The sequence below is a fragment of the Homo sapiens genome, chromosome 3 (genome assembly GCF_000001405.40).
Source record: "Homo sapiens chromosome 3, GRCh38.p14 Primary Assembly".
Taxonomy (NCBI): domain Eukaryota; kingdom Metazoa; phylum Chordata; class Mammalia; order Primates; family Hominidae; genus Homo; species Homo sapiens.
Genome location: NC_000003.12, coordinates 159,910,535 through 160,487,250, shown reverse-complemented (window position 1 = coordinate 160,487,250; position 576,716 = coordinate 159,910,535). Strand labels below are relative to the sequence as shown.

At 40.6% G+C, this 576,716-nt stretch overlaps 6 protein-coding genes, 3 long non-coding RNA genes, 2 other non-coding genes and 4 pseudogenes across 23 annotated transcripts, besides 25 other annotated features; 6 read left to right on the top strand and 9 right to left on the bottom strand.

Annotated features, from left to right (window-relative positions):
• Positions 1-1,503: 1,503 nt before the first annotated feature.
• TRIM59-IFT80 (TRIM59-IFT80 readthrough (NMD candidate)) lies at positions 1,504-259,797 on the top strand. Of its 3 annotated transcripts, none has more exons than NR_148403.1 (21): positions 1,504-1,892; positions 48,065-49,019; positions 102,605-103,814; positions 105,533-105,748; positions 109,711-109,821; positions 111,371-111,439; positions 121,099-121,208; positions 129,673-129,762; positions 131,101-131,238; positions 167,312-167,491; positions 179,470-179,588; positions 183,262-183,336; positions 186,205-186,368; positions 201,383-201,447; positions 204,638-204,773; positions 206,437-206,584; positions 207,887-208,058; positions 209,581-209,670; positions 209,773-209,945; positions 218,715-218,838; positions 228,616-230,265. It is a non-coding gene; the product is annotated as a TRIM59-IFT80 readthrough (NMD candidate) (long non-coding RNA). The 3 variants fall into 3 exon arrangements; NR_148402.1 differs by lacking the exon at positions 1,504-1,892 and adding an exon at positions 37,413-37,534; NR_148401.1 differs by lacking the exons at positions 1,504-1,892; positions 102,605-103,814; positions 105,533-105,748; positions 109,711-109,821; positions 111,371-111,439 and adding exons at positions 37,413-37,534; positions 38,456-38,525; positions 259,529-259,797 and having other exon boundaries at positions 228,616-228,784.
• Positions 14,835-14,903, top strand: RNU7-136P (RNA, U7 small nuclear 136 pseudogene; annotated as a pseudogene).
• On the bottom strand, positions 33,442-34,883 carry B3GAT3P1 (beta-1,3-glucuronyltransferase 3 pseudogene 1; annotated as a pseudogene).
• Positions 36,770-37,289: an enhancer, noted in NCBI's record as "NANOG-H3K27ac-H3K4me1 hESC enhancer chr3:160167750-160168269 (GRCh37/hg19 assembly coordinates)". NCBI's record gives its function as "activates a minimal SCP1, AML or CMV promoter by ChIP-STARR-seq in naive and primed H9 embryonic stem cells {active_cell/tissue: H9 hESC(naive and primed)}" and the evidence as "EXISTENCE:reporter gene assay evidence [ECO:0000049][PMID:30033119]".
• On the top strand, positions 37,465-51,748 carry TRIM59 (tripartite motif containing 59). The gene is made up of 3 exons (NM_173084.3): positions 37,465-37,534; positions 38,456-38,525; positions 48,065-51,748. Exon 3 carries the CDS (start codon positions 48,068-48,070, stop codon positions 49,277-49,279), a length of 1,212 nt encoding a protein of 403 aa, NP_775107.1. The 5' UTR covers positions 37,465-37,534; positions 38,456-38,525; positions 48,065-48,067; the 3' UTR covers positions 49,280-51,748.
• Positions 37,575-37,814: an enhancer, noted in NCBI's record as "active region_20758". NCBI's record gives its function as "activates an Ori minimal core promoter by ATAC-STARR-seq in GM12878 lymphoblastoid cells {active_cell/tissue: GM12878}" and the evidence as "EXISTENCE:reporter gene assay evidence [ECO:0000049][PMID:35858748]".
• Positions 37,809-38,329: an enhancer, noted in NCBI's record as "NANOG-H3K27ac-H3K4me1 hESC enhancer chr3:160166710-160167230 (GRCh37/hg19 assembly coordinates)". NCBI's record gives its function as "activates a minimal SCP1, AML or CMV promoter by ChIP-STARR-seq in naive H9 embryonic stem cells {active_cell/tissue: H9 hESC(naive)}" and the evidence as "EXISTENCE:reporter gene assay evidence [ECO:0000049][PMID:30033119]".
• Positions 52,298-87,601, bottom strand: SMC4 (structural maintenance of chromosomes 4). Of its 6 annotated transcripts, none has more exons than XM_011512311.3 (24): positions 87,502-87,601; positions 86,286-86,651; positions 85,158-85,336; positions 84,384-84,575; positions 82,747-82,923; positions 75,167-75,331; positions 74,798-74,925; positions 73,638-73,778; positions 72,734-72,884; positions 70,836-71,000; positions 69,295-69,528; positions 67,708-67,893; positions 66,350-66,511; positions 63,601-63,826; positions 63,411-63,490; positions 62,232-62,384; positions 61,051-61,177; positions 58,309-58,498; positions 56,508-56,652; positions 56,046-56,219; positions 55,426-55,608; positions 54,736-54,968; positions 54,042-54,225; positions 52,298-53,594 (listed from the first exon to the last, which is right to left on the bottom strand). In XM_011512311.3, exons 2-24 carry the CDS (start codon positions 86,422-86,424, stop codon positions 53,442-53,444), a joined length of 3,867 nt encoding a protein of 1,288 aa, XP_011510613.1. In that variant the 5' UTR covers positions 86,425-86,651; positions 87,502-87,601; the 3' UTR covers positions 52,298-53,441. The 6 variants fall into 6 exon arrangements, with proteins under 6 accessions (XP_011510613.1, NP_001002800.1, NP_001275682.1 ...); NM_001002800.3 differs by having other exon boundaries at positions 86,286-86,429; NM_001288753.2 differs by having other exon boundaries at positions 85,158-85,261; positions 86,286-86,429.
• Positions 54,650-55,849: an enhancer, noted in NCBI's record as "CDK7 strongly-dependent group 2 enhancer chr3:160149190-160150389 (GRCh37/hg19 assembly coordinates)". NCBI's record gives its function as "activates an origin of replication core promoter dependent on BRD2, BRD4, P300/CBP, MED14 and CDK7 cofactors, with strong dependence on CDK7, by STARR-seq in HCT116 cells {active_cell/tissue: HCT116}" and the evidence as "EXISTENCE:reporter gene assay evidence [ECO:0000049][PMID:35650434]".
• MIR16-2 (microRNA 16-2) lies at positions 82,426-82,506 on the bottom strand. The gene has a single exon (NR_029525.1). It is a non-coding gene; the product is annotated as a microRNA 16-2 (primary transcript).
• Positions 82,566-82,663, bottom strand: MIR15B (microRNA 15b). Its single transcript, NR_029663.1, has one exon. It is a non-coding gene; the product is annotated as a microRNA 15b (primary transcript).
• Positions 86,451-86,520: a silencer, noted in NCBI's record as "silent region_14855". NCBI's record gives its function as "represses an Ori minimal core promoter by ATAC-STARR-seq in GM12878 lymphoblastoid cells {active_cell/tissue: GM12878}" and the evidence as "EXISTENCE:reporter gene assay evidence [ECO:0000049][PMID:35858748]".
• Positions 87,558-87,920: a silencer, noted in NCBI's record as "fragment chr3:160117119-160117481 (GRCh37/hg19 assembly coordinates)". NCBI's record gives its function as "represses an EF-1alpha promoter that drives an FKBP-Casp9 reporter gene in an ReSE screen in K562 erythroleukemia cells {active_cell/tissue: K562}" and the evidence as "EXISTENCE:reporter gene assay evidence [ECO:0000049][PMID:32094911]".
• Positions 87,558-88,180: a biological region, named in NCBI's record as "ReSE screen-validated silencer GRCh37_chr3:160117119-160117481".
• Positions 87,861-88,180: an enhancer, noted in NCBI's record as "active region_20757". NCBI's record gives its function as "activates an Ori minimal core promoter by ATAC-STARR-seq in GM12878 lymphoblastoid cells {active_cell/tissue: GM12878}" and the evidence as "EXISTENCE:reporter gene assay evidence [ECO:0000049][PMID:35858748]".
• IFT80 (intraflagellar transport 80) lies at positions 88,026-230,265 on the top strand. Of its 3 annotated transcripts, NM_001190241.2 has the most exons (21): positions 88,026-88,105; positions 102,605-102,845; positions 103,747-103,814; positions 105,533-105,748; positions 109,711-109,821; positions 111,371-111,439; positions 121,099-121,208; positions 129,673-129,762; positions 131,101-131,238; positions 167,312-167,491; positions 179,470-179,588; positions 183,262-183,336; positions 186,205-186,368; positions 201,383-201,447; positions 204,638-204,773; positions 206,437-206,584; positions 207,887-208,058; positions 209,581-209,670; positions 209,773-209,945; positions 218,715-218,838; positions 228,616-230,265. In NM_001190241.2, the coding sequence occupies exons 6-21, from the start codon at positions 111,412-111,414 to the stop codon at positions 228,724-228,726; spliced, it is 1,923 nt and encodes a 640-aa protein (NP_001177170.1). In that variant the 5' UTR covers positions 88,026-88,105; positions 102,605-102,845; positions 103,747-103,814; positions 105,533-105,748; positions 109,711-109,821; positions 111,371-111,411; the 3' UTR covers positions 228,727-230,265. The 3 variants fall into 3 exon arrangements, with proteins under 3 accessions (NP_001177170.1, NP_065851.1, NP_001177171.1); NM_020800.3 differs by lacking the exon at positions 103,747-103,814 and having other exon boundaries at positions 102,605-102,687; positions 105,527-105,748; NM_001190242.2 differs by lacking the exons at positions 88,026-88,105; positions 102,605-102,845 and having other exon boundaries at positions 103,485-103,814.
• RPL35AP10 (ribosomal protein L35a pseudogene 10) lies at positions 144,236-144,564 on the bottom strand (annotated as a pseudogene).
• C3orf80 (chromosome 3 open reading frame 80) lies at positions 259,038-261,829 on the bottom strand. Its single transcript, NM_001168214.2, has one exon. It carries the CDS (start codon positions 261,613-261,615, stop codon positions 260,872-260,874), a length of 744 nt encoding a protein of 247 aa, NP_001161686.1. The 5' UTR covers positions 261,616-261,829; the 3' UTR covers positions 259,038-260,871.
• Positions 261,443-261,812: a silencer, noted in NCBI's record as "silent region_14854". NCBI's record gives its function as "represses an Ori minimal core promoter by ATAC-STARR-seq in GM12878 lymphoblastoid cells {active_cell/tissue: GM12878}" and the evidence as "EXISTENCE:reporter gene assay evidence [ECO:0000049][PMID:35858748]".
• Positions 280,159-573,851, top strand: IL12A-AS1 (IL12A antisense RNA 1). Its single transcript, NR_108088.1, has 10 exons — positions 280,159-280,396; positions 298,317-298,453; positions 299,912-300,053; positions 461,717-461,781; positions 477,994-478,139; positions 479,376-479,469; positions 489,146-489,407; positions 492,946-493,014; positions 497,958-498,154; positions 572,777-573,851. It is a non-coding gene; the product is annotated as an IL12A antisense RNA 1 (long non-coding RNA).
• Positions 306,475-306,769: a silencer, noted in NCBI's record as "tiled region #14309; K562 Repressive non-DNase unmatched - State 21:Repr". NCBI's record gives its function as "represses a minimal TATA promoter and a strong SV40 promoter by Sharpr-MPRA in K562 cells {active_cell/tissue: K562}" and the evidence as "EXISTENCE:reporter gene assay evidence [ECO:0000049][PMID:27701403]".
• Positions 307,595-308,190: an enhancer, noted in NCBI's record as "NANOG-H3K27ac hESC enhancer chr3:159896848-159897443 (GRCh37/hg19 assembly coordinates)". NCBI's record gives its function as "activates a minimal SCP1, AML or CMV promoter by ChIP-STARR-seq in naive H9 embryonic stem cells {active_cell/tissue: H9 hESC(naive)}" and the evidence as "EXISTENCE:reporter gene assay evidence [ECO:0000049][PMID:30033119]".
• Positions 308,191-308,787: an enhancer, noted in NCBI's record as "H3K27ac hESC enhancer chr3:159896251-159896847 (GRCh37/hg19 assembly coordinates)". NCBI's record gives its function as "activates a minimal SCP1, AML or CMV promoter by ChIP-STARR-seq in naive H9 embryonic stem cells {active_cell/tissue: H9 hESC(naive)}" and the evidence as "EXISTENCE:reporter gene assay evidence [ECO:0000049][PMID:30033119]".
• Positions 357,315-357,609: a silencer, noted in NCBI's record as "tiled region #6612; HepG2 Repressive non-DNase unmatched - State 24:Quies". NCBI's record gives its function as "represses a minimal TATA promoter and a strong SV40 promoter by Sharpr-MPRA in HepG2 cells {active_cell/tissue: HepG2}" and the evidence as "EXISTENCE:reporter gene assay evidence [ECO:0000049][PMID:27701403]".
• On the bottom strand, positions 384,339-386,560 carry BRD7P2 (bromodomain containing 7 pseudogene 2; annotated as a pseudogene).
• Positions 388,109-388,609: an enhancer, noted in NCBI's record as "H3K4me1 hESC enhancer chr3:159816429-159816929 (GRCh37/hg19 assembly coordinates)". NCBI's record gives its function as "activates a minimal SCP1, AML or CMV promoter by ChIP-STARR-seq in primed H9 embryonic stem cells {active_cell/tissue: H9 hESC(primed)}" and the evidence as "EXISTENCE:reporter gene assay evidence [ECO:0000049][PMID:30033119]".
• Positions 388,610-389,110: an enhancer, noted in NCBI's record as "H3K4me1 hESC enhancer chr3:159815928-159816428 (GRCh37/hg19 assembly coordinates)". NCBI's record gives its function as "activates a minimal SCP1, AML or CMV promoter by ChIP-STARR-seq in primed H9 embryonic stem cells {active_cell/tissue: H9 hESC(primed)}" and the evidence as "EXISTENCE:reporter gene assay evidence [ECO:0000049][PMID:30033119]".
• Positions 410,292-410,791: an enhancer, noted in NCBI's record as "H3K4me1 hESC enhancer chr3:159794247-159794746 (GRCh37/hg19 assembly coordinates)". NCBI's record gives its function as "activates a minimal SCP1, AML or CMV promoter by ChIP-STARR-seq in primed H9 embryonic stem cells {active_cell/tissue: H9 hESC(primed)}" and the evidence as "EXISTENCE:reporter gene assay evidence [ECO:0000049][PMID:30033119]".
• Positions 447,476-448,078: an enhancer, noted in NCBI's record as "H3K27ac-H3K4me1 hESC enhancer chr3:159756960-159757562 (GRCh37/hg19 assembly coordinates)". NCBI's record gives its function as "activates a minimal SCP1, AML or CMV promoter by ChIP-STARR-seq in naive H9 embryonic stem cells {active_cell/tissue: H9 hESC(naive)}" and the evidence as "EXISTENCE:reporter gene assay evidence [ECO:0000049][PMID:30033119]".
• LOC124906252 (uncharacterized) lies at positions 448,192-455,389 on the top strand. Its single transcript, XM_047449425.1, has 3 exons — positions 448,192-448,341; positions 448,722-448,925; positions 454,794-455,389. The coding sequence occupies exons 1-3, from the start codon at positions 448,203-448,205 to the stop codon at positions 454,820-454,822; spliced, it is 372 nt and encodes a 123-aa protein (XP_047305381.1). The 5' UTR covers positions 448,192-448,202; the 3' UTR covers positions 454,823-455,389.
• LINC01100 (long intergenic non-protein coding RNA 1100) lies at positions 455,828-466,602 on the bottom strand. Its single transcript, NR_104132.1, has 3 exons — positions 466,507-466,602; positions 460,365-460,641; positions 455,828-456,072 (listed from the first exon to the last, which is right to left on the bottom strand). It is a non-coding gene; the product is annotated as a long intergenic non-protein coding RNA 1100 (long non-coding RNA).
• On the bottom strand, positions 491,232-498,416 carry IL12A (interleukin 12A). 4 transcript variants are annotated; one of them, NM_000882.4, is made up of 7 exons: positions 498,077-498,416; positions 496,939-497,084; positions 494,126-494,239; positions 493,759-493,800; positions 493,642-493,683; positions 493,407-493,550; positions 491,232-491,847 (listed from the first exon to the last, which is right to left on the bottom strand). In NM_000882.4, exons 1-7 carry the CDS (start codon positions 498,192-498,194, stop codon positions 491,692-491,694), a joined length of 762 nt encoding a protein of 253 aa, NP_000873.2. In that variant the 5' UTR covers positions 498,195-498,416; the 3' UTR covers positions 491,232-491,691. The 4 variants fall into 3 exon arrangements, with proteins under 4 accessions (NP_000873.2, NP_001384921.1, NP_001341511.1 ...); NM_001354582.2 differs by lacking the exon at positions 493,759-493,800; NM_001354583.2 differs by lacking the exon at positions 494,126-494,239.
• Positions 497,705-498,205: an enhancer, noted in NCBI's record as "H3K4me1 hESC enhancer chr3:159706833-159707333 (GRCh37/hg19 assembly coordinates)". NCBI's record gives its function as "activates a minimal SCP1, AML or CMV promoter by ChIP-STARR-seq in primed H9 embryonic stem cells {active_cell/tissue: H9 hESC(primed)}" and the evidence as "EXISTENCE:reporter gene assay evidence [ECO:0000049][PMID:30033119]".
• Positions 498,156-498,205: an enhancer, noted in NCBI's record as "active region_20756". NCBI's record gives its function as "activates an Ori minimal core promoter by ATAC-STARR-seq in GM12878 lymphoblastoid cells {active_cell/tissue: GM12878}" and the evidence as "EXISTENCE:reporter gene assay evidence [ECO:0000049][PMID:35858748]".
• Positions 498,206-498,706: an enhancer, noted in NCBI's record as "H3K4me1 hESC enhancer chr3:159706332-159706832 (GRCh37/hg19 assembly coordinates)". NCBI's record gives its function as "activates a minimal SCP1, AML or CMV promoter by ChIP-STARR-seq in primed H9 embryonic stem cells {active_cell/tissue: H9 hESC(primed)}" and the evidence as "EXISTENCE:reporter gene assay evidence [ECO:0000049][PMID:30033119]".
• Positions 498,326-498,375: a silencer, noted in NCBI's record as "silent region_14853". NCBI's record gives its function as "represses an Ori minimal core promoter by ATAC-STARR-seq in GM12878 lymphoblastoid cells {active_cell/tissue: GM12878}" and the evidence as "EXISTENCE:reporter gene assay evidence [ECO:0000049][PMID:35858748]".
• Positions 498,446-498,645: a silencer, noted in NCBI's record as "silent region_14852". NCBI's record gives its function as "represses an Ori minimal core promoter by ATAC-STARR-seq in GM12878 lymphoblastoid cells {active_cell/tissue: GM12878}" and the evidence as "EXISTENCE:reporter gene assay evidence [ECO:0000049][PMID:35858748]".
• Positions 499,558-500,757: an enhancer, noted in NCBI's record as "CDK7 strongly-dependent group 2 enhancer chr3:159704282-159705481 (GRCh37/hg19 assembly coordinates)". NCBI's record gives its function as "activates an origin of replication core promoter dependent on BRD2, BRD4, P300/CBP, MED14 and CDK7 cofactors, with strong dependence on CDK7, by STARR-seq in HCT116 cells {active_cell/tissue: HCT116}" and the evidence as "EXISTENCE:reporter gene assay evidence [ECO:0000049][PMID:35650434]".
• Positions 522,812-523,091: an enhancer, noted in NCBI's record as "active region_20755". NCBI's record gives its function as "activates an Ori minimal core promoter by ATAC-STARR-seq in GM12878 lymphoblastoid cells {active_cell/tissue: GM12878}" and the evidence as "EXISTENCE:reporter gene assay evidence [ECO:0000049][PMID:35858748]".
• Positions 557,417-557,566: an enhancer, noted in NCBI's record as "active region_20754". NCBI's record gives its function as "activates an Ori minimal core promoter by ATAC-STARR-seq in GM12878 lymphoblastoid cells {active_cell/tissue: GM12878}" and the evidence as "EXISTENCE:reporter gene assay evidence [ECO:0000049][PMID:35858748]".
• Positions 573,852-576,716: the final 2,865 nt, after the last annotated feature.

Below are 576,716 nucleotides of genomic sequence, written 5' to 3'. Positions count from 1 at the left end.
CTGGCTGGGCACAGTGGCTCACACCTGTAATCTCAGCACTTTGTGGGGCCAAGGTGGTTGGATTACTTGAGGCCAAGAGCTCAAGATAAGCCTGGCCAACATGGCGAAACCCTGTCTCTACTAAAAACACAAAAATTAGCCAGGCGTGGTGGTGTGTGCCTGTAATCCCAGCTACTGGGGAGGCTGAGGCACAAGAATAGCTTGAACCAGTGAGCCAAGATCATGCCACTGCACTCCAGCCTGGGCAACAGAGCGAAACTCTGTCTCAAAAAAAAAAAAAAGACTGGAACTAACCATCAATAATGTGCTGGTTAAATCAACCAACATCAATATAGTGAACAATTTTACACCTATTTTTAAAATAAGACTTTTTATGTCTTGATACAGAAAAATCTCCAAAATACTATTAAAAGATTGAAAAAGCAAAATATATAGCAATGTAGTATGTTAGCATTTGTATTAAAAATATATTTTTGTTTGAATGTTCTTAAAACATCTCTGGAAGAATATACACATAAATTATAAACATTGTATTCTCTATGGAGAGGACGGGGTTGGACGGAGACTTTTATCACATGATGTTTTAAAAACTGAATTTTGAACCACATGAATAATAAAAATAAAACACATAACTTTTTACATAAATAAGAGTGCTTTTTGCTGCCACAAGGTGGCAGTGTTAAAGTCTTTATAAAAGAAGAGTATTTTGAAATTTGCCTCAAGACAAATTTTTGTATTGGGCCTGTAATTTTCAAGGATCTAACTGAAAATAGGTAAAATGTATTTTCATATAAGATAGTATATTTTAGGAGTCATGTAAATATGTTTTATTTCTGTAGTTTTGTAATCACAGTATATTTTATTTTGGCTTTGCTTTAATTAAAGCACTACAGGACCATGGTAAGAAAAAGATAATACAAAAGCATTTTTGGCCAGACACGGTGTCTCACACCTGTAATCCCAGCACTTTGGGAGGAGGACCAGATTGATTATTCCAGGTAGCTAGTGCGAGCTTTCTCTGTTGCTGGATCGTCAGTTTCTTTACCCAAGAAACTTCCCCTTAGACTGAGAAAACAGAGAATTCTGCATGCTTGGCCAGTGCATGTTAACTGCAGACTTTGCTTTAAAGTGTGTGGACCTGACGCTGAGCATCAGACTGGAAGCCTCAAATGTCAGAATAAAAGAGGGAGGAAGCCTCAGTTCCCCCTAACCAGACCATTTTCTTTTGGTAAGAGCCCACTTGTTTCTTTTTCCTTTCGCTTTTTTGCCCTCAGGATTAAATATGGATTGTTTTTACAGTAATGCACATATGAGAAGGGAGGGGAGTTAAAGAGGCCAGATGTTAACTTTCAGTATATTATGTTGAGATCCCTTTTTTTTTTTTTTTTTTTTTTTTGAGACGGAGTCTCGCTCTGTCGCCCAGGCTGGAGTGCAGTGGCGCGATTTGGGCTCACTGCAAGCTCCGCCTCCCGGGTTCAAGCGATTCTCCTGCCTCAGCCTCGTGAGTAGCTGGGGTTACAGGCGCCCGCTACCACACCCGGCTAATTTTTGTATTTTTAGTAGAGACGAGGTTTCACCATGTTGGTCAGGCTGGTCTGAAACTCCTGAAGAGATCCGCCCACCTCGGCCTCTCAAAGTGCTGGGATTACAGGCGTGAGCTACCGCGCCCGGCCCGAGACCCCTTTCTTGTCTCTGCATAGCGCCCACCCCTGGCCTAGAGCCTCTTCAGCTTTCCATCACTAAGCTAAGCTCTCACCTCTACTTTAGCCTCTTCCTTACTTAGACTTGTGTTATGGGCTTCCTCCACTCTGATTAACCCATCCACATGCTCCGATCTTCTCATCTTCCTGAAGTCATTTGATACCTCTCATCTAATGGTTCAGCCTTCACTGGTAAGTAAGCGTTTATGCCTTTTTGCTCTTCTATGTAGTTATATTTATTTCATCAGGTTCTCCTGAGAGAATAGAGAAAACACAAATGTTCCATCACCATACTGGACTGGAATCCTCTGGAGATAACTCTTAGTTCTGCTCTTCTCTTCACTCAGATCTTTGTCCCTCAGATGTGTGTGTTTGTGTTTATTACAGTTGTTGGTCTTCTGATGACAACAGTAATATATATTCATTGTATATAATTTGGAAATACAGAGTAATAAAAAAGTCTATAATCCACCAAACAATTACTGTTACCATTATAGTATATTTATTTTCAGCCTTTCAATATGCATATGGTGCATTTTTAAAAACAAACGACATTATTTATACTATGTATGATTTTGTATACAGTTCTTTTTACTAATATTGTGAATAATTTCCCAAGTCACAAAAATGGTCTTTTTCAACATGGTTTTTAAGGCTACATAGTATTTCATTATCTGAAATGACCATTATCTGAATTACCTCTTATTCTCCTGTTGGACATTTTGCTTGGTCTCAGTTTTATTTGTTTTTTAGTTTGTTATTATAGAACACTTCTATTATACCTGGGCTCTCTTGTGTGCTTGTGATATCTGTCTTAATTGCAATTCAGAAATGGACTTTGGGCCAGGCACAGTGGCTCACATCTGTAATCCCAGCACTTTAGGAGGCTGAGGCAGGCGGATCACTTGAGCCCAGGAGTTCAAGACCAGCCTGGGCACCATTGAGAAACCCTGTCTGTACAAAAAATACAAAAAAAGCCATGCGTGGTGGCATGTGCCTGTAATTCCAGCTACTCAGGAGGCTGAGGTGGGAGAATCACCTGAGCCAGGGAAGTCAAGGCTGCAGTGAGCAGTGATTATGCCACTGCACTCTAGCCTCAGCAACAGGGGTGAGACTGTCTCAATTTTAAAAACTAAAAAATATTTTTTTAAAAATATGCTCTTTGATTTAAGCTGCAAAGGAATTTATTGAAAAGAAAGCTAGTAGCTCGCAAAATCATGCACAAGTTCAGGTAAGGGCTTTTCTTTTCTTATTCATCAAAAAGAATATTTCTTCTACTATCCATCATCCCAAGCACTGTGAGAGGTTCACTTTTCACACCTGAATGGAGTCCATAGCATTTCTACTAGCTATTCTGTTCTCATTCCATACCAGTCCTTCCCTTTCCTCATTCTTTCTGATCAGGCCTGTTTATAACATTTGTTGGGGATCGGGCAAAAGTACAAATATGGGTCAATGTTACTTATATCTAAATATTTTAATCATACAAATTAACCTAAAAACTTGAAAGAGAAGATGTGTGCTATCTTCCTACCTTGACAAATATACTTCATAAATAACCTGGAAGGGGGAGTTCTAATTTTGAATTATTGTTCTGTGCCTAAATGTAGTGGGGCAGGAAGAGCCAGCCCTTGGCCCTCTGCCTCAGGCCCGTGGCCCACCTAGTTTCTTTTCTACCTTTTACTCATTCCTTTGCCTGCTGTGGATGCCAGCATAAGAGGCCTTATACAGGCATTAGAAGTGGACTCAGGGTGTTTGGCCAGAATTCTGGGGGTCCTAGTACACAGAGTGTGGTCTAGAAGAGAGGGGGTGAGTGCAGGCCCTGGTAGGCATTTCCTGACGGACTCCTCACTCTGTTGGACTGTGGCCAGAGAAGGGTCAGAGCGGGGCCTTCTAAGAAGGGGGTCCGGGCAGGGCTATCTCCACTTCTCCCTGAAGCCTCCCTTGTCTCTTACAGTTCATATGACCTCACCCTTGTCTTTCATGTTCCCAGAGCATTCACCATTAATATCACTCATTTGAGCATATTAGTCATATATTCACTGTATTGTTACTTAGCAATTTCCTAAGGATATGGGCAGCTTTCTGGCATCCCAGGAAGAGAGGACTGGGTTCATATCTTATAAATGTCAAATATTTCATTATCACAATTGATACTTTATGAATACTTGATAAATTGAATGGCATCAAAATAATGTAATAGCAGACTAAACCAAGATTAGTAACTTTGTTCTCAAATTAAAGCCTTATTGGATATTTGCAATGTGACCATCTAGTTAGTTTGCATTACTATAAAGGAATACCTGAGGCTGAGTAATTTATAAGAAAAGAGGTTTATTTGGCTCACGGTTTTGCACACTGTACAAGAGCATGGCGCCAGCATCTGCTTCTGGTAAAGCTTCAGCCTGCTTCCCTCAGTGGAAGGTGAAGGGGAGCTGGCCACACCGAGATCATATGGCAGGAGAGGAAGGAAGAGAGAGGTGGAACAGTTGCCAGGCTCTTTTAACAATCAGCTCTCAGGGAAACTCCTGCAGGAACTAATAGAGCAAGACTCACTCATTACTGCGAGGAGGCACCAAACCATCTAGGAGGGATCCACCCCCACAACCCAGATGCCTCCTGTTACATTAAAGATCAGATTTCAACATGAGGTTTGGAGGGTCAAATATCCAAACTATAGCAATGACCATATATGTTTTTGCCATAATTGTGGGATTATGTTTTTTGGTTATGCAAAACAAAAAATAAAAAAATCCAGTAAAAGCATTTTTTAATGGAACTAGCATTGTAATAAAAAAATTGTTATATATCTACTGTATAGCTCAAAATGTATGGCCAGGTGCAGTGGCTGTCACCTGCAATCCCAGCACTTTGGTGGGAGGATTGTTTGAACCCAGGAGTCCAAGACCAGCCTAGGCAACATAAGCCAGTCCTCATCTCTAATAAAAATTAAGGAAAAAAAATTGGCCAGGCATGGTGGCACACACCTGTAGTCCCAGCTACTCCAGAGGCTAAGGCAGGAGGATCACTTCAGCCCAGGAAGGTGAGGCTGAAGTCAGCCATCATCGTGCCACTGCACTCCAGCCCAGGTGACAGAACAAGGCCCTTTGATAAAATAATAATAATGATAACTATTACATGGAAAAAAATTAAGTAAGCTAATACACTATAGAATTATTGCCTTCAACACAGAACATGCTGATAAAAAAGTTTCAACATAGTACACAATTTATAAAATAATCAGTTAATCAGGCCACAAATATTTCTTGAGGCTTCTATTTACTGAGTGCTGTGCTAGGCCCTAGGCCCTAAGAGTATTTAGTAGTAAATAAAATAAGACAAAGTTCCTCCTCTCATGGATCTTATATTACAGCTGATTGTAACAAAGGACTACAGATGAATTTATCATTGGGCATTACAGCTGCAACTGTAAGTCCAGGCCAAAGAGTGTGCAAGGGTGAGAGGAAGAGCTCAAGGTCTGCATAGGGTCATTGTTTACTGGCAGTTGCAGTCCTTCCTTCCTGCTGTTCTGAATTTGCCATAAATGTCAAGCGGATAATGTGAAGGGTAGCGCCACCTCAGGACCTGCTCACCTCTCTCATGTTCCAACTTATTCCCGTAGACCTTTCATTGCAACTGCAGCTCTTATTTTCCGGTTACTATTTAGATCGTTCTATCAAGGCCTGCGGTGTCTTGGGTTTGATTTTGAAGATGGTTATTAAGGCTCCTAAACATTCTTCCCTTGCAGTTTGCCTAAAGGATGTTTAGGGAAAGATAGAGTCTCTTGGCTTGGCTTCTCTAAATGATCTTTATTTTTCCTGCTTTCCCCTAAATCTTTCTATTTTTTTTTTTAGATGGAGTCTCACTCTGTCACCCAGGCTGGAATGCATTGGTGCAGTCTCGGCTCACTGCAACCCCTGCCTCCCGGGTTCCTGCGAAGCTCCTGCCTCAGCCTCCTGAGTAGCTGGAACTACGGGTGCCTGCCACCATGCCCAGCTAATTTTTGTAGTTTTAGTAGAGACAGGGTTTTGCCATGTTGGCCAGGCTGATCTTGAACTCCTGACCTCAGCTCCCCTAAATCTTTCAAGTAGAAACAGAAAAGAAATAGGAAGGGGGAATAGGCACCCACCTCAGCTCCCCTAAATCTTTCAAGTAGAAACAGAAAAGAAATAGGAAGGGGGAATAGGCACAACTTTCTTCAGGCTCCTGGAAAGCACCATCTCTCAGGCTGCCCTACACAACAGGAGAGCTGCCATATCAATGTAGTGACATGGTTCAACAGAAGGAGGTCTTCATATTTCGCTTCCCTGACACACCCACAGCTCCCCAGCATTGCCAACACTGAATTAGTAGCAGCACATCTACCCTGAGACTCAGTGAGGTAGAGCAAGGTGACTCACCCGCACTCAGAGGCTGAGCGGAGACCAAGTCTCAAAGACTGGAGAGAGAAGATATTGCAGAGACTCAGGGGCCTGCCACCAGGAGTCAGAGGAAAGCCAGCCAGCCAGGGGAACATCACTGGGAGCATTGCCCAAGGTGAGAGAGCCCAACCTCCATTTACGTTCACATCAGCCTCAGACTTCAGCCTTGAATACCAGCAGCACACGGAGAAATTAAGTGAACAGTGGGTTGGCCAGGGGTGGCGGCTCACGCCTGTAATCTCAGCACTTTGGGAGGGTGTGGTGGGTGGATCACTTGAGGTTAGGAGTTCGAGACCAGCCTGGCCAACATGGTGAAATCCCATCTCTACTAAAAATACAAAAAATTAGCCCTGTGTGGTGGCAGACGCCTGTAATCCCAGCTACTCGGGAGGCTGAGGCAAGAGAATCACTTGAACCTGGGAGGCGGAGGTTCCAGTGAGCCAAGATCACGTCACTGCACTCCAGCCTGGGTGACAGAATGAGACTCTGTCTCAAAAAAATAAATAAATAAAATAAAATAAACAATATTTCAACACTCTTGAATTGAAGACAAAATTCTTATAGAGTGTTATAAGTAGTAGGAAAAAAGTGGGGAGGAGGCGGTGGGAGATCCTCAAATAAAGTATGGATTGTCCACCAAATCTCTGTACTTGCAGACACTTAAACTCTGGTTCCCTTCTTAGACCTCAGTGTGGTGGAAAGAACATGGGCCTCTGTCTTCAGCAGGCCTGAGTTTGAATCCTACCTCCATATATTATTTATCCTAGCTAATTTGTTAGATGAGAACAACAACTTAATCCGTCTGAGCCTCAGTTTCTCTATCTGAGGAAAATACATGCGTTCTGTGCCATGGGAGGATTAAATGAGGTAGTAAATACCTGCAGAGTGCTAAGCATATTTTCTGGAACATAAAGAGGCAAAGGAAAAAGAAGAGAAGGAGATTTAGAAGAGAAAAAGGAGAAAAGAAAAATGTACAGACGGCTACCAACAATGACCATGGTTAGTCATCTCACAAAATCCCTCCTAGCAAGTTCTGTCTTCTTTATGTCTCAAATATTATTGCTAAACTTCGCTTCTATTTATTTGCCATTTGACTTCCCTTCTTAAAGCTGCCTGCCCCCTTTTGAACAGCAGAGGCCTTAATGTTTGGGGAAATTGGGTGAGGAAGAAAATCATTCTGCATATAGAGTTGCTGAAAAATACTGCCATATAGTTTAAACTTTTAACATTTGTTTTTTTGAGACGGAGTTTTGCTCTTCCTCCCCAGGCTGGAGTACAATGGCATGATGTCGGCTCACCACAACCTCGGCCTCCTAGGTTCAAGCGATTCTCCTGCGTCAGCCTCCCAGGTAGCTGGGATTACAGGCATGCACCACCACGCCCGGCTAATTTTCTATTTTTAGTAGACATGGGGTTTCTCCATGTTGGTCAGGCTGGTCTCAAACTCCTGACCTCAAGCGATCTGCCTGCCTCGGCCTCCCAAGTTGCTGGGATTACAGCCACCATGCCCGGCCGAAACTTTCAACATTTTTTAGCAGCTTAAAACAACATCTGTTTATCTCCGCGTTTTTGTGGGCAAGAGTCTAGGCATGGTTTAGCTGGGTTCTCTGCTTCAGAGTCTCTGTTTCAGGCTGCCACCAGGGTGAAGGCTGAATGTTATTCTTAAAGTTTGACTGAGCAAGTGTCCACTTTGAGGTCCGCTCGGATTGTTGGCAGCCTTCACTCCCTTGAAGCTGTAGGCTCCCAGCTCCTATAAACTCTCTGCACGTCCTTGCCATGTTGGTCCCTCCACAGGCAGTTCACAGCATGGGTATTTGCTTCTTCAAAGCCAGCAGGAGACTGAGAACAAGACTGCTGGCAAAAGGAAGTTTTATAAAACATGTGATTACAGGAGTGACATCCCATCACCTTTGCCATAATGTATTGGTTACAAGCAAGTCACAGGTCCCACTCACACTCAGGTGAGGGGACTATACAAGGGGGTGAACATTAGAAGGTAGGGAATATATGGGTCACTAGATAGTTCAACTTTTTAAATTGTTTTCACAGATAATTTTTTCATCCCTTATGGATTTTTCAAGAATTGGTTTTTAAATTGTGCATTAAGGATGGTGGTTTGGGCCAGGCATGGTGGCTCACACCTGTAATCCCAGCACTTTGGGAGGCCAAGGTGGGCGGATCACTTGAGGTCAGGAGTTCGAGACCAGACTGGCCAACATGGTGAAACCCCATCTCTACTAAAAATACAAAAATTAGCTCGGCATGGTGGCATACGCCTGTAAACCCAGCTACTCGGGAGGCTGAAGCAGGAAAATCACTTGAATCTGGGAGATGGAGGTTGCACAGTGAGCTGAGATTGCACCACTGCACTCCAGCCTGGGCAACAGAGCAAGACTCTGTCTTAAAAAAAAAAAAAAAATGGTGATTTGGCTTAAACCCTTTGTGAAATGAAACAGAATGTCAATATAAATAAAAAGAATCGTGCCCCACAACAGCACTGAGTCTATTTCCAGGCAGCCGGTGACCAGGGCTGAGAACTTGCCCCAGACCACGAGCCTCTCTGTTGAGAAAGCAAGCTGACTCAGTTTTTCAGCGTCTCAAGGAGCCTGCAGCAGTAATCCAGTTTCTTCAAAGGGTCTGTGGATTCTCTCAGCTTTCCTGTTATGTTCCTGCGGTAGTTCTTGCAGCAAAAGTTCATGATATGAGTCTCCACATGCTGCTTTATCCATCTGAGCAGGAGCTGCAAGCTAGTCCTGCCTCCTATCTGCCATCTTTATCCCTAAACTCTCATCAGTTTTCTTGTCCTGTAAAAGATCAACAAACAGAGAATTGTATTTACCTGTGATAAAATGCAAAAACTAAGACTGCTTCATCTCCAATAACACCTTCACCTCCAACTCTGCACCAAGGTTTGCCACAGAATAGTGACTGTTCAAATAGGTTGTTTGCTGTGTGACAGCAAGAAGAACCTGAGACCTTAAAAGAACTCTCCAAATACCTGAAGATGGACTTTCACACAAACCAAAGGAATTTAAAAATCTATGTCTTCCCCTCCCAATTTTCCAAAAACCTCAGGGCCTGCCCTACTTAAAAGGATGTGGTCAGCTGACTGCTACCTCAAGCCAGAAAAGCAATCATGTCTAATCAGTCCAGACAGCCACTGCTGCCTCTGTGTCTCACTGGCATTCAGGGTCATTTTTCAAGGCTGGGCCTCCATGACCACCCGCAGTTACTGTTGTCCGCTGGGAGATAACGCTCCACAGACCCAGGTGAGGCATCAGACTGAAATGAAGCTTCGAGGCTGGATACTCCCAGCCTTAGTGCTAGACTAAGCGAAGGAAGGCTCTCACTTGGGGTTAACTCCCAGGGGGCCAGCCCAGGGGCTTCATCTCTGTGAGTCCCTGGCAGGTCACTCCTTACCTTGGGACCTCTGTGTCATGATTGGTTCTGGCATTCACTCCCGGAGGACCAAAACTGTCCCTGTCCCTCTTGGGTTGCTCGGCTTTTCATTTTTAACTCTTGAAACCCAGAAGACTGATCATCCCACTTCCCAGAAAACAGAGCTCTGGGTCCATCCTCCTGTGGGAAGCTACCTTTGGAAGGCAGTGCCTGCAGTCATATATTGACTGAGATAACCCTAGTATCTCTTGCTCTAAAGCCAAAAGAAAAGTCACTTTCTTTCCAGGGGCACACATTGCAAAATGAGAAGCTGCCAAAGCAGGAACTCATTTTAACTTTCACTCCTCTCTCTCATCTACTTTTCTCTCTATCCTTCCTCATTCTCACCACACCCAGTAAGTGACAAGTTTCTAAAATTTCTCAGGCCATCAAATCTCAATGCCAGAATGCTAATTGATTGGGTGCATTAGAAAGAAGCAACTGTGAATGAAGGTAAAATATGACAATAAGAAATATATACCTACAAATGTAAAGGACTACAGAAATAAAAACAGTCATTAGTCTATAGATTTAGGTTATTTATTTATTTATTTTGAGACAGAGTTTTGCTCTTGTTGCCCAGGCTGGAGTGCAATGGCACGATCTTGGTTCACTTCAACCTCTGCCTGCCGGGTTCAAGCGATTCTCCTGCCTCAGGCTCCAGAGTAGCTGGGATAACAGCCACCATGCCCAGCTAATTTTTTGTATTTTTAGTAGAGATGGGATTTCACCATGTTGGTCAGGCTAGTCTCGAACTCCTGACTTCAGGTGATCCATCCACCTAGGTCTCCCAAAGTGCTGGGATTACAGCGTGAGCCACTGCACCCGGCAGATTATTTTATTTTATTTCATTATTTTATTTATTTATTTATTTATTTTTTGAAGTAGGTTCTTACTCTGTCACCCAGACTGGAGTATAGTGGCATGATCATGGCTCACTGCAGCCTTGACCTCCCAGGTTTAGATGATTCTCCCACCTCAGCCTTCCAGGTAGCTGGGACTACAGGCACATGCCACTGCACCGAGTTAATTTTTCGTATTTATTGTAGAGACAGGGTTTCGTCCTGTTGCCCAGTCTTGAACTCCTGGGCTCAAGCAATGAACCCACCTTGGCCTCCCAAAATGCTGGGATTACAGGCGTGAGCCAACACACCTGCCCTAGATTTAGATTATGAGAAGGGCTAGATGTATGTGTGTATGTGGTTACTATGATGATAGTTTCCCTCAAACTAAAGAACAAATATATACATGAAAAAGAATACTATAGCATAGGCTTCACTTTGCCCACACTGGACACAATAACTCAATGGTTCAGCATTTGATGGCTAACATTATTTTGATGAGCAGCTATTAGCAAGGCCTTTCAACTGTAAAATTTCTACCTGGCAGAAACCTTAGTAGGAGCAATCAGTTTGGTTTGAGGCTTGGTTTTAATCCTAAACACATCAACAGAATTTCAAGATCAAGGGTCCTTAACAGTGACTGAGTTTCTTAGGTTCTTTTCCATGGGAAGATTGACATTTCTCTTTCTTCTTGAGTTGGATCATTTATTAGCATCATTTTCATTTAGCGTTACTACCCAGTATAAAGTGTAGCACTAATATATAACTCATTTTCCTCATGATGACTAAAGCTTTTTGTCTGATGACTATGGCCTGGGAAGATCAGGACATTCTTTCTTTTTTTTTTTGATGAAGTTTTGCTCTTGTCGCTGAGGCTGGAGTGCAGTGGCACAATCTTGGCTCACTGCAACCTCTGCCTCCTGGGTTCAAGTGATTCTCCTGTCTCAGTCTCCTAAGTATCTGGGATTACAGGCACTCGCCACCACACTGGGCTAATTTTTGTATTTTTAGTGGAGACAGGGTTTTACCATGTTGGCCAGGCTGGTCTCGAACTCCTGACCTCAGGTGATCCACCGGCCTTGGCTTCCCAAAGTGCTGGGATTACAGGCATGAGCCACCACCCCCGGCCAATCAGGACAGTCTTGAAAGGACTTATTGAAGAGCCTGCCTCAGACCTTGTGTTACCTACCTCTTCACCTCCTTCACATGGACCTTATTTCATAGTTAGTCTCGAAACAAACAGTGAATCTGTTCTTTCCTGGAATCAAATGAATAGGGTGGAGGTAGGAGGAGAAGAGGATCACAGCAGGAAGAGAGGAGGCACAGGGACTTTGAAACCCGTCCTCCTCCACGGTCAAGTGCCTTACCTCCTCCTACCAAGTGCAGGGGAGAGGGGGGAATTCAAGGTTTGCTGCCTTCCCTAAATGTAGAATTTTTTAAAGTATTATTTTAAAAATACTGTTTACATTTAGTTACTTCCCTATTTTTGCTGATGCAGACATTTTTATACAGACATTTTTAGCAAATGTCTTTTAAAAAAGTGAAGAATTTTATAACTGCAGAATTTCTATGATCCAAAGAGCCAGGGGTGCACAGGCCTTTGCATCAGGAAGGGGAATTCAGAGATGGATCCTCTCATTTGATGGGTGAGAAGACTGAGGCCCAGACAGAGGTATCCACAGTGGTTTAGCAGGTTAGTGGCAGAACAGGGATCCAGGCTTCTCTCTCCTGGCTTACTGATTTATCACAAAAGGTGATTCATTCATTCACTCGTTCTTCAAAAAGTGTTTGGATTCTCACTATGTGCCAGGTGCAATTCTGGGCACAGCCCCTGCCTTTGGTGGATTTCCATGTTTGTTAGAAGATGCTGAGTGCAGCCTCAGGGTAGGTACAGGGTGATGTGGGAGGGTGAGGAAGTCTAGAGACAAGAGCTCACAGGCTTCTGTGGGTAATAACAGCAAGTCGTTTTGGTGTGATTGGAACATGAGGAAGGGGGCGTGAGCAGAAGGCAAGGGGGTGAGGAGGCTAGAGAGGGAGGTGGGGTCTGATCTAAAAGGTCTAGCTGGTGGAGAGCCAAAGTGGGAGTCTGGGACCTGGTAATGTCTGTGCTTTAGAGAGAACACTTTGGCTGCAAAAGGGTGAAAAAAATCAGAGAAGAGCTTACTAGCAGGCTTTGAGCCAAGGTAATCAACCTTTTAGACTCTGAGGCAGAAGGCAGAACTGGTAGCTTCCTCCAGTGGCCTCAAGTTGTTATCCCAGTGTGCTGTACTAAAGTTGTCATTTTCTGTGTGCTGTGATGAGAAACAGATGACAAAGCACTGCCATAGAGGGGAGCAAAACCCTAGGTGAGGAGACTGGTTTGATAGGAATTCCAACTGGAAATCATATTGACCTGAACCAAGAAGTCAAGACCTGATTCTGGACTTTGTAACTTACTGGTTGTAAGTAGTGAAAGGTAAATAGAAGTAAGTAAGAGACCCCTAGTCTGGGACAACTAGAAGGGTGATGGTACCATTCACTGAAATAGGGAACATAGGTGAAGAGTTTGTGGGGAAAGACTATGAGTTAGGACATGCTAATGATAGGTACCTGGAAGACATCCAAGAAGCGATGTCCAGTAAGCATGTAAATATGTGGCTCTGAAGGGGAGGAGGAGGTCTGGGTTACAGTTATGAATCTGGGAATCTCAGCATATCTAGTAATTGAAGCCATATGGTCAGTGAGTAATGGTGGCCAAGAGAAATGTGTGGAGTAAAAGGAAAATGGGGCTCAGGAGAGGAACATCAACATGTAGGCTAGGGCCCAGGGAAGGAGTTCCAAAAGAGAAGATGGGCCAGGTAGGAAGGAGAAAGGTCAAAGGAGGTGGTGTCCTGAAAGCCAAAATTAAGAGCCTTTCTAGAAGATAGAAGTGGCTAAGTCCTTTCTAGAAGACGGGAGGTTAAGGGTATAACACTGTGGATGCTGGCTGTGTGTGGCTGTAAATAGCTCCAATCCATGGCATCCATTTGTATTCTTAATGTACATGGATGCTGTTACCTTTTTTGGGCTAAAAGAGGAAAAGATGTTGTTGCCTGGGTTTGTGGAAGAGACAGAGAAAAATGAAAGAAATCAATACCCCAAGAGGTTTTGGTAGAAGCTGTAGGGACTGGATAATGAAGGACCTTATGGGACTTTGGAACCTAAGGGATACAGGGTTGGAGAAAGAATCCTCACTGCTATGCAGTACCCAAGACTACTGTATGGCTGGACCCATAAGCACCTGCGGGCAGCATCAGGGCCAGCCTCTACTGGCTTGCAGAGGCAGTGAACTCTCTTTAGAATCTAGAATAGAAGACCAAGAGTACATGTGAGTCACCTTCTGAGGCTACAACACATCACTGGGAAAACATTGGGGTCTGAGGGTTTGCTGGTTGCAGGAATAAGGAGCAAACACAAAATGTGGTCCCATCTGTGTCTACAGCTGGTGAGATTGGGTTATTCAAGAATCTGGGTGTGGAAGAAAGCAGCATTCTTGGAAAGAGCTGCAGGAGACATGATTCCTCAGGGCAAAGCCAGCTTTCTGGAGGCAGAATAAACTTGTAGTGAAAAGGTGAAGTGTATGGGGGAGTTTGTTTGCCTGGGAAACCTTTCCAAAGGTCACAGTTGAAAGGAAAGTTTAGGAGAGAGTGGAATGGTAGAACACTGGGTGAGGAAAATAAAAAATAGAGAAATAGGGGATTGAGAGTGCATAAGAGGAGAGATGAGCAGAGATGGCAATGACCAAAGATAATCAAGACTTCTAGGATGGAAGAGAGATTGAGAGGTAGGAGCAGGAAGGCAAATTCAGATCCCATAAAGAATCAGTTGTGCTTCCAAGAGGTTCTCAGCCCAGTGAAGTTCCAGGTCTCTTTCCATTCTTGAGAAAGAGTAGCAGTCTCTGGTGGAAGGAATATCCCCTACATCCTAGGAAAATTTATTCATGACCTGGTCTGATAGTATTCCCTGCTTCTTGGGAAGATTTACTCATGACCTTCCAGGGCAGCATGGGAGTTAGGGTTTTGGTTGCTGCCATGCTTCTTCCTTTCCCGTGTCTCTTCTGCTTATCTGAGGTAATGCAAAAACTTTAAGCTGATACCTGTTGGTGTAATGGGAGTTCCTTTAATTTATATTAACTTTCCAACTACCTTAATGTTTGCTAGTCAAGTCCATGCACATCTTACCCTCGAATGCTCTTACATGTGTGTAGACCTAACTGTCCTATTAGATCCCCTGTCTATTAGATACCCAGAGGCATGACCCAGCCAGGTCACTCAAGAGTGGCTCAGCAACTCAGCAGACAGGATGTGGTCAAGGGGATGGTCAGGTCCCTGGTTCCACCTCTGTGGTCAGCAACAAGGAAGGTGTCTGATCAGAGAGAAAGAGTCAGAAAAGCAAGAAGCAAATGTATTATAATAAAATGTTACAGCTCTTTTAGAATTTATCTAGCAGGTTTTCTGGTTACTATAAGAGAAGGGGGAACCACCACGGATTTGGAATAGAGTAAGATAGGGATATATTTATTCTCTTAGTAGCTGGTGCAAAGATTCCTTTTTGGGGGAAACGTGTCTTTGTAAAATTACTTCAGAGGCAAACATGGGGAAGACTGTAAACCTTGTGTTTGGGTGCAGAAGTCCTTAAACTTTAGCATGCAGCAGAAACCCTGGGGTTGCTAAAACACAGATGTGCTGGTCAGTTCACCTTCAGAGCTTCTCACTCAGAAGACCTGAGGTAGAGCTTGAGAGTTTGCATTTCTAACACACTCCTGGGTGGTGCTAATGTTGCAGATTCAGAAACCACATTTTGAGAACTACTGACTTTCAAAAAGAAGACATTACCTGAATAAATGAAGAGAAGAATCTGGGGTTGTGGTTGTATTAGCCCATTCTCACGCTGCCATAAGGACATGCCTGAGACTGGGTAATTTATAAAGGAAAGAGGTTCAATTAACTAACAGTTCCACATGGCTGGAGAAGCCTCAGGAAACTTACGATCATGGTGGAAGGGGAAGTAAACACATTCTTCTTCATATGATGGCAGGAAGGAGAAGTGCCAAGCAAAAGGGGGAAAATCTCTTTATAAAACCATTAGATCTTGTGAGAACTCACTCACTATCATGAGAACAGCAGTATAGGGGTAACTGCCCCCGTGATTCTTATGCCCCCATGATTCAATTACCTCCCACAATGTCCCTCCCATGACACATGGGGATTTGGGGGAACTACAATTCAAGATGAGATTTGGGTGGTGACACAGCAAAACCATATCATTCTACTCCTGGCCCCTCCCAAATAGCATGTCCTCACATTTCAAAACACAATCTTGCCTTCCCAACAGTCCCCCAAAGTCTTTTTTTTATTATTTTAATTTTTGAGACAGTGGGGACTCTGCATGGGGGCTGCAACCCCACATTTCTTTTTGGCACTGCCCTAGCAGAGGTTCTCCATGAGGGCTCCACCCCTGCAGCAGACTTCTGCCTAGACATGCAGGCATTCCTATATATCCTCTGTCATCAGGCTGGAGTGCAGTGGTGTGATTTCAGCTGATTGCAACCTCCATCTCCAGGTTCAAGTAACTCTTATGCCTCAGCCTCCTGAGTAGCTGGGACTACAGGCACATAATTCAAAGTCTAAGCATATTCCAGCATTAACCCAAAAGTCCAAGTCCAAGTAAAGTCTCATCTGAGAAAAAGGCAAGTCCCTTCTGCCTAAAAGCCTCTAAAATCAAAAACAAGTTTGTTACTTCCTGGATACAATGGGGGTACAGGCATTGGGTAAATGCACCCACAGCAAATGGCAGAAATTGGCCAAAATGAAGGGGATATTGGCCTCATGCAAGTCTGAAATCCAGTGGGGCAGTCAAATCTTAAAGCTCTGAAATAATCTCCTTTGACTCCGTGTCTCACATCCAGGTAACACTGATGCAAGAGGTGGGCTCCTACAGTCTTGAGCAGCTCTGCCTCTGCAGCTTTGCAGGATACAGCCTGTCTTCTGGCTGCTTTCATGGCTGGTGTTGAGTGTCTGCAGCTTTTCCAGGTGCATGGTGCAAGCCATCAGTGGATCTACCATTCTGGGATCTGAAGGATGATGGTCCTCTTCTCACAGCTCCACTAGGCAGTGCCCAGTGGGGACTCTGTGTGGGGACTCCAACCCCACATTTCCCTTCTGCACTGCCCTAGCAGAGGTTCTCCATGAGGGCTCCAACCCTGCAGCAGACTTCTGCCTAGACATGCAGGCATTCCTATACATCCTCTGAAGTCTTGGCGGAGGTTCCCAAACCTCAGTTCTTGTCTTCTGCACACCCGCAGGCCCAACACCACATGGAAGCTGCCAAGGTATGGGGCTCGCATCCTCTGAAGCAATGGCCTGAGCTGTACATTGACTTCTTTTAGCCAAGGCTGGAGCTGAAGCAGCTGGAAGGCAGGGCACCATGTCTCGAGGCTGCACAAAGAAGGGGGCTCCTGGGCCAGCCCAGGAAACCATTTTTCCCTCCTAAGCCTCCAGGCCTGTGATGGGAGGGGCTGCCACGAGTGTCTCTGACATGCCCTGAAGACATTTTCCCCATTGCCTTGGTGATTAACATTTGGCTCCTTATTACTTATGCAAACTTCTGCAGCTGGCCTGAATTTCTCCCCAGAAAATGGGTTTTCTTTACTATTTCACCATTAGACTGCAAATTTTTCAAACTTTTATGCTCTGCTTTCTCTTGAACGCTTTGCCACTTAGAAATATTTTTCTGCCAGATGCCCTAAATCATCTCTCTCAAGTTCAAAGTTCCACGGATCTCTAGGAAACAGACAAAAAGCCACCAGTCTTTTTGCTAAAGCATAGCAAGAGTCACCTTTGCTCCAGTTCCCAGCAAGTTCCTCATCTCCATCTGAAACCACCTCAGCCTGGACTTCGTTGTCCATATCACTATCAGCATTTTGGCCAAAGCCATTCCACAAGTCTCTAGGAAATTCCAAATTTTCCCACACTTTCCTGCCTTCTTCTGAGTCCTCCAGACTGTTCCAACCTCTGCCTATTTCCCAGTTCCAACGTAGCTTCCACATTTTCTAGTGTCTTTACAGCAGCACCCCACTCTCTGCAGTACCAGTTTACCATATTAGTCTGTTCTCACAATGCTATAAGGACATTCCCAAGATGATAATTTATAAAGCAAAGAGGTTTAATTGATTCACAGTTCTGCATGGCTGGGGAGGCCTCAGAAAACTTATAATCATGGTGGAAGGGGAAGCAAACACATCTTTCTTCACATGATGGCAAGAAGAAGAAATGCCAAGCCAATGGGGGAAAAGCCCTTTATAAACCTATTAGATCTCATGAGAACTCACTCTCTATCATGAGAACAGCATAAGGGTAACCACCCCATGATTCAATTACCTCCCATCAGATCCATCCCATGACGTGGGAATTATGGGAACTGCAACTCAAGATGAGATTTGGATGGAGACACAGCAAAACCATATCAGGGGGATAGGATTCAGAAGGGAAGGAGAGAAAAGGGAGGCCATAGAGCTGGTAGCAGGCAGGCTGAATACCATGTGAGGCAATCCTCCAAACTTTGAATACAACATTCTTGGGGTGAAGAGATTTCTTGTGGGAACTGGAAATGGGTTTGAGCTTTGCATTCTGAGACGACATGAGGGTGAAACAGACATCATCCATGGGGCCAAGGAGACTTAAAATTAAATCCATGAACATTTTCAGAAATCTTAGCAGAGCACTTGAAAATTTTCCCAGATGGTGAAAATTGAGAATGGTAGGTGGTTTAAAGAAAAATCAAGGGATAAGGTGGGGTTTGTGTACCTCAGCTGACCTCTACATTGCGTGTCATCTAGGAAGAAGTATTTGTTGGAGAGAAAGAAAGGTTCTGGGAAAATTAAACATTATACAGTATACATTCCTGAGGACGCCTAATGTTCGAAATTCATCAGATGTTAGCAACACACAGAAAACCTGGGGAAGACAGATGCTCCTCAACAGGAAAGGATTCAAAAGGCTTTTTTTTTTTTTTTTTTTGAGACAGAGTCTTACTCTGTCACCAAGTCGGAGTGCAGTGGCACAATGCAATCTTGGTTCTTTGCAACCTCCACCTCCTGGGGTCAAGTGATTCTCCTGCCTCAGCCTCCCAAGTAACTGGGACTACCCGCACGTGCCACCACACCCAGCTAATTTTTTGTGTTTTTAGTAGAGATGGGATTTCACCATATTGGCCAGGATGGTCTCGATCTCTTGACCTCGTGATCTGCCTGCCTCGGCCTCCCAAAGTGCTGGGATTACAGGCATGAGCTACTGTGCTCGGCCTCAGATGGCTTTTAATAAGCCCATTTGTTCATTACTAAGTCCACATGTTCATTAAGTCCAATGAGACAAGACTATGCAAGTATCCACTAACTTCATCCATTGGTAATTGGGAGAAACAGTGAGGTTTTTACTGTAGTGTAACTTTTCCATACATACCCACTTATAAAAAATTTTAAGTACAGGAAATTTCTATACATACCACAATTTTTTTTTTTTTTGAGACAGAGTCTCGCTCTGTCACCCAGGCTGGAGTGCAGTGGCGTGATCTCAGCTCACTGCAACTTCTGTCTCCCGGGTTCAAGCGATTCTCCTGCCTCAGCCTCTCAAGTAGCTCAGATTACAGGCACGAGCCACCATGCCCAGCTAATTTCTGTATTTTTAGTAGAGACAGGGTTTCACCATGTTGCCCAGGATGGTCTCTATCTCCTGACCTCATGATCCACCTGCCTCAGCCTCCCAAAGTGCTGGGATTACAAGCGTGAGCCACCGTGCCTGGCCATACCACACTGTTAACAGTGTTGAATGGGGTAATTACATTTTTCACTTTCTTCATTTCTGTACGGATGATTTTTTTTAAACTGGGAGTTTCATTACTTTTGTAATCAAAATATTTTTAGAAAGAAGATTTTTCTTTCTTTCTTTCCTTCCTTCCTTCCTTTTTTTTTTTTTTTTTTTTTTGAGACAGGGTGTCACTCTGTCACCCATGCTAGAGTGCAGTGGAATGATCACAGCTCACTGCAGCCTTGACCTCCCTGGCTCAGGTGATTCTCCCACCTTAGCCTCCTGGGTAGCTGGGACTACAGAAATGTGCCACCACACCTCACTAATTTTTTATTTTTATAGAGGCGTAATTTCACCATGTTGCCCAGGCTGGTCTCAAACTCCAATTACAGGTGTGAGCCACCACGCCTGACGAAAAGCAGATTTTATTTCATACTCTAGTTTTCAACTGTTTCATGAAACTAGAGATTTTTTTTCACTTGAAAAGGGGAAAAGGATAAAACAGCTTTATCATAAAGATAAAACGGAAACAAAAATTAACTTTACTGTATTGATACTTAGCAGATAGAGATGATCACCTTATAAATGTGCATTTGAAACTGAACTGATCTGTCTTGTAATGAGTTTGACAAGCTTCAAACAGAAACTTGTGATGAATGTGGCTGTATGGGTATATAGACTTCCCTTCTTCATGGTGGTTTAGCTCCACAACCCACATATGGACTTCAGGTCGTTAGAACACAGAGCAGGACTGACAGGGTAAAGAAGACAGGATCACAAGACCTGGGCCTAATCACAGGGATGAAGTGCTAGAGTGAGAACAAAGGAAAAAAACTGACTTCAAGATGAGATCCTAAATTTGAGTTCTCTTTAAATTATCCAGGACTTGGAGGAGGATTGGTAATATATCTTGTTAGATATTGCCATATTCTGCCCCAAAAAGTTTGCATTCCCATCAGCAATGTATAAGTGAGACTGCCCATTTCCCCAGAGCCTGATAATGTGTTGTCATAATTTTTAATTTGCAATTTTCATCAATACTATAGGTGAGAAATGGTACCTAGAATGATGTTTTAATTCGCATTTCTCTAAGTATGAGTGAGTTTGGGTATCTTTTTATATGTTTAAGGTCCATTTTTGTATATTTTGTGTGAATTGCCTGTTTCTTTTCCCAGTTTTTAAAATGAGATTTGTGGTTCTTTGTTCCTCAGTTTTTAAGAGTTCTTTATATATTAAAGATATTAGCCCTTTGTCTTTGACATATGTTGAAATATTTTTTGCTAAATTTTCAGTCTTTTTGTGTGTGTGTATGTGTGTGTCTGTTTATGGTGGGTTTGCATGTTAATTTTTTTCATTTTTACATAGTAAAATTTATCAATATTTTCTCTCGTTGACTTCAGATTTTGAATCATAATTAGAAAGCCTTTCCCTACACAGAGATTTAAGAAGTATTCATCCATGTGTTTGTGTAATACTTGTATGATTTAATTTCCTTTTATTTAGAATCTTGACCCATTTGGAATTTATTCCTATATATGGGTGTGAAGTATAGATCTAATTTTATCTTTTTCCAAATGGTGAATTAATTGTCCCAGCATCATTTACTTAAAACTCTGTCTTTATCCCAGTAGATGCCAACTACTGGGTTGAATAGTTGGCATAAAGTTGAGTTGGATAAAGTTAAGATGCCAACTTTATCATATGCTAAATTTTTATATGCACTTGAATGTATTTCAGGACACTCTAGTCCAGGATTTGGCAAACTTTTTTTTATTTTTGAGATGGAATCTCGCTTTGTCTCCAGGCTGAAGTGCAGGGTGCCATCTCGGTTCACTGCAATCTCCGCCTCCGCGGTTCAAGCAATTCTCCTGCCTCAGCCTCCCGAGTAGCTGGGACTACAGGCACGTGCCACCACACCCAGCTAATTTTTGTATTTTTAGTAGAGACAGGGTTTCACCATGTTGTCCAGGATGGTCACAATCTCTTGACCTCATGATCCGCTCGCCTCTGCATCCCAAGTGCTGGGATTACAGGTGTGAGCCACTGCGCCTGGCCAGCAAACTTTTTTTTAAAGGGCCATACAGTAAATACTTAGGACTGCAGGCCACAAAGTCTCTGCTGTTATAGGTAAAAGCAATCATAAACAATTTGTAAATGAATAGACATGGCTGTGTTCCAATAGCTCTTTACTTACAAAAATATATAACCTTGAACCATAGACTGCTAATCCCTGCTCTAGATGATTTCACTCATCTGTTTTTGCACCAGTAACTCATTGTTTTAATTACAGAGGCTTTTTAGTATGTTTTAATGTCGGGTTGGGCTAGTTTCCCCCCTTGTAATCTGTTCATTCTTTTTAAAAAGAAATAGAAGATAGATCCATGAAATAATATGACTTTTTGTTTTGTCTGTTTTCTGGTCTGGTTCATAGACCAACTCTAAAGATAATTCCAAAGAAAAGTTCCAGAACTGCCTCAAGCAATGTTAGTGATTATTTGAGTCCCCCAGTGTGTTACAACTTAGAGGCATAGTATTGATGTTTATAAATGTATCTGGTATGAACTGTTATAAAGTTAAATCATACAACTTACCTTATGGTTATAACTTTTACATACATATTTTAAAAACTGAAGTTAATAGAAATTATGTTGAGAAGATATTTTTAAATGTTGTAATAACCTTTGAGAAATTGGAAATATTTTAGGATATTACAATCAGAGCTAGGAATGGTTTCAGTATGTAATTTTTTTTCCTGTGACAAATGTCTTGTCAATTGCAAAGGATATGTAATTCTTCACAGTCTAAGATCATGAGTTATTTTTAAAATCCTGTCAATCATCTCTTATTTACCAGAACATTCTTCAGCTGAGTGGTTTTAAATAGTAGAAAGCTTCCTAGTTTTACGACATCCAGACCCTCATCCTGTTGGAAATGTCATCAAATCATTATCAATAACCTGGCCACTAATTTGGCACTCCCTACTTTTGTCAAACCTATAGTTGGATTGAGCAGACTTTATGAATAAGAATTTAGAAGCTTGAGTGAATATGAAGCTTATAACTCTTTAATAACCACTAGGAACCAGAAACATTGAACGGTAGCCAAGCAAAGTCTCACCATGTATGTGAGTTTCATGGTTTTGACAGCTGTGTAATTTTTACTGAAGAAAAAAGATTATCTTTTAAATGTACAAAATGAGAAGCTCATTTTTGGTTACTATCAAGTGCAGTGGGGATGAAAAACACTGTCTCTTCAGTTGACATCAGAATTATTATTAGAGAAGGAATTATCATTACTGTTAGGAAAACCAACTTGACCCTGTGAGTATGGAGGTCAGAAGCTTACACAATAAGAAATGGCTAACCTGCTCTATAAGGAAAAGTGAATAGACTGTGTTTTGCTCCTTTTGCTCCTGAGAGAGGGCCACTGGAAGAGGAGTCCAGCAAACTAAAGGCACACTATTCACCACACACTGCTAGTGGCAGTCTGCTGAAGTCATCACAAGATGAGACCCATCTCTGCCAGCATTGTCCCACAATAACAAACATCGTTTTGTTAAAGAGTGATAGATCTCCAATTGTTCATCGACAGGTGTTTGAGATTGTGGCTTTTGTTTTCAACACAGTGTAACTGCTAATTTGAACAAGAACCTATCAACTACACAGATAGTTTAATTTTTTTCTTCAACTGTCCATTTAAAATTTACTTAATGAAGAAAGTCCTTCCTCTGACCCTGGATGGAAGTGGTCAGTAGGCCCGTGACTTTTGTTTTGTTTTCTTTTTTTTTTTGAGACAGAGTCTCGCTCTGTTGCCCAAGGTGGAGTGCAGTGGTACAATCTTGGTTCACTGCAACCTCCACCTCCTGGGTTCAAGCAATTCTCCTGTCTCTGCCTCCCAAGTAGCTGGAATTACAGGTATGCTCCGCCACGCCCAGCTAATTTTTGTATTTTTAGTAGAGACGGGGGTTTCACAATATTGGCCAGGCTGGTCTCGAACTCCTGAACTCAGGTGATCCACCGCCTCGGCCTCCCAAAGTGCTGGGATTACAGGCGTGAGCCACCGCGCCCGCCAGCCCATGACTTTTCTAGTCACTGTTTGCTAACACAAAGTCCTGAGGCCCCTTTAAATTGCAAAACAGTCTCATTTCAGAAATTAGTTCCATTGTCAAAGCTTGAGACTTCATTTGAAATTATAGTTGCTCCCTCTCCCTCAGATAAGGCCTATTCCAGGGGGGTTATTGACTCCTGAGGAACATACAGGATTGGCTGCTCCTAAATTACCTCCTTTCCACCCGCCCCACTTCCCCAGCTGACCGCTGTTTCTCATCCTTCCTGCATTTGAACAGAGGGTGGAGGAGAGGGAGGTGAAGTGGGAGAGTTCTTACCTGGCTGGTGCTGTGGAAAGCCCAGCTCACATTCTCTGGGCTGGGGTAATGTTTCAAGCTGACTCTCTTGTTATGGAGGATCTTCTGCGGTTATCTGGAGACTCTGGAGTTCTTTCATGGGTTCTTTAAAGCATTTTACTGGGACTTCTCACCTGCAGTTTGCTTGACCTGGTGGATTCACTCCCCTCAGGCTCACTGCTTACTCTTTCAGAGTAAAGGCGTGCTGTGATGCTTTTAGTATTTCTCTGTTGAGGCCTGTTTGCCCCTCTCCTTGGAACAATTGGGCAGGACCTTTGGCAACCCCACACCTGCTCATCTGATCCTTGGGAGCACTCAGGCTTTTTCAGCACCCACCAACTCTGGGAATGCAGCAGCAACTCTCCCTGTCTCTGGCCACCAGGGTAGACAGCTATCTCTGTATCTGGTTCCCCAGGGATTTAGTAAATGCTAGGCTACTCAATTCCTCCAATGCAGAGTAGACATAGCTGAGCCCTTCCCACTAGGCTTGATGTGGGGGCAGATGCTGGGTGAGAAGGTAGGACTGAAAGCACCCCCACAACTCTTTCCAAGGAAATTCTCACAAATCCCCTCCCCAACCCTTGCATACCCTCTCTGAGGGTGAGAAGTTACAATGCCCCAGAACAATTCTCAAGCCCCTATATTGTGTATGTTCCCCAGAGGTCTGTCTGCCTTGCAGTACCCTTTGACGTTTGTTAGCCTGTATCTTGAAGTTGCAGCAAAAATTTCTAACACAAAAGCCATCCAAGGAAAAGTAATTTATTTGACCTGGAAGGCAGGGAATTGATGAGATTCTAAGATTTGGACCTAATCCCTTAGCAGTTGGCCACGAAGAGAGATAATTATGTAGCTTTCCTAGCCATGTGAAACTTAGCCCATCAGTGAAAAAAAAAAAAAACTTTTTAAGGGCTTGAGATCTGATAGAAATTTGTCACAGAGACTACTGATAATTGTTTTTACCATGATTCTTTGGCAGATGAAAAACACTATGAGATGAAAAACATTGTTAATCACACAATGATATAATCATTCTCTGATAGTGTGAAATGGCCATTGGATAAGGCATCAGGAAGTTTAAGCATGGTCTTGAATCTGCTGTGACCTTGCTGTGTTATCACGAATCAGCCACCTCTCCTTTGGAACTAAGTTTATCCTGTTGAAAATGTGGAGATGATCTCTGGGATTCACTCTCCACTTAGTATTCTATGAGTCTGTTAAGCTCTCAACATCGTATAAATGACAGCTCCAACCCATAGGGATCGCATTAGGAAGGTGTAATAGGTTAAATGGTGGTCCTGCAAAAGATATGTCCACCTCTTAACCCTCAAAACCTAGAATGTGACCTAATTTGGAAGAAGAGTCTTTGTAGATGTAATTAAGAATCTTCAGATGAGATTGTCCAGGATTACCCAGGTAGGACTAAATCCAATGACAAGTGTCCTTATAACAGACAGAAAAGAAGGCATACAGAGGAGAAGCCCACATGAAGGCAGAGGCAGAGAGTGGCATTATGTAACCCAAGTCAAGGAATGCCTGGAACCACCAGAAGCTGGAGGAGGCAAGATCAGATTCTCCCCTAGAGCCCTCAGGGGGAGCATAGCCTTACTTACATGTAAGTTTGGACTTGGCCTCCAAAACCATGAAAGGATAAATTTCTGTTGCTCCAGGCCACCAAGTTTGTGGTAACTTGTTACAATAGCCCTAGGAAGCTAATAACAGAAGGCGAGGAAGAAAATAAGAGCACACAATCTGGCAGTGAAGAGCTCCTGCTTTGGAATTAGAGAACAACATTAAGCAGCCTGGAGGGCATTATTTAACCTTGCTAGCATTTAGTGTCCTCCTTTGTAAAACAAGGATGAAGATAGAGACCCACTGTTTCTTTTCTATACTTCATTTAAAAGTTTAAAATACAGTAACTATTTTATAGCCCATTTGTAAGGATTACAGAAGATAATGAATGATTTAATAAAGTGCCTGGTTCACAATAAGTGCTACATAAATGTTCGCCCGTTGTATTTAAGGTTATTGCATATATGAGGTGACAATCTCTTTCCTTTTGAATGCTATCTCTAAAACGTATTTGGTGTTTACTCATACATTGCTAGGATCATCTTAAAAATGAGGCAGGGTACAAATCATACTTCAAGTCTGCCTAAATTTTTTAAAAAGGCCAATTCTGATTATGATGAACATGAAAGGCATCCTGAAAGGGAAAAAAAAAGGAACAACAGTTGACTCTTGAACAATGTGGAGGTTGGGGGGATGACTCCCCATGCAGTAAAAAAAACATATATAAAACTTTTAACTCCCCCAGAACTTCACTAATAATAACCTGCTGTTGACCAGAAGCCTTACTAATAACATAAACAGTCTATTAACACAGCAGTCTGCAACCTTTTTGGTACCAAACACCAGTTTCATGGAAGACAATTTGTCCACAGATCAGGGTTGGGGGAGGGGAGGATGGTTTCAGGATGATTCAAGTGCATTACATTTATTGTGCACTTTATATCTATTATTATTACATTGTAATACATAATGAAATAATTATACAACTCACCATAATGTAGAATCATTGGGAGCCCTGAGCTTGTTTTCCTGCAACTAGATGGTCCCATCTGGGGATGATGGGAGACAATGACAGGTCATCAGGCATTAGATTTTCATAAGAAGCACACAACCTAGATCCCTCAAATGCACAGTTCATGATAGTGATGGCAGCAGATGCAGCAGGGTGGTGTGGCTGGGGCTGCACACTTCATGGAGCTCCCCAGTGCTGCTGCAACCACCCAAACTGTGACTGCAGACCCAGGCCTCCTGCTCTCTAAGGAGCAGGCAGGAGCCCCACCCTCCTGGACGGGGCTGCAGCCACCCAAACTGCAGCTGTGGATCCGAGCCTCCCTGTGCTCTTGGAGGGGGCTGGGAGCAGGCAGGATCTGCCCTTGTGGGTGCAGCTGCATCCACCTGACCTGCAGCTGCAGACCTGGGCCTCCCCCTCCATGGAGCAGGCAGGAGTCAGGGATAAGCAGGAACCCCCCTCCTTCTGAGTTGGTGGGGCAGGAGCTCCCTGGGTGCAGCTGTAGCTGTCCTCCCAGGCGAAGGACCTGGGTATCTCTGTAGTCTGCATCCTCAGGGGCCTGGGAAGGGCCCCCACCTCTCCATTCCTGCTGGCTGGGGGGTGTCTGCTCCCACTGCCTGGACTCTGTCCTTCCCAGTGCCGGCTCTAATCTTGGAGTGGGGTTGGGGTCAAGCCCTGGGGCCATAAATGGCAGAAGGAGGCAGACAGATTCCTGGGCTGAAGGGGGCGGGTCCCCAGTAAGGCCCCACCTTCAGGCCAGGGGCCAGGCTGCCAGTCCTGCTGACTGGAGTAGGGGACTCATGGTGCCTCTTCCAGGCCTGCCCATGGCTGCCTATTGACCAATCAGCACACACTTCCTCCCCTCTGCAGTCCATAAAAGCCCTGGCCTTCGCTAGCACAGGGCAGAGGATGGCCAGAGGATGAAGAGGGCAGAGAGATGATAGGATAACCAGCTATAGAGAGAAGGTACCCTCTCTGTTGATAGCTGGAGATGATGGGACAACCAGTTGCAGAGAGGACCAACCCTCTCTGCTGAGAGCTGCAGAGATGACCTGCTGGCAGGGATGTGCCACCCTCTCCAGGGCCTCTCTCTGCTGAGAACTGACCACCTGACAGATGACCTGCCTACGGAGAGGAGCTACCCACTGCGGGGATCCTCTGAGCTGTTGTAACACTCAATAAAGCTCATCTTCTTCTTCTTCACCCTTCACTTGTCTGTGTATCTCATTCTTCCTGGATGTAGGACAAGAACTCAAGCAAAGGCACTGTGGCCACACAGGTTTCTGGACAGAAAATCGACACCCCAAAGATCCCATAACAATAAGGTTTGCACTCCTATGAGAATCTAATGCCGCCACTGATCTGACAGGAGGTGGAGCTCAGGTGGTAACGTAAGCAGTAAGGAGCGGCTGGAAATACAGATAAAGCTTTGCTAGCTCAGCCTCTGCTCACCTCCTGGTCTGTGGCCCGGTTCCTCAAATTGGGGACACCTGTATTAACACATATTTTGTACGTTACATGTATTATATACTACATTCTTACAATAGCGTAAGCTAGAGAAAACATTTTTAAAAACTTGAGAAAATATATTTATTATTCATTAAGTGAAAGTGGATCATCATACAAGTCTTCATCCTTGTCATCTTCAAGCTAAGCAGGCTGAGGAGGAGAAGGAAGAGAACGGGGGTAGGTCTTGCTGTCTTGGGCTGACAGAGATGGAGGAAGTGGAAGAGGAGTCAGGAAAGGCAGGCACACTTGGTGTAACTTTTTGGAAATATGTCACAATTTCTGTCTGGCTTTTATTACTTTTCTATTTCTCTAAAATTGTTTCTGTACAGTACCAATTCTTCTTCTACTTTTTGCATTAGTTTCAGTGCCCTTATCATAGAACAGTCCTTGCTGTAAGAGAAGTCAAAAGCAATCTTGAATCATTGAAACTTTTCTGCCAGGTTGTCTAATGTCAGTTTGTTTTCTGGCACTGCTTCTTTTATGTCTTTTTCTTCATCATTTGGCACTGTTCAGAGGTGCTCATCTTCAAGCTGTCTTCTGTTAATTCCTCTAGTGTCGTGTCTATTAGTTCTTGAATTTCTCCAAGGTATCTTAAAACCCTTCACCCTCCACCTTTTTTTGCCATATTCACAATCTCTTTTATGATTTCCTCGATTGGTTCTGTCAAAATAAATAATAACTGGATTTATGACAGAACAAGTTACATATAAGTTAGCAAGCCCCAAACAATACATTCCTGCTGAAGAAAACTGCAGGAATGTATTGTTTGGGGCTTGATAACTTTCACAGCTTTTTCTATAACAATGATGCCATCTTTAGTGGTGTAATCCAGACTTTCATGTGTTTTCTCTATGAGGTTCTCTTCCTTTCCTTAGGGTACCATGTGTATGTAATGAGCCTTAATGGTCCTTATGACCCTCTAACCTAGAGGCTGATTTAGAGATGTTGTGTTTGGGGGCTAGTAGACCACTTTCACACCTTCAGTGTTGAGCTTGTGGGGTTCCGGGTGGCCAGGGGCAATGTCCAATATCAAAAGAACTTTAAAAGGCAGTCCATTACTGGCAAGATACTTCTTGACTTTAGGGACAAAGCATCAATGGAGCCAAACCAGAAAAAGGGTTCTCCTTGTCCAGGCCTTTTGTACACCAAGACTGGCAGCTGGTGTTTATCTTTTCTCTTCAAGGCTCGGGGATTAGCGGCTTTCTAGATAATGGCAGTCCTGATAGCATTTGCATAAAACACTAGAGTTAGCCTATACTTTCTTGCCTTAAATCCTGGTGCTCACTTCTCTACCTTACTAATACATGTCCTTTGCGGCTTTTTTTTTTTCCATAATAGGACACTTTCATCTGTATTAAAAACCCAATCAGGCAGAATCATTTCCCTTCAATGACTTTTTTTTTCGTATTTTTGAGACGGAGTCTCATCATGTTGCCCAGGTTGGTCTCAAATTCCTGGACTCAAGTTATTCTCCTGCCTAAACTTCCAAAAGTGCTGGGATCACAGGAGAGACCTACGGTGCCTGGCTTTAATGATTTTCTTAATGGCATCTGGGAACTCATCTGCTGCCTCTTGGTCAGCAGAAGCTGCTTCTCCTGTTATCCTGACATTTTAAAAGCCAAATCTCTTTCTAAAATCATCAAACCTTCCACTGCTGGTGTTACATTTTCCAGCTTTAGATCCTTTAACCTTCCTTTTGCTTTAAGTTGTCATATTGTGACTTTGCTTCTTCTTGAATCATATTAGAGTCTATAGGTATGCCTTTCTTATAGCAATCCTATACCTATATAAAAGCTGCATTCTCAATATGAGATAAAGTATTTTGCAAAAAGTGCAAGGTTTTTGTGCCTTCTAGCATAGCTATAGTGACACCTTCATGAATTTCCTTTTTTTTTTTTTTTTTTTTTTTGAGATGAAGTCTCACTCTGTCGCCAGGCTGGAGTGCAGTGGCATGATCTCGGCTCACTTGCAACCTCTGCCTCCCGAGTTTAAGCAATTCTCCTGCCTCAGCCTCCTGAGTAGCTTGGACTACAGGTGCCCACCACCATGCCCAGCTAATTTTTGTATTTTTAGTAGAGACGGGGTTTCACCATGTTGGCCAGGATGGTCTCGATCTCTTAACCTCGTGATCTGCCTGCCTTGGTGTTCCCAAAGTGCTGGGATTACAGGTGTGAGCCACCACGTCCGGCCTCCTTTTTTTTTCTATAGTGGTCTTTATGCTGGATTTATTTAACTTGAAATGGTGGGCAATCTCAGCTGCAGACTTTACTCTATGGTACGTATCAAGCAATTCAACTTTTTCTTGTAACATCATGACTTTTCTCTGCTTCTCGGGAGCACTTCCAGCATCATTAGTGACACTCTATGGGTCCCATGGTGTTATTCAAGGTTCACAGTATTGCACTAAACACAATGAAAAATACATGAGAACGGTGAGAGATCACTTTTTACCACAATAAGCGATTTACTAGGGAGATGAACTGCTCATGGGGAGAAGATTAAGGTCACACAGTGTTTTAAGCAGATACAACATGAGCTCACTGCAACTGCAACAGCAACAGAAGGGGCTATGAAATTACTACAGTAGGACGGTATGTGCTGTAGTTCATTTTATGCAGTTATGATTTAACATTGCATCTTTATGTTTGTTTATACTTCTCTCAACTTTGAATGGTGCTATGTACAGTCTGTGTGTGTAAGTTTTGGTAAATTTTAACTTTTTATAAAAGGTTTGTGTATATTTTATGGTAGTAAATGATAAACTAGCATCTACCTATATTTTATGCATTCATGACATACCTTTTTTTTGATATTTCTAGGCTACACGGTTCATCTGTGAGTTTTTTCAAATTGTCCAAATCTCCATGATATTTTCTAATATATTTATTTTTAAAAATCCACCCATAAATGGGCCCTTGCAGTTCAAACCTGTCTTGTTCAAGGGTTAACAGTATAAGTAATCATCCACATGAACTATTTCAAGTCCTTAGCACACACACATATTTGGGATTTGCCATTCTGAACATACAGAGTGACATGTATATACTGTAAGAGGGTTTTTGTAACTAGAAAAGTCCTAGTGTTTCTCCTTTAAAAGACAACAGGGCAGTGTCTCAGTAGAGGATTTAAATTACAGGGGTGTTTTATTCTTTCAAGTCTAGAAAACTTAAAAGATATATGTTTCTTGACTTTTCAGCTATAATGCCAACCAGCATTAGGAAGACATTACCCAATCCCAGACTTGTCTTGCTGCCTCAAATCCAACCATTCTGAATTACAGGAGACAGAGATTATCACCTGAAAAGGTGATATAGCACAGACATGATGAATAGGGGCCTAATTGTGAGGTGGGCAGCCAGTGTGATTTGTATCTATTCTGGAAATCCCTCTATGGATCTCAGAACAGGTGAAGATCATCCAGGTACAGCTCCGACTTCTGGTCATCAGTCACCAGAAATCTCGGAAACTCAGTGGCATACGGCCTGGGCTGCTTGTCCCAGTTGGAGGTACACTTTAATCTGCAGTTTATCTGATATTGTCATTTAACTAGATCTGTATGTTAGCTCACTTAGATAAGCAACTTGAGTACAGGACTGTATTCTTTGCCTCTGTAATGCTGTGTATTTTAGAAGGCAACTAACAGATACTGGTTTGATGAAATGGACTAGAGAATCACACAAGGCTGTATCAAAATAAAAATTCTACAAATCATTTATCAGAAAAAATTCTTGAAATTCAAAATGTTTGGATCATTTTTAAAAAATAGATGCATGCATAACCATTACAAAATAGTCTAGAAAATTGGATATTAAGTGCCTACATAAAGAGATCCCCAAATTTACTTAAGGTTACAGCCACCCATAAAACTGAGTACTTAAAAAAGTTGGTGGCAAAAAAGTCAGTGGCATTTGAAATAAAAAAGACTCTATGATAATAAAGAAAAGGAAAACTAGTTACAAGGTAAACTGCTACAGGACAGACACATCTTTGGAGTCTTCCAAGGTGCATTCAGAGATACAGCTGAAAAGGGCTGTGTGAAAACAAATTCTGTTTATGTTCCAGTTTTTAAAATTGTGTAGTTTATATATTTTTAGGTAGTAATATGCAAACGAGCTCAAACTCAGTTGAAAGCAACACCAACATGGTTGATAGGTTTCTCTCCTCTAAAAATGAGGTTCTACATTGCCTCCAAAATACCCCCAAACTTCAGGTTTCTGAGTCTATAAACTCCACTGCATCATATAGCTGTGTGCTTTTTTCCAGATAAAATGACCTTCTGTGAACTGTCAGGTAGATTCTCCTAGCTCATTGTCACAGATTCACTCCCACTATAATTACGGTGCCAGCTGCTGCTGTTTTCTTTGCACTCCAGGCTCCAGATGAGAGCTGTGCATTTTCTGTGAAGTCCTAGAAATGAAACACAGGAGCTTTCTAACTTTGGAAAATCACATGTTCTCTTTATTAGAATTCTGCTGAGGCTAATGTGATGGGAGACAAGAGTGGAGTATTTAAACTCTGTAGCTATTAATACCCCTAATCAAAGAGTTTTAGCTTGCCTATAGGGCACTTCTCTGTTACTGATGCCTCCTGTTTTAGCAACTGAGACAGAAGATGCCTAGAAGCAAAAAGTCTGACCTGAGCACCAAAAGGATGTCATAATTAAAAAAAAAAATTCTTTGCAGAGATGCGGTATCGCCATGTTGCCCATGGCTGGTCTCAAAACTCCTGAACTCAACTGATCCGCCTGCCTCCGTTTCCCAAAGTGCAGGGATTACAGGCATGAGCCACCGCGCTCGGCCTGGTTGTCATAAAATTAATGTTATATTGCCTCCTCTTCCACACCTGGTAATAACTGCAAATGTTTATCATCTTTTATCTCTTTCCAATATTCTATCAAAAGATTACTGGAAGTAAGGCTGGGTGCGGTGGCTCAAGCCTGTAATCCCAGCACTTTGGGAGGCCAAGGTGGGTGGATCACTTGAGGTCAGGAGTTCAAGACCAGTCTGGTCAACATGGTGAAACCCCATCTCTACTAAAAATACAAAAATTAGTGGGACACAGTGGTACATGCCTGTAATCCCAGCTACTTGGGAGGCTGAGGCAGGAGAATCGCTTAAACCTGGGAGGCAGAAGTTGTAGTGAGCCGAGATCGCGCCACTGCACTCCAGCCTGGGCAACAGAGCAAGACTCCATCTTCCAAAAAAAAAAAAAAGAGAGAGACACCCCCCACCCTCCGCCCAAGCAGCTCAACTGTCCTCTTCCCCACCATTTTTTTGGGTGGCTGAGCAACTTATCACCTGAGTTTTAGGCTTATGGATTTGAAGCATGTACTCCTGCATTTGAGTATTAGTTCTCCTGTCCCACCTTCCCAGAAAAACATTATCTTTTATAGAGTATGTTAATCACAGTCCACAAAACCAAATATGTCAAGTTGCCTGCCACCACTGAGGCCACCATTGTTTTTGTAGGCTCCTGTGGTTCTCCACACCATCCCAGCCTCCTCAACCCCCAAATTATTGCTGGACTACAGAAATCTTGAATCTTTGGCAGGGTTGGGAACCCATGGGCCTCTAAAGCAGACTCCCTGGAGGCACCAATATAACCCTTCCCTTTTGGTGTCATAGTTTTCCCCCACTAGGACCCGAATCATCTCTATTTTAGGGGCAAACAATTCTTTCTGCTTCTCTCAAGCATTCGGCCTCTTCCTTCAAATATTTTTTCTTTTTTTTCAGGTTGAGATTCTTTATTCTGGAGGTAGGAAGGGGGTCAGCATGCTCAGGTAGGGAGGGTCCAGCCCAGCTCCTCCAGCCCCCCAGTGCTTGCCCAGCCCCAATAAGTTACCCAGTTAATCAGCTGCCCTCCCTCCTGGGTCCGTCTGTCCTTCTGTTCCACCCTAGACAGGGCCAACCTGGCTCAATACAAGGGCTGCTTGTCCCCAGCCTGTGGGCAGTGCCACATGGCAGGCTGGGGGAGAGATGAAGCAGCAGGACCATGCCCTGGGTCTGGAGGGGCAGAGGGGCCACTTCTGGCTTCAAGCGGTCAGGACTTGGAAAACCACATGCTGGGCAGGCCTGGGGCCCAGTCCCACAAGGTCTGTGCCTGAAAAGAGGTGGTAGTTGGGGTGGGGCCGCCATCACACCTCAATTGCTGGGTCTGAGCCCTGGCCCTGCCGCTGCAGCTGCTCCTTCTGCTTCATCTTGGGCTTCGCTGTCCGTGTATGTCACACCAGTACCCGAGTGCAGTTGGCAGCCCGTGGCTCCAGGTCCTTGGGATCCACAAGGTGGCTTAGAAGACTGCTCTCCAGGTGGCTCCGGGGAGCAGTGGAATCAAACTGGGCATTGGGCTTAGCTAACAGCAAGGGCAGGGCCACAGCAAATCCGGCCATATCCACAGGGAAGGGCCCGTTGGGCTCCCATGCTGTGTGGAAGCCCACTACCCGGCTGTCCTGTACCTGAGGGCCCTTGACTCGCAGGCCACCCACCAGCCCCACAGGCCACACTGAGACACCACGGGTCCAGCGCATCTCCTCAAACAGCTCCCAGCTGTAGGTGTTGCCACTGTCAGCAAAGTACACGACTCCTTGGGTCCCTGGTGGTGATGGGTCCTTCTTCCCACCCACAGCACTCCCTCTGCCCCGGAGCCAGTCCAGGGCCTTGTTCCGCTGCTCGACACCATGGGGATGAACCCAGCCAGGCTTGCCCTCCCGAAGCCGCTGGGCTTTGGGCGTGAGGACCACCAGGTGTGTGAAGAGGAGGCCAGAGGCAGCCAGCAGCCCTGAGACCAGCGGGGTGGGACCCTCAGCATCCTCCACCAGCAGTCAATGCAGCCGGGGCACCAGGCTCAGTGTCTGGGACAGCCGTACCAACTCTGCCTTCTGTACCAGCCTGGCATAGGTGGGGGTAACAACATAGATAGTAGGCAGGGCCTCGGGTTCAGGGGGCTGGGCAGGGGCAGGGGGTGGCCGTCGGAGTTCCGCTTGCAGCTGGGAAATCCTCAGATCCTTCTGCCGTAGCTGCTCAGCTGCTGCCCGCAGGGGAGGAAGGCAGTCACATGGCTGGCCAGCGCGTAGAGGAGGCCGGCGATCGACACCAGGAAGTAGGCGAGAAACACGTTCTTCACCTTCAGCTTCATGGCCACGCCGCTGCCGCCTGCGCCCCAGCAGGCGGGGTCTCTCAAATATTATTTTTCTCCATGGGCTCAGGCTTTTTGGGAAACAACAGCCAGTAAGTCTAGTGTGAGGTTCTTCAGTTTTCTTGCTACATACATAACCGTTTTGAGGTAAGAAAGCACAGAGGGGAAAACAGGTGAAAAACATTAAAGCTCAGAAACATTTTCAGCCATATTAATTCAATTCCAGAAGCAATTAAACTTTGTTTAAAGACAATAATTTAATAGAAATATAGTACATTTACTGCTATGGAAAAATAATTCATAATACGTTGGGTTTTTTTGTTTGTTTTTGAGACAGGGTCTCACTCAGCTGCCCAGGCTGGAGTGCAGTGGTGTGATCATAACTCACTGTGGCCCTGATTTCCTGGGCTCAAGCAATCTTCCTGCCTCAGTCTTCCAAGTAGCTGGGACTACAGGTGTGAGCCACCACTCCGGCTAATTATTTTATTTTTTGTAGAGCTGGGTTCTCACTTTGTGGCCCAGACTGCTCTCAAATTCCCGGGCTCAAGCAGTTCTTCCACTTTGGCCTCCCAAAGTGCTGGAATTACACACATGAGCCACCACGCCTGTCCCACATGTTGTTTTGACAGGAAGTTACAAAGATGTCTATCAGGATGACTCCAATGTTTAATAGAAAATGTACATAAAGTCAAAACGAATATTTACCACCATGAAACAGTAGCTACCACTACAATTCACACTTCATAAGCAACCTTTTAAGGAGCTGAATTGGTGAAGCTATCTGAGATTGACTAAGGCCTAATATTGCCTTACTTTCTGCTTTATATCTTTAATATTTTCTGTAATTTACTGAATAAAAGCCTAGGACCTGGATGTACTGCAATGTGCAGTATATAGAGCTCATAGCTTTTTTTTTTTTCTGGAATGCAGTGGTGCCATTTTGGCTCACTGCAACCTCCGCCTCCCGGGTTCAAGCGATTCTCCTGCCCCAGCCTCCCAACTAGCTGGAATGACAGGTGCCTGCCACCATGCCCGGCTAATTTTTGTATTTTTAGTAGAGACGGGGTTTCACCATGTTGGCCAGGCTGGTCTCGAACTCCTGACCTCAGGTGATCCACCTGCCTTGGCCTCCAGAAAGTGCTGGGATTACAGGCCTGGGCCACTGCACCTGGCCTAGAGCCCATATCTTTATTTAGCACATTAGTAAACAAAATGACTTTATAGTTATTGGAAGTTAAATAATTCAAACTTAAAGCTGTTGGAACTTTATTCCGAGCCTTGGGAGGAATGTGGCTACAGCCTGAGTCAAGCAGCAGGCATCTGCAACGTCTGCCTTTTGTTTCTATAAATAATTAAAATAGGAGGACCAAACCATACCAGAGATACAACCCCCTGAGATCACTACCCCCCCTCATGGAGTAACAAAATACTTTTTCTTGGAATGTAGTAATCTGTAACCTACCAAATAGCTGTAAGTATGCACTGGTCTCTTAGGGGAAATGAAATCCTGTTAAAATTTGTCTCTGGCCACCTAGGCGAAACCCTAACTTCTTCACTTTGGAATGCTAACCCCATTTGGAGCTGGTGTCTCCTGGGTGGCTACCCTCAAGCCTTACGCTGGAATAAACTCTATCCTTAATCATATTTCCAGAACCTCACTATTTAAGGTTGACAGGAGAGGGAAGCGGTGATGTCTTGAGATAAAGCTGAATAAAGTTTCTCAAGAAAAAAAGGGAAAGGAACCTCTAAGCTGTACGTTGTTTTCTAACTCTAGGGAGTTAGAGGTGAAGTAGGAACTTGAAGTTGGAAGTGTTGAGTTGGACAGCCCTCATCTCTAGGCAATACTTTCATAAAGTGGAAAAACGGGGGAAGAGGACGAAGGCTAGGGAGAGACGCAGGGATCTACCCAACCCAGTCCTGAGTTTCCCACTCGCTCTTGGAGTTGAGTACAAAGAGCGCTCCAAAGCCCCTTCTCCTGTGCTCAGCCCAGTGCTCCGGTGGGTCAGGTCTCCGGAATGCGTAAACAAAAGCAAACAGCTGAGCGGCGGAGGGCGCAGGCGACAGATGTGGGTGTTCCCTGAGAATGTGTGGCGACTTCCCGGAGCAGCGGGTCTGTGAGGCAACGATGGAAGACACTGCGCTCCACAGCATAGCAGGAGGCCCCGCCCCGTGTGGCGCCAAGTAAAAGATAATTCCTCAGAAGCCGTCGGCCACCGGCGCTTCGCCTCGTCCCGCGCCAGGCCCAGCCTCTCCCCCAGACCACCGGTGCCATGCGGATTCCCCAGGCGGGACCCCAGCTCACGAGGCCCACTGGCCGAAGCTCCCCACAGGATAGAGAGCCGCTCCTGCGAGGCCAAGCTTCCGAGAGGCGGCCTGCGCCTAGCACGCAGGCGCGGAAAGCTGGGCGCCAGCCTTAAACTGACTCCCGCCACCTGCCTCGGGCCGCGCCGTCCACCGTTTACTTTCGAACGAGCCCAGCAATAGTTCCCATTGGCCGATGCCTTGCAGTTGAATGTTGCCTGCAGACTGCGCCTGCGCTGCGAGGCTCCGCGAGGCCCCGCCCGGTCTGGGCACCTGAAGCCCTTCGGGGCAGAGGAGGGCGGGGACTCGGGGCGGCTCTCAGCATCCGCCTGGAGCTCGTGGCGCTGTGTTTCCGTGCTGTGGAGTTGCCTGGTCCGCTTCCTCCCCGCGGTGAGTCTAAGGACCTTTACGGATGCGGAGAAGGTGGTTCTGAGTCCTTTTTCTTTTCCTGTAGCACAGTCTGGTGTGCCTAGTGTGTTGGGCGGGGAGTCCTGGGGGCGCGACGATGGAGGGAGTGGCTTGGGACCTGCACTCATTCCCTCTTGTCCCATACTGGAGTTTGGGGAGCCACTTTCCCGTCCCTCCACTGTGGAGCTGCGTTCCTGTGAGGGAGGAGGCCCTCTGTGGTGGCGAGGGTGAGCTGAGCGGACGCCGCCGAGTCGGTCAGTCCCGCGGGGTTGGGGACGGGCGGGTGCCGAGGTGGAGGCGCGTTAGGAGGGAGGCCTGGGAGAGTGGAGCTTTGAGAAGGGGAAGGGAAGAGTACTGCCATTTTGAGCCCCTTTGTGGGAGGTGCTCGCAGGACTTAAGTGAGGTAGGTGCAGTTACCCATTTTACAGATGTGAAGCCTCACTTTTGAGAGGTATTTGGTAATACTGACCCAGGTCCCACAGCATTGAAATGGCAGAACAGAGAGATGAGCAAACTATACTAAATCAGTTATAATTTAGAGCTGGCAAGGTATTTTACTCCCATGGATGCTTTTGTCTTGCAGTTAATTTTAAGCACTCTAAAATGACCGTGAATGTTTTTTCTGCCATCACCATTGTTGGGTAATATTGTCGAGAGCTCATAAGCTACTTGACGTTGTGAAAAGAGGTCCTTTGTGACAGTCTGTTTGGTCAGAGTTAGGATTTTCAAGGAACAAGCGATACCTCTACTGCAGCTCCAGCAACTGTGTTGGTGTTTGTGGCTTTTCTGAAAACACGATGAAGCATCGTGAAGATAAATATCAAAGACAGTGAACTAACAACCATTTTTATGACATGAGACAATAAATTGAAAACATTAAAGATAACATTATTTTAATTTTAGAATAAGAATAAAAGATTCTGGAGGAGTTGGAGAAGAGTGTATTCAGCCCCCAAACCACGAGATCAACAAAGTAGGTAATCTGGGAGATTAAATAAATATGAAAAACAATTAAGTTTTTACAGAGTGTATGATTTAAACTACAAAGTGAAATTTAGAAGTCTTTTGAAAAAACATTGTGTTGGCGGTGTATAAAACTCCAACCATTTTATCGAAGGAGCGGAGCATAAAGTGAAAAATAAACAACTCCCTTCTCTGATCTGTACCTTAAAAGTAGTCACTTAACTCTTTTGTACATCCTTCTAGAAATTTTACAAGAATGTGTACATCTCAAAACACATGCAAAGTTGTTATTTTATACATACAGATCTGCAGAACTACACAAAACTGCAAATTAAGTTACCTGGATACTTTTTCACTATGCATTCATGTATTGGTCTTTTTAAATGAGTAAGTAGCTATTTAATCTGGCAAGGTGAAATTTTGATTTTAGGTGATGTTAGTTTTGACATTGCCTTTCACTAAACACGTTGATGAATATTTCCCACCAGATATATTTTTACTTTGAAAAGTACAGCAAAAGCAATTAAAGCCTTAATTTCTCAAGTCAATTCCGGTTAAATTGAATTAATAGTCTTTTTTTGTTTTGTTTCTAGTTTTTATTTTTATTTTTTAGTTTAGGGAAACAGGTTGATATCAAAATGAAAGAAAATAGTACAGATGGACAAAGAGATTTAAAATCAGCTGACCATAGGATTTTTTTAATTTGAAAAAGTTAAGGTGATCTCTCACTATTTTTGTATATTTATATGTGACAGAATTATTTTTAAAAATCTTGTTTCTCAGACTTTCTGCGATAATGTTAAAAAAATCTTATATATGTTTATAAATGGTGCAGTTGTAGTTATTTCTTAAGTAAGTCTTGACTTGCATGAAATGTATTTCTTCTTTATCAGTTAGGTCCACAAAGATGTGAGCCCCAGTTTGGGTGGTGGCACCACTTGAATTTTCCCATACTTAAAGCTGACTCACTAGAAGTCTTGGGACAAGTCATCGAATTCTATAATGTAATAAATATATTTTCCTTTCAGAGGTTGTGAAATGTAATGAACGTTTTACAACTGTTCATGTTTAGAGTTGAAAGGCAGGAAAGCATTAGTGAATTAAAACTTAAAAACTGGTTTACACAGGAGAATGGGTAATGATATTTTCGGTGCTATTTAATCATCTATTATACTGTCTATTACCTAATATGCCAGTTAGACATCAGGGAGGCTCACTAGTGAATTGGCCCTCTGGAGAAAGACTTAATAAAAAGTTTGGAAATTCAGAAATGTATTTGTTTTGACACTTAAACACACTAGACATTAGTGAAATAATTTGTAAGTAGAGTGATTTAGCCTCAGGTTTCTTTCTGAGAAGATTCATTTTTTTATATTAATATTTCTCGGTTTTAAAAGAGAAGCAGGAAATCTTGAACTTGGTTTTTACATGAGCTTAGTACTCACTAGAGGAAAATACATTTTACATGGATTATTTTACTTTTTTGCTTTTTAAAAACATACAGTAGTATAAATTGATTCAAATTCATTTAGCAAAAGGAAGACTGGATAATAGGCAAGACGCTTGAAAATTTTTTAAAGTTTTTTTTTTATTGTGTAAAATATGCTAAACATAAAATTTACCATTTTAATCTTTTTAAGTATGCAGTTTGGTGGTATTAAATACATTCAAATTGTTTTGTAATTATCACCATCAACTATCTCCGTTAACTTTTTCATCTTCCCAAACTGAAACTGTGTACCCATTAAACCAGCAGTCCTCAACCTTTTTGGCACCAGGGACCGGTCTTGTGGAAGGCAATTTTTCTGTGGACGGGTGGGGGTGGGTGGTGCATGGTTTTGGGATAAAACTGTTCTACCGCACATCATCAGGCATTAGTTAGATTCTCACAGTGAGCCACAACCTAGATCCCTCGCGTGCGCAGTTCACAGTAGGGTTCACGCTGTTATGAGAATCTAATGCTGACACTGGCAGGAGGCGGAGCTCAGGTGGGCTCGAGGCGGAGCTCAGGTGGGCTTGCCCGCCACCATGGTGGGGGCGCAGGGTGGGTAGGAAGGGTTGAGGACCCCTGCATTAAATGATAACTCTACATCTTCCCTGCTCTCAAGCCCTGGCAACTACCATTCTACTTTCTGTCTTTGAGGACTGCTTATTGGTTTTGATATTATATATATTATATGCTTTTTTCACATATAATGTGAATGTAAATTTTTTTTCCATTGAACTAATTGACTGAATTATATTAATAGATTTTTCGTTATTGAATTAACTTTGTATTTCTGGAAAGAACCTTATTTAGTCATGGTACAGTGTTTTTTTTAATGTACTCCTGTGTTTGTTTTTGCTAACATTGTATTTAGAATTTTACATCAGTGTCCATTTTTGAAATTAGTCCATTTTTAGTTTGTATTGTCTCAGGTTTTGGAATCATGTTATACTGTCTTCAAAATATTTAGCAAACTTTTCATATTTGTATTCTGGAACAGTTGAGTAGGGCCTAGTCCACACTCAAGGGAGAGGAGATTTCAAGAGTATCCAGAAAGTGTAGGTCATTGGGGGCCATTTTAGAGGCTACCTATCACAGATAGCTAATGGCTTGTTTATTTACTTAAAGAACCAATTCTTAGACTGGTCATGGTGGCTCACAGCTGTAATCTCAGCACTTTGGGAGGCTGAGGGGGGAAGGATGTCTTGAGGCTAGGGGTTTGAGACCAGCCTGGGCAACGTAGTGAGACCCTATCTCTACAAAGCATAAAAACATTAGGCATGTGTGTTAACATGCACCTATCAGCTACTTGGGAGGCTGAGCTGGGAGGATTGTTTGAGCCTGGGAAGTTGAGGCTGCAGTGAGCCATGGTCACACCACTGCATTCCAGCCCTGGTGACAGAGCAAGACTCAGTCTCAAAAAGAGCCATCTCTTGGGTTTATCAGTTCTAGCAATTTTTTTTTTTTTTTTTTTTTGAGACAGAGTCTTGCTCTGTCACCCAGACTGGAGTGCAGTGGCATGATCTCAGCTCACTGCAATCTCCGCCTCCCAGGTTTAAGCGATTCTCCTGCCTCAGCCTCCCGAGTAGCTGGGATTATAGGCGTCTGTCACCCTGCCCAGCTAATTTTTGTATTTTTAGTAGAGATGGGGTTTTGTCATGTTGGCTAGGCTGGTCTTGAACTCCTGACTTCAGGTGGTCCGCCTGTCTCGGCCTCCCAAGGTGCTGGGATTGCAGGTGTGAGCCACAGTGCCCAGCCAGTTCTAGCAATTTAAGTTTTCTAGTTCATTATCATCTTCCATTTATCTTTATTCTTTTTTTATTTTTTGAGACAAAGTGTGGCTCTGTAGTCTAGGCTGGAATGCAGTGGAACGACCGTGGCTCATGGCTCATTGCAGCCTGGACCTCCCAGGCTCAAGCAATCCTCCCTCCTCAGCCTCCTGAGTAGCTGGGACTAACAGGCGTGCGCCACCATACTTAGCTAAGTTTTTTATTTTTTGTAGAGATGGGGTTTCACTGTGTTGCCAGGGCTGGTCTCGAATTGCTGGGCTCAAGTGATCCTCCCACCTTGGCCTTCCACAGTGCTGGGATTACAGGTATGAGCCATTACACCAGGCCAATTTTTATTCTTTTTTTTCCACTTTTCCTCTTTTTTTTTTTTAGTTGAATTATTTTATATTCCTTTTGGTTTGGTAAGTAAAGTGTATGGTGTCAGCTCTGCCCATGTAATTTTTTTTTAGCTCTGTAGATTTTACTGAAGAGTATTTCTGTTGTTTCACATGAATAAATTATGTCGTGGCTGTGTACAGAATTCTCAGCTCATATCCCTTTCCTTCTAGTCTTTGTGGACATTGCTACATTCTGTTCTAGCATTCCTTGTTGCTGGTGATGTTCTGGTTATTTCCTGCTGTGTAACAAACATCTGAAAGCTTGGCTGGCCAGATATTCAAGATGTCTTTTTCACTCATGTGTCTGGAAACTCCTTGCCCTTCTATTTGGCCTGTCTCTTCAGCAAAGTAGCCTGGACTTCTTACATAGCAGTTTGTGGCTCCGAGGCAGCAACCTGCCAAACTAGTTAAGGGCTATACCTAGAACTCACCACATCACTTATACTGTATCCTATTGGTCAGAACAGTCACATGGCCCACACATATTCTAATGGGGGAGAATAGATTTCATCTCCATGTGCAGGGAGTAGCAGCAAAGTCACATTATAGGACAGCTCATGTGGGAGATAATTATTGTGGCCATTCCAATTTTGGAAATTCCAGTCTCCCAGAGGAGGATTCTGAGACCTTTGGTTTAGTTTTCCTTTTTTCATCCTTCTTTTCTGTGTGGATACTTGTAGAATTGTTCTTATTTCTTTAAAATTGTATTATATTTTTAATTGCTTAATAGTTAAAAGCGAAACCATGATTTATAATGAAAAACAGATTCTTTCCCTCTAGAAGCCATCACTTTTATCTGCTTTAACATTTCTTTTGGTATTTTCTTTTATATTTCTAGATATTTATTTTTTGTGGGTTATTTTTTAAGTATGTATTGACTTTCTTATAAGGAAAAATTAAGATTTAGTTCTTAAACTGTTTCCTTCCCTTATTTTCCCCCTCAATATAATTTTGTTACTCTTTGGTAAAATCAGTATTTGATATTTACAATATTATGACTGTTACAGTGACAGCTGAGCCATATACTATAATATTAATATTTCCTCTCTTTTCATGATTCTATCACGTTTTTTCCCTAAATTTAGTTACCTCTCAATATGTTTCATATACATGAAGCATTTCTGTCAGTTCCATTTATTTACTTAAAGATCTGTCTTCTGCATGCCTGAAATCACAGCACTTTGGGAGGTCGAGGCAGGTGGATCATGAGGTCAGGAGATTGAGACCAACCTGGCTATCATGGTGAAACCCCATCTCTACTAAAAATACAAAAAAATTAGCTGGGCGTGGTGGCGGGCGCCTGTAGTCCTAGCTGCTCGGGAAGCTGAGGCAGGAGAATGGCATGAACCCAGGAGGCGGAGCTTGCAGTGAGAGGAGATAGCGGCCACTGCACTCCAGCCTGGGCGACAGAGCGAGACTCTGTTTCAAAAAAAAAAAGATCTGTCTTTTGGATCTTTCTTCCTCTTCTAGAGTGACTCTTCCCTAGGCTTTCACAGTTGTCCTGGACTTCATTTCGCCATTATGCTGGCGAACATTCTTGCTTTTCTTTTCTCCCTGCAGTAGCTTCTTTAGAAAGAGTTGGAAGAAGGTTGTTCATTTTTGAGATCTTATATTGTCCAACTGTCTTTATATAAAAATGGATTATTTTTTTTCTAGGTATAGAGTTTTAATTTCCATTTCAGAAGCCATTTTTTTTCCCCTGAGAATATCAAAGGCATTACTCCATTGTCTTATTGTTTCCAGTGTTACTGATGTTTTTACTGTTTGGAAACCTACATACAGCATAGCTAAATCCAAGATGTTCATCCTAGAAAATATACATAGGTTAATTTTTTGTTCTTTTTCTTCCTTTCAGAAGCCTAGACTGGTTGTGGAAAATTTCTGCTGCATAAAATTTCATATTGGTTTCTGAAAGAACTAGCCTGTAAGCATGGTAGCCACCTGTATCTTTTTTTTTTCTAAAAAAGGCAGGGTCTTGCTCTGTTGCCTAGGCTGGAGTGCAGTGGCACAGTCGTGGCTCACTGCAGCCTCAACTTCTTGGGCTCAAGTGATCCTCCTGCCTCAGCTCCCCGCGTAGCTGGGATTATAGGCGTGTATCACTGTGCCTGACTAATGTTTAATTTTTTGTAGAGAATGGGGGTCTCTTGGTGTTGCCCAGGTTGGTCTTGAACTCCTGGCTTCAAGTGATCTTCCCACCTTGGCCTCCCAAAGTGCTGGAATTACAGGTGTGAACCACTGCACCTGGCCCACCTATATAGTTTACTTCTCAGGCAGCAACCAGAGTCAGAAAGTTCCTGACCTTACAAAGTTATTTTTCAGTTCTAGTTTCTCTTGAATTTGTTGCCTAAAATTAGTTTTTAATCAATAAATCAGTGAGAAAAGGGTAGTCTGAGAATAGATTTTGACTTCTGTGAACTTCAAGTTATCCACAAATTTTTGTCTAAAAAGTATTATTAAAAATTTTACATATGATAGCAGTAACTTTGAGACCAACCACGATTTTTGCTTCCTATTTTTTTTTTTTCCTTTTTTTGAGACAGAGTCTTGCTCTGTTGCCCTGGCTGGAGTGCAGTTGCGCCATTTCATGCCTCAGCTTCCCGAGTAGCTGGGATTATAGGGATTACAGGTGTGCGCCACCATGCCTGGCTAATTTTTGTATTTTTAGTAGATACAGGGTTTCACCATGTTGGCCAGGCTGGTCTCAAACTCCTTGCCTCAAGTGATCCACCTGCTTTGGCCTGCTTCCATTTTATATAAGCTTAGGATATGCTTTACAATGTCATGAATATTCTCATTCTAAAGAAAGTTGAGCTTTTGGGCCCCTAAGTGCATTCTCAGAGTTGTTCCCTAGTTTTCTGCAAGCATAGAATAGGGGTTTGGATAGAAAAGTTAGATTCTGTTTTAGGACTAGTTTTGCTACTTAAACAATTGAATAGCTCCAGTAATATTAAATCTAGATTAAATGTACGTCGACTGCTCAAATTTTATTTCCTACAAAGTGTTATTCTGTTTATTCCTTCAATGTGAATTCTGACATCACTGAAATACTCTGAAAAACACATTTGTTTTTCTTGGGTGGTTTCTGTATGACTTCATAGCTTTCTGTAGGTGTAGGGTAAAGTTGTAAAGTCTTGCCAGCATGCACTCACTTGAATTTATCTGCAGTGAATGTCATCTTCTTTACTGTTGCTCAATTACTTTAATTTGCTGGAATGCTCTACAGTTCAAGCTTAGTCTCTGTGTGACACACTTTGGCTCATTCGGGATCTGAATATTGTCAGTTTGAATGGAGTGCTTTTTTTCTTTTTTCTTTTTTTTTTTTTTTTTTTGAGATGGAGTCTCACTCTGTTGCCCAGGCTGGTGTGCAGTGGTGTGAACTTGGCTCACTGCAAGCTCTGCCTCCCGGGTTGACGCCATTCTCCTGCCTTAGCCTCCCAAGTGGCTGGGACTACAGGCGCCCACCACCACACCTGGCTAATTTTTTTGTATTTTTAGTAGAGACGGGGTTTCACCCTGTTAGGCAGGATGGTCTCAATCACCTGACCTCATGATTCACCCACCTCGGCCTCCCAAAGTGCGGAGATTACAGGCGTGAGCCCCCGCACCTGGCCTGAATGGAGTATTTTCTGATAGATTTTCGTTTTACACCTTTTCCTAAGCAGAGATTTTGCTATTAAAAAAACAAAAAACAAAAAACCCCAAAACAAAAATCTGTATTAACACAGGTCTCTGAAAAGGCATTTGTTCATTGAAGCAGTAACAAGTGAATGCCTGCAGTGTTAAAATTTGTGCCTAAATTGCAGGAATATAACCATTGTTTAGACACAATTCCTGCCCTTATAGGAGGCCTACATTCTAATGTATACAGAAAAGTTACAAAATTCTTAAATAAAATCTTGTTAAAGTGCTATGAAGTAAAAATGCAGTGTTTAATGAGAATAACAGGGGACCTAATCTGGGGAAAAGGCAGGCTCAAGTTGAGCCTTGAAGGAAGAGTTAAGAGTTTGACAGATCGTAAAGATAAGGAGCCAAGTTTGCATTTTATTAAAAATGCAGTTAGTTACTTTTAGTTGCTGTTTTCACAGATTTTTAATCTTAAAAGTTAGTTTTATAGCATGTGATTTGGTAACCTTTATATTTTACGTGAATGGCACTTGGGTGTTTATTTTTTTTGAGACGGAGTTTCGCTCTTGTTGTCCAGATGAGTGCGGTGGTGTAATCTTGGCTCACTGCAACCGCCACCTACTGAGTTCAAGCAATTCTCCTGTCTCAGCCTCCCAAGTAGCTGGGATTACACGCATTTGACACCACACTGGGCTAATTTTGTATTTTTAGTAGAGATGGAGTTTCTCCATGTTGGTCAGGCTGGTCTCAAACTCCCAACCTCAGGTGATCCGCCCGCCTCGGCCTCCCAAAGTGCTGGGATTATATGCGTGAACCACTGCGCCTGGCCATGGCACTTGGGTTTTTAAGTTTTGCCTAAGGTACTTTCAACAGTGGTATAACTTGATTTTTCTCTATCAAGGGGTAAGCTAGTCTTTAGAATTGTGGCTGATGCATTGAGGGTAGGTATAAAGGAAAGCAGTAGGAGGTGGTAGGGTGCAAAATGGTCAGGCTTCTGTTACTGGAAATATCAGTAGTAGCTTGCCAAGAGGTCAAGTTACTTGTGTCAGAGATGGTCTCTGAACTATCGCTACGTTTCTTTTTCTGTCTCAGAGAAATACGGATCGAGAGACTTTCATGAAGGAAAGATGACTAATGGTCTTCTTTTTGTTCTTTACCATTTAGTGCTCTAGTTTTTCACTTAAAAATTAATTCACAGTTACTATAGTCAACTCTTATCTTTCAAACTGATTTTTATTATAAGAATTAATTCAAAATTTTTCTGTCTTCTAAATCTGCAAGTTAAAATTATTGCTTTAGAGAATTATACTATGCTGATCCTGGGGTTTAAGCGTTCTTGTATTCTAATTTGAGAAGCTAAAAAATTTATGGTAGTAACAGTTACTGTGGAGAAATTTGATAGCTTGCTTTAGAAACCATTATTGAGCCAACTGGGACATGTTTCCTCCTTTTGTGTTAAAGAATATACTTTTGCTAAGCCTAACTTGTTGTAATAGAAATAGTCTTGTCTACTCATTATATGTGCTTGGTTTTGATTTTATCATCTTAAATGTTAAAATGTTGCACAAAATAGTTGTAATCACTAAGTAGACTTTAACAGAACACTTTGAATTTTAGTCTTTATTATGTAGTGTATTAGTCTGTTTTCATGCTGCTGATAAAGACATACCTGAGACTGGGTAATTTATAAGGAAAAAGAGGTTTAATGGACTCACAGTTCCACATGGCTGGGGAGACCTCACAATCATGGCAGAAGGTGAAAGGCACGTCTCACATGGCGGCAGACAAGAAAAGAGAATGAGTGAAGCAAAAGGGGTTTCCTCTTACAAAACCATCAGATCTCGTGATACTACAAGAACAGTATGGGGGAACTGCCCCCATGACTAAAGTTATCTACCGCTGAGTCCCTCCCACAACATGTGGGAATTATGGGAGCTACAATTCAAGATGAGATTTGGGTGGAGACACAGCCAAACCATATCACATAGCAACAAATTTAAATAACTTAAATTTGAAGCATTTTACTACAAATTAATGATAATTGCTTTGTTTGGGATGATTTTGGTCCCTAAGGAATAAACTCTTAATTGTGATCAGTTATTCACTATATATACTAGGAAATGAATTACTCAGAAAACTTCATTTTAAAAATACCTTGTTCTCTTTTAAATGACAAGCAGTATGGTAACAATTTGGAGGTTAATGCCTAGAATGTTAAATAATATGTACAGGTGTCTCTATGTAAACTTAAAATACATTTTTCTCTTGACAGGAAATGCACAATTTTGAGGAAGAGTTAACTTGTCCCATATGTTATAGTATTTTTGAAGATCCTCGTGTACTGCCATGCTCTCATACATTTTGTAGAAATTGTTTGGAAAACATTCTTCAGGCATCTGGTAACTTTTATATATGGAGACCTTTACGAATTCCACTCAAGTGCCCTAATTGCAGAAGTATTACTGAAATTGCTCCAACTGGCATTGAATCTTTACCTGTTAATTTTGCACTAAGGGCTATTATTGAAAAGTACCAGCAAGAAGACCATCCAGATATTGTCACCTGCCCTGAACATTACAGGCAACCATTAAATGTTTACTGTCTATTAGATAAAAAATTAGTTTGTGGTCATTGCCTTACCATAGGTCAACATCATGGTCATCCTATAGATGACCTTCAAAGTGCCTATTTGAAAGAAAAGGACACTCCTCAAAAACTGCTTGAACAGTTGACTGACACACACTGGACAGATCTTACCCATCTTATTGAAAAGCTGAAAGAACAAAAATCTCATTCTGAGAAAATGATCCAAGGCGATAAGGAAGCTGTTCTCCAGTATTTTAAGGAGCTTAATGATACATTAGAACAGAAAAAAAAAAGTTTCCTAACGGCTCTCTGTGATGTTGGCAATCTAATTAATCAAGAATATACTCCACAAATTGAAAGAATGAAGGAAATACGAGAGCAGCAGCTTGAATTAATGGCACTGACAATATCTTTACAAGAAGAGTCTCCACTTAAATTTCTTGAAAAAGTTGATGATGTACGCCAGCATGTACAGATCTTGAAACAAAGACCACTTCCTGAGGTTCAACCCGTTGAAATTTATCCTCGAGTAAGCAAAATATTGAAAGAAGAATGGAGCAGAACAGAAATTGGACAAATTAAGAACGTTCTCATTCCCAAAATGAAAATTTCTCCAAAAAGGATGTCATGTTCCTGGCCTGGTAAGGATGAAAAGGAAGTTGAATTTTTAAAAATTTTAAACATTGTTGTAGTTACATTAATTTCAGTAATACTGATGTCGATACTCTTTTTCAACCAACACATCATAACCTTTTTAAGTGAAATCACTTTAATATGGTTTTCTGAAGCCTCTCTATCTGTTTACCAAAGTTTATCTAACAGTCTGCATAAGGTAAAGAATATACTGTGTCACATTTTCTATTTGTTGAAGGAATTTGTGTGGAAAATAGTTTCCCATTGAAAATGTCAACCTGAATTGTTTAAATGGGCTTATTCTGTACATTGCTAAACAAAAAATGGGGTAGCATGGATAAAGAGCAAACTAAGCTTTATTAGTGCTGCAACTAATATAAACAAATGTTTATATTTGTTGCTTCTTTTGGTTAGCAATGATATGTCAAAGTTATATCTGAAATAGTCAAATCTTTGGGAAACAGAATCTAGTAACAATTTGAAAAGTAATACACTATCCCATTTTTATTGGCTTTATGATGGTTGACATAATGTTGCTGTGACATTTAAACATTCTTGTACCAATATTGTCTTTTACCATTATTATATACTGCAGTTAATTGGCTTTACAGTTCTTTATATATATAGCAAAATCCTGAAAGAACATATACCTTTATTTTGATGTGGCTTGAAGCTTTTGAATGGGTGAATAAGGATGATAGAAAGGTTTCAAAATCAAGCAACAAAGTCTTAAAGTGATAAGGCATGGCTTAAAGATCTTTTGATCAAACATACCTGTGTTTGAGATAGATTTAAGAGCCCTAAATGCTTATCACCATTCACTCCAAATAAAACTATTGCTTTTGGATAACTGTTAGAGTAAAGTGGCTTTTTAAAAGAAATTTTTGAGACTGGGTCTCACCTTGTTGCCCAGGCTGGAGTGTAGTTGTCTGGTCATGACTCACTGCAGTTTCGACCACCCAGGCTCAATCGATCCTCCCGCCTCTGCCTCTGGAGCAGCTGGGACAAGGCACACACCCCCATGCCTGGCTAATTAAAAAAATTGTTTTTTGTAGAAACGAGGTTTTGCCATATTGCCCAGGTTGGTCTCAAACTTCTGGGCTCAAGAGATCTGCCCACCTTGGCCTCCCAAAGTGCTGGGATTACAGACGTTAGCCACACTGTGCCTGGGGGCCAGCATTTTCTAATACTTGTCATATTCTATAGTTTGTGCAAATTTAAGATTGTTTTTTTTTCTGCTCGTCAGTCAAATCAGTTCTTGGATTAAAAACTCATTCTTATTAGAACAGAATCATGTTGGTAACTTGGTCTGCAACAGGTTTTGATGGCATCATGTGGACTTTATTCATCTTAACTCATTTAAATTTTCTACCACATTCCCTTAAGCTAATGCAAAAGTACCAACAACTTAATCTTTTTTTTTTTTTTTTTTTTTTTTTTTTGAGACGGAGTCTTGCTCTGTCGCCCAGGCTGGAGTGCAGTGGCGTGATCTCGGCTCATTGCAAGCCCCGCCTCCCGGGTTCACACCATTCTCCTGCCTCAGCCTCCCGAGTAGCTGGGACTACAGGCATCTGCTACCACGCCCAGCTAATTTTCTGTATTTTTAGTAGAGATGGGGTTTCACTGTGTTAGCCAGGATGGTCTCTATCTCCTGACCTCATGATCCACTCGCCTCAGCCTCCCAAAATGCTGGGATTATAGGCGTGAGCCGCCACGCCCGGCCCAACAACTTAATCTTTTATTAGCTTTGCTTAAGAGGGCCAATTAAATCAAAGCCCTTTAGTTCCCTTTAACAGGGACTGGAGTTATGATGCATGTGTTACGACTTTTGGCCCACTGTCCATGCAACTCTAAGTGCAGGTTGATTTGCTTTCCAGAAATCCCAAAGGGGCTGCTCTTGGATCACCGAAGAGCCTTACCTATATCAAATCAAAAAGACATTCTGGGTCAGATTAGACTATGCTCCTGGCCCTACAGATTGCACATAAACTATCATAAATACAGCTTTTTCAGGGAACTAGTTCTAAAACTCTTACCTGCTGAGAATAAGTCTTAACACTAAGATGACTGTATTATATCAATTTATTATTAGAATCAGACTTATACCTAGCACAATTAACTATTGTGTGGGCAAAGAACATTTAAAGGGCATAGTAGAGGTAAGGAGAGACACATACTCAGCTAGAGATAAAAATACTAAGTTGCACTGATTACTTAAAATACTAGTCACACCATAAAAGTGCCCTGTAGTTTCAAAAACACGTAAGCAATGAAATGTTAGCCATTATGTGTTAAACTACTTAATCTCATTTCTGTGATGTGAATATTTTTAACCCCCTTTTTGTAGATGAGGGAACTGACAAGTGACTTGTCCAAGGCCATATAGCTGTGAGAAAACCCATGCATTCTCTTTTCAGAGTTCATGCTATCACTCAACTTTAAAGTAGGCCAAGATTAATGTTGGTAAGGGTTTGTAATCTGTAAGAATGCTAAAAACGTAAGTATATATATCATTTTAGATTTGACATTTTGTATCTTGCCAGTTTTTAGGAGAACTTTTCATTTTGTTAAGTATGCATGAATATAGTTGAGTATATGAGTAACTGGTTCTTATGCTGCTGTTTTGTATTTTTACCAGCAGGAAGATTGCAAAAGTTGATGTATGTAAATCTTGAAATATTTCTAAGTTTTATGTATAACAAAATATGTATTTTAATAAACTTCTTTTGATATTTTATTTGCACTGTCTTAATGAGACTTCCATACTCAGGAGTGGTAGCTATGGGATTTTCACATGGGTTCTGGGTACTTCTAATTCTTTGAAACTTAGTACTGCAGGCTGGGTGCAGTGGCTCATGCCTATAGTCCAGCACTTTGGGAGGCTGAGGCAGGCAGATCACTTGAGGCCAGGAGTTTGAGACCAGCTTGGCCAACATGGCAAAACCCTGTCTACCAAAAACACAAAAATTAGCTGGGCACTGTGGTGTGCACCTGTAGTCCCAGCTACTCATGTGGCTGAGGCACTTGAATCGCTTGAACCCGTGAGGCAGGGTTGCAGTGAGCCAAGATCTTGCCACAGCACTCCACCCTGGGTGATGCAGTGAGACTTTCAAAAAAAAAAAAAAAATCTGAGCTCTACTGCATTGGTTATTAAAATATAATAAAAGTATTAAATTCTATTTTCGCACCAAATGAAAACACTTGATTATCATTATAGCACTTTAAACTTACTTTTCCCTTATATATTCTTGATTTAGAACAAATTACCGTACTTGAATTTCCGATCTTGCTTTCTTTAAATCTTTATTTAAAAGTCCATGCTAATAATGTGTTTACATTTTTACAGTTACATTATGATAGAAACTGTTGGATTTTTTAAATATCTAAAACAATGGCCCACTGAAGAAAGGAACAATTAACTCTTTAATTAATTCCTTAGGATAAATACCCAGAAATTTAACAGCTAGGGCAGACTTCTAATACAATACCGAAAGTCCTTCCAAAAACCAAGTGGTTGCCAACTTATGTCCCTTAGCATTATAACATTCTTGAGCCAATAGTGTAAAAATACGCTGACAATTTTATAGGCAAACATTACTCAAGGTATCTTACTTTCCACTTATTACTAAAGTAATTAACCCCTAAATAGATGCTCCTCAACAGTGGGACTACATCCTGGTAAACCTATCATAAGTTGAAACTATCAAGTTGAAATGCATTTAGTACCCGGATAAACCTATCATAAAGTTGAAAATTTGTAAATTGAACCAGTGTAAATCAGAGGCCATCTTACTTCATACTCATGAAGCAACTATAGTGGGATATTTTTCAACTTACGAGATAGCCTAGGCTTGTTGAAACACTGTCCTAATTTACTGGCTCTCTGGTAATTAAGTCATAAATGGTCAAACATCAAATTCTAGAAAAGCATATATTTAAATTCTCATCACTATAATTCAGAATGACTGGTTTACAAAAATATGTTCATAGTATTTGGGTAATAACTGTGGTGATTGTCTCAACTGGCAAGCTAAGTGGAATGCCTTAAAGAATCTATCCAAGATTAGTTGGCAGGCATTTCCAGTGTTGGTAAATCAAAGGCCCACGAAGGTATGCTGAGCCTTGATAGCACAACCTTGCTTAGGACTTTGCCTCAACTAACATACTTTTTAGTTTGGCAAGTTACCTGACCCTCCAGGTAACTCATTTTTCTCCATAGTCTGCTACTTACAAGATTGTCATATTTTTGTAATCTAGAAGCAATTATAGAGAATATTTTATTAGACTTTACAAATGACAACTGCATAAAACAGAAACCAGTTTCATGATCTAGTTTAGGGAGTATGTATTTTATACAACTCATAATCCTTTACAAATAGAAAAAAATCAGTAATACACTGAATCAACTTGAAGAATCTTCAGCATAAAGTTCAACAAAGTCCCTTAGATGCAATTTCTTTTGGATTTACAGCAACACTTTTTGTTATGTTGTATGTCTTGTAAATTCCAATAAGTCTATCCGAAATCTCAAACATATTATTTCGAAGAGAAATTATTATGAACTGTGCATTTTTTGTTTGTTCCTAAAGAGAAACAAAGAAAAGTCAAACATTAAGTAATAACAGGTAAATCACACAAACATGTAACCTCAAATATTTTTTGGACAATAAACATTACATTGATAACATGTAAAGGAATGATGGCAGGAATAATTCATAAAACAGTATTTGAGTGTGAAAGGAATTTGGTTATTTTGACTTCTAGTGGAAAAGATCTAGGAAGATGACCTAGGATTCTAGCTGTGATTCTGCTACTAATTTGCATTTTTAATTTATATTTTACTCCTCCAAAATGGAAATATTTGGTTCAAATAAAAAATAATTTGGTCTCCACTGATACCAGAGGAGATGGAGATGGAGTTATTAGACAATAAAGAAAAAGCTCAATTGTAAGAAATAAAGAATTCCATGTGTAATGTTTAGGATACCCCTAAAAGTTTCTGGAATGAAAATCCCAAAATGATTACTTACATATATATAAAATGCAACAATGGACACATTTTTAAAATCAAGGGCTGCATCAATCTCATCCATGAAGTAAAGGGGAGTGGGCTTGTAGTGGTGAAGAGCAAATACTAAAGCCAATGAACTAAGTGTTTTCTCTCCTCCCGAAAGGTTGAAGATCTTTTTCCAACTTTTCTTAGGTGGTCGAACACTGAAATGATTAAGAAAATCATAGTCAAATTACCTGTAAAGCTAAAGTTAAGACTTTGTGATTTGCTTTCCATAATTGAGTTCTACTATCTTTTTTAGGAATCTGTAACTTGCTTTTCACAAATATGAATTCTCTTTTCTGTTATTTTATAAAAACGTTATTGGAGGATGCATACATAGGAGCACATACCAAAGTTTTAAGATTTAAAGAGCAAGCTAAGTATTATACTTCTTGCTATTCTTTCTCCTTATCAAATACAATTTCTCAATCCTCATGTTAAAAATGCCTTGAAAATTTAAGAAAAGATGAACTAGACAAATATTTTGTAAATACTGGCTGTCTGCCCCTGTAAACTGCAAGCATAAATAGCATGCAAGCAAATTAGTATTTACTAGTAAATGAAACAAGTTGTACATCTTGCCTTCACATCCTACCTCCAAGAAATACTGAGTTTGGAGAATATGTAGAAAAAGGTAACAGTGGGATTATAAACTCAGCATAATTACACACCTGAACATGATTCCTTCAGAGAAAGGATCCAAGCTGTCTACAAGCTCGAGTTCGGCGTCCCCTCCCAAAGTAAGCATTTGGTAATTTTCCTTTAATTTATTTGTTATTATATAAAAACCTGCCATAAATTCATTAAGCCTTTGTTTCCGAAGATCTTCATATGCCTGTCTAAAACTGTCTCTTTCATAAGTAATTTTGTCCAATTCTGCTACCCGTTGCAAATACAATTCTTCCTGTGAAAAGATTATGATAGGGAAAATCTATTCAGATAAATTTGATATGATAATTAGCATTGTTAATTATTACTTTGTTTTGAGACGTAGTCTTGCCCTGACGCCCAGGCTGGAGTGCAATGGCGCGATCTCGGCTCACGGCAACCTCCACCTCCCAGGTTCAAGCGATTCTCCTGCCTCAGCCTCCCGAGTACCCGGGATTACAGGCACGTGCCACAACGCCTGGCTAATTTTTTGTATCTTTAATAGAGATGAGGTTTCACTATGTTGGCCCAGCTGGTCTCGAACTCCTGACCTTGTGATCCACCCGCCTTTGGCCTCCCAAAGTGCTGGGATTACAGGCGTGAGCCACCACGCCCGGCCAACAGCATTGTTAATTATACAAAACTAAAGATCAGAATTTAGGCTAAGGACTAAAAAGAACTCCAACTAGTATACATACACAGTTCATTCATACCTTCTTTTTATACTCTGCGATGGCACCGAGGTTTGGTTTCATTTCATGACACCGGGCTTCCAAAAGTGCAATTTGATTTGTTATAGAATCTGGATTCTTGATCGCTTCAAGATCCTCTGGGCTTAGAACCGAAATCTCTTCAATAGGATTATCTTCTATAGGATGCAGTGATATTTTTGAAATCTAAAAGTTCAATTTAGGGGAGAGTTAGAGAAGGCATAATATTACATACAATTCATTGTTTAAAAAAAAATATGACAAATTACACAGCTATGAAAACAACAGGAGTTGTGACTGATTTATCAATTATTTTTCAAAGGACTTCAAGAAAAATAGTTGTAACACTCAAAAGTGTCCATGTAATCTTTTCTTAAATGTCCAGATCAGCCCTAGGGTGAAAGGGTAGTTGTCTAATTCTAATCGTTACTCAGACTTTTCTGTATATAACAATTTATATTGTTATGTCCCCTATAAACCTTAGAAGTGATCACAGAATTAAAAATCACAATGTAGCTCACAAACAAAATTTAAGAACCCCAACCCCCTAAAACAATCCTCCCCAAACCCTCCTTTTTCATAAAGAATATGTTTAAAATTAAACTAAACGGTAACAATCTCACCTCTTTGTGCCAATATTTTATTTTAGAATTATGTTCAGCAATGTGACCATCTATTTGTTCAAGTTTCAACTTAATACTAAGTGCATCTTTTTGAAGAGCATGTTCATTTTCTTGAATAACTTTTAATTCTTGAAGCAGATTGCGATGTTCTTTCTGGATCTCTGGTAAGGATTCCTAAACACCGAAAAGAACTGCTAGATAGAATTTTCCAAATAGAGCCATCATTTTCACATTACAGAGATGAAGGAATTACCAATCTCTCCTCATGCCCCTTCCATTTTAAAATAATTTAAGCATTTAAATTCACAAATTATAGTATTCTTATTGTACAAATAAAAATTGATAGTTATAAAACTTTAAGTCTATGAGTGCTTACTACATTCTAGGCACTGTCATATATCCAGCTCTTTAAATTGGTTCCAGTATCATCCCATCTCCTCTTCAATACAAAGCAACTCATACCTCTGCAGCATTTGTATTCTTTACGACCTCTGCTGCTTTGTCCTCAAGACTTTTCAGCTCTGCTGTTAGGTCATCCACCTCTTTCTCAGTATCTTTTATTTCTTTCTCTGTACGCAAGACAGAGTCTTGTGCCTTTTGAAGGTTTCTAAAGAAGCAAAATGATGCATCAAAAATGTGGTAAGGTGATTTGTTATTGTTTCTGAAAACCTACTAAAGAACTTTTCATGAAATTTAATGTGACATTTTTTCTATTCATATATTTTTAAGTTTATGATTTACTAAACCATCCTTAAATCAGTTTTTGTAGGTTTATACAAACACTTATGGGATGAGTTGTATATTTTTAATTATAAATGCCTTTCTTATATAAGCTGCTTGTATCATTCAACTTTAGACTGATGCAACACTGTCCATTAGATTATCAAATTCTTTTGTCATTTTCTCGTCAGAGATTGTTAAATCTCTACACCCATAAAGTTGTACCTTCAAATACTTCCCAATTCAAGACAAGGCAACAAGTACTTCCAAAAAAGCAAGACACTACTTCTCCCTTATTACCTCCTTATCTCTGAGCAAAACACTCTGGATTAATTTAACCAGATAATCAATATGCAATCAATTTGTTAAAATTTTTTCTAAAAAAAGAAATGGCTATTTAAATTTCAATATTTTATATACATACCTAACTTTATTTCAGACACACTTCAATAAATACTCTAAAAAAATTAAGGCCGGGTGCGGTGGCTCATGCCTGTAATCCCAGCACTTTGGGAGGCTGAGGCAGGGGGACCATGACGTCAGGAGTTCAAGACCAGCCTGACCAACATGGTGAAACCCTGTCTCTACTAAAAATACAAAAATTAGCAGGGCCTGGTAGCGTGTGCCTGTAATCCCAGCTACTTGGGAGGCTGAGACAGGAGAATCACTTGAACCTGGGAGGCGGAGGCTGCAGTGAGCCGAGATCGCGCCACTGTACTCCAGCCTGGATGGCAGAGCGAGACTGTCTCAAAAAGAAAAAAAAAAAAAAAAAAACCTAAGTAGATAAATCTTTTTTTTTAAGGACAATGAAATCTTCTAGGTATTTAAAATTTTAAGGTGGCTGGGTGCAGTGGCTCATGCCTGTAATCTCAGTCTTTTGGGAGGCCAAGGCAAGAGGACTGCTTCAGCCCAGGAGTTCAAGACCTGCCTGGGAAACATGGCAAAACTCTGGTCTCTACAAAAAAAATACAAAAATTAGCCAGGTGTTGTAGTGCATTCCTGTAGTCCCAGCTACTTGGGAGGTTGAGGTGGGAGGACTGCCTGAGCCTGGGAGATTGAGGCTGCAGTGAGCCCTGACTGTGCCACTGCACTCCAACCTGGGCAACACAGCAAGACTCTGTATCAAAAAATAAAAATAAAAACTAAAATGTAAGTTACCAAGAGAATTAATTTTGCTAAGTGATCCCATTTTTACCTCTTTTACTTATTCTTTTAAGGCCTGTATCTATTTAAATTAAGGACCAACTACTCCCTCCCCGAGACCAGAGAAACAAAACTGATTTCTATGCCCTCACAGCAACTGGGGAGTTACAGTCTACCTGTACTTTCCTATGGCATACCTGTTTACCAGCCTTTTTAATTGGCCATAGGATAAATGTTCATTATAGGTTTTCCGTCATGGAAGTCCCATTAGGTAATGTGTCAGACAGGTTCAATAAATTAACAGTAAGAGAAACATTTTATGGAACATTACATAGTAACCCCCTTTCCAATGTGAAGGCAGGGAAAGGGAAAACAAGTTAGGGTAACATGCATACTCTACCTGTCAGCAGTCTTGATTGCTACTTGGGCTTTAGTAATAGCAGAAGCACATTCATCTAATTGCTTATTTATTTTATCAAGTTTGTCTTGTTGGGCCTTGAGTTTATGATTATTGATTTCTACGATGGTATTGTGTAAGCGTTTAACCTCAGCTTCTACTTTACCAGCTTTCTCAGCCACAGCATCATATTCTGAAATTAAAAAATAAAGAACCTAATTTGTGTTTTTATGCTAATGAACATCATTTGTTAGATGTACATTTCTTCAGTTGCTATGACTTGACGTGATGCATTAAAACAAATTTTAGGCATATGGGAAAAAGCACCTTAAAAAAAAAAACGATATCCTGTATCAAAACAAATGGTGTTACAACAATGCACAAAGTTAAACACACTAGCTCGGCTGTAAACACACCATTTCTTAATGGCTTCATGTTCTCAGCTTCTTTTAAAATATCTTTACAACTTTTTCTTAGGGCACTTCCTTGACTACTGAGTTCATAATGATTTTTAGCCTTAGATACACTATGTGCCTAACTCAATATTAACTTGCCCACAATGAAGAAATTGTGGTTATTTTCTTCTGCTAACATAACTTCGCAGTTCTCCACATTAAAACAAAGTGGAGGATATAAGATGAATTAGCGTTCCTTCCTGTGACAACGAAGAGTAAAAGTTAACATTTCCCAGATTCCTCTGTGGCTAGGGTTTAGACATAATTTAGGTCAATTCAATCAAAAGTACTTGCATAATTTGGAAGGCATAAACAAATTGGACATGTTTCTTCTGGCAAGCAGTCACACAGAAGTCTGGATTTTCTGTAACGAAGTTAGAGGTTCTCCAGCTCTATGGCCCAGGATGGAGTGCAGTGGCGCCATCGCAGCTCACTGCAACCTCCATCCACCTCCCAGGTTCAAGCCATTCTCGTGGTTCAGCTTACCATGTAGCTGGGATTATAAGCATGTGCCACCACACCCGGCGTGTGTGTGTGTTTGTGTGTGTGCGTGCGTGTGTATTTTTCAAAGAGATGGGGTTTCACCATGTTGGCCAGGCTGGTCTCAAACTCCTGATCTCAAGTGATCTGCCTGCCTTGGCCTTCCCAAGTGCTGGGATTACAGGTGTGAGCCACCATGCGCAGCCCAATTTATCTTAAATATAAAATGTTTGCACAGATTTCGATATAATGGTTTACTGTAGCCTTTATTTAAAAATATGAATATGTTCAATAGTTGAAAATATTTAATTTTAAAGATATGCTTGCACAAATGGGTCCTCCACATGAGATATTAACAGTCTCCTGATAATATATGGCATTTCTATGAGAGGAGATATATAGAGCTCCTAACAAAGTCAAGGATTCCTTTTCAAATAAGGATGAAACACATATAGACTCTTGCAGTCTCTCCATGAAAATGTTGCCATTAATAGCACAGATATACATTTTGGCTTCTCAATTGACCATCAGGTACCATCAAAGCCATTGTTGTGGGTGCTTGCAGGGAAAGGGGAGTGTGGGTGAAGGCCTCAGAGAATCTGGGTTCTTCCGTCCTTTATTCCAGCCACAATGGTTTGTGTTCCCAGCATACTCCTGCTTCAGCCTTTGTATTTGCTCCTTTATACTCTTCTTGGAATGCTTTTTTCTCAAACATACATGGGTTAGCACTCATACTTTCTTTGGGCCTCCACTCAAATATGTGCCATCTTACATGTGTGCTCCCTGGGAAGAGACTTTATTTTTGTTTACTGCTCTATCAGTAGGACCTAAAACAAAGCCTGGCCAGTAGCAGATACTATTTGAGTGCCTGAATATTAGAAATGCAGATAAACACAGACACAAATTAATATAAATGCACATTTGATATGCATTGTGGAAATGTGTCAACATTTAAAAATCTTTTTCTTTTGGAAGAAAATCCCCACATTTTTGGAGCAGTTGGATAATCGCTCCAACTCCACTCTCATTAGTTCTTTGGGATGGTTAATCAGTATTTGTCTTCCTTGGCTCACAAAGCAAACTGTAACAGGGATCTGTCTTAAGAATAAAATGAACCTTGCTGTGTTTGCTGGAGTCACTAGCTAAGATTCTGTAAACCTGGAAGGGGACTGTGGCATAATCCACTATCCCTTCTCCCATTAAGATGCACATCTATGTTTGATTGAAGCCAACATGGAAAGACAAGCACAGCTGCTCAAGTGCATGATCAGGGGATTTCAATTAAGGCTACAGAGCCAATTCTGCCTGTGAATTCCTTTTCCTGCCTAAAGATTCTATTTTGGTAGAACATTTACATGTCTATAACTGCACAAGAAGAAGTTATGAAAGAAAAAAAATACATATATATATATTTTAAGTTTTCAAGTACACATTGTTTTTCTTTGATTGCATACCACTTATTCCCTGTGTTATCTGAGTGATATAATTTTTCTAAATCTATAACCACTATCTTGAAGGGGTTTTGGAAAGATTAGGGCCAAAGTATACAAAGTATGACATTAAAAGCATGGACTCAAAAATCACCTATTCCTATACCACCACGTGCTGTGTGACCTTAGGCAAATGCCTCAGTTTCCTTATTTGTCAAATGAGACTATTAATAACACTTACTTTATAACAAACACCATAAAATAGTGCAATGACTTGCATATACTTAGCTTCTATTATTATTCTACTGCTTCTTAAATATTGCAAGCTTTAAAAACCTGTTTTTTTTTTCCCCCCAAAAAAGGTCTATCTCTAAACATACCTGTTTTGAAAGCACTAACGTTTTCTTCTAGCAATTTCTGCTTTTTTTTGTCAGGGGCTGTAGCAAGTACATTAGCTTCAAGTTCCTTAACTTGGACATTCAAATATTCTTCTTGCTCTATTAAACGCTACAAAAAAGTTTTAACATTTAAGGTCAATATTTTAACATTTGCTTTAAACATTGTGAATTTTTAAAAAGGGCACTTAAAATCTTCAAGAAAAAGACACACACTAATAGGAAGAGGAAAGATATGTGCCATTGATATAAAAAATGAAAATGGCCAACAAACACAAAATATGTAAGCTCATTATAAAGACACGTTAAAATGCCACATTTCTGTTTACAAGGTAGCAAACTTATGTAGACCACCCTAGTGTTCAAAGACTTGGAAAAATAATTATTTGAATATGCTGTTAGTAGTGCATGAATTATAACTTTTGAAAACAATCTGGCATTATGCAACAAATGCCTTAAACATTGTACACATATGGTGTAATACTTGTAATTTTTGAAATCTAAGGAAATAACTGAATCAAGGTATACCTACAAGGATTTTTTTAAACATAGCCATGTACATAATACAAAAAAAATTTGTCAAATTATGTTATAAACAAAATGCTCTAAAGCAATTAAAAACAAAGTACATTTATACTGCCTTGGAAAGAAAACCATAATTTAAGAAAAGCTAGTATGACATTAAAAAAACCATATGCACACTTTATATATCTACACATATCTACCACATATATAAATACATTACATGCAAACTAGGTATTAGAAAAGTTGAAAGAACATACGTCAAAATGAAGGTGATCATTTGGGTATTTTCTGGAAACTTATTAAAAAAACAGTGGGCGTGCATTGCTTTTTCATAATTAAAAAAAATTCCACTTTGAAAAGAGAATAAAAATAAAGGGTCATATAGTTGTTAAGGAAAGTAATGTTTCTATGGAGTACAAACGGAAAACAGGAATAGCTGTGGTTGGAACAACACTGTGACAGGGCGTTATCTATTAGTACTCAGTGAAACAAAATCATCAAGAGTTATATCTGCCTATAGATCCTCCCTCCCTTATATATTTAATAAATTGTAAGCAAATAGCAAAATGGTTCTGATAAATTCCAGTTGAATCCCAATAGTTTCAGTACACACACACACACACACACACACACACACATACCTGGATGCTTGCAGTAAATTTTTCTAGTGTGTTCCTCATTTCTCGTTCACTATGCCGTAACTTAACTACTCTTTCTTCAAGTTGTACTTTCTGTTCTTGGATTTGCATTGCTTTTTTAGAGTCGTTTTGCAACTGTGATTCCATTTTGTTTACCTACAAAGAAAGTTTTCTCTAAGAGCCATTTCAGATTGACAGAAAAGTCAACTTACGAAGAAAACTAAAACTTCTGTCGCCCAGGCTGGAGTGCAATGGCGCGGTCTCAGCTCACTGCAACCTCCGCCTCCCGGGTTCAAGCGATTCTCCTGCCTCAGCCTCCTGAGTAGCTGGGACTGTTACAGGTGCGTGCCACCACGCCCGGCTAATTTTTGTGTTTTTAGTAGAGACGTGGTTTCCCTATGTTGGCCAGGCTGGTCTTGAACTCCTGACCTTGTGATCTGACAGCCTCAGACTCCCAAAGTGCTGGGATTACAGGTGTGAGCCACCGCGCCCAGCCTAAAACTTCTGATCTTAAAGACCAGAACAAAATCAAACCACCTGTTCCAATCCCAATCTTAAAGTTCAGGAGATGGTCAAGTAATTTCTTGATCAGAAAATCAGATGGAAAGGTAACTAAGTGTTGTACAGTCACCTATTATTTCAATGAAGGTACAGCATTCAAATACTTAAGCAGAAGGACATAAACTTGTATTTTCAAAATACGGGAGGGAAAAAAATCAAAGCACAACACTTTGGGAAAAGGTGTTCAAGCTATTTCAGAACATGTTTTTGAGGAGGAAAAAAGTTTAAAATACTCTGAAGTTGAGATTTGCATCAAGTCTTTGCTATACTTTTAAAGAATTATTTTGAAGTAAAAAATTATGTAATACAGCAATAATACAAAAAAAACCCCAATAAATTAAATGTAAAACAGAAATAATTATGTAAGTTATGGAATATCTGTATGATCCAAATGTACTAATTAAAAAGTGTACTTTGAGCATATAGTTTCTGATTAATATTTTGTTTTCTAAAACTTTAAAGGGCTTTACATAAAAAATCCCTAGTCATTTATAGAAAACGCCATCTATTAAAATTTGAGTACACCATACTTAAAATGGCCAAATTTTGTAGTAAGTATATACCTCGGTAAAGCTATTTAAAAAAAAAAAAAAGTCTGGATACAATTTTAGATATGCTGACCTCTTCTTCAGAGATTTCAATAACAAGTGAGGAACCCATTCTTCCTTTCATTACTTTGCTTCCACCACCAGTCATTGTACCTGGAAAACAGGGGAGAGAAGTCAGCTTCAGATGTCTCCCCAACAAGATTAAATAAAGTCAATGCTGTGGGGGGAAAAAAAAACAAACCAAGAAACAAAAACACTATTACCTGACTGTTCTATGATTTGTCCCTGTAAAGTTACCACTCTCCATCTTCTATCTTTTTGATATGCTACTCTTGTGGCTTGATCCAAGTTGTCAGCTACTAAGGTATCTCGTAAAGCAAAATAAAAAGCTTGGCGAATTTTCTCATCTTTTACTTTTACTAAATCAAATAAACGAGGAGTATTTTCAGGAGTTTGAATTTCGGTCATCTTTTTCGCCCATACAGCCATCTAAAAGTAAACAAACAAACAAACAAAAACAACAGTTAACAAAAAAGAAAACTCAAAAAAAAAAACAAAAAAAAACCCATAGGAATAAATTCAACAAAAGAAACAAGAATTATACACAAAAGGTTCTAAAATTAGACCTAAACGGAAGACATCTCATGTTTGTGGTTCTAAAGATTTAATACCGTTAAGATGCCTATACTATCTAAACTGATCTACAAATTCAATACAACCTGTATCAAAATCCCAGTTACTTCCTCGCCTTTTTTTGTGGCAGTAATTGACCATCTGGATCTTAAAAGTCATATATACAAATTATAGGGACCCAGAACAGTCAATATGATAAAGAACAAAATTAGAGGACTCAGACTTCCTGATTTTAAAACTTATTACAATGCTGCAATAATCAAGACAGTGTCCTATACCAGCACAAGTAATAAAACTGAAAGCCCAGAAATAAACCTTTACATTAATGGTTGGGTGGTTTCAACAAGGATGCCAAGAAAATTCAATGGGGTAAAGAATCTTTTCAACAAATGGTGTTGGAATAACTGGATAGCCACATGGAAAGAGTAGTTTGAGCCCTACTTTATATCACGTGATAAAATTAACTCAAAATAGATTAAAACCTAAATATAAAGCCAAAACTATAGAACTTTTAGAAGAAAACAAAGGAGGCAAATCACTGTGACCTTGGATTAGGCAGTGGTTTCTTGGGTATGATACCCAAAACACAAGCAACCAAAGGAAAAAAAAGATAAATTGTGCCTCAAAGGATACCATCAAGAAAGTGAAAATACAATCCAAGGAATGGGGTAAAATATCTGTAAATCATATCTCACAAGAGACTTGTATTCAGAATAGAGAAATCCTACAACTCAACAAAGAGAAACCAATTAAAAAATGGGCAAAGGATTTGAAACAGACATTTCTCCAAGGAAGATAACAAATGGCCAAGGACATGAAAGGACTTTTACTATCATAAATCACCAGGAAAATCCTAATCAAAACCATGAGATACCACTTCATATTCACTAAGATGACTATAATCAAAAAGATGTACCATAACAAGTGTTAACGAGGATGTAAAGAAACTGGAACCCTTACACATGCTTGTGGGAAATGGTACAGCCACTGTGGAAACAATCTTGACAGTTCTTCAAAAAGTTAAACATAGAATTACCACATGACCCAGCAGTTCTACCCTAGGTATATATATACCCAAGAGAACTGAAAATACATGTTCACTCAAAAACTTGTACACAAATGTTCGTAGCACAAGTATTGCCAAAGCACAAAAAGTGAAAACACAAATGTCCATCAACTGACAAATGGTTATACAAAATGATGTAACAGAATACCATTTGGCAATAAAAGGGAATGAAGTACTGATACATGCTACAACATAGATGAACCTGAAAACCTGCTAAGTAAATGTAGCTGTATAAAAAGGCCATATATTGTATGATTCCATTTATATGTAGATAAATCTACAGAAACAAAAAAGTAGTTAGTGTTACGGAGGGGGTGAAGGGGTATAGGGAGCGACTGTTACTGTCTATGGGGTTTCTTTCTGGGAGTGATAAAAATATCTTGGAATTAGATAGTGGTCATGGGTGAACAACACTGTGAATATACTAATACCCACCAAATTACATACTTTAAAATGATTGTTTTGTTTGTTGTTTTTGAGTCTCACTCTGTCACCCAGACTGGAGTGCAGTGGCGCAATCTAGGTTCACTGCAACCTCCACCTCCCAGGTTTAGGCAATTCTCCTGCTTCAGCCTCCCGAGTAGCTGAGATTACAGGCGCCTGCTACCATGCCTAGCTAATTTTTGTATTTTTAGTAGAGATGGGATTTCGCCATGTTGGCCAGGCTGGTCTCAAACTCCTGACCTCGTGATCCGCCCGCCTTGGCCTCCCAAAGTGCTGGGATTACAGGCATGAGCCACCGCACCTGGCCTAAAATGATAAATTTTATTGTAGGTAAATTATCTCAATAAAGGTTTTCCTTTTAACTCTGGAATGTACATTCCTTTAGTGGAGGCACTGCAAATGTCAAACAATTTTTTATAATCATATAACCCCAGAACATAAAATAATCGTCAAAACCCATCAGGTGTTCACTGAGTAACCATTAAGAAAAAGCCTGAATCCAAAAAGAAAAACACACTTAGCACTTAAAAATTCAATTATAGGGCTGGGTGTGGTGGCTCACGCCTGTAATCCCAGCACTCTGGGAGGCCGAGGTGGGCGGATCACAAGGTCAGGAGATCCAGACCATCCTGGCTAACACAGTGAAACCCCTCTCTACTGAAAATACAAAAAAATTAGCTGGGTGTGGTGGCGGGCACCTGTAGTACCAGATACTCGGGAGGCTGAGGCAGGAGAATGGTGTGAACCCGGGAGGCGGAGCTTGCAGTGAGCCAAGATCATGCCACTGCACTCCAGCCTGGGTGACAGAGCGAGACTACGTCTCAAAAAAAAAAAATTCCAATTATAGGTAGGTTATTACGAATACCCACCTTATCTAAACCTATAAAGGTTGCAACTCCAATATTTTGTCTTTTAAGGAAGTTTACACATTCTTGGGCTATATCAATAGAATCAACAACAATGTAGTCCAGTGCATGACAACAGGATGATATAGCCACGTCGTATTTTTCATCAATGGCTCCTAAGTCCCCCTAATAATGAAGAGTGGGGTGAAAAAAGAGTTAGGCAGAAAAGCACAGGACCATTTCATTCATCAAGTTTTAAAAACTTCTTTTAATTGAAAAACTTTATGTAGACATGGTTTTAAAGAGAACAAAAGGGTACACAACAAAATACAAAATATGTATAAGTTTATGAATATGCAGCTTGAATTTCTAATGAGCACAAAATGAAAGAACTGTTTTCATTTTATGAAAACAACATGAAGCTTAAAACCTAAATGAACTATAAGCAAAACTCAGAAAACTTTGAATTATTGAAAAGCATCTAAAATTATGTAAATCCTGATGAAACACATTTATCTGTTTATCTATTACACAACTATCTAGCAGTATTCACTGGTTTGGGCTTTCTTTGAGAGCAAATGAATAGGATCAAACTGTTTATCTTTAAGAAAATAAGGTGGAAGTCCCGATACAAGATGCAGAAGCAATCATGTTGGGTAATTTTTACATCAATTTGTTCCCTTCTCCGAAAGGCTGACTTAAGGACTGCATCAACTGGCTCCTTTGACTCTCCACCTTCAGCCAATTTGAGGTTTCAGCTAAGACTGGAGGGCAGGAAATAGGTGGGGTTAAGGTATCCATTTTCCCCATCTCCTCTGGACCACAACTCCCTTCCCTCGAAGCTAAGAAGCAGTAATGGTCCTCACTATTGCTAGCCTTGGATTTTTAGATTATCCCTTGTTATATCCTTAAATGCTAGCCCAAACCTAAGTAAAATGGTGTGAAACCCCAAATATATAAAAAAATTTTTTTTAATTTTCATTTTTTAAAAAACAGTCTTGCTATATTGCCCAGGATGGACTTGAACTCCTAGGCTCAAGTGATCCTTCTGCCTCTGCCTCTCCAACAGCTGGGACTACAGGCACACACCATTGTGCCTGGCTAAAGTCTCTCTTTTAAAAAAAAGGATAAAATGGTTTTAAGTTTGTGTGACATTACTAGTATTTTTCTTGATATGTATGAAATAATTGTATTTATCTAAAGCTAAGTAAACAAGAAACTGTAAGGGCAAAATGTTTAAAAATAAATGTGCCTTAAAACAAACAAAATGAATCTTATTTTATATACAGTGACACTTGAAATATGGTTGTCAAGGCAAAAAAATAAGTTACACTTTCTTAAAAAAAAAAAGTAAAGCCATGCCCCCCAAAAATCTACTTTACCAATCTTCCATATATTCCTGGAATCCTGCCAGATTTTTTTTCTTGAATTATTGCATCAAGGACTTTCCCCCTACTTCGATTCATTGCTAATGAGCTCTTTGCTTCTTCAACTTTTTGAAAGAGATCATGAACCAAACTTTTAAAGTTTGTTTCTTCTTGTGTAAGTTTTTGAAGTTCTTTTTCTTTCTAAAAGTGAAAATAAAATGAAATCCAGAAGCATTAACTTCTAAATATGACCAGTCATAGCACTGAATTAGTTGTAATGCTTTAATAACAATAAAGAAAGAAAGACCAACAATAAAAATTTGAACCAAAACTGAGCACCTGTATGGCAATTGCTGGTTTGGTTGTGGAAAATATGGATGGGTTTAAAAGGGGCATAAATTACTTGGGTCAATAAAAGAAAACATTAGGTGTAATATTTTTTTCAGGAGCAAACAGTTCATCCTGATAGAGAAGTATAGCTGGGGCTGTGGAAATCCCAGTTTGATACTACATAGTTATACATAAGTGTGCCCTAATTCTTCAGCTCTGCCCTAATGAAAAGCTGACCCAGAAAATGACTGGGCAGGACTACGGTTATGCTGTGCTTTATTTTAGCTGAACGGGGCTGGGGGGTACTGGAGAAAAAGCACACCTCTGAAACGAAAGATGACTGGATAGTCCTATTGCTATACAAAAATGCCAGGCTCCCAACAAGAAAGGAACCACAAACATGCACACATAAACACAACCTCTGTTTCTCAATCTCCAACTTCTCAGCAGCCATCTTTTCTAACTGGTATATTCCTCCATCCACTAGATTTAAATTATGTCTATTACTTACTGTACTGGCATAAAGTTTAAACCAAGTTACTGACATAATTCATCCCAAAAGAAACCGAATCCCAGGAAGACAGAAGCAGTCACTGGATCTAACTTAATTTACATTTAAATTCTACCTGGTCATGAAATTCCCTGATGACCAAATAGCATGCATTAACTAAAATGAAAAAGACTCATATTTATTTTCAGTATAATTACACTTCAAACAGATTTTTTTTTTATTGCCACCTTGCCTACTGAGGTTTTGGAGATCTTTGGAGATTAAAGTTTACGAAATTCCTTAGACATCTAATTCACTCAAGGATGGGGGACAGGCACCGATAAGCTATACATCTTAGTTAGTTTATAACATTTTGGAATGCAAGCAAAGAAACTACATCCATAAATTCAAAACCCAAAACACATTAAGATAGTTGTTTGTATATTCATTATATAAATACATATACACTTGTTTTTTATTTATCTTTAAATTGTCTATACTTAAGATTTAAAGAAACACAAACTTTCTTTTGTTTAAATTATTTCTACAGTGGGGTGGTGGTGGTGATTTACTTACTATATGGTGCTTCTGGGGATAATATAGTTTCTTGATAGTCTCAGTTCACATATGGAATACTGAAATGCTGACCTCATTCTTTTGAGATTATACAAAATGAAGAAAATTTATCACTAGTCACCTCTGACGCGGAGATTAAAAACAAAAATGTATAAAGCTGAAGTGGACGAATGATGTTCTGATGCAACAGAGAAGCAAAGATTTACCTCCTTTAATTCTTGTTCAGTTTGAGGGAGTTTTCCTTCTATATCTCTGATTGCAGCTTTCCTTTCTTTGAGAGTCTCAGAAGCTGCAATTAGAGCTTCCTTAGCCTTAGTTAATTGAGACACTGCAGTATTATGACGACTGAGATAGATATCAAGTTCTGACTGGGCTACATCCATCTTTGAACGTGCTTCATTTACCGATTTGCTGAAACCCATAAGTTCTTTCTCTCGACTCTGTTAAAATATGAGTTCATTAAATCTGGACAGATATTTACTTTCAAACCTACACTGAAATGAAACCATACATTTTATATTCGATTTAAGAAAGGAGATTCTATAAGCACAGTATATAGAAATAAGAAATTCTCACAAGTGGACTAGATTCAGTTTTTGCCTAGTTGTCAATATTCACTGTACATAGTCTTTTCCCAACTGATTTCACAAGAGCTTTGTGAGATCGATCATTACGCTGAGGAATAAAGACATTTGAGGCCTAGCTTTGTCATTAACATGGGGTGCAGGGCACATGAGTACTCAATATATATTAAATAAGCAAACAGTGAAAATCCACTAACTATGAAGTATCCCATCATGAAAGCTACTGCATTATCCATTGACACTTTATCACACAGGTATTCTAACCTGTAAAGTTTTATAATCTGACATTAGAACATGTCCATATTCCAAAGCAGACTCTATTAAGTGACACTTCATCACACAGGTATTCTAACCTGTTAAGTTTTATAGTTTGACATTAGAACATGTTGATATGCCAAAGCAGACTCTACCATGACTTTTTAATGCAGTCAATTACCATTATCCATTAACATAGGTATTTAACATGCTTAGCACTGTCAAAAATGCTGTGGTACATACAAACAAAGATAATTTTATGCTTACTCTTGTTGGGGTAGATAATACATATCAATGTGACAACTTCATGCTCTCGTTTTATTAATATAATGCTAAAATTATAGCTAACATTTATTTTCTTTCTCAGTACGTTATATAGATATATTTATTCTTTATTTTCACAAAGTAGATATATTCTTTCTCATTTTAAGGAAGATGACTTGGAGATATGACAACCGGCACAAGAACAGAGACAGTAAGTGATTGACCTAGGATTTGAACCAAGAACTGAAACAAGAGCCACAGCTTTTAACTATTACACAAGAGCTATAGAAGCAAAAACAAAAGAGACATTAACCTGCGCTTAGTGTGGCTCCAGGTTTTACAGGTGGCAACAAAATATGATGATTCAACACGCTTAGGAGTGGCATATATAATAATCAAGGTACTGTATTTGACATCACACCTTCTGCTACTACTACAAACTCTCATTTAGTAAACTTTTTAAAAAACATGTCAGCAGGAATTAAAAGAATAGTCATCTAAGTCTAGGTTGACTAGTTTTAGGAATGTTGGACATTAAAAGTCCAAACTTACCAGTTCAGGTTTCAGTATTTTTGAAAAAATAATCTTTAAGTTAAAAAAAAAAAAGCCACCAAAATAAACACTGATAAAAAAAAAAAACTTACTTCTTTTTCTTTCTGAAGCCCTTGTGTTTCCTGTTTAAGGCTATCCATAACTTCCTTTAATTTTTTTTCTTCTTTCTCTTTTTCCTTCTCGAGGGCATTGTTTCTGGTTGTTGTTTCATTAATGATATTGTTACTCTTGGCAGGTATACTTTTAAATTCTTCAACCTGAGATTATAAAACAAGTTATAGGAGCATACATCTTTATGTTACCCAATACTATCAATATTTGACATATTTAAAGGCATTTCTCAGGGTCCTCTAGTTCTTCTTTTCTTTATAATCAGAGTTAAATTAGCTAGCTTTAACAAGTATTTTCCCGACTATTCACTGTAATTTCTATATTCTCTCAATCTAATAGTAAAACTACTTCTACAAACACCTGACCTCTTATGAAGGAAAACTGTCTCTGGCAGGGCCTCAGGTCTGTCATCCTTCTCTCCTGATTTCAGGTTGTAATTATTCTTCTTTAGCTATAAATATGCTCTGACTACACGGAATTTTCTAAACTATCCTTCCTGGTATATCATAACTTACCACAAATTATCTTTACCATCTCCCCAACCCTAAAATCTTTCACAACTTTACTCTTCCAGAGTCATCATGTAGGGCTAATATTTTACTCCATTAACATCTTCTGATAATAATCACTTATCCATGCAGTCTATGCCTAAAGGCTAATCACTCTGTAACAGTTACACTTAGCTAAGTCTGTCAAGTCTTTGGGGTTACCCCCAAAGCCTTGTTATTTTGTTTACTCTGATTATCTAGTACCTGTGAAGTTCAACATTTCCCAAAATGCCACTTCCTTAAACACTGACTCAACGTATTTATCAGCTGTGCTAAGCAGAAAGTATTTTGTGAACAAATACATTTAGAAAATGCTTATAGCGTAAAGTAGAGCCTAATCTATAATTATTGTGTAACCATATGGAACAAAGCTTTTTTTTTGCGGGGCTGGGGTTAAGGTATCATATCTGTTTAAATATGACAGAGCTATGAACATGAACACAGCTTAAGAGATTCCAAATTATGAGCTTTCCTATCTCTCTTTAAGACACAGAGTCTCACTTTGTCACCCAGGCTGGATGCAGTGGCTTGATCACTATTCACTGGAATCTTGAACTCAAGGCATCCTGCCGCCTCACTCTCCTGACTAGCTAGGACTTTTAGGCAAGTTCCACTGAGCCTGGCTAATTTTGGATTTTCTGTAGAGATGGGATCTTACTATGTTGCCCAGGCTGGTCTTAAACTCCTGGCATCAAGCAATTCTCCAACTTTGGCCGCCCAAAGCACTGGGAATACAGGTGTAAGCCATTGTGCCTGGCCAACATTGGTAATTCTTGGGAAATCCTGCTCTGATCCTGTTAGCTTAGTTTTTGTAGAAGACAGGCAATATTTTTAAGTCTGTAATACCTAACTTAAATATCTTTAAAAACTACTACTTTAGGAAAAAGAAAATTAAAATTAACACCAAAATGGAACTCCTGATTTGGTAAATGTTTTCCCAATAACATATTATTGTAATATAAACTTTAAAACTCAAAGTCAAGCTAGGAGCAATGGCTCACACCTGTAGTCCACGTTACTTTGGGAGGCTGAGGTAGGTTTCTTAAGCCCAGGAGTTCAAGACTATAATCATACCACTGCACGCTAGCCTGGACAACAGACTGAGACCCCATCTCTGCAAAATTCCAAAACCAAACAAAAAACCTCCTGCAAAATAAAGTCAGTAGAAGCAAGGTTTCCCTTGAGGGGGTAAAATCATGTTCAGAGACAAACCTTAAAACAACATTTAGAATACTAATTCATTCTCTTAGGCAATAAGGGGCAAACACATCCATGAAAACTAGGTATGATATTCAGACGTGAAATTTTAAGAATTTTTTTCTAACACCTACCTTTTCTTTATCTTTTTGAAGTTGTTTCTCCAGTTTTTTGGCTTTACTCGTGGCATGTTTTAACTTTTCTCTAACTTGAACATCTTCCAAATCTAGCTGTGTAAATTTTTCTTTATTCTCCTCAATAAATTTTGTAATTTTATTCAGTTTCCTAGCAAAGCAAGTATATTGTAAGTCATTATTTTGAATGTGCACATATTTTAAAACCACATTTCCTACCTGGAACACTTCCTCTATAAATATGTCCAGGCTCTTAATAAGGCAGGATCCTAAAACTCTCCTTATTCCAAGATGATCCCTCTCCCCATAGTTGAAGAAGCACCTGTATTTTTGATTATGACAGCTATTTTGCCTTTCTAAGTTGGAGGGAAAATAACACATTTTCCAGTGACTACAATGTCTAGGTATATAAAAATTTTACCATAGGAGTAAAATTTTGGTTTTACCTTTTACGAATATACTTACAAGTTACTATACAATAAACTTACTATACAAATTTTTTTATTTAAAAATAATTAGAGATACTAGTGTCATTGAAAAATGGCATCAAGTAGGGACATGATAAAACCCTTAAAAATCTATCTAGAAAAACCCAAATCCTATCCCTCTATCAGATTTGTGGACTACTAAAAGATTAAACTGTGAAGCCAAATGCTTATTGTTTGTTACTGTGCTACGCCACTAGGGGGTAGCATCCCCACGGTTCTAAGACTTCAGAGTAGGGAATTTCATCTGTAACAAGGAACTGGATGCAAGGCAAGTTTTTTTTTTTCACTAAGGGGGCCACCACTTGATATGCTGGCAAATGTCTTACACTCACAATGTGCTAGAAGTAACTTTATATATAAATACACATGTAATACAATTATCTAAATACTTTTAGTACTTCCCAAAATATTATTACTTTTCTGTATCTTTTACATCTTTATTCTTAGCTTTCATTTCATTTGATAGTATATTGCTCTTCTCATTAATTTCTTTGGTATCTTCATGAATTTTTTCCTTTTGAGTTTCCATTTCAGCAATTCGTTTCTGCAACTCATAACTATAGGGAGGAAAAAAAAAAAAAGAAATTGAAGCTCCTAAAATGCCATTTCCAAAACTGTATAACAATTTTAGTAAAACTAACTGTTTCTAAAATATTATTAACTAGTCAATATATGACTGCCTAGGCTATGAGGGGAAAATCCCCCTGGGTCAAGGCTAGAATTTAGGAACAAAAATCGATTTCATTGTACCAATGTGGTGGCCGACGCCTGTAATCCCAGCACTTTAGGAGGCTGAGGCAGGCAGACTGCCTGAACTCAGAAGTTTGAGACCAGCTTGGGCAACATGGCGAAACCCCATCTCTACCAAAAAAAGAAAAAAGAAAAAATAAAAACAAAAAAATCCCAGCAACAATAATAATAATAATAATTAGCCAGGTGTGTTGGTGTGTGCCCTGTAGTCCCAGCTACTCATGAAGTGGAGGTGGGAGGATCAACTGAGTCCGGAAGGTTGAGATTGCAGTGAGCCGTGATCACACACTGCACTCCACCCTGGGTGAAACAGCCCATCTCAAAAAACAGTTCATCATAAGCTGAAAAAAATCAGATCTGCTATTACACGAATTTTAAAAAGTGCACACGTAAAAGGACTGAGTACAGTAATAAATACCTGTGAACCTACCTCCCAACTTAAAGCAGGATACTAAAAAGTCAACTTCAATGAATTAATATGCCTAATTTAATAAATTCAACCCTGGTGATCAACGGGATGACAGGTGTCACAGCCAGATAGTCCTCACATTGGATAAGTTCACCACATAATTCCTTTTTTTGTAGAGATGGGGTCTTGCTATGTTGCCCAGGCTGGTCTTGAACTCCCAGCCTCAAGTGATCCTCCTGCCTTAGCCTCCCAAAGTGCTGGAATTACAGGCATGAGCTAACACATTCAGTCACACAAAACAATATTTAGAGATTTTTTTTCACTTCAGTCTTCATGTTTCTCTAGGAAAAGAGAAGGGCTTTGACTTAATGGTTAAAAACTAATATAAAAATTGGTAATATCAATCAAGGCACTTACATATAATATTGACAAACATGATTCTTTTTTCTAAATATTTCATTTTCCAAGGTAAGAAATTCGATAGCTATGTTTTTCTCTCCTTCTAAGGCATCCTTTTCCTTTTCCACCATCTTTACCCTGTTTAACTACAGAAATTAAAAGTTTAAAGACTGAATACACACTTCATATGTACAATATGAACTTAAAATATGCAAACATTAGATAAAAACAGTTAATAAGGAGAATGTTCATCTTAAATGTTAAGATATAAATTTCAATATAACACTTCTTCATTAAGTATTATAACATGAATATCTGACTTACTAAAATTTGTTAGATCATAAATGAAACATTCTGATTTACAATGAAAGTCTACAGATGATTCACCTTCTCTCCTCTGTGTTCATTTAATATTTCAACTCTCCGACACAAGACTTTAATAGGTTCATTTAGCCGTCCACAACCAATTATATCTTCTAAATATTCAAGCATACCCTCATCGTGTTCAGTCTGGCCTTTTGGTTTCATCATAGCAATTTGTTCAACTTCACCCTTTAAAAAAAAGTTATATTTCATACTCACTGTGTATGTTTAGCTAAATCAATCTTAAGTGAGAATTGGGAGCAGTTAAATAATAAAGCCAAGAGTAATAAACATCTAAATAATGTACAGTTAGTAGTGCAATGATTTAATAAGGTATAAATAAAAATGTTATTTTCACTGGTATTCCTAAGAGTTTTAATTTTACACAGGGAGATATGAAACATGAATTTATATTCCCTTAGATAAATCCTTATAAAAGTGTAATATACACCCACTTACACACACTCATTTCCCCAACTAGAATGTTCAATATAAATAAATAAAACTTGTTTCTTTAAGTAAAATTTAGGAAAGCTTTCACTTAATCTGCAATCTGATTATAGTGGAAACATTATCAATTGTTAATAACACAATTGAAGCTCCTGTTCTAAAACAAAGAATTTTCAAAAACACTTGCATGGTTAAACTGTGTTAGGAACCCTGTCCCAAAGTAGTATTACCAACTTTCTCTACAAACATGGTTTTTAGGAGTTCCTTAACAAGTAATGGGTTTCAAAGGTAGTCAAAAACTTACATGTTCAGTTTTCTAAAAACAAGAGCCTTTGACAGAAAAGGATATTACCTATTTCTCATGGTAATAACAGAAATCAAACAGACCACCTTGACTAGAGAAAACTAATGGCACTGGTACATAAGACATCAGAAAACTTTCAGTTTGTAATCACTAATATAACAACTTTGAACTGTAATTAAAATCTTAGATTAACTTTACATATTTGCATTTATGCAGTTTAATTATGAAGAGTAAAGAGAAAAAAAATCCATAATAAGTAACCATCAAGGCTGACTGCTAGGCAGTCATTTAGTTTGATGGTGGAGAGAAAATTGTGTCTGAGTATGTTCAGGCCAAATGCTGCTACGTTATAGGAGTAGCTTGTTTGTACTCTAGACTATTACAATGGAAGAATAGGTACAGGCAAATGAAAAAAGATATACCTCTTATTTTCAACAAAATAGCAAAGACGAAAAAAGTCAACAAAAAGAATTACACATTAAAAATAGTATATTGTTTTCTTAATTCAAATATCTTAGTGATTCCTATTTCCTAAGTGAATACAGGTGAACCTTAAAAATGTGGGGTAAAACTTACTAATGAGAGCATCATAATTCACCAAAAGCCTCAACATAATTACAAAAAGTAAACAATTCAATAACAGTGGACAAAACAGCTTATTTGAAAATCTACTCATTAAGAAATAATTTTATTTGCATAAATCACTTTTCGATACTTCTGACAGTCTATAAGCACAATGATTATCAAAGTAAAACTGTTACCCCAAAAGTTATTTTCCATAACATTCATTATATTATGTATGAATCGGTATATAAGTGAAAATATGTAGATATTTATATAAAGTATTTTATTCTGCTTTCAACTGTTAGTTCTCTCTAAATGTTTGCAGCAAGAGTTTAAGTTTTAGACAGGATTGAAGCCTGGAAAAATGCCCAAACCTTTGGATTACACAGGATGAACGTTAAGTCACTGAGGAAGCCAAGAGTCTTATTCAAGTTTGTATCTACGTAGGGTTTATCAACAGTGGCACTACTGACATTTTGGGCTGGATATTCTTTGTTGTGGAGAGCTATGCTGGGCATTATAAGATGCTTTAATAGCATTTCTGACCTTCACCCACTAGACACCAGTAGCATCCCCACTTCTACCAGCTATAACAACCGAAACTGTCTTCAGACGTTACTGAATGTCCTATGGGAAAAGGGGCAGAATTACTGTCAGCTGAGAACTACTGATCTAGAGGCTGCAGTTTGTTTGTTCACTCATTTATTATTTTTTTGAGACAGGGTCTTGTTCTGTCACCTAAGCTGGAGTACAGTGGTGTGGTCTCAGCTCACTGCAGCCTTGACCTTTCAGACTCAAGCGATCCGCCCACCTCAGTGTCCCAAGTAGCCGGGACTACAGATGCACACCACCACACCCAGCTAATCTTTAAAAAAAAATTTTTTTTGTACACATGGTGGTCCCTCTATGTTGCCCAGGCTGGTCTCGAACTCCTGGGCTCAAGCGATCCTTTTGCCTCAGCCTCCCAAAATGCTGGGATTAAGGGCATGACCCACCATGCCTAGTCTAGAAGTTGTAGTTTAAATCCTGTGGGTTAGTGTTTATCATCCAAATAAAAAACAATATCTGACAATTAATATTCTACCCAATTCAAGGAGAATATCTGAACACTTATTTTAAGAAAATGAAAAACCATCCCAAAAGAACTTACATTTGAGTCAAATGGCCATAATGTATTATTTAAGTATACATTTTTCAGATAGCTAAAAGTTGGGATTCAGTGTTTAACAGTTTACGCTGACAAAAATATTCCTTAAAAACATTGTATTTCTCCTGGCAAATTACTTACTGAAGAGATAGAGTACAGCTATTAAGAAACAGCTTAGCTTTGGGTAAATAACAATGGTTGCTCATTTTTGGTTGTTTGTTCCTCTCTCTCCAAATAAAATGAAAGATACAGCTATGATTTCCTCTAATAGAGTTGAGCATTTTTTTTTTTAAAGGCAGGATATTTACAAAGCAAAATAGTTACATCTCAACTCCTGTATAACATTCAGTCTTTTTTTTTTTTTTTTTTTTTTTTTTTGAGACGGAGTTTCGCTCTGTCGCCCAGGCTGGAGTGCAGTGGCGCGATCTCGACTCACTGCAAGCTCCGCCTCCCGGGTTCACGCCATTCTCCTGCCTCAGCCTCCTGTGTAGCTGGGACTACAGGCACGCGCCACCATGCCCGGCTAATTTTTGTATTTTTTAGTAGAGACGGGGTTTCACCGTGTTAGCCAGGATGGTCTCGATCTCCTGACCTCGTGATCCGCCCGTCTGGGCCTCCCAAAGTGCTGGGATTACAGCAGTCTTAAGATTATTATACCGTATTGCTTTTTTTTAAACCAGTTACCATATTATCAGATTAGCATTATTGAATCAACAGGCTATTAACAGGCCTTTACTTGTCCTTTGACTATTAAGACTACTGTGGTATTACAATGACAACCTGGGACTTTTCTTGTTGCTCTGTTCTTTGATGTCCTTTGCCTGCCCTACCACTTGCTACCATTTCCTTTCTTCCTTCTTTTTCCATTTGTGCCATCTCCTATGTAATCTGTAGATTGACAGTCTGTGCCTAAAGGATTCCTCCTTATTTCTTCAGAAAACTTACATAACTCATGTAAAATTACAGAATATAGTTTTAATTTAGGGCAATAAGCTCAATATATTTCAGAAATAATTTTAAAACATCAACCTGAATTTAAAGTCATATCAAGGTTCAATCCAAGTCACAAATAGTGACTGGCACAATCACAGACAAAAAATGTTTCAAGTCGCTACAACACTATTATCTGATGCTGACAAAGTTTCATATGTTCCCAGTGTTATCTCTATTTCTTGTATCTTAAAGCATATGAAACAAGGTCTTAAATGATTTTTCCCACCACTGTTATCTTAAGTTATGGAACACTTTCTTGAGTGGCAAACAAGGATATTATGATCCAGTTATACCACTCTTTGAGAATCAATTTACTGAAATACAGCTTAGAAATCTAAGAGGAATGAATAGGTATGATGCCCTTTATCCTTATTCAAATGTAATCCAAATTTTAGCAAGCATCAACTACAGAAAACTCAAACAGTACATAGCTATAACAAAGTTTTGTTGTCCTAGTAAGGCCTCAATTATTCTTCTCTTTATTTTTACTTGTAATTACTATGAAGGAGGGTTTCAGTGATTCTTACAGCAAATATGAGTGTTTGCATAAAAATTAAATGGCCTAAAATTACTGAGGTTTAAGTTTTTATCTTGATCATCTTTTTATTTTCTATATCTTTTATTATACTATACTATAAATTAGTGTTCTTTATCTTCCTCCAATACATTTTACTCTAATTTGATCTTTGTAAGCTACCAGAGGCCAAGGAACTAAACCACCAAGGTTAGTATCTTTCTAAAATAAAACAGAAAGAGTAACTTGTTAGTAGCTGGACTTCTTGATATCTATTTCTGGTTGGTTAGAGGTAGCTTCCTTGCTGCTCTCCACCACCTTCACCCTAGTTGTGGATATTGAATCAGACACCTTTGGAAAACTGAGGCATTACTGAAAAAACTAAAAATTTCTTTTGATATTATAGCATAGGCTCATTTCTACAGACTAAGAGACTAGAACCCAAGTAGTTTATGTGACAAGCTTAAGAGAAGTACATTGGAAAAAAGAACAGATGGCTAGGCAACAACTCAGACCTAGGTTAATTAAATCTCCAAATTACAAAATAATTAAAAAAAAAAAAAAGAACTTGGCTATTATTTATTTATTTAGAGACAAGGTCTGTCACCCAGGCTGGAGTGCAGTGGTACGATGTTGGCTCACTGCAACCTCTGCCTCCTGGGTTTAAGCAGTCCTCCCACCTCAGCCTCCTGAGTAGGTGGGACTATAGGGGTGTGTCACCATGCCCAGCTAATTTTTGTATTTTCTATAGAGACATAGTTTCACCATGTTGCCTAGGCTGGTCTCCAACTCCTGGGCTCAAGTGATCTGCCTGCCTCAGCCTTCCAAAGTGCTGGGATTATAGGCGTGAGCTAATGCACCCAGCCTGGTTCGTGTTTCAAACTTTAGATTTTGTAATATGAAGACAAAAGCATATGAAGTTGAAAACTTTGACAAAATTAAAGTTGTGCTAATAGTTGTAGCTTTTGAGGAGTTTACAAAAATATTCCTGAGGCAGCAATCATTAATACAACTTTTTAGTAAAAACATTAACCATTCTTCTACCCCTGAATGGAGCAAAAGCACCCCTAATTTATAAGTCATAGTTACCCAAGAAATGTTATACAGAGCTAATAAAACTCTACTTGTACAGACTTACAACGGGACCGAGGCTCCCAAAGTAGGTATATATAAAAGAAAATGTACGATTATAAAAAACACAATGGTCAATCACAACAAACTTTTTGAAGGCATGTATGTGTCTTTAAGGACAAGAAATAAGGTTTAGCCATCTTAATATTACTTACAGCATTTTAGCATAGTGCCTTAATAGGAATTCAATTGAATGGCCAATTAATGAAATTTTTAATGGATTTAAGTAATAAAAATGCCTACTTGAAAAATTTGCTAAGCGAATATATTAACACTGAAAAATTTTACTCTTAGGAACTTCTAAAAAATTTGGTTCTTTTTAATCTCAAAAATAAATGTTTATTTTTACTAAATTTAGATTACTTTTGCTGTTAATCACTATTACTGGCCAAATAGTCTACATGTTTTATTCCAAGTAATGATTTAGGTCTTGGATGTTGATACTACGATGCTGTTTCCAATTTCTCAGCCTCCCAAATCAGTTTTTAAGATAGATGTTATTCAGTAGGAGAGAAGGTAATAAAAATCACATTTTTACTTACCATCAAATGCTTTAAATTGCCAGTTAGGAGTCTGAGATTTTCATAAGCGACTTAAAAAAAACAATCCATAGAAACCATTGTCACTTTCCCTCAAAGTTTTAATTGGGCACTATTAGTTCTACCGTAGTCCAATCCCTGTTTCTTATTCCTAACAAGTGAGTTCCTAAGGTCCTTATCTATAAATTTAATTGAGTCAAACTGAATCTGTTAACTTGGAACATTCACCTTTGTATTATTTGGGAAGAAATGTTTTTTAAACAATTGTAAAGATCACATAAAAAGGTTCAGATTATCATGTGAACAAATTGGCTTTAGCATCCCATATACTTCAGAAGCACAAATGTAATATAAATTTGACAATTTATAAATTATTTACTTCGTTGGGACAATATTACATTAGCTTCCTTTATTACTGAATTACGTACAGAGATGCTGTACAGAGAAAAAAATTATCCTTAGAAGGGTTAAAATGCAGTGTATTTTGATGAATCTTTGGATAAATGTAAAACTTTGATTATCCCAGGATGACGGTAAAAGATTAAGCAAAAGATAAACATAAGTACAATTTCCTGCAAATTGGTATCATCATCAAATTTAGTATTATATAGGGACATAACTTTTTATCCATTATTAACCAAACCAAGTCCCAGAATATGTAAGTCAATAAAACAGTTCAATTTGATTTTAAAAACACACAAAATCCTTTAATGCCACATTCTATAAATTCCAATCTTGTTTAGAAATATATCTGCAATTAATTTCCTCAACATTAATTTTTAAATAAGTTTAGGTTGAAGTATTGCAAATATACTGTGCCTGGTAACAAAAGATATTAAAAAAGGTTATCCTAGAATGATACTGATTTACCTTGTATACTATGAATGTCTAAAAGTAATAATTTTTAGAAACAATTGAAGAATAAAGACTAAAATGGAAACAGAGGCTAACATTTTATAAGTTTGTTATTAGGAACATCCAGTCACCCTAACAAAATTCCCTACTTATTTCAGTCATTTCTGCATCACAAAATAGTTTTGCTTTTATTATGCTTCGGTGATTCTGGATAGAACACAGGAAAAGAAGATACCCTCGAATCAAACAGGAACTTGACAAAGCCATGGTTTTACCCTAATTTTTTTTTTTTCCGAAAAATTCTGAATTTTGAGGACAGGGAAAAAAAGATAGGGGATTTTTCTTACCAAGCCATGCTGGTAGAATATACTTTTACTTAAAGAAAACAGGGTTTCTAATAAAAATCAGTTTGGCACAGGTACTTAATTTTTACATCTCTTTAAAAGGACTTGCTCTGTAACAGCTCTGATACTTAACAATGTAATATCAAAGTTTCGTTCTTTCAGTAGTAGTGGTTCCACCAAGTAAGTCATTTTCAACAAAACAAAAACCAACTTGAGTAAAGGTTAAGTTAACCATCCAAAGTGTTACAAAGATTAAATTAACTAGGTGCTTAGGTAAATCAAACACCAAGTGTACAGATTTTTTCATTTTTTGGTTATATATCAGAAGAGATAATAAGAACAAAAACAAAGGAAAAGGATAGATTAAAATATAATACATTTCATTTAAAATGTTACCTTAAAGGGAAATACAAACAATTGATAAAATAGTTGCTGTATCCCTGTCACACTAAAGCAGCACAGTAATATTGGTGTTTAATATATATTTCACTACGCCAATATTTACGTGCTGCTAGAGTGGAACAAGTATGTCAGTTCATCCAAACATAAAACGAACATCTGATGATGAAAACATAGTTTTGAATGAATTTCCTTAAATTTCTAGAGCAGCAAATAATGATTCGCATCTTGACTGTAGCATGTAAACCATGATGTGCTGCTACAGTACTTTAAGGCCTCAAAAATGTAGGATTCATCCAACCTAGCTTTATAGAAAAAAAAGTAACAAGAATAAGAGAATCTTTGAAGTCTTTAATAAACTTACCTGTAAAATTAAAAATCTATTATGGTCCAAGTCAATTCCATGGCTTCGAAGAAGATTTCCAACATCCTTAAATGTCTTTTTCTTTCCACTTATGTGATAGACAGAAGTATTATCTCTGCAGGCCGTTCTGGATACATAGAAATTACTGTTAGGAATGACTTCATAATCATCCCCTTCCTGTTTTGAGGAAAAACAAAACCAGAAAACAATTGTTGGTATTAAGTCATAGGCCTACTTCAAAATTCACTCATTTCATACTGAAACTAATTCTATGGATTAAAAACTTCAATTGAACATGCACACAAACTGCCAGTAGTTCTCATTAATAACCCAACTTAGCAAAGAATTGATACTTTTCCATGCTGTTTTGGTCCCTTTCTCAAAGATCACAAAAATCAAGAAGCCAAACCAACCAGCCAACGAAAAAACCCACCTCCAAACAAGCCTAAAAACGTTTATGATTGAGAAGACGTAGACAAGATTCCCACCATATCCAAAACCCACACAAATTATTAACATGTTGACAGATTAAAAAGCTGCAGCTTTTTAAAATGATGATTCAAAGAAAAAGGAAGGAAGGTAGTAACCGGGTGATACACTTTAGTTTTTTTGTGTGGGAGGGTAAAGAGTGTGCCGTTAATTTAAAGTAAAAAGAATCACAAAGAAATAACAACTAAATTCCCTTGATTTTCTTTTAAACAGATTTTTAAAAAAATCAATTGCAAATCTACTTTAACACTTTCCCTTAACCTTAAAAGTTCTGTCATACTGAAGCAAAGGCTTCTAAAATTTAGATAAATCAAATGTAATTAATATGCAATGGAATAAAATCTGATTTCCTGGCAATCTATTTTCCAACCCAACTTGTACAATAGAAAGCACAAAAGAAACCAAATTAAAATAGATGATTCTGTGTAATTAAAGCACTTTGTATTAAAAAAAGGAAAACGAATTCAAAAGACAAATCACCTCCCAATTTCATTATGTAATTAGTTTTCTATATTTTTAGGTTCCATCGAGTCATTTTTGAACAATCAATTTCCTACATTATTAAACAGAAGAGAAAAAGTCTCAACAGGTAAATAATCTAGACATTTTACCTCTAGTTGTCTCCATTTCTAGAAAACAAACATTAGCTTGTCCTTCCCCCATTTCTAAAGGACTTAATTACAGCAGTAGTCAAACTGAAGCAAAGCTCTTTCATATCACAGATACTCAGGGGCCACTAACATTAGAGTTAAAATGCACTGAAATAATGAAGATGGTAAAACCGGCTAACTGCTACATTTTCAAGTTTAGCTAATTTATTCTAAAGCAATCAAAATATAACTTTAAAAATGAACTGAATATTTATAGTAAAATAATGCCTATTTAGTACTCAGGACCCTAAAACTGCTCAATGCTTTTATTCCAAAAAGGATTACTATGAACTATTTATACTTCATTTCTTTAGCTAAAAAATAAGTATTTTAACAGGCACCACCACTCCCCCAAAATAAAATACGGTCAGAGATAATGAAACCAATGCTTTCCGCTGTAATTACATACAAATTTCTTAAAGCCAAAAATAAAATATGTAATGCATTTAAGTCCATTTTCCTTACTTGAACTTGCCAATAACAGTAAAAATCCCTTACCTTATCAATTATCTTTTGAAAATGAACTTCTACTGTACAACTCTGAATGTCCTTGTGTTCATCAGAATTATGTATTAATACTGAGAGTTTTTTAGATCTTATTTTTTGTGCTCGATAGCCAAACACAAAAAGCATAGAATCAATAACATTGGATTTGCCACTGCCATTTGGCCCGATAATACAGGAAAAGCGCTGCATTAAAAAAACAAAAACAAAACACGGAAAAGTTCATAAGGTCATGCTAATACTACTGATTTTAACTGAAACTGTTAGATTTTTTTACTTGCAGTTAAAAACTGCAAGTATTTAAAAGTTCTCATTGCTAATCACAGGCATACGACTTGAGTTTTCTTACATCAAGTTCTCTCTTAAAAGCTTCAACATTCAATAAGAATGCTCCAATTCTAACGCAGACGTTTTAGAAAACTCATTTTATAGTTAAATTATCTAAGGGTTCCATAGAAGGCTTTAAGAAAAAAAAATTATCCAAGGGAAAATACTCTTTCAAACAGAAACACACACCGACTCCATTCAATGGAAAACTTTGTAACTAGAGGTACCAAAGATAACCAGATAAACAAAAGATAATTTCAGTGTTAAAATCATATGAAACGTGTGTGTGTGTGTGTGAGAGAGAGAGACAGAAAGACTATCAGGATAAATAGGGAGTGAATGAATTTTAGGATAGTTACAAAACTGAAACATCTTGTAAAAACGTATTACCTTACAATAGTTATTTAAAAAGTTATAAAATAGTTATTTCCATACAAATACCTTATGGAAAGGTCCCAGAATTTTCTCCCCAGCATAGGATTTGAAGTTCTGGTTTACAATATGAGTTATCATAAGCCGAGGAGCTCCAGCTTCATTGGTCATTGCTGGAGGCGGGGGAGGAGGAATGCTGTTCAAAATCTCTTCTAAACTTCTATTATCAAGTTCCTCACTTGCAGTCTCTAAGTCAGTGAAAGGAAAGGAAAACGAAGGCAAACGGCGGGGGAAAAGCCTACATTAGTGCAATTAGTTCGGAGAACTAATGACTGCCCATCTTTAAAGTAGGGGATGGAGGGATGTTATTTATGAAACTTAGGAGTCTATATTTTCCACTTAAATATGTTATTATCTTAAACTCACGGGGGTGACTAAACCTTCAGCTTGGTTTTACTAAAAAAGAAATTCTTGAAAGAAATGCCACCGGTCACAAAATTCTATACACCTATACCTCTTAAGAGTCAAAACACTACATCATAGAGCAAATCTGGGAAAACCGTAACAAGCTATTTCCTGCTGCCTATCCTAAACAGGAGGTTAAATCCTAAGGCTCTAGATGCAATTCTCCGTACCGCTGAGCACCTGGAACCTTCATTTTGGAAACTCATGAACTTCAGCGACACTGCCACGAGGGTTTAATAATGTCACCCAACTCCTGGACTCACAAAAGCTACAGTGGCTTCAAATAAATTATCGTCTTCTCTTTAACGGCAATCTAACACCACGGAGGTGAGGTTAGGGTCAAAAAACTTTTCATCATGCTCACATAGTCATATTGATTGTCTCTGGGAAAAAAGTCCACTTGCTCTCTTGATTGACCGTCTCGATTTTAGCGGGAATACAATAAAGATATTGAATTTTTGTTTGTGACCTGTACCATTCCACAGGTCACAAACAAAAATTCACAACTGAACCCGTTTGCTCGCCCCCATCCCTTCCAGCGCCGTTACACCAAAATTGCACGGGAATCCTATCTCAAAGTTGCCAAATGGCTTTCCTGAGCCTCTACCGGACCGACACCGGACCTTCAGATGTCAACTCCGCGCTCAACAACCCCAGCCAGCCTCGGGCTGGGCGCGTTTGCCTGCCAGTCCCACAGCGCGCGTTCCCGCCGAGTCGCGGCGGGTCACTCACCTGCGGCGGTGGCTGGGCTCTCCGTGCGGCCGGACGGCGGCTCAGGCTCCGCGTCGCTGCTGGCGCCGTCAGGGGACGGCGGCGGCGGCCCTTCCTCTCTGCGCCGGGCAGTGGAGGGCTGGGTGCCTTTACGGGGCATGGTCGCTGGGGCCGGGGGACAGCCGGGAGCAAGTCAGCCCGCGGGCCGCTACACCGCGCCCGCCCCACCCGGGGAAATCTCGGTCCACCGGCTTCCGAGAGCCCCGCTTAACACTCCGCTTAGAGGCAGCGGGACTTCGGGAAGGGAGCCATCGAAAGACACGAGTGGCAAGAAGGCAGGACTGGTTTCTTAACAAGACCTATGTAAGTGGGAAAATCTAGACGTGCCTGAGGATCAATCAACGATTGAGCAACTGCTTAGTTTGTTGTTGTTGTTTTTAAGGCTCTCCACCCGTCCGCCCATAGTATAAGCGTATAATATTCGCTAACGCATTTCTAATTAAGGAACTCCCATACGCCAGCATTTCCGGACATTCCCACGCTTTCGGGGCCAGGGATGCAAGCGCGCACCGACGTGGAGAAACGAGTTCGTGTCCGGGTCAGGATCCCGTGGCTAGCAACTCTCTCCAGAGCGGTGAAGACTAACTGGCGACTCGCCGCCCGCTTTCGTCTGCCCGCCCTTTAGCTCCTGGCGCCGTTGACGGCCCGGGGCATAACGAAGTCTCCCTCCTCTCAGCGGTCGGACCGCGAAGGGCGAAGGCTGGGACTAACCACTAGCAACTTCAAGTCGGACGCTGGCAGCGCTTGCTAATTTTGGAGTGGCAAGAGTTTGTCTCTCCAGCTCCCCAGGCGGAGTCCCGTTGGACAGTAAACCATGAAAGGTCACCAGCGAAGGCTGAGACCCGGTGACTAGTCCGTTGGCAGAAGGAAGAGGGGTAGGGGGAGACGCCCTTTTCCAGATAGAGACTAGGATTTTTTAAAGAAAAGATCTGCGAGGCTCAGGGCCTCCCCGAGACATTTGAGTAGCTTGGAAAAGTGGCGCCCGGGAGCTGCGCGCGGGAGCCCGGGCCGCCGGGGAGCGGCCGAGGGGGGAGGGGTGACAGCAAGAGAAATCTCCCAGCGGCAGCTTCAAGCCCGGACTTCGCCGCTCGGGCTCAAGGCCTCTATTTTCCAGGCGCTCGCGGACAAGGCAGGAAGTAAGAGCGTGACAACCTGACCAGGAAGAGAAGTACTTTACCTGCAGGACAGTCCACTCAGACCAAGGCTGGAGACGGTTGTGTAGTACCCACCTCCCCGCTCCTACCGGTGTTTCGGCTCCGGGTCCTTCACTCGAAAATGGCGCCTAAAATACAAACTCGAACGGAAATTCGTTACAAATGCGCGCAATGATTTCTGGGATCCACTAATTTGAAAAAAAGTGCGGCGATTATCACCGCCATCTTATTGTCGCTCCTGCGCATGCGCGAACTCCTGGCGGGACCTACGCGGTAGAAGTTTCTACTAAGTGAAAAGGAAGAGCGAGGGATTCTTTTCTCTGTGGTCTACAGCAGCAGCACTATTATTAAAAATATTTGGAAAGACAACCTGGCAAGTTTTGAAAAAGATTTTTTTAAAAACGGTAGGGTTCCGCTCACAGTGGGAGGCGGGGCTCAGTGGTCCAGAAACGCCTCTTCAGAAGAGGGCGGGCTCGCCGAGAGGCGGGGTCTCGGGCCCACTCGGATGACGTGCCGCGTAGAAGTATCGCGGGAAGAGGAAGGGAGCGTAACTCTTAGAAGTCACTATGGTGACGGGGAGGTACCAGGTATTTGAGAGCAATCGCCACCGCTTTCCTGGAACTTGAGGTAAATCCCTTCACCTCTGGACCTGGTGAGAAAAGGGTTTGGAAGTTGTAGCCATCACTGGATCCCATCTTTCCTGTTTTGAAGCTGTGTGCTTCGTGGAGCATCATTTTCTGTCTCCCTGGCGGCAGCGGGGCTCCGGGTGTAGCTTTTGGGATGCGAAGGAGGAAGCCCTAAATTTTAAGGGAGTAGAGAGACAACTGGAAGACCTGGATTCGTGATAGCTTAGTCGACATGTGAATAGCGCAATAATGATTTTCGAGATCATTGGTGTTACTAGTGAAAGGTTTAGGACTTTTAAAATAATTTGACTAAAAGGCTCTTTAGTGGAAAAAACGACTCGCCAGTGTTATGGTTATTTTTATGAGGAAATTATCGATCAGCAAATATTCCCTAAGTAGTGTTTGTATACATTGCCCTGGGTAAGGCATAATTAGAATTAGTAAGCAAGTTTGGCGATTCCTGTTCCCCGAGAACTTAGTTTTAGTGGGTTTTTAACCTGAGGTCTGTGGATCTGGTGGTAGGTGATTGGGCTTCAGAGTTCATAACTCGCCTGACATTGTATACATAATTCTATGTGCATTTTTCTGGGAAGTTAGTTTTCCTACAACTTTATAATCAGAATCTCATACTTGCTCCTAATTCCCTATATTGTTAAAGAGCCACTGGCTCATTTGACTATCTCCAGTATTCATGCAACAACTCTTAAGTACTTGACATTGAGAACTACTAGCCTCCTTTTTTTTTCTTTAACTTTTGCTTACTTAGGGTCTGGCATGTTAAATCACCATTAAATCTCCCTTTTGAATGAATTTACATGATCACTCTAAATACATTATGGTTCTTCCCTGGAAGAGCATGAAGTCAGGTTCAGTGATTCTCAAAAAGGTGTGGAGAGCCACCCCCCTCCCAACCAATTGTAAGAATTTGGTGAGGTTGGGAGACTGGTGTGTATTGCATAAGCGTAGACTCAATATCGTGATATATCTTTATGTTTGAAGTTAAAAACGAATTGTTGTTTTCATAAAACAAGCTACAGAAAATAAACCTTAATGAAAAAAAGTTTTTTGGCTGGTAAGCATACCAAGAAGATATAAGGATTATCTTTGAGGGCTTCTGGAATTTTTGCATTTCCAAAGGTTGTAAAACACTACAAAACCTGAGTTGGGGAGGTATCAACTATGCGGATCACCTGAGGTTGGGAGTTCGAGACCAGCCTGACCAACATGGACAAACCCCGTCTCTACTAAAAATAAAAAATTAGCAGGGCATGGTGGCGCATGCCTGTAATCCCAGCTACTAGGGAGGCTGAGACAGGAGAATCTCTTGAACCCGGGAGGCGGAGGTTGCGGTGAGCCGAGATAGTGCCGTTGCACTACAGCCTGGGCAACAAGAGCGAAACTGCGTCTCAAAAAAAAAAAAAAAAAAAAAAGTATAGACCAAATTGAGTGGTGTATTTGGGGCAACAGAGCACAATGTAGTGGAAAGATGTAATATAGAAAACAGAATCCCAAGTTCCATCATTTTTTAGGTATATGCTTGACAGTTTCCTCAGTTTGTCAATCTTGAGAGTATTTATTTATGAAACTAGCATATAATACCTGTCTCATCATACTGTTTATGATTGTTCATCTAGCACATGCTCCATAAGGATTTGATTTTGCTGTGTTTATGACATTGAACTTATCAAAGTATGCTAAGGATGAATAATGGGATATCAAGTTAGAGGAAGGGTAGCTCCTGAAGGATCTTGAAAACCAAGTCAAGGATGTTAGATATGATATGGAGGAAACAGCTTTTAGAACAATTCTGAGCCAAGGAATGACTTGGTAAATATAGGAAGAATAATTAACAGTAGTTATGTGGGGTATGTTAAAGGGGAAAGAAACTGAGATCAGTCTAGGCTTTAGTTAAGATTGTTACTATATAACAGTAAGTGAGAAGTGCCTAAGTAGGATGGAAAAAAATCTGGAGTCATTTTGGGGTAAAAATCTATAGCTTTTGTAGATTGTGATGGTTCAGAGTATAAACCCTTGAAGTCAGTCATATACTATTCTTTGTGTATCCTTGAATTAGTGATAAGGTATAGGAAGAACGATAAGTCACAGAAAATATAGTTTTGATAAATCAACTGACTGATGGCCTTAAATTTAATTGAACCTAACCATTGCCCACTCAGAAAACTATTTTGAAAAGGGGCATAAACCAGGTTGTATAATGAGAAAACATAACAAACAGCTACAGAGTAGACTTAAATCTGGAGATTTATATATACCACAAAAATAAGACATTCAGAATAAGTATAAATTTTGAGAAGATATTAGAGTCACAAGAAATAAAGACTTTTGGTTGATTGTTGCCAATATTTTGGACATGTCTCATGAAATTAACAGAGTTTAATTACAAAGAGAAGCTGGCCTACCTGGAAAAGACTGGGTTACAGTCATTTTGGAAAGTATTGCTATAACTGGGTCTTATCTTCCTAGTCTAAAATGATCTGTCAGTAATCTCTATCTGCAATTTCAGGCAGTCTTAGAAGGAAAACCTCACTTTTTACATTAGAAAAAAATTATACCCCACAGGAAGAAATAAGTTCAAAGAGAAAAATTGGAATTAGAATTAAAATCTTCATTTTCAGTTCTTTAAGTGCAAGGTTTTTTCATCATTTTAACAATATGTGTTTTGTTTGCCTTCTAATGTCATAACATTTCAGAAAGGCTGAAATTAGATTTCTGAGTAAATATTTTAAAAGATTAAATTTGTAATTGTAAATATTTAGATAAATTAGATATTAACTAATATGAATTTATGTAAGTATTGTATAAATATTTAGAGAATATTGTTCAAGATTAATAAATTAGATATAGACACAGTGCAGATAGAAGTGAATATTCCTCTTGATAATATAAGCACCTTGGTATATTAATGTTACCGAAACACACATAACTTATCACCGAAAACCCAGGAAGCTAGAAGGCAGAACAGCTCTTTTTTGGAAATATCATTTTGAAAGATAAGTATGTTTTTATTCCGTAGGTTGGAATTCTGGAAAGATATATTCAACAAGCAGTAGAGGTAGAGAGTATGGCTTAAGAGAGAAAATAAAATGGGTAGTGCTGTAAGAATAACTGGATCACTAAAAATAGGTTAGGTTTTTAAGATTGTAAGTGGAGAGAAGCTAGCACCAGACCAAGGATATTAAGGAAATGTTCATTTTTAGAATGTAAGAAGAAGAAATAATTACAGTAATATCTAGGATAGGAGCCTGTTGATTACAAGTGACAGAAAACCCAATCCAAATTGTCTTGAGAAAAAACAAATATTGTCTCCTGGAACTAAAAAGTCAGGTGACTATAACTGGATTAAGGGTTCAGACAAAGACACAAGGATTTGGTTTCTTTCCTTGCTTTGAACTCCATTGTGTTGGCAGTATTTTCAGGTTCCGTATGATGGCCTCTAGCACCTTTTGGCTCTCCCCTTGCTGTGGTAAGATAGCTACAGCAACTCCAGCCTCATATCTTCTAAAATTAAAATCCAAGGGGGAATGAGAGTTTCTCTTCCCCAGCATTGATTTGAATAAAAGTCCTGGGCCACCTGTGAAACAGTCTGTGCAAAGGGAATGGAATGCTCTAATTGGCTTAAGTCTGGGCCTCATGCCACATGGGCTAACAGTGAGGAAGTGGTTGTTGCAAAGAGAAATTCTTTTTAGGTGGGAAAAGAGTGACTATATATATGCAGGGTGAAAAAACAACTTTCACTGGAAATACTAACATTTATTAAGTGCTTACTGTGTATTGGGTACTCTACTGGACACTTTACATACTTTATCTCATTTAATCATCATAACTAATTTGTCAGGTAGGTATTATTAGCCTCATTTTACATAAGAAAGTAAACAAAGTATAGTATCTTCATGAAGATAAGCCAGGTGAGAGTTTTAATAAGAAGGGGATTCAAGTGTGGAGAATGGTGATCTTATAAAAATATTATTTATTAGGGTTTTATAGAAATGCAGAAATGCATAAAAATTAGGTCATAATCCTTTCACTCAGATAATTCTATATTAAATATATAAGTGGATAGATTAAATAATACTGTGAGCATTGTTGAAAACTTCAAACAGAACAGAAACATATAAAATTAGAATTTAAAGCTTTCCTTCTCATCCCAGTGCCCCCACCCTTTTAGGGGTCTCCATTATTAAGTGTCTTGCATATCTTCCCAGAAAATGTTTTGGTATCCACCAGCTTAAATATATCTCACTTTTTCTTTTCACAAAAGGAATTGAATCATATAATACAGCTGTATACCTTGGTTTTCTCATTTAACATAGACATCTTTCTATATCAACATGTACAAATTCATCTCATTTTTAAAATAGTTTTTTTTTTTCTTTTTTGAGATGGAGTATCACTCTGTCGCCCAGGCTGGAGCGTAGTGGCACAATCTTGGCTCACTGCAACCTCCACCTCCTGGGTTCAAGTGATCTCTCCTGCCTCAGCCTCCCGAGTAGCTGGGATTATAGGCGCCCGCCACCACGCCCAGCTAATTTTCATTATAAGTATAGCCAATACGAATAATATTGAAGTATGGCTATTAATCATAGCTAGAATTTCAAGGAAATGTAAATACCACAGCGTACACATACACTTTCGCAAATGCATACAGGAATTGAGATGGGGTGGGAGTTGGAGGTCTTTACTAATTAAACCATGGTTGTCCAACCCACGATCCATGGGCCACATGCGGCCCAGGACAGCCTTGAATGCAGCCCAACACAAATTTGTAAATGTCCTTAAGACATTATGAGATTTTTTTGTGATTTTTTTTTTCTTTAGCTCATCAGCCATCATTAATGTTAGTGTATTTTATGTGTGGCCCAAGACAATTCTTCCTCCAATGTGGCCTAGGGAAGCCGAAAGATTGGACACCCCTGATAAAGTAAACGGCCATACTGTTTGCTGTGGCTAAGCCTTTGAGTCCGTGCCTGGAAATGGTGAGCCTGCTTCTCTCTCTTTTCTACTGTACAAGAGATCTCAGCTCAAGTGTGCAAGTTCTGTGATGGCACCAATCTGAATAAAAGGCTTGCCTTTCTCCTTTCTTCTTTCTCTATTGGAGAAGAGACACAGGAGTCTGGTCAGAGCTATCAATTTAGGGGACCGTTGATAAAAACTGTACTTCTTTTAATAGGACCTTGGTTAGTAATAAGCCAGCCTGCTTTCTCTATTAACTAGTATGCAAGTGACCCAAAGAAAACTCGGTATAAATATGCTTGTGATCTAGCTCTTGAATTTCTTATCTATTCTTCACATTCTTGTTCACTACTAGAGATTTTTCTGCCACTTCTTATCTATAGGTACATTCTTGTTGACAAGTCATGGTCTCCCTGTTTATCATCTAAAATTTTTCTTATTGTTAGTGCTTTTACCTCTTAGTTTTATTTCCTAAATCTAATTCTTTTATTTTCTTTTTTAAAAACCATCTTTTTTTTAAAGTGTACAGTTCAGTGACATTAAGTATATCCACAGTTGTGCCACTGTCACATCCATTCATTCTTCCATCCATCCACAGAACTCATCTTGCAGAACTGAAACTGTACCCATTGAACAATAACTCCCTATTCTTCCTTCCCCTAGCCCCTGGCAGCCATCATTCTACTTTTTGTTTCTATGAATTTGACTACTCTAGGTACCTTATATAAGTGGAATTCATACAGTATTTGTCCTTTTGTACTAGCTTTTTTCAATTAGCATAATGCTTACTTAGGTCTAACTCTTAATTATATTTTCTTGATTTTAACCCTTCCATATTATAAACACATATATCCACACAGGGATGTAAAATCTATGAACATTTAAATTTCTAATTTTTGATAGTATTTCAGAGTTCTGTAATGAACAGATTTGAATATACAGACAGTCTCAGACTATGATGGTTTGACATGATTTATATTGACTTTATGATGGTGTGAAAGGAAAGCACTTTTCAGTAGAAACTGTCTTTAAATCTCTGGGTGAGATAGGAAGCCACTGAAGAGTGTTCAGCAGTGGTTTATTTAATCTAATTTATATTTTTTAGAGACAGGGTCTCACTCTGTTGGCCAGGCTGGGGTTCAGTGGCATGAACATAGCTCACTGTAACTTTAAGCTCCTGTGCTCAAGCAGTCCTCCTGCTTCAGCCTTCCCAAGTAGCTAGGACTACTGGCATTCACCACCATGCCTGGCTAATTATTTATTTTTTTGTAAAGAAGGGGGTCTCACTATGTTGCCCAGGCTGGTCTTGAACTCCTGGCCTCAAGCAGTCTTCCTGCCTTGGTCTCCTAAAGTGCTGTGATCACAGGTGTGAGGCATTGTACCTGGCTGTGGTTTATTTTAAATCAGCCACATGGGCTGTTGTGGTGAGCATACATTGTAGAGTGGCTCAGAGGCTAATTAGGAAGCTGCTGTAGTAATTCTGGTTAAGAGAAGATGGCATCTTGGATTGCGGTCATAGTGGAGGCGGTGAAATATTTTACATTTTGAAGATAAAGCCAACAAATGTTTTTATTTACAAGTTGGATTTGGTATGTGAGAGAAGAGTAAATGATGACTTAAGTTTTTGGTGTTTGTAACTGGAAGAATGGAATTGCCATTTACCAAGATGGGTAAGAATGTGGTAGGAGCAAAGTTGAAGGGAAAATCACGGTTTTGATTTGGATCTTGTTAAATTTGAAATGTCTGTTAGACATTCAAATAGAGTTGTCAAATAGATATAAAAGTGTGGGGTTCAGTGGAGAGGTATGAACCAGAAATATGAAATTAGTAGTTGTCACTATATGGTGAATATATTTACATTCATATTAAGCTATAAAACTGGATGAGTTCACCATGGCAGTGAGTGCAGATACAGAAGAGGCACAAGGACTGAGCCTACCATTTAAGGCTGGGGATATTAGGAGAAAGTAACATTTGGTTATTCCCTCTAATTCTCTGTAGTTCCTTTCCCTCCTTAAACTGCTAGTGAAGTAAATGCCAACACCCTTATCAAGATTGAAAAGAAATCCCACATAGTTCCATATGCTGCTAGAGGACTGCCCCTTTTTCCCTTATGAAAGTCTGTATCAATGCTGCCTAAGAGAGCAGTTCCAAGAAGGCTATGGTTTAAATTGATTAGCCACCTTTTCTCAAGAGACATTTGGGACTACTGTGTCATACCTTACATCCCTGTTTACCTCAGTCTCCACATTCAAGATAATTCCCTGCATTAGTTTGTTATTAGGATTAGCTGTTGATGACAGTAATTTAAATACGATGCAACTATTCTCTATCACTTAAAACTTTGATGGTACAGGATTGATGTGACTTTCCACAAGGTCAGAAATCTTGGCTCTTTTTTATCTTGCTGTGTTATACATGGCCTTGATGGCATGGCATGGGGAGTGTCACTCTTCCGAGTTTTTATTTGCCAATTATGCTGTGATTTTATATAACTTTTTTTTTGAGACAGAGTCTCTCTTTGTTGCCCAGGCTGGAGTGCAGTGGTGTGATCTCGGTTTACTGCAACCTCCACCTCCTGAGTTCCAGCGATTCTCCTGCCTCAGCCTCCTGAGTAGCTGGGATTACAGGTGTGTGCCACCACCCCGGCTAATTTTTTGTATTTTTAGTAGAGACGGGGTTTCATTGTGTTAGCTAGGATGGTCTCGATCTCCTGACCTTGTGATCCACCTGCCTCGGCCCCCCAAAGTGCTGGGATTACAGGCGTGAGCCACTGTGCCGGGCAATTTTATGTAACGTTTATAAGAAGTAATGAAATGGGTTCCTTAGATAACTCACTGTGAAATTAGGCAATGTGAACTTAGGTACGTACTATTACTGTTGGGCAGTATATCTGATGCAGGGCAGGCAAGCTCCAAAACTGGGGGTTAGCCCAGGAGTGTTCTTGGGATGGCCCAAGAAAGAATTCAAGGGCAAGCTGGTGGTGTTATACAGCAACTTTTATTGAAGCAGCAGTGTATAGCAGCAGCAGAGGTACTGTTCCTTGCGGAGCAGGGCTACCCCATAGGTAGTGTGCCCAGAGGAGCAGCTCATAGGCACTTCTGCAGTCATATTTGTGCCCACTTTTAGCTATATGCAAATTAAGAAGTGGGCTATGCAGAAATTTCTAGAAAAACAGGTAACTTCCTGGTGTTACCATGGCAATAGTAAACTGATATGGCATACTGATAGGCATTTCTTACAGAGAGGTGCTTTCACCTCTTCTGTGTTTTAGCCAGTCCCCAATCTGGTCCCGTGTCTGAGCTCTGCCTCCGGAGTTGAGTCCTGCCTCTTACCTCATTTCTACCCCTCACAGAATATAAAATCCAGATTGGGCCAGTAGGTTGATGATATTATAATAGCCACTGTTGGTTTCAGTATTATTAATGCCTTGTGTGGCCACACCTAGTTTCAAGGGCAGCTAGGAAACATAGTCTTTGTTCTAGGTGGCCAGATGTATAGCAAAACTTCAAATTCATACCACAGAAGCAGGGATGAATGGATATTGCAGGATAGCCAGCTGTTTCTACCATCTCCAACCATCTATCTTAAACCATTAGTTCTTCACCATCTAAGTTTTTTTGGAACTCACTGTGTGTCATTAGCCAAATCAGTCCTCCACTTTTATTCTGAATGATCCCTTTACTCTCAAAGTCTAACTTAAATCTGGTTGTTTCCTAAGGAAACTGCTTTTCTTTTCTTTTTCTTTTTTTTTTTTTGAGACGGAATTTCACTCTTGTTGCCCAGGCTGGAGTGCAATGGTGCGATCTCGGCTTACTGCAACCTCTGCCTCCCGGGTTCAAGCGATTCTCCTGCCTCAGCTTCCTGAGTAGCAGGGATTATAGGCATGCACCACCATGCCCAGCTAATTTTTTATTTTTAGTAGAGACAGGGTTTCTGCATGTTTGTCAGACTGGTCTCAAACTCCCGACCTCAGCTGATCCGCCCGCCTCGGCCTCCCAAAGTGCTGGGATTACAGGCATGAGCCACCATGCCTGTCCCTGGAAACTGCTTTTCTTATAGATCTCTCAAGTAGAAGCTATTTTGCCTCCCAAACTCCCATATGTCAGAGTTTTATCTCTCGTTACTGTATCTGGACAGTTGATTCTGTTTCTCCTTCCTGTCTAAAATCTCCTGGTCCCTTTGAAACAAGTCCAGGATGTGGAGAAATAGGAACACTTTTACACTGTTGGTGGGACTGTAAACTAGTTCAACCCTTGTGGAAGTCAGTGTGGCGATTCCTCAGGGATCTAGAACTAGAAATACCATTTGACCCAGCCATCCCATTAGTGGGTATATACCCAAAGGACTATAAATCATGCTGCTATAAAGACACATGCACACGTATGTTTATTGTAGCACTATTCACTATAGCAAAGACTTGGAACCAACCCAAATGTCCAACAATGATAGACTGGATTAAGAAAATGTGGCACATATACACCGTGGAATACTATGCAGCCATAAAAAATGATGAGTTCATGTCCTTTGTAGGGACATGGATGAAATTGGAAATCATCATTCTCAGTAAACTATCGGAAGAACAAAAAACCAAACACCGCATATTCTCACTCATAGGTGGGAATTGAACAATGAGAACACATGGACACAGGAAGGGGAACATCACACTCTGGGGACTGTTGTGGGGTGGGGGGAGGGGGGAGGGATATCTTTAGGAGATATACCTAATGCTAAATGACGAGTTAATGGGTGCAGCACACCAGCATGGCACATGTATACATATGTAACTAACCTGCACATTGTGCACATGTACCCTAAAACTTAAAGTATAATAATAATAAAAAATTGAAAATCATTTTTTAAGGATGATTTCAATCACCATTTTTCTATATAAATCTAAGTAGATGACTGAAAATCATTATGAGATCTATTTAGAAAAAGGGTAATTATCCCCATCACTTCTCCATTTAACAGTTCAATTTGGCCTGTTCTTAAGCCTGGAAAGGTTGAATGGAACCTCATAATGGCTTATCTCAGCTTTAATTCTTGGTCCCACCCATTAAGGCCCATGTATTAATTTCATATTATTGCTGTAACAAATTACCATAAATTAAAGGGCTTTAAATACCCAACTCTATTATATTACAACTCTGTAGATGAGAAATCTGACTTGGGTTATGTTGATATCAAGGTGTTGACAGAACTGTGTTTCTTTCTAGAATCTCTAGGGGAGAATTTGTTTTCTGGCCCTTTCCAGCCTCTAGAAGCTGTCCTCATTACTAGGCTTGTAACCCCTTTACATCTTAAAAGCTAGCAATGGCCAGTTGAGTCTTTCTCATGTCACATTGCTGTGATGCTGACTTTTCTTCTGCTTCCCTCTTCTACATTTAAGGGCCTTGTATATTTATTTGGGTTCACTGGATGATCCAGAATAATTGTCCTATTTTAAGATCACTGGAATATGAAATTTACTTTCCATATGAAACATTAGTTCTTTTTAGCTACCTAACGTTTTCTCTCTATATATATTTATATAGAATGTATTTATATATTATTAATTACATAAATATATTTTATGTAATATACTTATATGTTACATATATAATAATATAATATGTATATTTATAGGTTCTGGGGGTTAGGACATGACATCTTTCTGAGACCATTATTTTGCCTACCACGGTCATGATGTATTTTCCTTAGTATATATTGCTAGATTCTGCTTGTTAAAAGTTCCTTAAGGCTTTCCACATTTTTGCTCCTGAGGGATATTTTTCTGTACTTTTCTTGACTTGTGATGCCCCTGTCCAGTTTTGATATCAGAGTAATGGTGGTGTATTGATGCAATGTTCTGGACAATGTTTCTTAGGCTTATCTTTTCTGGAAGAGTTTGTTTGTAATTGATGTGATTTTTTCATTAAATGCTTGGAAGAATTTGCCACTGAAAAAAAAAAAAAAAGAAACAAGTCCTACCAGATTAAACCATTCTCTGCTGTGCTTTTATGCGGTCATCTGCATATGTCTTTGCTCTTCCCTCATTCAATGAATATTTTAGCATGCGGCTAATTGTCCTTATCTCTACTACTATTCTTGTCATTATCTTGACATCATTAAAATGTCCACAAATAAATCCCTGGCCTGTCAGTTCCTTGACCTCAGCCACCCACTTTCACAGTCATAACCTATCTTATCATTACCAATATCTATACTGGCTCTAAAATCTGTTTTAAGTATCCCATTGTCTATCTCCACTTCTTTTTGCTAGTTAACTTCTTCTGGAATCTTAATGCCAACAATTCTAAAGACTTCAGTAGGATTTCCAGGCCATTGAATCTACCACTTTTTCATAGTCTCTTTGGTAATTTCATCTTATTCCATGGCTTTGAATATGATCTTTTTGCTGACAACCCTCAAATTGATATCTAATTGATATCTGCAACTCCAACTTCCCACTTGACTCCAGACTTACTGTATTATATCTCATTTCTCTTTGACTTCTCCATTGGGTTGTCTAATAGAAACCTTGCACTTAACATATCCAAAACAGAATGTTTGATATCACCCCATTCCAACCTGTTTCTCAATCTTCCTCATTTCAATAAATGGCAACTCCATTCCACCTATTGAAACTTTACAGTCATTTTTTACTACTGTTTTTCTTTTTTGTTTTTTGAGACTGAGTCTCACTCTGACGCCCAGGCTGGAGTGCAGTAGCGTGATCTCGGCTCACTGCAACCTCCACTTCCCGGGTTCAAGCTATTCTCCTGCCTCAGCCTCCTGAGTAGCTGGGATTACAGGCATGCGCCACCACACCCGGCTAATTTTTGTATTTTTAATAGAGATGGGGTTTCACCACGTTGGTCAGGCTGGTCTCGAACTCCTCACCTCGTGATCCGCCTGCCTCGGCCTCCCAAAGTGCTGGGATTACAGGCGTGAGCCACCGCACCCGGCCACAACTGTTTTTCTTAAACTGAATTCACCAGCAAATCTTCTGGAATCTTTCCTCAAAATATATTTAGCATATGACTACTTCATGCTACTTGTACTGTTGCCTTCCTTGTCCTTTATCTAAGTCACTTTCATTTCTCTTTTGGGGTATTGAAATCCTAACTGGTCTTACTGCGTCCAGTCTTATTCATTTTCCCTCCTGATAGGCTCTTTTTTGTATACCATCCATTGCATCCATTTAAAATGTAAGTCAGTTCATATTGCTTATTTGCTCATAACTTCTCCACTGGCTTCTTGGTTCATTCAGAAGAAAAACTAAAGCTTTTATTATGACTTTCCAAGACCCTGCATGTTGTGTCCCACCCTCTCCTTCCCTAATTTCCTGCCAGTCCCTCACTCATTTTATTTTAGGCATACTGGCCTTCATATTCTGACTTAGCTTTAAAAGAATTACTGGCTGGTGTATTTAGAATAGTTTGTAGGGGTAAATGTAGGAATAGGAAGATCAATTTTGAGGCCACTGCAATAATTGAGGCAGGGGATGGTGGTGGCTTTGGATTATGATGGAGGTGCTGAGAAGTGACCAGATTTGCTGTGTATTTTAGTGGTTGGACTCTCAGATTTCGTTGGGCCCATTTTTTCCTCTCAAGCCTCATAAATGTTGACCCACACTGGACCAAAAACAACTTATAAATGATTTTTAGTAGCAAAGACATGGTTGCTGCTACTTGCTCCCTATGTAAAGTTGCAAAGTTACCTATACCCTCAAAATTGTCTTTCTATTATCTAAACCCAACCCCTGCCCCAATACCACTGGTTAGTCAGATCCTCATGATCAATCCCTTTAGGCAGATAAAAACACCTCAATGCAGCGTTCAGGCAGCTCTGCACTTCCCCAAATTGGCTATGTTTTAACATTACTTTTCTTTTATTCCCTCATTCAATCCCACATGAAAGTACACATGTCATTCATACAGATGGTCTCAGATAAATGGAATTGTGTGAGGAAAATCTTTCTGAGTAAGGGAGAATCTTCCCAGTGTTAGAATGCCATTGTCTTACTTTCTCTGATTCCTTGGCATGATGTTTCTGAATTGTTAGTGATTCCTTTCTTGTAAAAACCATACTGCTTCTACTATTTATAGAGGATTATGATTTATTCTCATCAGGAATTATCCTAATTATTATGGATTTTGGCAGTTTGAGGTTTTCTGATGTAGAATAACATCATGTCTTTTAAGTTTCTGATTGTAATAGTATATTCAGTTTTTATGTGTATTGTTGTTATCTATTGTATTCTCATTTCCAGAAGCAAATATTTATCTGCCTTTCTTCTTTTAAAATCCTTATAAGCTGAGTAAATTTCAATTATTGTGAAAAAGCAGCATTTCGTAAAATGTTATTAGTCTTTTTTCCCCTGTCTAATTGGTGGGGGCCTGATGGAAGAGGGAGTTTGGAGGAAGGTGGAGAACTCCTAAAGACCAAAAAAGTGAACTTAAGAAGTGTGCCTGGGAGACGTTGTATTCTAGCTCTGGCTGTGCTCCACATAGTTTCATACTTTTGAAGTTCAACAGAAATCACCTTAAGAGAACTGGAAGAGAAAGAAGTGAAAAGAGTGCTTTGAAATACAGCTTTATTTAGTAGCTTGCTGATCTAAAGGTTCTTGGATTCATGAGAATGAGAAATTATCTAAGAGAGGCCTACTGAATTCTTATCTATAGTCAGTACCTCCTTTGATGTAGTTAGCAGTAATTTTCAACTTAGTAAAGAGGATTTTTTCCCTTTAATTACACTTTCATTTGATTTACATTTGCCTAGTTAGGTTAGTGATGTTACTCAGAATTCTGTAAATGTAAATCGGACTCAGACAATTTAGCATTTTCTTGATTTCTCTTTTTTTTATACAACAACTATATTCATAGCAATGATTTGTGTCTTTTGATGATATGGCTGTTTGGGGAATGTTATTCTTCTTTTCCTAAGTTTTTATGTGGCAATTACACTGTGATTTTTACATAACTTTTATAAGCAATTTATTACCTCTTCCTTAAATAAGTCACCTATTTTTCACATTGTCACTGTGGTAACCGTAACTGTTGGGCAGTGTATCTGCCCCACTGCAGAATGTCAACCCCAGATTGGGCCACTAGTTTTATGATGTTGTATTTTTCCACATGGATTCTAGAATTGTAGCTTAGCCCTCAATCACACCTTGGATATTTGTATCCAATAGACAGGACCAAAATTGATTTGCAATTGAAGAGTTCCCAGTTTGTGGAATCTTTTTATTTGGCCTCAGGACATGGAAATTCTTTACCTGACCAGATTTACCTAGTGGTGTTCTGCGTAGATCTGTCTCAGGCAGGTTTAGAGGACTCCTGGGGTTCAGCCCAAAGCTCTCCGTCATCCCTTGTTAGGATTGGCACACCCACTAGTTTTTTTTCTCTTTCCATGTACTTGATGTCAGAAGGACTGAAGGTGCTCGTTGGGGTGCAATGATGTTTTGTTTGCCTTTTGTGTTTGTATACGTACATTTGTTTTTAATGCTGACTTTATATTTTCTCTCCTTTTATTTTTACAGTAAATACAATCAAGTGGCATCTTAAATTTTTGCTGGAAGTGGAGTCATGAGACTAAAGATATCTCTTTTAAAAGAACCAAAGCATATCCTTTTAATGCTTATAAATCTTATTGGATTTTCTTAATTATAGTATTGTTAAAAGTTTCTCTATTTTATATCCTAGTTGAAGAATAGATTTTTTTTTTCATTCCTTTAGTGGCTGTTTACCTAAATTGTTTTAAAGTATTTAAGATCATGTGTTGTAAGTAATTCTCCAAAGTGAACCGTTTGCTATAAATCTTATTTTAAAATTCTTACTGACGTTTTTCTTACTCTACTTAAGTACTATACTTAAATACTTAAAAAGCAGTTTTTGTTTACTTTAGTAGGATCTTAAAAAGAAGCTTTTTTTTTTTTTTTTTGAGACAGAGTCTCACTCTGTCACCCAGGCTGGAGTACAGTGGTGTGATCTCAACTCACTGCAACCCTCTACCTCCTGGGTTCAAGTGATTCTCCTGCCTCAGCCTCCTGAGCAGCTCAGATTATAGGCACCCGCCAACATGCCCGGCTAATTTTTGTATTTTTAGTAGAGACGGGGTTTCACCATGTTGGCCAGGCTGGTCTCGAACTCTCGACCTCAGGTGATCCACCCGCCCCAGCCTCCCAAAGTGCTGGGATTACAGGCATGAGCCACCGCGCCTGGCCAAAATGAAGCATTTTTTAAACCAAACTGTTTCTTTGCTAGTGTGATCTAGCATGTATTCATTCCACTGTGCTCTATTTCTTTACATTCATGATAAAGTGAAGGACAAGTTGGGGAAATCTGAGCAGTCAGATCCTCATTATTTCACATGGGAAGGTGGCAATTAATAATATTTTCTCAAACACATGACCCTATATTTTGTCAGCAAGAGTCCCCAGTTATGTGTCAAGGAGATATGACAGGCCCCACTATCATCATTCTTAGACATTTAGACTAATTCTGCTCAAAGTATCCTTTGTAGACTTTATTGCAGGTCTGTGAAAGAATAGGTAAATAAATTGAAAGTAAGGGCTGAGAAATTTTTGTAGCAATTTGACATTGTTATAATGTCCAATTTTTCTAATATTTTATTTTTATTGTATCTTACGAAATATCCATATGCAATGGATTCGAAATAAAGAAAAATCTGGTCCTTCATCAGAACTAGGAAAGCACTGATTTAAACATTTGGTCAGACATTTTAAATTGGTAGGTGTTTTCATTTATATTATCTTGTTTGCTTATTTAACTATTAAGTGAAGATGTAATTATTTTTATTCCCCCTTAAATAGTTTTTACTGTCTTTTCAAAAAAAATGTGCTTTCAAGAGTTCACACCATACACAATTTTATAGATTTTGACCATGTCTACTGTCTGCCTTTACCTTTCAAGCCAAAGAATAACAATGTTTTTAGACTTTCTTGATCTGGCAGTCTTCTCATTTCTACGATAATTTTAGTTGACCTGTGAGTTTGAAGATAATGTCATGGACGTCTGGCATGTACTTATAGCAATTTATATAAGGATAAGCTAATGATTTTTGGTTTGAGATGTGTACATATTTGTTTGTGTGAGTTTTCTTCCTTTCTAGGTTTTACCTAAGCTTCTCCCATTTTAGGTTTTACCTAACATTGTTTAGGCGACAGCAATAATAATACAACAGTTTTTTCAGGAATGGTCTGTTGTCCTTTTGTTTAGATTGTGTTTTGAGTTTTGAGTATTCTGGTGTCTCTTTATTACCTTTTTGTGCAGACTCTTAAGATCTTTCTATAATCTCTCTTTATCTTTTTGGTTTCTGCTTAATCTATTGTATTTTGAAGTATTAAAAAATCTTGGAACATCCTAGAATAATTAGGCGCATTGTCTGCATTTCCTTAGAAAAAGCAATTGTATTATTGCTCAGATAAGACAGTAAAAGTATTGGTGAGAAAAGAAGGAAATAAAAGGATTATATCATAACAATAAGAACAAACAACTCAACCAGGAATAATCTGGCAATATAGAAATCCAGACGTAGCAAGAGAAAACATCCTTTGTAAATAACAAACTGAAATGCCTTTTAGGTACACAATTCTGCTAGGGTAATCACCCTGTCCTGATGGAGGAAGTGAGGGCTACTTGAGCATCTCAGCTTACATAGAAATTCTTCTGATAAATTAGAGCTGAAAAAATGGGTTAAATAAAGTAAAAATTTGAGGGATCATATCTCATCCAGCACTATGCATCTTATAAGTGAAGTAAATTATAATTGAATTATTTCCTAATTTTAATGTAGGAAAGTTTGGTATTGTCAATTAAAAATAAGTGAAGAAATAAAATGAAAAATTTAAAAAAAGTTTGGTAAGATTTTAGTTTCAGCTGTTAAACCATAAGTTCTTTCCTAGGTGAATTGTTATGATAATATGTGATTGAAAAGGATAGCCTACTGTTAGATTTCAGTCTTGTTTTGACACTTGATTATTTTTTCCTTAGCAAAAGAATACATGCTTATTTTAATAACTTACATGATACAGACATATATAAAGAAAAAAGTATAGTTCCCTTTGCTCCCTACCTATCCCCCAACAGTTCAGTGTAGATTCTTTGATACCTTTTGATCTACTAAGTCTCTTTTGTATACCTTTTGGCTTTGTGTATAGAATATTGTATAACACAAGTTTTAAATTTTCATGTGGTCAGATCTTTTCTCCCCCACCTTTTGGCATCTGGATTTCTTTCTTGCTTTCCATTTTTACAATTCTTTTAATAGATGCTTATTTTCTTTTATATAGAAAAAAATACCAGTCATAAAATGGAAAATACATTTAGAATCTTGAAACCATTTGACCCTATTTTACTTATACCTTATAATCTGCATCTGTGAATTATTCATTAAGATTAAAGACTTTTGTATGTTTTATGTCTCTTTAACATGGTGACACATCAAGAATTAGTAAGCTGTGTGGGCTGGACTACTGCTGAAGAGCTGTATTCATGTAGTGATGATCACCAGATAGTGAAGTGGAACTTGTTAACCAGTGAAACAACTCAAATAGTAAAGCTTCCTGATGATATTTACCCTATTGATTTTCACTGGTTTCCAAAAAGTTTGGGTGTAAAGAAACAAACCCAGGCAGAAAGCTTTGTCCTCACAAGTTCTGATGGTAAGTTTTAAATAAACATTATATGCTCGCCATTGTATTTAAAAGACTTAATAGTATGATTTATGCTTTGAGTTGTTTTACAAAACTGGTATTTGTGGATCTGCATATTTTTATCCACATATTGTATTTCTTTTCTGAATAGTCACTTGGTTTGTGTATGGGCTATGAAATTATTGTCATGGAAGAAAGTTAGTTTAACTGGCATATACTAGGATTGAATATGGGTCTTTGGCTTTAATATATATATATATATATATATATATTTAGAGATGGGGTCTCACTCTGTTGCCCAGGCCAGAGTGCAGTGGTGTGATCATAGCTCACTGTAGCTTCAAACTCCTGGGCTCACACAATCTTCCTGCCTCAGCCTCTTGAGTAGCTGGGACTACAGGCACACACTATTACATCTGGTTAATTAAAACATTTTTTTTGTAGAGACAGGGTCTCATCTTGTTGCCCAGGCTAGTCTTGTACTCCTGGCCTCAAGCAATCTTCCTTCCTTGGCCTCCCAAAGTGCTGGGATTACAGGTATGAGCCACCATGCCCAGCTGGCTTTACTTTTTTAGTACTCTTATGAGTTGAGTTAAGCTGTTATCATAGTTTTAGTTCCTAAATTCTTCAAATTTAACTTAATATAACCACACTGAAAAGATATACCTATTCATTTAGTAAGGTATCTGTTAAAATACATACTTTATTTTCCAGTACATGTTAATTTTCAGTTACAGAGTTGAAGAGTTTTATAATTTGACCGCAGCTTTCTTATTGGTGAATAACAAGTATGATTTTTTTTTTCACTTTTTAAGGGTATGTTTTTATATTTGTTTTCTTAGAAATACGTGAACTGTTTTCATCTGTGTTATACTTTACCTGCTGTTTCAATTAGGAGTACATTGATTGAAAGTAACAGAAACTTATTTGGCTAACTTAAGCACAAATGGAGTTTTTTGGTTCACCTAGCTGTAGGGGTAGATCAAGCACTAGTTGCATCGGGTCCCTGTTCTCACCATCTCTTGGGTAGACTCTCTGCACATGGTGAACATGATGGTGAGTATGACGGTGGCCAGTAGCCCAAGGCTCATCATACTTTGTAAGACTGCTTCTTCCTCAGTATCTCGTGCAGGCAGCTTGCAGAGGGACCCTTAATGAGCTTGGGTCATATGCCCATCACTGAGTCAATCAGTTTAGTCAAGAGAAATGGACTTTGGGAGGCTGAGGTGGGCGCATCATTTGAGGTCAGGAGTTCGAGACCAGCCTGAGCAACATGATGAAACCCCCGTCTGTACTGAAATACAAAAAAATTTTAGCTAGGCATGGTGGCACATGCCTATAGTCCCAGCTACTTGGGAGGCTGAGATAGGAGAATTGCTTGAACCTGGAATGCAGAGGTTTCAGTGAGCTGAGATTGCGCCATTGCACTCTATCCTGGGCACAGAGCAAGACTCCGTCTCAAAAAAAAAAAAAAAGAAAAAAAGACAATGGGACACTGATTGAGCGTATCCAGCCTCAGGCCATCCACATGCAAAGGAAAAGAGAAAGAGAAGAGGGCTTTTGTAACCTGAAGATGGAAAGGATGTTAGGACAAACAGTAGTATCAGATTACACCTTATTTACCGAGAGACTTGTGGTAGTTTTTTAAAACTTTGTTTTTCAGAAACTTGATTAAATGAGATACATGTGTAAAATCACTTGGTAGAGTGCCTGGCACTTAGAAGATTGGCCCTGAACCACAGCTAGAATTTAGTTTACCTCAGGTGATAAAGGGAGTGTTTGACTTAAACAATTATTTTGATATAATTTTGCATTTACAGAAAAGTTTTAAGAATTGTACAAACAATTCCTGCATGTCCTTTATCCAGATTCACTAGTTTAACATTTTGTCCCATATATGTTGGGACAAAGTATTGGCTCTGTTTCTTTTTACACAAACCCTCCTCGCCCCCAGCACACACCCTTTTTCTGAAAGATGTGAGAGCAGTTTGCAGACATGTACTTTTAACCATGAATACTTCAATGCATTTCCTAAGAATAAGAATTTTCTGTTACATTGCCACAATTTGTTGATAAAAATCAGGACATTTAACACTGATGCAATGCTATTATCTAATCTATAGTTTATATTTAAATTTTAACAATCATTCTAATTTTCCATAGAAGTTTATTTTTGCTGGTATAGGATAACATATTGTTTTTGTTGTGTCTCTTTAGCTTCCTTTAATCTGGAACAACTCTTCAGTCTTTTGTGATCTTGACAGTGTTGAAGAATATATGCCTGTTATTTTATAGTTCTTCAATTTGTTTTTGTCTGATGTTTCCTCATGATTAGATTCAATTTATATGTCCTTAGCAGGAATACTCGGGGCATCAGACTAGGAGATTTATGATGTTGGTTTGACCCATTATTGGTGATGTTAACCTTAATTATAAGTTAATAAGTTCATGTTCATTAAGTTAATCTCTGTAAAGTTACTATTTATTCCTTTTAATAATTTATGAAAAGATACTTTGAGACTATGTAAAAATATTATCTTCTTCATCAAACTGCCTCCCACTCTCTTAGCATCTATTGATGACTCTTGGCTGAGTCATTTATTACTAAGATAGTTTGCCAAATGGTGATTTTTCCAACTCCGTAATTTCTTCCATATTGATTAGTTGGTATTCTACTCCAAGGAAGAGCTTCCTGTCCCATGCCCATATATTTATTTGTTTTTTTGGGGTCAGATTAGACTTGTAGATTCTCATTTTATTTCATAAATATATTATTATTATCATTTTTAAATTTTGATGTTAAAAGTGCCCTAGATTTGGCCAGTGGGAGCCCCATCAAGCCAGCTACAGTGATTTTTTTTTTTTAAATTTTATATGTGTTCTCATAATTTTTTGAGCACTTCCTTGCTGGCACAAGATGTTCCAGGCTTATCTTGTACTTTCTTAGTCCCAGCCCCCAAATCAGCCATTTTCCACAGAGACCTGTTCTTTTTCTGGTGGTTGATGGTATTTAAAAAAACAAGATAACAGTGCTAGCTGTGCTCATTCCAATGGGGTGTATTTGCTTCAAGGCCCTTTCAATGGACAGAGCTAAGAACTGTGAATATAAAACCTTGAAACAAATAACATAATAGACATATGTATATAGTGCTATGATAAATCAGAGGGGCATAAAATTCTGTTGTGATGTGGCCAAGGGAGGGTCAAGAGAAATGTCAAGAAAGTCTTCCATTTAAGCACAATTTTGCAGTCTTTACTTTTTTTTTTTTTTATAGGCTATAAAAAAGCTGGAAAAGGTATAAAGGAGAAGAACCAAAATAATAAAATGGATAATCCCAAGTTTAAAATACTTGCCTTATATAATTTTATACTGTGTCAGGCAACAGGTAGACAAAAGCAAGCCACTTAGTTGCAGAAGTATGTACATATATTGGCAAAAAGTAAAAACACTGTAAAACTTTAAAGGACATAAGCTAATTATATAAGAGATGTCAGAGAGACAAGTCAACAGTGCAAAGAATAAGTGATACAAGAAGCCAAGAAAGGATCATTGTGGTTTACGAATGATTATTAAGTCTAGTAATATACAGCTGGTAATTTAAAACACTTTCTCATCCATAGGTGTGGTATATTTATTGGCACATCGTTTCTGAAGCATAGACATATACCCAGACCATAGGTATTTAAATTGTATTAACTAAATCAAAAGGTTTATGAATTTGGGTTTTTCCCTGTTATGAACATGTATAATTATTTTGAACCACGTAAGCATATGCATTTTCAATTTATTTTAAAATATTTAAATAATTTTGTTTTTGTGCCTATTTTCCAATAGATTTATATGTGATATTAAGAATAATTATAATGTTAATATTTGCCTTTATGCCTTTAGTGCCTATTACTTAGTCTAGTAGTAGGTGCTTTGTTGATTGAATAAATAAAATAGATTTTTCAAATGTAATTTCTTTCAGGTAAATTTCATCTGATTTCCAAGTTAGGAAGAGTGGAAAAAAGTGTAGAAGCTCACTGTGGAGCAGTACTTGCAGGAAGATGGAATTATGAAGGAACAGCATTAGTTACAGGTAAGTTGTCTGTAAAAATGACATTTGAAATGAATATTTTAAAGAAAAATTTCCAAAGAAACAGAATATTTTCATTTAGCAATAGTGTCTTTCATTGTGTAATAGCAAATAATTGGCATAGTATTGTTCTACACTGCTATATAAATGTTACAATTCAGAATGTTATATTAATCATTTTCTTATGTGACCTTTGGAGACTGTTCTGTCAAAGAAGGCTTTTGGAATGGTCACGTATGGAATAAATAAAAGTTGTAATTCTTTAAAATTTGAAAATTCCAAATATTCTCATTTAACTGACCATTATCCCCATTCTGTCTGTTTCCAATCCCCTGCCCTACTCTAATGATTCAACCTATTACATTAGTTTTCTATTGCTCATAACAAATGACTCTTAATAGTTAGTGACTTAAAATCATAAGCATATAGTACCTGATAGTTTCTGTGGGTCAGGGATCAGTTTAGGTGGGTGGTTCTGTCTGACTCAGAGCCTCTCATGAGGTTCTGGTCAAATTGTTGGATGCGGCGGCAGTCATATGAAGGCTTGTCTGGGGCTGGAGGATCCACTTCCAAGATGTCTTACTCACATGGTTGTTGGCAGGAGGCATTAGTTCTCTGGCTTTGACAGGAGACCTTAATTAATTCCTTGCCACATGGGCATCTCCATAGGGTTGCTTAAGTGTTTTTAAATAGGACAGCTGGTGTCTCCCAGTGATCCAAAAGAGAGCCAGGTAGAAGCTACTGTATCTTTTGTAGTGTACCCTCAGATATTATACTCTGTTTCAGTTATATTCTGTTAACTTAGCAAGTCACTAAGTACAGCCCACAGTGGAAGAGAGGGAAATTAAACTGTGCCTCTTGAAGTGAAGAATAAGAAAGAATTTGAGGATGTGTTTTAAAACCACCATACCTATACTGTGGGCCTTCTCTAGGACTTTCCTCAGTGAATTGGCCCTTCTCTTACTTGTATCTTTAACATGTTTTCCAATGGTTTGTCAGCATGTAAATATGTTCGGATGTCACCCATCTTAAAAATTAAGAAGAAATAGAAATCCCTCTCTTAACAAACAGCTCTCTCTACCTGCAACTATTTTCTTTCTCCCTTTTTCAGCAAAGCTGTTCAAAAGAGTAGTCTATTACCTCACTTCATTCAGTCCCCAACTCACTGGAATTTGGCTGCAGCTCTTCTTATTACACTGGAAACACTTTTCTTAGAATTCTAAGATGGAGACTGCAGTGACAAAGGAAACATTATTTGAGTAATATACTTACAAGTCTTCTAAGATTGAAGGAAATAAAAATTTTCGTCATGAAAGTTAAGCTACTTTGATAAAATCGTTTCAACGTAATTTCTATTAAATGATAGTTATAAAGTACTCTGTCATTTAAACTGTTTCTGAATTTTAAATATGTAGTAATATTCCATGATTTCAGGAAGCCTAGAAGAAAAAAGAATATGCGGTAGATACTGTTGATTCTTATATGCAAATTTAATGTTTAAATTTATTTTCTATAGGTAAAAATACTGATTAATTTTTTTTTCCCTGTATAGTTGGAGAAGATGGACAAATAAAAATTTGGTCAAAGACTGGGATGCTTAGATCAACTTTAGCTCAGCAAGGTATGTTTTACAATTGACAATTTCATTTTTGCAAATTATACAATACAAAAATGCCTTAAAGTTTTCCTTTAGAAACAATCTAATACGGTGGTTGAGACTGACTTTGGTTGAGTTCAAAACAGTAATCTCTTATATTTTACACTGTTTTGTCTTTCTTTGCTTGGTACCTGATGTACCATGGTAACACTATTATTTCAAGCCAAGAAATATAGGAAATACTCAAGGGCTTTTTTTTATGTTAGTGAATCTCTAGAAAGGCAGTTACAAGCTAAATATTTTCAAAAAATAATTGTGAAACGTTTGAAGCATATCTTATATAGAATTGGAGGTCTAGTTAAGTAAATCATAGTACGAAAAGATATTGAGTATCTCCTTACTTAAAAATCCCCGATAACTTCATAATATTAACACCCTTTCCAAATTAAGTTGTATGTTTGATTTCTATACTGATGGAGGGGAACAGACACACTAAGAATCTGAAACCACACTATTTAGAGGAGCATCTTAATTTTTTATGTTAATAGAAAGGAGTGGCCATAAAGTCAATCCAATGGTCCTTCCTATTGGAAGTTAGATTACATATGATTTTTTCTGTGTAACAGATTTTCTTAATTAGATTTTACATAGGAACAGTAAGCAGTTTTAATGTTTACCTGAGTATGTATCAGCTGATCTTTAGGTTGCCAAAAAACTTGCTGACTATTCCTCAGAACTATTTGATAAAGTCATATTGTGAAACATTTTCGATAACTGACTTCCAAAAATTTCCAAATTTTATTTTTAAAACCATGTTTACTTTTAGGATAAGGTTCAAATCACTTGCATTTCTTTAGCTGTATATTAACTGAATGTTAGCAAAGGTAACCAGAAATACTAAGTAGTATTTCTTTTCTAAGCTTAAATGTTTGCTACAGATAATCTCAAGGCAGAATATTTATTCATGAGTAGAAAATTCAGAGTTCATAGAAGTAGCCGTGGGTAAGTTTCAGTTAACAGCAAAAGTCAACTTATTGTTACTTTAGTAATAAATGTACCTTTAGAACATAAATCTTACTTTAATCTCCTAGTAGGCAGATGGATTTACTTTTGGCTTCATAGATTTTTCTTTTAAGACTCATTATTTGACATTCTCACTTTGTGACAAATGACTTATGAATAATTGACAGAATTCTTTCAGAGATCACTGGCCTTTTGGAAGAACTACAAGAATTTCAGCTGCTGTTACTACTGAGACAGTGTGCAGCAGCTGAAGTGCTATATCCGTTTTTCCTTTCTTTTCTCTTTCTTCTATCAATTTGTTGCCTGTAGATGACACAGATCTTCAGAGAAATTCTAAAAGCCCATCCCACTATCCACCATGGAAGATTTTTTCTTTTTCTTTCTTTTCTTTTTTCTTTTTTTTTTTTTAGACGGTCTTGCTCTGTCTCCCGACTGGAGTACAGTGGCACCATCTTGGCTCACTGTAACCTCCTCCTCCTGGACTCAATCGATCTTGCCACCTCAGCTTCCCAAGTTGCTGGGAGTACATGTGTAGAGCCGGGATTTTGCCATGTTCCCAGGCTGGTCTTGAACTCCTGGGCTCAAGTGATCCTCCTGCTTTAGCCTCCCAAAGTGTTGGGATTGCAGGTGTGAGCCACTGTGCCAGTCTGAAGATTTGAATTCTTTCCCGAGACCCTTCACCAGTGCCCTCCCAGTGCTTCTTCCACTTCCTTCAATTTTTCTGTTATCTCCTTCCCATTTACTACCTGTGGATTCACCATTTCAGATGTTCCAGAGTCTAAAATGGAAACTTGGAATAAGTTGTTTAATATAAACATTGTTAATTGTTTAGTCTATGTCAGGGGTCCCCAACCCTTGGGCCACAGACCAGTAGCTGTCTGCTGTCTGTTAGGAACTGGGCAGTACAGCAGGAGATGAGCAGTGGGTGGGCGAGTGAGTAAAGCTTTATCTGTATTTACAGCTGTTCCCCATCACTTCCATTACTGCCTGACCTACACCTCCTGTCAGATCAGTGGTGACATTAGATTCTCATAGAAGCATAAACCCTATTGTGAACTGTGCATACGAGGGATCTGGGTCATTCACTCCTTATGAGAATCTAATGCCTGATGATCTGTCACTGTCTCCCATCACCCCCAGCAGTGACCATCTTGTTGCAGGAAAACAAGTTCAGGGCTCCCACTGATTCTATGTTATGGTGAGTTGTATAATTATTTCATTATATATTACAATGTAATAATAGAAATAAAGTGCAAAATAAATGTAATGCCCTTGAATTATCCTGAACCACCCCTACCTGGTCCATGGAAAAATTGTCTTCCACAAAACCAGTCCCTGCTGCCAAAAAGGCTGGGAATCACTGGTTTAGGTGATAATAGTGCTAGTAGTTTAGTGCTATAGTTTTCCTGTATAATGAGTCTGGAAACCAAATTGCTACTTATTTTATTCTCATGGGGAAAATGCATTCAGAGTCTCCAGACTTGGAAAGGCTGGTTGGAAGCACATGTTCACAATGAAGAATTGGAGATCACAAATAGATGACCTCTGAGCTTAATCTGGCCCATTAGCATGGTGGAGACCCAATATTAAAAATCAGGACATTTTGGCCAGGCATCGTGGCTCACTCCTGTAATCCCAGCACTTCAGGAGGCCAAGATGGGTGGATCACTTGAGCTCAGGAATTTGAGACCAGCCTGGGCAACATGGCAAAACCCCATCTCTACAAAAAATACAAAATTTGCTTCTGCTTTTGATATTCTAGTGATGAAGCTATTGCCTAATCCCATGCCATAAAAATTTCACTTACAGTGAAATTTCAGTGTTTACATTCTGGTCTGTGATTCATTTTGAGTTGGTTTTTGTGTGCAGTGTTTATTTTAGAGAGGGGATGGTGATGCTCTTCCTCTCACTGCCCTCCCATAGATGGGTAAACAAGATTTTCTTAAAAGGTAAAATACAGATTATACCATATAATACAGTTGATTTTCTTATGTATTCATCATATCATGTAATGATATTACCCATCAACATTTAAAATGTGTTTTCCTTAATATCAAATGACTTTGAAATGACTATCATTTTTGTCCTATTTTAATTTTATTGTTCTCAAAGTTTGTTAATTATGGATTAATAAGCAGAATTAAATTAGATAGATATTCCCATTTTGGCTAACCTCTTGGTATTTCAACAGAGTAATCTGATACCTTTTTCTGGACTAAGAATTACAAACTTACTGTAGAACTATGCATCTGATTTTTGAGTGTTTAATCATTGGTGCCATCTATACTTTCCTCATAAGGCATAGACTTTTCCTTTTTCATCTCCGGAAAAATCAGTAGAGCAGTTAAGTTGTTATAATGACAGTAACCCAAAAGGAAAGGTCCCTAATTACTTATAAAATTTCTTTGATCTATTAGAGACTGCAAGTTTTGAGGGTGATTGTAAATCTGAACTACTGAGAGTTGGATGCTAAAGGCTCAAGTAAGAAGGCCAAGGCAGCTGGGGGTGCAAGACTACTGCCTCCTTTGAAGGGAGAAACTAAATTTTGACACAAAAATGAAATAATATAAACCTGAATTATCATAAAATTTGGAAATCTGTAAAGTGTTGGAAGCATCCATGTGACTTTGTCTATGTGTGTTCATTATACTTATTTCTTGATGAATAGAGATTAATTCCTGAATTCATTTCTTGACTATTGGAGCCAGATGTTCAGATAGAAAAAGCTTTAGTCATTAACTTCTCTTCTAATCCAGAAGATACTTTAATCTCAGTTTTGGGTGGGGGGATTTGACTTAGTTTAAAAATGATTCTTACTGGTATTTATGGGGAGTTTATTGTTCCTTATTAGAGAAAAATAATATGTACACCAGAGATAATTATACTTAGGCCATATCTTTTGTGTCATTGTTCTAGTTTTAATCTCTAATTAAAATATATAAAGTAATGCTGCAAACCTTTAAGGACATTTTCCCCACACTATTTTCAAGTGGAGGAATAGAACAACAAAACATGGAACTTGCCTATAATGAATTCAGTTAAGGAGGTAAACTGTAAATATAAGTAATTGTGGCTGGGCACAGTGGCTCATGCCTGTAATCTCAACACTTGAGAGGCTGAAGTGGGCAGATCACTTGAGCCCAGGAGCTGGAGATCAGCCTGGGCAACATGGGAAAACCCCATCTGTACAAAAAATACAAAAGTTAGCCGGGCATAGTGGTGCATCCCTGTAGTCCCAGCTACTCAGAAGGCTGAGGTGAGAGGATCATCTGAGCCCGTGGGCGTTGGGGCTACAGTGAGCTGTGATCATGCCGCTGCACTCCAGCCTGGGCACCAGAGTAAGACCCTTTCTCAAAAAAAATCAATCAATACAAATTAATAAATAAATAATTGTAATACAAAGGAATGTGCTTAAGGTGCTGTTGGTGGCAGGTGGGAGTGGACCAGAGGGTGGAGATTAATGTTCTGGGGAGAGTGAATGTATTGGGAAGGGTTCCTGGCAAATATTGCAGCATCTTTTGAACTGGGCTTTGAAGAATGAAGAAATGGGAAAGGAAATGGGCTTGTTGGCATTGGAGTGAAGCTGTTAAGAAGCTTAGCATCATAAGAGGCTTAGAGACAGAAGACCGTGAGACCTAAAAGTCAGGTGAGTGGGAGCTAACTCCTTGGGCCAGAGTGTAGGCCGTGTGAAGGATAGTACTGCCAAGGGGACCAAAACACTGACAGTCCTGGATGTTAAAAGAAGGGGTTTGGCATTTATTCTATAAGCATACAAAACCTTTAAAAAATTGACCAGGAAAGTAAAGATAATGCCAATCTTTTAGACAGATTCCCTTTTCAGTAATAATAAAGTTAAACTAGAGGAGGTAGAGATTAAATAGAGGTGGCCAGTAAGATTTCAAATTGTCTATGCTAGTAAGGCAGCGATTAAGGCTTGAATAGAGGCAGTGACAACAGTAGTTGGAAAAGTGGATAGTTCTCAGAGACTGAGAGGGATGTACCCTGTAAGAGTAAAGACTTCAAAGAGGGATAAATTAGGAAATATATGTGGAGGGATGATGGTTTTGGATATGTAGAACTTGAAGCTCTGTGATGGAGATCTCTTTGGATCAAGTAGAAATGTGTTGGAGCTCAGAGGTAAAGGCTAAAATATTAATTTGGGAGTAAGTTACATTAAGTGAAAGGTGAAGCTATGGGGAAGTTGAGACCCCCCAAGGGAGAAGTGGTTGAAGATAGAAACTTAAAAAAAAATGCCTTTATTTAAACTTTTTCTTGTATTGATCCAGTGATATATGTAAGCATGGAGCATGGAATTTTTTGAATAAATCCCACTTGATTAACTATTGTTAGCTCATGTCTCCTACAAATAAAATGAAAAGGAAATCATTCTTCGTGTTTGAATGCCAATGATTTGGCCAAAACAGAAAAAAAAAAAAATCAAATGGCTACTACTATGAACAATACAGTAAGCAAATGCTTGCTTATTACAAAATAATTTGTAGTAGTTAACAGATAGTGCTATATAGTGCCAGACTCTATTCCAAGTACTTTACTTCTATTCACTCAATATAGACCGATACTGCATTCAAGGCAAAGATAGCTACTGTAATTTATTAGAGTAGTGAACAGTTTGTTTCAAAGGCATTCTTAAAAACATACAAAAACAGCGTTTTTAGGGGATACTTTTATAGTATGAATGTGAAAAACATGGTATATTTGACCATGTACTTCCTTAAAACAATTGAAATACATTTTTGTCTCCTCTTCTGTGGTTTAAAATGCCTTCAACAGGTTGAAAGAATTTAGATAATTTGTTTTATGGAGAGATAAGGGTCTGACATTTAACACAACCCCAGGTGCATGTGGTTTCTTAAAAAATGTCAAAAAGGTCACATGATTTTAGTGTACAAAGTTAGAAAAACAAGATCTTTTTGAGTGTCTTAGCAGAAATGGAGCATAAATTAAAATTTCCAATATAAAAAGTAAAAAACTATTTATTATAAAGCTATTTTTTGTTTTTTGCCCATTTTTGTTAATGATGAAATAAATAACATTTTGTTACATAATTTGCTAAACTCTGTTTTAAAGTAATTCAATGCAAAGGCTAAGTTTGTTATTTCCATGCTGACTTTGCAAAGCGAAACATAGCACTGGGAATAATTCATGCTTTAATAAATATATTTTAAAAATTTGAAATATAAATTTTTTAAATGCTAGTGGATGGATTTCATAATAATACAAATTATTTCATGAAGCTGATTCTTCCACTTTTAATAATGATCTTTATTAGAACCACCCAAATTGAAAGTTGTATAGCTATGTAGTTTATTTCCTTTTAGAAAAGAAAATGTTTATATGTACAGTAGTTTAATGCTTAATATTTTAAGTGTAAGGAATGATTATAATAAAGATCAAGGTTTTTAATGTGATATCCATTTTGAATTTTTAATGGTTAAGGAGAGTAACTATGAGTCCTGTCTATTGACCATGCTTATTTATCATAAATAAATAATTTATTTGTTTCCATTGCTTGTATTTTGATTGAAGGAATGTGGTTAAAAACCACATGTTATAACAAAGGAATTACTTAACTTTTTCTTTATAAGCTTATTTTCTTTTATTATATAAGTTATACCTGTTTCTTTAACATTATTGTTTACAAATTTGTTTTATAAGCAGGAAATGAATTATCTCTTTGTCCCAAAAGGGAAGATAAATACTATGAAGAAAGGTTCATAAACAAGGAAATGGTGTCATAGCTGACTTAATGGGACCACAAATTAAATGTTAAAGTTAAGAGGACTAAAGAGTCCTTAGTTCCTCATTCTGTACCCCAACCGTGCCTTTTACCACAACTAAAGCCTTAAAGTCACATCCTGTATAACTCAATGGGAGTTGTATTTACTGAATTATTTCCTTGAGGGTAGATGTTTGTCACAGTTTGGTATACACGCCAGGAAAGTATAATTTTACTGAGTGTATTTATGAAGATTTGATAGGCTATAAATTAAAACATTAATTTACTTTTTTGTACAAAAATTATAACTATAATAATGGAAATAAAGATGGCTTATATAATTCTACAACCTTAGCTAGTAAGTCCCTGTCACTCCTTTCCAGTCCTCACCAAGAACTACATTTGAAATATCTGAAATTTTGACTTCTATTTTTGGGGAGTTTATTAAGGTTAAACTTCGTTCATTTGGAGATTTATTTTTGAAGTACAGGTCAACTCCTGGCTACTCCCAGAGAATATTCCCAGAAAATATACTCATCAAGTACAGAAAAAGGAGGAGTACCTTCTGAGGTTGGCCATCTCATCAGGAAGAATTTCTGTGGGTTCCTTTGATACAGAACAATCCTTGATGTCATTGACTAAACAGGATATTTAGACATTTTATAACACCTGAACTGTGGAAGACATGTTTCAGGGTTTTTTTTTTTTTTTTTTTTGGACTGGGTCTAGATTAGACTTTCTAACCTGTATAAACCATTGGGACTTGCTCACAATTGAATTGTGTTTTTATTAGGGAGAAAATAGCACACAAAAAGTAGGGTACCTCTTAAACAAAAGCATTTGTCTTACTGAAATTTATTCAGTAAGACATTGATTTATTGATTATATCATCAGTTGGGCTTTTCATTTGAATAAACAATTAAATTTTATTGATTGCCCACAAACCCTGAAATTCAGATTTCATTCTACTAAGAATGTAAATTCCTTAATGATTCATTCATTTATTCATTGATTCGTTGATTCACAGAAAGTCAATTACTACAATAGTCTGATTTAGGAGTCCTAGACAATTTTTAAAAGATGGTTTTGTAAATATAGTTGGGTTACTATTTCATAGATTAACTACATAACCTTGATTCACCTGCCTAATGACTAGGCAGCTGGGCCGGGCAAGTGGAAAACAGATTATTTACTGCCGTATAACCAATGCTTTCAATAAATATGATAGTCATTTTTTAAAACTAGGCTTACATAAAGTATAGTCTTCCAGAAGACATTAGGTAATCTAGAAAGTAATTAAGGTAAGAAATACTATACTTAAATGTAATTGATTTTAAAAATACCGTCTCTAAATTCCTATTGGCAATTGAAAACACTATCAAGTGTAATGTAGTTTATAGAGTGGTAGGTAAATCAAACTTGTACTTTTCCTCTGGAAGTAAACTTTATGCTAGTTATAAGATATTGGAGCTTTTTTTAGCCAAGCTTTTGGGCTAAAGCCAAACCTAATAGATAACAAAATTTTCCCTAATCTGATATAAAAAAATTTGCCATTTGTGAATTCATGAGTGGGAGGTTATTAGATTGTTTTTGGATGAAGTTATTTCTGTCCATTAGTCTGCTGCTTAAGCAGCATGTGAGGGGAAGTTCTATTGCCTGTTGTAGCATCAGGTATGATAATTAATTTATAAGGTGAGTATACCATTTGTATTTTAATATGTAAAATTTAAGTTACTTTATGCATTGAGTCAGTTTAATACTGATGGCTATAACTCCATTGCTGGGTATATACCCAAAAGAAAGAAAATCAGTATATTAAAGAGATAGCTACACTTTTGTGTTTGTTGCAACTCTGTTCACAATACCAAGATTTGGAGGCAACCTAAGTTTCCATCAACAGATGACTAGATAAAGAAAATGTGGTACTTATATACAGTGGAGTACTATTCAGCCATAAAAAAAATGAGATTCAATAATTTGCTACAACATGGATGGAACTGTAGTTCATTCATTATGTTGAGTGAAATGAGCCAGGCACAGAAAGACAAACATTGCATGTTCTCACTTATTTGTGGGATGTAAAAATCAAAACAATGGAACCCATGGAGATGGAGAGAAGGATGGTAACAAGATGCTGGGAAAGGTAGTGAGGGGGTTGTGAGGGAGGTGGGGTGGTTAATGGGTACCAAAAATAGAATGAATGAATGAATAAGGCCTAGTATTTGATAACACAACAGGTTGAGAGTACAATTGGATTGTTCATAACACAAAGGAAAAATGCTTGAGAGGATGGATACCCCATTTTCCATGATGTAATTGTTATGTATTGTATGCCTGTATCAAAAGATCTCATGTGCCCCATAAATATATATATCTACTGTGTACCCACAAAAATTAAAAATAAAAATTTTTAAAAAGCTTGCTAGGTGATTACAATGTGCAGCCAAGCCCCAAGACTGCTGCTTTAAACCAACATCATTTGTTGAACTAGTTGCAAATAAATGTAAAAACATTTGCTGCCAATAAATAAATACATACTGATGGCTGTCAATGATGGGAAATGATAAATCATGACTTTTCTGCTATTTCTTTATATATTAAAAATGAAGTATATTTATTTTATCTTATGTATTTCAATAGCACCTATATGGAATTTCTAAAAACTCCATATTTTCTCAGCAAGATCCTAATTAGTTAAAAATATAGTATGTCAGTTGCTCACAGTAGATTTTCAAAGGTCAATATTAACCCAGTCAGCATTTCAACATCAGACTATATACTCTAATTTGAAAGGTCCATTGAAAAGAGAAGAAATGAAATGACACCTCATATGGCTTTTTTGATCCTCTTAACAATCTCTCTTTTTATAAGGCATAATAATTAAAGTTTATCAGCCTTTTTTTTTTCTTTTTTCATCTTACAGGAACACCAGTGTATTCAGTAGCGTGGGGCCCTGATTCAGAAAAGGTTCTTTATACAGCAGGCAAGCAGCTAATCATTAAACCTCTTCAACCAAATGCTAAAGTTTTGCAGGTACTTCTCAGTCATTTGTAAATTGTTATCAGGGTCTGCCTGACTGCTAAACTAGAGGGCACTTGCTTAGGAGTCTCTTTCTTCTGGGTGGTCTTTTTACAGTCTGGTCTTTAAGTACATGGTTTAATCAGCCTTTATTACAGAACAAGGAATATCTTTATATTTCCAACAAGGTTTGTTTTCCCCTTATTCCAACTCATTTTGATAATGATACAGCATAGTTTTGCTAATAAGAACACAGGCTTTGGAGTTAGCTACTTGGGTTCAAATCTTCACTCACTTACCTATACATGACCTTAGGCAAGTTATAAAATATTGTTGAATGTCAGCCTTCAATATCTCAACTAAGAGATGAGAACATCTCTTAGTTAGTGACACTAATATCAGCTTAACAGGATTGCTGTAAGGATTAAATGAGTTAAAATTGCAAAGTGCAAAGGACAATTCCGGGCATACAGTAAGCACTCAATATACAGTACCTGTTATTATCTGTATTATTATGCTATTATAAGTTGCTGTGCCATCTCTACCTTTTAGTCAACCAAGGAGACCAGGAAAACATTGTAAAATGACTAGGTCTTGAGTAAGAGATTTGTTGGTAGACATTGACAGGCTACAGCAGGCATAGAAGTGTTTTCACAGTTGAGTAGATGTAGATTTTAGGGAATAAGGACATAGAGATGACTTTGAGGTTCCATATTATAACATCTGTACAGATTATGCTATATGTATTTTACACAGCCAAAATGCATTTACATTTTTATGGTGTGCAGAACACTCTGCTAGGAACTATAGGGACATGCAAGAATAGAACATACAAGCCCCTGTCCTTAGGCACCTAAGGTAAAGAATTTGGGCAAAGGGAAGAAGCTGGGAAAGAGGACTAGTTTTGATGGCTCTTAGTCAAAGTCCTTCCATGCCAATTACCTACGCTGAAAATCTGCTATGAAATTTATACAGCAAAAACAGACAAGTTGAATCTTTTAGTTTATACCTTTAGTTTATAGTTATGTGAATTTGTTTTTTTTTCTTTTTTTTTTAATTATACTTTAAGTTCTAGGGTACATGTGCACAATGTGCAGGTTTGTTACATAGGTATACATGTGCCATGTAGGTTTGCTGCACCCATTAACTCATCATTTATATTAGGTATTTCTCCTAATGCTATCCCTCCCCCAGCCCCCCACCTTACGACAGGCCCTGGTGTGTGATGTTCCCTGTCCTGTGTACAAGTGTTCTTATTGTTCAGTTCCCACCTATGAGTGAGAACATGCGGTGTTTGGTTTTCTGTCCTTGTGATAGTTTGCTGAGAATAATGATTTCCAGCTTCATCCATGTCCCTGCAAAGGACATGAACTCATCCTGTATTATGGCTGCATAGTATTCCATGGTGTATATGTGCCACATTTTCTTAATCCAGTCCATCACTGATGGACATTTGTATTGGTTCCAAGTCTTTGCTATTGTGAATAGTGCCACCATAAATATATGTATGCATGTGTCTTTATAGTAGCATGGTTTATAATCCTTTGGGTATATACCCAGTAATGGGATGGCTGGGTCAAATGGTATTTCTAGTTCTACATCCTTGAGGAATTGCCACCCTGTCTTCCACAGTGGTTGAACTAGTTTACACTCCCACCAACAGTGTAAAAGGATTCCTGTTTCTCCATATCTTCTCCAGCACTGTTGTTTCCTGATTTTTTAATGATCACCATTCTAACTGGTGTGAGATGGTATCTCATTGTGGTTTTGATTTACATTTCTCTGATGACCAGTGTTGATGAGCATTTTTTCATGTATCTGTTGGCTGCATAAATGTCTTCTTTTGAGAAGCGTCTGTTCATATCCTTTGCCCACTTTTTGATGGGGTTGTTTTTTTCTTATAAATTTGTTTAAGTTCTTTGTAGATTCTGGATATTAGCCCTTTGTCAGATGGGTAGATTGCAAAAATTTTCTCCCATTCTGTAGGTTGCCTGTTCACTCTGATGGTAGTTTCTTTTGTTGTGCAGAAGCTCTAGTTTAATTAGATCCCATTTGTCTATTTTGGCTTTTGTTGCCATTGCTTTTGGTGTATTAGTCATGAAGTCCTTGCCAATGCCAATGTCCTGAATGGTATTGCCTAGATTTTCTTCTAGGATTTTTATGGTTTTAGGTCTAACATTTAAGACTTTAACCCATCTTGAATTAATTTTTGTATAAGGTGTAAGGAAGGGAACCAGTTTCAGCTTTCTATATATGGCTAACCAGTTTTCCCAGTACCATTTATTAAATAGGGAATCCTTTCCCCATTTCTTGTTTTTGTCAGGTTTGTCAAAGATCAGATGGTTGTAAATGTATGGTGTTATTTCTGAGGGCTCTGTTCTGTTCCATTGCTGTGTATCTCTGTTTTGGTACCAGTACCATGCTGTTGTGGTAGCCTTGTAGTATAGTTTGAAGTCAGGTAGCGTGATGCCTCCAGCTTTGTTCTTTTTGCTTAGGATTGTCTTGGCAATGCAGGCTCTTTTTGGTTCCGTATGAACTTTAAAGTAGTTTTTTCCAGTTCTGTGAAGAAAGTGATTGGTAGTTTGATGGGGATGGCATTGAATCTATAAATTACTTTGGGCAGTATGGCCATTTTCACGATACTGATTCCTCGTATCTATAAGCATGGAATGTTCTTCCATTTGTTTGTGTCCTCCTTTATTTTGTCGAGCAGTGGTTTGTAGTTCTCCTTTAAGAGGTCCCTCACATCCGTTGTAAGTTGGATTCCTAGGTATTTTAGTATCTGTGTAGCAATTGTGAATGGGAGTTCACTCATTATTTGGCTCTCTGTTTGTCATTGGTGTATAGAAATGGTTGTGATTTTTGCATACTGATTTTGTATCCTGAGACTTTGCTGAAGTTGGTTATCAGCTTAAGGAGATTTTGGGCTGAGATAATGGGGTTTTCTAAATATACGATTGTGTCATCTGCAAACAGGGACAATTTGACTTCCTCTTTTCCTAATTGAATACCCTTTATTTCCTTCTCTTGCCTGATTGCCCGGGCCAGAACTTCCAACACTATGTTGAATAGGAATGGTGAGAGAGGGCATCCCTGTCTTGTGCCAGTTTTCAAAGGGAATGCTTCCAGTTTTTGCCCATTCAGTATGATATTGGCTGTGGGTTTGTCATAAGTAGCTCTTATTATTTTGAGATATGTTCCATCAATACCTAGTTTATGGAGAGTTTTTAGCATGAAGGGCTGTTGAATTTTGTCGAAGGCCTTTTCTGCATCTATTGAGATAATCATGTGGTTTTGTCGTTGGTTCTGTTTATGTGATGGATTACGTTTCTTTATTTGCGTATGTTGAATCCCTTGCATCCCAGGGATGAAGCCAACTTGATCATGGTGGATAAGCTTTTTGATGTGCTGCTGGATTCAGTTTGCCAGTACTTTTTTTGAGGATTTTTGCATCGGTGTTCATCAGGGATATTGGTCTAAAATTCTCTTCTTTGGTTGTGTCTCTGCCAGGCTTTCGTATCAGCATGATGCTGGCCTCATAAAATGAGTTAGGAAGGATTCCCTCGTTTTCTATTGATTGGAATAATTTCAGAAGGAATGGTTCCAGCTCCTCTTTGTACCTCTGGTAGAATTCGGCTGTGAATCTGTCTGGTCCTGGACTTTTTTTGGTTGGTAGGTTATTAATTATTGCCTCAATTTCAGAGCCTGTTATCAGTCTATTCAACTTCTTCCTGGTTTAGTCTTGGGAGGGCATATGTGTCCAGGAGTTAATCGATTTCTTCTAGATTTTCTATTTTATTTGCGTAGAGGTGTTGATTGTATTCTCTGATGGTAGTTTGTATTTCTGTGAAATCAGTGGCGATATCCCCTTTATCATTTTTTATTGTATCTATTTGATTCTTCTCTCTTCTCCTTTTATTAGTCTTGCTAGTGGTCTATCAATTTTGTGGATCTTTTCAAAAAACCAGCTCCTGGATTCATTGATTTTTTTGAAGAGTTTTTTGTGTCTCTATCTCCTTCAGTTCTGCTCTGATCTTAGTTATTTCTTGCCTTCTGTTAGCTTTTGAATGTGTTTTCTCTTGTTTCTCTAGTTCTTTTAATTGTGATGTTAGGGTGTCAATTTTAGATCTTTCCTGCTTTCTCTTGTGGGCATTTAGTGCTATAAATTTCCCTCTACACACTGCTTTAAATGTGTCCCAAAGATTCTGGTACATTGTGTCTTTGTTCTCATTGGTTTCAAAGAACATCTTTATTTCTGCCTTCATTTCGTTATGTACCCAGTAGTCATTCAGGAGCAGGTTGTTCAGTTTCCATGTAGTTGAGTGGTTTTGAGTGAGTTTCTTAATCCTGAGTTCTAATTTGATTGCACTGTGGTCTGAGAGACAGTTTGTTGTGATTTCTGTTCTTTTACATTTGCTGAGGAGTGCTTTACTTCCTGCTATGCGGTCAATTTTGGAATAAGTGTGGTGTGGTGCTGAGAATAATGTGTATTCTGTTGATTTGGGGTGGAGAGTTCTGTAGATGTCTATTGGGTCTGCTTGGTGCAGAGCTGAGTTCAAGTCCTGGATATCCTTGTTAACCTTCTGTCTTGTTGATCTGTCTAATATTGACAGTAGGGTGTTAAAGTCTCCCATTATTATTGTGTGGGAGTCCAAGTTTCTTTTTAGGTCTCTAAGGACTTGCTTTATGAATCTGGGTGCTCCTGTATTGGGTGCATATGTATTTAGGATAGTTAGCTCTTCTTGTTGAATTGATCCCTTTACCATTAGGTAATGGCCTTCTTTGTCCCTTTTGATCTTTGTTGGTTTAAAGTCTGTTTAACAGAGACTAGGATTGCAACCCCTGCTTTTTTTGCTTTCCATTTGCCTGGTAGATCTTCCTCCATCCCTTTATTTTGAGCCTATGTGTGTCTCTGCATGTGAGATGGTTCTCCTGAATACAGCACACTGATGGATCTTGATTCTTCATCCAATTTGCCAGTCTGTGTCTTTTAATTGGGGCATTTAGCCCATTTACATTTAAGGTTAATATTGTTATGTGTGAATTTGATCCTGACGTGATGTTAGCTGGTTATTTTGCCCATTAGTTGGGTTATTTTGCCCATTAGTTGCCCATAGATGCTTCCTAGCATCAATGGTCTTTACAATTCGGCATGTTTTTGCAGTGGCTGGTACTGGTTGTTCCTTTCCATGTTTAGTGCTTCCTTCAGGAGCTCTTGTAAGGCAGGCCTGGTGGTGACAAAATCTCTCAGCATTTGCTTGTCTGTAAAGGATTTTATTTCTCCTTCACTTATGAAGCTTAGTTTGGTCAGATATGAAATTCAGGGTTGAAAATTCTTTCCTTTAAGAATGTTGAATATTGGCCCCCAATCTCCCTTCTGGCTTGTAGAGTTTCTGCTGAGAGATCTGCTGTTAGTCTGATGGGATTCCCTTTGTGGGTAACCCGATCTTTCTTTCTGGCTGCCGTTAACATTTTTTCCTTCATTTCTACCTTGGTGAATCTGACAATTATGTGTCTTGGGGTTGCTCTTCTTGAGGAGTATCTTTGTTGTGTTCTCTGTATTTCCTGAATTTTAATGTTGGCCTGCCTTGCTAGGTTGGGGAAGTTCTCTTGGATAATATCCTGAAGAGTGTTTTCCAACTTCGTTCCATTCTCCCTATCACTTTCAGGTACACCAATCAAATGTAGATTTGGTCTTTTCACATAGTCCCATATTTCTTGGAGGCTTTGTTCGTCTCTTTTTACTCTTTTTTGTCTAAACTTCTCTTCTCACTTTATTTCATTAATTTGATCTTCAATCACTGATACCCTTTCTTCCACTTGATCGAATCAGCTACTGAAGCTTGTGCATGTGTCAAGTAGTTCTCATCCCATGGTTTTCAGTTCCATCAGGTCATTTAAGGTCTTCTCTACGCTGTTTATTCTAGTTAGCCATTCATCTAATCTTTTTTCAAGGTTTTTAGCTTCCTTGTGATGGCTTAGGACATGCTCCTTTAGCTTGGGGAAGTTTGTTATTACTGACCTTCTGAAGCCTAGTTATGTCAACTCATCAAAGTCATTCTCTGTCCAGCTTTGTTCCATTGCTGGCGAGGAGCTGCGATCCTTTGGAGGAGAAGGGGTGTTCTGGTTTTTAGAATTTTCAGCTTTTCTACTCTGGTTTCTCCCCATCTTTGTGGTTTTATCTACCTTTGGTCTTTGATGTTGGTGACCTACAGATGGTGTTTTGGTGTGGATGTCCTTTTTGTTGATGTTGATGCTATTCCTTTCTGTTTGTTAGTTTTCCTTCTAACAGTCAGGACCCTCAACTGCAGGTCTGTTGGAGTTTGCTGGAGGTCCACTTCAGGCCGTTTGCCTGGGTATCACCAGCAGAGGCTGCAGAATAGCAAATATTGCAGAACAGCAAATATTGCTGCCTGATCCTTCCTCTGGAAGCTTAGTCCCAGAGGTGTCAATCTGCCTGTATGAGGTGTCAATCGGCCCCTAACTGTCTCCCAGTTAGGCTACACGGGGGTCAAGGACCCACTTGAGGAGGCAGTCTGTCCATTCTCAGAGCTCAAACGCCGTGCTGGGAGAACCACTGCTCTCTTCAGAGCTCAGTTGAAAATGCAGAAATCACCCGTCTTCTGTGTCGATCACACTGGGAGCTGCAGACCAGAGCTATTCCTATTCAGCCATCTTGGAATGGTGTCCCTGTAAATTTGTTTAGATACCTGTAATTAGGCTTATAGAAATGAAACTCAGGAAGCTGGTTATATCACAATTGGTCAAGTTAAATATGGCTTAGTGGTTCAGTAGAACCTCTGGGCCAGGAGGTAGTAGAGTGAATCAAAGTATCCATTGCCAAAATTAGCTAGAGAGAAACAGGACTTAAAGTATAATTAGTAACTTCATGCAAATTATCTATTCCTTTTGGGAGACTAAAGCAGCTGCAATTCTTCTTGAGCATAAAAACATATTCAAATTAGGATTGTCCACAAAAAAGTGTGCTTAATTAATTCTTGCTTGTGGAATGCAGTTCAGAAGTATATACCTCATGTCTTTTAAGGCCTTCTCAACACTTCGAACTTGGTCTTATAGTGAGGAAATTTTTATTTATTCGTTGAATAAAAATGTAATGCATACCTGTTATATACCAGGCACTGTGGTAGGTATGAGATAGTCAAAATGAAACAGAACATAGTTTCTGCCTTCAAGGAGCTTCTTGTTCAAAGGAATTTTACAAAATGCCTAATACATTAATAAATAAATAAAAATTATTATATGTTTAACAATATGCAAATATTTGTAATATATGTTGATACCCTAAATTACAGTGTAAGGAAAATTTAAATCATATTTTATTCATAAATCTTGAATACGCAATATTTATTTTGTTCCTTTAAAATGAAACTCTTAAGAATCCATGGCTGGGCACGGTGGCTCATGCCTGTAATCCCAGCACTTTGGGAGGCCAAGGCAGAACTTAACGATTTTCATATCAATGGGAGGTACTGGAACCAATCCCCCACAGATACCAAAGAATGACTGTATACCAAAGAATGAATGTATAGAATATATACTTATCTATGGAAAACATCTTTTTGTTACATGGTAAATACAGCAGAAGTTTCTCAGAGTAGTCCAGTTGTAAACCAGACACATGAAGATAAAGTGAATGAAACTTAGAAGAATATGACGAACAGAATGAAATGAAGAGGGTAGTAAAGATGTTTGTGCAGAAGTTTAAAAAAAAAATGGTTGAGGGGGGCTGAACATGGTGGCTCACGCCTGTAATCCCCGCACATTGGGAGGCCAAGGCAGGAGGATTACTTGAGCCCAGGAGCTTGAGACTAGCCTAGGCAATATAGCAAGAGTTATCTACCAAAAATGAAAAAAAAAAAAAAGTAGCTGGGTGTGGTGGCATGTCCCTGTAGTCCCAGCTACTTGGGAGGCTGAGGCAGGAGGATTGCTTGAATGTGGGAGGTCGAGACTGCAGTTGCCCTGATCACATCATTGAACTCCAACCTGCGTGACAGTGAGACCCTGTCTCAAAAATAAATAAATAAATAAATAAAATAAATAAGTAAACAAGCATGAAGGCAGTATCAGTAATGGAATCTGCTATATGAAGGAGAAAGCAAGATTTGGATTCAGTTGACATTTTTGGAATACATAACATATTCATTCAGTGTTATTGTACAAATGTCCGGCTTGAAATAGTTCAGCAGCAAGTCATTTTCCATCTGGAGTCCAGGCAACTGAGGAAATTCATAAGGTTTGAGGCTATATAGTGGATGTCTTAGGTGCTAGGTGCTTACATTAGTATAAATTACAAATGAAACAAGCAAATGAGGTATTGTACATTGGCTATAAAAGGAAGATAGGAATCCCTGAGAAGATGACAAAGGAGTCATTAGAAAGAGGCAAAATATATTTCTTACAGAAAAAAACTTAAGTGCTTTTAAACTTATAATTAATATCTTATTCTTTTTTCTCACAGTGGAAAGCTCATGATGGCATTATTTTAAAAGTAGATTGGAACTCGGTCAATGATCTTATTTTATCTGCTGGTGAAGACTGTAAATATAAGGTATATAATGTTTAGATTTATCACTTGGCTGAAATAATCAAATTTATAAGTACTTAGCATATAAGAATATTCTTTTAGTTTTTTACTTTAGCCATGTCTTTTTACTCCAGTAATTTAGCAAATTATTTTATAATGTTAAGTGGTATTTTAAAGCATGGACTTCATAAAAACTATCTCATTAGCCTGGACAACACAGTGAGGCCCTACCTCTACAAAAAAAAATTAGCCAGTTGTGATGGAGCACATCTGTGGTCCCAGCTACTTGGGAGGCTGAGGTGAGTGGATCACTTGAGCACAGGTGGTTGAGGCTGCAGTGAGCCATAATTGTGCCACTGCATTCCAGCCTGAGCAACAAAGTGAGACCCTCTCTCAGAAAAAGAAAGACTATCTCATTGATCTATAGAGTTTGATATTTAATAAGTAACAATATCAGTATAGCCCCTAATTTTACCGTGACTCAATTTGAGTTCAGTTCAGTATGTTTTTAAAAATTAACCCTGCTGGTTTACTAAATATTGATCAATTTCAGGTCAAAATAATTTGTAGAGAGGAATAAGGTTTAATGTATTAATAACTAGAGTTAGAGGCAATTAAATTGAAATAAATACTTTTAGAGAAAGTAGGTAGAGCCCTTACAGGGAGAAAAAATTTAAGCAAAATGGTAAGCAAGCTAGGTATGGTAGCTCATACCTATAACCCCAGTGCTTTGAGAGGCCAAGGCAGTAGGGTTACTTGAGACCAGGAGTTGGAGAATAGCCTAGGCAATATAACAAGACCCCATCTCTACAAAAATTTAAAAATTAGCCAAGTATGGCAGCATGTACCTGTAGTCCTTGCTTATTTGGAAGGCTAAAGCAGGAAGATCTCTTGAGCCCAGGAGATCAAGACTGCAGTGAGCTATGATCATGCTACTGTACTCCAGCCTGGGCCACAGAGTGAGACCCTGTCTCTAAAATTCAAAAAACAAAACAAAGCTAAGAACTAAACATTTCAAAATGTACTATTATATTTAAAAGGACTTAAAATGGGTAGATTTTATGTTCAGAGATTTAGTAAAATCTGAAAATTATGACAGTGTTATAAAATAGTTTCTTTTTGAGACATTTAGGCTTAAAGGAATACAGCTTTGTTTTCCCCTTGTGTGATAGTAAAGACGTTTAATTGCTAATATATAAGGTGCTGATTTCTAAATTTTTATTTACTACCTTACTGGAAGACAAACTTGTTTTTATGTGGTGTCTGTTATAAAACATTTTTATTTTATTTATTTATTTTTCTTTTAGTTTTTGCAAACTTCTCCCTGATATTATAAAAGATTTTTAAAAATTGCTTTTGTAGGTATGGGATAGTTACGGCCGCCCACTGTACAATTCACAACCTCATGAGCATCCCATTACTTCAGTTGCCTGGGCTCCAGATGGAGAATTATTTGCTGTTGGATCGTTTCATACTTTACGCTTGTGTGATAAAACTGGGGTAAGTTATAGTGGTGAGCAATCACAGATGTGCTGTCATAAATGTGGTAATGCACAACACACATGGTTCTCAGTCTTTAAAAAACATTTTCAATGGATGCATCTGGTTGAATCTTTCTGATTTGTCTTCTTAATATGCTGGTTCAATCAATTCCAGATATATGGGACCAAAATCTGTTTAAGTTTGAAGCATGGGCACGATCTCTACTATTTGTCTTTCTGGAAATATTATTTTGAGCATGATTGTGAAGGATGAAGTAGTTAAAGTATTAAAATTTATGCCCATTCAATATGGAAAATTCAGTTTTAAACTTTTTTTTTCTAACCTTTCACTGACTTGAAGCTTATAAACTTTTATTTTTTTTTTGCTGTCAATATGTTTCATACGAAATCTCGATTGCATATTTTGCGTAAGAAATTAATAGTGCATTGGAAAAATAGTCATTTTAAGACCAGAGGACATGGCTGGATGTGGTGTTTCATGCCTGTAATCCCAGCACTTCCGGAGTCCAAGGAGGGAGGATTGCTTGAGCCCAGGAGTTTGAGACCAGCCCGGGTAACAGAGTGAAACTCTGTCTGTATAAAAAAAATTGAAAAATTTGCCAGGCATGATGGTGCATACCTGTGGTCCCAGCTACTGGGAAGACTGAGGTGGGAGGCTCACTGGAGCCCAGGAGGTGGAGGCTGTAGCAAGCTATAATCATGCCACTGTACTCCAGCCTGGATGAGAATTAGACCCTGTCTCTAAATAAATAAATAAATAACCAAAGGGCATATTTTTCTTTATCAAGAATTCATATTTGAATACATGCAAGAATTTTTCCTCACAAGAGAATATGCCCTCCTTCATACAAATTCTGTTTAGAACCTGGGGAAATAGCCAAGCTCAGCAGCATTTACCCATTGTACTTGAATGAATTGTTCGTTGAAGTACCCCAAAAGCAGCAGCATTATGTGGTAAAAAGAGTTTGAGTGTGGCTGTTTTATACTATTCCTAACTGGGGAAATCATAAAATTGTTCTGTGGCTTATTTGCCTCTAATGCAGAATAAGACAGAATTTTTAGAGCTTTTAATCTATTAAGATTTCTGGTTACTTGTTTTCTATCACATAAAATATGAAGTCCTCTGCCTAGCTTTAAAAGCTGTTTGAAACCTGGTGCCATAAAATCCATTGAGTCTTTTCCCCCACAACTCTCTAAGTGTGTTCAACTCACATTGAACACTGGCTTTTGAACCTTTCCTACCTCTTACTAACATCCCTACTCATTTTCTCATTTCATGGAATACTTTGATTTCTGTCTTAGACCATAGTGAGTCCCATTCATTCTTTTTATTTTATTTTATTTATTTATTTATTTTTGAGACGGAGCCTTGCTCTGTCGCCCAGGCTGGAGTGCAGTGGTGCGGTCTCAGCTCACTGCAGGCTCCGCCTACCAGGTTCACGCCATTCTCCTACCTTAGCCTCCCTAGCAGCTGGGACTACAGGCACTCGTCACCACGCCCGGCTAGTTTTTTTGGTGTGTTTTTAGCGGAGACGGGGTTTCACTGTGTTAGCCAGGATGGTCTCGATCTCCTGACCTAGTGATCCACCCACCTCAGCCTCCCAAAGTGCTGGGATTACAGCTGTGAGCCACCCAGCCCGGCCCAAGTTCCACTCATTCTTAAAGGCCTGTCTCAAGTTTGACTTCCTTTGATCATGCCTTCCATTGACTCTAAAGTTTGTTTGTATATTTTTCTAATTTCTTTTCTGCTAGGTCCCTCCTTTCTCAATTACAACATCAGGATGTTAGATCATCCCATCTAATCACTTAAGGAGCTTTTACCTCTGATTTTCCCTATCAATGATTCTAAATCTATAGAATGTGTAGTCTCATTTTCACAATGTATTACATTCTTACATTGTCAATTTTAGTTTCATGTATATTATTTTTGACTCCCTAGTTTATAAAATCCAATAGTTCAATAATTCTGTATTATCTGTACAACACAGTAGATACTCAACAATTTATTAATAAGCCAATTTAAACATAATTTTATTTTGTCATTTTGATTAAAATATTTTAAAATTTTAAAAACATATTAAAGGTTTACCTCGTTAGGCATCTAGTCGTTTTATTTAGAATGTTAACCTCTATCTTTTATTTAATAGACATTAAATATATACTACTCATCAGACAGTGTTCTAGAAACTGGGGGTATAAATAAGAAAAAGATATAAAGACTTTTACTCAAGTTGTTGACAGTCTAGTGGAGAATTAGACTATAAGACTTACAGTACATTATGACAAGTGCTATACAGGAAGTTTTTTATACAAGCACTGCAAGGGTGTGGAAGAGCCTAACTCAGCCTGTGGGACATTGACTAGAGAGCAGAGCCTTGAAGAATTAGTAGTTCTCCAAGGAGACAAAGTTGGGGAAGAGAGTTACAGGCAAAAGAAACCTCTTGTGAATCAAAGTACAAAAGAGTATGGTGCTTTTTGTGCAATGTCTGTAAAATTTTCATGGCATAATACCAGGAGATAATACAGAAAAGATAGATGGACTAAAGTGTTTGCCATGCAACAGAATCCAGATTTCAGTCTTTTAAAATCTAATTCTGTTCTGTGGAGCCTCCTTTGGGGTTGCTGTGGGGTAGAAAAGAGGTGAGGGAGTTGAGCCCCTGATCTCTCTCACTACCTGCAACCAGAGCAGTTCCGGTTATACTGTTTGAGCGTCTAATATAAGATTTTCTTTGAACAGCTGAAAAACAGTGAGGTTGGCAATTGAGTATATTAGTCAGTAGAGAGCCATGGATGGTGTGTAGTAACATGGTAGTATTCAAATGTTGGAAATACTGCTTTGAGGTGAAAGGAACAGTGATTCGAGAGAAGGAATAGAATAAACAAAGGTGAGGTATCATAGTTTATTAGAAAAATTAAGAATTTAGTATGGCCACAATAGTTTGGAGTTTATCTTATGGGCAATGGTGAGTCACTGATCAATTTTAGATAGTTACCTTATTAGATTTGGCATTTTTGGGGAAGCATACTCTAAGATCATCATAGAGGACAGATTAGAGTAGAGGTACACTAGAGGCAGGATGGCTAATTAGGAGCTGTTGTAGTACAAGAAAATGATGACGTTGGCCTGAATAATAGGGAAGTAGCAGTGGAGATGGAAAGAAATAGACAGGTTCAGGAGATAAATCCTTGCTGTATAAGTAGAAAGAGACAAGAATAATTACCTGAGTTTCCATTCCTTATTGTCTGGGTGTTTGCCTGAGGATAATGCCCTTTCATGATGTGATGCCCTGTTCAATCATTACGATAGTAAACCAAGTTACCTAAATTTCAGCATTCATAAGCATCACCTGGGTATTGCAAAAATACACATTCTTGGGCACTATTTGCAATATGGAGAATCAAAATCTCAGAGAATGAGGCTCTGTGAAGTGGTATTTTTAGGAAGTTTCCTAGTTGTCTTTATGCAGGCTGTCCTCAGAGGGCACTTGAAGGAAGACTTAGTGAGATGCTTGATATTCCTTTTAAGTCCTGAAATGGGCAATGCTTAGTCTACTGTAGAAAAAATACCTTGAATTTGGAGATGAAATAGCAAACTATAACGCAGGTGATACCAAAAAAGAATAGTATAATAGAAAAAATTACATTTCTTAAAAATCTCAGGTAATTTATTCTTCTGACTTGTTCTAAGCATCTTCTTCATTTAAAATTACTGTTGGGGGCCGGGCGTGGTGGCTCACGCCTGTAATCCCAGCACTTTGGGAGGCCGAGGCAGGCAGATCACGAGGTCAGGAGATCGATACCATCCTGGCTAACATGGTGAAACCCCGTCTCTACTAAAAATACAAAAACAAAATTAGCCGGGCGTGGTGGCGGGTGCTGAGGCAGGAGAATGGCGTGAACCCGGGAGGCAGAGCTTGCAGTGAGCCAAGATCGCACCACTGCACTCCAGCCTGGGTGACAGAGAGAGACTCTGTCTCAAAAAAAAAAAAAAAATTACTATTGTGTTATGTCTGCCACTTTGCTGCAGCAAAAATGTTGATAGTATATGAATCATATGTGTGATGGTATTATCTCTTAATGTTCTAGACTGATTCTTTCAGAATAGCTAGTTGTAAATACTATTCAAACACTTAACTTTCATTCATTGAATTATCAATAGTTTTTTTGCTCATTTTCTGCCTTGTGTATTTTCACAAAAGGATTTGGAATTCATTTATGCAATCATTTCTTTTTGCAAGGTTTGTATTAACCCTGTAATATATCCTTTTATACAGTTATCATTTAGATTTTTATGTTACTTAATATTTAGATTTTTATGAGTTACTTAATGTGTTATTTATGTGTGTATGTATGCATATGTATGTATTCATGTATGTCTATATATACTATATATATAATATATACAAATATATATATTATATATACATATAATATATGTGTGTATATATATATACATATAATATATGTGTATATATATATTTGTTCAAATCTTTCTGGAGGATATTTTGATACTATATATCAAAAGCCCAAGAAATAAACATATACTTTAACCCAGCAATTCCAGTTTTAGGATTTATCCTAAGGTAATAATAAGATAAAGAAGGCTTAGTGGAACATTCTTTATAATTTAACAAATGAAAAGCAATCTAAATCTCTAACAGTAAGATATTATTTAACTTAATTATGGAATATAATTCTTATAATTAATTATTATATTGTTATTAAAAATGATAATTACTTTTATAATACCATGAAAATGTTTTAAAATATATGACCACAAGAAAAAAGTAGTTACAAACTTTATGCATAGGGTGATCTTATTAGTATATATCTGTATAAATGAACAGAAAAATAGTCTGACGTGATATAACAAATTTTAACAATGGTTATGTCTGGAGTTTGGTGATTTAGTCATAAGTGGTGATAGGTGATTTTTCTTCTTTTTTGCATATCTACATTTTCAAAATGTACATTTAAAAAATGTACATTTTCAAATAAAATGTACAGGTTTTGAAAAGGGAAAAAATAGCTTTATCCTTTATTTTATTTAGCTTTCCCTAGATTCTCTAATCATGTAATTCAGCCTTCTTTCTCTTTTTAAGAAATGTTGTCTTTTGAAGCTATCAAGTTATTTTAGAAATATGTATTAGTTAAAATATGGGAAACTATTTTTCAGGTAACATACGTTTTTTTTTTTGAAACGGAGCCTCGCTCTGTCGCCAGGCTGGAGTGCAGTGGCACAATCTCGGCTCACTGCAATTTCCACCTCCTGGATTCAAGCGATTCTCCTGCTCCAGCCTCACAAGTAACTGGGACTACACGCGCACATCACCACGCCCAGCTAATTTTTGTATTTTTAGTAGAGGTGGGGCTTCCCCATGTTGGCCAGGATGGTCTCAATCTCTTGACCTCGTGATCCACCTGCCTCGGCCTCCCGAAGTGCTGAGATTACAGGCATGAGCCACCGTGTCCTGCCTGGTGGCATACATCTTTATTGGGGAATAATTCTACTCACTAAGATATAAATGCTATGAGCATTTTGAGTTAAAAAAAAGTATGTAAATACTTTCTGCATATCCTTTTTTTTTTTTTTTTGAGACAGAGTCTTGCTCTGTCACCCAGGCTGGAGTGCAGTGGCAATATCTCAGCTCACTGCAATCTCTGCCTCCCGGGTTCAAGTGATTCTTGTGCCTCAGCCTCCCAAGTAGCTGAGACTACAGGCGTCCACCACCACTCCCAGCTAATTTTTTGTATTTTTAGTAGATACGGGGTTTCACCATATTGCCCAGGCTGGTCTTGAACTCCTGAGCTCAAGTGATCTGTTCGTCTTGGCCTCCCAAAGTGCTAGGATTACAGGCATGAGCCACCATGCCCGGCCTCTGCATATCTTTTTTAAGAATCCCAAGCAGAAATTGCCTTTATAGAGTTTACTTTCTTGTTGATAAGACATATATTAAAACATTAATTATACACTCAGTTATTTAATTATAGTTGTAATAAATTTTAAAAACAGGAACAGGCTGCTGTTAGTAATGAGAACTAATGTCTGGAGGGTCAAAGCAGGTTAGTGTGATGAAAGATAAGAAGGGCATCGCTTATTGAGACTCTTCACCTTTTCTTCTTACCAAGTAAGTAGATATGGTAACTGCTGGTGTCAGCTTAGAGTAAGTTGACCCAACTTACTCTTAATGGTGTCAATTTAGACCTGAAAATTTAAGTCAGCTTATGTCAGCTGCTTTTCTCACACAATGTTTTCTCTTTCGAAAAAAAACTTGCCAAGGCTTCTTTTAAAAAGTACATGTTTTCTTGAATCTGGAAATGTTACCCTTAAATGTAGCCCCTTGTTTCTTTTTGTTTCTCTCATAATCTGTAACTTAAAGTGGTATTTATCCAGGGCCAGATTTTGTGAAAGAATTTCAATATCAGATATATAAGAATCTAATCTCCAGGAATGATCTATACCCTAGCATTTTCCACAAATTTATAAAATTTCTATTTAGTGTTTGAGAGCTCTTCACAAATTTTTAGTTGAGGTGCAGTGTTCCTTTTTTTTTTTCTTTTTGAGAGGGAGTCTAGCTCTGTTACCCAGGCTGGAGTGCAGTGGAGCGATCTCGGCTCACTGCAACCTCTGCCTCCTGGGTTCAAGAGATTCTCCTGCCTCAGCCTCCCGAGTAGCTGGGATTACAGGCACCTGCCACAGTACCCAGCGAATTTTTGCATTTTTTATTAGAGACGGGGTTTTTCCATGTTGGCCAGACTGGTCTCGAACTCCTGACCTCAGGTGATCCACTCGCTTCGGCCTCCCAAAGTGCTGGGATTATAGGGTGAGCCATGGTGCCCAGCCCTGTTCTCTTCTTTCAACCATTGACTCAAGTTTCTGGCTGCTTTTTTAAAGAAACAAATTTATCAGGATACAATTTGTATATGACACATTTTACCCATTTAAAATGTACCCAATTAAAAAAAGTGTTTTTTACTATATTCATAGGGTTGTGCAACCGTTACAAAACTCTAATTTTAGAACATTTTCCTCTCCTCTAAAAGGAATTGTGTACCCATTAACTGTCAATCCCTATTTTTCCCTACTCTATTCCTAGTCCCTGGCAACCACTAATCTACTTTTTTTCCTATAGATTTGTCAAGTTTGGACATTTCATATAAATGAAATAACACATTATGTGGCCTTTTGTGACTGACTTCTTTCAGTTAGCATGTTTTCAAGATTAATCCATGTATCCAGTACTTTATTCTTTTTTATAGACAAATAATATTTCATCACATGTTTATAACACATTTTGTTTATTAATCAGTTAATGGACACTTAGTGGTATCAAAATTTGGTTATTAGAAATCATGCTGCTATGAATGTGTGAACACATGTTTTTATTTTTGTGTGGACATATTTTAATTTTTCTGGAGTGTATACTTAGAAGTAGAATTGCTACGACAAGTGTAACCCTATGTTTAACTCTTTGAGGACCTGCCAAATTGTTTTCCAAAGTGGCTGTCTGCCTACTTTTGATTGCTGTCCAGTGTTCAAATACTTGTTTTTGTATTTTGTCTGGAGTACATAGGTGTTATCTGTGAGAAGGCAGATCTAATAGCAGCTGTTCTGCTATTGTTATTCCTTACATATCAAAAGTTTATTTTAAATAATTGAACATGAGTTTGTAAAAATCAGCTTTGCACATTTCAGAGCTATGCTAAACTACTGCAGTGGTTCTCAAGGCAGAGTAGAGTGGGAAAGCTACCGTTTGAATTTCATTGTTCAAGAAATTATCTAGAAAAATAGCCAAAAAGCATGAATAGTTCATAGACAAATGTAAATGGCCAATAAAAACATGAAAGGATGTTCAATTTAACTAATAAATAAATATAAAATAAAGAAGTAAATAAATAAAATGATATATTTTACCCAATAAGTTGAAAAGATTAATAATGACCTAAAACCCTCAGTTTCACTTGAGCAGGAGGAAATGAGCTGCTTTGTTTATATGGTATTAGTGGAAATATAGAGTGATTTGACTTTTTGAAGGGTATTTTGATAATACATATCCAAATGTCAGATGCACATATCCCTTGACTCAGGAATCTCTCTTCTAGGAATTTTCTTTAAAGAGATCATTGTGTAAGTACACAAAGATATATGCATATCAGTTTTCATCACAGTATTAATAGTGAAAAGTAAAAATAAATGTCCATGAGCAGGAGACTGATTGGTTATTATTCTGTATACCTAAAGTGCAATACCCTCAACTCTTTAAAAATGGAGAAGAAGGATCATGTTTAATCACCTGGAAAGATACTTATGATGTTATTTAGTAAAAAGACTGGGTTATAGGACAGCATGTTACTCTATGATCTCACGTAAGTAAAATTGTGTACCCATGTCTTTGAATGTATGGCTAAAGGTATACCCATTGTTGTTGGATAGTATATTTGGGTCATCTTTTCCTTCCTCTTTAGATGATTTTGTGTAGTGTGAGCCTTTCTCTCTGACTCTGTATCAGTTATACAGATGCAATAAAGCTTTTAAAACTTTCTTCAGTAAAAATGAGCAGAAGAGGTATGGTGTCACAGAAAATGGTGGAATAGGCAGCCCTAGAAATTGGTTCCTCCACTGAAGCAGCCGTTAAGCTGGCAAAAAATGTCAGAATCAATTTTTTCTGAGCTTTGAGATCTAATGAAAAAAACCACTAGCAACCAGAGGAGTGCTTAATTAAAAAAAAATACTGCTAAATTTTGGTAAGAAAGCATTGTGGCATTTTTGCTTACCTGCCTACTATCCCCCACTCCCAGCCTGGCGGTAGCTAAAATGATGGCAACCTGGGTTCTGGTGTGGCTTGCTGGTGTGTGTGTATTGGGTGGTGCAGTGGGGGTGGGGCAGGGTACACAATATGGACAGTGTCCTCAAAAAGTTGTGGTTCTCACAAATTGCACTTTTTGACCTCTCATAGTTCCCTGAATGACTGGCATAAAGTTTTGTCTTTGTTTTGACGCCTTAGAAATCTCTCAGAGTGGCATCAACGAATAAGGGCTTTGGAGGGTCCTCACATATACTGAGGGATCTGGAATGTAACATACATGCCCAGGGCCAGACACACTCAGAAAAGACCAGAGGATGTGAGGCTTGTATCACTGGAATATCTTTCATTTATGAACAAACAAGGAGTGAAAGCTAAAGTAGAGTTGTAGGTGGTCTGGCCGTGTATTAAAGGAGTGCCTAGGTCAGAGCCAATTGGCAAAGAGTGGGAGAGTATTTTTTTTCTTTCTTTTTGGCTCTGTCTGGCTGACCACTGAGATAACGGAATGGAGACTTCAGTGACCACACACAAAAAGCAGTCTGCAAAAATAGTTTGGAAAAGTCAGTAAATAGACAGTTAACTGAGCCCTCAACAAGCAACAATGCAAGCCTTGTTGGAGAGAGATTCTGATTTCCAGAGTTACCACATTATGATATTAAAAACATCCAATTTTCAACAAAAAATTACAAGGCATATGAGAAACAGGAAATTACGGCCCATTCACAGGGAAAGAAATTAATAGAAACCATCCCTGAGAATGCCCAGCATTGGACTTATTACACAAAGACTTTATTTTTTTCAAAGTTTTATTGTTAATTGACAAATAATAATTGTATATACTTATGAGGTACAGGTAATGTGATGTTTTGATATATGTATACATCGTGGAAGGATTATATCAAACTAACATATCTATCACCTTACATAACATTTTTTGTAGTGATAACGTTGAAAATCTTCTATTTTAACAATTTTGAAATTTACAATACTTTGTTATTATTATTAACCATGCTATGCAATAGATTTTGAAAACTTTCTGTCCTGTCTAACTGAAACTTTATACCCTTTGATCAGCATTTCCCCATTCCCCACTACGCACCACCTGGTAACCACTGTTCTACTCTCTACTTTTATAGATTTGATTTTTTTATTTATTTAACTTTAATTTTTGTAGATACACAGTAGGTGCAGATATTTATGGCGTATATGAGATGTTTTGATGCAGGCATGCAATGTATAATAATCATATCACAGAAAATGGGGTATCCATTCCCTCAAGCATTTATCCTTTGTGTTACAAACCATCCAATTATACTCCTTTAGTGATTTTAAAATATGCAATTAAATTATTGACTATAGTCACTCTGTTGTACTATCAAATAATAGTAGATCTTAGTCATTCTTTCTGATTTTTAAATACCTATTAACTATTCCCACCTCCTCTCCTCCCCCAACCCATGACCCTTCCCAGCCTCTGATAACCATCCTTCTCTTTTTTTTTTTTTTTTTTTTTGAGACAGAGTCTTGCTCTCTCGCCAAGGCTGGAGTGCAATGGAGCAATCTCAGCCCACTGCAACCTCTGCCTCCTGGGTTCAAGCAATTCTTCTGCCTCAGCCTCCCGAGTAGCTGAGATTACAGTTGCCTGCCACCATACCTGGCTACTAAGTTTTGTGTTTTTTTTAGTAGAGACTGGATTTCACCCATGTTGGTCAGGCTGGTCTCGAACTCTTGACCTTAAGCGATCCACCCACCTTGGCCTCCCAAAGTGCTGGGATTACAGGCATCATCCTTCTACTCTCTATCTCCATGAGTTCAATTGTTTTGATTTTTAAATCCCACAAATAAGTGAGAACATGCAATATTTGTCTTTCTGTACCTGGCTTATTTCACTTAACATAGTGATCTCTATGTCCATACATGTTATTGCAAATAACAGGATCTCATTAATTTTTATGGCTGAATAGTACTCCATTGTGTATATGTACCACATTTTCTTTATCTATTCGTCTGTTGATGGACACTTAGGTTGCTTCCACATCTTGCCCGTTGTGAACAGAGCTGCAACAAACATGGAGATAGCTCTTGGATATACTGATTCTTTTCTTTTAGGTGTATACCTAGCAGTGGGATTGCTTGGTCATATGGTAGCTTTATTTTTAGTTTTTTGAGGAACCTCTAAACTCTTCTCCAGAGTGGTTGTACAAATTTACATTCTCACCAGCGGTATATGAGTGTTCCCTTCCCTCCACATCCTCACCAGCATTTGTTATTGCCTGTCTTTTAGATACAAGCCATTTTAACTGTAGTGAGATATGTCATTGTAGTGTTGATTTGCATTTCTCTGATGCTCAATGATATTGAGCACCTTTTCATATACCTGTTTCCCATTTGTATGACTTCTTTTAAGAAATGTCTATTCAGATCTTTTGCCCAATTTTTGATCATATTATCAGATTTTTTTCCCATGGGGTTGTTGGGTCTCCTTATATATTCTGGTTACTAATCCTTTGTCAGATGGGTAGTTTGCAGATATCTTTTCCAATTCTGTGAGTTGTCTGTTCACTTTGTTGATTGTCTCCTCTGCTGTACAGAAGCTTTTTAACTTGATGTGATCCCATTTGTCCGTTTTTGCTTTGGTTGCCTGTACTTGTGGAGTATTACTCAAGAAATTTTTGCCCAGACCAGCGCTGGAGATTTTTCCCAATGCTTTCTTTTAGTAGTTTCATAGTTTGGGTCTTCGATTTAAGACTTTAATCCATTTTGACTTGATTTTTGTATATGGTGAGAGATAGGGGTCTAGTTTCATTCTTCTGTATATAGATATCCTGTCTTCCCAGCACCATTTGTTGAAGAGACTGGACAAAGACTAAATCAGTGATCTTAAATATGCTCAAAGAGCCAAAGGAAAACAGATCACAGTCTGAACAAATAGAAAATACCAGTAAAAGGATAGAAATTATACAAAAGGAATGTAATAGAAATTCTGGAATTGGAAAAAAGCAAAGGATAAAAGAAGGGTACATACCCCCAGAAATGCAAAATATGTTGTCTCTTTAGCAATGAGTTTTATGCACATAAAAATTACAATGTTATGCCATTCCCATTCATCAGAAATGGGAAAATGGGGCTCCTTGTAGAACATTGATGGGAACATTAACTGGTACAGCCTTTCTCAAGGATAGTTTGGTAAAATCTGTCAAGAGCTTTGAAACTTTTGACATAGCTATTACTTCAAGGAAGTATAAAAATGCATTGCATATTAATTTGTTCATTTATTTTCATATTTATCAATTCTTTTACAAATATTTATTGAGAGTCTGTTAGATGCCAGGTACTTGCCCTAGTTGTTAAAGAAAATCAATAAATAAAATAAATTCTGTTTTGTTGACAGTTTTTATTCCATCAGATGAAAGACTATAAACAAGCAAAAGTAACATATTTTAAATGGTAATGAGTGCTATAAAAATTAAGCTGGGCGAAGGAGATGGCATTTTTTAAATGAGATGATCAGGAAATATAAAAACAAATATAGAAACTAATTGTACATTACTGGATGGTAAGTAAAATAAATAAGGTACAAATGAATTACCTTTGGGATAAAAATTAAAAGTCATAGTACTATAATGTTTTCTATATTACATAATAAATTTTATTTTTACCTTTGATTTTTAAGAAATGCTTGATTCCAATTGTAAGGGCACCAATGTTCAAATTAACATAGTTATTATAAATAAATTGTACAATATATTAATGAATTATACTATATTAAACAATAGCATCCAAGGGGAAAGATCTAAATATACAAAGTACTTGGCCTTATTTTTAATTAACTGACATTGTTGCTTTTATCTATCAGCAGGTGGTGCTATTGCTTGTGTAAGAGATAACTTTTTTGTGATTCTCATTTTCTCTGTCTTTGAATATTCGTTTAAGCATTATAATAAAAAGGCATCTCCCTGTTCATCTTTTCAATTAAAATAATTGCAGTGACTTACCATCTGCAGTAAATGGTCCTAAACATCAGTTAATGTGCCCTAAATGAATGTAAGAAACTTTGCATCTATTTTTTTTCCACTTAAACTTACTTTGTGAATGTACAATTTTATGAATTGAATTTATTGAAATTGGCCAAAGTTTATGCTTTTTTTCCCCCCAAGAACACAAATCCACTTTTATTTACTTTTCATTAGCTTAAATCCTTGAAGGGTACAGCATCACACAGATTCTGTGTCCAGTGGCCTTAGCAGGAAGATTGCTTTGGATTTTGGCACAAACCACGATACTGTTTCCATGGGCCCAAATTATCTTTCCATGGATTACTCTAGTTTATTTGGTTTGCCACCAGGAGTCACTATGTTGTTCTTTGTTTTATATACATAAGCATATCTCTTGCCCAAATAGAAGTCAGTTTCATCTCAAGCATAAACGCCTTCAACTTTAAGAAGAGCTGCATACTCCCTTTGGTTCTGGAGACCCCACTTAGAGCAAGCAAACATGGTCTTGTACCACAGCCTTCCAGCATATTTCCCTTTTAGACATCCTGTTCCCAGCAGGCCTCCACAGGCTCCAAGATGGCAGAAAGAGCCAAAGATTATCCTTTTGAGGATCCTTTCAATGTAATATATTTATACAGGAATAGTAAAGAGAAGGGTGAGGTTGGCATTGAAGAGATACTTTTAAAAGTCCTTATAGTCAAGTCATGTTTTTTAGTTTAAATATTTATTTCCCTGTTGGGAAATAACCTGCATGCCTAAGCAATTTGACAGAATACAGAAGGAAAAAAATAGTCTCTTCCCTCAAAGGAATGTATCACTTTTTGATATATCAACACTTTATAAAACATTCTGAATTGTTATTCTCTATATTGTGCTGTTTAGTATGATTGCTTATTTCGTTTTAATGTAAGAGTAGCATTAGCATGTTTGTAAAGCCTGGAGTCAAGACTCCAGCGGTGAGTTTACAAAGTCAAAGGCCTCTTCTGGGTCTTTACATTTCTCATCTACAAAATAAATTGTCTAAGCTAAATGATTAACTCTCTCTTTTCAACTCCACGATTCTATGATACCTTTTCCATGGGCATCGGACATCCTGCTTGCTTCCTCTTATAAGTATTAGTGTGTTGATTGTTTCTTTGTTTTTAAATATAAAGTTATTACATAGGAAGAGGCAACACTGCAGTGGTATGCCAGAAGTGAGAAAAACACAAGCAGTGCTGGAGAAGTGTGGCTGATCTTATGACTTCAAACTTACTCTATGTTTTCTTTTAGTTGATGCAAGTAGAAGAAACCATTAAGTAAAAAGGAGAATTGGTTATAAGGATACAGGGATACCTTCCAGAAGCCAGGGAAAGGATATAGCCAGATCTCAGGAAACAGGAACTGGAGTGCTAGGAGAACACAGAAAGTACCTGTTCTCTTTGTCTCTTTTGTCTCTGCTTCTGTCTGTATATCCAGGTCCTTTTTTTCTTTTCCAGTGGATTGACCTTTTTTACCCACCTCAGTTTATGTGCTGGAAAGTGACCAGTGTTAACAACTCTAAAGTGTACATTTTTTTTTATTTGAGAGAGCAGTAAGGCTGAGACAAGAATCTTAGTCCCAATTTTAAACGCTCCCTCAGGGAAGGGATCACTGGCTCAGCTTAGGTTTGGTACACATGCCTGGTCTAATGAGTTGTGTCTAGGCAGGTTGGGGTAGGTGCACCTATTTTGGTAATTTTTTTCTTTTTAAAAGCAACTTCTTCAATAACTTAAAATGTTTTCTTTTGGATATCTTTAATAATCCAGTACCACATGCCAAGTTCCTACCACCACTTGGTGACAACATGGTCACATGGTCAAATTATTATTTAGGTTTTTTTTTTTTTTAATCATTGTTAATAAGTCCTTGAAAGCCAAAACCACAAATCGCAAACTACGTTTAAAAAGTGGTAAGACTTTGGGAGGCCAAGGCAGGCAGATTTCTTGAGTCCAAGAGTTCAAGACCAGCCTGGGCAACATGGTGAGACCCCCATCTCTACAAAAAGTACCAGAAAAGAATCAGCCAAGTGTGGTGGCAAGCACCTGTAGTTGTAGCTACTCAAGAGGCTGAAGTGGCAGGATTGCCTGGGCTCAGGCTGCAGTAAGCCATGATTGTGCCACTGCACTCCAGCATGGGTGACAGAGTGAAAACTTGTCTCAAAAACAAAAAAAAAAGGTAGTAAAAATATCATTTTATGTGTTTATGCTCATATCTAAATATGAATCTTTAGAAAAAAGGAATATGCTTTTATAATCCCCAAATTAACTGCTATATTCTTCCTAATGCAATTTCATGACTGGCTGAATAATGGGCCTCCAAAGATACCCATATGCTAATCCCCAGAACCTGTGAATGTGTTACCTAATATGGCAAAAGGAACTTTGCAGATGCGATTAAGGGTAGGGACCTTCAGATGCTAAAACTATCCTGGATTATCCAGTCATCCAATATAATCACATGAGTTCTTAAAAGCAGAGAACTTTTCCTAGCTGGGGGTTAGTGGATGAAGAAGGACAGATTCAAAGTAAGAGCAGCTGCACCTGCTGTTGCTGGCTTTAAAGGTGAAGGAAGTGGACCACAAGCCGAGGAATGCAGGTGGCCTCTAGAAACTATGAATGGCCAGCAAGGAAATGGGGACCTCAGTCATACAGCTGCAAGAAACAATTCTGCCTACAATCTGAATGATCAAGGAAATGGTCCTTCTCCCGGAGCTTCCAGAAAGGAATGCAGCCTTGTTAGCACCTTGATTTTAGCTCAGTGAAACTCATATTGTGTTTATGACTTAGAGAACTGCAAGATAATCAAATTATGTTTTTCTAAGGCTCTAAATTTGTGGTAATTTGTTACAGCACTAATAGAACACTGCAGATATACCTGCAAAGATACAAACTATATCTTTGTAACTGCCTTTTAGGGCCAGTGTTAGCAATGAGTCATGTAGGTAGATAACTTGGGGAGGATTTCACCTTCTTCTTACTGATAAAAAAAATTATCTCACTAGCTTTATTCCTTTGATTTAAGAAATTATTTCTTAAAATATAATAGTATCATGGGAGTAACACATTAAACTTGTTTTTATCAGGTCCTTTTCTAAGTAACTTGGCTAGCTGAGAGCAGACTTTAGAGCATGTGAAAAGAGGCATAGAATATTTTTGCCCAGGAGATGGCCCTTTATGGAGAGATTTTGGCTAGTTGTAGAACACCCTCAAGGTACTCGATATTTGGGGATATGCCAGTGATATTTGCCCACAGCTAAAAACCAAATTGGTCAGTCTCACACTTTTTCAAGACTGCCCTCCCTTCAGACAAAAATACGTTGCTAAATCTTTCAAAAGCTAACAGCAATTGATTGTTATGTTCATGTTCAGTGATATAGTGCTACTTAACAAGCACCTCAAAATAACATTAGTGTTTTAGTTGGCTATCATATTGTTAATACAGAACACTTTTGTGTCCTGTAAACTTCTTTTATAATTACTTTTTCCATTTTCTTCTATGTTTTGCTTACCCACTTTTTGTTTTTAGAAATTATTTGTATCAAACGAAGCCAAAAATAATCTTTGTTTACTTTTTCATATTCTGTAGCCTAAGAAAACTGTGTTAGCTGCAATTTGCTGTATAGAATTAGAGAAAAATAGAAAACCTTACCACATTTTGGAGACAAAAATTGTGGTAAGTGGTTTAATTAGATATACAGGATAAACTTATATTTTGGAGAAATTTGTGGCAAAAAATTAGTATAACAAAAATAATGAAAACAGAAAGCTAGAAAAAATAATACCCATAATCATAACAAAATATTTTAATTTTTCTGTCTACCTTCCAAGTTTTTGTCTTTGGACATTTTTTACATTTTGGTATTGATATACTTATTTTAGCTCAATATTATGTTGTAGTCTCAAAATACTCTTAAACAATGAAAGCAAGGGCTGACTATAATTTCTATAAAAATAGCTTGAGGGGGAAAGATAATGGCAGAGGCAGCATGTTGTTGTTTTTAATAGAGATATTACTTACATACAGTATCTTATGTGTACAGCTCAATTTTTTACATATGTAAATATCCAAGAAACCACCACCCATATTAATAAAGAACATTATCAATATTCCAGAAACATAGCATCCTGAAGATGCTAGGTAAGCTGGAGTTCCAAGACACTGTTTTGAGTTACCTTTCATTGAGATTTCTTCTGCGTGATGTACACTGCACATAATAGTAAACTTGCTTGTTTTTCTCTTTTTAATCTATCTTTTGTTACAGTGGTTTATCCCAGCAATAAACTTAACAAGGGTTGAGGAGAAATTATATTTCTTCTCCAATATTGTTCTAGGGAGCAGAATGTAGGGGAAAAAAGAGAAAGAAAGAAAGAAGCAGCATTTAGAAAGGAGAGCAAGAGCCAGAAGAGATTGGTATTATACAGTCTGAGAGATTTTTCAAAGATCAGTGGTCAGTAAGGTCCAGATCCCAGGGCCATGTTCTTCTCCATGTCACCATGCCCTTCTCCAGATACACACATGGGTTCTCACTCATCTCCTTCAGGTCCCTTTTTTTTTTTTTTGAGACAGGGTCTCACTTTGTTGCCCAGGCTGGAGTGCAGTGGTGCAGTGATGGCTCACTGTAGCCTCAGCCTCTCAGGCTCAAGCAATCCTCCCACCTCAGCCTCCTGAGTAGCTGGGAATACAGGCACATACCACCAAGCCCAGCTAATTTTTAATTTTTTATAGTGACAGGGTATCACTATGTTGCCCAGGCTGGTCTTGAACTCCTAGATGCAAGTGATCCTTCTCCCTTGTGGATTACAGCCTAGGATCCTCCTCCCTTGTGGATGCCTGTGCTAGGATTACAGGCGTGAGCCACTGCACCCAGCCTGGGGGCAAATTTTTCTGTGCAGTTGGTGCCAGGCCAATGGGGGAAAGGGTGTCACTGATATGGAAGTCCAGTTCTCTGTCTGCTCAGAGTTTTTTCATTTATCCATGCCCTAGGAACTATCTTATCTTCATATTTGAGTTCTAGGATATTGCTGGTGGTAATCTTGGTGCTGTATAATTGTTTTTGGTTTTCTGGGGTGAGGGGTGTGGTTGAAGCCACCTTATTTCTATGCTGCCATTTTAGAACCTGAAGTCTCAAGAGATAAAAAGTTTTGATAGAAAGTGATAGAGAATTTAGGCAGAGAAGATCCAAAGTACATATAATAGGAGTCTGCAAAGATGACGCCCAAAGCAACGAATAGAAGAAATACTAAAAGCTACCATTCAATAAATATTTCCTCAAAATAAGGAATTTGACATTGATATTGAAAAGGCATGCAGATAATTAGGAAAATTGACCCAGATGGCTAACACTTGATATATGCTAAGAAAACTATAAGAATTTAGAGAAAAGGGAAAAAAACACTTTGGCCATCTAAAGAAAAGACCAAGTCACTTATAAAGAAGAAAATCAGAACATCATCAGACTTTGATAGCAACATTTTATGTCAGAAGACAATAGGTTAATATAGGATACTCAAAGAAAAAATAGGCAAGCCGAAGATTTTACATAGAACTATTCTTACCTTTTTTTTTTGGAGACAGAGTCTCACCCTGTCACCTAGGCTGGAGTACAGTGGCACGATCTCAGCTCGCTGCAACCTCAGCCTCCCAAGTTCAAGCAATTATCTGCCTCAGCCTCCCCAGTAGCTGGGATTACAGGCACCTGCCACCACACCCAGCTATTTTTTTTCGTATTTTTAGTAGATGGGGTTTCACCATGTTGGCCAGGCTGGTCTTGAACTCCTGACCTCATGATCCACCTGCCTCAGCCTCCCACAGTGCTGGGATTAGAGGCGTGAACCACCACGCCTGGCTCATTCTTACCTTTAAATATAAAGGTCATAATCAAACTATTATAAACATGTAAGAACTCACGGAATGTTTTCATAAATATTTTGAGGAATCGACTAGAGAATTAGCTTCAGATAAACAATATGACTAGGGACATAGTAAAATCAGGACTGATTGTGAGCATTTTATATTCATCTGTAGAACTAAGATAAAATGGTGGATGTGAAAGATACAGCATAGTATGTATATTGGCTGTAGACACCAACATTGCAAAAATAGGAAGAGGATGAAAAAGAGTATATGAAAAGTAGAATAAATTTGCTGACTGACTTATAGATATTAATTGGTAATAAAAGGGTTATTACTTAAAATCAGATATGGAGAAAAGGAGAGGAGGGGAAAAAGGCTGTCTTTTAATTTTCATATTGCTTATAGTGGAGAACAAATAGAAAATTGCCCTAAAAAATGTGTGGCATGGGGATAAAGTATTTTTATAAAAGTAATTAGCATAAATGTAATCATTAGGTTAAAAATGGAAACTTTCCTGAATACTAAAATATATCCCAGAAAAAGAGAGAGAGCAAATAGAACAGACCATCTACAATAAGACTGTTTGAAAGGCACAGATATATGGACATATATATTACATAAAATGATAGAGCTGAGGTGAAACATATTGATCATACTGTCAATAGCTATATAGGAAAGTGTATCTTCATATATTACAATAGATGATCCCTGGGACATATTGCTATGGATACACACACACACACACATACACACATGTTGAAGAAAGATGTGAGGATAAAACAAAAATAAAAAATTGTTATCTATAGAGAGAGGGAGGAAATGGGGGAGAGAAAAGGAATAGAAGTTAGACTTATTTGACTATATTTTGTATATTTTTTCTTGTAAATTCAGCTTTGGAATCATTTAAATATTTTACATAATTATATAAAAATTAACTTTTTAGAAAGCAATTCCTAAACCTCAAAAGTAAATGAAACAAATGGATCTAATTGTGGATTCACTTATTTGCATAACTTCTCATAGGATAACTATTTTCAGTGATTTAAATTATTTGATTGTCTGCTCCTGGTGCTCACAGGAGACCCAGTAGAAAGTAACCCCTCCACTTTGGAAAATGTTTGGCAGCTACTCAAAACATTAAAGATGGAGTTACCATAGATCCAGCAATTCCATACCTGGGTATATACCCAAGAGAAATGAAAACGTATGTTCACATAAATGCTCATAGCAACATTATTCATAAAAGCCAAAAAGCTGAAAAAATTGAAGTGTCCATCCACTGCCTAGTGTATAAACAAACTATGTTCTATCCATACAATAGAATATTATTTGGCAGTAAAAAAGAATAAAGTACTGATACATGCTACAACATGGATGAACCCTGAAAACAAACATGCTAAGTGAAAGAAGGCAGACACAAAAGGCCACATAATGTAGTGTTTTATGTATATGAAATAATCAAAATAGAAAATAAAGGTAGATTAATGGCTGCTAGGAGCTGAGGGATGCAGGGAATGGGAATGACTTCTGATGGATATGGGGTTTCCTTTTATGGTGATGAAAATGTTCTGAAATTAGATAGTGGTGATTGTTGCACAACTTTGAATATACTAAAAACTACTGAATTCTATATTTTAAAAGGATGAATTATATAATATGTGACATCTGAATAAAGTTGTTGCTTAAAAGAAAATTTGCCTAAGGGAAAAATAGAATGCAAAAAGAAGTTTTAAACTCTTTTATAATCATTTGTTTGTGGTATTAATAGTGTTATTCTGAGTATCTATATTGGTGTCTTAAGAATTGGGATTTTTAGGGCCAGGCATGGCAGCCCATGCCTGTAATCCCAGCACTTTGGGAGGCCGAGGCGAGTGGATCACCTCAGGTCAGGAGTTTGAGACCAGCCTGGCCAACATGGCAAAACCCCGTCTCTACTAAAAATACAAAAATTAGCCAGGTGTGCTGACGGGTGCCTGTAGTCCCAGCTACTCGGGAGGCTGAGGCAGGAGAACCTGGGAGGCAAAGGTTGCAGTGAGCCAAGATTGTGCCACCGCACTCAAACCTGGGTGACAGAGCAAGACTCCGTCTCAAAAAAAAAAAAAAGAAAAAAAGAATTGGGATTTTTCTGCCGAACCGAGTTTGACATCAGCCTGGAAAACATAGTGAAACTCTTATCTCAAAAAAAAAAAAGAGGATTTTTTTGGCTAATTAAAGGAGATCCTGGGGTAAGACTGGTGAGGGTAAGTAGAAATCCGATAGTTCCTGGATTTGAATGGAAAGTATTTGAGTTTGTTTTTTATCTTGAAAAAATTACCTATTTCTTTCCACTAAAAAGACCTAGAAAAGCAATGATCAACTCAATAATAGTATCCAAGCACTTGTGGGCATTCTTTAAATAATATTTTCCACATTTTTATAAAATGAACCAGAGCTCACTGAGAATTCCCTGTGTAAGTCAGGAAATCTAAAATATGAATGTGGACATTTTATCATTCTAGAAAACAAGGAAACTGTCTTTAAAAAAAAAAAAAAGCTATGAGAGTCTGTCAAGAAGACTAAAAAATAAACAAAACAAAAAACCCAACTTGAAAGAGATCTCACAGGCTAAAAGTGAGCCAATTTGAGCTGGGCACAGTGGCCCACGCCTGTAATCCCAGCACTTTGGGATGCTGAGGAGGGCGGATCACAAGGTCAGGAGTTCAAGACCAGCCTGGCTAATATGGTGAAACCCCGTCTCTACTAAAAATACAAAAATTAGCTGGGCATGCTGGCAGGTGCCTGTAGTCCCAGCTACTCTGGAGGCTGAGGCAGCAGAATTGCTTGAACCTGGGAGGCGGAGGTTGCAGTGAGCTGAGATCGTGCCACTGCACTCCAGCCTGAGCAAGGCTGTGTCTCAAAAAAAAAAAAAAGCGAGCCAATTTGAGCATCATATTTAGTGAAACACATCAAATGTGTATATACCAACTGGTATAACAAACCCCTATTTACCCATTACTCAACTTCCAACAATTATCAACTAATAACATATCTCATCTGTACCACCACCCACTTAAGCAAATCCCTAGCATCCTATCATTCTGTCACTAAATATTTTAGTATATATCACTGAAAGCACAGTCTGTTGTTAACCTAACCTTAGTACCATTATTAAATCTGAAAACAATTAACAGTAATTTTTAAGTATCATCAAGTATCTAGTCACTATTCAAATCTATATTTTTGAAAAGTGATACGATCATGTACCACATAATAACATTTTGGTCAGTGACAGACTGCATATATGATAGTGGTCCCATAAGATTATAATGGAGTTGAAAAATTCCTATTGCCTAGTGATGTCATAGCCATCCTAGTATCATAGTACAACACATTACTTATGTGTTTGTGTTGATGCTGGTGTAAACATACCACTGCGCTGTCAGCCATATAAAAGTACAGTACATACAATTATGTACAGTACATAATTCTTGATAGTGATAATAGATGACTGTGTTACTGGTTTATATATTTCTTATACTATTCTTTTTATTGTTATTTTAGTGTGTACTTCAATTTTAAAAAGAAGTTAACTGTAATACAGCCTCACATAGGTCCTTCAGGAAGTATTGCAGAAGAAGACATTGTTATCATAAGAGATGACAGCTTCATGCATGCTGTTGCCCCTGAAGACCTTCCAGTGGGACAAGATGTAGAGGTGGAAGACAGTGATATTGATGATTCTGACCCTGCATAGGCCTAGGCTGTGTGTGTGTTTACATCTTAGTTTTTAACAAGAAAGTTTAAAAAGTAAAAAACAAAACAAAAAATTTTAAAGATAGAAAAAAACATAAAGAATAAGGATATAAAGAAAATATATTTGTACAGCTGTCACAACGTGTTTTATTTTAAGTTTAGTGTTACTACAAGAGTCAAAAAGTTTAAAAAATTAAGAGGTTTATAAAGGAAAAAAGTTATAGTCAGCTGAAGTTAATTTGTTATTGAAGAAAGAAAAATTTTTTTAATAACTTTAGTAGCCTAAGTATACAGTGTTTATAAAATTGATAGTAGTATGCAGTAGTGTTTCAGGCCTTCACATTAACTCACCATTCACTTCCTGACTCACCCAGAACAACTTCCAAGCCTGCAAGCTCCATTCATGTAAGTGTCACGTACAGTTATACCATTTTTTATGTTTTAATGATGTATTTTATTATACCTTTTTTGTGTTTAGGTATGTTTAGGTACACTACTATCGTTGTGTGACAGTTTCCTATAGTATTCAGTAAGGTGCTTGATAGGTTTGTAGCCTAGGAGCAATAGGCTATACCATATAGTCTAGATGCTATATTATCTATATTTGTATAAGTACGCTCTATGATGTTCACATGATGAAATCACCTAATAGCCCATTTCTCAGAATGCATCCCCTTCATTAAGCAACACATGATGGCAACTAACTGGAAATAATCAAGAATTTATCCTGCCTTTGATATATATACCCCAGGGTAACCAAATAGGTAATGAGAAGATACTTCTTTTTCTAAAACTATTGCAGTTAGTAAGTGAAGAAAACATTAGAAGATTACCCATTTTGCAACCCTACTGAATTAGTAGATGTAGGCAATGATCGTCGTTTATTAAAAGCATAAGAAGAGAGGCAACAGACATTAATTGCTTCCTACTGGAAGTACATGTCATAACTCTTATTTATGTAATGCTGTCCCAGCATCCATTTTGTTGTCTTGCCCCTGACTTTTGACCCACCTATTTTGAGATAGTCTCCATCTAGTTAGCATTTCATCTTCTAGATAGATAAGGCCCCATATCCCAAACTGTTTGATCACCTACTTTTAAGTGTTAGGAACCTAATAATGTAATCCCCAAGTTCCCGTGCTTATCCTTGTGCTCCCTTCAAACAACCCCACTAGGGGTTGCCAGGGGAAACCCACCTAGGTAACACCCTGCACACCAATAAAAGCCTCCACCCAAAGGTTTCACCCTCTCTCTTTTGCTCCCCACCTGCTGGTTGAGCATTCATGTTCTTGATGACACCCCACACCTTCCCATTGTCTCTGCCTTCTCACTTAGATCTATGAGTAATAAACCTAATCTTTCCACCATTCCAGTCTGAATGTTCCTCACTGTGCCACACAAAACCTAACTTAAATACCTCACTTAACAAATTACAACAGTATACAACATCACCTATGAAGTTTTCTTTCCAAAAATATGGAACCTGAATCTGATCAAGACTCTAAATCTAACTACTAATTTACAGGAAATAAAGGGGACAGAGGAAATGTTAAATAACACCATGAGAATGCAGAAGCCAAAATCCAGACTGGGAAATTTTATAGGACATATGACCCAGTTTCTTCAACAACCACAAAATTACAAGGAGAGGCCAGGCGTGGTGGCTTATGCCTGTAATCCCAGCACTTTGGGAGGCCAAAGCGGGAGGATCACTTGAGCTCAAGAGTTCAAGAGCAGCCTGGGCAACATAGACCTTATCTCTACTAAAAATAAAAATAAAAATCCCAATGTCTTGGCATGCACCTGTGGTTCCAGCTACTCAGGATGCTGAGGTGGGAGGATCACTTGAGCTGAGAGATTGAGGCTAGAGTAAGCTATTATTGCATCACTGTACTCCAGCATGGATGACAGACCAAGACATTGTCTTAAAAAAAAAATTACAAGGGTAAAAAGATGTGGAAAGAGAACATAAAGATCTTACCCATCAAACATAGTGGTTATACCTTATTTGCATCTTGATTGAAACAAACTGGAAAAAAAATGACAATTGGGAAATTTTGAACAGTGACTTAATGACATATTGAAGTTGGGTTTTAAAAGTCTTTGTCTTTTTAGTGATATATAGTAGTTCCTCCTTGTCTGTGGTTTTGCTTTCATGATTTTTCAGTTACCTATGGTCAACCATGATCTGAAAATATTAAAGGGAAATTCTAGAGAAAAGAATGCATAAGTTTTATATTGCACACTGTTCTGAGCAGCATGATGAAATCTCAAGCCATCCTACTTTGTTTTCCCAGGACATGAATCATCCCTTTGTCCAGCATATCCACTCTGTACACTACCCACCCGTAAGTTACTTAGTAGCTGGCTTAGTTATCAGATCAACTGTCACAGTATTTCAGGGCTTGTGTTCGTTCAAGTAACCCTTTTTCTTAATAATGGCCCCAAAGCACAAAAGTAGGGATGCTAGCAATTCAGTGTGCCAAAGAGAAGCCATAAAGTGCTTCCTTTAAGTGAAAAGGTGAAAGTTCTCAATTAGAAAAAGATGGTAGGCTGAGGTTGCTAACATCTATGGTAAAAATGAATCTTCTATCTATGAAATTGTGAAGGAGGAAAAATAAATCTGTTCATAGTGTTATATAGATAGTACAGTACTATCTGTGGCTTCAGGCCTCCACTGAGGGTCTTGGAACCTATCCCTGTGGACAAGAAGGGACTACTGTATACTGAAATATTTATTGATGAAATGATATGTTAGGGATTTGCTTCAAATAATCTGGGCCATGGAGAAGTGGATGGTGGTACAGAGGAGATGAGAATTAGCCATTAGTTGATAATTGTTGGAAACTGGGTAACAGGTAAATGGGGGTCTATTATGCCAGTCATTCTCAGAGTGTGGTCATTGGCCCAGTAGCTTCAGGACCCTCTTGGAGCTTGTTAGAAATGCAAATTTTTTGACCCCAGCCCACATCTACTAAATCAGACACTCTGGGGTCGGGCCCAGGAATCCATTTTAACAATCCTAGGTAACTCTGATGCACACTGAAGTTTGAAAACCACTGCTTTGTATTATTATTCCTACTTAAGTTTATGTTTGAAATTCAAAGAAATAAAAAGTGCAAAAGAAGAAAATTAGGTTATGAATATAAGAAGCCAGATATTCACATACCTAGGAGAAGCTGGTTTAGAGGCTAAGAAAAGGTTGTATAATTGTGTTAATAGTTAGCAGACGAGTTGGTAAGGTACTGTCAGAGAGCCAGCTGCTAATGATAAACCAAATTACAAATTTTGCTCTTCTCTTGAAACAATGGCTCTTTATTAAAATCACCTAGAGAACTTTTAAACACACATCCAGACCTACCCCCAGGAGATTCTGGATTTAATTGGTTGGATCAGAGCCAGGGTTTTGGTTGTTCTTTTGTTTTAAAGTTTCTAAGATAATAATAATGTGCAGCTAGCATTGATAACAAGTATCCTAACTTTATGTGCATAAGAATTATCTCAAGAGCTTGTTAAAAGCTTCCTGTCTCTCCTCTCCAGAGATTCAGATTCAATAGCTTGGGGTAGGGTCCATGAATTTACATTTCTAATAAGCTCACACATGATGTTGATGCTGCTGGCTTGCACACTTTGAGTAACATCTTAAAGTGAGAGTCTGGTCAAAGAAAGAGATAAGTAAGATAAGTAACAGTGTAGGGGAGAAAAAGTATGTCTCTTCTTCCCATCTTAGGTTCATGGATGAGGACCCTATAACGAAAGACAGATTAACAAGAAAAAAAAAGCATACAATTTTATTTAATACAAACTTTACATAACATGGAAGCCTTCAGAAATGAAGACCCCCCCAAGAAACAGGGAAACCTGTGTATTTTTATGCTTAGGTTTTATTACAAATGAACAGTCATGCAAAAGTATGATTGGACAAAGAGGTTACGATCTAATGCTAATAAACTAGGGGAAATTTAGCAAAGCCTTTCTGTTCAGATTCTTCTTCTCTGCATCCCTGTGTCTTTAGAGATAAGGATGTTCCTTTCCTCCCAGTACAGGGAAGGTACCTCTCCCTTGATGAACTGACTTGCCTCTGGAGAGTGGTGAAAGAAGGTTAGAGAATGACATTCCTGCTTCTACTGTGTTCTCTGTGTCGATGTGCCATATTTTGGAGGCAGTGTGTTCTGAGCCCCATCAAGAGGGATATTTAAAATTCATCTACCAGGGTTCTCACTGCCAGTACCACTAAATTACACCCAGGGCAGCTGTCTCATTCCCTTTTAGAGGGTAGTAATACAAATGTGAACCAAGTATCTCATGGCATATTTGGGGAAGAGAAGAGAATTAGAGTGTTAAAAAAATCTCTTTAAAAGCACACATGATAAATAGATCTTTTTTATTTACCAATAAAAATTATTCAGTTTACTGATTGGAAAAATACAACCCTGTCTCCCCAGTTTTATTTTAAGTTCAGGGGTACACATGCAGGATGTGCAGGTTTGTTACATAGATAACATGTGTGTCATAGGAGTTTGTTGTACAGATTATTTCATCACCCAGGTATTAAGCCTAGTATCCATTAGTTATTTTTCTTGATCCTCTCCTCCCTCCCACCCTCCACCCTCCAGTAGGACCCAGTGTGCATTGTCCCCCCATGTGTCCATGTATTCTCATCATTTATCTCCCTCTTATGAATGAGAGCATGTGGTATTTGGTTTTCTGCTTTTTCTGCTCCTGTGTTTGTTTGCTAAGGATAATGTCCCACCAACTCCATCCATGTCCCTGAGAAGGACATGATCTCATTCCTTTTTATGGCTACATAGTATTTCATGGCATATATGTACCACATTTTCGTTCTCCAGCCTGTAATCGACAGGAATTTAGGTTGATTCCATGTCTTTGTTATTGTACTGTAATGAACATATAGCTGCATGTGTCTTTATAATAGAACAATTTATATTCCTTTGGGTATATACCCAGTAATGGTATCACTGGGCCGAATGATAGTTCTGCTTTTAGCTCTTTGAGGAATTGCCATACTGTCTTCCACAATGAACTAATTTACACTCCCACCGACAGTGTAAAACCATTCCTTTTTCTGTACAACCTCGCCAGCATCCGTTATTTTTTGACCTTTTTTTTTTTTTTTTTTTTTTGAGATGGAGTCTCCCTCTGTCACCCAGGCTGGAGTGCACTGGCACGATCTCTGCTCACTGCAACCTCCGCCTTGTGGGTTCAAGTGATTCTCCTGCCTCAGCCTCCCAAGTAGCTGGGATTATAGGTGCTTGCCACCATGCCTGGCTAATTTTTGTATTTTCATTAGGGACAGGGTTTCACTATGTTTGCCAGGCTGGTCTTGAACTCCTGACCTCAAGTGATCCACCCGCCTCAGGCTCCCGAAGTGCTGGGATTACAGGTGTGAGCTACTGCACTCGGCCAGACTTTTTAGTAATAGCCATTCTGACTGGTGTGAGATATGGTATCTCACTGTGGTTTTGATTTGCATTTCTCCAATGATTAGTGATGTTGAGCTTGCTTTCATATGACTGTTGGCCATATATGTCTTCTTTTGAGAAGACATCTTTTCATGTCCTTTGCCCACTTTTTAATGCGGTTGTTTGTTTTCTTGTAAATTTGTTTAAGTTCCTAATAGATGCTGTATATTAGACCTTTGTCAGATGCATAGTTTGCAAAAATTTTCTCCCATTCTGTAGGTTGTCTCTTTACCCTGTTGATGGTTTCTTTTGCTATGCAGAAGTTCTTTAGTTTAATTAGATCCCATTTATCAATTTTTGTTTTTGTTGCAATTGCTTTTGGCACCTTCATCCTGAAATCTGTACCTATGCGTATGTCCTGAGTGGTATTGCCTAGGTTTTCTTCTAGGGTATTTATAGTTTTGTGTTTTACATTTGTCTTTAATCCATCTTGAGTTAATTTTTGTATATGGTTTAAGGAAGGGGTCCAGTTTCACTTTCCTGCATATGGCTAGCCAGTTCTCCCAACACCATTTATTAAATTTGTTTATTAAATAGGGACTCCTTTCCTCATTGCTTGTTTTGTCAGGTTTGTTGAAGATCAGATAGTTGTAGGTGTGCAGTCTTATTTCTAGGTTCTCTATTCTGTTCCATTGGTCTTTGTGTCTGTTCTTGTACCAGTACCTTGCTGTTTTGGTTATTGTGGCCCTGTTAGTACAGTTTGAAGTCAGGTAGTATAATGCCTCCAGCTTTGTTCTTTTTGCTTAGGATTGTCTTGGCTGTTCAGGCTCTTTTTTGGCTCCATATGAATTTTAAAATAGTTTTTTTCTATTTCTGTGAAGAATATCAATGGTAGTTTAATGGGAATAGCATTTAATGTATACATTGCTTTGGGTAGTATGGTCATTTTCACGATATTGATTCTTCCTATCCATGAGCATGGAATGTTTTTCCATTTGTTTGTGTCATCTATGATTTCTTTGAGCAGTGGTTTGTAGTTCTCCTTGTAGAGGTTCTTCACTTCCCTTGTTAGCTGTATTCCTAGGTATTTTATTCTTTTTGTGACAGTTGTGAATGGGAGTTCATTCATGATTTGGCTCTCTGCTTGTCTGTTGTTGGTGTATAGGAATGCTAGTGATTTTTGCACATTGATTTTGTATCCTGAGACTTTGCTGAAGTTGATTATCAGCTTAAGAAGCTTTTGGGCTGAGATGATAGGGTTTTCTAGATGTATAATGGGATCATGTCATCTGCAAACAGGGATAGTGTGACTTCCTGTCTTCCTATCTGAGTACCCTTATTTTTTTTTCCTTGCCTGATTGCTCTGGCCAGAACTTCCAATACTGTATTGAATAGGAGTGGTGAGAGAGGGCATCCTTGTCCTGTGCCTGTTTTCAAGGTGAATGCTTCCAGCTTTTGCCCTTTCAGTGTGATACTGGCTGTAAGTTTGTCATATATGGCTCTTATTTTGAGGTATTCTTTCAATACCTAGTTTATTGAGAGTTTTTAACATGAAGGGATGTTGAATTTTATCGGAAGCCTTTTCTGCATCTATTGAGATAATCGTGTGGTTTTTGTCTTTATTTCTGTTTATGTAATGAATCACATTTATTGATTCATGTATGTTGAATCAGCCTTGTATCTGGGAATGAAGCCTACTTGATCATGGTGGATAAGCTTTTTGATGTGCTACTGGATTCACTTTGCCAGTATTTTGTTGAGGATTATTGCATTGATGGTCATCAAAGATATTGGCCTGAAGTTTTCTTTTTTTGTTGTATCTCTGCCAGGTTTTGGTATCAGGATGATGCAGACCTCATAGAATGAGTTAGGGAGGAGTGCCTCCTTTTTAATTTTTTGGAATAGTTCCAGTATGTCTCTCCAATTTTAGTAACTATTAAAGACTTATTCTCTGCTGATTAGGTTTTGATTATATTGTTTTATTACTAGAGTAATCTAAAACAGAGAGAAATAATTTTAATTTATTTCTTAATCTTTTATTTTGAGTTCAGGGGTACGTGTGCAGGTTTGTTATGTAGGTAACCTTGTATTATGGGGGTTTGTTATCATTAATGGGTACTGGGCTTAATACCTGGGTGATGAAATTTTAATTTTTAATGCTTACATTTAAAATAATTTTTAAGTTGTAAATTTAAAAATTTTTAATGTAAGAATTTAATTTAACGTTACTATCACAATATTGTTATACAGGTTGAGCATTCCTAATCTGAAAAATTCAAAAGCCAAAATACTCCAAAATCCAAAACTTTTTGAGCACGAACATGATGCTACAAGTAGAAAATTCCAACACTTGACCTCATGTGACAGGCCACAACCAAAACATTTACAAAACTTTGTTTCATGTACAAAATTATAAGAAATATATAAAATTATCTTTCTGCTATGTGTATAACATATATATGAAACATAAATGAATTTCGTGTTTAGATTTGGGTCTCATTCTCAAGATATCTTTTTATGTATATGCAAATATTTCAAAATCTGAAGAAATTCAAAATTCGCTTCTGGCTCCCAAGCATTTCAGGTAAAGGATACTCAATCTTATTCCCTGAGATGTGTTTTCAGGGATAAGTTGCATGTTGCAGATTTTATTTTTGTTGGTTCATGTGGACTGTAAAGGAAATCAGTTGAATATAGGATGATGATATACTATTATCTAAACATTTCATTTTCTCCTCTTAGGATCATGCATCTGTAAGTTCTTAGATAAATATTTCTGTTTAATTTTAGTAAGACATTCCTTTCTGGCTGATTTGGTTCTTCCAGTGTTTTAAAACCATACTTTAGGCTTAGGATTGACTTAGCGATGCGGGCTCTTTTTTGGTTCCATATGAACTTTAAAGTAGTTTTTTCCAATTCTGTGAAGAAAGTCATTGGTAGCTTAATGGGGATGGCATTGAATCTATAAATTACCTTGGGCAGTATGGCCATTTTCACGATATTGATTCTTCCTACCCATGAGCATGGAATGTTCTTCCATTTCTTTGTATCCTCTTTTATTTCATTGAGCAGTGGTTTGTAGTTCTCCTTGAAGAGGTCCTTCACGTCCCTTGTAAGTTGGATTCCTAGGTATTTTATTCTCTTTGAAGCAATTGTGAATGGGAGTTCACTCATGATTTGGCTCTCTGTTTGTCTGTTATTGGTGTATAAGAATGCTTGTGATTTTTGTACATTGATTTTGTATCCTGAGACTTTGCTGAAGTTGCTTATCAGCTTAAGGAGATTTTGGGCTGAGACAATGGGGTTTTCTAGATATACAGTCATGTCGTCTGCAAACAGGGACAATTTGACTTCCTCTTTTCCTAATTGAATACCCTTTATTTCCTTCTCCTGCCTAATTGCCCTGACCAGAACTTCCAACACTATGTTGAATAGGAGTGGTGAGAGAGGGCATCCCTGTCCTGTGCCCGTTTTCAAAGGGAATGCTTCCAGTTTTTGCCCATTCAGTATGCTATTAGCTGTGGGTTTGTCATAGATAGCTCTTATTATTTTGAGATATGTCCCATCAATACCTAATTTATTGAGAGTTTTTAGCATGAAGGGTTGTTGAATTTTGTCAAAGGCCTTTTCTGCATCTGTTGAGATAATCATGTTGTTTTTGTGTTTGGTTCTGTTTATATGCTGGATTACATTTATTGATTTGCGTATATTGAACCAGCCTTGCATCCCAGAGATGAAGCCCACTTGATCATGGTGGATAAGCTTTTTGATGTGCTGCTGGATTCGTTTTGCCAGTATTTTATTGAGGATTTTTGCATCAATGTTCATCAAGGATATTGGTCTAAAATTCTCTTTTTTGGTTGTGTCTCCACCCGGCTTCGGTATTAGGATGATGCTGGCCTCATAAAATGAGTTAGGAAGGATTCCCTCTTTTTCTATTGACTGGAATAGTTTCAGAAGGAATGGTACCAGTTCCTCCTTGTACCTCTGGTAGAATTCGGCTGTGAATCCATCTGGTCCTGGACTCCTTTTGGTTGGTAAGCTATTGATTATTGCCACAATTTCAGATCCTGTTGCTGGTCTATTCAGAGATTCAACTTCTTCCTGGTTTAGTCTTGGGAGAGTGTATGCGTCGAGGAATTTATCAATTTCTTCTAGATTTTCTAGTTTATTTGTGTAGAGGTGTTTGTAGTATTCTCTGATGGTAGTTTGTATTTCTGTGGGATCGGTGGTGATATCCCCTTTATCATTTTTTATTGTATCTATTTGATTCTTCTCTCTTTTTTTCTTTATTAGTCTTGCTAGTGGTCTATCAGTTTTGTTGATCCTTTCAAAAAACCAACTCCTGGATTCATTAATTTTTTGAAGGGTTTTTTTTGGTCTCTATTTCCTTCAGTTCTGCTCTGATTTTAGTTATTTCTTGCCTTCTGCTAGCTTTTGAATGTGTTTGCTCTTGCTTTTCTAGTTCTTTTAATTGTGATGTTAGGGTGTCAATTTTGGATCTTTCCTGCTTCTCTTGTGGACATTTAGTGCTATAAATTTCCCTCTACACACTGCTTTGAATGTGTCCCAGAGATTCTGGTATGTTGTGTCTTTGTTCTCGTTGGTTTCAAAGAACATCTTTATTTCTGCCTTCATTTCATTATGTACCCAGTAGTCATTCAGCAGCAGGTTGTTCAATCCTAAGCCAAAAGAACAAAGCTGGAGGCATCATGCTACCTGACTTCAAACTATACTACAAGGCTACAGTAACCAAAACAGCATGGTACTGGTACCAAAACAGAGATTTAGATCAATGGAACAGAACAGAGCCCTCAGAAATAATGCCGCATATCTACAACTATCTGATCTTTGACAAACCTGAGAAAAACAAGCAATGGGGAAAGGATTCCCTATTTAATAAATGGTGCTGGGAAAACTGGCTAGCCATATGTAGAAAGCTGAAACTGGATCCCTTCCTTACACCTTATACAAAAATTAATTCAAGATGGATTAAAGACTTAAACGTTAGACCTAAAACCATAAAAACCCTAGAAGAAAACCTAGGCATTACCATTCAGGACATAGGCATGGGCAAGGACTTCATGTCTAAAACACCAAAAGCAATGGCAACAAAAGCCAAAATTGACAAATGGGATCTAATTAAACTAAAGAGCCTCTGCACAGCAAAAGAAACTACCATTAGAGTGAACAGGCAACCTACAAAATGGGAGAAAATTTTCGCAACCTACTCATCTGACAAAGGGCTAATATCCAGAATCTACAATGAACTCAAACAAATTTACAAGAAAAAAACAAACAACCCCATCAAAAAGTGGGGAAAGGATATGAACAGACACTTCTCAAAAGAAGACATTTATGCAACCAAAAGACACATGAAAAAATGCTCATCATCACTGGCCATCAGAGAAATGCAAATCAAAAGCACAATGAGATACCATCTCACACCAGTTAGAATGGCAATCATTAAAAAGTCAGGAAACAACAGATGCTGGAGAGGATGTGGAGAAATAGGAACACTTTTACACTGTTGGTGGGACTGTAAACTAGTTCAACCCTTGTGGAAGTCAGTGTGGTGATTCCTCAGGGATCTAGAACTAGAAATACCATTTGACCCAGCCATCCCATTAGTGGGTATATACCCAAAGGACTATAAATCATGCTGTTATAAAGACACATGCACACGTATATTGATTGTAGCACTATTCACAATAGCAAAGACTTGGAACCAACCCAAATGTCCAACAATGATAGACTGGATTAAGAAAATGTGGCACATATACACCATGGAATACTATGCAGCCATAAAAAATGATGAGTTCATGTCCTTTGTAGGGACATGGATGAAATTGGAAATCATCATTCTCAGTAAACTATTGCAAGGACGAAAAACCAAACACCACATGTTCTCACTCATAGATGGGAATTGAACAATGAGAACACATGGACACAGGAAGGGGAACATCACACTCTGGGGACTGTTGTGGGGTCGGGGGAGGGAGGAGGGATAGCATTAGGAGATATACCTAATACTAAATGACAAGTTAATGGGTGCAGCACACCAACATGGCACATGCATACATATATAACTAACCTGCACATTATGCACATGTACCCTAAAACTTAAAGTATAATAATAATAAATAAATAAATAAATAAATAAATAAATAAATAAATAACAAGCTGACAATGACCCTTTCTACTGTCAGATCTCCTTTCTTAAACAAGCATGCTCAGGGCAACTGCTGGCCTAACTTGATACTTCTTGGCTGTCCTGAAAGAGCATCTTTCTCCATCAATGTCCTTGAAATTATGCACAGATTAAATAATAAAATGAATCTTTCACATATAAAAAAATAAAAATAAAAAATAAAACCATACTTTAAATTTGGTAGTCCTCCCTTTTTCACAGTTTCTCTTTCTGTGAGTTCAGTTACCCTCTGTCAACTGCAGTCAGAAATGGAAATTTCCAGAAATAGAGACCACATTCACATAACTTTTACTATGGTATATTTTTATAATTGTTCTATTGTATTATTAGACATTGTTAATCTCTTACTTTCCCTAATTTATAAATTAAACTTTAACATAGGTATGTATATATAGAAAAAAACATAGGATGCATAGGTTTTAGCACCTTCTATAGTTTCAGGCTTCCACTGGGGATCCTGGGACTTATCCCCATGGTTAAGGAAGGACTGTTATATGAATGTATGGTTTTAAAATAGAAATTAAACTAAGATCTCTGTTTCTTCTACACCATGAGGATAGACTAGATTTAGAAAGAGAGAGAGAGATGCCATAAGCCTATATGTTAATATATCAAGTCTTATTTGTCATTATCAACCACTTTTAATCTTTATGTAAAATAGTATTCATGTAATGTTTCATAATTCTTGTTTGTCAAACACAAATGAATTAATTTCATTTTATCGCCCAAAGCAGGTTATTAGTATCTTTGAAGTTCCCAGTCTTCTACAGTTATTTTCAAAAGATGACTTCAAATATTATATGTATTTTTTTAATTGATTCTTCTTAATTTTCTAAAAGGAAGTTTCTAGTATTTTCATACTGCTGATGAAGCAAAGGTTATGGTTTGTTCATTATCTTCTCCTTGGTAACTTTATTATTAGGCCTTTACTGAAGCCATTAAAGCAACAGTTAGTGGCTCCAAAGTTGGAGGGTGGGGAGAGTTGTAAAAGAGTGTCAGTGAGTGGTTGAAGAGCCTTTCAGTATTTTTATGTTATGTATGAACTTTCATTAGGAATTTTAAAGTCTTGTTTTGTAATAGCATCAATTAGTAAATCTTTATATTTTTCCATTCCCCTAGATTTGTTGTCAAAGTGAGCCTGTAGCTAATAATGAGTATTTCTGGAAAAAAATAATGTAAAACAAACAAACAAACAAAATATATATATGTATATATATCCAGCCGAGAGCAACAACAACAACAAAATCAAGACTGTGATTATACGCTGTAAGGCTGGAAGAATGAAAAGAGAATATGTATATAAGTTTAGTCAAATTAATCATCCTAGCAAATAACATATGTTGCATCTGAAAAATGAAACAAGTGCATATAATACCATGTATTAAAAAGTTTGTTTTTTTCTTATGTCTTATTTATAGACACACACACAAGAATCTCTTTTGTCCTATTTAATGCTTATTGATATCTCTAGATAACTTTCTCAGACAGTTAGATAGGTTCTAGGAGAGGTTATACTCACTGCAGTCTGTTAAAAAAAAAAGAAAAGAAATAGATCCAGTTTCGTGTAATTTCATGATTTAAGATGTGGGTCAGAGCTATTTTAGTTACATTGTGTGTTGAGTTTCAATTGTTTTGTGACATTCTTAAAATATTGTAATGAGAAATTTTTTTAGATGTAGAGACTATATATTAGGAATGAATAGTAAGATGTCTTTGTTTTTTCTACAGAATCTTTGTGTTTACCTATTAAGTATTATTACTTAAAAGGAATAGTAAACATTGAGATGATGTGGGTTTTTTACAGTTCTTGAGATATTTCATACACTGTTTTAGCATGATGTTCTACTGTGGACTTCAACAATTACATCTGTATTTTCCATTCAGTACACTATAATTTTATTAAGAAAAATAATAATTCCAGAATAGACATTCTTTTAAAAATGATCTTATTACGTTGTCATGTGCCTGATTTAAAACTTCCTAAAAATTTTTTTTCAGTAAGTCCATCTTTTTCTTGTTTTTTCTCCCCCAGTGGTCATATGCATTAGAAAAACCCAACACTGGCAGCATATTTAATATTGCATGGTCTATCGATGGCACTCAGATTGCTGGAGCCTGTGGAAATGGACATGTCGTTTTTGCACATGTGGTGGAACAACATTGGGAGTGGAAAAATTTTCAAGTAACATTAACGAAAAGAAGAGCCATGCAGGTATTATTATGTTCCAAGGTTGATTAAACCTGCTTCTTTTCATATTAGTTAACTGTACAGAATATGGAATTATCTTCATTAATTATATTTAGTCAAGCTTATAAAAATTCAGTCACATTAGAAATATTTTAACTATTCCATTAGTCACTTTCTCTGACATAAAAACCTTTCACAGATATAGAACCTGAATGCCCAAAGCTACTTCAGTTATGCATTTAGGACAAATACAGTGAAATTGGAAACCTGGAGGAAATATGTGGATTCAGTGAGGGAAGGAGAGAAAAAGCTGTAACAAACAGGAGCATGTTGGATTTGACTCCTGGAGCTGAATCCAAGGCAGGCCTAATCTGCCAGTTACTGACAGGGTTAATTGTTTTACTTATTTGTAATTGGATGAACTTATTTAACCTGATTTTTTTAAATTTTATTTTAAGAATTACCTAAGGAGAGTCAAAATGGGAAAATGGTATAGGAAGTTCTTATTGGGAATTAGGAAGTGTAGGGGAAGAAAAATATCTCTACCCATCCTAGGCTCATGACTGAGGTCCCTATAACAAAAGATATATTAATAAGAAAAAATCATATAAATTGATTTAATGTAAGTTTTACATGACACTGGAGCCTTCCTGAGGAAATGTAGACCTGAAGAAACAGTTAAGGCTGTGTGCTTTTACGCTACATTTGATGAAGAGTAGACAGTTGTGGCGATACACAATAGGGCAAAAAAAGTATGATCTAGTGGTAATAAGCTGGGGGAAATTTAGCAAGACCTGTGTGTTTAGATTCTTCTCTGTGTCCCTGTGTCTTCAGAAATAAGGATATAACTTTCCTCTGGGTATAGGGAGGGCACCTCTCACATGAGAGTCTTATGACCTGCTTCAGGAAAAGGTCAGAAAATCCTTTCTAGGTTTTATGACCTGTATTAGGGAAGAAGAGTAGAGGAAGGTCAGACTGACCTCCTGCTGCTCTTGTTTTATCAAATTCCTTTAGCTTAAAATATTCAGTATGCCATAGTGCCATATTTTGGTATAGTGTATCCTCAGTCCCATCAGAAGAAAATTTTGAAGTGAAATATTTTGTAGATTAATACAAGAAGGTTCGGATGTGGCAGTGGGAAGTGGGGAGAAATGTTTTACAGGTCAAAGGATATCAGTGGGAGGGCACAAGTATCTTCATGGCTCATCTTTGTCTCTCCTTCAGGGCCTCTAGCCCAGTGCCTTGCCTTTAATATATTAATAATTAGTTGAAGAAAGGTACAAGGAGAAGATCAAAGTACCATGTGCCAATGCAAATCCTCAAAAAGAAGGATTCGACCTTCCTCTTATTCCTTTTGCCTGTATCAATTGCCTCTATCTTCAGTATTCATAATTCATATTATTACTATAAAAATTTAGAAGCATGGGCAGGTCTATTCAAATATTCTGTTAGCCCACATATCCAGATTTTAAAATTTGGATAATATTGTCACTAGATTACTAATAATTCGGTATATTATACTTTTTCTTTATTCTGTTTATTTATTTTAAAATTATAAAACTTTTTATTTAGATAATTTAAAACACACACAGACTAGTATACTGAATCCCCATGTACTCATCACCCAGCCCCAGTAATCACTAGTTCATGCTTAAGCCTGCCCAGTCCATGTCCTATCTACTTTCCTTGCTCCCCAAATTCAGACATTGTATTTCATTTATAAATATTTTAGTATATATAACTAAAAGATAAGGACTCTGTTTTAATATAACCACACTACCATTATCATATTATATAATAATAATAATAATTTCTTAATATTATCAAATATCCACAAAGTGTTTAAATGTCCAGTTGTTTCCTACATGCCACAAAACTTTGTTTGAATCAGGATCCAGTTTTACATATTGCAATGGCTGATGTATCTTTTAAGTCTCTTTTGGTCTGAAGAGTCCCCTTCTATCTCTGTTTTCTGTCCTGCATTTTGTTTGTTGAAGAACCAAGTTATCTGTCTGGTAGAGTTTCTCAGTCTGGACTGGGCTGATTGTATCTCCATCATGTGATTTGACATGTCCCTCTATCTTCTGTGTTTCCTTTAAGAAGGATGTAGGATCTAGATGATGGTTTAATGTATATTTCTTCTAATTAACCTGGGATCTAAACCATTATAATATTCTGTATATGACATAGAATCCATTGTGAGTTCTAATCAACTAATTGGGGTATAATATTATATTTATAGCTAATATAGTAGTGCTAAAATAAGTTTTAGCCTTAATTACAGAAATGCCCCAACATGAGACCATATCTAGAAAGAGGAGTTCTTCTTTCATAATAAGAAGGAATTATCCTAGTGATGGAGGATTTTTATGTGAAATAAGATGAACCGTGGAAATGCTTAAATGGCTTATCTAATCTAAATTGTCTTTGTGTTTAAAATAATATTTATAAATTTTTAAAGTTTTAAACTAGAACATTATTTTTATTTTTTTAAAGAGGTTTTACTTTCTCCATGATTATAAAACATTTGACTGCATTTTTGCTAAGTTAGGCCTATTCATGTTTCTTCTTAGAATGATTTTATTCACTAATTCAATGGGTATCTATTGAGTGATCCCTACTTGCCAGGCATTGGGCTAAGTAATGAGGAATACAGAAGTGAACAAGACAGATTTGGTCCTTGTTTTTATGGACCCCCTAGATTATTATCTTGAAAATGTTTTTTTCATAAATTCAGCTGTAATTGATTTAAAGTGAAAAATGAAGAGAAAAAAAGGAAATTTATTGATTCTTGTGAAGTTAAGAGACAGACTGACTTAGAGGCATTATTGGTTCAGAGGCTTAAATAATGCCAAGAGGACTTCATCTCTTTCTCTTCCTCAACTCTTCTTTTCTCTGTAATTGTCTTAGTTTTCAGAAAGGCTCTATTTTGTGGCCTTGGTAGTTCCAGGCTGACATTCTACCAACTCCAAGTTCAGCGGAAAGAGTGCTTTTTTTTCCCTAGTAATTCCAGGAGAAATCTCAGCCTTGGATTTCATATGCTGAGCCTGAGTCAAGTGTATTTAGTCAGGGAGAGGCAGGGGAAAATGAGTCAATCCCATCTAGCCAGTCACTGAGAAGAGTGGAAGGAATGGTTTCCTAAAGGAAAATCAATGTATATTTATGAGAAAAGATGTCAGTTGATTCTGGGCAGACAAAAAATGATAGATAGATATATGCTATAGTCTATCCTTGAGCTGTTTAGCAGCTGTACTGTGTTAGTTACTTATTGCTGCATAATGAATAACCCTAAACATAGTGGCTTAAACAGCAACAATTATTATCTCTCATTTTCTGTGAGTCAGGAATCCAGGCATGGCTTAACAGGCTCCCCTGTTTCACAGTCTCACAAGGCTGCAAGCAAGGCATTGACCAGGACTTTAGTTTTATCTGAAGGCTCAACTGGGGAAAGATTTGCTTTCAAGCTCACTGACATGATGGTTGGCAAGATTCAGTTCATCAGTGTCATTTGCACCTGAGGGCCTCAGTTTTTTCTTGACTATTTACTGGAGGTCTCCTTCAGTTCTTTGTATGTGGCCTCTTCATAGGGCAGCTCACAACTTGGTGGTTTGCTTTAGCAGAGCAAGCAGGAAGGGCCAGAGAGAGTGCAAGCAAGACATAAGTCACAGTTTTTTATAACCCGAGCTCAGAAGTGACATCTCATCACTGTTGCCATATTCTATTTACTAGAAGCAAGCTATTAGGTCCAAACCACATTAAATGGAGAGATTTGCACAAGGGTTTGAATACCAGGAGGCAGGGATCATTGGGAGTCACCTTACAAGCTTCCTTTATTCATATATATGGATACATATTCAACCTACTCTTATACATATGATTCAGAAATATACTACTTTATCATGCAGCTATTTTATAAGTGATTGAAAACAAACCCATCCCCTTTCTAAAAAAAAGATAACCTAGACTCTATGGTTATTGCATCCAGCTCCAACTCTCTGGTTTGGAAAACTATACATAAATATGTATTTTGATTCTTCTCCCCTCCCCTCCCACTCTCCATATTCCCAGTTTACAATGGCAAAGGGAAAAGAGGGTGGCTGCAATGAAAACAATTTGGAAAAGGGGAGAAAGGAAAACAACACACAGTGATTACCCATTTATAGCTAAAATCCAGCTGGTGAGTGTGAAAGGAAAATAAAAATCTTGAGACCCCAAACTCATTATGTCAAAGGGAAAGGGTAAGCTTGAGAACTGAGTCATGCAAAACTGCCTCCCATTTTGTTCCTAAGTAGGTAGCTGCAAAGATAGAAGAACACATACCTCCCCAGAGGGCTTCCCTTACAATATGCTCACAAGTAAATTCCCTGTAGGCCCCAAGATCTTTACCCTAAAACAGAGTTCTGTTGAGTTTCACCCTAACAATGTAAATTAACAGCTTATCTTCACAGGTATGGGAGAAAGACAAGACTAGAAGTCATCCCTCTGCTCACTGGAGACAATGCATATTTCACTGCTTCTTCTGCTCTGTGTTTATCTTATGTAAAAATTCAGATTCACTGCAGGGGGAATACATAGTTGACTATCCCTGTACCTGTTTTCACTTGCAACATGTGGATTCAGTGAGCTCTAATCTAAACCTCACAAGAATGTGACCATACCCTCCCTCCTCTTTCTTTCTTTCTCTCTCTCTTTTTCCCTCCCTCCCTCCCTCCCTCCCTCCCTCCCTCCCTTCCTTCTTTTTTCCCCTCCTGCCCACTTTTTTTCCCTTTAAATATTGAAGCTCTTCAAACCCTTTTTGGAAAAAGCATGGATCACAGATGTTCCTGTGATTTTGTGTTCCTTTTTCCTGGGCACATCCCCAACCTTGGCAAAATAAACCTATAAATTGATTGAGGCTCGCCTCCAGTCATTTTCTTTGGTTTTACACCAAGAATATCCTGAGAACTCTCTTAGCAACAAAGTAGTTGCTTGGTCAGTTTGTTAACTCTAGTTTGCCTTTCTGGGAAGATCTCTCTGGACACTTGGGAGGATTCGCTTTCTGAGGGCTGTACTTTTTAACAGCCCACTTTTGTTGCAAGGTGGAGTCACAGGATTTCAGTGAGACTAAACAATCGCAATTGTTTTTGTTTGCCCAACTTAGAATTTTACAGTTTCCTTAGAGGCTTCTTTGGCTTTTGGTTTATCCGTGTTTCATTAACTCAGAAACCAGAGATCATGTTGAGTCATGATTGTTAAATCTACACCTTGACCTGCTGGTGCTGTTTTCCTACAGTAGACTTATTTGCCCTACCGTCTCTCTGAACCTCAGCTTTTGTGGGACATGATAGCCTGTAGTGAAAAAGTTTCTTAATCTGCCTCTTGCCTCCAGGAAGCAGCCCAGTGGATAATTCTTTCCAAAAGAGATCCTTGATGTCTCTGTTAGAAGGAAGTGCCTAGGAGGGAAAGCGTGCAGGTACAAAGGGTGAGGCATTTCTAGTGTCCCAAAGTTACCTTTGTTTCTCTCCTGCCACTCTAACTTTAGGATGGGGTATAAATTTGGCTTTTAATAGTCATCAAAGTTCAAAAGTGTCTTAATTCTTACAGGACATTTTATGTCTTGTAAAAATAAGAGCTAATAATAGAGTAATATTGAAGATGAAATGAGATAATATATGTAAAACAAAAATGATAGCTATTGCTATGATTATGATTATAGCTATAGGATTAAATGAGTGTTTTGCAAATGTGCAAACAGAATGTTTAGACTTATGTCAATCTGAGGAGTCTAAATATTGTGATCATATAGAAGAATTAGGTGATGCGAATATCAGGAAATTAATCCTGGAGCTGCCCTGAGTTGAACAGAGTAATAGGTGTATTTTAAAATTCAGCACAGAGGCCGGGCACGATGGCTCACACCTATCATCCCAGCACTTTGGGAGGCCGAGGCGGGTGGATCACAAGGTCAGAAGTTAAGACCAGCCTGACCAACATAGTGAAACCCCGTCTCTACTAAAAATACAAAAAATTAGCCGGGCGTGGTGGCTTGTGCCTGTAGTCCCAGTTACTCAGAAGGCTGAGGCAGGAGAATCACTTGAACCCTGGAGGCAGAGGTTGCAGTGGGCTGAGATCACGCCACTGCACTCCAGCCTGGGTGACAGAGCAAGACTCTTGTCTCAAAAAAAAAAAAAAAAAATTCAGCACAGAACATTTCTGATGTGGAATTTGCCATAGTTTTGAAACTATAACAGCAATTACTAGAGTGCCTTTAGTTTTCTTATTATGGCTAGGATGCTTTATTCTGGTTTGGTTCAAGTGTACCAGATTCACAAAAAGGGACATTCCTCCATGTGAGGCTTTAGGGAAATATGGATCTTAAGAAATCTATCTATAATTTTAATAATGTTAGAGGCCTCTACAATTAATTGTATTTTTAAATGTTGAATTTTCTTAAACCTGTTTGTTTAGGAAAGTTTGCAGGCAGTTTGAATAGATAGCATGTTGCTATAAAGAAACTAACATACAACTTCCCTTTAAAGTTTTTATATCATTCTACTAGCTTTAAACTGTTTCTAGAAGATGGCATTTTGGATCTTTAAAAAAAAAAATCTCTGAGAGCTCAGACTTCTCGTGAAAATGGTGTTAATTCATACATGGAAGAGACATACTTTTGGCACCAAAAGATTTAAATATATATAAAAAATATATATAAAATATATATTATATAAAATATATATAATATATATTATATTTATTATATATTATATATTTATATATAATATATATTTATTATATATTAATTTATATATAATATATATTTATTATATATTATATATTATATATTTATATATAATATATATTTATTATATATTATATATTTATATATAATATATATTTATTATATATTATATATTTATATATAATATATATTTATTATATATTATATATTTATATATAATATACATTTATTATATATATATTATATATTTATATATAATATACATTTATTATATATATATTATATATTTATATATAATATACATTTATATATATATTATATATTTATATATAATATATATTTATTATATATATTATATATTATATATTTATATATAATATATATTTATTATATATATTATATATTATATATTTATATATAATATATATTTATTATATATATATATTATATATTTATATATAATATATATTTATTATATATATTATATATATATAAGACTCATCTGGACTCAAACACAAGATAAAGATCTCTGTGGACCAGAAACAGAACAAAAATACAGCGTGGAGTCTCAGACCTACTTCAGGTCCAGAAGCAGGCAAGGAAAGGCAGTGAGGAAAGTTGCTCCTGCTGGCTAAGGAAACTGAAAGTATTAATACTTGAAGTGAGACAAGGGACTAGATCCAAGTGTCTGTTTGAAATCAGAGCCTGGGGGTCTATGAGGTAGCTCCTTTCTCTCCATCCTGAAAGGAGACCAAAAAAATCTACAGCCACCTGCTACATGGGGCTTCATATGTGTAGTTGTAGGCCTAGGAAATTTGAAGACACCACCTGCAGTCAGCGGCCTGCTCAGTTCCAGAGGGCACCATTCACATAGACCCAGAGTTGTGCACTACACAACCTGCAGTCATATAGCTGTGGCCTTGCAGACAAAGCTCAGCCATTTCACTAAGAGCATTCTTGTTCTAATTAACAACAGCTGACTACTGGCCGGGCGCTGTAGCTCATGCCTGTAATCCCAGCACTTTGGGAGGCCAAGGCAGGTGGATCACGAGGTCAGGAGATCGAGGCCATCCTGGCTAACACGGTGAAACCCTGTCTCTCCTAAAAATACAAAAAAATTAGCCGGGTGTGGTGGCGGGCGCCTGTAGTCCCAGCTACTCAGGAGGCTGAGGCGGAAGAGCCCCAGCTTGAACCTGGGAGGCGGAGGTTGCAGTGAGCCGCATATCACGCCATTGCACTCCAGCCCAGGAGACAGTGCGAGACTCCATCTCAAAACAGACAAACAAAAAACAACACCTGACTACTGAGAGCAGTGTTTTTCCTCCAGCCTTCTCAAGTAGAGGTGTTTTTCTTTGATGCGCTGCATATCGCTGGATCTGGTTAGATGTCTTCCTTACTCCTGCTGATTCTAGACCACTACAACCTCCTCTTCCCTAAAAAACTCTAGCTCCTTTGAAACTTGTCATCAGACTACTCCCCTCTTTACAGTCATTCCTCCTACTCCTTGAAGAGGTGAGCAAAAATATTCGTGTCTTTTTCTTTGTCACTAGTTCTGGAATTGTTTTTTAAGTTCTTTTTAAACAGTCTGAAAGATAAGAACTATTTTCATTTTAACATTACCATAGTAACATTCGCATTTCCCCAGTCTTTTCCTAACGTCTTTCTACAGTAACAGATCACATTTCTCCAATTATTTTCTAAATATATTTTTCTAGTTGGTTTGTTTTTATCAGGAAATAAAGCCCCACATTGCATTTAATTTGTCTCTTAAGTCTTTTTAAATCTGAAACAACTTCTTATTATTTATTTACTTACAATTTATTTGTTAAAGGAACAGGTTATTCTGTTGAATTTCCCACATTCTGTATTTGACTGATTCCATCTTTGTGGTATGATTACATTTATTTATTTTTATTTACTTATTTATGTATTTATTTTTTCAAGACATGCTCTCACTTTATCACCCAGGCTGGAGTGCAGTGGCACAGTCATGGCTCACAGTAGTCTTGACCTCCCAAGCTCAAACGATCCTCCCATTTCAGCCTCCCGAGTAGCTGGGACCACAGGTGTCTGCCACCACACCTAGCTAATTTTTTTTGTTTGTTTTTTGTAGAGACAGGGTCTCACCTTGTTGCCTGGGCTGGTTTCGAACTCTGCCCACCTCAGCCACCCAAAGTGCTGGGAATAAAGGCATAAGCCACCATGCCCAGCCTTGATTACAATTAATATGTTCATTTATCCTGTGTTTCCTCTAGACTGGTCATTGGGTTTAGAGCCTTAGGTGATGCTGTGCACTTCCTGTTGCATCACATCAGGAGGCACATATGTCTGCTTGTCTCTCTTTTAGTGGTATTAAGATTTGATCAGCGTGTTCAGGTATTATAAACCTGATTCATCTATCATATAGCTTCCCACTGGGTTTTGTACCTTAATGTTTTTAGCTGCCATTAATGATAGTTGTTTAGACCTATTTTTCATTGGGGGTTGTGAAATAGTAACATTGTAATTCTGTGATTCCTTCCACATTTATTAGCTAGAATTCTCCTATAAAAGACTTTGTTTGCCTCCTCAACCATTAGATTACCCTGTGGGGAATGGTAACAAATGCTGAATTATTTTCCTGTTTGCCAGTTTTCAAGTAATAAGTTGGTTTCCTAGCATGCCCAGTGAATTTCTTTTTTCTTGTCATTGATGTTATCATGATAAACTTGTAGATTTTAACATTTTCTGTGTGTTTCAACCCATCGTGGTTATTCTCTTTAATGCTCAAATTGTCTCATCTTTGGCCAGTTGGCTCCTATGTTCTTTTGACTGATTTCAATAGCTTCGTTGCTTTCTGATGTGACAAGATGTTTCAGGCTTCTTTTGTACATTTCCCATCTAGACTTGGAATCAACCATTTTTCCATGAGGGCCTTGCTCCTTTTGGAAGGAAATGTTATTTATAGACCACAATCAGATCTGTAAATAACGTGTGTTCATTGCTACTGATTTGATCATTACTTCTAGATAAAATTTTTTTTTCGTTTTTACTTGAGTCTACACTGGGAAGAAATGCTTTTGTTTTTGACCGATGAAAATACATCACGAGTTTATGCTGTTTCTAATTTAAATTTAAGATTATAGAGTTTTACTCTTGATTTTTTAAGAGTAACTCTCTCTGACCAGAAAATTTTGGTTCCTGAAAACATTATATCCTAAAATATAGTTTGAAAATAACAATATTAATATTATTCTAATAATATGTTACTGAATACTGTTTAAGATTTCTTGTTTTTTTTTTAAATGTGAGCAAATCCATATATCTTCATATTCTTCCCTTTCTTAGATAAAAGGTATCATACTATACACGCTGTTCTGCATCTTGCATTTTTTTTTTGAGATGGGAGTCTCGCTCTGTTGCCCAGCCTGGAGCGCAGTGGCACAATCTCAGCTCACTGCAAGCTCCACCTCCCGGGGTCATGCCATTCTCCTGCCTCAGCCTCCTGAGTAGCTGGGACTACAGGGGCCTGCCATCACGCCTGGCTAATTTTTTGTATTTTTAGTAGAGACAGGGTTTCACCGCATTAGCCAGGATGGTCTCGATCTGACCTTGTTATCTGCCTGCCTTGGCCTCCCAAAGTGCTAGGATGACAGGCGTGAGCCACCACACCTAGCGCATTTTTTCACTTTACTACATCTCATGGACATCTATAGATCTTCCTTATTCCTTTTTATAGCTGTATAATATTCCCCTGTGTGACTATATCATAGTTTATACAACCTGTCCCTTATCAATAGACATTTAGGCTATTTCCAGTCTTTTGCTATTACTAATAGTGCTGTAGTGATAGTCTGTGCATATGTTATTTTATAGTTTTGCTTATTTATCTTTGGGATGGGACTCTAGAAATGAGATTGCTGGGTCAATATTTTGGTGGAGATGGGAGTTAGAGAGCAGATAGTAAAAAGACATAACATACCTGTTTATTCTGTTTGTGCTGCTGTAACAAAATACCATAATCTGGGTAGCTCATAAACAACAGAAGTTTATTTCTCACAGTTTTGGAAGCTGGGAGTCCAAGATCAAGGTGCCAGCAGATTTAGTGTCTGGCAAGGGCCTACTTTCTAATTCATATATGGTGCCTTCTTGCTGTGTCCATGCTTGGTGGAATGGGCAAGGCAGCTCTCTGGGTCCTCTTTTATAAGAACACCAATCCCATTCATAAGGGCTCACAACCTTCCAAAGGCTCCACCTGCTAATACTGTCATGTTGGTGATTAGGTTTCAAAATATGAATTTTTAAGACATAAACATTTAGATCATGGCAATGCCTAGTAGGCCTAAGTACTTCTTTGAAGTACTTATAAGAAGTTTGATTTACCTTCTATTTTTCTTTCCATACTTTTCATTGTTCATTAATATTATAATTGTCACATTATATTTAGAAAAATGGTAACATTTTGAGGAGAACTTAAAGCAGTACTAATTTCTAGGTATAATTACTTTTTTCCCCTATATTTTTCCTCTTAACTATACTGCCATTCCCATTCTTTTATTGACCAGAGATACGTAAATTTAACTTGCTCAACATTTTTCTTAATTTCTTGCAGTTTGTTCATCAACTTCAAGATTTTTTTCCAAAACTGCCAAATATTAAAATCCTTGCAAAATAGTCTGTTACAAATTTTATGATAAATCTGACTGTCATAAGCAAATCTCTCTGTTAGTTGCTGCTTGGCTTTTTTAGACACTGTCTTTGTGTTTTTGCATATGGAAATACCTTTCCCCACTCCCTGCAGCTTGGCTTCTTCACCATGCAATTGGTTTGTTTACCAATACCTCCTACCCCACTTTTGATTTTTAAAGCAATTATGTCTCTACTTTTAGAATGTATATTTTAAAGTAAAATCTAACACCAAAAAGAGATATTCTTACCATTTTGGGCAGAAATCACATAGAATCTTTCCAACTTCAATATGCCACCCTCCTTTGACTATATCTCAGTGTTGGAATATTTTTTATATCACTCCATTGCTACATCATTAAGTTTGGCTTGCAAGTTAGAAATCTCAGTAGGTCTTTTTCTTCTTATTTCTAAGAGATTTTCTGTATCTATGCTTTGTCAGTTGGTTTTTTAATATTAGGTATACTATCTTATGCCTAGTTTCTATTAAATTCTTTTTTATATGATTAGGTAATCAGTAGTGCATTTAATTTTTTGTGTTTCAAAATCTTGCTAACTTATCTAAATAAAATTTGGATATGTTATAATGTTTATTGGTATTTTATTTTTCCTTGTTTAGGTTCGTAATGTTCTTAATGATGCAGTGGATTTACTGGAATTCCGTGATAGAGTCATTAAAGCATCTTTGAACTATGCACACTTAGTTGTTTCAACGTCTCTTCAATGTTACGTGTTCTCGTAAGCATCTTGCATTTCTTAAAATTTCAGAGTTTTGTCTGTCTGTGCTGAGGAGTTTATTTTCAGGATTTCACATCAGCGTGGTTTGGTTTAAGCTTAACTTTCTCAAAACCTCAGCTATCCTGAACTACCTCAAACCCGGAAGTGAGAGAAAGTGAACTTAGAGCAGTGAAAATAGATCTAACGAGGTTTGTACATCAACAGTTAATAGACAAGCGAGGCGCAATGGCTCATGCTTGTAACCCCAGCACTTTTGGAGACCAAAGCAGGAGGATTGCTTGAGAGCAGGGGCTTGAGACCAGCATAAGCAACACAGTGAGACCGCATCTCTACAAAAAATTTTTTGAATTAGCTGGGTGTGGAGGTGCGCACCTGTGGTCCTAACTTCTCAGGAGGCTGGTACTAGAGGATTGCTTGAGCCCAGGAGGTCTAGGGTGCAGTGAGCTGTGATCCTACCACTACACTCCAGTCTGAACAACAGAGTGAGACCCTGTCTCAAATAATAAATAATGGCTTTATTTAACAGTTGGCTTACAAAATTCTTGAAAATTTAATAACTAGTACAGGCTGGCTCTAGCATACTACCAGTTGATTCCTCAACTATCCAGAAAACTCACATAACCACTATAATACTTTCAAGAGTTAGAAATAGTTAAGGATTTTTTAAAAATTTTGTCCTTATATTTATAACATTATGTATAGTTTAGTCATTGAATATAAAATTGAGGATGGAGACTATATGTGTCTCATTCACCACTGTATGCCTAGCACCTAGCACAGTGCCCAACGTGTGGGTACTTAATAAATACTTTTGAATGAATAAATGAATTAAAATATGTAAAGTATAGCATCATCTTGGTATCCAAGTCTAGTAGTACACAACACAAAGGTATTTAACTTAAATAACAACTGCTACAACTATATATTTAAAAATTCCCATTCATTATGTGTAAACCTGCTACTAATCAGAATCTGCAATTTGGGACAAATAGCCAAATCTGGAATAATGAAATAGAAGAAACAGAGGCGAGTAGATAAAGAAATAGGCAATTTAATTTTATGTGAGTTTTTTTTTTTCCTTACATGAGAGCAAAAGAGGAACAGTAAGAATTTGGGAAGATTCAAAAAAGATACTAAGTTAAGCAGTTGAGATGTGGGGAAGGGATTATAGAATGTGAGAAAATCATACAGTCACTTTAATGCAGATAGATGTTTGAATAATTAATTTTCATGGGGCAGGGGAAAACAGAGATCTTTTCAGTTCAGTGTTTGTTTGAAGAAAGGTAAGGCTCTTAACTTCCCCATAATAACTTCCCCATTATTCTACTAGTTATAGTGGCAAGGACATAATGTTTGAATCTGTAGGATTAGTATCATTAGGTGTTACATGTATTAGAGAAGTTGCTTAAAAATATCCAAAGTTTAGCAGCTGTTAATTTTTTTGGTCACTCTACTTTTCCCTTACAAGTTAATGTGTGGCAAATGTAAGGTTGCTTTTCTTCTTTTGTGATTGAACCTTGCCTCCCCTTTTTGATGTCAAGATTATTAAGGTACACATATTAAGGTACAAAATATTAATACCAGGATGCAGCAGTGGTAATGAAATGCAAGGATGCAGTAGTGGGAATGAATCACCACCAAAACATATTTCATAAAGTTTTAAAAATCTACTAGCATTTTAGATAATAATGACTATCACTTATTGAGCAACTGTTATACTTTCATGTTTATTATTATTCTCATTTGAAAGCTGAAGCTAAAGGACATAGAGAATGATTAGATAACTTACCTTACATCAGATTATTGACTTTGTTACTAAAGGAAAGCAGGGATTTGAATACAAGTTCTTAATAACTGTTGGCTATTTTTTAGTAATAAAAATATAATTTTAAAAACAGACATGCAAGTAATTTACTGGTTTATATGAAAAGAAGTTCCAGAAAAAGAAAACAATATATAAGCATTCTACATTAAATTTTCATTTGATTTTTCAGATAATTATATTGAAAATATTATTGTCCTATTCAGCATTTATAGCTTAGGGAGTTTATGTTTCCATGGCATTTATATATCTCTCAGTTGTCAGAAATCTCAGATACTTTCTAAGGGGATATTAAACCCTCACATAATCACTACTTTTCTTACCAACCCTCTTGACAAAGAATGAAGGTTAGTTAATAAAGTATTTTGTGATTTTTTTCTAAAGTACAAAAGCATATATCTTTATCATATCTATGAACCCCAGACTAATTAATAATTACTAAATCAGTAATTAGTAATCACTAATTATTAGCAGTAATTTATTTATTTTGCTTTGTCCATGTATTTACTTACTGAAATGATTATCAGATTCTTTGCATTAGCCAAGATTAGTTGCCTACCAGTTTGCTTACTCACTGCTTCCTTCCCCTTCCCTCCTTCATCTTCTGGATTTGAACGTGGGATTTAATCTGAGGTAGAGAATTGGCTTTATGAAAATTACTGAGAAATTCAGAATATATAGGAGTAATAAAACTTATTTTAAACTGTGGAACAATTTTTATTATTTAAGGATGGGTTTTTCTGTTTGTAAATGTTCTCTTTACCCACCCCGATCTTTGATTCATGTTACCCTATAAAAACAAAATGATCTGTTTGTTCATTTATTAATCCATTTATTCAATAAGCATGTTCATGGCTTACATTTATATAGTATTTTAGAGTTTACAGAATGCTTCACAGAAATCTTTTCATTTCAACCCAACAATAACATTGGGAGGCCTGCAGGAAAAATAATCATGTTCATCATATTACTGTTATTACAGTTTCTGTTTTTCTGGTACCTGCTTTATAACAGGTCTTTTGCCAGACAAAATGTAAGTCATCATTATCCCCATTTTACAAATAAGGAAGCTAATGCTTAGCAGGTTAAGCTTGTTAAGATCAAGTGGGCAGGCACAGTGGCTCATGCCTGTAATCCCAGCACTTTGGGAGGCAGAGGCGGGTGGATCATGAGGTCAGGAGATCTAGACCATCCTGGCTAACACGGTGAAACCCTGCCTCTACTAAAAATACAAAAAATTAGCCGGGTGTGGTGGCAGGCGCCTGTAGTCCCAGCTACTCGGGAGGCTGAGGCAGGAGAATGGCGTGAACCTGGGAAGAGGAGCTTGCAGTGAGCCGAGATTGTGCCACTGGACTCCAGCCTGGGCGACAGAGCGAGACTCCATCTCAAAAAAAAAAAAAAAAAAGAAAAAATCAAGTGGCTGACAGGTGGTGAAACCATATTTCTAATCCAGATATGTCTAACAAAAAGCTATCATCTCTTCATTATGCCATGCTGCTACTGTTTTTAAAATGAGAATCATTAGATGACTTGCCCAAACTCACAGAGCCAATACATGGCAGAACTCAAACTTAGAATTCCTCAGTTCGCATGTTGTAATACCTACAGTAAACATTTATTGGATTCCTATTATGTGCTAATTGCTGGGAATACAGAGTCTCTGCTTTTTAGTTGGGGATACAGACATATAAGTGAATAATTTCAGAACAATGCACCAAGTGCTGTAATAAAAGTATGTATATAATTGCTATGAAACTGAAGTAACTTTATTTAAAATGAATACCAATCTACTTATTTAAAAGTATTTGGTATTTTAAATGTTAATAAATATCCATTTTACTTGTCTTTTAGCACGAAGAACTGGAACACACCAATTATATTTGATCTCAAAGAAGGAACTGTTAGTTTGATTCTGCAGGCAGAAAGGTAATTTATTATGTTTAACTACTGGATCTGGGGTTAAAATAAATAGCATTAAAGCACTCTTTAATAAAAACATCCAATTAAAAGAATGGTATACTAGTCATTTAGAACCAATCTGTTTCTATTTTACATTTTAGAAGAAAAAGAAAAGAATAAATAAGTTATTTAAATCAGTGATTCTGAAACATTTTAGTCTCTGAATTTCTTAACAGTCTTAGAAAATTATTCAGGGTTATATGTGGATTAAATATATCAGCATTTACGATATTAGAAATTAAAACAAATTTTAAAGCTATTTATTTTAAGGGATGAGAATAAACTCATTACAAGTAAACATCAGAGTAATGACATGAGAGAATGAGAGCAACACAGGTAAATAACTATTAAAGAGTTTTTACCTCATAGTCCTCCTATTTTCTATTCTGTTCTTTTCTGCTTTGTTTTAAATATTGGTTGAAACTCTTTGGTTTCATGGGCCTACTGGTCTGTGACCTGAAGTTTGAAAACTAGTTTTCTCTACTAAGACATTCAGTGTATACAGGACTAAGAAATGCCAGGCAATTAACTGGAGTAAATTAGGAATAGCTATTACTCAAGAACCTACACTTTTCCATGAAAACTGTCAATTAGTCTCTTGAGTACAGTGATAGCCTACTGAATCAGAGGAGGACTTAGACAGCTACAACCCAATAAAACTTGTTAAAAATTATGAAAATATAATTGACAGTTACCTAAAATATCTACCCATAAAATATTTGCACCAAAACCATGTGCTTTATTCCTCATTCCTCATCATGTAGGCAACTCTTAATAGTGTTTATTATCAGGTTTTCTAGCCCACAGCTTTTTATAAATAGAAAACCAGAAGAAGAATGGTACTGGTGGGCTGTTAGAGACTGGCACAATGACAGGAAGGAAAGTAGCTGCCTGGCAAGGGAACATGGAGAAAACTAAAAGCACAGAACTGTGTAGCTGAGTAGTATAATGATTCTGTGCACCAACAGATTCTTATGAGTATCAAAGTTATCAGTTAAATAGTTATTGAAAAATGTGATCACCATATTGATGACCTTGAATGACCAAGAAAATGTTATATCAAATTTTATGTTATCTATTTAATGAAATTGAAATGTATCAATTATTTAGTTACATCATAAATTTTTTAAAATAAGTCATTTTTGTCATTTAAAAGGTAAGATATCAGCTATCTAAAAAATCATGTTTCTGAAATGCTTTTTACTTTAACAGTTCGAAATAAATTCATTTATACATTATTTATAAATGTATTTATTGAATATACTCTTAATAAAGACATATATTAATGGCATAAATAGCCAAAAAATTTAGTTACTGCCTATCATTGGTCTTATTTATGTATATAGAGATGTTTGCCCCTTCAAACAGGGTGTTTACTCACAAATAGGTTAAAAGCCATAGTGTGTTATTGGAAAATAAAATGCTTTTAGACTGAGACAAAGGAATATATACTAATATATGTCACTTTGTCAAGTTTAGCAAATATTGTTTTCATAAACCAATATGTATGACCATACACTAGTATGTAAGGGCCAAACCCTTCAATTAAATAAACTACCTACCAACCCTCAAGTATTAATTTAATTGAAGTGTATGTGGTTGGTGTTAATTAGACACTAATTTTTCATTGGTTTTGGCATTTATTTCTGTTTTGTTTCCATAGCAAAAAAAGAACATTTAGCAATTCCTAAATCAAGAACCAGTTCTGAATCAAGGATATTTAAAACATTAAACATAAGATTTTGAAAAGTAATAATGTCTTCAGCATGAAGGAAACAGGCACACCAATATAGCCATAGTATGTGTGTAAATCAATACAACTTTTCAAAGGGCAATAAAACAAGATATATTTAAAAATTTTAAATGTATGGTCTTTAATCCAGTAATTGCACTTCTAGAAGCTGTACTAAGGAAATAAGTAGGGCAGACATATGGAGATATATATACACTGTAGACATTCTTTAAAACAGTGAATAATTTGAAACATGTTTATCAGGAATGAGTGAGTTAGTAAAGTTCTGGAAGTTCATACTTTGCCATAGTTATCTCTATGGAGGTAGGATCTCAAGAGGTCTTTTGTTTTCTCTGTATTGCTTGAATTATTTTGTACAATATTCATAAATTTTCAAAGGAAAAATATAACAGCCATAAAATATTTATGTTTTGAGTTAATAAAAAATTAACTACAGAGAGCCCTGTGCCTTAAATATGGTTGTCAGCATAGCAGATGAATCTGACCCTGTGGCAAAAAAATAGGTGTTTTTAGATATGAATACATACTGATAGTCACCATATGATTTTAAAGTCACAACTGCCTTATTTTAATAAATGCTTGCCCTAATGTTAATTTTTTTAGTCATTTTCACTGCTTTAAACTTTAACCACTAGTTAATCTTTAATTATTTTTAGCATAATCTTTAGTTATAAAATATATATTAAGACTGTTTCATGAAACAAATAGCACCCGGCATTAAAATGACTATATTGTAAATTATACGATTTTTTGATTGCCTTTGTATAGAATATTCTTCAGGAAAGGAAATGAATTGTGGGTATAATGTAAAAGAAGTCAGAATTTTAGTGTATAGGGTGGTGATTATGGACATTTTCATTTTTCTTCTCCTACTTCATCATAAAACAAAAACCCAGAAAACAAACCAAAACAACCAATGCTGGCTTTCAGTGTTTAAAATGTTTTGTTCCTTATATATCTACACATTTACATTAATTGTAAGATTTAGATTTTTTTTCCCAAGGATAAACTATTCTGTAATATGAAAACAAAAATAAAGTATACTCCTGTTTGAGAATCTATTTCTATTCTTTATTTTTTAGACATTTTCTTCTTGTAGATGGTAGTAGTATCTATTTATATTCATATGAAGGGCGCTTTATTTCATCTCCAAAATTTCCTGGAATGAGAACAGATATTCTGAATGCACAGACTGTGTCTTTGAGTAATGATACCATAGCAATAAGAGACAAAGCTGATGAAAAAAGTAAGTATATTTTTATAATTTTTCCTGTCAAATATGAAATTTGTTAACACTATAAAATTTTCACAAATTAACTTACATTTTCTTATCTACCAGTACATCAGCTTTATAGAAAAAGAATTATGAGCTTTCTATTTTGTTTTCAAAACATGAGTTAATTAAGCAGCTGAAGTTGTCATACTATATCCAGTTAATAGAACAAACAGATATTGTCACAACATCAAAGATCAGTAATCAGGAAAAAAATCTTTATATATTCAGTAGCTGTTGGTAGAGAGTTTGAACTTAATGTTGTGGTCCTAAAACTGTATATTAAGGCTTAAGTTTTTTATCTTTTTAAATATTCCCTTTTTCTTCATTTGGTAACATAGTAAATATTGCACTTCATTGAACTATTTAATTTGTTTATATTTTTAAATTCATATTTTAAGTTAATTGAAAGAAAGGTATGAATAACTTAAATTTTCTGTTTAAAAATCTAGGCCACATTAGTAGTTATAAATAAATATAAGTATGTCAGGTGTTTTGGGTTACATAGTACAATGAAACCGTTTTATTAGGGCATATGTGTATCACAGATTCACTCATCCAGCAAGTATTATTGAGTGCTTACTATGTGGCAACTACTTGTCTAGAAGTTCAGGATACAATGGTGAACAAAATTAGCAAATAAAAATTAAAATTTAATAAATATATAATAAATTGTCAGGTAATGATACATGCTATGAAGAAAACTAGCGCAGGGTGAGAGAATAAAGCGTTGTGAAGGTGGAGCAGGGGAATGACAGACAATCAAGTGCAAGGATTCTGAGGTGAGAGTAACTGGCATGTTAAAGGAACTGCCAGAAGGCCATGTGACTGGGTCAAAATGAGCTAGGTAGAGAGTGGGAGGAGAGGACAACATGGAGATAGGCAGGAACCAGATCATGTAGAGACTTGGCCATGGTGAAGATGTGGGCATGGAGGAAAGAGAGAAGGCAAGCATGTTATCGTAGGTTTTTATCCTGAGTAAATGATTTGGAAGACAGAGAAGGAGGTCATTTGGAGGGGGTCGGTCTGCAAACCAAGAGTTTATTTTGGTCCTGGTATGTTTAAATCTTTCTTAGACAGCCAAGCAGGGATGAGAGTGAACAATAGGATAAACAAGTCCAAGGCTCGGGAGAGAGGTTGGGACTAGAGATATAAATTTGGTGGTCATTGGTATACTGCTAGCGCTTAAAGCCATAACACTGAATGAAATCAGTGGGAAGTAAGTGTACACAAAGAAGAGGACCAAACACAGCACATCAGTAATTAGGGATGAATAAAAGGAAGAGGAGCCAGTGAGGTAAGAGGAAAGTTAAGAGTGAGTGATCCCAAAAACCTAGTGAAAAATATTAAATATTAAATAACTGTTTCTCTCTGTTAATATATATCATGAAACACTGTACATTACTGTTACCAAAAAATCTGACTTGAATGTTAATTTTGTTAGTTCACACCACGGAAGACCTAATTCATGAACTAGAAACTGTCCTAATTTTTAATTTTCAGTACTTCAGATAATAGCACCTCTTATACTGGCAGGAAATATAACTCTCCTAAATAGAGCTTTTCTATCTCTTCATTTAGGCCTTCTCTGAGAGAAGACTTTTGGTAATTTTTTTTTAAAGGACTTCCTTTTTGGCTAAGAAAGAGGAAAACAGAATGGAATAATATAGTATCCAGATGGCAGACAGAATTAAGATAACTATAAATTGTGAAAATAATAGTAATTTGGAAGCCAGATTTTTGTTTTCAATAAACTTAAGATTGAAAGTCCCTGTGATCACTATGAGTTGTCTATGCTTTCCTTATTCAACACCACATATTTTAGATAAAAGCTTTAATAAAGTACAGTCATTCCCTGCATAGTAACATTTCAGTCAACAACAGACTGCATATACCATAAGATTATAATGGAGCTAAAAAACTCTTATCACCGAGTAATGTCATAGCCATTGTAATGTCATAGTGCATTACCTTTTTCTATGTTTAGACGTGGTTAGGTACACAAATACCATTGTGTTACAGTTGTCCATTATATTCAGTACAGTAACTTGCTGTGTAGGTTTGTAGCCTAGTAGCAATAGGCTATATCATATAGCCTAAGTGCATAGTAAGTTATATTGTCTAGGTTTGTATAAGTACCCTCCATGATGTCCACACAATGATAAATTGCCTAACGGCACATTTCTCAGAACATATCACCATCATTGAGCAAGGCATGGCAGTATATGTGTTCCCAACTGAACACATTCTGAAATTTTCTGAAATTTTCTGGAGTTAATTCACATCTGGAACATATTTCATTATTCTTTAATCCATTGATAATTGATAGAATTTTAAAGCTAGAAAGAATTATTAACATTTACAGAAATATGAATTTATATGCCAATTAAGTATCTGTTTTACTTATGTAAGTTTTTGTTAAACAAGATAATTATGTAACTCTGTTTTGCTGTAAATATAAACTTAAAAGACTAAAATAAAATTATTGTAGAACTTAAAATGAGGGGAAAATATTTTGTATGTTCCTTTTTTAAAAAAATTAGCATTTATTGATGGCTAAATAGAGGTAAATGCTAACAATAGGAAACACAACTGAAGTACCCAACGTATTTAACTCTTAGAAGGGTGCCATCTGTATTTGATATCACTGGTTCCTTCCTAATTTGGGAGCTTCTTTATTTTTGTGTCAAGTGTAGTACTCTGTATTATAATAGGTGCTCCATAAATAGATCTTGGGTGGGTTTGAGTACCCCTTTTGGTGATTGATTAAGTACTAGAGCTGCTATTTTTGCCTGCCTTCTTCTCCCTATTCACTTTGCACAGATATGCTATGATATTAGTGTGGTGATTATTTGAAACAAATGTCTGGAAGTTGGGGAGTAGTTACTCATGTTTCGAAGCAACTATTTCAACTCACAGCTCCTTAGTTGTTCATTCTGCCAGTTTCTATTACATGTTAACACTGAAAAACAGGACCAGCCTCCCATAGATCAGATGCACTTACAGTTATGGAAAAAGTAGACGAGTTCATCCACATATCCCCAGCTTTTTATATATATAGTCAGAAAAAGGATGGAAGGCTGCTATTGTTTAAAAAGTTTATTAGTTTGCATAGCTATGAAAATAATAGGATTTAGCCAAACCCAAAGCATTTTTTAAATGAAAGACAAAAATTTTACATTTTTGTTTTCCTACTTAATTAAAAATTCTATTATAGTATTTTTTTATTTTTCATAATTGGCAACCTTAGAAGATAACTAAATGTTGCAACGTGATTTTTCTTGGTGAATATAGCGGTGACCTCCAACTTAAAATCCTATGATTTACTAAAAGCTAATAATGTATTAAAAGTGCAATCCTCTGGAATTAAATTTCATGTTATACACATTGTAGCATTTTTATAATCTATATATGTTGTCCAATTTTTTTTGCTGAGTACTCAATGCCACTTCTCTCTTATGCCATTTCTATCTTTTCATTTCTTGTAATCCTATTCATATGCTGTCATATAAAATTACTCTATTTATTAATCTTGGGCTGGAGTAATTTGAGAATTACTTAAAGAGAATCATCAAAATAATCTTCTTGTTTTTTTTCTTTCCCAACAATCTTTTCAAAAGAGTAAACAGCAGCTACCAATATCACTGTTACGATTGAGACTAAGAGAAGCCTTGGTGAAACAGAGAAAGGGGCAGAGGCAGCATTTGTGCCAGGCTTCTTCAATAGAATATCTCCTGCAATTTTTACAACTTCACCTACTTCACAACATCAGGGAAAGGTTGAGGCTGGAAATAGAGAACTATGAATTATCATTATTTAAATAGTGATTGATGCTGTATAATTAAATGATACAGGGGAAAGTATTTATAGTAAAAAGGCAGCAAAGAACAAAACCTTAAGATCAAGGGTTGTCAGATAAGGAGGAGCTAGCAAAGAAGAATGAGGAATGGTCCAAAATAGAAGAGAACTGGGAGAAAACAATGTTATGTGTAGCCCACATAAGAGTTTCAAGACAGAGAGGATAGTTAGAAGCAACAGTGCTGCTGGGAGGTCAAGACTAAAAATAGACTCTTAGAGTGAGGACTAAAAATAGTCTTTGATTTGGCAATATATGGGTCATTGGTGACCCAGGCAAAGCCTTTCTATCAATGTAGTAAGGTTGAATAGCAAATTGTCATAGGTTGAAGAATGGGTAGGAGTTGTAAAAACTGGAATAACTGTTGTTTCACAAAGTTTAGGGTTAAAAAAAGGCAAAGAATTGTAATAGTGATTTTTTTTTTTTTTTTAGTGAGGATGATAGCAGAGTTGTTTATATGCTGAGAATGAACCAGAGTAAAGGTGCAGGAGAAAGTGGGGATTGTTGACAGAATAATATCTCAGAGAAAGCCAGGCAGATAGAATAACAATATACAGGTAAAGAAAGTGGTAGGGGTGGAGAAGTATGAGCAATAGACACTCCTTTGGCGAAATTAGAATGTATGTGGTGAGGACCAGAACTATTATAAGTAAGTTTGGAGATAAATCTGAGGGAAATTGAGCTGTTACATCAAAAGTTACCAGAAGTTTATTTTTATATAGTGAAATTTTAAAATACTTACATGATCTTAATGAATACTTTATATCTATTTAGTGGCTTCCAGGCAGTTTTTTTTAGGATTGAAATTTATTTTTATTTGATTGTGATAGAAATAGTTAACATGAGATCTACCTTTTTAACAGATTTTTCAGGGTACAGTTCAATAGTGTTAACAGCATACAATACAATATAGGTACAATGTTAGACAGCAGATACCTGGAACTTAATTCATCTTGTGTTACTGAAATTTTATGCCCTTGATTAGCAACTCCCCATTTCCCCCTCCCTGCTGCCTCTGGCAACTGGATCTGCTTTTTGTTCCAATAAATTTGACTATTTTAGTATACCTCATATAGGTGGAATCATGCAATATTTGTTCTTCTGTGACTAGCTTTTCAGTTAGCATAATGTCCGTCAGGTTCATCCATGTTGTTACATGTTGCAGGATTTCCTTTTTTCTTTGAAGACTAATAATAATCCATTGTACATATACACCACATTTTCTTTATCTGTTCATCTGTCAATGGATATTTAGGTTGTTTCTACATCTTGATTATTGTGATCAGTGCTGCAATGAACATGGGAATGCAAATATCTCTTCAAGATCCTGATTTCAGTTCTTTCAGATAAACACTCAGATGTGGGATTGCTGGGTAGTTCTATTTTTAACTTTTTTTTTTTGAGATGGGGTCTCACTCTTTCACCCAGGCTAGAGTGCACTGGTGCTCCACTGCAGCCTCAACATCGTGGGCTCAAGTGATCCTCCTGCCTCAGCCTCCAAGTATCTGGGCTACAGGCAGGCAGGCACCTCTATGTCCAGTTAATTTTTGTATTTTTAATAGAGACAATGGCTCACTATGTTGCCCGGGCTGGTCTCAAACTCCTGAGTTTAAGCGATCCTCCCACTTCAGCTTCCCAAAGTGCTGGGATTACAGGCATGAGCCACCATGCCCAGCCTATTCTAATTTTTTGAGGAACCTTCGTAATATATTTCACAGTGGCTGTACTATTTTGCATTCTCACTAGAAGTGGGCAAGTTTTCCAGTTTCTTCACATCCTCACCAACATGTTGTCTTCTTAAAGCAGTAGCCTAACAGGTTTGAGGTGGTATCTCATTATGGTTTGATTTGCATTTCCTTGATGATTAATTACATTGAGCATCTTTTCATTTACCTATTGACCCAAACATATGTTCTGTCTGTCTTAAAATCAACTCTTGATTATCTTTGGAAAATATTTAATCTTGAAATATCTGCCCCGTTTTATTACAGGAGCTGATCTCCCCAACTATCAGTTAGATAAATCATTGCTAAGCAGCCCCTAAAAAGAAAAACACTTTAGAAGTAATGCTAAAATAATCATCTACTTTAAAAAATTATTTTACAGACTGCACCTTATTTGCGTGTATGCCTTTTCCTCCACTAACTCTAAAAATTAGGGGGCTTACTGGAGATACGGAGAGGATAGTTCTGAAAGCCTCCCTCAAGAGTTTAGGGAAATTCTCAGACTGGGAGCTTAGCTTAGCTCCCAAAGCAAGTGTTTGTGACAAATATAGGTTCTTCAAGACTTCTCCATAGTTCTCTGGTATTCTGGAACTTTGAGTTGAATATTTTACAATAAGGCCACAAATTTGTAACACCGTATTGATGACTTATGGAGAATCTCACTTGTTAGTAATTAATCTTTTTCTACTCCAACTGAATGTACTGTAATTCAATTCAGACACTGATTACTCAGAGTTAGTGCGATGCCAAAAGTTGGCTGGACATGGTGGCTTACGCCTGCAATCCCAGCATTTTGGGAGGCCAAGATGGGTGGATCACTTGAGCTCAGGAGTTTGAGACCAGCCTGCGCAACATGGTGAAACCACATTTCTACAAAATATACAAAACTTAGGCAGGCATAGTGGCACGCCCCTGTACTCCCAGCTACTTGGGAGGCTGAGGTGGGAAGATAGCTTGAGCCCTCTTGAGGCAGAGGTTGCAGTGAGCTGAGATCACGCCACTGCACCACAGCCTGGGCATCAGAGCAGGACCCTGTCTCCAAAAAAGAAAAAAAAAGTTAAGGACAAAGGCCTGCCAAGACTGACCTCACTTCAGATGCCAGCACTAGTTTTGTGGGGGTGGGGGTTCCCAAGGGCACTTGCATTTCTGACCAACTGGCTAAAAATTTGGGGACCCCATCAGCCCCTCAAGTTCAATAATTTGTTAGAATGACTCAGAACTCAGGAAAGCACTGTATTTATGATTACAATTTTATTAAAAAGGGTAGACCTCGGGTGAGGCCTGGAGCTTCTGTGCCTTCATGGAATCAGGGTACATCACCTTCCTGGCACATCAATGTGTTCAACAAGGAAGCTCCACTGAGCTTTCAGTTTTGGTGTCTAGAGAATACTTTTGGGGTTTGATTACATGATTAATTAGGCATGATTATTTAAGTCATTGGCCATGTGATTGCACTCAGTTTCCAGCTCCCTTCTTCTCAAGAGGTTGCTAATGGGGTGGAGGGCTGAAAGTACTCAACCCTCTGAACATGAGATTGGTCTTTCTGGTGACCAACCGCTATCCTGAAGCTATCTAGGGGCTCACCAGAGTCACCTTATTAGGATAATAATGGCACTTCTATCACTCAGAAAATTCCAAGCATTTTTGAAGCTACCTGCCAGGAGCCCAGGACAAAGACCAGACAAATTATTTATTAAACTACAGACCACCCCCTGGCCTATGACCATGGATCCCATATGGCAAAAGGATCATTCCTGTCAATAGGACCAGCATGAATATGCCTAATGTTTGGAGGAATCAATATTGGGTAGAGATAGGAGGCTTTTAATTCCATTCCCAGTACTATCAGTATTATACTCTTACCAACAATTCCAGTGTTATACCATATTGTAAAGTAAGAGTCAGAAGACACTAGCGCATTACTAGAGTTCTACTAGTCATTAATAATTAGTCCAGTCCATCATCATGTTCTGTGACCAAGTTGTCTTCAAGTTTAGGCCTCTGAGGTTTATAGGATTCCATTCAAGTTTGTCAAGTTCCAGGCAGGAGAGGTCTCAGCAATATATGGCTTCATCTTTTCATGTATCAGCTATAATTAAGCTAAGAAACAATATCATTCTTTTGCTCTGAGCCTCTTTTGAAGCATTAATGTAATATTTTACTTATTGCATAACCCATTTATTCATTTCTTTACTCTCAGCTATTATTTCTCCTATCCATTTGTATAGAGCAAACAGGCTATTTCCGCTACCAGCCAATAAAGCTGCATTCACTATTAAACCTAAATTCTCCAGATGGAGTGAAGACACAACCCATCCTATCAGGTCCTTAGGAATTTTGATGTTAAGGCTTAAAAGTATAGTTACAATTTCTTTCTTGGGAACCATCTCTGCTTCTGGCATTTGTAGTGGTAGCCCTGGTCTTGGGACCGTGGTGTCAGGTAGGAGAAGGTGATATAAGGAAGAAAGAAAAAAGTGTTTTGCCATACCAGCGTCCTCCTTTCTCCTCCCCCTCTCCCTGAGATCCATCAAAAAAACAAAAGGAGGCCGAGGCGGGCGCATCACAAGGTCAGGAGTTTGAACAACCTGACCAACATGGTGAAACCCCGTCTCTACTAAAAATGTAAAAATTAGCTGGCCGTGGTGGTGTGCACCTGTAATCCCAGCTACTCAGGAGGCTGAGGCAGGAGAATTGCTTGAACCTGGCAGGTGGAGGTTGCAGTGAGCTGAGATCGCGCCACTGCACTCCAGCCTGGGTGACAGAGCGAGACTCCGTCTCAAAAAAAAAAAAAAAAAAAAAAGGAATCTCTCTAGTGCAGGAATCTATATCTCTTTGCTTCTCTCTTGATGAATCCATACTCATGCTGGTAATGCAAGCCAGTTCTTCATACTTTCCCCTGTTTTAGAAAACCACTGTTTTAACTTGCCATTCTGATTCTTTACCAAACCATTACTCTGGGGAAGATATCTCTCTGCCCATTGTTGGACATTATGGATTGTAAGGTATGTTCCTTGGTCTGACGAAATGTGACTAGGTGGTCCAAATCAATGCATTATGTTCTCTGCTGGTTCTTTTATAGTTCCCTCAGTATGTGCCAGGCTACCACTGGTTAAGTAAAGCCCAGTGCGGACTCGGCATCTATTCATGTCAGGACCCTTTTGTAGCCATCCAGGGCTACTGGCATGAGTCCAAGTTTCCAGCTATGTGTAGGGCCTTCCTCTGAGGGAATCTGCCCTATAGCCATCTGCAGTCTGTCATGGGCAGACAGAAAGTTCTTACTGGTATTTTGTGCCTCAGAGGGTTTGAGAGGAACATTTCTAGATTCAGTTCATCTCTGCATTGCTGCAGCCCCCAGTGTCCACTTGCTTCATATACCCAGGGGGCCACCTCAAGCAGGCATCCTGAGGTATTTGCTCGTCAATTCCAATCACCTTTTGAACCTTGAAGGGGAAGTCTCCCCATAGGCATTGATACGACATACCTTAATGCACCCATCAGATTCCCACAGTAAGTTCCTTGAGGCTGTACCCTATATGGGCATGCCTATAATAGGCCAGTTTTCCACTGTCCTTCTTGCCTGACCATGTGACCATGGCCTGCGAGTTAATAAAAACTCAGATATTGAGGCAAACAGCATGCAGTGCAGCCCACCACGCTTATTTGTTTTCACCTTCTTCTGTCAGAGGAATGGCCTTACAAATAAAATGTTGTATGTTCACAATTGAACTGCTATTCATAAACCAAGCAGCTATTTGTTGGTTAATTGAGAGCTGTTTATAGGCCACTGTCCGAGTGTCAACAGAATCTGGCAGCAACTCAAGTGGTTCCAAAGTCCATCAGAGCAGGTAGACTCATGAATACACTGTGTAACTTTTTGCATTTCCCAGTAATGTGTTCCTACTCAATACATTTCATTTTATTATGAAACTCTTCTGGGCATTGCCTTTCCTAGTAGAATGTGTCTCCAGTATCACCTAAGATACTATGGGTACATTAGATTTCAAGATTATTTTCTATTCTTCGGTTATAGGGGCAGTTTCAATTAATGTCAAATAGCAAGCTAGTAATTGCCTCTCAGATGGGAATTCTCTAGTCCAAAATCCCAGTAATTTTCACTGAGAGGTGTTCATAGGCTTTCGCCTGTAAGTTCCAATCTGTATTCTACCCAGCGTTTTTGTATAGAGAATTCATCCATACTAGTTCATATACTGATTGATATTAAAGGCCTGTTGAACTAGAGTAATCTTATTGATTCCCATTTTGCATTCCTAATTAATATTGCTTAAAGGGTGGATTTACATGCTCTCTGTTTCACATTCCTTAATAGAGGAAACGCTCTCCAGTCAGACATAATATCAGTCCGCATAATATATCCTGGTAAATGAGACACAACTACTTAACATAAAGCTCGTTTAGGGCCAGATGTGGCTCACATCTGTAATCCCAGCACTTTGGGAAGCCGAGGCAGGTGGATCACCTGAGGTCAGGAATTCAAGACCAGCCTGGCCAACATGGCGAAACCCCGACTTTACTAAAAATACAAAAAAATTAGCTGGCATCCCAGCTATTCGGGAGGGTGAGGCAGGAGAATTGCTTGAACCCAGGAGGCAGAGTTCGCAGTGAGCCGAGATTGCACCACTGCACTCCAGCCTGGTCAACAAGAGCAAAAACTCCATCTAAACAAAACAAAACAAAACAAAAACAAACAAACAAAAAACACCAAAGCTTGTTTTAAATATACGAATTTTCATCCAAAACTTTCACCTAAATCCCATTAGCTCTTGCATTTCTATATCTTCTCAATCTAGTTATGACTCCCATTAGGACTTTCTTTTTTCTTTTTTTTTTTTCTTTTTTTTTTTCTGTTTTTGAGACAGTCTCGCGCTGTTGCCCAGGCCGGAGTGCAGTGGCATGACCTTGGCTCACTGCAACCTCCTCCTCCCAGGTTCAAGTGATTCTCCTGCTTCAGCCTCCTGAATAGCTAGGATTACAGGCATGCACCACCACGCCCAGCTAATTTTTTGTATTTTTAGGGGAGACGGGGTTTCACCATGTTGGCCAGGCGGGTCTCAAACTCCTAACCTCAAGTGATCTGCCTACCTCAGCCTCCCAAAATGCTCGGATTACAGGTGTGAGCCCGGCCCCATTAGGACTTTCAGTAGTAGGTGGGGGAGGTGTTCTGGTCAGACATAATATCTGTTCCCATGAAACATTCAGGTAAAGGAGACACAGCCTGTTCACATAAAGTCTGTTCAAACTCTCCAGTTTTCATTCAAACTTTCACCTTAATTCTACCAACCCTTGCACTTCTGTACCCTCTCAATTTAATTGTAGTCTCCTTTAGGGCTTCACCAGGGGGTTTTGGACCAAAGTACATGGCACTTCTGCGTCAAGGTGTCTAGAGTCTTCTCCTCTCCACCCCGTGTCCATTTTGCCTACTCACGTGCTTAAGGTGTTGGGTCCCCAGCTCAGAATTGAGCCAAGGAACCCAGGCTCTTTCCTGAATCTTTTTCTTGATTAAATTGGTAGACCATTGCTCCAGGTAATTGAAGGTCAGGTTTCTTGTTGCCATCTTTGCCTTTCTGCTTTCCAAATTCTTCCAAACTAAGATGAATAAAGCAGATTTGCTTAGCACTCTTAAATGTTGGGGCACTAGCAGGACCGCCGCATTGGTCCACCCAACCTCTGTGTTTTGATTTCAGACTTCCACCCTGCTATGATGAGTCCCTTGACTCTCCCCTTTCTCTTTCCCTTTCATTTTACCCCCATCAGCGTTTGCTTTTTCACCTCGTTTCTTTAAAAAACAACCAAATAAAACTTTTGTTTTAGGTTCAGGGTACATGTGCAGGTTTGTTACATAGGTAAACTTGTGTCATAGGGGTTTGTTGTACAGATTATTTTATCACCTAGTTACTAAGCCTAGTACCCAATAATTATTTTTTCTGATCCTCTCCCTCCTCCCACTCTTCACCCTCAAGCCCCCAGTCTCTGTTTCCCTCTTTGTGTCCATGAGTTCTCATTATTTAGCTCCCACTTATAAGTGTGAACATGTGGTAATTGGTTTTCTGTTTCTGCATTAGTTTGCTAAGGATGATGGCCTCCAGCTCCATCAACGTTCCCACAAAGAACATGATCTCATTTTTTTTATGGCTGCACAGTATTCCATAGTCTATATGTACAACATTTTCTTTATCAAATCTGTTATTGATGGGCATTTAAGTTAACTCCATATCTTTGCCATTGTGAATAGGTGTTGCAGTGAACATTCGCATGCATGTGTCTTTATGGTAAACTGATTTATATTCCTTTGGGTATGCACCCAGTAATGGGATTGCTGGGTTGAATGGTAGTTCTGTTTTTAGCTCTTTCAGGAATTGCCACACTCCTCTCCACAATGATTGAACTAATTTACCTTCCCACCAACAGTGTAAAACTATTCCCTTTTCTCCACAAATCACCAGCATCTGTTATTTTTTGACTTTTTAATAATAGCCATTCTGACTGGTGTGAGATGGTATCTCATTGTGGTTTTGATCTGTATTTCTCTATTTTGTTCATATGTTTGTTGGCCACATGTATATCTTCTTTTAAATGTCTGTTCCTGTCCTTTGCCCAGTTTTTAGTGTTTTTTTTCTTGTAAATTTGTTAAGTTCCTTATAGATGTTGGATATTAGACTTTTGTCAGATGCACAGTTTGCAGAAATTTTCTCCTATTCTGTAGGTTGTCTGTTTACTCTGTTGATAGTTTATTTTGCTGTGCAGAAGGTCTTAAGTTTAATTAGATTCTATTTGTCAATTTTTGCTTTTGTTGCGATTGCTTTTGGCATCTTTGCCATGAAATCTTTCCTTGTTCCCATGTCCAGAATGGTATTGCCTAGGTTGTCTTCCAGGGTTTTTATAGTTTTGTTTGCTGTATTTTCTTTTTTTGTTGTTTTTTGTTTTTGAAACGGAGTCTCGCTCTGTCACCCAGGCTGGAGTGCAGTGGTGTGAGCTCGGCTCACTGCAAGCTCCGCCTCCCGGGTTCACGCCATTCTCCTGCCTCAGCCTCCTGAGTAGCTGGGACTACAGGCGCAGGCTGCCACGCCTGGCTAATTTTTTGTATTTTTAGTAGAGACATCGTAGCCAGGATGGTCTCGATCTCCTGACCTTGTGATCCACCCACCTCGGCCTCCCAAAGTGCTGGGATTACAGGCGTGAGCCACTGCGCCCAGACTGCGCTGTATTTCTTAATAACTGTTTAAAGATTTTTTTCCCAGTTTGGATGAGTTTCTAGACACTTCCCTCTGTCTGTCCCTATTCTCTTAGGGATCATTTTAGTCTTTTTCATGATTTGTTTCAGCATAACTTTTTCCTTTGAAAATGACTCTGAGGCTAGTGCCTGTTCCTTGAACTGGCAAGAATCCAATATCTTTCCCAACACATTCATTCCTTCAGTAGGGGCCCTGAGACTAGAGGCCATAATTTAGACTGGCCAGAATTTATATTTGATTCATCTCTTCCTTTCATTTTTAGCTATTATATTATAGATAGTAATTACCAAGAGATTGTATATTTCTCTTTTTTCTTACTGTTTTGCATTTTCCTATGCATTTAGTGAGCCAGTTCCCCAGAAGATATATGCATCATCTCTAAATTTCACTGGTAACTTTTACCTCCAATAACTGATTGCAGCATAGCTGGTGTTTCATACCCTGGGTGACCCCATGGCCATGGAGGAATCAGAAGTTCTTCATCCCCTGCCCTTTCATCCTTTCTCTTCCCAAACCATATGTTTCAGTAACCTGATACCAACTATTCCATTTTCACCTCCACTGGGTATACTGCAATTCATTTCTACACTACCCGGAGTTAATGTAGACACCAAAGCTTAAGGGCAGTCTTCCACAAGACTGCTCCTATTTCAGATGACAGCCACAAGTCTAAGGCTCCCCCAGCCCCACTGCAGCTGCCTACTTTTCTGACCAACTGGCTGTAAATTCTGGGGTTCCCACAATGCCTTCAAGTTCGATAATTCACTAAAATGACTCACAGAACTCAGGAAAGCTATACTTATTATTACAGTTTTATTATAAAGGATAGACACAGAGTTTCTGTGCCCTCTTCTCTCAGGACACATCACCTTCCCAGCTCATCAGTGTGTTCACTAACCAGGAAGCTCCGCTGAGCTTTGGCGTTCAGAATTTGTATGGGGTTTTATTACATTGGCATGGTTAATTAAATCATTGCCCACATGATGAACCAGTCTGCAGCCTGCTTCCCATCTCCAGAGACTGGGAACCTGAAAGTTCAGACCTTCTAACCACATGCTTGATCTGATTATCAGCCCCTATCCTGAAGCTATCTAGGGGCCCACCAAGAGTCTCCTCACTAGCAATAATAAAGATACTCTAATCACTCAGGAAATTCTCAGGGTTTTTGAAGCTCCAGGACAAAGACCAGATAAATTATTGATTGTACCAGAGTAGCATATTAATAACAGAAAACTGAGTAGCACATAACACGTTGCCTGGCATTATAGTAGACATTCAACATGTTTTTCCTTTGCGGAATATGATGGTCTATTGTTGGGGCTTAGAAACTGATACCCCAAAATATGGTGCTTTGACATGCTGTGCTGAAGTTCCCTTATCTGCCTCAACTTCAGACCCACCAAAGAAGACAACAATTCCCTCTGGTCCCTTCCCTGAGTTTTCCTTAACTAAACTCATATTGCAGGAAGAAATACAGAAAGCTGTCAACACACCTGGGCAGACTTTTGTCACAAACCATTGTGTGCTCTGTGGGCCCAACAGACTGTTCCAGGCCACTGTATGTTCTTCATGCCCACTGAATTCCCCTAGAAATCATTTACTACCCGTTCTAAAAACCATCCACACTTCCCCATCTCCATTTCCCTTAAGAAGGGGAAGAAGTGGCTTTTAACCATCTGCACCCCATTGTATGGTAGGGTAATCACTCTCTGATTCTCCCCCATGCAAGCTAATAAATTTGTATGCCATTTCTCCTATTAATCTGCCTTTTGTGAGTTGATTTTCAGTTAACCTTCAAAGGACAAAGAGGAAGTTTTCCTTTGGCCTCTACACTATGGTGTTATATTAGTTTAAATCAAAGTTATCAGAATTATAAATTACATTCACATTTGGACTTCCCATTGTGAGCCTGTGGAGCATTAATGCCATACCATTAATAAAAATTCTAATTAGGGAATGTGTTTTAGGAAGAAGTATTCAGTTTTATTGTTTTCATAAGAAATGTGACCACATTAATAAATTAAAATTGGATGCTGCTGCTCTCTCTGTGGTCTAGAGAGTTAAATAATTTCTTATAAGGATTATAATAGTTTCACTGAATTTTACCAGTAAAAATTCTAATATAACACATTAATTAATGTTCTACTTTTTTTCAAGTAATCTTCCTCTTTGAGGCATCAACCGGAAAGCCGTTAGGTGATGGAAAGTTTCTTTCTCATAAGGTAATGGACATTAACTACTTCTAATGTAAATAGCCACTATTTATTTATTTCCTTTTCAAAATTAATGTTTTCATTTTAAAGAGGACACAAAGGAATTAGTTTTTTATTTAAAATCAATGTGCATTCTCCATTGACTATTTTGCCTAAAGATGTCACAGTTAAAGACTAAGCACTGGTAAAGTTTGTGATAGGAAGCTATACATGCAAATTAGTTGAAAAAAAGGATCTGACTTATATGTCTGTTGTCAAACTCTTCACTGTTTTTCAGTTACATGTTCTTTTTTGATTAAAATTTTAGCACTTACCAGTAAATAAAAATGTATTTGTGTTTCTAAGTATCTTGCAGTTTTCTCATTGACCTGTTCTTAGCCAGCATTTTCTTTAGGTTTTAAGACTGTAGTAAGAAATCGCTATACAAAGTACAAAAGACCCTGAATTGTAAGTTGTTTATTGGTTTCTGATTTTTAGCCTTAGAAAAAGAAGCACATTGCATTGAGTTATCCTTCTAAATTGCTGATATATTAGGGTCTAAAGACACTTTTAGTTTTATTAATACTTCTAGTGAACTGTTACTCAAAATTATATATTTATTTTTGTAATTATTAGTTTTTTTGTTTGTTTGTTTTTGGTAGAGACAGGGTTTCGCCATGTTGCCCAGGCTGGTCTCGAACTCCTGAGCTCAAGCAATCCACTCGCCTCAGACCCCCAAAGTTCTAGGATTACAGATGTGAGCCACCATGCCTGGCCCTAGTTTTAAATTTGAATAACAAATACATTCATATGGTTCAGAAATCAAAAAGCATTAAAAAGTATACAGTGTTAGTCTCCCTACTATACCTATTATTCATCACTGTAGTGCCTCTCCACCAAATAAGTTACCATTATTATTAATCTCTTATATATTCTTCCAGAGATTTTTAGTGTATGTATCAACAAAACTGATATATGTTCTCTTCCTCCCCTTTACAAAAATGTAACAAACAATTTTACACTTTGCTTTTTTCATATAATACTGTCTTTCTGGAGATAGTTCCATATCTATACATAAAGTGCTTTCCCAACCCTTTTTCCTCCCACTGTATGGTATAACATTTTATGTATGTATCAGAATTTAAACTGTTTCCAATCTTTTGCCGTTAGTATTACAGTATTGCCAAGATGAATTACCTTGCATATACATCTTCTTGTACATGTGCTAGTGTAACTGTGAAATTTATTCTTGAAATATTGTTGCTGGGTCAAAGGATATGAGAATTTGTAATTTTAATAAGTATTGTGAAGTTATCTTCCAAAGAGAGTGTATGAGTTTACCTTTGCACTGGTAATATATGAGGTGCTTATTTCCCTATAACCTCTCCGTTATTGTCATTTTTAATCCAAGCTATATAAGCAGAGTTTTTCCTCTTCAGTAAGATTAAGCATATCAAAAGGAGTAAATGTCTCAGCTTTTCAAGATGCAGTCATTTTTGTTAGTAGGATTGAAAGGAGAGTCAATTAATAAGCTTAAATATTTATTTTAATGTTATAACTCTTTCTATAACACTTTTCCTAAGTGTAAGAATTTCCTAATTTACAATTAAAATAATTTAATTTACAATTAAAATTAAGAAATTTATAATTTCCTAATTATAAGAATGGAAGTGTCTTCTACATGTCACACTTCACCCAATTACCCAGTACATTTGTATGCAATACAAAGGATTTTTAAATTTTACATTCTATAAAATAATAGAAAAATCACCCAATCTATTTTATTTTATATGTGGAAGAAATTCATATCCAGGATCTTCCCAATAACAGAGCCCAAACTAGAACTCAAGTCTGTGTATTAGTAAATGAATATTAATTAGTGTAGGGCAAGGGAGACGGTTCTAATGAACACAAAACTGCTTTTATGTCCCACTACAAAGAGTAACCCAGGAGGAATAGAACCTATGTGGAGGTGGTAGGACTTGACAAGAGGAAAATGGGGGAAGCCCTGCTGAATGAAGTGGGGGAGCCCCTCTTCCCCTATGTACATAGGCATTACTATAATTACTATCCATCTTTGATTTTTAATTTCTTAGGAGAATCATATCTGTTTAACAGTGTTTTTAAAAGAATACACTAGGTTCTGATGATGATGATGACGATGATAAGCAATTCTTTATTGTAAAGATCAGTTTCTCTGAAACATTTCCATTTTGAAAATACCTAGAGTTATATTTCATGCATGCCTTGATATATATGAAACCAAATTCTTTTCTTTCTTAAAATATAAATTATGGTATTCCAGAAAGAGTTGAACTTTTTAAAATGTATTATGAACTGGTATATGACTGATTCATCAATTTGGATAAAGGTGTATGTGTGTTTTGTTTTACTTTAAAAAGTGTTTTTTATAGTACATTTTGATACAATGACTTGATGTTGTAGTCATTATTCTGGTTGAATTCACAATTCCTACCAAAGTCTTCAGACATTGTAGGAGGTAAATAAATCTTGCTTGGTTTGAATTAAAATGAATCTATATTAAAACATTTTCAAGTTATAGTAAAATTCATCTCACTAGCAAATGAAAAGCAGTGATCTTGGAGTTAGAAGTCTGAGTTGCAAGTTTAGATATACTTGACACTGGCTTTTTCTGAGCAAAATCACTTAGTGAATATGAGTCTAGTCTTCTGATTTGCAAAGTAAGTATAGTAATACCTACATTACAAGCTTGTTTCCTATTTTGCAAGAATGAATGTGAGAGAATCTATAGAATTTAAGGCCCTGGACACATGATGTATTTCCACATATTTCCAAAATTTTTTTTACAAATATTTAAGATATAGTTGTTAGGCAACTTATTAATCAAAATAGACCTCTCATATGATACTCAGAATTGCCTGACCCTTTCACCTTGACTACGAAAGGTAGGACAGGACAGATCGAGTGTTTCTCAGCCTACAGAATATCAAAATACATATTATTTTATTGTATTTTAAGAGGTATCTTTTCCTTGGATGTCAGGCAAATATACTTCAGTGCAGCTTTTGAACGATTAACATATTGGCAGTTTAAAATTATTTAACAGGGACATTTTATCATTATAAATGGGGAAATGACATTTAATTGATCTTAAAGGAAATGATTTTATAATTAATTAAAATGATCTTATGTCAAACACTAAAACTAACCCAGTATTTACATTTAAAAAAAATTTTAGAATGAAATCTTGGAAATTGCTCTGGATCAAAAAGGACTTACCAATGATAGAAAAATTGCTTTCATTGATAAAAATAGAGATCTCTGTATCACTTCTGTGAAACGATTTGGGAAGGAAGAACAAATTATCAAGCTTGGTAAAATAATTTTAATACATTTTAAGTTTTAATTGTCAACTTTCTTATATTTGCTGTAATAAATAATTTGAATGAATCTGGAAATGTTTTAATGTTTTGATCTTGTAATACTTCTTAGCTATTTAACCCTTTTTTTAAAAAAGTAGGAGTGAAAGTTTATTAAAAAGCTTTATTTTTAAATTTTTATTGTGTTTTATTGAGACAGGGTCTCACTCTGTCACCCATGCTGGAGTGGAGTGGCAAGATCAAGGTCACCAAAACCTCCGCTTCCTGGGCTCAAGTGATTCTCCTGCCTCAGCCTCCCAAGTAGCTAGGACTACAGTCATGTGCCACCACATCCAGCTAAATTTTTTTGTATTTTTGGTAGAGACAAGGTTTCACCATGTTGCCCAGGCTGGTCTCGAACTCCTGAGCTCAAGCCATCCACCTGCCTCAGTCTCTTAAAGTGCTGGGATTACAGGCGTAAGCCACTGGGCCTGGCCTATTTGAAAGCTTTAGAGCAGGAAAGAAAGGAAATAAAGTAAACTTGGTAGAGGGCAAGCAGGCAGCTTGAGAGATCAAGTGCACTGTTTGATCTTTGACTTGGGGTTTTATACTTTGGCATGCTTCTGGGGAGTTGCAACCCTTCTGCCCTAATTCTTCCCTTGGGTGGGCTGTCCACATGCATAGTGGCCTGCCAACACCTGGGAGGGGCCACATGCACAGTGTGTTTACTAAAGTTATACACATGCTCACTTGAGGCGTTTTTCCCTTACCACTCCAGTGTTTCTAGAGGAAGTTTGTATACCAGTTAAACTCCTCCACCATTTTGCCTGTTAGTCATGTGTGAGCCCACTCACCTAGCTCTTGAGATCTTATTGAGAAGCTACTGATTTCCAGTTTCAGTGTTTATATTGAGAGACTACCTTTCCCTGGCACTGGCTGCAACCAATTATTATTTTAGAGAGACAGCTTAACAACAGCCTGACCATCACCTGATGGTCACCTGACATTCCTGGTGCTGGTGGCAGGGGCCTCTCCTGACTTGCTCATGTCTGCCTGACTACCTGCTGTAACATTTCCACCCTCAAGAGTCCAAGACCCCAATTCTATGGGGAAAATGGACAAAAGTCAGTCTTCTGTAACTGCTTCCTGCTGACAGAGGGGCAATGGTGGTTATTCTGTGGATCTTGGCCTCTTGCTAGCTGTCAGGGCAGGGTGGCTCCGTGGGTTGGTGAAAGCAGTATGCAGCTAGGTCCAAGGGAGACAAGGGAGGACTTCACCTCTGTCATGTCCCACTGATGGGCAGACTAGGGGTCCCCTGTAGAAGAGTGACTCTTGAATATTGAGGGGACGGTATTCCTCACTGAGGATCATCTGGAGCTTGATGGCCTGAGGGCAAGAGGATTAACTTATTAGCAAGTCTTTAGCTGCTGCAGCTAAATTGTCACTGAAAGAAAGATTTACAGATTAAAAATATAAGGGTTCTAAGTAAAGCATTCAAATATTTCTGTAAATTCTTGTGTGATTGTTTGGTATGTGTTTTTCACCATTATAGAATCAGAAAGTAGAGTCATATCTACCAGAAATTGTATGGGATTTTGTTTGTCAGGCATTTTAAAGATCTATTTTTAATTCTTACATATTAAAGCTAATAGCACATTAACATTCTTTTTAAATTAAGGAACAATGGTGCATACTTTGGCATGGAACGATACATGCAATATCCTTTGTGGACTTCAAGATACTCGATTTATAGTGTGGTATTACCCCAATACAGTTTATGTGGACAGAGACATTTTGCCTAAAACATTATATGAAAGGGATGCAAGGTAACATTTTACTGCGTATAATTCTGTTTTGTAGTAAATAAAACTCTAATAGAGTATCATGTTTTGGCTTCTATTTTCAATCCTGCAAGGTGTTTTACACATCAGTCAGATTTATTGATGAATAAATTGTTCGGCTAAAGCTAGCTTGAGACTTAAGTGACAGAATCAAGTTGAAAGTGTGGTATGATATGAATTATTTATTTGTCCCTTATATGAATATAATTTTCAAGCTTAATATTGTGTAATGGTAGCTCAGGTAGTTTTCTCAGTGTGATCAAGTGATTTTAGTCTAGGCACTCTTTAAGATTTTTCAGGATGCACAACCTTGTGACAACTACCCAACGCTGTCACAGATTATCATTGACGTTAACACTTTCAAGAATGTAAATGTCTCTAGAATTGAATTTTTGGTTGATATTAAAAGTAGGAAAAGACCAAAGTTACTGAAATTTTTAAAAATTTATATGCTTCAGAAAATCAAACCATTTATATTCCTAAATTCTCTAAGAAATAGCAAGGAGATCTCTTATTCTTGACAAAATAGGAATACAAAGGCTTCTTAATTCTAGACCTTAGCTTAGTTTTCAAATCTGTTTTGAGTTTGTTTTTAGTATTCAAATTCAAAACCTTAACAAAACCAGAGAGGCATCAAAATAAAACAGCGTATTTTTAAAAGTATTTGGACTAATGAAAAAAAATTAGTCTTTTTATTTAAAGGTCATCTCTTTTTACTTATTTATTTTTAGAGTCAAGGTCACACTCTGTTGCCAAAGCTGGAATGCAGTGGTGTAATCATGGCTCACTGCAGCCTGGGCTTAAGTGATCTTCCCAAGTAGTTAAGGCTGCAGGTGTGAGCCACTGTGCCTGGCTCACCTCTTTTTATTCTGAGAAAATAGTCTTGGAATTTGGTTTACTTTTTATTGTTTTACCCTTTAATACTTTTAAAAGCTAAAGCTATATAAATTATTGTTGTGATTTATCTTAAGCCTCGGAAAAAAAGATGATTTCAAATGCTCTTAGGAATAGCTCTCAAATATGTAATAATTTTTGCTACTTTATATAGCAAGTTATATTCAAATGTTTACATTCAAAGTTAATTCCAGGGAGAATATGTATTCAAATAAATACATTGAAATTTTTTTTGAACATATACATTCTCCCTGGAGTTAACCTTTGGGGGTGTGCCTTTTGGAGATTGGAGACTCCGTGTGTATTTCACGGTCCACTCCCCAAATTTAATATACATGAAAAATTTTGCTCAGAATACAACTTTAAATTGTACTTTGCTTTTTTTTTCAACAGTGAATTTAGTAAAAATCCCCATATTGTGAGTTTTGTTGGAAATCAAGTAACTATTAGAAGAGCTGATGGCTCCCTGGTTCACATCAGCATAACACCATATCCTGCTATTCTCCATGAATATGTAAGCAGTTCAAAATGGGAAGATGCTGTGAGACTTTGTCGCTTTGTTAAGGTAATTTACATTTTAGATTCATAGTTGTATATATATTTCATAGTAGTTTACCTTTGTGCAAAATGAGTAATGATAATAGGCTTAAAGGCTGGAAAAATTGTGAATAAGATCATGTCTTTTTTTATAAGTAAAGACATGGGCAATACAGAGGAATACATGTTGCTGTGTGATTTATTCTCTGAAGACGCTATAAAAATTTAAACTGTTTTTCCATACTGGCACATATAAAAATCTTCTGTGGAAGTTTTCTGAAAGTCAGGTTCCCAAGTTCTACTCCCGTAGAGATTCTAATTCATTATATCTGGATTGAGTCCTGGGCATATTTTTTAATTTCCTCAGATGATTGTTTTGTACAGCTAAGGTTAAGAATCTCTGCTTTCGATCAGCCTTTTTCCAACTTGGTTGAATCTAGTATTTTTCAAACATGTTTGACCATAGACCTTTTTTATTGAACATCAGTGAACATTCCTTAGAATACACTTTTGTGAAATGACTTTTAGATGCTTTTTTTAACAATGGGTTGTTGGTGGTGAATAGCATCATTGTCTGGGGTAAATACCCGGAGTTTGTCATCTCACACCAAGAAAATCAAGGACGGACACATGTGGGTAGGTTAAGGAGTGGAAAGCGTAATAGGCAGAAGAAAGGAGAGAGGAGAGCAGCTCCTTGCCAGAGAGAGGAATCCAAAAAGGGAAAAGTGGTGGACTGCAGCAGATTTCATAGGCAGGCTTGAGGAGGCCGTGTCTGATTTACATAGTGCTCACAGATTGGTTTGACCAGGTGTGACATTTACATAGCACAGGGAAGGCTGGTTGCCCCACCCTAATCTTATTATGCAAATAGACTTTCCACCTGGCCAGTGCCATCTTGTATACTCCTTACTGTACAGATGGCTGGCAAAAAGAGAAGATGGAGCTGCTGTTTGAACATCCCCAGTCCCAGGTAGCATATTGCTATGGGCACAACTACTGGCATTCACTCATGCAAGCTTCCAGCTTGCTTGTTTATATCTGCAGCTCTATTTTACAGGCTGCTCTTTGTTAGAAAAGAAAATGATTTGGGGGCTGCTTTTCATTAAAAGGAAAACCTTATCGTAAAGGACTTCTGTACCCTCACTATCTGCCTAAGTAATTTCTTCTTAACTGGTATATCAGTAGCAATCTACCATAATATCATTGTCTGAGAACTTCACTATTTCTTTGGTTCCCTATAAATTACATTTTTTGACACCTCGTCAAAAAGACTGGAAGGTTTATAACCTTGAGTTATTATTTTAAATTCAGAAATAAATCCTTAATAACTCAAAATTGAAAATTTCATTCAAAAGTTTTCTGTGTATTAATATATTTTAACAAAATGGCCACAATGAAATTCCCACATTATTAGTTTTTTTTAATGCCCTGCTCAGTAATTTTTATTTTTTAAATTAAAATATCATTTTAGTATGAGTATTTAAATCACTGCTTATTTTAAGGCAGTTCAGTCACATAGTTAAGATAATTGTTCTCATACTTTACTTTAGGAGCAAACCATGTGGGCTTGTCTAGCTGCTATGGCAGTTGCTAATCGAGATATGACTACTGCAGAAATAGCCTATGCAGCAATTGGTGAAGTAAGTAATTAATGTTTACATATATGTACATGTGTTTTTTCTTAGCGTAATTTATTATATTTCTGTTACTATCTACTTCAATATTTTTCTTTTCTTTTTTAGATTGATAAGGTTCAGTACATCAATTCTATAAAAAATCTTCCATCTAAAGAATCAAAAATGGCCCACATACTACTGTTTAGTGGGAACATACAGGAGGCTGAAATAGTACTTCTTCAGGCTGGCCTTGTTTATCAAGCAATCCAGATCAATATTAATCTCTACAACTGGGAAAGGTAATAAGAATGCTTTCCATCAGTTCCAAAATCTGTTTGACCTTAATGTATTTTTCCATCTACCACTTAGTAAATTACATTTTCCACTATATTTTAGTTTCTTAACACCACAGAAGAATTTATTCATATTCATATTTGTGAATAGTTTACAATTTATTTCTTCTCTGAACTTTTGACTGATTAAAAGTTGGGGTGTGAAGAAGAGAGGCTAGGGTGTTTCCTAAATTTTTGGTTTTAGCAACTGGAGAGATCATGACACCATACCATTTGCAGATTTGATAGGGAAGATATTGAGTTTCATTTTAGCCAAGTTGAATTTGAAATACTCGCAAAAAGTTATAATCGTTGATTAAATGGACCTGGAGCTCATAAGAAATATCTGAACTAGAGGTTTAGATTTAGGAGTCATTAGCAAATGGATAGTAGTTGAAGCAAGAGAAATGGATGCAATTGCCTGGGGAATGTGTGGAATGAAAAGACATCCGCTACATTATGAGATGGATGAAAGGAAAGAAAGACACCAAATGTTATTCCATAAAGCAGTCGGACAGGCAGAGAAAAGAACCAAGAGAGATGTGTAGTACTAAGGAAGAAAGAGGAAAGGATTGGTCAACAGCAATCAACAGCCTTACATTAGGCTCTCGGACAGATTGCTTTCTGAGGCAAAGTGGCATGCTGCTCTTCTCTGTGACATAAGAGGTTCCTCCCACTCATTCTCTCAGGTACATGTCTCCCAGTGAACAAAACTATAGTTTTTATGTACTCCTGATGTAGTTTGTTGTGGAATTGACATATTTTTCCAGGTTTGAAGTGTCTTTCATGATCTTTGTTTCTGCCTGGGCTGAAAAATAACCCCTGTATCTGTCAATTACAAGGCTCTTTAGTTAAACTTCCTTAGATTAGAATTTCTATAGATATTTTATCTCTGTCTTTCCCTTGACTAAAAGTAACAAAAATGGCAGATGGTTAATTTTATGATTGACATACTGTAGTCTCCTTATTTAATTTATGGCTAATGATCTATACTATTCATATAATTTAGCTACTCTATTTTTGTCCCTTATTAACACAAATTCATTGTTTATCTGTACAAAGGATCATGAAAGATGTTTTTCATTCTATAAAAATAAATAGGCTGCCAGGTACAGTGGCTCACATGCTTGTAATCCCAACACTTCGGGAGGCTGAGGCAGGCGGATCACACGGTCAGGAGTTTGAGACCAGCCTGGCCAATATGGTGAAACACTGTCTCTACTAAAAATACAAAAAAAGCAGCTGGGCATGGTGGCACACGCCTGTAATCCCAGCTACTCAGAAGGCTGAGGCAGGAGAATTGCTTGAACCTGGGAGTTCCAGCCTGGGCGACCAGACCGAGACTCCATCTAAATAAATAAATAAATAAGCCATTGTCTTTGTCCTGAATTTATTCATAATTCATAAAGTTTAAGGTAACTAGTTTAGACAGTGTGAATATTTTTTAAATTTTATGTTAAATAACTTATAGAAAATTATATGTATCATTACCCAGCTAATAGAGAAATGGGGAAGAATTGTGTTTATAGCATTCTTTTGACCAGTGTTTTTGAAAAAATATGTTGAAATCGTAGACACTACTCTTGCTATAGCATTCTGAATACTGTACAATTTAACAAAAAAAAATTTAAGGTAATGGTCTTTATCTTAAAAAGCTTGTAACCTAATTAGGAATTCCATTTCGTTGTCATTAATAATAGTCAAATGTCAAAATGATGAAGAGTATTGCACATAGAATGAATATTAACTACCTACTATGTAAAGGTAATGTAAAATGTTTCTGCTGTTCAGGAAGCATATAATCCATAAGGGGAAAGATAACATAAATATCTGCAAAGATAAATAATTAGAGAGATAAACAGTAATCCAGTAAAAACAATATAAACAATGGTACCAGCAGTACATAATTAACTGCTTGGTGACCATTAATAATCATTTTGCAGCATTCCTCCTTTTAGATTGATACGGTTCAGTACATCAATTCTGTAAAAAAAAACTTCCATCTAAAGAATAAAAAATGACCCACATACTAATGTTTAGTGGGAACATACAGAGGTTGAAATAGTACTTCTAAACACTGGCCTCCACTTATTCAGTGGTTATGATGTGCTAGGAATTAACTGTGCTAGACACTTGCTATATATCATGTCGTTAGGTTATCTCAGCAACTCCAGAAGTTTAGATATTACCAGCCCCATTTTACAAATGAGGAAATTGAGGTTTACATATAAATAAGCACAAAATCTAGGATTTGAACCCCCAAGTTGTCTAATATCAAAGAAGAGCTCAATTTATCACTAAGCAATCAATTATCTATGGCTGGTACCATTGCATATATCATTTTGGTTTTTTTGAGACGGAGTCTCGCTCTGTCATCCAGGCTGGAGTGCGGCGGCACGATCTCGGCTCACTGCAACTTCTGCCTCCTGGGTTTAAGTGATTATCGTACTTCAGCCACCTAAGTAGCTGGGATTACAGGCTAATTTTTGTACTTGTAGTAGAGACGGGCTTTCACCATGTTGGCCAGGCTGGTCTCGAACTCCTGACCTCAAGTGATCTGCCTGCCTTGGCCTCCCAAAGCACTGGGATTACAGACGTAGCCACTGCACCCGGCCATGCTTATGTTGTTTTTACTGGATTACTATTTCTCTCTTTATTTATATTTGCAGATATTAAATCGTCTTTCCTCTTACAGATTATATACTTCCTGAAGAGCGGAAACATTTCACATTATCTATACATAGTAGGTAGTTAATATTCATGCCCTTACTCTCTATGCAATACTCTTCATCATTTTGCAGCATTCCTCCTCTTCAAACATTTATTGGGTGTAGATACATGCAGTGAGTGAGTAGGTATCACAGAAGAAGGTGAGGAAATTTGCCTCTGATGGCCTATAATATAACCTTCTGAACATTTCTTGTACCTCCTTGACCCAAATGAAACCTACCTTTATTTGGAAGAGAAGGTGGAGAAGAGAACACCACTTCTCTACCAGTCCTCTCAAATGGAGTCAATTTATTCTCTCCACTCTACATTCCTTAGGATCCAGTGTGAGTGGAGTTGGTGTCCTTTTTGCCTCCCTCATCTTTACTTCCCTATCTTATAAAATCTCCAGTCCTTTAAGGCTTATATCATGTGTCTCTACTTATTTTTTGCTGAGACCTCAAACTTTCCCTGCTATCCTTATATCCTGTTCCCCGCATGCCCCCCTTCACCTTCCAGTTCTCAGTAAGGGACCTTCTCTTGAAATCATTAGATCTCAGGGAGAGGGAAAACAAGAAGGTCAAAGAAGATGTAATGAGGAAAGAGAATGAATTCTGGGTGCTCCTCCATTCTTCTTATCTCCTGGCATCTCCTTTTCATGTGTTTCTTGCTTTTACCTAATTGTAAGCCAGTGGTTTGGTCAGGTGCTGGTAGAGATCTCTGAGTCTACCTGAAAAGATGATAAAGATCCCAGAGCATTGTTCCTGGATTCTGACCATTATTTATACACTACACTATCTATACACTTAAGACTCCAAAATATGCATCTCTCATCTAGCCTTTTGTTCTGCCCATATTTGCTTCCAGAATTCAATTCTCCAACTACCTACTTAACATTTCCATTAGATATCTCACATTTTTTAGCTCAAATTTATGTTTATTCCCTCATAAACCTGGTCCTCCTCCAGCCTAATTTATCTTATCATTCTTTCAGCTGTACAAAGCTGGAAACGTAGAAGTTACTTTTAACATTTTCCTCACCTTCGCCCTCCCTATTATCAACCATTTCCCTCCCAAATGCCTCTAACACTCATCCACTTCACTACTAGTACCATTACGTAAGTTGATCCAAGTTTTTCTGCTTAATGTCATCACTGATCTCCCTATATCTACTCTGTCTCTTTCCTACCCATTCTTCACTCTGCAGTCATAGTGATCTTTTCACAATGGAAATCTGGTCGTATCACTCTTGACCTCTGATTCACTTCAATAAAGCCCACTTCAGTGAAATTCATAGTTTCCCATTGCTTTTAGCATAAATATCAAGATTGGATAAGAAAGGACTGCAAATATTCAGCAAAAGTAATTATAGCTGCTAAGAAACTCTCAGGAAACTTATATATTGTTTTTATTTCTAAGTTCTACAGATATTTCTGAAACAATTTGGAGTATTTGTTCCAACTGCACATTCATTCATTCATTCAACAGATAATTAAGTGTAATCGCTTGGTATCCGTGAGATGGGTAAGGATTGGTTCCAGGACCCCCAGGATACCAAAATCTGGGATGCTCAAGTTCTTCGTATAAAATGACGTAGTATTTACATATAACCTATGCACAGGGCTTGAATTTGTTTATGTACTTTAGCTGCAGGGAAGGCCCACATTGAATATGTGTATAGAACAGAGCTGTAGTAGATTTTTTTGTACAAGTATAAGGTAATGGTTAAGCTATCTAACAATTTGAATTTGTTTACCTTTAATTGAATTTCTACATCCAGTTCATAAGGCCCAGTAGGGAGTGGGATATACAAGTTTAATGTTCATGAGAGATCCTAGACATTGAGGGGAAAGCCAGTGAAGGAATTATCAGTCTACAGACAGTAGTTGAGGCCATGAGTATGGCTGAGGTTTATCACGAAAACTTAAGAAAAGAGAGCAGCAAGCAGATATCTGCTGAATACCAATATTTAAGGGTGTGCTTTAAGAAGAGAATTTAGCAATAGAGATCAGAAGGGATGAAAAGATGGAATTTTAAAAAATTGTTTATTATGGAAAATTTCAAACACATACAAAAGTAGAGAGAATAGTCTGAATGTACCCATCATTCACTTCGACAATGATCAATTTGTGAACAATTTCTACCCTTACCCTACCATTTATTTTAAAGCAGACCCCAATCATTATATCATTTTTTTCTGTAAATATTTCAGCATGTATCTCTAAATTTTTTTTAACATAGCCACAATATTGCAGTCATACCTTCAAAAGTAAACAGTAATTATATTCACTGTTCTTATTTCTCTGTTTCACTCATAAGTGTTTTGTTTTGTTTTATGGTTTGTTTGAATCAGAATCCAATAAAGATCCACACACTGTGATTGGTTGATATGTTCTTAAATTTGTTTTAATCTATAGCTTCTCCTATTCTTTTTTGTGTTTTCTTGCAATTTTCCCATTGAAGAAACTGGACCTATAGAATTTACCATAGTGTGGACATTATTGGATCTTTGGACAAACATTGCATCTTTGTGGTGTACTTTAACATAGTCCTCTGTCCCCTGAATTAGTTGCATATTGGTTGTTGAATCTAGGAACTTGATTAGATTTAGGTTTTTTTTTTTTTGATAAGACTTCATTATAGTAGTGTTAGATGTTTTTGTAATGACTGGCTGTAGTGGTTTTTCATGGTATTTTTTGTGATGTTAGTAGCCATTGATGATCATTGCCCAAATCTATTAATTTGAGCTTACAAAATGGTGATATTCTATCATTCCAGAAGGATAGAATTTGTTAGATGCTAAATACATTAGATTGCTTTTAATATCCCTGAATCTCTATATTTGTTTAAATCCTCTAGAAGGGAACAGATTTTGTTTTGTTCATATGTGATATTCCACTTGAGAAGCATAGTCTTGCTGGTTTATGCTTCTGTCTTTCATGTTTGAATTTGAAAATTGCCTGCAACCTAATAAGGTACAGCTCTTGAAGAGTTATAGGTAAGCAAGTTATCTGTTTGCTATCCACTTTGGACATTTGGTAGTAGTCTGTTCTCAAAAACTGAAGTTAAGAGAGGTAGAAACTAGAAACTCTAAATATGCATGTTAATCCTTTATGTGCATATTAATAAAAATAATTTCTGATCTCAGTTATACAAAGTGATTTCGCTTCATTCAAGTTATGCAAAAATCATATTTTGAAGTTATAACATCTTTTTATATAACTTCCTTCTATTTAAAATACATGGATTTATTCCAGCCTTAGAATCTAATGTCACATTTGTTTGGTTGCCAAATAACCATTTTAAAACTAGAGACATACTGTTCCCAAAACCCTTAGATAATTTGGAGTAAGTTCCCTCCTAAATGTGGAGAAGAAACATTTTTTTACCCAGTATGTGCTTTTAGAGAACATTTAAAATAGCACATATCATTTGAATGTTTACCCTTAGCCATTGCTATTCAATCGATACATATTTTATTATAATAATAATAATGACAATGATAGATAATTCTTAGGATCTAGCATCTAAATGCAGGATTAGACATCATATTCTATTCTTTCTACATAATTAAATGTATTGATGTTTCATACCATAGTATCTCATTCGGAATTTTGGAAAAGCTCCAACCCAGAATGGATGATTTTATGTACTCCCCATTGAGAATACTTTCAGTTTTGCACAATCAAGATCTCCTTCCCTGATCATGTACAATCATAAAGAAAGAATGGGAGATGGAGCTTCTAAGGTGACAAAAAAAAGTAGCTCATCAGTCTCCACTCACACATACACAACTGGAATCAGAGCCTTAGGGATATACATGGGGGGATTATATGGGAGAGGGTTAGCAGAACTGAGGCATCTTTACTTCTGTTTCTCCTTTTTTGAGCCTCCGTGAATTGCTTTTTGCCTTCTTTATCTTCCACTTTTCCCCTCTATATTCTAGTAACTTTACATTCTTTTCTGCCTGTTTTTTTTTCTGAAAGACGTAAGGTCACAGAGGAATGAGGGAATTTTGTGAGAATGTGTGATGGTAGCAAATACTGACCCTTGGATTTCACAATACAGTGTATGTCAATTTATAAGAAATCATTTTGCCCAATTTTGGCATTACCATTTGTATTATATATAACTTACATTCATAATTTTTGCATATTAAGTGTTTAATATCTCTCAAAAGTCTATCAGTTGTCAATCAATACATACACCATGTCTAAAATACTTTTTAAAGTGACTATTTAGTTTGATCAATAGTAAGGCAAACCAAGCCAGGCACGGTGGCTCACAGCTATAATCCCAGCACTTTGGGAGGCCAAGGCAGGCAGATCACTTGAGGTCAGGAGTTGAAGACCAGCCTGGCCAATGTGGTGAAACCACGTCTCTACTAAAAATACAAAAATTAATTGGGTATGGTGGCGGATGCCTGTATTCCCAGCTACTTGGGAGGCTGAGGCAGAAGAATTGCTTGAACCCTGGCAGCAGAGGTTGCAGTGAGCCAAAATCATGCCACTGCACTCCAGCCTGGGCGGCAGAATGAGACTCCATCTAAAAAAAAAATAGTAAGCCAAACCAAAGCATGCCAAAAATGAACCAGATTTTCCTAGTGAAGAGTCTAGTTGCAAAAAATCTAATCAGTAGTCAGCTTTGCTAAAACAACAGACTTATAATAGTTGGCTCTGATAAATCCTGACTGGAATATTCAGAAGTCGTATGTCATATTAGAAAGCAAGAGAACTTGAGAAATAATGTGCTTTTGACTATTATGATGACTGTTATCTTATTTTGAAACAAGATGACAGTGAACAGTGTAAGAGAGCTATAGTCCACTGGATTGTTCCCGACTCAACTAATATGAGTTATGCACAGGATTGCAGTGGCTGAGGTGCTGTCCAAAACCCACATGTGAAAGTAAGCCTGGAACTGAGGATTAATCTTTTTATTCTCCTACAAATTATCATCAGTGTATATATTTTATGTCTTTAGTTTATACCACTGTTTTCAGCAGCAATTTATTTAGTTATCATCTACCATTTAAATAAAATATTACTTTAAAAATAACTTGCATAAATATTGATTGAATTATAAAACTTAAATGACTGTCAACTTTTCCTGAGACTCAGATGGCAAAAGGCATTTTCTCAGACTTCTTAGCCTCAATTTGTTATTTTCATAAGATTTTTAATTTGCTATAGTAATAATGTAAAGATACCAGTTTTTAATTTTATAAACTCAGTATAGACTTATGAAAATGGTCAAAATAATGGGACCACTTACACTGTGGGGAATTTCATTCACTTGAATTACAGGATGATTTCAAAAATATTTTCTTTTTTTTTTTTTTTTTGAGTCTCGCTCTGTCACCCAGGCCGGAATGCAGTGGCGCGATCTCAGCTCACTGCAACTTCCACCTCCCAGATTCAAGCGATTCTCCCGCCTCAGCCTCCCGAGTAGTTGGGGTTACAGGCATGTACCACCACGCCCAGCTAATTTTTGTATCTTTAGCAGAGACAGGGTTTCGCCATGTTGGCCAGGCTAGTCTTGAACTCCTGACCTCAAGTGATCCTCCCACCTTGGCCTCCCAAAGTGCTGGGATTACAGGCATGAACCACTGTGCCCAGCCTCAAAAATATTTTCAATGCATATTTACCACATATGTACTCTGTATTACTCACCAAAGAGAAATGTCTCCCTTCAATAAGTGTATTGGCTAGTGGAGAAAAAAGACTCATAACAATTGTACTATAAGGAGTGCTGTAATAATAGTATATATATAAATGGTATGAAGCATAGATAAGATAATAGTCATTTATTTCTACAAGAAGAGCTGGTCAGGGAGAAGAGGCCATGTTTGATCTGGGCCCTGAAGTATATAAGTAGGAATTTGCAAGATGGATGAGGTAGAAAATGGTATTTCATATTGTGGAATAAACAGAGGGAAGAGCCATTTGTCTTATCCCCAACTCCAGAACTCTACTACTCATGGAGTCTGACACAAACAATGTTAATAATCTGTTTTATTTCTCATTATAGGGCACTGGAATTGGCTGTAAAATACAAAACACATGTTGATACAGTTCTTGCTTACCGTCAAAAGTTTTTGGAGACATTTGGTAAACAGGAAACTAATAAACGATACTTGCATTATGCAGAAGGTGTAAGTATTTCACAATTTTGTATAATAATACATATGCTTTATAAGTATATGTCATATTCATCCTAATGAGACAAAATGTGAATGATTCAAATTTTGAATCTTTTAACCTCTAAAAGAATTACTTTTTGCCTTATGACATCTTATTTTGACTGTAATTATAGTACTAAATTTTTCTCTGGAATCTTGCAGGCATATTTTGATTAACTCAAGTCTGTCTTCATAATATTCCATTTGTGCTAAGGTTGGGTGCTATTTGATATTTTTAGATAAATAATATACGTGGGTGGAATAAAAGCTTCTAACTCTTAAATTTCACCTGCCACAAGCTGCCTCTTCTGCTGTAGGGGAAATATATATGCACAGAGGGCACTGACCAGAAAATGCATAGTTGGTCACTTTGTAGAATTCTAGAAAGCTAGGTTGCACCTCCTAGAAGTGCCTAGCCTAGGTAGATTTCACTACCTAGAACCAAAGAAGACTCAGCCTTTGCCTTCCAGGCTCCTACCAGAATCTCAGATTTTATTACTCTAATTAGAAGAAAGTCATTCTGGGATGCAGTGGTGCATGCCTGTAGTCCCAGCTACTTGGGAGGCTGAGGCAGGAGGACTGCTTGAGCCCAAGAATTCAAGGCCAGCCTGGGCAACATAGCAAGACCCCACCTCTAAATAAACAAATAAAAATAAAAAGAAGGAAGTCATTCCAGTATAGATCAGCCCACAAGGAGACCCAGAATGAGTTTGCCCCATTGCCTAGAGCATAACTGATTATAGCCACTTAGCCAGATTCTTTTAGGCTCAGACAGCAGAAACAGAGCTCATGTCACTAGCCATATAGATCCAAGAAGCTTGACTCCTAAGAGCTGTGATTACAAGACAGGGCTGACCTTTCTTTCAGCTCTGTGAACCACTTTCTTTAGCCTTTTATTCATTCATTTATTCAAAAAATGTATGATATCTCACTCTGGCCTAGACACTATGCTAGGGGTTAAAATCAGATACAGCCTCTTATGTCTCTTTGGAGCTTATAGATTATGTGGGAGCATACCTTCTTGGTGTAGAATAAAATGGAATGTTCTGATTGATCATAGGGGCAGACTGGGTTAGAGGAGACTTAGGAAGAGGAGAGAAGATAGAGAGAAGGCACCCACAATTTCTATTAAAGCCAACATTATCTACTTATTGTATTTAGAATACGTAGTGTCTTGATCTACATTTTTGCACTTCAGAACAATTTTCATGTTAGTGAGGCCTTTGAGACCATTCTTAGAGTTTAGCAGTGCAACTTCGACATCTGGATCCAGGATAGCTACAAGTTGTGGGTTTCATGGTAGAAAGGAGATATGTTTTTTAGAAGCTCCACAAACCTTTTTTTGATTTCATTTGGAACCTGCTTAGTACTGAAGTGAATCCTGGGAGTTTGGGCATACTCTACTATTAGGACAAACACAGCATCCCTGGGATCTCTGGGGCTACACTCTGATTCATAATATATGACAGCAGCCACCACCAAAACAGTGCTAAGCAGCCCAAAGAACTGTGACACAAAGGTCAGGTAATCTGATCTTTGTGTCACAGTTTTGAATATATGATCATATGTTAAAACTGAGCACCCACCTTGTTTATTGTATAATTTTAAAGCAGATTAAACTACTCTGCTTTTTCCTCCTCGCCATCAATATTTTTTCAATATTCACATTTGATACTTTTGAGAACATAGGAAATACAGTTCTGATCAGGTGTGGTGGCTCAAGCCTATAATCCCAACACTTTGGGAGGCTGAGGCAGGAGGATCACTTGAGTCCAGGAGTTTGAGACCAGCTTAGGCAACATAGTGAGATCCCATCTGTACAAAAAATTTAAAAATTAGCTGGACATGGTGGCTCATGCTTGTAGTCCCAGCTACTTGGGAGAGGTAGGAGAATCACCTGAGCCTGGGAGGTCAAGGCTGAAGTGAGTTGAGATCATGCCACTGCACTCCAGCCTAGGTGACAGAGTGAGATCCTGTCAGAATGAAAGAAAAGAGAGAAAGAAAAAAAGAGAAAGAGAGAAGGAAGGAAGGAAAGAAGGGGGGGGGAGGAGAAAGAAAAGAAAGTCCTTACTATGAAGAAAATTATATTTTAGATAGCAAAAATTAACATCTTTATCATCTTTTTCATTATACATATATTCAACTGTTACCAAAATATAATACTTTAATCATAAGAGTACCAGAACAACATGGCTTTCTTAGGTATTTTAGGGTTTTTTTTTTCCATCCAGAAACTATATAGGTTACTTTGACTCCCTATGGTACTATGTTCTCGTTTCCTACTTTTCTTCATAAATGTCATTTGGAGTTAACTAAAAATCATAAAGCAGTATTTTATGATGAAAATTATTTTTTTCTTAAAAATTTCCCACCAATGAAATAAAATGTAACCCTGGGAAAATAGCTCTTGGGGATATCTGCATTACTTGCTGACCTTTTGGTTTCATTTAAGTCTATAATCTAGTCATAATATATCATCCATATTTATCTTTGCCAGACTTATGATTATATAAATGCTTTATTTCAGAACTAAGAGTTAAATAGAAAGGGGTCTTTTAAAAATAACATTGAGAAATTTATTCTAGATATCTGGTGATTTTGGTGGGCTCACAATGCATACCATCTGGAAATTTATAAATGAATGGAATCTACCATAAGGGAAGAAGTGAGAAGTTTGATAGACACTTAGTTTATGAGCCCTGAAATGTTATTTGGCCATTTCTAATTTAAAATATGGCAATCTGGGATTTTTACAAGGAGTACTGTTTTCCAACAACCCTGATATTTAGAGTTATTGTACTTGGTCTACAATAGTGTTCTGTAAATATTTATAAAACAAATTTTAAATCTAGCAAATAAAATCCACTCAAAGAATACATTTATTATATTAAATATATACTCTGCACAAGAAGAAAAGTAGATCTGGGAAATACTTCAGACATTTGCTAGGAAAAAGAAAAAGAGTGAAAGAAATCAAACTCATGAGCAGGATTTCAGAAAGTTTAAAATTTTGAAGATCTGAGTCAACACTCTACTTAGGACAAACCACTTTAGGCTTAGCTACTACCGAAAAGCTGCTTTACAGGTTTTAAGTTTGGAGGAATTGTTAATAGTGAGGAGTTGTTAGCTGATTACTGATTTGCTGGGTAATTATTTACCTTTTATTCATTCAGTATTTATTGAGTGCCTCCTGTAGACAGTGTTTTCTCCTTAGTGCTTGGGATATAATAGTAAACGTGACAGACACTGGCCCTGGCTTTATGAAGTTTATATTCAAATGGAGGTGACAGTTGTCTAGGTAATTGTTCATTTCAATTGTGATAATTGCCTTGAAGGAGATGTACGTGGTGCTATAAGACTTTATGAATGGGGGTCCTGACCTATGGTGAGGCAATCAGCAGAGACTGTTCTAGCAAAGAGCATGATATTTGAACTCAGCTTTAGAGGATGAATAGTAGAAGCTCACTGCAGGGTAGAGGTTGGGTAGGAGATGAGAATAACATGTTCCAGGAGAGGGAAGGCTTTAAAGTAGGAAAGAGTAAAAGCAATGGAGGGATTGACTTTAGGGTTTCATAGGGCAAATTAAATAAGAGAAGCCATTGGAGGGCAATAACATGATCACTTTTTCCTTTTAAAATCCTGATTCCGCAAGGTGCGGTGGCTCACACCCATAATCCCAGCACTTTGGGAGGCTGAGATGGGAGGATCACTTGAGTCTAAGAGTTTGGAGACCAGCCTGGGCAACATGGTTAAACCCTGTCTCTACCAAAAAAAAAAAAAAAAAAAGTTAGCTGGACATGGTGACATGCACCTGTAGTTCCAGCTGCAGGTGTAGTTCTGGAAGCTTAGGTGGGAGAATCACTTGAGCACCAGAGGCAGAGGTTGCAGTTAGCTGAGGTCGTGCCACTACACTCCAACCTGGGCCACAGAATGAGACTCCATCTCAAAAAATAAAATAAAATAAAATCCTGATCCCTGGCCAGGCACAGAGTCTCATTCCTGTAATCCCAACACTTTGGGAGGCTGAGGTGGGAGGATTGCTTGAGTCTAAGAGTTCAGCAACCAGCCTGGGCAACATGGCGAAATCTTGTCTCTACCAAAAAAAAAAAGTAACTGGGCATGGTGGCATGTACCTGTAGTTCCAGCTACTCTGGAAGCTTAGGTGGGAGAATCACTTGAGCCTAGGAGACAGAGGTTGCAGTGAGCCGAGGTCACGCCACTGCACTCCAACCTGGGCAACAGAGCAAGACTCCATCTCCCAAAAAATATAAAATCCTGATTCCTGGCTATGCGCAGTGGCTCAAGCCTGTAATCCCAACACTTTGGGAGGCTAAGGTGGGAGGATCACTTGAGCCCAGGATTTCAAGACCAGCCTGGGCAATATAGTGAGACGTTGTCTCTATTAAAAATAAATAGGCTGGACGCAGTGGCTCACGCCTGTAATCCCAGCACTTTGGGAGGCCGAGGTGGGCAGATCACAAGTTCAGGAGATCGAGACCATCCTAACACAGTGAAACCCCGTCTCTAGTAAAAATACAAAAAATTAGCAGGCGTGGTGGCATGCACCTGTAGTCCCAGCTACTCGGGAGGCTGAGGCAGGAGAATTGCTTGAACCTGGGATTTGGAGGTTGCAGTGAGCTGAGATCACGCCACTGCACTCCAGCATGGGCAACAGAGTGAGACTCCGTCCCCACAAAAAATAAAATAAAAATAAAGAAATACATAATAAAATAAAATCCTGATTCCTAAAAATAAATGGAAACAACAGTTTTTACAAAATTATCTTAAGATTTTGCCAGTCACTTGAAGGAGATGAAAATAAGAGCAAACGTACGAGTTATTGAATGAATGAGGAAGAATCCTGAGTGACTGCTCTGGACCCTGGGTGGTTGGAATACTGGTTGGGAAAAGTCATTGAAAGGTCTTAATACCAGGATAAGAGAATAGACTTCGTAATGAAGGCAATGGGAAGACTTGGAGATTTGTAATCAAGAGAATGACTTGAAAGATAACATCAGACGTGAAAGATAGCTTAGAGGCGAGCGTGGTGAGTAGGAGACTAGTTAGGAAGTTACTATAATAATCCCATTAGGAAATGGAAAGGGTACGATTAATTTAAGAAAAATTTTAGAAGTAAAATTAAGAGAACAGTTGTGGTGACTGGGGGTGGGAGGAGAGGTGGTGAGGTAAGGCAGGGCATTTGAGAATGACTTCAACATTTCTAGTGTGGGCAGCTGATAGATGGGAATGCCATTAATCTAAAGAATACATAAGAATATACACATTTTGGACCTTTGAGTTTGAATACATGAAAATATACCATTTTGTATGTGATTAGAGTGTCTATCAGGTGTCCAGAAGGAGGTATCTAGCAGGCAATTAGAAATATAAATATGAACACAAAAGGACATTGACAAGGGAGAAATAAGGGCTAGAAAACTAAATTTATTGCCTTGACCATCTAGGTATAGTTGAAGCTATATGAATTGATATTTCTTAGGGAAAGTGTTAGAAAGCTATGGTTGGACCCTGGTGAATATTAACAGTTAAGAGGTTGTTGAAGGAAACCAAAATATGACACCCCAAAATATGTCTCTTTGACACTTATATTTTTGAGCTAAAGACAAGCTGCAGCAAATGGAAGAGCTCTATTCTCCCCCTTTTCCTCCTAAAGACAAAATATAAATTCTCCTTTACTAGAGACAACTCTTGTCAGCTCAGGGACGACTCCAGAGCAATCTACCAAAAAACCTTACTCCGTGGCTGGGCGTGGTAGCTCACCCCTGTAATCTCAGCACTTTGGGAGACCAAGGCAGGAGGATCATGTAAGCCAAGCCCAAGAGTTCAGGACCAGCCTGGGTAACAAAGTGAGACCTTGTCTCTAAAAAAATTTAAAAAATTAGCCAGGTGTGGTAGCATACACCTGTGGTCCCAGCAGGAGGTTGAGGCTGCGGTGAGCCATGTTTGGGCCACCACACACCAGCCTGGGTGACAGAGCAAGACCCTGTCTCAAAAATAGAACAAACCTCACCTGATTAGTTTCTTCCCATATATTTTTTTCCCATGGTTTCCAATCTCTGGAAGCCTAAAACTGTTTTCACTTCTCTAAAAACAGTCTTGTCACATCTTTAAAATTTATTGTTCTTTGTTGAAAATGCTATGTAACCCAGAGTTCCAAGACACTGTTTTGAGTTACCTTTCATTGAGATTTCTCCTGCTGTGATGTACACTGCACATATTATTGAACCGGCTTGTTTTTCTCTTTTCACCTATCTCTCCCATCAATAAACTTACAAGCGTTGAGGAGAAATTATATTTCTTCTCCAACATTGTCTAGGGAGCAGAATATAGGGAAAAAAGAGAGAGAAAGAAAGAAGCAGCATTTAGAAAGGAGAGCAGGAGCCAGAAGAGAATGGTATTATACAGTCTTGAGAGATTTTTCAAAGAGCAGTGGTCAGCAAGGTCCAGAGAAGGCTCTTATTCCAGGGCCGTCCGTGTACTTCTGCATGTCACCATGCCCTTCTCCAGATATACACATGGGTCTCACTCATCTCCTTCAGGTCCCCCTTTTTTTTTTTTTTTTTGAGACAGGGTCTCACTTTGTTGCCCAGGCTGGAGTGCAGTGGCACAATGACAGCTTACTGTGGCCTCAACATAGCCAGACTCAAGCGATCCTTTCACCTGAGCCCTCTAAGTAGATGGGACTAGAGATGAATGCCACCAAGCCCAGCTAAATTTTTTATTTTTTTGTATAGACAGGGTCTCACTATGTTGCCCAGGCTGGTCTTGAACTCCTGGGCTCAAGCAATCCTCTTGCCTTGGCCTCCCGTGAAGTAAACTGATGACATTGCAACCTCCTATTCTATTCCTGGTGCTCACTATCTCCCTTCTCTATTTTCAAAATCTTTACCGCTTCTGGCATACTAGATATATTTTTTGTTTTGTTTATTATCTGCCCTTTCCATTTTTATCTTTGTTTATTATCTCTCTATGAAGACAGTGATTTCTATCTTTTTGTTCACTGGTGAATCCTTGTACCTCAGACAATCCTTGATATATACTAAGCACTAAATATTTGTTGAATGAAAAATTGAATCATACAGAGAAGGTATATAAGATAAGGACTGAAAACAGCCGAAGGTGGTTTTAGTGCAAAGTTCTTAAAGTGTCACAGGATCAGAATTATAGTGGACAGGGAAGAGAATGAGAGTCAGGAATGAGAAGAAGAAGGATGGTAGCTTGCAGGGAGAAGACAGCATAGAGAGCCAAGGATGATGAGAGCGAGTCAGTGAAAAGAAGGACATTTAATGTGTGAGGAATAATTGAAGTCAGATGTCCTAGAGGAGTCAAAGAAAATGGAATCAGAGACATATGTTAAGAGGTTGGCCTGAGACGGAAGAGAAAGATAATGATGGGTGTAGATACAGGTAAGTTCGTGAATGCAAGGAAGGAAAATAAAGTGAATTCATACCTCATGGCCACTATATTCTCTGTAAAGTAGGAAGCTGATCTTCAGCTGAGAGGAAGAGAAAGAGAAATGTGTTAGAGGATGGAGAGCCTTTTGGTATGATTTTGAAATTGCTTATAGGTGACTAAGAATTGGCTAGCGAGTAGAATAAGGAGTGCCAGATAATATTGGCAGTCCCTATACTAGCAAAAGATGGATTTTAGTGTAGAAATCACTTGACAACTATCAGAGAACATTCTTATCTAAAACCTACTATTAAAAATATTCTAATCCACGAACTAAATTATCTGTAGAACACTTTTTAAAACTAGATCAATGCCAAAGCGAAAGTGAAACATTTATTTTCAGTAGGACAGCTATCCACTGACACCCTGATTTGTATTATAACAAATAACTAATACAGATATCATCAATTTACTTGCAACAGAGCAGCAGTTGTTCAGTATATTATCAATGTATGGTTTTATTGTGATTGATTTGAGAAATGTATGTAAGTCAATTTAAGGCTGGAAGAAACCCAAAGCATCCATCAAGTTTCGTCTTCTCTATAAGTGTTTTGTTAGACATAGAAATGAGTGCTTTGCCGTTTAAAAAATATCAGATTTTGCCCTGATTGAAAAAATGAGTCTTTCAAATAATCTAACATCTGCTTGGCTTTTCAATGAGCTGTCACTTGCATCTTAGCACAGACATTTGTCTTCTATGAGTGAGAGGAATTCGTTTATTAATTCATCTATTTTATGTATTATACATAAGTATATGGCATTGTTATTTTAAATAAAGGTGAGCCAAAATATTTACAAATTGCTTCACAGCAATTCAGGTATGGGATATTGGAATTAAAAAAAATACTTAATTTCTTTAACCTCCAGCATAAAAGAGGCATGAAGTCCTATTAAAGTTAAATTAACCCCTCACTTACTTAAGCTAAATCTGTTCAAGCAGACTGAGATTACTTCATTCTGCTTTAATACTACTTATTCCATTCAACTCCCCTAAACAGAGGTGAAAACCTATTCACTTTTGGCCCAGACTCAGGGGTTTGGATTTATTTCCTGTAAATCAGAGTTAGTTTAATCTATGACCCAATTTTTTCCATGTCTTGCCTCAGAAAGGATAAACATTCCTAAATTAGTGATCTCCAAACTTTGTTAACTGGTAGAATGTGCTTTCCTAAAGAAGTTGCTCATAGAACTCAGGGGCAGAGTCTATTCCTAACAAGTCTAATGAACTTAAGAGAGGAATAGGGCTGGGCTAGGGGAGGGGAGACTGCATAACGGATAGAAGGGAAGCAAACAAATAAAAATGTTTGCACTTTGCAGTTATTCTTTTCATGTGTTTCCCAGTCTTGCTTTCCCTTCGCTTTCTCTAACATCTTTTCCTCATTGTCTTAATGACCACCATGTCTTACTTTAAGAGTTGGTGCAAAGGAGCCACTTTCACAGAATATGCTTAGGGGAAGCTAATGAATCCCTGTCTTTCCTCATAACTAGGCTTCCAGTGGAAACTGCAGTATATAAGATGTGAAGCCTATTTGAAAAATGGCTTGGTAACCAGAGTCCGGTCCACTTTTTCCTCGTTTGGAAGACAGCGGTCCATCTCATCCCCTACCTTGTCCCTGAGCACGTGTACACAATCCTAAGGCTCCATGGGACTGTTTAGATGTACCTTTATAAATAGCTGTGACTAGATTTTGGTCTTTTAAATCACAATGAGAGTCTTTGCTTTTTATTATATAATTCTTATTTTTTGGTCTTATTCTTAAAACTACTTTGTGGTTTTTGAGCATTATTTGTTTTTGTTTTTTTTGAGACAGGGCCCTTGCTCTGTCACCCAGGCTGGAGTGCAATGGTGCAATCACGGCTCACTGCAGCCTTGACCTTGAGGGCTTAGTTGATTCTCCCACCTTAGCCTCCCTAATAGCTGGGACTACAGGTGTGTGCCACCACACCCAGCTACTTTTTTTATTTTTTGTATTTATTTTCCCATCTCGGAACTTTGCCATGTTGCCCAGGATGTTGTCAAACTCCTAGACTCAAGCAATCCACCCACCTCAGCCTTCCATACTATTGGGATTACAGGAGTAAGCCACTATGCCTGGCCAAGCATTATTTCTTCTTCTTAACTTTGATGCTCTCTTTTTCTCTAATCTTTTGATGCTCTCTTTTTCTCTAATCTTTTGGAAGTCACACAGTCTATCTGTTTACTCTTAGTTACTTTGGAGTAAACAAAAATGTCTTACACTATCTAAGCATATTTCTTCTTTTTTTTTTCTATTGCAGCTCCAAATAGATTGGGAGAAAATCAAAGCCAAAATTGAGATGGAAATTACAAAAGAAAGAGAGCAATCATCAAGCAGCCAATCCAGCAAGAGTATAGGTTTAAAGCCCTAAATGCCATGCGTATCTTTAAGAAATTTTATCTTTTGAAACACGTTCTGATTAACCAAGGGTAAGCATGTTTTGGTTGCTAAAGAAAAAAGCATAATCTTTAACCGAGTATAAGTACTTGCTGTGTATTTAGTGTAAAAGTACATGCAGAAAGATGAAACACAAAGTAATTGATGTATTTCTATCTTTTATATTTTTTAGTCCAATAATTAGCAAAATATTACTATGTACTTAAGAGATACCTGTGTAGTGTCGATTATATGTCAGTTTTTTGCCCATTACTTCATCCCTAAATCTTCAGCATGAACAAATATTAATGTCGATAATAAAACATTGGACTCTTTGAAATGTATGTTACCATTAATTTCTATTTGACCTCTAAATTGTAAAATGCCTCCAAAAGTTTATTTATAGAACAAAAATACATGAGGATGGATTTGTACAAATGTATAAAATGCCACTATTTATACACCAAGTTCATAGCAGCATTACTGGAATAGCAAAAGATGGAAACAGCTCAAGTGTCTATCATGAATGGATAAACAAATGTGCTATAATACATACAATGGAATATTATTTAGCTTTAAAAAGGAATGAAATTCTGATAAATACTACCTCAGGATAAACCTTGAAAACACTATGCTAAGTGAAATAAGCCAGACACAAAAGGCCAAATATGATGCCACTTTTATGAGGTACCAGCATAGGCAAGTTCACAGAAACAGAAAGGAGAATAGTGGTTGCCAGGGACTGCAGGGAGGAGGAAATGGGGGGTGGGGTTATTGTTTAACGAGTACATAGTTTCTGTTTGGGATGAACAAATTCTGGAAATGGATAGCGATGATGGTTGCTCAACATTTTGAATGTTAATGCCACTAAATTGTACCCATAAAAATGGTTAAAATGGTAAATTTTGTTATGTATATTTTATCATAATTTAAAAAATATATCTAGAATGGGCAAGAAGGATTCTCCTCATTCCTCTCTTGACTTGAGAATGATCAGTCAATAGGCCCTGAAGTCTGAATTTGTGAAAATTTCCTTGGGTGACAAACTTGTTTGATTACTCTATTTAGTGTATCCCAAAGTTATTACCACATAATCTTTTAAACAATAAAACAAATACCCCTTAGAAAGTCTTCTGCAAACCCATTTCTGAAAATGGTACATTATAGGGTGGGTATAGATGCATAGATATGGGATTATGTATGATATATATATATATACACACACACACAAAGGGATAGAGAGATTACCTCTCTTAACCCCCATTTTAATTACTATGTCTAGGTTTTTTAAATAAAAATCTTTTCTTTTTAACATGTTTCTTTTCTTTTCCGGAATATTGGAATATTCTGTTCTTGATCCAGATGAAATCTGATTGAGCAGTGTACTTACAAGTTGTACTGTGTATGTGTTTCCTATATTGTTATATTTCAATAAGAAGCTTAAAATGTTTAAAAATAAATGGTTAAAAGGTTTTATGTTATGTATATTTTACCACAATAAATGCAAAAAATAAAAAGTCTGTGTTCTAAACAATTCTCTCATATCCTAGAATTCAATCCAATTCTAACACTAACTACCTAGAATTAGAAACAGATCCCACAAGTTAAAGGGCAAGGTTCCCAAAAAGACTGCCTTTATTTATTTATTTGTTTATTTATTTTTTGAGACAGGGTCTGGCTCTGTCACCCAGGCTGGAGTGCAGTGGCCCCATCACAGCTCACTGCAACCTCCGTCTCCCGGGTTCAAGCAATTCTAGTGCCTCAGCCTCCTAAGTAGCTGGGATTACAAGTGCCCACCACCACACCCAGCTAATTTTTGTATTTTTAGTAGAGACAAGGTTTCACCATGTTGGCCAGGCTGGTCTCAAACTCCTGAATTCCTGACCTCTAGTGATCCGTGCTCCTCGGTCTCCCGAGGTGCTGGGATTACAGGCATGAGCCACCGCACCTGCCCTAAGACTGCCCTTATTTTAGACTCCAGCCACAATCAGAGTCCCCAGGCTACTCACACTTGTGTCTGACTTGGCTGCACATTTGGAGGCTCCCTCAACCCCACTTTAAGTTGGATAATTTGCTAGAAAGATTCCCAGAACTCACAGAAACACGTTACTTACAATTACAGTTTTATTAAAATGATAGAACTCAAGAACAGCCACATGGAAGACATGCATGGTCTGGGAAAAAGTTGGGGGAGGGAACGTGGAGGGAACATAGAACGTCCATGTCCTCTCCTCGTGGAATCGAGGCATGTCATCTTCCTAGCACATCAATGTGTTCACCCACTAGGAAGCTCCCCCGAGCCTTACTTTTCTGAAGTTTCGTTAGTTCTTTTTAAATTAGGGTTTCATTACATGGGCATAATTGATTAAAACATTGGCCATGCAATTAAACTCAGTCTCCAGCCCCCTCCTCCGCCCAGAGGTCTAGTGGCTTAAACTCTAATTACGTGGTCAGTTTTTCTGGCAACCACCCCCATTCTGAAGCTATCTAGACTCTCCCCTAGTAGTCACCTTCTTAGCATAATGAAGATATTCTTATCACTCAGGAAATTCCAAGGACTTTGGGAGATCTGTGCCAGGAACCCTCCTTCACTAGACCATATATATTCTTTGATTATCACAGACCACACCCTTGTCTTTGACCCAGGATCTTTTATAGTAAAAGGATCATACCTGACTGGGCATAACTGATACTCTTAAGTATTTGCATCTCTCCCTGTGTAAGCAAAGCCCAGTCCAGAGTGCCTACTCCTGTCAGGACCCACTTGTAGCTCGCCGATGGCCACTGGCCACTGGCATCAGTGTAAGTTGTTCTCTATGTGTAGGGCCTTCTCCCTGGGAAATCTGCCCCCTGGCCGTCTATCTGGAGTCTCTGTCTCTCTTTTTGGCAGACAGAACAATTTTTATTGGTAGTTTTTTCCTCAGAAGATGTAAGACGAGCATGTCTATATTCACGCCATCTATGTATTGCTGCAGCTCCCCCAGAGTCATTTTATGGACCCAGGTGGTTATATCAAGTGAATAAACTGGATATCTGCTCATGGACTCCAATCACCTTTTGATGCTGGAAGGGAGGTCCTCTTATGAGCACTGACATGTCTTACGTTAATGCACCACTCAGATTCCCATAATGATTTCCACAGGGCCATGCCGTGTAAGGGCATCCCTTTAATAGACCAATCTCCATTGCTCTTCTGCCTGACCATATGACCAGGCCACTGGCCACCGCCAATGAGTATGTAGAAACCCAAACATAAGAATAAATAGCATGCAATAGAGCCCACCAAGCTGATTTGTTTTTACATTCTACTCTGGGTGCGCTGGCTTATGCCTGTAATCCCAGCACTTTGGAAGGCTGAGGCAGGGGAATTGCTTGAGCCCAGGAGTTTGAGACCAGCCTGGACAACATGATGAAACCCCATCTCTACAAAAAAGCCAGGCGTAGTGGCATGCACCTGTAGTCCGAGCTGCTCAAGAGGGAGGATTGCTTGAGCCAGGGAAGTAGAGGCTGCAGTGAGCCATGATCATGCCACTGCACTCCAACCTGATGACAGAGCAAGATGCTGTCTCAAAAAAAAAAATTTTTTTTTGTTTTACATTTTTTGATCAGAGTAATGATGTTGTCTGATCACATTGGAACTGCTATCCATAAACCAAACAGCTATTTATTGATCAAACGAGCTGTTTATGGCATATTGTCCAAGTGATGACAGAATCTGGCAGCTCCTTGGGGGCTTCCAAAGGCAGTCCTAGGGGAAAAGTGTCTACCAGCTGATGAGTACACTACATCCCCCCAGTATGTATTCCTATACAAATCATTTCCACTTTATTATGGAGCGCTTCCAAACACTTTCTTCCTCATTAGTGTTTCTCTGACATCAACCAAGATATGATGGATATTACAGTTTTCAAAATTATTTTATGTCCTTCAGTCATAGAGGCAGTTTCAATTAATGTCTGACAGCAAGCTATTAATTGCCCCTCAAATGGGAATTCTCTAGTCCAACATCTAAATGGTCCAGTCATTGTTTCTGTGAGGCACTCATGGGCTTTTGCAGAAGCCCTCTGCTCTATGCAGGGTGATTACACCAAGAGTTTGTCCAGACCAACACTCCAGCTTCTATTATGGACTGTGTGGGGTTGGGAATCTCATTCATCCTCATTTATCCTGTCCAATAAATATGGCTTGATGGGTGGATTTACTTGGCTTGTTTTACTGTTGTCAAACTCAAATCATTAGATTTAGAAAATAAGATTAAGTATAGAGTTTGAAAAGCTCGAGGATAGCCACCCGGAAAACACAGATTCCAAAGGAATGGGGTCAGTGCTCTAAAGTGGAGAAGTTAAGGTTTCCTTTATAAAAGCAGAGACAAAGAAGTTTAACAGGGTTACAGCATTTTCCATACAAGGTCAGTCTCCTCATGCCTGTAATCTCAATACTTTGGGAGGTCAAGATGGTAGGATAGCTTGATGCCAGGAGTTTGAGACCAGCCTGGGCAATATAATGAGACCCTGTCTCTATTAAAAACAAAAAACAAAAAAACAAAAAAAAAAACATTCCTCCAAACTGGGATAAATAAAGCAGACTTTTAGGAGTCCTTTTAATGTTGGAGGCCCAGGAGAGGGGGTCCCATTGGTCCACCCGACCTTCTATAGTGCTATATTAAGATCTTTATTTCAACCCATCAGTGCCCATTTTATTCATCTCATTTCTTAATAACCATCTAAAAATTTCCACCCTGCTGGAATGAATCCTTTGTTTCTGCTGTCTCTTCTCATTGTCTTGTTAATTAATGTTCTTGATATCTTTATGACCCACATCAAAAAGCAGAGACAGAAAATCCAATAAGCCTTCTCTGTTGTTGAATTCTGTAAGAGTAAGTTTACATGGGGTGCCTTTGCAAAAGGGGTCCCTTTAATAACAGCATTTACCATGACTGGGTAATGGCCATATTCAGTAGATAAATATGCTGATAATCATAAAGCCAGTTTCAGTGGTTTGCATACAAAGCATATCAGCTGCTTCATCTGGGCTATTTCACTTGACATTTATAGAGAGAATCAGAAAGTCCTTCTCAAGGTAAATACACTCTTTACAGTGGCTTTTATCCAGTCCACCAAGCCAGCTCTTCCCTCTGGAATAACCCTGCTGTGTGTCTGGATCACATACAACCTTCTATGATTGTTCCATAGTGAGCTGTGGGTCCTGTATCAACCTAAACATAATCTCATAATCTTCTGCATTGCAGCATTCAAAACCAAAGGTACTTCCCCTAAATTAGATACTCTCACAGTCCACTTTGGTAAAGATTCTTCAGGAGGCTGATAACTATCCACGAAATGAAACAGCTCCTTCACACTATACCTACTGATTTCAGTAGTTTTATGGGTTTGCCCTCCCACAACATGAAGTACCCTCTAGCTGACCAGAGCTACCTTCTGTTGTCCTAGCATAATTGTTCCTTTTGGGGGTTGCCTGAGGCTAGTGGCCATAGCTGAGACTTACCAAAATCTGAGTTTGGTTCAAGGTCAACATCCACCCTAGCATTTTCTTTCACTCTCAACTTTAGCTATTATAGATACAGCCAAGGGATTGTATGTTTACTATATTTCTTTTTATTTTGTGTTTCTTTATGTCCCCTGTGAAAGGAAAATAAATCTTGGGACCCCAAAATCACTAAGCCAAGGGAAAAGTCAACCTGGGAACTATGTCAGGCAAACCTGCCTTCCATTTTATTCCTAAGTAAGATAGTTGCAAAAAGAAAAAGCTACATACCTCCCTCACAATTTGCCCACAAGGAAATTCCTTGTGGACAAAAGACAACTCAAAGTCATCCCTCTGAGGCTCACCTGAGACAAATGCGTATCTGATTGCAGAAATCCCATATTTCTCCCCTATCGTTTATGTAAAAATGCAGATTCACTGAGCAAGACTAAACTGTGTATTCAGTGGAAGGCTGATCAAAGGACTCAAAATAATGCAACCTTTGGTCTCTTATCTACTTATGACCTGGGAGCCCCTGCCTCAAGCTGTCCCTCCTTACCTGATGGAACCAATGTACATCTTACACATATTGATTGTGTCTCATGTCTCCCTAAAATGTGTAAAAGCAAGCTGTACACTGACCACCTTAGGCACGTGTAAGGACCTCCTGAGGCTGTGTCACAGGGGCGTCCTTAACCTTGGCAAAATAAACTTTCTAAATTGATTGAGACCTGTCTCAGATACATTTTGGTTTATAATTCAAATGATCGCCTTCCTTTGGAGTTGAGTCTACCACCATTTCTAAATTCCACTGATAATTTTTACCTTTGGTAACTGATTGCAGCACAGTGCAGTCTCATTAGGTATTAGTTATTAGATAGTCATCAAGAAACCAGATTCCTCATCCCCCACCCATTCATTCTTTCTGTTCCCAAGCCGAGTTTCTGTGAATCAGTGACGGAAGTCACTCCCTCAGTCATATCCAATGTTGCACTTGTATGTGCTTTTGTCTTATGCTTTAAAAAGTATCTATTGTAGAAGGTTTTCAGTTGGTTTAAAGCCAATTTTTTTTTTTTACATTTTAGAAGGGTTTGATACAACTTAGTGCTTTTGTATGTAGGTATAAACATTTCGTATATTTCATAAACATATCAAACAGAGAAGATTGTTTATCCAGAATGCTTAGGACCTGACCCTGTTACAAACTAATGATATTTCTGAAATATGATGATCCAAAAAAATGTTTTGGTATAGAGGGTATGGTATATAATATGGAACCTAAATTTTAAACAAGTTGTAAAGCAAATATACCTTAGGAAATGGTTTACTATAATAAAATATTTCCATGTGTCCCTATTGAAGAAAGTCTTCAAATGTCTGTCATTTTGTACATATAGAAAATATATACCTTTCTGAAAATGAAGCATGCTACATAAATCCTGTTTGGAGAAATACCTCAAATACGTTTTCCTTATTAATCCTTATACTGACAAAATTCAGAATTTACAATGTACATAGCATTAAGAGGTAATATGCAGCAATAACAATGTATGGATTCATGTTATTTACCAAGAACTCCTTGTTAATTTGTGGGTAGGATTTTGTGAAAATCACTTGTCAGGATTTCTTTTAGAACCATCTGGAAACCAAAGAAGGACACGCAGCAGCTCTTTTGGAAAGACTCATCATCTTCTTGTCCTTAGCTTGTATATCTTCAGTGTCTTCTGCTCAGTGGTAAATGATCTCTGGGCCAGAAAATTTATGAGGTTCTCCCAACCTTTTACAGTCTCTAACAAAGTCAATTTTTAAAAATTCTGTCTGCTTTACTTTAAAGTTACTCTGTCCCTGTGAATTGGCTTGAGCTGCTGGAATATCACTGCCTGGCCATTTGCAACCCAGGGGATCATACACTCAGCATGCACTATGCATAAATTTTTAAATGTAGTAATTTCTAAAACAGACCACTTCAAAACAACCATTTTGAAACAATTCAGAGCAATTCATGCTTTCAGGCAGTTCCAGATGTTCTAGATTATCTAAAACTCTTTTTTACTCTAATAATCTTCTATGGTGAAGAAACTTTCACATTAAAATTTTTTGTACTTTTAATTGAAAAAACATTTTAATTCCATGGAAATGATTATGACAAATTATTTTCCTAGTAAGTTGAGTATAAAGTAGTGGCTCTAAGCTCCTTTTCATTTTGAGAGTATTATCGCCAAAATAGAGAGTTTAAAACGACTCAGTCAAGAAGCAATAAAATATCTACCTAAAGTGTATTTTCTTGTCTTCAAGTCAAGGGCTGTACCAGAAGGCTACTCATTTAGCCAGTAAATGAGTAAACAAATAATGTTTACTTCTATAAAACATCAATAGAGTTTGTAAGCCAAGACCCTCCAAGTGATTAGCATTAAATGCTAGGATGTAATTTCATAGAGTAGGGATTAAGTAATATTTGTACTGTGCTGGAGAATTAAAATAATAGTAGAATCTATGGCTAATTTTCCAATGTTTCTTGCCCTGTCTTTCAATATACACCATTAACATAATATTAGTGTCTCTTCATTTTCTGTGTTTTTAAGGTAGATACAAATATGAACAACAAAATGCACAAAACATAATTTTAAAAGGATTATATTAATAGGTTCAGGACTATAATCAATTTGTCCTTAATTTAAAAGACAATATGAGATAGTAGCTGCTATGCAATGAAATTTTTTATCTTCTAAGTCTACTTAATATTAATCAGTCAAAATTATCAGAAAAGTAGTTATAATAATGAAGCATTTATAATTAAAAGTTGACAAAATCCCTTTTTTTGGCACTTGTTTTCAATGAATAAAGGATCTTTCCTCATTCTTGATGAATACCTACACCGCAAATAGCAAAATCCATTTATTAACCAAGTCACTATTGAGCACCTACTGTGGCCTGGGAACTGTTCTAGGTGATAAAGAAACAGTAGTGAGAAGAAAGAAATATTCCTGCTTACATTTTAATGAGTATGTATGGGGAGAAGACATACTATAAACAAACATTTTAAAATATAGTATTTCAGAATTAATAAACAGAGACAGCACAAGAAGGAGATAGGAAGATGATGGGGGAATGTCATTTTAAACAGGGTGTACTGTGCAAAGGCATACAGAGTGATATAATGGACTCTGGAGACTCAGGAAGGGGAGGGTGGAACATGGCTGAGGAAAAAAGCTACTTACTAAGTACAATGTACAGTAGTCAGATGATGGGCGAACTAAATCTCAGACGTCCGCTGGGCGCAGTGGCTCATGCCTGTAATCCCAGCACTTTGGGAGGCCGAGGCATGCGGATTGCCTGAGGTCAGAAGTTCGAGCCTGGCCAACATGGTGAAACGATATCTCTACTAAAAATACAAAAATTAGCCGGGCATGGTGGCGGGCGCCTGTAATCCCACCTACTTGGAAGGCTGAGACAGGAGAATCACTTGAATCCGGGAGGCAGAGGTTGCAGTGAGCCGAGATGGTGCCACTGCACTCCAGCCTGGGCATGACAGAGCGAGACTCCGTCTCCAAAAAACAAAAAACAAACAAACAAAACAAAACAAAACAAAAATAAAATAAAATCTCAGACTTCACCAATTATACAATTATACAAAAACCACTTGTATCCAAAAGCTATTGAATTTTTTTTAATTTAAAAATAAAGTCGAAAAAAGAATAGGTAATGCTAATAATAACAATATTAATAAAATAATCAACATTAAAAATAAATCAATAAATAGGGTGTAATGGGAAGGTGTCACTGAGAAGATGAGATTTGCACAAACACCCCAAAGAAGTGGTGCTCAATTTAAACTTCTGCAAAAAAACACACAGGAAAAACATCAAATAAATTCCTATTAGAGGAGCTTATGTTATTCCTCTGTAATTTAAATGTGCTAATCTATAAAAATAATTCTGTATGGTTTTGACATTAATGATCATCATCATAACATGACTTGCTTGTGAATAGATTCTATTTAATAGTCATAATAACTAAACACTGAATATTTATATAACCAAATAATTACTATTCAGGTCCACAATCCCACATATAAAACCCCTGGGTCAAATCTGTTTCAGAATTCAAATCTGTTTAAGAAAAATGGTGTGTATTCCAAAGTTCTTGATAACACTATGCGTTTGTTACAGAACATCCCCAGCAGGGTCGCAGCGATCATTCCCTAAACACATCAGTATTTCTGCCGTGTAACACACGAATATTTACATTAAGTGGTATAAATAAAGATAGTAGCTTCTTTTCAAGTTTTCTAGCTTTTCTTCAGGTTTTGCTGCCAAATGAGTTCAGATTGGGTCAGTTATGAAAAAACTTTTTGTAGTTCATAAATTTGCAATTCTTAAGTTGTGAATATGAGATTATAGATTTGTTTTGGAGGAATTGGAGTGAAAATTCGGATATATACATGGGCTTGGGATGAAAGGAAGGGTAAAAAAGGCTAAATCTTCATTTTTCATAGTGGAGAGACAATAGATACTGTTCCCCCACCATTGGTAAATAATAAGCATGTTATTTATTAATAGATGCATTAAGGTAAATACCAAAAGAGCCAACTAAAAGAGCTGAAAGTGATTGTTTCTGCAGAGGGGAAGGTTGAGAAGAACGGATCCAGTACTACTGTTTTTCACAACAAACCTTATAGAAGTATTTGCCTACTTAAATATGTGCATGTATAACTTCAATAAAAATAAACACTGACCTTAAAAAAAAGATGGGAGAAAATATGTGGACCACCTATTCGACAAAGGACCTGCATGTAGAACTTACCAAGAACTATCAAATCTTAATAATAAAAAACAAATAAGCAATCCAATAAGAAAATGGTCAAGGGACATGAACAGACATTTCACCACAGAGAATATACAGATGGCAAATACACACATGAAAAGAAGCTCCATAGCTTAGCAATTAGGGAAATGCAAATTAAAACCATGCCAATCAGAATGACTGAAATAACCAGTGATAACAAATGCTGGCAAGGACGCAGAGAAACTGGATCACTTACATTTTACTGGTGGGAATATAAAAATGCCATAGCCATTATGGAAACAAATATGACAGTCTCTTACAAAACTATACATGCACTTACCATATGACCAAACAATTGCACTCTTGGGCATTTATCCCAGAGAAATGGAAACTTATGTTCAAGTAAAAAGCTGTATGCAAATGTTTGTAGTAGCTCAACTCTTAATAGCCAAGAACTGAAAGCAACTCAAGTATCTTTCAATGAGTGAATGCTTCAACAAACTATGGTACATCTATATCATGGAACACTATTCAGTAGTAAAAAGAAAACAACCGGCACAACAACCTAGGTGGATCTCTAGGGAATTATTCCAAGTGAGAAAGGCAATCTCAAAAGGTTATACACTGTATGAGTCCATTTATATAACATTCTTGAAAGAAAAAATAGTAAGATGGAAAACAGATTAGTGGTTGCCAGAAGTTAAGAAGTGGTGAGAGGGAGAATGGATGTGGCTCTAAGGCTAAAAGGTAGCACCAGAAAGCCCTGTGATGATAGAACAGTTCTGTGTCTTGATTGTGGTGATGGTTACATGAAGCTACCAAATGATTACATTGCACATAAATAAAAACCTTAGGTGCAAAACAGTACTATACATTTACTCTGGGTACATCCACGTGAAGCAAAAATATGCAGAGAAAATTCTGGAAATATACTTACCAAACATTGGTTAAATCTCAATTTAGAGGAGTAGGCAGCGATTGAGGACCAAGGTAGTAGAGAGGACTTTGTTGTAATGTTCTCTTCTTTCTTTCCTTCCTTCTTTTTAAAGGAAGATATATATGTTATTACTTGAGTTGAAAATGTAAACAAAAAAGACTGGAAGGTTATAGTTCATTGGAGTATCTCAGTGTAGTGAGATAAAGGACAGATTTTAAGACTGAATTTTCTCCAATGTGTGTTTAAATATCACTTTTGTAATTTTATTTTTATTAAAAATATTTTTAATCAATTTTGGACATTTCTATTACACAAAAAAACCCCAAAAAACCCTGTACCCATTAGCAGTGAATCCTCGTCTCCTCCCCTATCCCCCACCCAGCCCTAGGAAACTACTAATCAACTTCCTCTCTTTACAGATTTTCCCCTCCTGGGCATTTAATTTAAATGGAATTATACAATGTGTGGTCTTTTGTAACTGGCCTCTTACACTTAGCACAATGTTTTCGAGGTTTATCCATGTAGCATGTATCAGTTCTTTCTTTTATTGCTGAATAATATTCCACCATATTTATATGCCACAGTTTATTTATCCATTCATCACTTGGTAGACATTTGGGTGGTATCTACTTTTGCTTGGGCTGTTATAAGTAAAGGTGTTATGAACATTTTCACACAAGTTATTGAGTAATAGATCTTTTTTCCTTTCTTCTTTTTTTTTGAGAGTTTATATATTATATATATGTGTGTATATATATGTGTATATATATGTACATATATATACACCATGGAATACCATACATACCATGGAGATGTATATATATATATATATATATATATATACACATATATATATGTGTGTGTGTGTATAGATATATATGTGTGTGTATATATATATAAAATATATATATATATATATAAAACATTTTCTTTATCCATTTGTTGATTAATGGGCATTTAGGCTGGTTCCATATTTTTACAATTGTGAATTCTGCTGCTATAAGCATGAGTATGCAAGTATCTTTTTCATATCATGTCTTCTTTTCCTCTGGGTAGATACCCAGTTTGGGTTGCTAGATCAAATGGTAGAACTACTTTTAGTACTTTAAGGAATCTCCACACTGTTTCCCATAGTGGCTGTACTAGTTTACATTCCCACCAGCAGTGTAAAAATGTTCCCTTTTCACCACATTCACTCCAACATCTTTTTTTTTTTGGCCATTCTTGTAGGAGTGAGGTGGTATCGCATTGTGGTTTTGAACCACATCTGATCATAGGTGATGTTAAGCATTTTTTTCATGTTTGTTGGCCATTTATATATCTTATTTTGAGAATTGTCTATTCATGTCCTTAAACCAGTTTTTGATGGGGTGGTTTGTTTTTTTCTTGTTGACTTGTTTGAGTTCCTTGTAGATTTTGGATATTAGTCCTTTGCCAGATGTATAGATTGTGAAAATTTTCTCTCACTCTGAGGATTGTCTGTTTGCTGATTGTTTCATTTGCTTTGCAGAAGCCTTTTAGTTTAATTAAGTCTCATCTATTTATCTTTATTTTTGTTGCATTTGCTTTTGGGTTCTTGGTCATGAAATCTTTGCCTAAGCCAATCTCTAGAAGGGTTTTTCCGATGTTATCTTCTAGAATTCTTATGGTTTCAGGTCTTGAGATATGATTTAAGTCCTTGATCCATCTTTGTTGGGAAAAAGCTGAGTGTTGGGGAAAAAAACTGAGGCAGGGCTTGTGTGTCTGACATAATGTCCTCTGGAATGTGTCTAGACTGGCTGGCTCCTTGCTTCTAGCCCTCCTACGCTCTTAGATCAATTGTATTCCCATTATCTCAAGTAGCAGAACTTGTTCCATATAAATGCTAAACCAAGAACAGCTGTAGACCATGCGCCTGCCCTTTTGACCCCCACATTCTCACCACCTGTTTCTTTGTTGAATTACCAATAAATAGCATGGGCTCCCAGAGATCGGGGCCTTCGCAGCCTCCGCAGCCTCCGCAGCCTCCGCAGCCTCCACAGCCTCCACAATCCCGATGGCCCCCTGGTCCCACTTTCCTTCTCAAACCGTCTTTTTCTCAATCCTTTGACTCTGCCAGACTTCGTCGCCCCTATGGCCTGGTGTTGGGTCTGATCACCCCAATACATCTTGAGTTAATTTTTGTATAGGTGAGAGATGAGGATCCAGTTTCCTTCTTCTACATGTGGCTTCCTGGTTATCCCAGCACCATTTGTTGAATAGGGTGTCCATTCCCTACTTTTGGTTTTTGTTTGCTTTCAGTTGGCTGTAAGTATTTGGCTTTATTTCTGGGTTGTCTATTTTGTTTCATTGTTCTATGTGCCTATTTTTATATCAGTACCATGCTCTTTTGGTGACTATGGCCTTATGGTGTAGTTTGAAGTCAAGCAATGTGATGACTCCAGATTTATTCTTTTTGCTTAGTCTTGCTTGGCCATGTGGGGTCCTTTTTGGATCCATATGAAATTTATGATTGTTTTTTTCTAGTTCTGTGAAGAGTGATGGTGGTATTTTGATGGGAATTGCATTGAATTTGTAGATTGCTTTTGGCAGTATGGTCATTTTCAAAATATTGAGTCTACCCATCTATGAACATGGAAAGTGTTTCCATTTGTTTGTGTCATCTCTGATTTCTTTTAGCAGTGTTTTGTAGTTTTCTTGTAGAGGTCTTTCACCTCCTTGGTTAGGTATATCCCTAAGTATTTTATTTTATTTTTTTGCAGCAATTGTAAATGGGGTTGTGTTCTTGATTTGATTCTCAGATTGGTTACTGTCGGTGCACAGCAGTGCTACTGATTTGTGTACATTAACGTTGCATCCTGAAACTTTGCTGAATTCATTTATCATATCTAGGAGCTTTTTGGATGAGTCTTTAGGGTTTTCTAGCCATGTAATCATAACATCAACAAACAGCAACACTTTGACTTCCTCTTTACTGATTTGGATGCCCTTTATTTCCTTCTCTTGTCTGATTGCTATGGTTAGGACTTCCAATACTATGTTGAATAAAAGTGATGAAAGTGGGCATCCTTGTCTTGTTCCAGTTCTCAGGGGGAATGCTCTCAACTTTTCCCCATTCAATACAATGTTGGCTAAGGGCTTGTCATAGATAGATGGCTTTTATTACATTAAGGTATGTCTGTTTTGTGCTGATTTTGCTGAGGGTTTTAATCATAAAGGGATGCTGGATTTTGTCAAATGCTTTTTCTGCATCTATTGAGATGATCATGTGATTTTTGTTTTTAATTCTGTTTATGTGGTGTATCACATTTACTAACTTGCATATGTTAAATTATCCCTGCATCCCTGGTATGAAACCCACTTGATTATGGTGGATTATCTTTTTGATACGCTGTCAGATTTGGTTAGCTAGTATTTTGTTGAGAATTTTTGTGTCTGTAGTTTTCTTTTCTTTTTTCTTTTTTTTTGTTATGTCCTTTCCTGGTTTTTGCATTATGGTGATACTGGCTTCATAGAATGATTTAGGGAGGATTCCCTCTTTCTCTATCCTGTAGAATTGTGTTAATACGATTGGTACCAATTCTTCTTCTTCTTCTTTTTTTTAGATGTAGTCTGGCTCTGTTGCCCAGGCTGGAGTGCAGTGGCGCGATCTTGGCTCACTGCAACTTCTGCCTCCTGGGTTCAAGCGATTCTCCTGTCTCAGCCGCCCAAGTAGCTGGGATTACAGGCGCATGCCACCATGCCTGGCTAATTTTTGTACTTTTAATAGAGATAGGGTTTCGCCATGTTGGCCAGGCTGGTCTTGAACGCCTGACCTCAAGTGATCCACCCACCTCAGCCTCCCAAAGTGCTGAGATTACAGGCGTGGGCCACCGCGCCCGGCCCCAATTCTTTGAAAGTCTGATATGATTCAGCTGTGAATCTGTCTGGTCCTGGACTTTTTTTGTTGGCAATTTTAAAATTACCATTTCAATCTCGCTGCTTGTTATTGGTCTGTTCAGAGTTTCTATTTCTTCCTGGTTTATTCTAGAAGGCTTGCTTATTTCCAGGAATTTATCCATCTCTTCTAGGTTTTCTAGTTTATGCGCATAAAGGTATATATAGTAGCCTTGAATGATCTTTTGTATTTCCATTGTATTGGTTGTAATATCTCCCTTTGCATTTCTAATTGAGCTTACTTGGATCTTCTCTCTTTTCTAGGTTAATCTTTTTTTCTTGGTCTATCGATTTTATTTATCTTTTCAAAGAGCCAGGTTTTGTTTCATTTGTCTTCTGTATTTTTGTTTGTCTGTTTCAATTTCATTTAGCTCTGCTCTGATCTTTGTTATTTTCTTTTCTTCTGCTGGATTTGGGTTTGGTTTGCTATCATTTAATTCCTTGAGGTGTGACCTTAGATTGTCTATTTGTGCGCTTTCAGACTTTTTGATGCAGCCATTTAAGGCTATAAACTTTTCTGTTAGCACCACCTTTGCTGTATCCCAGAGCAAAGGTTTGATAAGTTGTGTCACTATTATTGTTCAGTTCAAATAATTTTTTAATTTCCATCTTGATTTCATTGTTGACCCAATGATCATTCAAGAGCAGGTTATTTAATTTCCATGTATTTGCATGGTTTTGAGGATTCCTTTTGGAGTTGATTTCCAATTTTTTTTCACTGTGGTCTGAGAGAGTACTTGATATAATTTCAATTTTCTTAAATTTGTTGAGACTTGTTTTGTTGTCTATCATATGGTCTGTCTTGGAGAAAGTTCCATGTGTTGATGAATAGAATGTATATTCTACAGTTGTTGGGTAGAATATTCTGTAAATATCTGCAAAGTCCATTTGTTGTAGGGTATAGTTTAAGTTCATTTTTTCTTTGCTGACTTTCTGCCTTGATGACCTGTCTAGTGCTGTCAGTGGAGTATTGAATTCCCCCATTATTATTGTGTTGCTGTCTATCTCATTTCTTAGGTCTAGTAGTAATTGTTTTATAAATTTGGGAGCTCCAATGTTAGGTGCATATATATTTAGGATTGTGATATTTTCCTGTTGGACAAGTCCTTTTTATCATTATATAATGACCCTCTTTGTCTTTTTTAACTGCTGTTGCTTTAAAGTTTGTTTTGTCTGACATAAGAAAAGCTACTCCAGCTCACTTTTGGTGTCCATTCACATGGAATATCTTTCTCCACCCCTTTACCTTAAGTTTATGTGAGTCCTTATGTTAGGTGAGTCTCTTGAAGACAGGAGAAACTTGGTTGGTGAATTCTTACCCATTCTGCCATTCTGTGTCTTTTAAGTGGAGCATTTAGGTCATTTACTTTCAATGTTAGTATTGAGATGTGAAGTACTGTTCTGTTCATCATGCTATTTGTTGCCTAAATAACTTTTTTCTTTTACATCGTGTTGTTTTATAGGTCCTGTCAGACTTATGCTTTAAGGAGGTTCTATTTTGGTGTGTCTTGAGGAATTTGTTTCAAGACTTAGAGCTGCTTTTAGTAGTTCTTATACTGTTGGCTTGGTAGTGGCATATTCTCTCAGCATTTGTTTGTTTGAAAAAGACTGTATCTTTCCTTCATTTATGAGGCTTAGTTTCACCGGATACAAAACTCTTGGCTGATAATCGTTTTGTTTAAGGAGCCTAAAGACAGAACCCCCATCCCTTCGAGCTTGTAGGGTTTCTGTTGAGAAATCTGCTGTTAATCTGATAGGTTTTCCTGTATAGGTTACCTGGTGCTTTTGCCTCCACAGCTTTTAAAATTATTTACTTCATTTTGACTCTAGATAACCTTATGACTGTGTGCCTACATGATGATCTTTCTGTGATGAATTTCCCAGGTGTTCTTTCAACTTCTTGTATTTGGACGTCTAGTTCTCTAGCAAGGCCAAGGAAATTTTCCTCAATTATTCCCTCAAATATGTTTTCCAAACTTTTAGATTTCTCTTCTTCCTCAGGAACACCAATTATTCTTAGATTTGGTCATTTAACATAATCCCAAATTTCTTGGAGGCTTTGTTTGTTTTTTAAATTCTTTTTTCTTTGCCTTTGTTGAATTGGGTTAATTTGAAAGCCTTGTCTTCAAGCTCTGAAGTTCTTTCTTCTACCTGTTTGATTCTATTGCTGAGATTTTCTACCGCATTTTGCATTTTTCTAAATGTCTCCTTCATTCTAGAAGTTGTGATTGTTTTTTATTTATGCTTGTTAGATATGAGTTCTAAATTTCTTTTCAAAGAATCAATATGTCAGTATGTTCAATTCTTTGCCTTCTACTTTTAAACTTAACTTCCTCATAAAGCAATCTTTTTCGATTACCTGCTCCATCCTGACTCATTTCAATCACCTGCTCCACCCTGACTCATTCCAATTACCTGCTACCTGCTGCGTCCTGACTCATTCTCCAGGCTGCATAACCATTTTTCCCGCCAAACCACTCACCCCGTCACTCTCTTTAAATTAGCCTATCAGAATTAGTTTAGCCTGTGCAGTCTAACCCTAGCCAATAGGGGGACAACACAGCAGCAGAGGCCACGTGCTTCAGGGATAAGAACTCCTTCCCCTCCCTTGTCCAAGTGTGTGCTCATCATTGCTCCATCTGTAAGGGCGCACCCTTCTATAGAAGCACCTTGCCTTGCTGAGAAAAAGAAAATTTTATATTCGAGTGCTATTTCTTTTGAGGCACTGAAACTTTATTTATAACACTCTCTATTCCTCTGGAGATTTTTCCATCCATATCCTATAGCATTTAAAAAATTTCTTTGAGTTGATATTCACCTTTTTCTGGTGCCTCCTTGAGTAGCTTAATACTTGACCTTTTGAATTCTTTTTCTGGCAATTCAGAGATTTCTTCTCAGTTTGGATCCATTGCTGGTGAGCTAGTGTGATCTTTTGGGGGTGTTAAAGAACCTTGTTTTGTCATATTACCAGAATTGTTTTTCTGGTTCCTTCTCATTTGGGTAGACTCTGTCAGAGGGAAGATCTGGGGCTCAAGGGCTGCTGTTCAGATTCTTTCGTCCCACACGGTGCTCCCGTGCTCAGAGGATGTGAGTGCTCAGAGAAGAGGCTTCCTGAGAGCCAAACTACAGTGATTGTTAATTCTCTTCTGTATCTAGCTGCCCAGCAGAGCTACCAGGTTCTGGCATGGTACTGAGGAGTCTCTGCAAAGCGTCTTGTGATGTGATCCATCTTCAGGTCTCTCAGCCTTGGATACCAGCACCAGCTCCAGTGGAGGTAGCAGGAGAGTGAAGTGGACTCTGTGAGGGTCCTTTGTTGTGTTGTTGTTTATTGCGCTAGTTTTGTGTTGGTTGGCCTCTAGCCAGGAGGTGGTGCTTTCAAGAGAGCATCAGCGGCCGGGCACAGTGGCTCACGCCTGTAATCCAAGCACTTTGGGAGGCCGAGGCGGGTAGATCACAAGGTCAGGAGATAGAGACCATCCTGGCTAACATGGTGAAACCCCGTCTCTACTAAAAATACCAAAAAAAAATAAATTAGTCAGGCGTGGTGGCAGGTGCCTGTATTCCCAGCTACTCAGGAGGCTGAGGCAGGAGAATGGTGTGAACCCAGGGGGTGGAGCTTGCAGTGAGCTGAGATCGTGCCACTGCACTCTAGCCTGGGTGACACAGCGAGACTCCATCTCAAAATAAATAAATAAATAAATAAATAAATAAAGAGCATCAGCTACAGTAGTATAGGGAGGATACAAGCTTGTCCTAAGGTCACCTGGATAAGTTTCTCAGGCAGTGGGTGGGTCCATAGGGCTACCAAGAGATTATGTCCTTTGCCTTCAGCTACCAGGGCCAGTAGAGAAAGTCCATCAGGTCGGGGTAGGGATAGGCGTGTCTGAGCTCAGACTCTCCTTGGGCAGGGCTTGCTTCGGCTGCTGTGGTGGATGGAGGTCTGGTTCTCAGGCCAATGGAGTTATGTTCCCAGGGGGATTATGGCTGCGTCTGCTGTGTCATGCAGGTCACCAGGAAGGTGAGAGAAAGCCAGCAGTTACAGGCCTCACCCAGCTCCCATGCAGCCCGAAAGGCCCATCTCACTCCCAACATGCCCCTCCAATAGCACTGAGTTTATTTCCAGACAGGAGGTGAGCAGGGCTGAGGACCCGCCCCAGGCTCCAGGCCACCCCACTGGGAAAACAAGCAGGGCTTTCAGGTTTTGCACCTCCCTGCCTGCCACAACTTCTGTGGCCTCAAGACCCAGTATGCCAGTCTGACTCCCATGGCCAATCTCTCTGGCTCTTCTTACCATTCGCCCACTACACTGGCTTCTCAACAGCAAGGTGTCCACACTCAACCCCTCCAGTCTCATTTAGTGTGTCACATCTAGTCCTTCCTTGCCTGCCCCAACCCTATTATTTCTGTTTTCTGACCCAATCTTAAACTCAGTGTGTCACTTCAACCAAAATCAGTCATGAAGATCATTTTGTAGGCTTTTTTAAGTGAAGTTAATTATATTTTGTTTTACATAAATGTGTTTCTATTCTTCTTAATTCAAATCATTAATGTCCAGGACTAATTAGAAAAGTTTTGGAATTTCCACAAAGAGATTTGAATTTCACACCAAGAATGCAGTGTCAACCAGTATGTGTACAATGGCACTGGAAATACATTCTGATGTTCCAGGCACAAAGGAACAAGTTATGTGGCTTACGGTCACATAACTAGTAAATCTAGAGACCAGAGATTTACCTAGGCAGGCAGACTCTGCATACTCCACAGCCCAACTCTAAACCACTATGTATATGAAGTTCTTGTTTGTTTGTTTATTTTTTTTTGACAGAGTCTCCTTCTGTTGCCCAGGCTGGAATACAGTAGCATGATCATAGCTCACTGCTGCCTCGATCTCCTGCGCTCCGGTGATCCTCCCACCTCATCCTCCTGAATAGTTAGGACTACAGGTGTGCATCACCACACTCGGCTAATTTTTGTATTTTTCACAGAGGTGGGGTCTCACTTTGTTGCCCAGGCTGGTCTTGAACTCCTAGGCTCAAGCAGTCCTTGCCTTGGCCTCCCAAAGTGCTAGATTATAGGCATAAACCACCACACTCAGCCTATATGAAGTCTTAACATTCATATTCTACCACAAAAATATAAACAGAACCTTAATTTAAGAATGTGCTATTTTTGTCCTTGCTCTGATATTAGCTACCATTGGGTATTTAGTGATATGTTAGACTCTATGGTTCTCATTTTTATGCTGAGCATACAAATCCCCTGATGTTTCTTTTTTAAAATATTGGAAAAGATTTACCAGCTATTTTAAAGAAATGGTTTTCAATTTTTAAAGTTAACTAAGCCAGACTGGGAAGGAGGCACGCTTGGTACTAACGGCCCATTAGCCGAATGAAATGGAAAAATGAAAAACACAAACAAAAAAACCAAACCAGTATCTGAGTAGTTTTTTGTCAAACATTTCAGATTGTATCCATGTTATCCATTAAACATTTCTACATGCCTACAAATAATTTTGAGTCATTATTACAGATTCCCAGCACAGATCCTAAGGTGTTTTTAACAGTGGTTTCTTTAAACAGCAAATTACAGCCACCATGCCTATAATCCCAGCACTTTAGGAGGCCGAGGCAGGCAGATTGCTTGAGCTCAGGAGTTCAAGACTCCAGCCTGGGCAACATGGTGAAACTCTGTCTCTACAAAAAATCCAAAAATTAGCTGGATGTGGTGGCACACACCTATAGTCCCAGCTACTTGGGAGGCTGAGATGGGAGGATCACTTGAGCCCCAGGGGTTGGGGGGGTTGAGGCTGCAGTGAGCCTTGATTGTGCTACTCCACTCCAGCCTAGGCAAAAGAGTAAGACTCTCAGGAAAAAAAAAAAAAAAAAAAAAATATATATATATATATATATTCTGCAAGGTTAAATTAATTGTGTGTTGAGACATTGAGTGGTTGAGAACAGCAGCTCTGGAGTAAAACAGGCTGGATCAGCTTCCTGGATCTTCTACCTATCAGTCGTGTGACTTTGGGCACATTACTCAACCTCTTGGGGCCCTACTTTTCTCATCTGTAAAATGGGGTTAATAATCCTCACTTCCTCCTGTTGTGAATTTTAAGTGAAATAATACATGTAAAGTGCCTAGAACAGTGCCTGACATATGTCTTCATTCAGTGAATTATAGTTATTTTTGTTATAGTCATCATGATAGAAATGAAAAGTGTCACCCTCACAGCAAATGTTGAGCTTATATCTAAAGTTGGATGAATGCCTATATTTTATTTTTTGGAAGAAAGGCTAAAATGTAAATGCTACCGAATGTTAAATCAGAGCAAGCTAGAAATAATGATATTTAACTTATCAAAGTGAATTGCCAGAGTTCAAACTCAGCAACTATAAATTTCAGGAATTCACTAATGAAATTACTAATTACAACTGATTACAGATGTTTACTAAAATAGGTAGCCATAAAAATCTTAGGAGCACTGCAAAGCATAATAGGGAACCCATAGAAACTCTAACATTCCTCAAGAGACTGATGAAAAGAGCTGAAGAAAAGGCAAAAGCTGTGGAAGACCTGGCAGGTATCAGAGAGCACCCACAATCACTGAAAGAACCAGAGGAACAAATTAAGTGGTGAAACACCCATAGAAATCTTATGAGCACTCCAAAGCACAAAACAGAACCAGCGGAAACTCTAAGAATTCTCATGAAAATGCCAGGACACTTAAAATAAAACCAAAACCCACAGAAGACTGGCAGCTATCAGAGAGCTCCTGTAAACACCGAAAGAACTAGAGGAACAAATAAATGTTGATGATGTCAACAGAAAGTTTAGGAACACTTCAAAGCACAAACCCAGGAGACTGCTGGGGATGACTGGGGAAAATGCAGTCAGGAAGAAAACCTGACAGGCATCAAAGGGCTTATGAAAATGCCAAAGCAGACAGCACAGCTAGAGAGTGAAAGCAACAAGAACCCCAGATCTGCCAAGTGGAAATGGTGAAACCTCACAGGGAGCAAGAGATTGTTTAGGATACCTAAAGAAAAGCCAGAACTGGCGGAAGACCCAACAGAAACCAAGGGCCTTGGGAAAACTCCACAGCCAATTGCCAACCCAGAGGACAATCAACAAGAAACTTGGGACAGTACCCAGGGCTCAGTGCGAATCAGCTGGACTTCTTACAACAATCAAGAAATTTCTAAGAACTTCTGTGAAAAAGATTGAACCCATGGAAGACCTGACAGGCACCAATAGACCAAAACTCCTAAAGAAATAAAGGCCGGCGCAGTCGTTGACGTCTGTAATCCCAGCACTTCGGGAGGCCAAGGTTGGAGGATCACTTGAGTAAAGGAGTTGGAGACTAGCCTGAGCAACATAGCAAGACACACACACACACACACACACACACACACACACACACACACAGAAATAAATAGTTTCAAATAGCTAGAAGGAGGATACTGAATGTCCCCAACACAAACAAATGATAAATGTTTGAGATGATGATCTGCTAATTACCCTGGTCTGGTCACCACACATTATAGGTATCATAACATCACTATGTATCTCATAAATATGTACAATTATTATATGTCAACTAAAATGTAAAAAAATGAAAAAGATGAAAACGGTGACTTGAACTTAGTATGTTCTCAAGAAATATTTGTAAAAGGAATAAAAGTAAAATAAAGCCCAGTTGGATTCTGTTTCCACTAGAAAAAAAAAAGAAAACAAGGAGAATATTTTTTTTTTCTTTCTTGAGACAGTCTCACTTTGTCGCTCAGGCTGGAGTGCACTGGTGCTGTCTTGGTTCACTGTAACCTCCGCTTTCTGGGTTCGAGAGATTCTCATGCCTCATCCTCCTGAGTACCTGGGATTACAGGTGTGCACCATTACACTGGCTAATTTTTGTATTTTTAGTAGAGATGGGGTTTCACCATGTTGCCCAGGCTGGTCTTGAATGCCTGGCCTCAAGGCCAGGTCTCGAACCACCTGCCTTGGCCTCCAAAAGTGCTGGTATCACAGATGTGAGCCACTGCACCTGACCAAGATTTGACAAGTGTCAAGAACCTCATGACAACTCTTTTGTGGAGATGTGAATCGGTAGAAAATTTTACAGGCATCAAGACACTTTTGAAAATTTCTAAGGTATATCTAGTAGAAGATCTGGCAGACATTCCAATGCTTATAGAATCTTAGAAACTCCAAATTCTAAAAAGCTTGCTCATAGGAAACCCTTAGTACGCATTCAACTATATTAGACAGAACTAGAAAACCAGTTGGCTAAAACACCTATAATAAAAAATATGAAAAATACTACTCAATGGCCGGGCACAGTGGCTCATACCTATAAGCCTACCGCTTTGGGAGACTGAGGTAGGAGGATCACTTGAGGTCAGGAGTTCGAGACCAGACTGGCCAACATGGAGAAACTCCGTCTCTACTAAAAATACAAAACTTAGCCAGGCATGGTGGCATGCACCTGTAATCCCAGCTCCTTGTGAGGCTGAGGCAGGAGAATTGCTTGAACCTGGGAGGTGGAAGTTGCAGTGAGCCGAGATCGCACCACTGCACTCCAGCTCATGTGACAAGAGACTCTGTCTGGAAAAAAAAAATACTACTCAAGAAAGCCAAGCACTAGAAAAAAATATATAGAACATACAGAGATTTTATTTAGAGTTCAAATTTGATTGTACAAGTTTTCAATCAAAAGAAGATGTGGAAGACCATACAAAACTTTTTTTAAGGTTAGTCAACTGACCATGAAGCCCTCCTTACAGCGTTAACAAGAATTCTGGACAGATATACAGCTACAATTAAGCATTAATCAGGCTGTACTTTGGCCCACTTCCTTGTAATCAAAAGTCAGGGTGGCACTAGATACTAACCAGTTGCATCCCCATTCTTTCCATAAATAGGACTTCTGATCTTTAAATGATAAAACTCTTGTTTAAGAATTGCTTCAGCAGATCCTAAATTCCAGAAGTACAGCTGAGACAACCAGTTTGAAGACCACCACAGAGGACCCAAATGAGCATAAGAATACTGATGCTGCCCCATGACCACACCTTTGTACTCTGACCAATCAACGAGCTCAACACTTTGGCCCACTCCAAAACCAAAATCCTCAGGGAGACAGATTTGAGGTTTTCTCTCATCTCCTCTTCTGTTTGGTGGCCCTATGATTAAACCTCTTTCTCTGCTGCAACCAGGTGTCTCTGCATATTAACTCCCTTGTGCATCAGGCGATGAACCAATTATGATTACAATCATATGGAACTTTTTAAAACACCAAAAGAAAACATTGACGCAAGCAAGAGTTATCAGTAACTTATTGAAACCATCAAGAAAAAAGAACAGTGCAGTTGAAGACTTATTGGAATGAAAACACTTATGACAGAACCCAAACGAAAACATCGTTTGGAAGTATATAATGGATTTGAAGAAATGTTTGATCCAATGAACAAAAATAAGAATCGACCAGGAGATCTGTCAAGAAAACTTCTTTTGTAATCCTTGTTAATATGAATCTAAAACTAATGCTTCTGAAACTGGAGACATGGCCAAAGAACATGCAAGATTGAGCTAGTCAAAGAACCAGATCTACCCTAAAAAATAAAGATTTTCAAGAATCTAAAACCTTTGCCTAGCCAAACAGATATGTGCAAAGAGAAATTAATATAAAGGAATATAAGCTTTTTTATTTTTTTTGAGACAGAGTCTTGCTCTGTCACACAGGCTGGAATGCAATGGTGCAAACTCCACTCACTGCAACCTCCACCTCCTGGGTTCAAGTGATTCTCCAGCCTCAGCCTCTCGAGTAGCTGGGATTACAGGCAACCACCACCATGCCCATATTTTTAGTAGAGACAGGGTTTCACCATATTGGTCAGGCTGGTCTTGAACTCCTGACTTCAGGTGATACATCTGCCTCAACCTCCCAAAGTGCTTGGATTACAGGCGTGCACCACTGTGCCTGGCCATAAGCTTAATTTTCAAAAACGCTGAGTCAGAGAATGTCCCCACATCCTAGACCCAAATACAGAACTGATAAAAACTGCAAGAGTCTCAGTTGCTTACATCAACAGAAAAGATTCAAGTAAATAAAGTTTAAAAGAATATTGTGAAGATGCCAGGCGTGGTGGCTCACGCCTGTAATCCCAGCACCTTGGGAGGCCATGGCGGGCAGATCACTTGAGGTAAGGAGTTCAAGACCGGCCTGGCCAGCATGGTAAAACCCCATCTCTACTAAAAATACAAATATTAGCCAGGTGTGGTGGTGCATGCTTGTAGTCCCAGCTACTCAGGAGGCTGAGGCAGGAGAATCACTTGAGCTCGGGAGGCGGAGGTTGCAGTGAGCCGAGATAGTGCCACTGCACTCCAGCCTGGGCAACAGAGCGAGATTCTGTTTCAAAAAACAAAAAAAGAATATTGTGAAGAGTTTCTAAGAGAAAAACTCAGAACATGGAGCTATGAAACAAAAGACAGTGAGTGTAACATAGTGGGGGGTGGGGGGGTGCGGAGGGGGTTAGTGAGATGGGAGAACGTAAAACTGGTATAAATCTTCAGGAATCTGATGGTTTGGCTAGTTCAACAGGGATTATACACATGGAAAAGAATGACAAACTAATGAAGAATTTGCAATAAAAATTTAAATCTACAAATGGAAAGAAGATATTTTTAAGACTTAGAAAAATAATCAAAATTAATTTTTATCCGGTGGTATCTTTGGTCAATACAGAAGAAAAACTTCACACAAACCAAAATGAAACAGGAGTAATCTGGAAGGTTCTAATCCTCTGTCTGATGAAACTAACTTAGGCAACAAAGAGGCAGAAAATAAAACTATTGATAGTTCTTCAGATAAGGTCCTAATACAGTGGGGATTCGAGGCATAACTTCAAGATTATATCTGCAAGCAGGAATAAAAGAAATGTAAAGGTAGAGATATTTTCTAGTCTACCCAGTAAAAGAGATACCATATGCAGAGGAAGTTTAAGAGGAGCCCATGCAAAAAACCCGTAAGAATGTTATAAAAGATAGAGCAATCAATTGTAAATCAAGTTACCTTTGAGGTCCAGTGACTCAAATGAGGTCTTTCCTACAAAGATAGAGGATATGATCTTTTAACTAGTACAACAAATAGAATGTCTGTGAGCAAGGATAGTAAGAAAACAGGTGATCATTACTCACAAAAAGTGACACACATAGAGGATACCACAGTGATGCCTGTGAGAAAAAAATCGAGTAGAAAGATGTAATAGTCCATGAAGAAAGAATATGCTTGAGGTTTGGAAGCCAAAATAAGATCCCTGTCATTACTAAAATGCAAGGGTCTAATTATTTGTCCTAATATAGCAGAGAACACGTCTTTGGGGAAAGATGGGGAGAAAAGTGCTGATAATCCCTTCAGGAAAATCCAGGTGAGAAAGCAGAAGATAAAGAGGTAGTAGTACATCTGGATCTATTACATTTGAGATTTAGAACAATCCTTGCTGGACACATGAAAAGATTTGTTTGTCCGGCATCACAGAGAAAAACTCCATAGATAATAACAAATAAAAAAAGTTTACAGTCCTTTAGTGGATAAAGAGGAAAAACCATGCCTGGATCAACATGGAAAAGCTACAGAAGTCGGATGCAAAGAGAAAACAAAGGAAGTACGTTGGAAAATACCATTTTACCAAAAGAAGAAACTGTGCAAAAGGTGAAGCCATACCAGAGAGAGATGAAAGCACAGCAGAATAACATGGAGTTCTAAGAGATGTGACAAGCAGGATAAGAACAACCACACAAAAAGAAAGTAAGAACGGCAAGATATCAGACAAGATACTTAGCTAAGAAGCTGAAGAGGGGATAAAAATACTGTTTGGTTTGGCGACAAACATAAGTATCTCCACCATCATATAATTTTTGCCATAAAATTAATAAAAGTGGGCTGGGTGTGGTGGCTCATGCCTGCAATCCCAGCATTTTCAAATGCTGAGGTGGGAGGATTTCTTGAGCCCACGAGTTCGAAACCAGCCTGGGCAGCATAGTGAGACCTTGTCTCAACAAAAAAAGTTAAAAATTAGCCAGGCATGGTGGTGTACTCCTGTATCCAGCTACTAGGAAGCTGAGGAGGGAGGATCACTTGAGCCTGGGAGGTTGAGGCCGCAGTGAGCTGTGATCACACCACTGCACTCCAGCGTGGGTGATAGAGCAAGCAAGATATTGTCTCAAATAAATAAATAAATAAATAAATAAATTTAAAAAGTGAGTTCTGTAAATAAAAATGAATAAATGAATAATAAAATTAGGTTCTACATGTAATTAAGTATGACAAAAGTATTGGTTTTACTTGATATTTGATTATTTTTACAGGCAAAATTTTACAAAGGAATACTGTAACTTTTCTGGTATTACCCATGTGGAAGAAAGAATGGCTTAAGTTTTTGCCATTAGCTGTTGCTGATTCATTCCTTGGTTGACAAAATACCTTCCCTTAGTTTATCCTTAGTTATTAGTTACCCTTAGTTATTAGTCTTTTCATCAATGCATGAAAGGAGAATGAAAAAGTAAATTGTAAACTACTGAGGTCAGATATGAACTTGCCAAATATTCTACTATTGATTGGTTTAGGAAACTTACACTTTTGAAGAGATGGTTAATGTTTGTTGCTCAAAATAAAACTCAACATACATCATTATTTCTCTCAAGCTGGAAACCCAAATTAATTACAATTCATAAAATTTTTAATAAAAGTCAGATCAGAATATTGTATAAATCTAGACATCATATTCATGTTTATATGAGTTTCAGCTTTGAATTGTTTCCTTTATTAATTCCACTTGAGAGAAACTGTATACAAAAAGTACAACATTAAGGTACTTAGCATATTGCCTTTCAAATTGTTAACTGAGTCCGTTTCCTTAATATTCCCTCTGGCCTTTACAATTGAATCTTGTTTTCCTTATAGAGTACATTTCATGCCCTTTGACATAATTGCCAATGCCCATTTTCCATGGTTGAAGCATACTCACATTTGCAGAATGTAGCAATTAATGGCCTCTTAAAACTATCATTCTATCTCAAGAAGACATTTTCCCCTTGGTTATGATATTGAACACCCATAACAAATTGCTTGTAATCAACTGGTGATTACACACACACACACACACACACACACACACTACAGTCATCCCTAGGTATCCATAGAGATTGGTTTTAGGACCCCCTGCAAAGGTCAAAATCAGCTCCCTGATATAAAGTGGTGTAGTATTTGCATATAACCTATGCATATCATCCCATATACTTTACATCGCCTCTAGATGACTTATAACACTTAATACAATATAAATGTTATGTAAATAGTTGCTATAACGTATTAATTTGCAGTTTTAAATGTTATATTTTCTTTCTTAAAAATATTTTCAAAAAATTAAAAAAATACATTTTCTACCTGCAGTTGGTTGCATCTGCAGATGCAGAACCCACAGATACAGGAGAACCAACTGTACATACACAATATACATATTTATATATCTAGCACCTAAATTTAGAAAATCAATCATGTTTTTTGCATTCCAGATGGATTACAATATGCAGGACCATTATTTCCCTACTCTTGAGAAGTCAGTGAAAATAAAATGTGCTTAAAATGTTTTAGTATTCGAATTACTTTGATAACTGAAAACCAGGAGCAAAAGCTCACTTGGTACTGGAAAACACTGCACGCCCAGGTGGGTTTAGTTAAGATATATATGCCACAGGCTGGGCATGGTGGCTCACGCCTATAATCCCAGAGCTTTGGGAGGCCAAGGCAGGCAGATCACTTGAGCCCAGGAGAATGAGACCAGCCTGGGCAACATGACGAAACCCCATCTCTACAAAAAAATACAAAAATTAGCTGGGTGTGGTGGTGTGCACCTGTAGTCCCAGCCATGCAGGAGGCTGAGGCAGCAGGATCCCTTGAGCCCAGAAGGTCAAGGCTGCAGTGAGCGGTGATCATGCCACTGCAATTCAGCCTGGGCAACAAAGTGAGATCTTTTCTCAAAAAAAAAAAAAAAAAGAAGATATATATATACCATAAAATTTATGTTCCATCTTAATTCCATTAACATGTCATGCCATAAGTTAATAGTGTATTATTCTACATATAAAGAGCACAATGTTCTATCCTCCACTTTTACTACAGAATATTAAAAAGAAGTAAAATCATTTCTTTGTGAGTTTTTTTCAGGTAACAGGATAACTATTTTCTATATTAATAAACACATGCAATTATATATAATAGGTTCTGTCTATATAATAATTTCCAAGTGAAATCTATAAAACTTAACACCCAGATACTGCCTTTACTGCTTTAAAAATGTTTCTATCCAGGCAATGCAGGTTATAAACACACAGGTTCTGTGTGTGTTAATATGGTGTGTTATATGTGTATATATTACCATGAGACATGCTCATTTATTAATAAAATACTGTTTTAAAGAATTTTTCCACACAATTATGCCTGAACAAAATTGTCCTTGGTAAATCAATAGATTGCAAGAAAAAAAACCCCACTGTGGAGTCAAACTCATTTCTATTGAACTGAGGGATGTGAATAAAAGCTTGTGGGTTGGGCAGATAAAAAACAGGTGAAAACTTGTCATTTTAAAATTCAGTAGAACCTCATTGTGTGATTGGTATCAAGTGTAATTACCACTTTATAAACATTCTAGATTTTAGGGAGAGAAATATTCCATAGTTGATAAAAGAGAAATATACTTGATCCGTATTGTAAGTATTTTTCATAGGATTTTGTTGAATTTCTTTAAGATGTTATGGTAACAACATATAGACTATGCTTCATATACTGGCACAGGTATTTGGATATTTAGGTTGATGTTTCAGATACAGGTAACATTTGTGAACTGTGTAAAACAGTGTAACCTCAAAGAATAAATTATTTTTTAAAATATGGCAACTTTCCAGTTTGTTTGAATGGTGAGTAGTATTGATAGCCACATATAACAAAAATACACGGTATTTGAGTAACATTAATATGTGATTATCTATATAATGTAATTAAATTTTGTACCATTCTCAACTGATATAGCCTCAACTCCTGATACTTTTGTCAATTCACAGCTCAAATTGCTTTAAATGACAAATAGACATATTTCATATTTTGATACACTACCATATAGCCACACATCTGATAAAATTTGCACAGAGAAAAGATTTTAATGTTTTGCTATTTTTTAATACACTTCAAATGATTTTTCTTTAGTCACAAGGTCATTAGTTTTTAGAAGTTTAAAGTAAACCATTTTTTTATTACAATTCAGACATTTAAAAAATTCTCAGAACTGTCAGACTTTTTCAACCAGCCTTTAAAAATTTAATTAAATAATTTTCTTCAATACAAGTCAGATATTTTAAGATTTTTCAGGAGCATCAGACTTCTTCAATCAGAAGAACAATGTTCTAAAAACATGTATGAGATCCATGTGTGTAATCGTTCTTGATATAACAACATTCACCTTTTCCCAAGCAGAGAAACCTTTCGTACTTTTCCTTCTCCTTTCAGGTGAATGACAAACTGTAATAACAATATTATAAACAATGTGTATATAGTACATAGACAATATGCATATGTACATTACACACAATGTATTAAAATATGTTATATTATCTTTTACTTTTAAAGGGCGTGTCACAGAACAGGAAACTGATACAATGACACTTGTTTCTTAAGAGAAGCTGATTGAATCCTGTAGCACATTACTGCACAATTAATGGCTTTAAACGAGTTACAAGTCGTAAGTTCTTATGTTTTGGATCATGTTGTGGAATGTATTCCAAATGAAAAATGGAGGAGAAAGTGCACAACATCATATGCTTCATGGTATGGCATATACATGTCAATTATTTTTACATATAACTGTGATGAATGATACAATTAAAAGCTATACTACATAATGCATACAGTTATTATTATAAAAAGTTATATATTATGCCACAGTACTAAAAATAAAATATATTCTTCTCAAATAGTGAAAATAAGATATCCTTCATGTTTTTTATGTCACATATGCTTCCTCGTTTGACCATACCTGTTTTTCTTTTTTAATGAAATAATTTAATGATTTATTAAACAATAATGACAGAGTATGGGCAATTTCCTGACCATTAATGGCCTACAAAAAGTGATAAGACGATTACCTTGTCGTGAATTTGCTGAAATACCCTCCTGTTGCGTTCAATGCATGGTAAAAATATTAGAATAAAAGACAAATAAATATAAATACCTCCTCAGTTATTGAACAATCAAAAGTCCAGCCGAATGGATATACATGGTTGCTGTTCCCTGAGTAGGTACAGCAGCTAACCTTGTATCACAGGTGTCCCCCCTAGCCCACTCCCCGCACTCCACCTAATTGTGAAACACCAGCTGTGACTATTTGCTAGATCAGGAAGACACTGAGGGATTTTGGGGGGTCTGCCGCATGGCAGCGATTTCATCATAACCAAGTGGCGCTCTCCCACACCCACGTGCAGCAGTCCCTGGTCGCGGCTGGTCCTCAACGGCTCCTCGCCCTCTGCCCACCCTGGGAGACCTGTCCAGGCGGCAGGTAGGGAAAGGAGTGGAACTGCGGTCCTTTCTCCTCAGCCCTAAAGAAGACCGCCCTTCTCTCGACGCACCAAAGGGCTCACGTGTTCTCTTTGACTAGGGAAGCAGGCACTTACTAGTGAACCACAATACGAGGCAAGGCAGAGGGCAGGGACGTCCTTCGAAGGTGCGCTGGAGGGTCGCCTGCTGCAGCCGCACCCGCCGCGCGTGCCCCACGTTTCTTTGAACGGAATGAAACGCAGAGAAACATAAGATCCCGGGAGAACGCGAGGGAGACGAGTGACCCCAACCCAGTCGCGGGGTGCCGGGCAGTTAGGCCAGGGTGCCAGATAAGGTCTGAGGCAGTTGGCGGCGGCACCCCGGCCGTTGCTTGCCACCCGCAGCCCCCAGCCCTGCACCAGCCGCCGATCCCCGAGCGCTCAGATAAGAGGGTAGCGGCCCTCGCCGCCGTCGGGCTCCGCGGCGACCCCGCCTCGAGGGCGGCCAAGCACCGACACTGGCAGCACGACCTCCCCGGGGCTGAGCTGCTGCAGCCGCATGGACTCCTCGTAGGTGGGCAGATACTTGACCTCCTCGTAGCTGGGCAGCTGCAGGAAGACCGGCGACACTACACGCATCTCGTGCTCTGAGGCGCAGGAGGGGTCCGAGCGCCCGCCGCCTCCCCGGCCCCGGCCGCCGCCGCCACTGTCCAGCAGTGAGTCCTGAGAGCCGGCTGCCGCCTCGTCGCGCAGCAGAGCGGGCGAGTCGTCGTCGTCGTCGGGCGGCCCCGCGCCCCCCAGCGGTCCGGCGCCCCCCGGAGGCCCGGGCCGCTGTCCCGGGCGCGCCTGGCCGCGCGGGTACCTGCGTGGACTGGGGCAGATGATGCGCTGCAGGAAATAGCCGATGGCGAAGAGCACCAGCAGGATGAGCAGCCCGGAGAGCTTGCGGACGAACCAGCCCACGTTGTCCAGGAAGGCGTGCAGCGGCAGCTTGCAGCAGCGCACCGCCGTGGCGTTGGTCGCGTCGCAGCAGCGCTCCCGCTCGCCGCACGCCAGCTCAGCGCAGCCCCCGCCGCCCCGCGAGGGCGCCACCAGCGCCAGCGCCAGCAGTAGCAGCAGCGGCAGCAGAGGCGGCGGCGCCGGAGCCACCGACAGGCCCTCAGCAGTGACCCCGGGTCCCCACATGGCCCGCGCAGACCTCGGCTAACGTCCGGGACGGGAGGCTGGGGAGTCCGTCCGCCCTCGCGTCCGTCGGCCCCTCCCCGGCGCTCCGCTCGGGTCCCGCGCGCGCCGCCTCCCGCGCCTCAGCTACCTGCGGCCGGAGCAGTCCTCACTTGGCCACGCTTGGGCGGGAGGAGGAGCCCGCGGCGCGCGGAGGCTGCGGGAGGCGGCTGCTACTGGCGGCCCAAGCAGCTTCCCGAGCTTCTGACCTTAACCTCTCGCGCCCAACCGCCCGGGCCGGGTGCAAGGCTTCCGGAGCCTCCCTAAATGTCAGAGGCAGCCCGCGCGGGGCTGCCATGGGCATCTTGGCCCCGGCCGGCGCGTTTTTCCTCCCCCGCCTTGTCGCTCTCTGGGACTGGAAGGGTTAACGCTCTGCTCTCAGCCCGGGAGCCCCTTGATCTTGATTAATTCAGCCTTCGCGCTTAGGCCCGCCAGACGGGCGGGGGCTCTCGCTCGCGTAGGTGTCTCCGTTTTAAGTGATTGGATTTCCCCAGGAATGTTATTTAAATTGACTTGCGACTGGGATTCGCTTACCATCTTTCTTGTGATCTTCCGATTAAAAATAGATGATGGCCATTAATGGCTAGTGCAGTACCCACTGCTGTCCCAGAGTTTGGGGGTGGGGGGTGGAGACCGGCGGATATTTCTGCTTGCAGGCAGGTCCAGGGAGCTAGGAACCCGGGATTCCCAGGAAACCTCCAGAACAGGTAGAGAATTTCTCGTAGAGGGACAGGTCAGGGTACCACAGAGGTAGCCCCAGAGGGACAGGGAAGCGCTCCGTCAAGGTGACCTTAGTTGATTAAGGAGAAGTGAGGGGACGCATATTTTCCCAGTGGCTCATCCGACAAGCCCCCACTGAGTCCGAAGCACAGAGCAAAGATTTGGGTTGCCGGGCTGAAAGGAGACCCCTCCTTGAGCATAAATAACACATCCGTGAAATGCCTAAGGAGGTTACAAGTGATTGGCAACGTTCTTGAGCGTTGATTTGCGCCTAAAGGGTCTTTTTCAAGATTATTCTTGTTCGCAAAGTTTGACTTTAAAGGAATTCTGCGCTCCCAGTTAACATGGAACAGGGTTTACCTTGCCTTGGTTGTCACCATTCTCTGGGGAAGCCCGGTAGGGCACACAGCACACGTAAGGGGCGACAGTTACAGCGGTCCCTGACTGGCAGGCACATCTACATGGTGTAGTTAAGCTCTGCCCCCGTGGTGGATAGAGCCATACCACGGGGAAGCCAAGAGCTTGCCACTTTTATTAAGGCAGACTGCAGTAGACAATCATTCCCTCACCCCTTAAACACGAGGACCCCTTGAAGAGAAACCAAAGGGAAAATTCCATAGTCACAGAGAGAAAAACAGTAAAAGCAAAGGAACAATATGCAGACAAGATTCAGCCGAGGATCAGATAAAAGCAAAGATTTCTCCCTGAGTAAGTCATCGTATGTCTCCGTAACAAAGTGATGATGGAACAAGAAGGTTGGCAATGGTGGTTTGATTGAGACAGGTCATTGCTCAGCCTGAATGAAACATTTTAAACATATCTGTTGCTGTGAACACCTTACTTTGCCTCACACTCTAAAATGATCCTTTCTACTCACAGAGAAGCTTCTAAGTGTTACGGAGACAAGATATGGTATGTAACGCTTACTTGAGCACAGGTCCCTTTTTTCTCAGGTTCTTCAAAGGCACATTTGTTATGATCTCTTTATAGGGAGGCATATTACCTATTTTGCAAAGCCTGATTGACAATGGATTTCAAATTGTAGTAAAATCATAGGATGAAAATGATTCATTTTAATACAGTGAATTTTTTTTTTTTTTTTTTTTTTTTTTTTAGAGTCTCACTCTGTCACTTGGGCTTGAGTGCAGTGGCACAGTCTTGGCTCACTGCAACCTCTGCCTCCTGGGTTCAAGTGGTTCTCCTGCCTCAGCCTCCTGAGTAGCTGGGATTACAGGCGTGCACCACTACACCCAGCTAATTTTTGTATTTTTAGTAGAGATGGGGTTGCGCCATGTTGGCTGGGCTGGTTTTTGAACCACTGACCTCAAGTGATCCATTCGCCTCGGCCTCCTAAAGTGCTAGGATTACAGGCGTGAGCCACCACACCTGGCCAGAAAATTGTATTCTTTCATTCACCCATTCTTTTGCTAAATTTACATTGAACATTTTCTATGTTTAGGGAACTCAGCTAGATGCTCATTGTAACAGAAAAATACTGACTCCTCCCCAGCATGGAGTAAACCCAGGTCTGCACTCCCAGCTTCAGCTAAATGGAGTAAGAGGTTGCACAGAAGGCAACAAACGGCAGTTTCCTCTTCTATCATGACTTGTTCTTTCTCTCCCAAAGGAAAAATAAAATTAGTGAATTTCAAACAATTTCAGGAATGAAGGCAGTTCATAGCTTGAGATAGGCTTTGAATATGAAATAGAAAAAATATAAACCCTCTTTGGGTTTTGATTATCTGAGTTTTTGGGATTTCTTCCAGTAGTAGCAGGAGCAGTGGCAAAAGTAAAGGGGGTTATATGGCTGATGACACATAAGAGAAAGTCCCCTGCTCATTGCTATTTTGAAATTATTAAGCAGCATTTAAATGGTTTCATTTCTATCTACCTTTAAATAGTTAGAATTTGCAGAATATTAGGTAGGACACAGTAGAAGAACAACATAGATTGTATATAGTATCATCCATTCAAGACCCTCTACAGAAATTGGCACCTCTTTATTTCTTCTCTGATCTCTCAGTTTCACTTAATTCATCTCTATTTGCAATGTAATTTACTGTGTACAGTATTTCAAAGGAACGAATAGAAACCTTATAGCTTTAAAAGCCCCAGAAAAGACACAATTTTCATTACTCAGCATCCTTATTCTTTTCTTCAGATTCAACACACAAATAAATGGGGTAGATTGAGCTGCCAGAAAATCAAATTCAAGCCACTTAGAGAGGAAGATGGAATTTAATGATATGTTTCATAGAATGACCACAGTGCAAAAATTAAAACCTTATTTTGTTAAAAAAAAAATTGCACCAAATGTGTTAAGTGAGAACAAGAGAGAGTGAGAGAAAAAAAACCAACACGTGGGGGGAGGGGACTCACCTTTTTCCAAAAAGCATAGTCTTAATGATAAAGATTAAGAACTTAAACTTCTTCACCATACTGTAGAGCTTGAATGATAGTTTTTGAACATTTTCTCTTCCTGATTTATTTGCATTCACACCATATGAATGCAAATTAGCCATACTTTTCAACTTTCTGGAACAGAAGAAAGTAAACAGAACACAGCAAAACTGGCTATTTTACCTGTGTCTCTGGGAGCTGTGTTGATAGCTTCAGAAAGACTTAGTGGCTCCATCATACAACCTTCTGTTCTATCACATGACACAGGCCCAGAAGGAAGTTTTTCTCTGATGTCTGCTGACTGTTGCTTGTGCCTTCAAGCCTGAGAAGTGATGGCTCTGCCCTTTTCATGTCCCTCCTTCAAAACATCTAGGCATGGGTAGTTGGGACCTTGTAAACTGTCTAGTCCTTAAGGACCCCTTATTCAGGATGTGCAACACCTGAATACTACCTTACTACTAAATTATTATAATTGATTTCTTAACCTCCTCATTGTATGATTTCCCTCCACTTGCACATGTCTTCCCTGAGCAACAGTAAATTAAGAGGCTTATTGTAAATAGCATATATTTGCATGAATATACCTCCCTAGAAATGATGTAAGATCTGAGATAATCTGCTTTGGAGTTCTTTTCAGATCATATTTCTTTCATCACTCATTCAATAAATATTTAATGAGGTCCCACTTTGAGCTTGGCATTCTGCTCCACTCTGAGGATACTATGAAATCAAACGGTTCTTTGTCCTCAGGGATCTTATTAGGGGAGGGGGAAAAGAACAATAGTCAAACAGTCAAAATAATGAACTGATCATTCCAATGATCAATGCATACCTGGAGGAGTGCAGGATGCTCTGAGTTTTTGCACTGGACATGATCTGGATTGGGTTAGGGCAGTGGCATTGGGTGGAAAAACGTCCCTAAGAAAGACCTCCTTAAAAAGGACAACAAGGGGAAGCAAAAAAGGGGTCCTCTGGGCAGAGGAATCATCATGGACACGAGTCTCCGAGGTAGAAAGACACTTCATGTGTCATCTCTTATGACTGAGGCAAAACTTGTATAATTCCTATCCCAACAATTTTGACTCTGCTGCTAGATTAGCTTTATGTAGAGTCAAGCCACCTCTGCTGCCATCCAACTTTAAAACCAAACCTCATTCTCTGCAGTGGTCTAACAGGCTGTGTGGTTGTACTTATCTTTGTATTTGGTCCTGCCCGGTTTCCCCTTGGAGACCAGGAAAGTTCTAGTGACATTTCCTGTTATTTCCACCTCCACACCCCAGACTCGGAGTGGAGTTCAGATTTCCCCTTTCAACTTTATGAGTTGGTTGACAAAAGGCTTCTGCAAGCCAAATGCTTGAAGAAGGGGAAAAGTCCAAGTGGAATGCTTTGTATCTTTTGTCCAAATTAGGAGCAGAAGGAAATAGAAAGCTTTTTCTCAAGCTTGAAGTTAGAAACAAAAGGTTGAGTAATTCCAGGCCCTTATAAAAATAATATCTATGTTTATATTTGGCCTTTTAGCTTTTCAGAGAACTTCCACATGCATTGATTTTTTTTTCCTCCTTACTACATTTCTGTGAGGTGGGTTGAAGTTATTATTATCCCTTTTCACCAATGAAGATAGGCTAAAACAGCGAAATCAAAGGGCAAATTAGTGGTGGTGCTAACACTGGAATCCAAGGCTTATAACTCCAAATCTAGTTAAAAACAGTGGTTTGGCATCTCACTCCCTTATTGATTTGAGCTGGACAGGCCAAAGGGATCGCTGTGGCGGGAGTCACCTGATTTCCCTTAGACAACTCCTGATGCATCATGAGGCCAATTCTAAGGAAAATAGCTGGGAGTTAACCTGGACTGTATTCTGGACCACAAATACAAGATTCTTCTGAGGAAATAAAACTTTTATTTCTGCCATTTTGTGGCCACTTTTGTAAACCATTAATAATGGTCTAGATGAGGCCAGCTATTTTTGTATGCATTTCTGGAAACAAAAAATAAATTTCCCTCCTTCATTACATTTGATCTTTACCCATGAACTAAGTTATCTAATGCTCATCAATATAAAATAAGAAATGCTTGGCAAAATAAGGACACATTGGGTTCTAAAACACAAATAAATGCAGTATTATTTATCAATAATTTAAACTTCTATATTTAAATTCTTGCTTTATTACAATTATCAGTTAATTTCTTGTGGCAACCTTGTAGAAGAGATTGATACCTTTCACATTATTGCTGATGATGTAAAAACTAAACCATAAATGTTATGAGAAATATTTAGTGAGGCCATGAAGATCTGAAATTAGAATTCCAGTTATGTCAGCTGAATGAATTTCTTTCTCACTCATGTTTTTTAAAAATGGTCAGATTGTTCAAGTTAGAATATACCTGTTAGTACGCTGTTGTACCAGCCAAACACTTGCATCGGCAGAAAAATCACATAGCATGAAATTATTTCATAAGATGAAATAATTTTTTAAGGTGAAGCATTTTATGCTCCATTATTTTAATCTGAAACTAGTAATGTACTCTTTGTCTCCCTTTCATTACAAGGAAAAATTGCTTGTCAATAGCTCCTTCTGAATATTTTCTGTAAACCTGGATGGAGCGGGAGATGACTGTTCCTGCTCACCAGGCCAGACTTTATACTTATAGGGCAACAGGCTAATGGCATTGACTCTGAGCTTGCCGTTAGTCCCTGGGCAGCAGGGCTGTGGTCCATCTACCCAGCATCCTGCTTCTAACATTAAATGAAATGGGATAACCGTCTTCCAAGACACCTGCCTTAAAACTTTTGAATATACCCTAAATATCTAAATTCTGCTTAACAATTTTCATTGTAGATTTATCCAACTATGAATTTCAAAGGGTCCTTTGGGGTATAATCCTAGTCTTTACTTTCACCTTTCTTTCCTACTCTCTTCCTTTGTGCACCCTTTGCTTCAATAAATGACTACCTGATATGGCTGTTTAAGATGCCTGCTTTAGAGATGTTCTCCCTTCCCTTTCACTGTGCCCTCCACCAGGAATTATCTTTTCCCATCTCTGTTGGTCAAAACTATGCAAAATACAGCTCCAATGACAGCTCCTCTCCAAAATCTACCATCTACTGTTTGTGGCAATTCTCATTTTTAAAATTTTATTTTAATAGCGACGTGGTCTCACTACATTGCCCAGGAGGGTCTCAAACTCCTGAGCTCAAGTGATCCTCCCACCTTGGCCTCCCAAAGTGCTGAGATTACAGGCATGAGCCACCATGCCTGGCTGCAAATCTCATTTACTACCTCATATTTCAGGTAGTTATGTACACATCTTGGCCTTAGGACTTTTAGAAATAAGCTTATGGTGGTAGGCTTTGTGTATGTGTCTCTGCAGCACGGTGGCTTTCCGTCTCTTTGAATACTAGACTTTGGGAGGCTCTCTTGAAGGGTTCACCTGGACCTATGTTGCCTTCCACCCACTGCTATGTTGTTGTTTGGATGCAATGCCTCACTGTCTGCCTGTGTTCCATCAGAAATTCATAAAACAATGCTCTCAAATGTTTCTGTAAGCACGTTTCCCTAGCCCCTACTTGCTGTTAGAACGTTCTTCTTACCTCCCGCAGCAAGATTTATCTCACTGAACTCAAGTCACAAGACGTGCAACCTTCACCATTCTGTCTAACAGGCATCACTTACATGTATGGGACTCAGCAGGGACAAAATGAATGCAGCACACCTGTGAAGAGCTTACAGGATTCCAGAATGCCATTGCCATATCATCCAGGAGCCTCTACCAACTTATACATAATAGGTGCTGAATACATTTTTGTAGAATTAATTTACCTAAGTTTATGAATCTATTTATGTTTTCAATATATACTCCTCTTTTGAGTAACAATTCCATGGTTTTGCTGCTTGCTGGATGAATCATTTTACTTATGTATTCTTTCAAGCATAAAGAGGATTTTCCCCTTGTTATAGTGACTTGGGCTTTAGAGAAATGGACTGTATTTACTATGGGATTTGCCTTCTGAGGTCCGTATGCTCCAGCTACTTGAAGAGAGAATGTCTACCTTTTTTTTTTTTTTTGACAGCGTCTCACTCTGTTGCTCAGGCTGGAATGCAATGGTGTGATCTCTGCTCACTGCATCCTCTACCTCCTGGGCTCAGGCGACCCTCCCACCTCAGCCTGCTGAGTAGCTAGGACTATAGGCATGTGCCACCACATCCTGCTAATTTTTTCTTTTTTATTTTTGGTAAAGACAGGGTTTCACCATGTTGCCCAGCTGGTCTGTTCCTGAGCTCAAGCAATCTGCCCACTTTGGCCTCCCAAATTGCTGGGATTATAGGAGTGAGCCATTGCTCCTGGCCAGAATTTCCACTTTTGTAGTGTTAGTGTGTGAGCCAGTCTTGCGTGTTTTTGCTTTTGGATTTCGTTCTCAACCTTTTACAGCTCTGCCCTGTATCACAGGAGAGCTGATCCCTGGAGGGTGCATTTCCCTGTTGGTGAAATTCTGGCAGAGTTCAGTCAGTGGGAGATTTGAAGGAAGATAAAGGGTGAAGCCAGGGTGGGGACACTGGCAGCTCCTCCGCGGCTCCTATTGAGGCCTGCTGTGGCTCCAGCTGCTGTCAGTCAATTCCCCTGCCTCCCCAGGCTCCCATAAGACCACCTCCTCCTTCCTACTATTACCAGTCTCCAGGCTGTCTCACCATTTTCTGGGAGATTCTTAGCACTTCCTGCATAAACAGTTTCTTGTATGAAATTTCTCTCTGTTTAAAAATTCAGAATGGGTCGTTTTCCTGGTTGGACCCTTGATTGATGCAGTTTGCCTGAACCATTTTCACCAGCACTAGGATGCAAAGATAACGAATTATGTGATTCCACTGATCCTACCGATTGAGCAGAGTAGTGTTAATCCCCTCTAAAGCTTAAGACTGGTCCCATTTCTCCCAACCATGGATGTGGAAAGGTGACCCTAACTGCTGGTGACAGTAAATGGTGTTAGTGCCAGCCGTGTGATCTTGGACAATTAATCACTGGATCTGCATTTTCTTGTCTATGAAATAAAGGGTATAATAATACCTACCTTCCATTGTGAAGATTAAATGAATGAATACATACAAAGTGCTTAGAACTTTGGCATATAGTGAGCTCTGTGTAAGTGTTACCTATAATTGTTAGTTAATCACAAAGAGTGCATTATCTTTTCTTGCCTGCTAGTTTGATTCTGAAAATGGTGAAGTAAAAGCTAATTTTCTTAGGGTTATCATGACTTAATTAGATTTGTAACTTGTCTTTGTGAGTCAGCCAAAGACAAATGAAACTTATTAACTTCGTAAAATTTGATATTTGGCTCTCAGCTTTATCACTGGCAATATTCTAAGAGTTAACCACATGAAGTTATTATTGCATTTGTGAAAAATAGTGGGAGGCATCATGTCTCCTATGAAATTCTCCCTTTTGAATGATTTCTTTTAGAAATTCAGCCCAAAAAAGCCATGTTTTCTTTAGAGACATGTTAAAGCTTTCTTCTTTTTCATCACAGTAATTTGGTAAATGGTCTTGAATCCCTTTTTGCTTTCATTGCCAGGGAGCTCAGAACTAAATTTAAAGTTTTTTTTAATATCTGTGCTGGCCCCTCCTTTTTTTTTTTACATTTATGTTTGTACTGCCATATGGCCTTAGTTTTCTAATTCAAAATTTATTTTCTGTTTGATTCCCTCTTTAGATTTTGCCATTTATATTCATATTGTAAGTTATGGCACAATTCTTTGTGGAATAAGATGTAGTAGAAATAAATGACACTAAATTCGTAGAGTTTTTAGAGTGTGTTATGAGTTTTCCATCAATATGTTATTCTGTGTCACCAAATTCATTTTGGAATATACAGTCATTTCCTGCATAATGATTTTCAGAGAGCTAGGGACTGCATATATGATGGTGGTCCCATAAGATTATAATACAATATTTTTACTGTATCTTTTCTGTATTTAGATAGCTACAAATTTTCAAATTTAGGTACTCTACAAATAGCATTGTCTACAGTATTCAGTACAATAACATACTGAATAGGTTTGTAGCCTAGGAGCAATAAACTATAGCATATAGACTAGATGTGTTGTAAGCGATACTACCTAGATTTGTGTAAGTACACTCTATGATGTTTGCACGATGATGAAATCACCTAAAGATACATTTCTCAGAACTTTTCCCTGTTGTTAAGCAATGCATGGTTGTAATCTCAATGTAAAAAGTAACTTTCTTAGATAGCTATATTTTTTCATCATGGTATGTATTGGGAAGTCCATGTGGTTTGGTCGCATGCCTCAGTCATTTTTATTTCAGAATAAATTATATTCTGAAATAATATAGTTGTTATTGTTATTCGGGAAAGCGGTTTTGTGGTCAGGCAAGTTTGGGAAATACCCAGTGAGCTTCATTGCTTCAAGATTTTTCAGGGCTGGGAGCCGTGGCTCATGCCTTTAATCCCAGCACTTTGGGAAGCCAAGGAGGGTGGATCACTTGAGGTCAGGAGTTCAAGACTAGCCTGGCCAACATGGCGAAACTCTGTCTCTACTAAAAATACAAAAATTAGCTGGGCATGGAGGCACGTGCCTGTAGTCCCAGCTACTCGTGAGGTTGAGGCAGGAGAATTGCTTGAACCAGGGAGGCAGAGGTTGCAGTGAGCCGAGATCACACCACTGCACTCCAGCCTGGGCAACAGAGAGAGACTCCATCTCAAAAAAAAAAAGAAATTTTCGGAGCCTTTAATTTGTTCAGGTAAACAGTTGGCCCTACATATTCCTGAGTTCTGCATCTGCTGATTCAACTGACTGCTGATAAAAAAATATTTGGGAAAAAAACCCCAAACCCAAACCAATTAAAAACAGATACAAAAATAAGAAAATATGAATGTTAAAAGACTATTTATGTGGCATTTACATTATATTAGGTATTATAAGTAATCTAGAGATGATTTCAAGTATGCAGGAGGATGTGCATAGGTTAAATGCAAACACTATGCCATTTTATATAAAGGACTTGAGCATTGGCAAATTTTGGTATCTATGTGGGTCCTAGAACCAATCTCCCTGTGGATATTGCAGAATAACTATTGTGATTCTCTAAAGAAAGAAATATAAGGTAGCAGTTTTCCAACTTTCTATGACCAAGGCACTCCCCTCAAATTCCCGCAATTTTTTCCTCTCCAATATTTTTTTCTTAACTGAAACTCCAGTTAATATTTTAAGGAACTAGGGTTCTCCAGTATAGGCTAATTTCCCATAGACTAGGTTTTGCCTACATTGGCAAGTGCCACTTTTTCAGTAAGTCCGTAAGAAAAATCTGAAAGAGCTGTTCACCATTAAAGCATTCCTTAGAATCAGAAATCTTGAAGATGCCTTAATATTGAAAAAAAAATCTTATTGTAATAATAAATGAAGATTATTTGGAAATAAATAAACATTTTTAGTGCTGGACCTTCACTGTTTTTGCTTTAAGTCTACTAGTCTGGGCAGAAATATAAAATCAATGGCCATGTTACTAATGTGACATTTAAGCTGTCAATATCATGGAGCCACGCTTTAGCTTTAGGTGGGGTCAGATTAGAAATGAGTCTGAGAAAAGAGTTAAAGAGCTCAAGCTGTGAATAGAAGAATTTTTTAAATGACATGCTTGTGAAATGAAAGTAATTACTTTTGAGCGCTTTTGCATATACATATATATATATGTATATATATATATATAATCCTCAAACACAAAGCATAATTTTATTAAGATTGACAAGGCTAATCTATAATTAAAGCAGTTCAGAAAGACATTTTAACAGAGATTTACTTTTTCTTAAAGTGGAACACAATGCATACTGCTAAGTGGAGCCATCTAATAATAAAGCATTCTGGCCGCCTGCCTTTGGTTCCAGAGAGCACAGTGGGGCTGGCTCCAGAATTCTAGATTCCTCTATTTATGTGGACATTTATTCCCAGAGAGTCGATACCTTCTTCCAGCTCAGTTTTCCTATCCTAATCAGAATCAAAACAGCTAACATTTGTTTCACACCTAAAATTTACCAAATGTTTGCATATGTGTCACCTTGTTTGTTATAACAAGATGGATCAGGAAAGTGTTAGTAGAGATAATTATGCCTGGTGGTTAGGACTTCAAGCCATGGAGTCAGACAGACCCTGGGTTTAAAGCCAGTTCTACCATTAACTCTGTAACTTTGGGCAGGTCACCTAATCACTCCAAGCTTCAGTTTCCTCTTCTATAAAATGGGAGTGATAATATAATCTAATTTATGAAGTTTTTGTAGGATTAAATGAGATAATCCAAAGTGCTTGGTGCATAGCAAATGCTCAATAAACACAAAACTATTATTATTTTGAACTATAGAAAAATTTACTAAACAAATGGCAGAATTAATTCTATTTATCTGTTGCAACATTGAGAAAAAAATAAAATCTGATAACATTTTTGGAACATGGCTGGTTGTGGTAGCTCATGCCTGTAATCCCAGCACTTTGGGAGGCTGAGGCAGGAGGATTGCTTGACCCCAGGAGTTCAAGATCAGTCTGGGAAACATAGTGAGACCCTGTCTCTATAAAAATTAAGAAAATAAAAACAAAAACTTATCTAGACATGGTGGTGCATGCCTGTAGTCCCAGCTACTTGGGAAACTGAAGCAGGAAGATCATTTGAGCATTTGAACCCAGGAGTTTGAGGCTACAGTGAACTAAGACTAAGATTGCACCACTGCACTCCAACCTGGGCAACAGTGAGACCTCATCTCTTAACAATTGTGTTTTGTTTTTTTTTTTGGAACATGATAGCAAATACAAAAAGGAAATGTTTGTGGAAATAGAAGACGATAATGAACAGAGGCAATAGTCTAACATTTATAAAAATAGAAAGATGGCAAACCATTAGAGCATTTTGAAGTTAAATTATCAATAAGTTAGTTGATAACTAATACTATACATTATTTAATGAATTTAAAAGAAAATTAGATTCAAGAAGGGTGACTTGTTCAATGTTGCAGAAACAGGAAGAGCTAGGATATGAACTCTGATCTCCTTATTCCCAGTGAGGAAATCATACAGTGCTAAGCTGGGGGACAGCTGCCTGCCTGATGAGTATGCTGCTGACCCTGCCTAACAAGGTCCTGGCATGAATTCTACCATGACATCAGGATAGAGGTTGTGTGGGGTGGGCCAAAGAGCAGGAATATCAGAATTGGACAGATAAGGGTGCAAATCCAAATGGTGTCACTTTTTAGCTCTGTGAGATTGGGATAATAATTCGGGATCATTGTAAAATTTAATGAGATGATGCTTACCAAGTGACCGGGTAGATCGGTTATGGTTGAGAAGTTCTGTGGTGGGTAGGGGCCACCTCTTCTGTACTAATCCAGGCAGAACAGGTTTGGAATGGCCCCAGTCCTCACCCTATAGTGTGGAGACTTAGATGCAATGTATTTTATTTCCTCTACCCAGATATAAAGAAGGAAATAGAAAGGCTTTCTCATCCCCATTATTTTTTAACAATCTTGTTTATAAACTTTATCTGCATAATCCAAAATAAAATATTAAAGCACCTTAATAGGCTCCTAGAAGTACCATTTTGGCAAGCGCTTCTGAACATGTTTACTGCATCTTGGGTTTGTAGTTACAGTAAGTCAATATGTACTTTTAGATATAATTTGAAGTTTACACTTTAATATTAGATACATAAAAGAACCTCAGAAAATGACATATTCAGATAATGCTCCATCAGCATTTGATATTAACTACCATCAATTGGGAGTAACATAAGCATTTAGGTGTTACAAAAATATCTTGCATTTTATGAGCTGAGGAACACTGAGGGCAAGGAGCAGAGCAGGAAGGGGAGAAGGGGACCGTGGGAAATGTCAGCTGAAGCCTGAGGAAGGAGTCAGGACAGGAAAAGACACTGAGGACTGTGGGTCGTTGTAATATAAGGTATGCATAACAGATCTTATGGTCTAAAGAATAGAACAGGTGCAAGCATCTGAACACACATATAAATACAAAATTGAGTAGGTAATTTGATTTTTGCTGGCTCTCTGGCAATAACCATATTTCCCTGCCTCTTGCCTCTGCTCTCTTCCCCTGGTATAAGTTAGGGGCATCTCATATACATCTCATCTCACATGTTCTTACAATGTATCCTTAACATGCCTCAAAAGAGCTAGGGTTTATGCTCCCTGTCATTGAGCCAGGGAGAATGTAGCAGAAGTGACTCCAGTTGACTTCCAAGGCTAGGTCATAAAAGGCAATATGGCTTCCACCTGGCTCTCTCTCAGGACAACTGCCCTTGGAACCATGTTGTGAGGAAGCTCGGGCCACATGGTGAGACTTCATGTGGATGTTCCAGTTGACAGCTCCAGCTGGGCCCCGCCGAGTCAGCAGCACCAATCACCTGATTGTGAATGAATGACCTTTTAGAGGATTCCTGCCCCCTGCCTTTGATTCTTTCAGCCAATGTCTGAGATATTGAGTAGAGCCAAGCAAGCCTTGTTATGCCTGTTTGAACCCCTGACTCATAGGAACTGTGGGAAATAATAAATGATTTTTGTTGTTTTAAAAGCCTCTAAGTTTTGGGGTGATTTACTACACAGCCATAGTAATCCAGAGCAAATTCTTTTCCCAGTTATTTCTGAGAACCCCTGGGGGCATCACAAATGCATCTCATGAATGACCTTCTCATGCTGTTCAGCTTTGTTTCCTATGGGATGGACACTGCTCAAGAAGCCATGCAAAGTGCAATGCATGCAAGGGTGACTGGGATGATTAGAACTAGGTCAGGCTTGTTTGGAAAACTTCACATGTAGCTGGAGTATTTTGATTAGTTATTTGAAATAAGCTGGAGAGAAGCTGAAAGACCATTACCTGAAAGAGAAATAACATATGGCACTATATGGAGGTTTAAGTATGTGTACAAAAGTATGTGTACATATTGCATACATAGTCAGTTGCCTGCTGGGTATGAAGTTCTGGGATTCAGCTCCAGGAGGAGAGTGCTGGAGTTCCATTTAGGGGTACAAACAGCAGGCAAAGTGACCCTTTCAAGTGGTGCCCATTCGGTCACAGACTCTCAGCCTTCATACCCACAGTCACCATCTTTTCAGGGACTCTAGAGAATGTGGTTTGGGATGCAGGAGGAATCAGAAGATCTCGTATACACTTTGGCCACTGGGAAATGTCTGCTTCTGTACTGGACTGGTTCAAAGGAAGAACACTTAACATTGTGTTTGGCTGCAAGTAACAGAAAACCTGAAGAAATGGTGGCTTAAACAAATAAGAACTTTTATTTTTTTCTCATGTAAAAGAAGTCCAGAGGGAGGCAGCAGGGAGCTGGTATGTGGTTCGGTGATGTCATCTTGTTGCCTCATGGTTACAATATATCAACTCCCTTTCCAGACATCACATTTGAGCTCTAGGCAGGAGGAAGAAGGAAAGGCAAAATATAAAAAGGTACATGCCAATTTTTTTAAAAAAGTGTATTCTCACTGTGTCCACCATTGCCTTAAGGAGCTTTCCTAGAAGCTCTACCTAAACAATTCTATCTGTACCATACTGGCTAGGATGAGTCATGTACCCTTCCCTAGTTGCAAGGCATCTGGGATATGTAGTTTAGTAGGTGGGCACATTCTGTCTAAACCAAACAGTGGATCTTCTGTTAAAAAAGAAGTCATGGAGTTTGGAGTGGTTTCTGAGAGTGGTTTCTGATTTTAGCAAGGGGGGCTGATTTTTAGCAAGGATACATGGTATGCTATTAATAGAAAGAACACAGGCTTTGGAATCACAAAGAAAAGTATCAATTACTGTTGGGTGATATTGGGTCAAAGACTCACTTCCTTTGTGCCTCATTTCCCCCAGTTTTAAAGGTTACATTACATTACATTTTAAAAAAAGACACAAAATGACCAGCACAGCACTTGGACATGGGACACTTGCAAGACAATTAGTTCCTCTTTTTTACAAAGGATTTTAGCTAGGACCTGCAGAGTCAAGACCAATTAGACTCTCCCAAGTCCCCTAGACCCTTTGCACAAGCAGGAGGTAAACTCCCTATCCCTGTCCTCAGCCAGAACAAAGGCCCCGAGGAATCTAAACCCCTTAATGCCAGGAGAGACAAATGCAATTCCTGCAGCAGGTTTGTGGACTTTGTGGGCACTGACCCTTCTGAAACCCTTCTCCTGAAGAAGTCTAGGCACTGCATAGGAGTAGTGGAGGTGCCTAATAAACAGCTCTGTATGAAGAGGTGATTAACTTAGATGGATGGCATCTCTCCATAGTCATAAGATGTGGGTTTTATGAAATACGGGGTAAGATATTTGGATTGGTGACAGTCTTAAAGGCCTTGATGACTTAATATGAAAATGAAAGAAGTTGACATTATGATATGATTAGATGGGTGCTTAAGGATGAGGAGAGAGAGGGAGAGAGGAACAAAGACCATCACAGATGGCATTTCCCCAGGCTAGGCACATGAGGGCTCAGAGCTGTGGCTGTAGAATTATTTAGTTAAGGTAATTCTAATTCCTAGAACAGATAGACTCTCCAAAATCTCAGTGGATTTGTACAACAGAAGTTTAGTTCTCACTCTTGCAAAGTTCAAAAAAGGTCCAGATTGGGGCAGTTCTCCTCCAAGTGATTTGGAAACCCAAGCACCTTTCATCTCCTGCATCATCAATTTATCTATGAATCTGCCTAAAGCCAGTGGCAGGGAAAGAACATGGATGATCCTGCATGGGTCGTTTTGGGGGGCCAGTCCTGGAAGTAAATGCTCATTCATTGTATTGACTAGAAATCAGTCACATGGTTACATCTCTTTCTGCAAGAAAGGCTGGGAAATGCAATCCAGCTGTGTACCCAGGAAGGCTGGAGAAATGGGTTTCATGAACATCTAGCTGGTGTCTACCATGGAGATGAGAAAAAAGTCCAGGTCAAAATTGTAGCCTTTGAATAACAAAACCTTAGGGCCAAAATAGAATTTTAAAGTCATTTAGTTCATCCTCCTTATTTTGAATTTAGTTCAATTTCAAATAAAGGCAACAAAGTTTGAAGACACTGTGGTAGGGTTTGTGGGCAACCCAGAGAGGAGCTTCATCCTGCTGCATCCCTGCCTTCCCTCTGAGGAAGACAATGCCACGTTGGAGGGGGCAGAACAGGGGCCAGATGTGTGTGATGAAATGTGAAGCGCAACAGAGGATTTCTAAATGACAGGGGACCTTTTAGAGGTGTTTCACTTAAATGTTAGTGGAATATGTAAGAGTGAAGATGGTACTATAAAGCTGGTAACAATCAGTAAACATTAGCTTTAACCAAGTGGTTCTTGAAGTGTGATCCCTGGACCAGCCACATCAGGCTCATTTGGCAACTTGTTGGAATTGCAGATTCTCAGGCCCACCCCAGATCTACTGAATGAGAAACTCCAGGGTAGAGCCTAGCAATTTGTGTTTTAGTAAGCCCTCCGGGTGTTTTAATCTATGAAGTTTGGAAAACTCTGCCTCAGAGTACATCAGCTCTGCAGATATATATAAATATATATATATATATAATTATTTTTTTAGATCTTCGGGCCTTTGAGACATCCTAAACTGTAAAGGTTTCCACTGTTCTTCCATGTTTATTCCAATGTTGTAAGATTATTTTACCATCAAATATCAATAATATCTGAAACCTAAAGAAACTATATAAAGTTATATAGATTGTATTTTCAACAGTTATCCAAACTATTATTTATTATTAGTTTAATATTCTTTGGAGTCATAAGGGCATTTTGATCTAAAGGCCAGTTAGTGCTTAATTGCCTTGTTGGTCATTAATGGTGTTGTACACTGGAACTTTTATAAGTCATGGCTCATAGATTCCTCACTTTACTCAATAGCAGTGATACAGGGGAAACAACCAACCATCCATCACCTTCCAATCACTGAAGTCAGAAGGGCCCATTTCTTCACTGGTTGCATATCACACCCTGACCCATATTCATTGCCACAGCGGTATCGGAGGGTGGTGACATGAGGGGCGATGAGGCTTCAGGAGCCGGTGCTAACAGTGATACAGGATTAGGGGACGTGGCAGCTCTTCTGAGAGGCAAGAAGGTGGTGAGAAGTGTGATGACCTTGCTTCTAAATCTCAATTCTGCCACCACTGACTCTATGAGACCCTTTTGATTTTCATTTTTGTAACATGAAAGACCTGGGTTTGGCCTGTGGGTTTTAACTTCTTTGGAGCCATGGTCCCCTTCAGAATGTCTGGAAGCTGGGACTACTCTCCCCGAATATGTACATGTGCATATATACCCCCAGTCCACAGCCCTGGAATAGATGGTCTTTATGAGCCATTCCAGCCCTGACCTAATTGAAAGTTCTCATGCTTCTGTGAAACATTATGGAAAGGAAAAGTTCATTACTTACATTCTGGAAATAAATGTTGCCATCATCCTTCATGACCCTGTGGGTGCATAAGTCTCATGCTGTAAAAAGCATCTTTAATCTAGTTTAATCTAATTAATCTAGTTAATGAAGCAACTCTGATTTGTAATGCTGGTCTTAAGGTAGGGAAGTGGGCAATTCATTCCCGGTCTTCAGGTAGGAAAAAAGGCAAAGAGTTCACACTTTTTTTTACAAAGTAGAAATAACAGTTTTACATTTTCTTTAAGTTTGCATTTTTTATTTTCAACAGGGTTAGGAAGCAGCCAATCATAACTCAAGCTATTGGGTAGTAATTATCCTTCATCCGCTAATTTCTAGGCAGGAAAAATATGATTAAAATGAGTTTCCGCACAGCTGTTGATTAGGCATAATGGGAAAGTCATCATCATAAAACTAATAATCAGAGCAGAGCTAACATTTGGAAAGTTATTGTTGAGTAACCGGAAGGCTCTAAAAGCCAAAAACAATGTCCAACTAACTAGAAAATTACCACCACCCCCACATACTTTCCTGTCTACACTTCAACATCAATTAAACACAGCAAACTAAAACCAGTTAATTACATCAATTTTAAGGTCAACTTTCAACAACTCAAACCTCTGTGATAAACAAACCACAATATCGAAAGCTTTTTTGAAAAGTCAATAAATAAACAGCCATCATTCTAGGAAAAGCTGCAACACAGTTAACAACACATCAATAAATTCTAAACAAGCTTTGTGCTTTGATTAGCTCAAACCTCCTGTTGCCTCCCCATGCCCCAAATATGCATTCCCATTCCAATCAGGCCAGTGTGCCTGTGGCCCAGGGATGCTGCAGTTGGACAGCTGTTGGAGGTCACCGCTGAGCAGCTCTTTGCAATTGCAAAGCTCCCACTGGAAAACAGAGATTAATGAGCTCACAAATGGAACAGCACATAATTTCAGATCTTGGTGATGATAACAAGGAGCTCTTTAGGATCCTCCTTGCTTGATAACAGAATCACTTTCTTTCTTACGTTTGTCATCCAGAAGTCTAAAGTCAGTAGCAGTAATGGAAAGTTGGGCTAATGTGGAGATATTCCAAACAGAGCAAGAGCAAATGGGATTCTTGGCTTGTCTCTCATCGTGATCCTGATTGAAGACCACTGGACACATCTGTCAAGACTCTAACCGCAATCCATTGGAAATCACTGGAGAGCCAAAGGTGAGTGAAGATGAATGTATGAATGTATACTAGGGAGGTGTGGTAAGATAGCCAATGGTAAAGACAATTGCAACTCTAGGGTTTGGAATATTACCATCCTTTGTTGTTTTCTCTCTACTTTTGCCCCCTCTTACTTTTTTTTTTCTTTTTATGCATTTAAATTTCTTAGAACTCTCTTTCATTGTCCTGGCTGGAAGCACTGGATTCCTCCTTTCAAATGAACTAAAATATTTTCCAAGATGTCAAGTCAATCTGGGCAAACTTTCTCAACATAACCATCCCTACATTCCAATATCCCTCTTTTTCATTTTTCCTTTAAAAATAAACGTGCATTTTTTTCTCAAAAGTGACTGAGCTCCATACTCCACGCAACCACTGTTTTTAGACCATCCAGATGCTTTGACACATGATTTTATATTTTAATAGAAGAAGGCTGAATATGAATTGCAAAATCATCTGTCTCCTTTTCCATCATAAGAATGTGACAACTCATTAATCTCAATTCCTTAACAAATAGCAGTCTTCTCACGTGGGTAAAACTCCATAATGTTAAAGTCATTGCTTTGCAAAGACATTCTCATAAGATTCTATTTCCAGGAAAACTCCAAATTTCTAGTGCTCTGAGTGTCGGTCACTTTGACAGAAGATGGATGGTCAAATATTTGAAATTTGCATTGAGAATTAAGGAGTTATCTACCTTTTCCTGGGATTACTTTGAGGAAAAGGAAAGAAACGTAGAGACTCTAACTGTGAGGAGTTGGAGGACAAAGACTCCACTGGGAGAAGCATGAACAAAAGGGAAAAGATGATGAGAATGATGGCACAGCACTGAATTAGCGAGGAAGGAGTTCTCTTGAATGATATTGGTCAGTGTTTGTCCTCAACTCTGCACACAAAGCTGTAGGCCTTGTTGCCTACTTTCTGGGTTACAATTGAAGCCAACAACTCTAGTTCCCCAGGACCAGAATGGTCCCACAAGACCCTCCTACTCGTGGTTCTAGGAGGATGATGCAAAATTCCTACTCACGCCCTGTTTGGAGAGGGCTTGGCTTCCCTGCTTGGGACAGGATTCCAGGCAGTGTGCCAGGAGGTATTCCTCAAGAATTTCACGAGGTCTAAACTAGGGAAACGTTTCACTTTCCATCCCCTTGTAGTTTCTTCTCAACCCCCTATGCTCTCATTCTCATATTTTAGGACATGTCTATTAATGGCATGATATAGAATGGATTGAGGTAGATTAAGAAAAAGTTGCAATAATCTTGAAATGTTAAGATTGGTGTTTCTGCTATAAGTCTTGTAGAATCACTGGAAGCTTTGAAGTGCCAAAGGATGTCCAGAGACTTCAGAACCGGTTACTAAATCTTTGCTTTTCTTAATCTTTATATTTCAGGATCTGGGTGGTCTCATTTTGACTTCATTAAATTTCTCAAATTTTACCTGCTGTAGCCCAAATTAGACTCTGCTTCTCCTTCTCTTGCCATCACCAGGAAAAGGGTGGAAATGGGTGATGCTGAAGTTTAGGTGTATTAGTTCATTCTCACATTGATATAAAGGACTACCTGCAAGGCGGGCTGATCCCTCGAGGTCAGGAGTTTGAGACCAGTCTGGCCAACATGGTGAAATCCCATCTCTACTAAAAATACAAAAAAAAAAAAAAAAAAATTAGCTGGATGTGGTGGTGGGCACCTGTAATCTCAGCTACTTGGGAGGCTGAGACATGAGAATTGCTTGAACTGGGGGCTCGGCAGAGGTTGCAGTGAGCCAAGATCATGCTACTACACTCCGGCCTAAGCAACAGAGTAAGACTTCATCTCAAAAAATTAAAAAATTTTTAAAAAAAAGAAAGAAAAAAAGGACTACCTGAGACTGGGTAATTTATAAAGAAAAAAGATTTAATTGACTCAGTTTCACAGGCTATACAGGAAGCATGGCTGGGGAGGCCTCAGGAAACTTATAATCATGGCAGAAGGCAAAGAGGAAGTAGGCACATCTTATGTGGAAGGAGCAAGAGGAAGAGAGCTAAGGGGGGAAGTGCTGCACACTTTTAAGCAAGCGGATCTCGTGAGAACTCACTCATTATCATGAGAACAGCAAGGGGGAAGTACTCCCCGGATATGTTTTGGCTGTGTCCCCACCCAAATCTCATCTTGAATTGTAGCTCTCATAATTCCCATGTGTTGTAGGAGGGACCTGGTGGGAGATAATTGAATCATGGGGGCGGTTTCCCCTATGCTGCTCTTGTGGTAGTGAATAACTCTCACAAGATCTGATGATCTTATAAGGGGAAATTCCTTTCGCTTGGCTCTCATTCTCTCTCTGGCCTGCTGCCATGGAAGATGTTTCTTTCACCTTCCACCATGGTTGTAAGGCCTCCCCAGCCACATGGAATTGTGAATCCATTAGACCACTTTTTCTTTATAATTTACCCAGTCTTGGGTATGTCTTTATCAGCAGTGTGAAAATGGACTAATACAGCCACCATGATTCAGTCACCTCCTAGCAGGACCCTCCTCCAACATTGAGGATTACAATTTGACACGAGACTTGGGTGGGACACAGAGCCGAACCATATCATTAGCGGAGAAATTGCAGGAACTTACTTTGATTGAGTGTGAGAAGATGACTCCACACCATTCTCTGCATGAGTTGGCATACAATTAAGATAGTCTGACAGACTGATTGGATCTTATAACCTAGGCCAAGGAGGCCATTATATCATTCATCACAAGCCTGCAGGCAGGCCCTGGTCAAGGCTAGCCTAGGGAGGAGAAGAGGAAGCAAGTCATGATGGGTCAATACCACCTTCTCTTTCTCAGCCTTCCACATCCTAACCTCTGCTGTTATTCTCAGCTGATGATCTCACTTTCCACCTTTTTAGGAAAACAGAATCTAGATGTACAAGTCTACTGAGGTAGGGCCTCTCTTCTCTGTTGTTTGAGCCTCTCCTGCCACCAAAGGCCAACCCTCCACTTCACCTTCTCAAGGACCTTTTCCCTTTGTTTCTCCTCTCACTTCTGAATCTTCAGCATCTCTCCCCTCCCTTTTTTTTTTAGACAGAGTCTCACTCTGTCCCCCAGGCTGGAGTACAATGGCACCATCTCGGCTCACTGCAACCTCCACCTTCTAGGTTCAAGTGATTCTCTTGCCTCAGCCTCCCAAGTAGCTGGAACTACAGGTGCGTGCCACCACACCCAGCTAATTTTTGTATTTTTAGTAGAGATGGGGTTTCAGTATGTTGGCCACGCTGGTATCAAACTCCTGACCTCGTGATCCGCCTGCCTCAGTCCCCAAAAGTGCTGGGATTACAGGGGTGAGCCCCCGTGCCCAGCCAGCATCTCCCGCTTTATTCAATTACTATCATGACTAGATAGACATGTCCTTAAAAACACAGAATAACCCCCCTCCTCCCATATGTCTCTCCTGATGCTTTCCCATTTCTCTTTTGTTAAATGCCAGCATCAGGATATGGGCAGGAATGGCAGTAGGGTGATCCAGAGAAAGTAACAAGGGAAGAAAACATAACTCTATTATGAGAACAGGTTAGACTTCTCCCTGCACAGGAAGGGGGAGTGGTGGTGGGTACTTGTAGGTAAGTGTGAGCAGAGTGTGAGGATGAGTGTTTATTCTAACAAGCATTTAGTGAGCACTTACTCTCTGACAGATACTCTGCCAAGTGCAGGGAATGTAAGGATGGCTAGCATTTTGTCTCTTCCCTGTGAATACAGAAGTGTGAGCCTAGAAAAGAGAGGAAGAAAGGAAGAAGGAAAGAAGAAGGAGAGAAGAAGGAAGGAAGTCAAGGCAGCAAGAGAAGCTAACTGCCCCCACCCCCAATCTCACCTCCATCCCAGTAACACAGACTCCTGGGACTAGCTGAAAGTGATGGCTAGGATCATGGCCTCCAATATAACATCTTTAGAAAGCCCCTGAATGGCTTGAACTTAGGAGGTCGAGGCTGCAGTGAGCTGTGATTGTGCCACTGCACTCCAGCATGGGCAACAGAGCAAAACCCTGTCTCAAAAATAAAAATAAAATAGAAAGCCCCTGAGATTTATTGAGCCCTTGTTCTGCACAACTCTGCTTTCAGCTTCCTATCCTTGTACTCTTGAGCACACTAGGCCTTTTACCCAGCCCAGGAGCAGTAGCAGCAGGGCTGGGGTCAAGATGGCAGTTGAGTATTAGTACAATTTTCCAAGAGCCATAACCTTAACCTAGTAGCTAGGCTCCAGATGTTTCTGTCAATGCACAGGCCTTTTGGGGAGCCTCCTGTAGACTCAAAAACATAACTCTTCTGGTTTAAGTGTCAGTATGCTTTAGTCTTTTTTGTTTGTTTGTTTTTTGAGACAGAGCCTCACTGTGTCGCCCAGGCTGGAGTGCAGTGGTGTGATCTCGGTTCACTGCAACCTCCACTTCCCAGGTTCAAGCGATTCTCCTGTTTCAGCCTCCTGAGTAGCTGGGACTACAGGCACATGCCACCATACCCGGCTAATTTTTGTATTTTTAGTAGAGACGGGGTTTCACCATATTTTTCAGGCTGGTCTCGAACTCCTGATCTCAGGTGATCTGCCCACCTTGGCCTCCCAAAGTGCTGGGATTACAGGCGTGAGCCATCATGCCCGGCCAATATGCTTAGTTATAATGGTCATTTACAAATTAAGAAAATTGTTTCTCACTCTGTGTTCATGCTGTAAGATTGAGGTGACCTTGAGAAGGCGAAGCATTTCCTCTTAACACCTTTCATGTTCTGTATCATTTAAAGATAGTGCTGGGCTGCATGCAAGAGGAAGGGGCACTGGCAGTGACTGAAATAAGTAGGGAGGTTATTTATCTCATGCATCAAAGAATTCCAAGATAGGCAATAGGGCAGATATTGCAGGTCACGGTGACCCCAAAGATCCAGGTCCCTTCTCTCTTCCTGCTCTACCATCTTTAGACAAGTGCTTGGCACTTGTAATACAGCAGCTGAAGATCCAGGCATGGCTTCTATATTACAGACAGGAAGAAAAAAAGGGGGCACAGGGCAAGGGCTAAAGTGCCCACCAGCCAAGTCAGTCTCCTCTAAAAAGCTTTCCTGGGATCTCTACCCAGTGAATTCCACTTATATCTCACTGGTCAGAACTGGGGCACATAAGCCTCTTACTGTAAGGGAATCTAGGGAGGTATTTTAGTTTTCTAGTCTTTTTATGTGATGAAGACAAGGGAAAATTGAGCACTGGATGGCTTTTGAGTAGCTCACAGTGTGTGCCACACACCCCATGGAGCTTTCTCCCTGAAGCAGGAGTTTTCAGCCTGAATGTCCATTTGTATCCCTGTGGGCTTTTAAAATTAAAGCCCAGGAGCCCTCAGACCAATGAAATTAGAATCTGCAGGTGGAACATAATGTCAGTAATTTTATTTTTTTAGAGGCAGAGTGTTACTCTGTTGCTCAGAATGGAGGGCAGTGGTGTAATCATAGCTCACTGTAATGTGAGCCTCCTGGCTCAAGTGGTCCTCCTGCCTCAGCCTTACAGGTACCTGGAACTACAAGTGCATGCCACCATGCCTGGCTAATTTTAAAGTTCTCTGTAGAGATGGAGGACTTGCTATATTGCCTAGGCTGGTCTTGAACTCCTGGTCTCACACAATCCTGCCTCACCCTCCCAAAGTGCTGGGATTACAGGCGTGAGCCACTGTGCCTGAGCAACATCAGTAAAGTTTTAAGATCCTCAGGTGATTCCAAAGTGCAGTCAAGATCTGAAGCCGTTATTCTGCAGGCTGCCCTGAGTGTTAATTTTAATGATTCTCATTAGGAACAAGTGATAGACTATAAAATGTTAGAGGCTGGGCAGGACTTTCATGATCATAGAACAAGATTTGCTCAAGGTTAAATTTGTAGTCAATGAAGAGTTTGGGGTGGCATAGCCAGATCCTCCACCCCACCCCTGCAAATAATAATAGCCCCTGCTCAAGTTTCCTATTATATCCAGTCAAATGCAATGTGAAATATGTGGCTGTTTGGAAGAATTAAACCTTGATCCAGTTAGTACTGAAGGTTGAGGAGAGCAGGTAGCCTTGGACTGTAGCTGTCTCTCCTACACTCCAGTAATGATGCTCAGCTTGAAATCCAATTTGGGATGAGTGTGTAATTTACATGTTTATTTAATTCAGAGCCACTTCTCAGTAAATAGGATGCTCAGGGGCTTGAATTACCAAAGCTCTCTCTACCCAAGGCTCCCTTACTAATCTACTCCTGACATTTATTCACTGTGTGTGCAGCTGCCAAAAAGCCCAATGCTAAATGCCCTCATTCAGCTGGAGGTTTTGTCTTCTGAAGCCAAACAGCTGGTCTGTCTGAGTCCCTGGTGGTGTTGATTAACATGGGGTTTTCCAGACTGTTAGCACTGATGACAGTCTACAGATTACCCATCCAAACTAAAGCTTGGGGAGGTTAGGTGGAGTGACTTGTCCAAGGTCACCGAGACTATTTGTTGCAGCACCAGGATAATAACATCAGCCTTTAGGTTAACTCAGCTGGAGGTTGTGTGTGTGTGTCTGTGATATGGTTAGGCTTTGTGTTCCTACCCAAATCTCATCTTGAATTGTAGACCCAATAATCCCTATAATCCCCATGTGTCAAGGGAGAGAGCAGGTGGAGGTGATTGAATCATGGGGCGATTTCCCCCATGTCGTTCTCATGATAGTGAGTGAATTCTCATGAGATATGATAGTTTTATAAGGGGTTCTTCCCCTTTGCTCAGTTCTTCTCCTTCCTGCCACCTTGTGAAGGTGCCTTCTTCCCCTTTGCCTTCTCCCACAATTGTAAGTTTCCTGAGGCCTCCCCAGCCATATGGAACTGTGAGTCAATTAAACCTTTCCTTTATAAATTACCCAGTCTTGGGTAGTTCTTTATAGCAGTATGAAAATGGCCTAATACAGTGTGTGTGTTTTGTGTTTTTTTAGACAGAGTCTTGCTCTGTTGCCTAGGCTGGAGTGCAGTGGCACAATAATAGTTCACAGCAACCTCAAACTCCTGGGCTCAAGCCATCCTTGTGCCTCAGCCTCTGGATTGGCGAGGATGATAGGCATGCACCACCATGCCTGGCTAATTTTTTAATTTTAATAGAGACAAAATTTTGCTGTGTTGCCCAGGCTGGTCTTGAATTCCTGGACTCAAGCCATCCTCCCGCCTCGGCCTCCTAAAGTGCTGGAATTACAGATATGAGCCACTGTGCCCAGCCTTGATGGGATGTTTCTACAAAGCAGAAACATAACAACTTTGACTAAAGATACACTGGTGCATAGTTATTGCCCTCCAAATTTTCAGCATAAACCTTTAAATAATTCGGAACCCTGAACACACCCATCTTGCAGGAATAACTCAGCTAGCAGAGGGAAAAGCAAATAATTCTATGCTTTTCCTGAATTGGCTTCCTGCCTGCACTGCTCAATTACACCAAAAGGCCCTGTCAGCACCTAGCACATGCCTGGCCTACATGGGTTCACTCTAGATGGTTGTTGGTCTGAATTGATCCCTGCAAGGGCTTTGCTTTGCTATCCATTATTTAGAACACCTCTGCAGGACCACATTATTACCAGCTATTACATCTAGAGCAAAGCAGCAAGAAATCAACTATCTTTGGGATTTATGTGAAAAAGACTCGTGGTAGCTGGAAGTCATACATAGACCGATGAGTGTTTTACGGTAATGTGCTCTCAAAGTTCAATTTCTTAAGTTCTCTAGGTGATGCAAAATGATTGATTTTGAAAATGAATGCTGAAGAAATAAATTGATTCCTTTGAAGTAAGTGGACCATTAATTCTTGACCTTAAAATCTCTAAAATGTTTTAAAAGGAGTTGACTTAGCAGTTACTGCATTTTATAGAATTAACTCTTTTTCTTTTCTTTTGTTATATTATCTTGCTGGGGCCCATCCACTAGCTTCATAGTTCTTAGAAAAATAGGATAGAGCCTGCTATTGGCCATATGTTTCTTAATGCCTTACTTTAAACACACATGTAGTCAATGCTTGAAGGTATAGTGGGGGAAATTAAATCCATGGAAAAGCTCAAAGCCACATTCTACGCTACTTTAGGAAATGGCTGGTTATTTTGGCTGTGGCTCTAATTTGATCGCATTACTGAGGCTGACTGTCTTACAGCAATCCCTGGAGCAGTGTGATTTGGCCCACCAGGGTGCAAGCTCCTCACTTGGTTGTGTCTATCCAGACTGAGTGAGAGGCTCCACTTTACTCTGTGTGGAAACTTCCCCCAAGCTGCCACTGTGGAAGCTCTGGTGAATGGGCTTAAACTTCATTCATTTGTTCATTTCTTCATTCACTTATACCTTTATTTAGTCAATATTTAGTGGTTATCTACTATATGTTAACAGGCCTGCCCCTAACATTTGGAGAGCAATTGGAGGCCCACATACTATATGTCTAAATTTTAAGTTATAAATCAAACTAATGAACTGTTCCATCATATACTGTCATAAAGACCTGGAGGGCCGGGTTCAAATGCATAATCCTAGAGCTCCCTGGAGTTCTGCATTGGAACTCAATGGTGTGTGGAGACCTCCCCCATACCCTCCCTTGGCCCCCATATGGGAACGGCCCTCCCTTTTCTTCTCTCCCCCAACTCTCCCTGTCTGCCCAGCATTCTGAGGGACCTCACCTGCATGTACTGCTCCGTGGCCACCCATTGGGTCTTGGGGTCTCACAATGGTGTGTATTCTACCCTAGGGAAGATAAGAGGCCCACAATTCCTCCCTGGAAGTGGGTTTAGGGCCATTTGGTCAGGGACTTACTGATTCCTGGGTACCCATAATGCCATCTAGAAGAGGAGATAATGGGCTCTGGGTGGGTACTTCCTTTGGTCCTGTAGACCCCTTATCCTATGGGGAGGGCACAGCTGCAAAGGCCCAGAGCAGACCCTCTGGGCATTGGTTCAGGGCCCAGGGCAGGGGCTTGGCTGCCCCTCGTCTGAGGATGGTGCTGTTTGCCAAGTGCTGCAAGGCGACAGTGAGCAAGACTCCTGAGATTCTAACCTCACTGAGAGAGATAAAAATAAATGGATAGGTGGGCGCAGTGCCTCAGGCCTGTAATCCCAGCACGTTGGGAGGCCGAGGCAGGCAGATTGCTTGAGCCCAGGAGTTTGAGACCAGGCTGGGCAACACGGTGAACCCCTGTCTCTACCAAACAATACAAAAAAATTAGCCCAGCATGGTGGTAATTGCCTGTAGTCCCAGATGCTCTGGAGGCTGAGGTGAGAGGATTTCTTGAGCCCGGGAGGTCAAGATTGCACCACTGCCCTCCAGCCTGGATGATAGAGTGAGACTCTGTCTCAAAAAAAAAAAAAAAAAAAAAAAAAAGAAGAATAAAGATGAGTAGGATAAGGGTTTGGAGGCATTCAATGATGAGATACAGAGTGATTGATGAATGCTACTTTAGGGTGACTAGGGAAAGGCCTCTTGGAGGTGATGATGTCTTCACTGAGACCTAACTATATGGAGGCACTGTCCAAGCACAGGGAGCGCAGGGGCTGCAATGGCCCAGAGGCAGACTTGAGGAACCAGGTGGTAGGGAGCCCCTGGTACTGGGTTGTGGCTTGAGGGCAGTGAAAAATGGGCTGTGTTTGTAGTGGCCAGTAGGAGCTAAGTGATACAGGGCCCAGAGGAAAGAGAAATGGCCTGAGACTTCCCAACTGGCTGTCTCTGAGCAAAGGACATCCCTTGGCCTTAGCAGCCTCACCTGTAAAATTGAGATGCCTCATCTCTCTCAGAGGGCTGCAGAGGAACAGATGAGATGCTGCTGCTTCTGATATTGGACATGAACTAACTAAGCAATGATGTGCAGCAATGAGCTGCCTTGGACTGTGCCAGGGACTGCTGCTGGGAATGGCTCAGGAGCGTCTTTTTGCAGCTCTAAGGGAGGATTCTTTCTAGGGCATACTCACTCCCCAACCCCCACTCTCAGATGGGCTTTGAAGCCTTTCTCATGGCCTCTGTCTGTCCAGGGAGATAGCTCTCTGCCGACAGAGCAGAAAATGTCTGGGAGGCTGTGGAGCCAACACAGTCTGGACAAAGCAGCTCCTCTGCAGCCCTTCCTCGCCTGTCAATAAGGAAAGCCCAACCTACCCCAGACTGTGCCCTGGCCAGGAGCTGGAACGATGACTAAGAGTCAATCCCAGGGGCTCCAAACCAAGACGTCAATGGCCCACTTGGCACAGAAGCAACGTTAGCTCATCAAACACCAACTTGCCGGGACCAGCAGTGGGACTTTTCACCCAACCTCTCTCGGTTAAGGCTGCTGTTTAGTGAGAGGAACCAGAGGCCACATTGCGTGGTGTTTCTTTTTTAGGTCACTGTCTACACTGTACCTTGTGAGTTATCTGTTATCCTCAGTATAGACTGTGAGCTCAAACATTCCCAAAAGATCTTTTTGACATCGATACAAGGTCCCAAGTTAAGGAATCTCTTCAGAGATTGTGTAAGAATCTTCCACAATGGCGGTAGCTACCAGCTGTTACCCACTTTCTATTTGTCAGGACCCACACTGAGCACTTGAATCTCACAACCACCCTATGAAGGGAGCACCATTATTATCTCATTTTCCAGATGAGGAAAACATATATTAAAGGGATTGAGTAGCTTCCTTAGGGGCATACATTTGAGATTTGAACCTAGGCTTGTTTGACTCCAAAGCGACACTCTTTTTTTTTTTCAACTTTTATTTTTGGTTCAAGGGTATATATGCAGCTTTGTTACACAGGTAAACTCATGTCGCAGGGGTTTATTGTACAAATTATTTCTTCACCCAGGTACCAAGCCCTGTAGTATCAATAGTTATTTTTCCTGATCCTCTCTCTCTTCCCACCCTCCATCCTCAAGTAGGCCCCAGTGTCTCTTGTTCCCCTCTATATGTCCATGTGTTCCCATCTTTTAGCTCTCATTTATAAGTGAGAGCATGCGATATTTGGTCTTCTCTTCCTGAGTTAGTTTGCTAAGGATAATGGCCTCCAGCTCCACCCGTGTTCCTGCAAAGGACATGATCTCATTATTTTTTATGGCTGTGTAGTATTCCATGGTGTATATGTACCATGTTTTCTTTATCCAGTCTGCCATTGATAGCCATTTAGGTTAATTCTGTGTTTTCACTATTGTGAATAGTGCTGCCATGAACATTCGCGTGCATGTGTCTTTACGGCAGAACAATTTATATTCCTTTGGGTATATACCCAGTAATGGGATTACTGGGTGAAATGGTAGTTCTATTTTTAGCTCAAAGTGACACTCTTAATCACAGTGCTGTAACATCATCATCATCAGCAGCAGCAGCATCCTAATACATTTTTAGCAGAGTTTTGTACACATTAAATCATTTAATCCTCATAACCTTAAAGAGAGTTATTATTATCCCATTTTACAGATGAGGAAATGGGTACAGGGATTTTTAAATAACTGAAGTCTCATTGCTCATAGGTAGATAGTTTTGTAAATAAACACCTATCACCCAGAGGGGTCAGCTGAGGCTTAGTGAGATGAAGCATCTTATCTAAGATCACATGACCAGTCAGTGGCAAGGCAGGGACTGAACCTGAAGTTTGCCTGGCTCTCAATGCAAGCCCCTTAGAAATCTGCACTGAGTCTCCAACATGAGGACTCCCTGCCCCATATTTCAGTGCCTGGAGCAGAAAAATCTGGGTGGGGGTGCAAGAATTATTTTCACAGGGGTCCTTCCTGTGTGCATGTGCCATGTGTGACTCAAGCACCCTGGGAAACTGAAGGTTCAAGGATCATTGTGCAAGTCCTCCTTGTGGTGGATGTTTTCACAAGTATCACTGAAGGACAGATGATGAAAGAAGAAAGGAAAGCACAGGAGCTGAATAATCCAGAAACTGGATAATTAAAATGGACTCTATTTGAGAACTACCTGGCAAAGACCTCTTGCTGGCTACAATATCAGAATTCAGAGTTGAACCCAAAAGTTAAATGGCTACTTTCAATACAATTACAGTGCTTGGGCAAAACCATCTTTCTTTAAAAAAAAAAAAAAGTTTTCCAAAGGGAAGGGACAAACCTACCATTCCTTTCCCAGCAAATTTGAACAATTTGGATGGTACAATGGAAGAATTTAGCCTGTTGATGATAATAATGATGATGATAATAATGTCTCACTTTAACTTAAAGTAAGAGTCATAATGAAAGGCACGGGGTTAAATAAAGAGCATTTGCTTACTTCCTTAATGCCATAGGTTTAGATGAAGCATATATGATATGTCAAGTCCTTGAGTTAGGCAGTGAAAACCTAGAACTTGTCTGAATGTGGTTTATTTTCCAGTGGGGAAGCAGACATCAACCAAGCATCACAAGTGACTTTCAGAATATCAAGTGGGTGCAAAGATAGTCTTTTTGACAAATGGTCTGGAACAACAATATCCACATGCAAAAAAATGAATCTAGACACAGATCTTCACAAAAATTAACTCAAAATGTGTCATAGATCTAAAGGTAAAATGTAAAACTGTAAAACTAGAAGATAACATAGAAGAAAACCTAGATGATCTTGGGTTTGGTGACGACTTAGATAAAAGAGGTGATTAGAAGTAAGCAAGGGCTGTGAGAAACAGGGTAAAATGTTTGAATTTGGGCCTAAAAGTAAAGCCAGAAGTGCAGAGCTGTGTTATCAGCAGGATCAATCACATGCAAAGGCAAAGCAGGTGAGGTTTTGTGTGACTGGGTTGCCTCCTTTACTCTTTCCTCAACTCCCCCTGCTCCCAGTGTCTAATATTCCAACATTAATGGCAATCACTTTATTCCTCCCACAATTCCCTACTGCTGTGCCAAAAATAGTCTGGTACTCCCGGGGAGGGCTGCCAATACTGAAGAGATTACAGACTGGGGGATTTGAGAGCAGGCCCTATGGTGCATGTAGAAAGCAGGGTGGCACTGGGTGTCTAAGGATGGGTCTGGAGGGGAAGCTGGAACAGCAGCAGAGGAGGCGGGGCTCTGGGTCTGTTGTATTCCCTAGGGTGGCTCTTGACTGACAGCTGCACTAATTGCAGATTACATTGCTGATACATTATCCATATAGCTGAATTGATAATGTTTTGACAGCGAAATGTTTTATGACTAAAGACTCCCAAGGTGAAGGAAACCAATTATGAAACATGATGGAGAATCTCACAGAAGCACACACCACTACGCTCTTTGTGGGCACGAACGTGTGTGGGTCATGGTCATGTGCTTGGCCCTGCTTTCAGCACTTTGTAAAACCCCCCACCAGCCCCCATCTCATCCTGGCTCTGACCTGCCTCTTTCCAGGGGTCTCTTGGCCAAGTTTCTCTTCCTGCCTGCCCCTCAAAACCCCATGCTCTGTTTTAAAACCACTGACAATCCTGTCTAAATGACTTTATTTGCAATAAACCCATTTTTACCCCAAATGCATACATTCCTGTGTTAGTGTTTAAAAGCTAATGGTGGCACTAAAGTGTCATTTGTTCATTCACTCATTGGTTCTAATAAATGGCATTCATCAAATGCCCATGATATCCACTAAAGTTAAACATGCCCATATCCTATGACCCATCAATTTCACTCCTAGGTATTTACTCAAGAGAACTTAGTGCATGTGTTTACAGAAGCACATATATGTGAAGGTAGACAGCAGCTTTATTCATAATTGCCAAAAATTGGAAACAAACCCAAATGACTGTCAAGGTGAATGGATACACAAATTGTAATATATCCATGCAATAGAATACCCTGCAGCAATTAAAAGGAACAAACTATGGGTCCGTGCAACAACATGGATGACTCTCAAAGACGTTATGTTGAGCAAAATAAGCCAGTTAGTAAAGTCTACATACAATATAAATCCATGTTAAGAAGTTCAAATCAGGTGAAACAAATCTATGGTGTTAAAAGTCAGAATGCTGGTTGCCTCTGAGGGAGGGGGCTATTGACTGGGAAGGGCATAAGCAAACTGGGTTATTGAGCCTGGAGAAGCCTTCTGGAGTGATGTAATTTTTCTAAGTCTTGACTTGGGTGATTTGCTTACATGGGTGTACCCATATGTAAAAATTCATCAAGCTGTACACTAAGATCTGTACACTTTACTTTAGATAAGCTATACCTCAATTTTAAAAAGTGTTCACCACCAGGGCAATGTGCATCTGGGCTGAGTCCAGCTGTTCCAGGCCACCACTGTTGAGAAGAGTCAATGGCCCAGATGAGGGTCTGGGCAGCCCTCCCTCAGGGCCCTAAGGAAAATGAGCAGTCATTGGGTGACAGCACTAACTGCGGCTCAGGGTACTCCAGGGAAAGAGAAAAGACTGTTAAGGCAGAAAAGAGGTGTGTCTGGTGGTCACTGCTGAGGCCTGCAAGGAAGGCTGATCCAGTGTGGACCACAGCAGGGTCTCAGAGAGGCAGGAAAGAACCTCCCTCATCAGTGCCAGTGGCTCAGAAGCTGGAAGAACTGCACAGCTGTGGGCAGGCCAGTAGGCAGTGATCCAGGGAATGGAGACCCAGGGGTCTTCTTACCAGGAAGTGAACATGTGGAGGAGCAAAAAGAGAGATACCCTGTGAATAAAGCAGCTCCTTTCTATTTTTGAATGTGTACAGACATTATTTCATTTAAGTCTCACAACTCTGTGACATAGCCTGTATTAGCCCCACTTTGCAAACAGGAAACTCAAATCTGAGTTCATAAGATACCTTGAAGGCCTGCAGCCAGTCAGTGCCTCATTCAAACCCAGGGCTTGGGGCCCAGAACCTGCACCCCAGCTACTACACTGTCTGCCAGATAACGAGTGTGAGGACAGCTTATTCAACCCATGATGTCCGTCACACATAAACTGCCTGTTTTTTCAATGTCTGTCCCCATCTATGCTCTGCTCCTGAGTCAAAGGCTTCCTTAATGTCACCTCTGTCCAACTCTGTAACTTCATAATTTCAGTTATTAAAATGGGATAATCCAGTTATTAAAACTCAGCCTCATTTGTTTTAAAACTCCAACTTCATATACTTTTTAAAGTGTTATTTTGATTTTAATTGGCATATAATTGTACATTTCCATGATGTTTCGATACATGTATACGTTGTATAATGATCAAATCAGAGAGATTAGCATATTCATCACCTCAAACACTTGTGATTCAAATCTTTCTTCCTTTCCCAAGCTCAGGCTCACCTGCAGTTCTAGGGATCTGGAGCTGGGAGGTGGTGTGGGCCGCTCCCTTTGCTGTTCCCCACCCCTTCCCCATCCTTCTGTAGAGGACGGAAGCTGTCTCCTTAAGCAAGAGCATGCATTAGTTGACGTTTGGTTTCTGATGGTTGTCACCACTGATCCATTTCCCTTGTTGGAGCCCCTCACTCCCATGACGCATCCGTGGCTTTCGTGTACCTGTGAGACACATCTGACCTTCACTTGGGGCCTCTTCCTATGCTCCTCAATCTAGTAACGCTTCAGCCCCAGTCTCCTCTTCCTTCCTTAGACTCTAATGCTGGGGCTCACGGCTTGGATCAGATTCATCTTTTATATCTCTGAGGCCTGGGAACTTGAGGGATATTGTCTTAGTTCTGGTTGCTATAACAAACTGCCATAGGCTGGGTGGCTTACACAACAAGCATTTATTTCTCACAGTTCTGGAGCCTGGGAAGTCCAAGATCAAGGTGCTGGCAGACCACATGTCTGGTGAAGGCCTTCTTTCTGGTTTGCAGATGGTCATCTTCTTACTGTGTCCTCACACGGCAGAGAGCAGAGAGAGAGGAAGCTTTCATTTCTATTTGTAAGTGTACTGATCTCATTCATGAGGACTCTACCTTCATGACCTAATTACCTCCCAAAGGTCGCACTTCCGAACACCATCACATTGGGGGTTAGGATTTCAACATATGAAACGAAGCAGTGGGAGGACACAAACATTCAGTCCATAGCAGGTATCCTTGCCCCTCTCCCCCAACACCAGCCACAGTGCTACTTCTCCCTGGTACACTTTGCCTGATTTGCAAGCACTTGGACAGGCAGGGAGTCCAGTGGCTAATCAAACAACCGGGAAGAAGATGCCAGTCTTCCCTTCTGGAATAAAATCTGAACTGTATAAGCAAGTCTTCTTGGGACTTCCTTCCTCAACTTCAATTTTTAACAAAGGAGTCCCTAAGGAACTGTGACAAAAGAGCACCAATTCCCTTTCCCTCCCAGAGTGGGGAGAAACATGACCGATCCTCATGAACACTATCTTCCCATCAGAGGCAACCTCCTCCTCCTCCTCCTCACTCACTTCCTTTTTTTTGTTTTTGTTTTTTTTTTGAGACAGAGTCTTGCTCTCTTGCCCAGGCTGGAGTGCAGTGGCACAATCTTGGCTCACTGCAACCTCTGCCTCCCGGGTTCAAGCGATTCTCCTGCCTCAGCCTCCTAAGTAGCTGGGACTACAAGTGGCTGCCACCATGCATGGCTAATTTTTGTATTTTTAGTAGAGAAGGGTTTTGCTATGTTGGCCAAGCTGGTTTCGCACTCCTAACCTCAAGTGATCGGCCTGCCTCAGCCTCCCAAAGTGCTGGGATTACAGGCATGAGCCACCGTGCCCAGCCCTCCTCCTCACTTCCAATCTTCCTTTGGTATCTCCAGGATGAAAGCCCCAAGCCAGTTCATCCACCAGTTCATCCCCCCTTCTGCCTAGAAGGGGGCCTTCTTTGAAGTAAGTGCTGAAGAATTTAGCAATTTTATTATCAGCAATGTCTCTACCTGAGGTGTTATCTCTGAACTACTAGGTAACCTCTAGGGCAAGTAAATAGTTCAGTTCAAACTCTCACCAACTCAGTTACAAGTTTGCTCCTGAAAGGCCTTTATTGGGAAGCCCACATTCCTGCATGAGGTAGTGAGGTGGTTTGCCTCCTTTTAATACACTGTTCATCATGCTACATTGCTTAGGAAAGGTCAGATTCGTGAGGTTTGTCATGGCAGAAAAATACTTCCAGAACCCCTAGGAATGGTGGCTGCACAAAGTCACTCATGTAGGGATGATTGTGCTTATTGATGGGGATCTGCAGGATGGGGATTGATTTTTCTCACTTGTCTCTTGGGGCTTATGGAGTGCTCATGAGTACTATTGCCACATGACAAAGCACACCAAACTTAGTGTCACAAAACATTAGCCATTTGATTATGCCCACAAGTTCTGTAGCCCAAGAATGTGAAACAGACATGATGGGGATGGATTTTCTCTTCACATGTTTTGGGCCTCAGCTGGGAAGATTAAAACACAGAGGGCAAACTGAGGCTCCAACTTCCATGTCTCTGATGCCTGGGCTGGGTGGACTTGAAGACTGTCACTGCCAACTGGAGCATCTACATGTCTCTTCTTCACTGGATTGCACCTCCTTACAACATGGCAGCCTCAGAGAAGCTGGACTTCTTACGTGGCAGCTTAGAGTTCCAAGAGTGTGTCACTGTATTCCCAAATCACAGGCCTTCCAAGACTCCGGCGGGGAGAATATGACTTGGGAGCTATTGTTATGATGGCCGTTCTAGGAAAACACCCTGCCATGGGAGCCCATGCCTCTTTTCCAGCCTCGAACATCTCAGATTCCAATAGAGCCAGGTGAAAGGGCACCACGCCTCTAGACAGGTGCATATCGACTAAAAGCACCAAGGACAAAATCACTATACTGCGGAAATATTGTTTATTCTAGAGAGTGAACAATTATTTAAGGTGTCTAAAGATATCAACAGCAGGAGTGGTTGTCCTGTCCTATTTTTCAAGAGTACAGTGCTCACAGAGGGAAGCATTTCTCATGGGCCATTTGTTGCAGTGCCACTAAGCCGTACCTCAGGGATAAAGCTGTCTCAGGATCCAGGGCAAAATTAAAAATTTGTGATTCCCACCCAAAAGGGCAAAGGCACCTCAGAGCATCGTCATCATCATTATTTTTTATTTTTATTTTAAGGAAATGAAGTCTCAGACATATTGTCCAGGCTGGAATGTAGCGGCTATTCACAGGCATGATCATAGTGCACTACAGCCTCAAACTCCTGGGCTCAAGCAATCCTCCCATCTCAATGTCCGGAGTAGCTGGGACTACAGGTATGTGCCACTGCACCCAGCAGGACATTATTTTGAGTGTCCCCAAGTGGGACAGCAAATGTTTGAATCTCTCTGGCCCCTTTGGGTGTGGTGACCAGGATGGGCCATCCATTAAGGTACATGGGGCTGGGGTTAGAGAATAGAGCTTCTCCCTATGAATCATGGAGTTGCCAAAACTAGAAAGTGAAGTTCAGCCAGAGAAGAAATGAGGTCCAAGCAACCACATGGAGGTTCCAGAGAAGGGAGGAGAACTAGATACAGAAGTTGTGACTGAGTCAGGCATTTGGGAGATAAAGAATTAGTTTGAGAGGAAATGGAGGAAGGGTCTTGTATTATGCTGTGCTGTTCAATGAGGTAGCCAGTAGCCATGTGCGGCTATTTAAATTTAAATAGCTAAAATGAAATAAAATTAAAAAGTCAGTTTTCAGTCACACTAGCCACATTTCAAGTGCTAAATAGCTACATGTGTCTAGTACATGCTGTATTAGGTGGCATAGATTATAGAACATTTACATCATCACAAAAAGTTCTACTGGACAGTGTTGACTCTATAACAATTGCCTAGAGCAGGCAGCTTTTTTCATGAACCAGCCTTAGCATGATGGCGGATGGGAAGGGGAAGGTGGGGAGGTAGTCAGGAGAATGTAAGCGTTCAAGAGTGGATTTGACTTTCCAAAACAACCCAGAGTCATCTGGAGCCAAGTCATACCCTGGATCTGGCATCCTCATGCTCAATAAATTTTTGATGATTAAATAAATAAGTGCTTGAGCTGTACAGTATCGTTTGGTGGGGATAGGGGTGGGGAGGAGACAGAGGCCTCTACAAAATAGAGGGGCTAAATTTTCTTGTGTAGCAGCTCATTAACTAAATGAAAGACATTCTAAGAGGAGCTTCAGAAATGTTTTGAGTAGTGTCAGCAACATCAGAATGAGTATAAAGCCTCTGAACATAACTACCTTGAAAGGGACCACATTCAACTAGCTGGCTGTGTTACCAAGATTAAGACCCCTAGCCACTCTGGGCTTCAGTTTCCTCAGCTGTAAAATGAAGAATTAAGACTGAAGACCAAACCCAGCTCTTTCTGTGTGTCTGTGATTTGGTTATTTAAACTCTATTATTATCATCTTTGTTAAAAGAGCTTTTCTTGTCATACCACAAAGCTACTATGAAAGCATCAGGGAGAGCAAATAGGTTTCATCTCATGAGCCAGTTTTGATTAATTGGTAGTACTTGCTTGGAAAACTCTGTTGGGAAGAGTTCAAGGCCAAGTTCAAGCTTAGTGATAGGAGTGTCCTGGTTGATTAGTAATGTCTGCCTTGGGGATGGGAGTGGTGGAGCACTGGGACACCTACCATCCCACCTTTAGGCACTGCCTTACCCAACACCCAAGCCTAAATGTTTACTTTCTTAGCCTTTCTTGCAATTAACAGTGGCCATGTAACACGATTCCTGTCTAGATGTGTGTTAGCGGCTATGGCAGCCATCTTGTGACCAGGAGGAAGCTTCTGAGAATCACAGAGATGCAACCTCTGAAGCTGCCAAACCACTGCCAGCAGCTGCCTAACCACTGCCAGCAGCTGCCTATCTCCAGACATCTTGGTAGGTGAGAAAAATAACCCCCTATTCATTTCAGTTCCCAGAACTTGGGATTTCTGTTACTTTCGGCTAAAGGTTTTCTGGATACATCCCAGATCACGCATCTGCCTTTGCATGGGCACACATAAATGGTCTTTGCTAAATTTCTACTACTTGTCCTTTTCATTCAACTTCTTAGTGTTCAGAGGTGTTCCCCTTTGTCTCTTCTCTGGGATTTTGAATTTATGCTACTCTGCTTGAGGAAGCTCTGGAGACATATTCCTTAATCACAACATTCTGTGAATATTGAAAGCCTGGGCAATGGAAAGAACATTGGCCAGAATGTCAGGTGGGGCAAGTTCCATTCCTACCACTGTCACTCACTGTGTGTACTCAGACAAGTCACTTGGCCTCCCAGGACCTCAGTTGCACTCTGTAAAATGAAAGGCTGGATTATAAAACTTTCAGAATCTCTTTTTAGCTCTAACTCCTATGGACCCTGATTGAAATGGATGTAGACATGTTTGTTTTTCCTTTTGTTTCATGCTTTTCCTTGGGTAACTGCACATTTTACCTTCAATAGGTACACATTATGAAAATCCACCTTGTCGGTGAAGTATAGCTCTTTCTTCATGCTGAAGCAATAGTTCTTTGGCAAGGAATAACCAAGGAGTTTTGGGATAAGACAATCGGGTCAGACACATGGCTCCATCTCAGAACTATCTTGACACATCTGTCTCTCTCTGCCTGCCCTTTGCCTGCCTGAAATTTGATATTCAAGCTATCCTACTACCTGGATCTGGGAAGCTCCTCCATGTTTTGGATTTCTGCATGCCGGATTTGTCCTTTCTCCCCTGGCCCCAACTCCTTCCCTATTTATTTTCACCTCTAATAACCTCTGATCTTTCCTTTGTGCTCAACATTTCTTAACCTGAAATCTGTAGGGTAGGCCCTGCTCTAACCACAGGCCCAAGGAAATCAATGAAAACAATAGTATTGCCCCTATATAGAGACTAAGATCTGTGCCTGTAAGCACTCCCTACCCTTCCCCTTGTATTCAGTCTTAGTGGCTCCAGACCCCTCCTTGTTAATGAGAAATCACTAGGATCCTTGTGACATGGTCTGCCTCCCTACCCAGGTTCTCAGAGGTAGCTAGCCACATGCAATCAGATGCATTAAGTAGCTGCCTTGTCAACATGCAGCAGCCAAGAAAAGTCCTTTCTAATCATACTTCCTGTGGACTTTGAGATTCAAGTTCCATTAGGTACTCCAATGATCCCAGCAATGTGATAACATTTCTATAGCAACCTCCTCAGGTTCATGCAAGCCAAGCACTCAGGCACCTTGGTTCCACCTCTGAGGCATGAGTGGACTGCTTATCTCCTGACTTTTAAACACCTATCAGCTGTCCCAACACTTGTGTAAATTTGTCCATTTGCTACTAGCCAAAGATGAGAACTGAGCTTGGGAAGTCATGGGGGAAGAGCCATAATGCATAACTCAATTTATCCTGGTTGCAAAATTAATTTAGGTGAACATAAGTCTACATGGCAATTAAAAGACTGCACACTCTGAGTGGGAGATTTCCCATCTTAGTGGAGAGCATACATGAAATTTTGCCTCAGCATCTGATCTGTAGTCCCTGCTCTATTCACATGGGCCTCTGCTCATATGTACCTGTTGTCTGGCTTTCAGACCTGTGAGTGCTTGCTTGACTTTCCTTTAAACTGTAGATTAGCTATCTGGATTTCTGATCTCCTGTGTTAGCTGGCCTTTAGTAACAGCATGCTCTTTTATGCTTGCGTACTTGTACCTCTGCACTATTGCATGTTGTGGCTCTAATAATATATATTTGCTTACTGTTTTTTTTTTTTTCATTGCTAACATTTCCATGGAGTAGCCCTGTTCTCTATAACCCATCACCCAGGATAATAGCCACAGACTATGATCCACATAGATATTTTGGACAATTTTCAATAACAGGCTGACAAATGTTAATCTTAGAAGTTGGTTAACATTTCAGAATACTAGGTAAACTCTGCATTACTGCAAACACAAGGTAATTAGTTTTCCTTTAGCTTAGGTTAGCTGAATCAATCTCAAAGAATAGAAAAAAAAACCACGAAGACCATTCACACTTTAAAGGGTCCCCCTCAGCTGTCCTTTACCTCCTTCCCTGCAACCAACAGTCTCCTATGGACATGGGATCTCTAGCATTCTCAGAGCGTCTGTAGGAAGAGATGGAGTTATTTATGAACACTGTGCATGATTACATGACTGTTACAATAATTCATGTGGAGTCATCAAATGGATGCTTAAGCCTTGCTAAATATATCGGACGGAAACTTTTAAAAATTTGAAACACAATTATGCAATTGGCTTTTGAGGTTCACATTCTGAAAAGGCATGTATTTAAAGATAAGGGGAGTTTCTTTCTGGCTTGGAAACTTACCATCTCTGGCTCTGAAACCATTTTAGAAGCCAGATGACTCTGCAAGTTGGAACCAAACAAAAGAGATGAGAAATATTCTGCTGTGAGCAAGTATTTCCTTTTAAGTTATGAAGAAAGGCATTTACTTCAGTTCTTATACAAGATTTCTTGTGATATTTTCCCTTCCCAGATTAGGTTATTTCTTCTGCTAACAAGCTGGATAATGTCCCAAAACAATCTAAATTACTGAACTTCACTAAATTTTGGAAAATGCTCTAACAAAATCTCATCAACACCTTGGCTACTGTCAAAGTTCCCAGATTCTAGTCTTGTGTATGCCATTTAATGTCTTTATTAGCATATGTGTATAAGAATAATCATGATGATAGTTTTAATCTAATACTATTTTCCTTGTCATGACAAGAACTGCTTAATGTGCAAAATAATAAACATGACTTCACACTTGCTGCAAAAAATAGTGAAAATCTGCATCAATCCAGAACCACACACCAAATGATAGTCTGAGTTGCTCTTCCTAATATGATACATTTTTAAACCATACATCCTGAATCACTGAAATGTATGAAACCAATGATTACATTTGTTGGCCTGGGAAAATTCAGGACAACGATCTGATATAATAATAATAATAAAAAAGCATTTATTTTACAATGAACAAGTTTTTTCAGACCAGAATTTTAACTAGTGACATTTCTCAGGCAGCAGTAATGCTATTGCCATGGATTTTCCAGAGAACATTTCACTTCACTGTTATTTATAACTTAGCTCAGCCTCTTTCTATTATTTATATTTAAATGTAGAAAGAAATCTTTTCCTGTTCCTATTTCTTTGGATTTTTCTTTTCAACACCCACACAAATCCATGAGTCATAAATGAGACTATGAAAATGAATGGTTCCCCATCACAGAAGAACACTCTTTGGCTACTCATGTGAGTTTAGATATAGTTGTCAAGGTAGGTTCAAACTGCAAATGAAACAATGTCATGTGAATTCTACTCAGAAAAAACAGAAATTAGGGAGTTGGCATATTGTCCTTATATTTTAATTTAACACAATAGATTTTTTATACAAACACATCCTTTTCTGAACTCTCACATAAATACTGTAAAATATGTATAAGTAGTAGAATGGGATGGTAAGAACCCAGCTTCTAATCTTAGCTCTCCACTTCCTGATTAGGTGAACAGCTAACTGTGGCCATCTGCAAAGCAGACAATACTGTCTGTCTAGCCTCCCCAGCAATGTTGCTAAGAGGGTCTAATGCATAAAATATGTAAGAGTGTTTTGTAAACGATAACACGCCATCACAATTTTAAGATATATTTATTACCGTTTCTTTAGCTAAATTAATTGTATGGGCAGAAGAATGACTAGGCAGTGGAATGAACTGACAGGCAGATTATAAATTCGTCTACTGCTGCAAACAAATTTAATGTTAAACTTAGTCCCCAAGGATCTGATAATGAATTTGGTCCTGTAATACAAAAGGACACAATTGATCACCATAAGTCAAGTCCAATTCAACCTGAATGATCCAATGATGAGTAAGTGACAAATGTCCAATATAGAGAGATGTTATTGCTTTTTGCAGTTGAACTCAGTTTCATTTTTATCCAAGAGTGAACTGCCCCTGCAAAACTCCATCTTAGTTATTTTGCATATGAGTATGTACCAAATGTTACAAATGTTATTCATCACCCTTTATAATAGTGTCTCTGTTTTAGAGATGAAGAAATTGAAAAAAAATTTTTTTTTGAGATAAGGTCTTGCTCTGTTGCCCAGGCTGGAGTGCAGTGGCCTGATCATGGCTCACTACAGCCTCCACCTCCTGGGCTCAAGGGATCCTCCCAATTAAGCATCCCTAGTAGCTGGGAATACAGTCACATGCTACAACACCTGGCTTTTTTTTTTTTGTAGAGATGGGATCTCACTGTGTTGCCCAGGTTGGTCTTGAACTCCTGGATTCAAGCAAACTTCCTACCTTGGCATCCCAAAATGCAGAGATTACAGACATGAGCCACCATGCCCAGCCTTGAAATCTTAGAATAACTTTATTATTATATAATTATAATAGCATATAATTACAACTCTGACCAAAGTTTTATGAATTAAACAAAGTTGTAATTATATGCCATTACTATTGTATTTGAACAAAAATTGTTAGAGTATTTGAATTGCATTTTTAAACTTTTTAGCTGAGCTAGGTTTACCAAACATACCAAAGGGTGTAAAACATGAAAAAATTCAAAGGATAATAATATAAATGGTAAACACTCCAACAATATTGAAGAATATATAATGAAAAGTTAGTCTCTCTAGCAGGGCAAACACTCACGTCACCCATCTCACTTCCTTCCAAGAACATACTCTAACCAATCCGGTGTGTCTATGCTTTTAGAATTTTTTGCATATATAAGCATTTATATATCTATTCTTTTAAAAACAAAATACAAAGGGTAGCATAATATACTTGCTATTCCACTTTTTTTTAATTTAACAATATATCTTGGAGGTAGTTCTACATCAACTTATTTCATATTTGGACATATAACAATTTGTTTAACCAGTTCCCTACTTATGAGCAATATTCTGCTGTTACCAACAAGGGCAAAATCCTTGTACATATATCTGCACATATTTTAAAAGGAAAGAATAAATTGATACTCTAAGACTTATTGAAGTACAAATTCATTACAAGTAAAAATAGAAAAAAGGGATTATCCATAATTTCTTTAAGTTTGAAAAAAATCCTCTGAATTATTTTTTAACCAGATGAGAAAAACAGAATGGAATGCCATAGCTTAACTTAAGTAAATTTGACCCTATGCTGATAAACATTTGGATGTTGCATATGATCACCCAAAAGTAAACTACTCTGCAGCCAACTTCAAGTGACACTCTAGTGTTTAGACAATAGTGAACTTCCCATAAAAAATAAACAAAGCAAAGTTACCTTCAGCAAATAGAGGAGATGTATGTAAGAAGATGATATTCAGCTTTGCTGCATTAAAAAAAATTGGAGAATTTTGCTATTTGGACTTGGTTTGAGGAGTTGTTTGTGGCAAGTCTCAGGACATAATATAATTTCACAAAAATGGTGCCATGCAGGTCATTTTCTCTGAGACTTCCAGGGAAGGAAAATATAGCCCTCCAAAATGAGATGGGGAGATTGCCTTTCCCAGAGGCCCCACTCTCAACTCTGCACGTCAGGCCCACTTTGGTGGTGCCAAGGCTAACATGAGCTGGTTTGGAGATAAAACCATCCCATGTGCCCATACGATGGAGACCTTCCAGAGCATTGTCACCACACTTGAATCTACTCTGCACCACTCCCTGAGATCCAGGAGAAGATGGTCTGGCAAATGCTTCCCTTCACCTATGGCTTTATTTGTGCCTCAGTTTCCCTTGCATTTTCTGCATTGTTCACCTAATATCAGTCTTTTTCTTTAATGGATATATTGTTTATCTAGCTTTTCAGGAAGAGATACATTTGCTTAAAAATAGATTGTCTTCATTATTATTCCAGTTAATTCCAGGATGATGTCAAAAGCAGTCCTGTTTGCTAGTGGCTGTGAGAAACCCTGTGTCTGGTCCTGCTGTGTGACTTACCAATGTCCTCCTCATCTGAAAAACTGGCATCCCAGAGTTTTTGGAAGGAGCAGACATGCAATGTGGTTTAAAATGCGTGTAAGCGACTAAAATTTATGGATCACTGTAAAAGTGTCAGCCATCCTAGTGATTATTTATCTTATCTCTGTCGCTTTTATGGCTATGTAGGTCCTGAGGCCGGATGGGAAGGGAGTTCTCTAAAGATGAATTACACTTAACGCCTCTCATTTTCTCTGCAGCCAAACCAGTGTGATTGCATAATGATCCTAACTCCTTTCACTGGCTTAATGGCTACATTTCCTTCCATGGATAGAGATTTGGGGGATGAATGTTTTTTACGGATCTTTCCCTTTGGCCATATTTCCAAGTTGTAATCCCTTTTAGGGTTTTGTTAGGATTATCTCAAGGAAGATTTTTAATGTCCTTGCTTGCCAACGTCCTGTTGGCAGGAGGACGCATCAAGAGTCAGCCAGTCCTAAAACTCTACTGCCAGGAAATGAGGCAGCAGTTAACAGGCTAGGGGAGCCGAGCCACATTCAATCTGCATCCTGCTCCGCGTCTGACAGGCTTTGCTCCTTCTGCCGACTTAAACAATATATTGTTTTCTTCTGATATAGAAGTGAATAAGTGCTTGTAAATAATTCAAACAATCCAGAGATGTATAATTTAGGAATTCAAAGTCACCTATTATTCCTTTCTCATAACTACTGTTAACAGTTTGTGGATTATTTCTCTGGATTTCTTTCTATACATATACTAAGATATGCATTCATTTTCTAAAGTGGGAATTAGAGTAGACACAAAGTTTGGCATCTTACTTTTACACTTAATACTACATATGAGACTTTTTCCTCATCTTTAAATGTATCTCATTCTTGTTAAAAGCTGCACAGTATTGTATGGAAGTAACACACATTAATTGGAATCTTACTAAAGAATATTTGGGTTGTTTCCAATATTTCAATATCATAAAAAGGAGTAAAATAAATATTTTTGTTCATATTTATTTGCAGGCTTGACCAAGTGTTTTGGTTGGATAAGTTCCTAGACATTGCTGTATACTCTTAAACAATGTTAAAATTTTAATTGCAAAATATGACAAAATAAGCTGTATTCTATTACTGGAGTAAGAACTGTTGCGTGAAGAAAATTTGGTCAAACCAAAGTGGAAATTTAATTGCCGCTGTAACAGTGGGATATTTGAGAAGTGGTTAGGCCATGAGGTGCTCTGCCATCATCAATGTATTAATGCCTTTACCTTGGGAGTGTGTCCTTTATAAAAGGATGTGTTCGGCCCCCTTTTGTCTCTCTCTCCCCTCTCCCTCTTTCTGCCCTTCCACCATGTTATGAGGCTGCAAGATTTTCGAGGTGCCAGAATTTTGATATTGGATTTCCCAGCCTCCTGAACTGCGGTTCAATAAATTTCTGTTTATTATAAATTACCCTGTCTTATGAATTCTGTTATAGCTTCACAAAACAAACTAAGACATGTATACAGGTGCTCACCACTCTCTTCTGTTCACTTGTCTTTTTTTTTGTGTGTGTGTGTTTTTATTTATTTATTTATTTATTTATTTATTTATTTATTTTATTGATCATTCTTGGGTGTTTCTCACAGAGGGGGATTTGGCAGGGTCATAGGACAATAGTGGAGGGAAGGTCAGCAGATAAACAAGTGAACAAAGGTCTCTGGTTTTCCTAGGCAGAGGACCCTGCGGCCTTCCGCAGTGTTTGTGTCCCTGGGTATTTGAGATTAGGGAGTGGTGATGACTCTTAACCAGCATGCTGCCTTCAAGCATCTGTTTAACAAAGCACATCTTGCACCGCCCTTAATCCATTTAACCCTGAGTGGACACAGCACATGTTTCAGAGAGCACAGGGTTGGGGGTAAGGTCACAGATCAACAGGATAAGAATTTTTCTTAGTACAGAACAAAGTGAAAAGACTCCCATGTCTACCTCTTTCTACACAGACACGGCAACCATCCGATTTCTCAATGTTTTCCCCACCTTTCCCCCCTTTCTATTCCACAAAACCGCCATGGTCATCATGGCCCGTTCTCAATGAGCTGCTGGGCACACCTCCCAGACGGGGTGGTGGCCGGGCAGAGGGGCTCCCCACCTCCCAGTAGGGGCGGCCGGGCAGAGGCGCCCCTCACCTCCCGGGCGGGGCAGCTGGCTGGGCGGGGGGCTGACCCCCCCACCTCCCTCCCGGACGGGGCGGCTGGCCGGGCGGGGGTCTGATCCCCCACCTCCCTCCCGGACGGGGCGGCTGGCCGGGCGGGGGGCTGACCCCCCCACCTCCTTCCCGGACGGGGCGGCTGCCGGGCGGAGACGCTCCTCACTTCCCAGACGGGGTGGCTGCCGGGCGGAGGGGCTCCTCACTTCTCAGATGGGGCGGTTGCCAGGCGGAGGGTCTCCTCACTTCTCAGACGGGGCGGCCGGGTAGAGGCGCTCCTCACATCCCAGACGGGGCGGCGGGGCAGAGGTGCTCCCCACATCTCAGACGATGGGCGGCTGGGCAGAGACGCTCCTCACTTCCTAGATGGGATGGCGGCCGGGAAGAGGCGCTTCTCACTTCCTAGATGGGATGGAGGCCGGGCAGAGACGCTCCTCACTTTCCAGACTGGGCAGCCAGGCAGAGGGGCTCCTCACGTCCCAGACGGGGTGGCGGCCGGGCAGAGGCTGCAATCTCGGCACTTTGGGAGGCCAAGGCAGGCGGCTGGGTGGTGGAGGTTGTAGCGAGCCGAGATCACGCCACTGCACTCCAGCCTGGGCACCATTGAGCACTGAGTGAGCCAGACTCCGTCTGCAATCCTGGCACCTCGGGAGGCCGAGGCTGGCGGATCACTCGCGGTTAGGAGCTGGAGACCAGCCCGGCCAACACAACGAAACCTCACTTTTCTATAAATGTGAAAACTATCCAATTAAAAAGCTGAAAAAAAAAGAACCAAGATAATTACCCAAAACCATATAGTAAGTCCTCACTTAATGTCATGGATAGGTTCTAGGAAACTATGACCTTAAGCAAAATGATGTATAATAAAACAATTTTTTCCCTCATCAGTTTTATAACAAATCACATTGAGGGAAACAATGTTATTCTAGGACTGCCGTATGTCACTTTGCTTAAAGTCACAGTTTCCAAGGACCTATAAGGACATTGAGAATTTACTGCATCTTGCTTTAATTTGCATTTCTTTCGTGAACGAGGTTGAATATTCTTTCTCATTTTCATTTACTAATTCCCATTTTAATTATGTGACTGAGCTGATATGACCCTTTACTCATCAGTGGGGGTCTTAATTGTTTCATATATAAGCTCTTTGTAGATATTGATACTAAAATCCTGAAACTCATTATTGCAAATATCTTTTTCTCAAACTATTTTCCTGTAATATTGGAAAGCCTGGCTCTAGGCTGGCCCACTTTTCTCTGATCTCCTCCCTGAGTGATCTTACCCGGTCCCATAGCTTAATGGATCATCTACATGCTAATGATTTCCAATTTTAGATCTGTAACAGTGACTTCTCTCGTGTCTTCCAGCAACATCCCAAAGGTAATGACAACCTTGTGCCCTGACATTGGTTTCCAAATATCCTTCCCAAGTAAAATGAACTAGGGCTCCATGGAGAAATGGCTGATTTCATGGCAGAAGCAGGAAAAGTAAAAGATAAACCTAGAACGTCTTGTTGTATCAGAAAGTAAGGATGAGTTCAAAGAATGATGAAAATTTGTCAAAGGGACACAGAAACCAGCTTGAAGGGGCTTTCGGTGGCCAAATCTAGAACAATTTGAGCATCAAAACAAATAATAAATGATAGTAATGGGGCAAAATAAGAATCCACAAGTCCACATGATACAAATCAGGACTTGGCTTTTCCTACAAAGGGTTGGATAATAAATATTTTAGTCTTGATAAGCCATACAGCCTCTGTCACAACTATTCAACTCTGCCATTGTAACACAAAAGCAGCCACAGACAATAGGTGAGTGTGTGGCTGTGTTCCAATAAAACTTTATTTGCAAAAACAGGCAGAAGTCCAGATTTGGCCCATGCATCATAGTTTGCCTATCCTTGCATCAAATAAACAAATGAATAAATAAACAGAGAGGACAGAAAGCTCTTAATCATAGCAGAATGCCAACTAATAAACCCAGAGGAGTGTTGGGGTTTAAAAAGTCACAATGTGGCAGCCATCATAGTAATTATTAATTCAGGTAGACATATCAACAGATGCTAAAAAATAGTGTGTAAAAGAAGGATGAGCCAAGGTGGTGCCATTGCACTCCAGCCTGGCAACAGAGACTTTGCGAGAAGCAGCGGTTCCAAATCAGCGTCCAGTGAAGGGTATACATGGAATTGAGGTGGAGGCTGCAGTCTTAGCAGCTATGGAAGGGGGGTCTTTGGTCTGCAGTGTGGCTTGGGTATTGCAAGGCTGGCTTCATGGGCAGTAGTCTCTACAGTCCCAACTGCCCTGCACTTAGAAGGGCTCCACACTTGGTTTAATGCTCTGCTATTCCTGTCTTAAAATTCTTAATAAATTTGAACAATAGACCTGCAAATTATGTTAACTGGTCCTGGGGTATTGATCTGACTGTAGTTTGGTCCTGACTGAGGAATCTAAACCCAGTCCTTCAGCCCTTCTAGAGACTTGGGGAGCTACCCAATACCACTGGTGTGCCAGGGCAAATGTTTAACAGCCAGTAGCTTCTTTGAGGATAAAAACAAATACAAACCATTTGACTTGAAGTGTCTGCTGATTCCTGCGGTATAAATATGCTCACCACTGCTGAGCTCAAGCTACCAGTGTAACGTCAGTCAACATGAAGCTGGAAAGAAAAATACAACAGCACATTGCTATATGGTATTTCCACCACACAGACACAATACATGTCATAGCCTCGACAGTATAGATGCCAATAAAATCTAGAAAGATATTTAAGAAGTGATGAGTTTCGAGCATTTATTATCTTTGATTTTGATATAATTTATTTAATTGTAAGTTTACTTTTTATTTATTTATTTTTTGAGATAGAGTCTCACTCTGTCACCCAGGCTGGAGTGCAGTGGCACAATCTTGGCTCACAACAACCTTCACCTCCAAGGTTCAAGTGATTATCCTGCCTCAGCCTCCCAAGTAGCTGGGATTACAGGTGCTCACCACCATGCATGGCTACTTTTTTTGCACTTTTAGTAGAGACGTGTTTTCACCATGTTGGCCAGGCTGGTTTCAAACTCCTGACCTCAAGTGATCCACTCACCTCGGCCTCCCAAAGTGCTAGTATTACAGGTGTGAGCCACCACATCTGGCCTAATTGTAAGTTTATAAATTTAATTTTTTTTTCTTTTTTTTTCTTGAGACAGAGTCTTGCTCTGTCACCCAGGCTGGAATGCAGTGGTGCAATCTCGGCTCACTGCAAGCTCCGCCTCCCGGGTTCAGGCCATTATCCTGCTTCAGCCTCCCGAGTACCTGGAACTACAGGCACCCGCCACCATGCCCGGCTAATTTTTTGTATTTTTAGTAGAGACGGGGTTTCACCGTGTTAGCCAGGATGGTCTCGATCTCCTGACCTCGTGATTCACCCGCCTTGGCCTCCCAAAGTGCTGGGATTACAGGTGTGAGCCACCGTGCCAGGCCAAATTTAATTTTTGATAATGGCCATGTTTAACAACTAGCTCACAGAATTCTTAAAAATTTCACAATTGACTCTTGTGAGCCAGTAACAAGCCAGCCCCAGCACATGACTCCTTTCTCCTTTTAATGAATTACTTTTCAGTTTAAGTCAGCCAGCGTTAGTTTCTGCTGCTTGCCATGAAAAACCCTGAGTGACAGGAGCAAGAATTATCAAGGTGTGTGCAAGGTGTAACCAATTATCCTATGTTGCCTCCTGTTTCCTGTTTTAATTCTCTCACTAGAAACAGGAAATAGGAGGCAACACAGGAGACTGACATGAACTACGAAATCCCATAATTCCTGGCCTGCTGATGATCCCATGGAGATAGGGTCTGCTGAGGAAGAGAGAGTGGGAGTTATCACAGAGTAAAGGTGGTCCCAATGCTGGGTATAGCCTGGTTATGTGTTAAATTCTGGGGTTCACACTCTAACTGCTTCAGAACCTTGAAGACAGGAGAGGCCAGTTAGTTCTGAGTGGGGCAGTCTAGAAAAGCCTAAGAAAAGAGATTAGATTTGAGCTGGCTTTGAAAGAGTGATAGGATTTGATAAAAATTTGGCTTCCATTTATAAACGTGGGAACATCTTGGAACCTAGCTGCCCTAAAAAAGCATACCCTTGTTAACTAATAAGCATTTTTTTGGTCATAGAAACCTCAAGAATATAAAAATGTGGGCGAGGAAACTTGGAAAACTCCAAATTTGTTCTTTCTCATGAAGTCCCTGTTACATCAGCCAAATAATCTCAGCTAAAATTTCTTGATACCCAATAATAACTTCTCTTTGTGTAGCAGTCCTAAGAGACAGAGTCTGTTATCATTCCCATTTTACAGATGAGAAAGTTGAAGCACAGAACTTAATAATGCATTGCAAGTCGCATAGATAGAAAGTAGTGGCGCTGAGATTTAGCAGAATGGCTCCATAGCTTATGCCCTTATCCCGCATGTTCCACCACTTCTCCAAATGTTGGCTTTCTCATCTATAAAACTGGAATAATAATACCTGCCTACTCCATCTCACAGTTGTGTGAGGATCAGATGAGATAAGACATATGAAAGTGCCTCAAGAAGGCCATGAACAGACTAAAGACATGGTCACAGTCATACATGTTTAAATGCAAATGGAAGGAAACGCAGCAATTTCTTGTTAATCCGTTTACAGCTTTCATTCTGCCTCCTGACATCTGGATGATGGGCTTCTTGCAAGCCCATATTTCTTCCCAACTGTGGCATGGAAAATTTTTTCACACACCACATCCCAACTCAAACTTTAACTTGCCAACATCATGATGTCTCCCATTTGAAACAACCTCCTTTGGAAACATTATCTCCTTTGGATAAGTGTTTAGCCTTTCTGATGATCTCCCACTTTAAAATGTACCTGGGATAAGGCCGGGCATGGTGGCTGACGCCTGTAATCCCAGAACTTCGGGAGGCTGAGGTGGGCAGATCACGAGGTCAGGAGATGGAGACCATCCTGACCAACATGGTGAAACCCCGTCTCTACTAAAAATATAAAAATTAGCTGGGCATGGTGGCGGGTGCCTGTAATCCCAGCTACTCGGGAGGCTGAGGCGGGAAAATCCCTTGAACCAGGGAGTCAGAGGTTGCAGTGAGCCAAGATCAAGCCATTGCACTCCAGCCTGGTGACAGAGCAAGACTCCGTCTCAAAAAAAAAAAAAAAAAAAAAAAATGTACCTGGGATTTGTTTGATCAGGTATGGTAAGGTGACTGGCATGGAGACAATTGCCTTGAGAGAATAGTGTATTACTTACACTTCCCCAGAGGAGGAGGGATGCCATGCCACTCAGGGCCACGTGGGGAAGCACCAGGGTTGGTAAAGGGGCAGAAGGAGTGAGATAAAAGCGTGGGCCAGAGTCTTTATTGCGGTTTTTGCACACAATAAATATATATGCTGGGAGGATAGGCTGAGCACATTTAGGAGTGGATGGTAGGCTGAGGCGGGCAGATCATCTGAGGTCAGGAGTTTGAGACCAGCCTGGCCAACATGGTGAAACCCCCTCTCTACTAAAAATACAAAGAAATTAGCCAGGTGTGGTGGCAGGCACCTGTGATCCCAGCTACTTGGGAAGCTGAGGCAGGAGAATTGCTTGAACCCGGGAGGTGAAGGTTACAGTGAGCTGAGACCGCACCATTGCACTCCAGCCTGGGCAGCAAGAATGAAACTCTGTCTCAAAAAATAATAATAATAGTAAATAAATAAAATAAAAACAAGTAATATACTTTCCTTCCCCAAATCCTCTCCAAGGTAATATCTGGGAATATAGATGATTCTAGATTCATGAGTGTCCTCTACATTCTTAGTGGTCTGTTGCTGATTGTCTGCTCTGGACAGGCCCCTAAGCAAATGCATACACAGATCCCTGAGTGGATGCATGGACAAGCTCCTAAGCTGATACATGGTCAGATTCCAGAGAGGAGATGCATGGATAGACCCCCTAAGCTGATACATGGTCAGATCCCTGGGCAGATGCAGGGACAGGCCCCTAAGCAGATGAATAGACAGATCCCAAGGCAGATGCATGGATAGACCTCTAAGCAGACGCCTAGACAGATCCCTGAGCAGATGCATGGATAGACCTCTAAGCAGACGCCTAGACAGATCCCTGAGCAGATGCATGGACAGGCCCCTAAGCTGATGCAGGGTCAGATTCCAGAGCAGATGCATGGACAGGCCACTAAGCTGATGCAGGGTCAGATTCCAGAGCAGATGCATGGACAGGCCCCTAAGATGATGCAGGGTCAGATTCCAGAGCAGATGCATGGACAGGCCCCTAAGCTGATACAGGGTCAGATCCCTGAGCAGATGCATATACAGATCCTTGAGCATATGCATGGACAGGCCTCTAAGCTGATGCCCTGTCAGATCCCTGAGCAGATGCACGGACAGGCCCCTAAGCTGACGCATGCAGAGGGGCAGCTGGCCCCATTGGGTCTTCTAGAGCATCTGATGGCATGTATTTGAAGCCTCCAGCTCAGCCATTTGCCTCTGGCTGTGAAGGCCCCAAATGTGGTGGCTTTTGTCCGAATTCCAGCATCTATCAGAGACTATGGAAAATCTCTATGCTCTACGTCAACAAAGTGTGCTACACAGAGATAATGGAGAAAGAATATATTGGTTTGATATTTCAGAATATTATTTGCCTTTGGGTCCCCCATTCAGGTGTGGGTGTGCTCAAAGGCAGGCATATGCAGTCAAAAAGGGTGAGCTGGGGTTTACTTCATGAGGATCAAATGACTTGTTGCCTCGATTTGCAAAAGGAAGGTATAACATGGATATTAATTGTGAAAAGACATCATCTAAAGTCTCTGGAGAGATGACTGCCAAAAAGAACGAGAAGATACATGACCTGAGATGGTTTTTAATGGAGCGAGGTATTAATTTGGTCCAACTGAAGTTCTTAAAGTCAAAATGAAATTATAGCCAGGCCACATTGATTGGCCCCTAGCCAAATCCACACCTCGGAAGGAACCTTGCTGTTCCAGAAGATGCCAATTTGCTAAGGTCACCTGTTTCAGTAGAAAGCAGGAAAAGGATGTGGTAGCAGCATATCAGAACCTCATCTTATGAGCTTCAGGTTTAAATCCCTGATAGGGAAGAAAGTATATTTATTGTTCTTGCAGCTGTAACAGATTTTAAAAAGAAATAAATGGAAAGGGAATGATTTATCTTCTGTTTACAGCTTGTGAAATGGACGTCTGTTTTTACTGACCTCCTCAGCTTTCATTCCCTCTCCATTTCTTCCTGGACCCTCACTCTCCATTGAGCACATCCTCAGACAGACTGGAAATGGAGGTGTCCAATTCTCCCTGGCCAAGGTAGGGGCAGGAGGGGCAGTGTAGGCAGACTCTCCTTTATCTGTGCTGTAGATAAAAATATTGCAGGGAAAGGGATGCAGAGAGCTGGGGTGGGAGTATAATTTAAAAGATGGTGGTCAAGAATGGCCTCACTGAGATTTAGAATTTACCTGAGGCTCTCCCCCAAAATAAACCCTGCTCTACCCACAGTCTTCCTCATCTCAGTAGATGGTTTCACCACCCTTTCATTTATGTTAGTGAAAAAGTAAACAAACAAAAATGAACAACGTGGAATAATCACTCCCATTCTCTCACATCCCACATCCAATCAGTCATCCTCACATCCTGTTTACCTTCTAAATAGATCCAGAATCAGACTGTCCCTTCCCTGCACAGCTATCAGACTGATCGAAACCCCCACATCTAAATGGTCTCTCTGCTCCTGCCCTTACATCCTGTCATCTATTTTCAGCACCACAGCCAGAGGAACCTCTACAGGTAGAAGTCAGTTGATGTCACTCTTTTCAAAACCTTCGAAAAGCTCCCCATCTCACTCAGAGAGAAAGCAGTCTTTATCATGGCCTGCAAAACCCTAACTGATCTGGCTTCCTATTCACTTCTATGACCACATTTTTGGTTATGTTCCCCTTTCCTCATTCTTCTCAGCTGCCTGGCCTTCTGTTAATCCTCAATGTCTCTGTGCAATCTTATGCCCCAGGGCCTTTGCACATGCTGTTCATAGTTTCAGATATTGGATGGCTCACCCATTCAATTCCTTGAAGCCTTGTGTGTTTTCTCTGGACTTCTTCAGCTGTGTGGGCACAGGCACAGTAGGCAGAGAGCTGAGGTTGACCGTGGGATTTAAACTGGATAAAGAGAGCAGTGAGGAGAAGAGGGGCTGAGAGACAGTTAAAAGGCAGTAGGGTAGATGAATTATCAGCTCAGTGAGGTACTGGAAAGAATGAGATGTGTTGGGGCACAGATTGTGATACTGCTAAGTATGGCACCTTAGCATGCTGAGTATTTTGAACTGAAAGAGACTGTAGAGTTTCAGAGGCAAGGTCCCTCTGACCTTCTCCTGCCCTCCTGTGTCTCACCCCTCTCTCCCTAATTGAGTCATAGAAACCAGAACTCCTGTTCTCCAAAGCTGACCATAGCAACTAGAACCCCTCTCTCCAAAATCAAGCCATACAATCTAAAAGGTGTATACTTGAAGCCTGCAGCTCAGCCATTTGCCTCTGGCTGCAAAGGCCCCAAGTGGGGTGGCTTTTGTTCTAATTCCAGCCTCTGCCAGAGACTATGGAAAATCTCTATGCTCTGTGTCAACCAAGCGTGTTATGCAGAGGTGATGAAGAATAAGAATATATTGGTCACTCTCTCCCTTCTCCCTTGAAGACCTTCATGTAAGAGATGTTCTGTCCTATTCCATAGAGGAGGGAATGCTACACAGAGAGACCAAGCATCTGAAAACACAGGCCTTGCTGGGTTTCCCCCTCAGTCTATTACCATTAGATCATACCTTTTTGTCTAATCACACTTTTACATGGCTATCCGTTCTTCACAGACTCTAAGCTTAAACACAGAAGGTTTTTCCTAGGTCTTTGGGTCTTCATTTCTGAAGCCTCCTCTGTCACAGAAAAATGTGATTAAGTAAGTTTGTTATGCTTTTCTCTTGATAACCTGTCCTTTGTTATAGCAGTGTTGACCATGTCCCTTATCATGAGTGAGGAAAGGTATCACCCCTTACTGCCCCTACAGATAGAAAGATAGGAGGTGGTGTTGGAGGACAGAATGCTTGGGATTAAGATTAGGGAGGGGTTGTTGTTGAAAATGCAAAATGGGGATATGACTCTGAAAGGGAGTAGCCGAGGTTGGGTTGGGAACAGGATCCCTGGATGAGAAGACAGGAACTGAGAAGCTAAGACTTTGAGAGGATCATCTTTGTGGATGTTGAAATCCCCAAGAATTAAGGCAAGAGTAGGGTTGGAGAGAGTGACAGCGAGCTAGCAGCTAGAATCATCTCGTGGGGTGTGTTCCAAGAGCTGGGGAAAACTGCAATGAGTAGAGGTGTGGAAGGGCCTGCCAGAAGACCTGAGATTCAAAGATGCTGGAGGATGCAGCAAGTCAGAAAGGAGAGAGGCAAGAGGATCTCCCATTCCCGGCCTCAGGGCCAGTGGCATGAGGCCTGGTGGGGGCTGCAGGGGAGCGGTGTCCTCAGGACAGCTGGTTACTGTTAGAGCAAGAAGGCAAGGACTGCATTTAGAGAAGAGGCTGGGGATAGACAGAGTTTTGCTGATGACTGTGAGTTTCCAGGGGATGGCTTTGGTAGTGTGGGAATGGGGAGGAATAGGTCAGGAAGGTTTGAGGTTCAGAGTGTGGGAAAGGGAGGTGGTCTGAGTCCTAGGATAAAAGGCAAAATGAGATGAGTAACAGTGGTAAAACCCAAATTCCTACTGCAGCTGCAGTGACTCAGCGAATCAACTAGTTGCCTGTCATTACGAGCAAAAATAACATTTAAAAGTATAAAAGAAATACATGCTCCTGGAAAAAAAATCCAAATAATTTAGAAAAGCATAAACTGGAAAATAAAAATCTGCCTCTCCCTCCCAGTCCTACCCCCAGAAGTAACCACTGTTAACAGTTTCTTGGGTATCCTTGCATCCATTTTTTATGCATGTGCAAGCAAAAGCAGTAGGTTTTTTATGGGATAATTTTATACAGCTTGGTCTTATCCATTAAAAATACACTTGCTATACGTTGTCATACATATATACATTCCTCCATTCTGCTGCATAGTATTTTATTATATGCAATCTATTTCACCAGTCTTCTGTTGTCGGCCATGTATGTGATTTCCAGTTTTTTGCCTTACAAACAGTGCTTCAGGGAACATTGTTGAGAATAAATCTTTGTTTTATTTCCCATTTTATTTATTTGTGCTTATTTGTTAATATTCACATTGTTACAGGTGTTAACCAATGAGCACATATATACATATACAGTGTTACATATTGTTCATATTGTTGCATTGTAACATATTCATACTGACAAAATAATGAAACATTTCTAACATTAAAAGTACAGATGTAATACATAACTACATACACACTACTGGGATTGAATACCTGTTAATGTTTTACCATAATTGCTTTAAGTCTTCAACTTTACTACGTGTGGCTACCTTGCTTTTCAAGGCAGTTGTACTAATTTATGGTCCCACCAGCAATTATAAGCATTCACATTTCCCCACATCTCTGACAGCACATGATGTTGTTAAACTTTTGTTTTGCCCGTCTGTTGGGTAGAGAAAATCATATTGCATTACCTTAGTTTCATTTTCCTGTTTCAAAAACTATTTAAATGTTTCTTGGCCATTTGAGTTTCCATCTTCATGAATAACCTGTCCTTCACATTCTCCTAGTTCTTCCTGGCAATATGCTCTTCCAAAAGGATGTAGGATTACTTTGAAAAAGTTCTATGAAAAACCATCGTTTTAGCTATAGCTCTTTGCATATTTTTCCATTTGTTTTAGTTATGTCAGCAGTAGCCACCATTTTTTTTTTTGAGATGGAGTTTTGCTCTTGTTGCCCAGGCTGGAGTGCAATGGCACAATCTCAGCCCACCGCAACCTCCACCTCCTGGGTTCAAGTGATTCTCCTGCCTCAGTCTCCCAAGTAGCTGGGATTACAGGCATGTGCCACCACGCCTGGCTAGTTTTGTATTTTTAGTAGAGATGGGGTTTCTCCATGTTGGTCAGGCTGGTCTCGAACTCCCGATTTCAGGTGATCTGCCTGCCTCGGCCTCCCAGAGTGCTGGGATTATTACAGGTGTGAGCCGTCACGCCTGGCCGGTACCCAACTTTTTGGCACCAGGGACTGGTATGGTTCTAGGATAAAACTGTTCCACCTCAGATCATCAGGCATTAGTTAGATTCTCATAAGGAGCGCACAACCTGGATCCCTTACATATGTAGTTCACAGTAAGGTTTATGCTCCTATGAGAATCTAATGCCATTGCTGATCTGATGGGAGGCAGAGCTCAGGCAGTAACGCTCCCTCGCTACTCACCTCCTGCTGTGCAGCCCAGTTCCTAACAGGCCACGGACCAGTACCAGTCCATGGCCTGGGGGCCGAAGACCCCTGCTCTATATACTTTACTTTGCACAGTCTTTTTAGAGTTGACTTTGTATCATTTTGTGTGTAAATATTGTCAAAAATAAATATAAAAATTTTACAATCATGGAAGTCTATTTACTCCCCTACATGCTTTTGCACAAGTTGCTACATGTAACACATATAAACCCATATAATTATAATAAATGTTACAATTTTTGCTTTAAGTATTACGTGTATTTTAAAGGAACTAAGAGGAAAAAATATACATTTCTATATATCCACATATAGTTACTATTTCATTGCTTTTTTTTTGGCAGAGTCTTACTTTCTTGCCCAGGCTAAAGTGCAGTGGTGTGATCATAGCTCACTGTAACCTGGAACTATTGGGCACGAGTGATCCTCCTACCGCAGCTTCCTGAGTAGTTGGGACTACAAACACATGCTACCACAACTAGCTAATTTTTTACTTACTTCCTTACTTATTTATTTTTGAGAGAGAGTCTTGCTCTATTGTCCAGGTTGGAGTGCAATGGCATGATCTCAGCTCACTGCAATCTCTACCTCCTAGGTTCAAGAGATTTTCATATTTTTAGTAGAGGTGGGGTTTTGCCATGTTGCCCAGACTGGTTTTGAACTCCTGGCTTCAAGTGATCCACCTGCCTTGGCCTCCTAAAGTGTTGAGATTACAGGCATGAGCCACCTCGCCCAGCCTAACTTTTTTTTCTTTAGATATGGAGTCTTGCTGTGCTGCCCAGACTGGTCTTGAACTCTTGGCCTCAAGTTGTCCTCCCACCTCAACCTCCCAAAGTGCTGGGATTGCAGGCATTAGGTACCATGCCCGGCCTTTATTTCATTGCTCTTTATTCCTTCCTAGAGAGTCTCATTTCCATCTGGTACCATTTTCCTTTAGTTAGAAGAAATTTCTTTAGCCTTTCTTGTAGTGCACGTCTACTGGCGACAAATTATCCTGTGCATTTTGTTTTTTGACCCTGGAACTATATTTTGCCTTCATTCTTGGAGGATATTTTTCTTGGATATAGAATTCTAGGTTGATAGGTTTTATTTTTTCAGCACTCTAAAAGTATATTCCACTGCCTTCTGGACCTCGTAATTTACAATTCAAATCATCAGGAACTTCACTCATTGTTCTCCTGTAATGTGCTGCTTTTATATTTGGTTTCCAGCAGTTTCACCATGATGTGCCTAGGTGTAGTTTTCTTCATATTTATCTTGTATGGGATTCACTGAAATAATTGAATCTGTTAATTCATGTTTTTCACCAAATCAGGAAATTTTTCATCCATTATATCTTCAAATATTTTTCTGCCTCAGTCTCACCTTTCCTTTTGGGACTCCCAGGGCATGTTTCTTTAACCATTTGATATTGTCCTTTAGAGCCCTAAGAGTTTGTTAATTTTCTGCATTTTTTTCTGTACTTAAGATTGGATGATTTCTATTGATTTATATCCAAGTTTATTGACTTTTTATTGTCATCAGTATTCTGCTGTGGAATTTTAATTTTAATTTTTATTTTTATTTCTGCTTGTGATTTTTAAATGTCAGAATATTATTGTTTTTGAATTTTCAGTGATTCCTTTTGAAGTTTTTATTACCCTAGTGGGAATTTTTTTTTCATTTATTGGGAAGATATATTCTTCTATTTTGTTGAGCATAATTAATATAGATGCTTTAAAATCCTTGTCTGTTAATGCCAAACTTTGGATAACACTGGGGTTGGTCTCCATTGACTGCCTTTTCTCCTGACACCAGATCACATTTTTTTCTTTTCTGCTCTTCATATGTCAAATCTTGAATTGTGTCTTGTACGTTGTTATATGTTGTGTAAACTCTCACATTTGTTATATCCTTCCAAAACTTTTGATGTTTTTGTGTTTGGAGGCAAGTAACTTGACTGGACTCAAGCTGCAAACCATCTTTTGCTTGGCAGCTCAAGTTTCAGTTCAATTCTGTCTTTATGTGAGTTGCCCTGAGTCTGCCCCATGAATGCAGAGAGTCGGATATAATATAGGCTCAGGATCTGGGGGTTCCCCTACTCAGATTCTTTCATTTCTGGGATTCTCCCCTCATTTTCTAGTATATGCAGCTGCTCTAAACTTTTTCCTCTGGTTTTCCAGCCCACAAAAGCTATGCTTTTTTCTATCAGACTTTTAGTACTCTGTGTAACACTGACCTCAGACTAAAAGCATTAAAAACAGGTAAATCACTTTTTATTATTTCCTTCTTTCAAGTTTTAATTTGCTTTCAGAATAGATTAACTCTTTTGTTCACTGTTCAGTGTCTTCAGATCATTCTGTGTGGGTGTGTACAAACGTATGTGTGATATTTTCTCCAGAGGTTATAGTTGCCTGTGGAAGTCATATCAAGGAAAAGCTTACTTGTTTACTTGGGCATACTGGAAGCAGAAGCCTTCAATCTTTTTTTTATTTTGCATCTTTAAAATTAGAATATGGTGGAACATCTTTTTATGTGTTTGTTTATATTTGCATTCCTTTTTAAAATCAATTATCTGTTCATATCCTTTGGCTATTTTTTCTTTTCTTTTTTTTTTTTTTTTGCTCTTTTGATGTGTAGAAGCTCTTGTTGTGTTAAGAATACTAGCTCTGTCTGTCACACTCGTCACAATTATTTTTTCCAGATTGTTATTTTCTTTTGACTGTTCACTTTTAACTACTAGGAAGCTTAAATTTTTTATGTAGTCAAATTTATCAATCTTGCCTTTAATGATTTCTGGATTTTTGGGTCATGCTTAGAAAACTTTTCTCCACCAAATACTAAAATAACTACTTTTAAATATTTTAACACTCACCTATTTAATCTATTTATAATTTGTCTTAGTATAAGTGTTTAGAAACTGAACCAGCTTATTTTTCCAAATATGTAACTAATTATACCAATTTGATTTATTAGATAATTTATCTTTTCCTCACTGATTTTATAATGCCAACTATTTTACTTTTATATCTTTATTATCTTCCTGCATTTTCTCTTAAAATTTATATTTCTGACTCTTTTCATCAGTGTATATTCTACTTCTTGCCTTTTTTTTTTTTTTTTTTTTTTTTTTTGAGATGGAGTTTCACTCTTTTTGCCCAGGCTGGAGTGCAGTTGTGTGATCTTGGCTCACTGCAACCTCCGCCTCCCGGGTTCAAGCAATTCTCCTGCCTCAGCCTCCTGAGGAGCTGGGATTACAGGTGCACACCACCACGCCTGAATAATTTTTGTACTTTTAGTAGAGACGGGGTTTTGACATGTTGTCCAGGCTGGTCTCGAATTCCCGACCTCAGGTGATCTGCCCGCCTCAGCCTCCTAAAGTGCTGGGATTACAGGCTTGAGCCACCACGCCTGGCCCTCTTGCTTCTTTTAGGATGGCTTTCATTTTTGTAATGTTTATATCTTTATTTTCTTTTTATTGTCCCAAGACTCTGCCATCTCACTCTTCAACGATTTTGTCATCTTATCTGATCTTATTTGATCTCTTGAATTTATTCTTTGAGTTTTATTTCTTCCAGAGTTCATATCTATTCCAATTTCTTTGAGAGCATAAAGAAGTATTTGTCTGATATTTTCTTCTGTTTCTGAAGTGATTCTTCTTCTGCTGTGAACCCTTAATCTGTATTTTGCTTATTCTATTCTTTCCCCCCGGCTTCTGCCAGGTTTGAACCACATTAATTTATCTGACATCAAATCCCAAGTTGCACTGATGCAGGATATAATACAAGGGATGAGAGTGCAGCCTTTGGAGCTGTAAAGGCTGGGATAAAATCCCAGCTCCACCACTTACCAGTTCTGTGACCTTGGACAACTGAGTTGGTATCACATTATCTGTCTTACAGGGCTGTTGTTAGGATTAGAGTGTTTAATACAGTGTGTGGTACATAGTACTCAATAAATACTAGGGAAAGATAATTCTGGTTATTATTTTAGCAAGAGAGCTATAATACTTATATAATTTTGGTGTTATCTAATTAATATATGGACACAAGAATGCTAATTTAGTTTTTCTTTTTGGTTCATCCAAAAAAATTACAAAATAGATTATTTGTGATATTTGTTATTATCCACCAATAAAGAACTATCCCCATCTGCTGGCCACACTCAAGAATTAAAGATCAAAAGCTGTTCAAATATGGTTGTTGGAATATTTCATTGTGTAGCCACTGTGACTTGTAGCTGTCTTTGTAGCAAACAGCCTCTCTCTCTCTCTCTCACCTACACAGTCAAACAGATTAGCATCTTGTCACACAGTGCTGGGTAATTGTTGATACACTTATTTAGTTGGAGGCAAACATTCATTTTCATTTGGGAATTTAGATTTGTCTGAGATGCAGGCTATATGTTTCCCTTCTTGCTTAGCTTGGCTATTTCATAGGTTTACCTTTCCAAATCTTGAATCTTTGTCCCAAAAAAGGAATTTCCCCTAATGTCTTTTTTTTTCCTTCTTAAGACTCACTGCAGTCAACACACAGAATATTCCTAACTACCATCAATGTTTCACAGAAAAAAAAAATCTCTTAACTAGTCATTCTCTCTCGTCTCTCTCTCTTTTATGAAGATGTTGTAAGAATTGCTGATAAATGAACTGTTGGGGAGAGTTCTATTTTAGTTCTACCTGGAGTCATTTCAGACTGAATAATAAAGGCCAATAGGTCTTGACCTTTGAGTTTTGGCCTTTCTGAGATCCATGCATTTCATCAGAGCTTTCTTTGGGGTACAGAAAAGTGGCAATCCAGACCTGACTCTTTGGGGAACTTCCATTGCTGTGGGTCGCAGGGATTGGCTCAGGGCAGTGACTCAGGTCAGTGCAGCAGGAGGAGAAGCTGAAGCAGCACCAGCTGCGGATGCTGAGAAAGACCCCAGACCTGCCTGTGGCATTCCTGCATAATTGGTGACAGCCTGTCTGCCCTTCTGGCCTTCTTGTTACCAGGGCAACAGTGGGCCTATTCCTAGCTGGCTGAGAGGTTGCTACCCTCCTCTGCCTTCCACCCTCACATTCATCGTGGCCTCGCTGTGTGCCTGCTCCTAACGGCCTCCAGCTCTTTCTCTATCTGGATTCCCAGGGATTCTTTCCTGAGCCCAGCCAGAGGACAAAGGGACTCTCTCACTCTTTATTCCAAAGGATATAGCTCTTACTACTTTACTTTCACTCTGTACCCCATACACAGCCTTCTGATGCTACTGCAAACTTTCTCCACCATCTTCTCTCCAACTTCTCCCAATCCGTCTGCTGTTCCCTCACCAACTCTCTGCATCTCTTCCCACTCTTCCCCAGCCTCTATGCCTTCCCAGCCGCTCTCCTGGTCCCTCACTCTACCTTCACAGGGCCTTTCTTTTCTGTGCTTTTGTAATGTCTTAGGCTGCTTTGTGCATACTGATGACACACCCTAGTTTTTCATTACTTCTTTTCCCTTTGTGTTCCTGTGACACTTCGTTTGCTTCTCAGATAGCCCGCATCACAGCATCCTATCACTTTTGTGTCTGGATCCTTCTAGTCCAGACTCAGGCCTCACAGATATCAGGGACCGTCTTCTTCCTGGTTGTATCTCCAGTTCTAAGAACAGCCCCTGGCATACAGTAGACCCTTTTTGTTGAGCAAATGAATATTTCCGTCATTCCAAATCTTCATTTGTTGATCAAGTTTCTCTGATGTTTATTTTCTTCTGATTTTATTGTCCAAAGTTTTAAAATAACTTTCATTTTGAAGTACTTTTAGACTTTTTAAAAACTTGCAAAAATACTACAAGAAATTCCCATACACTTTTCAGCCAGATTCCCCACGTTAACATCTAACATATCTACAGTATGATGATCAAAACAAGGAAATTAACACTGATGCAATACTATTAACATCTCCAGATTTTATTCAAATTTTCTCAATTTTCCCACTAATGTCCTTTTTCTGACCCAGGATGCAAATCCAGGGTCACACATAGTATTCAGTTTCCACACCTCCTTAATCCCCTTTAATCTGGGACAGTCCCTTCATCTTTCTTTGTCTTTCATGGTCTTCTAACTGTTGAAGGATACTTGCCAATCATTTTGTAGACTGTCCCTCAAATTCAGTTTGTGTAATGTTTTCTTATTATAATAATCAAGTTTTACATTTTTCCCGAGAATCTCCTTCTCAGTGCATCACATCAGAGGGTATATGATGTCTATTTGTCTTATTACTGATGATATTAATGTTGATCTCTTGGGTAAGGTGGTTCTAGCAGTTTTCTTCAATCTAAAATTATTATTTTTCCTTTGTAATTAATAAGTATCATGCAGGAATATATAACTATACTGGTTCTCATCATACCACTGATTTTAGTATCCTTTGATGATTCTGCATTGCATGATTATTATTGTGGTGTTTTCCAAATGGTGGTTTTCTATTTCCAAGATTTTAAATGGGGCGGGGGAAATGATTTTCCCGTGGTGAACTGTTAGGGTCCAATGCCAGGCATGACCCTAAAGCATTCTCTAAATGAGACTTGAGCATTTCAAGTAGCACTCTGGGTCACAGATCTCTCTAAACAACTTCAGTGTATGGACTGCTCCCTTTCTCTTTTCTCCCCCAACCCCCAAATCTCCTATTTGTGGACACAAATAGGCTCTCCTGATGGGATGGTAGTGTTCCTGGTGAGACACCAAGAAGGGCTATCACAAGTAAATTGATCATGACTTAATTATTAATTCATGCCCTTAAAGTACATACTGTGGAGATTAATGCTGCAAGCCAAAAGATCCTCGGCTCACATTTTTAGAACCACTGTCTTAAAGGACAGCTGCATAGGCTAAGATCAAGGTAGCATATAATAAACCAAGACCTAATGTCTTTAGGGAAAACACTTCACAATCCATTATGAGCTACGTCATGAAATCAATGACCTTGGGATCTTTTCTAAAACATTCAAGCACAGAGTTAATGAGTTTAGGGAAGGAGTTGGAGGTTGCATGACATTTTAAAATGCTAAGACACTGGATCCTTGACAGAATGCTTGTTAGATTCTGTTATTCCCTGAAGTATAGGGTGTTTATGATCCACAAAAAGTTTCAAATCCATAGACAGTGTCAGAAAAGAAAATCTTTTCTTTTATCATGTTTGCAGTAGCTAGTTTTTAGTGTGACCAAGTTTGGGTTAATTATTCCCTGATTAGGAGGTCAACTTGGTAGAATTCTGAACTGTGTTTAGGGGACTGCAAAGCAGGCCACCAGAATTCCTAGCTGTAGGAGGACTCCTTGGGAAAATCAGGTAAGTGTACACTGGGATTCATAGTCAAGACTGAAATGAAGAAAACGTAGCCTGCCTTTGACCCTGTGCTGGGGTCAGTAGGCTGCTGAGGCAATTGGAGTCACCAAAGCAAGAGAGAATCCAAGTCATGGGTCTGGTTCTAGATTGAGTTTCAGTGCTGGAGGAGTCTCAACAATTGCCCTTCACCGCATTCCCTACCCAGAAACCTGGGAATTACAGAGGTGAATGAAGAAGAACAAAAGGCCTCAGTTTGGCTGAGAAACAAGTGACACTTGAGGGACCAATCACTGCCCTGGCTTTCTCCTGTGTGAGAACACTGTAGGCAGAAGCTGAGGATGGTGTGTGCTATGGGGATGTGGCGGGGGCTGGCAGCAGCCCCAGAGTGACAGTTATGAAGGCAGAGACAGTTCCTGCCATCATTAGAATCCCTGTCTGTGATTCCTCTGACCCATGGCTGTCCAAAACACAACGGTTACCTTCATGAAAAAATTAAAAGCAAACGTTATTTCCTCTTTTTGTGAAATTCCTTAATACTGATTATTGTATCTTCTGAAATCTGTAAGAAAAAGTAATCTTCCTTGAGTTGGAACAGAGAAATCTTTATGTTCAAGTGACAGTGCTGAGTGAATTGTTCAAAATCTTTTAAGAATTGAACAGCCTAACTCCTCTCTGCATTAGCACAAAAGCTGTTTGTCATGATAACCATATTCTCAACAAAGGCCTTCTTTGCAGCCGTAGACTTTCGACTGAGTTTAGCCTTTGGTAACTCATAAATTCTGGTCAGCCATTGAAGAGGCCCTCTCTGAGGGTAGCTCTGCCCAAAGGGATAGCACTATCTAGGGAGGACTTCTCTCTCTTGTTTCTCAATAGCATCACAGGGACAAAGATCTCACTTCACAGCTCTGAACTTCAAGATGACAGGCTCCCTTTAAGGCTTGGCTCCATCCAGCTGGGTTGTCTGAAATAATGACCACAGAAAACACTCGAACATATACATCACTGCTGTGCACAATAACTTGAAATAACCAGTGTGCAAATGGGACACCAGGCTGGGTACTCATCATGGGAGAGGAGGAAGAAGTTAGGTCCTTGTCCATCGCTGAGCAGTGAGCTAGGTGATGCCGAGAAATGTTTTGCTTGGGACCTGTGTGAATTCTATCAGTCAGATCTGTCAGTTGACCTGGCCTCGCTTTGGGACAGCTTGATTTGGAAAGACCTTGAAGAGGCCTGAGAGACCTGGGCTGGAGGGAGGGGTAGTGACTGATCCCTGGCCAAGGCCATTTTTATTGAGAGTATTAATATTGTTTCCAGCATAGAAACCGTTAGATACACAATAAGAGTCCTTCCTCTCCTAGAATACCCTGGGAACATACCAAAAAGAGAAGATCTGGTAAGATAACCTTTCGCTGAATGTTATTCATTCATTTAACTAATCACACTGCTGTTCCATGAATATTTATTGAGTGTCTAGTAAGTGGCAGGCACTGTACCAGGTGTCAGGAATGATAGTAGTGAACAAGACAGGCACAGTCCCTGCCCTTGGGGAATTTGCTTTCTAGTTGAGGGAGACATCAGCAATACATTAATCAGATATATTGTGGATAACAGTGTTATAAAGGAAATAAGGCAGGTTAATGCAATGGAAATGGTTTGGGGTCTAGAGGGCCCCCTGATCTGAATGGCAGGACAGATCCTGTTATGCGAAGACCTGAGGCACGTGAATTCCAGGGAGTGGGAGCATCCCAGGCACAACCTTGTGGTAGGACTGTGATAAAACTGTGTTTGAAGAGCAGAGAGAAGGCCAGTGGAACAGAGCTCAGAGAGCAAATGTGGGGTGGGCTGGAAGGTGAGGGTGACACGGTGAATCTAGACAAGACCAGAGAGACAGGGAGAGACTGGATCATGCAGGGCCTTGTAGGCCACTGCAAAGTCTCCTCAAAGAAAACTAAGAGGTTATTCAGGTCAGTCTTTAAAAACTGTCTTCTCTAGGGACCTCTGTTTTATCTAAAGTCCAAGGGAGCAGCAGAAGGAGCAAAGCTCTGTCCCTTCCCCAGGGCCCCCACGTCCCCCTAATATGCCTCCCTACCCTTTGTCAGTTTTGCACAAATTCTGTGTAAGATTAGCCTCTCAAAGATTTCAAAGTTGTGATAGGTTAAAGATAGACAGAAATTCTTTCACTCACCCATTAAGAGATAGAGTTTTTATTTACCCTGACTTTGAAACTGGGCTGGTTCTCTGACTGCTTTAACCAAAGACTGGTGGAAGTGATGCTGCACAGCCTTGAAGAGGACTGGCACCTTCCACGCCCTCCTTGACTGATGGGCTCCTTCACTGCCATAGAAGAAGTTCTATTCTACTGAAGAGGCCATGTGGCAGATAGCCAAGCAACCAGCAGACAAGGAGACCTGCAGCACTGACCCACACCCTCCACTGGACCGTTCCGGCCAGCCCCCAGCCATCTGCACCCTCTCGGCAGATGTGAAGAAGCGTGGGCATTCTGTCTCCAGCAGGCATCACCTGGGGCAGAGACGAGCAGATCCTGGTTGCCTTGCCACGGACCTCGGAACTGTGTTCAACATAAAATGGTTGCTGCTTTAATCCACTTTGCTTAGGGGCAGTTTATTACACAGCAATAGATAACTGAAGGAAAAGTTTACACAAAGAGTTTGAAAACCACTTCTCTGAGCAAAATCAATGGTTTTACAAAGAACTCAGAGAACTCTGCTCTCACAGCTGGGAAGGCAGTGGAGTGTGATGGAGTGGGCAAGGACTTGAGAGAAAGATGGTCCTGAGGCTGAGTCATGGCATAACCTTGATTCTTTGCCACTTTGTTTCTGAGACACAAAGAACAATATGTACTGTGGAGGGTTAATGTGAGACTTAAAATCAGACATAGTGTGTGAAGACCTTGGAACATACTAAGAACTTGACATGTTGTAACTATCTTGTGGTCATCAGGGCCCTTCCAGGGCTCCCGGCCACCTGGGTTAGGAGCCCACTTGGTGGGCCAGGCCCTGTCACTGCCAGAACCCAGGTGAAATCACAGGTGTGGGCAGTGGCAGGAGGAAATCTGCTACCCAGACTTACTGTTGAGTTTCCCTATGTGTTAATGTGTTTCATGAACACAGTATTTCATAATGTTGAATTAGTATTGAGAATGTTTTTCCCTATTCAATCCTCTTTCAATCCTGATAAAATCAAAGCAAAATTGCTACTACAGCTTTAACATCTCTGTAGCCCTTGGTGATCTCTTTTCCTTCCTTCCTTTTTTTTTTTTTTCATTTTAACAGAGAGAGTATAACCTTTGGTTTAGAGTGTTTGGCAGGCAACTAGATTAATATAGATATCATTTAGTTTTCATTGTATTTGTGTTTTATTATATTACTAGTTTCCTTTTTTTTTTTGAACTTGATATAAAGATTTTCCTGAAAATGAAGGAAGAAAAGTGAGCCAATTTAAAGAAGACTATTAGATAAGAAATATACAGGTACGATGTGACAAAGATTGTGATGAAGGTATGCGGTTGACCGATGCAAATGCTGCTCCACTGAATATCCCCCAAGTTTGTCTATGGGCCTACTTTGGGTTGTCACAGTGGGGAAAAGCTGACAAAGCCACTGTGTGTGTGAAGTTTCCCTCTGCCACCTCTGAGGCCCATGCACCCTACAGTCCCCCACAACCCAGAGTGGTCTAGCAGGGGTGACAGAAGTGGGCAGTAGGAGGGAACAACAGCTTCATGGTTAAGATCCCAACATGCAGTTGTTAAGACTCAGCCAGCCCCTGGCATTTGGCCTCTTGGTTTCTTAGTCCTTTTCAGAGCTGGGCTGGCCCATGAGCCATGCACCTGGCCCAGGACTCCTGCCTGGGCAGTTCTGTAGGCTCATCTCTCCCTGACCTTCTCTTTGTCTGCAGCTCTTCCCTCCCTAATGTGCTCAGCACTTTTAGCTGTTCTGTGATAGTCTCAAAGGGCGTGGAGATGAGAGCTTTGCTGAAAATGTGCATCTTCTGCAGAAAAGGGCCAGGGAACACTTAGAGAGGAAAAGGACAAAAAGATCAAAGTGGTTTTGAAACAGAAGAGGGAATGAGGAGCTATAAAATTTGAATGAAGAGGCTGGAAAAAAGAAGCAGGAGAAAGGAAATGGCTTTGTTTGGTAGTTAGAGCTAAGAAGGGAGAAATGATAAGAGCAAGGATGGAAGCCCTTTAAATTAAGGGACTGCTTTAAAACTAAAAATATCAATGTGATAGTGATCAAGCTATCACAACCTACCACGGCATGGATCTCAAGCACTGAATGCAAGTATAGCATTTCTATCTATCTATAACACAGTGTGTCTATGGTCCTTTATCCTCCCAGGTATCTGCTCTTATGTCACCTCCTCCATGAAGTCTTCCTGGACCACATCATCTGAAATAGCAATCTCCTTTTTCTCTATCCCTGATCCCACTGTGGTTTTCTTCATCACATCACTACATGGAATTTTGTTTGGTCATGTATTTTTTATTCTATCCCCATTAGATAGTAACTCCATGAAGGCAGGGACTTTGCCGGTCACTTCTATCTCCAGTTCCTCTGGCACAGAGAAGGCATTCAATTAAAAAAAAAAAGGTACAGGAATGAATTCAAATAGTTAATGTAGGCTGGGCACAGTGGCTCACACCTGTAATCTCAGTACTTTGGGAAGCTGAGGTGGGAGGATTACTTGAGGCCAGAAGTTTGAGACCAGCCTGGCCAACATGGCAAAACCCTGTCTCTACTAAAAATACAAAAATTAGCTGGGCATGGTGGCATGCACCTGTAGTCCCAGCTACTTGAGAGGCTGAGGCAGGAGAATTGCTTGAACCTGGGAGGCAGAGGTTGCAGTGAGCCAAGATCGTGCCATTGCACTCCAGCCTGGGCGACAGAGAAAGACTCCATCTCAGAAAACAACAACAGCGACAACAAAAAAAATAGTTTATGTATATAAAGTCCCTAATATTCTATAGAATATTCTAAGAACAAAAGATGAGTCAGATATGAATTTTGCCCTCGATACATGGTCTAATAATTATGATAATCACTATCCATTTTAGAGGGCTACTATGTGCTAGGCACTTTATACACATTATGGTATCTTTAATAACTAGGAGCAATGTTCAATGTAAACATATTTAACAGGTATTATAGAAACTGATCTATCAGTACCATGAACTGGCACTCCAACATATTAAATAGTACTGCCAAGATCTGAGAACCAGAAAATGGCAGAGTCAAAATCTGAATGAAGGTGAGCCTGAATCCAACGCGCATTCTTCTGGGCATATTACTGCCATTCTTGGAAATACATGTGAGCACACGTACTGAGACTTACATTTCTTTGATGCTGGAGACCATTCTTTTATGTGTCTCATAAATAGTTGTCAAAAGACAACTTTTATGTGTGCACAGAAATAGAATGTTTCCAGCATCAGAGAACTGTAAGTCTCATTGAAGAGTTAAGGACTTTGGATCGGTTAGGAGCTGGGGAGCCAGCCAGCTTCTTCTCTCACAGCCATCTTAGCTTCAAGAGGTGCTAGATCCAATGTCTATACAAAGAGAAATAGGAGAGAAGAGCAAGGGGAGTGGGGGAGAGCTGAGCAAGGTAGCTTTGGGGAAGTTTACAGAAACTGGGAGAATAGGCAGAGAAAGCCCAGATCCTTGGATAGTTTGCTGGTTCCCACAGGGCTGTGTTCCTCCTCACCTCTTCTAAGTGACCTCTGTCATAAGGGAGTCCAGCCCAAGGGAGCGGCAGCAGGCTGAGCTCTCTAGAACAGGCTTTTCTCAGGCCTGGCAGTGCAATTTGAATTTTCATCCCAGATGATACCTAATAGAAACAGTATCACCACAATCAAAGAGAATTGGGACCTGGCCTTCTCACTGTCTGCAGAGCCTGTGCCTTTGGTAGTAATAGTTAGTGCACACCAAATGTCCATGTGCTCCCTCTGTTTCCCAGCCTTTCTTGCAGTTCACGGGTGGCAGAAGAGATGTGCCACTTTCAATCTTAATGCCTCTCTTCTGCTGCTGTGGCATTAGAGTCACATTTTCCACATTCATAGTTACAAGGTGGAGGTCAGCCTCCTGACTCATGATCAGCAACCACAACAAACTTGTATTGGGTTAAACCACTGAGCATTCAGGTTTGTCTGTTGCAGAAGCTAGAGTTAATTACCTCGGACTAGTACGTCTCCCTAAATGCTCTCTGCGCTTCCTAATGAATCTGTAATGATCACTGCTAATAATAGATGTATCATATACTTTCATATTAACAGTGTTTGACTTAAACTTACATGGGCTTGGCATATGGCACAATTTTATCCTGGTCATATGCCAGAGAAAGTAACAATGATGGAATTAAATCTGTGCTTTTGCCTCTACAGTGGTGTGGCACTATACAATAGCTTCCTAAGACATACCTATAGATTCTATACATCATCTGGGTAGGCAGAGATTTTTGTATTTACCCTGCTAGGTAGATACTGTTCTCTCCACGTTACAGAAGGCGAATGAAGCTCAGAAAGGCCAGTTAACCTGTTCACAGTTGCGAGGCTAATGAGCAGTGGAACTGGGCTTCTAAACCAGGGAGCACTGATTCCAGAGCCCATTCCACAGTGCCCTGCTCCCTTGACTGACAAGTTGCCTCTATTTAATTCACAAATAAGACTTGGATATTAACCTCGAAAAGAATAGAGGCCGGATGAGGCAACTAGCTGAACCCAGGTAAGATAGTTAGAAGGCAATATTAAAAAGCACCAGTGTGAATGAAACAGATTTGAAATACTACAGGTACCCAGATAAGGGGAGAGAGAAAGGCATGCATGAATGGGAACACAAGGCTTCCCAAAACTTAGAGAGCTGAGGGAGGCCAAGAAGGATGGAGAAGGTAGGGGCAAGAGGAGGGAGGAAGGTGTCCTACATGAGGGAGAGCATCCTTTCAGGGCCTGGGGACAGGGAGGGGGAAGCAGCCAGGGGCATCAGGTGACAGGGAGAAAACTGATATGGCAAAATGAAGGCTTTGTGTGGAGATAAGTGGGATGGAGGCTCCAGAACAGGAAAGCCTGTGGAAGGCCTGGCTGGGGAGTTTGGAGTTGACCCTGAGGCAGGGCAGAGCCAAGAAAGTGAAAATAAAGGAATCAGTTGTTTGGAGGAGATAGGCTAAGAAAGATTTTGAGTATGTACTTCCTTTAAAAATGGAATTGATTTGCAGGCAGTTAAAGGTAAAGAGATTTGACTCAGGAAAAATGAAGATCCAGAATGTCAATTTAGAAGATATTCCGTGGTTGCAGTTGGCACCAAGGTGAACCCTGTTTTCCTTCCTGCGGAGCAGGCCACCCCTCCAATGGCTCGCCCTCTCCTAACATTGAATGAGAAATGACCGAGGATCAACAGCTGTCCTTGGCCTTTACTTCAAATCACTTTATCTCCCTGGCCTTAGTTGCTTCACTTGTGAGTTGGCAGCATTGGACCTGGCAGTCTCCGGGTGGTGGCTGGCCATGGTGACAGCAAGTTCTTCACTTATGTCTGCCCCGCTCCACTTCTTTTCATCAAAGCCCTTGCTCCCCTCTTTTTTTCCCCTTTGGAGGATGTCTTGGGACATATGATCAGATTCCCTCTTTGGGGTCTTTGGTTAGGTGGGAACATAAGCCATCTAATCTGCTTTGTATGGGTCCTGATGGCCCATTCTTGTGTTTGGGCCAAAGGTTAGAGTCTCAGGGAATATAGTTCTCTTCAGCTGCAGCGTGTGAGGAATTGCTCCCATGCTGAGATTTGGGGGACCCTAGGAGAGGTAAATGTTCAAAAACTACCTCTGTGAGTACACACTGAACTATTTATGGATAAAATGATACAATATCTGGGGCAGTGGGTCATGTATGAACGAAACCAGATTGGCCATGACCTGGTAATTGCTGAAGCTGGGTGATGCTACATGGGGTTTAATTAAACTGTCCTGATGACTTTTGTGTATATTTAACATTTTTCCATAATGAAAAGTTGAAAAAGCCACACACACACACTTTTTTTTTTTTCATGTTGCGGCGTTCAGAAAACTGAACTGTTGAGTCTCCAGAGAGCACAAGTTGAATACCCACAAGGCAGTATCCATAAAGCATCCCTGAGATGTGGGACAACAGTAAATTTGATACAGCTAAATAATTGACTGTACATGGTAGGGTCTCTATGAGCACACTGGCCTTGGATGCCTTGTTGATGGCCTTGGATGCCTTGTTGACCAGAATATCTCCCTTTATTGTGCGCTATTTTCCTGTCTGACGACTCCACCTTCCACATCTTTCTCTTCCCATTTCTTCGTTGGCAAGTTAACTTTCTCCCATAGGCAGAGGGAGCTTCTCTTTCAGGAACCATAGAGGAAGGATGAGAGAGCCCTCCAAAGCTGCAGCGTTCAATTTTTTTGACCACAACCCAGTGTAAAAGATATATATTTTTATCATCATAGACAATCATAACTAAAATGTAAGTTTCACAAAATAACACCCTTTACCAAATGGGATACATTCTGATATTTTCTCTTCTGTTCTATTCTAGAATATTCTATTCCATATTTTAAAAGGCTGTCATGATCCACTAAATGTAAATTACTAATAAATTCAGGATTGCTAATGGGTTGCAGCCTGCATTTTAAAACAAAATTGGTTAGTGGAAAAGAGATGTTGGGCAGGAAACTTACCATTTAACACATCTGGCCCGGGGTTGAAGTCACAGGCAGCTGGATTTCATTTGCCTCTGCCCGTGGAGAAGCCCTCCATACTTTGTGCGGGTGTCAAGGTCAGATCTACAGTGCCAGCCAAGGACTGACTAGAGTATTAAATTTCCCCAGATGTGTTAATTGACGTGCTCGTCAATAGGGAGAGATCACAAGTCATAGACTTAAGATGGGAATTTTGTTGAACTGGGCTGTCACATGCCATCTTGTAGTTTTAAGATAGAAAAAACAAAACAAAACAAAACAGAAAAAAAAGAAATAGCCACGTTATTCACACCATCACTATGACTGTTGCTCAGAGAAGACGCCAGGCAACAGGATAAGACAGTGCATGTCCTTCAGAACCAGGTAGATCTGAATTTGGACCCCATAAACTACTAACCATGTGACTTTAGAAAGATTACTTAACCTCTCTGAATCTCAGTTTTTCTCATCAGAATAGAAGAATGATAATACTCCATTAAATGAGAGAGTATATAGCATCTAGCCCAGAACCTGACCTGAGGGCAGACCCTCAAATGTTAACCCCTTCTAGCACAGAGGCCCTGTGAGGTTTCCTTCAAAGGCTGTCAATCTAGTACCCCGTATGACAAATCTATCACTCTACTTTGCTCAGTGGTTTACTGGAGGGGGAAGAGAGCCAGGAGAAAACCCAAATAGAAACAAGCAAAGTGCCAAGAGAGGAGCCATGTTTTCAGGCTAAGTGACCTAGGCAGCGCCATTCACCAGCTTTAGCTCTCCAGTTCTCAGTCATGAAATGAAGATGGGGAAAATGCTATGTTCTCCAAGAACTCTTGACTCATATTTCCTAAAGATAGTGGGCTTCCTGGGCACCAACTCAGACCCAGTGAATCATAATCATTCTAAGCCAATGTCCAGTAATTTACCAAATCCTTTCCAGCCTGCTTCCTAACCATCTCCCAAGACAGCTCATTCTCTCCTCCCCACCGCCCCTACCTCTGTACCTTTCCCACTCCTGTTTGCCCTTTTCTCCTGTTGACTGCATTCCAGGCTTTCAGTCTTGCTTGTTCTTCACCCAGTTTTCACTCTGCAACCAGAGAGACAGTTTTATCATGCAAACATGACACCAAGACTGCTGTCCAAAGCTTCTAGTGATTTCTCTTTGTCCTTAAAATAAAGTCTAAACTCTTAACCTGTCTGTCCCCAGGGCTCATCTTGATCTTCCCCGCACCAACCCTTGCTCTTTCTTTTTTGATCATCCATCCCCACCCCTGGACTGTCAAGTCTGGGATAGTGGCAGCAGTGTCTCTCCTGCTATTGATGTAGGCCCAATGCCCAGCACATGGCCTGATGCAAGTCAGGCACTGAATGAAAAAGCAGTTGCGGAGCTCCAACTAATCTTTTTCCATAAAACGATAGCATGTGACCTATTTTCTGGATAAAATAAATTCCATGTGCTGTGGCAAATTGTCTCTTAAAGTCCTTATTGTGTTCTCTGCTAGCTGTGTAGAGACTAAATCAACTGTACTATAATGTCTATTATTTTATATTTTGGTACAAGGATGCTTTCAAGGATTTTTTTGGGTTTTGAAGAACAAATATGATTTGGGTGCCATTTCCATACTCCTCAAAATACTCTAAGTAGATAGTGAAGCTGCTCTTTATTTCTAAACCCTCATCTCGCACAGACATAATAGCCAGAGATTCCCCTTAGCAGGAGGAATGTCACGCATTATGGTTTTCACTTCCATTTAACTGGATTAAGTATTTGTTGAAGAGCTTTGTGCTGATTAGAGATGTCTGAATATGAAGTGCTCCTTGAACAAAAGTTATGGATAGTCACATCAATTTAATTGAAAAATGTTCCATAATTAAGGCAAAACTACTTCACTTAAATAATTAGCTTGAAGTGGTCATAGTAACAGAGTTAATAGATTTTCTTTTATTTCCTCTGTGTCACTGGTGCCTGCCTGACAAAAGAACACTGGTGACATGGTGTTCTATAGAAAGTTTTGGGCTTAGCAATTTAGGATTCTGTGCCATATAAGTACTGTCCAACTCTCTTCCTAAGAAGGCACCTAAAGAGGTGTCAAAGTGCAATAATCACCAGATCGTGATTTATTCATAAAGTTGAATAAGCATTCAGAACAGAATGTTTTGGAGATAATATGGGCAGTTCCACCAAGCTTAGTAGTGCACACTGGAGGAATTATTTCCAGAGTTTTCTAGAGTAGTGATCCTCACATCACTACTGATTCAGGATGCTGCAAAATCTTTGGGGTGTCAATTGCAGGTGATTCAGTGTAGGCAAAAGATTAGTAAATTATCTGTTAGATATGTGTTCAGAAGCTCATAGCAGAAAACCCAATTTACAATAGCTTAAACAATTTCCCTTTGACATCATCAAATATCCAGAAGTAGATGGTTCTTTGTCTTGGTTCAGGCCCAAGATGTCACATGGGCACGCAGGTGCTTTCTCTTTCCATCTGCCATCTTGTGATGTTGCCTTCACCCTTAGGCTCCTCCCACCATGGTCACAAGCTGCATGCCAGCCATACATCAGCAGTCCAGGTGACAAGAGGGGAAAAGGCAGGTAAGCCACATATGGCATGCTTTATCAAGAGAAAACAAGGCTTTCTCAGATCCCTCTACCTTGCTTAGATCTCACTGCATGGCCACCCAGGTCAGGAAGTACAGGACAGTGGAGGACAGGAGTTTCATATTTGCTTTAGACCTCGTCTTATTGTAGGATAAATACATCAGACAGCAATAATTTAAGCATACCCTTAGAATGACCCTGTATGGCAGATGCACCTGAATCCGGGAGTGGCCAACTCAGAGACTCGCTCCTTGTCTATGAGGAACATCTGAGTCCCTGACACATCCTGTAGAACATGGGCCATACAGGGCATTGAGGCTCTGAGTTTTGGATTAAATGAGGGCTATCAGGCAGAGGTCATTAGGGGAGAGCGTTAAGTGGAAAGGTGATATCAACTGCATGATGTCTGTAGGTGGTTGCAGTTTTCCTGCCCAGTCCATCACCACTGGGCCATGAGGTTATTTTGTCCAGCCCATGGCCCTTGGACTGTAGGAAGGTGGATATCTTGCCTAACCCACCGCCACTGGACTCTCTGCTTTGTATGTAAGCCCCTAGTATTAATAAAACCCTATGTCTTGTTTGCTGGATCTGGGTCTCTTCATTGGCCTCTAGAATCTGTTGCCTTCTCTATTAAGGTTAATAGGGGTTCAGCACAACAACTATCAAGATAGGTCTTCCGTTTTATTCCCTCTTTTTTAAAAAAAATGCATTCAATGAAGGACTAATATCCAGAACCTATAAGGAACTTAAACAAATCAACAAGGAAAAAATAACCTCATTAAAAAGTAGGCAAAGGACATGAACAGATACTTCTCAAGAGAAGACATACAAGTGGCCAATAAGCATGAAAAAATGCTCCACTAACATCAGAAAAATGCCAATTAAAAAACACAATGAGATATCATCTCACATCAGTCAGAATGGCTATTATGAAAAGGTAAAAAAATAACAGATGTTGGTGAGAATATGGTGAAAAGGGAACACTTATACACTGTTGGTGGGAATGTAAGTTCGTTTAGCCCCTGTGGAAAACAGTATGGAGATTTCTCAAAGAACTAAAAATAGAACTACCACACGATCCAGCAATCTCACTACTGGGTATCTACCCAAAGGAAAGTAAATCATTTTATCAGTAAGACATCTGTACTTGAATGTTTATTGCAGCACTATTCGCAATAGCATTCAGGGAATCAACTTAAGTGTCCATCAATGGTAGCTTGGATAAAGAAAATATCTGAGGCAGGAGAAGGGCTTGAGGTCAGGAGTTCAGGACCAGCCTGGGCAACATAGTGAGACCCCCTGTCTGTATAAAAAAATTAAAAATTAGCTGGGCATGATGTTGTATTCCTGTAGTTCCAGCTACTTGGCAGACTGGGGTGGGAGGATGACTTGAGCCCAAGATGTCAAGGCTGTAGTGACCTATGATCACATCAGGCTGGATGACAGTGGGAGAGACAAGAAAGAAAGAAAGAGAGAGAGAAAGAAAGAAAGAGAGAAAGAAAGAGAGAGAAAGAAAGAAAGGAAGGAAGAAAAGAGAGAAGGAAGAAAGGAAGAAAGCAAGAAAGCATAAAATATGGTATATATACACTCTGGAATACTATGCAACCGTAAAAAAGAATGAAATCATGTCCTTTGCAGCAATATGGAAGCAACCTGAGACCATTATCCTAAGTGAATTAATACAGAAACAGAAAATCAAATACTGTATATTCTCACTTATAAGTGGGAGCTAAACAATGAGTACACTTGGACATAAAGATGGGAGCAATGGACACCGGGAACTCCAAAAGGGGAGACAGAGGGAGGGAGGAAGGGAGGGAGAAAAGGGTTGAAAAACTACCTATTGGGTACGATGTTCACTATTTGAGTGATGGGTTCAATGGAAGCTCAAACTCCAGCATTATTCAGTACACTAGTGTAACAAACCTGCACATGTACCCCCTGAATTTATAATTTAAAAAAATTTAAAAATAGAAAACAAATATTTTGTAATATTCTTTTATCCTTAAAGGCAATGAATAAATCATATAACCCATTTAAATTCATAATTTCGAAGTAATGCCCTAACTGTAACTTAAGAATTAGAGGAAAGTAGCCCAAGCAGGCCCCACCCCCACAAGACCTCTTATCTTGGAGGAAGAGAAGGTGGAGGGATGAGCATCCATGGGGAAGTCAAAGTGAGTGACAGGAGGACTCAAGGCAAGGTGTTAAATCTCAGTCCCATCAGTGTCAGAGCCTGGCACAGGGAGAAGCCCTCCGTGACACTCACTCCCAGCTCCCAGCAGGAGCAGAAAGCATCTCCAAATAAGAAGCAGGTTCCTAACCAGGGCGGTCATGGCTGAGGAAGGGTAAGACGCCCCATGAACCTTGGGCTACAAAGGAAACTCAAAAAAGAAACATCTTGAAAGCTTCCTCCAGTTGCCAGGCCTCTACTTCCCTCTTGAAACAAGAACTCTAATCTGGAAAAGCAGGATTAGAGAAAATCTAAAACCGTTTATGTCAACAGGCCTGTGGGATTTGATCAGGGATACTCACAGTTGTTGCTAGAATCTATCTCACCTTCCAGCGTTGGACACATAGAGACTGATCCTTTATATGGAGAAAAACCACTGGACACATTAATAGATATTTTTATTTTTAAATTTTTATTTATTTATTTATTTATTTATTTATTTTTGAGACGGAGCCTCGAACTTTCGCCCAGGCTGGAGTGCAGTGGCGCAATCTTGGCTCACTGCAAGCTCCACCTCCCAGGTTCACGCCATTCTCCTGCCTCAGCCTCCCGAGTAGCTGGGACTACAGACACCCAGCACTACCCACGCCCAGCTAATTTTTTGTATTTTTAGTAGAGATGGGGTTTCACCACGTTAGCCAGGATGGTTTCAATCTCCTGACCTCGTGATCCACCCGCCTCGGCCTCCCAAAAGGGCTGGGATTACAGGCGTGAGCCACCGCGCCTGGCCATTAATAGATATTTTTTAAGACACAAGAGGGGCCTAACCTGAAAAATCAGAACAACAATGTTCCCCTCTGAAAGTATTACTTCAAGACCATTAGGAAGCCTTAAGCCAGCTCTAATTCGTATCCTCTAGGAAGTCAGGGGCACATTGCACCCAAGACACAGGAGCAGGCAGACAGGACACGGGGAATGATTGGGGCAGGAAAATTGTTTACCTGTTGCAATGGATTGAATGTGTCTCCCAAAATCCTTATGTTGAAATCCTAATCCCCTCAATGTGACAGAAGTAGGAAGTGGGGCCTTTGGGAGGTGACCAGGTCATGAGATTGGAGCTTGCATGAATGGGATTAGTGTCTGTATATGAAGGACCTCAGAGAGCTCTCTCACCCTCTTTCTGCAATGTGAGGACATAATGAGAAGATGGCAGTCTGCAACCCAGAAGAGGACCCTCATCAGAACCTGACCCTGCTGGCACCCTGATCTCTGCTGTACTCCAGAACTGTGAGCAATAAATTCCTATTACTTAAGTGCTATTCAGTCTATGGTATCCTGTTATAGCAGCCTGAACTAACTAAGGTACATGTGAAAGACACAATATCATGGCTGGAAATGCAGTGGAGATAGTCAGTGGAGACACAGCTGATGCTAAATTAGGGCAAGAAGACAAATCAGACATTTTCCCAGAGTTGAATAGAGGCAAAAATGACACAGAGAAGAGAGAAGCCATGATGCACAAGTCCAGGAAATCCAAATCTGTAAAACAGGGTCTTCCAAAATGAGAAAACAGGGCAGATGCTGTGATTACATCCAAGTGGAAAGTTACTGTTATTTTCTTCTTCATACTTTTTGCTTTGCTTTCTTCTCCTTCAAATTATCATGGAATGTGCTACTTATAAACTCAGAAAACTACAAACTACAAAAAGCACACAACTCAGACAAGAAAATCTGTGTAGAGGCCCTATATGCTCTGCCTTTGAAAGAGAAAATATTCTTTTTAAATTTTTACTTTTAGAGACAGGGTCTTGCTCTGTCACCCAGGCTGGAATGCAGTGGCGTGACCATACCTCACTGCAGCCTCAAACTGCTAGGCTAAAGTCATCCTCCCACTTCAGCCTCCCGAGTAGCTGGGACTACAGGTGTACACCACCATGCCTGGCTAATTTTTTATTTTTTGTAGAGAGGTGGTCTCGCTATGTTGCCAAGGCTGTTCTTGAACTCCTGGCCTTGAGTGATCCTCCCACCTCAGCCTCCCAAAGTGCTGGAATTACAGGAATGAACCAGGAATGAACCCCCCTGAAAGAGAAAATCTTACAGAACTAAGGGAGGATCCCAGGCTGAAGGCCAGAAATGAACATGTGTGACTAATTTGCAGCCAAAGGTGAGCATCATCTGCAAGAAAAATGCCTTGATAGGTTTACTCATTTGCTTCTAGGTCACTTTCACATCTGGGGAAGGCTGAAGCAGTTCCACTGACTGTGGTCCTCTTCTTGAGCAGGCCACATACAACCTCCCTCATCTCATTGACCAGGGCACCCACCATTGATTGGGGCTCCCTCCTCTAGAACCCTCTGGCATAACCACAGTTATTGCCTGCAGTCTGGGTCTAGCATGCTGCTAGTGAGGAAATAGTGAGAGGTTAAATGCCAGGATGAATCTGTGAGTTTTATGCAATGGAAGCTCCAGAACTTCTGTCCCAGAGAAGCCCTGGCTTTGGTGGCTCAGGTCACACTCAGAGTCAAGGGCATCAGATGAGGACTCATTGCAACTCTTACAACAGGAAAAATAGCTCATATCACAGCTCTGTTAATGGTGTGTAAATGAAAGGAAGGGTCTCTCACTGCATGGACTTTCTAGTGGCCCATAGTTTTCTTTTAAGTAGAGTTAGGTAGACATTCAATTTTTTCATGGCCATCAATGAAAACAGCACTCCACTCTTAAGTAGTTCATTGCACTTCCCAAGTGAGTATTTGCTCTGTGGCACATTGCCCCTTTGAGGAAGAAGAGGCATTGCTCTTTTAAAGTGAATAACATGGGCTGTTTTTTCATACTCAAATGTGAAATGAATGAAACGTGGCTAACAAGCAATTACAATTTATTACAATTTCAGTCTTTCTCTTCAGCATAAGCCTTAGGCATATCTTAACAGGACTGAAAATACCAGCATGCGGTAAATAAAAGAATTCATCGTGTCCTCACTCTTTTTTTTTCCTAGTTTTTTTTTATTTTATTATTATTATACTTTAAGTTTTAGGGTACATGTGTACAACATGCAGGTTTGTTACACATGTGTGTCCTCACTCTTAATGATAATTCAGCTGGGTGTAAAATTCTGTTCACCAACTGATGAGTGGGTAAACAAAATGTGGTATGTCCATGAAATGGAATATTATTCACTAATAAAAAGAAATGAAGTACTGATATGTGCTGCAACATTGGATGAACCTTGAAAACATTATGTTAAGTGAAAGAAGAAAAATAAAAAAGGCCACATAGCATATGATTCAATTATATGAAATAGCTAAGATTGGCAAATCTATAGACATAGAAAGTAGGCTAATGGTTGCCTAGGGTTGACAGTGGGGTGGAGAGATTGAGGAATGGTAGCCATGGGGTGTGGGTTATCTTCTTGGGCTAATGAAATATTCTAAAATGGGTCGTGCTGATGGATGCCTAACTGCGACTACAATAAAAGCCATTGAATTGAATTGTACACTTCAAATGGTTGCATTGTATGTGAATTATATCTCCGTAAGCCTCTTTGTTTGTTTTTAAGTATTCATGGGCAGTCATTCTTTTCTGGGCATGTGCATATATTTAGGACACTGTTTTTGGTCTCCTCTTTATGGCTCTAATATTCCGGGCTTGTTTTTAATGCCTTCCTTTCATTGCCCTGTTTGAAATGTCCTTTTCGTTTTATTGTACTGAGCTTTTCATTTGCCTTTCAGCTCTGCTTGCTGTCCTAATTTTGGTGAGTCTGCCAACCTTTGATGACCATCCCTCTTCCTTCTCCAGCCCCTGGCAGTCCCATTGATAGGCTTCCCCCATGATCTTGCATAACAGATGAGACAGACCCACATTCTCCTCCATAGTGGCTTTTCCGTGGACCGGCAGAGGAGCTTGGTTATTTATCCTTACTGCAACTACCTTTTTTGAGTACAGTTCTTTCACAGGGCAGCTTTCCCACTCACTATTATTCTTGCCTTTCACTGTAATCCTGTGAAGTGAATACAATAAGGATTATCCTCCTTGTTTTACACGTGAGGAAACTGAGCTCAAAGAGGTTAGCTGGGCTCCAAGTCACACACAGGATCATACAACTCAGATCTTCTATTATTCTTTCCATTGATTCAGGATTTCCCAACATAAAATTCTAGGATTAATCCTTTACTCTAAATAAATTGTTTTCTTTAATCTCTGTTCTTCTCTCATGTTTATTGAGTAACTACTGTGTGTCAGACACTTCTAGGTGCTGGAGATATCTTTGAGAAAAAAGATAGGGTCCCAGCCCTACAAACTATCAGAGAAAGTAGGTATGCATCTGTCCTTACCTTTGCCCAAATAGTATCTCCATTGCCACCCCAAGACCCCCACCTAGCATCCCCTACTACCACCTACCATCTGGCATGACTTCTATCTCATCTCTACAAGGTTAATGTCTATCTAACTTTGAAGGCTCTCCCACCTGGAATAACCCACCTTCCTGAGAATACACAATCCCCAGGGGTTTTTCTCTACTTTCCCTTGTTGTTACGTATAGGTTTTAAGTGAAGGCAACCATGAGCTAAGTGCTGCTCCCCTGCCACTTTCAGAAAAAAAGAAAATAAATGATCCTCTGAACCTGAAAGGGCTCAGAGCAGAGATATGCAAAGTCATCTTAAAGAGATAGAGTGGCTCCCAGGTAGCCCAACTGCTGGTAACTTGATTGAATGTACTAAAGTATCTAAAGAAGGAAACCATCATGAAGAGGGGGTTGGTCAGCCAGGGAAATTAGAAAAGGGACAGTCCCTGAAGCAAATGTTGCTGGTGCCATTCAAATGTCATTTAGGGAAGGGGGTGCCCAGCCAGCGTGCAGGGTAGGAATGACTATTGTAGAAATGGTCCAGTGGCTACCAAAATCTTCTGGGACCAAGCCCCCAATTCATATAACTCTCATCTGTCGCCCTGAAATCATGCTAACCAGATAATCACCAGTTAAACTGGCTTCCCCTGCTTGCCTTTGGGGAAGAAGGGGCTGTTCAAGCTGGCATATTATCTGAATTACCCAACAGTTCCTTTCTCTCTGGAAGTTAATAAATGAGCCATGGCTTTGTACGTCAGCATGGGAGTCTTTGGGAGGTGGTTAGGTCATGAGAGCAGATTCCTCATGAATGGGATTAGTACCCTTATTAAAGAGGCCCCAGAAAGCTGCCTTGCCCCTTTGATCATGTAAGGACACAGAAAGACGATGCCATGTGTATTAGTCAGGGTTCTCTAGAGGGAAATAACTGTATATTTATAAAGGGGAGTTTATTAAGTATTAACTTACATGATCACAAAGTCCCACAGTAGGCTCTCTGCAGGCCGAGGAGCAAGGAGAGCCAGTCCGAGTCTCAAAACTGAAGAACTTGGAGTCCAATGTTCGAGGGCAGGAAGCATCCAGCACAGGAGAAAGATGTAGGCTGGGAAGCTAGGCCGGTCTCTCTTTTCACACTTTTCTGCCTGCTTATATTCTAGCTGTGCTGGCAGCTGATTAGATTGTGCCTTCCCAGATTAAGGGTGGGTCTGCCTTTCCCAGTCCACTGACTCAAATGTTAATCTCCTTTGGCAACACCCTCACAGACACACCCAGGATCAATACTTTGTATCCTTCAATCCAATCAATTTGACACTCATTATTAACCATTGCACCATGTGTGGATCCGAAAGCAGTCCCTCAGCAGATACCAAATGTGAAGGTGCCCTGAGCTTGTACTGCCCAGCCTCCAGAACTGTGAGAAATAAATTTCTGTTGTTTATAAGTCAATCAGTCTATGGACTGAGACACATGAGTCAGCCTTCAGTCAAATCTAGAACAGATGAAGTGACTTATCTCACCAAAACCTCACAAAAGCTGGTGTTTATCTCATCAAGGCCAATGGCAGAACCCTGCACCACCCTACATCACCAATGAAAATGGCACTTTATGTGGCTGAGTGGGCGATACACCCACTTCCTTCAAACCCCTAAACCTAACAAAAAATGCTAATTGGTTGATGCATTATCCTAGAGGGAAGACTTGAAGAAAACTCAGGCCTGACTCTTGCTTGCCTGAGGCTTAAGCACTTCTATAATTTTGGTTGCTGTTATTGATGTTGCTTTGTAGTAAAGCCAGATTATCAAGGCTATGACATTTGTCAAGGGAAACCTGGGAAGAATGATCATTTGAACAAAAAGGCATTTTTATTTTTATTTTTCTTTGAGACGAAGTCTGTCATTCTGTCACCCAGGCTGGAGTGCAGTGGTGCAATCTTGGCTCACTGCTACCTACACCTGGGTTCAAGTGATTCTCGTGCCTCAGCCTCCTGAGTAGCTGGGACTACAGGTGCACACCACCACACCACACCTGTTAAATTTTTGTATTTTTAGGAGAGGCTGGGTTTCACCATGCTGGCCAGGTTGATCTTACACTCCTGACCTCAGGTGATCGCCTGCCTTGGCCTCCCAAAGTGTTGGGATTACAGGCGTGAGCCAACATGCCCTGCCAAAATGCATTTTTAAATATATTTAGTTGTGAACATATTTGGTAGGCGATGTCTTTACTCAGTATTTAATGTAATTTTCAAAAACTGAATCCATTTTAAAGCTCTACAATTTGGAACTTCAGCAAGAGTGCCTCTGTGGGGGTGGAACATCCACATAAGTCCATGTCATTGCATATGGCTCCACTGTACAGAGGAAGGGTAAATGGCTTGTTTAAACAAATTTTTTTTGTGTAGTGGTTTATCTAAATTTTATTATTTGACCTTGTATGTTTTATAGAAGTTCATTTAAACCCTGAAACATCATTTATTGGAAAAAGTAACTATTTTAGTCCATAGAGACTGTCGTGAGTCACCTTGACCAACAAATTGGCCTTGATGACCGAGCTCTGCACAGATGCAGAAAGGTATACTCTGGTGGCTAGGGGTTAATGGTAAATAGCGAGTTTCTTCCATTAAGGTCTCTTCTAATTTAAGAAAGTAAAATAACATTTGGTAACACAATAATTCGGGGGTATCTGTGTTTTCAGGCACAGACAAAATTGGAAAGAACTGTGAAGATTAAAGGAAATTTTAGAATTTTCTATAATGTACACTGTGTTCTAGGAGGAAAAAATAGTATCAAGTTGAGGTAAATTAGCTTAATTCTGTTACCTGAATGTGTTCACTGGTAGATTCTTTCTTCCATTTGTTGACTTATTGAATATAAATTCCATTAAAGGGCATTGGATTCATTTTTCATTTGAATGAAAGGAGCTCAATATCCTACAAGAATTGGCTTGCTGAGAATTCTTAACACACTGCTAAAAGTGCTCTAAATTTGCAATTCAAACCCCAAGGGATGCCAAGTCTCGTGATGAACACACACACACATACACACACATGCACGCACACACACACACGATAAGTTAAATTTAAGAATATTTACATCATGAAATAAATTAGTTGTCAGATTATTGTGAATTACAGATCCCCAACAAGAAAGGTAATTCAGAGCTTCCTTTTCCCTCCTAACAAGTAGGTTAGGTTTGTGAAGAACATGCTAAGAAAATAAACAATCTAAGGAGTAATCATTACATTTCAAATGGCTGGAAGCTTTTGGCAAAATGAGGGGGAAATTTTAAAAATACATCATAATGTAGGAGAAAATTTGTAATTTTAATTGGGAATATACTTGAACAAATAAATTCTAGTTTAAACATTGGTAAACTTGAATTTTAATCTGAAATTAAATCCTTACGGAATTACACTATCACACCCATATTTTTTTTTTTGTTGTTTTTGAGACAGAGTCTTGCTCTGTCGCCAAGGCTGGAGTGCAGTGGCGTGATCTTGGCTCACTGCAGCCTCCACCTCCTGGGTTCAAGCGATTCTCCTGCCTCACTGTCCCAAGTAGCTGGGATTACAGGTGCCTGCCACCATGCCTGGCTCTAACTTTGAAAATATTTTTAGTAGAGACAAGATTTCGCCATGCTGGCCAGGCTGGTCTCAAACTCCTGGCCTCAAGTGATCCGCCTGCCTTGGCCTCCCAAAGTGTTGGCATTTTCAGGCGTTAGCCACGGCACCCAGTCTCTCCCATGTCATTTAATCATCTGTTTTTATGTAGGGTTTATGTTACGGCAAAAGAAAAAAAAAATATGGCTCCTTCATTCTCCCATGATAGCTAATAGCTAAATGAATGTCTTTTTTTTTTTTTTTAATTTTACTTTAAGTTCCGGGATACATGTGCAGAATGTGCAGGTTTGTTACATAGGTATACATGTGCCACGGTGGTTTGCTGTACCTATCAACCCATCATCTAGGTTTAAGCCCCACATGCATTAGGTATTTGTCCTAATGCTCTCCCTTCCCTTGTCCCCCACCCCCCGACAGGCCCCACTGTGTGATGTTCCCCTCCCTGTGTCCATGTGCTGTCATTGTTCAACTCCCATTTATGAGTAAGAATATGCAGTGTTTGGTTTTCTGTTCCTGTGTTAGTTTGCTGAGAAGTCTCAGTTGGACATACAATAATCTAAGGCCTTCTCCCATGTAAAAGCCTCCCAGTTACCCTCCATTCAAACAGACGAGTGTCAACTCTACACTGCTTGCTGGGACCTCATGTCATTCCACAGTCCTGTTCTTGCTTCTGGGTGAGTCATACAAGTCAGTATACTTGGGGTAAAGAATCTCTGGATATCATATACAGCAACTCAGCAGAGTCACAGAATTTAGCTTGGCAGGATAATGCATTAGTCTAAACTCTTTCACCCATTGTCTTAGCCCTAACCTGTGGGGAAGCTGGGTCTTTTAACCGGAGCCTTGGTTGGCAACTTGAGCTGCAAATCCTAAACGCTCCTCTGAAACCTCCTGACATCCATGCCATTTGTTCCATGCCTAATCTATCTTGAACTCCTGGGTCTTCAGCGTTTCCCCAGCCTGAACCTTCACCTCCATCAGTTCTTGGACTTCTTATTCTAGTTCTTTTGAAATTTTTGCTCTTCTTGCTCCCCTTTTTCTTAATCTTCACAAATAAGGTCTTGGGACCCATACTATCTGTTAAGATGGGGAAAAGAAAGGCTGGTTGCCTTTGGGCTCAGAAGTGCTAGCAGCTGGATCCTTCCTTCCTGGTTTCTCCCCAGAAGAGGGGGAGGAGAGGGTTTGATAGCTGGGTGGGATTTTACCTGAAAAAGTAAAGATACTATGAAAGCTAGTGAGGCTTTTTTGGTGAACTTTTAAAGTCAAAGAGTTTATCAAAGGATTATGGGAGGTTTTTGATTGGGGAACTCCGGGGTGGTGTCTTTGATTTGTGGCTCAGGTAGGAAGAATCCAAGAGCAGGCTTTTTATGTCTTAGGCCCCAGAAATAAAGAGAGCCTTCTGGTTTCCTTCTCAATGGTCTCACCCACTTCCTAAGCCTGGAGGAGGGGCAGGGACTCTGGTAAAAGCCTGGCCCTAAATCTTCCCGTGGGTTTTTGTTTTCAGAATCCTGACCTATTATATGTAGTGCTGGAGAGCAAGAAATTCTAAGCAGCAATGACTTCCACTGCCCAATGGTCTGGGGGGATATTACTTCTGGTCCTAAATCCCATTGTGTTTTCCATCTTGTAATGGGGCGATCGTCTAAATAAAGCTCCACCAGGCATTATGACCTGGCATTGTCCCATTGTCCCAAACCACTGTCACAACCCAAATGTTTGTGTCTTGCCTACAAATGTCAACCAAGTCTGTTGGTCACCCATCCTAGCATGCCACCTATACTGTGAGTCCAGCAGAATTCCATAAGAGCCATTTATGTTTTTTTTTTTTTTTTTTTTTTTTTTTTTTTTTTGCCACAGGCAGAGGGATAGCTGGCCCCTGATGTTCCTAAAGCCAGCCCCTGCTATCCACAAGCTCCCTCTAACCCCCTGACCTTCCCAGAAGACCTTATCTTGGACTTGTAACTTCCATTCACTAAGGGCAATATAAACCTCAGGGCTGTTGGGAAAGGCTATTTTAGCAGGCCCCAAGTTCTCTGTGACCATGGCTACACAAGGCTGCAGGGTAGGGCCTGTCACTTCATTCCAGTTGTTCTCACTGAGCCTTGGCCATTAGAGACTCCTCTAGGAGGAAACCCTTCTTCTTCTATGTAGATGCTTCATCTACAAAAAGCTTGATCTCATGTTTGTGGGGCCCCCTTTTTACCCTCGAAGCTGTCAGGACACACATGTGAGTCATCTGGAGGCATTCTGTCATGACAACTCTTCACGCAGTCCTCACCTCACTGAGCAGGCAAATTAGTTTTATGTTAAGGTTGATAGCATTTATGCTTCAGTCCCTTTAGATATATGTATAACTGCTGAGCCACCAGAGATATAACAGGTACCACATTCCAACACGCAAGCTTCCAGAAGACTTAGCAAAAAAGTGCTTACAGACTCCCGAACTCTTCACCTATGTCAAGGGCACATAAAACATTGATGAGAGTAGGGACAGAGAGTTGGTGAAGGGGATTTTTGGAAAGCGTTGTTGGTGCATTAAGAGTCTGATCCCCAACAAAGAGCAAGGACTCCTCCCATCTCAAACCCAATGAAAGGGGCTTCAAGAAAACCTTGGGGGAGCGAGATGGGGGCAGAGGGGTCTCCTACAGCTGGTCATGGCAGTCTGGGGTTAACTTTGGTCTGAGAAGTGAAACTAAATGTTGAAGGGTGGGCTGGCCAACAGCTTTGGTTGTGGGCAAAGGAGTGGGGCCCGGATAGGACCAGATGGCACTCACAGACTTTGTGAACACATGTTTTGTGTTCTCCAAATGTAGGTCACAGCATGAGAGAGAGCTGGGGGCAAACAGAGCTGAGAGGATGTGAAGGTCTGGCTGGATTCCTAGAGGCTAGTATCCGAAGTCAGGTGCCAGCAGAATAGAGATGAATTCACCTGCAGCATGGTAGCTGCCAGCTGGATAACCTATGTTCTTGTTTTGGGGAGTAGGATGGGGGTGGGCAGAGCTCTCCAAAGAATCCACAAAATACCTACAGGAGGAAGCCTGCACTTTAAACACCTACCAGACCTAGAAAGCTTGGAGCCAGAAGATGACAGAACAAGTCAATTCAGAACTTTTCTGTGACCCTCTGACCCTGGAGAGATCAGAAGCTACTGCAGCAAAAGGGCAGGGCCAGAAATCAGCAAGGCAGGGGCCAGAGAGACCAGCACAGGCTTTCCCCAAATTGAGGTTTCCTGTCAGCAGTGAGTCTGGGTGGGCACAGACCCAAGAGGGACAGTTTCAACTTTAAGTCACAGTTGGAGTGTTTAATTTGATCCTGACCAGATATATTAAGAACAGTATTGATGTGAGAGGGGATTTGTGACTTAAGAAGTGAACAAAGAAGTTGTGAGACCCACCTGACCTTTTATGCAGGGCATGGGGAGAAGGAGTACCAGTGAAATTTTAAAGGAACAGTGGCAGGCAAAATTAAGTTGCTATGCGCCAACATTCCAGAAGACCCACTTCTTCAATGTGCCTGTAACATATCTTTATAGTTTGCTTCATATAGTCAGCATACATTTATTGAGTTATACCCAACACTGGGAACACAAAAGTGAAACACAGTCAGGGTTCCTGTCCTTGAGGAATTCATGGTCTTGTCAGGGAAGTGGACATTTTCTCTACAATGAGTCTGAGTCTGAGTCGTTTACAACTGTTTCTGCTGTAGTGGTCTTGCGTAAGGTTGAATTGAATTGCATAATGCCAAACCCACAGAGCTTCTCTCTCTCCAAAGTTCTTTATTTTTTATTTATTTATTTTTTTAGAGATGGAGGTCTCACTCTGTTGTCCAGGCTGGAGTGCAGGGGCCAGTCACAGCTCACTGGAATCTTGACTTCCTGGGCTCAAGTGGGCCTCCTGCCTCAGCCTTCCAAGTAGCTGGGACTATAACATGTGCCACCATGCCTGGCTAATTTTTTATTTTTATTTTTTGTAGAGACAGGGTCTCAGTATAGTGTCCAGGCTGGTCTAAAACTCATGGGCTCAAATGAGCCTCCCACCTTGGCCTCCCAAAGTGCTGGGGTTACAGGTATGAGCTTCTGTGTGCCTGGCCACTGTCCCCAAAGTTCTAATCTAAGGCACCCTAACTCAGGAAAGGTCAGGCACCTCCCAGCTAGTCATCCCTTAACGCTGTGACTCATCGTAAGTGGCCCTTGCTATTTGCAGGTGACACACTCGCCCAGTAGGAGGACACTGCCTATGTGATTCCTCCCAGGTAAGATGCAGGGACGTTGGTCACCACCCACTGAGAGTTATTCTTATGAATTGCAGGTGTGAAAGCTGAGCAGTAGCAATATCTGGACACTGAGAGAGCCACACTTACTGTCCTGAGAGTCACAGAGATGATAAAGAAAGAGGTTCATGTAGAGCTTTCTTATGTAGCAGAGAGGAGAGGAAAGAGCACTAGCTGTGGGTAAGAAGACTGACCAGAGGAAAGGGATGGCACAGGCCAATGTGTTTGGGGCAGTCTGTCCTCTTTACAGACTGGAGTTGTCAGGGGCTCCGTTGAGCTGCCAGGAGTTAGAGTAGCCAATGAAAGAAACAAGCCAAAAATGAGAGTCACAGTCAAGCCCTTAGTCACTTACTGCGATTGTATAAGCAAGAGCTAAGACCGGAGAAAGTGCCGACTCCCCTGTGTTCCATCTTCCCCGTGGAACAGTATATCAGTGGAGGCTCAGGTAGATCAGCATGGATGTAAAGGAATGGAGGATCATCTCACCCCCACTCATTCATAAAAAGCTCTGGCAGTTTTATGGATGAGTTGGGAGTGGTGTGGGATAAGGGGCATGGCAGGTAAGGGCTCAGAATGGAGAAGTGCTGAGTCACAGTAGAGAAAAGTGGTTTGGAAGTTCCTTGATAAGGAGCTGTCCAAATGGAGGCACCTGGGCTAGGAATCAGTGATGCATAACAGCGCGGGCAGCCAGGGGGCAGCCTCCCCATGAGGCCTGCCAGGCTAAGCCTTGTCATTGCTCATAGACAGGCCTGAAAAATCACCCATAGGATTTTGGCCTGGAGCTGGACTTCACAAGAGTCACTTGATGATGCCGCTAACACAGATCTTTATGACAAAAAGCCTGTAGCTTCTACAAAGAGTGAGAAACAGACATGCTCCTAAGGACTGAGACCTTTCCCCACCCTTTTTTTTAAATTAAAAAAAAAATTAGAGACGGGATTTCACCATGATGCCTAGGCTGGTCTTGAACTCGAAGCTCAGGTAATCCACCTGCCTTGGCCTCCCAAAGTGCTAGGATTACAGGTTTGAGCCACCACACCAGGCCAGGACTGAGATCTTAAATCTGAAACACTTTCTTCCTGCAGTGTCACTAGGAAAACAAATCCCCTCTGGGATCTGGCTTTATCCAGGAGGGTTTGGGCCATCCCCTCTATGGGGACTCAGATAGCCAGGAAAGCCTTTGTGGAAACATGTGCCTTCCTTCCCTTGACCAGCTCCCCTCCCTCCCGAGGGGCTGAAGTTCCCTGCCCAGTGCTCCAGAGTTCACGCCACCCTGTTGGGGTTACAGGGGGGACGCTGAATCCAAGGTAATGCCTGTGTTATATTAAGTGAAGATGAGGGTCATTTTAACCAAGGAATTGCCAACTCCAGGGATTTCTGTGTTATGGAGTAGGGTTCAGATCTGGAGTCAGAGTGCCAGGTTCAGAATCCGAGCTCTGCATCTTACTGGCCATGTATGTTGAGTTAATTACATAAATTCACTAAGCCTCAGTTTTCTCATCTGTAGAATAAGCATCTCACCCATACCTGCCTTATGTAGTTGTTAGAGAGAATTAAATGAGTTAATGCATATGAAGTGCCTAGCTTGTGCCCGGCACACCAATGGCAGTCATTGATATGGCCTTATTTGGCTGTCTGGGGGAGAGGAGCAGCCGAGATGGAAGAAAAGTTGAGGGTGCCGGTGATGGGCATTTTGCTGCTTCATAGCTCCATGGACATTACTCCTGAATCTAGAAGCTCAATTCCCAGAGACAGAAGAGCTTTTCCTCTATCAAGGGTAATACAGTAATTTCAGCTCCCTGCTTGAGTCTTCTTTTTCAAGGTGAAGAGTCATGCCATAGGGTGCTGTATGGTAAACACACATGGTAGCAGTAACTTAAGCATATCGTGATAATGACCCTGTAGGGCAGGTGCACCGGAGTGTATGTTCCCAGCTAGGCAATCCTGGAGTGGCCAACCTGGAGATTTGTTCCTTGTCCATGAGGAGCATCTGGGCCTGCAGCCCATCCCATGGAACATGGGCCCTACAGGGGATCAAGGCCCTGAGCTTTGGCTTGAATGAAGGTTGCCAGATGGAGATTGTTAGGGAAGGAATGCTAAGTGAAAACGCTATATAAACTGCATGCCTTTTGCAAGCAGTTGGGTTCTTCTGCCCAGCTCACCGTCACCGGACTCTCTGCCCTGTATGTAAGCTCCCAGTAAAAGTCCATGCCTCATTTGCTGGCTCTGGGCCTCTTTGGCCTCTTGAAACTGGTGCCTTTCCCAGTGGAGCTGATAGAGATTTGCCACAACAGGCACATGGGCAGAAGAACTAGTTTAAACCTAGAAGGGATTTCCCACTTGCCTACGAGTAAAGTCCATCTAAGAGTGGCTGATACTAGATGGCTTCAAGGAAGAAAACCAGCCTGGTTTTGACAGTCCTTATTTGCTACTATTCATAGTAGTGAAAGCGTAAATGATTTAAGATTAACTATGGAGACATCTTCTAAGAAAAAAAAGATTTTCTGCTCTCTATGATAGTGATTGTTCTTTAAATTGGCCCATAATACTTTATTAATAAATTAAAATTATGTTCTGAATGTTTAATCAAATAATGCAAATTGAACAATATTGTCAAAATATCCATGACGACATGAAGCAGCAACTGAGAAGTCCCTTCTCCAAATCGCCAGTGTGCCTTACCTGTTCATGCTGCTTTGCCGACTTGATGGCTACTAACACTGTCATTTCAAGTTCTGCATATATCACGAGTTACTCGTCACCATTCTTGCCACATATATACGTTAAATTGGCTTGCCTATTAATGAAATTAAATGCTATTTTATTGATTTCACACATGGGTTGCACACATATTCTCTTCAAGCTGGGAATTTACACAAAATGGAAGCTTTACAAACTTGTGTTACTAGGAATCTGCTTTTTTTTTTTTTTTTTGAGACAGTCTTACTCTGTTGTCCAGGCTGGAGTGCAGTGGCACAATCTCAGCTCACTGCAGCCTCCACCCCACCACCCCCATCCTGGGTTCAGGCAATTCTCATGTCTCGGCCTCCAGAGTAGCTGGAATTACAGGTGCCTGCAACCATGCCTGGCTAATTTTTGTATTTTCAGTAGAGCTGGGGTTTCACTATCTTGGCCAGTCTGGTTTCGAACTCCTGACCTCAAGTGATTTGCCCGCCTTGGCCTTCCAAAGTACTGGGATTACAGGCGTGAGCCACTGCCCCCGGCTCAGAATCTGCTTTAAGTTCAAGAATTCTATAATCAGATTTTATTGTATTTTTTTAGGATGAATGATTACAAATGACATGGAGGGAGTTGGGAAAGGTAGGACATGATTAGAAACATTTCTTTAGTTTGAAATTGTAATCTTATGCTCAAGGGGCCTTCTATTAGTTCTTGGCACTGCTTTTGCTAGAGTCTTGAGTGTGATTACTCACCACCACGCTCAAGAGGAAAACTAAATAGCCAAGGGATCAAGAGTAGTCAAGAAATCAGACAAGGATACTCAGCCAGGCTGCACTCAGGGAACAAAAGCCCCGCTAAGTCCCTGAAGGGTCCAGGGAAGGAAGCAGGAAAATTGAGGCACTCCTAGGGAAACAGAAACCAGAAACCTGAAAGAAATTGAGGGGCTTCCTAAGAAAAATTATTAAGGGAGAAAGGTATGAGTTATATGAATAGTAGAAACTTGATAAATAGGACTGAAATGGAGCTTAATTATTTTGATAATTATAATGTATTGTCAACCAAGTGTTGGCGAGATTCTGCATTCCGGGCCAGCTGCAGTGGCTCACGCCTGTAATCCCAGCACTTTGGGAAGCCGAGGCGGGCAGATCACGAGGTCAGGAGTTTGAGACCAGCCTGGTCACTATGGTGAAACCCCATCTCTACTAAAATTATAAAAAATTAGCCGGGTGTGGTGGCACGCGCCTGTAGTCCCAGCTACTCGGGGAGCTGAGGCAGGAGAATTGCTTGAACCCAGGAGGTGGAGGTTGCAGTGATCCGAGATCACACCACTGCACTCTAGCCTGGAAGATAGAGTGAGACTCTGACAAAAAAAAAAAAAAAAGATTATGCATTCCAAATAGTGACAGATTAACATTATGGAGGGGAAAAGGAGTGTTTATCATAATTGTATGTGAATAGATAGAGGGCTGAGAAAAGTAAGCATAAGAAAATGTAAGGGGAATATCAGGGTAGGAAGAAAAACACTTCCAAACTTGGTTGGATGTGAACTAGCCTTGCAAGATAGCAGTGGTGATGACTCTGGAATTCAACAGTTATGTATCTTCTCCTTGGGCCACTGGTGACTAAAGACATGACATATGACAATCACCCTGAGCTGTCCCTGGTGATCTCAGAGAACTTTTGGACCTCTAGGTTTTGGCCCACCCAGCATCCAGAGTGTCCTACAGGGAACTAGCCCTCCTCCAAAATATGCAGTCTGAGGGAATGTCAACCATGGCTCCTCACTTCCACCACAAGAGTTGCGCACGTGTGCAACCCGACTTCTACATCTGTTAGACTCCTGGTCACAATTACTGTGGACTTGCTGTGTGCCAGGAACTGTTCTTAGAGCTCTACATATACTAACTCATCTAATCCTCAGAACAACTCTATGAGGCAGTTACATTTTACAGATGAGAAAACTGAGGTAAAGAGAGGTTAAATGACTTGCTCAAGGTCACACAGCTCGTAAGAGAAAAAGCCAGATTTGAATCTGAGCAATCTAGTTCCTGCTGGCTGCAGGGAAGACAGGGAAAGAGGCTATTTCAACTTTTCCAGCCTTTAAAGCAGAGTAAGGCAAGCAAAGTTGGGAGATACTGAATGAGTCAACTGTGATGTCTGCCAAATCTGTCTGGTCAGTTTCCTCTTCCCCTGTTGCTAATTATTTCTTCCTGTCTGTTGCGGCTTTGTATGTGATTCAAATAATTCTCCAATGTCACACTCATTGCTTCATGAACCACATCTTTTATGAGACTTGCAATTTCACTTTGCAATTGATTGCATAGTAGTCTTTGTAGTCGTGAATATCATCTGAAAGTGGCAGGTACATTTACAGTATCTGACAGCCGATGAGAGACTGACCCCAGATCTTTGATTGATAGCTGGCATGGGTACTAGTGTGTTTGGGCAGGGATGTTTCATGGGGGATGATTTAAATAAATGGACAGCTCAGGAGGGCATTTTAATAACGTATTTACTTTCCTACATAACCTGGTAACCCAAATTCTTATATAATGATTACTAGGATCATGATGTGAAATTTGCAGATAGCAAGATGAAATCACGTTTGTCAGACCCAGACAAAATAGGGCCAGAAAAACCTGAAAGAGAGGAGGTCCATGCTTACATGTTTGAGATAAGAAAGTCCAAGGACTTTCGGCCAGCACAGTGGCTCATGCCTGTAATCCTAGTACTTTGGGAGGTCGAGGTGGGTAGATCACCTGAGGTCAGGAGTTCGAGACTAACCTGGCCAACATGGTGAAACTCCGTCCCTACGAGAAATACAAAAATTAGCTGGGTGTGATGGCATGTGCCTGTAATCACAGCTACTCAGGAGGCTGAGGCAGGAGAATCGCTTGAACCCGGGAGGTGGAGGTTGCAGTGAGCTGAGATTGCGCCATTGCACTCCAGCCTGGGGGACAAGAGCAAAACTCCATCAAAAAAAAAAAAAAAAGTCCAAGGACTTTCTAGAAGCCCTTTTACACCTGCTTTGATAAAGCTTATCATTAGACATGCTTTAGAATTGGCAGTAATTCAGACAAGATGTTCTCAGAAGAACGCTTGCCCAGTAGTGGAATCTCCACCAATAACTGACAACTACTCTGGCTTTGAAACTCTGGAATCAATGAACTCTGTTCTAAGCAGCTTATGTCAATCTCTTTTTGCTAGTAAAATCTCCCCTTATCCTTCTCTCACCAAACAGGCTGGTGGCTTGCCATTCTGTGCATTCCAGATTATAATCCTGAGTAAACGCAACATATTCAGACATAATTTTCTCTGTCTTTATTTAAGTTGACAATAAGAACTTCTTGAATATAGTACACAGTAACCTAATTCTTAATTCCCCTCAGCCCCACATCTGCCTTAAGGAGGATATTCAAAGAATGTGGATGCCATTAATAATGACAAGAAAGATCTGTAGGCTTGAGGCCCCCTTGGCTCAGACTCATGCATTCCTCAGTTCTTCAGGTTACCCCTCTGTCCATAGCTAGGTCTGATGTCCATCAGAATCCTTCAGCTTCAGCTGTAGATGCAGCTCTCCTTGAGCCACTGCTGCTGCCTTAGGTCCCTCTGTGGCTGACCACAGAACCTGACTGCAGTTGCAGTCTTGCTTGTGACTTGCCTGGAGAGCCTCTATCTTGTTCACCAAGGGGTGTCTGTTGAGCAGCTGATGCTGCTGTCTTTATGTGGAGGAAGGTCTCTTCAAGGAATGTTTCACAATTATTTTTTAAATCCTGAAATGGTGTCATTATTCCCTCAGTCTTCTGTGATTACATAAAGATACTTGGACCATGAAGAAATTTGGAAGGAAACAGGCAGGGTCTTACTTACCCTCTGTGAAAATTAAAATTATCACTGTCATTCATATATATATAGATAGATAGATAGATAGATAAATACATGTTAAATATTTTATTCATTGATCAGTGAAGGATTGAATCAGGCATACATTATAACCTGAAGAACAGACATTTATAGATCAAGAACAGTGAAATGGGCCAGGTATGGTAGCTCACACCTATATCCCAGCATTTTGGGAGGCTGAGGCAGTAGGATTGCTTGAGGCCAGGAGTTTGAGACCAGGCTAAGCAACACAGACAAAAAAATTTTTAAAAATTGTTTTAATTAGCTGGGCATGGTGGCACACCTATAGTGCCAGCTACTTGGGAGGCTGAGGCAGGAGGATCACTTGAGCCCAGGAGTTCATGCATGCCTCAGAAACAAGATCTCTTCAACATCTTGATCTCCTCCCATTCTCCTGTCTTCCCCACTACCCTCTGCAAAGTGAGTCATAGAAACCAGAATTCTTCTTCACCAAGTTGGGTCATAGAAACTAAAAGTCTTCTTCCGCAAAGCAAGTCATAAAACCTAGAAAGGTAACTTTGTCCCTTCTCTCTTGAGGACCTTCATGTAACAGGTGTCCTAACCTCTACTGGACAGGAAAGGAATGCTATGCAGAGAGACCAAGAAGAACCTGAACAGACAGGTCTTGCGGGGTTTCCCCTTCAGTCTATTACCATTAGATCATAACCTGTCCAATCACAGTTCTACATGGCTATCCGTTCTTTATCCAACCTAAACATAAAAACAGTTTCCCCTGGATCTTTAGACCTTCACTTCTGAAGGCTCTTGTGTCACACACAACTTTGATTAAATAGATTTGTTATGCTTTTCTTTTGTTAACCTGTCTTGTGCTTTAAGAGTGTTAGCTGTCCGCCTTCTATGGGAAGGAAAGATATCACAATTTTCTACCCTTATACCACCAAGTTCAACCTCCCATCATGATGTTTTCCAGATACAAACTCATTTGATCTTACTTAACTTTTTTCAGCATCCCGTAAGGGGGCACAGCAGCAATTGTTACATTTTGCAGGGGGAGAGACAGCTGCAGAGGGGTTGAAGGAATTGCTAGGGTTACACAGCTGATACACTGCCTCGCCTGAGTTGAAAACCAGCTCTGCATGTCTGCAGCTGCTCTTGCTCGGTACCACACAGCGGAGGCTGGTCCCAAGTCTCCTCTTCTGTTAATAGAAAAATGGGATAATCATCATTTCATTTTTCAATTCTGAGATTCTGGGCAGCTTCTCTAGTTTTATTTGCAATTCAACAGAGGAATCTAGCAGGTTTGTAAGTTACATCCTCACTTACTCATTTTAGAAAATGGGTGATTATATTCACTCTCAAGCTGGTTGGCTGACTCTTCAAAAGCCGTAGTCTCCCACAGTGAAGAATCTAAAATGACAATCAGGATCTTAAGAGACATGAAGGTGAAGAAAAGACAAAATAATAATTCTAATTGTTCTATCGATCTCTTGGCCAAGGAGCAAGACAAAAATCAATTATAAATAACAATAGCTTTTAACTCATTGAGCTATCTTTTCTCTTAAAATCAAGATAAAAGCCAAATTGTAGATGGCTAGAGATAGAATAAATGTTAATTTCCAGAAAGGCCCCTTCAGCAGTCATATGAGTAACAGATAGATTCTATCAGGGCTCAGAACACAGTGCCTCAAAATATGGCACCTTGGCATGCTGAGTACTTTGAACTGAAGGAGATTGCAAAGACTAAGAAGCAAGGTTTCTCTGACCTTCGCCTACTCTCCTGTCTCCCACGCCTCATTCTTCCCTGAATTAAGTCATAGACTCTAGAGTTCCTCTTCCCGAGGGCTGATCATAGAAACTAGAATTCCTCTCCCCACACACAAGCCATAAAACCTAGAAAGGTCACTCTCCTCCTTCTCCCTTGAAGATTCTTATTCCAGAGGGATCCTGCCCCATACCCAGGAGGGAAGAAACGCTACACAGACAGGCCAAGAAGAATCTGAACAGACAAGCCTTGCTTGGTTTCCTCCTCAGTCTACTACCATTAGATCATAACCTTCTGGGTTTCCCCCTCAGTCTATTGCCATTAGATTATAACCTTCTGTCCAATCACATTTCTACATGGCTATCCATTCTTCATTGAATCTAAGCTTAAAAATGCAGTTTTCCCTGGGTCTTTGGGTATTTGTATTTCTCAAGGCTCCTGTGTCACATACAATATTGATTAAATAAATTAGTTTTGCATCTCTCTCATTAACCTGTCTTTATAGAATGTTGGCGTACCCCTTACTATGGGGAGGAAAGGCACACTTCTCTATTTACCTGGGCTCTAGTTATCTTATTTACCTGGGCTCTTAAAAATACCAGCTACAATCAGAGGTTCTAAGAGAGCCTCAAAAAAGATGGCCTTTCCCAAAGTATATTTCATCAAGTGGGAGCTTCTTATATTTTCTTGGCTTCTGTTGAAACTTTTATAGTTAAATGATGTGACAAAATAATGACACTAGCTTCCGTTTTGATGATGAGACAAGTTAATTATACTAACTTCTGTTTTTCCTTTCTCCTTGCCTTACTAAGAGAATTTTATTTTTCTATAGTTTAGGAATAAAAGCCTAGAAGTTTCAGAATCTGGGAAGGCAGCCAATAAATGTCACCCTCTGAAAAACAAATATCATCAGAATAAAAAAAGGATGACATTAACTGACTTCTGAGGAAATAACACATTGACGTGATGATTGGTAAGTGGGAGGCAGTTTAGATCAGAACATTTATCAAAGTGAATTGTCACTAGAAACCTTCCTGAAAGAAAGAGTTCCATGGTCAAATATTTTCTCAAATGCTGGGTTAAATATTGCTCAAACACATTTGTTTATTGCAGTACTTCTCAAAACCTTTAATATGCTCATGTACACTGTGAGGTTCTAACAAGACCTATGGTATACAGTATTTTCCAAATATATGTTACCAGATAATTAATTTTTGTAGACAAACCTACTTTGGCAAACTCCTTACTAGAGTATTTTCTTAATTTCACATTAAGGGATTCACATTATCTACCGGTTTATATTTCTATAAATAAATTTATTTATACAAATACATTTCTGTTTATACAATTAAGTTTATATGAAAAGATTATTTATACAGATGAATTGTCACATGTCTCAGTATGCACTGTAATTCTAATCTGAGAAGCAGGATTGATAAGGAGAGTGAGAGAGTAGGAAGAATTTGAGCCAGGCTCCCTAGGTGTTTCTCTATAGCAGATGTATTAGTCTGCTCAGGCTATCAGTCTAAGTGGCTTAAACAACAGAAATTGTTTTAAGTTCTGGAGGCTGGAAGGCCAGGATGAAGATATTGGCAGGGCTGGTTTCTTCTGAGGCCTCCATCTTTGGCTTGCAGATGGCTGCCTTCTCCTTGTATCTTCATGTGGTCTTTCTTCTGCAAACATCTGTGTTCTAGTCTCTTCCTTTTAAAAGGACACCAGTCATATTGGATTAAGTCCTACTCTAATACTTCATTTAAACTTAACTGATCTGCAAATACAATTCCATTCTGAGGCACTGAGGAATCAGGACTTCAGCATATGAATTTTGGGTTGACTCAATTCAGTTCACAACAGTGAAACCACCTCTGCAAAATTATGACTGAGATTATGAAAGAGATCTAACCAACTCCATCTTGGTTCTAACTTTAAGCTGTCCTTGTTCCTTCCTGGGTGTAGGCTGAACTAACTTTGGGAGGAACTTAGTTTATAGTTTAAACAGAGATGATAACAGCCCTTTTCCAAAACAAACCTCCTTCTTGCCTGGGGACTAGACTGCCTTTGTAGGACTAACAAATTAGCCACAAGATTAGAAATTATGGTTTAGGAGTCAGGCAGCTGGAGGCTACAGGATTCTGACCCTCCTTAAACTGCTCCTATCAGTGTTTCAGATATTTTGCAGACCTTGCACTTGATGGATCAGCTGGCACCACCCAGATTGATAAAGTGGCTCATCTGATCTTGTGGCCCATACCCAGGAACGGACTCAGTGCAAGAGGACAGCTTCAACTTCCCATGATTTCATCTCCTACCTAACCAATTAGCACTCCTGGCTCACTGGCTTCTCTCTACCCACCAAGTTGTCCATAAAAACTCTCTGAATGCTCGGGGATACTAATTTGAATAAAAGTAAAACTCTTGTCTCCCACACAGCGGGCTCTGAGTGAATTACTCTTTCTCTATAGCAATTTCTCTGTCTTGATAAACCGGCTCTGTCTAGGTAGTGGGCAAGGTGAACCCATTGGGTGGTTACAACAGTGGGCCAGGGACATAAAATACCAAAAGTAGCTACACATTCCATGGAGACCCGAACATTCCTGCACTCCATCTTGGTCCTTCTTGAGCAGGCTCTGAGCCTGAGTTGGTTTTTCATGAGGATATTTCAACTAGGAGGAACCAGCCTCACAGCCAGACACAATCTCTTGAACTGTTATATTCCCCGCAAAAATATAACAGTTAATGCCTCAGCCCGCTTTGTGAGAGAATCTCTTGAATATTTGGCTAAGTTGATTCAGTTTCCCTGGCCCTGATCACATTAACTGCCATTACCTGGGAGTCCAGGGGAACGACTTTAAGGATCAGTGGTGTGGCAGGGACTATTAACAATAATGGCTCCTGTGTCCTGAATTGTGGTGGGCATTCTACATCAGTGTTGTCTCATCTGCTGCTTGTAACATCTCTGAGATAAAGATGATATTATTGCCTCTAGATTACAGATGAGGAAACTGAATACTAAAAAATGTAACTGTCATAGTATAACAAATAGGAAAAAATTTGAAGTTTCCTATGCTCTGAGCTACAATGTTAAATACAGTTTAAATTATCTCAGTTGGTTTTGTAGGGGAGGAAAAACTCTCCTTCTACCCTTTTGGGATGTGTGGCTGGGAACTATGAATTGAACTGACAAAAGACAGATTAACAGGAGCAAAGGCATACAACTTTTATTAACAGTTTTACACGCACAAGATGTTCAAAGACACAGGGGCTTGTATATCATCCTAACAAATAACAATTTGTGAAGGAACTAGATAAAGGAAAAGAGGATTAAGACTCCTAGGCACAGTGAATTTTCGGGAGGCGATGAGGAAATGTATGGCATATAAGGATTGCTTAGTAGGGCTTGTTATGCAGATTCATTTTGGTGCCAAGAGTCAGGCTCCTCTCCCTGGTATGGTACGGGGGGGATACCTTAACAAATGGAAATCTATGCTTTGCTTTTAGGCAAAAAGGGGGAGGGAAGAGAGGTCTTCCCACATCTGCTGTTTTGCAACTGCCTTCAGCTAAAAGTAATTTTTATGCCAAAGTGGCATATTTTGGGGGTAACATTCATATTCCCTTCAGTTTCTACAACACTTTGAGGCAGGTCTGATTAGCCCCATTTTTTCCTTCTGCAATTTAATGTTAATTTTTCATTTTTGTGAGGACATAGTAGGTATATATATTTATGGGGTACATGAGATGATAAGGCATGCAATATGAAATAATCAAATCATAGAGAATGGGACATCCATCCCCTCAAGCATTTATCCTTGGTGTTACAAACAATTCAATTACAGTCTTTTAGTTATTTAAAAGTATATAGTTACTATTGACTATAGTCACTCTGTTGTGCTATGAAATATTAGGTCTTATTCATTCTTTCTAAGTGTGTTTTTGTACCCATTAACCACCCCCACCTCTAGCACAGCCCCCTACCACCCTCACCAGCCTCTGGTAACAATCCTTCTACTCTCTATCCCCATGAGTTCAATTGTTTTAATTTTTAGCTTTCACAAATAAGTGAGAACATGAGAAGTTTTTCTTTCTCTGCCTGGCCTATTTCACTTAACATAATGACCTCCAGTTCCATTCATGTTGTTGCAAATGAAAGGATCTCATTCATTTTTATGGCTGAATGGTACTCCATTGTGTATATATACCACATTTTCTTTTATTATTATTATACTTTAAGTTCTGAAGTACATGTGCAGAACATGCAGTTTTGTTACATAGGTATACACGTGCCATGGTGGTTTGCTGCACCCATCAACCCGTCACCTACATTAGGTATTTCTCCTAGTGCTGTCCCTTCCCTAGCCCCCCACCCCCCAATAGGCCCCAGTGTGTGATGTTTCCCTCTCTGTGTCCATGTGTTCTCATTGTTCAGCTCCCACTTATGAGTGAGAACATGTAGTGTTTGGTTTTCTGTTCTTGTGTTAGTTTGCTGAGAGTGATGGTTTCCAGCTTCATCCATGTCCCTGCAAAGGCCATGAACTCATCCTTTTTTATGGCTGCATAGCCTTCCATGGTGTATATGTGCCACATTTTCTTTATCCAGTCTATCATTGATGGACATTTGAGTTGGTTCCAAGTCTTTGCTATTGTAAATAGTGCCACAATAAACATACATGTGCATGTGTCTTTATAATAGAATGATATATGTGTGCATGTGTCTTTATAGTAGAATGATTTATAATCCTTTGGGTATACACCCAGTAATGGGATTGCTGGGTCAAATGGTATTTCTAGTTCTAGATCCTTGAGGAATCGCCACACTGTCTTCCACAACGGTTGAACTAATTGACACTCCCAATAACAGTGTAAAAGCGTTCCTATTTCTCCACACCCTCTCCAGCATCTGTTGTTTCCTGACTTTTTAATGATCGCCATTCTAACTGGCATGAGATGGTATCTCATTGTGGTTTTGATTTTCATTTCTCTAATGACAAGTGATGATGAGCTTTTTTCATATGCTTGTTGGCTGCATAAATGTCTTCTTTTTAGAAGTGTCTGTTCATATCCTTCACCCACTTTTTGATGGGGTTGTTTGTTTTTTTCTTGTAAATTTGTTTAAGTTCTTTGTAGATTCTGGATATTAGCCCTTTGTCAGATGGATAGATTACAAAAATTTTTTTCCCATTCTGTAGGTTGCCTGTTCACTCTGATGATAGTTTCTTTTGCTGTGCAGAAGCTCTTTATTTTAATTAGATCCCATTTGTCAATTTTGGCTTTCGTTGCCATTGCTTTTGGTGTTTTAGACATGAAGTCTTCGCCCATGCCTATGCCCTGAATGGTATTGCCTAGGTTTTCTTCTAGGGTTTTTATGGTTTTAGGTCTTACGTTTAAGTGTTTAATGCATCTTGAGTTAATTTTTGTATAAGGTGTAAGGAAAGGGTCCAGTTTCAGTTTTCTGCATATGGCTAGCCAGTTTTCCCAACACCATTTATTAAATAGGGAATCGTTTCCCCATTTCTTGTTTTTGCCAGGTTTGTCAAAGATCAGATGGTTGTAGATGTGTGGTGTTCTTTCTGAGGTCGCTGTTCTGTTCTATTTGTGTATATATCTGTTTTGGTACCAGTACCATGCTGTTTTGGTTACTGTCGCCTTGTAGTATAGTTTGAAGTCAGGTAGCCTGATGCCTTCAGCTTTGTTCTTTTTGCTTAGAATTGCCTTGGCTATGTGGGCTCTTTTTTGGTTCCATATGAAGTTTAAAGTAGTTTTTTTCAATTCTGTGAAGAAAGTCAATGGTAGCTTGAGGGGGATAGCATTGAATCTATAAATTACTTTGGGCAGTATGGCCATTTTCACGATATTGATTCTTCCTGTCCATGAGCATGAAATGTTTTTCCATTTATATGTGTCCTCTCTTATTTCCTTGAGCAGTGGTTTGTGTAGTTCTCCTTGAAGAGGTCCTTCACATCCCTTGTAAGTTGAATTCCTAGGTATTTTATTCTCTTTGTAGTAATTGTGAATGGGAGTTCACTCATGATTTGGCTCTCTGTCTGTTATTGGTGTATAGGAATGCTTGTGATTTTTACACATTGATTTTGTACCCTGAGACTTTGCTGAGATTTTTACCCTGAGACTTTGCTGAAGTTGTTTATTAGCTTAAGAACATTTTGGGCTGACTTGGTGGGGTTTTCTAAATATACAATCATGTCATCAGCAAAGAGAGACAATTTGACTTCCTCTCTTCCTATTTGAATACATGTTATTTCTTTCTCTTGCCTGACTGCCCTGGCCAGAACTTTCAATACTATGTTGAATAGGAGTGGTGAGAGAGGGCATCCTTGTCTTGTGCTGGTTTTCAAAGGGAACGCTTCCAGTTTTTGCCCATTCAGTATGATATTGGCAGTGGGTTTGTCATAAATAGCTCTTATTATTTTGATACATTCCATCGATACTTGGTTAATTGAAAGTTTTTAGCATAAAAGGGTGTTGACTTTGGTGAAAGCCTTCTCTGCATCTATTGAGATAATCATGTGGTTTTTGTTGTTGGCTCCGTTTATGTGATGGATTACGTTTATTGATTTGCACATGTTGAACCAGCCTTGCATCCCAGGGATGAAGCTAACTTAATATGGCGGATAAGCTTTTTATGTGCTGCTGGATTCCGTTTGCCAGTATGTCATTGAGGATTTTCACATCAATGTTTATCAGAGATATTGGCCTGAAATTTTCTTTTTTTGTTGTGTCTCTGCCAGGTTTTGGTATCAGGATGATGCTGGCCTCATAAAATGAGTTAGGGAGGATTCCCTCTTTTTCTATACTTTGGAATAGTTTCAGAAGGAATGGTACCAGCTCCTCTTTGAACCTCTAGTAGAATTCAGCTGTGAATCCATCTGGTCCTGAACTTTTTTTGGTTGGTAGGCTATTAATTACTGTTATTGGCCTATTCAGGGATTCGACTTCTTCCTGGTTTAGACTTGGGAGGGTGTATGTGTCCAGGAATTTATCCATTTCTTCTAGATTTTCGAGTTTATTTGCATAGAGATGTTTATAGTATTCTCTGATAGGAGTTTGTATTTCTGTGGGATCAGTGGTGATAACCCCTTTATCATTTTTTATTGTTTCTATTTGATTCTTCTCTCTTTTCTTCTTTATTAGTCTGGCCTGCGGTCTATTTTGTTGATCTTCTCAAAAAGCAAGCTCCTGGATTCGTTGATTTTTTTTGAAGGGTTTTTCGTGTCTCTATCTCCTTCAGTTCTGCTCTGATCTTAGTTATTTCTTGTCTTCTGCTAGCTTTTGAATTTGTTTGCTCTTTCTTCTCTAGTTCTTTTAATTGTAATGTTAGGGTATCGATTTTAGATCTTTCGTGCTTTCTCTTGTGGGCATTTAGTGCTATGAATTTCCGTCTACATACTGCTTTAAATGTGTCCCAGAGATTCTGGTACATTGTGTCTTTGTTCCCATTGGTTTCAAAGAACACCTTTATTTCTGCCTTCATTTCGTTATTTACCCAGTAGTTATTCAGGAGCAAGTTGTTCAGTTTCCACGTAGTTGTGTGGTTTTGAGTGAGTTTCTTAATCCTGAGTTCTAATTTGATTGCACTGTGGTCTGAGAGACAGTTTGTTGTGATTTCTGTTCTTTTGCATTTGCTGAGGAGTGTTTTACTTCCAATTATGTTACACCACATTGTCTTTATCCATTCATCTGTTAATGGACTCTGAGGTTGCTTCCAAATCTTAGCTATTGTGAACAATGCTGTAACAAACATGGGAGTGCAGATAGCTTTTCAAAATATGCATTTCCTTTCTTTTGGTTATATAACCAGCAGTGGAATTGCTGGATCAAATGATAGCTCTATTTTTACTTCTTTGAGGAGGCTGTAAACTGTTTTCCACAGTGGTTGTACTAATTTACATTCCCACCAACAGTGTACAAGGGTTCCCTTTTCTCCACATCCTTGACAGCATTTGTTATGGCCTTTTGGACGTAAGCCATTTTAACATTTTAATTGGGGTGAGGTGATATCTCACTGTAGCTTTGATTTGCATTTCTCTGATGATCAGTGATGTTGAGCCCCTTTTCATATGCAAGTTTACTATTTGTATGTCTTCTTTTGAGAAATGTCTATTCAAATCTTTTGCCCATTTTTTGATCAGATTATTAGATTTCTTCCTATACAGTTGTCTGAGCTCCTTATATAGTCTGGTTATTAATTCCTTGTCAGATGGATAGTTTGCAGATATTTTCTCCCATTCTGTGGGTTGTCTCTTCACTTTGTTGATTCTTTCCTTTGCTGAGCAGAAGCTTTTTAACTTGATGTGATCCCATTTGTCCATTTTTGCTTTGGTTGCCTGTGCTTGTGGGGTATTACTCAAGAAATTTTTGCACAGACCGATATCCTGGAGATTTTCCCCCAATGTTTTCTTGTAGTAGTTTCATAGGTTAAGGTCTTATATTTAAGTCTTCAGTACATTTTGATTTGATTTTTGTATATGGCAAGAGATAAAGGGCTAGTTTCATTCTTCTCCATGTGGATCTTCAGTTTTCCTAGCACCATTTATTAATGTCTTTTCTTCAGTATATGTTCTTGGCATCGTTGTAAAAAATGAGTTCACTGTGGGAAATGAGTTCACCGTGGGATTATTTCTGGGCTCTCTATTCTGTTGCACTGGTCTATGTGTCTGTTTTTATGCCAGTACCATGCTGTTTGGGTTACTATAGCTCTGTAGTATAATGTGAAGTCAGATAATGTGATTATTTCAGTTTTGTTCTTTTTGCTTAGGACCGCTTTGGCTATTCCAGGTCTTCTTAGGTTCAATATAAATTTTAGAATTGTTTTCTTTATTTCTGTGAAGAATGTCATTGGTTTTTTGGTAGAGATTGCATTGAATCTACAGATTGCTTTGGGTAGTACTTACCATTGCCAGTGAGTTTTCTACCTTCAGGTGATTACTTATTGCAGATTAACATCCTTTTCTTTCTGATTGAAGTACTCCCCACTTAAGCATTTCTTGTAGGACAGGTCTGGTGTTGATGAAGTCCTTCAGCTTTTGTTTGTCTAGGAAAGTCTTTATTTCTACTTCATGTTTGAAGGACATTTTTGCCAGATATACTATTCTAGGGTAAACTTTCTTCTCCTTCAGCACTTTAAATATGCCATGCTACTCTCTCCTGGCCCATAAGCTTTCCACTGAAAGGTCTGCTGCCAGACATATTGGAGCTACATTGTGTGTTATTCATTTCTCTTCTCTTAGGTTTGAGAAGTTCTCTGTTATTATTCCTTTGAATAAATTTTCTACACCTATCTCTTCCCTTACCTCCTCTATAAGGCCAGTAAGTCATAGATTTTCACGAGGTGGGCAGATCACTTGAGGTCAGGAGTTCGAGACCAGCCTGACCAACATGGTGAAACACCGTCTCTACTGAAAATACAAAAATTAGCTGGGCGGGTGGTGCACACCTGTAATCCCAGCTACTTGGGAGGCTGAGGCAGGAAACTTAAACCTGGGAGGTGGAGGTTGCAGTGAGCTGAGATCATGCCACTGCACTCCAGACTAGGTGACAGAGCCAGACTCCATCTCAAAAAAAAAAAAAAAAAAAAAAGCCCGGTGTGGTGGCTCACACCTGTAATCCCAGCACTTTGGGAGGCCGAGGTGAGAGGATCACAAGGTCAGGAGATCAAGACCATCCAGGCTAACATGGTGAAACCCCATCTTTACTAAAAATACAAAAAATTAGCCAGGCATGGTGGCAGGCGCCTGTAGTCCCAGCTACTCGGATGGCTGAGGCAGGAGAATGGCGTGAACCAGGGAGGCAGAGCTTGCAGTGAGCCAAGATCATGCCACTGCACTCCAGCCTGGGTGACAGAGCAAGACTCCATCTCCAAAAAAAAAAAAAAAAAAAAAGTCTCAGATTTTCCCTCTTGAGGCTATTTTTTCTTTTGTCTCCTCTACTTTCAAATAGCCTGTCCTCAAGCTTGCTAATTCTTTCTTCTGCTTGATGAATTCTGCTATAAAAAGACTCTTATGCATTCTAAAGTGTGCCATCTGCATTTCTCAACTCCAGAATTTCTGCTTGATTCCCTTTAATTATTTCAATCTGTTTCTTATATTTGTCTGATAGAATTCTGGATTCCTTCTCTGTGTTATCTTGAATTTCTTTGAGGTTCTTCAACACAGATATTTTGAATTCTGTGTCTGAAAGGTCACATATCTCTGTTTCTCCAGGATTGGTCCATGGCAGCTTATTTAGTTCGTTTGGTGAAGTCATGTTTTACTGGATGTTGTTGATGCTAATAGTTGTTCTTTGGTGTCTAGGCATTGAATAATTAGATATTTATTGTAGTTGGCACTGTCTAGGCTTGTTTGTACTCATTTTTCTTGGGAAGACTTTCCAGGTATTTGAAAGGACTTAGGTGTTGTGATCTAAGCTGTATCTGCTTTAGAGGGGTCCCCAAACCTAGTAATACTGTGGTTCTTGAAGACTTGTGGAAGTACTGCCTTGACAGTCTTGGACTGGATCCAAGAGAATTTTCTGGATTACCAGGCAGAGACTCTTTTTCTCTTCCCTTACTTTCTCCCAAACAAATGAAGCCTCTCTGTTCTGAGCCACCTAAAGCTTGGGGAAAAGTGACACAAGCACTCCTGTTGCCACCACCACTAGTCTGACCCTGAAGTCGTCAGACCTAGTGCCAGCACAGCACTGGGTCTTGCCCAAAGCCTACTGTAACCACTCCCTAGCAACTGCCTATGTTTGCTTAAGGTCCAGTGGCTCTATAATCAGCAGGTGGCAACCCAGCCAGGACTGTGTCCTTCCCTTCAGAGCAGTGGGTTCCCCCAGAACCTGGGTGGGTCCAGAGGTGCCAACCAGGACTCCGGGACTAGAATCAAAAACCTTAGGAGTCTAGCTGCTATTCTATTGTACTGCAGCTAAGCTGCACTCAAATCGCAATACATAGTCCTTCCCATTCTTCCCTCCTTTTTTTAAAGGCAGAGGGGCCTCATCCCAAGTACACCACCATAGGCCATGAGTAGTAGTACGGCCAGACTATCACTGATAGTCCCTTAAGGCCTAAGGGCTCTTATGTCAGCTTGTGGTGAATGCTGCCTGGCCTGGGACTCACCCTTCAGGGCAACGGGCTTCCTTCTGGCCCAGGGTAGGTGCAGAGATGCCATCCAAGTTAAGCCCTGGAATCGAGGTCCCCAGGAGCCTCCTTGGTGCTCTCCCTCACTGTGGCTGTGCTGGTACCTAAGGTGCAAGATAAACTCCCCTTTACTTTTCTCTCTGCTTTTCTCAAGCAGAAGGAGTTTCACCCTGTAGCCACCAAAGCTGATAAACCGCTGAGTCTCACCTGAAGCCAGCAAGTCTCAGAGGCTCACTCAAGACACTTGACGTAGAACTTGGGTATCACTGCTTGTTATTTAGCCCCCAAGGGCTCTTCAGTTAGCAGTTGATAAATGCTGCCAAGACTGGGTCCTTCCCTTCAGGGCTGCAGATCCTCTTCTGGGCGGGCTGCAGATTCTCTTCTGGGCTAGGGTGTGTCTAGAAATGTTATCTAGGAACTAGGATCTGAAATGGGGGCCTCACAACTCCGACTGGTTCCCTATCCTGTTGCTGAGCTGATATCCAAGATGCAAGACAAAGTCCTCACTCCTCTTTCTCCTCTCCTCAAGCAGAAGGAAGGAGTCTCTTTTGGAGCCACAAGCCGTGCAGCCCGGGGTAGGGGAGGGGTGACGCCACTCCCTTAGCCACCCCAGCTGGTGTCTCAGTATGTCATGTGCCTTCCACACCCCAGGTCCACTGTCTCTGGGCCCAGTTCAGCACTAGGACTTGCCTAAGAGTTGCAGTCCTCATGGCCAAGACTGCCTTTTCAGTTTACTTAGAGACCCAGAGCAGTTTAGTCCTTGGGAGTGAGGTTTGTGGGAATTCAAGTTCAGACTGCGGGAATCAGCGATTCCCCTCTGGCTAGGGCTGGTTTAAATACTCCCTTCATGGGTAGGCAGCTGAGTTTGGTCCAGTTAAACAGGGAAGCACTGAGTTCAATGCCTCAGAATTACTATGTTCTTGTTCTCCCTGCAGAGAGAAATGCTGTCTGAACCATGCTGCTGCTGTGGAGTGGGGAGGGGTAGCACTGGCTGTTCAAGATGTTTTTCTATCTCTTCGGTGCCACTTTCAGAGATATGAAGATAAAACCTGTTACTATGAGGGCTAACCTGAGAGTTGGTTCTTACACAAGTGATTTCCCTGTGTAGACAGTTGTTAAATTGGTGTCTTTGTCGGGGAGACGATCGGTGGTGCCTTCTATTCCACCATCTTGCTCCACCTCTCTGCTTCAGCCTCATTTTAGAGATGAGAAAAATAAAGCCAAGCGTTATTAAGGGTTACAAGGTTTATAAACAGAAATTAAATTATAAGCCGGTGTCTATGACTTCAAAACCACTAACATGTGTACTGTGTAAATAAAATTTTCTTTAAAATTACCATTTTATTTCATAACAGTTTTAGATTTATAGAAAAACTGTAGAGAGAGCTCAGAAAATTCCTATATACTCTGCACCTAAGTTCCCCTATTATTAACATCTCACATTACTATGGCATGTTTGTTACAAATAATGAACCGATATTGATACATTAGTATTAACTAAAGTCCATACTTTATTTCAATTTCCTTAGTTTTTTATCTAATATTCTTTTTCTGTTCAATGATCCCATCCAAGACGCCACATTGCATTTCCCTGCTGTGTCTCTTTAGCTTCCTCTTGGTTGTAACAGTTTATCAGACTTCCTCAGTTCTGATGGCAGTTTTGAGGAGTACTGTCAAGTAGTTTATAAAATGCTCCTCAGTTGGAATTTACCTAATGTTTTCTCATGATAGGACTGGGATTACATGTTTTGAAAGGAAGACCATGGAGTAAAGTGCCATTTTCATCACATTATACCAAGGATACACACTATCACCATGAGTTACCACTGTTGATGCTGGCTTTTGATCATCTGGCTGAGATAGTGTTTGCAGGTTTCTTCACTGTGAATACAAATAATTATTTTGTCTGCCTATTTTCTCCTCGGTCTTACTTCATTTTCACATTTCTAGATAGTAGCAATCTCTGAACTTGTCCTTTTGCAATAATTCCACATCATCCCGTTGTCAATGTATGATGTGTACTAACTGCTTGTCATTCTGCTATTTCAGTGAGAGATTTGTTCTTGCCTTTGTCCTGTGTGTGTTTTTTTTTGTGTGTGGGCATGTGTAAAAGGGAGTAGGTAGCTTGTCGGTAACCTTTTATTCTAAGGATTCTGCGGACCAAAAATATAGAGTCTAAGAGGGCTCCAGCACTGTGTCCAAACAGTAGCAATCAGAGGGCATTTGGGAGGTACCTAGACTGAGGCATTGAGGGGAGATGAAGTTTGGAAAAAACTTCCTGAGTTTCAGTTTTCTCAATGGTAAAATATTAAGATTGTGAATGCTAAGGTCCCTTCCCACTCTGGAACTAGGAATCTGGGGTCTGTAGGTAGGAAAATAAGCCTGGTTCTCTTCCTGTACCAACTTTATTTCTTTAGCAGTTCATTACAAGCTAAAGCATCAGCAAGAATCCTGGCTCATAGTCCCTGGGGGTATTTCCTTGGCTAGAGTCTCTGATTTAATGAAGATATAAACATTACTTGTGGAAACAGATCTCAGCTGATTGCTTTGCCCACGCTTGCTTCCTTGAAGCAGCTCTGCCCTGTTTCCTCTTATCCCTGTTGTGTTTCCTACTATCTTCCTTGTGCCTTACCATCAGTGAGACAGACTTGTAAGACTTCTTGTTTATCCTCTGGGAGCATTTTTGTAAACTCAGGTGGGAGCTCACTCGGATTAGGCATGAATGGTTTTTAATTTGGCCATTTTGGCTCAAAGCTGTTCCCATTTCTACAATTATTTAGGGTAAGAGTCAGAGTACAAAAATTTTCATTTTTGCTTTGTGAACTTGAGAAAATTGCAGTTAAATTTTTCTCTATCCTTGGCCATTTGCCACAAAATGAAACTTCCTTGTGAAATTTATGCCTGCTGATAACTTTTTGTTTAATTAAATCTTACATGTTAACTAAGTACCAGTAAACATTTACTGTAGCCTGTTGCAATCTTTCTGTTTTTGACAAAGTACCCTTGCACTCTGCTATGTAACAATTAACTTTTTGCAAGCTAGCAACTTGTCCATTTACAATGGGCACTGAATATTCTAATTATTGCTTCTGGATAGAGAATGAAAAGTCTAGGAAGGTGTCGTCTTGTCCCACTTTTGTCTTGCACTCATTTCTCCTCTTTGGCAACTGAAAATTGAAGTTCTTCTTCCATCAGTTTTTTTTTTTCTCATTTTCTCATAGCCCCATTTAAGACAAAAGCTTTCATTTTGTGTGTTGTCAATTCCTCTGGGTTCACTTACATCAGCTTTGGCTGGATTCATGTTTAAAACATTTTCAGAGGGCTAAATAATTTATTTGAAAGCTAGTGGCAAAAGACACTTAAAAAATTAAACCAAGAGAATGGGTTTGAAAGAAAAAATGTTGCTGGGAACCAAGCTATGTTGCCTAAAGGAGGAGAGATCCCCATTTCAAAAGCAAAAGTAAATGTCATCTAAGTGTGACCTTCGTACATATGATTTCATGAATCTTGTTTGAATGTATAAAATATGGGTCAAAATATGCCTGAATAAATATTTCTTTAAAATATTGGCTTAAAAATCCTCTAAGTTTTGATACTATCTTGTTACTTATGTTCATATCATATTGCAGTTGTGAACAGAGTCACTAGCTCTTTGAATAATAATTAAATACACTTCGTGCCCAATGTCAACAAATTCTCTCAGATTTTGTAAAACTGTATTGGATTTTTTCTACTTCATTTTTTATTACAGATTCATCGTATCTTACTCTACCTTGATGTTATCTAGAATTGATTCTCCTTATACTTAACAAAGTTTTCCTTTTTCTAGCAAATGTCATTTAGAGGGACTAGACTCAAAGTTTTGCCCCCAAAATTCGTGTTGGTTTGCCAGAAAACAACTGAGGCCCTGAATGAATGGGCTCTAGCTTTTCAGGAAAGCTAGAAATAAAAAACCAGGAGGTGGCTGGGCGCAGTGACTCACCCCTGTAATCCCAGCATTTCAGGAGGCTGAGGTGGGCAGATCACCTAAGGTCAGGAGTTCAAGACCAGCCTGGCCAATATGGTGAGACCCTGTCTCTACTAAAAATACCTGGCGTGGTGGTGCACGCCTGTAGTCCCAGTTACTGGGGAGGGAGGCAGGAGAATCGCTTGAACCTGGGAGGCAGAGGTTGCAGTGAGCCAAGATCATGCCATTGCACTCCAGCCTGGGCAACAGAGCAAGACTCTGTCTCAAAAAAAAAAAAAAAAAAAAAAAAAGCAAAACAAACAACAAAACACCACACAAAAACCCAGGGGGCTCATTGTACTTTTCATGGGCAACTGACCTCCACTGGGCACGTGCCAGGCCCTCAGTAGGAACAACTGAAACTGGGAAATTAAAGCACTAACCGTTTGCCCTTAGAAACTTACAATTTAGTATGCTCTGCCTCTCATTATAATGTCATGAGATTTACATATATTATTCATTTGAAAAAAGTCCCAAAGTCCAAAATGGTTGAAGGGCAACTGAGTTTACTGTATTTTATAATTTGAGAGTCTGTGAAAGGAGAAAAGATGTGGTACATAGGATCTATGTATATACACAATTTGCAATCATATATTCATGTCACTTGCAAATTAAACTGTTTTTATGATAATTTTTCCTTTTTGCGAGACAGGGTCTCTGTCACCCAGATGGAAGTACAGTGGCACAATCACAGCTCACTGCAGCCTCAACCTCCTGGGCTAGAGGGATCCTCCCACCTCAGCCTCTTGAGTAGCTGAGACTACATGTGTGTACCACTATACCTGGCTAATTTTTTAATTTTTTTTATAGAAATGAGGTCTCCCTATGTTGTCCAGGCTGGTCTTGAACTCCTAGGCTCAAGTGATCCTCTTGCCTTGGCCTCAATGCAAAGAGCTGGGATTACAGGTGTGAGCCGTGGTGCCTGGCCTATGATAATAATAATACATCCACATGTTTAAAAAAAAATCAAAACGTAAGTTTGGATATAAAATGAAGATTACTTCCCCATTCTGGCTCAGGCTGTTAGGAACTTGTCTATTCTATACAAGACAGAGGTTCTCATTCCTGACTGCAGTCTATGAAGGTATGAAATATAGATACCTGGTTCTTTACCCAGAACTACTGAATTACAGTACCTAAGAATGTAAGCACCTGTTTTAAAAACTGTAGAGGTGATTTTGATGTGGGCCTAGATTCGAGATCCAATGGTTCATATGCTACTGTGACTTTTTACTTATTTAAGAAGTTATCAAGTGTTTGGGTTTTGCTGGGAGTCCTTAACTTTACCTTAGGATCCCTTAAAATTCTGGGCTCTTATTTTGGTCTCTAGAGGGAATACACACAAATCAGAGCGAGGACATACTTGCCCCCAAGAGGAATTCCCCTTGGCCCTAGAGGAAGCACTGTGCAGGAAACATTTGTGAAAAGGTGGTAGTAAAACCACGATAATAGGCTGGGCGTGGTGGTTCACGCTTGTAACAATCCCAGCACTTTGGGAGCCTGAGGCGGGCGGATCACGAGGTCAGGAGATCCAGACCATCTTGGCTAACTCCCCCGGTGAAACCCTGTCTCTACTAAAAATACAAAAAAATTAGCCGGGCGTGGTGGCGGGTGCTGGTAGTCCCAGCTACTAAAGGCTGAGGCAGGAGAACGGCGTGAACCCTGGAGGCGGAGCTTGCCGTGAGCCAAGATCGCGCCACAGCACTCTAGCCTGGGCCACAGAGGGAGACTCTGTCCAAAAAAAAAAAAAAAAAAAAACAAACCACGATAATAGTAGCAACATTAACATCAATCAGAAAAAACAAAACAAAACAAAAAAAAACCTGTCCATAAACCCTTTATTCATCCCAGTAAATCAAACTACTTTCTTTGGCTGTCGAAGTTTGGAGACATAAACAAAGGAAACATTGATGAAACATTCCAGCGTATGTTTGCTTCTCTCTCAGATCAGATCAAAATACACAAAGAGTTGGTATTACCAGACGCTTAATCAATTACCCAAAACTATTGGGCTTTGAACTTTCTAAAGAAATAAGAATAGTTTTCAAATACCCTCTACCAGAAACTAAATGTGACAATGCTTTATCCTCAACTCAGCTACTTAAAAATCACCAAGGAATGCATTTTAAATTTCTTTCAAGATACTATGTTCTCCAAAAGATCTCAAATCCTTTTCTTTTTCTTTTATCAGAAGCTTCTTTTATCCTTTTTCTTTTCCCAGAAACTTATAGGCTTCAAAACAATAATGATACATTGGAGGCTATGTGTTGTGGTGTGCAGTTCTGAGTTTGGATTTTTTTAGGTACTTATTTTCAAATCTAAATATTTTTAAAATTTATCTGCCTATAGCTCCTAACAGGTCAAAGTGGCAACATTTTAAAATAAAGGATTTAATTTTTTTATTGTTTGAAAGACTTAGCATCTCTCATAATTGGAGTTTGTGTAGTTTATTTGTGTTTTATTACTCTTAGACATATGGCTAAGCAATTTTATAAGATCCACAGGGCTATTGAGAAATGTCAGCCCTCTGCGATTCCCTCAGGTTCTTTTTGGCGCCATCAATATTTTATTGTTTACCATTTACTTCATGGTTTGGAACTCTTCCTGTCTTCCTCCCAACCCAATAAAACTCTGTAATTTAAGCAGCAGCTCAGGAAGTGAGGGGGATGAGGTTGGTTTGGGTCTTCTGAAACAGACGGACTGCATAAGAGTCTAACGCCTAATATAAGATGAACCTTTCTGACTCCCAAGCCCATGATGAAGATATTTGGGGCTGGAGTTGAAATACAGGAGACTGTACCTTTTATGAAAGAAATCTTCTCTGGTTTGTGTAGAACTTTAGTGTTTTGGACATAAAAACAGAAATCAAATTGCACACAAATATGTTCAAGAATTTATAAGGAATGTTCTGGACTCAGACTCTAAAAACAGTGAGTTTAATTGGGGACCCGTTTTATAAATTTACAGGGTGCCTTTCCTTGACTGCTTGCCCAATAAAAAGTGGGATTTTAATTTTGAAGTTGCCTTCAGCGTCTAATAAAAATATGTCTTTAATTAACAGTGACTTGGATAACTTTTGTCACTGCACTACACAATAAACCTTTGTAGTGCTACCTTGCATGCTAGTGCTAAGAAAACTATCCTACATCTGCCCGTATGTACTTCACTTCAGACTTGTGACTGGAAGCATTCTTTAGGTAAAATAGTATTATCTTATAAAGTTATGTGTCAGTCTCTTTGAGATTAACATTCACAAACTAAGTAAGACTGAAGCATATTTTTGTAAAGCATTCATACTATAAACATTTCCAGTATCTACTATATCCCAAGCGCTGCCCCAGAAACTACAGAAGCAGAGATAAGAGACGATCTCTATTCTCAAGGACCCCAGTGTTTCTGAAGAAGCCACTGGGTGGAGAGAAAACCACTGATGACACTGCTGTGTCATCCATGGCCTGGGGCACTCCAAGGGTCTGTGGGAGCAAGCAAGGGAGGCCGTCCTACCTGCTTCCTCATATGTCCGTTAAAGTTAAAAGTCCTTTTATTGATGTGACTTTGACTTGGACTCATGGGACTCAGAAAAGCTGTTATACTCATGGTTGTAGTTTACTAAATATATATAGTTTGTGAAACATGTTTTAGTACAGTGAAAGGATATACATTAAAATCAGCAAAGGGAAAAGGCACATGGAGCAAAGTCCAGGTGACACCAGGCACAAGCTTCCAGCTGTCCCCTCCCACTGGAGTTGCACAAGAGTGTGCTTAACTCTTCCAGCAACAATATGTGGCAACGTGTGAGAGGTGTTGTCAACCAGGGAAGCACATCCAGACATTGGACTGGGGTTTTTGTTGCGGATCAGCCATGTAGCCCCTGTGTGACTGGCCTCAGACACAAGACACCAGCCCTTTTCCCAGAGCAAAAATAGGCATTCCCTACATATAACATTATTAGCATAAACCTATGTGGTTAAATGAGTCTAGCATGGCCCAAGACCTCAGCCATACAAAAGCACTCTCATCCGGCAGAATATTCTAAGGGCTTAGAGGTTGTCTCCTGGGAGCTGGCCAATGGCCAGTTCTGAAGGTAGGCTAACTATACTAACAGTCCTTGCTAAGTATTCCACATGATATGTCTTATTCTGATCTATTCCTGGTGTGAAGGTAGTAATACTGTATCTGTTTAAGCTACAAAACAAATCTCCCCAGTGGCCCAGCAGGATGCAGTTCCTGAAAATTCCTAACTTAATAATCTCTGTTGTAGGATATGAAAAATAAAAGTAAAAAATACTGGAACATTACTAGAGTTCCACTCAGTCGCTAACAATTCATTCAGTTTATCTAATGGCTAAAGTGTCTCCCAGAGCAATGCCATTCAGGTATGCAGATTTCCATTTGACCTTGTAGGGTTCCAAAAGGAGGGATAATCTTGGCAAATATATAGCTGTACTTTCTGGTATCTAGTTTAATTGTTCTAAGAGACAGGATCTTTCTATTACGCTAAGCCTCTCTAGAGGCACAATTGTAATATTGAATTTCCCTTGCTGCATAACCCACTTTTTTATTCTCTTCCTTCCAACAATACTATTGCTCCTTCTCTCCACTTGTCATTGATTTTTACCCAGACTTTTCCACCTGTGGAAGAGATATTAAGTTCAACCACTGTGCTGGTCCAGACTGCAGGCAGCAACACCACTCTAGCAAGTACCTACCTCTTAGACCACTAGTATTCATATAGAGTAGGAATAAAGGGTATAGACCAGTGGGCTTTCTCAACCACCATGCAATATAGCTGCATTCACTGTCAACCCCAATTATGCCAGTTAGGGTGAAGGCACCATCCAACCCATTAGGCCCTTCAGAATTCTGGCATAGATATTTAAAGGCTTAGTTACACTTTTTGCTTAGAGATCATCCCTACTTCATTCCTGTTTCTGGCACTAGAGTTGTAGCCCTGCTGGCAGGAACACTGTATCAGTTAGGAAAAGAGGAAGTTAAAGTGATGTGGGAATAATTGTACAGTCATACTAGCATTCTAGTCATCCCCTTTACCCCAAATCCACCAGAAAAGCAGAAGAATCTACTGACTGGAGACCTGCCCCTGGCCCCCATCATGTTGAATCTGAGCACCCAAGCATGAATGTGTGTAAGCCAGCCCCGCATACCTTATCTCCTTATGTTTGGGACAATAAATGTTACCAGTGCCCCTACCAATTCTCTATCAAGCTATTCCTCTGAGGGTGGTAAGAAACATGATGTATCCATTTGGTGTGATACCTCTTTTTCCACTGTTGGACATTATGGGCCATAGAGTATATTCTTTGGTTTAAAGAAATGTAACTCAGTGGTTTTACATGGTGTAGTATTTTTGCTCCATTCCTTTTATGGTGTTTTGAGCATTTGCGTCCACCACTGGGTATGCAAAGTGTGGTCCGGAGTGTCTATTCCTGTCAGGACCCATTCCAAGGCAACTGGCACTGATGGCATAATAAAGTTTCTCTGTCAGCTCTGCACCAGGGACCTACCCTGAGGAAATCTGCCCCATTACTGTCTGCAGTGTTCATGTTTCCTGCTGGCGGACAGGACAGTTCCTGGCACTTTGTGCTTCTGAGGGTGCAGAGGAATATGTGTCTATGATTACCCCTCTCTGCATTGCTGCCACTTCCCCATGTCCACTCACTTCATGGACCCAGTTGGCCACCTCAAGTAAGTGCAACAAGATTTTGACTTAAAGTTGCAATCACTTTCAGGCTGGAAAAGAGGTTCTTCTCATGAGCATTTATGTGTCTTATTTAATGCATCCCTTAAATTCTTTTTTTTTTTTTTTGAGACAAAGTCTCACTCTGTCACCCAGGCTGGAGTGCAGTGGTGCAATCTCAGCTCACCACAACCTCCGCCTCCTGGCTTCAAGCGATTCTCCTGCCTCAGTCTCCCGAGTAGCTGGGATTACAGGCGCCCACCACCACACGTGGCTAATTTTTATATTTTTAGTAGAGACGGGGTTTCACAATGTTGGCTAGGCTGGTCTCAAACTCCTGACCTCAGGCAATCCGCGTGCCTCGGCCTCCCAAAGTGCTGGGATTACATGCATGAGCCACCATGCCTGGTTGCATTCTTTAAATTCTTACTGATGTTCATAGGGCCATGATCCATATGGACATTCCTTTAAGAATCCAGTTTTCCATTGCCCATTTTCCTGACCATGTAGCCAGCCATCCACTGGCCAATGCCCATGAGTTGGAATGCACCCAGACTTTGGGGAATTGTTCAATTCTTCCATCACGGTGAGAAAACCAGTAGGCAATCAAGCCACTGAGCTTATTTGTTCTCAACTTCTTCAATTAGAATTTTTGCATTATTTGGTCATAGTGCAGAGCCTTCCAAACAGGATGCTGACCATCCACTGTGAAACTGTTATCTGTAAACCAAGCAGCTTTTTGTTGATCAATCAAGGGCTGTTTATAAGGACCCCCCCAACCACCAGGTGGTTATACAGTCTGGTAGTTTCTCAGAGGGTTCCAAAGTGTGTCCTAGAGGAAATGAGGCTACCCATTCATGCATACGATGAGAACCTCCTTGCATTCTTCCAGTAGTATATTCCTGTATAAACCATTTCCATTTTATTACAAAGTCAGCTCTTCTGGTCAATGGCTTCCTTATCAGAATTTTTCTCTGACATCACCCAAGACATCATAGGTATATCAGATTTTAAGATTATCATATGTCTTTCAGTTATTGGGGCAGTTTCAATTAATGCCCAAAAAATAGCAGCACAACAGCAACACAATAATGACATGTACTATACTGCCACATCTGGAAATTTTCTGGTTCCCAGTTCCAGTGGTCACCATCAGGCACCACTTACGCACTTTTTTTTTTTTTTTGAGACGGACTCTCACTCTGTCACCCAGGCTGGAGTGCAGTGGTACCATCTTGGCTCACTGCAACCTCCACCTCCTGGGTTCAAGCGATTCTTATGCCTCAACCTCCCAAGTAGCTGGGATTACAGGCACATGCCACCATGCAAGGCTAATTTTTTTTTTTTTTTTTTTTTTTTTTTTTTTTTTTTTTTTTTTAGTAGAGACAGGGTTTCACCATGTTGGCCAGGCTGGTCTCAAACTCCTGACCTCAGGTGATCTGCCCTCCTCAACCTCCCAAAGTGTTGGGATTAAAAGCATGAGCCACTGCATCCGGCCCACTTATGCACATTTTAACTTCAGTCTGTAGAAATGTAAGTTGCAGATACTTCCAAAGTCAGAATATGGATTTTTAAGGGCCTAATATTGATTCAGCCATCACTTCTTGCAATTCAGACAGTTGGCTGTTGCGAAGAGTCCCATTCAAACATAGCCTTCCTTCAGAGACTCTTTTTTCTTTTTATTTTTTGAGACAGGGTCTTGCTCTGTCACCCAGGCTGGAGTGCAGTGGTGAGATCACAGCTTACTGTAGCCTCAACCTCTTAGGCATAAATGATCCTCCCGCCTCAGCGTCTGGAGTATCTGGGACAACAGACACATGACATCTTGCCTGGTTAATTTTTGGATTTTTTGTAGAGACAGGATTTCACCATGGTGTCCAGGCTGGTTTCCAACTCCCAGGCTCAGGCAATCTGCCTACATGGGCCTTCTAAGGTGCTGGGATTACAGGCATGATACTATTTTGCACAGGTCAAAACTGAAGCTCAGACAAGATCAGAAACTTGTCCAAGGTCACAGAGTACCAAAACTCAGGGAGGAAAAGACTCCTGGTTGCCTGGTTATCCAACATCTATTCTTCCCTTTACTTATTAGTAAAATCTGTAAATTTTGGCTGAGCACATAACTGCCTAGTTTGAAATCAGCATTCCCAAGCCTCCCCAGGATAATCTGTAAAACTCAGTTCTGATGAATGGGATGGGAACAGATCATTCACGCTCTTATAAAAAAGGGGCATGTGCTTTCGTTCTTTTCTCCTCTTCCCACTGGCTACAAAGATGACTTGCTTATGGGAACAGGAGAAACCCTGTTGATGGTAATTGCCAAACAGATCCACTAGGATTTGGAGCCAGGTTGGTCAGGTGCTAGAGCCTATGCTGTATTAGGCTTTCAAAGGTAAGAGTGTTTGAAGAATTTACCAAAACTTAGAGGTAACCTGTTCTTGGGATGCCAGCAGGCTTTGGCAATGAACCTACATGAGGTTGGACATAGGCTCCAACATTGACTAATTAAGGAACTATGGGCAAGTTTCTTAATCTGTCTTTTTTCTTTTTTTTTTCACTGTTCCAAAGTTTAATTAAAAACACAATTTACAAATATTTAATATCTTCTGAAAAGCATTTCTAAGTTAAGAATGAAAAAGTATGTACATAATATATAATCAAATACCAGGCAGCCTCAACTTCCACCAGGTCCACACTCAGCAACATCCGTCTTTTTAGGTTTTTCAGTGTCTTCTGTCAAATCCACAAAGTTGTTTTCCATGACGGGGGAAGGAATGGAAATACCCATTGCTTTTCGAACTCCATACATGCTTACGATATCACCTGGAGTTACTTGCTGTGCAAGTTCTTTAAGGTTATTGGTCACTTGTTCAGCAAGATGCATTTCTCTGTATGAGGGACCCAAGAGACAGATCATGTTGGGAGGGGGTCTGGTGCTCAAACGTTCATTCTGGGCTTCCTGGAGTTCCCTGAGCAATCTGGTGGTCTCACCAAATTTCTTCTGGAATATTTCAGCTTCTTCAGAGTCAAAAACTTCAACTGGAACGCCAAAATTTGTTACTGCTTTCAGCGCTATGAGCCTGTCTTGAGTATTGGACTCCAAACGCCCTGGGGGCTCTACTTCTGTAATCTCCATTTTTTTTTGCTGTGTCAAGTGTCTTAGTATGGCCTTCATCTTCAGGCAATGACATCTCCATCTCTTGTAGGGTCCTGGAATGCCCTCCTTTTGTTAAAACATCCAGTAAACTATCTGCCATGACATATGGATAATCTTGGCACGTGGCCAAAAACTCATGGATGCTGAAAACGCTTGGAAGATCAGAGTCTTCCCCATAGGTTGAATAGATTAAATCAGAATCATCCTTGCTGATATTCGCAAATGTGGAGTCATAATGCGGTGCATAAGAACCGTAGGGCCCATAATTCAAATATAACACTGGAGTGACTTTGTTCCTTTTATCCTCTTTGAACCCCTGCAAAGTATTCACTCCAGACTGAAGTCTTCCAGTTGTCATTCCCAGTCTCACAGGGCAGTAGCCTGGCTCTCCTACAATGGGATCCACAGGATGGAGAAGTCCCAACGTCGTTGTTCCATCTGGTTTTCTTCTTTCAAATTCGCACTGACTGTTCACAAGCCGCCTGGTCAGTTTTCCTCCAGATTCCTTCACAATGCGGTCAAGATGCTCCTGCTCTCTCTCTAAATTATTGCTTTTAAACTTATCTTCAAGCGTATCTTTTTCTTTTTCTTTGCTGGGACTCTTGAAGGCGTGTGCTTCGGCATCTCCAGAGTCCTCTCTCTCTGCCAGCAGCCTCCGTCCTCCCCACTCTGTGAGGTGTCTGTTCCATCTTTCTGCTTTCGAGTTTTCTGCAAGTCAGCCATGAAGTCTATGCTCTGCTTCAGGCTCTGAATTCTTTCCTGGCTAAGAATTTTCATCCCTGAGTGCAACAGCTTCTTTGCAGCTTTATAATAAATGGTCTCTGGTTTATTGTAAATCATGGCATTAGTACACATTAGTTTGAAGTTATCCTTTAGTTCTTCTATGGACTGATAGTCATTGTTCTTGATCTTTTCTTTCATGGTACTAAAATCCATTGGGTGTTTAATGATCATGGAGTAGCCAGGAGCAATAAAATCAGTCACAGGAAATGAAAAGAAAGCACTTGGATCTTTTCTCTACAATTGTCTCATCAGTTGATTCAAAGCTTCTTGAAGGGGTGTCTGTTCTACTTCTTGTTTGGCTAAAGAGCTTGTGAGAGGCTTCTCAGGGGGCAAGTCTAATCTCACAGGGGCGTGACACTGGAGGTCTTTTTCTGCCTCATTCTCCACCCGGTCTCGATCTCGCTTCTTTTTATCCTCCTTAACTCTTCTCCGTTTTCTCCCCTTTTCTTCCCCTGGAATCTGCTTCTCTCCTTTCTTTCTCTTTTTCCGCTTTCTGTCCTTGTGTTTGTCATGATCGTTTTTGTCTTCGAAGAGGCTGGAGTCGTGCCTCGAGCTGCCCATGGAGAGTTCGGTGACTTCGTTCCCTCCTACTTTGAGGACCAGCTTCAATGGCTTCTCTACATACTCCTCGTGGAGGTGTTTGTCCGACTTGTGCTTCTTGTGCTTCTTGCCCATGTCCGACCGGGCCCCGGTGCCCGTCCCCCGCGCCAGGCCGAGGCCGTGCGGCGCCGCTTCCGGTCCGGGCCAGGCGAGCGGAGGGCGGGAGCGGGGCCCGCGAGACTCCGCGCCGCGAGGCAGGCGTGCGGCGCACGCCGGGCGGCGCGATGCCCGTCTCCAATCCGTCTTTTTTCTTATTTGGAAAATGAGAATGTCAATAGTAGCTACCTCATAAGGAAGATGTTAGGGCAAACAAGATAGCATATGTGAATCGGCTTAGCTAGCATTATTGCTGGCTACCTTGTACAAAGTAGCAAGTATTATTATTATTATAGCTATTCATTCACTATAAAATGTTCATAACACCAAAGAGGATTTGAGATACTATATTTAAAATGCTTACCACAGTACTTCTTGTATGGTAGAGACTCCATAAATGGTTAAATAGGTACCAACACTTATATATTTAAACAGAAAGGATTCTTCTCCCTGCAAAAAAGTCAAATAAAATGAACATGAATAAAATAATTCCAGTTTAGATTTCATTGTAGTAATATTTACCATCATTTACTTACAGAGCAGGGATGTCATAACAGTTAAAAAAAAAAAAAAGCACTCATTCTTTTGTCACTGCTTCAGCTGACAACTTATTTCATTGGGCAGGATTTGCCAACCATATTTGATCTGAGACCCGAATTTAAAACTGTGTTGAGGCTTTCACTTTATGTCATAACAATAACAGAAAACTAGAGACCGAGGATTCATGACAGATGATTTAAAAAAAAAAATGCAACCCATAGGGTGTGACCTATTATTAGAAGAGAGAGAAGAGGAAACAAAATTTGTATATCTTTCTAGAGAAAAAAGCAGAAGAGACTCATTATTTAAGAAACTCAAGGGCAGTTGCAGTGGCTCGTGCCTGTAATACCAGCACTTTGGGAGGCTGGAGTCCAGGAGTCCAGAAGTTCGAGACCAGCCTTGGCAACATGGCAAAACCCTGTCTCTACAAAAAATACAAAAATTAGCCAGGCGTGGTGGCGTGCAATGTAGTCCTAGCTACTTGGGAGGCTGAGGTGGGAGGATCACTTGAGCCCAGGAGGCACAGGTTGCACTGAGACGAGATTACGCCACTGCACTACAGCCTGGGTTAAAGAGCCAGACGCTATCTCAAACAACAACAACAACAACAAATCCTCAAAATAAACACTGATCTTGAGAACAGAAGACCTGAATTCTGGTCTTGTCATTGTCCTTGTCCTTTAGCTACCGTTTACCTCCTGGAACTGGATGAAGGATTTTGTAGAACTTAAGAAGTTCATTGAAATGATAGCCATTTTATTTCCTCCAAAGAGCTCAAAAGAAACACGTGAGATTCTCTCAATTACTTTCTACAGAAGACTCTTAAGAAGGAAACTATTTTAATCAGCTCCTTCCATCTGGGTTTCTGTGGCATTAATATGTACCTCACCACTGACATTAATTATTAACTGTTCCTAGTAACAGTTTTAGGATGCCACTAAAAGGGAAAGGGGATTACTTTACTGATTCTGGGGTCAACATCTTGGTGGCTGAATCAATTAAGTTAGATATGTATTTATAAAGCATTACTAGGGCAATAAGCAACACCTTTTCAGGGAAATAACACATTATAGTGTTTAACTTACTTTCACACACATTAACTACTTGACTGTGGTTACAGGGTTGCATTGTGAAGAGCCTGAAGACTTGGAATTTCAGCACTCTTAGGCTGGTCACTCCCAGCCTCTTTCTCTTCCCATCTGTAAAATGGAGATCACACTACATTCCTTCTTTATCTATCACAAAGAATCGTACTGTGGCTCAAATGAAAACACATGCAAGGGAATGCTTTGCAAATTGTAAAGCCTTGTGTATACAGCAAGCATCATATTTAAATACTGTAATATTAAAGCAGAGGAAACAGAGGGTATAAGATATTCCTGTCCTTGGTAAAGGTAACTGGGCAGGTAGTGGCACAGCTGTACTCCACAACTCTTCTGCCCCCACATATGCAGGGAGTGGAGTCTGCTAAATCTTTGGCCACACAGCAGCTGAACTCCCTTGCTTGTGTTTTGAAGCCTCCCCTTCCTCCCTAGGCACACCTCTGCTTACTTAAACTTACCTCATTACTTAAACTGAAAATGCCACTCCCTCTCCTGGTCTCCCCTAAGCTGAGGGATGGGCTGTGGCCTCGGCCCAGTAACCTTCTCTATCTGCCTTGGGTTGAAAGCTAGAGAATGAGAAGGGACAGGCCCACATGGGCTCCAGGGTGAGGGAGGAGGAGATGGCGGCTTTGCTGTGAAAGCAGCTCCCCACTGTTAGCGGTGCAGCCTTCAGTTCTTGCCCGGGGCCTGGTGATCCAGGCACTGGGTTCCTCCCCTCTATGGAGTGATGTGGGTGTTGTACCTGGTGGCAACAGTCCCAAATCTGGCTCTCTGGCTTTCTGGAGAGTCTGTGAGCTACCCAGTAGCTTTAAAATTACTTCTTCTCAAACATGAATCATACAAATCCCTGGAGGGTTGTGTCGAAATGTAGATTCAGATTCAGTAGGTCTGGGTGGGCATAAAATTCTGCATTTCTTTTTTTAAAATTAAGTTTTTCTTTAGGCTCTAGTCCAGTATGAGAGATTCTGCATTTCTTTTTTTTTTTGAGACGGGGTCTTGCTCTGTCACCCAGGCTGGAGTGCAGTGGGACAATCTTGACTCACTGCAACCTCCACCTCCCAAGTTCAAGCAATTCTCCCTCCTCAGCCTTCCAAGTAGCTGGGACTACAGGCATGCACCACCACACCCCAGCTAATTTTTTTTTTTTGTATTTTTAAAGATATGGGGTTTTGCCATATCAGTCAGAGTGTTAGTTTAAGCCAAAAACAAATTGAGTGAAACCTTGCTGTGCAAAGTGAGGGCCCTCAGGCCAGCAGTGGCATCAAATAGGAGCTTGTTAGAAATGCAGAGTCTCAGCTGGGAGCGGTGGCTCATTTCTGAGGTTGCAGTGACTCAAGATAGTGCCACTGCACTCCAGCTGGGACACAGGCACACACACACTCATTTCTGTAATCCCAGCACTTTGGGAGGCCAAGTTGGGCAGATCAGTTGACGTCAGGAGCTTGAGACCAGCCTGGTCAACATGGTGAAAGCCTGTCTCTCCTAAAAATACAAAAACTAGCCGGGCACGGTGGCGCATGCCTGTAATCCAGCTACGCGGGAGGCTAACGCAGGAGAATTGCTTGAACCCGGGAGGTGGAGGTTGCAGTGACTCAAGATCGCGCCACTGCACTCCAGCTGGGACACAGGCACACACACACTCCATGTATGTAGTAGACAGCTCCAGGCTGGGATCTGATGCCACGTGTGTGTGCCACACCCACTGTCTTCCAAAGAACCATTCCAGTGCCTGCGCACACAAACATACACACAGGCACACACACTCTCTTCATAATTTGGTTTGTGACTGGAGACTGGGCGGAAGAAAACATGTGAGTTAGAATGAAAGGCTAAGGCCAGGTGGGAATGCCAGGTAGGTAATGTAAGTTGGTAATCTAGGTTGGTAAAGGCCATGAGGTTAAGGCCAAATGGGTGAATCTAGATGGGTAATACAAGGTGTATGAGTCTAGGGGGAAGTGGGTGGGAGGAGGTGGTAAATCCAGGGAATAAGGGCAGAAGCATAAGTCCAGGGAAGTAAACCTATGGAGGTAATTTTAGCGGGGTAAGGCCAGGAGAGTATGGCCTGGTAGATAAAACTAGAAAGTTAAGAACCAAGTGTGAAGGCCATGTGGGTAACATATGGTGGGTAAAACTAATGTTAAAACTAGGTAGGTAATACAGGTTGTTAAGCCCATTAGGTTATGGCCCATAAGGTTTGCCCAGGTGGATGAGGCTGATGGGGTCTGGCCAGGGCAGTAAAAAGAGGTGGTAAGGCCAGTGAATAAGGGAAGGAGAGTATGGTTCCATGGGTAAGATCAGGTGGGTCCTGATGGCAGATTGAAGCCAGCAAATTAAATCCAGGTGGATAAGAACAGGTGAATAATCATGGGAAGTTATGGCCAGGTGGGTAAGGCCAGGACATTTAAGCCAGGAAATGAAGCCTGGGTCAGTAAGGCCAAGAGTTTCGTAGGGCCACATGGATGAAGCTTGTTTAAGAATACCATCAGGATAAGGTGATTAACACAATGAGGTTAATCATGTCTGTTGAGTAAGGCCATGTTGTTAAAACGAGCTGCGTGTATCCACCTGAATAAAAGACTATCCGGGTAACAACAGACCTGTCAATCAAAGGGAAACAACCAAGAGCGTTAAATCCAAGTCGATAAGCCAGCCAATAATAACAGGAGGCTAATACCCGGTGGTAAGGGGAAGGCTAGGAGGTGAAGGCCAGTTGAACAAAGCTAGGTGATTAACTTCACCTAGCCAGCAAATTAAGTCATGCTGGCTGAAGCCAGGTAAATGAATACAACCGGTAAGTATGGCCCTAAGTTTACTAAGGCCAGGTGGATAAGGCAATAGAAGAAGCTCAGAAAAGTAAGGCAGGGGAGGATGATCAGAGGATAATGACACTAGGTTAAGGCCAGCAGGGCTGGGAGAGCTGAGTAAGACCAGAAGTTAGGACTAATTATGAAGACCAACTGGTTAATGTTGGGTAGCTAAGATCAGTTGGGTAATTCCTGTTGGTAAGAACATGAGGTTAATGCCAGTAGGGTAAGGTCAGAAGCGTAGGCAGGTGCATAAAGCCTGGGGCGTAATACTGGATGAGCAAGGCCAGGAGGCTAATAAGGCAGGTGAGTAAATTGACGTTGGTAAAACCATGAGGTTAAGACCAGGCCAGGAAGCCAAGCAATTTAAAAGGCCAGGTGGATAAGGCCAGTAAGTTCAGGCCTCCTGAATAGAGCTAGGAGGCCAACTCTTACTGGGTAATGCTAAGAGGTTAAAGCTATGCAGATTAGACCAAGAGGTTAAAGCCATGTGAGTAAGAACAAAAGGTTAAGGCCAGGTGGAAAGGCCAGGGTGACAAGCTATATTGGCATTCCAGGTTGGTAAGGCCATGAGGTTAAGGACACATGGATAAGTCTAGTTCGTTAATGGGAGGTGTTTAAATCGAAAAGCAATGGGGAAGAGGGCATGTACATATAGGAAGTAAGGCAGGGGAGTAAACCTAGGGCTATACATCCAGGGTTACTGTCTGATAGATAAAACCAGAAGGTTAAGGACAGTTGTGTCAACCAAGTGTGAAGGCCATGTAGGTAACTATGTTCTTTAAGACTAGGTAGCAAAACTAGGTGGCTAATACAAGTTGTTAAGGCCATGTGGTTAAGGCCCTTAGGGTTAGGACAGGTGGGGAAAGCTAATAGGGTCTGGCCAGGGCCCTAAGAGGTGAGTAAGGCCAGGTGTGAGGGATAGGGGAGTAAGGCCCCGTGGGCAAGATCAGGTGGGTCATGACCAGAGATTGAGGCCAGCAAATTAAAGCCAGGTGGATAAGTACAGGTGGATAATGGCAGGAAGTTTTGACCAGGTGGTTAAGGCCAGGACTTTTAGGCCAGGAAATTAAGACTGGGTGAGTAAGGTCAGGAGTTTAATAAGGCCAGATAGATAATGCCAGGTTCATAATACCATGAGGACAAGATAAGGTGATGAAGGCAATGAGCTTATAAGTTCTGCTGAGTGCAGCCAGGTTGTTAAAACCAGGTGTTTAAATCCAGCTGAAGAAAAGACTGAGCAACCCCAGGCCAGGATATCAACGGGGGAACTGCCCAGTAGGATTAAGGGCAAGTTGTAAAACCAGCCAAATGATGACCTGAGGCTAATGTAGGTGGGTAAGACAGTGCAGGGAAGGCAAGGAGGTGAAGACCAGCTGGATAAAACCAGGTGGTCAACACCAGAAGGGTTTGAGGCCAGCAGATTAAGTCATGCTAGCTGATGCCAGGCAGTTGAATACAGCAGGTGAGTTTGGCTGTAGGATTAACGAAGTCAGGTGGGGGAGACATAGTGGGTAAGGCCAGAAGGTGAGCAAGACCAAGTGGGTAAGCCCAGGTAAATAAGGCCATGTGGTAACATCAAAAGGTGAATGCTGTGAAAGTAAAGCCAAGGGTCAGGACAGAGGATAATGACATTAGGTCAAGGCCAGTAGGGCTGGGAGAGGTGAGCAAGACCAGAAGTTTAAGAGTAATTGTGGGCAGGGCGCTGTGGCTTGCGCCTGTAATCCCAGCACTTTGGGAGGCCAAGGCGGGTGGATCACTTGAGGTCAGGAGTTCAAGACCAGCTTGGCCAATATGGTGAAATCCTGTCTCTACTAAAAACACAAAAATTAGCCATAAATGGTGGTACACGCCTGTAATCCCAGCTACTTGGGAGGCTGAGGCATGAGAATTGCTTCAACATAGGAGGAGGAGGTTGCAATGAGCTGAGATTGTGCCACTGCACTTCAGTCTAGGTGACAGAGCAAGGCTCCATCTCAAAAAAAAAAAAAAAGACTAACTGAAGGACACTGGGTAAGGCTAGGTTGGTAAGATCAGTTTGGCAAGTCTGGTTGTTACGAACATGAGGGTAAGGCCAGGTGGGTAAGCCAGGTGCATAAGTTCAGGGGATTTATATTGAATAAGTCCAGCAGGTTCATAAGGCATTTGAGTGAATCTAAGTTGGCTAAACACTGAGGTTAAGACCAGGTCAGGAAGCCAAGTGAATGAAAAGGCTGGGTGGGTAATGCCAGTAAGTTAAGGCCTCCTGAATAGAGCTAGGTGGCTACTCCACGTGGGTAATGCTAAGAGGTTAAAGCTAGGTAGATTAGGAAAGAAGGCTATGTGAGTTAGAATGAAAGGTTAAGGCCAGGTGGGAATGCCAGGTTGGTAGCTATATTGGTCATCTAGGTTGGTAAGGCCATGAGGTTAAGGCCAGGTATGTAAGTCCAGCTGGCTAATGCAAGGATTCTAAATCCAGGGGCTGGGGAGCAGTGGTAAATCCAGGGAATAAGGGCAGGGGTATAAGCCCAGGGAAGTAAACCTAGGGAGGTAAATCCAGTGGTTTAAGTCCTGGTAGATAAAACCAGAAGGCTAAGGACAATTGTGTAAACCAAGTGTGAAGGCCATGTGGGTCATGTACAGTTGGGAAGACTAGGTGGGAAAGCTGGGTGGCTAATCCAAGTTGTTAGGGCCACAAGGTTAAGGCCCATAGGGATAGACCAGGTGGAGAAGGCTAATGGGGTATGGCCAAGGCCCTAAAATGAAGTTGGTAAGACCAGGGAGTAATGGCAGCCGAGTTAGGCCTCATGGGCAAGATCATGTGGGTCTTGACCAGAGATCAAGGCCAGCAAATTAAAGCCAGGTAGGTAAGAACAAGTGGATTATGGCGGGCGGGAAGTTATGTCCAGGTAGGTGAAGCCAGGACTTTTAATCTAGGAAATTAAGACTCGGAGAGAATGGCCAGGAGGTTAATAAAGCCAGATAGATAATGCCAGGTTCATAATGCCAAGAGGATAAGATAAGGTGATGAAGCCAATGAGCTTAATAAGTTCTGCTGAGTGTGGCTTGGTTATTAAAACCAGGTGTTTAAGCTAAATAGAAGACTATTCCCAGGCTGGGGAAACACCCAGTTGGATTAAGGGTAATTCTCCAAACCAGCCAAATGATGACCTAAGGCTAATATTAGGTGGGCGAGACAGTGTGGGGAAGGTGACAAGGTGAAGGCCAGAGGAATAAAACTAGGTGGTAAACACCAGAAAAGTATGAGGCCAGCAGATTAAGTCACACTGACTAAGGCCAAGCAGGTGAAGAGAGCAGGTGAGTATGTCCCTAAGGTTAATGAGGTCAGGTGGGGAAGGCCTAGCGGGTAAGGCCAGGTAAATACAGCCACCAGGAATGCCATCAGGTGAAGGCCAGGAAAGGAAAGCCAAAGGCCGGGACAGGGGATAATGACACGAGGTTAATGCCAGTAGTGGGGACAGGTGAGGAAGTCTAAAAGGTTGAGACTAATTGGGAAGGCCAACTGGGTAAGGCTGGGGAGGTAAGATCAGCTGAGTGATTTGGGTTGGTAAAAATGGGATGTTAATGGCACTAGGGTGAGGTCAGGTGGGTACGCTAGGTGTGTAAGACCAGAAGATTCATACTGGATGAGTAAGGCCAGGAGGTTCATAAGGCAGGTGGGTAAATCTAAGTTGTCAAAACCATGAGGTTAAGACCAGGTCAGGAAGCCAAGCAATTGAAAAGTCCAGTTGGCTTAATCCAGTAAGTTAAGGCCTTCCTGAATAGGGCTAGGTGGCTGACTCCACCTCGGTAATGCCAAGCCGTTACTACTAGGCAGACTAGGTCAGGAGGTTAACACCTTGTGAGTTAGACAGGTTAAGGCCAGGTGGGAATGCCAGGCTGGTAAGCTATGTTGGTCATCCAGATTGGGAAGTTCATGAGTTTAAGGCCAGGTGGGTAATACAAGATGTCTAAATATGGGGCTGGGGCTGGGGCATGGAATTGAGGGTGAAGCTAGGGGAAAAGGGCAGGGGGTGATAAAACCAGGGGAGAAAACCTAGGGAGGTAAATCCAGGGGGCTATTCCCTGTTAGATAAAACCAGAAGGCTAAGGACAGTTGTGTAAACCAAATGTGGAGGCCATGTGGGTCACGTGTAATCATTAAGACTAGTTAGGAAAACTAGGTGGCTAATCCAGATTGTTAAGGCCATGAGGTTAAGGCCCATAGGGATAGGCCAGGTGTGGAAGGCTAATGGGATATGGCCAGGGCCGTAACATGAAGTGGAAAAGGTCAGACAGCAAGGGCAGGGGAGTAATGGCAGGAGCTTCATAAGGCAGGTGGGTAAATCTTAGTGGGTAAAATCAGGTAGATTTTGATGGGAGACTGAGGCAAGCGAATTACAACCAGGTAGTAAGAACACGTGGACATGGCAGGAAGTTATGGCCAGTTGGGTAAGGCCAGCATTTTTAGGCAAAGTCATGAAGACTGGGCGACAAGGGCCAGGAGGTTAATAAGGTCAGATGGATAATGTCAAGTTTGTCATACCATGAGGATAAAATAAGGTGAGGAAGGCAATCAGATTAATAAGGTTGGCTGAGTTTGGCCAGGTTGTTAAAACCAGGTGTCTAAATCCAGCTCAATAAAGGACTATTTCAGTAACCCCACGCTGTGAAATCAACAGAGTAAACACCCAGTAGGATTCACGGCAAGTTGACAAGCCAGTCAAATGATGACTGGAGGCAAATACTAGGTACGTAAGACAGTGCAGCTAAGGTGAGGAGGTGAAGGCCAGCTGAATAAACCAGGTGGTAAACACCAGTAGGGTATGAAGCCAGCAGATTAAATCATGCTGGCTGAGGCCAGGCAGCTAAAGAGGGTGGGTGAGTATGGCCTTAAGGTTGATGACATAGTTAACCAAAGGTTAAGGACAGTTGTATATAACAAGTGTGAAGGCCACGTTTGGTAAGACTAGGTGGCAAACCCTGGCAGCTAATCCAATTTGTTAAGGCTATGAGATTAAAGTCAATAAGGTTAAGTCAGGTAAGTGAGTCTAATGGGGTCTCACCAGAGAGGGAGTAAGACCAGGGTGTAAGGATAGGGGAGTAAGGCCTCATGGCTAACATCAGATGGGTCTTGACAGCAGATTGAGGCCAGCAAATTAAAGGGCTACATGGATGAATCTTGTTTAATAATGCCATGAGGATAAGGACGATTAAAGCAATAAGGTTAATAAGGTCTGCTGAATAAGGCAAGGTTGCTAAAACCAGGTGTATAAATCCGGGTGAATAAAAGACATTTGGGTAACACCAGGCCAGTCAATCAAGGGGAAACAGCCAAGAGCACTAAAGCAAAGTCAGTAAGCCAGCTAAATAATAACAAGAGGGTAGTACTGGATGGGGATGACAGTGAGAGGAACACTGGGAGGTGAAGGCCAGCTGAATGAAGCAAGGTAATCAACACCAGATGGGTGTGAGACCAGCAGATTAAATCATGCTGGCTGAGGCCTGGCAGGTGAATACAGTAGGTGAGTAAGCCCAGGCTGCTTGAGACCTGCCTGGCCAACATGGTAAAACCACGTCTCTACTACAAATACAAAAACTAGACAGGACTGATAGCACATGCCTGTAATTCCAGCTACTTGAGAGGCTGAAGCAAGAGAATCTCTTGAACCTAGGAGTTCGAGGTTGCAACGAGCCAAGATGGCACCACCACATTCCAGCCTGAGTAACAGAGCAAGATTCCGCCTAAAAACAACAACAAAAAGACTCATTGTGAATACCACTGGGTAAGGCTTGAATGGTAAAATCAATCTGGGGCTGAGCGCAGTGACTCATATCTATAATCCCAGCACATTGGGAGGCTGAGACAGGCAGATCACCTGAGGTCAGGAGTTTGAGACTAGCCTGGTCAGCACGGTCAATCTCCATCTCTACTAAAACTACAATAATTAGCCAGGTATGGTGTCAGGCTACTGTAATCCCAGCTACTAAGGAAGCATAGGCAGGAGAATTGCTTGAACCCGTGAGGTGGAGGCACAGTGAGCTGAAATCGTGCCATTGTACTCCAGCCTGGGCGACAAAACTCTATATCAAAAAAACAAACCAACCAACCAACAAAAAAACAAAAAAGAATTGGGCAATTGTGTTTGGTAAGGACATGAGGTTAATGATAGTAGGGTAAGGCTAGGTGGGCAAGCCAAGAGAATAAGTCCAGGGGATTCATACTGAATGAATAAGGCCCAGAGGTTCATAAGGCAGATGGGTAAATTTAAGTTGGCTAAACTATGAGGTTAAGATTGGGTCAGGAAACGAAGCAATTTAAAAGTCCAGGTGGCTAAAGCCAGTAAGTTATGGCCTCCCTGAATAGAGCTAGGTGGCTAACTTCAAACGGGTAATGCCATGAGGTTAAGCTTAGGCAGATTAATCCAGAAGAATGAGGCCATGAGAGTAAGAATGAAAGGTAAAAGCCAGGTGGGAAGGCCAGGTTGGTAAGCTATGTTGGTCATCTCGGTTGGTGAAGCCATGAGGTTAAGGCCAGGTGGGTAAGTCCAGGTGGCTAATGCAAGGTTTCTAAGTCCAAGGGTGGGGGGTAAATCTAGGGAATAAGGGCAGGTTATCATTCTAGGGGAGTAAACATAGGGAGGTAAATCCAGGAGTTAAGGCCTGGCAGATAAAACCAGAAGATGAAAGATGGTTGTGTAAACCAACGTGAAGGTCATTTGAGTCATGTATGGTCAGTAAGACCAGGTGGGAAAACATGGTAGCTAATCCAGGTTGTTGAGGCCATGAGGTTAAGGTCCATAGGGTTAGGTCTATTGAGGAAGACTAATGGGTTCCAGCTAGGGTGGTAAAATACGGGAGGCAAGGACACGGAGTCAAGGCAGGGGACTAATCACGGGCAAGATCAGGTGGGTCATGACCAGAGATTAAGGCCAGCAAATTAAACCTAGGTGGGTAAGAACAGATGGATAATGATGGGCAGGAACTTATGACCAGGTGTGTAAGATCAGGATTTTTAGGCCATGAAATTAAGTCTGGGTGAGTAAGGCCAAGAGGTTAATAAGGACAGAAGGATGATGCCAGCTCCTAATACCACGTGGACAAGATAAGGTGATGAAGGCAAGAAGGTTAGTAAGTTTGGCTCAGGGTGGCCAGGTTGTAAAACCAGGTTTATAAATTCAGCTGAATGAAAGACCATTTGGGTAACACCAGGCTGGTAAATTAATAGGAGGAATATGCAGGAGAACTAAGGCCAAGTCAGCAAGACAGCCAAATAATGACAGGAGGCTAATGCTAGGTGGGTAAGTCAGGTGAAGGGAAGGCGAGGAGGTTAAGGCAAGCTGAATAAAACTAGGGGGTAGACACTGGATGGGCATGAGGCCAGCAGATTACGTCATGCTGTCTGAGACCAGGCAGGTGAATATGGCTGGTTAGTATGGCTTTAAGGTTAGTAAGGTTGGCTGGGGAAGCCCTAGTGGGTAAGGCTATATAAATAAGGGAAGGTCAATAGGTGAGGTCTGGGAAAGTAAGGCCAAGGGTCAGGATTAAGGATAATGCCACTAGGTTTAAGCCCAGTAGGGCTGGGACCAGAAGTTGGGACTAATTGTGAAGGTAAAATGGAGAATGCTGGGTAGATAAAATCAGTTAGGTGATTCGGGTTGGTAAAGACATGAGGTTAAGGCCAGTAGTGTAAGGCCAGGTGGGTAAGCCAGGTTCATAAGGCCAACAGATTAATGCTGAATGAGTAAGGTCAGGAAGTTAATAAGTCCAGTGGGTAAATTTATTTTGGCAAAACCATAAGGTTAACACTGGGTCAGGAAGCCAAGCCATTGAAAAAGCCAGATGGCTAAAGCTAGTAAAGTTAAGGCCACTGAGTACAGCTAGGTGGATAACTCCAACTGGGTAATGCTGAGAGGTTAACGCTAGGCAGACTAGGCTGGGTGGTTGAGGTTATATGACTAAGAATAAAACGCTGAGGCCAGGTGAGAAGGCCAGTTTGGTAAGCTATTGAGGACATGAGGATAAGGTGGGATGGGCAAGTCCAAATGGGAAATGTAAGGTGTGTTAAATTTGGGTGTTGGGGGACATTTAGGTAATAAGGGCAGGGAAGTAAGTCCAGGGGAGGAAAGCTAGGGAGGTAAGTTTAGGAAAATTAGACCAGTCGCTAAGTCCTGATAAATAAAACTAGAAGGTTAAAGAAAGCTGTGTAAACTAAGCATGAAACCCATGATGGGTAAGTCTAGGCAGGAAAACAAGGTACATAATGCAGGTTGTTGAGACTTAAGTGAAGGTCCATAGGTTTAGGCCAGGTTTGGAAAGCTAATGGGTTCTGGCAAGGGTGAGAAAATGAGGTGGGTTGGCCAAGCGTGGTGGCTCATGCCTGTAATCCCAGCACTTTGGAGGCCGACACAGGTGAATCACGAGGTCAGGAGATAGAGACCATCCTGGCCAACATGGTGAAACCTCAAGTCTACTAAAAATATAAAAATTAGGTGGGCGTGTTGGCACGTGCCTGTAATCCCAGCTACTCGTGAGGCTGAGACAGCAGAATCGCTTGAACCAGGGAGTCAGAGGTTGCAGTGAGCCGAGATCACACCACTGAACTCCAACCTGGCAACATAGCGAGACTCCGTCTTAAAATAATAATAATAATAATAAAAAAATAAATAAATAAAATGAAGTGGGTAAGGCCAGGCAGTAAAGAAAGGGCAGGAAGGCACCATGGGCAAGAGCGGGTAGGTTTTGACAGCAGATTGAAACCAGCAAATTAAAGCTAGGTGGGTAAGAACAGGAGGATAATGGTGAGAAGTTATGGCCAGATAGATGAGGCCAAGACCGTTAGTAAGGCCAGAAAATTAAGGCTAGGTCAGTAAAGCCACAAGTTTCATAGGGCCACATGGATGAAGCTTGTTTAATAATGCCACGAGGGTAAGGTGATTAAGGAAATGAGGTTAATAATGTCTGGTGAGGAAGGCCAGACTGTTAAAACCAAGTGTTTAAATCTAGCTGAAGAAAAGACTATTTGGGTAACCCCAGGCCAGTAAATCAATGGAGACATTCCCAGTAGGATAAATGCCAAGTTGCCAAGCCAGCTAACTAATGACAGGAAACTAACACTAGGTGGGCAAGACAGTGTGGGGAAGGTGAATAGGTGAAGGCCAGATGAATTAAACCAGGTACTCAACATCAGATGGGTATGAGGCCAGCAGATGATGTCATGCTATGCTTACCGAGGCCAGGCAGGTGAATATGGCAGGTGAGTATGGCTGTCAGGTTAATAATGTTGGCTACAGAAGGCCTACTGTTTGAGGCCAGTAGTTGAACAAGGCCAAGTGGGTAAGGCCAAGAAAATACAGTCATGTGAAAAGGCCAATAGGTGAAGGCCAGGAAAGTAGAGCCAGGGCCTGGGACAGCAGATAATGACACTAGGTTAGGGCCAGTAGGGCTGGGACAGCTAAGTAAGACCAAAAGGTTGAGGCTGATTGTGAAGGTGAACTGGGTAAGGCCAGGTAGGTAAAATCAGCTGTGTCATTCTGGTTGGTAAGGACGTATGTTAAGGCCAGTAGGGTAAGGCCAGGTAAGTAAGCTAGGTGCATAAGACCAGGGGATTAATACTAAATGAGTGAGGCCAGGATGTTAATAAGGTAGGTGGGTAAATTTAAGTTGGCAAAACCATGAGGTTAAGGGTAGGTCAGGTAGCCAAGCTATTTAAAAAGCCAGATGGTTAAGACCAGTAAGTTAAGGCCTCCTTGAATACAACTAGGTGGCTGAGTTTAAGTGGGTAAAGCTAAGAGGTTAAACCTAGGCACATTATGCCAGAAGGTTAAGGCCATGAGAGTGACAGTAGAACATTAAGGCCAGGTAAGAAGGTCAGGGAGTTAAGTTGGTAATCCTGGATGGTCAGGCCATGAGGTTGAGGCCAGGTGGGCAAATCCAGATGGGTAATGCAAGGTGTCTACATCCAGGGAGGGGATATCTAAGGAATAAGTAAAGGGGGATAAGTCTAGGTGAATGAACCTAGGGAGGTAAATCCAGGGGGTTAAGGCCTGGTAGAAACAACTAGAAGGTTAAAGCCAGGAGATTCGTACTGGATGAATAAGGCCAGTAGGTTCATGAGACAGTTGGGTAAATCTCAGCTGGCAAAAATGTGAGGTTAAGACCGGTTAGGAAGCCAAGTGATTGAATAGTCCGGGTGGCTTAGGCCAGTAAGTTAAGGCCTTCCTGAATACAGCTAGGTGGCTAACTCCACCTGGATAATGCCAAGAGGTTACTACTAGGCAGACTATGTCAGGAGGGTAAGGCCATGTGAGTTAGAATCAAAGGTTAAGGCCAGGTGGGAATGCCAGGTTGGTAAGCTATGTTGGTCATCCAGGTTGGGAAGGTCATGAGGTTAAGGCCAGGTGGGTAATGCAAGATGTCTAAATATGGGCTTGGGGCTGGGGCTGGGGTTGGGGCATTCAGCTTGGGATAAAGCTAGGGAAAAAGGGCAGGGGTATGATAAAAGCAAGGGAAAAAAACCTAGGGAGGTAACTCCAGGGACTTAAGACCTGTTAGATAAAACCAGAAGGCTAAGGACAGTTGCATAAACCAAGTGTGGAGGCCATGTGATCACATATGATCACCTATGATCAGTAAGACTAGGTGGGAAAACTAGGTGGCTAATCCAGGCTGTTAAGGCCATGAGGTTAAGACCACAGGGTTAGGCCAGGTGTGGATGGCTAATGGGGTCTGGCCAGGGCCTTAACATGAAGAGGATAAGGCCAGAGAGCAAGGGCAGGGGAGCATGGCAGGAGCTTCATAAAGCTGATGGGTAAATCTTAGCTGATAAAATCAGCTGGGTCTTGATGGGAGCTTGAGGACAGCAAATTACAACCAGGTGAGTAAGAACAAGTGGACAATGGCAGGAAGTTAAGGCCAGTCAGGTAAGGTCAGGATTGTTAGGCAAAGTCATGAAGACTGGGTGAGAAGGGCCAGGTGGTTAATAAGGCCAGATGGATAACGTCAAGTTTGTAATACCATGAAGATAAAATAAAATGATGAAGGCAATCAGGTTAATAAGGTTTACTGAGTTTGGCCAGGTTGTTAAAACCAGGTGTCTAAACCTAGCTCTATAAAGGACTATTTCAGTAACCCCACACTGTGAAACCAACAGGGGAAACACCCAGTAGGATTAACAGCAAGTTGCTAAGCCAGTCGAGTGATGACTAGAGGCAAATACTAGGTGAGTAAGACAGTGCAGGTAAGGTGAGGAGAAGGCCAGCTGAATAAACCAGGTGGCAAACACCAGTAGGGTATGAAGCCAGCAGATTAAGTCATGCTGGCTGAGGCCAGGCAGCTGAAGAGGGCAGGTGAGTATGGCCATAAGGTTAATGACATGGTTAACCAAAGGTTATGGACAGTTGTATACACCAAGTGTGAAGGCCATGTTTGGTAAGACTAGGTGGCAAACCCTGGCAGCTAATTCAATTTGTTAAGGCTGTGAGTTTAAAGCCCACAAGGGTAAGCCAGGTGAGCAAGGTTAATGGGGTCTCACCAGAGAGGGGAGTAAGACCTGGGTGTAAGGACAGGGGAGTAAGGCCTCATGGGTAAGATCAGGTGGGTCGTGGCGGCAGATTGAGGCCAGCAAATTAAAGCCAGCTGGGTGAGAATAGGTGGATGATGGTAAGAAGTTACGGTCAGGTGGGTAAGGCCAGGACTTTTAGTCTAGGAAATTAAGCCTGGATCTTATGGGCAGGAGTTTCAAAGGGCTACATGGAAGAAGCTTGTATAATAATGCCATGAGAATAAGGATGATTAAGACAATGAGGTTAATAAGGTCTGCTGAGTAAGGCAAGGTTGCTAAAACAGGTGTATAAATAGGCTGAATAAGACTATTTGGGTAACACCAGGCCAGTCAATCAAGGGGAAACACCCAAGGGCATTAGAGCAGTCACTAAGCCAGTTAAATAATAACAGGAGGGTAGTACTGGATAGGGATGACAGTGAGAGGGACACTGGGAAGTGAAGGCCAGCTGAACAAAGTAAGGTGGTCAACACCAGATGGGTGTGAGACAAGCAGATTAAATCATGCTGGCTGAGGCCTGGCAGGTGAATATGGTAGGTGAGTAAGCCCAGGCTGCTTGAGTCCTGCCTGTCCAATATGGTGAAACCATGTCTCTACTACAAATACAAAAACTAGAAGGGCGTGGTGGTGCACACTTATAATCCCAGCTACTTGAGAGGCTGAAGGAGGAGAATTACTGGAACCCGGGAGTCCAAGGTTGCAGTGAGCCAAGATGGACCACTGCACTCCAGCTTGGGTGCCTGAGCAAGACTCTGCCTCAAAACAACAACAACAAAAGACTAATTGTGAATACCAGTGGGTTAGGATCGGTAGGTAAAATCAACTGGGGGCCAGGCACAGTGGCTCACACATATAATTCCAGCACTTTGGGAGGCCGAGGCAGGCAGATTACCTGAGGTCAGGAGTTTGAGACTAGCCTGGCCAACATGGTGAAACTTCATCTCTACTAAAAATACAAAAATTAGCCGGGTGTGGTGGCAGGCACCTGTAATCCCAGCTACTCTGGAGGCTTAGGCAGAGAATCACTTGAACCAGGGAGGCGAAGGTTGCAGTGAGCTGAGATCGTGTCCAACCTGGGTGACAAGAGGGAAATTCCATCTAAAAAAAAAAAAAATCAACTGGGCAATTCTGGTTTGTAAGGATATGAGGTTAATGCCAGTAGGGTTAGGCCAGGTGGGTAAGCCAGGTGAATAAGTCCAGGGGATTCATACTGAATGAGTAAGGCCCAGAGGTTCATAAGGCAGATGGGTAAATCTAAGTTGGCTAAACCATGAGGTTAAGACTGGGTCAGGAAACCAAGCAATTTAAAAGGCCAAGTGGCCAACATCAGTAAGTTAAGGCCTCCCTGAGTAGAGCTAGGTGGCTAACTCCAAGTGGGTAATGCCGTGAGGTTAAGGCTAGGCCAATTAATCCAAGAGAATAAGGCCATGAGAGTAAGAATGAAAGGTAAAGGCCGGGTGGGAAGGCCAGGTTGGTAAGCTATGTTGGTCATCTTGGCTTGTGAAGCCATGAGGTTAAGACCAGGTGGGTAAGTCCAGGTGGCTAATGCAAGTTTTCTAAGTTCAAGGGTGAAGGGTAAACCTAGAGAATAATGGCAGGGGTATTAGTCTAGGGGAGTAAACCTAGGGAGGTAAATCCAGGGGTTAAGACCTGGCAGATAAAACCAGAAGATTAAGGACAGTTGTGTAAACCAACGTTAAGGCCATTTGGGTCATGTAAGGTCAGTAAGACCAGGTGGGAAAACATGGTGGCTAATCCAGGTTGTTGAGGCCATGAGGTTAAGGCCCATAGGGTTACGTCTGGTGAGGAAGACTAATTGGGTCTTGCCAGGGTTGTAAAATGAGGGGGGAGAGGCCAGGGAGTAAAGGCAGGGGACTAAGGCCTCATGGGCAACATCAGGTGGGTCAAGACCAGAGATTGAGACCAGCAAATTAAACGTAGGTGGGTAAGAACAGGTAGATATTGGTGGGTTGGAACTTATGGCCAGGTGTGTAAATCCAGAACTTTTAGGCCATGAAATTAAGTCTGGGTGAGTAAGGCCAAGAGGTTAATAAGGAAAGAAGGATAATGCCAGGCTCCTAATACCATGTGGACAAGATAAAGTGATGAAGGCAAGAAGGATAGTAAGTTTGACTGAGTGCAGCCAGGCTGTTAAAACCAGGTTTATAAATCTGGCTGAATAAAAGACTATTTGAGTAACACCAGGCTGCTAAATTAATAGGAGAAACGTGCAGGAGAATTAAGGCCAAGTCAGCAAGCCAGCCAAATAATGACAGGAGGCTAATGCTAGGTAGGTAAGACAGGTGAGGAGAAGGCAAGGAGGTTAAGGCAAGCTGAACAAAACTAGGGGTTAGACACCAGATGGGCATGAGGCCAGCAGATTAAGTCATGCTGTCTGAGACCAGGCATGTGAATAAGGTTGGTGAGTATGGCCCTAAGGTTAAGCAGGTCAGGTGGGGAAAGCCTACTGGGTAAGGCCAGATAAATAAGGCCACATGGGGAGGTTAATAGGTGAGGGCTGGGAAAGTAAGGCCAAGGGTCAGGACTAAGCATAATGCCCCTAGGTTAAGGTGAGTAGGGCTGGGAGATGTGAGTAAGACCAGAAGTTTGGACTAATTGTGAAAGCCAAATGGGTAAGGCTGGGTAGATAAAATCAGTTCAGTGATTCAGGTTGGTAAGGACATGAGGTTAAGGCCAGTAGGGTAAAGCCAGGTGGGTAAGCCAGGTTCGTAAGGTCAGCAGATTAATGCTCAATGAGTAAGGTCAGGAGGTTAATAAGGCTGCTGGGTAAATTTATTTTGGCAAAACCATAAGGTTAACACCAGGCCAGGAAGCCAAGCGACTGAAAAAACCAGGTGGGTAAAGCTAGTAAAGTTATGGCCAGCAAGTACAGCCAGGTTCGTAACTCCAACTGTGTAAGGCTTGTGTGGGAAGTCAGTGACCCCCAAATGGAGGGACCACCTGAAGCCATGGCAGAAGAATGTGGATTGTGAAGATTTCATGGACATTTATTAGTTCCCCAAATTAATACTTTTATAATTTCTTATGCCTGTCTTTACTGCAATCTCTAAACATAAATTGTAAAGATTTCATGGACACTTATCACTTCCCCAATCAATACCCTTGTGATTTCCTATGCCTGTCTTTACTTTAATCTCTTAATCCTGTCAGCTGAGGAGGATGTACATTGCCTCAGGACCCTGTAATAATTGCATTAACTGCACAAATTGTACAGCATGTGTGTTTGAGCAATATGAAATGTGGGCACCTTGAAAAAAAGAACAGGATAACGCAATTGTTCAGAGAATAAGAGAGATAACCCTAAACTCTGACCGCCGGTGAGCCGGGCGGAACAGAGCCATATTTCTCTTCTTTCAAAAGCAAATGGGAGAAATATTGCTGAATTCTTTTTCTCAGCACAGAACATCCCTAAGAAAGAAAATGCGCACCTGGGGGTGGGTCTCTGAACTGGCCCCCCTGGGCGTGGTCGTCTCTTATGGTCCAGACTGCAGAGGTGAAATAGACTCCAGTCTCCCATAGTGCTCCCAGGCTTATTAGGAAGAGGAAATTCCCGCCTAATAAATTTTGGTCAGACCAGGTGATCTCAAAACCCTGTCTCCTGATAAGATGTTATCAATGACAATGGTGCCCGAAACTTCATTAGCAATTTTAATTTCACCTGGTCCTGTGGTCCTGTGATCTCGCCTTGCCTCCACTTGCCTTGTGATATTCTATTACCTTGTAAAGTACTTGATGTCTGTGACCCACACCTATTCGCACACTCCCTCCCCTTTTGAAACTCCCTAATAAAAACTTGCTGTTTTTTGCGGCTTGTGGGGCATCACGGAACCTACCAACATGTGATGTCTCCTCCGGATGCCCGGCTTTAAAATTTCTCTCTTTTGTACTCTGTCCCTTTATTTCTCAAGCTGGCCGACACTTAGGGAAAATAGAAAAGAACCTACGTGAATATCAGGGCAGGTTCCCCGATAAAGGCTGAGAACTTAATGCTAGGCATATTATGCTAGGAGGTTGAGGCCATGTGACTAAGAATGAAAGGCTAAGGCCAGTGAGAAGGCCAGGTTGGTAAGCTATGGAGTCCATGAGGTTCAGGCCAGATGGGGGAAGTCCAAATGGGAAATGTAAGGTATGTTATGTTCGGGCGTGGGAGAAAATCTAGGTAAGAAAGGCAGGGAAATAAGCCCAAGGGAGGAAACCTAGGGAGGTAAGTTTTGAAAAATAAGACTGGGGGCTAAGTCCTGGTAAATAAAACCAGAAGGTTAAGGACAGCTGTGTAAACTAAGCATGAAACTCACAATGGGGAAGACTAGGTGGAAAAACTAGGTAGGTAATCCAGGTTGTTGAGACCACATGGTTAAGGCCCACAGGTTTCGGCCAGGTGTGGAAAACTAAAGGGTTCTGGCAAGGGTGATAAATTGAGGTGGGTAAGGCCAAGCAATAAAGAAAGGGCAGTAAGGCACCATGGGCAAGACCAGGTAGGTCTTGACAGTAGATTGAGGCCAGCAAATTAAAGCCAGGTAGGTAAGAATAGGTGGATAACGGCGAGAAGTTATGGCCAGGTAGATAAGACCAAGATCATTAGTTAGGCTAGGAAATTAAACCTGGGTCAGTAAGGCCAGGAGTTTCATAGGGCCACATGGATGAAACTTGTTTAATAATGCCATGAGGGTAAGGTGATTAAGGAAGTGAGGTTAATAATGTCTGGTGAGTAAGGCCAGATTGTTAAAACCAGGCATTTAAATTTAGCCAAAGAAAAGACTATTTGTGTAACCCCAGGACAGTAGATCCATGGAGAAATTCCCTGTAGGATTAAGGCCAAGTTGCCAAGCCAGCTAAATAATGATAGGAAACTAATACTAGGTGGGCAAGATAGTGAGGGGAAGGTGAGGAGGTGAAGGCCAGATGAATTAAACCAGGTAGTCAACATCAGATGGGTATGAAGCCAGCAGATTAAGTCATGTTATGCTGGCTGAGGCCAGGCAAGTGAATATGGCAGGTGAGTATGGCTGTCAGGTTGATAATGTCGGTTGCAGAATGCCTACTGGTTGAGGCCAGTAGTTGAACAAGGCCAAGTGGGTAAGGCCAAGAAAATACAGCCATGTGGGAAGGCCAATAGGTGAAGTCCAAGAAAGTAAAGCAAGGGGCTGGGACAGCGAATAATGACACTAGGTTAAGGTCAGTAGGGCTGGGACAGCTAAGTAAAGCCAGAAGGTTGAGACTAATTGTGAAGGCCAACTGGGTAAGCCTGGGTAGGTAAGATCAGTTGGGTAACTCTAGTTGGTAAAGATATGATGTTAAAGCCAGTAGGGTAAAGCCAGGTGGGTAAGCCAGGTGCACAAGGCCAGGGGATTAATACTGCATGAGTGAGGCCAGTAGCTTAACAAGGTAGGTGGGTAAATCTAAGTTGGCAAAACCATGAAGTTAAGGCCAGGTCAGGAAGCCAAGCTATTTAAAAGGCCAGATAGGTAAGGCCAGTAAGTTAAGGCCTCCCTGCATACAACTAGGTGGCTGAGTTTAAGTGGGTAAAGAGGATGTCCATGTGAGTAAGAATGGAAAGATAAGGCCAGGTTGGTAAGCTCAGTTGGTAATCCAGGTTGGTAAAGCCATGAGTTTAATGCCAGTTGGGTAACTCCAGATGGGTTTAGAAGGGTATCTAAGTCTGGGGAGGGGAAATATAGAGAATAATGGAAGGTGGATAAGTCCAGAGGAGTCAACCTAGGCAGATAAATCCAGTGGAGTAAGGCCCGGGGATTAAGGCCTGTAGATAAAACCAGAAGGTTAAGGACATTTGGGTAAGGCCCATAGGGTTAAGCCAGGTGGGGAAGTCTAATGGGGTGTGCCCAGTGTGGTAAAATGAGGCGGGTAAGGCCAGGGTGTAAGACCTCATGGATAAGATCAGTTGGATACTGACCAGATAATGAAGCCAGCAAATTAAATAGCTGGTTATAAACAGGTGGATAATGGCAGGATGTTATGGCCAGGCTGGTAAGCCCAGTTCTTCTAGGCCAGAAAATTAAGACTGGGTAAATAAGGCCAGGAATTTAATAAGGCCAGGTGGATAAAGCCAGATTATGAGGCTAAGATAAGGTGATTAAGGCCATCAAGTTAATAACATCTGGTGAGTAAATCCAGATTGTTAAAACCAGGTGTTTAAATCCAGCTGAATAAAAAACTATTTGGTTAACACACCAGGCCGGTAAATCAATGGGGAAACTTCCCAGAGGATCAAGGCCAAGTCGGTAAGCCAGCTAAATGACAGGAGGCTAATTATACGTGAATGGGACACAGAGGGAACTGTTTAGAGATGAAGTCTCACTGAGTCAAGGTAGGTGGTTAACACCAGATGGATATAAGACCAGAAGATTAAGTCATGCTGGGTGAGGTCAGGCAGGCAAGTATGGTCGTATCTTTAAGAAGGCCACGTGGGTAAGGCCTAGTGGGTCGGGCTGGAAGGTGAATAAAGCCAAGTGGTTAAGGCCAGGTAGTGAAGGCCAGCTCTGTAAAGCTATGTGGTTAACATCAGGTGTGTAAGTTGAAGAGGTTAAGGTAGGTGGGTAAAATTCAGTTTGTAAGGACAGGAGATTAAGGCCAAAAGATTAAGGTCACATGGGTAAGGCCAGAGGTTAAGGCCAGGAATCTATAGCTGTGTGGGTCTGACTGGAATGTTAAAGGACAGCTGTGAAGACTCTGTGAACGAGGCTGGGAGGTTCAAACCCAAAGGTTAAAATCAGGTGAATAACATCAGCTGTTTGAGGTCGAGTGGGGATGTCTGAGAAGTTAAGGCCAGCCAGGCAATGCCAGGAAGTTAATGTCAGGTAGGCATGTCCTGGAAGTTGAGTTTTTGGCCAGGTCTGAGCCATACCTTGGTTCCACGTTCAACAACTGTAGTATTCCTCGCTTATCTGCAGTTTCACTTTTTATGGTTTCAGTTCTGCTCTGTCCTGTTAGGGACATCAATTATCCATTTGTCCAGCATAATTGGACAACGATTGATGTGTTTGAGTAATCTTTATTTTGTTTAATAACGGTCCCTGGCCAGGCATGATGGCTCTAGCCTGTATTCCCAGCACTTTAGGAGGTCAAAATGAGCCTAGGATCACTTGGAACATGCGAGTTTCAGATCAGCCTGGGCAACATAGTGTGAGGCCACCTCTACAAAAAATTATTTTAAAAACTAGCCAGGCTGGGCATGGTGGCTCACGCCCGTAATCCCAGCACTTTGGGAGGCTGAAGTGGGAAGATCACAAGGTCAGGGGTTCAAGACCAGCCTGGCCAACATGGTGAAACCCCATCTCTACTAAAAAACACAAAAATTAGCCAGTGTGGTGGCGCATGCCTGTAGTCCCAGCTACTCAGGAGGCTGAGGCAGGAGAATCGCTTGAACCCAGGAGGCAGGGGCAGAGGTTGCAGTGAGCCAAGATCATGCCACTGCACTCTAGCCTGGCACAGGCTGAGACTCTCACAGAGTGAGACTCTGCCTTAAAAAAAAAAAAAATTACCCAGGCATGGTGGTGCATGCCTGTGGCCCCAGCTACCTTGGAGGCTCAGGTGGGAGTACTGCTTGAGCTTGGAGATCAAGGCTGCATTGAGCCATGAGTATGCCACTGCATTGCAGCCTGAGAGACAGAATGAGATCCTGCCTCATAAATAAATAAATAATGTTCCAAAGCAAATGAGTAGTGATAGACATATTGTCCTAATTGTTCTACTTTACTCTTGTTGATCTGTCACTGTGCTTAATTTCATAATTAACCTTTAACATAGGTATGTATGTACAGAAAAAGAGCAGTATATCTAGAGGTCAGCATTAGCTGTGGTTTCAGGCATGCTCCGGGGTCTTGGAACACATCTCAGAGGATGAGAGGGGACTACTTACTGTACAGTGTGAGGGGATCAGCTCCTCATCTTCAGCTTCCCCTACTTCTCATGGGTATGCTCCCTGTCTCTGAACATTGGTCTGGGTGGGTATCTGTGAAGCTCTTAGTGCAGCACATGTAAGGCCACTATTTCAAGTTAGCGCCTCTCTTGCACTATCACCGTCATGGTCTACTGGAGTCACTGGGACTAACCTGCACACTGGACAAACAGTACCTGTCAAAGGATGGCTGCCTTCTCACTTGATCAGTGTCAAGGCCACGCTGGCCCCCAGGTCCCCTGCAGATCACTGTTCTCCATGACAACCCCATTTCATAACTCCATAAGAGGGTCATTTTGCTACTGACTTCTTTCTTCACCATGACAACTTAGGAATGAAGGGACACTGTGTAAACTGCACAGGGTCAGGGACTGCAAGTAGGAGGTGGTGGCGTTCCCTGCCTTTGGTAGGAAATTGGGTTTACACACTGGTGGATATGGGTGGAGCTGAGCCTGCTCCTCATCCCGGTGGCAGCAGAAATACCTCAGAAACGGGATCTGTTCACTGCCTAGTGCTGGGTCTTGCCCCAGTGGAACTCCAGCAAGTTGGGCCCCATCACAGAGAGACAATGCCCGAGGATGCAGCACCCTCACACACTGTTGTTGCTCAAAGAAATCAGTTTCTAGTAGAGTAGGTCCTCTGCAACCTGGGATTCAAACAACCTTGGATCAAATATATTCGGAAAAATAAACACAATAAAAATAACAACAACAAAAAAAATACAAGCAAAAAAACTATAATACCTATTTACACAGCAAAAAATTGCCTCTACCACACTCCTGACAATCTTGTGTGAGTCTCACGGAATCCGAGGCCCTGGTTTGTAACCTCCCATGTCCTATCCTATGTGAGTCTGGTTCTCTACTGTCACTTTAGACATTAAAATGGTCCAAGGTCATCCAACAGCTTAATCGATGAACACCATTATCAATACAAGAATATACATCCAATTATAGGCTCATTATGATTTAATATTAAGTTAGTCTTACAGGTTAATGTTTAGTCAATCATACAACCACAAAGATGGACTTGAAAAAGTTATTTGTTACACCACCTGAAACATGCCATTCACAGGAGTCTTTCTTCCTAACATTTTGTAGCACATAGGCCATCACCTACAAGAACTTGATAATGAGCATCAAAACACAAATTGTTATATTTTTTAAATATGTTGCTGAAATTACTATTATTTTAAAGATAAGTGCTCTGGACTTATTTTCCTATGAAGAATTTATACTCAAGATGCAAACCTACCAAGAAGTCAAGCTGTCAAAAAAATCAGTGTATAAACTGATGGCAAATGTAGTCAGCTATAACTATCCTTAATTTAGCTTAGAAAAACCATGCTCAACCATTTGTGTTTGTAGTTACTGGAAATAAAAGTTAAGTATTCTCTTCTATCTTTTATTAAACTATATCATTAGTAGCGGCAATAAAAGTAAAACACGTGTTCCCAAAAAACATCACTGCTGGAAAAAGCCAAAGCAATTAAATATGAGAACTAAACATTTGTTTTTTTTTCTTTTCTCTTTTTGAGGTGGAGTTTCACTCTTGTTGCCCAGGCTGGAGTACAATGGTGTGACCTCGGCTCACTGCAACCTCCGCTTCCTGGGTTCAAGCGATTCTCCTGCCTCAGCCTCCCAAGTAGCTGGGATTACAGGCATCTGCCACCACACCCGGCTAATTTTTTTGTATTTTTATAGAGATGGGGTTTTGTCATGTTGACCAGGCTGGTCTCGAACTTCTGACCTCAGGTGATCCACCCACCTCAGCCTCCAAAGTGCTGGGATTACAGGCATAAGCCACCGCGCCTGGCCGAAAACTACAAATTTGAATATGATGACTTTGCTTCATTTAGCACATCTTTCTAGTGCTCACTGAGTGCCAGGCTTTACAAATGCCACTGACTTAAACTCAGTCGCAACCCTGGAAGGGGGTCCTATTACTGCCATCTTTTTAAAAAAATGCACAAGTGACCACAATTCTCATAACCCTGAAGTTGCACTCATTGTCCACACAACAGGTGCAAACTCCTAAGCAAGAAAGAGACTGTGCAGAAAGGAGATGGTGCCCCGCCCACCCTGCCTCCCACTACTGCCCCCACAGCTTCCCCTCCCAGACACTCAACACCCTGGCCACAGGGCCCTGTGGTGACTGCACCCGTGTGCTCAGCCCAGGAGACTCTTCCTCTGGAGATCCATAGGACCCCAAGGAAGGCACTGATGAAAGGAGGTGTGAAGACAGTCCAGTTACTCTGGAAGGTCCCTGTGTGGAAGGAATGTGGGGTCAGCACACAGGTGGAAGAGCAGCCACACTGGGCACAAACCCACAACCTCAGTGTGGCCTGTGCAAGCCTCCCACTTCTGTTCACCCCTCCCGGCTTGACTCTTCTCGCACTTTGTAATTTACTGTACACTTTCCTTATTCTTTATTGCCTATTATTCCCCAACTGAAGTATAAACTCTGTAAGGGCAGGAATTTTGCCAGGTAAGAAAAGTGCAGAAGCAAGTGCCTTGCAGTCTGGATGGAACAGGCCTGGGAGGGGTCACGGAGATACAAGCAGTGAGTCGAAAACTTCTTAAAGGGCTGTCTCATAAATAATTCAGGCTTGAGGACCCTCGGGTCCTCATCACAAGTTCTTATCTATGCCACTGTGACAAGAAAGCATCCAAAGATGATCGTAAACAAATCATCATGGTTGAGTTCTAATAAGACAATGTTCCAATAAAAAACTACTGATAACAACAGGTGGTGGGCGGGATCTGGCCCCAGGCAGTGGCTTCCTAACTGAAATGCAGATGATGTTCCAGCACAGAAGTAAGAAAACACCAAGATGAGGGCCAAATAACAGTATGGAAGAGAAGAGGTTTTAGTAAGTATAATTAATGACAGAAAAATCTGAAAATGAGGCCACAGAACAAGAACATTACAACCAATCTAATTTGTAGATATTTATTACCAGGCACACTGAAAACATCTACTAATGAGGAACTGGAGACAAAGCCATACATGGACACATTAGCAATCTGCACATATTACTGGCCACACTGCCTCAGAAACGCATATGATAAGGTTAGGGCCCACTCTGACCAAGTTTTTACCCACACATACATCTCAGCTCCATAACCAGCATCATGATTAACTAGTCAAAGGTCAAAAGCATGAGACAGGCAGGAATGCTGAAGCCACCTGATGACAGCTGCACCAGTTCCACAAGATAACAGAAAGACACATACAAATTCATCACTCTTTGCCTCCATGAACATCAATAGAAAAAATATTATATCAATGGCTTTCCTGTACATGACCAATAACATGGTAGAAAAAATAAAAAATTAAATCCTTTTCACAATAGCCATCCAAACACAAATTACCCAGGAATAATTGTAATATTAAAAAAGTATGCAGAGCCAAGAAGAAAGCTACCTGACTTCACTGAGGGATACATTTAATGACTGGAAGAAACATATCCCATGTTATAAAGCAGGAAACACTAATACTGCAAATTAAAATGCATAATACCTGCACTTTTAATCAATACCACAAATGATGGGTGTGATTTTAAGGAGCTGAGAAACAGATTTAGGGCCGGGTGCAGTGGCTCACACCTGTAATCCCAGCACTTTGGGAGGCCAAGGCAGGCAGATAATTTGAAGTCAGGAGTTTGAGACTAGCCTGGCCAACATGGCGAAACCCCGTCTCTACTAAAAATACAAAAATTAGCCAGTGTGGTGGCAGGCACCTCTAATCCCAGCTACTCGGGAGTCTGAGGCAGAAGAATCGCTTGAACCCAGGAGGCGGAGGTTGCAGTGAGCCAAGATCGTGCCACTGCACTCCCGCCTGGGCGACAGAGCGAGACTCTGTCTCAAAAAAATGAAATAAAATAAAATATCCAACACACAATGAAAAGATACCCAAGCAGACAGGAAGGAAAAGTCATGACCAAAAAGCACAGCCACAAAAACAGACACACAGGGATCAGGATAATGAAATCGCCAGGAGTAAACCCTAAAAAATCTATAATATGTCCAAGCTATTAAAGCTCAAGGTTGAGAATTTCAGCAAAGGAACTAAAAGCCATAAAAGACATCAAAAGGAAGTTCCAGAGCAAAAAAAAAGTACATTAACTGTACAGTAAATCCTCACTTAATAGAAACTGTGTCTTTAAGCAAACCTACAAATAAAAGGAATCTTACCATAGGTTAATTAATATAAACCAGAGCTAAATTCCTCCAGCATATTTCTGGTCACAAAAACGTCACCAAACTTCTAAAGAAAGATTAAAAACCTTCCTAACATTATACATTAGAATAAATATGAGCTATATATCCACTGAAGGTTAATAAAAACAAGGCAATTACCAAATTTTTGGTGAATGAGTGCATGATGGTGATTATAGTGGTGATAGGTTAAATCAAGAATAGGCTGGGTGTGGTGGCTCACACCTGTAGTCCCAGCACTTTGGGAGGCCGAGCTGGGTGGACCACCTGAGGTCAGGAGTTTGAGACCAGCCTGGCGAATATGATGAAATTCCATCTGTACTGAAAATACAAAAATTAGCCAGGTGTGGTGGAACGTGCCTGTAGTCACAGCTACTTGGGAGGCTGAGACAGAAGAATTGCTTGAACCCGGGAGGCAGAGGCTGCAGTGAGCCGAGATTGCGCCACTGCAGTCCAGCCTGGGCAACAAAGAGAGACTCCATCTCAAAAATAAAATAAATAACATAACATAACATAACATAACATAACATAACATAACATATAAAATAAAATAAAATATAAAATAAAATAAAATAAAATAAAATAAAAATAAAATAAAATATAAAATAAAATAAAATAAAATAAATAAAATAAAATAAAATAAAATAAATAAAATAAAATAAAATAAAATATAAAATAAAATAAAATAAAATAAAATAAAATAAAAATAAAATAAAATAAAATAAAATATAAAATAAAATAAATAAAATAAAATAAAATAAAATAAAAAAATAAATAAAATAAATGTTTGCAAAGCCACAATTGGAGGGAGCACCTCCTACCACACCACGCAGTTACGATCACAAATATGGTGACTGGATGCTTTCAGATGACATTGTTTATTGTCATGCATTTGTGTAATTATCTTATGTTTTAGGAATTTTTATTTGATGATAATTTGTATTTATTCGTTTTCCAACCTGCTTATTGCACTTCAGGGTCTCAGGTAGCCGGAGCCTATCCCAGTGGCTCATGGCACAAGGCGCAAACCGACCCCGGCCAAGACGCCATCCCATAGCAGGGAGCTCTCACATATGCCCACCCTCACTCACTGAGACTGCGACTAGAGACCCACCAATTCACCTCAGGGGTGCAGCTTAGGATGTGGGAGGAAACCTGAGTACCAAAAGAAAACTCGCAGACAAGAGGAGAACATGCAAACAAGACCTAGACAGCGGCCGTGGCCCTGGTTGACAGCTGAGGTGTTTTCTCATCAGTGTTATAACAAAATGAAGTGATTTGAGGACCTGCTGTACATAAGACAAAGCTAGAGAAAATATCCAGGTTTCAGGAGTTCAAGATCAGCCTAGGCAACAGAATGAGATGCAGTCTCTGTAAAAATAATTTTTTAGGCCAGGCACAGTGGCTCACACCTGTAATTCCAGCACTTTAGGAGGCGAAGGTGGGCAGATCACATGCGATAAGGAGTTCAAGACCAGCCTGGCCAACATGGTGAAACCCTGTCTCTACTATAAAGTACCAAAATTAGTCAGGCGTGGTGGCAGGCACCTGTTATCCAGCTACTCGGGAGGCTGAGGCAGGAGAATTGCTTGAACCCGGGAGGCAGAGGTTGTAGTGAGCTGACATCATTCAGCTGCATTCCAGCTTCGGCAGCAGAGCAAGACTCTGTCTCCAGAAAAAAACAAACAAACAAACAGGGAAACAAACAAAAAAAACTAAGGCACATAAAATGATGTAAAAAGCCCTAACAAATGTGTAATTTGAGTGGAAGAAGGAAAAAGAGACTAGCGCAGAAGCAATATTCCAATAGAAATAGGCAGAACAATCAATCAATAACCTCTTCATCAAAAGAAACCCTTACAAATTTTTAAAAAGCAAGTCAAAGACAGGGACGACATACTTGCAATACATAGACATGAGCTAGGTGTATGTCCAAAATAGACAAAGAAGCCCTACAAATCACCACACAAAGACAAATAGCCCCTTGCTTTTTTAAGAGATGGGATCTTTTGCCCAGGCTGGTCATGAACTCTTGGCCTCAAGCTGTCATCCCATCTCGGCTTCCCAAAGTGCTGGGATTACGGGCGTGAGCCACCGCGCCCAGCCAAACAACCCACTCTTTTCAGTGGACAAGAGATTCTAACAGGCGTCTGATGATAAAGGTCATTTGAAAGCCAGCAAGCACAAGAAAAAGTGCTCAACATGCTTAATCACCATGCAACACAAATTGAAACCCCAATGCTAACCAACACACACCAAACAAAATGGCTAAAGGCTGTTGTACAGTGACATCACATGCTGGTAACCAAGAGGAGAAGGCTCCCACGGGCTGTGTGCTCTGGAAAACTGCTGGGCATGAGAGGGAGACCCCAAGGGGCTCACCAACTGCCCTACCACCCAGCTCTGCCACCCTGTTTAAATACTCAACAGGAGCACACACAGATGTACACCAAAGCCTGTGGCAAGATGCTCAAAACTAGTTTGTCATCACTGCCAAAAACGGGAAGTAATCAAACTCCTTTAACAGTGGAAGAACAGATCAAGGAGGTACATTCAGGAAACAAAGTATTGCTGTTGGAAGCATAGTTGACTTTTCATAGGCTTGACATTGAGCATGAGAAACGAACCCCCCAGAGGGAGGGCATTGCCCAGGAGGATCTTGTATGGCTTGTAGTGTCTCCTGGGTGGTAGTGACACAAGTGTGCAAGGTTTTTAAAAATCACTGAGCTCTATACTTAATAGCTGTGCATTCTATAGTATGTGATCATTCACATTCAGGTTTTTTCAGTCATAAGAATCCTTGGGAAAAATAGGCAAATACCTATAAAAGCAGTAATAACAAATGCAAAAATACAGTGGGGAAAAACTCACTGATAACAGCACTTCAAATATATATATAATAACCTATAAACTTATATGCAAGGTCAACATTTATAAAATGTTAAAACTTTCCTGAATATCATTATTTTTAAAACAAAAGAAAAACTTTACCCAAATGGGCAGTCAGACCATGCTTTGGATAAGAACTGTTAAGTCAATTAAAGCACAAACACCTCCTGAGAAAATACACAAAAGACCCAAAGCTGTAAAAACATAAGCCACTGCATTCTATCCCATTCATACCGAGAGAAATGCAAAGGAAAACCTCTACCGCTGGACTGGCAGAGATGTGAGCAGACAAAAACCTGGCTCTGGTGGCCGGCTCCTGCCCACACCCCCTAGTCCTTCCTCTGTGACTTCACCACCAAGAACCCGGCAAGAGGAGCTGTGACGACCCCCAGTTCTCCCACTTTCTCTCCCGTCCTGACCAAGAAACACCAGGTGCTTTGACTGCTCTGTGAGCTGGGCAGCTGCATTTCTCTCGCAGGCTTGAACCCAAGCTGGGGCCGTGAATATTCCCAGGCACTAAGCAAGATGTTTGGATTGTTACCCAAAATGCGGAAAGAAACTGGCACCAGCCCTGAGCCAAATTCCTGAACCTTTCCTATAAACTCCATACCGTGACACCCTTGACAGGGACATGCTTAAGCAGAACATCCTTTTCTCTGGGTGTCTATCCAGGCATATGCTACAGCACCCAGTAAGTTCCCCTAATGAACACTTTGGACCAATTGCCCTGGAGCTTGGTGCTTCCTTCTTTGGAGTCCCAACAAGTCCCATTTCCACATGGACTGGGGCACTCCCATGTGGGAATTCCTTTGCCAACAATTTTAGGGCAACTCCAGCTGGAGGTTCAGCCTGAGGAAATGAGAGCCAAATCCAATTCTAGTATATTCATCACAGATATGATTAAATAAAGACAAACTATTGCAAACTACCTAGATGTCTCTTCTGGCTGCTATACCAAAACACCTGCCTTACAAACAACAGATTATTTCTCACGGTTCTGGAGGGTAGAAGTCAGTGATCAGGGCCCACTTTCTGGTTGCTGAGTCCAACTCCTCGCTGAGTCCTCACAAGGTGGAACGAGAACAAGCTCATGCTGAGGCCTCCTTTAAGAGAATGTATCTTATTGCGAAGGCTCTGCCCTCAGGACCTTATCCATCCCTAATCGCCTCCCAAGGGCCCCACCTCCTAACACCATCCCTTTAGAAGGGTAGGGCTTCATTATGTAAATGACATTCAGTTCACAGTCCATCAACAGGATGGATTAAATGAGGGTACATCCAAATAGCATACCCACACAGCCACTGAAAAATAATCTAGACCCTGATACAAACAAGCTGTTCCAATTTTGAGACAACCTGGGGACTCCAAACACTGCCTATGTGACAATAATAATGAATTATTGTTAACTGTTTGGGTTATTTTTTAAAAGTTCTCTGAGGCCGGATGTGGTGGCTCATGCCTGTAATCCTAGCACTTTAGAAGGCTGAGTTGGGTGGATCACCTGAGGTCAGGAGTTCGAGACCAGCCTGGCCAACATGGCAAAACCCCATGTCTACTAAAAATACCAAAAATTAGCTGGGCATGGTGGTGGGTACCTGTAATCCCAGCTACTTGGGAGGCAGAGGCAGGAGAATTGCTTGAACCTGGGAGGCGGAGGTTGCTGTGAGCTGAGATCTTGCCATTGCACTCCAGCCTGGGTAACAGAGACTCTGTCTCAAAAAATTAAAAAAAAATAAAAAAAAGTTCTCTTTGAAAGATACAAACTAGAATATGTAATGACTATTTAGTAAAATGATTACCCTGGCCATGCACAGTTATTTAAGACAGCGATGGGATGAAGGGCATCAGCACAATCTCTCTTCTTTTGTGTTCCTCTGAACGGTCCCACAAAAGCTCCTCCACCCCCTCCCCCACCCATCCAGATGGAGTCTTGCTCTGTCCCCCAGGCTGGAGTGCAGTGGCACGATCTCAGCTCACTGCAACCTCCGCCTCCTGAGTTCAAGTGATTCTCCTGCCTCAGCCTCCCAAGTAGCTGGGATTACAGGCATGTGCCGCCATGCCCAGCTAATTTTGTATTTTTAGGAGATGTGGTTTCTCCATGTTTGGTCAGGCTGGTCTCGAACTCCTCACCTCAAGTGATCCTCCTGTCTCAGCCTCCCAAAGTGTTGGGATTATAGGCATGAGCCACCACACCTGGCCTAGCTTGGAAAAATTTGCACATGATCTAGGAGGTTGCATTAAGGGTCTTTAAAGGTCTTTTATGTTCTAAGCCAGGCGTGGTGGCTCGTGCCTGTAATCACAGCACTTTAGGAGGCTGAGGCAGGCAGATCTCCTAAGGTCAGGAGTTCGAGACCAGCCTGGCCAACATGGTGAAACCCTGTCTCTACTAAAAATACAAAAAATGGTGAGGCATGGTGGTGGGGGGGCTGGAATCCCAGCTACTCAGGAAGCTGAGGCAGGAGAATCACTTGAATCCAAGAGACAGAGGTTGTGCAGTGAGCCGAGATCTCTCGCCATTGCACTGCAGCCTGGTCAACAAGAGCAAAACTCTGTCTTAAAAAAAAAAGAAAAAGGTATTTTACGTTCTGTATCCATTCATCCATTCGACAGAAATCAAAATTGGACATTTCAGCTATGGTTTAAACAAGAAACTGGAAGAAGTGGATCGACTCTCCAAGAATGAGTTTTATGTCTATAGACAAAAGATTGCAAACTAAGGCTGGGTGCGGTGGCTCATGCCTATCATTCCAGCACTTTCAGAGGCTGAGGCGGGCAGATCACTTCAGTCCAGGAATTCGAGACCAGCCTGGGCAACATGACAAAACCCCGTCTCTACAAAATATACAAAAAAATGGACCTGTAGTCCCATCTACTTGGGAGGCTGAGGTGGGAGGATTGTTCCAGCCCAGGAAGTTGAGGATGCATTCACCTGAGACTGCGACCCTGCACTCCACGCACTCCAGCCTGAGTGACAGAGCTAGACTCTATCTCAAAAAAAAAGATTGCAAAGTGAATATGCTGTTGTTTAAATTTAAAATGAAGTGTTTAGATATGTATCATATTTTATTATTTTCCACATTAACTCATTTCTTCAATAACTAAACATCTATGATTCCCTAACATATAAAATAAATATATACAGCTTCTAAAAACATGGTGGAAGGCCAGGCACAGTGGCTCACACCTGTAATCCCAGCACTTGGGGAGGCCAAGGTGGAAGGATTACTTGAGCCCAAGAAATTGAGACCAAACTGGGCCACACAGGAGGACCCTGACTCTACAAAACAATTTTAAAATAATTAGCTGAGCATGGTGGCATGCACCTGTAGTCCCAGCTACTTGGGAGGCTGAAGTGAAAGGATCACTTGTGCCCAGGAGTTCGAGGCTGCACTGAGCTATGATTATGCCACTGCACCCTAGCCTGGGTGACAAAGTGAGATCCTGTCTCAAAAAAAAAAAAAAAAAAGAATAAAAAACAAAAAATAAAACATGGTAGAAAAAATGACTGATAGGGTAAAATACTGATAATACATTTAAGTGAAAAGGAAGATTAGAACAAAATGTCCAGTACATTCACATCTTAGTAAAGTATGCCTTTGTTACATATGACTAAATAGAAATCCAACAGGAGTATACTACAAAATCCTAACAGTTCCTCCCAGACATGAACTAAAGATAATTTTATTTTCTTCCTTTTGCTTTCCTAGGATTTCCAAATCTTCTAAAACTAAGATTACTTTTATTTCTTCCTCTTTTTTTTTTTTCTGAAACAGAGTCTCACTCACTGTCACGCAGGCTTAAGTGCAGTGGTGTGATCTTGGCTCACTGAAACCTTTGCCTCCCAGGATCAAGTGATTCTTCTGTCTCAATCTCCAAAGTAGCTGGGATTGCAGGCATGCGCCACCACACCCAACTAATTTTTGTATTTTTAGTAGAGACGAAGTTTCACCATGTTGGCTAGGCTGGTTTGAACTCCTGGCCTCGAACTCCTGGCCTCAAGTGATCTGCCTGCCTCGGCCTCCCAAAGTGCTGGGATTACAGGCATGAGCCACCACATCTGGCCTAAGACCATTTTTATAATCAAAAGAAATATTACTTGTTTTTGTTAGTCTTTCAAATTCTTCTTGTGGAAATGCCACTAAATGGATAATCAAAAAATGATTGTGACACAAAAGGCCTTTGGCGCTACATGAGCCCATGGAGGTCACTCAGTGAGATGAAAACTCAGTTTCTGTGGCGAATAGACTGCAGTGACACAGAATAAACCTGGGCATGACTGAATTTCCTCTGCAGGGTAAACCACAGGGGAGCACACAGCACCCTTGTCACCCGGGAGTGGGAGGACACCGAGGAGGAAGGGAGGCAGGGCAGAGCTGGGGAAAAGCTCTAGAAAGGTCAGAGCCTGGGTTGATCCTGTTCAGATTTCTGACTTCTTTCTGCTCATCCTCTATGAGAGCTGCTCACACTGTCTCCTTTTCTCAGACCCTAGGGCCTAGGTGACAAAATGTTATTTAACGAGAGATCAGGGTGCACAGGACAAGCACCTGTGTTAAAAGGTGCTGTATCCTAGAACCACAGGGGACCCACAGTGGTTTCATTCCATCAAATAAATTCTTTTTGGATGGTGTAAATAATAGGATTTGATGAAAAGGGCCCTAAGTTCCAATGATAGAATTTGATAGGAAAACATAGATACAACAGTTAATTTAGTTTTTGAGATAGGGTCTCCCTCTGTTGCCCAGACTGGAGTGCAATGGCACAATCACGGCTCACTGCAACCTCCACCTCCCAGGTTCAAGTGATCCTCCCACCTCAGCTTCCTGAGTAGCTGGGACTACAGGCGCTGTCACCACACCTGGCTGTGTGTGTGTGTCTCGATGGGGGGGGTCTCTCTATGTTGCCCAGGCTGGTCTCGAACTCCTGGACTCAAATGATCTTCCTGCTTGGGTCTCCCACAATGCTGGAATTGCAGGTATGAGCCATCACGCCCAGCTTTGAATTCTTAAAATTACCTGTACCACATGTGAATAGAATTTGTGAACTATGCAGGAACTTTAAGTCATAATCGGCATCCACCTGAGAACCTCATAGCAGAGTAAGGCTTTTGCAGGAATCTCAGCCAGCCTAGTAAATATTCACTGAACTCTGACTCTTTTCCAGGCCCTGTGCTGTGTACAAAGATGCAGATTCCATAGTAGTTGTCAATATCCCACTAACTATGATCGTTTGAGTAGAAGGTGCCTGGGGGTAAGTGGTCAACTCCAATATCTAACTCAGACAATGTGGACCGCCAGCCCATCTGGCACCAACCCCCTAGGTACTCTTAAGACACTTGCCAATTCTCTGAGCAACACTTGAGAAACCTAGTCCCTGATAAACAACAGCAGAAAGCTACACTGCAAGCCAATCTAAATATCAATTCCAACTGTAAATTTTCTAATTGTTTGACAATGAAAAAATATACAATTTAAATAATACCAGGAACAGGCTGGGCGGTGGCTCATGCCTGCAACCTGCAGCACCTTGGGAGGCCAAGGTGGGCGGATAACTTGAGGTCAGGAGGTCGAGACCAGCCTGACTAACATGGTGAAACCTGGTCTCTACTAAAAAAAATAACAAAAATTAGCTGAGGGTGGTGGCATGCGCCTGTAATCCCGGTTACTCAGGAGGCTGAGGCCCGAGAATCACTTGAACCCAGGAAGTGGAGGTTCCAGTAAGCCAAGATTGTGCTGCTGCACTCCAGCCTGGGCAACAGAGTGAGACCCTGTCTCCAAAACATAAATAAATAAATAAATAATACCAAGAGTGAAGAGCTTTAAAAACAAGATGTATGTAAGGCTGGGCGCAGTGGCTCACGCCTGTAGTTTCAGCAATCTGGGAGGCTGAGGCGGGCGAATCACCTGAGCTCACGAGTTTGAGATGAGCCTGCTCAACATTGTGAAACCCCATCTCTACTAAAAATAGAAAAATTAGCTGGGCGTGGTGGGGGGTGCCTGTAATCCCAGCTATTCAGGAAGCTGAGGCAGGAGAATCGCTTGAGCCCGAGAGTTGGAGGTTGCAGTGAGCCGAGATCGTGCCATTGTGGCCCAGGCTGGAATGCATGAGTGAGACTCCATCTCAAAGAAAAAGAAAAAGAAAGAAAAAAAGGCCAGGAACGGTGGCTCACGCCTGAACTCCCACCACTTTGGGAGGCCGAGGTGGGCGGATCATGAGGTCAGGAGTTTGAGATCAGCCTGACCAACATGGTGAAACCCCATCTCTACTAAAAATACAAAAATTAGCCAGGCGTGGTGGTGGGCACCTGTAATCCCAGCTACTCAGGAGGCTGAGGCAGGAGAATCACTTCAAAATCCAGGAGGCAGAGGTTGTGCACTGAGCCGAAATCTCTTGCCACTGCACTATTGCACTCCAGCCTGGGCGACAAGAGCGAGACTCCATCTCAAAAAAAAAAAAAAAAAAGCCAGGTGCGCCAGGTGTGGTGGCTCACGCCTGTAATCTCAGCACTTTGGGAGAGCAAGGCGGGCGGATCATGAGGTCAGGAGTTCAAGACCTGCCCGACCAACATGGCAAAACCCCATCTCTACTGAAAATACAAAAATTAGCCAGGCATGGTTGTGCGTGCCTGTAATCCCAGCTACTCAGGAGGCTGAGGCAGAAGAATCGCTTGAATCTGGGAGGCAGAGCTTGCAGTGAGCTGAGATCGAGCCACTGCACTCCAGCCTGGGCAACAGAGCAAGACTCAAAACAAAAAACAAAACAGATACATGTGGAAAAATTCACCAAAAGAGCATTGAATTTAAAATGAAATGTTTAGATATGGATTGCTTTTTCTTATTTCCCGTATTACCTCCCGTATTACCTCAATTTGTCAGTAAGTATCAGGCTGGGGGTGATGTCTCATGCCTGTAATTCCAGCACCTTGGGAAGCCCAGGCAGAAGGAGTGCTTAAGCTCAGGAGTTTGAGGTCAGCCTGGGCAACACGGCAAGACTTCATCTCTACAAAACATAAAAATAAAAAAAAAATTAGCCAGGTGTGGTGGCATGCACCTGTAGTCTCAGCTACTTGGGAGGCGAGATAGGACGACACTTGAGCCGGGGAGGTCGAGGCTGCAGCGAGCTGTGATCGTATCACTGCCTGGGCCACAAAGTGAAACTCTGTTTCAGAAAACAACAAACAAAAACCAGTTCTCCACCATGCCAAATAAAACACTGGGAACCAGAAATAAAGAAGTGGAAGTCTCACCTCAGGGGTGGCTATTCCTAGCATCTTGCTAGATTTTTAAAGGTACTCAGTAATACATTACAGCTGAAGAGTGAAGCATGTTTTTTTGTTGTTGTTGTTTTCCAAGACAGAGTCTTGCTCTGTCACCCAGGCTGCAGTGTAATGGCACCATCTCAGCTCACCGCAACCTGCGCCTCCCAGGTTCAAGTGATCCTCCTGCCTCAGCCTCCCGAGTAGCTGGGACTACAGGCTTGCACAACCATGCCCAGCTATTTTTTGTATTTTTAGTAGAGACGGGGTTTCACCATGTTAGCCAGGATGGTCTCGATCTCCTGAGCTCGTGATCCGCCCGCCTCAGCCTCCCAAAGTGCTGGGATTATAGGCGTGCAAGCTGCACCTGGTCCCTACTCCCGGCTACTTTTAACATTTTTTCTGGCCGGGCTCAGTGGCTCACCCCTGTAATCCCAGCACTTTGGGAGGCCGAGGCGGGCAAATCATAACGTCTGGAGCTCGAGACCAGCCTGGCCAATATGGTGAAACCCCATTTCTACTAAAAGAAAAACAAAGAAAAGAAAAAAAAAAAGAATTAGCCAGGCTGGATGGCAGGCGCCTGTAGTCCCACCTACTTGGGAAGTTGAGGCAGGAGGATTGCTTGAACCTAGGAGGCAGAGGTTGCAGCGAGCTGAGATCATGCTGTGTTCAGAATTGGTGCGTTCTTGGTCTCATTGACTTCAAGAATGAAGCTGCGGACCCACGTGGTGAGTGTTACAGTTCTTAAAGGCGGCATGTGGCGAGTTTGTTCCTTCTGATGTTCGGAGTTTCTTCCTTCTGGTGGGTTTGTGGTCTCGCGGACTCAGGAGTGAAGTTTCAGATCTTCGTGGTGAGTGTTACAGCACATAAAGGCAGTGAGGACCCAAAGAAAAAGCAGCAGCAAGATTTAGCGCAAAGAGTGAAAGAACAACGCTCCCACAACAAGCAAGGGGAGGAGTTGCCACTCTTGCTTCTGGCAGCCTGCTTTTATTCTTATCTGGCCCCACCCACATCCTGCTGATTGGTCCATTTTACAGAGAGCCAATTGGTCTGTTTTACAGAGAGCTGATTGGTCCGTTTTGACAGGGTGCTGATTGGTGCGTTTACAATCCCTGAGCTAGACACAAAAGTTCTCCAAGTTCCCACTAGATTAGCTAGATACAGAGTGCTGATTGGTGTATTTACAAACCCAGAGCTAGACACAGAGATTCTCCAAGTCCCCACCAGATTAGCTAGATACAGAGTGCCGATTGGTGCAACCACAAACCTTGAGCTAGACACAGAGTGCTGATTGGTGCATTTACAAACCTTGAGCTAGATACAGAGTGCTGATTGGTGTATTCACAATCCCTCAGCTAGACATAAAGATTCTCCAAGTCCCCACCACATTAGCTAGATACAGAGTGCTGATTGGTGTATCCACAAACCCTGAGCTAGACACAGGGTGCTGATTGGTGTGTTTACAAACCTTGAGCTAGATACAGAGTGCCCATTGGTGTATTCACAATCCCTTAGCTAGACATAAAGGTTCTCCAAGTCCCCGCTAGACTCAGGAGCCCAGCTGGCTTCACCCAGTGGACCCTGCACAGGGGCTACAGGTGGAGCTGCCTGCCAGTCCCTCACCTGCGCCTGCACTTCTCAGCCCTTGGGCGGTCTATGGGACTCCGTGCTGTGGAGCAGGGGGCGGCACTCGTGGCGGGGGCTCAGGCCACGCAGGAGCCCAAGGTAGGGGGCGGGGCGGAGACTCAGGCATGGTGTGCTGCGGGTCTGGAGCCCTGCCCCGCGGGGAGGCAGCTAAGGCCCAGCGAGAAATCGAGCACAGCGCCAGTGGGCCAGCACTGCTGGGGGACCCAGCGCACCCTCCACAGCTGCTGGTCCGGGTGCTAAGCCCCTCACTGCCTGGGGCCGGCAGGGCCGGCCAGCTGCTCCGAATGTGGGACCCGCCAAGCCCACGCCCACCTGGAACTCTAGCTGGCCCGCAAGTGCCGCCTGCAGCCCCGGTTCCCACCCGTGCCTCTCTCTCCACACCTCCCCGCAGGGTGAGGGAGCCGGCTCCAGCCTCGGCCATCCCAGGAAGGGGCTCCTACAGTGCAGCGGCAGGCTGAAGAGCTCCTCAAGTGTGGCCAGAGTGGGCGCCGAGGCCGAGGAGGTGCCAAGAGTGAGCGAGGGATGCGAGGGCTTTGAGGGCTGCCAGCACGCTGTCACCTCTCAACACCACTGCACTCCAATCTGGGTGACAGAGTGAGACTCCCTCTCAAAAAAAAAATTTTTTTTTTCTTAGAGACAAGATCTCACTATGTTGCCCAGGCTGGTCTTGAACTCCTGGCCTCAAGGCATCCCTCTGCCTTGGCCTCCCACAGTGTTGGGAGTACAGGCATGAGCCACCATGCCCAGCCAAGAGAAGCATTTTTAAAATGAAATGTTACCTATTAGTCACCAAGGAGTTAGAATTATATTCATGTATGGCTGGAAAATATGGTGTGTATTTAAAAAAAAATTAGTGTTTTCTCTAGATATCTTTTATTAAAATATTCAAAGGTTTATGTGTGTTTTAGAAACAGAATAGTGGAAATAAGATTTACAGTTGATGCCAGAGCCCACACATGCCAGCTGACATCCACCTGACTTTCTCTGAAACTGACCCAATAGTCCCATTGGCAGTTTTTTTAAAATTAGAAACTTACCTTTCTGATCTAAAAGCTAGAAACCTATACTTGTTTTATCTGAGCTCCTTCCTCAGCAAAAGACCTCCAGGCCTCTCAAAAACTGTCAAAGACCTGAGGCTTAGCAGCTCATCGGCTCCAGACAATGAGACATCTAGTCCCTCCTTCTTCATGACTGCTTCTTTAATCCACCTGAGTTCTCATTTTCCCACACATGGTTGCATTACTCCCCTGCTACATAAACCCCTAATTTTAGTTGGTTAGGGGTGCAAATTTGAGCGTGATCTTTTACTTCCATGGCTGCAGCACCCAACTAAACCCTTCTTCTCTGGCAATGCTCACCTCTCAGCGATTGGCTTTCTGTGCTGTGAGCAGCAGGACCCAGGCCGAAGCCCTGGTGTCGTGGTAACAGCTGCACATCTGCATACATGTCTCTGCTGCTCTTCTTCAGCCTTCCTGCTGCACTTCACACCTCCCTATTCTGGCATCTCCTAATGCCCTGCTCTTCCTGGCCTGGCCCCTCATGCCTCATAGCGACTTCCCTGAGCAGGTCAGACCATGGCAGTGGTCACCACCTGGTCCTGCCTGGCACACAGGCACCCCGTAAAAGTTAAGTAAATGGATGTGGGAAAGAATGCAGTGAGACTATCGTTATATCAAGTGTTTCTACTTTGTTCACACAGTCAGGAATCTGCTCACAGGCCCATATACTATTATAAACCAAAATACATCTATCAGCCGGGCGTGGTGGCTCATGCCTGTAATCCCAGCACTTTGGGAGGCCAAGGTGGGTGGATTACCTGAGGTCAGGAGTTTGAGACCAATCTGGCCAACATGGTGAAACCCAATCTCTACTAAAAATACAAAAATTTGCTGGGTGTGGTGGTGCGCACCTGTAATCCTAGCTACTTGGGATGCTGAGGTGGGAGAATCGCTTGAACCTGGGAGGTGGAGATTGCAGTGAGTTGAAATTGCGCCATTGCACTCTAGCCTGGGTGGCAAAACCGAAACTCTGTCTCAAAAAACAAAAACAAAAACAGAATACATCTACCACAGGATGCATGAAAAGTTTCAAGTTCTTTTAGAAGGCATCTTAGCAAAAAGAATCCCTGAAGCACACTAGTGAGGTCCAGCATTTTAAGTAGAACCTCCGTACTGCTCAATCCCCTTCCCACTCCCCACCAACCCCACTCACAACCCTACTCACTCCCCACCATGCCAGCTCACTGTCCCATTTGGTGTCCCTTTTGTGTGATATCTTTTCCCACTGTTGGACACTACGGGCTGTGAAGTGCGTTGCTTGGTTTAAAAAAATGTAAGCCAGTGGTTCTACATGGTACACTATTTTTGTTCCATTCCTTTTATGGTGTTTTAAGCATTGTGCGTCTATTACTGGGTATGGAAAGTGCAATTGGGAGCAAGTGTCTATTCGTGTCAGGACCATTTTATAGTCTTCCAAGGTGACCAGCACTGAATGGCATCATATAGCTTATCTCTAAGCTCTGCATCAGGGACTTTCCCTGCAGGAAACCTGCCCTATAATCATCCGCAGTCTCTGTCTTTCCTGCTGGCAGACAGGACAGCTCTTGTTGGCATTTTATGCTTCTGAGGGTGCAGAAGAATATGTGTCTGTGATCACCCCTCTCTGCATGGCGGCTGCTCCCCAATGTCCACTCATTTCATGGGCCCAGTTGGCCACCTCGGGTGTACCATGATATCCACTTGGGGTTCCAATCACTTTCCAGTCTGGGAAAAAGGTTTTTCTGATGGGCATTAACATATCCTATTTAATGCATCCCTTAAATTCCCATATGATTTCCATAAGGCCATGTTCCATACGGACGCCCCTTTAACAATCCAGTTTTCCATTGTTCCTCTTCCTGACCACATGGCCAGCTATTGGCCAATGCCCATGAGTTGGAATGCACCTAGACTTCAGGGCTGTAAGTGTTGAAGTCTTCCATCACTGCAAGGAAAATAGCATGCAGTTCAGCTCACTGAGCTTTACTTGTTTTCAACCTCTTCAATTCGTTTTACCATCAGTTGGTTACATTGGCGAGCTTTCCAAACAGGATGCTGACCATCTACTTTAGAAGTGTTAATGTAAACCAAGGAGATTTTTGTTGGTCAGTGGAGAGGTGTTCATGAGGCATCATCAGCCACATGTCAATAGGATCTGGTAGCTCCTCAGATGGTTCCAAAGTTGGTCCTAGAGGTAATGAGCCTACCTGCTTGTGAATATGATGCAAACCTCTTTGCATTCCTCCAGTATCATGTTCCTGTATAAACCATTTCCATTTTATTACAGAGTCAGCTCTTCTGGGCAGTAACTTCCTCATTAGTGTTTCTCTGACATCACCCAAGACATCGTGGGTATTTCAGATCTTAAGAATATTTTATTCTTCAGTCATAGACTGCTTCAGTCATAGGAGCAGTTTCAATTAATGCCCCCCAAAATAGCAACCCAATAATTGTCTCTGAAATGAGACATACCGTATTGTCCCATCTGGAAATTTTCTGGTCCAAAATTCAAGTGCTCACCATTAGGCAGCACTCATGGGCTTTTACCATAGAATCTAGTCTGTGGAAATGCAATTTCAGATACAGGTGTCCCTGGGTATCTGTGGGGAATTAGTTCCAGGACCCCTCCCTAAGAGGATGCTAAAATCACAAGGGACTGAAGTATCTTTTTAAAATGACATAGCATTTGCATATAACCCATGTACATCCTTCCCTATACTTTAAAAAATCACTGGATTACTTAACAATAACTAACACAGAGAAAATGCTATGGAAATAGTTGTTCTATTATTTTAAAATTTGTATTTTTTTATTGTTGTTTTTAAAACATTTTCCAAATATTTCATGTGTGTATATATATGTGTGTGTGTGTGTGTGTGTGTGTGTGTGTATATATATATATATTTATGTATTAAGACAGGGTCTTGCTCTGTTGCTCAGGCTGGAGTGCAGTGGCATGATCATGACTCACTGTAGCCTCCATCTCTCAGGTTCAAGTAATCCTCCCACCTCAGCCTCCTAAGTAGCTGGGGCTACAGATGCACACCACCACACCATGCTTATTTTTGAATCTTGTTTCTTTTTGAATCTTGTTTCTTTTTGAAACAGGGTCTCATTATGTTTCCCAGGCTGGTCTTGAACTCCTGGGCTTAAGTAATCCACCCGACTTGGCCTCCTAAAGTGCTGGGATTACAGGTGTGAGCTATCACATGCAGCAGCAAATATTTAGACCTGAGGTTCCTTCAGTTTCCAGATATGAAGCCTGCAGATAAGAGTGCTGAATGAGGCCAGGTGAGGTGGCTCACGCCTGTAATCCCAGCACTTTGGGACGCCCAGGCAGGTGGATCACCTGAGGTCAGGAGTTCAAGACCAGCCTGGCCAAGATGGTGAAACCCCATCTCCACTAAAAATACAAAAATTAGCCGGGCATGATGGTGGGCGCCCGCAATCCCAGCTACTTGGGAGGCTGAGGCAGCAGAATCACTGGAACCCAGGAGACAGAGGTTGCAGTGAGCCAAGACCGCACCATTGCACTCCAGCCTGGACAACAAAAGCGAAACTGTCTCAAAAAAAAAAAAAAAAAAAAAGAGTGCTGACTAAACTTAAACTTCCAAAGTCATATCAGAGTGGACCATAAGGGCCTAATATATATCTAGACATCACTTCTTGAAATTCAGTCATAGAGTGCTATTATGATGGCTCCCATTCAACTATAGGCTTCCTTCAGACAGTCTTAATGGATAGGAGCTCGCACTCTTTCCAGATGCAGAACATGTCTTCCAAATCCAAACAACCCACCCGACACTGTGCTTCTCACTGAGTTCCAGTGGTAGGTAACAAAAGCAGTCTATTTTAGCTGCCTGTGGGATGTGATAGCTCCTGCCCAGGTTATTCCTGAGAATTTCATTGTTGATATGGACTCTGGGATCTTTGCTGGATTGGTCAACTAGCCTGTGTTAGTCATGACTGTCACTACTGCACTAAAGTCAATCCTGGCTTGTTTTTCAGTTTGTGATGTGATTGTAGCATTAGCGATGTAGCGTATTGACACAGCAGTAAACTGGTGAATTCAAATAACCATATGGCAATACAATGTAGTAGGCTGGAATCCTTCCCACATAAAGGCAAATCGTGTTTGACTCTTTTCTAAGATTGTGATACAGAAAAAACTTTTGCAAGACATTGTATTTTTTGCACTATTGAAACCATATCAGGAACTGCTAGTGCTGTAGGCAGGACTACTTTATTTTTATTTATTTATTTTTTATTTTTTTGAGACAGAATCTCAATCTGTCGCCCAGGCTATAGTGCAATGGTGTGATCTCAGCTCACCGCAAGCTCTGCCTGTCAGGTTCAAGTGAAGCTCCTGCCCCCAGCCTCCATAGAGTAGCTGGGACTACTGACATGCACCACCATGCCCAGCTTATTTTTTTTTGTTTGTTTTTGAAATGGAGTTTTGCTCTGTTGCCCAGGCTGGAGTGCAGTTGGTGCAATCTCGGCTCACTGCAATTTCTGCCTCCCGGGTTCAAACGATTCTACTGCCTCAGCCTCCTGAGTAGCTGGGACTACAGGCACAATCCACCATGCCCAGCTAATTTTGTATTTTTAGTAGCGGCAGGGTTTCACCATGTTGGCCAGGCTGGTCTTGAACTCCTGACCTCAGGTGATCCACCCGCCTTGGCCTCCCAAAGTGCTGGAATTGCAACTGTGAGCCACTGCACCCGGCCAGGACTACTTTATTCAAGTCTGGAAAATCTACTGTAGTCTTGATGAGCCACTTCCCTTTTCATGGGCCACACAGGACATTTGTACAGAAAATTTATTAGTACCAGCATTCCAACTTCTAACATGTCAGCAATTAAAGTGGTATTCTCTTTTTGTCTACTAGGATTCATCCGACACTGTGTCAAATTAACAAGCTATGTGGGCTCAGGCAATTCTATAGGTTCCCATTTAGTATGCCCAGTTAATGATTGCAGAAGGGCAAACTTACATACCTTTGATTTTATAATACTAGGAATGGGAAGTGCTCCCAGTCAGATGTGATTCCACCTAATAATACACTTAGGTAGAGGAGACACAAGCACTTCACATGAAGTCCGTCCTAACGTTCCAATTTTCATCCAAACTTTCACCTTCATCTCATCAGTCTTTATATCCCCAGATGCTCCCTAGAAAACTATCACCCAATTAGGACTTCACCGATAGGTTTTGATAACATAATGCATTGGGATCCTGTGGGAAGGACTCTCAGAAGTTTTTCTCTACCCCATGTCCACTATCCTCACACATATGCACAAGCCCCGGGTCTGCTGTTGAGGATCAGGCCGAGGGACCCTGACCCCTGCATCAGTCTTTGTTCTGATTAATGTGTCTGATCACTAGCCCCATGATTTGAGGTCAGATTTCTCTCTCTCTTTTTTTTTTTAGACGGAGTCTCACTCTATCGCCCAGGCTGGAGTGCAGTGGTGTGATCTCGGCTCACTGCAACCTCTGCCGACCGGTTTCAAGCAATTCTCCTGCCTCAGCCTCCTGACTAGCTGGGATTACAGGTGCCTGCCACTGCACCCAGCTAATTTTTGTATTTTTAGTAGAGACAGGGTTTCACCATCTTGGCCAGGCTGGTCTTGAACTCCTGACCTCGTGATCCAGCCACCCCAGCCTCCCAGAGTGCTGGGATTACAGGCGTGAGCCACCGCACCCAGCTGGATTTCTCATTTTCATCTTTGTGTTCAGTCTTTTCAAATTCCTGCAAACTCAGGTAAATAGGGTAGATCTGTTTAGAGCCCTTCAATGTTGGAACACCAGCAGGGGCACCTGTGAGTCCACTGAACCTTCCATAGTGCTGCAATAAGATATTTCTTTTGAATCATCAATATTCAGCTTTTTCATCCCAGTTTTTTTTTTTTTTGGGGGGATAGAGTCCTGCTCTGTCACCAGGCTGGAGTGCAATGGTGAGATCTCGGCTCACTGCAACCTCCACCTCCTGGGTTCAAGTGATTCTCCTGCTTCAGCCTCCTGAATAGCTAGGACTACAGGCACGCGCCACCACACCCAGCTAATTTTTGCATTTTTAGTAGAGACAGGGTTTCACCATGTTGGCCAGGCTGGTCTTGAACTCCTGACCTCAAGTGATCCACCCGCCTCAGCCTCCCAAAGTGCTGGGATTACAGGCGTGAGCCACCGTGCCTGGCCCATCCCAGTTGTTAATATTTGAAAATTTCCACCCTGCTGGGATAAGTCCCTTGACTATTTCCTTTGACTTTGCCCATTCCTTTTGTGACTGGGCATCATTTTCTTGGCATCTGTAAGACCCATGAGGGGAAGCTGAGATAACAAATCTGGTATGATGTCTTGAACTGCGCTTGATTTTGCAGCAGTAAGTTTCCATGGGATTCGTGTGCAAAAGGAGCTCGCGTAATCACACTGAGGCAGGAGATCAGCAGGACTTGTTTTCTGAACACTGGTCACAACCCAGCTGATTGAAACAGGATCTGGTCAAAAAGGATGCAGTAAAGAAACTGGCCAACACCACCTAAAACCAAGATGGCAACAAAAGCAACCTCTAGTTGCCTTCACTGCTCATTACACGCTAACTGTAATGCATTTGCATGCTAAAAGACACTCCCACCAGCAAGTGACAGTTTACAAATATCATGGCGATGCCCTGGGAAGTTACTGTACGTGATCTAAAAGGGGAGGAACTTCAGTCTCAGGAACTCCCAACCTCTTTTGTAGAAAATTCGTGAATAACCTGCCCCTTATTTAGCTTATGATGAAGGAGTAGCTATAAACACAGCTCCCCAGCAATACCCGACTACTTCTCTGCCTATGGGGAAGCCTGTGCTGTCTGCGGAACAGCCATTTTCTTGTACTCTCTTGTTCTAATAAACTTGCTTTGCTTTCACTTTACTCTGTCAGTTTGCTCAGGAATTCTTTTCTGTGTGAAGCCAAGAACTTTTCTGGGCTGAGCTCCAATTTGGGCATTCATCTGCATCACTATCTAGGTGCTGTGACCTGGTTAAGGGACATATGAGGGGGATGAACAACCTGATCATTATAAAGCCAGTACAGCCGGGATTGGATATGTGGCAAATCAGCTGCCTCATTTTGGGAGGCCACTTAGCATGTAAAGGAGGGAAATGTTGATTTACCTTCTCAGGGTAAACAAACTACAGCGGCATTTCTCCATTCCAGCAGGCTGGCTGACCCCTCAGAGACAACCTGTCATGTGTTGGGATCATACACAGGCATCTTTTATCGTTCCATAATAAGCTGTGGGTCCTGCAGCAATCCAGACATGCTCTTCTAGTCCGCAGCATTCAAAGTCTAGAAGGCTGCTCCTCAGCCAGTCTCACAATCCATTTTGGTAAAACTTCCTCAGGAAGCTGCAGATGTCGATCAATAAATGAGACATTCCTTCACATTTTATCCTCTGCTTTAGTAGTTTCTTGGGTTTGCACAGGCTTGCCATCTTGACTTTGCAACAGTGTTATCTGTTGTTCAGGCACCATTTTTCTATTAGAGAGTGGTCCTGAGACTAATAACCATAGCTCTGACCAGCTGAAGTCCAAGCATGGCACAGCACCAGAATCTGCCCCAGCACTCTCCTTTACTTTCATTTTAGCTATTACAGATAAAAATCACTGAAGGAGGCCAGGCGCGGTGGCTCACGCATTTAATCCCAGCACGTTAGGAGGCCAACCAAGGTGGGTGGATCATTTGAGGTCAGGAGTTTGAGACCAGCCTGGACAACATGGGGAAATCTCGTCTCTACTAAAAATACAAAAAAAATTAGCCCAGTGTGGTGGTGCATGCCTGTAGTCCCAGCTACTCAGGAGGCTGAGGCAGGAGAACGCTTGAACCTGGGAGGTGGAGGTTGCAGTGAGCCAGGATTGCACCACTGCACTCTAGCCTGGGTGACACAGCGAGACTTTGTCTCAAAAAAAAAAAAAATCGCTGAAGGATTTACACTTTACTTTCTTTCTCATTGTTTTCCATTTATTTATGTATCTGAAGAGTCAACACCTTGGGAGTTGGGGTCGTCATTTCTCAATCCCATTGATAACTACATCTTCAGTAACAGACATCAGGGCAGCTGCTGTCTTGTCCCTGTTTTGAGAGACAAGGCAACTAAAATGTGGAGAGGTTATGTAGCTTGCTCGAGGTCACACAGCAAGAAAATGACAAGAGGTGGTATTTGAAACCAGGTTTATCTGACTTCAAGACCTTCTCTTTAAGCTTTAGCAACACTCTTTCCTATGAACAGATTCTAAACCTTAAAAACTAGAAGCTGCTCATGCCTGTAATCCCAGCACTTTGGGAGGCTGAGGTGGGAGGATCTATTGAGCCCACGAGCTTGACACCAGCTTGGGCAACATCATGAGACCCCCAGTTCTTAAAAGATACCTAGCTGGGTGTGGTGGCACGCTCCTCCAGTCTGAACTACTCAGGAGGCTAAGGTGGGAGGATTGCTTGAGCCCGGGTGTTTGAGGCTGCAGTGAGCCATGATCATGCCACTGCACCTCAGCCTAGGTGGGAGGAGACCTTCACCCCTCAAAAACCACAAAGAAACAAACAAAAACCCTAGAAGCTTCTCCCATCCTACTGGGCATTCCTTACATTATTCCATGGGGATTTCCACTTTTGAAGCATAGCCCTCAAAGACAGATCAAGCAGTCCACTTGATCTCTCTCAGTTTTTCATGTGTTTGGGGGCCAGAAACATCCTTTGGTCTCTCTTTTGGGCTTCCTGTCTGTTTGTACCCAGGACCTCTGCTGGGCACAACATGGCAATTCAAGTGGATCAATGATTCTCAACCTTGGCTGAACCTTGGAATCACCCAAGGACCTTTAAAAAATACAAATCCTGCTCTGGGCGGGCGTGGTGGCTCACGCCTGTAATCTCAGCACTTTGGGAGGCCGAGGCGGGTGGATCACGAGGTCAGGAGTTCAAGGCCAGCCTGACCAATATGGTGAAACCCTGTCTCTACTGAAAATATAAAAATTAGCTGGGCGTGGTGGCATGCGCCTGTAATCCCAGCTACTTGGGAGGCTGAGGCAGGAGAATTGCTTGAATCCCGGGGGCGAAGGTTGCAGTAAGCCGAGATCGTGCCACTGCACTCCAGCCTGGGCGACAGAGCGAGACTCTGTGTCAAAAAAAAAAAAAAAAAAAAAAAGAATGCTGGTGGGGCGTGGTGGCTTATACCTGTAATCCCAGCATTTTGGCAGGCTGAGGCAGGAGGATCACTTGAACCCAGGAGGTCAAGGCTGCAGTGAGCTGTGTTTGCATTCCAGCCTGGACAACAGAGGGAGACCCTGTATATATATATATGTAAAAGCAAATGCCCAGGTTTCACCCTAAACACTCTGATTTACTTGGTTATATGTAGTGGGTTAAGTGGTCATTCCCATAAAGGTATGTTCATATCCTATAAGCTGTGAATTTAACTTGTTTGGAAAAAGGATATTTGCAGATATAATTAAAGACCTCAGATGAGATTATTACGGTTTAGTCAGTGAGCACTAAATCCAACTACACGTGTCCTTGTAAGGGATACCCAGAGAAGAGTCCCATGAAGAAGAGGAAGAGGTCATGTGAAGATGGAGGCAGAATTGCAACTATGTAGTCACAAGGCAAGGAACATCAGAACAATCAGAAGCTGGAAGAGACAAGGCAGAATTCTTCCTTACAGCCTGTGAGGAACTCGGCCTTGCTGACACCTTGATTTTAGACTTCTAGGCTCCAGAATTGCGACAGAAGAAGTGAGTGTGGTTTCTGCCAAGTTTTTTTTGTTGTTGTTGTTGTTTTTGTGTGTGTGATTTGGTCATTTGTTGTGACAGACACAGGAAATTAATACAGTTGGTGGGCGGGGGCGGGGCCTGGGCCTTTGTACATTTTTTTATTTTTTATTTTTTTGAGACAGGGTCATCCATGTTGTCACGTGGATGAGTACTTTCTATCTATTTGTCTGAAGAAGCAGGGTATGGTAGAGAAGCCTCAGGCTTCAGAGACTATCAGACTTGGATTGCATCCAGCCACCTGGAAACTCTCAGAATGTCAGTTCAGTTACTCCAGACTCCCATAGAAGAGGAACAGAATCCCTTTACCTGTAATACAGATGCCTCCTCATTACTCTCTGGCATCTCCTCCCCCAGGGCTAGATTGAAAGGCAAGTAGACCTCAGAAACAGCATCTCACTGTCCAGGGACACAGATACAGGACAAAACATCAGAACCTCACTGCGGCCCTCTGCTCCTCTCCTACTCAACACTTCATCAGCCCTGATGACAAAGCAGCCACAGGAACTGTTCTTTGTCCTTCCTCAGCCCAGTGTTTCTGGAGGTGCTAATGAGCCCTGGGATAAACTCCCCTGACATAGACAGCTGGAAGGAGATGGGAAGGCAGGAGAGGAAAGCGGCAGGATAATTTATAAATTAAACAGAGAAGCAGAAGCAACACCGCAGTTATAGCCCAAACAGCCTTAGAGACACAAACTACTTAAGATATAGATACCTATATGCAGGTTCACAAAGCTTTTTATTTTCTTACCATCAAGTTTATTTACCCTGGCTGTTCTCATAGTGTATCAAATATTTACTCTGCTAAAAATGATAAAAATAGAATTAAGAAAACATTATGATAGCCAGGCACACTGGTGTGTGCTTGTAATCCCAGCTACTCAGGAGGCTGAGACAGGAGGGTCATTTGAGGCCAGGAGATCCAGTCTAGCTTGGGCAACATAGCGATACCCTGTATTAAAAAAAGATAAAATTAAAAATTAAAAAGAAGACATTTTGATATTGCAAAAGCATTTAGACCCTAAGCTGAGGAAAACTGCCAGAGGGAGATGCTTCTGACATGCCCTATTCCAGTGGTCCCCAATCCTGGATGCATATTAGAAGCACCTAGGAAGCTGTTAAAAAGGTACAAATGTGGGCCGGGAACTGTGGCTCACACCTGTAATCCCAGCACTTTGGGAGGCCGAGGCAGGCAGATTGCCTGAGGTAAGGAGTTCAAGACCAGCCTGGGAAACATGGTGAAACCCCATCTCTACTAAAAATAGAAAAAATTAGCCAGGCGGCGTGGCGTGCACCTGTAATCCCAGCTACTCAGGAGGCGGAGGCAGGAGAATCACTTGAACCCAGGAGGCAGAGGTTGCAGTGAGCTGAGATAGTGCCACTGCACTTCAGCCTGGGTGACAGAGTGAGACTCTGTCTTTACAAAAAAAAAAAAAAAGGGTACAAATGTGGCCAGGCATGATGGCTCAGTCTGTAATTCAACACTATGGGAGGCCGAGGCAGGAGAATCACTTAAACCTGGGAGTTTGAGACCAGTCTGGACAACACAGTGAGAACCCCATCTCTGAAAAAAACTTTTGTAATTAGCTGGGTGTGGTGGTGTGTGCCTGTAGTTTCAGCTCCTCCAGCTTTAGAGTCTGAGGTGGGAAGATCACTTGAACCCCGAAGGTCAAGGCCGTAGTGAGCTGTGATCATGCTACTGCACTCCAGCTTTGGTGACAGTAAGACCCTGTCTCTAAAAAATAAAAAAAGTACAAAGGCCCAGGCCCACCCCCTGCCCCCACCAACTGTATTAGTTTCCTGTGTCTGTCACAACAAATGACCAAATTACAAAAAAAGAAAAAACAACTTGTTGGCTGAAACCACACTCACTTCTTCTGTCACAATTCTGGAGCCTAGAAGTCTAAAATCAAGGTGTCGGCAGGGCTGAGTTCGTCACAGGCTGTAAAGAAGAATTCTGCCTTGTCTCTTCCAGCTTCTGATTGTTCCACTGTTTCTTGCCTTGTGACTGCATAGTTGCAATTTCTGCCTCCATCTTCATGTGATCTCTTCCTCTTCTTCGTGGGACTCTTCTCTGGCGGCTCTGCTGTGAAGTCAGCTGCCCACTGTTAGCAGTGCAGGTGTCTGTTCTTGCCTGGTGCCTGGTAACCCAGGCACTGGGCTCGTCCCCTCTCTGGAGTGATGTGGGTGTTGTACCTGATGGCAACATCACCAAATCTGGCTCTCTAGCCTCTGGAGAGTCTGTGAGTTATCCAATGGATTTTTTTTTAATTGTTTAAAAACAAGAGCAAGACTCTGTCCCCCCCCCCCCCCAAAAAAAGGTAAAGAAATGTAGACTCAGATTCAGTAGGTCTGGTTGGGCATGAGGCTCTGCATTTCTTTTTTTTTTCTTTTTCTTTTTTTGTGTGTGTGTGACATTGTCTTGCTCTTACACCCAGGCTGATGTGCAGTGGCGCAATCTCAGCTCACTGCAACCTCCACCTCCCAGGTTCAAGCAATTCTCCTGCCTCAGCCTCCTGAGTAGCTGGGACTACAGGCATGCAGCACCATGCCCAGCTAATTCTGTATTTTTAGTAGAGATGGGGTTTCACTATGTTGGCCAGGCTGATCTCAAACTCCTGACTTCAAGTGATCTGCCCGCCTTGGCATCCCAAATGGCCTTTAGGGAGAAAACCAAGATTTGCTTAAATACACCATAAAGATTTCTATTAGCTAATATCAGCATCCAAAAAGAACTTCTTAGTGTTGATTTCTTGGCTGCACCTGCCTTTTCAGGCATGATAACAGAAGACAGGAGTCTATGATACAGAGAAAGCAGATGTAGAGAGAAAACTGAGTAGACTTTGTCATATCAAATTTCAACAATGGGGCTGGGTGCGGTGGCTCACACCTGTAATCCCAGCAGTTTGGGAGGCTGAGACGGGTGAATCACTTGAGGTCAAAAGTTTGAGACCAGCTTGACCAACATGGTGAAACCCTATCTTTACTAAAAATACAAAATTAGCCTGGCGTGGTGGTGCATGCCTGTAATCACAGCTACTTGGGAGGCTGAGGCAGGAGAATCACTTGAACCCGGGAGGTGGAGGTTGCAGTAAGCTGAGATCGTGTCATTGCACTCCAGCCTGGGCAATAAGATCGAAACTCCATCTCAAAAAAAAAAAAAAGAAAAGAAAATTCAAGCATGGGCTTCGCTGACAGGGATCCCCAAGAACTACCCCTACTTGGCCAGGCATGGTGGCTCACGCCTGTAATCCCAGCACTTTGGGAGGCCAAGGCGGGCAGATCACCTGAGGTTAGGAGTTTGAGACCAGCCTCGCCAACATGGTGAAATCCCATTTCTACTTAAAATACAAAAATTAGCCAGGTGTGGTGGCAGGCACCTGTAATCCCAGCTACTCGGGAGGCTGAGGCAGGAGAATTGCTTGAACCCAGAAGGTGGAGGTTGCAGTGAGCTGAGATGGTGCCATTGCACTCCAGCCTGGGGGACAAGAGCAAGATTTCATCTGAAAACAACAACAACAACAACAACAACAACAACAACAAAAAGAACTACCCCTACTTGGATCTCAGCTAAAGGAAACACACCACCTATATAATTTTATACCTTTATGGGTTTAACCAAACATGTTGGGAAAAATAGTAAACAAATATATTTTTAAGCCACATTTCTACCAAAAATACAAAAATTAGCTGGACATGGTGGCTTACACCTGTAGTCCCAGCTACTTGGGAAGCTGAGGCAGGAGAATCACTTGAATTATTTTTATTTATCTATTTTTTTGCACACAGTCTCACTCCATTGCCCAGGCTTGAGTGCAGTGGTGTGACCTTGGCTCACTGCAACCTCTGCCTCCTGAGTTCAAATGATTCTTCTGCCTCAGCCACCCATGTAGCTGGGATTACAGGCAAGAGCTACCACGCCCAGCTAATTTTTGTATTTTTTGTAGAGATGGGGTTTCACCATGTTGGCCAGGCTAGTCTTGAACTCCTGACCTCAAGTGATCCACCCACCTCGGCCTCCCAAAGTGTTGGGATTACAGGCGTGAGCCACCAAGCCTGGCCATTTTTTTTGTATTTTTCATAGAGACAGGGTTTCCTCATGTTGGCCAGGCTGGTCTCTAACTCCTGACCTCAAGTGATCCAACCACCTTGGCCTCCCAAAGTGCTGGGATTACAGGCGTGAGCCACAACACACAGCCAAAATTTTAACCATTTTGAATGGAAACATTTTATTTCAGAAAACAATGGACATAATTTAACATAAATATCAGCTTTGAATGCTGAGGTAACACAGGTTGGTGTCTAATTTGCACTTGTTTCTGTATGTTTCTGGTTCTCAACTGAGCTGGCAGGTTCCTGCTGTTGTCATTCAGGCTTTCAATAGCTCAGGGCCTCACACTCTTTACCTCTGCCCTCTGCTGGGGTCAGGAAGACAAAATAACCCAGCTATATTAGGTTTCTCCAGAGAAAGAGAACCCACTGGATGGATAGATAGATAGATAGATAGGCAGGCAGGCAGATAGATAGATAGGTGGGTAGATAGATAGATAGATAGATAGATAGATAGATAGATAGATAGGCAGGCTGGCAGGCAGGCAGATAGATAGATAGATAGATAGATAGATAGATAGATAGATAGATAGATAGATACACAGTCATACATCGCTTAACAAACATACATTTTGAGAATGCATCTTTAGGCGATTTTATTATTGTGGAAACATCACAGTGTTCTTATACAAACCTAGATGGTATAGCCTACTATACACCTAGGCTATATGATAGAGCCTATTGCTTCAAGGCTACAAAGCTGTATGACATGTTACTGTGCTGAATACTGTAGGAAACTGTAATACAATGGTAAGTATTTGTGTATTTAAACACATCCAAACCTGGAGAAGATAGAGTAAAAAAATGGCTTAAAACATAAAAAATGGTACACCTGTAGAGAGCACTTACCATGAATGAAACTTGCAGGACTGGAGGTTGCTCTGGGAGAGTCAGCGAGTGAGTGGTGAGTGAATGTGAAGGCCTAGGACATTACTGTACACTACTGTAGACTTTATAAACACTGTGTACATAGGCTACGCTAAATTAATTAATTTTTGTTTTTTGAAACAGTGTCTTGCTCTGTCGCCCACGCTGGAGTGCAGTGGCACAATCTCCACTCACTGCAGTCTCCACCTCCTGGGTTCAAGCAATTCTTCTGCCTCAGCCTCCTGAGTAGCTGGGATTACAGGCATGCGCCACCAAACTTGGCTAATTTTTGTATTTTTAGTAGAGACAGGGCTTTGCCACGTTGGGCAGGCTGGTCTCGAACTCCTGACCTCAGGTGATCCACCCGCCTTGGCCTCCCAAAGTGCTGGGATTACAGGCATGAGCCACTGCACCCAGCCTATTAAAAATTTTTTAAATCTGCAATAATTAACCTTACTTTACTGTAACTGTACTTTATAAATGTTCAAATTTTTTTACCTTTTGACTTTTCTAATAACACTTAGTTTAAAACACACGTTAAGTAGTTGTATAAAAATATTTTCTTTTTTATATCTTTATTCTATAAGCTTTTTTATTTTTTAAATTTTTTACATTTAAACTTTTTTTTTTTTGTTAAAAATGAAGACACAAACACACACATTAGCCTAGGTCTACACAGGGTCAAGATCATCAATATTGCTGTCTTCCTCCTCCACATCTTGACACACTGGAAGGTCTCCAGGGACAATGACACGCATGGAGCTGTCATTTCCTACAATAACAATGCCTTCTTCTGAATACCTCCTGAAGGGCCTGCCTGAGGCTAGTTACAGTTAACTTCTTTTTTTATAATTTGAAGAAGTACACTCTAAAATAAGAAAAAGTATAGCACAGTGTATTAGTTCATTCTGAAATTGCTATAAAGAAATACCTAAGACTGGATAATTTGTAAAGAAAAGAGGTTTAATTGGCTCACAGTTTTGCAGGCTATACAGGAAGCATGGCGGCATCCACTTCTGGGGAGACCTTAGGGAACTAGCAATCATGGTGGAAGGTGAAAGGGGAGAAGCCACGTCACGTGGTTAGAGTAGCAAGAATGGGCTGGGGAGGTGCTACACACTTTTTTTTTTTTTTTTTTTGAGACGGAGTCTCACCCTGTTGCCCAGGCTGGAGTGCAATGGTGCGATCTCAGCTCACTACAACCTCTGTCTCCTGGGTTCAAACGATTCTCCTACCTCAGCCTCCTGAGTAGCTGGGATTACAGGCACTCACGACCACGCCCAGCTAATTTTTGTATTTTTAGTAGAGATGGGTTTTCACCATGTTGGCCAGGCTGGGGTGCTACACTCTTTTAAATGACCAGATCTCATGAGGATTCTATCATGAGACCAGCACCAAAGAGATGGTGCTAAGCCATTCATGAAGGAACCACCCCCATGATCCAATCACCTCCCCCCAGGCCCCTTTTCCAGCAGTGGGGATTACAATTTGACATGAGATTTAGTGGGGACACAGATCCAAACCATATCACACAGAAAATACATAAGGCAGTAACATAGTCATTTATTATCAAGTATTATGCACTGTGCATAATTGTATGTGACTTTTATATGACTGGCCATGCAATAGGTTTGTTTACACCAGCATCACCACAGACACATGAGTAATGCATTGTGCTACAATGTTATGACACCTACAACATCACTAGATGATAGGAGATTTTCAGCTCCTTTATAATCTTGTGGGACCACCATTGTATATGCAGTCCATTGTTGACAAAAATGTCATTATATAGTGCATGAGTCTACGTCTATCAGAGATTTATTATGGAGGTTGGCTCCCTCAATTATGGTGGCTGAGAAGACCTAAAATATACTGTCCACAAGAGAACCAGGGAAGCTGGTTGTGTGGCTCAGTCTGAGTATGAAGGCCTGAGAACCTGGAGTTCTGATGTCCAAGGGCAGAAGAGGAAGGGTGTTGTCCCCGCTGCAATAGAGAGAGCAAATTCTCTCTTCCTCTGCCTTTGTGTTCTATCCAGGCCCTCAGCCCTTTGGATGGTGCCTGCCCACATTGGTGAGGTCAGATCTTCCTTATTCAGTTCACTGATTCAAATGCCAATCTCTTCCGGAAATACCTTCACAGACATACCCAGAAATAATGTGCCACCAGTTATCTGGGTATCCCTTAACCCAGTCAGGTTTACATCTACAATGACCCACCACACCAGTCAAATACAAATCAGCAAGACTCAGCTGGAGTGAAGTAGTGCAGATGGGCTGGGCACTGCTTGGTGGGTCCACTGCTTACCTTTCCCACCTCACATTTTACATTTCTACAGGGGGCAGATGCCTGAGCATAGCTCTGTGATCAACAGGCTTTGTGGGTTTTTATTATTTCCACACTAAGATTCTTGAGATTGGAATGTTATCCCCTTTCCTTTTGAAATCAGCTCACTTGTCCTAGAGAACTGATGTTTATGGTTTCTTCTGAATAAACATAGAAATTGATCCTCCCACTCTTAAAACTTTAGAAAGTTACATTTGTCTTATCTGAGTTCCTTTCTCGGGTTTCCAACTGTCAGCCCTCCCAGATAGTAATGAGGCAGGAGAACAGGGTCTGGAAACAGGGGATGTAAGGCCGATTCAGGCTGACTTCCTAGAACTGAATCAAAAGGAAAACCCCACCTCTCCATGTCCAAGTAACAAAAAGATCAGAGGCTACTCCCTTTACACTCCGCCCCTCCCCACTCCCATTCCACTGCATTGCAGATGAAAAATTGAAAGTACCTCTGATTGGTTGCCTCCCTCTACCAATTAGACTGGTTGTGGGCCAAGTCTTCATTTACATAGGGTGTAACCAAGTAACCAGTGGGAAACCTCTAGAGGGTATTTAACCCCAGAAAATTCTGTAACTGGTCCTCTTGAGACACTTGCTCAAATCTGCTCCCACTCTGTGGAGTGTACTTTCATTTCAATAAATCTGTGTTTTTGTTGCTTCATTCTTTTGTCGCTTTGTATGTGTGATCCGTTCAATTCTTCGTTCAAAATGCCAAGAACCTGGATGACTCACAGTCAAGACCCTCCAGTGCGGTAACAGTATCAAGGAACTGACACTTACCAGATCATCACATCTGGACAATAAGAAGCCAGACCCCTCACCTGTCATGATTGCCTAACTGATCACCTGCTTCTTCTTGACCAACTCCTCTTCCTTACCCCTCCCTAATTCCTATTTTCCTATATGTAGTTACATTTCTTCCCTGTTATATAAACCCCTGATTTCAGTTGGCCAGATCACAGCTGCAGCATGTGATTAAGCCTTCTTCCCTGGCAATAATCATTGTCTCAGTGATTGGCTTCCTGTGCGGTGAGCAATTGTACCTAGATCAAACTCCTGGCATTTTGGTAGCACTTTTTTTTTTAGGTAAGGAAGTTGAGAAATGTTACAGGACTTCCTCAAGTTCCTACAACCAGAAAAGGGCAGTGCTGGGTTGGAACTCCACTTAGCAGCTAAAGTTCATGTAAGTAAGCAACATGCTAGCTTGTCTTCCAACAAAACTATGTGAAAATGAACCCTAGCTCTTCACTTAAAGCCCAGCAGCCCTGTGTGAGCTATGTAATCTAAAAGAACCTCAGTTAGCTCATGTGGGAAGGGGGTGTAATATTTTTCTTGCACTGTTATTGGGATGTGTAAATAACATAATTTGTCAATGCTCTCCAGCCAGAAACCACTAGGAACACACCTATAGTTAAGAAAGTTGGGTTTAATTCTCATTGCAAAGAGGGAAAATGCAAACAATGGGAAACCCTGGGGGTGTCTCAGTGAGATGATGTTAGAAAATGTTATTAAAGGATTTGGGCTTTGGTTTGCTGCTTTGGGAGAAGTTGAAGAAAGCATAGTTTTTCTCTGGGTTGGATAGGGTCAGGAAACTGGGGTAATTCTATGAATGTGTATCCTCATAAATCTTACCCATAGGGAAAGCAGACTACACCAAGTCTGAAGCTGTAATTGGGCTGAGTGTAGTGGCCCATACCTGTAATCTCAGTGCTTTGGCAGGCTGAGGCGGGAGAATTGCTTGAGCCCAGGAGTTTGAGACCAGCCTGGGCAATGTAGCGAGACTCTGTCTCCACAAAAAATTTTTTAAAAATTAGCTAGGTGTTGTAGCATGTGCTGTGATCCCAGCTACTCAGAAGGCTGGGGTAGGAGGATTGCTTGAGCCCAGGAAGCTGAGGTTGCAGTAAGTCATTGTGCCACTGCACTCCAGCCTGGGTGACCGAACGAGACTCTGTCAGAAAATAAAAGCTGTAACTGGCAATGAAGCAGCAGCCAGTTCTATTAGCCAAGACAACTGCTATATTTGTGTGTTTTCTTTTGTGGCTTGAACAATGTTTATGCTTTGTCTGTTTTCAGATATGATGTTGAAGTGGTCTTATTCTGGTCTAGATCCATCCTGGTCACAGAGGAGTCTTGTCTAATGGTGTTGTGGGAAATCGTTTATGTTCATGTTCAACAGGAGGACATGGCCCAGGGTAGTGCCAGGCCAGATCTATTTCAGAATATAAGGTATCCATCCCAGTGCTGGACTCACCGGTGTTGGAACCACAGGGGTTATGACTCTAATGGTGCTTACCCAAATGCCATCCCAGACCTCTGAGCCACAGTGACACAGGCAGGTGCATTCTGGAGAGGCTAAAAGACAGATGTCCCATCAGGGAGTAATGACTCATTTTCCTCCTGAGCTTCAAACATTACACGAAGCCATTTCCATGAAGTCAGTGGTATTTCAGCCCAGGGAGAATTTTGGACACAGCAACGAGGGGCCTGCAAGTTAGATGACCTATCCTGTGATCTGCCTTTGCCTCCTTCATGCAGCAAATATGCAGTGTGTCTCAGAGCTGGGCTAGATACTGTGACACCCACCACCTCATGAAAAAGGCAGAGAAGCAAACAATCTAGCTGAAAAAATGTAAAAGCATGTAGTGTTCAGTGAGGGCAGTGGTGCCCACACTTTCCTATGCAATGGAATCACCTGTGAATCTTTCAAAACACTAATGGTTGGGGTCCCATCCCACTGAGTTAAGTGATCTGGGCTTCCACTCGGGCTTCCAGCTTTTAAAAACTCCCTAGGTGATCAATGTGCAGCCAAGTTTGGGTACTATTGGTTTAATCCATCATTTTTACAAGCTTGGCGGGGGTTGGGGGGGTGGGGGTGGAGGTGGGGAGTGGGCAGTGGAGGGTGTCACAGATGTTGAATTGGATAAAAGCTTTTGTCTCTCATTCCAGGCACTTGCATTTAGATGTAAAACCTGGCATAGTATTTCAGGGGATTTACAGATCCCAAGAAGTGAATCAGGGAACGCCTGTGGGCCTTGTGGTCCCCAAGTGAGAAAAGTCCAGCTGCAGGAGTGTCCACCTCCAATTGGGGTGACAGGAGCTCTCTGTCCTGTCCAGAATGGTGCTGGCCCTTTGTCTCAGTCTTTTTGTCTGTAATAACAAAATACCCAAGACTGGGTAATTTGTAAAAAACAAAACAACAAGAACAACAAAACCAGGAATTTATTTCTCACAGCCTCTGAAGTCTGGGAAGTCCAAGCTCAAGGTGAAGCCTCCTCAGGTGGCAAAGAGCAGAAGCACAAAAGAGACCAAACTCCCTCCCTCAAGCTCTTTTACAAGAACACTGAGACATTCACAAGTGCTGAGTCCTCAAACCTACTAACCTCCTGAAGGCTACACCTCAAATACGGATTGAATTTTCGCATGAGTTTTGAGGGACACCCATTCAAAGCATAGCACCCTTCGGCTTCAGAGAAGCTCCAGCCCTGTTGTCACCAAGCAGGTTCCCCCTAGGCAGAGCGCCAAGAAGCAGCCCAGGCGATCCCAAGGCGCACAAGTGCTCTCACCAGGCTGCGCGCTGGCGGGTCGGTGCACAGGGACGGGGTCGCCGCCCACGCGCGCTTGGTTCAGGGAGCCCAGGCTGTCCCTACCCGCGGCTACAAAAGCTCGCCGAGTCTTCCTGTCCACCCAATCGCCCCACATGTCAGCGGTTGGTCGCCTCGCGGTGCAGTGCTGGGCACGCGAGCCCCTCCCGCAGTCATTCTCAGCACAAGCACCAGCCTGGAGCCCCGCAGCGACAGAGCTGAGAGCCCCCAAGCCGCAGAGGTCGTGCGGAGCAGGTAAGCGCAGCCTCCTGGCTGGGGAGCCACGGAGGAGAAAGGGCGGCCGGGTCCCACGGCCCCGCCAACAGGACAGGCTATGCCCTTTCAGTACCCCCTCTTCCCTGGCTCTGTTTCTAATCTAGGAATAAACAAGAAAGTCCTTAGTCTTTGAAAAGAAAATGATTCCAAAATACAAAAAAAAAAAAAAAAAAAAAAAAGTTAAAAAGTTAAACATCACGTTTGTTTGGCTTAAAATAATTATACATGGCTTGTAATGAGGGAAATCCAAAATTCACAAGCCTCTTGATGTAAAATAATTTAAATATCTTTGGTTTGGGATTATGTGGTTACTACAAAACATACCACAGCTGATGGGAAAGTGGTTTACTTCCCATTAGGTTGCAAATGTCTTAGAAACACACTCCTGGACCACAGCTTCAAGAGACGCAAGCAGTCACCTCATCTGCTGGTTTCCAAGCTGCCCTGCCAGAAGCAGGTCAGGGGTCCCACAGGGGTCCTCAGTAACTCCTCAAAATCCTCTCCCATCAATGGCCCCACCAGATCATCCCTACTTTTGAATGCTTGTCCAATGCAGGTTCCAGGTAAGATTTCCTTTCACAAGTGACTTCCATGGCTAAGGAAAAATTCAGCACTCTAGAACTAGTCCAAGCCCCTCTCTGCGGCAGTATTTATAAGCAGCGGAACCATCTTGTAGATTTCTAAGCTTGCTGGAAAATAAAACACTGCTATAAATGCATAGAGCCTTCTCCCTTGTGAAAAGGAAACTCCTGCCAGAGATGAAAGCAACAGCAAGGATAGCACTGTGCAGAGTAAGGGTGGCTAACGCCAGGCTTCCTCCTGGGGATTTACATCAGGATTGTAACATATTAGATGTAAATCCACCTGTGGGCTCCAGGGTGGATCTGGAGGTCCAGGCACCAGGGAGCTGGGGTCAAAACCAACTGTTGTTAAAAGTCAAGGGAATTATAACTAAGGAATAGGACGCTTTAAAATACGACTTGTGGCTGGGCGCGGTGGTTCACACCTGTAATCCCAACATTTTGGGAGGCCAAGGCAGGCAGATCACCTGAGGTCAGGAGCTCGAGACCAGCCTGGCCAACATGGCGAAACCCCATCTCTACTAAAAATACAAAAATTAGCCAGGCGTGGTGGCAGGCGCCTGTAATCCTAGCTACTAGGAAGGTTGAGGCAGGAGAATCTCTTGAACCCGGCAGGCAGAGGTTGCAGTGAGCCGAGATCACACCACTGTACTTCAGACAGAGCAAGACTGTCTCAAAAAAAAAAAAAAAAAGGCTTGTAAGTAAATAATGATACAAAGAAGATACATGAGCAGTGTCAAAAGGCAGGTTTATTTTTCTTCCCTTTATCCATAACTTAGGGATTCTTCAAATAGCTTAAGCAAAATATATCCAAGTTGTTAATCACCACATGCATGATGCTAGGTGGTTAATTTAATTGGTGAAATGGTTTTGTTGCTCCGTAGAGTAGCAGTATCTATATGGACCAACAAAATCATTTCACCAAGTAACAAAAGCCAGTGTGGCCCATTATTCTCTGTGGCAAGTCTCCTTTAAGAAGTGACATGCACTTGTGCTCCTAGCTGCTTGGGAGGCTTGAGGACTCCTTGAGCCCAGGAGTTCCAGGGTACAGTGAGCATAACTTGCCACTGTGCTGCAACCTGGAGGACAAAACCCTGTCTCTACTAAAAGAAAAAAGAAGAATAAGGAGAAGAAGAAGAAGATAAGGAAGTTTTTCCTTCGTTCTTTGAAATCTCTTTCTGAGTAGCATTCCTCCCCCACCACAAAAGTAAATGATTCCATGGTGAAAGACAAGAAAATAACTTCTCCAGTAGGATGAGGTGGTCTCATACCAACCAAAGCAACCAAAGCTTGCATACCAACATTGTCAGGTGGGTGAGAATTGCATTCATTCCTAACCTCTTGAGGCTTCAGCATCCCAAGACTAGATAGTGGAAAATCTCAGTAGCTCTCCAGGCAAAGCTGGCCGGGTGGCGGCTGGGGGGCATTGGGGGCGGGGTTGGGATTCAGAACGCTCACCCACCATGTCTGAAAAGCATCCAGAGAGATCATAATGCTTTGACTTCTGATATAACCTTTTGGGGTGTTTATGTACTTTTGATGCTTCAAGGAATAAAAAGTCTAAATAGAATTCTAAATGCAAAACCTCTCTCTGTACTACTGAGGATTCTCAGATGGAAGAATACATTTGTTAACCATGGTAACAACATATATAATCAAAGTTTTGCATTATTTTGAGCTTGGTTATAACAATGTGCTACATCCATCCACACACACACAGAAAGAGAAGTTGTTGAAAACCAAGACAAGGAACCCTGTGGTTTTCTGGATCAACACCAGGAACGATCCCCTCCAGCCCTCCCTGGGCTCTGCTTTCTCCCTTCCCCTCTTTGCTGGTTGAGCATCTGTGGCGCCAACCAGTGGTCCCCGTGATCCATGCTTCAGGGCCCCGGAAGGCCCAGAAGGCTTATGTTACCAGTCCGGTCTCGGTCTCAAGTACCAGAGTGACATGACCTCTCCCTTACTGAGCCTGACCACCTGCCTGGATCTTGACGTGCATGGCCTCCTTTCTTTCACTACAGCTCAGATCATGGGGGGTTTGTACCCATTTCACAGATGGGAACAGAGAGCCTTCAAATTAGGTTGAGACTTTGCTTACACTCCCAAAGCTAGCCAGCACTGGGGCTAGGCTTCCAACCCTTCCTCTGACTCAGCTGCACACACCATCCTTACTAAGAGGACAGCAGCCCCTTGCTTGCTTTTGCATTTGCATTAACTCTCTGAACCCAAGCTTATAAATAACCAAGCAACACATTCTGTACTATGCATTTGTTATTCCCAAAGATACAGCTTGATTCAAAATAAAATGACTAAGTTTATTTCCTGCTCACCTTCCAGCACATCTTGGACTTCAAGAAAGATGACATCATTCAAGCACTTACATAAATTCTATGTTGTGGCAAGGCTCTGATCCTTTTCTTGTCACTTCTTCAGCATCCTAAATTTGCACATGATAACATCTGTTGTCCTCCATCAGATATAATCAGTATTGCTAATCTACAGTGCCACATTGGCAGTAGTGATTTTTTTTTTTTTTTGAGACGGAGTCTTGCTCTGTCGCCCAGCCTGGAGTGCAGTGGCAAGATCTTGGCTCACTGCAAGCTCTGCCTCCTGGGTTCACGCCATTCTCCTGCCTCAGCCTCCCAAGTAGCTGGGACTACAGGCACCCGCCACCACGCCCAGCTAATTTTTTGTATTTTTAGTAGAGACAGGGTTTCACCGTGTTAGCAAGGATGGTCTTGATCTCCTGACCTCATGATCTGCCCGCCTCGGCCTCCCAAAGTGCTGGGATTACAGGCGTGAGCCACTACGCCCAGCCTGGAAGTAGTGATTTTTATCCACTTTTTCTCCAGGTTCCCAGAAAGAATATTCAACTTAGTATCTATTTGGCTGGGAGGGCAGGATGTTAGTCTTTGCTTCATCTAAAAGTAAATGAGGAATTCAGTAGCTCCTCTGACCACTTCAATCACTTATAGACAAGTATAATGAAAATATATTCTTCATACTTAAAAAAGATCACCTGAGGTCAGGAGTTTGAGACCAACCTGATCAACATGGCGAAACTCCATCTCTACTGAAAATAGGAAAATTAGCTAGGCCTGATGGTGCATGCCTGTAATCCCTGCTACTTGGGAGGCTGAGGCAGGAGAATCACTTGAACCTGGGAGGCGGAGTTTGCAGTGAGCCAAGATCGCGCCACTGCACTCCAGCCTGGCTAACAGAGCGAGACTCTATCTCAAAAAATAAATAAGTAGGCTGGGGGTGATGGCTCATGCCTGTAATCCCAGCACTTTGGGAGGCTGAGATGGGCAGATCACCTGAGGTCAGGAGATCAAGATCAGCCTGGCCACATGATGAAACCCCATCTCTACTAAAATATATAAAAACTAGCTGGGTGTGGTGGCAGGTGCCTGTAATCCTAGCTACTCAGGAGGCTGAGGCACAAGAATCGCTTAAACCTGGGAGGTGAAGGTTGCAGTGAGCCGATTATGTCAGTGCACTCTAGCCTAGATGACAAGAGTGAGACTCTGTCTCAAAAAAAAAAATAATAATAATAAATTAAAAAAGTACACCATGATTGGTTACATTAACCACATTTATTTATTTAATATTTTTTTAGACAGAGTCTCGCTCTGTCACCCAGGCTGGAGTGCAGTGGCATGATCATGGCTCACTGTAACTTCCACCTCCCAGGTTCAAGTGATTCTCTTGCCTCAGCCTCTCAAGTAGCTGGGATTACAGGCGTGCACCACCACACCCAGCTAATTTTTGCATTTTTAGTAGAGATGGCGTTTGACCATGTTGGGCAGGCTGGTCTTGAACTCCTGACGTCAGGTGATCCACTTGCCTTGGCCTCCCAAAGTGCTGGGATTACTGGCATGAGCCACAGCGCCCGGCCTAACCACTTTAAAAATATATTTAAGTGCCCCCAGTATCACTGCTTTCTAAACTATTTCAAAAACTGAAGGGTACTATTTCTATAATAATAAATTGTTAGAGTATAATATTCACAGTGGTAATTCAGGTAATGAGAGTATTTTACAAGGCAGAACTAATTAGGTTGGAATAAAACAAAATCAGACACCAACAATAATTCATATGTCTCAAATAGTGCCCTTGCCTACCTGTCTTTATCTAAATATTAGCTCTACACATTGACACCACGTTAGTAGCCACTAAAAAGAAGAGCAAGCACTCTGAATTTTAGTCTCTGTTATGCCATTTCCTGGCATTTGGAGGAAAAGCACATTCTACAGAAAAATCACGGGATGGCACTATCTGTTTTGTATCTGATTTTAACATGTGTTATCTCTTAGGTACAGGGTCATACACTTGGAAGGTGTGATATTGTGAAATATGTATTTGGTCTTCCTCATCTTTTCCTGACATACGGTTCCTTCAATCCTTGGAATCTTCTGTGCTAATGAGGTGACTGGAGGCTGAGGGCCTCTAGATAGCCTCAGGGTGGGAACTTTTTGTGGGAAAAATCAAGTTCTGATTACAGGGTTAAGATATTCAGCCCCAGGCCCCAACCTCCAAGGAGGGAAGGGGGGCTGAAAATTGAGTTGATCGTTAATGGCTAATGATATAATCAATCATGCCTACAAATGGAAGCTTCCATAAAAATTCAAAAGGAGGCCAGGCGTGGTGGCTCACGCCTGTAATCCCAGCACTTTGGGAGGCCTGAGTGGGCGGATCACGAGATCAAGAGATGGAGACCATCCTGGCCAACATGGTAAAACCCTGTCTCTACTAAAAATATAAAAATTAGCTGAGCATGGTGGTGTGGTAAAACCCCGTCTCTACTAAAAATATAAAAATTAGCTAGGCCTGTAGTCCCAGCTACTTGGGAGGCTGAGGCAGGAGAATCACTTGAACCCGGGAGGTGGAGGTTGCAGTGAGTCGAGATCGCGCCACTGCACTCCAGCCTGGTGACAGAGCAAGACTCTGTAAAAAAAAAAAAAAAAAAGTTCAAAAGGACTGGGTTTGGAGACCTCCTGGGTTGGTGAACACATCCACATGCTGGGAGGGTGGTGTACCCCAACTTCATGAGGACAGAAGCTCCTAGGATCAGAACCCTTGCTGACTTCACCCCATGGATCTCTTCATCTGTATCCTTTATCATATTCTTTTTTTTAGGCTAGTTAGGTGAGCCCTTATTATATTCTTTGTTAATAAATTGGTAAATGTGTTTCCCTGAGTTCTTGTGAACTGCTCTAACAAATTAATTGAACCTGGGGAGGGGCATGTGGCAACCTTAATTTGTAGCTGGTGGGTCAGAAGTTCTAGAGGCTCAGATCTGCAACTGGTATCTGAAGTTGGGGACAGTTTTGTGAGACTAACCCCTGAACCTATGAGATCTAACACTGTCTTTAGGTAGGGAGTGTCAAAATTGAGTTGAATTAGAGGACACCCAGCTAGTGTCCACTGGAGAACCTGCTGGAAAACGGATTGTTTGGTGTCTGGGGAAAACCTTGCCCACATTTGGTCACAGAAGTATTCTGTGTTGATTGAGAGCAGAAAAAAAATAAAAAAAAAAGCTTTGGTTTGGGTTTTTCCTATCTCCTATATTGCACAAAAGGCCATATATGTCTGCCAGTAAAAGCCATTGACCCCATATAAATACTAGCCCTATCATTGAGCTAGTTTTTTCCTTAGCTGGTCGTGCTACAGGGTAGCACAGCTCCCTGGTTGCAGTTTTATTTAAGGATCCTTGAAGCATTTCAAATACTTGAGGGGACACTAGAGGGGGGCAAGAGATGAGATAAACTCTTCCTGCCCTTTCATCTGCACCAGCTATTTATTAAAGTGCATTTAACATGTGTGCTTGGATTCTTCCCCACTTGACAGGTTTCCTCTCTGACCACTTTTTGGACTGAAGAATGGGCTCCAAGGGATGGCTCCTGCCATCTAGTGGCTTCCTGATGTATGGCAGATTGTTCCTGGCTTTCAAATTTCCACACCTTGAAAGATGCCCAGGGAGCCTATGAAAAGCCCAAGACCTGGCTGGGCGCGGCGGCTCAGGCCTGTAATCCCAGCACTTTGGAAGACCGAGACGGGTGGATCACCTGAAGTCAGGAGTTCAAGACGAGCCTGGCCAACATGGCAAAACCCCGTCTCTACTAAAAAATACAAAAAAAAAAAAAAAAAATTGGGCGTGGTGGCAGGTGCCTGTAATCCCAGCTACTCGGGAGTCTGAGGCAGGAGAATCGCTTGAAGCTGGGAGGCAGAGGTTGCAGTGAGCTGAGATTGCACCATCGCATTCCAGCCTGGCGACAGAGCAAGACTCCATCTCAAAAAAAAAAAAAAAAAAAAAAAAAAAAAGAGAGAGAGAAAAGAAAAGCCCAAGACCTCGGGGCCATCCCCAAACCTACTGTTATCAGATTTTGAATCTATCTTTTTTTCTCTTAAGAGACAGGCTCTCACTCTGTTGCCCAGGCTGGAGTGCAGTGGCATGGTCATGGCTCACTGCAGCCTTGAGCTCCTGGGCTGAAGTTCCCGAGTGGCTGGGACCACAAGTGTGTGCCACTATGCCCGGCTAATCAATACTTATTTATTTTTGTATAGACAGAGGTCTCCCTGTGTTGCCCAGGCTGGTCTTGAACCCCTGGGCTCAAGCGATCCTCCTGCCTCAGCTTTCCAAAATGCTGGGATTGCAAGCATGAGCCACTGCACATGGCTGAGTTTGGGATTTTAACTTGCTTTCCAACACATCCTCTCAGCCAAATGTTTCCCAAACTTAAGTCATTTGCCTTCCATTGTCATGATTTTTCCCATACTCATATGCCAGGTGAAATGTGATTTCCTCAATATTTCTTTAAATTCATAACTAATATAAATGGAACATTGGTATCATTTGCCATATGAAAAGGAAGTCAAAAAGAAACATTTAAAAATTTATTTCCAGGAATTCCACCTAAAACAATCTTCTATATCATTCTATATTTTGGAAAACAGTACTTTGGGAGTTCCTTCTGGACACTTTGCTGTGATTCAACACCACATTCCCGGTTTGAAATTTAGTTCCTTTTCTAACAGGTGTCTATGTTTCATGCAGAACTTCCATAGTTCCTTTTGCTGAAGATGCCTTAATAGTGATGCATGGTCTCAATTAGCCATTGGTGTAGGCCTGAAAAAAGAGTGGAGACCAGAAACATCTTACAGTGCTGATAATTATTAAAGAAGATTCTAAGGCCGGGCGCAGTGTCTTACGCCTGTAATCCCAGCACTTTGGGAGGCTGAGGTGGGTGGATCATGAGGTCAAGAGATCGAGACCATCCTGGCCAACATGGTGAAGCCCCGTCTCTACTAAAAATACAACAATTAGCTGGGTATGGTGGCGGGTGCCTGTAGTCCCAGCTACTCAGGAGAATGAGGCAGGAGAATCACTTGAACCCCAAAGGGGGAGGTTGCAGCGAGCTAAAATCACGCCACTGCACTCCAGCCTGGCGACAGAGCGAGACTCCATCTCAAAAATAAGTAAATAAATAAAAATAACACAATGTCCCAACTAGGACTCTTTATGGATCAGAAATTTTAGCTTGACTAAACAGGCCTGTTGTGGTTTTTTGGTTTTTGTTTGTTTGTTTTGTTTTTGAGACGGAGTTTCACTCTTGTTGCCCAGGCTGGAGTGCAGTGGCACCATCTTGGCTCACTGCAACCTCCACCCGCCAGGTTCAAGCTATTTCCCTGCCTTAGCCTCCCAAATAGCTGGGATTACAGGCATGTGCCACCATGCCCGGCTAATTTTGTATTTTTATTAGAGACGGGGTTTCTCCATGTTGGTCAGACTGGTCTCGAACTCCCGACCTCAGGTGATCTGCCTGCCTCAGCCTCCCAAAGTGCTGGGATTACAGGCGTGAGCCACCACATGCGGCCCAACAGGCCTGTTTTAAAGTTGCTAATTGAAGGGTAAAATATAGAGAGCAAAAATCAGTCACATCCATAGGAAAGGCTGAATTCCAAAACAACTGAAAATCAAAAACCATTTCCTTTTGAAAGATAAACACATGATGGGAAATAATGATCCGTAATGATCGTAATTCTGTGTCTTGGAAAACAGACATCAATGGATGACTGGTGCAGAGCACTTCTTCTGCATCATTACCAGTACTTACCAGATCATCTGTCCACATATAACCTGATGGATACCATAGAAACAAGTTAAGAAATGATTCAAAAGTTATTCAGATAAGTAGATGTATGGAATACCTAACAGATCCCTAATATCATTACATTTATGCAGCAAAATAAAAATTCTGGAGGACAGAGGCCGGGCATGGTGGCTCATGCCTGTAATCCCAGAACTTTAGGAGGCTGAGGCAGGTGGATCACTTGAGGCCAGGAGTTCAAGCCCAGCCTGGCCAACATGGTGAAACCGCATCTCTACTACAAATACAAAAATTAGCTGGGCTTGGGGACGCGGGCCAGTAATCCCAGCTACTTGAGAAGCTGAGGCATAAGAATCGCTTGAACCCGGGAGGCAGAGGTTGCAGTGAACTAAGATTGCGCCACTGTACTCCAGCCTGGGTGACAGAGTTAGACTCTGTCTCAAAAGAAAAAAAGAAAAGGGCTGGGTGCGGTCACTGATTACAGGTGTAATCCTAGCACTTTGGGAGGCCGAGGTGGGCAGATTGCCTGAACTCAGGATTTCAAGACCAGCCTGGGCAACATGGTGAAACTCTGTCTCTACTAAAATACAAAAAATTAGCCGGGAGTGGTTTTGCATGCCTGTAGTCCCAGCTACTCAGGAGGTTGAGGCAGGAGAATTGCTTGAACCCGGGAGACGGAGGTTACAGTGAGTCAAGATAGCACCACTGCACTGGGTGACAGAGCGAGACTCCATCTCCAAAAAACAAACAAGCAAACAAACAAATTCTGGAGGACAGAAGAAAGAGAAGAGTGGGTTAAAACTCCTTTGATGTCCAGCTACTTAGCCCCTTGTGATGCTTTTCAGAATGATATGATAACCAATACTGGGTTGTGTGTGTTACTTATTGGGAAAGATGTGAAATATAATCCAAAATGTAAAGGATGAAGAAATCAAATCAATCAAGCTTCTGCACTGCTAAAACAGACCAAAGCAAACCAATTCCACTCCTGGCTGAGCACACCGACTATTTGAAGTGTTCCCACACTAGCTGTGCACCCCACTGACCTCCAGGGATTTGTGCTGTGGGTGCCTGTGGAACCAGTGCCAGCACCTCTGCTCCAGAAGCTGGGGCTTTTGTTTTGCTTAGTCAAATCTTTAAATGCTATAGTGATGGGACAATTATGTTTTTTACTCCTCCGTCCCCAGCTCCACCCACCCCACCCCAAAACCAGTTTATTTATTTAAAAATTTTTTTAGACATGAGGGTCTCCCTATGTTGCCCAGGCTGGTCTTGAACCCCTGGGCTCAAGTGATCCTCCTGCCTCAGCCTCCCAAAGCTCTGAGATTACAGGTGTAAGTGACCATGCCCAGCCAAAATCAGAGTTTTTATTCAAGATACAACTTACATTATCTCAGTTTTCTGTCCGTATAATTTCCTCAGAATCCATTTCAACCAAAAGTAATTTAAATTCCCACTGGTTTCTCTGGATACACTTCAATATAACTATTTTATGTATTATTTTTTGAGACAGGGTCTTACTCTGTTGCTCAGGCTGGAGTGCAGTGGTGCAATCATAGCTCACTGCAGCCTTAAACTCCTGGGCCCAAGAGATCCTGCCTCAGCCTTCCAAGTAGCTGGCTACAGGTACACACCACCACACCAGGCTAATGTTTATTTTTTGTAGAGATGGAGGTCTTGCTAGGGGGCCCAGGCTGTTCTTGAATCTTGGTCTGAAGCCATCCTGCTGCCTCTGTCTCCCAAAGTGCTAAAGTGCTAGGATTACAGGTGTGAGCCACTGTACCTGGCAAACTTTATAATTTTAAAAGTGAATCCTTAATATCAGTTTCCTTTAAGAAAACTTTTTAAATTAAAAAGTTGTATTAGTTGATAATATACAATATCAAGATACAAAATGATGACAGTTAGAAGGGTTAGATTGCTTGAGTGGCAACTGAAACTTTGACCTTGGGAATCCGCATCTGGAATCACACACCTTCTTTTCTTTTGCTACCAGCCCCGCCTTCCAGACCCTGTTTTACTACTTCATTGAGGCTTCTAGACCCTCACCTCCATTTTTCCGAAGTCTTATTTTTCTGCCCTCTCATAGTTTCACAGTGTTTCATGTTTCAAACTGGGACATGAGTTTACCGTTGACAACCGTTTCCTAAGAGCTTTCTAACCTCCTCACCATCTTTGCTTAAATCATTCTCCAATCTGGAAATGACTCAGCATTTACAGAACTAAGCTAGTGGTTTAACTGCCTCTCCTCACTGAATAACATATTTCCCTAACAAACCCTCTTATCACTATGAGTTTGTTGTTGTTGTTGTTAGAGATGGGGTTTTGCCATGTTGCGCAGGCTGGTCTCAAACTTCTGGGCTCAAATGATCTGCTCACCTTGGCCTCCCAAAGCACTGAGATTACAGGTATGGGCCACTGCACCTGGCCTTATCACTATGTGATGGACAAAGAACCTCTGAGAAGCTACTCCACTTGCTCCAGTCTTCATCTAGGAAAGGGTGAAACTGAAATCTGAGCCCAACCTTCTGGCTCTAAAGTGTGTGCTCTGACTCACACTACACAGATCGGGCTTTCCCTGCTGGCTTTATTCTCATGGCTTTACCAACTTGCATTATCCTCCTAGTTTACTTACCTGGTCTTCATCGTACTTTACACACCTGACCTTTACATCTGGCCTTCAGATTTAGCTTTCCACTTCTGGTTGTACCCACTGTTCCTTACCCAACTAGTGGCCTTAACCTTCTGGTTTTACCAATCTGGCCATAGCTTCCTGACCTTGTCCCCCGGTCTTACCCCCTAGTCTTACCTACCTGTTCTTACTTACCTGGCCTTAACCTCCTTGCCTTACCAGCCTGTTTCTATTAACCTTCTGGTGTTACTCACCTGGTCTTAACCTCATGGTCTTACCCATTGTGCTTACCCACCTGGTATTATCCACCTGGTTTTGATCTCCTGGCCTTAGCAATTAGGCCTTACTCACCTGGCACTAGCTTTTGGCCATACCACTTTGCCTTACTTACCTAGAGTTTCTACTTGGCCTTATCAGCCCCCTAGTCCTACTCACCCAGTCTTATTCTCCTGGCCTTGCCCACTTTGCTTTAACCACCCTGCCTTAACTGGGTGCTCTGTCCTTCTAGCCTCACACACCAGGCCTCAGTCACCTGGTCTTACTACCTGCTCTTAACCTTGTGGCCTTTCCCTCCAGCCTTTCCCCCTGCCCTTATCCAGCAGGCCACATCCACCTTTGGTCAGTGACTGGCTTACAGGTCCCCAGCACTGTTATCTTTGCACCAGAGCCCACTCTCACCTAATCTCCGTGTGCTGGTGCTACGTCAAGTGTGGTGGTGGTTAGGAGTCACCTTCCGTGTGAGGTCAAGCGTTCTGGCTCCCGTTGTCCTTGAAGTTGCATCTCAGGCTTCTGGGCATGGCAGAGCCTGCGTTCCTGTGACTCGGCTGAGGCCGGTGTGATGGAGACTTCCCGGCAGCCTCCCGGACCTGGTCTCTCCAAGGTCAGATCTTGAAACTTCTGGGCACCCATGCGAGTGCCTGTCCTGGTGTGCCGACTTGCTCTTGGTCTGCGAAGCCTGTGGACACATGGTCAACATGAAACCACCTTAACCCGCTTCCCGTCAGGTCTCGTGGGAGGGATGGGGCAGTGCCTGGAGCACAGAGAGGCTCAGGAAAGGGCAGTTCAACTGGTTTCGCTGTGGTGGATCCCTCATGGGGGTCTTTCTAGCCCAAACTGGGTGTGATCCTGGGATAGTCAAGAGCTCATGGGAAGCTCTTGTTTTTCTCGTATTTTATAGGCATGTGGAGTTTTCAGGAAGTCCAAAAAAGTGCCCAGTGGTCTTGGCAGGCTTTGAGTCTTGGCCACCTGACTTGTTGCCAGTTCCCTTCACCCCTGGTGACCCCTAACGTTTATCTGGGGTCTCATCATGGGGTCAGAATTTGTTACTTCCGTTTCTTTTATGAAAGAGTGCATTTGGGTGTATTTGAATTGTTTATTTTATACTCTATGAAGTCAATAAACCCATTCCTATCACCCATCCCACTGCCTGAGCTAAGGGGCCTTCCACAGTTGACCTGGAGAGTTCAAGTGCACTGCACTCGAGTGCGCTTCTGGGTTGAAGCTGCCACCTGGTACTCCCAGAGCCTGTGCCTCTGAGGCTTCCTCTTAGGTTGTGGATCCGTGGAAGAGCCCTGCCCCTGGGAACTGACATTTCCCTTAGAATAGGGACAGAATGGAAGGTCTTGCATTTCTGGAGAAGCCAGATAAGGCTGACAATTCCTGTAAGATTCCTTCTTAGGATGCTTGACTATGTGTTCATATTCTGTATTATAAACATATGCTACTTTTCATTTAACATTCTATTTTTTTGAAAATGTTCCTCTGTTATGAAAACTTTCTTGATTTTTAATGGATTCTCCAAGTCATAACCATTTTCTAGGAGAGTGTGGCATTTTGGTAACTGGAAGTAACCACAGTTTCAGCATTGCTCCAAAGACTTAGGCGTTCTTCTGGTTGTTGGTGGAGTTTGCATGTCAGTCATGTATCTGCTTCTGATATTTTATAGAAACATTTGACAAGGATGATTTTGCTAACATTTGCCTTGCAGTTCTTCTAGATATTGTACTTATTATTATTATTATTTTCTGCAGGTTGGTCTAATTGAAGGCAATGGAGAAGTAAGTCTTTATGGATCAAAATCTTAGCTCTAGAAAAGGTGAGGGGGCCTGTTTTGGAAATACGTCTATTCATAAATATATTGTTTGATGTAATTATGAATTTGATGATATTGAAGCCTCTCAGTACTCTCAATTACCCTTATGGGTAATCTTAGGGCTTATAACATTTAGGAGACACCTGCAGATGCACAACAATAGCTTTGTTTATTGTGATTTCTAAGTTATTTATATGATTTGCAAAAGTTCAGAAAATGTAGAGTAATGTAAGAAGAAAGAAGAAAATAAAGATCACATGTATTCCTTCTGCCCAAAGATAATGAACACCTCACAATGCTGTAGACTCTTCTAGGAGGCTCCTGTGTGGCCAGCCACAGTAATGCTGTTTATTTATTATTTTATTATTATTATTATTATTATTTGAGATGGAGTTTTGCTCTTCTTGACCAGGCTGGAGTCCAATGTTGCGATCTCCGCTTTCTGCAACCTCTGCCTCCCAGATTCAAGCAATTCTCCTGCCTCAGCCTCCCGAGTAGCTGGGATTACAGGCATGCACCACAACGCCCGGCTAACTTTTTTGTTGTTGTTGTTTTGTTTTTTTTGAGACAGAGTCTTGCTCTGTCCCCCAGGCTGGAGTGCAGTGGCGGGATCTTGGCTCACTGCAGGCTCTGCTTCCCGGATTCATGCCATTCTCCTGCCTCAGCCTCCCGAGTAGCTGGGACTACAGGCGCCCACCACCACACCCGCTAATTTTTTGTATTTTAGTAAATACGGGGTTTCACCATGTTAGCCAGGATGGTCTCAATCTCCTGACCTCGTGATCCGCTGCCTCGGCCTCCCAATGTGCTGGGATTACAGGTGTGAGCCGCCGCGCCCCGCCAACTTTTTATATTTTTAGTAGAGACAGGGTTTCACCATGTTGGTCAGGCTGGTCTTGAACTCCTGACCTCAGGTGATTTACCTGCCTTGGCCTCCCAAAGTTCTGGGATTACAGGCATGAGCCACCGTGCCCGGCCAGTAATGCTGTTTAAAATGAAAGAAGGCTCTACAATGGGGCCATGACGCACACCGCATATGAAGTGGGCATCTTCCGTGTCAGTAAGTTTTATGTATGTATTCTAATAGTTCTTGAGGAATCTGTATTTTTCTGTTCCTAGAGGAATCTAGGGAGGAAGTAAGGTGGAGAGGTTAAAGTCACAGCTCTTCAATGATCTTATAACTCACAGAGTTTCTGTTTAAGTCCTCAAAGTGACACTGTGATGAGCATCTGTAAATGTGTGTGTTTGTGCTCTCCTGGCCACTTCCTCAGATGACCTTCTAGGCAGAATTGCCAGATCAAAAGGGTACACACCTTGGAAGCATTGATGTGGGATGCCTGTCTCTTTTTTTTTTTTGAGACAGAGTTTTACTCTTGTTGCCCAGGCTGGAGTGCAATGGCTTGATCTTGGCTCACCGCAACCTCCGCTTCTGGGGCTCAAGCGATTCTCCTGCCTCAGCCTCCTGAGTAGCTGGGATTACAGGCATGCACCACCATGCCCAGCTAATTTTGTATTTTTAGTAGAGATGGGGTTTCTCCATTTTGGTCAGGCTGGTCTCGAACTCCCAACCTCAGGTGATCCACCCACCTCGGCCTCGCAAAGTGCTGAGATGACAGGTGTGAGCCACTGGCCAGTCTCATTTTTAAGACTGCATTGGTGTGGAGCTGTGAGTTTGTTCAAGACAGTTGAAGTGCAGTTTATTATAATATTGCTAAAGGCAAACTTGTGGAAAAGTCCACTTTGTCCTGAGAAGAACTGACTTGCAGGAGGTCAAGTGAGGTCCTTGACAGTGCTCTGAGCCATCCTGTCCACTTCCTATGAGTCAGGCAGACTATGAGCCCAAAGGTCTTGAAGTATTACGGTGTTAGGTTTTGTTTAAACATTAGTTATTTCTGATTTTTCTAATTGTTTGCATACACAATCTCTTTTTACTCTTAACAGTGAGACTCTAGTAAGTGGTCTCTTGATGCTTACTATAACTTTGGGGATGTTTGAAAGTGGTGACCGAGTCACCCACCTGGTCTTCTGCCATGTCACTTGGCCCTGCTGGTCCATTTGTTTTTGGCCAGTGCCCGTTTGGGAGCCAAACCTTGTCACCTACCTCCAGCCCACCTTGCCCCTGGGGAGTCAGGTGCAGATGCTTCTCCGGGCCCTTCCCACTGTCCTGTTCTGATCTTTTACCTGGTGCAGGGCAGAGGGGCTTAGAGGACTTGACCTCATTATCTGAGCAAGCTCGTGTTCTCCCTGAAGCCTCCTGGTGCCTGGCAGGGTTCAGGTGCTGCAGGCCAGTCAAGCCGACACATAATATTAACCATCACAGGGCCACTTGTGCCTCTCTTTTTCTTCCTCCTGCTGCCGCAGATAATCCATTTTCAGATTTCCCCTGTATGTATCAGGGTTCTCTAGAGAAACATATGCATTTGTATGTAAGATATAGAAAAGATTCATTTCAAGGAATTGGCCTGTGTGATTGTGGGGACTGGCAAGTCTGAAATGTGCAGGACAGGCAGGAAATGTGCAAGAATTGATGCTAAAGTCGCGGCAGAATTCCTTCCCTCTAAAACCTCAATTTTTGCTCTTAAAGCCTTCAACTGGTTAGCTGAGCCCCACCCCCATTATTGAGATATATGCGAAGTGTTTGTGCTTATGTAGACACACACAAGTATATGCATATTAGTCATATGTGTATATGAGAATATATAGACAGTGCCTACCACATAGTGGGCACTCACAAAAATCTGCTATTAGCCATGTGCGGTGGTGCCCACCTGCAGTTCCAGCTACTTCTGAGGCTAAGTCAGGAGGATCTCTTGAGCCCAGGAGTTCTTTGAGTTCAGCCTGGGCAACATAGTGAGATCTTGTCTCAAAAAAGAAAAAAAATATGCCGCTATTAGCTGCTATTATTATTGTTCTTTTCATTAGTTCAAATCTTTTTCCTTCCTCCATGTAACAACTGCCGATCCTTGGTTCTGGTTGTCTATAGTTATATGGAGGGAGGGAAAGATTTGAGAATAGTGTTCATATCTTTCCCTATATTTCCTCATTTAATCCTGAGCCTGAGTGGAGGGTGAGGCTGTGTCAGGGAAATAAGGAGACGTGGGAGTGAGGCCATGTGCTTGTGCTGGGCAGGACTGTGCATGGGGCGCACCTGTGAGGTCGAGTAGGAGAGACGTCGGGTGCTTCTGGGGGTGGAGATTAGATTTGCAGATTGGGGAGTAGGTTAGATGCCCTCCCTGGGCTCTCAACGTGGAAAGGAGGCTGGGAGTGGGCAGTGGGGCCTGGGGCGTTAGCAGCTGGAGGTGGGATGACAGAGAAGAACGAGAAGGCCAATGGAGAAATGGCATTCCCACTCCAGCTTTCTGCAAGGTTGTATCATTGAAGTCGTGCATGTCAGCCTTCTAGATGTGTGGGTAGAGGGGTAAGACTGGAGGAGCAGGGCCGAGTCAAGGCTGGGTAGGACTTGGGTGACACCAAATGAAATTAGTATTAAAGCCAGACTTGTGATTTGAGCTCAAATTCAAACAATTAAATTCTCTTTTATCCATTTTCAAAGACGAACAGGCTCCTTTGATGTGAAACAGACTGGTTGTGGACTCAGGGAGAATTTAGAAAAGAAATTAATTGAGTTTGGATCTGTTTTACAAAATGTATGATTTTTAAAATAAATCATTTCTACTCTTTATTCAGTGTGTGCATTTCCTGACCTTTGTTTTCATTTAAGACAGGACAACAGTTCTGAGAGCAGTTCTGGATGTAAGTCTGTTAAGTAAGATATTAATCTCCTTAATTACGGAAATTACATAGAAACCTTTATTTTTATTTTAAAGTAATACACACATCATTTATTAATTGTTGTTTCCAGATATATTAATTACAAGCATGGTTTTAGACAGCATTGGAAAAGTATTTATATGGTAAATAAAATAACTTCTAGTTGTCAAGGAAAGTGAAAAACAGGATAAGTTCAAGCAAGACAAGACTCATGTCTGTGTTTCAGAACCTTCAGATCAGCCTAGAACCTTCTGAGACAAGGATTCTGAAAACTTTTAGTCTTTATTTGCCATTTTATCTTCAATGCTGTTTTTAAAAGCTGGTTCTCTTGCAATCCCTGGTCCCCCAACACTGCCCTGATAGGCCAATTGTCTAGGCAGCAGTTGTGGCAACAGCTGGAACTGCCTGCACTTTCTGGGCACTAGTGCTGGCATAAGGACCTTGCCAATCATGCTGAGCAGGAGTGCCTAGCTTCCCTTCACGCGACCCTCCCAAAGGTGGCTCAGATCTGGAAGGTCCAAAGCCCATCTCGTGGCACATTAGGTATGAACCCCAAGTGTTTATACCTACTTTTGAAGTAGGTTGTTGTCTACTTTTGAAGCAGGTTGTTGTCTACTTTTGAAGCCTTGCATTTTTACATGGTCCACACCCATATCCATAGCAAAATAATAGTTAATATCAGATAGCTAACACTTACCGAGTGCTTGCTGCCTGCCAGGCACAATCCCCACCTGTGATTTAATTTCCATAACTTTGTGGAGGTGATAATATTGTAACTCCCATTTAACAGATAAGGAAAGTGAGGCACAGAGAGACTCAATTACACACATAAAGGCACATGCTCAGGCAACACGTGGCCAGTGCAGATAACAGGAAAATTCACTGCTCTTCCCTCTCATAATACATTTTAATATTATGGAAATGTGGTCCTTGAAAAAGTGGTCATTGAGCACTTACCAGGTGCTACGGATACAATTCCTCTGCAGCTTGCATTCTAGTGGGGAGAGACAGGAAACAAATGCTAAAATGTGCAGGGTGCCAGGAGTGGCCCATTCCCTGAAAGAAAAGGAAAGGGGAGAGTGGTTGTGTCAGGAGATTCTCTCTGATAGGGCAGCATCTGAGCAGAGACCAGAGGATATGAGGGGAGTGAGCAACAGGGCTATTTGTGGGGGAAGACAGTAAGTGCAAAGGCCCTGAGGCAGGAGCGTGCCTTTGAAAAGAAATGGCAAGGAATGGCTGGAGGACAGCAAGTGCAGGGAGGCTGGGAGGAGACGGAGGAAAGGGCAATGAGATCCTAGAGGGCCCTGGCCACACTGAAAGAAGCTCCTGTGAAACGGAGTCTCTCAGAATAGGTCCCTTTTAAAGTCACCTGAAACCAGGTGTCAGTGCCTGCCTGCCTGCCTTCCCTCCTTCTTTCCTTTCTTTCTTTCTTTCTTTCCTTCTTCTTTCTTTCTCTCTCTCTCTCCTTCCTTCCTTCCATCCTTCCTTCCTTTCTCTCTTTCTTCTCTTTCTCACTTTCTTCTCTTTCTTTCTTTCTTCTTTGTTTCTTTGTTTGTTTCTTTCTTTCTCTCTCTCTCGCTTGCTTGCTTGCTTTCCTTCCTTCCTTCCTTCCTTCCTTCCTTCCTTCCTTCCTTCCTTCTTTCCTTCTTTCTTTCTTTCTTTCTTTCTTTCTTTCTTTCTTTCTTTCTTTCTTTCTTTCTTTCTTTCTTTCTTTCTTTCTTTCTTTCTTTCTTTCTTTCTTTCTTTCTTTCTTTCTTTCTTTCTTTCTTTCTTTCTTTTCTTTCTTTCGAAGTCTTGCCCTGTTGCCCAGACTGGAGGGCAGTGGCACGATCTTGGTTTACTGCAACCTCTGCCTCCTGGGTTCAGGTGATTCTCCTGCCTCAGTCTCTTGAGTAGCTGGGACTACAAGTGCCCGGCACCACACCCGGCTAATTTTTGCATTTTTAGTACAGACAGGGTTTCACCACATTGGCCAGGCTGGTCTTGAACTCCTGACCTCGTGATCCACCTGCCTCAGCCTCCCAAAGTGTTGGGATTACAAGTGTGAGCCACCACGCCTGGCCCTAGTGCCTTTCTTACTTCCAAACACATGTTTCTGAACTGCATAAGGAGCCTGGAAGGCTGATGGCAGCCAAGGCTAAGTGCCATTGTGAGCACTGTGAGACTCTAGCAGAGTTCTGGGGTCCTGGTCGCCCCAGGTGACTCTCGAATGGGAGCAGCTGCCCTCCAGTTGCAATGCTGGTCTCTGAGATGAGTGACTGTAATGAAGAGATTGATGATAACCCCATGTCCTCAGACCTTCATTGTTTCTGCGGAAGGGAACTGGGAAAGTCTTCCACCAAGGAATCTTTTGTGAGGCAGTGAGCTTGCCTTCCTGTTTTCTGTAATTCCTCCCATTCTCCCATGTGCTTGCGGCGAGAGGAGGACGTGAGGATTGTGTTAAAGGGTGATGAGAGAGCAGGAGTGGTTGCAGTTCTGGAAAAAGATCTAATAAAACACTTACCTGCCTGAAGGCAGTGTGCTGAAATGAAGAGGCACATTCAACAGCATTGTCATACATTGGACCTGTGAGGGGTGTCATTGAATTGACCACTTAGGATGTTTAAATGTTTATTTAAAGTTGCCCTTGGCTATAAAGCCTGAAGTGGGTGTTGGAGTAGTCAACGACTAACCCAGGATGGATTTGTGCCAATACACAAGTGACAACATCTTTCACAGCTGAAGAGTCGGAGGATAAAGCCATGCCCACAGATCGTTGTCACACAGGTATAACCTTACATTTTCCAAAATAGTCTTTTAAGTGCCAGCATTGTTGAGTGGCATGCACTTTTTGAATTATGTAATCTGGGCATATTGTATACCTTTATTTTAAAAATTTTGTTTAAAAATGCCAATCACGTTTATTTTACTTTATACATATAAGTAACATTTTTTCTATCATATATAATTTAATAAAATCCAATCTCACTGTGAACACTGTACTGCTGAAAATTCATTTTTACTATAAAATAGAATTCTGTAAATTGCTTTAAGAAAGCATTTATTGGCTGGGTGTGGTGGCTCACACTTGTAATCCCAGCACTTTGGGAGGCCAAGGTGGGTGGATCATGAGGTCAGGAGATGGAGACCATCCTGGCTAACACGGTGAAACCCCGTCTCTACTAAAAATACAAAAAATTAGCTGGGCGTGGTGGCAGGCACTTGTAGTCCCAGCTACTCAGGAGGCTGAGGCAGGAGAATGGCATGAACCAGGGAGGCAGAACTTGCAGTGAGCCAAGATCGCGCCACTGCACTCCAGCCTGGGTGACAGAGCGATATTCCATCTCAAAAAAAAAAAAAAAAATTATTTATATAGTACTTATATATTATCTATGTACTTTTTCCCAGACACACACAGTGAACAAGTGATCACTGGGCTCCTTTCCCAGGCACAGTTTTTGTAAGTAATTGTGAATGCAGGATACCTAATATCTTTGATCATTTAAGTTTTTACATAAAACTAACTCTAGTAGGAGAAAAACAAAGGTGCGTAAGTCACGTTCACATATCTTATGTAGTCACTTTGATTGTTTCCTTGGATAATGATGCTCTGACAGAGTGCTATTGAGTTCTCTTAGTTCCTTCCTTCCTTCCTTCCTTCCTTCCTTCCTTCCTTCCTTCCTTCCTTCCTTTCTCTTTCTCTCTCTCTCTCTCTCTCTCTCTCTCACCCAGGCTGGAGTGCAGTGGCATGATCTTGGCTCACTGCAACCTCCGCCTCCTGGGTTCAAGAGATCCTCCTGCCTTAGCCTCCTAAGTAACTGGGATTACAGGTGTGCACCACCACGCCTGGCTAATTTTTGTATTTTTAGTAGAGACGGGGTTTTGCCATGTTGGCTGGGCTGGTCTCAAACTCCTGGCCTCAAGTGACCCGCCCGCCTCAGCCTCCAAAAGTTCTGGAATTATAGGCGTGAGCCACCGCTCCTGGCCTCTTAGTGCTTTTGAATGAAATAAAAACCCGTAATTATTTTAAGAAGTCTTCTTCTATGTAAAAATTAGAACTAGGCTGGGCGTGGTGACTCACGCCTGTAATCCCAGCACTTTGGGAGGCCGAGGTGGGTGGATCATCTGAGGTCAGGAGTTTGAGACCAGACTGGTCAACATGGCGAAACCCCATCTCTACTAAAAATACAAAAATTAGGCGGGCATGGTGGTGGCGTGTGCCTGTAGTCCCAGCTACTCGGGAGGCTGAGTCAGGAGAATTGTTTGTACCTGGAAGGTGGAGGTTGCAGTGAGCCAAGATCGCCATTGCACTCCAGCCTGGGCAACAAGAGTGAAACTTCGTCTCAAAAAAAAAAAAAAAAGAAAGAAAGAAAGAAAGAAAAAATTAGAACTAAACAGGTGTTCTTGTCTGTCCAACATAGACTGGTAGACTCAGAGGGAGTATTCCAATGTTCGGAAACTGAAAACTTTATTTGAGGTCAACAGAAAAGAAGTTGAGATCAAGTATCATGTTTTGTCCTGGAGCCAAATATGTAGACTTTGCTGTTGAGCCTGGCTTGACACTGGACCTTTGATTGATGTTAACTGTGACTCACCCTCTCTTGCCTCCTTTCAGTTTCCAAATTCTCTCTGCTTGGGTCAAAAGTCATTGCTTGCCAGAAGTTTAATAGTGTGTGCATTGTGTGTATGTGTGTGCATGCCAATATGTATGCAACCCATACAATGCCTGGAACACCAATTTAGCTTCATATTTTAACAGACCATGATTCCAACATCATGTCAAAGTCTTATATGTTAAAAGTTCTGCATCCACATTAGAAGGTACTATGGATCACTGTGTATCCCATGCCAAATGGTACATGAGCTCTCTTTCTCCTCTGGGTCCTGATATTTTAAACAAAGAAACAGTGTGCCATTATGGGCCCTTGATTCTGTGCAAAGTCATTGATCGTTACCCATCCTTGAGGTTTTTTTCTTGAGGCAGAGTCTTGCTCTGTTGCCCAGGCTGGAGTGCAATGGCGCGATCTCAGCTCACTGCAACCTCTGCCTCCCGTGTTCAAGCGATTCTCCTCCCTCAGCCTCCCAAGTAGCTGGGATTACAGGCACCTGCCACCATGCCTGGCTAATTTTTGTATTTTTAGTAGTGACAGGGTTTCACCATGTTGGCCAGGCTGGTCTCGAACTCCTGACTTTGTGATCTACCTGCCTTGGCTTCCCAAAGTGCTGGGATTACAGGCGTGAGCCACCATACCTGGCCCCATCCTTGACTTTTAACATGTACAGAGCAACCAATAACGAGTCCTTCCTCAAAGTAAAGTGAAATGAATAATAAATGTCTAAGACTTTGTGGTTAAACCTAACTCCACACTGAGGTGGGTCCTGTCCCTGTTGATCTAAATTTTCCTCCACTAGGGGTCTAATTTGGAGCTTCCCTACAGAGGATTGTGTGCTGCATCCTCAGATCCATGGCGCAAGGTTTTTTCCACGTGTGAAAAGAAGATAACAGATGGGAAAGAGCTATCCAGAATTGGTGTGGGCGCTGGTACCAGGCCTGGCCATGGAGAGGACTCCCCCATATTTAACCTAGGGCATCTATTTTCTGCAGCCTTGCTGCTTAAAATGGGGTCTGGGAACCAAGGTACCATGAGGATCAGCATCAACTGAGAGCAGCTTGTTAAGACGCGAAGTCTCAGCCCCACTCCAGACCTGCAGCACTGTAATCTGCAGTAGGCAGGATTCCAAGGCAACTCTTGTTCACATCAGAATTTGAGAAGCAACTGTTCTAGAATACACTAGGGAGCCATATGAGATCTCAGGATCAAGTGTAGAGTGACTTGAGGTTTCTCCTTGGTTGAGAGCTCCTCAAATAAGATAGGCCTCCCAGGTTAACTAATTTCAGAGCAATTTTTCAGATTTAGAAAATTGGAGTCAGGCGCAGTGGCTCACGCCTGTAATCCCAGCACTTTGGGAGGCCGAGGCGGGCAGATCACCTGAGGTCAGGAGTTCAAGACCAGCCTGGCCAAAATGGTGAAGCGTTTTCTCTACCAAAAATACAAAAATTAGTCAGGAGTGGTGGTGTGCGCCTGTAGTCCCAGCTGAGGCATAAGAATTGTTTGAACCAGGGAGGAGGAGGCTGCAGTGAGCTGAGATCTTGCCACTGTATTCCAGCCTGGGTGACAGAGTGAGACTCTGTCTCAAAAAAAAAAAAAAAAAAAAAAAAAAAAGAAAAAGAAAAAGAAAAAACAAAAATTGGGTTCATTTTGGGTTTTGTTGCACAAATATACATATTTAAGCACCTGTTAGGTGCAAGGCATTATGGCCTGAGGGGAGGTGGTTTGGATATTCATAATGGAACGAGATTCCTAGAATATAGAACAAAGCTGCAATGTTTAAACCATTTTTCTAAACTTTTGTGTAATTCAGCATTGAATCTCCTTTCTCATCTTTACCTATTGTAAGTCCAGTTAAAATGAGGGTAGACGTGGATGGTGAACTGAAAGTAGCAAAGTAGACAGATGCAATGGTGACTACAAATCCCACTTTCTGATTTGAAATGTGGGATTGACAGCAGTTGAAAAATAAGGATTAGGTCTATAATAAACTGTCTTTATTAATGAACTATAGTTTAAGTAATTAACACAAATTCAGAATAAGTAGTACCATTTAATGGGTTTATGTTTTTAACAAGTACATTAAGTTAATTAGAAAGGCCTCATGCACACTTCCTGGGAAGCTAGAATAGCTGATCATATTCTGCTAATGCGGAGGGAGGTTCCCCCAAGAACAACAGGGACAATGGCATGGGAAAGGCTGGACGTCCTTCCTGGCTGATGTTTTACACCTTTCTTCTTGGGTTGATTGTTTTTTTCCTATGTAGAAGATTTCCTTGGACTTGGCCTTCAGAAAACCTAAATTTAAAGTTCAGCTTTATCAGGGGAGCCTGGGAGAATGGTTACATTAACCTCTTTGTGGCCTTTGAAACATACATAGAAAATATCAAGGGATAGTTGTAAAAATGAGGATAAAAACATCTAAAGTGCTAAGTAGAAAGTAACTGAGTAGAATGGAAGCCTGTAGAGCAAAAAATTAGATTGTGGTTTGAGTGAGTGGTTTATGCCTGTAATCCGAGAAATTTGGGAGGCCAAGATGGGAGGATTGCTTGAGTCCAGAAGTTCAAGACCAGCCTGGGCAATTAGCAAGACCCTGTCTCTATAAAAAATTAAAAATTAGCTGGATGTGGTGGTGTGCACCTGTAGTCCCAACGATTTGGTAAGCTGAAGAGAGAGGATAGCTTGAGCCCAGGAAGCTGAGGCTGCAGTGAGCCACATCACTCCAGCCAAGGTGACAGATGGAGATGCTGCCTCAAAAAAATAAAGTTAGATTGTATTTGCATGAAGGGCATGTAGTTAGCCTACAGGTATGATGCTAGTGCTTATTTAATTTTCTGAAATCTTTTAGAAGAAGGCTGCTTGTGCCACGTGGGGTACCTGTGTTCTTTTGGCTGTGGAGTTTGCGCAGGAAGAGGTTTGGAGATCCAGGAGCCTGAAGTCAGATGACAGGTGCCTTGACCTCTGTGGCATGTCTCTTTGGACTCTGTGAAAGTTATTTAATTGCTGTGGTTTTCTAGAAGAATATGAAGATAATTGTAAGGTGCCACATGCACTGCTTGGACTCTTACAGTTCTGACAGTTATTCCTGACAAATTTCAAAACCAAAGTCTGTTTCTACTTGTAGGATATTTCTAAGATATCCCCTGAGAAATTAATGACAATGGAGAAGCCTCTTGTTTGCCAGAATTTATTGTAGAATGGAAATAAATACAGAGTGATGAGTGAACCAGAAACTGTAATTACCCTAGAAATACATATTCTTTTTCTTTTCTTTTCTTTTCTTTTCTTTTTTTTTTTTTTGAGACAGAGTGTTGCTCTGTGGCCTAGGCTGGAGTGCAGTGGCACGATCTTGGCTTACTGCAACCTCTGCCTCCTGGGTTCAAGTGATTCTCCTGCCTCAGCATCCCAAGTAGCTGGGATTACAGGTGTGTACCACCATGCCTGGCTTATTTTTGTATGTTTAGTAGAGATGGGGTTTCACTGTGTTGGCCAGGCTGGTCTCGACCTCCTGACCTCAAGTGATCTGCGAGCTTTAGCCTCCCAAAATGTTGGGATTACAGACGTAAGCCACCACGCCTGGCCCAGAAACACATATTCTATAAACCAACTTGAATTAGCAGCAGAGATGTATATCCCTTAGATATGGTATTTTCTTTCTTTCTTTCTCTTTCTTTCTTTCTCTTTTCTTTCTTTCTTTCTTTCTTTCTTTCTTTCTTTCTTTCTTTCTTTCTTTCTTTCTCTTTCTCTTTCTTTCTTTCTCTCTCTCTTTCTTTCTCTTTTCTCTCTCTCTCCTTTTTTTTTTTTTGACAGCATTTTGCTGTAATGCCCAGGCTGGAGTGCAATGGCATGATCTTCACTCACTGCAACCTCTGCCTCCTGGGTTCAAGCAATTCTCCTGTCTCAGCCTCCCGAGTAGTTGGGACTACAAGTGCGTGCCACCACGCCCGGCTAATTTTTGTATTTTTAGTAGAGACGGGGTTTCACCATATTGGCCAGGCTGTTCTCGAACTCCTGACCTCAAGTGATCCACCTGCCTCAGCCTCCCAAAGTGCTGGGATTACAAGAGTGAGCCACCGTGCCGGGCCAGATATGGTATTTTCAATGTTTCAAAATAGTGCATTGTGTTCTCACATTTTATAATCCTATTTCTGAAAAAACAATAGTTTGTTAACCTTGTAGCTTATTCCAAAGAAGCAGCTTTGGAGGATTTGCAGAAGTGGAGTCATGGGAGGGCATTTTCTGAGCTCTATGGGCCCTGGTGATTGTCAGACACTCAGAGGATCCTTTAAAAGTTTCTAGGACTAGGAATGGAAAGAGAGAGGAGCCAGGTTAAGGCAATCAGGTGGCGATGGCAATGCCCAGTGCAGTTAAGTGCTTTGTTCCTGTATTTCCTCCAGACTTGCTGTCAAACCTGGACAGGAGCCGAGGAGGTGGGAGGCAAGGGCCAGTGCATGTAGTGGGGTTCAAATTCCAGTTCTACCCCTTCCTAGAGGAGGACTTGGGCAAATGGAGTAGCTCCTCTGAGGTTCTCTGTCCATAATATAGTGATAAGAGGGCTTTCTGGGGGGAAGGTGGTATTCAGTGAGGGGAGACAACTAAACTATTAGCTTATTTCTGTAAATGTTCTCCAGTTCCAGGTTGGAGAATGATTCAAGTTAGCAAAAATGATGAGGAGGTTGGAAAGCTCCAATGAAACCATGGTCAGTGGGTGATAAGTGTGTGTTGCAGTTTGATAACATGAAAGACTGAAACTGAGAGAGAGTTGAAAAATAAGTCTTTAGAAAAATAGAGTTTAGGGACTGGAAGCCTCAATGAGGTAGAAAACCAGGGTGGAGTAAGGAGGAACTGAAAGCAAAAGAAAAGCACGTGTGTGACTTGAGAGTGAGATTTCCAAAGTCAGTTTCAGTTACCACCCAAGCAATCACTAACCCTTCTAAATTGTCATTATTTCGTATATTGATATGGTATTTTATTAATTAATACACTTTTTTTTTCAAGATAGAGTTTTTCTCTGTCACCTAGATTGAAGTGCAATACTGTGATCATGGCTTACTACAGCCTCAGCTTCCCAAACGATCCTTCTAATCTCAGCCTCCTGAGTAGCTGGGACCACAGGAATGTGCCATCTTGCTTGTCTAACTAAAAAAAAATTTTTTATTTTAGACATGGAGTCTCACTATTTTGCCCAGGCTGGTGTCAAACTCCTGGGCCCAAGGAATTTACTTGTTTTGGCCTCCTAAATCCCCTTGGATTATAGGTATGAGCCACTGTGCCCAGTCTAAGTAGAATTTTAAAAATCTCCTTTTCTAAAGAAAATTGAATTTGTTGATAGTAAAGTTTTAAAATTGGGAAGTTATATTGAAATGTGTCTGGTGCAACCAGTGGAGTTTAAATTATTTTTGACCAAAATGGATTCTGAAGAAATGGTATGGATAGAAAACAAAGAATGTAAGTTTTATCTTGAATAAAAACTAGTTTTCAGGGTGGGGTGAGTGGAACTGAGGGTAGAAAAGGGTGAGAAAGCAAATATAATAATTGTCTCATCTCTATAACATTTAAAGATTTGATTAAGTGAAACAAAGCCCCAGCTGCTGGAGCAGAGGTTCCACTTGGGTTCCACAGACACCCACAGCCCAAATCCCTGGAGGTCAGTGGGGCTCACAGTGAGTGTGGGGATGCTTCTAATAGTGGGTGTGCTCAGCTGGGAGTGGGTTTGGTTTGGTTTGGTTTGGTTCAAAGGCAGCAGAAGTCTGCATCTTAGCTGTCTTAATGTGAATGTGGGGTCTTGTGACAGGGTCTCTTCTGTATCCTGGGGGTGGATCTGCACTCTGCCTGATGGCCTAGCTACTTTGCCAGACCCTGCCTGCTTGGTCTTCACCAGGTTGCTCCTGCTGTGTATGATTACAGCCTTGGCATGGGACTGCATTTCCCTTGTTTAATGTTGGTGCTGGGAAGCCCTCTTGCAACCACTCCTTTAATATCCTCCTTTCTCCTGGGAGAAGCTGGAGAGAGCTACAGGTCATGAGGTCCTCCTCTGGGAGAAGGGAGATGGAGAGAAACACCAGATACACCTCCATCTCCTGCAGCTGTTTTGAGTTTGATTTCTTATTCTATTTGAAGGAAATTTTTTAGAATAACAGATACATGTATAATAAACACATTTTCGAACGTAAAGAGGGAAAGTAGGAATGGGATGGAAGTGAGACCACTGAAATTCACTGGCTCCATGTGGGAGCTCAGGGCCATAGTGTCATCATCTACAAATGGCACTGAAGTTTCTCCTGCCATTGATACAAGTTTGCAGCAGATGTTATTTCTGCATCATTTGCATTTTCAGTTATGATACTTCACCTCTTTCTCAGTATCACACACAATTCAGTGTTGACTATGATATTCTGAAAAGCACACAGGCCGGGCATGGTGGCTCATGTCTGTAATCCCAATGCTTTTGGAAGGAGAAGCAGGTGGATCCTCGGTGCCAGGAGTTTGACACCAGCCTGGGCAACAAAGGGAGACCTCAGTTCTTTTTTTTTTGAGGTGGAGTCTTGCTCTGTCACCCAGGCTGGAGTGCAATGGTGCAATCTCATCTCACTGCAACCTCCGCCTCCCGGGTTCAAGCCATTCTCCTGCCTCAGCCTCCTAAGTAGCTGGGATTACAGGCACGCACCACCACCCCCTGCTAATTTTTTTAATTTTTTTGTATTTTTAGTAGAGACGGGGTTTCACCATGTTGGTTAGGCTGGTCTGGAACTCCTGACCTCGTGATGCGCCTGCCTCGGCCTCCCAAAGTGCTGGGATTATAGGCGTGAGCCACTGCGCCTGGCCGAGACCCCATTTCTATAAAAATTTTTAAAAATTAGCCAGGCATGGTGGTGCGTTCCTGTGGTCTCAGCTACTTGGGAGGCTGAGATGGGAGGATAGCTTGAGCCTGGGAGGTTAAGGCTGCTGTGAGCCATGATGGCTGCAGTGAGTCATGATGGTGCCAGTGCACTCCAGCCTGAATGACAGAGTGAGACTCTGTCTCAAAAAAAAAAAAAAAAGCAAGCAAGCAAGCAAGCACACAGATGAGTTTAGTAGATGGACATTAAAGGAGTTTTAACCAACTCTTTTATTTCTTCTCTCTCTTAAAAAACTATATGTTGCTGACAAGAAATTATATTTCTTCTGTCATGTAGAATTTTTATTTTGCTCCATAAATGTAATGACATTGGGATATCATGGATCTGTTTTCTGTACACCTACTTATCACTTAAATAACTTTTGAATCATTTTTCAACTTGTTTCTATTATATCCATCAAGTTATATGTGGACAGATGATTTGGTAACAACCAATGCTGGCACAGAATGAGTGCTGTGCACAGGTCATCCATTGAAGTCTGTCTCCTGTCATGTCTTTGTCTCTCAAAAGGAAACTGTTTTGGAACTCAGTCATGTTTAGAATTCTCAGTCTCAGTTTAAGCATAAGCCTCTCCTATGGATGTGGCTGAATTTTACTCTAGATACTATCCCATTCAATTAGCCAGTTTAAAACAGGCCAGTTTATTCAAAGCTAAAATTACAGCTGCATAAAGAGGTAGTTTGGACTCTCTATGTCAGGAATTGGGTTGTTTTTTGTGGTATTCATTGCTATGTTCAAATAAATGAACCTGAAAGGTGTGACTTTTTCATCACTGCAGATGCCTCAGTAATAGGGATATTTAACTGGTAGCACCCAGAATAACAGATGTTCTTCTACACTGAGTTTCTTGGCTGTTTAAAAAGCTACTTTATAATACCTCTGGTTTACTTGTTTAGAATCTATTTTAATAATATTTTGCATTGTAAGATGCTTCTGGTCTCTGCTCTTTTTTTCAGGCCTAAGGCAATAGCTAATTGAGACTATGCATCACTATTAAGGCATCTTCACTAAAGGGCGCTGTGGAAACGCTGCCTGAGATGCAGACACCTGTCAGAAGGGGGCTAAATTTCAAACAAGGAACGTGGTGTTGCATCACAATAAAGTAAGTGTCCAGAGGGAACTTCTGCAGTACTGTGTTTTCCAACGTGCTGAGTGATATTGTAGGAGACTATTATTTTGCTGGAATTTCTATGAATACATCTATGAATACATTTAAAATAAAAAGTGTTTTTTGTTTTTTTTTTTGAGATGGAGTTTCACTCTTATTGCCCAGGCTGGAGTGCAATGGCGCTCCCTTGGCTCACACAACCTCTGCCTCCTCGGTTCATGCTATTCTCCTACCTCAGCCTCCCGAGTAGCTGGGATTACAGGCATGAGCCACCACGCCCAGAAAATTTTTTGTACTTTTAGTAGAGACGGGGTTTCTCCATGTTGGTCAGGCTGGTCTCGAACTCCTGACTTCAGGTGATCTGCCCACCTTGGCCTCCCAAAGTGCTGGGATTACAGGTGTGAGCTACTGTGCCCAGCCAAAATGTGTTTTTTTAATATTTAATTTTGTGGCCAGGAGTCTCACGCCTGTTATCCCAGCACTTTGGGAGGCCGAGGCGAGTGGATCACGAGGTCAAGAGATCGAGACCATCCTGGCCAACATGGTGAAAACCTGTCTCTACTAATAATAGAAAAATTAGCTGGGCATGGTGGCATGTGCCTGTAGTCTCAGCTACTTGGGAGGCTGAGGCAGGAGAATCGCTTGAACCTGAGAGGCGGAGGTGGCAGTGAGCTGAGATTGCGCCACTGCACTCCAGCCTGAAGACAGAGCAAGACTACGCCTCCAAAAAAATAAAAAAAAGAAAGAAAAAATTGTTTTGGTACATAGTAGGTGTATATATTTATGGGATATGTGAGATATTATGATACAGAAATGCAATGTGAAATAAGCACTTCATGGAGAATGGGGTATCCATCCCCTCAAGCGTTTATCCATTGAGTTACAAACAATCAAATTACACTCTTTAAGTTATTTTAACATATACCATTAAGTTATTACTGACTATAGTTACCCTGTTGTGCTATCAAATAGTTGGTCTTATTCATTCTTTCTAATTATTTTCTTGGTAGTCAAAATAAAATGTTTATTTTTATGACTTCTTTTTTTTTTTTTTTTTTTTTTTGAGATGGAGTCTCGCTCTGTTGCCCAGGCTGGAATGCAGTGGCGTGATCTCGGCTCACTGCAACCTCTGCCTCCCGGGTTCACACCATTCTCCTGCCTCAGCCTCCCGAGTAGCTGGGGCTACAGGCGCCACCGCTACCACGCCCGGCTAATTTTTTGTATTTTTAGTAGATACGGGGTTTCACCGTGTTAGCCAGGATGGTCTCGATCTCCTGACTTCATGATTCACATGCCTCGGCCTCCCAAAGTGCTGGGATTACAGGTGAGAGTCACTGCACCCGGCCTCCATATACCAGTGATAGCAGTGTTTTATTTACAGTAATTATAGGTTTTTTTTTTTTTTGAGACAGAGTTTCACTCTTGTTGCCCAGGCTGGAGTGCAATGGTGTGATCTCAGCTCACTGCAACCTCCGCCTCCTGGGTTTAAGCGATTCTCCTGCCTCAGCCTCCCAAGTAGCTGGGATTACAGAGGTGCCTGCCACCATGCCTGGCTAATTTTTTGTATTTTTAGTAGGGACGGGGTTTCGCGATGTTGGCCAGCCTGGTCTCGAACTCCTGACCTCAAGTATTCTGCCCGCCTCTGCCTCCCAAAGTGCTGGGATTACAGGCGTGAACCACCACGCGCGGCCTCAAACTCATATTTGAAATTTAGAGAGATTGCCAAGACCCTAGAGTTTTGCATGTTCTCACAAATTGATTTCGTTAGTTCAAATTTCATACCACTTTTTCTAACTGATGATTCTTACACCTTGACAGGTGACTGAGTTCAATATGATTAGAGCTGAACCATTTCAAAAAGCAGCACAAGTGGCGACTGCCAGTAACCGATAATAACCGAGTTTAATCCCCCTCTTCTGCTCCTTCCCTCTGATGGAATTCTCATTTTCCCTGGCCTCCCCCATTGACATTCATCCAATGCCCATGCTGCTGGATCAGTCTTCCTGGAGCCATATCTAACTTAGAAAGATGAAGGACTTCCAACCTTTTGGGAGATGACAATGTGTTATCAAAATCAACAAACTAATAGATTGACTTCCTTTGCATATTTTTGCAATGTTCTGTGAGATATCAAGTCACTTCCCTGGTAGTTTCTTATTCAGTATTTCACTGTACTGCTTTAAAAAAAAAAAAAAGTCAGGCCTCAACCCTAACAGAGTCACTTGGAGATCTTGTTAAAAAGTTGAGTTTAGAGTCTGATACAGGTTTTGAGATGGCCCTGAGAACTTAGGTTTTTTCATAGGCTCTCTGGGCAACTTTTATGGGGCAGAGGTTTAGAAAGCTAGGAGTAAGCTGCCAGGTATCAGGAAACCACTAGATGGCAGGGCCATCCCTTGGAGCCCGTTCTTCAATCAAGAAAGTGGTCAGAGAGGAAAGTGGAGTGGGGAAGAGTCCAAGTACACATGTTAAATGCACGTTAATAAGTGGATGGTGAAGATGAGCTTAGGTGTTGGGTCCTAGCGGGAGAGTGGGAAGGATTCCTGTCACTTCTCACCTCTTTCTAGCTTTATCTCCAGTATTTGAAATGCCTGGAGGATCCTTAACTGAAACTCTCCACTAGTCAACTGTGCTGTACTATAGCACAACCACTTTAAAAAGGTGAAAGTAGGAAAACTAGCTCAATGAGAGGGCTAATATTTTTATGGGGCCAATGATTTGAATTGGTAGACATATATGCCCTCCTACATGATATAGGAGATAGAGTGCAAAAATCAAACCAAAGTGTTTTTTCCTACCCTCACTCACCACACACTACTCCTCACATGCCAAGCAAGCAAGCAAGCAAGCAATTTTTCTGCAGATTCTGCAGTGCACACCAGCTGGGTGTCCTCTAATTCAACTCAACTCTTACACTAGCTATCTAGAGATACTGTCAGATCCCACAGGTTAAGGGCTCAGTCCCACAAGACTGTCCCCCACTTCAGAGGCCAGTTATAAGACTGAATTGCCAGAACTTCTGATCCACTGGCTACAAATTGGGGCTCCCAAGACCCTGCCCAGGGGTTCAATTAATTTGTTACAGTGGCTCACAGAGCTCAGGGCAATACTTTACTTACATTTACTGGTTTATTAGTTAGAGATATAATAAAGGATGCAGATGAACAGCCAGATGGAAAGATACTCAGGGAGCTATCTGGAATGGTCCCAGCACTGGAGCTCCTGTCCCTGTGGAGTTAGGGTGCACACACTCCCAGCATGTGGATGTATTTGCAAACCTGGAACCTCTCTGAACCCTGTCCTTTTGGTTTTATAGAAGCTTTAATTTGTAGGCATGATTGATTACATCACTGGCCGTTAGTGATCAACTCCATTTTCAGCCCTCCTCCCTATCTGCTGGTTATGGGGTGGAGCTGAAAATCCTAACTTTCCAATCCAGCCTTGGTTTTTACTGTGACCCACTCCTAACCTGAAGCTATCCAGGGGCCCTCAGCTACCAGTCACCTCATTAACATATAAAGGATTATATGCTAATTATATAGTATATATTATTATGTTATATAATAATATAATATATATATCTATAATTACATGCTATATTATATATGCTATCTAGTAATATAGTTAGCATACACTCCTTTATATGCTAATATATAATTATGCTATATAATTAGCGTATACACTCTAAACACTCCTTAGATTCCAAGGATTTTAGGAGCTTTATGCCAGGAAAAGATAAGGAAGACCAAATGTATATTTCACAAAAATCACACCTTCTAAGTGTATGACACTTTCTAAGAAATTAGCAGACATTACAAATCAGATATAAAACAGATATTACCATCCCATGAGGCTTTTTTTTGAAATGTGCATTTCCCCCTAAAACCAGGAAGTGGCATAATGGAGATGAGAGCTCAGATCTCTTGCTTTTCTCCTTAGTGGTCACTGAGGTCACTAAGTGTCTTGGTGTGCCACTAACATTTAGATAAAGACAGGTGTGTAAGACCAAAACTGTATCTTTCTCTTTTTAAGCCACTTGAATTATTTTTGATGTCTGAATTTTTCAAAATTCCAACCTAATTTGTGCTGTCTTCAAAACAGTCTTATTATTGGAACTATCACTGTGAATGAACATTACACTCTAACAGTGGTATGTTATATGAAATGGTACCATTTAGTCCTTAAAATTGATTGGAAAACAGTGATTGGGGAACATTTAAATATATTTTAAAAGTGAGAGAAGTAACAATTAATGCTATACTTTTTTTAATAAGGAGAGTATATTTTCATTGTAAGTATCTATTAATGATTGAAATGTTCAGAGGAACTACTGAATTCATCATCTGTGTTTAGATGAAGCAAAGACGAAACCCCCTTAACAGTTACTCAGTTTTTTGATTACCCTTGCTGGCGACTTGAGGAAAGAGTGGATAAAAACTGCCACTGCCAGCTGGGTGCGGTGGCTCACTCCTGTAATCCCAGCATTTTGGGAGGCCAAGGCGGGCGGATCATGAGGTCAGGAGTTCGAGGCCAGCCTGGCCAATATGGCAAAACCCTGTCTCTACTAAAAATACAAAAATTAGCTGGGCATGGTGGCAGGCGCCTGTAATCCTAGCTATTTGGGAGGTTGAGTTAGGAGAATCGCTTGAACCCGGGAGGCGGAGGTTGTAGTGAGCTGAGATTGTGCCATTGCAAACAAAACAAAACAAAACAAAACAAAACAAAACAAAACCTGCCACTGCCAATCTGGAGTTGGAGTTATCAAAACTGATGATATCTGGAAGAGGGCAGAAGATGTTACCATCTGCAAGTTTAGGATGCTGAAGAAGTGGCAAGAAAAGGATCAGAGCCTTGCCACAGCCCAGAATTTATGTAAGTGCTTGAAAGACATCATCTCTCTTGAAGTCCAAGATGTGTTGGAAGGTGAGCAGAAAATTATATCTTAGTTATTTGTCTGGAATCAAGCTGTGTCTTTGGGAATAGCTATAGAACATGTGGCTTGGTTATTTATAAGCTTGGGTTCAGAGAGTTATGCAAATGCAAAAGCAAGCAAGGGGCTGCTGTCCTCTTAGTAAGGATGGTGTGTGCAGCTGAGTCAGAGGAAGGGTTGGAAGCCCAGCCCCAGTGCTGCCCTAGCTTTGGGACTGTAAGTAAAATCTCAACCTAACTTGAAGCCTCTCTGTTCCCATCTGTGAAATGGGTTCAGACCCTCCTATGTCCTGGGCTGTGGTGAGAATGAAAGGAGACCATGCATGTCAAGATCCAGGCAGGTGGTCTGGCTCAGTAAGGGAGCAGTCATGTCACCCTGGTACTTAAGGCAGGGCTGGTAGCATTGAGCCTTCTGGGCCTTCTGTGGCACTGAAGCAGGGGTCATGGGGGCCACTGGGTGGCGCCAGCAATATTCAACCAGCAAAGAGGGCAAGGGAGAAAGCAGAGCCCAGGGAGGGCTGGAGGGGATCGTTCCTGGTGTTGATCCAGAAAACCACAGGGTTCCTTGTCTTGGTTTTCAAGCACTTCTAATTTTGTATGTGTGTGGATGGATGTAGCACATTGTCATAACTGAGCTCAAATCAATTCAAGACTTTGATTATTATATGTTGTTACTACAACGAATATAGTGTTTTTTTTTTCTAAGAATCCTCAGTAATTCAGAGAGAGGTTTTATTTAAAATTCTATTTAGATTTTTTTATTCCTGGCCGGGCGCGGTGGCTCATGCCTGTAATCCCAGCACTTTGGAAGGCCGAGGCAGGCAGACCACGAGGTCAGGAGATCAAGACCATCCTGGCCAACATGGTGAAACCCCGTCTCTACTAAAAGTACAAAAATTAGCTGGGCATGGTGGCATGTGCCTGTAACCCCAGCTACTCAGGAGGCTGAGGCAGGAGAATCGCTTGAACCAGGGAGTCAGAAGTTGCAGTGAGCCGATATCACGCCACCACACTCCAGCCTGATGACAGAGCGAGGCTCCGTCTCAAAAAAAATAAGTACATAAACACCCCAGAAGGTTATATCAGAAGTCAAAGTACTATGATCTCTCTGCATGCTTTTCAGACATGGTGAGCGAGCGTTCTGAACCCTCGGGCCCACTTTGCCTGGAGGACCACTGAGGTTTTCTACTCTCTAGTCTTGGGGTGCTGAAGCCTCAAGAGATTAGAAACAAATGCAATTCTCTCCCACCTAGCAATTTGGGATGCAAGCTCAAAGGTGAGCTCCTCATCCCCTGGAGAAGTACAACTGGCCAAACACTACTTTTCTTGGACTTTCACGGTGGAATTATTTACTTTTCATGGGGAAGAATGCTACTCAGAGATAGCTTTCACAGAACCAAGGGAAAGCTGTCTTCTTTTCTTGAAAAAGACTTGCCTCAGGAAATAATGGGCCTCATTGGCTGCTGCTAATTGGTGAAATGTTTTTTTTTTTTTTTTTTGGTCTGTGTAGATATTGTCACTACTTCAGCATCATGAGTGTGGTGGGTGATTAATATTCTGGATATATTTTACATTATTTGATCCATAAATTCATAAATCATGGATGATGAGAAGAAAAGGAAGTCTGCTTTTTGACACTGCTCTTCTTTGTATTATTTACTTACAGGTCCTGTTTTAAAGCATCCTATTCCTTGGTTGTCTTTCCTTTGGCTCTTTGGCAATAGTTGGTTTTGATCCCAGCTCTTTGGCTCCTGGGCCAAGGCTGAGTGAGTGCCAGACAGGGTAAACTAGTTCACCAGGTGTTCACACAGGTTCAGGACAACCTGCATTGTCCCCACAGCCCTTTTGCCACAGGAATAATTATGGTTTTCTCCCTTCCAAGGATGGGAAGGTGTGTTTTTATTTAAAACCAGGCAGATTCCTAATACTTCCTCATTTGTGCATTTCTCTTGACAAGGGATTTTTCTGCACATAATGACTCTCATTTGGTCCTTTTGCTGTATTCCTTTCGGGGAAAAGTTTCCTCCCGCTGCTTTTTCATGAGAAAGCACGCTTCACTCCATTCTCTAAAGAGAACACAGCAGTTGCTGAATTTTTAATTTGTTCCCATGAGAATCGTGGTTTCCAGCAGTCAGCCTAGGCCACTACCCGTTTTCTGGAAGTCCTTCTTAGGGTGAACCAGCACACTGCTTGCTGAAGAGCTTGATCCCAGGGATTCACTGCTGGAATCATGTGTTTTTGGTTGACAGGTGTTCTCAGCCTCCCTGTCTATATGTCAGGATTTGAGAAGTCCTGATCCTGGCTCTGCAGCCGCTGATGCTAACACGGAGGCCCTGGGGTTAAATTCTAGGCTCTGAGTTTTGAGATTTCTCCTGCTTCTTAAGTGAGACCTCCATTTCCACCCTGGAGCCCACTGTAGATTTAGACCTAATTTGTTCTGGTCCTGATGTAAGTCCTCAGTTAGGAAGTCTAGAGTTAGTCAGCCACCTTTATTCTTTGCAATCCCATTCTTGCTGTTTTCTGTAACCTCTAGCACAAGTTTCCTTTTCAGAAGGGAAGACGCTCTATGCATTTATAGCAGTGTTTTCTTTTCGAGCAAGCCTGGAAATCAACAGGTGGTTCCATTATAAAAACAACTGGAGAGAGGGGCTTAGAGTAATTCAGCAAGTTTTCATTTTTCCTTACCCACGAAAACCTTTTGTGAAAGGAAATCTTACCTGGAACACGCACTGGTAAAATATTCAAAAGTGGAGCTGCTGTGGTGGGGTCATTGAGGGGAGAGGGATTTCGAGGGCTTACCGAGGAGCCCTGCAGGGCCTCTGACTTGCTCCTGGTAGGGTAGCTTGGAAACCAGCAGATCAGGTCATTATTTGGATTTCTTGAAGCTGTGGTGCAGGAATGTGTTTCTAAGACATCTGCAACCTAATGGGAAGTAAAACACTTTCCCACCCCTAGGTGTGGAATATTTATTGGCACGTTGTTTCTGAAGCATAGACATATACTCAGACCACAGGTATTTAAATTATGTTAACTAAATCAAAACGTTTATGAATTTGGATTTTTCCCCATTATGAACATGTATAATTATTTTGAACTAAGTAAGCATATGCATTTTCAATTTTTTAACTCTTTATTTTTATAATTGTGAATAAGTTTCTTTCAAAGACTAGAGACTTATTTTTTAAATTTTATTTTTATTTATGTATTTTTTGAGACGGAGTCTTGCTCTGTCACCCAGGCTGGAGTGCAGTGGCACGATCTCAGCTCACTGCAACCTCTGCCTCCTGGGTTCAAGCAATTCCCTGCCTCAGCCTGCTGAGTAGCTGGGACTACAGGCGCACACCACCACACCTGGCTAATTTTTGTAGTTTTAGTAGAGACAGGGTTTCACCATGTTGGCCAGGCTGGTCTCGAACTCCTGACCTCAGGTGGTCCGCCCACCTCGGCCCCCCAAAGTGCTGGGATTACAGGCATGAGCCACCACACCTGGCTGAGACTTCTTTATTTCTATCTAGATTAGGAAAAGACATGAGAATTGTGGGGGCTCATGAAGATTCCCTTTGTTTCTGTATCATTTTTAAGTTCCTGGGGCTGGGAACACAAATACGTGGGTAATACTACATTGCCTATATCTGAGGTTCCCACAGTTTAGCAAGAGAGAGAAGGGAGATACATAAATAATTGGGATGATATTTATATGGTTATAGGGAAAGCATTCCCTTGACTTAGACAGTGACTTCAACATGAGCATAGCTGCTGGCACAGGCTGAGACCAGGCCACTTAAAATGTTAATTATGTGAGCTTACATAATCTTATTATTTATTATTTTTATTTTTTGTAGAGATGGGGATTTTGCCATGTTGCCCAGGCTGGTCTTGAACTCCTGGGCTCAAGCAATCCTTCATCTCGGCCTTCCAAAATGCTGGGATTACAGGCATGAGTCACCGCACCTGGTCAACTTCAATAATTTTCTTCACTTTCCACATCCATAAAAAGGGTTATTAGGATGGTTATGTTTATTTGTGGTAAACTCTTAGGAACATGCCTGGCATTTAGGAAGCACAACTGAGCAGTTGCTACTACTTTTTTTTTGTCTAAAACAGATTCCATTAATATACTGTTTTTGATATTACATAGATCTAATTCATACTCATATTTTTAATGTAAAATTGAAAGATACATAAATATAACTAAAGTTTTTGTGCCTGTTCTCACCACATATATTTCAAAACATTTATACGCATCCTATTTCACTTTTTTAAATAAAATATTTCAAGTACATAGAATTCAATTTTTGGACAATGCGGCCATATTTTTTTCTTACTTATCATATTGTAATGCAGTTTGCTTTAAACTAGGAAGCCAAATTATGCTAGCCAGAACCAAAAGTATTTTTTAATTTTTAATTTTTTTTTTTAGATGGAATCTCGCTCTGTTGCCAGGCTGGAGTGCAGTGGTGCGATATCGGCTCACTGCAACCTCCGCCTCCTGGGTTCAAGCAATTCTCCTGCCTCAGCCTCCTGAGTAGCTGGGACTACAGGCACACACCACCATGCCCAACTAATTTTTGTATTTTTAGTAGAGACAGGGTTTCACTATGTTGGCCAGGATAGTCTTGATCTCTTGACCTTGTGATCCGCCCGCTTTGGCCTCCCAAAGTGCTAGGATTACAGGTGTGAGCCACCGCGCCCGGCCCAAAATGTTTAGTCCTCAAATAAGGATAATAACTGAATGGCCCAGTGTGACACAGAGAAGAGGACTTATGATGGCTGTGGGTGCTGGCCCCCAACAAAGCTGGTGTTCTTTTCTTTTTGTCTGTAGTTTCTTATCCTCCTTTGGGTGTCTAAGGGTCTTTTACATCTCTTGAGTTTTTCAATACTTACCTTTGGATGTCTGGCCAGACCATGTCCTAGAACTGTTCTGTCTTCCCAAAGTCCTGGACCTTTAATGGGGCAGCTGACAACTAAATATTTTTCATGTTAATTCTCTGATTTAGTCATTCTTAGGTGTGAGATACACTTTCAAGGTTTAGTTTCTTTTGAATAAAGTAGTTTGTTAATCAAACGAATCTCCAATTGACTGGGGGGTATTTTTAGGGGGATGGTCCTTGGTTTTGATAAGTTACTTTGCTCCTGGCCTGGCTCAGTGGCTCATGCCTGCAATCCCAGCACTTTGAGAGGCCGAGGTGGGTGGATCACCTGAGGCTAGGAGTTTGAGACCAGCTTAGCCAGCATGGTGAAACCCTGTCTCTAAAAATACAAAAATTATCTAGGTATGGTGGTGGACACGTGTAATCCCAGCTACTCAGGAGGCGGAGGCAGGAGAATCGCTTGAACCTGGAGGGTGGAGGTTGCAGTGAGCCGAATCGCGCCACTGCACTCTAGCTTGGGTGACAAGTGAAACTCCGTCTCAAAAAAAAAAAAAGTTACTTTGCTCTCCACCCTTTGTTCTTGGAAGGCAGAGACCCTGCCTTTTGCCCTCATACTTCACACCAGGCAGCCGCTTGTGCCGACCACACTTAATATGCTGAGTGCCATGGGGGACAGCACATCAGCGGGTGTTCTGATGTCTTGTGAGAACTGTGACAAATTTATGTTGAGTAATAACTAGGTGCTGGCACTGTATTGTGTCATTTAATCTTCACAATAACACAGTTAATTAGGTCCCACCGTTTTCTGAATTTCATCAATGAGGAAATAGCAGCAAAGAGGAGGTAACAAATTCGGTGCAGGTGCTTAGCCCAAAGACTAATAATACATTTCAAAATGTGCTTACATTTATTGTGCACTTACTATGTGCCAGGTGCAACGCTAGCCCTTTGCACGAGTTGTTCCATTTTACCCTTTCTCTGATCCTTTTAGGTAGATTCTAGTATTACCTTCCTTTTTCAGAAGAGGAGACCAATGGGGAGCATTGGAATGATTTGGTTGCAAGCATACTACACTACTTGTAAACTGCAGACACAGGCTTAAAAAAAGTGAAAAACTAACCATGCAATAAAGAATGGAATGAACCATGAAGCTGTTTCTGTGGCCAGTCATGTTTTTGAAGCATATCCCATGCTAATTTCTAGAACAGAAGAAACACACGTGTTCTTGTGTGTAAACCCAGTCCATGGAAGAGACCGTCTGCTTGTCCCTCCTGATCTCTGGGCCCAGACAACCAGTAGTCACCATTCCAAGTGAGGGGTGGCTGCAACTCTACAGCCCCGTTCGTCTCTCCTCACTGTCAAAGCTGCTGAGACCCCAGACTCGACACTTGAAAGAAACCCATGTCTGTGAAGCACTTGTGGACCATTCAAGATTGTGGAAGAATCACTCAAGAGAAGGAGATAGGTGATGGGATCTAGCTTCTGATGGTTTCTATTTTATTGAATGTCTAATAGGGCAAGAATTTGAAAAACGAGAATGTTTGCCATGCAGGAGGACCTGGGAAGGAGATAACACATTTACAGGGAGAAAGATTGGGATTCAGTTGGGAGGAGTAACTGAGGAAAGGGGTCACTCAAAATATTTTGTATTTTAGGTCCTTTTTCTATTAAGGAGGAATGGATTATCAAAGCCTTAACATTAAATTGTATTGTGTCAGGTGAATTGCTATGGTTTGAATGTGGTGTGTCCCCCTCCCAAACTCACATTGAATTTTTTTTTTTTTTTTTGAGACGGAGTCTCGCTCTGTTGCCCAGGCTGGAGTGCAGTGGTGCGATCTTGGCTCACTACAAGCTCTGCCTCCCGGGTTCAAGAGATTCTCCTGCCTCAGCCTCCCGAGTAGCTGGGATTACAGATGTTCGTCACCACACCTGGCTAATTTTTGTATTTTTAATAGAGATGGGGTTTCACTATGTTGGCTAGGCTGGTCTCAAACTCCCGACATCAGGTGATCCACCCACCTCGGCCTCCCAAAGTGCTGGGATTAGAGGAGTGAGCCACTGCACCCAGCCTCACGTTGAGGTTTAATTGCCATTGTAACAGTATAAAGATGTGGGACCTTTACGAGGTGATTAGGCAATGAGGACTCTGCCCTCATGAATGGATTAATGCTGTTATCATGGGAGTGGATTCCTTATAAAGGGACACGTTCAGCACCCCCTTGCTCTCTCTCTCACCTTCCGCCATATGATGATGGGGCACAAAGGCCATCATCAGATGTTGGCCCCTTGTTCTCGAACTTCCCAACCTCCAGAGCAGTAAAAAAATAAATCACTGTTCTTTACAAATGGCCCAGTCTCAGATATTCTGTTACAGCAGTACAAAATGAACTAAGTCATGAAACCTAAGATTTACATGATTTACAGCAGTGGTCCGCAACCTTTTGGGCAGCAGGGGCTGGTTTTGTGGAAGACAATTTTTCCACAGACCCGGGGGGCAGGGGGCAAAGATAGTTTCGGGATGAAACTGTTCCACCTCGTATTATCAGGCATTACTTAGATTCTTATAAGGAGCATGCAGCCTAGATCCCTTGCATGTGTAGTTCACAATAGGGTTCACACTCCTATGAGAATCTAATGCTGCCACTGATCTGACAGGAGGCGGAGCTCAGGTGGTAATACTTGCTCACCTGCCACTCACCTACTGCTGTGGGGCCCACTGCCCAACAGGCCACAGACCAGTACCACTCCATGGCCTGGGGATCGGGGACTCCTGGTTTAGAGAATTAAAAAGATGGAATTTAACATTTAGCTCATTAAGAGCACATCTCTTAAGCCAAAGTAAGGCAATTATCCATGTGGTTCAGGCAAAAGTTCTATACAGTTTTAAACAAATGGAGAGATTTTCTGGTTGCAAATTAGAGACAACTTTTCTCTCAGAGCCCAAAGGGTCACAAAAATTAGAATAATTAGGCTAGAAGGCCTCTTAGTGACATTTTTTTTCTGGTTGAAGAATACTATGAAGTATTTTTCTAATGCACAGCATACTTTTAGTCTTATGTTGAACAAAAATAATAAACCCTCAAAAACCATGACTCACTTGGCTGCCTTAGTAGTAAAGCATATCTTGTCTTACTAGGGTCCCTTTAAAATGAGATGAAAGGGACTAGGAAAGGAATAAGAATATTGTGGCATTCTTTCCAGAGTAATTTTGTTGAAGTCTCATCAGAGTTTTCAATTTTCCCACAATGTATATTTTAACACTTAAAAGTACATTAGAAAAATTGCAGAATCACTTTAATTCAATACTTTTATTTTTAGAACACTTAAAAATATTTTTCAAATACACTTGATAAATAATTTAATAAATATAACATAAATAAATATAAGTTAGCTCAGATGCTTTCATGATTACCAAGTTATATAAATAAATATTTTAAAATAAGTTATGCTTACATGTTTGTTTCCACAAACACTTTGGTACAGAAATAGCTTATAAATATTTGCCCTTCTATTAAAGTGAATGAAAAACACCTTCAGGATGGATATTTTCCCTTCTTAGCAATTCATTCATGAAAACTTAAAAACAATTTATCCACAGTAAATGTCAAAAATACTTGATCAGAGGTATCATGTGGATGTAATAGTCCCATCCTTCTTTCCCCCTCCCTAGTTCTTAATCCACATCCTATCAAAGTTTCCTCATTTCAAAGTTTTATAAAAATGACAACGGTTTGGAGGGACCTCGCTTTTTAGGAAGCATTCAGATAGCTCATCACTCTATCAATAGTCACTGCCCGAATTCTGAAAGCATGAAGAAGTATGCAGAGCTTGATTTTAGTTTTATAAAAATCCGGTTCTTCAAGGGAGGATTTTTGTGGCACAGTCTCACTGTTGAAATTCAGGGCCTAGGAGAATGAACAGTAAGCATGACTTACATGGTATTCCAAAATTCAAATATTCATTCATAAAAATGAGTGAAGCCAGTACATGTCTCAGAGCCTGCAACTCAGTCCCTTATGCCACTCCTAAACCCAATCCAAATCTACTCTCAGCCAGATCACCAGGCAGAATGAGAAAAGAAATACTCATTTTCCAAGCACATCCATCTTCAATGAGCTCTGAAAAGACCCTTAAAACTATTTAGAAAAAATCATCAGTGGGAGTTGTGTCTTAGAAAGAAACAGTTCCTTTAAAATGACATCTGCTGCAATATCTAATTAATTTTATATATGTTACATTAAAAAGCCCACTTCTGTTTAGCACAGGGAGGTGATGGATTGCTATTGATCAGAACTCACTATCAGTAACAGGCCTGTTTACTGAAGACATGCCATTTGTGTCAGATAAACCTGGCAATGAATTTCCCAAGTTTAGCACTTTGATTTGATAACAGAATATAAAACCTTACATTTGCACCCTTGATGAATAAATACTTTCATATCTTCCTCACAAAAAGTCTAAAAGAAAGCTAGAATAAAGTCACCCCATTTTATACTGGAGGAAACTGAGGCACAGAGGGGTTAAGTGACTTGGGAATAGTTGTCTGGTTACTGGTAGAATTGATTCTAGCACCCAAATCACCCAACTCTTGGTCCTAAAAATGAAATAGCAACTACAGCTCTCTAGATGCTAACATTCTTTGATACTTGGATGAAGCTCATTGCCTTTCAAACAAGAAATCTGGCACATGCACACACACACACACACACACACACACACACACACACACGAAAAGAATAAAAGTAAAACAATTACTTTTCAGACAATGATTTCTGCCACCATATTTTTATCCCATGTCCTCGTCACCAAAGCAGTCACCCTCGCTTATATAAATATTTGTTTTATATTAGCATCTGTGTTATGGTGATTCAGAACATAACAAAGCAAGTTCTTGCCTATGAATAACATTATAGATGCCCCAGATGATAGGTCATTCTTTTATTTGGTTCACATTTTGGTTCACAATGGGTCATAATCAGGCACCAATCTTGCTTGTTTCCCAGCAATATTTGCAGATATGCAAACTGGCCCCTTGCATGCACATCCTGGAGCACGTCCTGGAGCCTTTAGAGGTGAGTGAGAAGGTAAGTGTAGTGAAATCCTCTTGAAGGATTTTAAGAGGCAGAGCCTCAGACAAGTGGTTTAACTCTCCTAAGGTTTGGTTCCCTCCTTTGTGCAGATCCCATATGGTTGTTTTGAGGCTGACATAAGAAAATGCACAAAAACATTTGCCGAGTGTGGGGGATACCACAGAGTGAATACTTTGGAGTCTGCTTTTCATAATGTGATCTGCTCACATTTGTGCTCCCTATAGACGGCACCCTCAAGGCTGTCTTCTTGAAAATGTAGGTCTGTCAGGCCTTTAAAAGGCCTCCAGACCTCTTTTTATATCTCTTTATCAAAGACCCTGGCTGGTTATCTTTAGCATGAAAAAGGTGCTCTCACTGATAGAATGAAGTCTTACCTGCATCAGCTCATCAATAACTGCCAGCATGTTTTGATCTAGAAAGATCTGCCTCTTAGGATCCATCAGAAGCTTTGCATTCATGGTCTTGAACTCCACCTGGTACATCTTCAAGTCTTCATAAATACTACTAAGGCACAGGGCCTGGGTGACATGACAAGATGGGGAAGTATCCATTGAGATGGGCTAAAAACATTTCCCCCATTGCATTTGAGGAAAGAGCTGTGTGTCTTACCATCATAAAAGAGGTCTTTCTGGAGGCCAGGCAACTCCCATTCTAGAGGAAAAAATAATCAGACATCAGTGATATGAATTCATCATACAGGCTGAAACTTTTCATTTTTTGACTTACAGTTATGAAAGAGGTCTCTCTGGAATTTAGGCAACTCTCATTCTAGAGGGAAAAAATCATATATCAAAGTATTAATTCTTAGTATAAATCTTTCTGACTCTTCAGGTCTCAAATTTTTTTTATTATGGTAAAAACACATATCATAATATTTAGCATCTGAACTATTTTTAAGTGTTAAGTGTATTCACATTGTTGCAAAAAAAACCATTTTTTAAAAATAATTTTTCTCCCAAATCTAACTTCTGAAGTAGGACCAGTTAAAATCCCATAATGATGGATACCAGAAACGTGAATTTTTAGAAGCAGGTGAGATTTGATGCACAGTTTTTAACCACACTGCATGCTCTGGGAGGAAAATCCTTTATACCTTGGTTAATTCCAATGGTAAACAGGCCTCCACTGTGCTGGTTTTATCTTTTGTGATATCTTCATGATCAATCTCTTCAGAAGTGCAAGGGTAAAATTCTAGAGTTTGTCTGGCCTATAAAAAATGAAGGAGAAACTCAGTTTATAACATTGATAATGCACCTGGCACCCCACAAGGCTGGTAAGCCAGGGTGCCAGGAAGGCTCCGGCTGGCTGCCCTTGACCTCTGTCACTTTGACTTGCAGGAAATTCTGGTTCTTCATAATACAAAAGAAAATAGATTCCTTACATTCTGTCTCTCACCCTCCTCTCCCTAAGCTTGGGGCATGTTTCTCTGGATTACATATTTTTTCATTATGTAAACACAATAAATCATGTCAACAGCCTGTGCTAACCAGCCTCCACACCTCACTGTGACACTTGCTTCTGGTGAAAATTGTTTCTTCTTTTGCTAAAGTGACTGTATTCTATGAATACCTATTTCAAGTATAACTTCTAAAGGGGGAACTGTTAAGGTCACAGTCTGATGGATATAACAAACATGCAAACCCTTAAGACAAGCTGAGATTTAATTTGCAGTGCACACACGCACACACATACACAGAGATGTCATCTTAGTGTGTTGGAAAGCACCGTTGGGTAAAATTATGAAATGTATCTTAGGAAGTAAAGGACTGTATGATTGAAGATTACGATCATTTTTCCATTCAACAGCCTAATGGGTGGCAGGCACTCCATTAGGTACTAAGAACATGACAGAGAAGAGGACCATGTATACCCTCCTGGATTGCAAGTTTAGCTGCTGAGACAGACAATTGCCCAAATGACCAGGAGGCATCAGTAGGTGAGACATGGTGAGAAGGGCATGAAGCTTCTGAGGAGGGGCAGGAAGGGAAGCAAAGCTTCCTAGAGTTGGGACACCCACATTAAGAGGAGTAAAGTGTCGACAATGGAGGAGGGAAATTTCAGACAGAGGTAACAGCATGAGCCAAGAAGCAAGGCCTGAAAATTCAGAATACGTTTGGGCACAAGTAGTAAAATCCCTTTCTGTGGTAGCTAGACCAATTCTCCACCTCCAAAGACATCCACCTCCCAATCCCTGGAACCCGGTAATGAGCTATGTGACCTGCCAAAGAGGAATGAAGGTGCAGATGACATTCAATTTGCTAATCAGCTGATCTAAGAGTAGAGAGATGATCCTGGATTATCTGGGTGAATCCAGTGTAAGCAGTGTCCTCAAAAGTAGAAGCGGGTAGAAGGTCAGTCCAGAGGGAGCAGCATGAGAAAGACTCAACCAGACATTGCTGGTATGGACAATGGAAGGGGCCACAAGTCAAGGAATGTGGGCAGCCTCTAGACCTGACAAAGCAAGGCAACAGATTCTCCCCAAGAGCCTCCAGAAAGGGCTACAGCTCTGCTGACACATTGACTTTAGCCCAGTAGGACCCATTTTGGACTTCTGATGCCCAGAGCTGTAAGATAATAAATTTGTGTCATTTAAACCCACTACATTTGTGACAGCAGCAGTAGGAAATGAATACACTATTCCCGGAGGTGTTTAAACAGACCTGGGCAACCCCACTATTCTGAGCAGGTTATAAAGAGTTAGATTTGGAGGTGTGAGTCCAGTGTTGTTCTTCAGATCTTTTCAAGAGAAGCTAGAATTTTGAAATCTTAATTGAAATGTTTGGTTTTTGAATGGCATCAAACTAAAAAATAAACATATAGCCCAAATTCTACAAACCTGTGCCCTGGATATGGCCGGTGAATCACTTGCATCTACCTCATTTGTTTTCTACTACAGCAAATTTGACAAATGATGTACAAAACATTAAATTGATTTCTATAATCTTTTGACCCTTAGGACTATATCTGGGAGTAGGGGTGTCAGCTTTTGCACAAAAAAATCTATATGAATTGGAGCACCTAAAAGTTACCCATTTTGAACCTTTCTTCGGGAAACAAAGCAGTTTTCACTTGAGCCCCCTGTCCAATTAAGATTAATTGAATTGTGAGGAGCAATGCACAGCACATTATGAAAGATTGAAAGGGGAAAGGAGCCCTTTAAGAAGGCTTGGTGGCATTGAGCTTATTTTAAGATATTCCTAAGGCAACAAGCTAGAAAATACTCAAGAAAAAATTCCTAGAGAGCAGAAAGGCAGAGGACATCTTTTAAAACATTAGCCTTTAGCCTTTGCAGCAGTAGCTACTGGAGCAGTTTTTAACGGCAATGTTTTTTACATTAAAATATGAAACCTAAAAGAACGAAGCTGTAAATAAAATTAGGTAACTCTTCCCTAGAAAATGAAGGCTGCATGTGCACTGTCATAGTCCTCCCTGAGATGTGTTGCTCCAAGAAGGAACTGTGTCACCAAGTAGAAGCTGGTGGGCAGCAGGAGGGACAAGGCTATTTCATCTTTGTACCCCTGCCCCCCAACACAGAGTATGCACCCAAGTAACTATTTCCGGGATTGATCAGTGGTGTGGTGCCAGAGAAACCATGTGGACCTGACACAATTCTATCTCTGTTGGCAGGCTACAGGAACACTGCAAATATCCACTTTACTCAGTGTAGACATAGCCAAAACCAACATCATTATAATTTATTACTACTCTTGCTTTCTCTGGAGACACAATTTCACTAGGACTCTTTAACACTTGGGCCATTTGTAAAGTTCCCTCTCCTGCTGTTGACAGCTGCTAATGAACTTCCACAATTTCTCTGCAGTTCCATCAGGTACCAGAGGGGAGGATCAGAGGCCCCTTCCTCAGGGAGGGTGCAGGTCCACAGTGGAGAGGACAGGAAAGGCTCACCTTCTGGAGCATGTTGCTGACGGCCCTCAGCAGGTTTTGGGAGTGGTGAAGGCATGGGAACATTCCTGGGTCTGGAGTGGCCACGGGGAGGTTTCTGGCCAAACTGAGGTGGTCCAGGAGGACCAGGGTAGCCACAAGGAGGAGGCCTGGAAGGAAGAGGAGCAGGTGGAGGAGCTTCAGCCTGGATGGCCTGCCTGCACCACCTTCCCTCCATTCTGGCCACCTTCACCCATCCATTCATGCTTGGCACCCACCTCCCTCAACCCATTTCCAACACTTTTCCTTCAACACCTGAGAGATGACTCGAGTTATTACAAAGCGCCACTCTATTCTAGGGCTAGAAGCCAGCTCCCTGTGAGGGTCTAGAGATGAGCTTGGACAAGGGTGTTGAACCCAACACTCACCCAGAGAAAGCCTACATGTTTTTGATCAGGGAAACCCAGACCAGGTGGTGAAGTGGCTGAGTCAGACTTGGGACCCAGTGTTTTAAAAACAGTGGAGTGAGAAAGCCTGACTTTTTTTGTTTTTTTAAGACGGAGTCTCACTCTGTGGCCCAGACTGGAGTGCAGTGGCACGATTTTGGCTCACTGCAACCTCCACCTCCGAGTTCAAGCAATTTTCCCTGCCTTAGACTCCCGAGTAGATGGGATTACAGGCACCCACCACCACACTCGGCTAATTTGTGTATTTGTTAGTAGAGACGGGGTTTCACCATGTTGGTCAGGCTGGTCTTGAACTCCTGACCTCAGGAGATCTGTCCGCCTTGGCCTCCCAAAGTGCTGGGATTACAGGCGTGAGCCATTGCACCCGGCCAAGCCTGACTTTAGAACTGGCTAGGATCTGCCTTCTGTTTGTAGCTGAGGGACCCTAGGCAGGAAAGCAGGAAATCTCCCACGCTGGGCCTCAGTTTCTCCTCTACGAAGTGGGCATAATGATAGCTCATCAGGCTGTTTCGAGATGAAAAGAGACATGCCCTATTTAGCACACGGTGAGACCCCTATTCTTATTCCTCTTTGCAGGAGACGGCTGCTGCTGTTCCAGTCTCTCCTTAGGCAGACTTGAGTTTCTACCCACTCTTCCCAAGCAGCCGCCCCTCCGCACCCGAGCGAGCCAAAGACCTGGCGGGCTGAGTACTCACTGCGCGCTGGACACATGCTGAGCCGGCACTGCAGGGACACAGGGCGAGCCGCTGGATGCAGACCTGTGGCCGCGGCAGGTGAGGGCGGTGGCTGGGAGGCTGACCCAGGGGGCCACATTTTTATAATTGTCCCGAGGCGCGGCAGGACTTTCCCGGGACTCTGGTCTCTTGCTTTCTGTCTCCTTCTGTGTCTCTCTCTACATCAGCTTCTCGGTGACACGTGCGGTGCGGCCGGCCCGCGGGGCTTGCGGCGCTTTCGGATTAACTCCCGGGGTGCCCGGCCGCAGCCGTTCCGGGACGGCCCCGCCGCCTCCAGCTCGGCCCAAAATGAAAGCGAAATGTTCGCAGTTACTGCGCGGGGTCCACAGGCGGGCGGGACACCCCGCCCACCACCCTGGGTCCCCGGCCTTAGCCGGACGCCCCGTGTCTAAGCTACCCCGCCCCGCAGCTGTGCAGCGCCCCCTGCCGACGTAGAGAGAGGAGTGCCTCCCACTTTGCATGTCCTGCGTAGGGATGGGCCCTAACCACGACCTCCAGCCTAGTACTGGAAGGGGTAGGCAAATCATTCACTCATCATCGTTCCTTTAGATGGCTCACTAGATGCCAGGCCGACGTTGCACCAGGTGCAGGACACCCAGGGAGAACAGGACCCTTGGGGCATTGCCACACTAAATCAGACTCAAGGCGTTTTGTTCACAGGTCTTTTCTGAAACCTGAAAAGGGATGAGAGCTGGCTGACTCTGCAATTATTACTCTTGTAGAGAATCCAGTTTAACGATAGGATGAATACACAGAGTCCTGGGAGGAAAGACCTAGAGAAAGAGCCCACGCTCAGCCGGAGCAACGGGGTCCAGGAGTCAGCAAAGGCTCCCGGGAGCAGGCAGGGGCCCCAACCTGAGTGTTAAAAACAAGCAGGCATTAGACCGCTTCCAGCGGGAGGGCACGCAGGGTCTAGCCAGGGGAAACAGGGATCAGAAGCGCAGTCATGAAGGGTTGAGGGAGGTGGGGGTCTAGGTGTCCTTGCAGGGTGTGAGGCTGGAGGGCTGGATGGGGCCATGCCATGAGGGCAGGGGATGCCATACTAAGGAGTGTACTTTCTGTGCTGAGAGTAGTGGGGAGTCTTCCTGGGTTTTAGGCGGGAGATGTGGCAGAATTTGCATGATGGGGGGATCCCTTCAGCCACAGCATGAAGGATGGATCCAGGGGTCAGGAGTAGAGCAGAGGGAAGAGTTGACAAGGTGTGGCCAAGTCCTTATTCAGTATGGAGAACACAGGGTGGGCAGGAGGGACTCTCAGAGGGCTTGTGGGCCAAGGCTTGGTAGCTCCTCAGGTGAGCGGGAGAGGAAGGCCCTGAGAATGGGGAATGGAGATTGTTCTAGCTTTACAGGGATTACTGTATAAGAGGACTGAGTTTGGAGGAGATGGTGAGAAGTTCCATTTTGGATGTGCTGGGTTTGAGGTTCCTGTGGGACTTTTTAGTTCAGTTGTTTTTCCCACAGGCATTAGTCACCCTAGGCGTGGGTAGTGGGGAGGATGTGTTTGATCTCTGACTTGGAGCTTCCAAAGGGCCTGACTACACCCAGGCCCTAGGACCTAATAACTGGAGCTGCCTTCTGGGTGGCTCATCTGCTCGAAGCTGATGAAGCACGGCTGTAGGGAGTTTTAGGTGTGTGTAAAATAAGAGAAATGGTTGATCTCTAAGGCCCCTTCTAATGCTGCTGTCTGAGAATTCCCCCACGGGATACAGAGTAATCCATTGTCAGAAACAATTGCGTTTAGCAGTTTGTCTAGAGCAAATGACAGGTGCAGAGCTGTGTTGTGGCCACAAGGGTTTAGTGTGGAGTTAAATGTACTTAAAGTCAGGATGAAGACAAGTGTATCACAACTGAGCTGTTTCTCCCCTGGAAGGGCCATCTCCTATACAAAAGTAATTTCTGTTGCTTAGATGAGCACAGGGCCACTGTTAAAAATGGATTATTGGCTACCAGACACAGTTTCTAATTTACATTTTTGTGAAATAGTTTCCTGAAGTGCTCCATGTCCTCTAGCTAAGATGAAATGAAAACCTTCTTCTAGGAATACATGATTTTTCTATAAGTGACAGTCTTAGCTCACAATCACTACTTCACAGTGTGTAGCATTGTCGTGGAGGTCTCGGCCAATGCTATAAGGAAAGAAAAAGAAATGAGAGCTTTAAACATTGGAAAAGAAAAGGTAAAACTGTCACTTTTTACAGTTGATATACAAAAAGAAAAAAAATTAATAGACTATTAGAACTAAGAAGAGAATTTAACAACATCATGCAATACACATATCAACTTAAAAAAAATCAGCCGATTTTCTTTGTATCTGCAACAATCCATCAGAAAATGTAATAAAAACAAGATGACATGCATAGAAGCAGCCAAACTATAAAGTAACTGACTGTAGATACAGAGGCAGTATAATGGCTAAGAGTATGGACTAAACTATGTTAATCCAGGTTCTGCTACTTACTTGCTGTGTGTTCTTAGGTGAGTTATTTATCTCTCTGGGCTCAGTTTCCTCATCTGTTAAATGATGATAATAAAAGTACCTACAGTATAGAGTTATTATGATTATTACATGAGCTTGGATAACTACAGAATAGTGTTTGGAGAAAAATTTTAAAGTTCAGTCAAGAATATAGTGTGATTTAATTAAATAATTCTATACCCTTGGGTGGAAGGTTTCTCTATATAGAAAGCTTAAGCCTCTTTTCGTTAATTCACATGCTCAATGTAATTCCAATACAAGCTACAAATAAATTTTCTCAGAAACTTAATAATAAGCCTACTCTAAAATACAGATGTAATAAAATCTATGACTAAGTTAAAAAAATTTTTTTTGAGACATGGTTTTACTGTATCACCCAGGCTGGAGTGTAGTGGTGGCACAGTCACAGCTCACTGCAGCCTTGACCTCCTGGGCTAAAGTGATCCTCCCACTTCAGCCTCCTGAGTAGCTTGGACCACAGGCAACACCATCATGTCCAGCTAATTTTTATTTTTGTATTTTGTAGAGACGGAGTCTAGTTTTGTTGCCTAGGCTGGTCTCAAACTCCTGGGCTCAAGTGATCCACCCACCTTGGCCTCCCAAAGTGCTGGGATTACAGGCGTGAGCTGCTGTTCCTGGCCTTAAGTAAAAATGCTAAGGGAATAATGAAAAGGGGGACTAACCCTATCACATATGGACATAATTTAAAGCCATAGAAATTAAAGTAGTGATCTTTGCAACAGATCAGGCATATGGACCATTGAAACAGAGTAGAGAAATTATAGATAGATTTGTATATTTGGGTATTAAGTATAAGATAATACAGATGATTCCCTGATCAATGAGGAAAACATGCAATATTTAGTAGAAAATACTCAATGGGCTGGGCATAATGGCTCACACCTGTAATCCCAGCACTTTGGGAGGTCAAGGCAGGAGAATTGCTTGAGGTCAGTAGTTCAAGGCCAGTCTGAGCAAAAACTCCCTACAAAAAATTTTTTTAAAAAGAGAAAATGTTCAGCGTATGATGAAAAATAAAACTGGACTCCAATCTAAAACAACAGAGGTGAATCCATTTGGAAGTGAATTAAAGACCAAATGTGAAAAGTAAAATTGTTACAGTAGTAGAAGAAAATATAGAGGACTGTCTTTGTCACTTATAAGTGGGAAGGACTTTTTTAAAACTTCTAAAGCTCCAAACCATAAGGCAAAATACCTATCAATTGGATTACATAAAAATGAAGATTTCTGTTTTACACATTTCCTCTATGCATGAACCAAATGAACAGACAGCTGACAGATTGAGAGAAGATATTTTTCAGTGTCTAAAACCAATATTTTCAATGTCTAAAAACAAGGAACTCTTGTAAGTCAGCAAGAAAAAGACAGAAACACTAGTAAAAAATGCGTAAAGCTCATGAATAAGCAATTTAACGAGAAGAAACCCCAAAGACTAATGAGCATACCTGGAGGCTCAGTTATATCAGAAAATGCAAATGAAAAAAAGAATGAGATATCTCTTTACACCTCTTAGACTGACAAGTTGAGAACACTGGATACTGGTAAGTGTTGGGAAAATGGGGGACTACAGGATCTATTATATCACACCATGCCAGTAGGCTGACATGGCTGTTTTGAAGGGTATTCTGGCATTCCTTGACCAGATTAAGTATATTCACACCCATGACCCAGCTGTTAACCCTGGGTGTATATCCTATGGAGATTCTCATACAGGTCCACAAAGGAACATGTATGAGGATGTTCATTAAGTCATTGTTTGTAGTGATGGGGAACTGGAGGCAATGTAGCTGCTCATTACTGGGGGAGTGGGTGAGTGGAATGTAGGGATCCACTTCATGGAGTATTCTACGGCAGTTAGAAGTAATAGACTAGATGTACATGCAGTAACATGGATATGTATTAAAAATATAATACTGAGTAAAAACAGGAAAACAGAGTAAGATCTCTCTCTATAATGTATAAGTAGACAATTAAAACCCTTTGGGGCTGGGCACAGTGGCTCATGCCTGTAATCCAAGCACTTTGGGAAGCCAAGGAAAGTGGATTGCTTGAACCCAGGAGTTTGAGACCAGCCTGGGCAACATAGGGATTCCCCATCTCCACAAAAAATACAAAAATTAGTCAGGCATGGTGGCACATGCCTGTACTCCCACCTACCAAGTAGGCTGAGGTGGGAGGATCACCTGAGCCCGGAAGGTCAAGGCTATAGTGAGCCATGATTGTGTCACTGTACTCTAACCTGGGCAACAGAGTGAGACCCTGTCTCACTTAAAAGAAAAGAAAAAGGAAAGAAAGAAAAAGAAAAAAATGGGGGGGCTCAGATTTGTTTTTGGAATTCAAAATGCTTGGAATTTAGAAAAGGAAGAGGTGGCATCGCATAATCAAGCATAATAGTTCCGCAGCAAAACATAGGAATAGTTACATTGAGTGGCTAAAGAACCCCAAGTAACCCCTTGTCGCTTCAGTCAGATTTCGCTGTTAAGAATTTAAGAGAAAACTTCTGGTGTCCAGAGCTGTGTAAGTTTAAGAATTGTGAGTAAGTGATTGCGGAACTCTATTGACTTAAATGAGAATGATATATTCAAAATAGTACACATTATACAAAGACACAGACAAAAGGATATATATTAGTAGGATAGATCCCACTGGGGAGTGAGGGGAATGAGAATGAGGACTAGTGATAATGAAAATATATAAATACATTTAGATATTTGTATTTGATGGGGACAAATAACGTCATGGATTAAAGAATATGGTCCACTCCATCCTCTTCATCAGAAGTCCTTTGTCCAAAAGACAGATAGACACCTTCTGTAAGCAGATGACTCAAGGTCATTGTTTGCAAACTTCAATTGCTATTTGGTACATTCAGGTAGTTTTTTGTTTTGTTTTGTTTTGTTTTCGAGACGGAGTCTCACTCTGTCGCCCAGGCTGGAGTGCAGTGGCTCAATCTTGGCTCACTGCAAGCTTTGCCTCCCAGGTTCATGCCATTCTCCTGCCTCAGCCTCCCGAGCAGCTGGGACTACAGGCGGCTGCCACCACACCTGGCTAATTTTCTTGTATTTTTAGTAGAGACAGGGTTTCACCGTGTTACCCAGGTTGGTCTTTATCTCCTGACCTCGTGATCTGCCTGCCTTGGCCTCCCAAAGTGCTGGGAATTCAGGTAGCTTTTATTGTTAGTTATTCCTTTCCCATTCGGTTTGAGCTATGAGTCAATCAGGCATTTTCATCACTGAGAGACAAGGGTCTTTTCAAAAATTTGACAGAATATATTAAAGATCTATTTCTGTGGTTCTCAGTTGGAGATGGCCTTGCTCCCCAGGGGACACTTGGCAATGTGTGGAGACATTTTGAGTTGTCATAATTGGAGGAAGGGGGTTGCCACTGGCATCTAGTGGGTAGAAGAATGTTGCTAAATGCTGCTGAACATTCTACGGTACACAGGATAGCCCCTCACCCGCCCATCCGCCCCCCCAGACAAATAATTTTGTGATTCAAAGTATCAGTAGTGCTGGAAGAGAAACCCTGGCTGATTTGAGTAGATAGCTCGATATGCCTGTCTTCATTGTTATTCTCCCTGACAAGTAGACAAGGTCAGAGTCATAGGACCTGAACAGAAGATTTGGAACTATATCTTTGGTGCCATAATTTAGGGTGGCAGCTCATCCTCAGATGAAGTGAGATCCCAAAGAGGCTTGTGATCAGTTGAGACCGTAAATTTGCATGTGTAGGTCAGCACTGTAAACGTGATTTTCCTTCATAAAATAGCAAGGTCTCTGCTGTCAGTTTTCCTGTGGCTCTTGTCCATAAATGTCATTCAACTTGAGCATAAATCAGCTGGTGCCCACATGGCATCAATCTGGATTCCAATCCTGAGCTTCAATCCTGAAAGGTGGCCTGTCAGGGTAAGAAGCAGAGCTCTGTGTTCCTTGTTGAACACCAACCCCCAGTGTTACATGCTGAGGAGCTTGGTTCTGTGGAGCTCTTTCTTCTTTGCTGACATATCTGAGCAGCAGGGGGAGAAATAGTAAGTGAGCGGAGCCAGAAAGGCTATAGCACTAAAGGAACTTTGGGCCTACGATCAAAAGACCTAATTTCTAGCCTCTTTCTGCTACTTGGTACCTATGTAAGCTGGGGCAAGCCACTGCCTTTCCTAATTTTCATATCAGCAAAATGGAGATGGTAATCTTTTGTTGTGCTAGTTTTGTCACGCAGATCAATTATACAGTGAACAGGTAAGAATTTTGTAAAGTGGTAGAATGTCAACAATATTAGATATCATTCTACAGTGAGTGATAGTGAAATATAGTTATTAATTTTAGATTAAGACACACATACAGTTTCTTCCAAAACTATTTCTTTGCTCTCTTTGAAACATTAAGTGGCAACTTCTCAATAGCGGTGGAGGGGAGTCCTAAATATTCATGACACAGTGTCTGTAGGGAACATCCATGAGCCATCTATCCTGTTTTTGAGAGACTTCAAAAATCTTGACAACGGGCTTCAAGAAAAAAAATCCAGAAAGGTGTCATTTATTACTTATTGGTGCTCCAGAATAAAGATTGTATGAATACTTTTGCAAACTTTTCTGCATCTTGAGACAGTTTAGCAACTTATCTGAATATGATACAACACCTGGGCATTGTAGTCTCATGAATAATTAAGATCATCTGATGCCCAGACATTATAAAGAAAAAAAGGATAAATTTGACTGTAAAAATCAAATATTTTGATTCGTTGTCTATAGGAATTTTGAGTTGTCTATAGGAATATTATAGACAACTTTTAAAGAGAAATCATAACCCAGAAAAAACATTTACATGAACATGTAACAAACCAAGAGCTAATGTCACTGTGTAAATGCAAAAGTCAATAAGAAAAAGGCCAATAATTCAATTCAAAACTGGGCAAAGGATATGAACAGACAGCTCAGAGAAAAAGATACACAAATTACTTATAAACATATGAAAAATACTCAGCTGCACTGATAATTGAATAAATGCAAATAAAAATAATAGATATAATTTTTATCCTGTAGTTTGCAAAGCTAAAAGTTTGATAGTTTGTAAAGTGTGTAAGGGTATGTGGAAATGTGTAATCTAGTGAAATCTATTTGGAGGGATAGTTGGCAATAGCTATCAAAATGAAAAATGCACATACACTTGTTCAGCAATTCTACTTCTAGTAATTTATCCTATAAAACTATTTGCATGTATGCATAAAGACTTATTTCCATTAAAAATATCATTTTTAGTATCAAAAAACTTGAAATGCTTCCAATGTCTTATTAGCAGGAAACCATTTAAATAAAACATGACTCATCTTTTCAAGGGACTATTATGCAACTATCCAAAAGATTGAGGCAGATTTATATATATGACAGGAAAAATCTTCATTACTTGAAAAGTCGTGCAAAATCAAGGTTCAGACTAGTGTATAATATGCTTCCATTTGTACAGAGAAAAAAGTATATTCATGTACAAACACACATAGATACACGTGTAGTATAGATATAAATCTATGCTTCTAAGAGTAGTGACCATTGCCTCTAAAGAAGTAGACTGAGTCTTTGAAGTAGGAGGAAAACCTGACTTTTATTGAATATGCTCTGTACTTTTTGAATTATTTAACATACAAATGTATTATAGCTTCATTTATTTTTGTTTTGTTTTTATTTGTATTTTAACTGCTAAGACAGCTGCTGTAGCCATTCTGACAGCTTTTGAGCAGAGAATTTCCTCTATGTAGCAGCATTCTTGCAGGATTTACCATATGAACATCAAACATTGAGTATGTAAGTGGATTAACTCTCTACCCTCAAGTCAGGGGCTTTGTGTCTGACTCTATCTATCCATCCATCTTTTCATCCATCCATCTATCCATCCATCTATCCACCCATCTATCCATCCATCCATCCATCCATCCACCCACCCACCCATTTGTCTTCTCACTGTTTTGTAAGTATTCTGCATGTGTACTATGCACATTTAAATTTAGAATACCATTTTAACTCTATTATGTGTACCAATATAATTTAACTGGCTAGAATTTTTCTGCCCCATGGCCTTGTAAAGTGGAAAAACTATGGGCTTTGCAGTTCAGGCTAAAATCAGTTTCCATCCCTTTCTAGCTGTGTGATCTTGGTCATTTCTTTAATGTTTCTAAACTTCTATAAAATAGGGAGAAATACACCTGCCTGGTGGGGTTGTTGGGAGGAGCTATTGAGATACTGTATACACAATGAGATAGAGGGTAGAGCACTGTAACACAAGCATCATTGCCCCAGCAGGCTGCCAGTTTCCTTTCATGGCATTGATCTCTAAACAGTGACTACTAGGGCTTTAAATAATCCCTCAAGGGTCCATCACATGCCCTCTTTGGTGAGTATTAGTAATACTATGATGGTATTTGGGCTCCTAATGTGGAAGAAAACAGAATATTCCTAGTCAAGGTCATTTTTTTTTCTCTTTATGAAATGAAAATTTCTCAACATGAGACTTGAAAAGCAGGCTGCTGGCACTAGCTTTTTAAAGTGCCCAAACACCCATTTTTATTGTTTTATACAGTCATTATTCATGTTTGGCTTCCAGTGTTTATCTCTTTTTTTCTTTTTCTTTTCCTTTTCTTTTTAGAGACTTTTCACTCTGTTGCCCAGGCTGGAGTGCAATGGTGTGATCATAGCTCACTATAGCCTAGAAGTCCTGGGCTTAAGCTATCCTCCCACCTTTAGCCTCCTGATAGCTGGGGCTACAGGTGTGTGCCAGCCATCATGCCTGGATAATTAAAAAAAAAAAATTTTGTAGATATAGGATCTCACTATATTGCCAAGGCTGGTCTCAAATTCCTGGGCTCAAGTGATTTTCCCACTTCAGCCTCCCAACAGTGTTTTTCATTCATTTCACTTGTATATGCTCTTCCATCAGTGATAATGTTTCTTCTGCCTCAAGAACAAATGCCTTTAGACTTTTTAAAAGCACAAGTCTGCTGACAACAAATTCCATCACCTTTTGTTTGTCTGAAAATATTTTTACTTTGCCTTAATTTTTGAAATATATTTTTGTTTGGCAGTTATTTTCTTTCATCACTTTAAAGATGACATCACAATGCCTTCTGGCTTCCATTGTTTCTGTTAAGAAGTTAGCCATCAGTCTTACTGTTGCTTCTTTGAGGTAATTTATTTGTTTAGGACGATTATCTGACTGCTTTTAGAATTTTCTTTTTGTCTGTTATTCCCCTCTAGCAATTTACTTATTACATTTCTATGTGTATTTTTTTGTATTTATCCTGCTTGAGATTTGTAGCATTTATTGAATCTATAGCTTGATACCTTTAAATCAGCTTTGGAAAATTTTTTGTCATTACCTCTTCAAATGTTGCACCTATTGCTCCCAACTCAATTTCACTTTCCTACCCTTCTGAAGCTCTAATTGCACATCAGACCTTTTCCTGTTTTTATGGTATTGCCTACATATTTTTTCTTTTTAAAAATACTTGGGTGCTTCCATAGGGATATTTTCTACCAACCAATCTTCTAGGTCACTAATACTTTCTTCACCTGTGTTTAAACTATTGTCAAATTTATTTATTGAAGTTTTAATTTCAGTTGTTGTATTTTACAGTTTCATAATTTTCACCTTTTTTAAAAAAACACTTAGATTTCAATTCTCTGGTGAAATTCTCCATTTTGTCATCTGTTTTCTTAAACATATTAATCAGTGTTATTTTATATTCTGTATCTGACAATTTTAGCATCTGGATAATCTGCATGTCTGTTTCTATTGTGTATTTTTTAATCTCTTTTTCCTGTCTTTGTACACCTATAATTTTAAATTGAATTCTGGACATTCTATAGGAAAAACTGCAGAGGCTCTCTATGATGTTAGTTTCTGTCAGGCAGTCAGAATAAAGCAGAACACTTTAAACCAATCAGGAAATAAGCTGATTTGAACCTGAGTTGCAATGCTTATGAAGGCTGATTTATGTCTGTGTAGTGTTATTTTTAGGATGTAATTCTATTAGTTCCTGCTAGAAGCAGGAGGTGCTTACCATGGCCCCTCTGCTTTGGTGGACTCTGAACGCCAGTGTTTATTTACCCGGCACTATGAGACTGACACCAGCTCTGTTTCATTTCTCAGTCTCTTAGCAGCCACTTTTTGTTTTGCCTCTCTAACTCTTGGCCTGTTCTGGGTCTGCTCACAGTTCCAGTTGCAAAGTTGAGCCCTCAGAGTGATTATGACAACCGATGATATCCTCCTTTCAGACATAATATACTGCTCTTGGTGCTAGATGGGCTGTGAGGGACATAGACTAATAATAATAATAACAACCCGTGGTGTAGGCATTGCAATTATATCCACATTTTTACGGCTGAGGAAACCTAGGAACACAGACGCTAAGTCAGTCACTGAAAGTCATATAGTTAGTAAATAGCAGTGCTGGGATTTGAATCCATGTGGTCCGAGTCTTGAAGCTATTTTCTTAATAGAAAGGTAGACCTTCAAACAAGTTTTTATTGTTGAGAAGGCTAGATGGCATCTTCCCCTCTCCCTCCAAATCTGTAACAAACAATGAGAAACATGAGAAACAAAAACAAGAGCCCTTTATACCATAGCATCTTTCAGGAACTCACAGAAGTATTCTTCATTTGTGTACCCTGCACGCCTTGCATAGAACTAGGCACATGGAGATTCAAAATACAATGTTTTGATTGGGTGGGCGTGGTGGCTCACACCTGTAATCCCAGCACTTTGGGAGGCTAAGGCGGGCGGATCACGAGGTCAGGAGATCGAGACCATCCTGGCTAACACGGTGAAACCCTGCCTCTACTAAAAATACAAAAAATTAGCCAGGCGTGGTGGCGGGTGCCTGTAGTCCCAGCTACTCGGGAGGCTGAGGCAGGAGAATGGCGTGAACCTGGGAGGCAGAGCTTGCAGTGAGCCCAGATCGCGCCACTGCACTCCAGCGTGGGCGACAGAGTGAGACTCCGTCTCAAAAAAACAAAAACCAAACAACAACAACAACAAAAAGTTTTGATTTCCAGAGCTTAGGTCTGAAGTTGTATTTTACCACTTGTTCCTGGTGCTTTTCCTGTGTTACCGCAAGAGTTAAGCAACACGTATGTGAAAATAAAATGTAGGATTGCATAGTACAGACCAAGGAGGTAGTTTGGGGCAAAGTCTAGTCTGTGCTTTGTTTGTCAAACTGTGATCCTTATTGCAGCATGAAGGAGGGGGTACCTTTTTCTTATTCAGGTTCCTGGCAACTCTAAGATAGAATTTTTCCCTAATCCATCTCACTGGACTAGTTTCCTATCTTTTCAGGCAGAAAAAGTTGGCTGAGAAGACAATCTAAGCCCAGCTGTTTATTATTACATATCTCGGTTTATTTGGTGACCCGCATGGGAAATTTACAGATTTGATGACACTGAACTTAAAGAGAAGGAAAATAGGACAGGAAAACACTGGGCATATTTGTATTTCTGACGGGTGCAAATCTGTTGAATCAGTTTTCTGTTCCCAAATGCTTCCTTCAGTGTCAGACTGAAGCTTTTTTTATTTAGCAGATTCCCAGAGAAGAAACTCCAGAAGAAAGCAGCAGCTAGGACCTTTTATAATATCCTACAATTTCATTTCCCCTGTTGTTTTTACATCATGAAATGCCCCAGTGTTTAAAGACACAAATTTACCCAATGTCAAAAAACTCCGAAGAGTTTAGAAGAACAAATTCTGTGTATTTATCCCCCTGGTAGTAATATCCTTTTAGGCAATGGACACAGAACAATTTTGAGTGGTTTCTCTCCAGAAGCTGAATACTAATGTTCCCATGCCTAATAAATATGTAGTTTATAAAAAGATTAAGCAAATGTATGCACATAAAGCAATAGAAAATAATCTACTTTGTATTTAAATAGAGCTAAACCAATTTAATGCAATTGTTTCAGGGCATCCATCTGACAAACAGCTTTCTATAAGTGATTCTGTTTATCTTGGGATCATCTCAACCAAAAATTCTGGGAACAACCAAACAAAAAATTGACTGAATTTACACAAAATTCCAGAAAGACTTCCAAATTAATTGCAAAGGCTTTTCTTAAACTTCTCAAGGACATTTTTTAAAGGCTTGTAATATAGATCTCTTTTGGGGGTGCTGAGGACCAGACTGTGGCAGATTGATGCCTGTGAGGTCTGCTTATGATGATTAATAATGAAGCTATTTATGTGGACTTCACCTTTTTCTGAAAAAAACTCATTTTCCAGGTTGGAGCCGTTTCCCCTTAAATAAATTTGTTTCTCTTGGAATAATAAGGAAATATATGCCATTGTTAAAATAATATGTCGAGGGCAGAAAACACCTTTCTGAAGATCCTTTTTACTTCCAGTGGTAACCAAATAGGCTATTATTTTTAGAATACTGAGATCTCTTGTGTGGATAGGGTAGTTGAGTGACTTCAGCTATTAAACAGTTTTATTAAACAGGGAAACTTGGTACTTTTTCCAACTGCGTTTAGGGGATTTTGCACCCAAATATTACCCTGTCCAGGAGTGATTTGGGGAAGAGTGATATTACTGGTTACTGGTAACAGTTGCTAACATTTATTGACTATATATGTGTTATTTGCCAGAGACTGTACTAGACAATTTTACATTATTGCTTTATTTAATTCTCATAGGAACCCTGTGAGCTGGATATTATTACTACCCCTGTATTATAGACAAGGAAACTGGACGTTGGCAAGGTTAAATAACTTTCCTAAGATAGTAAAGCTGGGATATGAACCCAGCATATTTTTGCTGCCCTCTTAAAATATAATGCGGGGGTGAGAGGGCTGCTTGAGGGTAGGAGAGCCTAAATTAATACAACCTTTTTGAAAAGCAGTTTTGAAGTACTTATCAAAATTTTGTAAAATTAGCATACATTTTCATCAACTAATTCCACTTCTAGGGCTCCAGTTTAAGGCATTAATCAGAGATTTGGACAATGATTATGTTCAAGAATGCCTACCGCAACATTATTTACAAGACTTTACAATAGAGGAAAGAAAACATACTGTTTTCCTTTTTCCTCTCACACTCAACACAGAACACTTCTGTGACCACATTTATGATTCCCCCCACTCCCCTGCCAAAACCAAGCAATTCTCCAACAGACACCAACTGGGTATGCTATCATTCAATTCTGAGGCTATCTACCTAGAGACAGTGTTAGATCCTACAGGTCTAGGGCCGAGTCCAGTAAGATTGCCCCCTCTCCAGGTGCCAAACACAAGTCCAGGCCACCCCTACTTCAAACTGACTGGCTACAAATTGAGGTTCCCTTCACCCCCTCCTTGGGTTCCATAATTTGCTGGACCAGCTCACAGAACCCAGGGAAATGCTTAATTATATTTACGGTTTTATTATAAAGTATATGACAAAGGATACAGATGAACAGCCAGGTGAAGGGATGGATAGGGCAAGGTTTAGTGGGGCATGGAGCTTCCATGCCCTCTCTAGTCATGCACTCTCCCAGCACCTCCACATGTACAGCTTATCAAATCTTATTGTCCAAGAGTTTTTATAGAACTTGATCTCCAGTAACTCCTTCTTTCCTAGAGGTTGTTGGGTGGGCCTGAAAGATCCAACTTTTGGAAAAGTAGGGTAGATATGGGGAAGTCTTGATTATAATGCTAAGGACTTTCATTTGTTTGATAACCAGTTGCCCTCTGTTTTGGAAGCTGACTGTGAGAGGGGAGAATCTGAGGGCAAGGACCAGACAGCAGGCTTTAACCCAATTATGCCGGAGGTTGCAAATTTTTTTGGTGAAAATCAGACCTTGGTGATGACCTTGAGCAGTAGGATATAAATAACTCCCACAAGTTTAGCGTTCCAATAATGGAACACTAGGCATAAATAAAAGATTGGCTAGACAGACAGGATCAAAGAGAGGGGCTTTGATCAGGAGGTATCTTTAGGCTCAGCATTGGACTGGATATTTACAGGTGTGTGAGTGCGGATGAAATGCACAAACGCAAAGGAAACTCTGAAGCTTTAAGCCTGAGTGATCAGGAGGGTGATGATGCCATTTAGTGGCTTAGGGAAGAAAAGGGGGAAAAAAGTAGTGCATAGACACTACTCGTTGTAGTGTTGGACATAGACATCCAACAGTCATGTCCCCGTTCTTCACAGAGCCTAGATTTTGTCAAATGGTTAACCCATCCTGAGCCCCTGAGAAGTGTCCTAATTGGTGCAAGCCAGTCAGCTCAGGACATCCCTTTGCTGACTATTCTTGGTCCAGGTGTAGACATGGCACTTAAATTGGCCGTTTCATATTGAGTGCATATTTTGTGGTTGGGGGATGCATACAACATATGTTGGGAAGTACACAGAAGAGTAGGGTAACTAAATGCCCAGACTGAAAAGGGAAGCCATAGTGTATTTGAGAGAATCAGGGAGATCTTGGAGAGAGAAAGGCTCAGAAAATCCATCCCATAGAGTTGTTTATGAACCCCAGGGCTCACCATTGACCTGCACTTGTGTACTTCTGACCCTAGATAGAATACCAGACACTATGAGAAGAGAACTATGGGATTGGGTGCACATGAGACAGATCCAAGTAGCTTTGCAAAGGCTTTGTAAACTGAACTGTCATTAAAACTATAACCCACAGAAGCTGGTCTGGCTTTTGGCCTGAACCCAACTAGGTCAGTTGCCTGCTAAAACAAAAATATCAAAATCCTCCATAGGATTTAAACAAGACCCTGAGTCTCATAATGTAACATTCAGAATGGAAAGAACACAATCCAAAATTGCTCAATGTACTAAGAACCAGGGAAAATGTTGACTTCCATGAGAAAAGATAGGCAACAGATGCCAACATTGAGATGACACAATTTTGAAATTATAGCCTTTAAATATTATATAAATGCATCACAAAATGAGCACTGTCTTGAAATGAATGGAAAGATAAAAAGTCTCAGCAAATAATAGAAAATACAAAAAGAACCAGATGGAAAATTTAAAACTAAAAAATACAATAACCAAAATAAAAATCTTTTCAGATAGACTGAATAGCAGAATGAAGACAACAAAAGAATCAGTACATTTGAAAAAAGATCAGTAGAAATTATCCAGTCTGAACAACAACAAAAAAAGGACTTGGCAGACGTGGGAAGGGGAGAAGCACTCTCTCTCTCGTGGGAGAACATCAAAAATTCTAAATTTATACCATCAGAGTCCCAGAAAGAGAGTAGAAGGAGTAAACTTCAGAAAAAAATATTTGAAGACTAATGAGTGAAAATTTCCTGAAGTTTGAAAATGAGCAACAGAGACACAGGACAAGAACAAGGCAAAAAATAAATGTCATAGAAGACATATAAGTATTGAAAAGTTTTCAAGACACCCGAATGCCCAATACTGTCCCCTTACTCATTGTGTAACCTTGGAGAATTTTATTTATCTTTCCTCATCTGTAAAATGGGTAGAATAAGGCTAAAGATAAGAATGTCATGAAGATTGAATGAGATAATCTAAATAAAGCACTTAGCATCAATTCCTGACTCACAGTAAATGCTGAATAAATAATAGTTTGTTTTTTAAAGGGGAAGGAAGGAGATCAGCAAAGGTTTCAGGAATGATGAGGACTCTAAAGAGAACCCAGGGCTTTGCAAGGTGAAGATGATCCTCTGAGATTGTTTTGGTAGCATGGTCAGACTATCTTGAATTGAAAAGTAATTAAGAGCAGTGGAAAGGGAGAAAATTGGCATAAACTTTTTGACAAAGTTTGATGGTAAGACTTGCCTGAGAATGCAAATCTGATAGAATATACCTTGATTTTTTAAGATGGAAAATTTGATTCTGTTAATAAGCTAAAGGGAAGGAGGGGTAGAGAGGAAGAGGTTAATGATTTGGGAGAGGAATGCATGGCTGATGGCACATGGCCTTCCAGCAGACAGGAGGAGAGAGGCTCAATCCCACAGGTGTTTGTTGTTGTTGTTGTTGTTGTTGTTGTTGTTGTGTGTGTGTTTGCAGAAGTTATCACTGATGCAATGGTTTAAGCAGAAATTAAAAGTCTAATTATTATCAAAGAGTATTTAAGATTATCATTATCTGCAGATAATATGCTAGCTGTTCTCAAACAGTGATTCCTGACCTTTCCACATTATAGAATGTGAAAAAAATGATAATATCTGTAAGATATACTGGAATGAACCATAGGGGATTCAGAAGCAATTTTCTTTGTATAATTATGATAATAAAAATAAAATGTAAAGTATGGGGGAAGATATTAAATATCAAATTTATGTAAAACTTCCAAGTGAAATATTCTCAAATTGGTTACCTAGAAACTTAGGCTTATTTCTGTGGACAAAACTTTCATATCAGATAGTATGCCTAAAAAAGCTATAAACATTTCTTGATGTCAATTTTTTAATGATTATCTCTTGGTAGTCAACATGAATGAGAAACTTTGTTCATATTAGTAGCTGACAAAATATTCTATTGTTTTCTATCAAATTTACAATAGTTGCCAAGAGAATGTAACAGCTCTTTTATTCTTTTCTAGAAAAATGTGATATTGAAATCTGTTGTGATAATGAAAATAGATTTTTTTAAAAACAGAACTATTTTTTTCCCCTTTACATTCTTTTTTTTTAACTCTCATTTTAGGTTCAGGGGTACATGTGCAGGTTTGTTACATAAGTAAACTTATGTCATGGGGGTTTGTTGTACAGATTATTTTCATCCAGGTATTAAGCCTAGTACCCATTAGTTATTTTTCCTGATCCTCTCCATCTGCCCACCCTCCACCCTTCAGTAGGCCCCATTCTGTGTCGTTCTCCCCATGTGTTCATGTGTAAACAGAACTTTTTTTACACCATGAACTTCAAAGTAGTGAGGAAGCGGTCGTGTGAAGAAAGGGCATGCGTTTTTGGAGGAGTGTCACTAAAAAAATCCATCAGCCACAAAATAAGTGACAGTATGTGCTCAGTGTCAGGACAATGATTCCAAGCTGCCAGCTGGTGAAGCATCTGCCCCATTCCCACAACCAATTGCACCTTAGGCTGTGATCCAAGTACGGCGGGCACCTGGAACCCAGGGTCCTCCAGCAACTCCATAGGCCCAAGACCACATGGCACAGAGACGCACTCTGCTGCCAAACTGAAGGAGCTGTCCAGGCTGCAGAGCACCTCTTTGGCTGTGTTTGAGGTGTGGCTAGGAAGCTGGGAGTGCCGCGAATCAGTGTAGGGAACGGTGCTCATTGCTAATGGTGACAGCACATAGTCAGGAATACTCTGCTTAGGGTTCCCTTCAGGGGATCGAATGAGCCTAGGAGGTTGAGGCTGCAGAGAGCAGTGATCAGGCCACTACACACCAGCCTGGGCAACAGAGCCAGATCCTCCAAGGAGTTCATGATTGCAGGTGACCAGCTACAAGTGACTGCCCCAGACCTTCCTTCCTACTGGTGCACTCAGTATCTCACAGAGCACCAGGATCCCCATGCTCGCCACACCTGAGGGCTGCGTGCAGCACACTCATAGGAAAGCTCTGGTCTAGAAAACCCAAGGGAATTGTATGAGAAAGTATTGGCATTAATAAAAGAGTGAAAAGAATGGCAATATATGAAAGAATGACAATATACACATATAAAGAAAAACATATGAAAAATTACCAGATTTTCTAGATACTATAAACAGAGAGGAAACATAATGAAAAATATTGCATTCTCAATATAGCATGTTTCTTGTTATTTCTAGTTAGTTATAGTTATCTCCATACAGATGAAATGCCTAGGAATAACTTAACAAGAAACGTGAGAGATTTGTATGAAGATATAATAAGACTTTACCACAAGATATAAAAAATTACTTCAATAAATAGAGCCATAACATGTTCTTGGATGGGAGAACCGAATATTATGAGATTGTCAATTCCTACCAAATTAATTTATAGTTTAATATGACTCCAATCAAAATCACAATAGTGTTATTTTTGGAATATTACAAAAATCATTCCAGAGTGCATCTGGAGGACAAATAGGCAATAGTAACTAATACATTTTGAGGGTAAATAAAGGGTGGTAGGGAGGATTTAGCCTTCCAAGAAAGTAAAACACAACAGAAGATAACAATAATGTTATCGGTTTGTCTCTCCTGCCAGAATAATTTGGCAGGACAGAATAGATAGGCCAGAAAGAACCCATAGGATATATATGATGACGATGATAAAGGTGGCATCACAAGGCAGGAAGGAAGGGCAGGATTCTCCAATGAATGGTGCTAGGTATTGGTTGGGGGTGGGCATGGGGTTGAGGAAGAAATGGAGAGAAACTGTTTTCCTAAATGTGTGTTTCTATGTACTCCAACTACAGTTACACTTCTGGGTTCTCTCCCAATCCTCATTTTCTTTCTTGGGTCAGGAAGAAGGAAATATCTGATTGATGAGTTTAGAAGAAATAGAATGTGTGGCTCAGGCCCCTCCTCTCTTTCAGGGTCTGTCTGCTTGCAGAGAGGCTGCAAGCTGGTCTGCCTCAGCTCAGTGGCTCTTAAAGGGGCAGTTTCTGCCCCTGCCCTTAGGGAACTCAGTAGGGGTCGAGCGTGGCCTGGAATTGTGTGAATAAGGCAGCTTAATCCAGGGTAAGGTATGTTAGCAGACTATTTTGGCTGCTTATCTAAAATTACATATTCTAATCAGCTTTAATCAGGAATAAAGAAAACAACATCGGCCGGGTGTGGTGGCTCACGCCTGTAATCCCAGCACTTTGGGAGGCCAAGGTGGGCGGATCACCTGAGGTCAGGAGTTCGAGATCAGCCTGGCCAATGTGCTACTAAAAATACAAAAAAATTAGCTGAGCGTGGTGGTGGGCACCTGTAATCCCAACTACTTGGGAGGCTGAGGCAGGAGAATCGCTTGAACCTGGGAGGTGGAGTTTGTGGTGAGCTGAGACCATGCCACTGCACTCCAGCCTGGGCAACAAGAATGAAACTCTGTCTCAAAAAAAAAAAAAAAATTCCACCCACATTATATGTTTATCTCTTAATTGGTTTCTAACTCATGAGGGGGAAGGGCTGTTATTTGTTGGTCCAGTTAAATCTCCAAAACTGGAGTAATTGGTTGGAGAAAAATTTATGTCCTAACACACGCAATATATGAAGAATAACCTCTACAAAAGTTTAACTAATACAAATTAAAATCAAGATACATGATCAAATTTTTGGATCAAGGAAGACTGTCTAGGATTAAAAGCAAAGACAAATATCCCTAGGCAAAGACACATAGCTCTAACAAGATTTTCATACAGTGTGTAGGCCAGGCACAGTGGCTCACACTTGTAATCCCAACACTTAAGGAGGCTGGGGCAGAGGATCACTTGGGTTCAGGAGTTTGAGGCCATCCTGGACAATATAATAAGTCCTCATTTCTATAAAAAAAAGAAAAAATTAACCTGGTGTGGTGGTGTGTGCCTGTAGTCCGAGCTACTTGGGAGGCTGAGGTGGGAAGATCAGTTGGGCTCTGGAGGTCCAGAAGCAGTGAGCAGTGATTGCTTCACTGCATTCCAGCCTGGATGGCAAAGCAAAATCCTGTCTCAAAAAAATTAGTAAAATAGGCCGGGCGCAGTGGCTCATGCCTGTAATCCCAGCACTTTGGGAGGCTGAGGTGGGCGGATCACTCGAGGTCAGGAGTTCGAGACAAGCCTGAGCAATATGGTGAAACCCCATCCCTACTAAAAATACAAAAAATTAGTGGGGCGTGGTGGTGTATGCCTGTAATCCTAGCTACTCGGGAGGCTGAGGCAGGAGAATCACTTGAATCCAGGAGGCAGAGGTTGCAGTGAGCTGAGATCACGCCATGGCGCTCCAGCCTGGGTGACAAAGCAAGACTCTGTCTCAAATAAATAATAAATAAATAAATAAATAAATAATTAAATAAATAAAATAAAATAAAATAGTGTATATATACATTAATAAAAAAGCAAAACAACCAAAAGGCAGTTATTAAACTGGAAAATTATTGTTAGTAAATATTATATGTAATTACTACATGACATTTATTAAGAACATAGACAAAATAATCATGAAAATGAACATTTCAGTAGATGGATAGAAAAAATATTAAGAAGGAATTCACAAAAAGAAAAATACAAATAGCTAATGAATATGTTTAAAAAGTCATATACACAAATGATCAAAGAGATGCAGTTAAAATGAAATACCATTCTTTGTCTATCCAGCTAGAAAATAATTATAAAATGAGAATTCCTAGTCCCGGTGAAGGTATAATGAAATGGTCACTGTAAGTAGTAGGAATAAATCAGTGCAACTTTTCTGAAAAGAAATTTGGCAACATTCACTAAGTCTTAAAATGTTTATACCTTTTAACTCCAGTAAATCTGATAGTCTACCCTAAGTTATTTGCAGAAATGCAAAATAACAGCTATGTCCTAAGATTTTTGTAATAACGAAATAAATGGAAGAATATATGTCCAACATTAGTGAAGGTTAAGTACATTATCACATAATGGAATATTATGCAGCCATTAAAATTAAGCTTACAAAGGGCTTTTAAACATCACCTAAGGACATTAAAAAATAAAATTGTGTAACCTCTCTGTTTAAAAAGAATAATAATTTAAGGCAGCTTATGAGTAGACCTGAAATTTAGCAAGATTGCCTAAATTAGAAGTAGATGAGAAAAACAGAAGACAACAAGAGTAGGAACAAAAGACGAGCTGTGAAGAACCTATTGCAAAAATGAAAACAATTGCTGGAGTCTGAACATTGGCTATGAGTGAGTTGAAAATCCCACTCTATGCAAATCCAAAAAGGAAAGGTGTTTTAGAACATCACAGCATGGAGTTTGCTGGGGAGGTAACATAAGATAAATACAAGGTTTGTCAGGCATGACTGAGGCACAAGTGAGGTTTAGCAATACGATTTTACAGTGCATCCACTTGGCAGATGTCTATAATTTTCTATGGTAACTCTCAACAGCCTGAAAATAGCAGAAGCCACAGCATCAGAGGCTGAGAAAATGATGATGGATAAATTCAAGTTCGGAAGTTGAAATGATAAAGTGGGAGGAAGGTGGGGTGGTGAAGGCATCTGGGGTGCTTTCTGAGTAATCATCTATTAATTCAACAAAAAGTTATTGAACACATACTGTCTACAAGGCATTGTCCTAGTCATTCTGGGGATACATCAGTGAACATAACAAAGATCTCTAAACTTTGTTCACAGATAAAGTGAGATGAGGAATATATAATAAACAGAATACATCATGAATACAATAAAATTGTGTGCTTGGGAACAAAGGAAACTAAGGAGCAAGGGATAGGGAATTGGGAGTATAGTTAGTGTGTGTGTGTGTGTGTGTGTGTGTGTGTGTGAGAGAGAGAGAGAGAGAGAGAGAGAGAGAGAGAGAGAGAGAGAGAGAAAGGCTGGGCAATAAAGACCTAAAGGAGGTGAGGGAGTGAGTCATGAAGATATGTTGGGGGAGAAGGTCAAGGAGTGAGAGCATCTGGACCACTAGGATCTAGAATAGGCAGTGCAGAAAGAAAGGTAAGGCAAGGACCTGCCTTAGATGGAGAAAACAGAGATGGGGTAGGTACAATTCATTAGGGAAAGAGAGCAGTCAGGAGGTCATCAGCCAAAGTGGGGAACTCCTGAGCCTGGAGTCACAGAACTTTACAACTCTCATCTTAAATCTACTCCCTTTGCTCACAGAACTACTGTTAAATGTTCCGGTGACACAGTCTGCAGTGGTGCACCCCTCTTCCTGCTATGAGTTCAGAACAACTGCTAAGTGGGCATACTGAAAATTCAAATTTCACAGGAGAGGGCTTTTTGGTAAAAAATGTATAAAAAGAATTGAGTGACTTGCACATTAAAATATGCCTTCTTTAGAGGTTTAAAAACAAAGATAGAGGCCAGGCACGGTGGCTCACACCTGTAATTCCAGGATTTTGGGAGGCCGAAGCGGGTGAATCACTTGAGGTCAGAAGCTCGAGACTAGCCTGGCCAACATGGAGAAACCCTGCCTCTACTAAAAATATTTTAAAAAATTAGCTGGGTATGGTAGCAGGCTCCTGTAATCCCAGCTACTAGGGAGGCTGAGGCAGGAGAATCGCTTGAACCCAGGAGGCGGAGGTTGCAGTGAGCCGAGATCACCCCACTGCACTCCAGCCTGGGTGACAGAGGGAGACTCCGTCTCAAAATAAATAAATTTAATTAAATAAATAAATAGATAAATAGAATTGTGAGGCATGTAATTGTACCAATAAGATGATCACAACATTGTCAGATAACACCATCCAAAATCATATGCATAGAAAAAAAGGATAGAAGAAAACACCAAAATATCTACTGTAGCTGGATATCGTTGGGTAGTGGGATTACACAAACTGTTTTCTTTATTTGTTTCTACTTGTTTTACTTTTAATAATGGCTGAAGAATTTTTACTTAAAAGTAGGCTGTTTGTAGCAATGTTGGTTTAAGTATAGTCCTACTAGACAAGAAGAAAATGTAATAGAGTACAAATTGATAACTAACATAGGAAATAAAAATAGTAAAGACATGGAAATCTACTCAACATCATTAATTACCAAAGAGAAACGAAAATTGAAACTTTAAACATTTTTATTTTTTGCTCATTAAATTGGTAATTTAAAGAAGATTTATAATGTGGAACTAAAAAAAAAATGGAGACGAAATAATCAATGAAATCATTTGACAAAATTTCCCAGAACTAAAGGAAATTGAAAGAGTCTACTGAGTGGCCATCAACATAGATGAAAATAGACTCTGCCGGGCACGGTGGCTCATGCCTGTAATCCTAGCACTTTGGGAGGCCGAAGCAGGTGGATCATGAGGTCAAGAGATGGAGACCATCTTGGCCAAGGTGGTGAAACCCCATCTCTACTAAAAATACAAAAATTAGCCAGGTGTGGTGGCGGGCGGCTGTAGTCTCAGCTACTTGGGAGGCTGAGGCAGGAGAATCTCTTGAACTCAGGAGGTGGAGGTTGCAGTGAGCCAAGATGGCGCCACTGCGCTCCAGCCTGTGTGACAGAGCGAGACTCTGACTCAAAAAAAAAAAAAGAAAAGAAAAGAAAAGAAAAGAAAAGAAAATAGATTCATACATATTCTCACAAAATTCCACAACACAGGGGACATAGATAAGATCCTACAAATGTCTAGGGAGAAAAGAAAACAACTTATGTAGAAAAGGATCATGAATCAGAACAGTTCTGGATTGTCCAACAGCAAAACTGGAAACTAAAAGAAAATGAAGAAATGTCTCCAAAATATAGGAACAGAATAATTTCCAACCTTTAGTTTTCGACCTACCAAGTTATTAATCAAATGAGGATAGGCATTTGCAAAATATCGTAAATTTACCTCTGATTCATTCTTTCTTAGGAAGGCTATTGGTGGGTGCATCCACAAAACTGGGGAGTCAACCAAGAAAGAGAAGAGCTAAAAGAAGAGTGAGGGAAAGAGCATATCTAGACTGATGTTAAAGAAAGACCTTAGGCCAGGTGCAGTGGCTCACACCTGTAATCTTACCACTTTGGGAGTCTGAGGTGAGAGGATGGCTTGAACCCAGGAGTTCAAAACCAGCCTGGGTGATGTAGCCCCATCTCTACAAAAAATAAAAAATTAGCGGGGCGTAGTGGTATGCACATGTGGCCTCGGCTACTCAGGAGGCTGAAGTGGGAGGATCACTTGAGCCCAGGATATCGAGGCTGCAGTGAATTGTGATTGTGCCACTGCACTCCTGCCTGGGCAACAGAGTGGGACCCTGTCTTGAAAAAAAAAAAAAAAAGAAAAAGAAAAAGAAGAAAAGAAAGACCCCCAAATGCCGGTTCAGATCAGAGGTCAAGAGGTCAGAGGTCTCCAAGAGAAAATTCTTCAGGGCTTTGATTTTATGAATACCTGACGCTTCTAAACACCTTAAGAGGAATTAAGATGATCCACAGAGACTTTGTGATTGACACAATAGAAAGTATGTTTAAAAATAAAATTAGTAATTATTAACTTTAAAAAACCCCACAAAGCTGTACAGGAAAGGGAATATAAATACTAGTATCGCCTCTGACTCATTTCTGACTAATGTCTAAGATGTCATCAGAATGTAAATACTGAATATGTCTCTAGTAGAATTGTGATATGACTCTGTTGGGGAGATAGGGTACTGAGAAGGGCTATGTGTATGTGGAGAGAAGAAAGTGAAATCCTTTTCTTTTATGGAAGCAAATTTAGAAAGAACACCTAAGCCAGTTACCCCCTCTCTTTCTGGACATTCTCATGTTTGGATGGGGAGTTATTAGGAAGACAAACAGCCTGAGAATAAAGATGACACACTGAGAAAAGCAGAATGGAAAGCAGAAACTGGGCCCTTGATGATCTGTGACTGAATTAACTAATCCCGGAATTGGTCTACCTCCGATCTATTTGTGTAAGGTCCTCAGTGACGATGCTGTGAGCATCTATGGCTTCCACATTCAAGTACTTTGCACAACTATCTCCGCAAATTGGTACAACTTCTAGACAAGGCATATAAAACTCCAGAGGCCACGAAAAAGGTCAATGTTAATGATAAGATATATTATTATTAAGCACTGACAATATGCCACATCCTTCAGGCTACCTGAAGATTGATAGCCCTTTCCGACTATGAGTTTTACTGCCTATGGCCTTAAATTTTTGTATCCACAGAATTATTGAAAGAAAAAAATGACTTTACTGAAAATAACCACACTAATATTTATGTATAAGTTTATACTTTTAAAAAATAATTTTGACACATGACAAGTAACTATTCTGAAGAAACACATTATTATGTGCTACCTACTTCACAAATGATAAACTAAGGAAATGAGTAAGACCACATATAAATTTCTACAAGAACTTTTAAATACAGTTGACCCTTGAACAACATCAGTTTGAACTGTAAGCATCCACCTATATGCGAATTTTAAAAATAAATATATTTGAAAACTTTTTGGAGATTTGCAACAATTTGTAAAAACTTGCAGATGAACTGTGTAGCCTAGAAGTAGTTCTAAAATTAAGAAAAAGGTATGTCACAAATGCATAAAATATACACAGACACTAGTCTATCATTTACTACCATAAAATATTCAGAAATCTATTATAAAATGTTAAAATGGGACTATGCCTGGCTACTCAGGAGGCGGAGGTAGGAGGATGGCTTGAGCCCAGGAGTTCTAGTCTACAGTGAGCCATGATCCTGCCACTGCATTCCAGCCTGGGTGACAGAGCAAGACCCTGTCTCAAAAGAAAAAAAAAAAAAAAGAAAACCACCCACACAAACACAGACTGTACATGGCACTATTTGCAGTTGAGAGAAATGTAAACAAATGTAAAGATGCAATATTCTATCATAACTGCATAAATTAACTGCAACAATACTGTAATACTGTACTACTGTAACAATTTTGTAGCCGCCTCTTGTTACTATTGCAGTGAGCTCAAGTGTTGCAAGTATCTGCTTAAAATGCCACTGTGATGCTAATCATCTCCAAGTGAGCAGTTCATTTCTCCAGTAAATTGTGGATTGCAGTAGAAAGTGATCTCTCCCAGTTCTCCTGTATTTTTCCTGTTTAGTGCAATAATGTAAACCTGGAATAACACCATGAGACTCATATAAAGTGCTACTAGTGATGCTGGAAGTGCTCCCAAGAAGTGGAGAAAAGTCATGATGTTGCAAAGAAAAATTGAATTGCTTGATCTGAACCACAGATTGAGGTCTGCAGCTGCGGTTGCCTGCCATTTTAGGCAGATCATTCACCTCATATACAGACAATGTAAACCTGTGGTGTCAATAGAGTGCAGTGTTGTAAATGTATTTTTTCTTCCATATGATTTTGATTTTCTTCCTTTTTTTTTTTTGGGATAAGGTCTCAGTCTGTAGCCCAGGCTGAAGTGCAGTGGTGGAGTCATGGCTCACTGCAGCCTCAACTTCCCCAGGCTCAGGTGATTCTCCTACCTCAGCCTCCTGAGTAGCTGGGACTACAGATGCATGTCACTATGCCTGCTAATTTTTCTATTTTTTGTAGAGACAATGTTTTCCCATGGTTAGTCTCGAACTCCTGGGTTCAAGAGATTCGTCCACCTCAGCCTTCTAAAGTACTGGGATTACAGGTGTGAGCCACTGTGCTTGGCTTCCATATAATTTTCTCAATAACATTTTTTTTCTTTTTTTTTTTGGAGATGGGTCTTGTTCTGTTGCCCAGGCTGGAGTACAGTGGTGTGAATATAGCTAATTGTAACCTTGAACTCCTGGGCTCAAGTGATCCTCCCACCTCAGCCTCCAGAGTAGCTAAGACTAGACTACAGGCACGCACCACCATACTTAGCTAATTAAATTTTTTTTTTTTTTTTATAGAAATGGAGTCTTGCTATGTTGCTCAGGCCGGTCTTGAACTCCTGGTCTCAAGACAGTCCTTCCTGGGATTATAGACATGAGCCACCACACCTGGCCAAGATTTTCTTTTCTCTAGCTTATGTTAAGAATATATAATACATATGACATACAAAATATATGTTAATTGATTGTTTTATGTTTTCAGTAAGGCTTCCAGTCAACAGTAGGCTATTAGTAGCTAAGTTTTTGGGGAGTTATATGCAAAAGTTATATGCAGATTTTCGACTGAGAGAAAGATCCATGTACACATTGTTCAAGGGTTAATTGTGCTGTATATAGAATAAAAAAAAATTTGTAACCTCACAGGACAAAATAATGAAAATAAAAATAAAGATTAAAATAGGTAGAATTTTTTAAAATTAAGAAACTCACCTTTATAATAAACAACAATAATGTTGAACAATAATAATGTTGAAAGTAATCTTATAAATATGTTTGTTGGATGGGTGGGAATCCAAGGAAGCTTCAATCTCTAAACCTTTATCTTTAGCTGAAAAGGAATTCATCTATAACCAAATATAAAAACAGTGATAATAGCTTATAACTAGTAAGTTTCCTGGATATGCTAGGCACTATATTCAGTATTTTATTTGCAGTTTTATCATTTAATTTTCACATTTATCTTAGGTAGGGGGTATTATTATTGTCCCCATTAGGCTTGAGGAAAGTGTAGTTCATAGAGGTAAGATTTGTGCTTAATTCCAGAGCTTGGGTTCTTAACATCTGTGCTATATGCTCTTTCATTAACTATGAAGAAATCTGAAATCAAATGCAATAATAATACCTCATCCATTTTCTAATAGATTTCTACATTAACCATTGCAGTGTAGGTTAATATGGGCCAGATGCTCTCTGATTGCAGGCGCACACATTCCAGAGGCCCCACACCTCATATTCCCACAGCTCCTATCTCTCTTCATGCACAAATTTACTTGACCCTGGACTGGATGTACTATATAAAGGCTGCTTCATATTTGCTTGGGATTTTAATATTCTGTCTGAAGGTCTTTCACTTATTCACCATGTGGTGTGTGATGTCTGCTTTTGAATGCATGTGCCCAGAGACCACGGAGTGTGTCTGTCTCCCATGCTTGTTACAGAGCTGTCACCGTCATCAGCTTTGCCAATCATTCATGCAACCTATGAGTAAAAAAAATGAGTGGGCTGGAGGGCCTCAGTAAGGGGAAGACAGTGTTCATACCCTCCTCATGTACGGAGCCTGGGAGCTGTCCGAACCAAGTACCCAGGGAAGCATCGGCCCTCCCCACATCAAACACAGAGACACACAGAGTCTGAATTCTTCTGATATGGCCAGTGCTGACCTGCCAGCCTCCAAAGGTGTTTCATTTGCTTATCAAGAAATCTGGATAAAATGGCTTGTGAATAATGTCCCAGCATGCTCCTGACGAACCCCAAAATGAGATTCAAAAGCATTAAACAGGATTGGATTGTCAATAAATGATATGTAAGAACATTAACATAAAAAGCTTTTTTATCTGCCTCAGTTATTTAATCTCTGCCAGTTCAGATGTGCATCTCCTGTGCCCTGCTGTTAATACGTACTGACATCTGAAGTGAAGCGAGCTGTTTCCATATCCTTTGGAAATGGAAATGGAGGTGTCAAGGGAGCACAGAAAGTAGAAATGATGAAATGCTGTTCATCATAGTAGTGCTAATTAAAAATGCACAACAATACCACAAGGGCCATGAATTTATACAGTGGGTCTTCTGGATGATAAAATGTTAGTCTACCCTTTTGTCAGACAGAGGAGGGAATATAACCAGAGAGAGGAGACAACTTGCTAAGGTCAAAGTGATGATTTATGTCGGGGTCCAGAACCAAACCCAGGCCTTCTGGGAGTTCTTTCCCCTGCTCTGCAAGGCCTTCCCTAGCAAAACACTCTGTTGTCTATTAATTCATCTGCAAGAGACATTTTCACACGGTGCCAACGCACATGGTTTGGCTGACAGGACAGGCCCATGTTGTGATTGACTGGTCTGATCTTTCTCCCAGGCACCCAAACTCCTGGCGTCATACTTGCTCAGCCGTGTTCTATTATTTCTGTAGGGTGGATCATGGGTGAGTTTATTTTTTTCCGTTTTTCCTGTTTTTTAGTTTTTTAAATTTTTTTGTGGGTACATAGTAGGTACATACATTTATGGGGTACATGAGATGTTCTAATACAGACATGCAATGTGAAATATTGTTCCTTTCTTTTTTAAAAAGTTAATATTTACACTGTTTCTCCTATAACTAGTCTGTATTTTTTTGTGCTTTAAAAGAAAATATTTTAAAAAGGGTTTCAAGGTCCAAATAGGATCATGAGAATAGGTGGTTAGATTGGAGCAGAGTGTTGAAGCTGGGGGAAGGGAGATATAAGTACTTTAAGGCCAGATTGTCAGCTGATTTGGCCATGTAGGTGTTGAAGTGATGATAGTGTGAGATGGATCGGAGTCAGAGAGAAAGCTGGGAGTCAGGTGCCAATGTCTTCAATAAAGGGGCAGGGGTGTGGGGGGTAGAAATCAAAAAGGACAGTGGGTGCCTTAGCAAGGCAGCATAGACTTCAGTGGAAAATAGAAGAGTTATACTCTTGAAGCAGCACTGAGGCCCTGAAAGGGGAGGAGAGATGTGGGTGAGAGTCAGAGCTCCAGCAAGAAAAGGGGATTGAGTGACTATTTTGTTTGGAGGTTGAAGGTATGGGGAAGATTAGTTTCTCATTTTCTATTCTTTTTATTATAAAATATAACACACATAGAAAAAAGTACGTTAAGACCTAAATGTACAGCATAACAAATAATTATAAAGCATATAGCCATGTAACTGCTGCCCTGTTAAAGAAATAGTGTATCGTTGACACCCCAGAAGCACTCTGTGTGTGTTCTCTCTTTATCACATCCCCTTCCCTCTGGAATTAACCACTATCCTGACTTTTGGGGCAATTATGTCCTTCCTTTACATTTATTGAGGGTTTTTAAAAATTCCACTTTTCCCGTCTACTCATTTGGAAGTTATACATTACTTTTGATATGAAAACCTGTATCCTTAATATATTAAAACCTAGCGTTACCCTCCTCAAGAGCAATAAAAAAATTAGGATACTGTTTTCCTGGTATATATGTTATTTTTATCATATATTTTAATTCTATATATTTTAAAAGCACAAAGACATTATTATCATTGTTGTTTTATACTGTCAGTGTTCATTTAGCTTTATACACATACTTCCTACTTTCTTTGCTCTTTTTTCCTTCTTGCAGCTCAGACCTCTTTTTGCAATCATTCTTCTACTGTGAGGGGAGCCTTTCAGAATTTCCTTTCACATGGGGGTGATGGTGGCAACACTGCTGTTTTGTTAGTTTGAAATGTCTTTATTTTACTCTCTTGTGGGGTATATTTGATGAGTATAAAATTCTAGGTGTCAGTAATCTTTTAGCATAGTGGAAATATCATTCCATTGTCTTCTTGTTTCCAGTATTGCTGTTGAGAAATTATATGCCAGTTTAACAGATACTCTTTTGAAGTTAATCTGTCTTTTTTACACCTCTGGATGCTTTTCGAGGTGTTATCTTTGCCTCCAGTTTTCTGTAATCGCTGCTAATAAACACATACCTGAGGCTGGGTAATTTATTAAGGAAAGAGGTTTAATTGACTCACAGTTCTTCATGACTGGTATGGCCTCACAATCATGGTGGAAGGTGAAGTAGGAGCAAAGTCTTGTCTTACATGGTGGGAGGCAAGAGAATGTGTGCAGGGGAACTCCCCTTTATAAAACCATCAGATCTTATGAAACTTATTCACTAACATGAGAACAACATGGGAAAGACCCGCCCCCATGATTCAATTACTTCCCACTGGGGATTATGGGAGCTACAATTCAAAATGAGATTTGGGTGGGGACAGAGCCAACCCATGTCACTCATTATGATGTGTCTGACATTTTAGTTATATTGCTTAAGAGTTGTAGTGATTCTTGAATCTGTGGATTGATAGCTTTCTTGAATTCTAGAATATTCTCAGCCATTATCTCTTCAACTATAATCTCTGCCCCATTATATCTAGCTTCTTCTGATACCAATTACACGTGTAGTAGACTTTTCGGTCTATCCTCTATGTTTCTTTTCTTCTCTTCTGTGATTCTCATTTTTATGTCTCTATTTGCTACACTGTGGATACTTTTTCTGGCTTATATTCCAGTTCACCAGTTTTCTCTTTGGCTATGTCTGGATAGCTGAAGAGAAAGCTGGATGCCATCTGGAGGCTGAATGAACCTACATTTATTCACTAAATTTTTCTTTGTGGATTGCATTTTTCTTTCACAGGAGTTCTATTTGGTTCTTTTTGAAATGTGTTATTTTGCTTTTTATGGTTTTCTTGTCCCTGCAGATATTTTCAAGCTTGTCTTTGTAACTTTAAACATCATAAACATATGGTCTTTGTCTGACAATTTCAATATATGAAGTCTTGCATGTGATTTTTATTTATTCTGGTGCATATTGCTCTCAAGTTGTTAACTATGATTGTGTGCTTACCATTATATTTGGAAAAAATTAGAGTTTACAATTGAAGGCTTAGGATGACTCTCCAGAGAGAATTTTCTGTGCTTGGGATCTTTTTCCACTAATAGTCAAGGACCACATTATATCAAATTTAAGAATTGTAGTTCCCAGAATGAGCCAGGTCAGCCTTATCCTGAGGCTGTAGTCCTCTGAGGTTCTAGCTTACTATGGGCATATTTGTGTGTCTCCTGTTAGATCCTTCATCTTGTGCAGGTCTTGGGATTGATAAATATTCCTTTTGCCCCACAAGGACATCAATACTGAAGTTTAAACTTTTCAGAATAAGGCAAATGCGCTCAGTCGCTTTTCTGCTTATTTAACTCACTAGGTTCTCATTTTCTCTTCAGTTTTGGCGTTCCTTGCTGTCTTCTCAGCTTTTGGATGTTTTTAAGAGTCTTAAATGTAGATTTAGCTTTTCAAAAAAGTCATTTCTAGTGGGATGTTGTTCCAAATAACCTATGATCTTATCATAAATAAAAGGTTTGGCCATTTTCTTACATAAAGTGAGAACTCCAAAGGAAATTGTAGGAAGTTTTCTTAGGAAACAAGGGTCATAGTAGAAGGAGGTCATAGTAGAGGAGGTCATAGTAGAAGAAGGAATATAGGATTAATGATATATGAGATACTAGAAACCCAGAGAGGCTTACCATTTGAACTATGGAATATGAGGAATTATGGTTTAACTGGTCTCTAAGACCCCATTCATATCAGTTCCATAACTGGCCAGACATGGAGACTGGGGCTATGAGCACCAACTTTGCTGGGAATGCAATCAGGCACTGAAAAGGCATTGTTCTAGTGATCCTGGAGATTTCTCTCCCTGGTAGTCTGGGAAGGGAATTCTTTAGTTCCAAGAATGCTCACCTCATGAAAAAAATTAACAGCAGCACTCGGTGGCTTGGAAGCCTCTGTGTCCTCACTATAATTTTGGATAACATCTGCAGTAGGAATTATGATCATTACTCATGTTAAAGGACCTACTATTCATTTTATAATTTTTAAAGATTATAGAAATTTGTAGTTGTGGCAGTATTTTATGGTACATCATTTGTGGCCTCTGCAATGTATAAAATGCTGAAATCCAAATCAGAAGACAATCCCAATTATAACATTGTTTCTATGAGAAAACAGAAGATGCTTCTTAATGTTATAATTACAGATATATTCACGTATGTACAGAAAAAATTACCTAAGAAAACATATCAAATTTTGACATGAAATTCGTTTTATAAAATTTATCAATAAGTATATATTATTTGAATAATCAAAAATAATAGAGGTTATTTTGGAACAGAAGCAAGGTGCTGTCTACCCCACAGCTGAATCAGGGCAATCCACAAATCTTCTGTAATGTGGAATTAGAATGCAATGACACCATCATTTAGAATTAGAACATACCAAAGAGTAAGTATTAGGAATATGGGGGAATGTATCTTATGTTCTCAGGTTTAGGGAATAAAGTCAAAAGCTTCTTGAGGACAGGCTCCAGGGTTGTCTTGTTATCCCCAGTGCTTAACACTGAGCTGGGCACAGAGTAAGGAAGAATGATAACAAGATTAAGTCACCTTCAGAGGATTAGGGAATGTTTTTAAACATGTGCTGCAGACTCTGAAGGCAGTAAGCAAGTGTTTATTAAATGCATGCTACCGCAGGCACTAGGCTTACTGTGGTGACTCAGAGATGCAGAGGACCTAGTCCTTATACCCGAAGAGGTACAGACTAAAGGAAGAGACAGAGGGGAAGCTGTCAATCAGGTGACAGTAGGACATGTTGTGGAAGAGCTGAGGAGGGAGGAAGCCAGCATGAGGATGGTGCCTTATGAGGTGATTTCATTGATCACTGATTTGGGTGACAAATGCTGGCCCTATTGTTAAAACAGCAGTCTAATGAGATATGGTTTTATTTTTATTTATTTATTTATTTTGAGACAGAGTCTTACTCTGTCACCCAGGCTGGGGTGCAGTGGCGCAATCTTGGCTCACTGCGACCTCCGCCTCCCAGGTTCAAGTGATTCTCCTGCCTTAGCCTCCCGCGTAGCTGGGATTACAGGCGCGCATACCACACCTGGCTAATTTTTTTGTGTGATTTTAGTAGAGACAGGATTTCACCATGTTGGCCAGGCTGGTCTTGAACTCCTGACCTCAGGTGATCCATCCACCTCGTCCTCCCAAAGTGCTGGGATTACAGGCGTGAGCTACCACGCCCAGCTGAGGTAGGGTTTTGAAGGACCCATCTAGGTTTGGCTTGGCCTCAGATGAAGTTCTCTCACTGCCTGTTCTCCATTGCCTGACATTCCCATTACAGCCTACCCCTTTAGAGAATTCTATTATTTGCTCCAGAGTTGTTAAAATATGCATGTGTCTTGTTGAGATGATCTAACAGTACCTCATATCCCCCAGACACCCCAGGATGATGGAGGTCATCCTGACTCCTCCAACTCCCTTGCCTCACACCTCTGGTCACTCTTCATGTCCTGGGGACTCTTCTTCCTCAGTGTCTCTCACATCTAGCACTTCTTCTAACTCTCATGGCCACCATTTTAGTTCAGGTAACGGCCCCTGGAATTATCTTCTTGACTTCAGGCTCTCCTCACTGTGATCCATTCCGTTGCCTGATTGATTAATCTACTGAAAATAGTATTCAAAAATCTTCAGTGGTTTGCCCAAGCTTTTAATTTAGCATTGAGGGCCCTTTGTGAGCTGATTCCAGCTGGCTTTTCTAATTTTGTGTGGCAAATTAGTGGTTTCATTAGGAGATAGATTAGGCAGATGTAAGAAAAAGACTCCAAGTATGTTAGCATAAACATGATAGGTGTTTATGTTTTTCAAAAGCAAAAATCCGTATAGTTGGTCCAGGGCTAATATATGGTTTAATAGTGACAGGGCAGTGGTAACCTGTCTTCAAGATGGCCCCCAATAATTCCTGCCTCCTTCTGTTCATACATTTGTGTAGCCCCTCTCACGATGTATGAAGGTAAATACAGACAAATATTTTTACTTATATTGTGTGATGATTGATTTTATGTGTCAAGCTGGGCTAAGGGATGCCTAGATAGCTGGTGAAACATTATTTCTAGGTGAGTTTGTGAGGCTGTTTCTGGGAAGGATTAGCACTGAATCAGCAGATTGAGTGAGGAAGATTGCCCTCCCCAATGTGGGCAGCCATCATCCAGTCCAGTGAGGGTCCACTGGGATACAGCAAAATGGGGGAGCAAGGGTGGACTCCCTCTCACTTTTGAGCTGATATATTCATCTTTTTCTCCCCTCAGACATTGGAGCAGCTCCTGGTTCTTAAGCTTTTAGACTCAGGGACTTAAACTAGCACCCCCTGCCCTCCGACACCTACTCCCCCACTCCAGTTCAAAGGCCTTTGGACTCAAACTGAATTACACCCCAGCTTGCCTGCTTCTCCAGGTTACAGATGGCATATTGTGGGGCTTCTTGTGAAATGAATGAAATCAAACATTTTCCATCTACTCAAATGGTTATGCACAGGGTTAAGCAGTGCCTTCACAACCAGAGGTAATACACAGTCACATTTATCCTTCAAAATTATTTTCAGTTAAATACATTAATAAATGATGAGTAACATCAAGAGGGGTGTGAACCCCCCATTTCCTCCTTCATCTTTTTAATTAATCAACCCATCCCCTTTTCTGTTGGCTCAGAGATAGAAAGATTTGCATAATATCCTGGTGCCATGGCTGATAATGTCCTCTTTGTTAGTTAACTCTTAAAGGAAGAGTCATGTAAAAGCCTGTAAATGACCATATGAATTATGCATAAAGAACTTAACTCAAGCCATGCATATAAAATGGGCATTCAGAACACAACCTTGACTCTCTTATTCTTTTATAAATAGACTCCCACAGGGCTTGCTAGCCTAGTGTGTACACCTCTCCTAAGCACAAAATGGAGTTTGCTTTGTTGGTTTGAAACTAATTTACAAAATTGAGATGACTAAGAAAATAAAATTTTATAAATGCAGTTGGCATCTGGTTAATAATAATAATGTCTTTAAAATTTTTTATGTATCGGGTTGGTGCAAATAAAAAACCACAATTAAGTTTGCACCAACCTAATGTCTTGCACAACATTATATAACATTCCACACACAGAGTGACTGATGAAAGCTAACTTCTTCTTTTCTCGTGGAGACAAGAAGATCCAGTTTTAGACTGGTGAGTGACTTGCTGAAGAGCCCAGAGGGAACCAGAGGAGATCCATATTTGTATTAATCAGGGGATGTCAAAGAAATGGAACCAATAGGAGATGGGTGGGGAGCCTATGGTGGAAGTCCTGGCCCAAGAACCAGGAGTCCCAATGTCTGAGGGCAGGAGAAGATGATGTCCCAGCTCAAACAGAAGAAAATTCACCCTTCCTCTGCCTTTTGTTCTATTCAGGCCCGCAATGGATTGGATAATGCCAACCCACATTGATGAGAGTGGATCTTATTTATTCAGTTTACAGATTCAAATACTAATCTCTTCCAGACACACCCTCAGAGACACCCCAGAAATAATGTTTTACTAATGATTTGGGCATTCCTTAGCTAGTCAAGTTGTTGCATAACATTAACTATTGCAATGCTTAAATTCTGTCTCCTGTTCTCCAACCATACTTCCTATGACCCCTTTAAGATCAAAACTGCATCTCCAAGGCCCGTGACATGGCCTTGCCTAGCTTATCTAACTAATTTTGTGCCACCCTCTCCCTTGTCCATCACTTTCCACCCTTTAGCTTCTTTCTACTTCTTGAGCACATTAAGCTTATATCTACCTTAGTCCCTTTGCATTTGTTCCTTTTGCCTGGAATGATCCCACCATCCCATCTTGACCTTTCTAACTCCTTTTTTTGTCATTTATGTTTCTTGTTAAATGTCATTTTCCCAGAGAATCCATCCCTGATCACCCAATCTGAATTAATAGTTCTAATACACAACTTGGTTTTATTTTCATCCTATCTGTTCCTGATACATCCTTGTTATTTAATCTTTTTATTGTCTGTCTTTCCCTTACCAAACTGTAAGCTCCACAGGCAGGAACTTGTGTGTCTTATTCTCCTTTGTGCCTCCAGTGCCTAGAACATTGACTGGCACTAGCAGATACTCAGTGTTTGTTGATTGAATAAATGCCTTTGTTTTAGTTTGAATCAGTCATATTGGAAGAATACGTTGGTTTATTTCCATTTAAATTGATTTAGTCATTTCATAAAAACAAGTCTTTTCCAGTTAAGGTCAATTTCTAGCTTAATAGAAATTAATAAGTGAACCAACCTAAGCTTCAGCAATTAATGTGCCATACTGCTTACATGAACAATTCAGATTCCTGACTCAGATGCCCAAAATGTCATTTGAGTTACAATTGTTGGTTCTGGGACTGTCTTACCTTTTTCTGAGATCCAAGACCCAACTCAAGCCCCATGTCCTCTGTAAAGCATTCTTTGACCACCCCAGACCACAGAATTGCTCTCCTCCTCTTCCTCTTCCCTTTTACAGCATTTAGTATATCAGTTGCTCATAAAGCCCTGGATAGAGGTGACTCTTAGATAGTCTTGCTCTATGGAGATGTATTTGCAGGTATGTTGTTAACACTTTGAGGGCAGGGTGAGGATCTATATATGTCCTTTATTTGTCCTGGGTTTCTTGCTTGGACTGCTTCCCACAGTGTTTGTCGTTTGGATATTCTTTAAATATTCAACTTCAGGGGGTTATTCCTCCAGTTTTGTTTGTTTTAAAATAAGTGTCTTCTTCTGGCAGGAATGGGGCTCCACGATGGACTGGTCCTAACTTTGGCCATGGTCAGTGGCAGTGGGCAGGGCAGAGTTAAAAGCTGGGGCTCTTTCCAGGATGCCAGAAGCATGCAGGGCACTTCACCTTTTCTTTGCAGTTGAGATCATCCAGTGACATCATTCGTAGCCAGAAACTGGTTGTAAAAAGGCAAGAACTAGATCACTTTACTTCCCATAATAGCTTTCTACAAAGGAGAGAGATGCTGCCAGCTGAGATAATGCCTAATTTTAGCTGATGCTGCTGGACAGACTCAGGATGGTCTCCTCTCCCTGGCCAGAACCCAACTTAGCACCCCTTTACCAGATAAATAATGATGCATTAGCAAGAGACTCCCGGCGTCTTCTTCCCCTGAAAAGGGGTTTGGACCTTAGGAGAAATCGTGTCCTAAGCATAAAGATGTGGTAAAAATCCTACTTTTCTCAACAGCAAACAAGTCTTCTACTTCCCATGGAGAAACCTGTTACTATTGAGTGATTTTTTTAATAAGATACTCAGCCTGAGGGTGGGGGCATTTGAATTACAAACATGGGTCCTAGGACTGATTTCTAATAGGAGTGGATTCAGATGATTGAAATGCAACAGGAAAATCCCTGCCCCCAAATATTTATTACTGGTAAGAAGTTTCTACCCTACAGATCAATTCCTTTTCATCTTGAAAGTCTTTCTGTCTTTTAGCATTTTTGTTAAAACACAGCTCTCCCAGACAGGGGTAAACTCTAAGACATTCATCAGGTGATGAATTATGGACATAGACCCTGTATATTCCGTGGAGTCCTATAATAACATACCTGTCCTATACTGGCAGAACTTACTACATTATTTTTTCCTCATGTCTGTGACCTCACCAGGCAGACAGATTTCCTGGAGAGCAGATAATATATCTTATCCATCTTTTCACTCCCAGGTCCTAGCACAGCACCTGACACATGAGAGGTCCTTGATACACGTTTCTGAATGAATGACTGACATTACCAGATGCATCCAAATCTAAAAGTCAACTTAACTGAGAATACAGCACAGATGCTGGAATATTTGTGGAGAATAGGTCTCTATAGTGAACTGTATAAGGAGCCCCAGACTTCTGAATCTTCCATTCTTGGCCACAAGAAACACAGATGGAGATAAGGAGAGCTGCTTCACCAGGGAGGAAGTGAAAGTTCCCTGGGAGCGCTATCTACGTCTTTTTTTTTTTTTAACAACATGTATTTTCTCTGTCCTACTGACAAGCCAAGGCTCCTTCTTCTATGACTGTGATGACTAAGAGAAGTAGTTTCATCTCATTGCTAATCAATAAAATTCTCTTCTTGCTAAAGCATTTGGAGTGGGAATTCTAAAGATAACCCTAGGAACATCTCCTTCAATAAACTGGGGGAATTGATATAGTCTTCAGGGTTGCCTGTGCCTGAGATAATGGCAACTTGATTTTCTCAGGTCACGTCTCCTCCTGCAAGAAGCAAACAGTGTTTCCTTGCCTACCACATGCTAAGGGCCAAGGTTGAGGCTGACTGTATGAGTGTGGAGTGTTCCCATAGTGCACACTGCAACAGAACTGGAAGCCCCAACCTGGGCAGCCCTCAACCCTGGACAGCCCCCATGGCTTTCCAAGCCTGGGGTGAGGCAGGACTGTAGCTGGTGGGATTCTGGTGCCTTGGCTGAAATGGCCCATCTCCTAAAGCAGAAGGCATCAGTTCAGCAGAATGCTTTTTGAGAACTGCTAGCATGCTGTCAAGATGCATATTTGTCACTGAGGGGTGTGTGGGTTCCTCCGGCACTTCTTTTCTTGGAGCTGTTGCAGCTTCTGTTTAGGTTTAGAAACAACAGTAACAACAATAACTAATCTTTGTTAAGCATTTACTATGTGCTAAGCAGAGTATTAAGTGTTTATAAATGTATGAGTTCACCGAGTGCTTACAATAGCCCTATGAGAAAGAAAGGCACAGTTTAAGGGCCACACCTTAGCAGTTCTCTCCTCATTTGAGAGTGATGTTTTATAAAAAGGTCTCAGCTTTTATGTTTTCCATCTCAGAGGGTCTCCATGCTCCTGGCCCCATTGTCTGATTTGCCTCCCTCTTCATGGCTCCCTACGCCTGGCCCTTCATTTCCATTGCAGCAGGTCTGACTGTTGATGCGACCTTTGTCTGTCTGAGTGCCCTGGGCTCTGGACTTACAGCACACAAACCAGCCCCACCTCATCCTAGCACCCAGCTGGTCTCTGAAACCCCTACCTGGGGCCAGATGAGTGGTTCCACAGGCTTCCAGGGTCTGGGATTAGAGAATATAGTTGAATGGAAACGTCAGGTCCTCTTGCTAAAGCAGATACTTAGCAATGGGCAGGTCTCCCAGTGCTAAGTATTAACGTGCTTAAGAAGCACATTAATATTTCATTTTCATCATCTGGGGGTTCTCTCCATTTTCTGAGATGTTACAGAGTAAAATGGGGCCATAGGTAATAGAGTCATTTCTTCTTTGAAGAGTCATTATTATCACTCAAAGTTCATAGTTCACGTTAGGGTTCACTCTTCATGTTGAACATTCTGTGGGTACAATGCATTTTGACATGTATCTACCATTACTGTATCACACAGAATAGTTTCACTGCCTTAAAAATCCTCTGTGCTCTACCTCCTTCTCCCATAACACCTGGCAACCACTGATCTTTATACTGTATCCATAGTTTTGCCGTTGCCAGAATGTCATAGAGTTGGAACCATTAAGTATGTAACCTCTTTTTAAATTCAACCTCCTACTTTTCATCTGTTAATTATCTTCTTTGCTAGACCGTTTTCAAATACAATGCTTGGCTCCTGAGGTATCTTAAGTAATCACATTGTGAGCAAAGCCTATAGGCTTCCCCCAGAGTGAGTGATCCAAGAGAGAGCAGGGACGAGGCCACAATGCCACAATGCCACTCATGACCTAATCATTTCTACCATATTTTATTTGTTAGAAGTGAGTCACTAAATCTGGTCCATGCTGACAGGACGAGGAATTGGGCTTCACATTTAAAGGGATGGGTATTGAAGAATTTGTGGACATATTTTAAAACCACTGAACTTATGTTGTATGTGCTTCTGCAGTCTGGACTCCTGGGAAAGTAGAGATTGAGAGATAATGATAGATACATTGAGAGAGAGAGAGGTGATTGTCTTAGTCTGTTTTCTGTTGTTTATAACCTTCTTGCTGGTGGGGATTCTGCAGTGTCCCAAGGCAGCGCAGGATATCACATGGCAAGGGGGCTGAGCATGTTAATTTGCAAAAGTGCTTACTCAAGTCTCTCTTCCTCTTTTATAAAGACACCCGTTTCCCTCCCATGATAACCCATTAATCCATTAACCCATTAATTAATCAATAAATGGATTTATTCATTCCTGAGGGCAGAGCCCTCATTATCCAGTCACCTCTTAAAAGCCCTACCTCTCAGTACTGTCATAGTACATTGGGGATTAAGTTTCAACATGAGTTTTGGAGGAGACATTCAAACCATAGCAGTGGTGTAGTGGAGAGAATAATCTATTTAGCAGCATAAGACCTGGCTTGGTCACTGCTCACCAGCTGGCAAATTGCAACTGCTCTGAATCTTAGTTTTCTTTATCAGAATTATTTAGTCAATCATGCCTCCCTACAAGCTGCCAAGAGCCTTATAGAGGGCTAAAGGTTATGTTTGTGAGCCCTATTTGCACATCACAAAATACTATGCAAACTCAAGCTACTTTTATTTTACTTAAGTGGGCTGTACATGTGGCTGAGGGAAATATTCATAGCAAAATTTTTCTGCACACAGATGTCCCCTCTTCTCTCACCCAGTTGCCCACCCCTTTTTCGTCATACAGTACAGGTCTCAGAGCTCTTGCCCAGGTTAATTTCTGGATCAAATGCCAGGGAGAAATTCATAGGATCAGGTCTTCTTGTTACATATCCTTTCCCAACCTCATCCCAAAGGCCTAGGTGGAACATTCTATGCAAGCTGTAACCCCTTTTCTTGTAGAAACGAGTTGGAAACATCTCTAAGATCAAATAGACTTGAATTCAGAGAGCAGATTCAGCATTTTTTTGTGCTAACAGATCGTTTCATATATAGCCATATCTCCCTATTGTTAAGCCTTATTTGATTTTCCATTTTATTTGCTTACACGGTATCAAATTTTCAGCTCAAACATCAAAATGATATAAGGCCAGATCTGTGTTGTGGGATGCTATAATTTTCCTCCCTTTAAACTCACTACCATTGGTTATTGCATTTTAATTTCCTTTAAAGAATTTTTATGACTAAGTCATCAAGCACAGGAAAATATCCAACTCAGAGTCTTGTGATAAGAACTTTAAATGGTGTGTTTGCTCTAAGGGATGCTGTGATTTCCACCCCCACCCATCCAAATGTTTTTCATGTTGGGAAGATTCTTGGAAGTGAAAAGAGTAGACATTCCAATTTCAGGGAGTAATCAGTGAAATCAGCTCATTAGTGTAGCCATCTGAGCAGGCATCATCTGAAATACTCTAGATACACTTAAGAGGAAAGAAATGCATCTTGCTCACTGGAAATGGATTCTTGCAAAGTTCATCATAACCTTTATTTCTCAATGAGGTTTTCTGTATGGCTTTCTGTGGTATGATGTCTAAACAGGACACAATTTTTTCTTGTTGGGTTCTTGATCTGCCTAGCATTTCCAGTTTTCTGGAGTATGATGGGCCATAGTAGTTTGAGCTCAGATTGTTTTCAGGGCAAATCTACCCTTACAACACAGTTAGGAGATTTGTGTTGTCTCAGGGTATCCAAAAACTCTTACAGTTGAATCAGTTTAAATCCTCTAGAAGATATTTAATAATAGATGATAAACATTTTTTAAAGTATTGGAGGAAGTAAAGAAAGTGAGGGATTATCATGGCTCCCAACTGGAAACATTCATTTCCTACCCAATCTCCTTTCTTTTCTATGGCAGAGATTGCCAATTATTCCAATATTAGAGCTCTTTTTTTATACTCTAGAATCTACTGAAACATGCCCCTAGTTTTTAGCTGGATACATGATCACCCAACATCACTTACAGCTAGATGTGCCATGTGACTAATTTCTGAATAGTGGGATGTAAGCAGAAATAGAGTCTGTACCTTTCAGAATGTTTTCTAGAAAAGAGGGGTGCCTGCTCTTCTATTCTATCCATCTTCCTTATGACTGGAATGGAGATATGATGCCTAGAGTTGGAACAGCCATCTTGGGCCAGGAGATTATGTTAGGAATAGAAACCACGCATGGTAGAGCCTTGAAATAAGAGGAGCCTGGGTGAACACCATGGAGAATGATGCCAGCCCTGGCCCATTCATCAACCTCATATGTCCAGCTGAAAGATGGTCCAGCTAGCATCTTTACCCTACCATGTTGCCTCTTGGAGTTTTACTCACAGGAGCAATGTCACCTGGTAGTTAAGAATGCTTGCTTTCAAAGTCAGGTAATTTTAGGTTGAAATCCTGGCTTCACCAAGTACAAGCTATATTACCTTGGGCAAATTGTTTAGCTTTTCTGTTATGATTATGTATTGCCATATAAAGAATTCCCCCTGTATTGTATACTCATAAATTTTGGGGTCAAAAATTTAGACAAGGCATAGCAGGGCAATTTGTCACTTTTCCAAAATGTCTGGGGCCTTAGCTGGAAGTTAAGGTTGAGTACCAACTCAACAGCTGGAAGATGAGATAATCTAAAGGCTCATTCACTCACATGTTTGGGACCTCAGCTGAGGCTTTTGGCCAGAGCACTTGCACGTGACCTCTTCTTGAGGCTTGGACTTCTTCTACATGGTGTTTGTAATCCACCAGCAGGTGTCTGGAGAGAGAGTCAAGTGGAAACTGTTATTGCCTTTGATAACCCAGCTCCAGAAGTCATACATCTGCCACATCCGATTCATTGAGACAGCCACACAGGCCCACACAGTTTCTAGGGATGAGAGATAGACTCCAACTCTTGATAGGGAAGTGACAAGTTTCTTGAAGAGCATGAATGATTGGAAATTATTTTTAGCCAATTTTGGAAAATAGAGTCTGTCATACTCCTTAAAGCTTCTGGTTCCTCATCTCCAGATGAAGATAACCATATCTACTCCATAGGCAAGGGTGACATTAGAGATATTTAGCCACAAGTACAGGATGGTCACTGACCAATCGCAACAGTCGTTGGCATTAACACTTCAGTCCTGAATCATGGAACAGTCCTGGAAGTGGAAAGGTAATGGTAGAGTGTGTATGCATGAGTGGGAGGGGGCTGTTACTCAGTGGGTTCAGGGCAGTGAGTATATACCAACCAGTAAAGAAATACTTCTGTAGTTTAACAATCTGCTATTGTGTAGTAGCAGAGTGTCAGCTTTGCTGCTAGGATGATTTTGAGGATTAAATACGATATTGCATATAAGGCACTTGGCTCATGGTAAATACAGAACAAATGGCAGGTATTACGGCTGTTTTTGGTAATTTTCCATTCTAACCTGCAGCATAGAAATTAAAATCTTAAAAACATAAGGTCCTAATGTTTTCTCTTTCTTTTAACATAAGGACAGACTCTACTTCCCAAGAGCTAATACATCATGCAGCAGCAAAGGTCTTTAATAGAACAAGTAGATGACATTTCAATGGATAGATTATTCTTAAGAAATAAGGAGTCTTGGTTTTTATCCCTCTTATTGGAAACCATGAGTCAATGGCAGTATTGCTTTGTGTAAGTCTCTTTCAACAGTTATACAATGCTTTAAAAATTCCTAGAAGTTTTGATACAAGTTTTCAGCTAATTAATGTGATAACAGAATAGAAACAAGAGTATTACCCAACTGAAAATTTCAGAAGGGATTTCTGTGGCTTCATACAGAAGTGTGCATTACACAATGGAACCCCATATCCTAAAATTAAAATAGGCCAAGAGGTAGAGTCCCAATCTATAGTTCCTCATAGAATAGTAACATTTTCTAATAATGAAATTATGCTTATAGGGCCTGACTCACGAACACATTTCCTGGACATAAATGAGCTTCCCAGAGTTGGACTGGCAGATATCTGAATTATCTGGAAAAAGGCTGATTTATGCTGAAGGATTTTCCACAGTGCTGGGAGGGAGGTGCCTATTTTTTGCCATGCCACATCAGTTGGGAAAGGTCAGACAGTGGGTTCACTAATAATGGTGACAGGAGTGAAGCTAACTTCAATTTTCCACGGCTTCCCAATGATGGGGCTCAGAAAGTGATACCTCAAAGACTGGTGCTTAGACACGCTGAGGGGCCTTAGAAGCTGCCTCAGAACCAAGGTCCCTCTAGCCTTGCCTTTTTCTTTCCCCTGAAGTGCAGGGAAAGGGCTCTCTGTGGAATTCTTATCTGACTGAGAAAAACTTCAGAAAGAATTGGCCAGGGGCAGTGGCTCACACATGTCATCCTAGCATTTTGGGAGGCCAAGGCAGGTGGATCACCTGAGGTCAGGAGTTCAAGACCAGCCTGGCCAACATGATGAAATCCCATCTCTACTAAAAATACCAAAATTAGCTGGGTATGGTGGCACGTGCCTGTAATCCCAGCTACTCAGGAGGCTGAGGCAGGAGAATTGCTTTGAACCCAGGAGGTGGAGCTTGCAGTGAGCCGAGATTGCACCACTGCACTCCAGCCTGTGAGACAGAGCAAGACTCTCTCAAAAGAAAAAAAAAAAATTGCAATTGTCTTAAACACCTTCCCCAGGAATCTCATCAAATAACCAGGAGAGATTAACCACCAGAGAAGAGAAGAACCTGGAATTATCACCACACCCAGACAGACTTTTCTTCTATTCTCCTAAGGGCAGCTCTGAGAGATAACCTGGGGGTCTTTTTCTGCATAATAAAATAACCTTTGTTCCTGTGCAGTTCTTCCCCTCACCTTCCCAAAGAGAATTATTTACTAGCTATTATCCGAGCATTGGGTCTATTCATTGCCCCATTTTCCTCTCTCCTATGAAGAGGGAATTTAAGCCTCAACCATCCAGCCCCTCTTTGAGTTCATATTTTGTATGACTCCTATGCACACATGTGCATGTAATACATTGGTTATGCCTTTCTTGTTAACCTGGTTTTGTTGTTGTTGTTGTTATGTGGTGTTGGCTGCGAGCCTTTGTGATGGGGAGGAAAGGGATCACTTCGTTTCTGCCCCTATAGCAACAGTCTGGACCAGAATTCATCTCAGGATTCTCCTTTCCTCAAAGTCTCTGAGAGTCTCCATCGCTCTTCTTGATCCCTTTTCAAGTATTTCTGTGGCTGCTGTAGGCTCCAGACTCCATCTCTGCAGGGTCTGAACAGGAGCTGCTACTGCCATGGTCTCCTCTGTTCTAAGGATTAATCTTAAAGCTATCTCGGTGAGGACATTATTGCTGGGGAAGTTCACATTTAGCGGACTGAGAGGAGATAGGCCCTCCCCTCCAGTGTTACATCTCCTGAATTAGCACAGAAAGGATGGTATATAGTCTCAATTTTTAATCACCCTCTCTCTCAAGGATTGGTATAATTCCACTTGGAGAAAAGTTGGGGTGCAGCTGAGAGGCATCAAGCAGGTGCCCCCTAGAAATGTCTCTCCTCACCAAGTTTCAACTGGTTTCCAGTATGGCATCCCAGCATCTTCTCTGGCTTCTGGGTATGTTCCTGATCCCCCTGGGGAGGTTCTCTCTGAGAAACTGGGCTTGACCCCTTTCTCCTTTGCTCAGGAGTCTGTCCCAGATATAATTCTTCTTCCTCTCCCAGCTGTTCTTTGTGTTCTAATGCAAATAATTGTCCCATGGGCAACTCTCACTGGAGGCTGTAAATTGTGGGATGGGAACACACATCTCCCAGATCCTTCACTGTAACTTGAAGGCCTTCACTTAATCCTGGTAATTGCAAGAGGAGGAATTCTAATTTCAAAGCCAGACATGCACTATGCAAGCAAATCTCGTTAACCCTCTGGTTAATGAAATAACTTAGCAAATTTAAATGTGGTACATCACCTAGTGGATCTTAAAAGATAGCAGATTTGCTCATTTTTTAATTCACCAAACACTTAGAAAGTGCCCAAAACTACATGTAAGGCACTGAATTGTGGGAACACAGGGATACATAGTTCCAGACATGAGGGACTTACAATTTGGCGAGAGACAAGTGATGAGATTGTGACATCTTTGTATGGTCAAGTTGCAATGGGAGCACAGAGTGGGGCCACTTGCTCAGTATGGGTTCACCGGGGGTCTGCACCCAAAACTCAGTGCACGACCCTAAAGTGAGCAGAAATTTAAAATTTGAAGCCTTCTTAGGTGGTTAAGAAAAAGCATTTCAGAAGTGATCACTCGTGTTTTCTCTGTCTCCTTAAATTGAGGATCAAAGTTTGGGAGAGAACCTTCAGACACAGTGAAAAAACCTGAAAGTCTCTTCTCAAACTTGTACAGTGAGCTGTTAGGTTGGTAGAAAGGAAAACTTTGGAAGTGTTTCCAACTTAGCCCAACAATTGTGGAAATTTGATAGTCTGTGTTTTAAATAATTTTTTACTTTGAAGATCAAGGCCGGTGCTACTCAAATGTTTTTAGACTGCAACCACAGTAAGAAATACATGTTGAAATTGTATTTCAGTAAACATGTATATTAAATAATTATTTCAACTGGAAGTTGTTTCACAAAACAGTACTTACTCATACTGTATGAATGCACTTTATTTTGTCTCTTTCTCTTTTCTTCTTCCTCCTTCCTCCCTCCTTCTCTCTCTCCTTGCTTCCTTCCTCCCTCCTTCCTTCCCTTCCCTTCCCTTCCCTTCCCTTCCCTTCCCTTCTGTTCTCTTCCCTTCCCTTCCCTTGCTCTACCCCTCTTCTTTTTCTTTCCCTATTTCCTTTTTCTTTCTGTCATGTTGGTTACTACTCAGTAAATTGATCTAACAGATAACTAATGTTTTTAAAACATTGCTCTAGAATACTGAGCCAAAAACCTCAAGTTGTCAGTCACCCGCTTCCAGCAGGTGAATGACTCATAATGAGATGCTATCTTCCTATCTTCAGTCCTGCTCATCATGTCTACAGTAAAGGCAATTAGAGCTCAGAAGTCAAGGTTGGATCACTGGCTGGGTCACAACGACTCACCTGGAGCACTGCTCTGCTCTGTTCTGCCCAATTGAGTCAATTAATTTTTCTGCCTGTGGTTGATGAGGCTTGCAGGATTGGCCAAAGCAGGAAGTTGGTGTTGCTGTGTCATATAATTATTTTATTCTGTAATCCTCAGAGCTTACTTGGACATAATAAGCCTAGATACTTGGGAATTACTTTAAAATGTATTTGGAGCCATTTTTAGGAAAGTTAGCTTCAAAATCAACTCATGATTATAAAGAATACTCTGGTCATGGTGAATACATTTTCATTTCTTGGGTTGAGCTTCAATAGTGGTTAGAAAAGTCCCACTCAGTGTGCTGTAGTGGTGGGGTTAACAAGCTCTGAAGTCAGGCTTTGGTGTCACTAAGCAGTTTGAGCCCCCGCTTGCTCATCTGTTAAACGGGGATAATGATAATCCTGCTGGCATGGGAGTGTTGCAAGGATTAGATGAAGGCATGACTATAATGTGATGTGCTTGGTGGCTCATGGTATGCACACAGTGGCAGCTGAGGTTCATTGTTGTTATCATTCTGCACTTCTGCAAACTCATTTCCTTACTTACTTTGCTCAGGTCAACCGTCCTTGCTATGGCTATGGAGACTCAGTTCAGCCGAATGTAGATTCTTGAGATATTGAGACTTCCTTGTTTAGATTCTTTTTTTTTTATATACTTTAAGTTCTAGGGTACATGTGCACAATGTGCAGGTTTTTTATATATGTATACATGTGCCATGTTGGTGTGCTGCACCCATTAACTTATCATTTACATTAGGTATATCTCCTAATGCTATGCCTTCCCCCTCCCCCCACCCCACTGCAGGCCCTAGTGTGTGATGTTCCCCTTCCTGTGTCCAGGTGTTCTCATTGTTCAATTCTCATCTATGAGTGAGAACATGTGGTGTTTGGTTTTCTGTCCTTGCAATAGTTTGCTCAGAATGATGGTTTCCAGCTTCATCCATGTCCTTACAAAGGACATGAACTCATCCTTTTTCATGGCTGCCTAGTATTCCATGGTGTATATGTGCCACATTTTCTTAATCCAGTCTATCATTGATGGACATTTGGGTTGGTTCCAAGTCTTTGCTATTGTGAATAGTGCCGCAATAAACATACGTGTACATGTGTCTTTATAGCAGCATGATTTATAATCCTTTGGGTATATACTGGGTCTAATCCTTTGGGTATATACTGGGATGGCTGGGTCAAATGGTATTTCTAGTTCTAGATCCTTGAGGAATCACCACACTGTCTTCCACAATGGTTGAACTAGTTTACAGTCCCACCAACAGTGTAAAAGTGTTCCTATTTCTCCACATCCTCTCCAGCACCTGTTGTTTCCTGACTTTTTAATGATCGCCATTCTAACTGGTGTGAGATGGTATCTCATTGTGGTTTTGATTTGCATTTCTCTGATGGCCAGTGATGATGAGCATTTTTTCATGTGTCTGTTGGCTGCATAAATGTCTTCTTTTGAGAAGTGTCTGTTCATATCCTTCGCCCACTTTTTGATGGGGTTCTTTGTTTTTTTCTTGTAAATTTGTATGAGTTCTTTGTAGATTCTGGATATCAGCCCTTTGTGAAATGAGCAGATTGCAAAAATTTTCTCCCATTCTTTAGGTTGCCTGTTCACTCTGATGGTAGCTTCTTTTGCTGTGCAGAAGCTCTTTAATGTAATTATATCCCATTTGTCAATTTTGGCCCTTGTTTAGATTCTTATTGGTTCCTCCTTCAGGACCACCATCCTTAATTTGTTGAATGACAGGAAAGAACCTTACATTAATAAGGAAGAGAAACTCCCCACTGCTGTTCAGGAGGACACGCAAGGGAAAGTGCCAAGTTCAAACTTCCCACAAATATCTTTATTCAAATTTTCCTGGGGATGTCCTCCACCTAGTAGACTTGCCCCTAAGTGAGAGAGACCGAGAGAAGACTCTCGCATCTGCCTGAATTTGGATTAAAGCCTAATGATAATGATTTGTGATTTGGGGAAGAGGAAAATGAGGACAGGTGGGAGTTCTATGAATAATGGAAATCTCGAGAACAGTTTTTACAAACATTTATTGTACACCTACTGTTCATGTTGCCCTGTACTAAAAAACACAGATGTAGACCTCCAGGAACTGGCCTTCTAACTGGGGGTTAAAATATAATGATATATATTGACATTTAAGAACAGGCTGGGTGCAGTGTCTCACACCAGTAATCCCTCCACTTTGGGAGGCCAAAGTTGGGGAATTGCTTGAGGCCAGGAGTCTGAGACCAGCCTGGGCAACATAGTGAGATCCTGTCTCTATTTAAAAAATAAAAGTAAAATAAAATAAACATTTAAGAGTAATCCAGGAGAATTCATGGGCCACTGAACAATGTATTCCATGTCTGTTACTTGATGCAATATGCTATGAGTTCTAGACATTCTCCAAACAGGCCCTGTGGAGGAGGAGGAACTGAAGCTGTCTTCCTAAGTTGTAGACTCTAGGTAAGTGAACAGGCTGGTGATACGGTTTAGAGTGTACGGTTTAGAGGAGTGATCTTGGGAGAAAGAGAGTGTCAACTGGGATGAACCACAGGATGGATACTTGAAAGAAGAAGAAACTGAGCAGGTAGACTGAGGCCAGATTGCACAAGATAACCAAGATGTCTGTTTTTAAAGATCAGATTTGTTATGTTCCTGCAACAAGCCTTTCACTAGTGTTACTAACAAGCAGTGAAAGGACCAGGACTGGATTAAGGTCAACTGATACCCTAAGCACAACACAATAATGGTGCCCCTTGCCTCTTCTATTGCTTAAAACAAAGGGTCTGTTACACAACTCAGCTGATGAGTTAAATGCTAGTCAGACCCAGCCCTTGTGTTTATATTGGATGGAAGTGAAACTCTCACACCATGAGATGGAAACAAATGAGATATCTGATGACACCTTCATGCCAAACTTTTAAACTTTAGTCACTCACCATGCCAAAGAAAATGTTTTTTAAACAATGCAGATTAAAGACAAGCGTGGCAGATAAGGACAATTACAAGAACATTCTACTGAAATCGAGAGTGGCAATGAAAGAGTGAAGGGCATGAAACCCATGGGGAAACTCCATGGGCAGAAAAGAACAAGGAAAAGAAGAAGGAGGCATGAATACTTTCTAGACTTAGGTAGTGAGTCTGGGATAACTGGAAGTGGATAATTGTGAGCTCCTTGAAGGCCAGGCCATTGTCTCATTCATCTTTTTATCCTCAGTGTTTGAACCAGGATCTGTCACACAGAGTTCAAATTAATAAGCGTGTATTGAATGTCTACTATGGCCATCAGTCAGAGGTGGGAATAAAAATATAAGTAAGACCTGGGCCTTGCCTTTAAGATGCTCATGGTCTGGTATGGGAGACAGGTATGTGAGAAAGCAAAATATAGTGTGATCAATTGATATAATTGTATAATAATCTATTGTGTTATATATACTATATAACTATAGATTGAGTAACGCTACATGTATAAAAGTTGAGTTTTTATAGGAGCAATATAAAAGCTCTTTATCCTGCCCTATTCTTCCCAAGGTGGATTGTTTCCAGAGCTGACAGATCACCCACACTTGTAGGTAAAGTGATTGTCTTAGGAAAGGATCAGAATGAATGTAGCCAGGCTCATACAAATGAGTACATTTGCTTTCCTCTATTACCATCTATTTCACTTTACTTTCTCTCCTCACGGGTGGTCGGGTGAGCAGAGTTCTAAGACCAGAAGCAGAAAATGATAGGTTGAGTCTCTCTTGCATCCCACCAGGGGTGCCTTTCTTTAGCTTTAAGGACTAGGCAGGCCTGGCCTTCAGAGGCTTCCTGGGAATCTTTATCCCTCATGTCCTGACCACATTTACACCATGGTGCTTAGCTTGAATCCCTATCCCATTGGTAATAATATGCTTTTAGCTTTATAGTCTCTCTCAGAGCGCTTGCATGAACATGATTTTGTTTGAAACTGACAGTAGCCCTTGCTCTGTGCTTTGTTTTTACAGATGAGGCAAATGTGGCTCAGATCCCCAGACTATAAAAGGCCTCTGAGCTGAACTAGCCTGTTTGATTTGGCTAAGAAGTCACAGTTGTTTCTCCCCCGAGAAGGGGACATATATGCCTATAAGCATATAAATGGATTATTTTCAATTTTTTCAGAGAGAAAATAGCCTTCATTTTTTTCTAGTGCTATAAAATCCAAAATGCCCAAGCAAGTTCGTGTGTGTGTGTGTGTGTGTGTGTGTGTGTGTGTGTGTGTTCTATAAACTGTTTATTAGGTAACAAAACCCCTCAATAAATGTCAAAAGTAGAAATATTAAATACCGTTTTTCTTAAAAGGCAATAACATCAGACATTAACAATAATAAAAAGAGAAAAATAACCCACCACTAAACCAGGAATTTAAAAACGTTATCTTTGGAACTACAGAGCAAATAACTGAAATTGTAATAATATCAAGAAAATAACAACAATGAAAAGTCTTTATTTCCCCAATCTGTGATTTAGACTTTGCCAAATCATTACTGAGAGAAAAATTAGAAATCAATCCAGTGTTATATTAGGTAGCTGTTGATACAAGTTTGATAATTAATATGGAAAAATAAAACAAAAAGATGTAAAAATGCATGTCAATTTAGTCCTAATTGAGGGTCACTGATAGTAGAAATAATCTTTCCAATTGTGTTAGATCTTTTCTCTAAAGATTGCCAACAGTTCTACAGAAGTGAACAAGTTTTCATATACAAAAATATTTCCATAGCATAGAGAAATAAAGTTAATTCAATAAGCAAATATGAATGCTTATAGGTAATGGAATAAAGGTGGTCACATAACACAGACTTTTTTTATTATACTTTAAGTTTTAGGGTACATGTGCACAGATTTTTAAAGAAAATTCCAACATAATGATTAAAAATTACATAGCTGATTATATATACATGTGTAGCTAAATCTATTTTTTACATGAATTTTGCTTCAATAAAATAATTTGTTAAGCATACCACTGAATGTGACTCATAGGTCAGAAAATGATTTGTCCTTAGACTTTATGTACTAATTTTTAGTTCTGAAAAATGTAGTCATCATATGTAAAAGAAAAAATATATTAGCTTTTGAATTAGACTGTCCTTAAGGTAGACTGGCCCAAAATTGACTTCAAGTGGACCAGATTGGTACAATGCAGGGCTATATCTGCAGAATGTGGCAGAACTCAGATGGTGAACAACTGGGGTGCTACTGTCAGGGCAAGACTCTGTAAAACCAGCATGATGCTGGCCATTGAGCCATTCCTTTCTGCCAGTCCTTGCCAAGGTAGATTGCTTCCAGTTTTGAGAGACTGGTTAGACTTACAGGTGTAAAGTGATAGTGACCACAGCTATAAAAACAAAGGAAGTACCAGGACAAGGAGTTAAGTAGATCATTACAATAGGGACATTTGTCCATCATACTGAAGAGCCCCAGGCTGCTAGTTTTTTTTTTTTTAACTGTTAGAATTTTAAACTTGTTTTTATACTTTTACGCAAGTTCATAAAATTGTGAGAATTATGTGTGATATGAAAGTAAATTGGTGCCGGGCACAGTGGCTCACGCCTGTAATCCCAGCACTTTGGGAGTCTGAGGCACGCAGATTACAAGGTCAGGAGTTCAAGACCAGCCTGACCAACATGGTGAAATCCTGTCTCTCCTAAAAATACCAAAAACATTAGCCAAGCGTGGTGGTGCATGCCTGTGATCCCAGCTACTCAGGAGGCTGAGGCAGGATAATTGCTTGAATCTGGGAGGCTGAGGTTGCAGTGAGCTGAGATCACACCACTGCACTTTAGCCTGGGCAACAGAGGGAGACTCTGTCTCAAAAAAAAAAAAATGTAAATTGGCTCTGAGTGATGGTATAGAAGTTACTTACAATGAAGAAGATTGCAAATTTCAAGGCATAAACCACAGAATGTCTCTTCTGGACATTGTGAGGGCATTTCAAAATAAAATTTCCTTTCTGCTTTTGATAAGTTATTTCTGAGTAGATGTAATATTATTATAAATAATTGTGAATACACATGGGGCACAGGATGCATGGAAAGCTTCAGGTTTTTTTTAATATCTATCAGTGGATGCGTTTTCTTGGCATTCACAGAAGGCAGGAGGAGGCGGATGTCTCACAGATGCATGGGACACTGAGGCACAGCTATGTTAAATGTTATCTTGTACTAAAGCCTCTAGAATAGATGCCCCTTAAAGTAAAGCTACTGCATGAAAACCATACTGTTATTAAAAACTATGTGATATGGTTTGGCTGTGTCCCCACTCAAATCTCATCTTGAATTGTAGCTCCCCCAATTCCCACGTGGAGCTGGTGGGAGGTAATTGAACCATGGGGGCAGGTTTTTCCCATGCCGTTCTTGTGACAGTGCATAAAACTCATGAAATCTGATGGTTTTATAAAGGAGAGTTCCCCTTCATATGCCCTCTTGCCTGCTGCCATATAAGAAGTCCCTTAACTCCTCCTTCCTCTTCCGCCATAATTGTGAGGCCTCCCCAGCCATGTGGAACTGTGAGTCTACTAAAACCTCTTTTTCTTTATAAATTACCCAGTCTCAGATATGTCTTTATTAGTAGCATGAGAATGGATTAATACAGTAAATTGGTATTGGGTAGTGGGGCACTGCTGTAAAGATACCTGAAAATGTGGAAGCGACTATGGAACAGGCAGAGGTTGGAAGGGTTTGGAGGGCTCAGAAGACAGGAAGATGTGGAAACGTTTGGAACTTCCTAGAGACTTGTTGAATGGCTTTGACCAAAATGCTGATAGTGATATGGACAATAAAGTCCAGGCTGAGGTGGTCTCAGATGCAGATGAGAAACTTGCTGGGAACTAGAATAAAGATGACTCTTGCAATGTTTTAGCAAAGAGACTGGCAGCATTTTGCCCCTGCCCTAGAGATTTGTGGAACTTTGAATTTGAGAGACGTGATTTGGGGCATCTGCTGGAAGAAATTTCTAAGCAGCAAAGTGTTCAAGAGGTGACTTGGGTGCTGTTAAAAGCATTCAGTCTTATGTATTCACAAAGATATGGTTTGGAATTGGAACATATGTTTAAAAAGGAAGCAGAGCATAAAAGTTTGGAAAATTTGCAGCCTGACAATGTGATAGAAAAGAAAAACCCATTTTCTGAGGAGAAATTCAAGTTGGCTGCAGAAGTTTGCATAAGTAACAAGGAGTCAAGTGTTAATTGCCAAGACAATGGGGAAAATGTCTCCAGGATATGTCAGAGATCTTCCTGTGGCAGCCCCTCCCATCACAGGCCTGGAGGCCTAGGAGGAAAAAATGGTTTTGTGGGCTTGGTCCAGGGCCCTTCTGCTCTGTGCAGCCTAGGGACTTGGTGCCCTGAATACCAGTTGCTCAAGCTGTGGCCAAAAGGGGCCAAGATACAGCTTGGGCCATGGTTTCATAGGGTGTAAGCCTCAAGCCTTGGCAGCTTCCACATGGTGTTGAGTCTGTGGGTGCATAGAAGTCAAGATTTGAGGTTTAGGAACCTCTGCTTAGATTTCAGAGGATGTATGGAAATGCCTGGATGTCCAGGCAGAAGTTTGCTGCAGGGGCAGGGCCCTCATGCAGAACCCCTGGTAGGACAGTGCAGAAGGAAAATGTGGGGTGTGAGCACTGCCTAGTGGAGCTGTGAGAAGAGGGCCACCATTCTCCAGACCCCAGAATGGTATATCTACTGACAGCTTGCATCATGCATGTGGAAAAGCTGCAGACAATGCCAGCTTGTGAAAGCAGCCAGAAGGGAGGCTGTAACCTGCAAAGCCACAGGAGCAAAGCTGCCCACAACCATGGGAGTCCACCTCTTGCATCAGTTTGACCTGGATGTGAGACATGGAGTCAACAGAGATCATTTCAGAGCTCTAAGATTTGGCTGCCCTGCTGGATTTCAGATTTGCATGGGGCCTCTAGCCCCTTCATTTTAGCCAATTTCTCCCATTTGGAATGTGTGTATTTACCCAATGTCTGTACCCCCCATTGTATCTGGGAAGTAACTAACTTGCTTTTGATTTTACAGGCTCATAGGCAGAAGAGACTTGCCTTGTCTCAGATGAGACTTTGGACTGTGGATTTTTGAATTAATGCTGAAATGAGTTAAAACTTTGGAGGACTGTTGGGAAGGCATGATTGGTTTTGAAATCAGGGGTGGGATGATATGGTTTCGCCATGTCCCCATCCAAATCTCGTCTTGAATTGTAGCTCCCGTAATTCTCATGTGTCATGGGAGGGACCTGGTGGGAGGTAATTAAATCATGGGGGCTGGTTTTTCCCATGCAGTTCCCATGATAGTGAATAAGTCTTGTGAGATCTGATGGTTTTATAAAAGGGAGTTCCCCTGCACATGCCCTCTTGCCTGCTGCCATGTAAGATGTGACTTGCTCCTCCTTCACCTCCTGCCATGATCGTGAGGCCTCCCCAGCCATGTGGAACTGTGAGTCCATTAAACCTCTTTTTCTTTATAAATTACCCAGTCTCAGGTATGTCTTTATTAGCAGCATGATAACAGACTAATACACTATGCATGCCAAATTTTATTTGATTCAGGTATTTTGGGCCAGAAAACAAGACAACAAATGACCAAAAAGCTTCTATTTTGGGAGACTCAACCAATCAGTCAAGGTCTTCAGTGCATATGACTTCTCTAAAGGGCCAATAATCCTCTTCTATTGAGATCTTTTGGAGAATTCCATGGAAAGGTGTATGCATAGGTGGGAAGCTCTTTTTCATGATTTGGATGAAAATATGCTTGATTATAATAAATAGTTAAAAATATTTTAGCCAGGTGTGGTGGCTCATGCCTGTAATCCCAGCACTTTGGAAGGCCGAGGCAGGTAGATCACTTGATGTCAGGAGTTCGAGACCAGCCTGTCCAACATGGTGAAACCCTGTCTCTACTAAAAATAAAAAAAAATTAGCCAGGTGTGGTGGCATGTACCTGTAATCCCAGCTACTCAGGAGGCTGAGGCAGGAGAATTGCTTGAACCTGGGAGGCGAAGGTTGCAGTGAGCTGTGATCGCGCCACTGCACTCCAGCCTGGGTGACAGAGCAGGACTCCATCTTAAAAAAATAATAATTTTAAGTAGCTTTGGGTCAAAAGATATAACTGGCTAGAGTATAGTGAATATATCACTTTGGAGGAGAAGGAACTAGGTCAGCATTTCTTACACTAATTTCCTCTACATAACAGTGTTCCATGAGATGATACCTGGCATTCACTGAAAAATAAGAGTGGGATCCCTTGGGCAGGTTTTGAGAAAAATCTCTTAGAGATTTATAGTGCACACCAAAACAGTAAAGCTTCTGAGAAGTCCTGTAGATGTGTATTTAGTTCATGCATTCAATCAACAATACTTATTGTATACCTATTATGTGCCAGCACTGTTTAGGTATGATAAACTTAAACATAGCATTTGTGCCACTTTCTTGACCATGAAATCATGGTTTATGTAATATGCTAACACTACTTGTTGCAAAGAGTGGCATTTGGGAGATGTTGGCTAGGTCTTCCTGATCTTTTGTTAGCATTTGGCCGTCTAGGATAGATGCCCCTTAAAGTAAAGCTACTGCATGAAAACCATACCAATATTAAAAACTATGGGTACCAACTTTTATTTGATTCACATATTTGGGGCCATAAAACAACACAACAAATGGCCAAAAAGCTGATTTTCTCCTCCCAGAGAAGAGGAGCCTTCTTTAGGGAGCTGAGTTGTGGTGTTGGAGCTGATCAGTAACACTGGGTAGGATTTGCCCATAGGCTATAAAATATAAAACCAAAGATGAGACAGCAAATGAACTAGGGCTGAAACAAAAAACAAAACCTGCATCTCAGGACAACTGAGTAATCCACCCAGAGACTGTGGGAAAACTCTAGGTTTGGGGGAAAAGAATGGCGTTTTAGGAAGCAGAATTGGAGAGGGAGGGGGCTCAAATCAAGTGTGATGTGAGAGAAGCCTAGAAAGTTCTCAAAATCTTTGATGCCTGGTTATCAGCATTTTTACAGGGTGCTGGTGACCTTGGCCATGGTGGCTAGGGGACTATCAAGGACAGATGTGATAGCTAAGATAATGTGTCCACTCATATGAACTCCTGTATTTTACTAGTGATCTTTATTCTGTTAAACTGGCCAATTGCTTCATGGCAGCCATTTTGAAAAATGACAACTGCAGAGAAAGTCCTAGAATGAGTTTTACATAGTTTTGAAGCACAAGCAAGCTTCACGATTCTCCAAATAGCTTTTGACACAGAGGATAGTAGTTGAGGGAAGAGAGTGTGCAAAACGGGTTAAGGCAGGGGTCCTCAGTGCAGGGGCCCCCACCTTTGGGCTGTGGGCTGGTACCAGTCCATGGCCTGTTAGGAACTGGGCTGCACAGGAGGTGGTGAGCAGTGCCAGTAAGAATTACCGCCTGAGCTCTGCCTCCTGTCAGATCAGCAGATCACAGGAGTGTGAACTCTACTGTAAAATGCATATGTGAGGGATCTAGGCTGTGCACTCCTTAAGAGAATCTAACTCATGCCTGATGATCTTCGGTGGAACAGTTTCATCCCAAAACCATCCCTGCCTGCCACCCCTGTGGAAAAATTGTCTTCCATCAAACCAATCCCTGGTGCCAAAAAGGTTGGGACCACTAGGTTAGGTGACTGAGTGGCTAGTTAAGTACATTTTCTCATTTTTCCTCTGTGGATTTAAAAAGATCTTGCTCACCATTTTTCACATAACTTTTTATATATTTAATGACACTTAACAAGTGATCTCCTCCCAAAAGCCCCATCAGCCTCTGTGGGCTTTTCTTCTTCAACCCGTTTCTCCAGATGAAAAAAGAATCCAATTACTGTAGCTTTCCTAGTTAATGGTCAATTTCTCAGCCCATTTATCATTTTCATTGATTACCAAAAGAGACTCTCGGTTTATGAACTCATTTTCAGGAGCCAGACTTAGTCAAGGCTGGTCCATGCTAGTGCATGCTAGTCTCATATGCATCAATCAATACTATTCTCCTGACTGGGCACAGTGGCTCACCCCTGTAATCCTAACACTTTGAGAAGCTGCAGCAGGAGGATCACTTGAGCCCGGGAGTTCAAGGGCAGCCTGGAAAACATAGCAAGACCCTGACTCTACAAAAAACTTTTAAAAATTAGCCAGGTGTGGTGGTGTGTGCCTCTAGTCCCAGCTACTCAGGAGGCTGAGGTAGGAGGATTGCTTGAGCCCAGGAATCTGATGCTGCATTGAACTATTATTGTGCCACTGCACTCCAGCCTGAGCAACAGTGAGACCCTGTCTTTAGAAAATAAACAAAAATAAAAATAAATGCTGTCTTCTCAAAGTCCAGTGCCTGAGTAAACCTCAAACCTAGACACTTGAGTTGTGGTATTCAGAGATGGGGAGACATGCTTCCATGGAAGGATTTTTATTGTGTACGTGGTTTGTAAAATAACTGCTTGTTTCTTGATGATGAGATGTGCTCATCATTCCTGTGTGTATAATTCAATACATGGTTAATATTTACACGTGTCAAGTTTTCATCAGTCTTTTCAAAATGGCCTTTCAAAGGTAAAGACTAATGGGAACTTTTGAACACTCGAGCCTCATTTCTTCCTGAAGACCCTCTGAGGATGAAGCCATGTGCAGGCAGAAACAGAGGGCTCTGTCTGGCCCAGAGACCTGCCTCATGAAACCCTTGTTCCTGAACAGCAAGAGGAAATCCCGCTCCCCTTGGCTCCACTCACAGAGCCATAGTTCACATTTGTGGTAGTTTTAGTTTCCCTCTTTGTGAGGTAAGCAGCTTTCTCCCAACCAACCCCATGTCAGCGCCCCTTCTTTATTTTGGCTTCCAGAATGAGTGTTGGAGTCCTGCTGTCACTGAGGGCAGGGCCTGGACTTCCTGCCGGCCCCTCCCCACACAGGATGAGCTCACAGGCCTTCCCCTATTGTGTTTCCCTCACTATTACTGCTGAACCTTGTGGAGTTCACACCATTCTTTTAAAACCATTCTTTTTGAGGAATGAGACTCTGTCAGGGTGAGTTGTTTGCGGAAGTAATGCTGTTTCAATGTTTTAGTGTTGCTGTTGATACCTCCCTGGAGTCCAAGAGAAAGTGAAAGTTCATGTTTACTCTTTTATGGGAAACATCCACCTCCCTCCTCACACTTCTTCCTCAAAGGTCTGGCTTTGGTTCCCTCTGGTGTTCACTATAGCAAGTGGGCCAGATGGAGCTTCTGTTGGTTGGCTATGAAATGGAAGGCTTGGTTTTTTGCAAGACATGTGATCGACGGAGCCATGTTGAAGTCTTTAAAACATAGCCCAGTTGGATCCCATAACTTACCAGTCACGCCTGGGACAATCACAATTTCCAGCTTCCATTCACATCAAAGCTCTGTCCCTCCTCCCCAGGCAAGCTAGAGTGCTCAGCGGAGGCCTATCTGAGGAGGTGACGGCAAGCCCAAGGGCCAGCTCATTTTTTTTTTTTTTTTTTTTTGAATCAGTCTCACCGTAGCCCAAGCTGGAGTGCAGTGGTGCAATCTTGGCTCACTACAACCTCCAGCCCCAGGGCTCAAGTGATTCTCGTGCTTCAGCATCCCTAGTAGCTGGGACTACAGGTACGTGCCACCACACCTGGCTAACTCTTTTGTGTTTTAGTGTTGCCCAGGGTGGTCTCAAACTCCTGAGCTCAGGTGATCTGCCTGCCTCGGTCTTCCAAAGCGCTGGGATTACAGGCGTGAGCCACTTCGCCTGGCTGGGCCAGTTCATTTTTATACTCGAATCATGACCATGGAATGCTGAGTCAGACACACTTTTGCTTACATAAAACCCAACACTGGCTTCTGCTGTCCTCATAAGTACAACTTCTAACTTGGTTTACAAGCCCTTGGTGACCTTGCCCATCCTTGTCCTGCCAGCCTCCTTTCTCCACATTCCATAGCCATCCTATCACTCACATTCTTCACAGCATTCCCTAATTAAAAGCTGAGGATTTCTTCACAAACCAAGACCTCTGCATGTGTTCCTCTCTCTGACTCAAATCCTCTTTCGCCCAGTTCTCCTTCCTCTTCTTCATTCTGCTTGTTTAAACTCCATTCATGTTTTAAATCTCAGATTTCCTCCAGAAAGTCTTTCCTGGCCCCCCAGACTAAGCTAGGTTTCCTAGCCCTATAATCATTAGTCTTTGTTGTGATTGCCTGTGTCCCCATTGGACCATCAATTCTGTAAAGCAGGGGACCATATTTGCCATATTTACCACTTGATCTCTGGCACTGAGCACAATGCCTGGCACATATTGTATGCTTAATAAATATGGGATGAGTGATGGTTTTAAAGTGGCTGTGGGTCCCTGAAAGCAGTAGCAGAGTTAGAAGGCTTTTCAGACCAGGTTCCTTGTATTGCAGGGGCATGAAGTAGGCTGATGCTGACATGGCTGGGACCCAGAAACATCAGCACAAAGGAGATGAGTCTGTCTGTTCTTTGACAGCAGGAAGTAGCTGCAAAAATGTGCTGCAAGGCAAGGAGTGGTGTGTGTGCAGCCCAGGCTCAGAGATGGCAGGCTTGAGGCCTCTGTCCAGATTCCACAGGCCTGCCTTGCTCAGGGCCAGTTGGAGTGCTTTGCCTGATAGACCCCAGAGGGGACTTTTGACTCGACATTTCATGAGGGCCCTGTATCTAATCCGCAGATCTGTCTCAACCCATCTGTTGAAGTTTCTCCACTCAAATGTCAGTCCTAATTGGAGATTGGTGATTTGTTCCCTCAAAGTCAGGCAAAGGCCAAAAGGGGCTGCAGGACTTGGCGAGAGAGGAGTGGCGAGGGCTCAGCTGGAGGGTGGGGGCTATTTGCTTGGCCCCCATTGTGTCTCCAAGGGCTTTTCTGTATGACTTGGGAGATGCTGGGAAATCACTCTCCCAGGCTGACTGAAGGCTGGGAGAAAACAGCAGAGAACAAACTCCTCTCTAGTTTGTTGCCTGGGCTGCCACTGACCCCATTTCTGCTCTCTGCCTCAAGATCAGGCCTTGTGTGGCATGCTGGGTGGTGAAGAGGGTATCCTGACAGGTATGTGGGAGAAGGGCTGGTGCCTTGCAGTGGACCCGAGGCCTGGCAGCTTCCAGTGGGCCCACATTCTACTCCCCATTTAGTAAGACAGACAGGTTAGTGGTCAACAGTGTGGACACTGAAGCTGGGCCGTCAGGGTTTGAATCTCAGCCCTGCCATTTATGCCTGGCTATGCAATCCTAGGCAAGCTACTTAAAAGTTCTTTGCCTCTCTTTCTTCCTTTGTACGTATCTCATAGTTTCAAAGTCCTTAGAATACTGTAAATATTTACAATACTGAAGCAGCATTTTCATCTATAAAATGAGAGGATTGGACTCAATGAACTCGAAGAACCCTTTTGATGTAAAACTCACAACCTGCCTGGGTTCAAATCCTGACTTCACCACAGACCAGCTGGTAGTTCTCAAGGTTAGGGACTGTACTTGTACCTGGCTCAATTCTGGTGTGACCAAAGTACCTGAGACAGCACCTGGCACATAATAGGTACTCAGAAAATGTTGTTGTTATTGTTGGTCGGTTTTTTAGAAACGGGGTCTCACCCTGTTGCCCAGGCTGGAGTTCGGTGATATGATCATAGTTCAATGGAACCTCCAACCCCTGGGCTCAGGAGATTTTCCTGCTTCAGTTTCCTGAGTAGCTGGGACTACACCACCATGCCAGGCACACACCACCATGCCTGGCTAATTTTTATTTTTATTTTTGTAGAGACAGGGTCTTGCTATGCTGCTTAGGCTTATCTCAAACTCCTGACCCGAAGTGGTCTTCCTGCCTTGGCCTTCAAAGTGCTGGGATTACACGTGTGAACCACTGCTACTGGCTGGTCTCTAATCAGGAAATTTTGAATGGGTGGTGCATGGATGAGAATCCCATGAAGAGGTATAAATAACTGTTATGAAGCAATGAATACGGGCTTGCCTCGGCCCAGGGGCCAAAGCCTTCAGGAAGAAGAAAAGACCGCCCCCATCTTAACAGATGGATTTGTGGTCTTGAGGAGCACCAAAGCCCTGAAGAAAAGGGGGGAAACTAGGGTTTGGGAGACCAAGAGTAGAGGAATATGCAGAGGAAGTCACCATACACTATGGCCTGCCCTCCTGAGCAGGAATGCTTGCTTCCTGCTGACCTGGAAACCAGCTGTCCAGCAGAATGGAAAAACAGGTGGACTTAGACCCAAAGACCTGAGTATGAATCCAGCCCTGCTCTTCTCTACTGTGTGCCATGGCACAGAGCACACACACGCCATGCCAGACAATTGATTTTAATCAACTTTATCTAGTTGATAAAGTACTTACAATATTGAGAGAATGAATGGGAGCATCACTAAATACCTTCTCAGGATGCCAAATTTCATCTTTTGACATGAAAATGTTTAGTTTTCAAAGTCGTTTTAACATACCTTCCCATACACAGAATGCCCCTGCAGGGCAGGAACCTTTCTTATGCCCATTTTGGAGATTTGATTCAGAGCAATTGCTCAAGATCTGCTGGCTAGTTTGAACTCAGGTCTTTGGACTGCAAATTTTTCTTTCCCCTCTGCCTCCTAGTATGCGGCATGAATCTCCAGACTAAAGTGAGACCTTTTAGATGGCTGAATAAGGAAGAAACCTGGAGAACATACATGTGGGTTAGAAGTCATTATGGCTCCGAGATCGCAGGCTGATGCCATTGTTACTGGGAACTGGAGACAGAGCTGAAGGACCCAGGGAGCCGGCCGGCCCAGCTATTAACACCTCAGGGAGCTCAGCTTGTGCATGGATGAGGCATCCAGGAAGGCAAGACAAGGTAGATGCCAGGCTCATAAGAGGGAAATTCTTCTAAAGAAGGGAAAGCACTGGAGGGAAATAAGTGTAATTGCTTCTCATTTGAGATATTCAGCAATGTCTGATGTATATCTCCAGGGAGGATACTTTCAGTTTAGGGGAGGATTTGAGAACTTGGTTTGGGGATTCTAAGCCTAGCATGAACAGTGAAGAAAATCTTTTATGCCTCTGTACAGAATCATCACCAAGCAACTTTCAGGCACATATTCATTCATTCTCAACTCTGAGTACTTACTATGTGCCAAACACAGTCCTGGGCCCTTTGGGGTGGTACAAAGTTGATTCAGCTATTGTCTCTAATCTTGAGGAACTCCTGGAGGCTTAGTCATGTGGTCAGGGTTTGAACCCAGACAATCTGACTCTGTGCTGTAAATTAGCATCATGCTACCTCTGTTAGAAAACACACCCAACTCGGCCTGGAGGAATCCAGAAAGGCCTCTAAGAAGGAGTATCAGCTTTGAGTGGAGTTGAATTGAATTCAGCAAATGGATGAGAAGGGAAGGATGTTCTAGGGAAGGACAATGTGTTGAAAGGCTAAAAGTTGTAAGGAGAGAAAGGCATATTCAAGGAAATGCAAATAATGTGGAATGACATAAGATTAATGATAATAATAGAAAGAGGGTAGAATGTGTGTAGGAAGTAGAAGGAGAGGAGGCTGGAGACTCGAGAAGGGCCCAGTTTAAAGCACTTTAAACTCCATGCTCAGTATTTTGTCTCAGTGGCATTGAAAAGTGATGGATGTGTTTTGGGCAGAGCAGTGACATGGCCAGCACTGTGACATGGGACATTGTGTGCAGGAGCTTCCTCTAGGGCAGTGGTTCCCAAGCCCAGTCATTTACTTCCTGGAGTAACCATTTTTTCTTCTTTGAATCCACTCCTTCTCCAGCCTTCTTCATCTCAGTAAATGGTACCTACAAATGTCTGCGTCTCAGGTCAAAAATCTAAGGGTCATCCTTGATTTCTGCTCTTCCTGTACCATGTACATCCAATCCATCAGTATGGTCTCTCAGATGGCTCCTGAGCCCATTTGCTTCTCTCCATATCCATCATCTCTGGCCTGGACAACTGTGTCTGCTTCCTACTCAGGAAGGAGTCTTCCTGCCTCCCTGCAATCTAATCTCCACACAGAAGCCAGGGGATCTTTGGAAAAATCTGATACTGTCTGTGATAAAGAATAACTTGAGGAGGTATGCATGGGACACAGAGCACAGAGCCAGATTGTCTGGGTTGAAATCCTGATGACACCATTAAGAAGCCAGGAGTTCCTTTTTAAAAACAAAAACTTTTTTTTTTTTTTCTGAGACAGGGTTTTGCTCTGCTGCTCAGGCTGAAGTGCAGTGGCATGATCATAGCTCACTGAAGCCTTGACTTCTTGGGCTCAAATGATCCTCCCACTGCAGCCGTCTGAGTAGCTGGGACTATAGGCATGCAGCACCAAACCTGGCTAATTTTTAAATCTTTTGTAAAGAAGTGGTCTTGCTACATTGCCCAGGCTGGCCTCCAGTGAACCTTCTGCCTAGGTCTCCCTAGGTGTTAGGATTATAGGCGTAGCCACTGCACCTGGCTGTCCCCTTCTTAAACCCCTTTCAGCAGCTCTTGGAATTTCATTGCCCATGGAATACAATCCAAACTCCTTACGATGGCCACGCGAGTCCTGGCTGCCTCTTCAGCCATCTCAGGCCAGTCCACTCGTTCCCTTGTCAGCAGGCTCTAGCCAACAGGCCTTCTGACCCTTTCTAGAACTTGCCAAGCTCTCTGTGACTCAAGACTTTGCACTTCCTATTTCCAGCCCTTCCCTGAGCAGTTCTATGACCTGCTTGCTCCTTCTCCACTTTCCAGCTTAAATATCGTTTTCATGGAGGCTATCTGCAGACCTCCTCAGGTTATTTCTTATCACAGCACCCTGTGACTTTCCTTCATAGCTTATTTTATAGAAACCTATTTTTTTTTTGAGATGGAGTCTTGCTTTTGTTGCCCAGCCTAGAGTGCAATGGCATGATCTCGGCTCACTGCAACCTCCGCCTCCTGGGTTCAAGAGATTCTCCTGCCTCAGCCTCCTGAGTAGCTAGGATTATAGGAGCCCACCAACATGCCAGGCTAAGTTTTGTATTTTTTTTAGTAGGGACGGGTTTTCACCATGTTGGCCAGGGTGGTCTTGAACTCCTGACCTGAGGTGATCGACCCACCTTGGCCTCCCAAAGTGCTGGGATTATAGGCGTGAGCCACCTCATCCAGCCTAAAAAAATCTTTATAGTCTGAATTTGGTCTTTCTGCTTAGCTATTTGATGTCTGTCTTGTCCTGGAAGAATGTCAGCATGCCAGTCTTTCTACTGTGGTGGCCCCCAAGCCTAGAACGGGGCTGGAGTGTGTAGGCATTCGAGAAATATTTGTAGAATGAATGAATAAATGAGTGCAATTTAATCCTCCAGAGCACGAATTTTTTTCTTAAGTTATCCCTCTCATTTTAATAAGGGAAGAGATGCTGAGTGGAAGAAAAAGCCCACACAACGATGGTTTATTCCCTTTAGTCTTGTCTTTTTCCTTTGCGAGACTTCACTTTCTGGTTATGAAGATGAATGTCTGACACGCTTTTTTTCCCCCAAGATGCTCTTTCAGAGTACTGACTGGTTGAAACCTGTGGCGACAGCTTTCATCGAGTCCAAGAGGTGTTGCATGCTCCTGCTGGTTAGAAAACAGCACTGTGTCACAGTAGGGGAACAGAAACAAAACCAGACCATGCTTGAGTGCAAGCTGCAGCATGGAAGGGACTTGAGAGAGCATCTCAGGCCCAGCCCCCTTGCTGTATAAATGAGGAAACTGAAGCTTTGCGAGGCCAAGGAAACAGAACCCATTCTCTTTTTCCTGACTCCCCTTACCCATCACACCCCACCCCTCACCTTCCCACTCCCAGTGAGAGCCTGGATCTGAGTTGACTGGTGATACTGTCATTCTCTTGTCCATTCCTCATCAAGGTTTGTTCTGATGGGGCCATGAAAGGCTGTGTTGTCAATAGCCTGTGTGACCTTCTTCAGCACTTAGGGATGTGTCTTACATCTCTGAATAACCTCGACAATTCTAATTTTGGTTATGCCTTGCATGAATTTAGTGAAACTTTATGGGAAGCTTATTTTTATTCTCACCCCTAATTGTGTCCTACGGGTTAATGAGGTTCCTCATTTTACTACTTATTTTGTAGCAGTAGAACTTTACTTATCTTCAATTAACTTCTTGTAAAATCTAAGGCAGGAACCACCACAAGCAACTTGCGAGTCTTATTTGGCTCAACTGTCTCAGGGCAAGTGTCCTCTGTTGAACTCCCACAACTAATTTGAACTAATTGGTAACACTAACAATTGGGCAGTTTTCCATAATAATTTGAGATTATGTCTTCTCTTGGGAAATAAGAAAACCTGGGACAGTGATCCTTTGTGGCAACAGTTAGCTGGAACTGAGTAGTTGCATGCATCAGCATTTCACTGCCCCATTTAGACCTGGGGAACACCCAGTTTAACACAGTCATCAACACTCCTCATTGCTTTACATGCAGCTGGGTCCACTCAGTTACTTTATTTCCCCAGCTCCTGAAAATATTTTGAGTTCGTATCCCTGAAATATCCTTCCAAAGCATTCTGGAACTTGAGATCTGTGATCCATGATCACATTTATGATCTATAGATTTTTAGTATAGTATTCTTCAGACTTGGTCTTCCTCATGTGACACCCAGCTTCAGAGACCAGGGCTGGCTGCTCTCCACTGGGGGCATGATCCTCAAGTGCTTCCTTTAGAACAACTATGAAATTTAAAACAAAGTTAGTCCAGAGGGATTTTGGAAGCAGGATGCAGAATGCGGAAGAAACTCAAGATAAGGTGTAACAACCAAGTTAGGAAGGGTGCAGGTGAAAGTTCAGAGAATCCTACTAAGCGGTCAGTCATTTAACTAATATCTATTAAGGTTTTACTATATTCCAGGCACAAAGTGCTAAAAATATAGGTGGCTACTGCCACCCATTCCCTATCATTACCGTCTGTTTCTGCTCCTCCTACTCTTCTGAAGTTTCTGTCTCAACGGTCATTAACAATCTCTGCTGTGGACTGAATTTCTCCCCTCTCCCAAATTCATATATTGAAGGCCTAATCTCAAATGTGATGACATTTAAAGATGGGGCTAGGAAACAATTAAATTTACGTGAGGTCATGAGGAGGAGGCACTCATGATGATATTAGTGCCCATATAAGAAGAGAAACTAGACAGCTTACTCCCTCCACCATGTGTGGACACAGCAAAAAGATGGCTGTCTTCCTGTGAAGCTGGGAAGAGGGCCCTCACTAGAACTTGACCATGCTGGCACCCTGATTTTAGATTTTCAGCTTCCAGAGTGGTGGGAAAATAAATTTCTGTTGTTTAAGCCACCCAGCCAATGGCATTTTGTTATGGAAGTTCAAGCAGACTAATACAGTCTCCTAATGGACAGATCCTGTGGTCTTAATCATATGTGGATTCTCTGTAGCCTCTGAAAGGGAAGACATACTCTACTGCTTCACTCATATCCCTTAGCATTAATGGGACATTCTCCTCTTATATCTTAGGCTGCTTCTAAACTTCCTTAACTTAATCATGTCTGCAAAGTCATGTTATCTAAACAAGGTAACATTAATTTGGTTCCAAGGATTAGGACCTAGTATCTTTTTGGAGACATTATTCAGCCTGCTACAGACTGCTATTGATTTTGGTGTGCTAACCTTGAATTCAGCAACATTTGTCTGAAGAGTCCACTTTATATAGACAATTATTTCACAAGCAAATTACAATTTTGTGTTTGCTGACTCAAAAAATTTCTATTCTTTCTCCTTTGCCTTCTGTCTCTCCTCTCCCTTTAGATCCTCTTCCCCTTCCTCCTCCTTCTATTTTTGGTCTAATTTTCTTAATTTTGAATGATTTCTTTTTTTGTATTTATAACAACTTTTTGAGACATAATTCACATACTGTACCATTGACCCATGTCAATTGTAAAATTAAATGTCTTTAGTGTAAGTACACAGCTATTCAACCATCATCACAATCAATTTTAGAACATTTTCATCACCCCATAAAAAACTGCATATGCCTTAGGTGTCAACCCTCAGTCCTTCTTCTCCAAGCCGTAAGCAACCACTAATCTGTTTTTTGTCTTTATAGATTTGCCTATTCTGGAATTTCTTATAAATGAGATGATATAATATGTGGCCTTTTGTATCTGGCCTCTTTCACTTCTTGTGTTTTCAAGGTTCATCCATGTTGTTGCATGCATCAGCACTTCACTTCTTTTTTATTGTAGTAAAATATAAATAACCTAATGTTTATCATTTTTAACCATTTGTAAGTGTACAATTCAGTAGCATTAAATACATTCACAATGTTTTATGACTGTTACTGCTATCTATACTCAAAACTTTTTTCTTGTCCTCCCCAAAAACTCTGTAGCCATTTTATAAGTCTCTCTTCCCCTACCCTCCAGCCATATAAGTTGATTCATATAGTATTTGTTTTTCTGTGTTTGGTTTATTTAACTAAGCATAGTGTTTTCAAGGTCCCTCCATGTTGTAGCATATGTCAACATTTCATTCCTCTTTATAGCTGAATAATAGTCCATTGTATGTATGTACCATATAGCTGAATGTATAGTCCATTGTATGTATATACCACATTTTGGCAGTTTATTATCTGTTGATGGATATTTGGGTTGGTTCCACCTTTTGGCTATTATGAATAATGCTGCTATGAACATCAGTATACAAATATCTGAGTCTCTGCTATTTTACTGAGTTATTTTCAGTTCCCTAGGAGTGGAATCGCTGAGTCATATGGTAGGTCTATATTTACTCTCTTGAAAAACCAGCCTGGGCAATACAGTAAAACCTCATCTCTACAATAGATACAATAAAATATAAAAACCATCACCACCAAACTGTTGTCTACAGTGACCACACTTTTATATTCCCACCAGCAAAGTACAAGGGTTCTAGTTTCTTCACATTCCTGTCAATATTTGTTACTTTCTGTATTTAAAAAAATTATAGCCATCCTAGTAGATGTGAAGTAGTATCTTATTGTGGTTTTGATTTGCTTTTACTTTATGACTAATGATGTTGAGCATCTTTTAATGTGCTTATTGGTCATTTGGAGAAATGAGTTTTAGGAGTTCCTTGTATATTCTGGATAGAAATCTCTTATCGGATCTATTATTTGCAAATATTTTCTCCCATTCTGTAAATTGTCTTTTCACTTCCTTTGATGCACTAAAGTTCTTAATTTTGATGAAGACCAATTCATAGTTTTTTCTTTTGTTGTCTATGCTTTTTGTATTATATCCATGAAGTTGTGGCCAAATCATGTCATCTTATTGCCAAATAACATTCTATTAAACAGATATACCACATTTTATTTATTAATTTATCACTTTATGGACATTTGGGTGTTTCTACCTTTTGGTTATTTTGAATAATGCTGTTATAAACATTCATGTATTCATGTTGTTGTATGGACATATGTTTTTATTTCTCTTGGATATATACCTAAAATAAAATTACTGGGTCTTATGGTAACTGTCTGAGGAACTGCTAGGCTGTTTTCCAAAGTGGCTGCACCATTTCACATTCTCATCATCAGTGTACGAGGGTTCCCACTTCTCTGCATTCTCACCAACACTTGTTATTATCTGACCTTTGAGCATAGCCATCCTAGTGAGTCTGGAGGAGTGTCTCATTGTACTGATATTTATGTGCATATGTTTTATTTTGTTTATTAATACACAAGGGTTAGCTTGTATTTACAGGGCTTTATTTACATTTCCTTAGTGACTAATGATGTTAAGTGTCTTTTCATTTGCTTATTGGCTATATCTTATTTGAAGAAATATCTATTCAGATCTTTTACCCATTTTTTAAATTGGGTTGTCTTTTTGTTATTGAGTAGTAATAGTTCTTTATATATGTGAAAATAAGTAATCCAAAATCTAAGCTATTGGAACTCTAAATTATTTTAAGCCTGAAAGGAATGTGATTATGAAGCCTGAGTCACATGACAGGCAGCTATAACCTTGGCAGCTATATCTTAGGAAGCTATAAACTTTGTTTCTCTGATTATAGATTAGCCTTCTTCCTTACCTGCATTGTTTTGTAAAGTATTGTAAGTAACTGAAAGGTGCCAGGGAAGGCCTCTTCTCTCTTCACTGTTGATCTTCATTATAAATTAACTTCCCTCTTTCTCACACAAAGACTTCATAGCTATCACATTGTATTAAGATGGAATGTTAAATATACTCTTTTAAATTGGAAAGAAGATCAAAACAAACCATGCAGAAAGAAAACAGACTATAACTAATTAAATTGTTGTAACTCACAAACCAGCTTTGTATAGAAAATGCTATAATCTTGTTAAATTTCTTTGTTTCATGCCTATATAAGCAAGAAGTTAACTTTTAAGTTGGGAACATTAACCCCATTTCTCTGGAGTCTGTGACTTCTGCATGGCCATTCCCAGCTTTTTGCTTGAATAAACTCTTCAAAACTGAATTCTGATCCTTTCAATTATATCAGATTGACATATATTTTAGATGCAAGTTTCTTATTAGATATATGATTTGCCAACATTTTTGTGAAAGTGTTTTTTAATGTATTTGTTTTGCTTCTTGAATTTTCAATAATTTCTTCAGTGAGCATGGATTTTATTTTAAAATTTAAAAATCTGTTTATTAATTTTTAAATATATATTTCCTTGTAAAAATAATGCTTGTTCAAAAGCTTTTAAAAATAAGAAAATGTAGACATTTTAGAAAGTTCTTGCCCAACTTCTAGAACATACATTTATTAATTTAAAAAATAGTATTATATAAAAAAATATATAGGTATGATTTATATATTTATATGCATGTATACTTAAACACATGATTGTATGATTTACACACCTACCCTCCTCAAATTTCACTGAAGCAATAGCACAGATACAGCTCCAAAGAGATCAAAATATGAAAGCAAATCCTGAAAAAGGTAATGAACGATAAAACATAAAGAGAGAAAGCCCTATCAAGTTCTTAAGAAATGATGGTACCAGTTACCCAGGAAGGTGAGGGTCTAAAGCACATGTGTTGAAAGAGCTGACCATCTCTGCTTCCTTCCGGGCTTCAGTCAAGAGTTAATTCTTCTGAGAAATGAACCAGGGAGGCTCCAAACTTGGAAATACCAGACAAAGAAATTTCTCCGGGATACACTGGGAAGTGAAACAAACAAACATGTTATAGATACACATGAGCAAATCTCTTGTATATTAACAAACAAAACAAAACATATGTACATAAATATAAATGTGAATGCATACAGAAAGTGTGGAAAGATACACCCAGAATCTGTAGCCACATTATAGTTTTTCAGGACTTGGTTCTGGGGCTCTTCTGTTCTCTAAATTCTCTCCCTGGATGATTTGATCCAATTCTGTGGCTTTAAATGCTGAAGACTCCCCAATTTTTTCTTCTTTGGGTGCAGCTCCAACTCTGACTCAGCATAAACCAACGAGGGGACTGCATTCTGCAACCACAGTGGTTGGTTTAGGGATGGGGATCTGACCTAGGGGATATGAGTCCATGGACCGGATGGGCATATGAGCCCATGACCCAGGGGATATGAGCCCATGGACCAGATGGAACTTTGAGGCACACCCTTTTTCAGGTAGCTTTGAACCTGAGAGGAAGACAGGTCTTGTAGCATTCTTGCTGTTGACTGCATCAGTTCACACGGCCACCAACTGTTACTAATCCTGGGTATCAACAATTATCCCAATGTGTTAGAAGAATATATGCTAGTTTACATTGTGTTTATTGTTAGTGAGATTAAGCATCTTTGTCTATTAACTTTGTTTTGTCATTTGTAAATTGAATTGTTAATCAGTTTCTAATTGATAACTAAGGTTTTAAGACATTGTGAATAAAATACCTTTGTTATATGTGCTACAAATATATGTAATGTGCGGTTGTAAATAACTTTTTTCTAATTATTTTAATGCTGTTATTGATACTGACTGTGTCCTGGGACAGTCACTAATCTACTAAACCTATAAATTTACATGGGAATAAAAGAGCGTAATAGACTCTTTCCTAGTGTTTATTCCCCTAGCAGTGTTTCCCAGTGCCGGCTTAGTGTACATCGGTAAAATATGAAAATTCTCCTCTACTGACCATTAAAATTATGAAAGCACAGACTAAATTCTTATTAACATTTTAAACAAATGGAGCAAAATATTTGTACACTTCTTTCCTCTTTTTTTCACTGAAAACACAAATTGCATTGAAAACACTGACTTACCATATAATTTACCTTATTAATTAAGAATAATTGGAGTTTGTATCTTAAGAGTCCATTTAGTGCTAAGTTTTTGTGGTCTCTTTGAGTTCCATGGACCAGCAGTTAGGAAATGTAGATTCATCTGACTAGTAAATAATATAATAAGAATGAGTAGAAGACTAGTCAACTTTTATAAGCATCAATATAATGTGTGAGGCATCGTTCTAAGTGTGCTACACACATTATATCTTTTATTTCTTAAAACAACCCCATGAGGCAAATACTATCATTATCCCTATTTTCCAGATGAAGGAGCAGGCACAGTGAGGTTAATTAGCTTATTCAAGCTCACATGGCTACTTGAACTTAGATAATCTGTGTTCACTGGCACTTTAAACAACTATGCGTTCTTAGTGCTTTCTTTTCTTTTCTTTTGGTTTGTTTGTCTTAACCTTGATTTTATCATTTAACCCCATATGGTGTATATCTGAGTTTGTGTTATATAGCATGACAGTGGGAATGTATACTGAGTTCTCCAAATGGGGTTGGCCCATCTTTCTTTTTAAGATATTGAGAATCATTTAAAATACTCTGTAGAGCCTTATGCAGCCCTAGCAAGAACTGAAGTCAAATTCTGGAATAATTGTAATTTTGACCTATACCTAGAATATGATATTCACTGAGTTTGTCTTTATCAAACTGGTGGTCGGTTGGTTCAGATGACCAGAAAGGCAAATCCAAGCAGTCTTGGCAAGTTTATGGGGCTCCAAAGTGTCACTTTAGGGAATGTTGGCCATTGCCTGGAGTCAGTTGAGCTAGTAGGCTGGCCTGGGCAGTACAGGCTTACAAGAACCTGGCTACAAGAGGTGAAGGGAAGCACTAGAAGAATCCAGGTGAAGGGCCCTCTGATTCTTGGATGCCCAGCTGGGGGAGAGTGGTGCTTTGTCAGTAGGCCTGCGGTCCAGCACAGTGGGGGCACGATAGCTCAGGAGGTGGAGGTAGGATGGGCCTGAGGAGTTCCCGGACATGTATTTGGGAAGCATAGTGGCCACTGAGTCATTCTGAGTAGATCTGTGATTATTTTATAGGGCACAATTCTACATCTGGAAGAAGAAACACTACTCTCAATCTGCTGCTTTCACTCCCTTGCTCTACCCTAGTGCTAGTAAGAAAAGTTCCTGGCCAATAGGGAACCCCAAAACAATGATGTTTAAAAATATTAATAAAAACTGACATCTACTGAGCTCATAGTATAGGTTAGGTATGATTATAAGGCCTTTCACATGTACCAATTTTCTGAGACAGGTATTGTAATCCTCTTCCTCATTGTATAAGTAGGGCAGGTGAGGTAAAGGAGCTTATGAAAATTGCCCAAGGTCATACAGCATGTAAAAGGGGTAAGGGTTGGTGGGGAAAGAATTCGATCTGCGAGAATTTGGCTCCAGATGCTGCACATCAAGCTATTCTGCTATATTGCCTTCTTGATATTTTAATAAAATGAATTTTCTCTCTGGGTTTAAGAGGAGCATTAAATACTAAATTTACTACCATTCCTTTTTGTTTTGTTTTGTTTTGTTTTGAGACAAAGTCTCGCTCTATCACCCAGGCTGGAGTGCAATGGCACTATCTCGACTCACTGCAACCTCTGCTTCCCAGGTTCAAGTGATGCTCCTGCCTTAGCCTCCCGGGTAGCTGGGATTACAGGCGCCTGCCACCATGCCCAGCTAATTTAGTAGAGACAGAGTTTCACCACGTTGGCCAGGCTGGTCTCAAACTCCTGACCACAGGTGATCCAACCACCTCGGCCTCCCAAAGTGCTGGGATTACAAGCTTGAGCCACCGCACCCAGCCTAAATTTGCTACATTCCTTAGAATAAAATATCAGTCTCAAAACAGTAGTTTCAGCCCCACAGATTTGTCTCAGAAGTCTAATTGTACACATTCCTATGTGAGGCTGTCATTTGTCTGAAAGTCTTCAACTTTAGATTTTCTTGGGCTGAGGAAGGGCTTAGGTCTCAGCTTTTAATCCACAGGAGGAAGTTTTATTTACCCTGTGGATACTTAATACATATTTTTCATTGCTGTTTCTCTTGTCCAGTTGGGCTTATCTTGCCCATGAAGTTGCCTCTGAAGAACCAAGTCCAACTGTGTATGCTGAGAGATGTCTGGCTACTTCCTGATTGACAGTTCTGGCAAGGTGGCATTGGGCCCTGGCTTTTCCTCTGGAGGCATCATCACTTATAGGAAAATGTCCCCTGAAGTCCAAGGATCAAAGCTGCTGGAACACTGAGAAGCTGAACAAAGGAGAACTGTTTCTCATCAAACCCAGACTTCCAGACTTCCAATAGGGTAGAATGAGCAAGTCAGCAAATCATCTTCCTTGGAAACAGTGATAAAACTAGATGACATTGTCAACAACAGCCATTTCAGAAATCTAGAAAATGACCAAAGGCAAACAACAAACTGAGAAGCATTTTTTTTTCCATGAAAAATCGCTCTATTTCTGCAAAAATAGTGGGAGTCTATGGCTTCTCATCCAGGGCTGTTTCTCTCCCCACCCCAGCTCAGTCAGTACAAAGGTTCTGGCAGCATGAGGCAGACTGAACAGACCTGAAGTTTGATTGCTGGAAGAAACTGACTCCAGGTTTGGCAGAGGGTGAGAAACCTACTCCCAGCCATGTTGTCTGGTGACACAGTGACCTTAGGGACAAGTGAATAGGGAAGGCCAGTGATTCATTAACCTGAGGTTGCAGTCCTGGTTGGGGAAAGCATCAGAATGGCAGATAAGCTAGAAATTTAGTAGGGATATGCTGGAAATGAGACAACCCCAAAGGGGCTTGACCCCAAAGTTGTCCACACACCCCAGCTGCCTTCTGAGCAGATGTAGGGAGAGACCAGAGAAGGCCTAGGCTATCCACACATCTCTGGCTAACCCAGGCTGTAAACCTGTGGAGGAGACACAAGAGGTGGATTGATTGCTAATGGGCATATGGGGGATCTTACTGGTTGATAGGAACATTCTCAAATTGGATTGTGGTGATGCTTGCACAACTCTAAGTTTATCCCAAATTGCTAAATTTTACACTAAAAAGGGGTGAACTTTAGGGTATATAAATTATACATCAATAAAGTTGTCATAAAGCATTCACATTCTAATAAATGGCTCTAAGAAATATTGTTTTGAAAATTTTCCTTTGGTATATTATGGCACTCCAAAATCAACTTCTGTCAGAACAATAATTAACTATTTCTGATTATAGATATTGGTCATCTACAATGATTTATTCAGTCTTTTATGTCCCGCATAAGGGCTTAGAATGCTTTAAATTTCTAAGACCATCAATAGCCAGGACTCACCTGAAAACTATATATATTTTTAAAAAGACGTATGCTCTGGGACACCATATGCTAACATTTGTTGAGCACACAGTTTGCTACAGAGGTTAAGAGGTGTACTATTTAAATCTAACTTCCTCAAGGGGCTCACACTATTACAATAGTAAGCTAAAGAGATAGAAGAAAAGTTTATATATAAAATCTCAGTACAGGGATGGGGTTGGTAACAAATAAGATGCTGCCACTTACACTTGATAAATTATAAAATATCTATTGCATTCATTATTGGAGGCTGACCCTTATAAAAACCTTGTGGGTACTGCAAAAGACAGGGAAACCGAGGCTCAGAGTGGTTCAGCAACTTGTGTGAGGTCACATACCTCATGTCAAAGCTGAGATTTAAATGTGTGTGGCTAGGCTGGACATGGTGGCTCACACCTGTAATCCTAGCACCCTGGGAGGCTGAGGTGGAACACACTCCTTGTTTGTGTCCAGGAGTTCAAGACCAGCCTGGACAACATAATGAGACCTCATCTCTACAAAAAATAAAAAATTAGCTGGGTGTGGGGCCACGCACCCCAAGGTTCTCAGGAGGCTGAGGCAGGAGGACTGCTTGAAATCAGGAGGTTGAGCCTGCAGTGAGCTGTGATCATGCCACTGCACTCTGCCTGGGTGACAGAGTGAGACCCTGTCTCAAAAAAATAAAAATAAAAACAAATAAATGTGTGTGGCTGATTCTCATGCAAATATTGGTGAAGATCTGGTAGTGATGTAAATTGGTAGAACCTCAGTGGGAGATAACTTTGCAATAGCTATCAAATGAAAACTGTGTATATTCTTTGTTTCAGGAATTTCACTTCTAAGATGTTTTTAATATAGCAGAAATGGTTATCCATAAAGAATTAGTTCAATACATTTTATCTGTAAAATGGAATGCAATGCGGCCATTAAAAAGGAGGCATATCTGAGTATACTAATATAGAATGGTCTGCAAGATATATTAACTTTTTTACAAAAGCTGTTCCCCACACTTCTTCGTGTTGTTTGAAAAGACGTGAAGGCTCAGACAGGCCTTCATTGTGACTTGCCCAGGATGAGTAGCAGGGCTGGAATTCCTACTCAGGAGTCCAGATTTATAGGCTTCCTCTTTGCTTTATCCTATTTCATAGCTGTCTCTGTTGCCAGAGCCATGGAAGGGCTTTAAGGAGTGGAAAGGTTGGTAATTGGGTTTTCCTTTTTGAAAGACCATGAGGAACAATGTGGAGGACGGACTGGAGTTGACCTAAGTGGAGGCTCAGACTCTGGGTAGAAGGTTTTTATAGCAGTTCTTATGAGAACTGATTACTTCACTAGGGCATTGGCCCTAGAACTTCTGAGGAGGAGAAGGGTGTGGATTTACTTAGCAGGCAGCAATGGCAGGACCTGGTGATGATCATATTTGAGGTGGTACAAGACAAGGAGTCAACAATAAGTCCCGAGTTTCAGACTTGGATACCTGGGTAGATGGTAGGGCTGTTTGCTGAACAAGAGGAAACAGGAGAAAGAGCAGTTTTAGGGGAAACAATCATGGGAATAGATTTGAAATGTCTTCCAGAAGCAGGTGGGAAATGCCGGCTTAGAATGCAGAAGAGCTCAGGGATGGAGCTAAATACAAGGAAGTCGTCATCAGAGGTTGAAGGATTGCTGTGAAAGGATCTTTTCTTTTGGGTTCCTTGGCCCCTACCCCTGAGTGTGATTTCCAGGGTTTCTTATTCGAAGGCCATGAGCAGAAACTTCTCACGGCACGTCACCTCATCCAAATGCCACAGAAATGAAAAGTGAAACCACTGGGGACAGACTCAGAAATCAAAACAAAACAAATTCTCCTCTCAGAGGCTTGGTTTCCATTTGTGCCAGTGTAATTAAACAATTCTTTCTTTCTTTTACTTGGAACTCTTCATTTGACCACCAGGAACTTCCCTCTGGCAGGGGCAACAGCCACTCCAAGGACTTACCCCAGAGATTTCAGAGCAGAAGCAACGGCGTTTCCTCTTGAACTGTTATTTCTCTGCCCAAGGAATCTTCTTGACTGTCATTCCACTAACCCTTCATGGGAAATTTGACCTCTGGGCTCTATAACAGATCTCAAATTCATAGTGAAACTGTGGAAGACTCCCATTCATTAAAAATCCCATTCATACTGTGCATGTGAAGTCAAGAAACCACATTTTGGGTTGTAGAGGCAGCCACTCAAAATGACCCTCCTGACCAGTTGTTCCTGTTATAATGTACATTTCCTGTGAATTCCAAGGAATTCATGAATAGTGGAAAAAAAGAAGTATTTTCTTATTTCACTTTTTATATAGACACTAAAGCTTTGTTGGGAGGTTACATGGGCATGGGCCAGGGACATTTTCTCAGTGGCAGCTATCAACTGGGACTATGATAAAGTATCATGGGTGCAGAATTTGTCTGGATTCAAGGTATCTAGAGATTGTTTACTTGCTACAAACAGGATCTAATGCTGACTAGATTGGTGACCTTGGCAAGCCACTTCATCTTTCCAGGCTTCATTTTTTTTTTCTCTAAGTAAAAGAGAAATGGGATCAAGTGATTACTAAGTTCCCTTCTGGGCCTAAAAAGTTATGATTTTATAAATGACACTAAACTAATTAGACAAATATGTTTTGAGAGCCTATTATGTGCCTGTCACTCTGCTCGGT

Excerpts from the sequence above, each read along its gene's own strand:
- IFT80 (NM_020800.3), top strand. The coding sequence starts at position 102,651 with ATGAGACTAAAGATATCTCTTTTAAAAGAACCAAAGC. Across the intron at positions 109,822-111,370 it reads AGGAACAGCATTAGTTACAG|TTGGAGAAGATGGACAAATA; the intron begins GTAAGTTGTCTG and ends TTCCCTGTATAG. Across the intron at positions 121,209-129,672 it reads CAAATGCTAAAGTTTTGCAG|TGGAAAGCTCATGATGGCAT; the intron begins GTACTTCTCAGT and ends TTTTTCTCACAG.
- C3orf80 (NM_001168214.2), bottom strand. The coding sequence starts at position 261,615 with ATGTGGGGACCCGGGGTCACTGCTGAGGGCCTGTCGGTGGCTCCGGCG.
- SMC4 (XM_011512311.3), bottom strand. The coding sequence starts at position 86,424 with ATGCCCCGTAAAGGCACCCAGCCCTCCACTGCCCGGCGCAGAGAGGAA. Across the intron at positions 75,332-82,746 it reads ATAGATTTTTAATTTTACAG|GGTGAAGTTGAACAAATTGC; the intron begins GTAAGTTTATTA and ends TTTTTTTTAAAG. Across the intron at positions 66,512-67,707 it reads CAGGAATATATGGAAGATTG|GGGGACTTAGGAGCCATTGA; the intron begins GTAAAGTAGATT and ends CTTCATTATTAG.
- IL12A (NM_000882.4), bottom strand. The coding sequence starts at position 498,194 with ATGTGGCCCCCTGGGTCAGCCTCCCAGCCACCGCCCTCACCTGCCGCG. Across the intron at positions 494,240-496,938 it reads TCAGCAACATGCTCCAGAAG|GCCAGACAAACTCTAGAATT; the intron begins GTGAGCCTTTCC and ends CATTTTTTATAG. Across the intron at positions 493,801-494,125 it reads TACCATTGGAATTAACCAAG|AATGAGAGTTGCCTAAATTC; the intron begins GTATAAAGGATT and ends TTTTCCCTCTAG.
- LOC124906252 (XM_047449425.1), top strand. The coding sequence starts at position 448,203 with ATGTCAGCGGTTGGTCGCCTCGCGGTGCAGTGCTGGGCACGCGAGCCC. Across the intron at positions 448,342-448,721 it reads GCAGAGGTCGTGCGGAGCAG|GTTGCAAATGTCTTAGAAAC; the intron begins GTAAGCGCAGCC and ends ACTTCCCATTAG. Across the intron at positions 448,926-454,793 it reads TTGTCCAATGCAGGTTCCAG|GTTTCCTCTCTGACCACTTT; the intron begins GTAAGATTTCCT and ends CCCACTTGACAG.
- TRIM59 (NM_173084.3), top strand. The coding sequence starts at position 48,068 with ATGCACAATTTTGAGGAAGAGTTAACTTGTCCCATATGTTATAGTATT.